General features: G+C 42.9%; 91 protein-coding genes, 3 long non-coding RNA genes, 2 other non-coding genes and 1 pseudogene across 133 annotated transcripts; 51 read left to right on the plus strand and 46 right to left on the minus strand.

Moving 5' to 3' along the window:
• The first annotated feature begins 18885 nt into the window (after positions 1–18885).
• LOC129587410 (uncharacterized) lies at positions 18886–19503 on the plus strand. The gene has a single exon (XM_055481148.1). It carries the CDS (start codon positions 18886–18888, stop codon positions 19501–19503), a length of 618 nt encoding a protein of 205 aa, XP_055337123.1.
• Positions 19504–26347: 6844 nt separating this feature from the next.
• On the plus strand, positions 26348–28254 carry LOC129587411 (uncharacterized protein K02A2.6-like). The gene is made up of 5 exons (XM_055481149.1): positions 26348–26442; positions 26554–26718; positions 27190–27292; positions 27391–27610; positions 27752–28254. The coding sequence occupies exons 1-5, from the start codon at positions 26348–26350 to the stop codon at positions 28252–28254; spliced, it is 1086 nt and encodes a 361-aa protein (XP_055337124.1).
• A 45761-nt stretch (positions 28255–74015) lies between these two features.
• LOC129587464 (uncharacterized) lies at positions 74016–75808 on the plus strand. Its single transcript, XM_055481222.1, has 2 exons — positions 74016–74151; positions 74240–75808. Exon 2 carries the CDS (start codon positions 74546–74548, stop codon positions 75599–75601), a length of 1056 nt encoding a protein of 351 aa, XP_055337197.1. The 5' UTR covers positions 74016–74151; positions 74240–74545; the 3' UTR covers positions 75602–75808.
• A 1040-nt stretch (positions 75809–76848) lies between these two features.
• On the plus strand, positions 76849–78879 carry LOC129587465 (uncharacterized; annotated as a pseudogene).
• A 1988-nt stretch (positions 78880–80867) lies between these two features.
• On the plus strand, positions 80868–90001 carry LOC129587423 (uncharacterized). Of its 5 annotated transcripts, XR_008690358.1 has the most exons (12): positions 82262–82546; positions 82688–82842; positions 83137–83289; positions 83904–84014; positions 86132–86185; positions 87919–88010; positions 88079–88132; positions 88194–88276; positions 88493–88747; positions 89468–89521; positions 89584–89710; positions 89865–90001. XR_008690358.1 is itself a non-coding variant. In XM_055481164.1 (10 exons), exons 2-10 carry the CDS (start codon positions 82487–82489, stop codon positions 88868–88870), a joined length of 1140 nt encoding a protein of 379 aa, XP_055337139.1. In that variant the 5' UTR covers positions 80868–81113; positions 82397–82486; the 3' UTR covers positions 88871–89245. The 5 variants fall into 5 exon arrangements, 4 of the variants coding, with proteins under 4 accessions (XP_055337139.1, XP_055337138.1, XP_055337137.1 ...); XM_055481164.1 differs by lacking the exons at positions 89468–89521; positions 89584–89710; positions 89865–90001 and adding an exon at positions 80868–81113 and having other exon boundaries at positions 82397–82546; positions 88493–89245; XM_055481163.1 differs by lacking the exon at positions 89865–90001 and having other exon boundaries at positions 89468–89601.
• Positions 82142–84825, minus strand: LOC129587425 (uncharacterized). Of its 3 annotated transcripts, none has more exons than XR_008690361.1 (5): positions 84233–84825; positions 83808–84171; positions 83168–83347; positions 82641–83086; positions 82142–82575 (listed from the first exon to the last, which is right to left on the minus strand). It is a non-coding gene; the product is annotated as an uncharacterized LOC129587425 (long non-coding RNA). The 3 variants fall into 3 exon arrangements; XR_008690362.1 differs by having other exon boundaries at positions 82641–82758; positions 82819–83086; positions 83808–84825; XR_008690360.1 differs by having other exon boundaries at positions 83808–84825.
• Positions 88129–91643, minus strand: LOC129587426 (uncharacterized). 2 transcript variants are annotated; one of them, XR_008690364.1, is made up of 5 exons: positions 91504–91643; positions 91374–91432; positions 88645–88725; positions 88455–88579; positions 88129–88240 (listed from the first exon to the last, which is right to left on the minus strand). It is a non-coding gene; the product is annotated as an uncharacterized LOC129587426 (long non-coding RNA). The 2 variants fall into 2 exon arrangements; XR_008690363.1 differs by having other exon boundaries at positions 88455–88725.
• On the plus strand, positions 91118–94055 carry LOC129587424 (ras-related protein Rab-18-like). Of its 2 annotated transcripts, none has more exons than XM_055481165.1 (6): positions 91118–92192; positions 92417–92534; positions 92621–92693; positions 92853–92929; positions 93247–93417; positions 93721–94055. In XM_055481165.1, exons 1-6 carry the CDS (start codon positions 92125–92127, stop codon positions 93835–93837), a joined length of 624 nt encoding a protein of 207 aa, XP_055337140.1. In that variant the 5' UTR covers positions 91118–92124; the 3' UTR covers positions 93838–94055. The 2 variants fall into 2 exon arrangements, 1 of the variants encoding a protein (XP_055337140.1); XR_008690359.1 differs by having other exon boundaries at positions 91909–92192; positions 92853–92938; positions 93257–93417.
• A 553-nt stretch (positions 94056–94608) lies between these two features.
• On the plus strand, positions 94609–97787 carry LOC129587546 (annexin A7-like). The gene is made up of 8 exons (XM_055481340.1): positions 94609–95203; positions 95304–95398; positions 95943–96056; positions 96276–96366; positions 96459–96538; positions 96772–97039; positions 97104–97285; positions 97451–97787. Exons 1-8 carry the CDS (start codon positions 95110–95112, stop codon positions 97502–97504), a joined length of 978 nt encoding a protein of 325 aa, XP_055337315.1. The 5' UTR covers positions 94609–95109; the 3' UTR covers positions 97505–97787.
• A 317-nt stretch (positions 97788–98104) lies between these two features.
• Trnaw-cca (transfer RNA tryptophan (anticodon CCA)) lies at positions 98105–98176 on the plus strand. The gene has a single exon. It is a non-coding gene; the product is annotated as a tRNA-Trp (tRNA).
• Positions 98177–98499: 323 nt separating this feature from the next.
• On the plus strand, positions 98500–101884 carry LOC129587540 (BSD domain-containing protein 1-like). The gene is given in 8 exon segments (XM_055481335.1): positions 98500–98813; positions 98869–98998; positions 99080–99196; positions 99989–100229; positions 100232–100347; positions 100741–100837; positions 101034–101222; positions 101427–101884. Coding segments are annotated over 8 exon segments (1038 nt in total). The 5' UTR covers positions 98500–98760; the 3' UTR covers positions 101522–101884.
• A 117-nt stretch (positions 101885–102001) lies between these two features.
• Positions 102002–103168, minus strand: LOC129587412 (trace amine-associated receptor 1-like). The gene has a single exon (XM_055481151.1). It carries the CDS (start codon positions 103166–103168, stop codon positions 102002–102004), a length of 1167 nt encoding a protein of 388 aa, XP_055337126.1.
• Positions 103169–111436: 8268 nt separating this feature from the next.
• LOC129587490 (uncharacterized) lies at positions 111437–113621 on the minus strand. The gene is made up of 2 exons (XM_055481274.1): positions 112683–113621; positions 111437–112424 (listed from the first exon to the last, which is right to left on the minus strand). Exons 1-2 carry the CDS (start codon positions 113478–113480, stop codon positions 111765–111767), a joined length of 1458 nt encoding a protein of 485 aa, XP_055337249.1. The 5' UTR covers positions 113481–113621; the 3' UTR covers positions 111437–111764.
• Positions 113622–114880: 1259 nt separating this feature from the next.
• On the minus strand, positions 114881–121738 carry LOC129587448 (exportin-2-like). Its single transcript, XM_055481192.1, has 24 exons — positions 121450–121738; positions 121242–121384; positions 121069–121176; positions 120404–120549; positions 120225–120315; positions 119914–120144; positions 119673–119840; positions 119198–119327; positions 119058–119123; positions 118729–118838; positions 118575–118667; positions 118419–118503; positions 118302–118360; positions 117922–118231; positions 117741–117841; positions 117394–117544; positions 117110–117315; positions 116929–117026; positions 116783–116868; positions 116642–116712; positions 116244–116401; positions 115729–115808; positions 115339–115508; positions 114881–115182 (listed from the first exon to the last, which is right to left on the minus strand). Exons 1-24 carry the CDS (start codon positions 121523–121525, stop codon positions 115096–115098), a joined length of 3024 nt encoding a protein of 1007 aa, XP_055337167.1. The 5' UTR covers positions 121526–121738; the 3' UTR covers positions 114881–115095.
• LOC129587612 (small nucleolar RNA SNORA14) lies at positions 115931–116019 on the minus strand. Its single transcript, XR_008690382.1, has one exon. It is a non-coding gene; the product is annotated as a small nucleolar RNA SNORA14 (small nucleolar RNA).
• A 641-nt stretch (positions 121739–122379) lies between the features above and the next one.
• On the plus strand, positions 122380–128762 carry LOC129587451 (intraflagellar transport protein 122 homolog). The gene is made up of 9 exons (XM_055481198.1): positions 122380–123014; positions 123228–123511; positions 123640–123896; positions 124151–124408; positions 124490–124735; positions 124807–125610; positions 125771–126264; positions 126723–127389; positions 128110–128762. The coding sequence occupies exons 1-9, from the start codon at positions 122974–122976 to the stop codon at positions 128722–128724; spliced, it is 3666 nt and encodes a 1221-aa protein (XP_055337173.1). The 5' UTR covers positions 122380–122973; the 3' UTR covers positions 128725–128762.
• Positions 128763–129044: 282 nt separating this feature from the next.
• On the plus strand, positions 129045–131389 carry LOC129587489 (ubiquitin-like modifier-activating enzyme 5). The gene is made up of 2 exons (XM_055481271.1): positions 129045–130064; positions 130582–131389. The coding sequence occupies exons 1-2, from the start codon at positions 129488–129490 to the stop codon at positions 131121–131123; spliced, it is 1119 nt and encodes a 372-aa protein (XP_055337246.1). The 5' UTR covers positions 129045–129487; the 3' UTR covers positions 131124–131389.
• A 138-nt stretch (positions 131390–131527) lies between these two features.
• Positions 131528–137036, minus strand: LOC129587488 (uncharacterized). Of its 2 annotated transcripts, none has more exons than XM_055481270.1 (15): positions 136676–137036; positions 136247–136604; positions 136021–136067; positions 135552–135791; positions 135259–135372; positions 135089–135190; positions 134625–134712; positions 134274–134434; positions 134043–134155; positions 133833–133949; positions 132804–133752; positions 132561–132734; positions 132244–132316; positions 132101–132183; positions 131528–131980 (listed from the first exon to the last, which is right to left on the minus strand). In XM_055481270.1, exons 2-15 carry the CDS (start codon positions 136356–136358, stop codon positions 131618–131620), a joined length of 2736 nt encoding a protein of 911 aa, XP_055337245.1. In that variant the 5' UTR covers positions 136359–136604; positions 136676–137036; the 3' UTR covers positions 131528–131617. The 2 variants fall into 2 exon arrangements, with proteins under 2 accessions (XP_055337245.1, XP_055337244.1); XM_055481269.1 differs by having other exon boundaries at positions 136003–136067; positions 136676–137034.
• Positions 137037–137400: 364 nt separating this feature from the next.
• LOC129587536 (kelch-like protein 20) lies at positions 137401–140600 on the minus strand. Its single transcript, XM_055481329.1, is given in 8 exon segments — positions 137401–137746; positions 137833–138036; positions 138202–138276; positions 138341–138946; positions 139008–139277; positions 139280–139424; positions 139580–139859; positions 139970–140600. Coding segments are annotated over 8 exon segments (1911 nt in total). The 5' UTR covers positions 140269–140600; the 3' UTR covers positions 137401–137714.
• A 148-nt stretch (positions 140601–140748) lies between these two features.
• LOC129587447 (nuclear receptor-binding protein-like) lies at positions 140749–145148 on the plus strand. Its single transcript, XM_055481191.1, has 12 exons — positions 140749–141704; positions 141771–141893; positions 142063–142170; positions 142382–142584; positions 142668–142762; positions 142827–142916; positions 142994–143052; positions 143120–143480; positions 143543–143733; positions 143922–144113; positions 144187–144309; positions 144384–145148. Exons 1-12 carry the CDS (start codon positions 141021–141023, stop codon positions 144780–144782), a joined length of 2628 nt encoding a protein of 875 aa, XP_055337166.1. The 5' UTR covers positions 140749–141020; the 3' UTR covers positions 144783–145148.
• A 1267-nt stretch (positions 145149–146415) lies between these two features.
• Positions 146416–146982, plus strand: LOC129587413 (uncharacterized). The gene has a single exon (XM_055481152.1). The coding sequence runs from the start codon at positions 146416–146418 to the stop codon at positions 146980–146982; it is 567 nt and encodes a 188-aa protein (XP_055337127.1).
• A 1361-nt stretch (positions 146983–148343) lies between these two features.
• On the plus strand, positions 148344–155588 carry LOC129587450 (ferric-chelate reductase 1-like). The gene is made up of 13 exons (XM_055481197.1): positions 148344–149071; positions 149341–149439; positions 150289–150442; positions 152433–152830; positions 153003–153098; positions 153167–153341; positions 153625–153738; positions 153904–154019; positions 154109–154264; positions 154623–154722; positions 154821–154976; positions 155114–155196; positions 155279–155588. Exons 1-13 carry the CDS (start codon positions 148778–148780, stop codon positions 155372–155374), a joined length of 2037 nt encoding a protein of 678 aa, XP_055337172.1. The 5' UTR covers positions 148344–148777; the 3' UTR covers positions 155375–155588.
• Positions 155589–157393: 1805 nt separating this feature from the next.
• Positions 157394–161507, minus strand: LOC129587460 (probable asparagine--tRNA ligase, mitochondrial). 2 transcript variants are annotated; one of them, XM_055481216.1, is made up of 12 exons: positions 161163–161507; positions 160838–160949; positions 160414–160526; positions 160208–160328; positions 159880–160020; positions 159136–159216; positions 158896–158987; positions 158562–158694; positions 158380–158481; positions 158193–158297; positions 157999–158133; positions 157394–157737 (listed from the first exon to the last, which is right to left on the minus strand). In XM_055481216.1, the coding sequence occupies exons 1-12, from the start codon at positions 161231–161233 to the stop codon at positions 157468–157470; spliced, it is 1476 nt and encodes a 491-aa protein (XP_055337191.1). In that variant the 5' UTR covers positions 161234–161507; the 3' UTR covers positions 157394–157467. The 2 variants fall into 2 exon arrangements, with proteins under 2 accessions (XP_055337191.1, XP_055337192.1); XM_055481217.1 differs by having other exon boundaries at positions 157592–157737; positions 158007–158133.
• Positions 161508–161650: 143 nt separating this feature from the next.
• On the plus strand, positions 161651–163615 carry LOC129587461 (uncharacterized). The gene is made up of 3 exons (XM_055481218.1): positions 161651–161961; positions 162070–162141; positions 163012–163615. Exons 1-3 carry the CDS (start codon positions 161775–161777, stop codon positions 163251–163253), a joined length of 501 nt encoding a protein of 166 aa, XP_055337193.1. The 5' UTR covers positions 161651–161774; the 3' UTR covers positions 163254–163615.
• A 684-nt stretch (positions 163616–164299) lies between these two features.
• LOC129587463 (transcription factor Sox-7-like) lies at positions 164300–170755 on the minus strand. Its single transcript, XM_055481221.1, has 3 exons — positions 170016–170755; positions 168548–168635; positions 164300–165582 (listed from the first exon to the last, which is right to left on the minus strand). Exons 1-3 carry the CDS (start codon positions 170394–170396, stop codon positions 164846–164848), a joined length of 1206 nt encoding a protein of 401 aa, XP_055337196.1. The 5' UTR covers positions 170397–170755; the 3' UTR covers positions 164300–164845.
• A 1777-nt stretch (positions 170756–172532) lies between these two features.
• LOC129587452 (sperm-associated antigen 6-like) lies at positions 172533–177185 on the minus strand. 3 transcript variants are annotated; one of them, XM_055481199.1, is made up of 11 exons: positions 176876–177185; positions 176680–176775; positions 176249–176415; positions 175780–175881; positions 175428–175715; positions 175110–175283; positions 174411–174563; positions 173891–174088; positions 173660–173776; positions 173280–173425; positions 172533–173087 (listed from the first exon to the last, which is right to left on the minus strand). In XM_055481199.1, exons 1-11 carry the CDS (start codon positions 176913–176915, stop codon positions 172925–172927), a joined length of 1644 nt encoding a protein of 547 aa, XP_055337174.1. In that variant the 5' UTR covers positions 176916–177185; the 3' UTR covers positions 172533–172924. The 3 variants fall into 3 exon arrangements, with proteins under 3 accessions (XP_055337174.1, XP_055337175.1, XP_055337176.1); XM_055481200.1 differs by lacking the exon at positions 175110–175283; XM_055481201.1 differs by lacking the exons at positions 176680–176775; positions 176876–177185 and having other exon boundaries at positions 176260–176394.
• A 104-nt stretch (positions 177186–177289) lies between these two features.
• Positions 177290–178811, plus strand: LOC129587453 (CDGSH iron-sulfur domain-containing protein 3, mitochondrial-like). Of its 2 annotated transcripts, XM_055481202.1 has the most exons (4): positions 177290–177423; positions 177884–177988; positions 178122–178328; positions 178441–178811. In XM_055481202.1, the coding sequence occupies exons 2-4, from the start codon at positions 177932–177934 to the stop codon at positions 178615–178617; spliced, it is 441 nt and encodes a 146-aa protein (XP_055337177.1). In that variant the 5' UTR covers positions 177290–177423; positions 177884–177931; the 3' UTR covers positions 178618–178811. The 2 variants fall into 2 exon arrangements, with proteins under 2 accessions (XP_055337177.1, XP_055337178.1); XM_055481203.1 differs by lacking the exon at positions 177290–177423 and having other exon boundaries at positions 177579–177988.
• A 220-nt stretch (positions 178812–179031) lies between these two features.
• LOC129587542 (phosphatidylinositol 5-phosphate 4-kinase type-2 alpha-like) lies at positions 179032–187345 on the minus strand. The gene is made up of 10 exons (XM_055481337.1): positions 186914–187345; positions 184564–184745; positions 184111–184208; positions 183374–183470; positions 183157–183300; positions 182314–182460; positions 181005–181157; positions 180639–180882; positions 179798–179862; positions 179032–179566 (listed from the first exon to the last, which is right to left on the minus strand). Exons 2-10 carry the CDS (start codon positions 184675–184677, stop codon positions 179447–179449), a joined length of 1182 nt encoding a protein of 393 aa, XP_055337312.1. The 5' UTR covers positions 184678–184745; positions 186914–187345; the 3' UTR covers positions 179032–179446.
• A 2520-nt stretch (positions 187346–189865) lies between these two features.
• LOC129587479 (uncharacterized) lies at positions 189866–192664 on the plus strand. The gene is made up of 2 exons (XM_055481249.1): positions 189866–190595; positions 191133–192664. The coding sequence occupies exons 1-2, from the start codon at positions 190292–190294 to the stop codon at positions 192326–192328; spliced, it is 1500 nt and encodes a 499-aa protein (XP_055337224.1). The 5' UTR covers positions 189866–190291; the 3' UTR covers positions 192329–192664.
• A 4317-nt stretch (positions 192665–196981) lies between these two features.
• LOC129587604 (syndetin-like) lies at positions 196982–205367 on the minus strand. 5 transcript variants are annotated; one of them, XM_055481418.1, is made up of 21 exons: positions 204935–205344; positions 204619–204822; positions 204258–204329; positions 204050–204174; positions 203739–203975; positions 203432–203573; positions 203037–203328; positions 202788–202980; positions 202610–202708; positions 202436–202526; positions 202216–202371; positions 202035–202138; positions 201889–201971; positions 201538–201629; positions 201316–201456; positions 200978–201172; positions 200758–200916; positions 200237–200457; positions 198497–198587; positions 197879–198003; positions 196982–197120 (listed from the first exon to the last, which is right to left on the minus strand). In XM_055481418.1, exons 1-20 carry the CDS (start codon positions 204977–204979, stop codon positions 197884–197886), a joined length of 2862 nt encoding a protein of 953 aa, XP_055337393.1. In that variant the 5' UTR covers positions 204980–205344; the 3' UTR covers positions 196982–197120; positions 197879–197883. The 5 variants fall into 5 exon arrangements, with proteins under 5 accessions (XP_055337393.1, XP_055337391.1, XP_055337392.1 ...); XM_055481416.1 differs by lacking the exon at positions 196982–197120 and adding an exon at positions 197168–197308; XM_055481417.1 differs by lacking the exon at positions 196982–197120 and having other exon boundaries at positions 197578–198003; positions 204935–205052; positions 205293–205367.
• Positions 198644–200463, plus strand: LOC129587606 (serine/threonine-protein phosphatase alpha-3 isoform-like). The gene is made up of 2 exons (XM_055481420.1): positions 198644–199561; positions 199994–200463. The coding sequence occupies exons 1-2, from the start codon at positions 198707–198709 to the stop codon at positions 200177–200179; spliced, it is 1041 nt and encodes a 346-aa protein (XP_055337395.1). The 5' UTR covers positions 198644–198706; the 3' UTR covers positions 200180–200463.
• A 1199-nt stretch (positions 205368–206566) lies between the features above and the next one.
• LOC129587605 (actin-related protein 8-like) lies at positions 206567–209472 on the minus strand. Its single transcript, XM_055481419.1, has 4 exons — positions 208746–209472; positions 207499–208250; positions 207059–207406; positions 206567–206836 (listed from the first exon to the last, which is right to left on the minus strand). The coding sequence occupies exons 1-4, from the start codon at positions 209266–209268 to the stop codon at positions 206780–206782; spliced, it is 1680 nt and encodes a 559-aa protein (XP_055337394.1). The 5' UTR covers positions 209269–209472; the 3' UTR covers positions 206567–206779.
• A 139-nt stretch (positions 209473–209611) lies between these two features.
• Positions 209612–210553, plus strand: LOC129587471 (mitochondrial import receptor subunit TOM22 homolog). Its single transcript, XM_055481233.1, has one exon. It carries the CDS (start codon positions 209786–209788, stop codon positions 210170–210172), a length of 387 nt encoding a protein of 128 aa, XP_055337208.1. The 5' UTR covers positions 209612–209785; the 3' UTR covers positions 210173–210553.
• A 31-nt stretch (positions 210554–210584) lies between these two features.
• Positions 210585–212255, minus strand: LOC129587472 (ubiquitin-conjugating enzyme E2-22 kDa-like). Its single transcript, XM_055481234.1, has 3 exons — positions 211447–212255; positions 211031–211351; positions 210585–210894 (listed from the first exon to the last, which is right to left on the minus strand). The coding sequence occupies exons 1-3, from the start codon at positions 211807–211809 to the stop codon at positions 210847–210849; spliced, it is 732 nt and encodes a 243-aa protein (XP_055337209.1). The 5' UTR covers positions 211810–212255; the 3' UTR covers positions 210585–210846.
• A 1234-nt stretch (positions 212256–213489) lies between these two features.
• LOC129587439 (DNA-directed RNA polymerase I subunit RPA2-like) lies at positions 213490–219025 on the plus strand. Its single transcript, XM_055481181.1, has 17 exons — positions 213490–213867; positions 213950–214027; positions 214122–214250; positions 214316–214435; positions 214498–214563; positions 214631–214705; positions 214845–214943; positions 215008–215180; positions 215262–215471; positions 215570–215687; positions 215971–216888; positions 216981–217157; positions 217257–217486; positions 217587–217728; positions 217961–218246; positions 218365–218654; positions 218715–219025. Exons 1-17 carry the CDS (start codon positions 213766–213768, stop codon positions 218931–218933), a joined length of 3432 nt encoding a protein of 1143 aa, XP_055337156.1. The 5' UTR covers positions 213490–213765; the 3' UTR covers positions 218934–219025.
• Positions 219026–219348: 323 nt separating this feature from the next.
• On the plus strand, positions 219349–222003 carry LOC129587530 (UV-stimulated scaffold protein A-like). Its single transcript, XM_055481324.1, has 3 exons — positions 219349–219868; positions 219951–220739; positions 220998–222003. The coding sequence occupies exons 1-3, from the start codon at positions 219596–219598 to the stop codon at positions 221751–221753; spliced, it is 1818 nt and encodes a 605-aa protein (XP_055337299.1). The 5' UTR covers positions 219349–219595; the 3' UTR covers positions 221754–222003.
• Positions 222004–222436: 433 nt separating this feature from the next.
• LOC129587474 (ryanodine receptor-like) lies at positions 222437–250557 on the plus strand. Of its 3 annotated transcripts, none has more exons than XM_055481238.1 (63): positions 222437–222732; positions 223375–223506; positions 224518–224613; positions 224684–224755; positions 224922–225110; positions 225239–225441; positions 225503–225577; positions 225665–225848; positions 225910–226038; positions 226157–226326; positions 226386–226537; positions 226642–226836; positions 226916–227133; positions 227197–227449; positions 227904–228023; positions 228089–228290; positions 228596–229015; positions 229323–229634; positions 229699–229993; positions 230261–230562; positions 230639–230860; positions 231115–231561; positions 232437–233397; positions 233509–233741; positions 233821–233942; positions 233999–234245; positions 234315–234467; positions 234535–234650; positions 234726–234880; positions 234985–235083; positions 235140–235278; positions 235390–235425; positions 235676–235949; positions 236022–236175; positions 236240–236366; positions 237028–237654; positions 237738–237907; positions 237997–238217; positions 238275–238365; positions 238424–238490; positions 238562–238805; positions 239008–239797; positions 240171–240289; positions 240358–240468; positions 240541–241209; positions 241391–241508; positions 241583–242422; positions 242762–243403; positions 243990–244224; positions 244314–244459; positions 244531–244693; positions 244766–244785; positions 244849–245001; positions 245065–245217; positions 246236–246933; positions 247578–248205; positions 248269–248505; positions 248599–248744; positions 248802–249027; positions 249094–249381; positions 249501–249657; positions 249728–249893; positions 250148–250557. In XM_055481238.1, exons 1-63 carry the CDS (start codon positions 222673–222675, stop codon positions 250296–250298), a joined length of 15540 nt encoding a protein of 5179 aa, XP_055337213.1. In that variant the 5' UTR covers positions 222437–222672; the 3' UTR covers positions 250299–250557. The 3 variants fall into 3 exon arrangements, with proteins under 3 accessions (XP_055337213.1, XP_055337212.1, XP_055337214.1); XM_055481237.1 differs by having other exon boundaries at positions 232503–233397; XM_055481239.1 differs by lacking the exon at positions 235390–235425.
• Positions 250558–251551: 994 nt separating this feature from the next.
• LOC129587438 (probable methyltransferase-like protein 15 homolog) lies at positions 251552–254206 on the plus strand. Its single transcript, XM_055481180.1, has 4 exons — positions 251552–252007; positions 252440–252883; positions 253298–253607; positions 253827–254206. The coding sequence occupies exons 1-4, from the start codon at positions 251674–251676 to the stop codon at positions 254032–254034; spliced, it is 1296 nt and encodes a 431-aa protein (XP_055337155.1). The 5' UTR covers positions 251552–251673; the 3' UTR covers positions 254035–254206.
• Positions 254064–259164, minus strand: LOC129587437 (plexin domain-containing protein 2-like). Its single transcript, XM_055481179.1, has 12 exons — positions 258832–259164; positions 258540–258760; positions 258015–258140; positions 256902–256971; positions 256604–256780; positions 256449–256513; positions 255985–256075; positions 255783–255878; positions 255569–255678; positions 255093–255453; positions 254887–255017; positions 254064–254493 (listed from the first exon to the last, which is right to left on the minus strand). Exons 1-12 carry the CDS (start codon positions 258923–258925, stop codon positions 254428–254430), a joined length of 1608 nt encoding a protein of 535 aa, XP_055337154.1. The 5' UTR covers positions 258926–259164; the 3' UTR covers positions 254064–254427.
• Positions 259165–260394: 1230 nt separating this feature from the next.
• LOC129587483 (uncharacterized) lies at positions 260395–265627 on the minus strand. Its single transcript, XM_055481253.1, has 8 exons — positions 265227–265627; positions 264905–265056; positions 264407–264564; positions 263676–263958; positions 263441–263604; positions 261899–262469; positions 261726–261838; positions 260395–261553 (listed from the first exon to the last, which is right to left on the minus strand). The coding sequence occupies exons 2-8, from the start codon at positions 265053–265055 to the stop codon at positions 261200–261202; spliced, it is 1794 nt and encodes a 597-aa protein (XP_055337228.1). The 5' UTR covers position 265056; positions 265227–265627; the 3' UTR covers positions 260395–261199.
• Positions 265628–265993: 366 nt separating this feature from the next.
• Positions 265994–268424, minus strand: LOC129587520 (cysteine-rich venom protein kaouthin-2-like). The gene is made up of 6 exons (XM_055481314.1): positions 268292–268424; positions 267588–267971; positions 267328–267473; positions 266938–267038; positions 266783–266871; positions 265994–266445 (listed from the first exon to the last, which is right to left on the minus strand). Exons 1-6 carry the CDS (start codon positions 268341–268343, stop codon positions 266282–266284), a joined length of 936 nt encoding a protein of 311 aa, XP_055337289.1. The 5' UTR covers positions 268344–268424; the 3' UTR covers positions 265994–266281.
• A 1595-nt stretch (positions 268425–270019) lies between these two features.
• Positions 270020–271654, plus strand: LOC129587414 (uncharacterized). The gene is made up of 2 exons (XM_055481153.1): positions 270020–271349; positions 271647–271654. The coding sequence occupies exons 1-2, from the start codon at positions 270020–270022 to the stop codon at positions 271652–271654; spliced, it is 1338 nt and encodes a 445-aa protein (XP_055337128.1).
• A 56-nt stretch (positions 271655–271710) lies between these two features.
• LOC129587599 (uncharacterized) lies at positions 271711–275456 on the minus strand. The gene is made up of 6 exons (XM_055481408.1): positions 274764–275456; positions 273432–273790; positions 273108–273291; positions 272907–272972; positions 272649–272810; positions 271711–272539 (listed from the first exon to the last, which is right to left on the minus strand). Exons 1-6 carry the CDS (start codon positions 275295–275297, stop codon positions 272063–272065), a joined length of 1782 nt encoding a protein of 593 aa, XP_055337383.1. The 5' UTR covers positions 275298–275456; the 3' UTR covers positions 271711–272062.
• A 199-nt stretch (positions 275457–275655) lies between these two features.
• LOC129587602 (uncharacterized) lies at positions 275656–280144 on the plus strand. The gene is made up of 7 exons (XM_055481411.1): positions 275656–276596; positions 277615–277774; positions 278249–278386; positions 278455–278583; positions 278987–279037; positions 279122–279302; positions 279764–280144. The coding sequence occupies exons 1-7, from the start codon at positions 276289–276291 to the stop codon at positions 279931–279933; spliced, it is 1137 nt and encodes a 378-aa protein (XP_055337386.1). The 5' UTR covers positions 275656–276288; the 3' UTR covers positions 279934–280144.
• LOC129587603 (cysteine-rich venom protein latisemin-like) lies at positions 280134–282234 on the plus strand. Its single transcript, XM_055481412.1, has 6 exons — positions 280134–280475; positions 280537–280752; positions 281086–281231; positions 281319–281416; positions 281643–281731; positions 281874–282234. Exons 1-6 carry the CDS (start codon positions 280268–280270, stop codon positions 282026–282028), a joined length of 912 nt encoding a protein of 303 aa, XP_055337387.1. The 5' UTR covers positions 280134–280267; the 3' UTR covers positions 282029–282234.
• LOC129587600 (transmembrane 9 superfamily member 4-like) lies at positions 282103–288273 on the minus strand. Of its 2 annotated transcripts, XM_055481410.1 has the most exons (10): positions 287663–288273; positions 287373–287472; positions 286712–286898; positions 286141–286442; positions 284017–284243; positions 283705–283837; positions 283377–283618; positions 283211–283306; positions 282676–282939; positions 282103–282492 (listed from the first exon to the last, which is right to left on the minus strand). In XM_055481410.1, the coding sequence occupies exons 1-10, from the start codon at positions 287807–287809 to the stop codon at positions 282253–282255; spliced, it is 1938 nt and encodes a 645-aa protein (XP_055337385.1). In that variant the 5' UTR covers positions 287810–288273; the 3' UTR covers positions 282103–282252. The 2 variants fall into 2 exon arrangements, with proteins under 2 accessions (XP_055337385.1, XP_055337384.1); XM_055481409.1 differs by lacking the exons at positions 286141–286442; positions 286712–286898; positions 287373–287472; positions 287663–288273 and adding exons at positions 284480–284781; positions 285052–285238; positions 285710–285822.
• A 2135-nt stretch (positions 288274–290408) lies between these two features.
• Positions 290409–292183, plus strand: LOC129587504 (peptidoglycan-recognition protein SC2-like). Its single transcript, XM_055481296.1, has 4 exons — positions 290409–290752; positions 290865–291042; positions 291345–291463; positions 291877–292183. The coding sequence occupies exons 1-4, from the start codon at positions 290647–290649 to the stop codon at positions 292053–292055; spliced, it is 582 nt and encodes a 193-aa protein (XP_055337271.1). The 5' UTR covers positions 290409–290646; the 3' UTR covers positions 292056–292183.
• A 212-nt stretch (positions 292184–292395) lies between these two features.
• LOC129587494 (leukotriene A-4 hydrolase-like) lies at positions 292396–296440 on the minus strand. Its single transcript, XM_055481280.1, has 14 exons — positions 295647–296440; positions 295094–295248; positions 294917–295028; positions 294772–294840; positions 294519–294638; positions 294350–294454; positions 294142–294282; positions 293954–294048; positions 293779–293890; positions 293526–293670; positions 293134–293462; positions 292992–293074; positions 292705–292809; positions 292396–292625 (listed from the first exon to the last, which is right to left on the minus strand). Exons 1-14 carry the CDS (start codon positions 296163–296165, stop codon positions 292499–292501), a joined length of 2217 nt encoding a protein of 738 aa, XP_055337255.1. The 5' UTR covers positions 296166–296440; the 3' UTR covers positions 292396–292498.
• Positions 296331–299875, plus strand: LOC129587498 (cytochrome P450 2J4-like). Its single transcript, XM_055481289.1, has 9 exons — positions 296331–297076; positions 297149–297220; positions 297391–297507; positions 297815–298129; positions 298222–298260; positions 298430–298690; positions 298876–299022; positions 299229–299360; positions 299461–299875. The coding sequence occupies exons 1-9, from the start codon at positions 296731–296733 to the stop codon at positions 299505–299507; spliced, it is 1476 nt and encodes a 491-aa protein (XP_055337264.1). The 5' UTR covers positions 296331–296730; the 3' UTR covers positions 299508–299875.
• A 158-nt stretch (positions 299876–300033) lies between these two features.
• On the minus strand, positions 300034–305043 carry LOC129587493 (serine/threonine-protein kinase Sgk1-like). Of its 3 annotated transcripts, none has more exons than XM_055481279.1 (13): positions 304651–305043; positions 303809–304288; positions 302987–303262; positions 302732–302880; positions 302187–302337; positions 301961–302067; positions 301828–301885; positions 301596–301706; positions 301405–301509; positions 301126–301275; positions 300887–301069; positions 300574–300819; positions 300034–300506 (listed from the first exon to the last, which is right to left on the minus strand). In XM_055481279.1, the coding sequence occupies exons 2-13, from the start codon at positions 304259–304261 to the stop codon at positions 300231–300233; spliced, it is 2265 nt and encodes a 754-aa protein (XP_055337254.1). In that variant the 5' UTR covers positions 304262–304288; positions 304651–305043; the 3' UTR covers positions 300034–300230. The 3 variants fall into 3 exon arrangements, with proteins under 3 accessions (XP_055337254.1, XP_055337252.1, XP_055337253.1); XM_055481277.1 differs by having other exon boundaries at positions 304594–305042; XM_055481278.1 differs by having other exon boundaries at positions 304647–305041.
• A 1350-nt stretch (positions 305044–306393) lies between these two features.
• LOC129587514 (histone H2B-like) lies at positions 306394–307317 on the minus strand. The gene is made up of 2 exons (XM_055481307.1): positions 307097–307317; positions 306394–306927 (listed from the first exon to the last, which is right to left on the minus strand). The coding sequence occupies exons 1-2, from the start codon at positions 307186–307188 to the stop codon at positions 306645–306647; spliced, it is 375 nt and encodes a 124-aa protein (XP_055337282.1). The 5' UTR covers positions 307189–307317; the 3' UTR covers positions 306394–306644.
• A 253-nt stretch (positions 307318–307570) lies between these two features.
• Positions 307571–308605, plus strand: LOC129587509 (histone H2A-like). Its single transcript, XM_055481301.1, has 2 exons — positions 307571–307961; positions 308199–308605. The coding sequence occupies exons 1-2, from the start codon at positions 307686–307688 to the stop codon at positions 308382–308384; spliced, it is 462 nt and encodes a 153-aa protein (XP_055337276.1). The 5' UTR covers positions 307571–307685; the 3' UTR covers positions 308385–308605.
• Positions 308606–309549: 944 nt separating this feature from the next.
• On the minus strand, positions 309550–310640 carry LOC129587516 (histone H4). Its single transcript, XM_055481309.1, has 2 exons — positions 310484–310640; positions 309550–310040 (listed from the first exon to the last, which is right to left on the minus strand). Exons 1-2 carry the CDS (start codon positions 310521–310523, stop codon positions 309769–309771), a joined length of 312 nt encoding a protein of 103 aa, XP_055337284.1. The 5' UTR covers positions 310524–310640; the 3' UTR covers positions 309550–309768.
• Positions 310641–311367: 727 nt separating this feature from the next.
• On the plus strand, positions 311368–312421 carry LOC129587512 (histone H3). The gene is made up of 2 exons (XM_055481305.1): positions 311368–311783; positions 312018–312421. The coding sequence occupies exons 1-2, from the start codon at positions 311502–311504 to the stop codon at positions 312144–312146; spliced, it is 411 nt and encodes a 136-aa protein (XP_055337280.1). The 5' UTR covers positions 311368–311501; the 3' UTR covers positions 312147–312421.
• A 259-nt stretch (positions 312422–312680) lies between these two features.
• LOC129587501 (cytochrome P450 2J5-like) lies at positions 312681–315733 on the plus strand. Its single transcript, XM_055481292.1, has 9 exons — positions 312681–313121; positions 313183–313254; positions 313534–313650; positions 313793–314110; positions 314174–314212; positions 314295–314555; positions 314668–314814; positions 314963–315094; positions 315339–315733. Exons 1-9 carry the CDS (start codon positions 312782–312784, stop codon positions 315383–315385), a joined length of 1473 nt encoding a protein of 490 aa, XP_055337267.1. The 5' UTR covers positions 312681–312781; the 3' UTR covers positions 315386–315733.
• Positions 315734–315961: 228 nt separating this feature from the next.
• LOC129587502 (WD repeat domain phosphoinositide-interacting protein 2-like) lies at positions 315962–317674 on the plus strand. Its single transcript, XM_055481293.1, has 2 exons — positions 315962–316506; positions 316711–317674. Exons 1-2 carry the CDS (start codon positions 316126–316128, stop codon positions 317563–317565), a joined length of 1236 nt encoding a protein of 411 aa, XP_055337268.1. The 5' UTR covers positions 315962–316125; the 3' UTR covers positions 317566–317674.
• Positions 317664–320945, minus strand: LOC129587499 (lanosterol 14-alpha demethylase-like). 2 transcript variants are annotated; one of them, XM_055481291.1, is made up of 9 exons: positions 320817–320945; positions 320458–320616; positions 320284–320382; positions 320012–320188; positions 319119–319540; positions 318904–319033; positions 318409–318570; positions 318199–318308; positions 317664–318131 (listed from the first exon to the last, which is right to left on the minus strand). In XM_055481291.1, the coding sequence occupies exons 2-9, from the start codon at positions 320590–320592 to the stop codon at positions 317891–317893; spliced, it is 1476 nt and encodes a 491-aa protein (XP_055337266.1). In that variant the 5' UTR covers positions 320593–320616; positions 320817–320945; the 3' UTR covers positions 317664–317890. The 2 variants fall into 2 exon arrangements, with proteins under 2 accessions (XP_055337266.1, XP_055337265.1); XM_055481290.1 differs by lacking the exon at positions 320817–320945 and having other exon boundaries at positions 320458–320800.
• A 2014-nt stretch (positions 320946–322959) lies between these two features.
• LOC129587495 (lanosterol synthase-like) lies at positions 322960–327351 on the plus strand. Its single transcript, XM_055481281.1, has 12 exons — positions 322960–323278; positions 323622–323863; positions 324119–324243; positions 324389–324727; positions 324830–324948; positions 325037–325219; positions 325374–325496; positions 325680–325835; positions 325911–326113; positions 326330–326488; positions 326653–326823; positions 327031–327351. Exons 1-12 carry the CDS (start codon positions 323084–323086, stop codon positions 327227–327229), a joined length of 2214 nt encoding a protein of 737 aa, XP_055337256.1. The 5' UTR covers positions 322960–323083; the 3' UTR covers positions 327230–327351.
• A 501-nt stretch (positions 327352–327852) lies between these two features.
• On the plus strand, positions 327853–332518 carry LOC129587496 (lanosterol synthase-like). Of its 2 annotated transcripts, none has more exons than XM_055481283.1 (12): positions 327853–328305; positions 328655–328902; positions 328995–329119; positions 329299–329640; positions 329814–329932; positions 330023–330205; positions 330292–330414; positions 330777–330923; positions 331074–331276; positions 331599–331748; positions 331822–331989; positions 332133–332518. In XM_055481283.1, exons 1-12 carry the CDS (start codon positions 328111–328113, stop codon positions 332338–332340), a joined length of 2211 nt encoding a protein of 736 aa, XP_055337258.1. In that variant the 5' UTR covers positions 327853–328110; the 3' UTR covers positions 332341–332518. The 2 variants fall into 2 exon arrangements, with proteins under 2 accessions (XP_055337258.1, XP_055337259.1); XM_055481284.1 differs by having other exon boundaries at positions 328185–328309.
• A 3371-nt stretch (positions 332519–335889) lies between these two features.
• On the plus strand, positions 335890–336960 carry LOC129587503 (acanthoscurrin-2-like). The gene has a single exon (XM_055481295.1). The coding sequence runs from the start codon at positions 335994–335996 to the stop codon at positions 336582–336584; it is 591 nt and encodes a 196-aa protein (XP_055337270.1). The 5' UTR covers positions 335890–335993; the 3' UTR covers positions 336585–336960.
• A 953-nt stretch (positions 336961–337913) lies between these two features.
• On the minus strand, positions 337914–350540 carry LOC129587497 (uncharacterized). 4 transcript variants are annotated; one of them, XM_055481286.1, is made up of 3 exons: positions 350200–350540; positions 349739–349988; positions 337914–341000 (listed from the first exon to the last, which is right to left on the minus strand). In XM_055481286.1, exon 3 carries the CDS (start codon positions 340982–340984, stop codon positions 339116–339118), a length of 1869 nt encoding a protein of 622 aa, XP_055337261.1. In that variant the 5' UTR covers positions 340985–341000; positions 349739–349988; positions 350200–350540; the 3' UTR covers positions 337914–339115. The 4 variants fall into 4 exon arrangements, with proteins under 4 accessions (XP_055337261.1, XP_055337263.1, XP_055337262.1 ...); XM_055481288.1 differs by having other exon boundaries at positions 337914–340393; positions 340487–341000; positions 349739–350540; XM_055481287.1 differs by having other exon boundaries at positions 337914–339204; positions 339295–341000; positions 349739–350540.
• A 1548-nt stretch (positions 350541–352088) lies between these two features.
• LOC129587505 (uncharacterized) lies at positions 352089–353983 on the plus strand. The gene is made up of 5 exons (XM_055481297.1): positions 352089–352247; positions 352504–352667; positions 352790–352919; positions 353325–353485; positions 353566–353983. Exons 1-5 carry the CDS (start codon positions 352224–352226, stop codon positions 353639–353641), a joined length of 555 nt encoding a protein of 184 aa, XP_055337272.1. The 5' UTR covers positions 352089–352223; the 3' UTR covers positions 353642–353983.
• A 541-nt stretch (positions 353984–354524) lies between these two features.
• LOC129587507 (uncharacterized) lies at positions 354525–356825 on the plus strand. The gene is made up of 6 exons (XM_055481299.1): positions 354525–354681; positions 355348–355484; positions 355783–355915; positions 355999–356016; positions 356218–356378; positions 356556–356825. Exons 1-6 carry the CDS (start codon positions 354643–354645, stop codon positions 356614–356616), a joined length of 549 nt encoding a protein of 182 aa, XP_055337274.1. The 5' UTR covers positions 354525–354642; the 3' UTR covers positions 356617–356825.
• On the minus strand, positions 356752–357786 carry LOC129587511 (histone H3). Its single transcript, XM_055481304.1, has 2 exons — positions 357364–357786; positions 356752–357158 (listed from the first exon to the last, which is right to left on the minus strand). Exons 1-2 carry the CDS (start codon positions 357643–357645, stop codon positions 357030–357032), a joined length of 411 nt encoding a protein of 136 aa, XP_055337279.1. The 5' UTR covers positions 357646–357786; the 3' UTR covers positions 356752–357029.
• Positions 357787–358462: 676 nt separating this feature from the next.
• LOC129587515 (histone H4) lies at positions 358463–359496 on the plus strand. Its single transcript, XM_055481308.1, has 2 exons — positions 358463–358612; positions 358994–359496. Exons 1-2 carry the CDS (start codon positions 358573–358575, stop codon positions 359263–359265), a joined length of 312 nt encoding a protein of 103 aa, XP_055337283.1. The 5' UTR covers positions 358463–358572; the 3' UTR covers positions 359266–359496.
• Positions 359497–360041: 545 nt separating this feature from the next.
• LOC129587513 (histone H2B) lies at positions 360042–361063 on the minus strand. Its single transcript, XM_055481306.1, has 2 exons — positions 360894–361063; positions 360042–360565 (listed from the first exon to the last, which is right to left on the minus strand). Exons 1-2 carry the CDS (start codon positions 360983–360985, stop codon positions 360283–360285), a joined length of 375 nt encoding a protein of 124 aa, XP_055337281.1. The 5' UTR covers positions 360986–361063; the 3' UTR covers positions 360042–360282.
• Positions 361064–361339: 276 nt separating this feature from the next.
• LOC129587510 (histone H2A-like) lies at positions 361340–362324 on the plus strand. The gene is made up of 2 exons (XM_055481303.1): positions 361340–361710; positions 361925–362324. The coding sequence occupies exons 1-2, from the start codon at positions 361435–361437 to the stop codon at positions 362108–362110; spliced, it is 462 nt and encodes a 153-aa protein (XP_055337278.1). The 5' UTR covers positions 361340–361434; the 3' UTR covers positions 362111–362324.
• Positions 362325–362364: 40 nt separating this feature from the next.
• On the minus strand, positions 362365–373799 carry LOC129587491 (mediator of RNA polymerase II transcription subunit 12-like protein). The gene is made up of 13 exons (XM_055481275.1): positions 371621–373799; positions 371049–371315; positions 370433–370958; positions 368326–370342; positions 368108–368261; positions 367420–367843; positions 366617–366990; positions 365994–366274; positions 365554–365843; positions 365062–365384; positions 364118–364873; positions 363175–363604; positions 362365–362955 (listed from the first exon to the last, which is right to left on the minus strand). The coding sequence occupies exons 1-13, from the start codon at positions 372167–372169 to the stop codon at positions 362690–362692; spliced, it is 6657 nt and encodes a 2218-aa protein (XP_055337250.1). The 5' UTR covers positions 372170–373799; the 3' UTR covers positions 362365–362689.
• Positions 373800–374081: 282 nt separating this feature from the next.
• On the plus strand, positions 374082–377097 carry LOC129587492 (uncharacterized). Its single transcript, XM_055481276.1, has 2 exons — positions 374082–374274; positions 374396–377097. The coding sequence occupies exon 2, from the start codon at positions 374408–374410 to the stop codon at positions 376856–376858; it is 2451 nt and encodes an 816-aa protein (XP_055337251.1). The 5' UTR covers positions 374082–374274; positions 374396–374407; the 3' UTR covers positions 376859–377097.
• Positions 377098–377639: 542 nt separating this feature from the next.
• LOC129587506 (uncharacterized) lies at positions 377640–379257 on the plus strand. The gene is made up of 6 exons (XM_055481298.1): positions 377640–377798; positions 377937–378027; positions 378273–378312; positions 378535–378670; positions 378749–378912; positions 379053–379257. The coding sequence occupies exons 1-6, from the start codon at positions 377757–377759 to the stop codon at positions 379129–379131; spliced, it is 552 nt and encodes a 183-aa protein (XP_055337273.1). The 5' UTR covers positions 377640–377756; the 3' UTR covers positions 379132–379257.
• Positions 379258–380060: 803 nt separating this feature from the next.
• Positions 380061–381653, plus strand: LOC129587508 (uncharacterized). The gene is made up of 6 exons (XM_055481300.1): positions 380061–380218; positions 380297–380424; positions 380614–380749; positions 380832–380852; positions 381139–381281; positions 381441–381653. Exons 1-6 carry the CDS (start codon positions 380180–380182, stop codon positions 381499–381501), a joined length of 528 nt encoding a protein of 175 aa, XP_055337275.1. The 5' UTR covers positions 380061–380179; the 3' UTR covers positions 381502–381653.
• Positions 381654–382456: 803 nt separating this feature from the next.
• On the plus strand, positions 382457–384610 carry LOC129587569 (uncharacterized). The gene is made up of 5 exons (XM_055481371.1): positions 382457–382812; positions 382906–383042; positions 383423–383555; positions 383678–383850; positions 384248–384610. Exons 1-5 carry the CDS (start codon positions 382768–382770, stop codon positions 384339–384341), a joined length of 582 nt encoding a protein of 193 aa, XP_055337346.1. The 5' UTR covers positions 382457–382767; the 3' UTR covers positions 384342–384610.
• Positions 384611–385628: 1018 nt separating this feature from the next.
• On the minus strand, positions 385629–388810 carry LOC129587478 (uncharacterized). 5 transcript variants are annotated; one of them, XM_055481246.1, is made up of 6 exons: positions 388567–388810; positions 387948–388023; positions 387039–387116; positions 386374–386554; positions 386210–386267; positions 385629–385982 (listed from the first exon to the last, which is right to left on the minus strand). In XM_055481246.1, the coding sequence occupies exons 3-6, from the start codon at positions 387085–387087 to the stop codon at positions 385959–385961; spliced, it is 312 nt and encodes a 103-aa protein (XP_055337221.1). In that variant the 5' UTR covers positions 387088–387116; positions 387948–388023; positions 388567–388810; the 3' UTR covers positions 385629–385958. The 5 variants fall into 5 exon arrangements, with proteins under 5 accessions (XP_055337221.1, XP_055337220.1, XP_055337223.1 ...); XM_055481245.1 differs by lacking the exon at positions 388567–388810 and having other exon boundaries at positions 387948–388110; XM_055481248.1 differs by lacking the exons at positions 387948–388023; positions 388567–388810 and adding an exon at positions 387335–387597.
• Positions 388811–390895: 2085 nt separating this feature from the next.
• Positions 390896–394261, plus strand: LOC129587434 (receptor-type tyrosine-protein phosphatase kappa-like). Of its 2 annotated transcripts, none has more exons than XM_055481173.1 (2): positions 390896–391707; positions 392153–394261. In XM_055481173.1, exons 1-2 carry the CDS (start codon positions 391525–391527, stop codon positions 394040–394042), a joined length of 2073 nt encoding a protein of 690 aa, XP_055337148.1. In that variant the 5' UTR covers positions 390896–391524; the 3' UTR covers positions 394043–394261. The 2 variants fall into 2 exon arrangements, with proteins under 2 accessions (XP_055337148.1, XP_055337149.1); XM_055481174.1 differs by having other exon boundaries at positions 391566–391707; positions 392137–394261.
• Positions 394153–398045, minus strand: LOC129587433 (lysine-specific histone demethylase 1A-like). The gene is made up of 5 exons (XM_055481172.1): positions 397886–398045; positions 397682–397775; positions 397133–397186; positions 396210–397076; positions 394153–395929 (listed from the first exon to the last, which is right to left on the minus strand). Exons 3-5 carry the CDS (start codon positions 397176–397178, stop codon positions 394446–394448), a joined length of 2397 nt encoding a protein of 798 aa, XP_055337147.1. The 5' UTR covers positions 397179–397186; positions 397682–397775; positions 397886–398045; the 3' UTR covers positions 394153–394445.
• Positions 398046–399460: 1415 nt separating this feature from the next.
• Positions 399461–401998, minus strand: LOC129587610 (uncharacterized). Its single transcript, XM_055481428.1, has 9 exons — positions 401788–401998; positions 401551–401632; positions 401389–401486; positions 401172–401261; positions 401040–401091; positions 400522–400980; positions 400297–400394; positions 399977–400096; positions 399461–399866 (listed from the first exon to the last, which is right to left on the minus strand). Exons 1-9 carry the CDS (start codon positions 401843–401845, stop codon positions 399604–399606), a joined length of 1320 nt encoding a protein of 439 aa, XP_055337403.1. The 5' UTR covers positions 401846–401998; the 3' UTR covers positions 399461–399603.
• Positions 401999–402260: 262 nt separating this feature from the next.
• On the minus strand, positions 402261–405034 carry LOC129587611 (osteopetrosis-associated transmembrane protein 1-like). The gene is made up of 6 exons (XM_055481429.1): positions 403944–405034; positions 403740–403857; positions 403391–403515; positions 403160–403309; positions 402927–403092; positions 402261–402660 (listed from the first exon to the last, which is right to left on the minus strand). The coding sequence occupies exons 1-6, from the start codon at positions 404406–404408 to the stop codon at positions 402572–402574; spliced, it is 1113 nt and encodes a 370-aa protein (XP_055337404.1). The 5' UTR covers positions 404409–405034; the 3' UTR covers positions 402261–402571.
• A 131-nt stretch (positions 405035–405165) lies between these two features.
• LOC129587609 (ribitol-5-phosphate transferase FKTN-like) lies at positions 405166–408112 on the minus strand. Its single transcript, XM_055481426.1, has 7 exons — positions 407495–408112; positions 407209–407406; positions 406567–406892; positions 406225–406499; positions 405901–406034; positions 405713–405837; positions 405166–405630 (listed from the first exon to the last, which is right to left on the minus strand). Exons 1-7 carry the CDS (start codon positions 407654–407656, stop codon positions 405366–405368), a joined length of 1485 nt encoding a protein of 494 aa, XP_055337401.1. The 5' UTR covers positions 407657–408112; the 3' UTR covers positions 405166–405365.
• A 410-nt stretch (positions 408113–408522) lies between these two features.
• LOC129587607 (uncharacterized) lies at positions 408523–415942 on the plus strand. 5 transcript variants are annotated; one of them, XM_055481422.1, is made up of 8 exons: positions 408523–408771; positions 409331–409358; positions 409528–410368; positions 411447–411839; positions 411981–412223; positions 414241–414402; positions 414485–414934; positions 415305–415942. In XM_055481422.1, the coding sequence occupies exons 3-8, from the start codon at positions 410105–410107 to the stop codon at positions 415641–415643; spliced, it is 1851 nt and encodes a 616-aa protein (XP_055337397.1). In that variant the 5' UTR covers positions 408523–408771; positions 409331–409358; positions 409528–410104; the 3' UTR covers positions 415644–415942. The 5 variants fall into 5 exon arrangements, with proteins under 5 accessions (XP_055337397.1, XP_055337400.1, XP_055337398.1 ...); XM_055481425.1 differs by lacking the exon at positions 408523–408771 and having other exon boundaries at positions 409034–409358; positions 414485–414925; positions 415308–415942; XM_055481423.1 differs by lacking the exon at positions 408523–408771 and having other exon boundaries at positions 409035–409358; positions 415308–415942.
• A 498-nt stretch (positions 415943–416440) lies between these two features.
• On the plus strand, positions 416441–420197 carry LOC129587519 (cytosolic 5'-nucleotidase 3-like). The gene is made up of 9 exons (XM_055481312.1): positions 416441–417096; positions 417459–417633; positions 418234–418280; positions 418355–418530; positions 418737–418825; positions 418947–419020; positions 419229–419429; positions 419561–419617; positions 419704–420197. Exons 1-9 carry the CDS (start codon positions 416617–416619, stop codon positions 419821–419823), a joined length of 1419 nt encoding a protein of 472 aa, XP_055337287.1. The 5' UTR covers positions 416441–416616; the 3' UTR covers positions 419824–420197.
• A 5552-nt stretch (positions 420198–425749) lies between these two features.
• Positions 425750–428345, plus strand: LOC129587531 (D-3-phosphoglycerate dehydrogenase-like). The gene is made up of 3 exons (XM_055481325.1): positions 425750–426217; positions 426783–427144; positions 427719–428345. Exons 1-3 carry the CDS (start codon positions 425926–425928, stop codon positions 428022–428024), a joined length of 960 nt encoding a protein of 319 aa, XP_055337300.1. The 5' UTR covers positions 425750–425925; the 3' UTR covers positions 428025–428345.
• Positions 428346–428561: 216 nt separating this feature from the next.
• Positions 428562–433625, plus strand: LOC129587529 (uncharacterized). The gene is made up of 3 exons (XR_008690376.1): positions 428562–429307; positions 432612–432805; positions 432923–433625. It is a non-coding gene; the product is annotated as an uncharacterized LOC129587529 (long non-coding RNA).
• On the minus strand, positions 428622–431524 carry LOC129587528 (vascular endothelial growth factor receptor 1-like). Its single transcript, XM_055481323.1, has 6 exons — positions 431217–431524; positions 430961–431136; positions 430571–430783; positions 430159–430493; positions 429094–429317; positions 428622–428987 (listed from the first exon to the last, which is right to left on the minus strand). Exons 2-6 carry the CDS (start codon positions 431079–431081, stop codon positions 428726–428728), a joined length of 1155 nt encoding a protein of 384 aa, XP_055337298.1. The 5' UTR covers positions 431082–431136; positions 431217–431524; the 3' UTR covers positions 428622–428725.
• Positions 433626–435709: 2084 nt separating the features above from the next.
• LOC129587593 (uncharacterized) lies at positions 435710–439452 on the minus strand. Its single transcript, XM_055481400.1, has 7 exons — positions 439343–439452; positions 438238–438990; positions 437322–437932; positions 436691–436903; positions 436211–436246; positions 436024–436137; positions 435710–435957 (listed from the first exon to the last, which is right to left on the minus strand). The coding sequence occupies exons 1-6, from the start codon at positions 439396–439398 to the stop codon at positions 436070–436072; spliced, it is 1737 nt and encodes a 578-aa protein (XP_055337375.1). The 5' UTR covers positions 439399–439452; the 3' UTR covers positions 435710–435957; positions 436024–436069.
• A 3574-nt stretch (positions 439453–443026) lies between these two features.
• LOC129587594 (glucan endo-1,3-beta-glucosidase A1-like) lies at positions 443027–447542 on the minus strand. 2 transcript variants are annotated; one of them, XM_055481403.1, is made up of 3 exons: positions 447428–447542; positions 444745–445568; positions 443027–443535 (listed from the first exon to the last, which is right to left on the minus strand). In XM_055481403.1, the coding sequence occupies exons 2-3, from the start codon at positions 445491–445493 to the stop codon at positions 443079–443081; spliced, it is 1206 nt and encodes a 401-aa protein (XP_055337378.1). In that variant the 5' UTR covers positions 445494–445568; positions 447428–447542; the 3' UTR covers positions 443027–443078. The 2 variants fall into 2 exon arrangements, with proteins under 2 accessions (XP_055337378.1, XP_055337377.1); XM_055481402.1 differs by lacking the exon at positions 447428–447542 and adding an exon at positions 445708–445818.
• Positions 447543–449433: 1891 nt separating this feature from the next.
• Positions 449434–451227, minus strand: LOC129587575 (tyrosine-protein kinase receptor Tie-1-like). Its single transcript, XM_055481376.1, has 4 exons — positions 451004–451227; positions 450534–450922; positions 450104–450327; positions 449434–450038 (listed from the first exon to the last, which is right to left on the minus strand). Exons 1-4 carry the CDS (start codon positions 451068–451070, stop codon positions 449966–449968), a joined length of 753 nt encoding a protein of 250 aa, XP_055337351.1. The 5' UTR covers positions 451071–451227; the 3' UTR covers positions 449434–449965.
• Positions 451228–451246: 19 nt separating this feature from the next.
• Positions 451247–453445, minus strand: LOC129587416 (uncharacterized). Its single transcript, XM_055481154.1, has 3 exons — positions 453246–453445; positions 452233–452982; positions 451247–451871 (listed from the first exon to the last, which is right to left on the minus strand). The coding sequence occupies exons 1-3, from the start codon at positions 453443–453445 to the stop codon at positions 451274–451276; spliced, it is 1548 nt and encodes a 515-aa protein (XP_055337129.1). The 3' UTR covers positions 451247–451273.
• Positions 453446–454551: 1106 nt separating this feature from the next.
• Positions 454552–470076, minus strand: LOC129587455 (laminin subunit alpha-1-like). The gene is made up of 27 exons (XM_055481210.1): positions 469621–470076; positions 466896–467019; positions 466560–466719; positions 466181–466483; positions 465995–466111; positions 465186–465721; positions 464249–464999; positions 463869–464091; positions 463524–463728; positions 460995–463456; positions 460769–460914; positions 460582–460689; positions 460406–460517; positions 460181–460334; positions 459726–460041; positions 459506–459604; positions 459283–459443; positions 458828–459189; positions 458583–458756; positions 458183–458502; positions 457937–458097; positions 457710–457866; positions 457522–457640; positions 456004–457456; positions 455572–455917; positions 455086–455219; positions 454552–455004 (listed from the first exon to the last, which is right to left on the minus strand). Exons 1-27 carry the CDS (start codon positions 469784–469786, stop codon positions 454624–454626), a joined length of 9750 nt encoding a protein of 3249 aa, XP_055337185.1. The 5' UTR covers positions 469787–470076; the 3' UTR covers positions 454552–454623.
• An 836-nt stretch (positions 470077–470912) lies between these two features.
• LOC129587456 (cytosolic-abundant heat soluble protein 89226-like) lies at positions 470913–472884 on the minus strand. Its single transcript, XM_055481211.1, has one exon. The coding sequence runs from the start codon at positions 472775–472777 to the stop codon at positions 471176–471178; it is 1602 nt and encodes a 533-aa protein (XP_055337186.1). The 5' UTR covers positions 472778–472884; the 3' UTR covers positions 470913–471175.
• Positions 472885–474215: 1331 nt separating this feature from the next.
• LOC129587458 (cytosolic-abundant heat soluble protein 89226-like) lies at positions 474216–475602 on the minus strand. Its single transcript, XM_055481213.1, has 2 exons — positions 475254–475602; positions 474216–475102 (listed from the first exon to the last, which is right to left on the minus strand). Exons 1-2 carry the CDS (start codon positions 475465–475467, stop codon positions 474543–474545), a joined length of 774 nt encoding a protein of 257 aa, XP_055337188.1. The 5' UTR covers positions 475468–475602; the 3' UTR covers positions 474216–474542.
• Positions 475603–475948: 346 nt separating this feature from the next.
• On the minus strand, positions 475949–478903 carry LOC129587457 (polyadenylate-binding protein 4-like). The gene is made up of 6 exons (XM_055481212.1): positions 478189–478903; positions 477765–477949; positions 477513–477631; positions 476976–477228; positions 476686–476895; positions 475949–476601 (listed from the first exon to the last, which is right to left on the minus strand). Exons 1-6 carry the CDS (start codon positions 478445–478447, stop codon positions 476284–476286), a joined length of 1344 nt encoding a protein of 447 aa, XP_055337187.1. The 5' UTR covers positions 478448–478903; the 3' UTR covers positions 475949–476283.
• A 427-nt stretch (positions 478904–479330) lies between these two features.
• LOC129587459 (glucan endo-1,3-beta-glucosidase A1-like) lies at positions 479331–480799 on the plus strand. The gene is made up of 2 exons (XM_055481215.1): positions 479331–479852; positions 480192–480799. The coding sequence occupies exons 1-2, from the start codon at positions 479465–479467 to the stop codon at positions 480563–480565; spliced, it is 762 nt and encodes a 253-aa protein (XP_055337190.1). The 5' UTR covers positions 479331–479464; the 3' UTR covers positions 480566–480799.
• Positions 480800–514110: 33311 nt separating this feature from the next.
• LOC129587417 (uncharacterized) lies at positions 514111–515642 on the minus strand. Its single transcript, XM_055481155.1, has 2 exons — positions 515218–515642; positions 514111–515137 (listed from the first exon to the last, which is right to left on the minus strand). Exons 1-2 carry the CDS (start codon positions 515640–515642, stop codon positions 514111–514113), a joined length of 1452 nt encoding a protein of 483 aa, XP_055337130.1.
• A 3020-nt stretch (positions 515643–518662) lies between these two features.
• LOC129587418 (uncharacterized) lies at positions 518663–520056 on the minus strand. Its single transcript, XM_055481156.1, has 5 exons — positions 519905–520056; positions 519580–519746; positions 519379–519463; positions 519139–519305; positions 518663–519067 (listed from the first exon to the last, which is right to left on the minus strand). The coding sequence occupies exons 1-5, from the start codon at positions 519954–519956 to the stop codon at positions 518663–518665; spliced, it is 876 nt and encodes a 291-aa protein (XP_055337131.1). The 5' UTR covers positions 519957–520056.
• Positions 520057–521033: 977 nt separating this feature from the next.
• Positions 521034–521966, plus strand: LOC129587419 (uncharacterized). Its single transcript, XM_055481157.1, has 3 exons — positions 521034–521262; positions 521323–521435; positions 521556–521966. The coding sequence occupies exons 1-3, from the start codon at positions 521043–521045 to the stop codon at positions 521964–521966; spliced, it is 744 nt and encodes a 247-aa protein (XP_055337132.1). The 5' UTR covers positions 521034–521042.
• Positions 521967–523263: 1297 nt separating this feature from the next.
• Positions 523264–525335, minus strand: LOC129587584 (proteoglycan 4-like). Its single transcript, XM_055481392.1, has 4 exons — positions 524982–525335; positions 524803–524880; positions 524642–524739; positions 523264–524582 (listed from the first exon to the last, which is right to left on the minus strand). The coding sequence occupies exons 1-4, from the start codon at positions 525034–525036 to the stop codon at positions 523470–523472; spliced, it is 1344 nt and encodes a 447-aa protein (XP_055337367.1). The 5' UTR covers positions 525037–525335; the 3' UTR covers positions 523264–523469.
• Positions 525336–537918: 12583 nt separating this feature from the next.
• LOC129587421 (alpha-1A adrenergic receptor-like) lies at positions 537919–540592 on the plus strand. Its single transcript, XM_055481158.1, has 6 exons — positions 537919–537984; positions 538080–538197; positions 538364–538484; positions 539590–539927; positions 540250–540396; positions 540462–540592. Exons 1-6 carry the CDS (start codon positions 537919–537921, stop codon positions 540590–540592), a joined length of 921 nt encoding a protein of 306 aa, XP_055337133.1.
• Positions 540593–548948: the final 8356 nt, after the last annotated feature.

Consider the following 548948-nt stretch of genomic DNA (forward strand, 5'->3'; position numbering starts at 1 on the left):
AATCAGTTAAATTTAAGAAGCCTAGAAAACAAACTAAAATCCAAGAAAACCCAAGAAAGCGTAAGATAAAATAAGAGATCATTAGAAATGCTATAAGAAAAATCACTAGACAGTTGCCTAAGTACGAAGAGGATTATACTCGTAGTTGAGTGGGCAGCGCATAACTGCTGCGAGTTAAGGGGGTGGCTATGGTGGCTTTAATTCTAAAATGCCGTTTTGCAAAACGAAGCCGCTATACAGATCGAAGACCGCTCTGTTAGATGGCAGAAAGACCGAAGTAACAGGATTGCGGGGTTATCAAATATGAATTTTTCAAGTTAACTAAGTAAACGGAGTAACGGTGGAAGCAGTGAATGGCTCGGCTCACCATTACGTACGCATATACGAGTCTGCGCATATTCAATGAAAGCAATGGGGAGAAAAGATGTGTGATCTACATCTTTTGTTTTGCTGACAGCCATAAATCGAGCACTGGTCAGTGGAAAGAAAGCAAACACCGAAAGACAATAGATTTTGGACACACATAAGTGTGGTAGGAAGCGGACAATCGCCTGTCTGGATAGTCTCCTTGGTTTGATACGTGTGGTGGGCTGTAACAGTCAGCATGTCCATGACTGATGTAAACTTGCATGAACTTTCAAAGGCACCCGTTTAAAAAGCGGTCGATAAGCTTTGAAACGTAACTGGTCATTTACGGAGCACATTTTTTATTACAAAAATCACACAGTCGGTGGGTGAACATCTCAAAAGTTTAACTGCGAGAGCGATTTTGAAAAAAATAAGTTTTACCGAAGTTATTGCTGAAAGAAGCAACTAGAAAAGTGTTTATCGCTATTTACAACTTTAAAATTTTGTTTTTTCAAAAAAGCTCTCGCAAAGTGCTGGGCTTTTTTATTGTACTCTTTGTGACCAGACTTCCCCAAATCTCCCCTGAGTGTGTTCGGACTAGTTAGTTTTTTGGGGTGGTAGCTTTGAGACCGATTTTAAAGTGACTCGCTCGGTTTATGTTTGGGTTTGTTAGTACTGAATTTTTCTTGGATTTAACTATGTAAACAGGTAGATCGAGAAACTGTTTAAGTCTTCGGATTACTATGAATGTTGCACTTTCTAAACGAAATAAGTCAACATAGCCATACCCTTAAACTGAACACCCTTTCCGTAAGCTGTTGACGTAACTGCCAACCTTGGATGGTTGCACAAACCAATAGCTGCGGTTGGTAAGTAGGCAATGCAACCCCCCACGTCTGACTGTTGCTCATTTGTGTTGCTCATTTTTAGAAATGCAACCATCCACGGTCGACTGTTACGTCAACAGCTTACGGAAATGGTGTTCAGTTTAACTCGCAGAAGCTATGCGCTACCGACTCAACTATAAGGGGCCAGTAATAATTATAGAAGTATTCCACGTGGTTTTTATCCAGTTCCCGTTTATTCCGATTATTTCCCTTTCGCATTGAGGCCTAACGATTCCCTATTTCCCTATTTCCGTAGAAAATGTCACGTTAGTGTTTTTGATGAACAGCTACCGCCAAAATCTCCGGGCACACTCCAAATGCCGCAAACGACTTACAGCTTTTGTCGAACTTCATACTTGACGAGCAGGGTCAAAGGGTTAAAGGGTTTTTCATGAATCCTTTTAATTACGGCCAGACGTTGACTTTCGGTTTTAGAAGAATATTCCTTAAAATCCACGCGCAAAAGTGCGTATTCAGGGATAATATTAGAATGTCATAATGTCATAAAGACCCCGCCCGAACACAGCCACTTCCTGTTCTTCAGTTTGTTGGTTTACCAGCCGTCTCATGTCGTTTGTGAATTTTCGAAAACGCTTTAAGTTTAAGCTAATACTCAAATTCAAGCCGAAAATGTAGTAGGGGTATGCCTGGCCCCTGTGTATTCATGAAGATGAACTTGTATGCATGACGTTTTTTAAACTTCAGTTCAAGTTGAAAGGCCCTTAAACTTCAGTACTTTTTGACACGTTGTAGTTTTTCAACGGTTCGTCCAAGAACTTGTAGGTATGCAAATTATAATTAGTTCAACTATTCGTCTACAATTATTTTGCTTGAGTTCAAGTTTAGTTCTTGGCGGTTTACTGGATAAAAACCATTTCGGACGGGACCAAATTCTAGATTTTGTTGCCGCCAAATGCAAGCCAACCGCCTGGTGGAGCAGACTTGTGTCGCAAAATCACAATGCTTCGCTCCGAAATGCAGAGTATTTGCTACCGCTATGATACAGCACTAGTTTTTTGTATTTGACTTTTATCTTCCAAACGATAAAGAAAAACTTATCGCTTTCTCCATTTTGGATTTATTTGTTCCTTATCATGGCACCACAACGGCGGTTTAAGGCCAAACATGATCTTTTATTGCTCGATGAGGTGAACACGATCAGTCCTTATTTCGCAAAGAACGAAGAACAAGCCTGGAAGACCATCGCGGAGAATTTGAACAGAATTACGTCCGACCACGACCACACTCGACCAAAACCACGACCGTGGTGACCACGTTTTAGTTACACCCGAAGCGGGGTGCATATGAAGCTTCATATGCACTACGGCTGAAGTCACGGACGAAGAGTTGGTCGCTTACTTTCTTGTAGTTATGTTACGCCGCTCACTCTCTTGTGGCAAGGTTTTGCCGCTTGCTCTAACGTGGTTGCGTTATGCCCCCCAGTGGGGGGCCCCCACTCTGTTGTGGTTACGTAACGCCGCTTACTTTTTTCTGTGGTTTCAATACGCAACTCACTCTCTTGTGGTTTCCGGCTAAAAAGGGCTAAAAACGACTATTCCCCGGCTAAAAACGCCGTTTCTCCGGCTAAGTTCCGGATTTCGTCGTCTGGAACCGAAGCAACCCCGGCTACCGGACTTCGGACCGCAGTCACCGGACATTTCCCGGGGAGTAAACCCATACTAACTAAAGTTAGATGTTCGGAACAGACTCGGAAATCAAAATCCGCGTCGCCTCAGAAGGAGAAGCTGACACCGGGACTTCCACCAACACCACCGATGTTCGAACCCTCAGAACCCCGGCCTAGTAAGACACCGTCACCGACCGATGAAGTGTTCAACGCAACCGTGTTGCCCAATCAGGCGACCGGGCGTTCGGATAGCTCGCGGGGTTTCTTCCGAACCCCGGTACCGAAGCAGTACCGCGGCACCCATATAGGAGCCTCGGATTACACCCCTCAACGGTACTTAACGAAGACTCCTCCGGAGAAGATCCAAGCCCCTGACGTTCTCCGGCAACGGATCTACGAGTTGCATAATCAACTTGTAGCCGCATCCAATATCGTTGAATCGACGGAGAACGTCTTGTCACAGACGGTTGCCACCAACCAGCGGGAGCCAACCAAGAAGCTCACGGCCGACTTGGATAGCGCGAACATCGCTATCAGCGATCTTACTCAACAGATTGAACGGCTAGAGGCCCAGATACAAGCAACTGAAGCGCCCTGCCGATACGATCAGAACGAAGTCGTCCGACTCCAGGACATGCTGGAGCAGTCTCGAGCCGAAGTGGTCGCCCTGCGCCAAGACTTGGAACAGCGGCTAACGACCCTCGGTGATTCGGAGGCTGGCTCGGCTCGGCAACAAGGCATGCTGAGCCGGGTAGATGAATACCGGGACGAAAATGACCGGCTGAACAGGGCATTATTGGCTTGGACGGAGAAATGGAGGAGCTCCAATCAGAGCTCGAAGTCCTCCGGCAGGCCTATGAGAACGTCCGATTGAACCGGAACGATCCGGAGGTTATAGCCATAGATCTTCGGCTATGCCAGGCCCAACTTACCGACCAAATCTACGCCCTGAACGACCATCTCCGGAGCAAAACCGCTCGGTTCGAGCATAACCAGCGGGAGAGTTTCATGGTTATTAAGGCCCAGCGAGCCCGAATCGCCCAACTGGAAACCGAGCGGGCGGAGATGACCGAATACCAGACCAAACTCTACGAATATGACTGTGAAGCTGCAACCATTATCCGCGGATACCTCCGAGAGAAGGAGGAGCGGGAAATCGAGGTGGCCTGCGTTAACGCGGAAAGTCTTATCTCGAGGAGTCACTGAATGAACAACCCCCATCGTACCACCACCTAGGAGCAGGAGACGTGTCATCAGATCGATGACTACCTGCATCGAGACAATCCCCTGCTTGCCCAATAGGTCAAACGGGGATGTCTGCCGACCAAATTTATCAGGTCGGCATGGTCCGTGGCGAGCCGTCCACCGGAAATCCGCCGAGAGGGCCACCAGTCCCGTCGGCCCGGAATTAGAACGGAATACTTCGACGGCTACGTCAAACGTACCGACCCAATCCACGGCAACGACAACTACGGCCTACGGAGGAACGTCCGCCAGTATGACGTTCTCAACCAGCACTAGGCCTGTGGCATCAACCTGGATAATCGACAACAAAGTCAAGTCCGAGGCTTAAACTCTCGAGCCCCGGTTACCGGGTCGGTTAACTTTGGCACTGAACCGGGAGTCAGGCCACCGCTGAACTTTCCAACAGGAGGTTCAAAGCCTTGCTCGGCAGTCTCCGGCGAAGACCGACGGCGATCGAACTCGTAGAACGCGTACCCGTCCCAAATCCCACAACAACCCATGCCATGAGGACATAGAGACTGGGCCGACCCGGTAAACCCTGGCTACTCGGCTAACCAGGCTCATCAGCCTCGGCAGAACAACCAAGGCCCAACAGGTCCGGCGCCGCAGGCAGAATCAGTACTTGGTAGTGCCACCGGGGATGTGGCTAGACCAGAACGGAGTCCTCCAAAAAATCCCCGGCTATGGAGCGCAGAATCCTCCGCCGAACCAAGGGTATGGAGCGCCGAATCCTCCGCCCGGACCGGGGCAGCCACAACAACCAGCGCCCCCGGGCAACCCGAACCCTCAACCTCAACCAAACCCACCTCAGCCAGCCCTAGCCGCACAACAACAGTACGTGCCATACATGCCGGCCTTGTATCCCCCGGTAGCCCAACAGGTAAGTAGTATGTGCACTGGTCCGGCAGCATCTCTGATTGGTCGAAACCGAGGCTGAGCCCGAGACAGGACCGCCAGTCTGGCTGCTTGCTCTTAAGCCGAGACTGACCCCGAGACAGGACCGCTAGTCTGGCTGCTTGCTCTTAAGCCGAGACTGAGACCGAGGCAGGACCGCTAGTCTGGCTGCTTGCTCTTAAGCCGAGACTGAGACCGAGGCAGGACCGCTGATCTGGCAGCCCACCGTGAAGATTACTTGGTCGGCGGTTACCTAGCCCGTGCACCATTGAATCAGACCAATTAGACCAATTATCACAGTAATCGCATTGTTTGTTATCCAAATAACCACAGGCAAACTTCATCCAGCAATTTTCCAATGGTACCGAAAAGTTCGCGTAAGCGTCAAATATACAAAACTAGTTTTTGAATAACGGCTTATCAAGACGACAAATGCATAGGCCATGTTGGTCAATACCCACAACCACACCAACATGAACACAGAGTTTCTTGCTGGTGAGTTGCAAGGATTGGGCTTCCTTAGCCTCTTTTTGTAGTAACAGCAGTTAACAACGAAGACGTTTACTAATAAATAAAGCATGTGGTTTAAACAGTAACAAACATCAAAGCAGCCGCGAATGTTCCAATAATAAAGTTGAACGTGAATAAAACAATTTGTTTATTGCTTAGTACCGAAAGGTAGCGTTGTGAAATCGGGAAGCAGCATACGCTTGTCATAAACCATTCTTAACTTCTTAAACAAACAAACAGTATTAATTTCTTGTGTTTTGGCGTTCCGCTTGATGAATTCAGGATAATTGATTTGAACATGGGATTCTGTCCCGTCCAACAGACGCTTCAGTTTGTCGAAGTCCAAGGTCTGTCCAGTACGGGCGAAGGACTTGGTGACTTCATTAAAATCCAAAATATCCTCTGTGTACCCGTTTTGGGTAAGGCCTTTCGCCTAAGAACAATAAATATTATAGATACTGTACATACATATTTACTGCACGTCTACGTAACTTTAATTCGATCCGACCAGTGTCAGTCTCGTAGCTGTAAACCTTTGGGCCGCACGACACAAACTTCACAATGTGGCTCTCACCCGCCTGTAACTGGTTATCCCAGTCGCCCAGGATGCTGCCCGTCTCCGGCACCCAGTCTCCGGGGCGGGTGAGAAAGACGACTGAATCAGTATCATAGTACATGAGGCGATCACCCAGCTTTTCCATCATATCCAGTAAGATTAGGCGAGCATTGGCAGTGGTGAACGCGGCCAGGGCAACGTTTGTAGCGTTACTACCCTCGTTGTAGTCTTCTTCCTTAGAATATGTCACCATGAGACAGTCCTCGTTGATGGCAAAGACATCATGAATTTCAACGGCCTTGGAACGGATCATGTCCAAATAATCCTTGGTTTTGTAGACGAACTTGGTCATAGTCATATCATCTCGCTGTCCCTGCTTGCCCCACAGGTAGTTAAGACAGTTTTTGGCCACGTTACGTCGGCCGGCATCGTAGATCATAGCGGCTGGGTCGAGATCGATTCCTTCACGTTCCTTGACCTGACGAAGGTATTCATCCTTCTGCAGCTGTGTCTTACACCAGCTTGGCCATCCGCTAGCCTCCATCTTTATTTTCAGGAACTTGTTAATGTACCCAGCATAAACGCCAGCCTCCACGGTTTCCCAGTGCCATACCTCATACACTTCTTGCACGGTGTATCTTCTGGTGATGGCGTGGTGGAGCTCCGGGGCTGTCCACACCCCCTCGAGGCAGCGGTCGGCATCGCTGTGCTTGCAGAATTCGTTGTTCTTAATGTCCGCACACGTTCGGCAAAGCGTGAATACCAACTTTTTGTTTATCGTGGCTGGAAGAACAGGGTCCAAGCACTGTGCTGGTGGTAACACTTTGCAGGATATCAGTCCGCAATAGTCTTTGACATCCGCAAAGTCCGACAGGATGATTTTTGGCTGTCCAATGGGAAAAGTCTTTGTCTTGTTGACAAAAGGATACAGGCTGACGACGTCGAAATGCATAATCATTTCTCCTGGTCTTACTGCGTAGTACAAGCGACTGGCATTGGTACGCCCGCCTTTGAAGGCGTCCCGCGGGTTTATTGGTTCCCGCAGTCTTTGTCCAGAGAGAAAGGCAACGGTATCCGTTTCTTGGCGCTCTTTTATCCATTCACACTCCCACTTTGTAACTACTTCATACTTCTCATCCTCTAGGTAACGTACACGATCCAGGTATTCCTCGTACACTTCGCTCATCTTTTTACGAGAGAAAGGAGACCGATCATCTTGTTCAGTGCATTCGGGGTGCCCGTGGAATACACAGCCGTTGTACTCGTAAACTGTACGAGTACTAGCATCAAAACCATCCACAAAGTACGGTCCGATGTGGACTTCCTTGCCGTTTCGTCCGTGCTGAATGCCCCCACCAAGTTCTCGATTCAGCAACTCCAACCACTGCGTGGCTTGAACGCTGGTGCGTCGGTTGCGGTGGCGGCCATGAGCTGACAACACAGCTAACTTTTCAGGTTCCAGATGGAACGTGCGGTAATACTTATTGCAGGCGGATGACATAGTGATACTGTCCAGCGGGTTCAGATTAGTGAGAGCGATGAAATCCTCTACAAACTTGAGGGCACAGCGTCGGAGAACGGTGACGTCATTCGAGCAGTACGACATGATTTCTGCACGAAAGTCGAACTGTTCCCCCGCAGCGGCTTTAGTTTCGGCATGCCACTTTAGGAAATCTTCTTTATCGTTCTTCTTTAGACCGTCAAAAACGTACATTTCCGGTTCAGGCCACGGCAGCACTTTATTCCAGTTCTCAGGTCGATTAAAGTGATGCGGAAAATCACCCTTCTTTACTCCCAAACCAACTGCTTTAGGCAAACTGCTGAGTTTCATAGGCACAAAATTCAGTGTGTCACGGGAACACATATTTAACGAACGGTAGCGCAGCTCCAGAAGCTGGGTTCCCCTCTTGATGACTTCCACACCGCGCAGTTTATTGTCCAAAAGGTGCTTTAGGAAAAAGTGCCCGTCATATCCCCGGAAGTTATGCGCAATGATGGTATGATGGTTGTGCTGCTCTGAGAACAGCCATTCTCCAAACTTCTGTCCGACATCCTTGGTCATTGGTTGACCATCCGCCGGAAATCGGAACTCCGTACCGTCTTCGTACTGGGCCACAACACAACTTGGAGTATGTCCATTGACCGGATCATTTTACGTCTCATAATCGAAGAAAATGTATCGCTTCGGCGGCTCTGGTTTATCTGGTAAGGTCGGTAAAGGCTTTGGAAGGACTTTTATGAAACACTTATGCGTGGCTTGAGGAACCCACTCACGGCAAACTGTGCAAAACATCTCCCCACACTGTTGGTTACCATTTGGACGACGTGTCAAGTTCACAAAGCGGCGGCAGTCTTTACAGTAAAGCATCTGGGAACAATAGGTTTTTCCGTTACGGCGAACAGCTTTGTGGATGTTGAAGCATTCCTGGTTGTTGAACGTACGGCGGCAGTCGCCACAGCGAACAACCACCCCTTCCACACATTCACTAACTGACCGATAACAAAAGCGACAGTTTCCACCGCATCGATGCTGCTCCTTGTGACTGTACGGCTTGTCACACTCTGAGCAGAAGTATGACGAGTTGAAAATACCGGTCACCGTAGTCACGAGGTCAAAGTGATTCTTCTCCAACAAGACAAAGATTTCCTTCATATCCTTTGTTTTCTTTTCCGGCACACGGGCGATAATGGTATTGCCGTGATCCGCCGAAATAACTTTAACCTGGAATTCGGGAAAGCATTCTTCCTGGATGGCACTCAGGTCGTTAAGGTTGTAGCACCGTCCCAACGGTAAATCAGACAGCTGGATAATTTCTCGGGCATGGCCTGTCAGCTTGTTAATTCCTTTCTCACTGTAGAGGTGCTTCCACTGGCTTTTGTACGTTCCTTGAACATCATGCGTCAAGCGGTACTTGCCCAAGTACAGCGCTGCTGGTAGACAATAGTTATTGTGCACACGGACAGTAACAATGGACGTGCTGAAACGTTTGGCGTCCCGCGCCACGTGACGATGTAAAAACCTCCAGTTACCACCACTCGGCATAATAGTGCGAAAAATCCGGATTGAAAAGGTATCGTCCAGCACCATCCGCCCGGAGTTGGCCTTGGCACATACAGCAACAAGGTCGTCGACACTGAAGTCCGACAATTTTCGCATAGACAAGTAAATTGGGAATTCCAGCGACGCACAGCTAATGGAAATGGTAACACGGTCAGATGGTTGAAACTGAGCGACGCAGAGATTCAATATGGATTCCAGCAGTAAAGGCAGAAGCAAGACAGTTTCTTCCTGGGAATAAATACGCGGCAGGGCGGCGATTTCCACACGGTACTCGAACTCGGTGCTGTTGAATTTCTTGAACCGACGCTCCTTGCTTTTAGTCAGGCTGAAGAGGGTTGAGAAATCCGGAATATCACTGATTTCTTCAAGCATCTGCAGATATATTACAATAAGAATCCTTTGAAGATTACGAAAATAATAGAAAAATCAAATTTGTAGTGTAACTGCATCTTGAGAAATTTTCTTGTGATCAGTTTACAAAACCGACTTGTTGGTTTTGCGAAAAACTAACTATAACAAATTCAATTTTCGGTTTTTTTGAGGAAATTTATTCCTATTTTATTGTTTCGTTAGCTTACTAGTGGGTTTTGCGAAGCTGCATCTGGAATGTCAATGTCCATGGCACCGTCCGCCGGTTCCCCCGCGCCTTCCTGATCAACGCCTCTTACCACCTAGATCGTTGGAATTCGGTAAGTTCACAGTATCTAATAACAAATAATGCCGTCGCAAAACGCAAATACGAAACATAGTGAGTGTTGTTACAGCGTGTATGAGAGAAGATATAGCGCTAGTTTAGCGTCAACTCGGTTTCGGTCCGGTTTTTGACCGGTTTGTAATCGGTTCGGTTTTCAGTCAGTTTGAACCGGACTGGAGCCGATTTTCCCCTTTCTTTGGTTTATTTTTCCCCACCCTCTTTTTTTGTATGAACATGAATGAACATGAAAGATACACACCGTTCCAAACTAACAGAAGAATGCCCAGCACATATGGAAAATGACACCTCGACAAATTGGGCACAGCAGCAGCTTGCTTGAACATTTTGCACAGCAAACTAAATGACCGCATGGTCTGAACATGATTTCCGAATCATTTTCATAGCAGACTTTACAGCTTAATTTCTCTTTGGGGTCTTCAGAAATTGTGGTTGGCGGAGCTTTTCGCGATAGTCCACAACATGTTGTTTCGGCTTCGGCTTATCCGTGTTAATAAGATAGCTGGTTACGTAACTCAGTGGTCCGAGCGAAGCGAGGACCACGCGCGCCCTCTCGGTGTGTGCGCGGGAAGTCGACGCCCAATTTCAAGTCAGTGTATAAGATAGCTGATGTATCAGTATGCTCGTATTAGTTTAAGCACGCCCACATGGGTTCTTTCTGATATTAGCGCGTTTCAGTCACTCATTGTTTTCAGAACGGTTTTTACTGGTTGATTCCAAACTGAAGTACGCCCACATGGGTTCTGTCTGATATTAGCGCGTTTCAGTCTTTCATTGTTTTCAAAACGGTTTTTACTGGTTGATTCCAAACTGAAGTACGTTGTACAAGTAACTAAAACAATAGTAAATCCGGTTTTGTAGATTTTGAGAGTTGAAACCTACACTTTTTGGAGTATAAAACCTCAGCGGCCAAGCAAATTTTTTCATTCCAAATTTTTTTTTAATTTTATCCACCTACCTTGGAATACCTGCCAGGATCGCCTCGATATTTTCAGTTAGTTCAGTTTATCTTATCTTCCATGGCTCCCTTCAAGTATCTTGCGGATTATCAGGAGTGGGCCCGCCAGCAATTGGGTAAGTCTTATCAATTCTTAATTCTCAAAATTTTTTCTAAATTTGTTTAATTCTTAATAATTTTTTATACTTGTTATAAGCAAAATTATTCCGTAGCTATAGTGCGGGGGTTGAAAGCCCAGTGGGAAGATTTTTCGGAGCAACAGCGTCAGGAGTGTGCCCAGTATAATATCGGTACGTTTTCATTATTACTTGTTAAAAAATTTACACTTTTAACAATGCAAGTTAATTTATTAGATCTGTGTGCGAGGATCAAAAAGTTCATGAATGGCTGTACGTGGAGCAAACCAGGAGAAGTCGTTGGCGCTCTGCTACATGAGGTCAATGTCATGGAGGTAAATTTTATTTTTTAATTTTCATAAAAATTATTGTTACAGCTAGATTATTTGTTTAGTAGTTTGTGAGCTTCTTGGACAATCGGATTGTTCCTAATCCGCGTCGTACCAACTTACATCTTGATACGTACCCCATCATGATGACGGGCATTGTGGAGCGTGAAAGAAAGAAGAAGGAGAAGCTTAAGGCCAAAGCTTCATCGTCAAAGCCATCCACTTCCAAAGCCAAGCCGAAGAAGAAAAAGAACCCAGCCAAGCGCGTAATCCTTACACCAACACCATCACCGCCTTCGAGCCGCTCTCCAACACCGGACTTTGGCGGGTTTGATTTCACCCGGCAGCGGGAGCCCACCCCCCAGCCACTGCCTTCTCAACAAGCTCAACCATTGTCGGCGGCTGTCAACACTGAGCCACCTCAGCCCACTCCACCAGTTGCAGTATCTGTCACCGCTGACCAGCGGGCAACTACGCGTATGGTGCCTTTGATGCTTCCAGTTAGTCAAACCGCCACCATTGCCACGGATATTGTTACCTTCAAGGCAACGTTCGCTGACGGTACGACCATTGAAGATACTTTGCCTGTCCCTCCGACTATTCCTACCCCACCGTCTCCAACCAAAGGCCGTCCTGATCAACATTTCAAGGCACCATTGCCATTGAACAACTGGATCCTCGTTCCGCAGAAGTTCACGTTCCCTAACACTCAAACCGTTATCACCGTGAAAGATGATCCGCTTGGCAGTGCCGGAAATCCTATTATCATCGAAGAAGACAAGGCAGAACCGCCCATCATTACTCTGGACAATTCTTTCAGTTCGGACGAAGGTATGAAGACGCTGTGTTTCGAATCGGACAATGATGGAAAAGCGACCGTTTTGGATGGAGGCCAGGATACGGATATGGAGGACAATGATGAAGACGGGGATAATGAAATGGATGACGGATTCTTGAGAGACATCGCGGAAGATGAATTCGAACCACCATTCTCATCCATTCAGTATTCATTGGACAACAATGCGATGGAGGATACAGCTGGTATGACCGAAGTGGAGGGTTGGTTGAATGCATTTGGCTATTACATAGATTGATGAATTGTTCTCTTTTCGTTATGCTGTTTGACTTAGCTAAATGATACTGTTAATGGTGGCTTGATATGACTTGTGGTTGAAGGGTGTAATGAAAATAAAACCTGTTTTTATGTCTAACAAATACTCTGCGATGGAAACTCAGAATAAAATACTGCTGTTGTTATATTAAAGAGCGCGACGGGGAAAAAAATATGCAAGTATTGACTTTGTCACAAAAAATAAAAAAAGGGCGCTTTATATTGGAGCGCGTCAGCGCTCCAATATAAAGCGCCCTCGAGGCGCGCGCGCGCCAAGTCGAAGCCGCGGCCGAGCGTAGCGAGGCCAGGCAGAGACGGGCCCACTCCTGATAATCCGCAAGATGCTTGAAGGGAGCCATGGAAGATAAGATAAACTGAACTAACTGAAAATATCGAGGCGATCCTGGCAGGTATTCCAAGGTAGGTGGATAAAATTAAAAAAAAATTTGGAATGAAAAAATTTGCTTGGCCGCTGAGGTTTTATACTCCAAAAAGTGTAGGTTTCAACTCAAAATCTACAAAACCGGATTTACTATTGTTTAGTTACTTGTACAACGTACTTCAGTTTGGAATCAACCAGTAAAAACCGTTTTGAAAACAATGAAAGACTGAAACGCGCTAATATCAGACAGAACCCATGTGGGCGTACTTCAGTTTGGAATCAACCAGTAAAAACCGTTCTGAAAACAAAGAGTGACTGAAACGCGCTAATATCAGACAGAACCCATGCGGGCGTACTTCAGTTTGGAATCAACCAGTAAAAACCGTTTTGAAAACAATGAGTGACTGAAACGCGCTAATATCAGACAGAACCCATGTGGGCGTGCTTAAACTAATACGAGCATACTGATACATCAGCTATCTTATACACTGACTTGAAATTGGGCGTCGACTTCCCGCGCACACACCGAGAGGGCGCGCGTGGTCCTCGCTTCGCTCGGACCACTGAGTTACGTAACCAGCTATCTTATTAACACGGATACTATTGAAAGCTCTGTTGATAAAAGGGTTTTGTTTTGTTGACTCAAAAGACGACTAGTGTATGATTCGACATACAATAAACTCCCGACTTCAAACACGTTGAACCCGGATTAAGAGCATTTTATATTAAAAGAACGAGGCCACTGATCTAATAGAACAATACGGTAGTTCCGCTTGCATGGAAAGCTAACCGGAGCTATTCATTGCTTTCGATTACTCAATGAATAGGTACAATGTAATAGTATCTTAACCTATACAGCCGGACCTATTACTGTTACAACTTTACCGATATAGACAGACTAAAAACTTGATTTAATAATTAAGCTAGACAGAGCTTCTTTGTGCTCTGAAACAAACTGATCAGCATAGTTTATTACATGGCACCACCCACACACTCTGTTTAACGCAGTTTAATACAAATCGCTACCCACTACAACATAACACAGTTGGCTAGTACAACATTAGTACAACAATAGTACAACGTACCACAACATTAGTTCCAGGCTAAACCTGTACCACAAAGACACAAGACAGTGAATAATAGTTAAAGTCCAAAAAAAAAAAGCAAAAACAAATTTTTAGAAATTGAGTATTTTAAAAATTACGCAGACTTCTGGCTAGTTATGGCGGCGACGGCTAGGGTCAGAATTGTCTGGCGAGTCGGTAGAGCGCTTGCGCGTAGCCGAGTGTCCGTATATTTCCTCCGGATAATGGTCTCTGGGCGAGTTAGCGATGCGGCTAATTTGGTCGCGGATAAAAGGCTGGGAAAGAAGGCTATTGATTCTGTCAACGGTGGCTTGGTCCTCTGGTGAAAAGTCCGATACTGGCGTTAATGGGCGCGAAGCCGTGGAACGGAATGGTGTTGGCGGGCGACGGCGGCGTTGGTGCGCATTCAGAAAGCGTGGTCGGCATTGATTGCGAGTCGGAGTAGTAAAGGCGTTAGAAGTGGAAGGCATTCCGGGTGACGGCGGAGTTGAAGAGCGGCGTCTACCTCGTGGCGCATCCAAAAGGCGTGAGCGGTATGGGCTGCGTGCAGGTGAGGGTGAAGTCAAACGAATTAAGTTGAAAGACTGCGATTGAGGCGGTGATGGCATTCGCTCTCGTGCAACGCGAGAAACATTCCAACGAGAGGTATGTGCTGGCTGCGTAAGGTAACGGCTCAAAGTTGACATGTCAGGAGAAGCGGGACTGTAATCCACAGCCACCAGCGGTGTGATCGTCGGTTCGGGTGTGCGTGAACGTTGTGGTAGGGAAAATGCTAGCTCTCGCTCGGTGTCGTCAGGTAACGGAGAGTAGACGTTGTCGTAGGCGGGAGTATAGACTTCGCCGTCGTTAATTGGAGTGTAGTAAAGGGCGTTGGCTGGAGCAGGATAGTCGTTTGCTGGAGTGTAAACGCCTGGAAACTGTGGACTTGGAGGTGTGTAATGCCCAGGCTGGTGGTCGGGTAAGGGATTCTCACCAATGAACGGAACGGTACCCGTCACGCCAAACTGGTAGACTGAGTTGTAGGCAGGGCAAGGACCATACGGTCCAACAAAAGAAATAAGACGGGCGTCATGAAAAAACTGCAAGTCACCCTATAAATGGTAGAAAACTATAATAAATAAAGAATACGGCTTACAATTTTACTAACAAAAATATATCGCTTTAAAACGAAGCAAGAAATAAATCTATTGTTGAATTTACCAGAATCATATCTGCCAAATGGATAGCGTGCACCTAATCATCGGGAAGATTATTCATGGCGCTTCCTTTTGGACGTCGAGCCAGCATATCACAACGTATACGAGTAGCAATTTCTGTTTAATACAATTTTGTTGCAATATTAGACAAAAAAAATTATTTGGAAAATTCTCTTACCGAATGCTCTGTTGGAAATGGCAGCCAGCTCTGGAGTCGTTGGAGTGCGAGTGAAAACATGAAAGAACTGGTCGATCTCCAGACAAGCGTTAGCAAACGGACCCGCAGGATCGACCAGATTGTATGGTCGATACACGCCAACGGAGGAAGTGGATGATGCGTAGGACAATGAGGATGAAGAAGATGATGATGTGGATGCTACTGAATCTGCTCGGGAAGACATTATGAAAAGGTCATTAGCTAACTCAAGCTTACTAAAGGAACAGTCTACAGTGCTGGTATAAGGTAACGGTATAAGATCCAAGAAGCGTCCAAAAACTGCTGTTCGAGCAACTGATGAATGTTTACTGTGGCTGCAGTTGGTTTATATCAGCGAAAATTTAGTTTCCAGATTTTTCACCGTACAGGTCTCTTTGTTTCCTTACCTGCGGTCTGGTTAAGGTTGTTTTCCCTTCGTAAGACTAAGCCTAACTGTTTCCGTACATACATGTAGGATCAAAGTTTTAACCAACAAGGCCAAAAACGTACGGTTGAGTTTCTCAGTACAAGTGTTAAGAGAAAAGGCAAGTTTCTGTGGAATTTTGATATGTGTTAAAGTTAAGGAAAGTGGAGAGGAGCCCTATGAAAAGACACTGGAGGGCAAGCAATGAACAGTAATCCGTCTCACGACCCCGATAAGAGCCATTATGTTCTTGTTTTTTTTGGGTCAAGCGGCATTCTGATATACCCTGCATCCGTATTTCAGATCCTGAATAAGTCGCGTCAGCGGCCTGGTTTCTATTGTTTGAGAATTTTGACATAATGGCTGCCGTTCTCCTGTCGATTTGCCCTGTTGCCTAGCTAATAACCCGGATTCGTCGCGACACTGACTAAAATTGCATTGTTTTACTAACGACACAATCTTGTTTATCTGGGTTACATGTTCTTTTGATTTGGTCTGGTACCTGGATATCTACGAGCCGGATTCCGACGCGACTGTGACTTGCTTTCTATTGTTTCAAAAAACGGTTTTTCCGGAGTCTCACAACGGTTCTCTCTAGACCCTTTCCACGGAATGGGTCAGAAGGAATTTTCCTTCTTAGCTCCACGTATGATACAGCCCAACCCACATCGTAAGAGAACCAGTGTCCACCAGACCAAGAACTCGCTGTTTCGGTGCAAATCAGTCTGGTCAAGAGTAGTGGGTGTTTACAAATCACCTGCAGCCAATGGCCGTGCACCAGAAAAAATTTCGAGTTCCAACTCAGATGATATAAGTCGATGTCTCTAACACAAAATCAAATCATTTGGACAGTTTTCGTTTACTCACCACTGCAACTGGATCTTCAGTGTCTTCAATGGCTATTCCCGATTTTCCTGACGAGTTTCCACTGCTTGAAGAGTATACTGGTAAGTGCACACAGTATCTGCTGCTAACTGCTATTTTAAGAAACTGTCAAATTTTGTTTTCTAACATTAGTAAAAGGTGACCTTTCCCAATTCGACTGAAGCTCTTAATAACATAGTTGTTACTCTGTTGCCTAAAGAAAATCTCGGCTTCTTTTTAGAAATCGCAAATGAATTGTTTTCGGACTGGTTGGCTCTCAGCCACTGCCGCAGGATCCGGCGTTATTCTGGCTACTTCAACCTAGCCTTTGCGTTGTGGACTGATCTCGCTTACTACATCCGCCATTTTGATGCCCTAATCCGGTTTCTCCACGTTGCTGAATTTCATGCATCCACTGTATTTCAGCTGTAAATTTTTTCTTCGCCTAAAGTTTCACTTCGTAGTTCTTCTTTCATTTTGGCTCATGATTTATCGCTAATTTCAAAATTTCCTATGTAGAAGCAGTTGCATGATTTCTACTATTGGCTCAATGTTCCCACGCCGGATCTACCTGACGAATTTCCACTACTTGCACAATACACTGGTAAGCCACTAAATTTGTTGATTCGGTTTAAATGTTTTTGTGTTTTTCAATTCCAATATTTGAAACGTACTTATCCTTTTAGAACAAGTAAACGTCTTGATTGCGGAATGGGCTTTACGTACGGAGTTTGAGCAGATCCACACCTACTACACGTACTACTCGCAGGCCAAAAATATGTGGTTTGATCTTCAGCGTTACACTCGCAATGCTGGCGTGCTCCTCCTGTTTCTCCGTCTAATTGATTTTATGGTAAGAACCCTCGCCGTTTCTGCTAATTTATTTTTCAGTGTATAATTCAATTTCTATTCAATATTCGGTTTTTATAGAAACAGCTGCACGATTTCTACTACGAACGTGTTGCTGGCGCTCCTGATAACTCGCTTGACTCGGGTTTCTTTGAGGGCGATCCGTCGGACGAAGCTGAAAGCGACGTGGGGGACGAAAACGAAAAAGAAGGTGGACACGTTCTCGCGGACGACACTTTGGAGAGTGAGCCGGCGACTGACGCTGAAGATGGGGAAATCAACGCGGTTCCGGAGACCGAAGAGGAGGGGGAATTGGAGGACACTATCCTGGTTGGAGACCTTGACTTGGACGAGTATCTCAACGGCACTGAGCGCGTGGACTCTGTCGAAGGCGGCAACAAACGCAAGCATTCGGAGGACGACGACGACGACAACGGTCCTACTGATGAACCGCCGGCAAAGAAGCAAGAGACTGAGGTGAACATGCAAAAATAAACTGTCGTAGTGTTTTTCTTCGATGGCTTTGTTTTTATATACCATTGAATAATAGCAGTACACTTTGACCGCTTCTGATAACTCTCATTTAATACCGCATGCCTTGGGGTGGTGGTGGTTGCAGTAATAGTGGAATTACAGTGTTATGGTAATCGTTGTGGTTGTTTCTGATGATGGAGATTGTTGTTTGAATAATACAACGTGGAGCGTTTTTGCTAGTTATTCTCACATTAAAACATGTCGAAAAAAAGGCCGAGCGGTTACTTACCGGCGCTGCTAGCGCCGGTAAGTATCCACTCGCGCCCACTGAAACGCCCAAAGGTGTGGCTAAAACACTGTTGACCAATTGCATCGCATTACAGAAAACATCAGACCAATAAGCGCATGCTACAGTAATTGAGCTCGTCTATAAAAGTTGGGCGGCACAAGATTTTTCTTCATTTCAATCTTTCACGTCTGGCGAAAATGACTTATCAGCTGTCTGCTTCTGATCATGCGGCTATTGCGGCCATACTCAGTGAGCCGTGGATGGATGTTGATGAAGAGCAGCAGCAGCAGGTTAATGATGCGTACCAGTTAACAGTCGAGGATCAAGCAGCCTTTGATCACATGCTAGCTAATCCCAGTGAGTTCAATGAACATGATGAACAGACTCTGACAACGGCTTTGCTGCACCTGGGTCAGGTTGATCAGCGAAGCCCGGGATTTTTGGCTGCCGCTCTTGCTCTTGCGCAACTAGACGACTGGCAGTATGAAGATCCCCAGCGCCGCAAGCTGGTGGAAATGTGGCTCGAGATGAGTCGCTACCCGATTTCTCAGGTCTCTTCCAACTGGTCAAAGAATCCATTGTATCCGTTCGCGTGAAGAATAACCTATGCTTACCCGCCGCGCTGTTTCTGGGAAAATTTCGCCTGACGCATGATTTCGAAGTACTTATTCATGGATTTCTTGGAAACGGTTGCTGTCATGCTTGACGTGCTGATGTTTGAGGAACCAGGATCCACCAGCCGACATGATAGAACGCCAGATCCGTATGGTGAATGAATAAGTATAAATGGAGCAATAAGTATAAATGGAGCAACTATATACGCGCAAACCGCACCGAGAATTTGGAGGACGAAGCTGTAAAGATAATGGAAGAGTGCCTCTTGCCGCCTGGTCGTTACTGCGACCTTGATGACCTGGAAGTTCTGCAGAAGGAAGCCTTCCCACAGTTCCAAATCAAAGTCATTTCGGCCAATCAAGGTGATATGATAATTGCGCGGGTGCCAGAACGCAAGACGACCGACATGCAAGAGATTTTCTTGTTGTTGGATAATGAGCATTTTGACCTTGTCACCACGGCTACTGGGTTCTACTGCTCACCCTACTTCTGCAATGATTGCGATCGAACGTATCATCATAAAGAACGTCATCATTGCGAGGGGAAGTGTAGGTCCTGCTACCGCAACAACAGCGACTGTCTGGTGGAGAATCCTATTAACTGCACTGAATGCAGCCGTGGGTTCCACAACCAACAGTGCTACGAGATCCATAAGAAGAAGAGGAAAAATGGAAAGAATTATTGTGAGCAAATGTTCATTTGCCAGACATGCGGTGTTTTCGTGAATCTTTCCAGTCGTGGCAAAAACGTAAGACACCAGTGTGGCGAAAGTTAAAGCAACATGTATAAACCCAATAAAAGGAATTATCTGAGTTAATGAATGTTAATTCTGTCGAGCGGCATGATTTTGTCTCGCCTTTGACATTAATGTGCTGTCGCAGTTGAGATTTATTGCTGGCCATCTGGGTGGTCAGATGGTATTCCTTGAGATTGCTCTGGTTTCATGCTGCCTTTAGCAGCTTTACATCAGTGTTCATTTGCAAAGATTTTTGATGTAGTTCACGTCGAACGTGATTTTACATATGCTCCTGCATTATTTTATGGCGTAATCTCGTCCGCGGCATATCTTGTCGAAATTATTACGTCGTGTCTCTCATGATTTGTATATAGCCGCTTGTGTTTCGTACGATGAATTTTTGGAGGTCCCTATTTACGTTTTCTTTATCGAGGATTAGTAATGATTTCTGTTTGCATAATATATTGGCTTTTTATTTGTGACTATCACCATAAGGGCGGTTGCCCTGTTCTTTCAGCCCGGCATATTGCCGGGTTCACAAAATGCCTAACTTCATTTGCTTGCATTCTGGCTACCATTCTACAACGTGGACGGCCATCTCGCACGTCAACATTTGTTATTCCCATTGGGTCATTTCTGTATAATACGAGTTTGTGTGCTGTCCTGATCTATTACATAGATTTTATATTTGTACATAGATATTAGGATTATATATTAAATTATTTTTATATTGTATACATGTTGTAGGCTTACATACTTGTGATATGTATTACAACATAAATTTTATTATTGGTTATTATGATTATAAATATTATTATTATATATATCATCATTAATATTGTTATTATATATATTGTTATTATATATAATATTATCAATATCATTGTCATATTATAATTATATTGCTTGTATCATTATGTCACAACCTTCAAGGGATTGATCTTAATATGTATAGATCTATCATATTATTACTATATACCGTGTATGGTTTTACACATTTCTACTCCTTTTTGTATATTGTGTTAAAAGGTTATGTCAAACAAATCATTGATAGATTTTATGATATGTTATGTTTTATTATTAATATATTTTATATTATTGTATATTTATTATTTATAGACTTCATTATCAGGTTTATTATTTATATTGTGTACCTACTGTGCGTGTAGTGTATCATTATATATTACAGTATTATTGGTATATGTATTATAATATATTATTGTATTGTGTTATTATATCGTATTATTATGTTGTATTATTAAACTGTACTACCTTATGATGTAATATTATATTTTATAACTGCATTGTATTCTATCGTATTGTATGCATACTATATCTTATACATATATGATATTTGTTTACAAAATTTTACCTTATTTTTATATATTATTTATGTATTATTATGTATTATTATTAATATTATTATTTTATCATTATTTGTTGTTATTGGTAATATTAAAGTTATTATTATTTTAGCCTTATTATTATTATTTAAAACACTATTGTTATTACTATGTACCATTGTTCTTGCTGTGGTCATGATCGTTATTGTTATAATTGCTGTATTATCTTCCCGTTTTACTATTGTTCGTTGTTATAATTTTTATTCGTCCTGTTATTGTTAGCCCCATTGTTATCCGAATTATTTTTATCTTCGTTACCCTGTTATTTATTTCTCTATTTGTCATCCCTGATATTTGTTATCCGTGTGATAATTTCTGTGATTCTTATTCTTTCTCCCTGTTATTTCTATTCCTATTGTTTGTTGCATCCCCGTTCTTAATGTTTATATATCCTTATTTCTGTTATCCTTACATCCCTGCTCTTGTTGTTACTTTAGAGCGTCCTATTTAAGTTCTCTTCATTGAAGTTTCAGCAAATGGTGTCTACAATTCGAAATCGGAGTAAATTTGTGACTACCACCGTATGGGCGATTGTCCTGTTCTTTCTTTCAGTCTGGCATATTGCTGGATTCATTTGTTCACACTCTAGCTACTCTTGCAGTCTTATACGTGTTATTCATTGTCATTTATTGTTACTGCTGTTATTTATTGTATCCTCGTTTCCACTGATGCTATAAGCGTATTTTAATATCCTGTTTTCGTTTTCCTGTTATTTATTATATCTCTGTTCATATTCAATATTATTCTTTTTCTTTACTTTACGCCTCTGTTGAATTAATTTCACTGGTGCCATTAATGGTGTGATCCGTAATATATATGCCTTGTATTTATCGTTAAATACTTATTGCCAATATTTTCTGGTTGCCTTTGGTCAATAATTCCATATTTTACCGTGAAATGCGTTAACCAGCATCACATTTCCGTGTCTACGCAGAAAACGTTTCGGCGGCATATTCGGCGGCACTGCCGTTTTTATCTGTTTATTTTTATTTCATTGTGTCTCATTGTGTTTCAATGATTGTATCGTTTGGTTCCGCTTGATGCCTGATAATCGCTTAATGCTTATATCCGTTGGTCACATGTGTTTACAATTGTTAGTGGAAACCAGCATCACGATTCCTTCGTTGTCATTTCGGTTCCCTTTGATGGCTTCTTATTTGGATGTACAATATGCATTGCCTTCTGCTTGCATCTCAGTTCCCTTCATTCCTCAGTGATGACCATACTGTTCGGTTACGTAACTTGTTGCCTGATGACAGTCATAAAGTTCTCTTAATCGCTTATATAGTGATTCATAATTCTAAATTTGACCAGTTCTCTCGTCATTAAACAGTTTTGTTCTTTAATCTTGCTGATCGCTCTGGACATTTGTTGGATCAAGTCAAGTGGACATCAAGTGCGTTTTCGTCTTGTTCGCGAGATATTATTTGCGTCCCATAATCCTGCTTAAACAGTCCATCACCATGTATTAGGCCTATTGGCTATTCACGTCGAACGCGATTACAATATATATTATATAATAGTATATATTATAATTGTACTTTTCACTTGCGAATGCCAGCGTGTTAGCGGCTGCTCTGTTCTTTCGGTCCGGCAACTTGCCGGATGCGTAGAATTCTGATTTCAGTTGTTTACGTTCTGACTACCTTTGCATCTTTGCTCAGCTAAATTTATGTTTGTATTGTTTCCGAGGGATTTTCACATCAAACATGACTTTTAATCGTTTTTACGTTATAATCCCAGAGACTTAACCGTATCCGATTCGTTTTGGTGTTCTCAAATTTCTTTTTGATCCTACTGTATCTAACGCCTCGGATTAACTGATTCGCAATGGGACGAGATGGAAAGCAGTGGATATGCCGATCACCAAACCGAAGGCGAAACGCGGATGCCTATCTCGCACGCCAACGTTATTACCATTTGTTCTTCCAATTTTACCTTCAGACATATTATCCAGCATCACATTTCTGTGTCCATGCCGAAAATATATTCCGGGGCACTGAGCCGCTTTCTGCAGTTCCTACATTTCCCACGTTGTGTTGCGTAGCTCATTAATGAAGCTGAAGTGTTTAATTTATCGTCCGTTAATACGGTGGATCCAACATACGCCGCAATCGCGGCTTTGAACCTAAACTCCCCACAACGTGGGTCCACACCGCCTAACGGTGATGGTGGTGGCTATGGTAAGGCCCCGAACCAGGGTAACTTTGGCTATAGCCAGGGGAATAGCGGCGGAACACAAAGAGGCGGCTACTCTAGAGGCCAAAACGCCAGCTTCAGCGGAAGGCGAGGCGGCAACAATAACGGCCCCAGACGCAACGCCTTGAGCCAAGGAGGCAGCGGAGGCCAAACTGGCCAACGCCAAGCACAAAACTCCGAAAAAGCTCGTAAGCCAGAGGACATGTACATCGACCGCATCGAGCGCATGCTCGAAAGGTGGGCCAGGGACAAAGCCATGACCTGTAACTTTTGTCTCTGGGGAAACCACAAGACCAACGAATGCGGCTACGCCAACAGGAATCTCCAGGACAATCCTAACCGCAACTGGGTCCTGGATTGGCGCGAGCGGTACATGAAGGGATACCCGACAGGGGCACAAAATCCCAGCCGCTTTGGCCTGGTGCCACCCAAACAAGCCCGACCACAACGTGGTAGCGGGGGGAACGGCAACCGAAGGCAGTCCACCGGCTCAGGAAGTGGGTCCGGTGGCGGAAACCGTCAAGGCGGCACAGAACGATATGGCGGACCAGGCGGATTCCAAACACCCGCGACCGAATGGACCGCCTTACCGCCGCTGACCGACCAGCAGTTGCAGCCAACCAGCAATATTGGCGGCGGCTCTAACCGGGCCAGCCCAACTGCGAGAAACGCCTAAGGTCACGGAGTAACGGCAACTCACCTGACCTATTACCGGAACCTAAACCGCCGGATATAACTAACCCTTCTGTTAAACTAACTCCAGCTGCTAGAAGGGCAGCGGATCCGGAACCGGCCGCCCAACCAGCCGCCGGCGGATTCAGGTTTAGCCCCAACCGGCGACTAAGCCACATGACGCTAAAAGTGTGGTAATGCCAGGACGCGTAGAAGACGCGCCTGGACTGTATGGCCCTAGAAGTGAGGCCAAATCGACAGCCGTCCAACCGGCGGCCAAGTCGGTTTTCGGAGCCTGGGTTAACTCCAAGACCAACCAATCACGTGGGAAAGCGAGACGTCGCACCGCGAACATGACGTATCCAAGATCAGCGTCAGAATCATCCTCCGACAGCGCACCGAAAGGATGGTCCGTAAGAAGTACGGACAGCGAGGTGGCACCACTAGAAGAGTGGACAGCCGAACCTCTTGAGGCGTCATGTCCCGGGCCCTGCTGGCCCCAGACCGGTGGACGATCCCTCGGATCCGCACCAACAGTGCGGACCATTAACAGCTCCCGGACTTTCTCGAACCACAAGCAGATGTTCTCAACCTTAAGGGAAACAGGGACATTGCCACGGGAAGAGTCCGCCCAACAGAAACTCATAACACCTATGGACGCTTCTAATGACCCCGGACAAGTGTCGCTAATCCCCAGTATACCGGTGATGCGGGAAGTGACAGTTGGCCTGGATGAGAACCGGAAACCGAAGACTGCCAGAGCATGGACACACTCAGCCCAAATTGGACCAGTCCATACGCTCGCCATGCTGGACACGGGAGCAGAAACTTCCCTTATCACCCAGCAATTCTGCACGGCCAATGGCATCAAAACTGAGCCATTAGGACGGAACATCAAATTCCTTGGTGTTGGCGGCCAAACCCCCTTTGTGGTCTCCCATTGCTGCACCGTACCGGTGACATTGCAGGGATATAAAAGCCACCACACGTTCTTCGTCCAACCGACGACAACGGACGTGCAAGTTTTACTTGGATGTGACTACCTGCACTCCAAGTTTACCTTCATATTGAAGCCAAACGAAGAAATTATTTGGGACGCGGTAAAGTCAATCCCGATACCAGAGGCACCGGGATCCGACAAGGAAGTGAGGATAAATCGGCTTCGCGAACTGACTGTTCAAGCTTCCACCTGTTCGGAATGCCTGGACACCATTGATAGCCTTGTCTGGGAACTGCGCGTCCATAATGCCATTGAGCGCTACATGAACCAATTTCGCTCTGGCATACTCAAATCAAATCACGGGATAGTAAACACTATCCCGAAACCAGAGGCACCGGGCCAACGGCCGGTGCCTGACAGGGAACTTAAGGAGAAACAGGTCCAGGGATATAAAACATGGTTCATCGGAGTGAGAAATTTCCTCCAGTACCGCGCTGACCGACTCCTTGCCCTAGAAGAGGGCTGGCTCGAAGAAAATGGCGTGCCGCTAACGTGGGCGCAGATTGGAGCAGAATATGGACCATTTGCCCAAGAAAAGGACAAACTCCATGAAGAGGGATCGCTATGGGAGGACGAACGTCTAGCCCTATGGTGGGGATATAAAGAGTACCACATGGAAATGCCGAAAGCACTCCAACGAATGTGCTCGGACCTCTTCGATGACATTGTAAAACTTCACAAGAATTTGGCCCAACACCCTGGCGTAGCCGTCAGTATATGGCCAAAATACGACTTGTCCGCGACTAACGTCAGGACCATACCGGCAACATTACCAGAAGCAGCACCGCACATAGCGACAAAAGTGCGCTTCAGCGATGGCCCACACCCAGAACAGGGAGGCCATAGGAGGAACACCAGCCAAACGCAGGACCCTTCAACGGAGGAAGTCCAACTGACTTGTCCTCTGTGTGAAGACGGCGTTGAAGCAGTAATACGGGCCATAGAGACCCGTGCTGCTCAGCGGTGGACAGGAGGCCGACCAGCCTCGCCACTAACCAACAGGGACCATCCAACCACTTCGGCTGAACCGGACGAACCTGAGAAGCAGGAAATCGAAACTGGAAGGCCAGGAAACCAGGAAGCGGATCCCACGACCGAACCGGCACCAACGGTGACCGGTGGCGCGCCAACCTCTAACGAGGACAAAGGCGAGCCAAAGCCAGAGCAGGACGACAAACCCGAGCCTACCGACTCGGACGTCCAAAGCTCAAGTGATTCACCGGACACTGATTCCGACAATCAATCATCGGAGGAGTCCAGTGACGACGAGGACGACCCGCCTATCCGCCAACTTTGGAGTTTCCCAGTGGTCCTCGCCTCGAAGAAAAACGGCGACGGAACCATGGGCACCCGGTTCTGCATAAACTACATTAGGCTGAACTAGGTGACCAAAAAGAACAATTATCCATTGCCCAATCCAGACGAACTTCTGGACCAGTGTGCAGGCAACGCCTATTACGGCAAGGTAAATTGTCAGTCCGGATTCTGGCAGATCCCAATGGACCCAGCGTCCATGAACTACACTACCTTCGTTACACCAGAAGGGATGTACTGGTTCAAACGAATGCCGTTTGGCGTCTGCAACGGGCCAGCCACATTTCAGATGACAATGGACAAGATTATGGCGCCAGCACGCAAGAAAGGCGGCGTCTTCGCATACATTGACGAAGTGATATTTTTCGGCAAAACCTTCGAAGAATTCAGGCAAGCGTTCAGAAATACGCTCATCTTTTTGCGAGATGCCGGATTCACGATAAAACCGTCGAGGTGCGAATTCGGAATGGAAAAACTCCAATTCTTATATCACATCCTTAGCAAGGACGGCGTCCATACTGATCCTGAAAAGATAGCGGCCATCGCCGAGAAACAGCCGCCCATGACCGAGCGTCAACTTCGCTCGTTCCTTGGACTCGCCAACCATTATCGTCAGTTCATTCTGGGCTACGCCCAGAAAACTTCAAAGATGTACGAACTCCTGCGGTAGGAAAGTTTGGTCAAGAACGACTGGACTGACGCCCACACCGCCGAGTTCAACGATATTAAGAAGGCCCTAACGGAAGGCCCAATTCTGGCCAAATTCGATGGGACCAAGTAGACCACCATCGAATGCGATGCAAGTGGCGCAGGCATCGGAGCCATACTCAGCCCAGACTAAAGGCCAATCGCTTACGCGAGTCGTGTCCTACTTGGAGCTGAGAAGAACTACCGCGTGACTGAATGGGAATGTTTAGCCGTAGTGTGGGCCGTCCAAAAGTTTAAGCACTACATCGACCATGGACCATTCACCGTAAGGACGGACCACAGAGCCCTGACTAACCTGCTCAGATGCGAGTCTAACCGGCCCGGCATCAACCCTCGGCTTACTCGATGGGCCCTCGCCTTACAGGGAAGGGATGTCACCATTGAGTACAAGCCCGGCACTTTCTGCGACAACGCCGACGCGCTGTCCAGATGGCCACTCGAACGGGACGACGACAAGGGCCCACATGAAGAGTTGGACCAAGTCACCAACTTCGAGAATTACAAATACGAAATCCCAGCCCGCGTCATAAAGGTGCGGAGGCTGCAAGTAACTGATGAGGATCCCACAGACGACTGGGAAACGTCTTTCCTTCCTGATTGTAACGCAATCAGCGATTAGAATGAATTCAGCACGGCGGACATACGGGTCATCATGTACCGGCGCCCAAACCGGACGAACCGGACCCCGTGGTCCCGCCGTGTCCAGAAAAAGTTACGGACCGCACCGTGCAAGAACTGCGACGGATGCAACACCGCGATCCAACTTTGGCCAAGAAAATTCACGAGTTGGAACATCAGACCGAAATGGATAAACGGTCCAAACTTCCTGAACATTACCAGATAAATAAAGGTATGCTCTACCGACTGACCGAAATTAATGCGAAGCTAGAAAGGAGGCTCATCATCCCACTCTTCATGCGGAAAAATATTATCCAGTCCCTCCACGACGGAAAAACAGGGAATCACTTTGGATACCGCAAGACCATTAAAGCCGCCAAGCTCAGGTACTACTGGGACCGTATGAACAGCGACATACACGACTACATCAACCGATGTCAGACGTGCATCTTCAGCAAAGTACCGCGGCGAGCTACCTACGGAAAGCTGCAGCCGACCGACGCTGTTGCGCCTTGGTACCGCGTCTTCGCCGACTTCAAAGGACCATTACCGGTGACCGAAACGAAGAAATACCGGTATGTCGCCGTAGTGGTTGACCAAATGACGAAGTTTACCATAGCCCGGCCGACCAAAACAAATTCGGCCAAGGAGTTTGAAAAGCTCTCCGTCGAGGAAGTTGTCCTCAAATATGGAATGCCACATACAGTGCACTCCGAGCGGGGCACGCATTTTACGGCAAAATCCTCGCCAAAGTGGCGAAAATTTTTGGCATCGAGCAAACGTTCGGATCTGCCTATCACCCCGAGGGCCAAGGCCAAGTCAAACGCCAGATGCAAACGATCTGTGATGGAATTTGAAACGTTGGCGGCGCGATGAACATCGTTGGCACCGGGCCTTACCATACCTGATCTCCGGCATGAATCGTGCCGTTCACCCGACCACTGGATTCAAACCGCACCACATGTTATACGGACGGGAGATGACCATACCGCAAGACGTCCTCGCTGGGACCAACGTCCTAGAAACATTCACGACTAACGAACGTTATGTCCAGAGGATGCAGCAGCGCCTGAACCGGCCGCATGAAATTGCGAAAACGCGCATCGAAGAAGGCTTCCTACGGGATGCGGCCATCTATAACAAAAAGAAGGACCAGACCGAGTTCAAGAAGCGGGACTTGGTCACCCTGAAGAACACTGTGGATGACCCGACCAACCCAAACAAGTATGAGGGCATCTACATAATCCTCGGAATTCCTAAGCCAAACACTTACTGGATCCGAGAGCGGGACACCGGTGAAGAACTCACCGTATGTGTCGATCGCTTGAAGCCGTACCTAAACCCGGACGGCCCAAGTCGCCGAATCACCCGTTCAACAAAGAAGAGCGGCGACGCTTAACCTGAACCCACGGAGTCGGGAAGGTGCAACGACCCGAAAAAGACCGAGTCGGGACGGTGCAAATACAAAGACCAAACAGAGTTGGGACAAAGTGCAGGACTCCCACAAACCACAGAGCCATGAAGGCGCAAAGATGCGGCTTCTCCGGCAGCTTCTCCCCAGACCAAACTGGAGAAGCTGCTAAAGAAGCAAAAGCCCGGAAAGGGCCCTTCCAAGAAACTCGTGGAGGAGCAGCAAAAGACTCTGAAGATACCTGGCCTTAATGGGCCTGAACCAGAACCAGAAAACCCGGCCCCAAAGCGCGGCCGTGGCCGGCCTCGGAAGACCAAACCGGACTTCAAGACGCCAGCCTTGACTAAACTCCAAAACGAGCCATTAGCCGTCATTGATCCTGAGTCAGTACCTGCGGAACCTGAAAAAGCATTGGCCGCACCTGACAAGCTTAAACCCGACCCAAATCTACCAAGTCAGAACCTGCAAGAGAAGCCGAAAAGACCAAAGTCGCCTAAAACGCCGAAGGCAACCCTTACGGCTCAGCAGGTCCTCAACCGAGGATATCTGCGCGGCCTGATTAAACAAGCCCTCCAACGCGTGCTGCCTAAACCCCGACCGGGGCAAGCAACACGCGGAGCCCGAACCGGACTCTTGGTCCCAACACATTCCTCAGACCGTCGACCGGCGGAAGAACTGTGAGACCGTTATAGGCGCATTATGCAGGTCTCAACTGAAAGGCTTGCAGCAGGGCCAGCATTCAGTCGGCCAACCACTCCGTCTCAATCGGAAACGGAGACCGACAGTGACATTGAATGGCTGGACCTGCCCGATCCTATTCCCGTACCGGGATTAACGGCACCGCCGGATCATATGGTCGCGCCAGAATGACAAATCCATCCAAGACGAACCACACTGGCGCCACCACCAGAAATCGCGGAACGCCTGGAACAGATCATGCGAGCCACAACGGCTCAACCTATTACTACAAGAACAGGTGCCATGTCCACTATCATATCGCTTGCAGAATCCAGCGAATCGGGCCGCCGAACTCTCTACGACCAATGGCGAGTGGAGGAAGAAGCCCGGCGCCGAAGAAGGTTATGCGAAGTGGATACAGGTACATTCCAAATGACGACCCCAGTGGCGATACGGGTCAGAACCCTGATCAGAGACGCCAAGGACATCGATCGTCGCATGGCCAACTAGATAAGGGACCTCAGCCCATTTGACCCGGAAGCGGTCCGGCCGACCCAACAGCAGCAAAGTCTATCCCATCGGATAGCCCTGCTTAGGGAACTTACACCGAACAACACGATGCCGACCGGCGATTCGTTAGTTGTCGTGGAGCATACTATAAGATGGCTCCGCACATTTGTTGAAGATTACTGGAAAGTCCAACGACCAGGCCCGGCAACAACGGAGCTCCCAGGTGACTTTGATCCAGTTAACGAATGGCGACCAGACACAGCGGCAGCGCCAACGGCGCCGACCACTGAACAAGCATCAGTCGCCTCAACATCGGCGGACCCAACTTTGGTCCAAGCCCCAACAGTGGCCCCAGCACCAACCGTGCCTGGGCCAACATCAAGCCAGCCTGCGGACACTGCCGTACCCGCTACCGCGGACGACAGTATGGAAATCCCACCGCAGGAGGATGAAATGGACTTGAGTTTGCTCGACAAAACTTTCGAGCTCTCGCCGGAGAAGCCGACACCAGTCCAACTGACTGGTGCACCGATAAGTCCAATGGCAGTCGATGAGCCAACGGCTTCATCTGACACCACGCCCACGCCAAACCGAATTGAAGGCGATACATCAGGCGGCACTTTAGTCGTCCGGCCAACGGCCAGGAAATCGACTGGAGGAAGGACCGCCACACCGGAGCGAACGGCCACACCAGCCACAATTGGCGGCCCACAGTCGCCCAGGTTTAAAACGAAGAAACGGACCCCTCCAGAAGCAGAGGAAACGCCTTCGCAACGGTCACTCCGCACCTAACCCAGAGGCCGAACGGAACCGCCAAAAGAGACAAGCGGCCAAGGACAAAAAGAAACAAGAGGCCAAGATCGCCCAGCTGGAAAAGCGGCTGTCAGGCGACGAAGAAGTCCAGGTTTTATCGGACAGCCCGGACAAACCAGGGCCCTCACAACCCTTGGCTGAACCAAGACCACTACCACCCCTGCCATCTCCCTATCGGGAGGAGGACTTTGAACCGGTCCCAGAGGGAGACCCGCCCTCTGAGGAAGTCATGCTCCCATAACCTTGGGATGACGAAGCTGAATTTCCTGACCCAGGACCAGAAGCCACATTTTGAAATCCTAGCGGGTTACGTCGATCAATGGGTAGCGACCGCTAGAATTATGAGAAGGGAATCGGGCCGAGACATTTACCAGTGTCTCACCAGCTTTCTACGCGCCCGCATGGCATTCGGACAATAATTTAGAGGACTCCCGCTCACGGACCGCGTACTGACGGCACCCTATATGCGGCGGGTGGTCACTCTTATTCACGACTCAGGCCTACTGGTCCGCACACATCGCGATTGGACTGACATGGCAGAAATCCACGTGGCCCATCGGCCATCTGGACTCTCGCGTAGCGGGGATAACTACTTTCAACAAATCTGCCGGACCATTGGGTACTTACATGACCCAAGAGGCTCCACCTTGATGGACATCTCCAGGACAATCAACGCCCTTTACTACAAGGGAACGATGGATCCGTGGAAATTGAATGACCAACTAGTGAACGAATTACTAGCACAGGTTAGAGACGGCGTCCTGGAAACCACCAATGCCTTTCGCGCTGAACCATTACGCTTCGCTGTCCCGGGATTCATCCCACAGAAGACGCAACGGTCTCTGTATGTGTCGCACGACGTTGGCACTAGATGGGATCCGAGCAGAAAGAAAGCGGTAGGAGCGAAGGCAAAAGACCTTAAAGGCGGGGCCAAAGAGGCATATAACATGACTCAACTGGCCAAACTGCCAGGCCCAAAGAATCTGCCGCAGGAAAAGCCTCCGAGACCATCAGTTACTCGAAGGGAGAACGCCGTGCGAAAGGAACAGCAGGAGGCGAACATGCGTGCGACAGGCCAACGGCCCTCGCCGCGGGACACTGTGTCGCTGCCTAACGCAGCTGGCCAGTCCCGACCGCCTTCACCGGCCCCATCAGTTATTTCAACGAAGAGCCGAAAGACTACGGCCAAGAAAGGGCGCGGCAAGAAGTCGCCAACCCCGCCACCTGATGACTCAGATTCTGAGGACTCCAGACCAGAGGACTCAGAATCAGAAGAAGATGAAGAGGAGGACCAATAGGACCAAGAAATGGCATCCCAGAAGTCTGACTCCGAGGACTGACGATGATGACCAAAGCCCTGGCAAACTGACCATAAATGTCCCACCGGACTATAGCATGGAAATTCCTCCAGTGGCTATGTTTCGCCACCACCACCAAAGGTGGCCAGAAAATTGCCGGGCGGAGATCCATCCAAGAAGATGAAAATCTCCAGTATGGACAAAGGATGGGTATATGTAAAGGCAGCCATACAGGCGTTGTCCCAAACGGGTACAACTTACGCCACAAGGGATCTAGCCTACCAGCTCACTGAGAAATGGGAAGGCCCGGGGCTGTCTAAATCCAAAGTGAGGCAGTATGTCCAGATGGCATTCAATGAGGGCGCCATCCTGCGGACTCACACGCCCAACGGCGATATCTTTTACACGTTCCCACCGGAAAGACGTGACGCGGCCCCTCAAGGATATTGGGAATGGAGCAACGCCATTCTCACTGTGCTGACGACCACACAGCACCCTCTTGGCCTCACCCGTGGAGAAATTGCCAACCAACTGCTGGGCCATTACCAACTGTACTACATTGCGCATCACCCGCAGCTGATTGATGGAACGGAATACGCCTCGGGCAACGGCCGGAACATAGGCTTATTCCCCATCTTTGAAGACGTTAGACACGTCGTCAAGAAGATGCTGCGTGAACGTTGGCTCGAACAAACCGTTGATGAGCCAGAGACCCAGCAGCGCTACCGAAGGTTGAATGACCCACCAGACCATTACGGCCCTCGTCCTGCCGACACCCCCACTTTGGCTTCCACCAAGAAGAAGCAGAAGCGGAAGTCCTACCACCAGTGACCCGGCATAGAACTTGCATAGGGCATAGGGGGGAACGGGTTGTAAAATTCATAGGGACGTAAATTTATAGGGCGTAATTATCATAGGGACCAGTCCTAGAAGTAGACCTCCCCAGTTTTCTGTATGTTTAATTTCCGTTACAACAGAGAATGGGATTCACCCCGCAGCAGAAGTATGAATCGGGATGCGCGGACTGCAAACGGAACAGTTTGGACTTGTCCGGCCGGAGGGAAAACTCTCGACGAGAGTACCTACCCTGCGCGTACCACTTGCGACCCGGTTTTCGCGACGAAAGCGAACGAGCCTATTGCTTCTAACTAGAAGTGGTGAGAGGCAACTTCGACGCGTACTGCCACATGACCAGCCGAGATGGACGCCATTTGATCCCCCTACTGAGGGATCATGAACAGATAGAGATCCACGATCTCTATATGCAACGCAGCGGCGACAGACTCCCCGGCTGGAGCAGCATGGAAACACAACCGCCAACTCTTACCCAATCGGCATTAGAGAAGAAGGCAGAGCGCGATTATGAACGGAACAGCCGGCCTCGTAGCACGGGTGCCGACCGTTTATCAGGGCGGCCGTCCCGAAAATACATGACCAGTCACATCAGCAACAGCCATCGCCAGGCCCTCAGCCCGACGGGCGTGGGGCGTCAACTTCGGCGACATATGACCAGTTTATGGCTGCCATCGACAACCAGATGGTGGACCTAGTGGCCAAACAGCTGATGGAAGAAGGACTGCTGGATGCCCTAAAGGGTCAGTATGACTCGACGCGTACTCAACAGCACGCGCCAGCGCCATTGGCACCGCTACCGCGGCAGCCAGACGACTTGCGCCACTACATCGAGACTCGCAACCAGGACCAGACCAGCCAACAGAACCGTGGCCGTCCTCAGGAGCTCCAGCCACAAACGCGGACCACGCCCGGAAAGCGGAATGAGGATGAAAGCCTGGTTGTTTCCCGCACTAACAAGAGGCCTGAGCGAACCGTTAGCTGGCCTAGAGTTGACTCTGAAGGTGCACGAGAAGTACGGGCGTACGATCATGTTTTCTCATCCAGGGCGCTCTGTTCAACAACCATACGTGGGATTCACTGATGTGGCCCGAATCTTGGACGACAGCTTTAAAGCGCAAGCTCTTATTGTTTAATCGTACTTCTCATATTTCTTAACACAATAAAATTGTTTGTTTGTTGTTGTTGCTATTATTCTTGTTTGTTTCCTACTATCTCCTTTGTTATGCAAAAAAAAGGCTGAAAACGCCATTTTTTGCGACAGTTTCAGCAGTGAAGTATATAAAGTCTTCTTGCTGACACTGTCGCAAGTAATGCGTTCAGTCATGGAGATCTACAACGTTATTCTGGCGGTGCAGCTCAACAAGGAAGTTGATCTTCAGCAGGTTTTAGAGGTTTTTGGGAAACATGCTACGAAGGTGAAAAATTTTAGCGCAGTTAATATCAGACTTATAGACCAGTCACATACATTCTGCCAGATTTTCCAGAATGGCAAGGCAATCGTAATAGGTGGTAAGTCCATAGAAGAATCGAAAAGGCTATTAAAAGAGTATCTGAGAATGTTGACTCTAAATTGTATCGACGTGACTATTAAGGAGCGCTTTGTGGCAAATATAGTCTGTACGTACGCTTACAGTGAAATAATAAACTTAAATAAGCTGTATAGCCAAATTTTAAAACAAAAGCCAACAAGTGTTGCATTCTTCTATGAACCTGAGCTTTTTCCAGCGATCAAACTACGGTTCCCGTTATTGAAAACTACCGTTAACGTTTTCCATACTGGAAAGTGTGTAGTTCTCGGAGCGAGATCACTGTTGCAGATTCAACGCACAATTGAACAAATTAAAAACCTCCTTGAAAAGTATACCACTAAGTCTATAAAAGGGGAGAAATCTGAACATTTCAGAAGCACCATTTGAGAGTTTTTGTGATCCAATATATTGTAAAGTGCCGATAGTTAGCAACAAAAAGCCAGGAAAAATTTAAAAGGGAAAAGCTGAGTTTTGATTTTCGCTTTAAAACTCCATGCACCATTTATATTTCTGGGCCAACTATGTCAGGAAAATCGACTTTTACAGTGAAACTCTTGCAAATTCTTACGGAGAGCTTCAATCAACCACCTGTTAGGATAGTATATGCTTATGCTACGTGGCAAAATGCCTTCCAGGATTTTGAAAAAAATATTGAACTTATTAAAGGTCTTAGACCCATCTTAGAAGATGAGAAATATTTTGACAAAGACGTCCCGAGCCTGCTAGTTTTAGATGATCTAATGGAAGAAATTGCTGGGAACCCTCAGTGTTTTACGATTTTTATTCGCGACGTTCATCATAAAAATGTTTCTGTAATTTTCATATCTCAAAATTTATACAAGCAAGGAAGAAGCATGCGTGATATTGCTTTGAATTCGCAGTATTTGGTAATTTTTAAATCAGTTCGCGACGTTCAGTAAGTTAAAACACTTGCACGTCAGTTAGGTATGCCACACATGCAGGAGGTCTATCGAAAGGCTATAAAGGAACCTTTTGGATATTTACTGATAAAACTTAGACCCGAAGCTCCAGACGATGTTCCCCTTCAGTCGCACGTGCTTGAGTATAGACGAATATACGTAGAACAATGAACCCAGAAGATATTTTTCGACTTATTGAAGCGTTAAAGCTACTGACACCACGTCAGAGAAGAAGCTTTGTTCAGCTGGCAACTAAACAACAAATAAGCGCATTCGCAGAAGCCTGCTTGAACCTAGTTAAGCAACCCACTGGTCTTAGCAAAGTTGATTTAGCTCGGGCTCGAAAACATTCTTCAAAAATCAAGCGTCTAGCTGACCGCAGTACAGACCGTTCAAAGAAACGTAAAATATTACAACAAAAAGGCGGATTTCTCAACGTTTTGCTACCAGTGTTATGTACATTAGCCTCAACTTTTCTAACAAAATGAAAACGAACGTTTTAGTTGCCGAAACTGAGTTTCTAAAACTGAAGCATACTCGGGAAAGTGTGCCTGCGCCGACTGCTTGGAAAAAGGCTCAAGAGATCGATCATGAAATTACACAGCATCTCATGGCGAAGGCCGCTTTTGATTACCAGCGCTTAAACAATGCGGGTAACGCTCCAACCGCGACTCCGTTGTTGGAAACGGTGCCATTTGAGACTACCGCTCCCAATATATCACCCATAATGATTTATAAAAGTATACAAGCTCATTCTACAGGTTTTCTTAAAGATCAATATAGTCAGGCAAGTCCAAACGTTACCCATCAAGCTGTGCAGGCTGTTCCGACATTTCAGGAACAACGTAATCAAGCAACAGCCCCACCGTTAGTTGAATACAAGTGTGTCAAAGTACCATCACAACCAATTGTACAATATGTACAAGTGCCTAGTGAGCCGCAAATACAAGTTTTTCCAAGCAAACTGGTGGTCAAACACGTTTATCGAAAGCCAAAAAAACCACCTTTGGTTAAAAAAGTCCATGTTAGACGCATTCCAAAATCCGATAGCCCTTAAGAAGCTGCAATAGAATACGCTCCTACTCTACCTAGTATTCCGATAGTAGAATTTACTGCCGATGGTGTGTTAGAATATCAAGTACCTGACAATGGATCTGTTCCGGCTTTGGAAAATAACCAACTAGCCATTGAAGGAATGAAAGAGCTGGCTGTTAGACTTAGAAACTTAGAAACCAAAGCTTACTTAGAAACCAATGACGCATATACACAACACAAACATTTTCGCTCCAAGTTCAAACGCCGAAAAATTATTTCCGTTAATGTTGGCGACCAACATCAAATTGATTTTTTGGATTTTCAAAATTTGCTAGTTACAACGATGGCTTTAAATACATTCTTATGTGCATCGAATTCTTTTCTCGTTATGCATGGGCTGAGCCGGTTAAATCAAAACGGCCTACTGATATTCGCGAAGCGCTTTTGAAAATTTACAAGAGTGATTATCCTCCATTACGTGTTCAAAGCGATAATGGTAAGGAATTTGTTGGTAAAGACAGGGGTAAGCTTTTTGAAGAGTTTAACGTTACTTTTTTTACAACAAAAAACGATGACGTGAAGTGTGCGATGGTTGAACGTTTAAATCGTACAATTGAGGAGCGGTTATACGTGTTCATGACCGAAAACAAGACATACCGATTCATAGATGTCCTTCCTAAGGTTTTATCCGCATACAATTCTACAAAACATTCGGCTACAGGTGTAGCCCCGAAAACAGTAGGTGCTGAGGAAGCTGAGCAAATTCTTCAGAAGATTTGATGAGCAGAAAGATATGAAAAATTTAAAACCAGCATTTGCTGTTGGTGATCATGTACGTTTGGCCAAAAAGAAACAAACTTTTGAAAAGGGTATAAGACTCGTTTCACAGAAGAAATCTTTAAAATAACCCACACTACACGGAGTGGGAGCCATTACCTTTACACTGTCGAAGATTTAGCCGGCAAGCCCGTGGATGGTAAGTTTTATCCGGAAGAGTTATCTAAAGTTGCAATGAAAGAAAAGTCATATCACAGGATCTCCAGGATATTAAGGGAAAGAAAACATAAAGGAAAAGTCCAATACTTAGTACGTTGGTATGGATACGGTCCAGCTTATGACTCTTGGGAAAACAAAGAAGATTTAGAATGAGTTTTTACATGACTTTGACGTCTTCGGCGTCAGAGGGGTTATACCCTGATAACTCTCCAGGCAAGTTTACAACGCTTCTCGCTAGACCTATAGACTTGGACGGTGCGGGGGAAGTAGGTCTGTCAGAAATTATGCTACCTCCTATGCGTATAAAGTTTAGTACGGGATTATCTATTATGATCTCGAAGCATGGTATGCCACGAACAATTTCTAGATTTATCGATAAACATGTGTTTGAGGATGAAAATCATTTACTTCATACGGTTAACAAACTGTTGAGGATAGACGAGGAGGATAGGGACTCGAAAACCTTCGGCCAAATAATGGTAATTGGTCAAGCAGCTCAGTTACACATCACACCCGGCGTCGCTTTGAATTTTAGGCTCCGAATACGTGCGCGCGCTAGGCATACTGCAGCAATACTCATATAACAGTGCACATAGTCTGACTCATACTTTATATCCGGGACAGCATAATCGTCTCGTGCATGTCTACTGTGATGTGATTACACATGGGTTGGTGGGTGATTCAATGGTGCCCTTACTACGCACCATATTAACTCAAGCTCACTCGTTTAGAGAGACAGTAATCCGTTTTGAGAATCCACATTATATGCCGTTAGCCTACCATACATTTGAAACTATAGAAATAGCACTGCGGGATGATTTAGGGAAAGAAGTACTCTTTCATCTAGGTACATCATTAATTAAACTTCACTTTCGACCAAAGAAGCATTAAAATGGTTCTACAGGAATTAAAATTTGACGAGCACCGCTACACCCAGATCTTTACCAAGCAGCATGGGTACGGTATGCCATATGATCGTGGCGCGCCCATGAAAGGTGGTAGTTTCTGGGGTCGCGTGATTGGCTTTGCAAAGGGTTTATTCAGCAAAGCTGCACCGCATATAAACAATTTAATTGCAACTGCACAACCTCACATGAAAACGATGGCCAGCAAGGCTGTGGAATCAGTGATCGATAAAGCTGTTGAGCGTGTTAGCGAGAAATTACGCAACACAGCTCAACAACAGGGGTCGGCTATTAAGGGTCGTCGTCGAAAGAGAATGATCAAAACAACGAAACGTCAACGCGCGATAGACGCTATAAAAGACAAACTGTAACGATGGCTCTTATTGAAGCTGGCTCAGAACCCTTCATGCTGTTGAAAAGTCATTTGTTTTATCTTCCAGCTAAGCTTGCGGAAAGGTGGAACACACATGACTATGACTTGGGTCCTTCTCAAGCCGTGACCGACGATTCAAACGATATTGTATTCACGATTTCACCGTGTCAAACCGAGCTTATCAGTTTAGCTGATATTAGATTTTCATGTGATTTATACGTTACTAACTCTTCTGGTGCTCACCCTAAAGAAAAAAACTGTCTTGCCCCGATTAACAATATTTTGCATAGTTTGTTCCAGTCAGTAACGGTTTCATTAGGAGGGCGCAATATAACCGATAACAGCCCTTTGTATTATATTCGAGCGTACATTGAATCCCTCTTGGGTTTCACTGTTCAGGCTCAGAACAGTCAGTTGACCCTCTGCGGATTTGCGTTAGACACTGACCTTGAAAAAGGCCCGTTATACACAAATGAAATAACTGGAGCAACAACGTTTCATAGTAAGGGACTGAAACGCGTAGAACATGGCTGCAGACTTGTCGTCCGTTGCAGTTGTCTGGTAAACTGCACTGCGACTTGTTCCAACAAGACCGACCGCTAATTCCTGGTGTCGAGTTGAGCATTAAACTGATACGAAACAGAGCAAATCTTTGTTTTCTTGCTGATAGTGATCTAGCTGCTCCAAAACATTTTGCCATTCGAAACCCAAGCTAAAAGTTCGAAAGTATAAGCCTGCGCCAGACTTTTTAGCAGCTATGACCAAGCAACTAGTCACAACTAATGCAAAATACCATATTGAACGGGTCGCTTTAAGACAGACCACAATGCAAACAGGTCAGCAGCAACTATCCTGAACGAATATTGTCATTGGACAGCTACCCAAGGTTATGTTCTTTGCGATGTCACCCAATCGCTCGTTTGTGGGCGAATTTAAATCGACACCGTTCAATTTTCATCTTTTCCACATATCTAACTTAAGTGCAGAAATTGATGGACAGCTTTTTCCTACGCGGGGTATAACCTAGATTTCCAAAACGGTGCGTGGATTGAGGGGTACGAAGGGTGGTTAGATACTCTAGAGCGGCTGCATGAAGGCCACGGTGAACTACCATTTGACAGACCCGTATTTAACAAGGGCGGCTTTAATATTTTTGGGTTTGACTTCACTCGCGGCCACACGGGCAGAGGAGGGTTGTCGTTAATAAGGCAAGGTAATTTAAATATCAATGTTAAATTTGCAAAACCACTACCCGAAGGTATACTTTGCGTAGCTATGATGGTCTTCGATAAAATTATCGAAATTAACAACAATCGCCAAGTACTTTTCGACTTTGCGCCATGAACAGCCTACAAATAGAATCAGCGCTAAAACAAGATCCTAACGTTCGCGACATTTTTGTCGGAGTATTCGCAAGCGATACACTACCAGTAAAAGAATTTCCAGGTGCATACATATCAAACACCCAACCGTCAGGTGCGGCGGGTGAACACTGGGTAGCATTCTTCTGTATAAAACCAGGAACGATGGAGGTTTTTGATTCGTACGGGAAAAATCCCGGTGATTATTCAGATAACATTAAAAAATGGATAGACGATGACTTTGTCATAATGTCGAACAAGTGAGCGACAAAACAATGATAGCACCGTATGCGGTCAATATTGTATGTTCTTCGTCTTACTACGCTGCTATGGGTTCTCATACAAAGATGTTATGTCAGCTCTCACTAAGCATAAAGGGGTTAACGACAAATTTGTATGCAAATTCATCAACAAGTTCTTCCGACTAAGGACTGTAGTCCGTGACGCAACATTTATACACGACCTTATAAGAAATGGTTAAACCAACAGCAAAAAAAACAGCATCGGTATTTTTTGCAGTACTGGTTACCATCCTGCTGGTAGTTTTCGATACTCTAGAAATTGTTTCCTATTTTGTCAAGTCCAACAATCGTACGCAGTTGGAAGAATCGAGAAAAATTACGAAAGAGGTGTTGGATCTATCGGTCAGTGACGAAACAATGCAAACAGAGTAGGTTTTCCCCTTTCTTTTATTTATTTTTCCCCACCCTATTTTTTTATCGCGTGCCAAAAGGCAGCGTTGTAAAATCATCCAACATGATGCGTTTATCGTAAACAAGTTTCAATTTTTTAGCCAGCTGAACAGTATTAACTTCTTGGGGTTTTCCATTCCGTTTGCTGCATTCTGGGTATACAACCTGGACATGTCCATCCACGCCATCCAGTAGTCGCTTCAGCTGGTTGAAATCCAAGGCTTTTCCAGTCCGCGTCAGCTCCTTCGTGACCGAGTCCCAGTCCAGAATATCTTCCGTGAATCCGTTCTGCATCATATCTTTTACACTTAATACGCCCCGTATCGGTTTCGTAGCTGTACACTTCTGGACCGCAGCACACGAATTTGACGATATAATTCTCGCCAGCTTTTATCTGGTTATCCCAATCACCAAGAATACTGACGGTATCAGGAAGCCAGTCACCAGGACGATGGATGAATATCACGGAATCCGTGTCGTAGTGCAAGAGGCGTTCGCCCAATTTTTCCATAAGGGACAGCAGAATGAGTCGCGCATGACTGGTGGTGAAAGCGGCAATGACATCATTCGTGCCATTGATACCTTCATTGAAGTCGTCCACTTTCGAGTGTGTTACCATCAGACACGTTGGGTTTACGCCATAGACATCATGTATTTCAATAACTTTTGAACGACACAGATCAGAATAGCGTTTGGTGTCGTAAACAAACTCCGTTGAGTTCATATCGCAACTTTGACCGGTTTTACCCCAAAGACTGTTCACCACAACCTTGGTAGTGCTCTTCTTTCCAGCATCAAAAACCATAGCATCAGGATCCAAGGAGATGCCTTCGCGCTCTTTAACCATCCGAATAAAATTGGCTTTCTTTTCTTCGGTATCGCACCACGCAGGCCAACCACAGGCTTCCATTTTTTCTTTCAAAAACTTGTCCATGTATGCCGCAAAAAGTTTGGTGTCAGACTGCGTCCAGTGCCACAATTTCATACATTTCCACAACACGATACCTCATATTGATCGCATGATGTAGGTCTGGTGTAGCCCAAACCCCTTCGAAACAGCGCTCATCGTCTGTATGCTTGCAGCGACTTGCCGCTTTTTCCATCGCGCATTTTTTGCACAGAACAAACATAAGTTTGCCGTTTATCGTGGCCGGCAAGACTGGATACAGGCATTGATCAGGAGCCGCTACTTTACAGAAGACAAGGCCAAAACATTCTTTGGCATCCTTGAAATTGGATACGATTACTTCAGGATGGCCAACCGGATACGCCTTGGTCTTATTCACGAATGGGTATAGACTGACAATGTCATAGTGTTTAATTTCTTCATTGTCCTTTGCTTGGTAATACAATCGACTCGCATTCGTTCTGCCTCCTGTGAAAGCGTCACGAAGATTCATTGGCTCCCGAATGTTCATATTCAATAGAAATGCGGCAATATCGGGATCTTGTCGTTCCTTAAGCCATTCACAGCTCCATTTCACCTCCACAATGTACCCCTGACTTTCGAGGAAGCGTTCGCGTTCCTGGAACTCCTCGTAGACTTCACGCATTTTCTTTTTGGAGTATGGTACAACATCGTTCTCTTCGGTGCAGAAAGGATGTCCATGGAAGACGCAGCCGTTGTACTCGTAAACGGTTTGTGTGTCCTCGTCGAAACCGTCCACGAAGTATCGCCCAATTTTAACTACTTTTCCGTTGCGACCATGTTGTATACGGCCATTTGCACTCATGTTCTCCCACTCCAGCCATTGCGTGGCTTGAATACTAGTCCGTCGGTTTCTGTGCGGTCCGTGACTGGATAAAGCTGCAACTTTGTTCTCCTGAAGGTGAAACATTCGCCAGTACCGGTAACAGGCCGAAGGCATGGTCATACTTTCCATAGGATTCAGCGAAGTCAGAGCTTGGTAATCGCTGATAAACTTTAGCGCACAAACGCGCAAAACCGTCACATCGTTCGAGCAGTATGTCATCATCGGCTCGCGAAAATTGAACACCCCATTGGCAGCCGTTTTAGCTTCAGCATCTTACTTCAGGAAGTCTTCTTTTTGCTTTTTTCGCATTCCATCAATCGTGTACTGATCCGGTTCTGGCCAGGGCAAATCAGTTTTGTCCCTATTTTCCGGCTTGTTAAATCGGTGTGGGAAGTCGCCTTTCTGAACTTCGATTTTCAAGCCAACCGCTTTTGGTAACTGGTTCAACTTCAAAGCCAGAAAGTTGAGTGTATCAGGCGACCGGATCCCCAGCTTACGATACCGTAATTCCAACAGCTGCGTACCACGTTTTATGACCTCCACTCCTTTTAAACCATTGTCCAACATGTACTTCAGGACAAAATGTCCATCATAACCCCGAAAATTGTGCGCTATGATAGTAAATCCCCGATGCTTTTCTTGAAACAACCAGCGCCCAAATGCTTCGTCAACTTCCGTATTCATTGGTTGACCATCTTCCGGATAACGTACTTTCGAACCATCAGCATACTGCGCAACGATGCACGTGGGCACGTGCCCATTTACTGGATCGTTGTAGGTTTCGTAATCGAAGAAAATGTATTTCATTTCATCATGCTGCCATTCTGGCGATGGCTTGAGTGGTTTTATGTAGCACAAATGCGTGGCTTTGAGGAAAAAGCCGTTGCACGTGTTGCAGTAAATTCCGCCTCACTGGTGTCTTACGTTTTTGCCACGACTGGAAAGATTCACGAAAACACCGCATGTCTGGCAAATGAACATTTGCTCACAATAATTCTTTCCATTTTTCCTCTTCTTCTTATGGATCTCGTAGCACTGTTGGTTGTGGAACCCACGGCTGCATTCAGTGCAGTTAATAGGATTCTCCACCAGACAGTCGCTGTTGTTGCGGTAGCAGGACCTACACTTCCCCTCGCAATGATGACGTTCTTTATGATGATACGTTCGATCGCAATCATTGCAGAAGTAGGGTGAGCAGTAGAACCCAGTAGCCGTGGTGACAAGGTCAAAATGCTCATTATCCAACAACAAGAAAATCTCTTGCATGTCGGTCGTCTTGCGTTCTGGCACCCGCGCAATTATCATATCACCTTGATTGGCCGAAATGACTTTGATTTGGAACTGTGGGAAGGCTTCCTTCTGCAGAACTTCCAGGTCATCAAGGTCGCAGTAACGACCAGGCGGCAAGAGGCACTCTTCCATTATCTTTACAGCTTCGTCCTCCAAATTCTCGGTGCGGTTTGCGCGTATATAGTTGCTCCATTTATACTTATTGCTCCATTTATACTTATTCATTCACCATACGGATCTGGCGTTCTATCATGTCGGCTGGTGGATCCTGGTTCCTCAAACATCAGCACGTCAAGCATGACAGCAACCGTTTCAAGAAATCCATGAATAAGTACTTCGAAATCATGCGTCAGGCGAAATTTTCCCAGAAACAGCGCGGCGGGTAAGCATAGGTTATTCTTCACGCGAACGGATACAATGGATTCTTTGACCAGTTGGAAGAGACCTGAGAAATCGGGTAGCGACTCATCTCGAGCCACATTTCCACCAGCTTGCGGCGCTGGGGATCTTCATACTGCCAGTCGTCTAGTTGCGCAAGAGCAAGAGCGGCAGCCAAAAATCCCGGGCTTCGCTGATCAACCTGACCCAGGTGCAGCAAAGCCGTTGTCAGAGTCTGTTCATCATGTTCATTGAACTCACTGGGATTAGCTAGCATGTGATCAAAGGCTGCTTGATCCTCGACTGTTAACTGGTACGCATTATTAACCTGCTGCTCTTCATCAACATCCATCCACCGCTCACTAAGTATGGCCGCAATGGCCGCATGATCAGAAGCAGACAGCTGATAAGTCATTTTCGCCAGACGTGAAAGATTGAAATGAAGAAAATTCTTGTGCCGCGCAACTTTTATAGACGAGCTCAATTACTGTAGCATGTGCTTATTGGTCTGATGTTTTCTGTAATGCGATGCAATTGGTCAACAGTGTTTTAGCCACACCTTTGGGCGTTTCAGTGGGCGCGAGTGGATACTTACCGGCGCTAGCAGCGCCGGTAAGTAACCGCTCGGCCTTTTTTTCGACATGTTTTAACGTGAGAATCAAACCACATATTTTTGGCCTGCGAGTAGTACGTGTAGTAGGTGTGGATCTGCTCAAACTCCGTACGTAAAGCCCATTCCGCAATCAAGACGTTTACTTGTTCTAAAAGGATAAGTACGTTTCAAATATTGGAATTGAAAAACACAAAAACATTTAAACCGAATCAACAAATTTAGTGGCTTACCAGTGTATTGTGCAAGTAGTGGAAATTCGTCAGGTAGATCCGGCGTGGGAACATTGAGCCAATAGTAGAAATCATGCAACTGCTTCTACATAGGAAATTTTGAAATTAGCGATAAATCATGAGCCAAAATGAAAGAAGAACTACGAAGTGAAACTTTAGGCGAAGAAAAAAATTTACAGCTGAAATACAGTGGATGCATGAAATTCAGCAACGTGGAGAAACCGGATGAGGGCATCAAAATGGCGGATGTAGTAAGCGAGATCAGTCCACAACGCAAAGGCTGGGTTAAAGTAGCCAGAATAGCGCCGGATCCTGCGGCAAGGACTGAGAGCCAACCAATCCAAAAATAATTCATTTGCGATTTCTAAAAAAAGCCGAGGTTTTCTTTAGGCAACAAAGTAACAACTATGTTATTAAGAGCCTCAATCGAATTAGGAAAGGTCACCTTTTACTAATGTTAGAAAACTAAATTTGACAGTTTCTTAAAATAAATAAGCTAGCAGCAGATACTGTGTGCACCTACCAGCGGGCTCTTCAAGCAGTGGAAACTCGTCAGGAAAATCGGGAATGGCCATTGAAGATACTGAAGATCCAGTTGCAGTGGTGAGTAAACGAAAACTGTCCAAATGATTTGATTTTGTGTTAGAGACATCGACTTATATCATCTGAGTTGGAACTCGAAATTTTTCCTGGTACACGGCCATTGGCTGCAGATGATTTGTAAACACCCACTACCCTTAACGAGACTGATTTGCACCGAAAGAGCGAGTTCTTGGTCTGGTGGACACTGGTTCTCTTACGATGTGGGTTGGGCTGTATCATACGTGGAGCTAAGAAGGAAAATTCCTTCTGACCCATTCCGTAGAAAGGGTCTAGAGAGAACCATTGTGAGACTCCGGAAAACCGTTTTTTGATACAATAGCAAGCAGGTCACAGTCGCGTCGGAATTCGGCTCGTAGATATCCAGGTACCAGACCAAATCGAAAGAACATGTAACCCAGATAAACATGATTGTGTCGCTAGTAAAACAATGCAATCATAGTCAGTGTCGCGACGAATCCGGGATATTAGCTAGGCAACAGGGCAAATCGACAGGAGAACGGCAGCCATTATGTCAAAATTCTCAAACAATAGAAACCAGGCCGCTGACGCGACTTATTCAGGATCTGAAATACGGATGCAGGGTATATCAGAATGCCGCTTGACCCAAAAAAAACAAGAACATAATGGCTCTTATCGGGGTCGTGAGACGGATTACTGTTCATTGCTTGCACTCCAGTGTCTTTTCATAGGACTCCTCTCAACTTTCCTTCACTTTAACACATATCAAAATTCCACAGAAACTTGCCTTTTCTCTTAACACTTGTACTGAGAAACTCAACCGTACGTTTTTTGCCTTGTTGGTTAAAACTTTATTCCTACATGTATGTACGGAAACAGTTAGGCTTAGTCCTACGAAGAGAAAACAATCTTAACCAGACCGCAGGTAAGGAAACAAAGAGACCTGTACGGTAAAAATCTGGAAACCAAATTTTTGCTGATATAAACCAACTGCAGCCACAGTAAAAATCCATCAGTTGCTCGAACAGCAGTTTTTGGACGCTTCTTGGATCTTATACCGTTACTTTATACCAGCACTGTAGACTGTTCCGTTAGTAAGCTTGAGTTAGTGAGTGACCTTTTCATAATGTCTTCCCGAACAGATTCAGTAGCATCCACATCATTTTCTTCATCCTCATTGTCCTACGCATCATCCACTTCCTCCGATGGCGTGTATCGACCATACAATCTGGTTAATCTTGCGGGTCCGTTTGCTACGCTTGTCTGGAGATCGACCAGTTTTTTCATGTTTTTACTCACACTCCAACGACTCCAGAGCTGGCTGCCATTTCCAACAGAGCATTCGGTAAGAGAATTTTTCAAATTTTTTTTTTGTCTAATATTGCAACAAAATTGTATTAAACAGAAATTGCTACTCGTATACGCCGTGATATGCTGGCTCGACGTCCAAACGTTAGCGCCATGAATGATCTTCCCGATGATTGGGTGCACGCTATCCATTTGGCAGATATGATTCTGGTAAATTCAACAATAGAATTATTTTATTTTTTGCTTCGTTTTAAAGCGATATATTTTTGTTAGTGAAATTGTAAGCCGTAATCTTTATTTATTATTTCTACCATTTACAGGATGACTTGCAGTTTTTTCATGATCTTTTGTTGGACCGTATGGTCCTTGCCCCGCTTAGAACTCAGTCTACCAGTTTGGCGTGACGGGTACCGTTCCGTTCATTGGTGGGAATCCCTTACCCGACTCCCAACCTGGGCATCACGCACCGCCAATTCCGCAGTTTCTGGGCGTTTACACTCCAGCAAACGACTATCCTGCTCCAGCCAACGTCCACATCTACACTCCAATTAACGACGGCGAAGTCTATACTCCCGCCTACGACAACGTCTACTCTCCGTTGCCTGACGACACCGAGCGAGAGCTAGCGTTTTCCCTACCACAACGTTCACACACACCCGAACCGACGATCACAACGCTGGTGGCTGTGGATTACAGTCCCGCTTCTCCTGACATGTCAACTTTGAGCCGTTACCTTACGCAGCCAGCACATATTTCAAGTTGGAATTTTTCTCGCGTTGCACGAGAGCGAATGCCATCACCACCTCAAATGCAGTCTTTCAACTTAATTCGTTTGACTTCACCCTCACCTGCACGCAGCCCATACCGCTCACGCCTTTTGGATGCGCCACGAGGTAGACGCCGCTCTTCAACTCCGCCGTCACCCGGAATGCCTTCCACTTCTAACGCCTTTACTACTCCGACTCGCAATCAATGCCGACCACGCTTTCTGAATGCGCCCCAACGCCGCCGCCGCAGGCCAACACCATTCCGTTCCACGGCTACGCGCCCATTAACGCCGGTGTCGGACTTTTCACCAGAGGGCCAAACCACCGTTGACAGAATCAATAGCCTTCTTTCCCAGCTTTTATCCTCGACCAAATTGACCGCATCGCTAACTCGCCCAAGGACCATTATCCGGAGAAAATATACGGACATTCAGCTACGCGCAAGCGCTCTACCGACTCGCCAGACAATTCTCAATCTAGCCGTCGCCGCCATAAATAACCAGCAGTCTGCGTAATTTTTAAATTACTCGATTTTTAAACATTTGTTTTGTTTTTTTGGACTTTAACTATTGTTCACCGTCTTGTGTCTTTGTGGTACAGGGTGAGCCTGGAACTAATGTTGTGGTATGTTGTACTATTGTTGTACTAATGTTGTACTAGCCAACTGTGTTATGTTGTAGTGGGTAGCGATTTGTATTAAACTGCGTTAAACAGAGTGTGTGGGTGGTGCCATGTAATAAACTATGCTGACCAGTTTCTTTGTAAGTACAAAGAAGCTCTGTCTAGCTTAATCATTAAATCAAGTTTTTAGTCTGTCTATATCGGTAAAGTTGTAACAGTATTAGGTCCGGCTGTAAAGGTTAAGATACTATTACATTGTACCTATTCATTGAGTAATCGAATGTCATGAATAGCTCCAGTTAGATTTCCATGCAAACGGAACTACCGTATTGTTCTATTAGATCAGTGGCTTCGTTCTTTTATATAAAATGTTTTTAATCCGGGTCCAACGTGTTTGTAGTCAGGAGTTTATTGTTTGTCGAATCATACACTAGTCGTCTTTTGAGTCAACAAAACAAAACCTTTTTATCAACAGAGCTTTCAATAGTATCCGTGTTAATAAGATAGCTAGTTACGTAACTCAGTGGTCCGAGCGAAGCGAGGACCACGCGCGCCCTCTCGGTGTGTGCGCGTGAACTCGACGCCCAATTTCAAGTCAGTGTATAAGATAGCTGATGCATCAGTATGCTCGTATTAGTTTGAGCACGCCCACATGGGTTCTGTCTGATATTAGCACGTTTCAGTTATTATTTGTAATACAAGTAATGGTGGTATTGTTCAGTGAAACGTTACAGTTGGTTGCTAGTCTAAACCTCAATTTTTAGTCTGGTCAACAGAGTTCAGTTAACGGGTGGCGTTGTACAAGTAACTAAAACAATAGTTAATACGTTTTTGTAGATTTTGAGAGTTGAAACCTACAATTTTTAGAGTATAAAACATCAGCGGCCAAGCAAATTTTTTCATTCCAAAGTTTTTTTAAATTTTATCCACCTACCTTGGAATACCTGCCAGGATCGCCTCGATATTTTCAGTTAGTTTAGTTTATCTTATCTTCCATGGCTCCATTCCAATATCTTGCGGATTATCAGGAGTGGTGCCGCCAGCAATTGGGTAAGTCTTATCAATTTTTGGTGTCAAAATTTTTTTTAAATTTGTTTAATTCTAAATGATTTTTTATACTTGTTATAAGCAAAATTATTCCAAAGCTATAGTGCGGGGGTTGAAAGCCCAGTGGAAAGGTTTCACGGAGAAAGAGCGTCGGGAGTGTGCCCAGTATAATATCGGTATGTTTTCGTTATTATTTGTTGAAAAATTTAGACTAACAATACAGGTTAATTTATTAGATCTGAGTGCGAGTATCAGAAAGTTCATGAGTGCCTGCACTTGGAGCAAACAGGGAGAAGTCATTGGCACTCTGCTATATGAGGCCAATTTCGTTGAGGTAATTTTTAGTTTTTATTTTTTATAAAAATTTTCGTTACAATCAGATTATTTGTTTAGTGGTTCGTGAGCTTCTTGGACAATTCCATTGTTCCTAATCCGAGTCGTACCAACTTACATCTTGATACGTGCGACATTATCATGGCTGGGAGCGTGAAGTGTGATCGAAAGAAGAAGAAGCTTAAGGCCAAAGCTTCATCGTCAAAGCCATCCACTTCCAAAGCCAAGCCGAAGAAGAAACAGAACCCAGCCAAGCGCGTAATCCGACAGCCGGCTGAATCACCAACACCATCTCCGCCTTCGAGCCGCTCTCCAACACCGGACTTTGGCGGGTTTGATTTCACCCGGCAGCGGGAGCCCACCCCCCAGCCACTGCCTTCTCAACAAACTCCACCATTGTCGGCGGCTGTCATCACCGAGCCACCCCAGCCCACTCCACCAGTTGCAGTATCTGTCACCGCTGACCAGCCGGCAACTACGCATATGGTTCCTTTGATGCTTCCAGTTAGTCAAACCGCCACCATTGCCACGGATATTATTACCTTCAAGGCAACGTTCGCTGACGGTACGACTATTGAAGATACTTTGCCTGTCCCTCCGACTATTCCTACCCCACCGTCTCCAACCAAAGGCCATCCTGAGCAACACTTCAAGGCGCCATTGCCATTGAACAACTGGATTCTCGTTCCGCAGAAGTTCACGTTCCCTAACACTCTAACCGTTATCGCCGTGAAAGATGATCCGCTTGGCAGTGCCGGAAATCCTATTATCATCGAAGAAGACAAGGCAGAGCCGCCCATCATTACTCTATACGATTCTTTCAGTTCGGACAAAGGTATGAAAAAAACGAAGGGAAAAAAATATACAAGTATTGATTTTGTCACAAAAAACAAAAAAAAGGCGCTTTATAATGGAGCGCGTCAGCGCTCCATTAAAAAGCGCCCTCGAGGCGCATGCGCCAAGTCGAAGCCGCGGCCGAGCGAAGCGAGGCCAGGCGGAAACTTCGCGCGCACACACCGAGAGGGCGCGCGTGGTCCTCGCTTCGCTCGGACCACTGAGTTACGTAACTAGCTATCTTATTAACACGGTTACTACTGAAAGCTCTGTTGATAAAAGGGTTTTGTTTTGTTGACTCAAAAGACGACTAGTGTATGATTCGACAAACAATAAACTCAATAGACTGGCAACCAACGGTAACGTTTCACTGAACAATACCACCATTACTTGTATTACCAATAGCAACTGAAACGTGCTAATATCAGACAGAAACCTACGTGGGCGTACTTCAGTTTGGAATCAACCAGTAAAAACCGTTTTGCAAACAATGAGTGACTGAAACGCGCTAATATCAGACAGAAGCCGACGTGGGCGTACTTCAGTTTGGAATCAACCAGTAAAAACCGTTTTGCAAACAATGAGTGACTGAAACGCGCTAATATCAGACAGAAACCTACGTGGGCGTACTTCAGTTTGGAATCAACCAGTAAAAACCGTTCTGAAAACAATGAGTGACTGAAACGCGCTAATATCAGACAGAACCCATGTGGGCGTGCTTAAACTAATACGAGCATACTAATGCATCAGCTATCTTATATACTGACTTGAAATTGGGCGTCGAGTTCACGCGCACACACCGAGAGGGCGCGCGTGGTCCTCGCTTCGCTCGGACCACTGAGTTACGTAACTAGCTATCTTATTAACACGGATACTATTGAAAGCTCTGTTGATAAAAAGGTTTTGTTTTGTTGACTCAAAAGACGACTAGTGTATGATTCGACAAACAATAAACTCCCGACTACAAACACGTTGAACCCGGATTAAAAACATTTTATATAAAAGAACGAAGCCACTGGTCTAATAGAACAATACGGTAGTTCCGTTTGCATGGAAATCTAACCGGAGCTATTCAAGACATTCGATTACTCAATGAATAGGTACAATGTAATAGTATCTTAACAGACAGACTAAAAACTTGATTTAATGATTAAGCTAGACAGAGCTTCTTTGTGCTTACAAACAAACTGGTCAGCATAGTTTATTACATGGCACCACCCACACACTCTGTTTAACGCAGTTTAATACAAATCGCTACCCACTACAACATAACACAGTTGGCTAGTACAACATTAGTACAACAATAGTACAACATACCACAACATTAGTTCCAGGCTCAACCTGTACCACAAAGACACAAGACAGTGAATAATAGTTAATGTCCACAACTCCAAATAATGACGTACGTGAAAACCTCCAATCTGAGTAGTACGACAACATTGCGGTATAACTAGGGTTGGGCGAAGTACTGATGATCCAATAGGTGGCAAGCACACAGTGCAGAGGTTTCGTCTCGACTTGACACGGACTTAAATTACTATATAAACCTCGGTCTTTCATGGCTACTGTTCAGTTTATTTTCAAAATGGATATAACACAGATGAGCAATCGCTTCAAGAGTTTTCAAAACTGGCCCGACCAGTCGCTTTTTACCCCTGGAGAACTGGCAAGCCAAGGGTTCTTTCATCAAGGGCAGCATGACGAAATTCACTGCGCATACTGCGACTATGTTATGGGTGACTGGGTGAACTCACAGTATAAACCATACTACCGACACCGCTTAGCCCGTCCAGACTGTGTAAGGGGTATGAAAGAATCCGGATCGGGAAAACATATTCAGCACTCACCGACAATGGGAGACTACAGAACACGCTTTGCTACTTATGCTGAATTGTCTGCCAACAAACACCAACATTACAGAAATATGGCTGCCGGCTTTTATTATGAAGGCCAAGATGATTGTGTACGCTGTTTTCACTGTGTTGGTGCACTTCATGCTTGGGACAAAGATGATGTTCCGTGGGAAGAGCACGCTTGGACTTACCCAAAATGTCCGTATCTTGTTCAAACAAGGGGCTCAGCGTTCATCAACGATGTTCGAAAAAAACGCCAACACAACATGTTCTGGACTATCGCGAAAAGCTCCGCCAACCACAACTTCTGAAGACCGCAAAGAAAAATTACGCTGTAAAGTCTGCTATGAAAATGATTCGGAAATCATGTTCAGACCATGCGGTCATTTAGTTTGCTGTGCAAAATGTTCAAGCAAGCTGCTGCTGTGCCCAATTCGCCGGGGTGCCATTTTCCATAAGTGCTGGGCTTTCTTCTGTTAGTTTGGAACGGTGTGTATGTTTCATGTTCATTCATGTTCATACGAAAAAGAGGGTGGGGAAAAAATAAACCAAAGAAAGGGGCAATCGGCTCCAGTCCGGTTCAAACCGACTGAAAACCGAACCGATTACAAACCGAACCGCGGACCGGTCAAAAACCGGACCGAAACCGAGTTGACGCTAAACTAGCGCTATATCTTCTCGGGCAGAAGTACGTAATTACGTCGGCATTTTCCTTTATGCGGGTTGCTGTCTGGGTGTGCTGTGTCGCAGTCCAAACCAACCGACCGAACCAAACCGGCGGCATTCCGTGGGGGTTCCGTGGAAAAGCGAGATGTCCAGATTGTTAGGTGAATGAGTGACAAGAGCTACCACTACTTGTACCGGGTGGCCCAACAAAATGGCGATCTCAGATTTTTTTCGCTATTCTTCAGCTACTTGTCGTACCACAAAATTTTAGATTTGTTCGATTAATAATTTGTTAGCTACTCAAATCAAAAAAAGTGTTTTGAAAAGTTGTGACATACTCGCTAAAAACTGTGTCAATTAAAATTGTGCGGAAATTCACAGTGGCCCAGCTGCAAACTTCTGTGTTATTTATTATCCGTACGGACTACTTCAGTTATTCAACTGTTTTATGTAGAGACGGACGCGTTTTATCGGCTTAAAAAAATGGTTTCCATTGTTCACGCAATGGGGGAGCAATGCACTCGAACCACTTTTGAAGGAATGCCGTTTTTTGTTTAACTTCTGAGCAATTTTAATAAAAATTTTCTTCCTGTACGACAGGCTGCAGCAAACTATGTTAATTTAGCTGCTACAGTTATACAGTCTAGACTAGGATTAAACGGGCGTACACTCCCACCAACAGCATTCCAAACGCATGCGGCGCAGTGTGCTGTACGGCTCAGTTGTTCAAAATATCCGGTTCGTACAAGTGCACTGCCGCATGTACAAGCCCGTCCAGCAATTCTTTGACCGCTGTAAGCGGGAATTTAAAGAAACGTAGGCTTGAGCCATTTAATGTGCTTCGACACGTGACGCCACATGAGTATGCGTATTCAACGTGAATAAGCAACAAATCTGCATGTGTTGCAGTTACTGTATCTGTGAAATACATTTTAATGTTTGATATGTTTAGCATTTATAATTTATTTATTGCCATCATAATTGATATTAATTTTATGCTTTTGTAACAGTATTATCTTTGCCGTGCAATACAATATCGCGGTGATAATATCCATATCACTTTCAAATTACTGATTGCACGTTGGCGATTGCATTGCATCGAGCTCGACAGACTCATAGCTTATCTTCCCTTGCTAAAATGTTTAATAAAAGCAAATCCTGGATCGGTTTGATTCCAAACGTAACATCGCCGCTGCATGGAGCGCGCTGCAATCTGCATCCAGACGGATTGTGCCGGTCAAGTATTCATGCGCGCCTGCAGGATGCAGGATGGTCCAAGGTAGGGGCAGTTCGGGATGATTTGACAGGAGACCACAAACGCAAGCGCCTGGAATACGTAGCTGCGCAGTTGTACTTATTCGAAGAATGGAAGCGTCGCCAGCGGGAGGATGCCCAACAGCCATTACTATTTTATCAGATGTTGCACAGCGACGAAATGTACGTTACGCTTCAGGGGCGGAAAGTTACGATGTGGAAAGCGCCAGAAGAAGATCGTTTTGGGACTGATTTGCAGGTTCCACGGGTGCGAGAAAGAAAGGGGCTGATGATTTGGGCTGCATCGGAGCGGAAGGCGGTCTGTGCATCCGGATTTTAGACGGCACTCAAAGTGCGGAAAAATATGAGGACCTGCTTACCGAGACGCTGTTACCGGCAATGAACGGCCCAGGACCATAGACTCTCCGCGGTTACACATTCGTTCAAGACAATGCAAGAATCCATACGGCGGCTAGTGTACGAATTTTTTTCGAGAGAGAGGGAATCATTGTGGCCGACTGGCCCGCGCGGTCTCCGGATTTAAACGTGATAGAAAATTTATGGACTGTGATGAAGCAATATATCACCCGTTTCCAGCCACAGAACCTGGCGCAGTTGCGTCATCTGATAAAAGAAGCCTGGGTGATGTCTGCCACAACAGAATTCTGCCAGAATCTTTACCAATCAATACCAGTGCGACATGAGAAGGCCTTCCACGCCGGCGGCGCTCGGATTGAGTACTGATATTTCGTCTTATGAATGGTAGTTCATAAACTGATCTGTTTTTTTTGTAATTACTGATAAGTTAACTGTGATAATTCGAACTGCGATCTGTTTGGTTTTGTTGATTAACCTGATAATTTTAACTGTTACGAAGGCTTTATCGGTGATTAATCAAAGAATACTTAATTTCCATGGCGCGACAACAATATCAAGGTCTATTTACGATTAAAAGAAACAACGTTTTCACCACTAATTGTGATCTAATATATTATTATTGGTTAAATATTGATAAATATATCTGCCACTACACTACGATTCGCATTTGCATTACTGCGCGATTTATATGCGCTGCCGCAGGCGTACAGAATGCTGGGCACAGTCGTTAAAAGGCTAAAGCTAGTCCAGACAGCGCACGCTTGCTGCATTTGTTCCTATGGATCAAGACTTCGTTGCTCGAAAGCCATATAATTCGCTAGAACATCGGCAGAATGCCGACCTGAAAGAGTGAATGCATTTCGAACAATGGGTTGTGTTCGAGATTTATACCGTTGTGGTATAGTCCGTCGTTGTGGTACACTCCGTCGTATACTACTTATACCGTTGCATACTGCATAACAAGTTAGCAACATTCAATAATGTAGCATCGCTGCATTTATTTTTAGTAAATGATGATTAAACTGATTGAAATACTAAAATTTTTATAAGTATACTCGTAGGCTACTAGTCGTAGCCATCGTGTGTTGACATTTAACGTTTGCTAGTAATGGTTTTTTACAGTCGTTTATACATAATAACGGAATTTATTGTCTTTCGCTACGGAGCACTGCCCCCTTTAAGCTAAGACAGAGAAGATGGAAAACACACAAATTTTCATGCAAAGAAAAAGGATGTTATATGCAAGATCGAACGGATTTTACAGACATCACTTGCAGCCTGTACAGTAAGTATCAACTGGAATTTAACAAAACAATAACAGCACAAACATGTCAAGCAGCAAAAAGCTTCTTAACCCACGCAAGTTTCATCCAATCCACGTCGTCGAGTGCCTTCTGATGCACCGAGGAACTTGTAGGCTTCTGGAGGTAACGGAAGCTCATTCCACAACGTAGCAAGTTGCTCCACGTGCGATCCATGGACAGCACTCACGGTAGTGCCACATACCGATGTTGGAGCGGGCATTATTGGGTGAGGATGGAGAGTGATATAAACGCAGTGACGAGTACTACCTGCAACAGAATGGAGCGCAGCAGCCGAACCGACACACTTTACAAAACAAAAGTTACCAAGCGGGACTTTACAAAACCATCCCTTCAACAGTTTTGAAAACTGGCCGGACCAGTCGATTGCCCTTAGAAAACTGGCAAGCCAGGGGTTTTATTATCAAGGGGTGCATGACGAAATTCACTGTGCATACTGTGACTATCTTACGGGTGACTGGGTTAACTCACGGTATAAACCATACTACCTACACCGCTTAGCCCGTCCAGACTGTGTAAGGGGCGAAGATGAGAGAATACTACTTCAGTTTTCACCGGCAATGAAAGACTACAAGGCACGCTTCGCTACATACGCTGAATGGCCAGCAAACAAACATCAGCATCCAAGGGATATGGCTGCAGCCGGCTTTTATTATGAGGGCAAGGATGATCGTGTACGCTGTTTTCACTGTGGAGGTACACTACATGCTTGGGAGAAAGACAATGCCCCGTGGGAGGAGCACGCTTGGACTTACTCTAAGTGTCCGTATCTTATACAGACAAAAGGCTTAGCATTCATCAGTGACATTCGGAAAAAACGCAAAGAAGCCGAAACAACGTGTTGTGGGCTATCGAGAAAAGTCCCGCCGCCTACGACGTCAGAAGACTCCAAAGAAAAGTTGAGCTGTAAAGTCTGCTACGAAAATGATTCCGAAATTATGTTTAGACCATGCGGCCATTTAGTTTGCTGCGCAAAATGTTCAAGCAAGCTGCTACTGTGTCCGAATTGTCGATGTGTTATTTTCAATAAATGTTGGGCTTTCTTCTGTTAGATTGTGTGGTATATCATGTTCATTCATGCTCATTCATGTTCATACAAAAAAAAGAATCTCCCTTTAAGGTAGTCATAAATTAGATGCACAATCTGCCTTGGTAGATTTAAATCTGCAGATATTGTTTTCACAATGTTGGGGCTTGTTTTAAATCTTCATATATTGTTTTCACAATGTTGGGGCTTGTTATAAACCACTCGATTATCATGTGAAAGATTTGGTTGTTTATTAAATTTAGTTCTTTCTCTGCCATTCCAGTACCGCGTTATCGAAAAATGCACTGAAGTTCTGCGCTCGAGAAGTCTTCAGTCTTTCAGGATACGCCCATTTCTACCGACTTCCATAGACTTTTGTTTACCCAGTGTTCTAGCCTATTCGGCTTTCAGCCGAGTGTCTCAGATATGCCCCTTACCTATGCCCCGACAGCTTTTCAGCATTTTAAAATGAGTGTGCGAAGCATGTGCAAGCAAACGTTACGTGCCGAAGTTGTCGCTAGCGCATGCCACCCATGGGTGCTGCGCCAGATTCAAAAATCTTGCTGTTCGCTTCACTGGCTTCATTGTAATATCGCTAATAGTTATGCCCCTCTAGAAAGGTCATTTTTGACGAACCCGCCTTAGTAATGTACAGGCGGTCCGGAAATTTGGACCCGGTCCGGATTTTTTAAGCGACCCCCGGGTGGATCATTTTTGAGAAACCGTGACGTTAATTATAACCCGGTCATTATTGACGAACCCACCGTAGTAATGTACGGGGGGTCCGGAAATTTTGACCCGGTCCGGATTTTTTTAGCGACCCCCGCGTGGAGCGTTTTTGAGAAACCGTGACGTAAATTTCAACCGGGTCTTTTTTGACGAACCCGCCGTAGTAATGTACGGGCGGTCCGGAAATTTGGACCCGGTCCGCATTTTTCTAGCCACCCCCGCGTGGATCATTTTTGAGAATCCGTGACGTAAATTATAACCCGGTCATTATTGACGAACCCGCCGTAGTAATGTACGGGCGGTCCGGAAATTTTGACCTGGTCCGGATTTTTTTTGCTACCTTCGGGTTGGTGTCTTTTCAGGGAGCCGACGTTTGGGGAAATACCTACGGAATTTTCAGGAGTCCGCCGTTCAATTGCAGGCGTAGCCCGTTTTGTGAAATGTGAACCCAGTCCAGTGATTCTGCCAAATGTAGGCGGTGGGGTTTCTATGTCTATGCGTCCCGTAACAGCTTACTTTTCTGGCAACCATTACTAATTACTATCAATAAAATTACCGTTTTCGCAATAAGTTACTTTAGCCGGGGATTACTGTTACCATAAATATTTACTTTTTATGCAACGGCTGATTATTACTAATTTCTGTAATAATTAATCCGCAGCAAAACCGGTTACCGCTACGCAACCAGTATTGTAACAAATTACTATGGCGGAATACTGTTACTGCTACCGTTAACGTAACGGATTACCGTGCATGTTATTGTCACCGTTGAGGGTGACCGTAACCGTTACTGCTTCCTTTAAGCATTACCAGTTGCCGTATTGAGTTGCTCTTACTTTAATAACTGACCGTTTCTATAAAAGAGCTGAATGCGAAGCTGGATCTAGAATTATAATTTGATTTTTTCGAAGCTGGATCAACAATTTGATTTTTTCTTGAAAAAGTGGATGTAAAAATCATAAAAAAAGCTAGCGAAAGCTAGATCTAGAAATTACTAACACCCTTTTTCATCAAAACTTAATACAAAAGAGTTATAATTTAATTGAACGGGTACGCTTAGAAGCGCACATTCGAGAATTTGAAAAATTTTAAACAAAATGCAAAGGATTCTTAGCTTTTGAGCAATTGTTAGGAATACGTTGTATATCGTGGGAATACGTGTTGGGAATACGTTTTATTGGGAATACGCCATAGCGAAACATTTATTTAAGAAAATCAATGAAGTCGGGAGCCACTACTATCTTTACTAACGTTAACACTGTCACCTGCATCGTTACTGTTGTTTTTCAAATAATGATGGTTCATCTTTACGCATTACCGCTACCAGCGTTACCACTCAAACCAGGCGTCACCAATAATAAGTGTTACGCTACCCTAACTGGAAAAAGGTACCGTAACTGTGTCAGTTTTTGGTAATGTATCATGTTTCTTTACGGTTGAAATCAAAGGCGGGGCCGAAGGCGACGCCAAAATGTGGCGCTAGCGAGCGCAGCAAAACGAGCGGAGCCCCAAGTAAAACAAAAACGTTCTATTGTTCTATTATTCAGAAAGATTCTTCTCGCAGTTCCACTTAGACTTTCCATTACCGTAATGATACGGTTCTTTCATTCTGAAGGGATTATTCTTAGAGTTCCGCTTGGGCTTTACCGTGATGATACGTTACCGTGATGATATGGTAGCGGAAACCGAAGGCGGAGCCGAAGGCGACGCCGAGCTGCGGCGCGAGCAAGCGCAGCGCAGCGAGCGGAGCAGCAAGTAAAGCAAGAAGATTCTATTGTCCTCTTATTCTGAAAAGATCCTTCTTGCAGTTCCGCTTGAACTTCTCGTTTCTGTGATGATACGGTAGCGAGCTGCCGTTTCTACGGAAACCAAAGGGGGAAGCGAAGGCGACGCATAGCTTCGGCTTAAGCACACTCTTCGATGCGAGCGGAGCAGCAAGTAAAACAAGAGCAGTTCATTTTCCTTTTTATCAAAAAGATAGTTTTCACGGACGAAATTCCCGTTACCGCTCTGAAATTCGGTAGCGAACCATTGCTTCGAGGAAAACTGAAGGGAGCGGCGGCACAAATTAAGCATCATGTAGAACGAAACATTAACTTTTTTTAATTTGAAGTTTTGTTTCAATAAACATAACAAAATATAAATAAAATTTGCATGAAATTTTGGATATCAATTTTGCAAATGAAAAACGAATTATTTAATTGCTTCATCGAAGTTTCTCGCCTTGTGCTACAACTCCCTTTTTCAAACCTTAAACCAAGCTCATTTATAAAGGTTTGAATAAATTGAATACAAAAGAACAAAACAAACTTCAGCGATTAACGTTTTGGTTTCTCTTCGTAAAAAGAGAAAGGAGATCTACCTCAAAGGTCTTCACTGTTTCATACACCGGTGTTCTCAGAAATTCAAACACGTGGCCTTGCCCTCAACAGCATTGCCTAAAATGGGTAAATTTCAACATAGTAAGTAGCGTGGTAAAACTTCCTATTTTTGGAACGACTTTTAACCAAATTTGCAAATTTTTAAGATTTTCGAGGAACTTTTGTAGACATATTTTGAAGAAAATCACGCGGTTCATGAACTTTATTGTAGACCAAAGATTCTGGTAAGCTTAGTCAAATCAACACCCAAACACTAAAACACTTTCGCACCAAGTCGAGTTGATTTAGTACGTCAAAACCAAAAATGACCGTGGATAATCAGCCATAGTTATATACCGGAAACGGTCACTAGATCTTCAAAACCATGGTAAAAATGAGTTACTCGACCGTTTTTTTCTTCAGAAGAAAATCAACCGAATTAAACTAAAAACCATAGAAAAGCATGACACCCTTTACCCAAGAAAGTCATCCAGTTAGGACCCTTACTGCGTTATTGTTATATACGTTGCCATTGCCACCAGACATCGAATAAGGTGTTGAACCGATAAATCATTTGCGCAGTCAATTAAGCCTAATAGCCTAAGTTAAGCTAAAAATCTAAATTGAGCCTTCACGAAAAACATTGATCTCTGAATTAAAAGTCTGCGCCGGCGCTTCTCAGATCCTGTGTGGTTACATCGCGTATGCGCTTTGCGTAAATCAGTATGCCATTTCAACCGCAGCGAATACAATCTTTTCGTAAATTTGAAAATACTGGGATTTAAATGGCTAGAACTTCTATGCATGTAACAACTAACTGGAAAAAATCAAAACAAAGATTTTTTTGGGTTGCTTGCTACGGCGGAGAATCGTTTATTCAGTTCAGAAATCCGAAGCCGAGAAGTTTGCGGTATATTGACAGCGTTATCGAATATTTCCGATAAAATGGGCTTTTCTTCCAATAAAAAGAAACGACTCGGAAACTTTCCAGGTAAGCATTGCCATCGAGTTATGGTCCACCATTTAGCGAAAATTTAGAGATCTGCAGCGGAACATATTTTTTGCTTTGCCATGAACCAGCACCAAACTTAATATTTCTTAATTTATCGTTTACCACCAAAAATAGGCCTGATGGACCGTCACGAAATGTTCAAATTTTTTTCAGAGAATCACAGATTTGCAGTTTGCCAACGACTACAGTTCAGAGTGTATGGCGAATTAATGTCGCCAGAAGTGTAGTGACGTGGACTGTATTCTCTACAGCCGCCTGACTGATGAGTCGAGCTGCCAAACCATTCTGCATATTTCGCTCTTAATCGCGATCGCGTTGGGAAATCTTTTTAGTATGTTATGTTGGGCTTTTTTCTGTGCAAGCGGTAGGTTCGGATATTCATCCTGTGGAAACAATTGTACTTGACGGATAATTTCTTGAACATGGTCCAACTCTTCTCATCCAATATGAACGTAAAAGACGAATGTAGCCACTGAATTGGCTTTGTAGGCGATTTTTAAAAAAGCCCTAACAAATTGAGGGCAACGACCAGTATCTGGAAATGGACGGCTATGTGCGATTGGATATTTATATTAGTAGTGCTCGCGTCGAAGTTGCTTGCGTGGTCATGTCTGATCGTGCAGCATACCATTTGTGTTACCCGAGGGATCGTTATTGCCATTTATATCAGTATTATTATCCATATCACGAAATGAGATGACCAAAGGTGGTGGCTCGCTCGTATCGCGTTGCGTCGGGTGCGAGAGTACGGAGAGACCTAGACAGACTGGTGGATAGCGGTAAACTCATGCCAGTGAATCCCGCCGACTTTCGACTAAGGCTCCCGATCACTTCGGCCGTTTTTATTTAGGCCCGTAAATTTCGGCCAACGTTTTTTGGCCGTCAATCACTTCGGCCGTCGTACACTCCGGCCGTCATTCAGTTGGCCGCCGATCACTTCGGCCCCGGTACATTTCGGCCGACGCTGATTTTATTTTGATTTACAAGAAAACGTTACTTTCGATATAAATTGATCGGTAACTTAAAACCGTTGAATCAAAGAAATCATAGCAAATGGCCGCGTTTATATCATTTTGCACGCACATTTTGTTTGAGCAGTTCTGGAAGTGTCGCTGTCACCATCATGTCTTTCCATCGATGACACGCAAGTCACGTAACCTATTGGGAGAGTACTGAAATCCTAACCGTAGGATCCGTAGGAAAACGAAAAAAATGAAAAGAAATTTTCATATTGCAAATCACCTAAGGATAACCTAAGAATATCTAGGAAAACAGAAGAAAATCAAAGAAAACCTAATAAGACCAAAGAAACCACGGCCAAAATGAACGCTGGTCGAGGCGAACCTGTGCGGCCGAAATGTACCGCGGTCAAAGTGATCGGACGCGGTCGACTCAGCATTCAGTTATTATAAGTAACCGTTTTAGCTGCTTATCGGCCGCAAAATCGGCTTTACAATGGCGGACGTAACCGCAAGCAATATTCTGGCCAATACACAAATCTGAAATGCCTTAGGCTTGGTTAGCTCAAGCGTCAAAGCCCCTCCCCTCGCGTTGTACCAAAAAAATTTAAATTTTCAATTTTTGGAATTTAGTTTTACGTGGAAAAATAAAATTTGCGCGTTATCAAAAGACATCGTTTATCTTTTTACACGCAGTTTTCAGCCAACAAGAAACCATTTCATCTTACGAAATTCTGAATTCAGTTTCTTGGAACCCATGCACCAGTACGAAGCTCAAAGAACATTATACTTTTTTTAAAGGAATCAAAAACAATATATTGTAACGGCATAGTTCCGTAAAACGACATAAAAATAATTATATCATATCGGCATGGTAGCGGTGGCAAAAACTGATATCTGAGCAGCTCTGCTGATAAGCCTTCCACAGCATATACAACAGCTACAAAAGCGAGTAGACTCTCAACTACTGTTGCAGTTTTACCCAACCGAGTCTTTTACAACAAGAAAAATTTACACGCTTGCTCGCTTGCACTAAGGGCGGTTACGACCTTTATACTAGTTTAAATTTATCCGTAATCGCGCTATCGATATGAGTATGAATCCAAACGTGAGCTTTACACTGGTATAGAAACAGTCGTTGTAGTTGCTGCCCGGTGGTGGCATGTCTGCTTTTAACTACGCGTTCGTCCCTCGTATGGGAACATCGCGATCATTGGCCAGAATCGCTTAGCCTCACAACCAATAGAAATTGTAAAACACCGGATTCCACTGGGCTGCATTACAACGTTATAATAATATGGAAGCTTAGATAATGGAACTCCATTTCATTATGTTGAATTAACATACTTAAGAAGAAGTTATACCATGTCGGGTAACAAAAATTTTAATTTTCCTAACTTTGTGTTGGAATTAGTATGGTCTGACCTAACTTCACACCACACCAATGCCCAAACAAATTTCCATTTAAAAAGTTATTCAGTTTTTTGTGAAGATTGCTGTTATCGTTTTGGCGGACTGGCGATCTTTCTGCTCTGCTGCCACCTGTGGTCAAATCGTTTAGTTGAATGACCGCAGTTAGCTATGAAACGGCACAGCCATCTAAACGCGCTTTCCTTTATTCTAGAGAAGATTGCATGGTTTCAGGAGTAACAGCGCACTGGCAAGTGAAATAGGGAGCAGACCGAAATCTTGTGTATGCAGTAAGGACAAGATGAGATAACAAAAGCCGTGAGACAAAAGGAAAGATATAACACTGTTCCGTGAGCGCTCGCCACCAAAGCCTGTAGAATATACAAAGCCTGGAAGCAGGCATATAACACGGTCACGTCCTCAAGCCAACTCCGCTGATTTGAAGGGAGCTCAGACCAGCCTCCTTTGATGGTTGGTGAAAATTAATTCGTTAGTAATTCCTCGTGCAAGATAAAGGGATGTGCTTGCAGTACCAGGTGTACAAAACAATGTGCCAAAACGGATGTAGCTTTTGAAAAAAATTATAACTAAACCAGGAAAGTAATACAGGATGTTTTGGCAAACGCCCTATTCATCCCATTCATCGCGCGATATTGTCTTTCTGAATTCAGGTCATGTGCGATCACAATTTGATGAATGGATATTCGCTACGAAAATTCTTTAAAATTCATGGTTTGAAAAAGCATACTTGATCAGTGCATAGACAACTGGATAACGTTAACTTTCAGGTGGCCACCGTGCAACATACCTGTGCATTTTGGACGGCTGAATTATTACGATTTTTTAAACGACTTTTTCAGCCGTTTCTCCGTAGACTCGTATGCTAACTCAGCGGAATTCCGCTTTGCTGATAAGATCAGCTTCAAGGCTTTGTATATTCCACTGGCTTTGTCGCAACTCACCAGTGGTTATTCTGTGCATACATGAGCAAACTAACTGTGGCGGCACTGCAGGCGCAAAAATGAAAGATTCGGCGAAATTGCAGAACAAAGAAAGTTCTCCGCTGCATTCTGAGCAATCTGGCGACTTCAATTCGTAAAATCAATAACTAATTCACAAATCGTGATAAAATTCTCAGATTTGATCAGAATGTAGAAAAATCAATTGCTAACAACTTTAGGGAGGCTTTTTTTTATAACTGTATTCTAACTCTCAACACAAAAATAAAAGTGACTTCCGGTGAACAAAAATGCAAATTTTAGAAACATTTTAAACTTTGAACAGAAAAACTCTTCTCAGAGTTTTTCTTATTTTAGTAAACCCCACTTCTACGTTGTAGTTCATTTTTTTGGATTCACTGAAATTTGTTATTACATTTCGAAAATTTGGATTGAAAAACATCGTTTTTTTCAGTTTATTTCATACAAACCTTTTTTCTCTCATGAAGGTGTGTAGTATAATCATTTTGGTTGTTATAAATTGTATGGGTTCGGATGTTAACGTTTCGCTCAACGAGCACAAGCGATTTTGCCACTCAGACCACGAACACGGTATAACTTCTCGTTAATGCGCCCAGGGCATGCTTTAAACTTATAAAAATTCGCAAACACAAACTATGTAAGTTCAGTTTGCTGTTAGGTGCAAAATCAAAAAAAAAAATAAATTTAGAAAACTATCTCGTTCGAAAAGCTTAAACCAGCAATCTTTATTTATGAGAGACCAGATCGAATAAATTAAAGGACACCAGGGTCGAAATAAAGTTTTGCTGATTTGCTGTCTCGTTAAAGAAATGAGGCACTTTTAGTGACGCCTAAATATTTTATCTCGTTCCCATGACACATCGAAGTTATTTGAAAATTTTACCAGAATTTGTTTTATTCTATCGACTTAAATATTTGTAAATTATTAAATATATAAGCAAAATTACTAAATTAACAAGCAGATGTTTACAGTTATAAATTACGGCTACTGCGATAGAAAAAAGCATCTAAAATTAACTGCACTTACTGTATGTATATTACGATATTGGTACTTAATTTGGTAGCACGTACCGTAATTAGTAGCGCCTGGATGTATTTCTATGTATATGTATTACAAGTTACAAAATAAGTAGCACCTAATCAGAAGCACCTAGAAGTAATTGTACTGTGCATGCAGTACAAGATTAGCAGCGCCTAATTAGTAGCACCTAGACGTAACTGTACCGTGTATGCCTTACAATTTTAGTAGCACCTAATTAGTGGCACCTAGAAGTAGCTTTACTCTGTATGCAATACAATTTTAGTTGCACCGAATTAGTGGCACCTATTAGTAGGTGTACTGTGATGCAGCACCATTATACAAGCCCGTTTTCAAACCTGTAGACCGCTGTAAGCGCGACGCAGTGAATAGCGCACAGTAAGGCTAGATTTTATCTACTCTACACTGGATGCATTGAATGCACTGGCTCAAGCTCACGTTTCTCAAATATCCCGCTTATAGCGGTCTACAGGTTTGAAAACGGGCTTGTAGTAGCGCCTAATTAATAGCACCTAGACGTGACAGTACGTACTGTAAAAGTCTTACAAATTTAGTAGCGCCTAGCTAGTGGCACCTAATAGTTTCGTATTGTGTATGCAACAGTTTTAGTAGCACTAGCATCTAATCAGTATCGCCAAGAACTATACTGCGTATGCAGTATACAGTACAATTTTAGCAGCACCTATCCAATACCACCTGGACTTAATTGTGTCGTATACTTAATGCACAAAATATCAGTAGTACATAATTATGAAGTAGTACTGAAAAAACAAATGTACTGTAGATTTTCTTTAACAACATTAAAACATAAGTATCAACTAAAAAGTCACATACTATTCAATTCATTATTCGCTACGTTTGTTTAAAAGTTTATTCACTCCTAATTTAAAGATTAACTTTTGAAGTAATTAAAAGATTAAAAAAATAGCTCGCAACGTGTAGATCTACTATAAGTGGATATGATCGCGTGCGAATAAGTGCAAAATTGTGAAATTCAGTACTGTGATATTGTAGAATATATTTTTAGAAATTTTTATAAAGGTCAACAATAGCAGCAAATTTGCAATTTATGAATAGTGTTATATTTGCTGTTAATTAATGTTTGAGAACAAAATTTATAATACTATGCAACAACACAAACCAATGTACTGTATTCGCTCGCACATCTTGAACCACAGAGTGTGTGTACGGGAAAAACGCGCATTCAGTATACACACTCTAACCGGGCCAAACGCGCGATTCACGATTTGATAAATTTCTGATGTCTTTGCAACATCTGGTCTGGAGAACTTCTTGAATGTTAAAAAAATTAGAGCTCTAACAATTTTTAATCATGTTTACTGTATGCTCGAAAGCAGCCATTAACATACAGCTTTGCCGTAAGCACGAGTTACAAACTGATTTGTTGTGGTTTTTGGGGTGCACCTTGAGGGGGAAGGGTACGTTCAGCGTCAACATTCCTGATGACGATGAAGCACAGAACAATTCGAGCTTTCAGCTGCAGAACCTTTTTTTCCAGAGTGAACTGCCATTTAAATGAAAAGTCTTGATTTATTGGACAAATTCACAAGAAGAACTGTTCATCTTGAAACCAAATGAGCAATATTTCGTAGTCGTGCATTTTGCCCGGTTAGAGTGTGTGTATTGAATGCGTGTTTTTCCCGTACACAAACTCTGTGGTTCAAGATGTGCGAGCGGATACAGTACTTAAATTTATGCTGACAAGTGCGGGAATTCACAGATAACGGCGGCATCGCGTCCATATTTTAAATCTCACTAAATTTTAAATCTTTTAAACTTTAAATCTCCCTATATTTTAGATTTTTTTATCACCCATATTTCAAAAATCTTTTGAAAATACGGAACACTGTAAGTATTTGCAAAACAAGTTCGATGAATTTGGTGAGACACGCCCAAAATGTTTACATTCTACAATTTTAAAAATTTGAAGACAACTCGAAATATTTCTTCAGTTACTTCTAGGTGCTACTGATTAGGTGATACTGATTAGGTGCTACAGAAACGTAAGGCACACACAGTACAGTTACGTCTAGGTGCTACTAATTAAGCGCTGCTAATCTAGTGCTGTTTTCGCAGTCCAGCTACTTCTAGTTGCTACTGATTAGGTGCTACTAATTATGTAACTTGTAATACATATACAATAAAAATAAGTCGCTACTAATTACGTGCTACCAATATCGTAATACGCGTACAGTAAGTGCAGCTACTTCTAGGTGCTACTAATTTTTTATCGCAATAGATGTATTTTATAAGTGTTAATACTTGTCTAATATTTAACTAATTTAGCTAACATATCTAAGCAATTTACACATATTCAAGTCGACTGAACTAAGAAAATTCTAGTTAAATTTGCAAGAAGCAAGGTCACATATTTACTTAAAGAGGATAGGTAGCGTTTTCTATGGTCATCACTTAATACTGCTAAAACCGTAATTAGACGCTACTAAATGTCTCAATTTTTTAAACGAGACAGCAGACCTAGCACAAATTCGTTTTGATTCTGGTATCAATTAATTTATTCAGTTGGTCTCTTCTGTTGTTGTGTTTAGGGTTCTTCAACGAGATGATTTTCTAAAATTATTTTTTAGTTTTGCAGCCTGTCGGCAAATCGAAGCCACATAATTTGTGTTTGCAAATTTTCACAAGTTTTTAGTTTCCTTGGTCGCATTACATTAATGCAGGCATGGAGTTCCATATCATTTGACACTGCATTGCAGCCCAGTGGGATCCGGTGTTTCGCAATTTCTATTGGTTGTTAGGCTAAGCGATTCTGTCCAATTATCGCAATGTTCCCATACGAGGGACGAACGCGTGCGTTACCTTTTAACTAGCAAGGCACGCACAATCAGGCGGCAGTTGCGCGTATTCATCACACCTGCCCAATTTAACGTCCCCAGATATACAATTTTTGAATAGAGAAAACATTTTTGAATGTAAATGTAATTTTTTGGAAAGAGATCGTTTCACGCAGTGCGAGAAAACAAATTAAATCTTAAGGGACCCAGAGTCAGCTATGCGCCTTCGCTGAGTACTTTGTACACTGCTACCTCGATGGCGGTCGTCCAACTACACGATAAGGGATGGTTAAGGTATGGTTATGGTGTTTTCTGCTCAAAGCCTCTATTGGTGTACACTGTCCACTGTGTCTAGTGTCATGGAAAACGGCTCCTTTCCAGTTTCCAGTAATGCACAATTTCGAGTGAATTTTCAAAATCGGCAATCGATAAATATTTTCTAATTTTTGCGGCTTCATATAAACCAGCGTACGCTATAATGGTTTCAATCTGAATTACATAAATCAACCCATAAGTATGTACTGTAATAAAATTATGGCGGTAACCAAAGTATGATTATGAATTTATCCTACAAGAATCAATGCAGCTGTTTTAACACTTCGTTGACTAGCAGTTTTGAGCAACGCGGCTGACTTTCTTGGTGGGTCACCAGAAGCATTCCATTGGCCCGTAAGATCTTCTAACCAGTCGTACTTTTTGTTTTAATGAGATTTCGCCAATAACACTGATCACTGAGACAAAAGAAATTCATTAGCACGTGCGCCAGATTTACTGGCGAAGAAAGAACGCTTTTGATGGGATGTTCTGCTTATCTGCTAATTAGGTTCAGGCAGAACCCTAATGAGGTGTGATATGGTCTGCCTCTTTCGAGCGATTTCAGAGGGTTGCAGCAGTTTCTATAACATGGACGTCTACGGGAAATGTGCGATGTCCAAGCAAATTTTGGCCTGTGTACGCTTTGTATTGCGCTGTAAAGCAAAAATACAGAGAAAAAAGTTGTGCAGCTTTAAATTCTCTATCAAACTAATACCACAAAAAATTTCAGGTATGACAGATGCACAAAAAATGGCCAGGTCAGTGACTCACACATGTCCAATCTGCATACTGTCTTCGACTCTGAAAAGCACAACGTGGCTGTTGTGGCCCACGATCTGTAGTTAAACGCTTATATATGCACCACCATACAGCAGCACTCATTTCCGGGCGGATATTTTCAGACACACAGGCACTGCAATGATGAAGCACGTATTGTGCTTGTAAACTGTTTGCTAGCGATAAGTTCTGAATACGGTGCCCGTTTGTCTTTGTGGCACGGCAGACAACAGAATTTTGTTGATGCTCTGTCGCAAATTAAATAAACAACAATAACATCATGAAAATTACTAACTGCAACCTGTTCATAAGTGTGTTTTGGCATATAACATGTACAGTAGATAATTAATGCATATATAACCATTATAGTTCTTTATAGCGCATGGCTTACATTCAGGATATTAAAATTTAATATGGTTCGAGGTAATGTTGTATACAGTGTACTCTATAAAGTATATTTTAACTAACATCACTACTCTAGTATTTTCACTGGTAGATACAAAAGTAAAATCCGCAGTTTTGAATGCATACAGCGTCAAAGATGAATCCGAAGATTGCGCATGTTTGGACAAATAATTTTAACCGTACAAGCGATTTGACGCCTAGAAAATGTACTCTCCAAAAACGCGAAATAATTTCAATATTTGATAACACGATTTGATAACACGATAACACGATATTGCAGCGTTAACACTCGAATTTAAACTTGCGGTAATTTATTTGATAACTTACTTGTTTCCGCATAAATCACAGTCTAGCATAAATCACATTATTGACAATAAAATTATGCACAAAACAGGTAAATTAGGATCAAGCAAAACTTATTATCTGTTCAAATTTGACCCTGTAAAGAACGATAAGAATTCAGATTTCTGTTGTTCTTTTTGTAGTATGCTATCACAGTTTAGATACACGATGCAAATCAAAACGATAATAACATGAAGTTCCGAAAATTTAAGTTTTTTTATGGGCAACACTACATATCAAACTGCAAGCCATGGTTTTAGCTAGCCTGTGGCTAGCAGACTTGGGCCGCCAACGACATCTCCGCTTTCCGCCCGCCCCGCTCTGGCTAAAATTTTCCGCCCCGCTCCGCCCCGCCGTAACAAAAAAATTTCCCACTTCCGCCCGCCATATTTTAATTTCCCGCCACCCGCCCGCCAAAATTGTGAAAAAAATTTTCAGTGCTTTTCATTTTTTAATTTTTTTCCGTGTGTTCTTTTTCAGAAATGTCTGTTCAAAGACCACCATTGGTTAGTTGCTAACTTGCAAGAGCCAGCAAGCAATTCGCCGCAAAAACCGTTAGAAATTCTATAAAAATAGTGAAAATATTTCAGTAAATGATGTTAACTTTTATTTTATGCTTGATCTCCGCCCGCCTTTGAAATAATCCCGCTTCCGCCCGCTCACACTTTTTTCCTCCCCGCCCCGTCCCTCCAAACTCAACTTCCACCTGCCCCGCCCTCCAAAAAGGGAGGGGCGCGGAACGGCTGGAGACTTTTCCCGCTCCTGCAAAAGGCGGCCCAAGTCTGGTGGCTATGCACTTGAATTTGCGGCTACCCTCTGAAACGCCGTGGCGCTGCTGTCGCTTTTCACGTGACCACACTAGCCACGCCTTTCGCCTGGACTTAATTGATCGCAGGCTCGCATCCATTGTCTTTGCTTAGTCCAAGCTGACCCGGATTCAACCGTAGTGCATATGAAGCCGCGTATTACGCGTGTAAAGTCTCCTTCATATGCACTACGATTCAACCTTGAATCAGAGTGCCTTTTATTGCCCTAGCGGTATGCGCGCGCCTGATTGTTAGCTGCTCCGGTTGTTTTCCATGTACAAGCTTGTCCGGTAATTTCTGCCGGTTCAAAACAGCGAAATACTCAAATTTGCGTGTTACGCCAAACGTAGTGTAGTGGCAATCGCTATAGCGCAAACTTCGCGCTAAATATGCGCAATCTGTACCTTTACGACAGAAATTACCGGACAAGTTTGTATGCCTTTCAGTCGAACAGCGGCATCATTGGGCAGTCTTCCCAAACTTCCCAATGCGCCTCATTTTTTTGTAAGCGATCGGAGCCTCAAATGTCGCTCAAAATCGACCAGTTGGTTACTAATAGTATCCAGTACATGGCCTGATTTTTTCGATATCATACATTCACGCAGTTGAACGGTGTGACCATTTGAACGTGCATATCCCAAAAAGATGGTGACTTCCACCATCTCTATCCTGGACTTCCGGCTGCATTGACTGTGCCGAAAACAGCAGCAAACGAAACTAGACATTTTTTCACTCACACAGCCCAAAAATTGCTGTAAAAATATTTTTTTGAAGTTAGTTACTGAATTAATAAGGCCAGCTCTGGTGTGAGTAACCACGCTAGTCAACGAATTTCATTATCAATAAATGATATGCTGACATGCTGACAAATTGTCAGCATATGCACACGTACTAATTGATAACTGGTGCATATATAGCCATATATAGTGTGACCTACCTACGGTATACATGTGAAATGTGGATATTTTAAAATTTAATCTGACAATTTGTGAGTGAAACATTTCTACACTAAATGGTCCGATTCCATGCAGTTGTTTTATGACTGCAGCAGCTGTAGCCGGTACAGTTTGCAACTTTACAACCTGTTCTGCATAGTTGTTAGAATTATGTTGAAAGCACATCTGTTTTCATAAATAATTTTTTTCCAGACTGTTGCGTATTGCACTTCCCATCGTCCTCCTATAGAAAAAGAAGAGAACAAAGAAAAGAGAACAAGAAAGAACAAGAAACTAAAGTGCAGTCTGAAACGCAATGAAAAGAGAACAAGAAACTAAAATGCAGTCTGGCTTATCGTTTTTTTTGTGGAACGAACTCAACATGTTCCAGAATTCACGCGGTACATAGTACCAGTACACTGTACTATAGTACCAGTACACTGTACTATAGTACTATACTATGTACACTGTACATAGTACCAGTACACTGTACTACACTGTACACACTGTACACTGTACACTGTACCAGTACACTATAGTACTATACTATGTACACTGTACATAGTACCAGTACACTGTCCTATGTACACTGTACATAGTACCAGTACTATGTACACTGGTACTATGTACACTGTACATAGTACCAGTACACTGTACTATAGTACTATAGTACTATAGTACACTGTACATAGTACCAGTACACTGTACACAGTGCACGTTTATGAATTTGCTGTGCATCGTATTGCATCATGATGTGGAATTTGGCATGTTGGGTATCTACATAGTCCTACATATCTTTGGATGCAGTTACGTGGAATTCTCTGGTATCTAGAATTCGGTAATAGTATCAGACAATTATGACTTTGCTAATTTAACACTTCGTTGACTAGCAGTTTTGAGCAACGAGGCTGACTTTCTTGGTGGAAGTCACCAGAAGCATCCCATTGGTCAGTAAGATCTTCTGACCAGTCGTTCTTTTTGTTTTAATGAGATTTGGCCAATAACACTGACCACTGAGACAAAAGAAATATATTTGCACGTGCGCCAGATTTACTGACGAGAAAGAATGCTTTTGATGGGCTGCTCTGCTTATCTGCTAATTGATCGCAGGCTCGCATCCATTGTCTTTGCTTAGTCTAAGCTGACCCGGATTCAACCTTTAATCAAAGTGCCCTAGCGGTATGCGCGCGCCTGTTTGTTAGCTGCTCTGGTCGTTTTCCATGTATGAGACGGGAACCTGAGAAGGTTCACGTCGTAGAATCGGAATTGACGTAATTCCGTCTACCAAACAGATCTGGCAATGCTAATCGTCTAACGCTATGGAAAAGCGAAAAAAAGACGTGACTGCGAGAACTTTTTATCCAAGACTGAATTTCGATAGAAATTCCCCAAGGGCAACTCTGCACTGCTGGCTACAGCAAGCGCACGTAGCTGCCACACCGTGCGGTGGCGCTGAGAACACTACGGTTTCGCCACGCGTAGGCGGGCGCGCAACAACAAAACGCGACAGACTGCCAAGCGAGGGTGTACGCTGAGTACGCCTGCGCGCATACATGTATACCTTTCAGTCGAACAGCGGCATCATTGGGCAGTCTTCCCAAACGTCCCAATGCGCCTCATTTTTTTGTAAGCGATCGGAGCCTCATATGATGCTCAAAATCGGCCAGTAAGTTACTAATAGTATCCAGTACATGGCCTGATTTTTTCGATATCATACATTCACGCATTTGAACGGTGTGACCATTTGAACGTACATGTCCCGAAGGGATGGTGACTTCCACCATCTCTATCCTGGACTTCCGGCTGCACTGGTTGTGTCAAAAACAGCACCAGCGAAAACTAGACGCTTTTTCACTCACACAGCCCAAAAACTGCTGTAAAAATATTTTTTTGAAATTAGTTACTGAATTAATAAGGCCAACTCTGGTGAGAGTACTTAACCACGCTAGTCAACGAAGTGTTAATCATTCCGAGAAACACGGAAAGATAACCGTCATGCGGCATGCCACAATCTGCACCCAATTAATTAAAGGTAAGCGCTAAACCCGGGTCCGTTACGTACGATGCATTTGCAGATCTATGTAGAGCGCATACTATTGCAGCTGGATTAGGCATCTTATCATTACACAGGCGCTTTATTTGATCGCAGTTTGTAACAATTTCTCTGATTGATTGGTTAGCGCGTTTAAGGGAAATGGCCCGGTACATAGCGTCCAAAATGGTCCAAGACGGTACATTTCTTCTTCCACGCTTTGCCGGTTTGGTTCCTCCTGACGGTAAGAAATTTATTTCGCTAGATTTCTTTACAAAGTTAGCCAACCAGTTTGACGAACTAGTTTCCATTGTTTTTTTGTTTCTTACTAGTGTTACCAATTCACAATGGCCCAAAAGGAGCAAAAACATTTTCTCCTAGTCTCTGTCCCGGGCTACGGGCACACTATCCCCATGGTATAAGGATTGGCGAGTAAGCTGGCATCTCGCCAACACAAAGTCACCTTCGTCATCTGCAAATCCGCCGTGGAACATATTCGCAAGAAGCAAGAGATTACTACGGAAGATGAGAAAACCATCCATGTTGTCGGACTGGAGGACGGCATCCCGGAGAATGAATCAGAGGATATCGTCAGCTACACATCTTTCTAAGGATTCAAAGACAATGGTGTGCCGGCAATGCAAAAGCTGATTAAAGGTCTCCCTGTCGCTAGACAGCCGCCAGCAGATGGTGAAGAACGCTACGGTATAAAAGTGCCGGTTAATGCGTTGGTGGCGAATATTTTCATTGCAGCCAGTTTAGTCGGATGTGTTGAACGAAAACTGCCCTACTATTTTCTGAACTGCTCGGCTATCGGACCGTTCCGCAGTATGCTGTATGTCACCGAGCGCACACCGGTAACCGAGAAGAACGACTTGGAAAGTTTTGAGACTGTCCGCCCTGAGTCGGAAGGTCCGCAACCGGCCATCGGTCAAATGATGAAGGGGATGCGTTTAGCCATTAATCAATTCTTGTCTACCGGCAACGGAATCCTTATCAATTCTTTCCGGGAAATTGAGCAGCGTTTCATCGATGAGATCAAACAGGATTCGCGTATGAGAAACATGGAGTATTACTGCGTTGGACCGTTTATGCCGGAAGAGAAGGATGATAAAAATCCCAGCCATGCCGAACTGGGACAAAAGGTCACGCGTTGGCTGGACCGTCAACCTGACAATTCAGTGGTGTATGTGTCGTTTGGCTCTGTGGTCGTTCCCAACGAGAGCCGTATCGTGGAGATAGCTAAGGCTCTGCAGGCATTGAAGAAGCCGTTTATTTTCTCCATCCGCCAACATCAGCAATCCATTCTGCCAGGTGACGTACACGTCGGCATCGATACCCACTTGGACAACCCGGAAGCACCAGGACTATTTCTGCACTGGGCACCACAAAAGCTAATTTTGGCCCATCGAGCCACGGCGGTTTTTGTTAGCCATTGCGGATGGAACAGCACTATCGAGAGTCTGTTCAACGGCAAGCCAATTGTTGGTTGGCCGATTTTTGGGGATCAGATAGAGAATTCATTGTGGATTGAAGAGATGTTTTTGGGGGAGTCATTGCTTCGCCGCGAGCACGCTGATAATGATGAGGAGAAAAAGAACATCACGAGCGATAAAATTGTCGCAGCTGTTCGGCGCGTTGGATATGAGAGTGATGCGGCACGGAAGTCAGCGCTGCAATGGATCGAAGGATAAGATTCGAAAGGCCGTTGCACCGGGTGGAAGCTCTAACAGTGAATTGCAAGACTTTACTGATGCCGTAGTGTAATGCCGTTTGCCAACTCCAATTAAATTACTATACTTTCTACGGATATTTTTTTGCGTTGCTTCCCTGTTACATAATTATTCTCGATGTTATCGAGCTGTCAGTACTCACTACATAACTGGAGATAAACGCACGCTGCGCGAGCTTCGATTATTTTAAAAAAAACTTCTCTATTTCATATTAGAGTATCATTAATATTAACTATTAACAGACAAAAAATTGCATATTATCATTGTCGTATACGCGTGCCTGAAATTTAACGTTGATGTAATTCGCACACTTTTATAAACTTTACGGTACCGCTAATAAAATGTCGCTGCTATAAACAATTCGGAAGCAACGCAGAAACAGAACAGAACACCTTAAGCAGAGTACGTACTATATCCGAAGAAGTCGACATGGAGAGCTTTGATGTCGTTCCACCGGAATCGGAAGGCCCGCAACCGGCGATCAGCCATATCATGAAAGGTCTCTGTTTGTCCATCAACCAGTTTATCGCTACTGCTAACGGAATGCGGGTCAAAGTTGAGTTTATTATATATATTTCACCAGTATTGCAAAATTTTACAATTTTCGCAATGGATAACTATTTTAACTGCAGCTTCTGGCTTCATGTCAGCAATCAACAGTTTATTCTTACACTTTTTCCGATCTGTCTGCATTATAAATAATAATGCATTTTAATTCGTATAAAAATAATCCGTAATAAAATTTAGGCGGCTGCCAGATAACTACAAAGTATTATTGTATTATTATTGTATTATTGTATTATTTTTGTATTATTGTATTATTGTATGTATAGTATGTATAGTATTACTGTATTATTGTATATAAAAATAACTGTAGTATACTCCTAAATATCATTCTTCTATTATGTCCATTATCCGTACGCTACAATGCAAGATAATAATACTGGTTTTTATGATACGCCATATTTTATTGTTAATCTCAGCGAAATATGTCTCCTTGCTAATTCTGACGACTCATGGTCAGTCTGATAAGTACCATGCTGTTTTGTGACTCTACAGGTACTTCTATCGGTACAGTAGTGGTTTAAAACCTGTTCTGTAGAATAGCTGACAGCATTTTTTTTCAAACTGCTGGGTATTGCAAATTTCCATAGTTCTCCTATATAAAGCAAACAAGCAGCCTGGTTTATCCGCTTTTGTGAAACGAATTCAAAACTTGCTCCAGTATTCGCGCGGTACAAAGTATAAGTACACCCTAGGGTAGTCACAGCTCGTGCATTTGCAGTGGATCGTATTACCTTATGACATTGTGTAAGTTTTGCATGTTGGATATCCACATACTATATATATAGTATAATTTATTTTACATATCCATCTTCGGACATAGTTACGAATTGGGTACCATGTCTTATCATTACACAGGCACCTTTATCGTGCGGGTTGACTGGTGATCACTTTGAAGTTTTCTTTCGATCGTACAGAATATTTATTTTATCCACGCTTTGCCGGTATAATTCCTGCTGGCGGTCAGAAATTTATTACGCTAAAGAATTCTCAACGAAGCCAGAACAACAACTTGGTTTTAGTACAAATTTGTAGTACTACCAATTAACCATGGCCCAAAAGGAGCAAAAACATTTTCTCCTAGTCTCTGTCCCGGGCTACGGGCACACCATCCCCATGGTAGGATTGGCGAGTAAGCTGGCATCTCGTCAACACAAAGTCACCTTCGTCATCTGCAAAGCCGCCGTGGAACATATTCGCAAGAAGCAAGAGATTACACCGGAAGATGAGAAATCTATCCACGTTGTCGGACTGGAGGACGGCATCGCGGAAAATGAATCAGAGGATATCGTCTGCTACATGTCTTTTGTAGGGTTCAAAGACCACGGCATCCCGGCAATGCAGAAACTGATTAAAGGTCTCCCTGTCGCTGGACAGCCGCCCGCAGACGGTGAAGAACGCTACGGTATAAAAGTGCCGGTTAATGCGTTGGTGGCGGATATTTTTATTGCTGCCGGTGTAGTCGGGTGTGTGGATCGTAAACTGCCCTACTATTTTCTAAACTGTTCATCCATTGGACCGTTCCGCACTATTCTGTATATTACCGAGCGCACACCGGTAATCGAGAAGAACGACATGGAAAGTTTCGATTTTATCCGTCCCGAGTCGCAAGGCCCACAACCGGCCATCGGTCAAATTACAGTATGAAGGAGATGTGCTTAGGCATTAACCCGTTCTTGTCAACCGGTAACGGGATCCTTACCAATTCGTTCCGGGAAATTGAACAGCATTTTATCGACGAGATAAAACAGGATTCGCGTATGAGCAACATGGAGTATTACTGCGTTGGACCGTTTATGCCGGAAGAGAAGGACGATAAAAATCCTAGCCATGCCGAACTGGGACAAAAGGTCACGCGTTGGCTGGACCGTCAAGCAGACAATTCTGTGGTGTACGTGTCGTTTGGCTCTGTGGTCGTACCCAACGAGAGTCGTATTGTGGAGATTGCTAAGGCTCTGCAGGAGCTGAAAAAGCCATTCATCTTCTCGATCCGCCAGCATCAGCAATCCATTCTGCCCGGTGAAGTACGCGTCGGCATCGATACGCACTTTGACAATCCGGAAGCACCAGGGCTGTTTCTGCACTGGGCGCCGCAAAAGCTGATTTTGGCCCATCGAGCGATAGCGGTTTTCGTCAGCCACTGCGGATGGAACGGCGTTATTGAGAGTATGTTCAACGGCAAGCCGATTGTCGGTTGGCCGATTTTTGGGGATCAACTGGAGAATTCGTTGTGGATTGAAGAGATAGGTTTGGGAGAGTCTTTGCTTCGCCGCGAGCACGCTGATAATGATGAAGAAAAAAAGAACATCACCTGCGATAAAATTGCCGGAGCTGTTCGGCGCGTTGGATATGAGAGTGATGCGGCACGGAAGTCAGCGCTGCAACGGAAGGATAAGATTCGAAAGGCCGTTGCACCGGGTGGAAGCTCTAACAGTGAACTGCAAGACTTCATTGATGCCGTAGTGTAATAAGTTCATGTTAACTCCAACCATATAATTTCATGCAGCAATAATATTGTTGCGATGTGGCTTAGGTACATTCTCTAGTGGCTAGTTATATCGACAAGTGCATTTACAATGTTAATTCCTCCTAATTTCTATTTTTTGATTTTTTGCGTAGCTTCGCTGTTACTTTGTTCTCGATGTTATGGAGCTGTTAGTTCGTAATTAATACAAACGTGCAAACATGACAAACAATTATCCGTGATGCGGCCATCCATTTTATTGGCATGTAGTGTCCATCGGGATCCCTAAAAACGAAAACGCCAAAAAATGCGACTGATACTGTGCGTGCTACAATAGCGGTGTACAAAACGAAAGTGGGTAAACTGACCTTTTGATCAAACAGACAACAGTGTCCAGAAAAAAGGAAGTGGTAAAAACATCTTGAGTACCGACATGACTTTTTTCATCGCTAACAAAAGCAGCCTGAAACGCGAATAAAGATGCCTCGAAACGTGGGTGCACAAAACATTAACAATAAGCAAAATCGGTAAATTTTATGTTCGTATATATATTTATCGGATGCGCTCCGCGTGGCTATTTTTGCGGAATTTATTAGCAAGGGCATGCTGCAAATCAAACATAAAATATAATGTATGTACACAACAATGATTAGAAGTAGTGCGTGCAGGAGCTGGGAGCATTTTATTGTAAAAATAAGTACAGACTTAATCGTTGATGATCAAAAACAAAAACAGGTTAACAATTCACAAAAGAAACATCACATAATGGTGTTAACAAACAGCAGAATAATGTTTCCGAATGCATTCAGCACATCATGCACGTAATAATGCATCGGAAATTCGGAATGCACCGTGTGCATTGCACACTGGCAAGATAAGCGCGCTCCATATATAAAAACAGTACTCGTATTCAATGGCCGCCATAATTTTTTTCGGCCAGCCCTATGTTTGGACGAAAACACAATCTGCTCCCCTACTAGGCGTTGTGCAAGTTGGTCTAGCCGTTGAATTTCAGTTTTTGTCCACAAAGCACTCTGGAAATGGCATAAAATTAAGCTTAATTTCAAGCGCTTAAAATCATTTTTGATTTTCTGGTTGAATGAATTATTTTTCAAACATTGTCACGACTCGCTCCATCGATGCCTTCCCTTCCGAAGGTGCTTCCTGCGGCATCGCAACGGCAAAGTCTATTGAATTCTTGTTCAGAAAATGGGAAAAAAACCGGCGACCTCGCGAAGGAGGGCGTCCTGCAGTTTAGGCACGCCGACAGTTATACCGCTGGCGGTCCGCTGCCCTTACCCAGAAGTGCAGTCCAAAGGGTATAAGGATACCGCTAGATGCCTAAGGCAACAGATTTGTTTATATTTTGTTACCCTTGGAGTGCGGCAAAACTGAAAATTTAGAACGAATTTTGCTTGAGAGAAAGGCAACCACGGTAGTTAAACTGCAGCGCGTTTTGAGAAGATCGCCTCTAGTTCTGAAATTCCTGTGATTCGTGACACTCAAATCTTCGACACCCAAATGCAAAAGGTGGTGGATAGATTGAATGATCCATGAAAGTTAAATATAAGCTCAATTTTCCGACCAGTGGTTTATGGGAATTTTTTAGTGATGTGCTACTACAGCTTTCTGCTACCTTACTTACTATTTACTAATCTAAAACTCAGTTGCTGATCCAAAAATCATTTTGATGGTAGACATAAAGATATACTCCAGACATAAATATATACCCAAACGTATTGTTAGTAAAGCGTAATTGATTTTCGAATTTCGAAGCAGCCACTGTTTTGGCTTTCGTTATGCGAAACTGAAAACTGCAAATTTTGATACATCTTCGAAACACAACTATAAATTTCTGTAAGTAAGAGTTTCAGTAAGATGTTTCTGTAAGTAAGAGACTTAGAGAACTTGATAAATTTGCATATAAAATTTTATATATGGCTGAACATGGCGCTTATGTTACGGGACAGATTTAACACTTTTGATACAGGTGCTGCCGCATGGCGCGTAACGTCATACTCCAGCTGGGTGACGACAGCAAGTACATGGACTGTCATCGGGTCTTATAAGTTGCTTGTCTTCCTCTATGTATACTTTGGGAATGCTTGTGTGTGAGCGAGCTGTGTCCCTGCATTAACAGTTAATCATCGTTGATTGGGTAATATTAGAGCGCATAGTATATTATTCGCTGTACCCGCCACGCCATGCACTCAGAAACCGGGGGTTTTTCGGTTCTTGATTTTCGATTTCTCGATTTTTAGTATTTTAATAAATTGCAAGTAATAATTAAACGAAGTTGGCTTTCGCGTTGTGAAAGTACTGGTATTCCATTTGTTTAATTTTTTACGACAAAGTACTAGGTCAAATTATTGTTAAATCAACGGATTAACCATCGTTCGGCTCAACTGAAGACCATCGTCGCAAAGCCAGCTCCAAAATTCCCAGGTTTGACATAAGTCAGATGAATTCTTAAAAAAACATAATGATTGATTATTTGTTAAAAATAATTTTCAGCGGTGCACCGCAGCACCAGTTCGAATTTCGGGTTTCGAGCGTTCGTTGTTTTAGTGTAACACAACGCCGTAGTGAAAAGATATTTGAGTCAGCTATGGTTTATTATTTGCGTTTTGCAGTTCAGGACAATATCAAGTACTGTAACGTTCGTTTGGACGGGAATGCAAAAGCCTACTATGTAAACTCTTCGGTCCGACAAATTTTCCGCCGTTTTTGCTTTCTGCTAATTTTTTTGGCCTAGCCGTTCTGACCACTATATAAGCAGAACGCATTTAAACCGCGTAGTAATATTTGTATGTAAATAATAATAAACGCATACGGCATCGTAGAGCGATGGCATGCAGAGCGATGGAATTACTGTGCGCGCAGACGCACTTGTATAACGTCATAAGAAAAGATGATATATATAATTAATCCGAATATCCGAAGTGTTTTTTTTAATCCGGCATATCCGAAGTGTTTTTGTTGTAACCTAGAATATTATTTGCTGGTTAAGGGTGTTGTAGCAGCTGCTGTTGTAACTTCACTAATAATTCTATCGATTGTTAATTGTTATTGATAAGGGTAAGTTGTTTCGTATACTTGTCAAACCATCTATTTATTTTTAATATAACAATATGCAAAATGTTACTAAACGTATGTAAGTGTACGGTATAATTAATAATAATTAATAATAATCTGAGTGGTGCGTAAGCTGCTTTATTACCAGTGTAATGTGTTGATCGCATATCCGCGTCAACAATTACTGGATTCTGCGTAATACCGTAGTGCTTATGAAGGAGACTATATAGAGGATCTTAACGTGTGTCGTTTTGATTCCGGAAAATTTTTTGTAGTAATCAAATTTATCCACTGACCAGCATTTCGATCCAGTTTTTTTTAAAAGCATCATCCGTGTCGGAAGCGAACTGTCTATTAGTGTTTAAAACTACCATCATGTCCCGTGTGTTTTCTTTCGATTGTACGCGCGTTAACTGTCGGAGGAACTGATTGCCGTTTACAGATTAATTTAATGGTAGCTTGTTTAATTTAATTTAATGGTAGAACTTCCGGCACGGGATGCATGCATGTAACGGGGCCCGAAGAGCGCAGTCGCTAGGCAAAATGAGTTTTTTTTATCAAGTGTACTCAGCCGGGGCGTTTGTGAGGCGCAGCCGTTTGGTGGAATGGATGGCATCGTTAAACTTACACCTCTCTTATGTATATCATTGCAGCTGGCCAATTTGGGCATCGGTCGCGATAAGACCCAGGCCCTGTTCGATTCAGCCAACTACACATTCGAGCAGAAGGACGGCGATTCCCTGATGAACAACGTGGAGACCAGCTTAAAGGATTATCTCCGCCGGAAAGAGGTGGCAGCCAAGGTGCGCATATATGTGCCGGCGTATTAATACTAGAGGAAATGAGAAAATGTGCCCTTTTCGATCTGACGACACATTGGCATATATATACACATACACACTCATCTGATCGCTGAGATGAAATGGCGTTTTTCATTTCCGTAGCGGATTGCCAGCCACGCCATTAAGCTGCACGATGACTATCTGCGCTCCAAGTTCGAGAACACCACCATCCGCTACAAACGCTTACGGGATATGCCGTTGAATTTATATCGTGACTCCGACATACCGCATACCGTATTACCCAAAAAGATCAGTCCGTAAGTAGTCGTCGGGAAACGGTTGTTATGTGTCGATAATAACGGTCATCATGGGTACGATCGATGCCGTGTACACCGGGGCGATTACGACCGCGCCGGCAGACAAAATGTTATGTAGGAAACGGGAGAAATTGCCGGTTGTTACCACCATATCGGTTCCGATGTAAATGTTTTGTATTGGTCATGACGATATATAGACAAGGGAGAGCCGTTGCTCCCTCTCTCTTCTGTTCGATTGTCCGCGCTGAGAATCTCTCGATTAGCTTAATTAACTAATTCACTTGTTGTTTGTAGTTATTTCAAACAGGAAGTCAATCACGATTACCGCACTGTTAAGATCCCCGACCAAGTCCCTCGAGATAGCGAGGAAATCATCGATGCCGTCTATTACAGTGTTGAGCTGGATGGGGTGTTCCGGCAGAATCGCAAATCAGATCAGTTTATACGGTAACAAAATCACACTCGCTGTGGAAATTCCAATCCTTTTTAGTAATCAAAGAAATATCTGCAGAATAAACCGGGCAAAGCTGGAATGAAATGAGTTAGTTTGGGAAAATATACTTAGTACACTTTATTATAACTTTTTCTTAGCCAGTGCAATAGTTACGGGTTAAATGCAACTTGCAAGAGAAATGTAGTGCAGTGTAGCTGTAAAAATTTATCAAGGGAAGTTATAAGCTCGGCACTTGTGCAGTAGTGCGCATACGTGCATGTTTTAGGGTTATTGTTGCCTGTTGGTATTGATCTTGATATTTTTTTCGCGAATGGATGCGCATTCTTGTCAGTCGTACTCGGTACAGTGCTTTATTTTTATTATGCTAAGTGTCTGCAGTCTTGAGGTTTGTTTTGCAGCAGCTATGCAATGACTGCAATCTAATAAGTTTTCGGTTGCATAGATGTTGTCGGCCGAAAATTTGCAATAATTTTGTATTATTTACACCATTGATAGATATAATTATACTTACTTGTACGGTTGTACCCAATACACTGAGTTTACTGGCAGTACAACATTTTGTATTGTTTGATTCCTGGGAATGACCCTGTTATGTGCAATCTTGCAGATGGCAGTATTTCGGTACGAACGTGGGCTTGATCCGATTATATCCCGGTCGCGAATGGGATATGAATTTTGCAGGATTTTATAACGATTATGATCCAAGAATTCGTCCATGGTAAGTTGGGCAATGGTCGCCTCCCGGTAATATGCGCCATAATAATTTAAGAAGTACGCCAAGCAGAGCGTGAGTGTTTAGTCAATAAACTGGCGTCGACAATTCCATTTGCTTAATATACTACGCCGATATATCTGCATCGGCCTGGTTCGAGCGCCTGAAAAGGAGGCAAATTAGAAGCAGCCGGTAATATTATCAGCACTTTACACGACACCGACTGTCGGCATCCATAGTTATCCCGCTGCAAACTTCCCAACGCTACGCGTCGCGTATTTTCATCAAACTCCGCTCCGGTCTAATGGTATCGTTTTTCCTTGGTGCGCAGCAGCAGCCCATTTTTTTTCGCTGACACAAGTGATTAAGTTGAAAGCTGGAAAAAATGTCTGTTGGGAATTTGAGGTGAACAGTGCGTGTGCTGATGAGAGCACTCCCGGGTGGATTGGGGGCATTACAGCGACGTTACAGGAGAGGGGAAATGGAGGAAATGTTGACCTTTGGGGTATAGACGTGCGGATAAATTTACCCGAGGTAGAAAATGTTTGTAGGCCGCTGGCGGTTATATGTGAACGGCAATATGATCCAATAAAACCGATTACGCTCCATGTTATAATCGGCCTGCCGCTCGGGATGCCTGCTGAATATATAATGTGACAGAGCCGGTTAAAGTCAATTTGTATCTGTTTATACACTGTCAAAGCCATTTGGATGGCGTATAAACGGACTCACAACATGCAGGCTTTTCATTCAGGAGCATTTCTTTATTACGCAAACGAGGCGTAAAGATTTGAACTGAAATATATGTTGATCTTAACTCTACGGAAATCTTGAAGTGTATAGGGTTCCCATGCAACCAAAAGAAAGTTTTTGTTAGTTACTGATGATCATTTAATTGCCATTGGCGCTTCTTCGGTGATTTTTTGATTGTTTTAAAATTGGTGTTTGGAATCGGCTTAAGTTAAAACTGGATGAACATATACTAAAAATGAGTGGATATCTTCTTAAAATTGTGCTTTTAGGAAAGGATGGAGTGATCTACAATACTGAATATTTTACTCGTTGTTTTCTCTTGAAATAAACGTTTTCGCGTGGTTGCTTAATAACAATGCCGGTTTGGTGATATCTCGCAGCTTTTGTTTACTTTGTTTACGTACTTCTGGAAAACTGCAGTCTTTATGGATTATTGACGTTTAACCCGGACGGCATGGAATAAAATGCAAATTATGTTGTGTTGATCAAACAAGGCAACGTTTTTGATAGACAGGAATAAAATGGGATAGGTGCCCTTTTGCATGAGCAGTTCGGTTAGTGGCATATCGTGAGAGCTTATCAACTGGAGTTGCCTAACGTTTTTGAGGCGACGCTTTTTTATTGCTTCACTGGTCTGCAGCGAAATTAATGACGCATTTCCTTCATTCCAAGCACACAATTTTTGATGACAGCCTACAATTCTATTCCCGATAATGACCCATACAAATCATCATAATATATTGATTTGGGATAATTGCTTGGAATTTGAAGTGTTGGCGGATGCTGTATGCAGTCCAAATCTATTATTCAGCTTAATTCGTGATTGCTTATACTAATATTAAATTAATGAACCACTGGAATTAAAAATAAGGATTTATTTTAATATCAACAGTTTCGGCACTTTTATTGAGACACCCAATTATTAAGATTCGGATGATACGGTTATGGTGCCACTCTACTACGTCCAGATCTGGCTTTTTCTAAAATGAATGACGACTATATAGTTTACACCATTAATCCAATAATTTTGTGCATTTAATTGTGTGCTTTTGCATTATTTAAGAAGTGGTTATGTAACTTAGAATTTAGGAGACATTTTCCTAATTTTGTGTAATAACCAAAATCGGCGTCCCAGTGCGTGATGATTTAGTTTAAAATTTTTGCATGCACATAGTTATGTTTTCATAAGTCGGTTTTATAGATATTAAGTGCACTTTGGTTAAGATTTGGAGAAAAATACCTGGATGTAAATTTGACACTATTATTATTAAAGTGGAGGTTGAACTGGAATTTAGCTGACCCGTGTATTGTGCACCAATAACTGTCCATAAACTTTGTCATGAAGATACGTTATGCTGGTTTCTCAACAGGTATACTGCTGCCACAAGCGGACCGAAAGACGTTTTGATAGTTCTGGACTGCAGGTAAAAAGCACGGCTGTCAGTTTCCCCATTTCACCGGTTTTCTAATCAGGTAGAAAGTGTATTATTTCACTGACATAAAAATCAATACCGCTGGCCAAGTTTACCACATCCGGCGTTGAGACGATGTGTTAGAGAATGCCGCTGGACGTTGGCGATTTTCCTTTTAAAGCATTGCAGCGCGGCTTGATGCTGCCGGCAGTGGCTCCAGTGGGGTGACCTTTTTATTTCCATTTTACAGTGCCTCAATGATCGGACAAAAATTCGATATTGCCAAATCAGTGGCGGTGACTGTGATTAACATTTAGGAAACCGTTATAGGCACCCATTTTGAATTGATATTGCATATAGTATTACATATTATGTAAACGTAATAAAATATTATTCATATATTCTAGTATTCGCGTCACTCGAAAATGTCGACGACCTGAAGCATCATCGACATTTTCGTGTGATAGGAGAAGGAGAAGCTCTGGAGCCTTCCCCGGAGTAAGTACAAAAAGTTTTTTTACGAATGTGTGCACCATTGAGAATACGAAAAAGGGATGCCCCGCTGTCGCCGCATGTCCAGCTCCAGCTGTACATGCTGTACTGTAGCGAACAGAGGCCGGTCACGGCAGTATTTCCAGTTGTCCAGCTTCAGTTGGCGGGGTCAAATCAGTGCGGCCCTATGGTGTGTTCCTAGTACTTCCTGTATTGTTGAACTGATTTCTGGAGCCTTGCCCGCGAGGCGCGAACACAGTACTCCCAAAGCCGCGGCTCGATAGGCTTGTTTGACAGAAGTCTTAAAAGCTGATAAAATCTAACGGTACCCTAAACGGCCAGGAAGAGGGCAATGAATGACCTGACTAACACGAAAGCTGACCTTATGGTCACAGCAGAAGACGCGGTACTAATTCGCTCTACGTTGGCTGATTTGACAAATCGTTTTATTATCGGCTGGAAGCCTGATGTATTATTATTTTTATTATCGGAATGAAAATGTGTTATTATTTATTATCTGAGAACAGTGAATGAGTCAATGATGGAATCTGTTGTATATAGTATTAATTAAAAAAGGGTGCCTATAATAAACACGGTGCGAAAAGGGGTGCCTATAATTTACGGGGGTTTTAGGAGGTGCCTATAAGGGTACCCTAACATTTAACACATTAACCAAGCAAGGTATGTGTGTGATGGAAAAGTGCTGCACAGTGTTTGTTATTCGAGTACTTACCATTTACCGGCAAACAAACCGGCCGTTTTCTGCAGGTGCTGTTAAGAATGTTTGCGCAAGGGAAAGCTATTGGGATTCAGTGGGAACGTGAGTAATCGTTTAATTCGTCTCGAAATGACCAAACCGAAATTCGAACACACTCAACAGTTGTTTGGCTTTCGTTTCGTGTACACGAAATTTGTCCTGTAAGCTCAATGTTAATAATGCAACCAACCATGAGCTATAAACGCATTTTGGTGGACTTGGTGATATCGGGATGCTATCGGTTTTGCGTGCACATATAGTAGAGTAATGGCAAATGCAGTTGAGCTGTAGATCAGTAGATGTCATAAATCTATGTTAAATGGTACGGAAGTACATGGTAAAAATTACAACGAATTTTTTCATTTTTTTTACTGGAAGTTGCCCGCACTGTTAAAAAAACGGTGCGTCATACCACCAGCAAATTACAAATATTTTACGTATCTACGGTGATTAGCCAACTAATAAATTCCCTTAATAATAATAATATTGTTTTCAGAATTGGTTTTCGAACGGCTTTGGAACTTCTCAAGTCGCCTGGACGGGCGCATTGCCAAAGTATTATTTTTGTTTTTGTAACCGATGGAAAAGGTGCGATCTGGTACACCAGACGTGAGCGTAATATTGGCAATATTATAAAAGCCTTTCATATTTTTTAGACATTGATAACGAAGAAGTACGATGCCCGCCGGGATACTATACACGTTCAGGCTGTACGAAATTTATTTAGAACGTATAAAGCTACCGAAATATTTACATTGGGATAACGTGCAGATGTTCCGGGCCCGGTGTGCCGTTATAATTGGACCAAAGTGTGGGATCTTGCCAAAGAACAAAACCAGCTGATCACACCAAGGGTATGTGCGACAATAAAATACTGATGCCTACGTACACTGTGAGAACATGAGTTATTTGTACACAAGGATGAAGCAATAAAATATCGTAAACAGTTTGAAAGAAATAATATATACACGAAGACAGTGAACAATCTGAACCTGAATTTTTCCGCCTTTTTAATACTGCATATGGAATTACCCTGTTAAAACTGGAACACAGTTTACAATGTTTTGCAGGCACGGATTTTCAGTTTTTTGACTGTTGATGAGGGCGAAGTCTTTCCCGGAAATCTGTCGTGCTCCAATAATGGTGTGATGATGCGCCTGACCGATGGGGAAGATCTGATCAACAACATGAAACCGTACTTCACGGATCTGGCTGAGCGTACCATGGACTGGCCGGGATTGTGGACCGCTCCGTATGTGGACGCTTTGGGGATTGGGGGTGGCCATAACGTATGCGGTGTCGGCTGTCAGCAAAATAACGGGAAAGTAAGAAAAGATCGTAGTGCGATGTGTCAAACTTATAAGCACCACTGCCGATTAGAAGAGAGCACAAATCAACAACCATTTTACGCAATAAAGAAATGCAAAAAATTTACATTTTTTTCGTGATCAATTTGTAATCAATTAATTAACAATTTTGTAATCAGTTTCTGATCAGTTAATTTAACAATTTTATAAATGTTTCAGATTTACTTGGCTTTTCAGTAAACTTCTTATGAAGCAAGTATCAGTGGACACGTATGTATTGTACGATAAAGGCTGCTGCTGTCGATTTCTGAGTTTGTGTAAGATATATACGATTTATACGAGTATGGCATACAAAGATAATACGATTTTATAATAATCTGCGTTATTTCGTATAGAACTATCGGTGTTGCCGGTGTGGATGCTACATTAGAAGAAATCGAACATTTTCTCATACGTTACTAGTGGGGCTCCGTCTACACGCTCATTACTAACGGGAAGGAGAAACAATTCTACATCCCAAACTGAAGCAAAGCAGTATATTAAGTTTACAAAAATTTCACTTTTTATAATACTACTAATTAATTTCACTTTTTATAACACAAAAAGAGAGAGAGATAGACGGGCACAGTGTCAAATTGTTATCGTTTTTTTAACCGATGGAAAAGGTAGGATACTCTAGACGTGGAAGAAAGCTTGGATATGCTGCAAAAACTGTACTCTGTATATCTATATTTGCAGACATGGATAACGAAGAAGCACGATGCGCTCCGGGATATTATACACGTTTAGGCTGTAAGAAATTTATTTAGAAATTTGGAATGTTGCTGGAATATTCAACCCGGGAACATGTGCAGCTGTTCCTGGCCGGTGTGCCGGTATAATTGGACCAAAGTGTGGGATCTTGCCAAAGAACAATACCAGTTGATCACACCAAGGGTACACGGAGCAGAATACGGACTACATGAGATGATTGATCTTTAGGTCAGGTTTTTTGTTGTAAATATTAGGGGTTATTTTTTTGTAATTATGGTTATTTTTTGACATAAGTTACTAGTATTTTTGAACATTTTGTTTAATTTCTCGCTGAATAAAACTCGTGGGGAGAATTTGTTGCTGGCGATGTTTTGCACTGCAGGATGTAATGCCGGAAGGATACTGGGATGCCACCTGTTGCAGGCACTGACTTTTCAGCAACAGTGGCGGCGCTACCGTCCATGCACGGGGCCACTGCCTTCCATTAACCAATACTTCTGGTCCCCCATCAAACCGGAAAGTTTCATCAAAGCGATACGAAAATCTGTCTTTTTTTTAATTTAAGCTTAAATTATTCGAAGGTATCAATCTGTCGTTTTTTTAATTTAGGTGTAAAAATATTTAGTCGTTCAAAATGATCAGGGATCATATCGTTGAGCCGCGTCAGTCATATGTACTGTTACGGATGGAGGTTGGTAAGTTAGCGGCGTTCGACAGCTTGCTGAAAAAGCTGCTTTAAAAACTCATGGCTGCGAATCTCGCTGATTTGTCTATTTTGAAATTAAACCTTGAATAAAGGTAATTATCATATATTGCTGTACATTGAATTTAATAAACATTCAATACTAAACTTACATTAATTACTTCCTTTCTGCACTGGTCGATGGACATTTTCAAACCAACGTAAATGAAAAAAACCTACATTTATTTCCTGATGTTGTAGAAGCGCGACTTCTTCCACCGCAGACAGAATGGCGAAATTGGACCCCAGCCCAGTGGTTCGAACAAAAACTGGGCATGCCGGCGCCAGTGCCACGATTACTGGCACGATTTTATCGGAGGGAATTTGGAGCTCTCCTGAACCGGCAGCACGGCCTAACGTACAACATGTACTTCATGACGCTTTCGCCATCTGATTTGCCAGATGGAGACTTCCATCAACATCTCCAGGATATTCGGGATGACACAAAACTGATACTGCGCCATTCCCAAAACATGTACGTTATTCTGCGCAAAAACTGCAGCTTTTTACAGTGTAAAACAGTAAGCAAAAACATTTAAAAATAAGCTTGACTAGAAAAGTTAAAAAATATCACTGTTTGCAAATTCTAAAAAATCGCCTATTTTTTTGGAACTGCAACAAAATTTCTTCATTATGCAAATTAAATTACGGCATAAAGCGTTTTTCCTTACTATTATTTTATATTTTACTCTCTCAGCTACCTCTTCATGAAAGGCTAGTCAAGGCTATCTCAAGCATTAAACGAGCTAACCAAACGGGAATTACTGTCTGCTTCCTCTTTTCATGCCTAACAATCTACCCGCAAAATTATTGCTGCAGTGGAATGTTGCTTAATTTCTTGTTGCTCATTATTTTTTTGTAGGGAATGGGTTGATGCAGGATTGGTGATCTGGGATGCCGACATCGTTTGGAAATTGTAACTAAACAATGCTGACTTTCCGTGAGCTGATGTCATTGAAAAAAATAAAGTAAAAAAGATGCCGCTCTTCTACCTGCTTTTAGTGTTTCCTCGCGCAATTCTTTCTCAAGCACTTAGTCTTTACTCTTTAGGGTAGGCCAGTAAGCCTTTTATACGTCACATACTAGTACAGAGTAACTATAAGAATGAATACTGGCTGTACTGCATTAAGCACATTATTTATTACTTACTTCGTTTTTTGTAATCCCATTCTAGCTTGCAAAACGTTACGGTGACGATCGTCATAATCCTGCCTCAACGTGACAGATCGCGCAAATGAATATGTGCAAATGTAAAACAGTGCGGTAAAGAAATGCTTACGCGAGTACCACATCCAACTTTCTGAGAGCCGTTTGATTAAAGATCCATCCAACTTTCTGAGAGCCGTTTGATTAAAGATGATCAACAGAATAATTTCATAAATTACTTAAAAAGACAAAGACAGAACTCAAAACAGCAACAAAATTTTCTGCAAAAGAAGAACTATTTGCTCAACTTGGCTTGACGCAGACCAGCCGCCACAGCGAAGTATTTACCTGACTACTGTGTTAGGAGCGTGGCTCTGTTCGTTAGGTTGCCGGCTGTACGGAGAATATCTTACGATATTCTGCTGTACGCCGATAGCCTAGTGGTGCCTCTCTCGGCCTTAGAGTATAGAGGTTGTGGGTTCGATTCCCTCAATCGGCAGATTTTTTTGCGAGTTCTGTAGTCAGCAGCGGCCAGTCTGGCAACTGGTTCGCGCACGTAGGAGACAGGAGTTTGCACTTTGCAGTCGCGTAGAAAAACACAAGTCTAAAGTTCCGAGTCTATCGAAGCCGCGATGCACTTGCTTGCATAACCATCGTCGACAAGCTAGGAACCGACCTTATCAATCAGCTGATTTCTATCGGTGTATTTTAGAGACAATAATTACTGTATATTTTCCATACTTGTCGGAGAATTATGGATACAACACCCATTACGACGTTGAAGCTTCTCATAATCGGGGAATCTGGAGTTGGGAAATCCAGGTACTTAAGTACTCATAAGTCATAACTCATTACTGCAATCAGAAAGATCGAAGAATTAAATTAAATTTAACAGTTTATATTTTGTGCTTAAGTTATTTACTTCATTATCCTCATACCAATAATGAATAACCGAAGATTTAGTTTGCCCGTGGTGTGTTATTGTTTTGGAATGTACATGCATGATGTGATATTCTTTGTGTACGGTACTAATCTACGTATTCTAGTTTATTGCTTCGATTTGCGGATGATACCTTCGATCCTGAATTGGCTGCTACGATTGGTGTGGATTTCAAAGTCAAAAATCTCAATTTTAACGGCAACGTAGTCAAATTGGCTATCTGGGTAAGACGTTGTCGGTAATTAGCGGGAACTTGTCTGAAACTCTTACTGATCTGGCACGACTAACGAGTAGTGTTTTCTGTTTGCAGGATACAGCTGGGCAGGAAAGATTTCGGACCTTAACGCCGAGCTATTATCGAGGTGCCCAAGGGGTTATTCTGGGTGTGTATTCCATCAGATTTTTTTATTGTGCAAACTTGCACAGAAATCATTACGATTGATGCCACGTATTACGAAACTGTAGGGTTCTGTTGAATTACATTGCTCAATCCATAATGCCTGTTTCGTTCGTAATTATTGGATGATTTTTTTTCATTTTAGTGTATGATGTCACATCCAAAAGCTCCTTTCAGAAACTGGAAATGTGGTTAGGCGAGGTGGACTCGTATGCGAATAAGCCTGGGATGGTACGGCATAGAAAAATTGTATTTATTTTTCTTTTTATTTTTTTAATATATCGATGCATAGGTCTATTTGCAAGTGGAATGCAAAATGAAAGAGCAATTTTCTCTAACATACACTGTAAGCTGTACTGCTGCAGAGGTTGTTTCTGTTTTCGGGATCTAAAGGTTTCAGACTTTCAGTAACGAAAATAACGGAACATTGTTCGCTTTGATTTACCGTATTTGTGTTACACAAATTAAATAATTATCGCATGGTGTGTTTCGAGTATTGTGCGTTTATATTTGTTGAAATTTACTTAACTTTATAACTCATGGATTTAGGTGAAATGTTGGTTGCCAACAAGATTGACCAAAGGACGGAGCGAGTTATCACACGAGAAGACGGGCTGAAATTTGCACGCAAACATTCGATGCTCTTCATAGAATGCAGTGCTCGTACGGCAGATGGAGTGGTCGCCGCCTTCGAAGAGCTGGTCGAGAAAGTAAGCAAGCCGAACTGTAATGAGTATTTTCTGATTGATAATTTAGCTTGAAATAGAATTATATACCGTTTGTACTTTTCTTGTGCATACTTCTTGCTGGGCGAATACACTCAGATCTTTTATCGATGCTGATGTCTATCAGTGCTGCGGTTGTCTGCAAATGCAGTGTTTGAATTTGTGCTTCTGTTGCTCTCCATTTGTGTTGCCTGCCTTCATTTGTTTGCGTTTGTATAGCTTCAGTGAGTTGCAACACCATAATTTATTTACCGTACCTGTTGATTTGATGAAGTAAGTTTATTTCAGATTCTCCAGACTCCGGGATTATGGGAACAGAATATTGCTAAGGGAATAAATCTCAGTGAGAAAGCCGAAACGGATGCATCTGCTGGCAATTGCGGTGGATATTGCGAATTAGTATGAAACTGTTTTCGCTCATCTCATTGGAACCTTAATCCTGTGGATCTTCGCCTTTGGGAGAAAACCCCTTGTATGCTGTGGCGCATTGTGTGCAATGCCTAAAAACACCTACCACGTTTAGTGATTTTGTTTTTTTTAAATACTTCCGGATTTATTGTTTGCTAGACTTCCCGTCGTTACTGGTTGTACAGTATGGATTTGTTTTGTGAATTAATAAAATGTTCAAGGATCTTGTTTGCGCGTTTCAGTATGGTTTTTGACACTCTTTACGTTCAAGATTCCAGCCCCTTTTCGACGCTTGTCACGTAGGCCGTGCTATAATTAATTTTATATCTATGTGTGATGTACGTAAGATGTATTCATTTGTTCATGCTGCTTATTGCGTTTGTTTTGTGTACTTCTACAGTACTTTGTTAACCCTAAAACAATTGTTAGTTACACAGTTATAGATATCGACTCGAGCGCTGGAGATGTGGCATTACACTTAAATGTAATTTATTTTTTGAGTATTTTTTTAGCAATAGTAGTACATTAAATTTTAAAAGAGATTTAAAGAAATTACAGCTTTAATTTATTGCCTTAACTTACAAGTTAGTTGACACGGTGCCGTGCAGTGGCGTGCACACTGCACTACAAAAAAACTTATATAAACCGCACGTGTTACTGTCACTCAGCTTCGGCACTGCACGCCACGGCTCGGCTCTGTGATCCACTGATGCAGCGCGCCAGTCTGTGATCCACTGATGCAGCGCGCCAGCGCCTCGCAATGTTGTTGCAAAAAGCTGCACTGCATTACGTTGGCGGGTAGATGTTGTGTAATCAGCGACATTAATGAGCCAAACGCTTTTCACACATGTTTCTCTAGCGTTTGTACAAATGGGCCGTGAGGCTAGCAGCATCTGATTTCATCGTCGATGTTTATGCAAGGTTAACCAACAAACCAAAGCCAATGTGCAATTCAATGGCGTAATAGATACTCAGTTGTGCTCCATGACGGCCATTTTTATATGCTGCAGTCTGCAGACACCGTAGAGCCTGCTGACTGTCCCGAATCACGTATCACCGATCGCATTGCCGTCCATTGTCTGATGGCTAATCCAGTCTCAAGTCTGCTTTACAATTAGTTCTGTCCAGTTGTTTTTTTGCTTCGACAATCTGCCATCTGGAAAGCCGTGACAACCCACATTCGTCGAGTTGCAGTGTTGTGCTGAAGAGCGCAGCTGCTAGTTGGGACGAATTGTGGTTGCTCCTGTTTTGTTCCCCCTGGCTGCCATCATGCCTGACGTTCCCATGATCAAGGATTTCGATCTTTTTGATCCGAAGACGGATGCTGATCTGATACAAATGGCGCTGCAGAGCCGTATGCATGGTAAGGTTTGCATGGCGTGATGATGCGGTAACCAGTGTAGTTATGTAAAGTTGCATAACGGCGTGCTGCAATGTGTGTGTGTGTTTGGGCAACTGTCAAGGTTCCTGGGAGATCCTCGTTATTGACATTCTTACCCATCGTTCCAACCGACAACGCCAGCAGATAGTCCTAGCGTATGCCGAAACCTATGGCCAGGTAAATGACTCTGAATAACCCCTGGGTCGAGATATGCTGCAACCGCAAGATTGAGATTATTATGGATACAAATTTTTCGATAGCGAATAAGTTTCACTATGCAGCGTAGTCCACAGGATGACAGCCGTAGCACCTTGAAGCTACTAAAATATTGGTTGGAAACATCATCACATCATTTGTACCACGTTTTTTGTGAACGTCTTCGTTTTTGACAGTTCTAATCGGGCAACATTTTTTTCTTTGAATTGATATTAACATTTTTAGCTTAACTGGCCATTTAACGTTTTTCCGTTAATGATAAATACGATTCCAACATTTAAATTTTTTATGTACATTCGAGAGCGTTAAAAAGTAGGTGAACAATACTCATGCTTGTAACTGCAGTGTGCTAAAGTGTTTACCGGGTAGTTTTTTTTGTAGTGTATATTTTGATTGATACAAGTTTTGATTTGATATAAAAACCGTCTTGTGGCATATTTTGTATTTGTGCTGTTGGTTTGCTTCGATTTAGTTTCTGACTATGTGATTTTCGTTGGGGTATTAGGATCTGGTGGAAGTGTTAAAGAATGAATTAGGCAGCCAGATGGAAGATGTCGTAACAGCAATGTTTCTCACACCGGATGTTTATGACGCTGTAGCATTGCATGAAGCACTAGAGGTGGGTTCTCATCGTAAACATGACTTGTTTGACTACGTATTACCATTACTGCATGTTTTTGGAAGTACTAGTCTTTATTCTTAGGCGAAAATACTTACTGTCTTAACATAAATCATTTACATGTGACTAATTGAAAGATCGTGTTTACGACCATTTCTTCCCGGCGCCGCGATCTTACTGTAGATCACGCTAATTGTGAGAGTCTTGATTACTTTTTTAGGAAATGTGCTCGACGAAGAAGCCCTGATTGAAATCATTTTTACCCGGACCAATCCCGAGCTGTTAGCACTGCGGGATGCTTATGCTACCCGTATGTTGCATCTGTTAACCGGTGTACACATAAATTTTACTGCCAGGATAGTTAGTGTTCATGTTGAGGTATCGGCAAATTTATTATTTCAGTCTATGATCGGGATTTGGTGGAAGATTTTACCTGTAAAAGCAGTGGTGATTTTCAACGATTGCTGCTGGCCATCGCACTAGTAAGCAATAGCAATTATTGTAAGCAGTTTACAATATACATAACATCTAGGTATATAAATATAGTATGTCTTTTTGTGGCTTTCAGATATTGCTTACATTAGTTTACTCTGTACATGTGAAAATTGAAGTGGGCAGTTCAGATTTATCTTCAGTAAACGCTCAAATTATTCTGGGTTATGTCACGATATACTTACATTTTTACATCTGGTTATACTTGATTGTTATTTTGCAGGGAATTCGGGATGAGGTGGACGAGGCAGCTGATCCCATTCAGATTCTGGATCAAGCAAAATTGGAAGCCCAGCTGCTGTACGAGCCAATCGCAGAGAAGTTACCTACCAGTCAATTTGCCAGTACCTTTATCATTATTCTCGCCAATCCTTCCTTTCCGCAACTACGTATTACGCTAAGTGAATTTGAGAAGCTAGTAAAGATGGACACGGAGCGTATCATTAATCGATCTCTTAATGGAAATCTCGCCTTGGCATTATTAGCGCTTGGTATGAAAAGCACTGCGTATCATGATGTTTCCCTTGATAACTTACGCAGTTTACTTTTTATTAGTTCGTATAACCAAAAACAAAGAAGGATTCTTCGCTGAACAATTATATCGCGCCCTGCAAGGCTTCGGTCGTGATGACAAGCGTTTAATTCGTCTGGTCGTGTCGCGCAGTGAGAAAGATTTAGCCAGTATAAAAACGGAATTCGAAAAACAGTATAAAATTGGATTGGACACGGTTATCACCGTAAGTCACTTGTTTTCAACTAACAGTTGCATTGTCGTTTAATTAAATTTGGCGTTTGAGCTCGTGAAAATTGTAGACGTTTCCTTGTTCATTATTATGCAATGTGTGTCTTTTTTAGTGTTTAATAGCAAACCATACGTTACCTTTTTGGGTATTTTTTTGCAGGGTGATAATTCATACGGTTACCGATCGGTGTTGGCATCAATCGTTCGCGGATAAATTGGGATCCCTTTTTTGTCGCTTCTCTGTCACTGTTTTTCGATTTAAGATTTTCTCCTGAGGAAGCAAAAGCACTGAACGTTGGGTGATTGCTTGTTTCCGGTGTTAAGTACCGTAGAATTTTATGTTCTGGCGGCACTGCCTGTTGTCAGATCGCTTTGTTAACTCGAAGTAGTATTTTTAATTTTTTTAGAATTCAGTGTTTTCACTTTTCATCCTTTGCTTATTTTTCAACTTTGATGGGTTTGTTCGCGTTCGATTGCAATAAAAACTACAATGGTCGCACTGATCAGTGATAACTGATAACTGACAAGTGAGCAGATCGCTCATTTAATGCAGACTAAAAATCGTATACGGCACTTATAAAATCTAAATAAAAAGATTTAAAAGTTAATGATTGCTGTCACTTGACTCCTTCATATAAATCTCTGTAGAAGTATTAATGTGCAAAGTGCAAACCGGTAGCAATAACCGAAATTCACGATACCCGCAATATGTGATATCTTGATAAAAACGTTGGTATGGTTTGTCTATCAGCAACAATCGATACACTATCATAGTGCAGTTGAAGTGATTAAAATTTCGTACTACTTCAGCGAAGGAGCGCTGGCGCAACGGTAGCGCGTTCGACTCCAGATCGAAAGGTTAAGGGTTCAAATCCCTTGCGTTCCCCTTTTTTGCCATTTTTTTCTCTCGCCTAGAGTTTCTGAGTATTCCAACAATTATGAACTTTGCCATTTACTAGCTTTGTCGTTACGTGCTCTTTTGAAAATTTTTTTATAAAGCCGTTACGGTAGTATTAAAAGCTACAAAATAGTTGCAAGTCGCAAGCTTTGACATCACACTTCCGGTGCACTGAAGCGATATAACCCTTAAACGTGGCGCAGGTTGTCGGTTCCTCGTAAGCAGACTTCCGGGTGACTCATTTAACAACACGTGATGAATCCAAAACCAGTCGTTCAACTTGCATGCGTTTTCGACGAGCAAGTTGCGAGTGCCAGTAAAAATTCATTTGTTGTTAAATTTTTGTTGTCACTGTTTTGTCTTCAGTGCTTCATTCCATAATCTTTCCAACAGGCCTGTACAAACAAACGTACCCCATTGTGATTACCCTAATTTTAATGTTATCTCAGGAGTAAATTGCACTCTCAGACATATAGCATTGCTCTTTGGCAGTCTTTGCTGTAACGAGCGAATCTGTGTTCCAGTGGTTTACTTTGTTTTACAGCTTTGCGAAGCTGTCATTTTGATCTATCATGGAGGAGCATCCGTCTTCCAAAGGGAAAAAACAGCCTGACAATCCCAACCCGTGAGTTGTGGTAACCACAACGGGCAGAATTGTTTTTTGACTGCAACTGTTCCAGGGAATTAATGGACACCGAAGCAGCAGCCCCATCGCCACAGGCTACGGATACAGCCTCTGCGAGCAGCAGCAGCAACAACTGGTCGTGGGGCTCATTCCTGCAGAAAGCCACCACGGATATCATTGGCAAGGTATAGCTGTGGTTGCGTAACCCAGCGTGTTTTGTTGCAGTATAATATAGTGGAAAACATGTTCTTTGGTGTGGTTGACAGTCGACAGCCATGGTGGAATTTATGAAACGTGACCTGACGGAGTTCTCTGAGGTAATGCAGAAGGATACGGCCATTATCATGAACGATGCCACGCAGAGTCTGAAAGGAAAGATGACGGTAAGTTATCTGATTTTGGATTAGACCAGTGCATAAGTATACATACTCTGCATAACTATAATTGTTGCATTTTTTGGATTTTAAAAATAATGTGATGCAGTTAAAATTAAACGAATTATTATGACGCAGTTAAAATTGAATGAATGTGAAATCAGTAGAAAGGTTCATAAGTATAAACTGTTATAATTAAATTTGAATTTATAAGAGGTAGTGGCTTTGCATTTCAGTTCACGACAAATCCGCGGTTGTTAGTTTCGATCGTAGCAAAAGAAACTGTAGATTTACCGTTCTTGCTAGCAATAAAAAAATTTTGCACTACATGTATAAGTATTCATTCAGACGCGTCGTGACAAGGTTTGAATTTAAATAGAGCACGATGCTAACCCTAAAACAGTACCGTGCCCCTACAATACATCTGTTAATCGAACCCTACCCTAGGTGTTTTTTCAGGAAAAAAAGCGTTCTGGAAAAATTTGCATGAAAATTTCGATTTTAACGGCATATTCTGAGAATTTTTATAAAATCCAGCGAGTTTCGAAATCTTGAAGATCTATCAAATTTGGCAAAGCTTTTTTAGCAATCACTGAAGCTTTTGTTTCAGTTTTGTGCTTAGGTAAAAATTATACCGCGAAAGATATCGTGATGCACTTTACTGCGATGTGCTTGGCTCTGATGTTTCTACAAGCCTTTGAAATTTACTATCATAAAAGAACTGCGAGTTTTGAATACTTTGAGATCTGTGATTTAATTCATATTTTCGCGTATTCTGATTTTATTGGCGGCTTTTTGTAGATGGAAGAAGCTAGTAAGGCTGCCGGCCTGGTCAAGTCCGGCATCACTTCGTTCTTCGGTTCGATTAACTCCTCTCTGGCCATGTTCGAAGAGAAACCAGCTTCGGATTCTGCACATGAGCAACAGACTCGCTTCCAGACACGTTTGTCAACTATCCAACATGATCCTAATACGTACCAGAAGGAGCCATCGGGCCGGCCCGAGGATTTCGAAGCGTGGTTGCTCATGTTCGATATTAACAAAAGCGGGCGGATATGGAAAATATCCTGGATACTGCGGATTGTGTGCAGAATGCATACAATCAGTTTGTCCCGCTTGTTGTTACCCATAATGAATTTTGGCAAAGGTATTTTTATCGGGTAAGTCAGTTTGGAAAAATCTTTCATGGCGTAAAAAAATAGAAAGTTGCTTTGCTCTTTTGTTACTAGTATTTAGAATGTCTCGTAGTGTTGTGGCATGCTTGCATTCGTCAGCTCATCTAGATACTCATTCATGCCTGTTAACTACTTACTGTATATCTTAACTTGAAGAGTCTTCGTTAAATATGTTCGGCTGATTTGAGGAGTTTTGGAAGGATATTATGTTTTTTAAAAGTCGCCCACCCATATTTTTCACTCATGATCCGAGCGCTTCACGATTGATTTCAGCAAATTTCCCCATGAACGCTAAACTGATGTTGTCTTTACTTTTGTAAAATATGATGAGCAGTGGAATTTCGGTAAGTACATGTTCAAAATAAAACGGTTTTTCAGGTTTATCAGTTAGAAAAGGATGAGAAACGGATACAGTCTCTTATGGCCCGATCTGGTGATGAGCGCACACCGGACGACATGGATTGGGGAGATGAAGGTACAGTATCTTAGATAGAACTAGAAAGAAGTAAATATGGATTAGCTTATTTCACAAGTGTGCAATTACTGGTGGTAGCGTGTCGGTTTTTGTATGTCTTGGGATAAACGCCTCCGACGCCTGAATAGACTGGTGGTAGCGTCAAATCATTTTTATTATTGCATCCATGAATTGTAAATTTGTTTGTGTATTGTAGATCCAGGAGCGGCCTCTCCATCGACCTACCTCGACCCGTCGGAAGTGTGCAGTGTGGTATCTAACGAGAGTTTCCAAATGGTTTCCCATGATCCCGTCGTGGAGCACGATGTGGGCGATGCCATTCTTGTCGATTCCGCCTCTCATCCCGATTCCCCGGTCAAGTCGACCTCTGGCCATAAAAAGCAAGGTTTGTCGTGGTACGTGTGACATTATTTTGAATGTCGGTGCGTCCTGGGTTTGGCGGCTGATGCGGGTTTGGCTTCTCACTTTTTTGTTGCAGTTTGCGATGATTGTTGTTACCTTTATTTCGGTTGACCACAAGTTTTTACTTCTGCATTGCGTAGTCGTTAAGAAGAACTCGTTGACCGATAAGGCTGGTCCTTTTTCACAGAATCTTCCGGCAGTTCAAGTGATTGGGACCACATTGTCGAAAGCGCAGTGGAAAGGCGGCATTCAGGTGACAGCAACACTCCGACGCCTGAATAGATTCACTTACCATAGCCCATGGTTACCGCGGATAATCTCACGTCGCTTCCGGTGGACACAACTGGCCAGTTGAAGGATTTTAAAATTTTATACGACTCTTTTGACGCATTATTCGCCCTAATTGACGTAGTTTGGTACTGCTTTCATCCGACATACTGGACATTATTCAGGACTTTTGGTTGGTTACTTAGTGGGTATACATTTTTTAATGTACGTGCTGGGATTTGCTGTGAATACTTTTATACGTCTTCGGCTCTTGTCTTGTGCTAGTATCGAGGGTACTTTGACAAAAAATGTTTGGTGCGCTTTTTTGTGTTGCCGAATCAAAAGGATCATGCCGTTCACAAACGTTAAAACAATATTTTTAATCGATGCTTATCCGTTCTCCGAATACTGCAATGCGGTTCCACCGGTAGTCACTAGGCACTTGCAAATCTGTTGAAATGTTGACAGGCGCTTTTTCCCTGATACCGCAGAAATTCAGAATTTGAGATAAATTTGCAGAAAGATGGCGCAGAGCGCCCCGCGATAATTTTTATTGAGAAGGAAAAGCAATAACGGATTGACCAGCGAATGCGACCACAACACAAACGGGATCGCAAAACGCAGACTCCCATAGGAAATGTTGGCGTTAGATGTGATGACATGCCGGCCTGATGCAACAATGCTCTGCAGCTCGCGCATACTTTCTTCGGCCCAGATCAGTAGTGCGAAATGATTAGCAATACTCGGCATGACACAGATAAATAGAGCTAATAAGATTACCAAAAACAGCCGGATCGAACGGAATTCCGCACTTTGAAGCAGTCTGTGAATATAAGGGGCTTTGGCTAGGTTATCCGTGACCGGCGTGACGTCGGAACAAGGAGCGCTGCCCGTTGAGCTCTGAGATTCCAGATGGCGACGTATTCGTCCAGCCAATCGGATCCGCTGATGCGCAACATAGATAATGTGTCCATAGATCCCGAACACCACAAACAACGGAATGATACTTTGTCCGGTGACATCGATTAAATTGATGGCATCCGTGTAACATAACAGACAGTTGCAGGCGTATTCGTTGTGTAGCTGGCGACAAATGTCGGTGTCGGTGTGACCGTCGCCGCTGTCGTGCTTGTCGTACGGGTACCCGCCCAGAACAGACGGTAAAAAAGTTGTCACATACGTGAACAGCGCTGGATACAGCCAGACGATGACAATGCCTAGTATTGGGAACCAGATCCGTTCGCGCCATTTTTTGTGCACATGGGGACGAAAAAGGCGTACGTGTCGTTCAATGGCAACCGCCGCCGCATGGGCCAGACTCACCGCACTGAAATATTCCGTGGAGGATAGGTACAGCTTGCACGCTAGATGCCCAAAGGACCAACAGTCATCCTGTACGTACAACACTATGCGGAGCGGCATCATAACGCCGCCCAGCACAAAATCCGACACGGCATCCGACACCAGAAACAAGTTGGGTATCGTGCGTAAGTTCTTGGTACCAAGTACGGCGATACAAAAGGCCACATTGGTCATGACGGCAGCGATGGGAAACGTCAGGAGCGCATACATGGAGACTAAATGTGCATCTTGCGAACATGGACCATCGCTGTGATTGTGAGTGTGGCTGGTTGGGTTGGTGCTGGATTCATTTGGCGACATGATCACGTTTGGTCTCGTGACCAAAACAAAATTCGGTCTGCAAGTTTTAAGAACCGAACTTCATTAATTTTACTACGTTATTATAATTAAAAAACTTTCAAAATCGAAAGTCAGTTGCCACTGCCAACGTCCTGATCATGAAATGCGTGCGTAATAACTCTGTACTATGTAAATAAAACGATGGTCTTAAAGTAACCGACGATTGATTAAGTAACCGGCGCGAATGCAATAAGGTCGTACTGGTTTTGTTGGTTTATTGCGGTGATACCTTATCAGTACGTCTGACAGAAAGCGCCAGCCGCATACTATTCTGTAGTGGTCTTAGGCGAGGTGGATTTAATTAATTATTATGATCGCGAACCTAATTTGAATCAGGCTAGTTAGTACCCGACTACCCGTTCTGATCGCTACTCGTAATAAGTGGTATTACTAGACCGTCTGGGCGCATTTCATAGGATGGATCAACTGTACGAGAAAGAATAAATACATTTTTACTTGAATCAGTTGAATGTAGCAAGTCAATTCAAGTAAAACATGTAGCTAATGGTAAGTCTGTGGCATTGCGTGCCTAAGGTAAATTACTTTGTTCAGTTTGTTAGATGACTAACTAAGTATTAAGCCATAGCATCTATCGCCACGCTGTCGCATCACTTAATAAAAAAATAATTTTTTTATGTATTTTTACTGCTACAGCGCGACAATTTACCTTTACGATCATTTGTACATACAATAACTTATACCGGTGTTCTGCATGGACAGTTATCGCACAAGTCTTTGTGGTACTACAAGGCACTCGTATATACGTCCTAGCATGAAGGTCAAGGCAACAAGCAATATCGGTTTTTCTAGGTAAAGTTCTAAACTTGTTTGCGCAAAACTTGCAGCATTAGCAGAAAACTTCCTTATAATTTTGCGGCGAACTATGCCCCAACAATTATTTATTGTATTTATTCAGAAAGTTTTCTCGACCGATCCGCTCTGAACAGCAAGTTTATGTTTCAGTGTTTCACTGGATTTGCAACTGCACTGGGTAAAAGCGCTAATACGTTTTGCGTAAACTGCAAAACCACATCAAAGGGTCAAACACCATCTGAAGCGAGTACAACAGCGAAATAACAATACGCATATGATCACTAACGGCATCGACTTTAAGCGGTGCTCCGGAGAGGTGATAGACAGCCGGTAGCCAGCACACCAATACGCTAATGGACGTTAGGGTGAGGATCACAAAAGGCTTGACCTTTTTTGGACCACTTGCAACAGGCCGCTGCGTGCTAACGTTTTGCGAATGGGTGTGGCCGCGGGAGGCATCCAATTCGAACTCGCCGGTAACGAATACATGTGGGCGTGCCGCCGCTGTTTGTCGTTGTCGTCATTTTGCCTAACGTCTGATGATTATGAAAATGTATATTACTTTGTATTACAACGGCTACAAGCGGAAGTTGCCTGTCCAAGGTGTTTTCTACACGGCCCCAACCCGATACATACTGGCATCCTTTCCGTTGGTCATATTTGTAATGATACAGCATATCCATTAAAAACGGCGGCAGATTAAGCATACGGACATACGCGACAGCCGAAACGCATAATAATAACGCCGTTTTTATGCTGTGTCGGGTTCTGTACGAAACCGGAAACTGCACAGCCCACAATCAGTTACAAGAAATCAGTAGATGAAACATAACCGGCACGATGCTAATGACTCTTTCGATATAATTGTAAAATACACGCAAGGAGTGGCCACCGGGAAATACATGGGACACAGAGTAGACCGTTCCTATTGGTCTCGCTATGACAAGATAGATAGAGTTCACAATAAATAGTGCTAGAAGATATATTGTGAATGCGGAAATGTATGCAGGTTTTATGCAGTGGAAAAGAAGTGCGGATAAATTAAGGGCAAACGACAACAGCGCCACTGACGTCCGCAGCTGCATGACAAGCGTCTATTCTGATACGGGGTGACCTTGACCAGCGGTGGCATTGTCTTTACCAATCGAAAAGTTAGAAGTTGCATAAAATATGGTAGAGAAGTTTTCCTGTACCGTTAAATTCATCATCTGGAAAGAAAATGTAATAGGTTTAGTATACTCTGGCAAATTCAAGCTAAGTTCATATAGCGCCGGTGAATCGGCGCGACAGTAATATTGAATTTACTTCGTTTGATAATTGCGCATTCCGAAACGTCAGGAAGAGAAGGTTATAAAGAACACTCCCGCGGCCAACAATAATTTACGGGATTCGTGACGTAGTTCGTTCAATAATGTTTGCGATAGACTTACCAGAAATTGTCCTTCGTGAAAACGAACAACCAGGTCTCATACGATGCTCAAATACAAAGAATATAATGTCTTAAAATTTGAAGAAAATTGTAGCAACACTAACAAGGGAGCCCGAAAACCTAACCCAAAACCTTCTATACGAATAATAATTAGCGTTACTTCGTGCGTGCGTCGGTTAACGTTGGCTACTTTTGTGATAGCGACACAAACATATTAAACTGCAATACAACTATCGCGAGCTCAGAATTATTAACACTTACGAGTACAATAGTAAAAGTGGTAATCAATCGGGTTACGGGTTACATATATTTTTGCCCATGCAGTGGCAAGCAAAGGACAAACAAAAATCCAAATAAACAAGTACCGTTAATTAAATAACCGTAAGACTATTTTCAGAAACATTATATATGTAGATACTTATCTTTTACATGCACATGTAATCTATCATTCTAGATTCCGAATCAATTTAATGAGTACAAGTCGCAATGAGCTTTGCAAGGGTATTATTATTGCCGATTTAGTGAGGAACAATTTCTAAAACATAGACTGAATTGATTGGTAACGTGGTAGTGTGGCTCTCTTATTGTAATTGTAATATAAAAGCTCGATCTGTTTTGTGGTCCTACACACTTACCAGTTGTTGAAGGCATTCCCTTACTCATTTATCACGAAACTGTGCGGAAATCCAGTTGACCCTTTTAGCCGTTGCCGGCTTATTGCACTGTGCATGTTACGGCATTTGGTTATGACCGACAGCATGATGTCTCCGTTTGCAACAATTTAAGTATATGTAAATCGTAATTACGGTAACAAGCAAGTGACCATATGGTCCATAATTCCATATTCTAATAGTTTGTTATAAATTCTCATACGGGTTCTGAGCTTGTAATTGCTACACGAGTTTCCGTCTGCTTGTTAAAACCAGTGTCATTCGTATCGTCGTCTGAGCTACAGAATCAGCGGTTGCTAAAATTTAAAGCAGATTACACAGTCACTGCACAACATCATGATGCACATCGTTTAATCGGCAGATGGGAATCGAATCAATAAATTAACTTAAATTAACTGTACAACATCAGCAAACGGTTAATTAATTTTAATAAGCAGTATTTTGTGACCTCTGTTAACTTCGTTTGCATATTATGTAAGAAGAACAGTCAAATGAAGTTCCGTTCCAATGAAGCACGCCTACTACCTTTTATTTTTACATTAAGGTCATACGGGTTTAATTAATTATGCATACATGTATTGCTTCTTGATGATGTCTGATACACCAAGCGTTACAAACCAAGGCTATTGCATTGTTTCTATTCGACATGCTGCACGGAGGGGCAACGTTACAACGATCCCACCTAATACAAAAGACGCTTAACTATCGAATCCCAGCGGGGCTTTCGTCAAGCGGAAATATTATCCAAATGGAGAGCCGATAAAGTTTTATTTATTTTACTGCACTTTACAGCAGTGTAGCTGCCGCTACATCAGGTCGTATCGGGTATCACCGGCATACAGTACCAGGAATGTGCCGTATTACCATGGGATTCTCTCATCCCGAATACCGTATGGCTCGAACCGAAAAAAACCTTAATTACAGGTTACGCACGCAATACAAATTTGGAGGTGAAGCATCGCGACTGCAGCTTCGTCGATTTACGTCGTGCATTGTACAGGGTTAAATATTCAAAAGCTCGTTTTTGTTATCGATTATTGAGAGACTTTTATCCGAATATGCAGACAAGTGAGACGAAAAACTTGCAGAAAACCTTGCAACCGTTGCTACTGGCATGGAAAATTTTTGGACTAATCCCGTTAACCGATCATCCCGCAAAGTTACCGGCGGCAAAACAGAAGGCCTTAGAAGCAGCTCGAATTGCCCTTCTGCTGCTTTTTCTCACATCCGTTTCCGTGCTCCTTAATGACGATATCGCCACTATGATCAGTCATGTATCCGCTACGAAGGGTTTGTCCAGTGTTGCCGTTGTCCAAGTCATCTATCATCTCCGCTGGTTAGTCGAACGAATCGCAGTATGTTCGCTTATTTATTTAACTTATCGTAACGGCCCGCGGCTAATACAGATCATTAAGAATTTCACCACACAGATCGATAGCAATAAGCGGGAGGAATTAGCAAAAGCGCAATTGACCTTTCGGCTGCAGCGTTACTGTTACGTAAGCATGGTGCTTTTCATTTTGTTTCCCGAATTTTGGATTCGCGTTCGAGCTTGTATTCGAGATAACGAGGATATTGCTCGACAGGCCAATCTTACGATCGACACATTTTCAACGCCGCAATGGGTGATGCCGGTAAGGACTGGGTCACCGTTTGTGTACCACTTTATCATCGGATTTCCTTCTTACACATCCGGAAAATTTTTGCAAGATGTGTTGATGGCTGTTATTGCCACTGTGGTGTACGCGCTCACTTCGGCTGTGCAGTGTTTCGTTGAACGTGGTCAACTGTTGATTGCCGAAATGGAAAAGAAACCCATGGCACAATTGGATCGCGCAGAGAAGATTCGGCAGTTTCGCGAGCAATGCACCTGGATGTGCGGCATATACAGCGAATACAACAAATACTGTTCCAATTTTGTTTTGGCATGCCTTGTATGCGACCTTTTGGTGTATTTGGCTGATATTACATGGTTAATGGATCCATCGCTCTTAAGTTCGGATGATTTTATTCGTACTTGCATGTATGAAGTTCACGGGTTTACTTGGGACATTATACTGATTGGTGTCCACTTACGATCGACAAAAACGGTATTTTTTAATACATCTATAATGATATATTGCACATAATCTTCCAGAAATCCTGATAACATTCCTCGTCTACTTACCATTAGTTGACACTTAAATGTGCCAATGGTACTGCATTTACGATAATTTACGTAGTGCTACTAATGTACTGTAGGTTTATCGTACCGCTGCTACTTTCTCCAGTGTTTAAAAGTAGATTTAATATTGCGAATTTACGTTTTTGTTTCAGGCTGACAACTTATACCGATGCATGAAGGAATTACTCTTGGCCTACTGCAACGCTTTAGACAGTCATTGTGTAAGTAAGTGCAGGAAATGACCTTACTGATGGCCTGGTCAACAGAAGGCATGCAGATAAGCACATCGAATCAGATACACTACTCAAAAAATATTTTTTAGCAGAAAGTTGAACGCTATTGTTGACTTAATCCGGTCTAAGAGCATATATAATTGGTGTGAGACATTCATTTGCAGAGTCGAAGCAACACGCTACTAAAGCCGGCGACGAATTCTCAACGGTCAGCAATACGCAAACAGTCGAATATTAGTGACAGCAGTTTCCTCGTGTCGGCTAACACCAATTTTTGTGTGCAAAACTGGTTGGATACGGGTTCATTGGAGGCCCCAGCTGCTTACGTCGGAAAGCTTGGGGAGATGAGAGTGGCCCACTTGATTTCGGTATGTGCCGTTGTACAGAGCATGCAGTCTCCGGAAATTGTAGACAACTCTAGATTTCAGGCATATTGACCTGCATGACAGGAGGTCATAGTTACCGCGAGCCTTTAACTTAAGGTAAATCCAATGAGCCCTAAACGGTAGGATTGGGGCCATTTGCATGGGAGGAACGCATTTGCAGGGGAGTACGAATGTGGGAGAAACATGAGGAATTTTGTTCCAAACTGGCCCCACGCAAAAAAAGCCAATACGCCACTGGTAGATCTGCCGCATGTACAGCAAAAGTACTTTGTTTTTTTAGTAAAGAGATGCGGTAGCAAGTAATAGAATATATAGGGTTATTTAATGGCTAATGAGTATCTGAGTATCTTAAGATCGCTTGAATTGTAATATTGTTACAGATTCTGCTAAGTTGCACCGGATTTGTTGTTTTCCTGTACGAACTAGAAAGGAATTAACCGTTGGCTGACCCACTTCACAACGTTCCAGATTGGAGATGATAAGGCATGCAACATTAACGATAGATTTCTGAATATGTAATGACGTCAAAATGCACCCGTTTCCGATATCCAGAAAGACCAGAATAAAAGAAGTTGGAAAATTCATCACCTGCGGATATGAACTCTTCAAGAGTTCATATCCGCAGAGTAACAGTTGCAAGAGTAACTGTTACTCTTGTACGATCGGAGGCATTAACGATGTGCCGGCACGTGATTACCTACGGCTTCGGTGCACGATTCTTTTGATTCGTGTGCAGAACGAGGCGAAATCTGTACATAAGAAATAACAGCTAATAAAAGAGTTCACCTTTCCATTCTTCTAATAATCAGAACATGAGAATTGTCTTTTGTAGGGGGGTTTTATCGGGTTGGTTGCGAAAGGGAGACGCGAATACAACTAGTGTATTCGTATACGTACCATCCCACGCGAATTCTTATCGCTTTGTCCCGGACTCATAATAGCACTACAACAACCCTGAAAGATGGTATTTCTTGAAGAGTGCACGTGACACAACTGAGATTCAATCTTACAAAGGCACCTTCCTAGGTATTAGATATCCGCATAAGCGAAACAGAGCATTGTCGAGGTCTTGCACACAGTTCGCTTTATTACGCAAATTACGATTTCCGATATTTGTTGTAATCGCCAGTTTCCTTTTCTGTTGGCATTTGTGCAGCTCGACCTTCTTAGTGGAGACGATATAATTTTATCAAAGCTAAATTGCACTTGCCAATATTGCGTGCTGCTAATTATTAAGCAGTAGCAAAAATCAACTGACGAGCTGGCGTGCATAAATTTAGCGACATCTCTCGGATTTTGATTTCCACCGGATTTTCCAGTTTTGTTCTTGCCGTGAAAAAAGAATAATATTACGCTATCATGCTAGCTGCTTTCCTCGCTGCAAACAACTTTAGCCGGAATATAAAAGATGACCTTTCGGTCCCGCTAACCCGATTTATCAATGCATCCTTTTGGAATTTTACTGTTCAGAACGAAACGCTCTTATCGGCGAATGCTGGTAACGACTCCTTTAGAAATTATATTCACTGGAATTTTATTACCATTGCATCCATTGCAATCTCTGCCATCGCTGCAGTGCTGAACGCTTGCGTTGTAGCTGTAATAGTTTACCGAAAGTCATTGCAGACGCCTTTCAGCATCTACGTTATTAATCTCCTGAGCGCCAATTTCATACGGACATCCATAATCAACACTGTCGATGTCATAAATCAAGTGCACGCTGATTGGCCCTTTGGACACACAGGCTGCACTGTTCACCTGTACGCCACGAATATCATCAGTGCGGTCATGGTCAGCCTGCATCTGACCATCTCATTTAATCGAATGTGGGCTATTTTATGGCCCTTTTCTTATAAACGTTACCACTCCAAAAAACTGGCCAGTGTTTTATGCGCTGCGCTATGGTTACTCGCGCACTGTCTGCTTCTTCCACAAATAATCAACGACCACTTGTACTACCGACCGCAGAGCCAGCTGGGCAAATGCGCTTTGAATTCGCAATTCCAACACAAATTAACCTTGGCGACCCATATTTTCGTTTTCATTATTCCGTGGATTTTTGTCATTTTATCGTATCCCGTGGTGTTTATTCTGCATGCGAAACGTCAAACCGATCGAAGTCGCGTTGATATGGAACCGGTGCGGTTAGAATTGCGAAGTATCGGGAATGCTACGGCAGTTACGTCAGGTCACGCGGATGCCGCAGCAAGCAAGCACAGCAAATCGGATGCAACGACGCGCCCTCCCGGCAAAAAAGCATCCGCGGCGTTTTTGCTCTTGACCTTTCTAACGATGAGCGTGGCGATCTGCTGGACACCGATCATTGCGTATGTGACAATTGCGTATATTATTGACTTTTATTTCGATATATTGTATTTACAAATCGCTCTAACCTTATTTGCTCTGGAACCGCTTGTGGACCCGATCTACTTTTCTTTTGCATTACATGATTTAAGAGAAGTGATTCGTCATTTGTTCTGCAGATTACGGTAGCCATCAAACTATTGCTGAGAGATTGACCTTTCGGGTACTGATGTGCTAATCGATTTTACTTGGCAGAAACAGCCAACTGCCTAGGTCTGAAAACCGGTTGGTATTAGCTCGCACTGGCTTCGATAAACTGGCAGAATTTAAGTAAACTCTAAGTACGAGTACGTGAACACGCAGTAGCAACTGCATTGTACTTTGTAGTTAAAAATCATGTCAGTTTAAGTGGATAATCGGCACCACGACCGCGCAGAAGATGCAGCTGTTTTCGCGCAACACTCGTACGCAAAGTAATCTGACAGTTAACACGCAATTAAATCTAACGCCGTGTAACTACAAAAAAAACAAATGTCGGAGGTTGTTTTTATCAAGCACTATATGTGGTCTGATTTCCGGAGAACTTCGAGCGCCATCAGCATCTCAAACTCCTCTTCTGAACTTCCGCCCATCGTCACAGCGGCCCGTGTCTTCTCCTTCCACACTTCCGCTGCCCGTTTAAACCCCGTATCCAATACGCGCTCACGACCTTTAAACGCAAAGCCCCCCACATTGGCCAGTTTCTCTGCTATCTCTTCCGCTGGAACAATCTTCACGTGTTCGTCCGCATTAATCAGCACCACCCCCATACCGGCTTCCTCCAGCAACTGCCCGTTATACAGTTGATCCCCGAAGATGGGCCATGACAGTACTGGCGTCCCGGTGTACATAGCCTCAACAGTGCTGTTCCATCCGCAATGGCTCAGAAATACACCCGTGGCCGGATGGAGAAGGATGTTGCGTTGCGGTGCCCATGGAAGGACCAGACCCAATGCGGAACCGGCAAACTGATCGGCCATTCCGCGACGGATTTCCTCGGGCAGGAGATCGTGCTGTTCCTGGCGCAGGGAGAAGATAAAGGGTTGGTTCAGCAGGAGAAGTGCCTTGCCGATTTCCGTGATGCGCTCTTTGGCGGGTATGCGAACAGATCCGAAGGCGATGTATATGACCGAGTTGGGAGGTTTCGTATCCAACCATTGCTGCACCTGTTGCTGAATCTGCAACAAGAAGTTAGACTGATCTTGCTGAGATGATTTTAGCAATTTTAAACATGCTACTATTAGAAAATAAATTTTTTACAGCAAAACTTTAACGATTCTGTGAGCATATTTTCAAGCAATTAACGCTCTGGTATAACAAATAATTAAACATTATAACACATACAGCATGGGTACACTAACCACTTTTTTTGGCTACTGTAGTTCAGTGCGTAGGTCTATAAATTTATCTTTTATCCTTGAACTGTTTTAAAGTACCTTAAAGTTTTGTGAGTTCAGTTTGTCTTCCTCGGGTAGCAGTGGTCCAGTGCACTTCACATCATGACCTTTCGCCCGTTCATCCTTCAAATATTCCGCAATCGCCTCTTCCTCGATCTCCCGGAACGAATTAATCACTATACCCACGGCCGGTTTCAGCCCGCTGCAAATCGACAGACTATGCTTCTTATGCCGGTCTAGAAACGGTGCATTCTTCTGCTCGGGATCCATCGCACGTTTACCCATAACATGGCGCAGAGGCGATACTTCACCCTCGGCCACGACCGGTGTATGCTCTGTTACATTTAACCGCGACAGCTGCGCTCCCAGGCGCGCTGTACAGAATAAATAACACGGAATCCCCCGCTGCTGACATATCACCGCGGAGCAGGCCAAAAACAGTTCACAGAAGACGACATCGACCGGTCGCGTAATGCTGTAGGGTGATTGGCTGCTGGGTTTGTTGGGGGTGGGCACCGTACGGAGGAACGCCTCGATGGACGGAATAATGCCGTCCCACAACATCCCCCACACACTGGGATTGGTGTCTTCCCCGGCGCCATCCGGGATACCGTCTTCCAGCCCAATCAGTGCTATGGTCTTCTCATCTTCGGCGGTGAATAATTCCCGGGTGCGCAGATCGTTGAGCTTGCACTTGGAAATCACGAACGTCACATGATGGTGTTCGGCTGCTTTGCGCGCAAAGGATAACAGAGGGATCAAATGGCCGTATCCGGGGAATGCTATAACCACGATGTGTTTTTTAGATTCCATATTTTGCACTGCCAAAGTGTTCATTCTTTCAGATGCAGTGGTAGGTTTTCGTCATGCGGTGCGATCCTGTAAAACCGAGAAGACGCGCACGCCGCATGTTGTACAAAATAAAGTGCGAAGTATGCAAGCTTTCTGCCGACTGGTTTATCATCCGTTTGCTTGGAAAGTTACGCGGAATGCGGTGTGATTAACCAGTTCAAAAGTCGGCAGCATGCCGGTAAATCTATTCAGTTGCACCGTTCAGCCTCGTCGTATATGCTGCATCATTCTGGTTAACCGTTAAACTTTAGTCCGGTAACCTGACTTGCGCCAATCAGCTGCTAACCGACATGGATAAACGACGCAATCATGGCAATTGTATTGCCTATCGAAAGATAATGCAGTAAATGTGTCCGTAAAAAAAACGATGTGTGTGAACTGTCGGTATGCCTTCGTATTATTCAGATGTTAAATCCATATTAAATACAAAGGACGCTCCAAAAGTAAGTTTCCCTATTTTGTATCTCCCAGCACAAATGCCTTTAGCTCTCATTATCCATACAGATATAAATGCCATTTACTAAGGAACTTAGGAAAAATATAACTTAGTTTAAGTACAATCAAATGGAAAAGTATTACCAAAAAAACTTACGACCACTTTTTGCACTTGTGCCACGGATTTTACCAGGACCGTTTTTGCAATTTTTCTCAAATATCCTCTAAACTTTTTATAACGCACTAAGCGTCCACAAGTTAAGTATTCTTCTCTCTTTTAATCTCAGTTAATAAACAAAAGAAATTACATATACTGTTTTTCTGGGAAAACAGAAACTATCGATGACTAGGAGCAAAACCCATAAAGCCGCCCTACTTCCAGACGATGAAAAACTCTAAATTTCATGAAAAAAAATTATTGTCCTCGCTGTAAGTTTAAGTTCATTAGTATTTTAGATGCGCATAACTGCGCATAAAATGTTCTTTTTATTGATGAAAAGAATCTTGAATTCATAGGAGCGAGAAGGCTGAATAAGACAAAATTTGGTGTCTCGAGTATAAAAATTTTTACTCAAACTCCTGAAGTCTCCAAGATGATTTGCGATCAGGGAAATATTAAGCATACTATTTGCTATTAACACTTTTAATTCACCGTCGAAAACTTGAATGGGGCGGAAGGGATAAAAAAATGAATCCGGTTTTAAAAGGTCCGTGGACAAACTGAAAAAGCGGTACGAGCCATTTTATTTCTCCTTTCTCGTGTTTTTCATCAAACCATTTCATTCTTATTTTCCTGGTTAGTTTACATAATTGCTTATCTACCAAAAAATATATCTGTTGTATATTACTTCAGATGGCGGGGAGACAAAATAGCGAAACTTACTTTTGGAGCGTCCTTTGTACAACAAAATCTGCGCGAGCGTAAATTCAATCTAAACGGAACCATTTTAAACAACATTTATTTTCATCAGTTGGCATTTTACAGATTACCCGTTTCCATCCGAAGAGACTCATATTATAAATTCTTACCAAAAACGTACTATCAAAGTATCATTATGAAAACGGAAAACGCACTCACAAACTGAAAACGCATTCAGCTCAAAAAATATGCATTCAATTCATATTATCAGCCAGAGAACTTTAAATTTATCAGAAACAAATCATATCAATTAATAGTCACGCCGGCCATCTGACAGTAAGCGCCGACGAAAGTTTGCACATCCGGAATGCTGTCCTGAAGTTTTGCGCGCACCTAACAAATTCACCACGTATGACGTAAACAACAAACTGTATCCTATTAAACTCTGAATTCAGCATATAACGGCTATTACAAGATGATAAATATGTCGATTAACAAAAAGGAATTATACAGTACATAGTTCATTAACTTAAATCAGTAATTACTCACCATTCCCGGTCGGGTAGCCGACAAGGCCGCCAACTTCGTGGCCAGAAACACTTTAACATCAGAGACATCGCTAACGTGATCCTTTTCCGCCTTCTTGGCAAACACCAGTTGATTCTGCGAAGTGGCCTGTGTCGGCAGGGGACCACTGGTCGGATCGTCATTCGTCAGATCTGCAGAAAGGAAAAACACATGTTTCAGGGGTGAAATACTCCCTACTCAACAGAACCAGTAAGGATTTTGGATAATCCTAAAATGCATTTAATCTCGCGCTGGATTTATGATTTAACCGAATATATCGGCCGAACCTCAAACAACCGCGCTCATAAGTGAGACTAATAAGTCAGTACTGTACAATTAAAAATTTAACACGAGTGTAGACGGTCCACTTACCAAATGAATGCAGATCTTCTATAGTCTCTTTTTCCGGTGGCAATTCAATCAGCTTCACGCAAGTTTCCAGAATGTTCTTCCTAGAAAGTTGGTTCATCATCACCAAACTAAGTTTTCGAAAACAACGACACAACGAAAAAAGTCTAAAAGTGTTTGTGAGACGATTACGAGGAAACAAATCACTCTAATTTTTTTAACTAATTCGTGTTTCAGGTGTGAAATAATCCCTGCTAAAAAAACCAGTAAGGATTTTGGATTATCCTGAAATGCAGGTAATCTAGCGCCAGATTTATGATCTAACCGAATGTATCGGCAGGATCTCAAACAACCGCGCTCGTGTTGACTGTAAAATCTGATATTGTATTTAGATGCAGGCAGACTCGGGTTGAAACAAAAACGTCTAGCGCGATAAAGTATTAAGTGCAAATCCAGGAAGATCTAAGGAGCTTCACTCTCGTCGAAATTAAGACAGACTTCCATACAAACCAAAAATACATTGTTCTGAAATAACCTACCAAATGCCATCGTAAGGGCCGCCTAACACTTTCGCAGTATCGGTCAGCAACGCAACACATCCGACAACGCACAGCTTCCGCGTCAGCCTCCGTTGGACCTTCAGTACTTCCGGCAGCATGATGCGATCCAACAGCATGGCAAAAATGTTTTTCTGCACCTGGAATCAAAACCATTGTCAAAAACATTACTAACTCATGTTGATCCTCACTGACAACATAAAACAATGTAGAAAGAATTCGGCAAAATTTGATATTGTTTTCTTATTCTGAAAACGAAGTGCTAATGGTAAAACAGCAATTTTTGTTTTTCTTAACCAGAAATTTTTGTTTTTCGCATTCGAACTAACAATTGTAAGAGTAATTGAACCACATTACACAAATAACTCCACATTACTCACCTCATCAGCACTCTGAATGAATGTTGCTGCTCCCAACCGTACAACCATCAGATACAGTGTGGGTACAAGATCTACAAATAAAATAAGAACAACATGAACCAAGTTCAGCCTAACATCAAAATAACAAAATGCAAAACCCACTTTTGACGAACTTATCCGTTTTACTCCTCATCAAGCGCTCAAAGAATTGGTTAAAAATCCCTGTCAGATAACCCTTCAAACTGTCTCTGAAAACATAATTTGAACATTATAAACAAAAAAACAGGCAAAACGAAATGGCGTCCTACAGCGGCGTTTTGTCTATAATTGGTCGCAACAGGTTGAATCCTTCGTGGTCGTATTTCTTGCTAGAAACCAGGATCTTGAACAAGCCCAACGCATTTTCCTGAATCACAAAAATCACATCAGCGCACGAATCACGTGTTTTAATTTTCTGTAATCTGATTTTGAAGTTCGAGAAAGCCTTACCAATCGTCCAACAACCTGACTGGCATTAGCCTCGAAGTACGCGCCTAACAGTCTGACGACCGATGGCACTTGCGTTTCATTGTCGCGAAGCAGTTGCGGATTCAACAGCGGATCCAATAGCATCATGTATTCACTGGGAATCAGACTACTGCCGGCTCGATTCTCCAGTAACTGGGCAAAAAGTTGAAAGACGTACGGGAAGAATGCTATAAACGAATATCTTGACAACTAATTATATACGAAAGAAACGATTCAAATGATCTACTACTGTTTTTTGACTTTACCGTCAACTGAGTTCTGCAGAACAACAGTGGCAGCGGGTATTAATTCCTTTTCGAACACCTCCACAGCACGCGCATCTGCTCGACAAGCAATCCCGATGCACAGTGCCAAAGATTCGAACAGATAATGATCGTAGCGCGCATTTCCCGGATTCTGAAATATGAGAATCATATTTCATTCAAGCAAGCATTCAAAAATAAGTCAACTGAAGACCAACAAATTCAAAATACGCGACCTGCAGTAGGAAAAAATGCTGGACATCACAAACCAGTGATAAAATGAAATGTTTCATAAAAAACGTACAGAAATCCTACCACTTCCTACACGCATTTGATAAATATATGCTCACTTTGATGGCATATGCAATCCGTTTCATCAGCTGGGGCACAATATATTGGAAATGTGGCAATATTTCGCTCAGTTGGAAGAACGATAATGCTCGCATAATACCTAAGAAAAAAACAAATGACCGACTCCAATTCGTTGCTTTGGTGAAGGTTAATGGACTCTTAAATGTTCATTATTCATACACTTCATGGTGTATTCGTTCTCATCCAGTCGTCCATCGGGATTCTCGTTATCAGGTGGACTAATCAGACGGAACGCCAGGAGATGTGAGAAGAGTGTGTTCGGTGCCGCGGGATTAAATGGAGTATTATCCAGAGATCCCAAATACGGCCGTAGCTGATCCGGTGTAATTCGAAACAAACCCGTGGTTGTGTCCTTCATGGAGAAGATTCTCTCTAGGCAGTGCGCGGCATAGGTATGCACCACCATATACGGCGAATCCAGTTGAAGAACAACGGCGGGAAAGCAGGAGATCAAAGATTCCACCGGAAGCTGCCAGCAAAACACAAAATGCGTTATATGACAATCGCAGGCAAAAACAAATCGCCATTTTGGTACTCACTTGTGCTCTGAAGGTAACCAAAAATTTAAGGCAATCGGCCTGAAGGACAGGTTGGTCTCCTAATAAATCCGATAAATCAAAGGAATGTCGAACAAAATTCAAAACATTCAAAATTACCGGGTCCGCTCTGAATGTGCGGTGCAACATGGCGCTGGCAAAACGACACCACGTCAACGAGCGGATTAATCGCCGTGGCTCCGAACTACATCCCAGACATAAAACACTAACTTGTTACGAATACCATTAAAAGTGCAATGACCGCTTCCGTCGTACCCGTGCCACTTGACCCTTTGCGGCCAACGCCGCCGTGAGGAAAATGGCGCTGTCTTTCAGCTTCCAATAAAGTCTGGAATCTTTCTGATATTCCTACGTAAAACAGAAAAATGTCAAACTGCGTTTAATCTACTGATATGGTACAATGGCTAACAATTATTAAATTCTCGATGTACGTCAGCAAACATTTCGTTACGCGTTCCTCATGGAATTTGTTGGCAGCACGCACGAGATCCGCAGCGGCTCTTCGACGTGTATGGATATCTGCAACACCAACCCTTGCATCGCGTCAATAATTACCATGATTTCACTACTCACTGTCAGCAGTATTAACATTCTGCAGAAACAGATTGCTGCATGCGCTGGGCATACAGTTCAGTGTACGAGTACAAACAGTTTTATCTACTTCAAGAAAACTTTAAAAATTTGAAAATTCTTCGAGATACACAGAGAAGACGCCTCGTCTCGTGGTCATTCACTTACCGGAACCTTCAATATCCCGACGGATAAATTCTTCTGGATTGGAATCGAAGTCATCCGCATCCGACTCTGTACGGTAATTATTGCAAGTTATCCATCAACGTAGACAGCAAATCAACATCAACCACATATTGCCTACTCACGTCGAAATTGGATATTCGGGATTACTATCTTCTCGCAAACGGCTTCCAGGAACCCTTCTCCACTAAACACATCACGGCACTTGTTTTGCGCCAGTACTCGGCTCAGAAATTCCATGGAACTGAATGCTAACTGAAATAAAATACAAACACGGTCAGCTCAATGAAGAGTTTCAAATATGATAATATCATCTGAGTCGAAGGCGAAGAAAAATAAAATACTAACTGCCAAGACAAAATTTGCAAACCACCAGATAGATGCTTAAACAATCTTATATTTCTGAACATATATTATATTCTAATATTTCTTACACTGCTTATATATTTACACTGCTTATTTCTTACATAGTCTTATATTTCGGAACAGCTTAATACACAAAATTTCTTGTGAGCAAATTATTGTACTGGTAGTGAAAAAGTGATTTTTTAACATACTACGAAAACAATCACTTTTTTCCCGGTGTCCCAGAAAACGTACCAGATCGTCCTGCATTAACTGTGTAGTCTTCATCAGCAGCGTAATAACGGCCCGCACAAACTGCGCCGCATAAGGATCAAAATCATCATCATACTTAAATGCCAGGAGGGTGAGAATATCACAGATTTCTGATTTGATATTGTTCAGAACGCCCGGTTCGTCATCATTCTATCGCAAAAAAGACAGAAAATTCATTTTTGCATAAAACCCTACGTATTAAAGGCAGACATGTCAGACTTACATCACTGCGCAGATCGTTATTTTCATAATCCAAGAGTTCGCTAAATTTTTGAAGCCAACCGCGCAGTTCCTGGACAAACACCTCCGGCAATTCTTGGAAGATCAAGCTGTGAAAAATTTTACAACATAACAGGATAATATGGAAGGCATTCTTCAGTGTGGCAGTGGCAGCCGTCTGATCGCCACCCTCACGGGATAATCGTTCCAAATTTGGGATCTGGGCTAAAATTGTCTAAAAATATGAAGCGATTACTAACGCTTAAAATGCCCTAAATAATTAAAATAAAAAAAATACAAATAATTTGGACATACCAAGAACAATTTTGTGAACTTGGGAGCGAACTCATCCAAAACATGAAGAATCTCCTTCCATAAGGCTTTAGATTCGTAAGCGACACGATAACTGCCATTAAAAAACGTTATGATGTCATGATTGTCATCAACACTATAACAGAGAATTTACAGAGTTCCTCAACGAATTTTATACGTACTGTTTAAAAAGGCCGTGAGCTGTGCGTAACGACGCCAGGATGGGATCGATTTCCCCTGCGTCGAAGCTGGCTGTGAGATCAGGCAGCAAGCGCTGCCAATTCGCCGGGAAATCAATCCACGCAATACTGTTGATGGTCTCGCTGATCTGTAAACCGAATTTAGGTTAAAACTGAATTCAAAAATCAGAAACACCGCACAGAAAATTTCGTCACTTTTTATTTGTGAAAAACGTTCATCACGAAAAATGCTTATTTTGTCAAAAAAAGTCATTACGCCGAAAAATAAGCGGTAAAACAGAAGTAGGTATTAATGTCGAATAGAAATTCCGCATCAAAAATATACAAAAACGCATTCTAAAGCAATTAAAACATAGTAAATTATGTCTGCGCTTCACAGGCCCACCAGAAAGGGGGGCGCACCGGCGGGCGCCCCCCTTTTTCAGATTTTTGACCGCCGGGGGGGCGCATTTAAAGTACTGAAAGGGGCGGGGCGAGGCGAGGCTGGCCGACGAGTCACGTGTTACTTTTCGCCATAGTTTGAGTCCGGCAGCCCGCCCCCCGGCGCACTTGCGCCCCCCCCCCTCCTTTCCAAAAACCTTGTGGCGGGCCTGGCGCTTCAAAATATCGATCGCTACCGCTTGCTGTGACCGAAATGAAAAACTTACGTTCTTCTGAATACTGTGTGGGACTCTGTACATGAGAGGGACCAATTCCTGCTTCAGGTACGCGCAGGTTGCAGGGGGAACCAGCAAGTCCTCCGCTTTATCGGGTTCCTGCAAATACGGCAATTTTCACTTTTCTCTCCTATTTTTCGATAAAATGCTGTCAAAATCCTTACGGGCCAATATTTTCGAACGTAGTTTTTCAGTGTTACAGTGGCGGCCATCCTAATGGGTAATTCGCAGGATCCATCATCGATGATCGACACCAGGAGCTGTCCAAAATCTGCATTCTGCTCGAACTGTTTCAGAGACTTCTCGCCTACGGCAGAGAAATGGTTTTGTAGCACAGATTCTTGTCTCTTCGGTGGGGAATTACTAGCTCACCTTCCTGGCGTCGGGTTTTGTCGGGGACCAACGTAAACTCCAAACACTGCCGCAAAAAATCCCGATTATTCGCCATTTTCTGAGTATGTGACACTTTTCAGACACGGAAACACCAAGCCGCAGCGTTCAAGGAGGGTTACGACTGTTAAGATATGAAACTCTCAGAATCGGGTATGTAGGGAAATCGGAAATGATCTCACAGTCTCACATTATTCATAATTTCAAATAAGTAAATCATCATCCCAAAAAATGGTCATTTATTTACTATACAGCAGACTTTGCCCATTTTCGCTTTTTCCACTTTCATCTCACCTCCATCTCCACCGTCTAATTCCCACCCCAGCCCACTCCCGGCTACACAAATTTTCAGCCCATCTCACCTTTGCGATCTCATCTCCACCCCCATTTTTTAGAGGCTGAACAAAGCTAATTTTGCAGGGTTTCCGCATACGACAGAGCTACCAGCGAAAAAAAATTTGGTTTTGTAGGAAAATATGCTCACTTATTGATAAAATCCGCGCGGAGCGCGGAAAATTTTCTGTTTTTGGAGCTCGTATGGTGAATTTTTACGTGCTCCAAGCCTGAAAAACCGGTTAAAATATCAACTTTTCCTGTTTTTATTTGTTTCTTGGTCCCATCCCATCTTTCAACAATCCCAGCCCATCTCACCTCATCTGCGGCTCTTTCCCATCTCATCCTCATTTTCACCTAAAAGATGAGATGGGATGGGAAAAATGGGGAAAATTTCACCTCACCCAAAAGATGGGCAAAGTCTGCTATACAGTATACAGTACTCCTGCGCGGTGCTCAGTAGTAGTAGAGTAGTGCATGTTGTGCAGAGTGGAAGCAGTCGGCCTGGCGTGTGCTGTGAGTGCAGTGCACTCGTGATACCGGCTGCTGCAGAAACATCAGAAGTTTGTTCAATGAATGAATTTCTCGAATAAATATGACTCAGATAAAAAGTCATTAATTTTTGTTATCTCCGTACGCTTTTAGTTCCTTTGCATATATAATGTGTTAGTTTGAACTTTTCTTATTATTGTTAAATATTGTAAGATGGAAATATCAAATATGAATACAAGGTTTTATCGCGCATGAGTACGGTGCTGTAAGGCGGTACAAGCGTGCAACAACAAGGATGATTTTTACCATCGATGATTTTCACCGCGTTATATCGCATTTCTGGCACTGTGGCACGGCGCGTTCACATATCGATCCAGATTCCAGAGTGATCCAGGACACCTGGATGCGATCTGTTATTTAATACCTGGTGGCATCATTATAAAGCAGCATTAGGGATATTATTTTACAGCATCGTTCCACTTCCGCACTAGCTACGAAATCTGTTTTCATGATTTGGCCGAACCGTGTCCAAATATATACTGTGCGTTCTTGTCCAATTATTTATAAAGGTGACGGTTGATTTTTCACGATAGCTAGCATTTCCGAGTCCGTGCGCATCTGCCATCGGAGAAGAAACCTTTAATTTATGCCCTCATCGTATAAAGAATCCTCGGCAGCACGATGATCATCACGCCTGTAGCAGCTTCCCAAGAATTAACAAAGTAAGAGATTATCGATGCGGAAAAGTATAAGGTGCGCCTTATTACGCCGCTTACGGATATATGTGTTCAGGCTATCCGTTACAAGATAAGCTCAGCAAAATTTGTCAGTTTCTCGGTGCACTGCCGTTTTTCATGTCGTCTTAAATGTTAACGCTTTTTAATTGGTTTGTTCATGTGTATTGCTGTTGTCAGAATGAAGTTGTTGTTTAAAAGGGACGCGAGGAACAAACAAGAGCAAGTGGCGATCATGCGGCTACGCCGTTTGTGGGAGGAGCGCTTTCATCCGACAGAAAAAGGCTGGGGCGTCTTCGACATCGCGCTGAACATGGACAAAAACATTCTACTCATTGCGGCATTTGAGAAGGGTTTCTACCGATTCCGGCTGGATCAGACCACCGGCGCCATAACGGAGAAGGTGCAGATTAAAGAGAAATCTGGCCACCGCGGCTTCGTCATCAAAGTGTCCTGGCAGAATTCCGGAAAACGATTTGCCACATGTCAGTGACGGAAAATCACCTTTGAGAAATTTAATAATCGCTGCATAAGTATTTTAATTATTTAACTTTTTTAAAATGTTTTTTCTTGCAGTGTATGGTCATTTGTAACGCCTTGATGTGCTTTATAGGTGGCACTGATCAGCTTCTCATCATTTGGAAGGATGATTATACCGTGGAAAAACAGATCCGTATAGCCGAAGTGCCGCAGTGCATCGCGTGGAATCCCAAACCGCAACATGCACATTTACTGTGCGCCGCCGCATCGGAATTGATTAGTGTGAATTTACCGAGGGATCCGCTGTTCTATCGCATGCAGAGCACCATCTGGAGTATTGCATGGAATAACGCGGGAGAGATTTATGCTCTGGGATTAGATAACGGCGCTGTAAGTGTATCGCACTGTTTTTTATCCGATTCATGTAACGTGTACTTGATATTTGTTTTTGCAAAAAAACAGGATCATATTTGGACAAAATTATCTGTAATTATGCAGCATAAATTTGATTTACCATCCAGACTCTAATGCTGAACGGTAGCGTTAAACAGCATTGGCTGTAACGAGCTGCCTAATTTTGACTTCTTAAATTTATTTAAGGATTTTATTTATACTTTGCGGCTATGCATCATCTTTTTCGGCAGGTGAGTTTGCGGGATCGTCGAGATGCTGAAATCTGCATCATCCACCGATCGGCTCATCCCGTTTGGTATCTGTGCTGGGCACCCACTGATTCACCGCGGAGTGGATTGTTGACTGTGGCCGACTGGAATCGTACGATATCCTTTTACGAAGCGACCGGCAAACAACGCGGACAGGACTACAACATTGGATTTCTGCCGTTGTACTTAACGTATTCCGCTGATGGGCAGATCATGTACGTCTGCGGAGGAGATAAAAAAGTATGAATTTTTGAATTGCAAATACAGCGCTACAAAGATAGCGAGTTCTTCTGTCTAACTGCGCGATGATTATCTGCAAAGGTACATGCGCTTAGCACCGAATGTGCCTACATCGGCAAGGTGGCGGATTTACGCAGCTGGCCTCTGAAGTGCATTCAACGCCGACAGGAAGCCAGTAAAGCGGATTTTCTGGTGGTCTGTGGAGACGGGATGCTTAACCTGGTGGAGACCGTGTATCAGAAATGCTCTCACATCCATTACGCGACATACGCATCGCGAGAAGCTTTAGTCAATGTTCTCATCCGTGGATTGGAGAGAAATCGCGAAGTATGTGGTACAGTCTCTATTAATTTCGTGCGGAAAGGAAATTAGTGTCTGTAATGTTAACTGTGCTGCAGGTCACGATTCCGGTGCAAGATTCTATTAGGAAAATTGCGGTGTATCGTAATATGCTGGCCGTAGCGGTCTCCGATGCGGTGCTGGTATTCCGGCAAAATCCCCACGAAATGATGCTAAAATATGAAAGTCTTGCTCGCATCGAGCAAACTATCGACTGCAACCAAATGCTGCTGGCCGCCCAGCACCTGGTTCTGGTTAATGCGACATCCTTTCAAACCCTGACCTTTACCGGCCACATCGAACAGACGTGGATGACCGGGGAGGAAATTCGCTATATTAAAGTGATCGGTGGCAGACCGGGTGGCGAAATGGTCTTGCTAACTCTGCAGAACGGCAACATTGCCAAGAGTATGCTAAATGTGCCCTTCCTGCACGTCATCGTCAAAGTGCCCACGGTGCCGGTGTGCGCTGATCTTAATCAGAATTTGTCCAAGCTGGCTGTGGTGGGGGAGAACTCCGTGTTGTATGTGTACGATATGGAGAGTAAGCGGTTATTGTACCAAGAACCGAGTGCGGATAGTTGTGCGTGGAATTTGAATCATCCAGATATGATTGCGTACTCGATGCACTCGTTGTTGAAGATCAAACTGGGTGAACATAAAGCCCATACGCGAAGGATGGAGGCGCCCTTGAATGGGATGGTGGTGGGATATGCCGGCAGTAAAGTGTTTTATGAAACCGATGGGAAGATTGTAGTTGTGGATGTTCCACACGCTATGTTGATTCATCAAAGTATGGAGGCGAAGAATTTTAAGGATGCGTACGATATTGCATGTTTTGGCGTTTCGGAAAGCGACTGGAAGGTATGTTTTAATTGCTACTTTCGCTTAAGCGTATCACAATACAGTTTTGATAAGAAGAACCTGAAAACAGCTCTTCCGATAATCGCACAACTTACTCGTATTATATACTGAACGTCTGAGTGGATGATATGGTGTGTTTATTTTTTTTTAAATTTTGTAGATGCTAGGAGCTCGGGCACTGGAAAATCTCGAGTTCGCCGTGGCAAAAAACTGCGTGAGAAGGGAAAGGAACTATCCTCTGCTAATGCTGATCGACGAAATTGAGCAACGCAGTAAAGTGGGAGACGGGAATGCCGATTTGTACCGGGGAGAGATATTCGCTTTCCAAGGCCGGTTTGACGACGCAGCACGATGTTTTAGTGCTGGTGGACGATCGGAATTGGCGGTGAAACTGTTCACTGATCTGCGCCAATTTGCCCAAGCCGAGCAGTGGGCGACGACGGAAGAGCAGCGTAAAGCGCTCCTGGAAATGCGTGCTGATTGGGCAGTCAAAGCCGACAATAAACGTGACGCGGTGGAACTGTTTCTACAGTTGGGTGATGTGGGCAGGGCACTGGAAACCATGAAGGATCTAGGGTGGGGAAAGAGGATTTGGGATACAGCCAGAACGCTGGATTCGATTAGTCAAAGGGATCTTATCGCAACGGCCGCCAAGTGAGTTATACAATTAAATGCTAGAGTACGGACCAAAGTTACCAGTATTCTCACTGCCGGTTAGTGCCAGATATCTGATGTAAATTGGCATCTTTAGCCGCTTTAATTATGCTCAGCTTTGCGTAATTAAAATATTTGCAGAATTTCGACTCGCGTTATAGAATAGCTTATGAAAGTGGAAAATATCTTGAAAAGTTGTTCCACTTTACGGGTTTCGCTACAATCTTTAAACATCGTAGTTTTATTTTATGCACTTTTTAATTATGGATTTTTGACTTGCCTTGCCTTACTGCAAAATACATCTGTAATTAAGTCAGTGATAATTTTAAAAAATTTCACATAGCTAGTTATTTACCGCCTATGCCTACGACAGTGTCAGCATCCTTTCGTTTACGATAAAATTAATATCTTGATGCAAATATCAGTCGCAGTTAATGATCCACACTCTGTCGCTGCAGTTACCTTCGGGATATGAACGATGTAATGTCAGCGGTAGAACTGTACGAGCGCATCAAGGAAATTTCAGTAATTGTTGAGATCATGCTGAAACAAGGCGACTGGACCTATTTGCTGTCACTGGCCGATCGGCAGCCCTTTTACCGGGAGATGATCCTCATGCCATACGGCCAGCACCTCATTGAACATGACCGTTTTACCGAAGCGCAGTCGGTGTTTGCGCGAGCCGGGCACCCGGAAGTGGCCACCGCCATCCTGTCTGAACTAGTTACTATTGCCATCGACATCCGTCGCTACAGTGATGCCGCGTTCTACAACTGGCTTTGCGGGCGAAATGCGGAAACAGCTGCGGAGAATGACGACAAGAAATCCAAGGAAGCTGAAAAATTCTGTGATCTGGCAGATATTTATTATGCATACGCCATTGTGGATGCTGCTGTGGAAGATCCTTTTAGTACACACCCAGTGGAGACAATTTTTAATTGTAGCCGGATATTGGCAGCGCGGTTATGGAATGCTGAAGTGATGCCAAAAGGAATACTGCTGGCTAATGTTCTATACGTACTGTCAGTGTGGGCGACCAAAATGGATGCCAATAAAACCGCGCGAATTTCACTGGAGCGGTTAAGGGACTTACGGCTTCCCAAAACTCTTTATGGAAAATTTACGGTAGGAAACCCATAAAAAGAGTTTTGAACTAATTCATAACAGCAGCTTGTTTTGAACTTATGTGTTAAAACACGTAACGGCCATCTTACCGTGAGGAATGCGTACCGTAAAGGTCAAACTTTCAAAGGGTTAATGTACGGAATTGCCTTTTTTTGCTATGTTTTGACTTTATGGCACTTTAGCAAAGCAAATAACCTGTAAACAAAAATCCTGTACATCGATTAGGACAGATCAGTAAATATCGCATGTGTATACAGGTACCTGCAGTCAGTTTTACGGTGCTCATTATTATTAAGTGCAACAACGAAAACGAACATCCAGGACGTAAACCTCGTTTAAAGAACGTTATATGAATTATACGTTATAAGTTTTGTTCACAAAACTTTAAAAAAGATTAGGTCATGCGTGCCTTTTTCCCTAATTTGTAGTAGGGGTTTTTTGCCGCATAACAGCATACGGAACTCAATAAAGGTTGAGATATATAGAAATTAAACGCAGAAATGAGTGAATCTGGGACTAAGTAAGAAATCTGCATGTAAGAGAATTATTTTATGCCAAACGTGCCTGTTATTTGAAAGGATGTTAGTATTGTTAAATTTATTAAGTGCAGTAATAAAACGTGTTTATTGTAATGCTCACATATATAACCGAGAAATCGGAAGATCAAAATGAAGAATTCGGATCTATTTTTGCGATACTAAATCTCCATGCATTTTACAGGAGACATTTGTGCACAACCGTGTCCAACCATTTCAAGATCCGGAAAATCTTTCGGATTACTGCCATTCCTGTTCCTCTTTCAGCCCGCTCCTGAACACCCGTAACGGCTACCATTGCCAGAGTTGCGGCAACGCGCTAACATATTGCCAAGTGTCATTTGAATATCTGCCTTTAGTGGAATTCGTTCTGGCCCCGGGTATATCCCAGACCGAAGCTATCACGTTGATTGCCGCTGATCCATCTTCCGTCCAAGTATCCAGCCCGTCCCTCCGCAGGCAGCAGGACAATATGACCAATTTCCAAGTGGAGCGTAAAACAAGCGATGGTCAAGAGGAATTTTTTGCGGAATGGAAACGAACCGGTCCGATTGTGGCCAGCCGAAAAGTGTTACAGCAGCTGAAGGAAGAAGATGTGGTTGTGTTAAAGTATTCTTCTCCGCGAATGTGGCGCTTTTTCCGGAATATGTTGTCCGATGTGGCGCGCGTAGTGACTTGTGAATCCTGTTGGAAATTGTTTAGTTATGATGACTATTTCAGTGCGGTACTAGATTTGGGGTGTTGCCCATTTTGTAGAGATGTAAAGCATGTGAATAATGCAGAAAAAGGTTATAACTGATTCATTTCCGGAGTTGTTTTTTCGGTTTACCTACGGGTAGTAAGAGAGAAAAAAGAGCCGCATTGTTTTAACATGAAACACCACATTAATTATGCAGTTCCAAAGTCGTTATTGATTTCGACTGTGTCAGAAAGAGGCGGAATTACAGTCATGAAGTACTGCAGAGCTATGAAAACATAACTGACCGCGCACCAAACCTGTAACAAAACTTGTAATTTAATAGTTACACATGTTGGCTGAATTAACAGCGAGTTACGTTTTCGAATTTGTAAAGATGGGTTTTTAATGAAGTGCATAAACGCCGTTTTTAATGAAGTGCATAAACGCCGAAAAAGAACGCGTCGAGACAAAACTCTCAAGCTTGATGATTTCCTGTTGCACTGCACGCATTCGCAGTATGCACTAGAAGTACGCGTTCCTTCACGGGTAGATGGACACGTCACGGTTGTTTGAAAAAATTCATGCTTTTCAGCTTTTGCTAAAGTTCGGCATTCCCTAGATTTTCTGATACATTTTACATTACTCTGAATTCTTTTATTCAAACATTTTGAGTAGAACCTCTTTTGGTCGTTTTGTTACTTTCTAAACAATATCATTCTGCGCAGTTTGTTGCTGTTTACCTGGGTTGCTGATCTGCCATCTGCTTCAAAGTTCTCAGCTGACACTGCACAGTGTACTTATAACTTACAATTAATTCGTTAACTTTGTGAAGCCACCTGGAGCAGCCTGGAGCTTGCTGGCAGTTTTCAACTCCTCCGTCAAGATGTCTAGCACGAAGCAGCCTCGCGAGAAGATCAGCAAAATGTCCGGGGAAGTCGTCGACAGCAACCCGTATTCGCGACTGATGGCGCTGAAACGCATGGGCATCGTGGAGGACTACGAAGCCATCCGTCAAAAGACCGTGGCCATCGTCGGCGTCGGAGGGGTGGGCAGTGTGGCCGCCGAGATGCTGACACGCTGCGGGGTGGGGAAGTTGATCCTCTTCGACTACGACAAGGTGGAGCTGGCCAATATGAACCGTCTGTTCTTCCAGCCGGATCAGGCCGGCCAGAGTAAAGTGGAGGCCGCCGCGACGACACTCTCCTTCATTAATCCCGATGTCACCATCGAGGTGCACAATATGAACATCACTTTGATGGACAAATTTGATCTGTTTATGGAGCGGATTCGACGGGGCCATCCGGGGGTACAGGGCCCGGTGGATCTGGTGCTGAGTTGTGTGGATAATTTCGAAGCGCGGATGGCGATTAACAAGGCCTGCAACGAGCTCAATCAAGTGTGGATGGAGTCGGGTGTCAGTGAGAACGCTGTTAGCGGACACATCCAGACCATCATTCCAGGTATTTATGTTATTGCTTGCTGGGTTCTTGTGTGAAAATTTGAAGATTGAATTGGTAAAAGAAATAATTTTTGTCTTGTTTCTTGAAAAACCATAATTTTGTTAAAAAATCCGGTGGTTAAAAATGCGTCGTGTTTGTTTTTTTTTTGCTAGGTATAGTTGAGCTTTAAATTTTCGTTTAGAAGTTCTTTGCCAGAATATCTTTTGCGTTCTTATTTTTCGCCGTACTGCGACGATAAATTTCTTTTGCGCTACCGAAATTCGAATTAGTGAAAAAATATCAAAACTTACAGTGTTAATAAATTATTGCACCTGGTAGAAAATGAGACTTATTGTAGAATTCTATATTTTTTTCTGCGAAAAGGCGACTTAATTTGCTAAAAACCCTGATAGTGTGGATAAGTGGTTATCCCAAAATAGAAGAACAATTTGAATTTAAATTAATTACATCGAATCGACTTGTAAATTAGATACTCTACTTTGTAATTAAATTGTGTTAATTATCGCTTTTTTTGCAGGAGAAACTGCTTGTTTCGCCTGTGCACCGCCATTAGTCGTGGCTTCTCAAATCGATGAACGCACACTGAAACGTGAAGGCGTCTGTGCCGCCAGTCTGCCCACCACCATGGGCATTGTTGCCGGATTATTGGTTCAGAACAGTCTGAAGTATCTATTGAAATTCGGCAAGGTATCCATGTATGTCGGCTATTCGGCGCTGGAGGATTTCTTCCCCACTTGGGAACTCAAGCCCAATCCGCAGTGTGATGATCGGCAGTGCGTCCATCGTCAGGCTGATTTCCACAAGAATCCCGTCAGCCGGAAGATGGATTTCATGCTGAAAGCGGAGGAGACAGCCGCACCCGTGCATGAAGAGGACTTTGGTATTGTCGTAGTGGATGAGACAGCCGCGAAGGATTTGCAGGATGATACTAAAGTCACGGAAGGATTACGGAGTGAATACACCAAGGACGATCAAGGAACGAGTGCGGGGCAAGGCGATGCTGTAGCGGATACGAATGAAAGTATCGAGGATCTTATGAAACGGCTCGGATCTTTATGAAGCGTTCATTCCGTGTAGTTTTTCCAGAATTTTTATGATTACTTACCGATACCGGTGTTTGTACGTTTTTTTTTCTAATTTTGTATGCGTTATCAGGTTGTTAACTTAGGGCAAAGTTTTGCGCAAAACGTTTTTAATGACAAGTTTTGAAAGGGGAGAGACAAATTGTGCCGCTGAATTGAACGAATCATGCATCATCGCAATGTAGCACACTTGCAAATGTGTGCTGTAATCTTCTATACGAGTATAATCCTTATAAGAGTGCACGTAACAGCGCAATACATTAACGTATGATAAACTTGTATTTATTATCTTCCGTTTTGTGAAAACAATATTTTCCCTTTCAACAGCAGCATTTTAACAAGCAAAATTGTTCAGGATGCGATAGAAAAACTTTCTACAGCAAATCGTTGCCAGTTTTATATGATTTTTGAGAAAACAAACTCATCAATTGGTGATTGTTATAATTGTTTTCCTGCGTTGCGAACGGTACATCAGAATTTCGACTGAAGAATCTGCGCCACGGCGTCGATGTCTTCCGTATCAGTGCGTTCCACTGCGGCTTTGCTAATTTCCGGAGGTTGATCATTTTGTGCATTTCCGTCCGCGGGCACACATGCCACGGGTACCGAAGGTTCCGGCGGTGGAACAGATTCAATGGGGATTAGTGTCCGGCACAGCGTCAGTACGCCAAAAGGAGTTTGTACAGTTTTATCTTCCAAGCCCAGCACTCCAACCGGGACTAGACGACTACAATGCACTTGATGCTGTGCAAGATGCGATTGCTGACATTCTTCGCTGCAGTATAAGGTCACGCCGCAACATAGATACTGTGCACGTCTCTGACATAAACAACACTGCAAAACATTAGATGTTTCAGGGCAATCAAAAACTCATACACTTACGCATAATGCAAAAGCCCGGATAATCCTCGTGGGTGAGCCCCTTTCTACACTAATTCAAGAAAATCCACATACCCAAAATTCTCGTTTAGTCGCGGTGATACACTCATTCTTATCCTGAAGACCTTCTTTCCGACCCGACTCGAAAACAGCAGCATCTGCGCAAAATAAAACGATCTTCAGCGGAAAATATTCGGATTAGGACAAAACATCCTTACGAAGAAATGCCTCATTGGTGGCCCGATACGTGGAGAACAAACTTTGGAATCGATTGAAAACATTCTCGAGCAACTGCAACATCCCAAAAATCGTACCATTTACTATTTAGTACATAGTTTCTCTAATTTACGGTCAATCGTGTGCTAAATAATTTGTTATCGTACAATAAAATTATACAATCACTTGTTGAACATTAGTTCCACTTTAGTAACAAATATTCAATATACGTTGTACAATTGCATACTTTATACACAGTGCCAGAATGTACAATACGCTGGTCGTTGTAAAATTTTAGCGTTTACATAGTCTTACGCACCCGTTGATTGTCGATAATCTGCTGAAGATAGATTTGTTCAAAATTCTCTCGAGTCTCCATGAACCGTCGGAAACAATCAATGTATGTGCTTTGAAAATTGGTCAGATTCTGTTCGGCTTCGATGCGGCGTAACTCTTTTAAGCGATTGAAATCGTCAAAAAACGACTGCATTTGCTGCAACAATATGACCTTTATCGTTAAATCTGCACTGCAAGGCATCTTACACAAACAATTGCGGCGTACTTGTTCGATATCACCACTGCTATCGCTAATACTGTCATTTTCCATCCCAAGAACCATGGGTCGCGAAAACGGCATCCCGGTCGTATAGACCGAGGGAAAGGGCATCGGCTCCATATGCGGAAACGAGGGAAAACCGGTACCGGGCATATCCATCCGTGGGATGACCCGCATCGGCATACTCACCGGCTGGGCATTGTTATTCATCGCCGGATAATTCGCCGTCAAGGAATACAGCAGATTCGTACAGTCCACCTCCACCGCTTCATCATCCCCGCTAAAGTGCACCAACAGACTGGGTCGTCGTTGGTTGCGCGTGTCATTGGCCGGTATTGTCGGCTGATCCATGGGGATTAATTGCACATTCGTATTTGGCGCCGGCTCGGAAAATATACTGACTGGGGCCAGCGGATTAGAATACAACTGCGGCATCTCCATTTCCATCAGCAATGAGGTACGCCGGCTGGAAAGGTCATGACGAGCGTTAGTCGCATTTATTGTCAAGGTGTTCCGCTCATCAATCGATTCATCCGTCTCCGAATCAAACAACAGGAGTGGCTCTTCCGGCACCGTGTAATCCGGGTACGAAACGCTAGGAGCCGGGAGTTTTCTGCGTTTGCTGGGATTTTCGTACATGTCGTAGTCTGTTTCGTTGGCGGATTCCGCCGATGGATCGCCGGTGGCGGCTTCGTTACTTCTGGCGCGGGAGAGTTTGGAGTTTCCCCGTTTACCAGATTTTGCCGGTTTTTCCGATGAACTGTAGCTGGATGTTTCGTCGTCATTGCTGTCGGCTGCGGATGGCCGGTTTCGCATCGGTTTGGCGCGGATCTTCTTCACCCCGTCGGCGCCGTAGGTTGTACTGCTTAAACGTGTGCGTCCATTGAAGGGTGTGTTCTGTGGGAAGAACTCCACACAGATATCGGACAACTTTAACAATTTGGAAATCAAATTCCTGGTAAAATAAAAAAAATGATTTTGCCATATAATCGAGAACTCTGCTACAAAATACGTTTGTTGTTACAGATGACTTACCGGCACTGCTGCAGCGCCTTAACGTACATCTCGTGCTGCTCTCTTTTTGGTTCGTTTGGTCCCTCCAACTCGAAATCTTCGTTTAACATCAGCACCGCGTCCTTTTTGACACGACCACTAATTATAAATCGTAAATTTATTTGTGTCCTTTATCGGTGCCAGATGCGTGTTCGTGTCATAAATATATCTTGGCAAAAAAATTAAACTCACAATTCCAGTGTGCCGAAAAATCGCACGAAAACACATTGTCCATCAAATTTATATATGATGGCCGGCCACACGCGATGAGGAAGAATGACGGAAACAATCATGTGGCGATGAATCTGCAATCATGAAAAGAAACATGCGGCAGCTGTAACAAAATAATCAAAAAGTACTTTGATTTATAAATTAGAGTGCTTTTTATGACAAAATGCGATGGACAATTTATGTTTTTCTTACACATGGGTCACTCATAGCTCGAATGACTGCTTCCTCCAAAGATTCCGCTCCTGATGTCGGCAGGCAGCGTTCGAAGCACAGCTCACACCAATCCATGCTGTTGCATAGTTGCTTGCAAGTTTCCATGATGAAGACGGCAATACGCGTATAACCACTGTCCACTACAAAAACAACCGCATTATTATCGTCCTTCACTGTTTCCATATTGCAAACGCAGTAACGTTATAGCAATTAATAATAATTAAGCGGTAAGCACCACTAACGGTACAAGCAACGTTTGTAGCAAATCGGAGCTAATCGGGGCACAATATAATGCCGCATAAATGCTTTTACACACCATACAGCACGCACCTCCATGAACGACAAGACTACGATGCAGCAATCCGCGGAGATCCCCCAGGAACTGAGCATACGTGGAATAGCGCCCCTCAACAATTTGCTGTGTAATAAAATACTTAAATTTCTGGGAAATTAAGAAAGACATCTCAGTTAAACTGACACAAGTAATCAGCAACAGACAACTCGTCGGGTTAGTTCAGGATTGTATCTGTACGAGTAGTGAAATTAAGGCGCAGCGGTTACGCAGAACATGCCGTGCTCGAAGTTATTTATTTATACTTGTAATGCTCACTACGCAAACGAGACAGATCAATCCCATTGTTACCAATAAAGAAAAGATTAAAACGTGCCAAAATTATAAAGGTAGTACATATAAATGTTCCGCTAAAACCATCAACTTTCTACGACCTTGTCAAATTTTTCGGAATTAGGTACGCGTACATATATATAAGTCAAAAAGGGTGTCATTTGCTAACCTGTCGGAGGCTCTGTAAAACTGCCGGGGAAACAACCTGCTCCTGTCCTTCTTCCGGTCTGTAGGCTGCTGAGGGATTTTTGGCGAAAGGACCTTCCTGATCCTACAGGTAATTAATTTTAATCACTGTCTTCGTCTCGGCTAACCTTCTTCCAAATGCAGCGACATTACCCTAGCTAGTTTTTCTTCCACAAACCGAAGCATATACAAGTAAAACTGTTGGAGCTTTTTCTCGCCGACACGCTGCATCACATTCAGCGGATTACGCTTCTCCAGTCTAATTGCCTGTAAAATGCATATATCTGTTAAGTCGAAGCAATGTTTTACAACATCGAAGAAAATACGACTTAAGTGCTGACAGCGAGAATAATATTTCTGAATGTTACTAATTATTTTCGTATCATTTTCTATTAACCTGTGTACAATTTCATAAAACGTTAGCATATCATTTTACAGAGATTTACCTGGCACTCAACGCAGACCGGTTCTGGGACACGTTCCTGTGTCTTTCCAACGGTGATCCAACATTGCGAGTGGAAAGTTCGAGAACATTCTGTGCAGTTGTAAACCGTTACATTGCCAGAATTTTCCACACCGCTACCGTGATTTCCGGTGTCCTCATGGTTAGTGTCGTGGTCCACTGCCACTGGATTGATGCTAACAGAGGCTGGTGTATGACAAATCCAACAAAAGCGATCTAATGCCTGCATACAAGCTTTATTAGATAAAATGTTTCCATAATAAAAATGCGAGCAACTATGTATCTAAACCGACTACGAGTACACTCGGTAGAGCTTTAAATTATGTAATCTAAAGTAATTACTCGTCAGTGTTCACTCTTGACATTCGAGTTAACTTTTCGTTCATCCGCATACATACCACCAAATGTGGTATTAAATTATATCACCAACATACCTGTTTAGGTTTGCTGACCTTATTCAGTAAATCATTGCTATCCGGATCGGCATAACCATCAGAGCCTACAATGGTAACACAGAAATATCGATGTGCATAAACTGGTTATTTCTATTCTACTGTATACATGCAGATTGCTACTCACTCAAATGAACAGTAAATAATTCTATGTTTTAGATACTTTCGAAGTATGGTCCTGCAGTATGGACCTGCAGTATAGATGTTATAAAAAAGGTTTGTCTACCTGTTGCAGTAAAATCCGGAGGTGATGCGGATCCGGTACTCCGTATGGCATCGTTTAGAAGGTCATCCGGGGACTGTGCCTGGCTCGTTTGGGCTATCTCCATTGGCCCCATGAGTAATGATTAAACGTGATCCACTAACTGCACGCGTTGTATATTAATCACAACCTGGATGAATTCCGATGGCGCCACTTCGCAATAAAATGTAAACAAGGAATGATTCCGGTAAATCAAAGGGAATTCCAAGATGCATAATCAATCGCTAATAATCCACGAGCTTGACACAGCTGCTCAGTTATTTCACAAAATCACGATACATATATAAAATCCTGGCTAATATCGCCGAATTTTATTTAACCCCTAAACAAGTGGAGAAACTTTTCACAGCGCTGCCTAATGTTACGCTTACGGAGTTCCAGAACAGCACTCACCGGTCAGCTCTGCAAAACTATGGACTCCTTCTGACGGACCGTAGCAAAATGGCGGAGTGTGACAGACAATAATGAACTGCAGGATGTAACGCTGCGTGTTGGGGAAAAATCGATTAAGGAAACTGGTGATTTGTAACATCATGCCAAGTATGACTGTCTTCCATGTAGTAAGTGCAGCGGATACGCATTTTTCACTGCTATATCTTCCGGCTAATTGAGGCTGGAATGACGAATTACATATTCCAAGTAAATCACAGTTAATTGTCAGGCTTGACTTTCACCGCTAAATAAAAGATCGCTCCAGGTACTTCCTCTAATAATTATTGTATAGAAGCAGCAGAAAAAGAATGACATAGAATGCACAACAAGCCTTCATCGCACCAGATTATACAAGTCAACAACGTTTTTTTTTCATTTTTGTGCATTATTATCTGCTTGCACTTAGACATTTCGTAATCCCAACACAACGCTGTCGGCTGTTTGTGTAGCCTGATGTATCCACTATACTCAGTGTCGGATTTAGTGCATTTACCAAATCGTTGAATAATTTTTGTTCTATGCACTTTCACTGTAAAACCGCATGTTTCAATTAATTTTCACAGTCGACTTCAGCCGAGTTCAGCGCTTAGTAATGCGAGTACATATATAATATGATAGTCACAACCTTAAAAAACAACGCTTTTACTAAACTTTCATCATATGCACAACGCTGTAGCCATTACCTGTCTGCCGTGCTTTTATGTGTCATTTTATGCTTATGCACGATAGTTCGCTTAGTAGTCCTAGGTCTAAAACTTTCTTTAAATATACCGTGTACAAAACGTCTACATGACAAAACAAAACTGCGCTAGGTAGAGTATATCCTTCACCGGAAAAACATTTCACCGGCTGAGTGCACATTTTTGAGAAAGCACAAGACAACAATACTCTGATGCAAATAACGCGAGATTTTTCAAAACAGTTAAGATTCACATCCATTCATCAACCACGGATTAGAAGTACCTCTACAAAAATTACCCTTTCACCTGAAACCAGTGGTTCATTTGTATCGCGGTGGTTGATTGGCAAGATCTAAAAAGGGAAAATGTGAAATCCTTTGAGAAATTTTAATTTGTCCACTGTCGTCCAGATGATTCGGTTATAAAATGCAACCATACCTTTCGGAATTCGCAATACTGCACAGCTTAATCCGCAACGAAAACGAGATACGTATACGTTATCCAGTAAAATCCATCTATCCGTAACGTCATCATACTGTTCCACACTACTCTGACAGTTTCCGGTGGTGTCTCCACCCATAGCGTATATCTTTCCATCAACATACGCCCCTCGCGCTAATCGGCGTGTTCTGATCAAATCACCTGTGACAAAAACATCGGCACTGAAGATTTGTTTAAATACACAAAAAAGTTCAAACTTTTGTTCAAACACAAAGTGAAGACTATGCAGTTTCGTTTCGCTGACCAGTTTCGAATTACTATCAGAGCATTAGCCGTTATCAAGTACCAACTACGTATAAAGCATACATTTTTCCGTCCACTGATTCATTTTCACATCGTATGCTTCCACAGATGACAGATGTTTCACACCACCATATCCACCTACATCCAGCCCAAAGGTTTAAAATAACTGCGGATTTATTGCGCAGTCCTGTTCAAAACTCACCAAAAACAACAATCACTCCGCTTGGTAAGGCACACGCAGAACAATCCACCCGACTCGTCGCCATACTTGGTAAAGCGCTCCATCCATTCGCTTTCGGATCGTAACAGAATCCCGAACGAACAGCAGCACCCTGCATGCATCCACCGAAAACATACAGGCGTCCTTCACAAGCAGCGATCCCAAAATGTGACAGTGGCACCGGCAGATCGGCCACGGAACGCCATTCTCCTATCAATGGATCATAGCATTCCACTGTCGATACTTGTCGCCACGCGCTGTTACAACCACCCACAACATAAACACAGTTGTTCAGCGCCGCCACACCGGCATCACCGCGCGCTGTCTGCATTTCCGGCATATCTTTCCATTCATCCACACACGGATTGTAGCGCACGACGCGTCGCAGCGCATGCAAACCACGCGACTCGCTGTATCCACCACAAACAAACAGGCTATGATCTTCCGTTGTGGCCATACCGACACCAGTAGCTCGGTAAGGTACCAATTTCAGTGGCGACCAATAATGGGTGACGGGGTCGAAACACTCCACACAATCCAACATACTCTTGTCTTCTCCCCCGACACAGACAATAACCGGGACAGTACCTGTGCAAGCGAGCTGTTAAAAATAAAACAAAATTGCCGGTGCACTGCAAAGCCTATTTACCGTATGATATACGTGGTTGCACGGACACTGCATCTTGTCCCGATCCGTCAAGCATCTCTTCACCAGCGGCATTCAAGCATGGTGGGATCTGATCCGCCTCCTTCTTTTTAATAGCCGCGCTATCATTACCAGATATTTCCCGCATTTTATCGTCAACAGAACCATTCTGAAGGCAGGTCGACGAGTTGTCCTTTCTTTCGGCAGCTGAATATTCTGGCGGTTGGTCTATCGGTCCCATCAACTGTAAGTATTCCCCTAGAGAGCTAGGACTCAAAAGGACTGCCGCACATGTTGTATTATTTCGGGGAATTGGGGTTGTCGAGAGCCGCGATCATAATGCAACCAACGAAGTACAGCATAGAACACTTCATCTTCCGCTTGTACATTCAGGTTATCGGATCTAACTAAATCAACCAACTGCAAAAACAAAGATCAAAAATTATCATCTGTTTTTAACTGCATTGCCTGAAGGCGATGCTACAGATACAAATCCTACAGTCTAAATTAAGCAGTACTTCAGCAACGTTTTCGCAAAGATTCATACATTATTGCAACCTTCTTCTTCCTCTTACGTGTTCATTATCCATCTGCAGAAAATCGGAGCCATGAGAAACGGTTGAAAAATGCCGAAGCGCTAAGCTTTTGGCTTTTTCCGCTAGGTGTGGCCGGTAAATTTTACAATCGCGCAGGCTGTTTATCATGAGGCAATTTGCTACACCGATATGCTGTTCAGCGAATTCCCAGCAGATTTCAGCGATTGTGGGGATATCCAAATTCAGAGCGCCATGTAGAAGCGGTGCAAGATTACCATCATCCAAATGCAGTTCCGCGGAATACATACAGTCGATCAATCTGAAAGTGCGTAATGTGAATTACAATTTCCACAAAGAATAATAATATTTGAGCAGACGGATGTCACAAATAATAAATTTTCAATTTCTTAGATCAAAGGCTGAGCTCACGTGTTCAGAATGTCGGTAGGAACGTTTTCCACCCGCACTTCATCCTGCGAAGACACTGAATCAAAGAGTGTCCGAAAATATCGACTGTAAGCGCTGAGAAGTAGACGATGACAGGAGATTCTTCTGACAGATTCCTCAGATCCTTTTATGATCACATCGCATAATGATCCGTGTGCTCGCAGGTTCTGCAGTTCGCGAAAAATACTACACGTTGAGATATGCGCTAACGCTGCGTTCCTGCCGGATAAGATTCCCAGCGTCCCATCCTCCACTGGCGGCGCGGAAGCTTTTTCTGTCATCAATTTCGAACTAACTTTCGGTTTTGGTCCATTAGAGGATTCATTCTCCAACAGTCAACAGTACTTATAAGTTATAGAAGGGACCAAGAAAGTAAACAAATCAGAGACTTCAAAAACCCATAATTACACGAATGCGGAAAAACTACAACGGTAAAAGTAAAACTACTGTATGCAGTCATCACTGTGTCATTCTTTGCTCATGAACCGTAAAACTGAGAGTCTAAGAGTCCTGAACTTCAAAGCCAACAATAATAACAGAATGAAACATTCTAAACATAAAAATAAATTTAATATTCGCAAAATTTATGGTGAAGTCACCGAAGTGACCGAGTCCGAATCTGTCCGATAAATGATCATAAATCATAAAAAACACTTTCAGCGCTTTGCTACCTGCAGACTGAAGTACATTCGAGCCACCCTGAAGCAGCGGTCACCATGAAACTGAACCGATCACAAGCCTATGTCACGGAACTGACGGAAGTCACAAGAAACATTTGAAAGCGAAAGTTTTTAACTTTGATGTTTTGGTTTTCAAGCAAGTTTCAAGACAAATAATAAATTTTCAAATATTTATAGTCCTAAGTTCATGTGCTAGCCTTTTTTGTCGCTAGACGTCCTCTGGTCCTGCCTTTTTAATCCCCTCCGCATCTTCACCTATCTTCTGTGTCAACCAAAGATATCTTCCTTATCCTACTAAGGGAAGCGATTGGTGGTGATCCTGGTGTTGTTTGTAGTCTTAAGAGCGCAATGAAATGAGCAACTTATTGGATCGTGGACAGTCTGGTGCAGGGGAGGGTGATCTAGCCTTGGGTCCCGCTCTGCGAAATCCATCTGCCATAATCCCACCAACAGAAGGGACCAGACCCAAGGACGATCTACCCACCACAGGATCTTTTCAAACAGGCAGCATGAGCACTGCCCCTGTGCCCAGCAGTCACGATCCCCCATTCACCCCGGAATCCGCTGCTGTCAATATTTCTCCGGAAAATGACGGCAAACTCACCAAGCCCCAGGAAGAAGACAGCGCGGGGGTTCAGCCTCCCGCTTCCAGTGCAGCCAGTGCGATTCCCGCTGCCACTCCGCGTCCCGCGCAGCCACAGCTCGTAGCGGGGAAATTCGAAGTCACCCGTGTTACGGCGGCTGTGACCAACAACGCAGCCACAACTACCGTGGCCAAAGCGGGTGAAACAGCGAAGAAGGCGCATCCTGTGGCAGCGGAAGGAATCAGTGTGGCGATTGCAGCGTCTGCAAATCCAGGGATGGTCAACGTGTACACGACGGTGGCGACGGCTACTGTGCAGATTACGAAAGAATCGCAGGCGGCGGAAAATGATAGTAAGGGGGGTGAGGAGGATTCTGAGGATGAGGGGAAGGACGGGAAGGAGAAGGTGGTGGAGACCAGTCCCTGTGGGCGCTATCATAAGCGTCGTGAACGGGTATGATGCGATTTCGACAAGAAAAACAGAGCTGCAGAATAAAATGGCAGTTTGTTTTGGATGCAGGTTCTGCAACGTGAGGTTCCTGGTATCGATGCAGCCTTTCTGGCCATGGATACGGATGAGGGAAAAGAAGTTGTGTGGAATGAAGTGCAGTTCTCGGAGAAAAAGAATTTCAAGGATAAGGAGGTTCGTGATGAACTGCTAAAAATTATATATTATCTACGAGTAATTTATAGATGCTGTTCTACCTGAACGTATTAAATTGTGCATATAAATTTTGCTTTGCTCCATGTTTTTGGATTTCTCAACGCAAATACCGATGGCAGCTTCATCATGGGTAAACATTTTGTTTTAGGAACAAATTCATCAGATCTTCGATAATCTGATCAACCTGCACCATCCTAGCATTCTCCGATTCCATCGTTGGTGGACGGATATCGATGTGAATTCTGATAAACCAAGAGTAAGTAACGTATTCGTAGCTAGCCAGCGGATATGGCTGAAATACTGCGATCACATGGATATTTAAAACTAAAGCGGTACGTAAACGCTGATTAAAATTAAAATGGATTGAGGTAAAAAGTACGTACTTATTTATTCACTTGGAATATGTACAAAGACGAGAATCGCGCGCTGTTGAGTACGAGTATATTATAGGCGCAAAAATGGTTTAGGTTATCTTCATTACGGAGCACATCTCCAGTGGCTCGCTGAACCACTTTATCAAGACCAGCAAGCATAGTACAGCCACTGCTTTCTCCTCGGTGTCCGCTACGACATTATCAGGAAGTGCTTCTACAGCGACATCCCACAATTCCTCGCATATGCCGGAAAAGTCGTGGAAGCGCTGGTGTCGCCAGATCCTAACTGCGCTTAAGTAACGATATAACGGATTGGCGTTCTGTTAAGTGTTAACGGTTGTTACGATGTCTGACTTTGGGTGACTGCTATCATTATTAGCTACCTCCACACGGCAAAGCCTCCCATTGTTCACGGCAATTTGAATCTCGATACGGTGTTCCTTCAGCATAACGGACTGATTAAGATTGGATGCGGTAAGAATTTCTGGGATTGTCGTATACTTCTGCCATTTCTGAATCCATACTTTCTTTGATGCAGTGGCTCCGGATGCGATACACCAGCACGTTCGCACCTGTCGCGAGCACATCAATATCCGTAACCTTCATTTTGTTGCTCCGGAATATGCGTGTACGAATTTGCTTCCTTTTGCTTACGGGTTATTTAAAATCGAGTGGGGTTATTTAAAATCGTCAACTAATTTGCAGTCGAAACACTGTTGACTCCTGCTGCGGATATTTATTCATTCGGAGTATTGGCTTTGGAGGTAATTGGGAAGAGACCGCAGAGCGATTAGAATATGAAACATTTTTAACCATATATTAATTGTTAAGATGTGGATTTATGGAATTCATCCGCTACTCGTTCGAGAAAAGGAGAAAGAGCGCGAGAAAGAGAAGGAATTGGCTCTCGCGCAACAAGCATCTGCAAATCCCGGGGAAACAACTGCAGTCTCTCCTCCCGTTCAGCCCAGCACGGGGCCACCGGTTGCTTCCTTGTACCCCATCACCCCCGAAATGCTCAGTTTTACTCTGGAGACGTTGGAAGATGGCCCGGTTAAAAATATGATTCGCGATTGTCTCCAGTCCATACCGGAAATGCGAACATCGGCGCGGAATCTGCTCTTCCATCCGGCTTTCTTTGAAGTGCCTCCACTGAAGCAAATTGCGGCGTTTTCCTTTGTGGATTACTTTTGTATGCGCTCGTGAAATATATGCCTTTTTTATCAAGATGTTTTATTTTTGGTTTGCATTTAGCCGATCATTTGGATAACTGGAACGATCTGGCGGTTAGTTTGGGGAAGGATACAACGGGCGACTCAGTGATCGCGGAAATACCACGAAGTAAACAGGTCTTTCGGGTGAATCAACTGCAAAATGGGGATTTAGACAAATACCTTGAGGATATTCGGCAGGGAGTTTACCCACTAACCGCAACTGGGATACGCGTAAGTAGTATCATAATTTCTGTTCCTTTGTTTTGTTTCAAAACATTGTTTTATAAGTACGGATACGCGTTTTAGTCATTATTGTTATTGTTACCTTAACCATGCGAATGCTCTGCTGGGCTGTCCATTTCACTATTGCTACAGTGTTTTGTTATACAAAAATTATACCGGCGTTATTATTACAACAGCGCTGGTGGTTCGGTATGGAATCACCCACAACATCTCTCCTTACCACGCCAGCCCAGTCGACGCACGATGAGGGTGAATCCTACGGAGTCGGAGATGAATTTGACGATGACTTGGCTAATGAAGTGGAGACACGCCTGATAATGTCGTGCATGTGCACGGTGCGAGCCAAATACGATTCACCACTGGCATCGGTATGGTTAGCGTGGGATGTTGCACCATCCGTTTCGTTTTGCAGTACATACAGTGATGAAGTTTCTGCTGTAGCTCGAACTCATACTGCGTATGGAAGATAAGATGAATCGGCATCTGGTCTGCGATTTTGATGAAGAGATCGAATCAGCGGATATCTTGGCGGAAGAGCTAATGGAATATGGACTGATTAATGAAGTAAGAAGACTAAGATCATTGGAATCCAATCTTTTTCATCCGTTCTGAAAATTAATGGAAAATGTGTTTTGCAGCAAGATCTGAACAAGATGAGCGGTCTAATCGAAAGTACTCTGCGGACTAATCGCAGTCGCAAGAACGAGCATATCATGGGCGGATACATCAACGGCGACAAAACCGTTCCGGTGATGAACGGGGATGAACTGGGGGAATTTGGCAGTATCAGCGGATATTCCCGTCCCGTTGGTTCACAGCTGACCAGTGGAGAGAACGCGTGGGACGTGGTAGTGCGATCCCCGGTGACGACATTCAACGCCCTGCCCTCCGCAACAGCGCCCCAGACGGCGGTGACCAATGTGACGGTGTCGGTGAACGCTAATGGACCGAGTCCGTCGGCATTGACAGTGAACGTTGGTGTTGCCGCGCTGGTCGATCACGGAGGGGCGTTGTTGCCGAACGGACACAGTGTGTAGTTGCTGGTCCATTGCGTTACTGTGCTGACTGGCTGTCCCCGATGTTGTGGTTGATCTGAGCTGTTTCCCTTTTGGCTTTCGTTTATGTTAGTTCCTGCGCTCCCTTTTTATCTGTGAAACGGCAGCTTGTGGGTCCATGGATTGGCCGGGTTTGTTGTGAGAATATAAGTCGGGTTGGGCGTTATTTTTGGCTTTAGTGGTTGACTAAATGCGCTGAAGTGGTCGCTTGAGTGAACTGACTGTACTGCCTAGTTGCGGCCGATGACCTTGAACAGTTTAGTAAAGTGAACCAATTCAGTTGTGAAATTTCAGTTGAAGCTCTGCAAAAGTTGTTACATGGACTATAGTGAGACTGTGAGATACAGCGTTGGAAATTATTGGACTAAATTAAAAAGGAAAGGTGGATTTTATTAATTTTTATGTCGATTTGCCTGGTTCCACTTTTACGTCTCTGATCAATTACAATGACTAGGCTCATAACCACTCATTATACTCGTGTGTCACGAACAAGGAAATCTGTAAATGGGAAGAGTTCGATTGTTATTACTTGTAGGAGGTATTGCGCTAGCAATTTTGCTCTTTGCATTTTATACCAGATTGCACGTTATGCTTTTCCCATATCCTTACTACCGGCATCGGCGCTTGCTGCACAGCGCGGGATTGCTCTCACCACCAGCACAAGGTGATCCGCGTTTTTCGGATGTCCTACGGAAAAATTTCGATTATGTATTTGAAAATCCAGAGGTATTTCACTGATTTAATGGATTGCAGAGTAATAATTCCCCTGCTTTGTGTTGTCAGTTGGCAATAATGTGTCGAACTTTTCCACCAAAAAAATTATGAGGTCTTTTGAAATTTGATTCATCTTCATACTTCACGCAAATTAAGCTATTTTACTCGTAGCACCGATATCGCTGCTGACTTGTCAGCGACTGCATATGTACCTGATACCTATAAGCGATAAAAAGACGCTTGTGTGCTCAAAGTTTTTCATTGCATACTTGCAAACGAGTTCATTAACTTGTAAGTAATTCAGGTATTTTCTGACCTTATAATTTTTACTAAGAACCTGCGTTACACTAGTAGTGGATATTGATTTTTTCGCTCACCATTTGATGCACTCTTATGTTATATTTTTCTTCAGCTGGATAGTTTTAGGAAACTATATGCCTCGTCTTCCAGTTCGTGCGACAGCACGAACAGCCCTCCAAAAATCAGCACAGTGTTATTGGGCAGCAAATCTTTCGGTGGTTTCGGATCAGCTTTTAACAACGCTGTAAACATTTTTCTTTTCGCGATCACACCCGGAATCCAGCGCACCTTTCATATCGTTAACTACAACTGGTCTTACACCGATCTGGGAAAATTGTTCATCGATTTCACAGTCAACACAACATGCGCTATTTACACGCAGTTCGCGACAGGGCAAAACGAACTCTTAGAAAAGAACAAATTTTCGCTAGCGCTGACAACGAACCGCGCCTTCCCCATTCGGCTGATCGGCCCTGATGACCTTTACATCATATACCACGGACCTCACCATTATCAGCAACTGGACCAGGTCAAACGTGGCATTCGGCATTTGGTCACTATTCGCGGATTTGATGAAGTCTTTCGTCAGAAATCTCTTATAATGCGCGCATTATGGAATCCTGTACCGGCATTCAAAACCCTGATATTTGGTTTATACGAAGCGGTTCAACGGTTCGGATGTTATTATGCCGTGCACTTACGGCGCGGGGATAAGTTATCCACTCACGAAATGCGGCATATTTCAGCGGGAATGTATTATCAATCGGTTATGAATACTTGCCGGCAACAAAGCGCCATGTGTTGCACAAACCTGTTTGTTGTGTACGATGACCGGAAGCTGTACAATGAATTTCACCAAATGTCCGCTAAAAAATTTCGCGTTTTCGACTTGGGTAAGCTACTAGCAATGGAAAAAAAGTCCCGTTATGATTATACGATAGAACTGAATGGTATGAATGTGTATGATGTGTTAAAGGACAATCAATCACAGTGGTTCATACATACGCGAGAAGTTATCGTGTCCATTACCTTGTTGTCACTTGCTGATCATGTTTTTTGTACATTCTCCTCAAATTTTTGCCGTGTTGTTGCTTTGCTCAGAGGAAACCGTTGTGGTTTTGATACTTTACATTCTCTTGACACGTCCTGGCATAAAAGTTTGGAATAGCTTTATACTGCAGCTGACATTGCGATTAAAGGTTGAATTAAATGTTCTTTCCTTTTTTCTTCCGTACGTTCAGAGGTTTTTAGAAAAAACCTGGGAGTAGTAACAAATTAGCTATGCATATAATGAATGGCCACCAGATATAATTTTACAGATTTCTACTCATGATCATAACTTATAGGATTCAGCGTCAATAAAAAAACAGTCAACAGCTTGAAATCTACGTAGAATATAATCGATACAATACTATTATATTCTCTGCGTGTAACCGGTTTATGTAAATAAAGTATTTGCGTGCGTAATGCGTATTAAACATTTCGCACAAACAAAAACGTTCAATATATATGTCTACATTTATAACTGTAAGAAGGATCCGGAAGCACAACTTGTCAACAACTCCAGGTTGCCGGTGCCACTTTATTCCACCAGTTTTCAATTTATACGGGTAAAAACCGTTACTGCAATATTATGCGTACGTATAATTATATAGATTTTCATTCTTCGTGCTATTACATGATTTAACGGATGGGTGTGTCTCCATAAATCAGATTTCGAGAGATATAGAACTACTATAGCAGATTGCGCAGATTTAGCATCGTTTTACTAGTTTGTTTATTGAATTTTTATGTATATTTACATACGTATCCATGTTGAGGAAAGGTCCGCCGTGGTGCACTGTTGTAAACGGACTATGCAAAATATATGTTAATTGATGTTGGGAATTCGCGCCAGTTGGCCGGTTGGCTAGTTGTGCAATCAGCCTCAACATGGAGCATCGGTAGACGTAAATACCGGATAATTGGCACAACAGACTCACAATCTGGCTGTAAAAAAGGGCGGTGTAGCATTGACTTTTATCGTTTAACACTGTCTACACTCGGACAATGGATTTTCCGCTTTCGCTACGGATTATTGGAAGTTTACCTTTGACTACAAAAAAGACGCTGACAAATTTACTTCGTGTACGAACAGCTGTTGCTAACTCAGCAAAATAGGTAGTATCTGTGACGAATTTTGCTGTCAAACATACATTTATAATGCAAAATTGCACTATTAAATCAATAATAGTGCTCCACAAAGCAATAAAATCAAGAAATAAGAAAATATCGGCACATTCCGCGACTAGCCAATGTCCAATGGAGAGTAACAGTGCGCTTCCCGTTAGTCTCGGTACGCGATAACTGATTGGGTGCGCCAATGCCCAATGGCTTTTGCATTTGCGCATCGCCGGACGCCGCATTCCGCTATCGCAGTGCCATACCGATTGCGGAAGAACAAATAATAGAGCCCGCCCACGTGCGTATTAAGCCGCAGCGAGCCTTGTGGCTACAAGCACATGAGCAAACGTAAAAACTTGTTTTTTTCTTTCAATGATGGTTTGTCTGCTGGACAGATAGCTACGTTTCTTTATAAATTATTGAATACCATCATGCAGCTGCTGTGTACATAGCTTAAGCAATTCGCATCGTAATCATCTTTCTCGCCGTCCATTATTTGTAACGTTATTTAGTTTATGCTTTCAAACGTTCATCGCAGATCCGTCTTCGCATATTTTCAAGGACAGTCATGCGCGAAAAACGCCGTTTCCTGGTGAACACGTAGTCAAAAGTGAAAGTATAGCTCCAGGTTTTTCCCGCGATTATCTCCGTTAATTTGCTCGAAGAATTTCTGTACCAGAATGGGCAAATGAGGAATATCGCTTTGAACCTTTGGTGCGGATAACGTGCTAGAATTCTCACTCCATTCGCTGCGGCTGCTCATTCATAGAAAGATCGAAGCGTCGCGAGGGATCTCAAAAATGAAGCATATTGCATTATACTTGTACATTATTTTGTCCTATTGCTCTGTGATAATATTTGGCCAAGGACCGGTGACGAATTTCCAAGTGCAGGATTGTGGCGTTTCGTGGGATTGCGTTGGATTCCCTAATGCAGACTGTGTCGGGAGAGGGCTCTGTACAAACTTACTAAAGTATTCATATGCAGCATCCGATCCGAACCATGTTAAAGTGGAACTGCATGGCATTCCGCCCATGGCTGGAGCGAATGATTTCTGGATTGCGGTGGGATTTAATCACGAGCCGAATTCAATGGTAATTTTATTGATTTTCATAGTAGATAAAATAAATCCTTTTATTTATTTATCTCCGTTTTTTAAAAAATAATTTGTCATTTATTTATTACTGAACAGAAAATCGCGATCATTGATTAGTGCGATCATTTGGTTTTTTCCTAATTTGATTTAAGGCTGCTTTATTGTTGCGCAGAAAATTAATTATTTAATTAGTGTGGTCATTAGAGATTTTTTCTGGATTTTTTTCTTATTTTAATGCTAGTGTTGTATTTTGTGGTGCATGTTTAGGCTGGAACACTGGTTAGTGAATGTGTTTATAACGCCGGACAAGTCGACGTTTTTGCCTCGTATAATGGAGAGGGATACGTTAATCAGCGGCTGCAACAGGTGGGTTTGTCGGCTCCGCTTGATCGCTCAATCTCGAACAATCGGGTTGTTTTCTGAGGAAATGAAACCGATTTCCATTTTGACAACGATATACAAGTATCAGCAATATTTTCGGTTAAAAGTGCTTTAAACAATAACATGCAACTCTTGTGTAGTCAAAATGTTCCAACACATACTATGACTATGCGGATGTAAATAACTTCCGGCCGTGGCTGTCCAGGATGATTAATTTTGCATTTAATTATCCTGCAATGTAAATGCAGACAACTTTTGAAATATATTTAATAGACTTGAAGGTGAAGTTTGAAATTACTGAACTCGCGTGATTGGTTACTGGAAGTAAGTTACTAATACATTGTTAAAATATCCCGCTATGCTGAAAATGCGGAAGCCCTGTGCTCCGAAAGGTTGGCATAGAATTTCAGCATTTTACTGGCAGTATTATTAGAAAATAAATAATAAGCGTAACTTTTGCAAGCTAAAAATTGGTTTATGGATTTCTAAACACTGCTTTGATGGAATGTGTCGGTTTTTTATTTTTATCGGCTGTTTGATGTTATAATTAGTATTTTCGGATTGTGAAAGAACTGTTGCATGCTCATTTGCAAGTTTTGCAAGCAAGGCGCATTTTTGATGGCTTTGAAATTACTTCGGCTAGCCGTGATTTTCTTTTGTATCCATGGAATATAATTGCGGTACGTGTACGGTACTGTTAGTAGTAATTGCCTCCAGTAGTACTTATTGTTAGTAAATTTTAGGGTAGGTGTTGTGAAATCTGAAAAACTTTAGTATTGCTAATGTAATTGGTGATTGACGAACAATGTTAGAAATATTTTTTTTGCCTTCCAGCCAAAAGACGGGATAACTGGCATTTCCGGTTCCCTCAAGAACCAGATCCTCACATGTTCTTTCACACTAAATCGCTTACGACGCGCGAATGACATGGATTTTGATTTGGCAACACCGTTATACGTCGTGATGGGCCAAGGGCCGGCGGAAGCATGTAAGTCATTGATCGTTATGTTTTTCGCTCACGCGCTGCTGTGCAAGCAAGCCGCTCTCGTCAGCGCTGCTATCATAACCACCGCAAAAGAAATTAAAAGTGCCATTAACTTATGCCATTATACAATGTTTGTACGATGAGGCAATCTGTTGACAGAATCATACATGCATTTGTTTATGTATGCATTTCGCAGTCAGGTAGTCTTTAACGAGCCGGAAATCCTTCTGGTATTGTGTAAAGTTAGCACGGTTGAGGGCAAGTTGCGGCATCGCTGTTATAGTTCTAAGCAATAATTTGATTGTTAACTTTTACAGCAACAGCTTTTAGTTTGAGCGGCTCATCAGTGATTAGCTTTCACCTTTTGCCACTGCATATATAGACTAATATAGTGTCCAACAATTAAGCAAAAGCTTTGTTTATCTCTTGCTGACCCGTGTAAATGGAGTGTTGAATCTATGAACAAATAAATCAGGGAACGTTCTTGATTTGCACTTTGCAACCTTATATCGCTTCTACAGTGAAAGGCGCAAAAATTTTCAACATCACAGTTTTTATTAGTACTACGGACAGGTGAAGGAAGGCGAGTAATAACCTCTTTTTTAGCTTAACAGAAGTTAAACCATTAGGTGGCTATACCCTGTAGTGTTTTGCATTTTCAGTTGTATTCGTGCTATATGTATAATGCTGATATGTTTCGCTTTGCAAATTCTTTATCTAATTTTGCAGTTTGTGTCAGTCTGGTTCTTATGATTATTTATGCCGGTGTAACGTGTAAGTGCTGTATAAATAAATTATGTTAAGAGCGTGCTATTCAGATTTAGAATAGTTCATTAGATCATGCGAAAGAAACCGTACTTCACAGGTTTTGAATAACTACTACAAAGTCCAGAAGCGACCAGACTTGTAGCAAAAACGGAAAGCAACGTTGTCCTGCTTAGTGCTGTTTGTTTTGTCTTGCACTTAAATGGTGTCTTTTGGACCGTAGCCAGTTCTCATTGCTTAATCAGCAGTTACAAGCTTTGATGATTTGAATGTAAAAAATCCTGTTTCTATTTGTTCGATATTTTGAGAACGGCGATAGTACCAGTGTGTGCCTCTTTAGAATTTACACATGCCACTTTGACATAATGTGAGTAAATCTGGATTGCTTATAATGAAGCAGCTTGTCATTTATGTAGTACTCGTATGCGAGTAATGGTATGGCTTCCGGGGAAGTAAGGATTACGGAACATGCGTGGGGCCGTGAGCCAACGTGGCGCGGTGCAGGTTTTAGGAGCCAGTTTATATTCTGACCGAGAAATCTTTAAAATGACCGCTTTAAAATCTTGAAACCATCTGAAGGTACTCATTTTAATACGACGCGTAATACACGGTAAAATTGCCAAAACTGTTTGAAATGTCAATCTACAGTCAGCCATTAAAGAGCAATAACGCTTGTATATGCGAAGCATTCTTATTAGTCCAAATCCATATTATACAGTACTGACGCGAAAGTATGTATCCGATGTCAAATTATTCTTTCTACGATACGATTAGAGCACTGCAACGGTGCAGCACGAAATGAAAACTGCTACATTTTGACAATAGTGCAGTAACGTTGATCGCTGTACAATATATCGCTACATACTCTGTACATGTACAGTTAATAATATATGCCAAATCCCAGTGCCTTAAGTCTTGATATCGTTATATGCCCTAAGTCTCACGTACTCTAATAGTTTACACATTTGCATTACAATTTTGCCGGTTAACAAATTTTTTTGACGTAACCTTTAGTGTGAAATCAACTGAAGTTGCAAAAAAGAATTGGTGACGCACTGCTCAAAAGAAGTTTAAATTCTGAAGTGAGACACTGGTAATTGTTTACCAACATTTGGTTTTTACGATACAAAAATTAATAAGAGCTTACTGGCTTGTAAACGGGCCGTACATAGACGCTGTGCGAACTTTACATGTGGGATTTCAAATACCTACCCTTTGAATTTCTTAGGGGAACTCAAGCCTCATCATGTCTCTCCTTACGTTACTCCTGACAAGTTAACCATCGCCTCCAATCAGCCACGAAAGCCGTTTCCCAATCTCCAGCCGCTTCTGACAGTTTCTCCCGTGCCGGCTGCCACACCGGCGAGCAACCATGACGTTATGGACGCCTCAGCGCCAGTGGCCCGGCAGATTACACCAGGAAATTCCGTGGAAGGCTGTTTCGAGACAAAAGGCTGCCTGACCTATCCACCGAATTGTTTCAGCTCGAAGACGTGCGTTGCCATTCTGTCGTACACTGCCGACCCTGATAACAAGGGTCAGGTTCGCATGGAATTATGGCGGCAGGTGACTCAACCCGGAGATCATTATGTCGCTGTTGGATTGGCCGCGGTTTCACCGGAAATGGTTGGTTTTTTAACACTTCTCTGACTTTGTCTTCTTGAAAATTTTGCAAGCCAGGTTTTTACCAAAATATTTTGTCGATGCCTTTGTTTGTTAGAATTACCGTTACTGATAGATATACATCATATACATCCAGTTTCGGTATGCATTGTAGTTGTGCACTGTGACCTTTCAGGCTAATTCCGGTGTTTTGGCTTGTGTGTCTTATGGAGATAATGTGGACGTGATTGCCTCATACAATCCTGGACGGTATAATGTGGAAGTCAACAACGTTAGTTTGGTTGTTCAGATTTTGGCCCTTGAACGCTGTTGTCTAACACGATGGCTTAAATTGTTTAGCAACGAGAGAATATTACCGTGACGAAAAAAGGCATGGATGGCAAATCGCTGTACTGCCAGTTCACGATGCCGTCACGTCGCTCGTTCGCCGGATCTTTTGCCAGTTCGCCGGTAGTAATTGACGTCAGCAATCAGTCATTTCTCATGCTGGCTCATGGTCCGGCTTATCCAACAGGTGGGCGCAAATGATTCCCGTACTATATAAATTAGGAAGGGTTTTAGCACTGAAATGCCGGCAGGGACGCTGGATAATTAATTTCGATCTCTTTTTGGTTTTGTGCTTCTTATTGGCGGTAAACCAACACTGTTAACGTGACGGCGCTTCTTATTGTTAGTACATATTTATTTTTGCTCATTTAAACGTTTGTTTTTTACTGTGATTTGCGATATACTTATTCCGGCACTTGTTCTCGGAACGTTTTTGTACTGATAACGGTTAAGATGGTTTCTCATTACAGGAAAGATACGAAAGCACAGCATTATGCCGATAAGCACGGCGAATGCGGTCAGAATGGACAGCGTAGCAGCCGTCAGGAGCTCGGATCTGCCTTTAAATTTGTACAAATCGCATGGTATTTGGTTTTTTTGTAATCCTTTGTGATTTTACTATTTTTACTGATTGCGAGTTCGCGAGTGGGATAATAATGATCTAATTCGCAAAGAATTCGCAGTTAGGATGGCTGAGAATTTTATGAAATCGAATTGTAGCATTTTATTGATTTGTGTGCTTTTTGTAGCTGGTCTGATGGTGGGTGCGTGGATGTTCCTAGCCAGCGTTGGCATTTTGACGGCACGTTACTATAAAACGATGTGGACTGATTATTCGCCTTTCGGAATAAAAATCTGGTTCCATGTAAGAACGTTTGATGTCTCGAACTTCGAGATCTTGAAATCCGTAAAATTATTCTTTCTAATTGCTAATAAAGTTTTCGTTTACTGTAGATCCATCGGCCGTTTATGTTTTTGGCTGTTCTGGCATCCATCGCCGCCTTTGTTATCATTTACATCCGTACCGGCGGATTATGGACTGCCACGCCGCCATCAGAAAACGCTCACCCGATTATCGGGTTCATTGCTTTTGTACTTGGCCTAATGCAGGTATGACGCTTATTAGTTATAATTCACTTCTTATGTCTAACAACAGTTTCGTTAACAACAAAGTTTAATTATAGGGAAGTTATTGAATATTTTAATACCTTGTATTTGTTTTGAATTCGGTGCGGTTTGCCGGGTTCGGGGACTATACTGACCAGTGGCTACGTATGCGCCACATGCTTGTATTACCAGATTGTTTACATACCTAAATTTGTGGTATATACTGGCTGCTACTTTTTAACTACAGTAGCACAGTAGCAGTCAGTGAAGTTAGATAATTATTTTCTTGGAGCCTTTCTCATTCCGTCAGACTCATTTCTCTGTATAATATAAAATTCAGTAAGTGTTGCGTTTGCTGCAGCCGATCGTGGCACTCTTCCGACCAAATCCCGGCGCAAAAAATCGGCCTTTATTCAACTGGTTTCACTGGGGAGTGGGATTCGCCTGTCATATCCTAGCCAGTATGCTCGGTGTTATTTCTAACAATATGTTCATTTCAAAACGAGTAAATGTAAATAGGGAAATGCATCAGCAACAAAGCCTAACATTTCTTTTGCAGTTGCGGCTATTTATCTTGGACTGATGATGCCCCAAATGTCCATTTATACCGATTATGGTTATACTCCCATTTGGATTATGGTTGCGTTTTCCGCCTTCCATGCCTTGTGGTTGATTTTGTTGCAAATAATCGAATGGATAATTCCATCGTTAAAAAGTTGGTGTTAAAAGTTGTGCTCTAAAACGTGAAAACAGTTACAATTTCATTGTGCAAGGATAACTACGTAGTCACGGAATATATATGTATGTCCAGACGAACTATGTAGGTATGACCTTTGAATGGTTTGACTGCAGAGAGACAACAGACGATGCAGATGAAGACGATTAATGGCAACGGCCAGGTTTACCAGGAAACAACCATCTCACGATCAAAACCGGTAAAGCCTTATTCTTTCATTGTTGTGGTGGGCTGGTAGCTATGGTCATTGTGGTAGCTATACTATGTTCCGTAATTTTTAGGGAAGTGTTCTGAAAACCCTGATGTGGATCTTCCATTTTGTGGTTGTCGCCGGTTTCACCATCGCTATTCTGGTGTTAATTGGGATCTCGCACTAAACAGTCTGGAAGGCTGTTGTATGCTGCTAAATTTGGTTTTTGATTAAAGTTTTACCGGTGCCATAAGGAACCGAATGTGTTTCTGTTAAGTTTTCTGGAGTTTATTTCCGTGCTTTGTCTTCTAACCCCGATTTGAATATCGGTACTGCAGAATGTTGAACAGTGTTTTACGTTTAGGAGTATTAAAATGCCATGATTGTTGAAAGCTTCCGGATTCACAGTCGTATGCCTACGTAAGGCAAATATTTTCTTTAGTCGACTTATTGAACGAACTACTCGTAACACGAGATGTTGCGCACAAAACAAAATACAGGCAGTGGACTACCTCTTTAAATTGGCTAAATTCTGCATCTGCAAAACGACGGAATTTAGCAGTTTTAATACCGACAATCGCAAGTCGTACTGATTTGAAGGCTGAACGACATGTGAAGTTGCGTCAGCCTCTATTACTCTACATGTCCAAACTACAGAAGTACCATAAATAACAAACAAAAAAATCGAAACATCCATTTCGCACGAAAAGCGCCAATGAAATGCGAAAACAAGAGCTACAGCAGACATCGCAAATCCACGTAAACCAACGGAGAAGTACTCGACAGGGCTCATAGCAAACAAATGCGTGCAAACCGCGGGGGATATCAGATTCCACGTCGCCGAGAATTGCCCCGATTATCCACGAGCATTTCGTGAACGAAGCCGGCTGTAATATATCCAACTACGGCTCCACATCCAATGCCAATGCTGCTGGCGTTGATTATTCCGAAAGGTCCTGGGATCATATGGCGTGCGGCAATCTTCGCGGCAGCCGCACCTGCTACTCCCCCACAAAGTCCACCAAAGGCTATTCCATCTCCCTGGGCTACAATCTTAGGTCTGTTGGAGAACCTCGCATCATAAATACCGACGCCGATTCCACACAGGCATCCGACAGCAGCAGCAGCCATACCTCCGATTCGAACCACAGATGGGTTCGCCAACATGTTCATGTCTGTTTTTAATCAAGCTGAACAACTGAAAGAAATACTACAGTGATACGCACAGCTGGAATGATCTCGATAGTCAAATACAGAAAGCATAAAACAGTCAATTTTAAAACTGCGAAAAAGTAGAAATCCGATGTTATAGCCAACAGTGCGTCAACCAAATCACCAATGCTCAGCATCTACAGAAGCGAATTGTGGCAAACCGAGCATAAAGCAACCTGCATCAAGAAACCCCAAAAAATAACACGAAATGGATTGCTGTATAATGTTGTTGGTTGTATCATCCATAAAATGGACAGGATTTCGCTGTTTTTAAACTGAGACTACTGATTAAAAAGCCTGCACGAAAAGGCTATGTTGCGCCAGCCGATTCAAGTGATACCATAACGAACCGAAAATCGGAATATCAAGCTAAAGCACCGAACAAATGATGTAAGATTCAACAGGGTTCAGGTTCACGACAAACCAGCTAAAACCAGTCAACGGCATTTCAACGCTTGCGTTATCCCGTTCCAGGTCGTCCAGAATTCGTCGATTTAATGCTGCGCTGGTCGACGAGCATTTCGTACACGAAACCGGCCACAACATACCCGAAAACAGCTCCACATGATGTGGAGCCTTACATAAAGCACAACAGGAACGGTACGTACTTGCACTTATAGAAAAAGCGCGTTTTATTGTAGTCCGAATCCCATGCTAGTGCTATTGGAATTCCATCGTTAAAAAGTGATTGGAACAGGCCGAACAGCCATTTCGACACTAATAAGGGAAATGAATTTTCCGACCACGCTGTGCACAAGATCTGTCCGTCAAACATCGAACTTTTTCTTTACATATTATTTCGCTTTGCGTGATTTCCTGGCAAAACGCTGTTGCTTTGCCGTTTTTACTCCAGTTACGATTGCATCCTTTGCGTTTCTGCCATCAAATAGTGTCAGACTGATTGATCGTTAATGTATGTAAAAGTGTTCGATTATTTGTAATACAAATTCAAGTATTAAATTTATTGATAATAAATGAAACTATACATGCCGCGCCGCGCAGTTTTATTATCACAATTCGCAGATACAAAACATGGCCAGTTTACAACGACAGCAATGCCACAGTATCTCACATTGCACAGTGATCAATCCATCTGGGAAACGGGATGGCATCTTTGATGCTGGCAATGCCCAGAATATACTGCACAAATCTCTCGAAACCCATACCGAAACCGCCCGTCGGCGGGCCACCAAATTTTCGCAAATCCAAATACCATTCCAGTTTACCAAACTGATTAGCCGCTTTACATTTATCCACCAAGACATCGTAGCGATGCTCACGCAGACTACCTCCACACAATTCTCCCACATCCGGCACAATCAAATCAGCCGCCAGCGCCTACAAAATAAAAGCGTCCCTATAAAGAAATGAAAATTACCAATATCCGCTGAGCATGAAGCAAGCGGCTGCAATAAAAACCTATACGATGCGCTGTTGCTCCCCTTGTACAAGTAGCAGCGTTAGTACAGCATTCCGTATGTCAGTCCATCAATTTTTAATGGCAAAAGCCGCAAACGACGGTAAAGGTGTAGAATAAAACTACTGTCTACACAAAACTTATTCGGCGCTGCGAGCTGATGACCGACCAGCTGAACTTACATATTTACCGTCCTCCTCGCACTGTCTTGCATAAAACGGTTTAACGCAGGCTGGGAAATGAGTGACAAATACCGGCACATCACCAAAATACTTCACAAGGAATAACTCATGGTCCTTATGCAAATTCTGACCATCCTGAAAAATCAAAATCTTGCAATATTCAGTTATTTTTAAACTGATTCACTCAGACCCACCTGAGGCATAGTATTAAACGAAGCAGCACGTTCCAAGAGAATTTTTAAGGCTTCCACGTATGGTACGTGTATAAACGGTTTACTCAGCATCTTATCCAGTTTCGCCTGGGTTTGCAGATAACTTTTGATAATAAGATTAGCATGTATGGCAACGCATCCTATTCATTTTTTAGTTTCGCATGTGTACCCTGTGCGCCGAAGGAGCAATGTTCTGCATGTGAAATTCCACATCATCGGCACAGCGATCGAGGACCTGGGCGCTGACTTTCTTAACCATGTCCTCCATCAGCTGTAACATGATCACGACAAAACTTACATTAATTGTAAGCAAACGAACCCACATTAATTTTAATTTTACGAATTACGAACATCTAGTAAAGGCTGGAGCTTATCCACAAATGCCACCTCCGCTTCAACCATCCAAAACTCCGACAAATGCCGGCGACTTTGCTGGCGTTCTGCTCGGAAGGCCGGGTTAAAGTTATAAACACGGTGAAGTCCACTGAAAACACAAGCATATTAATTTCCTTTTAACACAAACATAATTCATACAACTGCTTTTCTTATTGTGCGCTGGTAGGATACAATGTACAGACAGAAACTTCTCAATTAACAAAATAGTTAGACAGCACAATCACAAGCACACCAACAGCAAAAAATAGAAATGCCTTCTCATTATTTTTTAATCGCTTTTGAACGGTACCTCACAGCTGCTTCTAAATGAAGCTGCCCAGAAACAGTTAAAACTGTGGGATCCTTGAAGAATTCAATGTTCTGCTTGGCTTCTTGTTCACTCTATCAAACATCAGTTCAAAACTGTTCAATGCTTTAACTTTAAAAGGTCGAATTCCATTCAGCAATGCAATTGGAAATCTTAAAAGCCCCAAAACGAACGAAAATCGTGCAGCAAGTGGAGCATGCTTAAGGTACTATACAAACTCACCGTAACAGTAAACGTTTCACCACCACCTTCGCAATCGTTGGATGTCAAGATCGGTGTATGAATCATAACAAAATCGTTTTCCTACAAATATAAACGGTAAATCGTAATAACTCACTGGTCAGTCTAAACTGATCAGCGTCGCAGCACGAAGTAGAGTGCAGCAGATGCAGACCATGATGGATACACCGAGTTGCAGGTAACGATACACCGACTTACAACTGCAGATCAATAAACGAAGTGCCTGTTATATCTTTAGCCACAGTCCAGAAGACATAAAAAAATGATGGTATTTATTTAATATGACAGATATTTTACATGTGCATAAGAAGAATTCAAAACTATTAATTTCAAACTTTGAAATTCAAAGTTACATCTAGTAAAGGTAGTAACACCAACATCTAACGTTTGGTAGCATTAGACAATACCAAAGTACCACCAAGAAAGTTCTTGGTCAAACCAACTATGCGGTATGTTCAATGCTGCAACTTAGTAGAAATACTGCATGTAAGTGTCGGAGAGCTGTTTAAAGTTTAAACCAAAGTACGGTAAAGCGTTCCACCCAATGCGCGGACTCATTCAAAAAAGCGTGTGGCTCAACCCGTCACGCACTTCCTCCCTCAAAAACTCCCTCAAAACACACATTCTTTGGTTAATTTTCGATCCTCCATAAATTTCTTTCCTTAATTATTTGGAGACCACAAGAACATCTGACCGGAAGATGACTCATGTATCATAACATCCCACCTGAAAATATTGATGGATTGCCAAAGTAGCTGCGCTCCGGAACCGAAGCAATGATGCAAAACGTTGCACTCGTGGTCGGAAATGGAGATACTGGCGATAATAATCGACGTGATGTCGTTCTTTGGCTTTGAAGGGGAATTCCTACATATGCATTCTTTTAATTCTCGGAACAGTTAATATGATAATAATCAGAAACACCTGAACAACGATCTTATAAATCTGAATTAAAGGAACAAAGAACTACAGGTTTAATCAAACGCAAAGCGGAAATTAGTAACTAATAAAATTAGTTTCACAGATTGTTGTTCCTTTCCTCCGTAATGCGTACCAAGGGATCACTTTTTCTAATAATGTCCACGCGATGCGCCACGATTTCCACTGTCTGCTTCCGTCCCGGAGAGGGCACCAGAACGCCTTCCACACTGACAGCCGACCCGAACGTCAACGGTCTGTACTATTGCAACACCATAAATGTGCCACTCCGTCGATTTTTTCGCCCTACAGAACAAGATTCGAACCGGCAGCACAACTCACAGATTTCGTAGCGCCTCTTCCATGAGTGCCACTTGGATGACGTTAATGGATGATCCATCATCCAAACCGAGAAAAGTGATGTTCTTGAACTGGCGCAACGATTTAATCCAGCCCTACAAAAACAACACAAAAAGTCTCCGAGTTGAGAAAATGCCACAAAAACAAACGCTAACAGGCTGTAAAAAATATCGAAATAGTTGCTGTCGAATATCAGTTGTAAGATCGTGGTTTCTGCGCAATCAAGCTAGCCAACAAGCGTATGTTTAGACTTTATAAGGTTTACAGGTTAGACTTTACAAGTTATAATTTTTCTGTTATTGTGTCAGATACATCCATCATCAATGCACGCAATCAGAAAACTTGTCTGCTGCATCTGCCACGGGCAAAAATCTACTCAGATTAGGTATATTTACAGAAAGTTTACCGTAGTTGTAACAGTGCGCTTTTCGCCTTCTTCCATGGGACGTTCTTTAAGCAGATTGCGAACAACACTCTTTGAAGACTCCGAAGCAATAGCGCGTTGTCCTTGGGAGATCCTGCATACATAAAGACAAAATAACAAAATCATAAATCATCATAACATAAAGGCAAAGTGCAAGCAACCGGCTATGAATCCATAACCGTAAAACATGATCGCTACATCCTTTACTGGCTTTACACTGCAAATATAGATATAGTGTACACTACTACACCTGCACAATCAAGGCTTTTCTAAAAATCATTTGATACTCATCTACGCTTATCCTTACTGCCGTAAGATCGATGTCTTAAGCATTCCACAGCAGCAGCGGGTACCAAGGGTGGAAGCGGAGGAAAGCATTATGCCTGGCTTCTTGGCTCAGTCGCACGTCTGCGTTTGTGGTGTTCCGTATACGACAACTGCGCGATCAGAAGAGCTGCTCGAACCTTCAAGTACTGTACAGCCTATGGGTAGGTTCCAGTGCAGATGTCCGATGCTGCGCCCAAAGGGGGGAAAACGAAACGGTAAATTATTTTGTGTGAGACGGATGCAAAACTGTTCAAAACAAACGATCAAACAGTAACACTACAAATGTGCAAAACAAATTCGTAAAAATTAGTGCGGAAGAAATGACCAGATACATACTCGTACATCACAACATCACAAAATTTTGGAGATCACTTGACTAGGCAATGCGCTCCCTATGGCGGTAGCCGTGGTAACCAAGCTGCAGGCATACAGCTGACAGACCAGCGACGCGCAAAGTGACAGCACACTCATCAATCATCATAGAACAGTGTGTAGTGCTTATTTTTTTTGATTTTATGATTTTTATAAAAAACTTATCTGCATTTGCATTTTTGAGTTTTTTTGTTCACGTCAATCAAGTGTACAAACGGTAATGGAGATACTATCTTTCCCGACGCGCTTTCCACGCAGCCGGCCATTGTTTCCATCCAAAGATTTCCTGGATTACGGCGGACCGAGTGATCTTGTTGATCGGCTGAAAGAGCGAGAAGAACGACTGGAAGCTAAACGGAAAGCACTCTGTCATGGAGGCCGAGGCGAAGACGAGTCACACGATCTGGGTATCTTCATAGTTCATACCTGAACTAGAACGTTAAACGGCTGTCGCAATCATGTTTTACGCGTTGCGTTCGTGTTTACAAAAAATGGTGAAGTCGTAATGTTTTTAGGAGATACGAGCAGAGCGGACTTCGCTTCCGTGGAGGACGAAGAGGAGGAAGACGACATGGATGTTGCTAGCAGTAAGCATGATACATACCAGGTTATTTCGGTACTAAACTAAAACCAGTACGCTAGAGCCTAGAACCGTAGAAGTACGTTACGTATGTACTGCTAAAATTGTATCTGTAGTAATACTGTTACAATTGCACTTATTGTTAGCATTAGTTATCATACGCATATCGAAACTGAAAAAGCAATGCTGCAAATCAAACAGAAGTACACAACAATGGATTTTGGAATATTCATTCCAGGATGGGTGGGTGACTCTCCTCTCAAAAAAATCGAAACAAAAATGTATAAAATTCTCGAAGTTACTGTAAATCTGTAGCTAAAAAATTTTCCAGGAGCCAGTTGCGATATGTCCGTTCACCGAGTTTTGCTACCGTAGTTGAAAAATAATAATCTCGTTAATAATCTGTTAATCGTTCTGTACAATTTTTTTTGACATCAGTGCGTTTAACGTATTGATGGAATGGTATGCAAATGCATCTGAACGTTTGGCACTGCATAACTGGGAGCTTTTTGCGGTGTGTTGGAATGGTCATTACTTATTATTTTCCACTTTTCCCCGATTTAATACTGTTGACCTGACTTATAATTCCGTGTGCATTGTAGAAATAGTTAAGTACTGCACTGAAGTGAGGCACTTCTTTACAAAAATTACGAAAATTAGGAGGATTATTCAGTACTCGTACCGATCGTATCGTGTTTAGTTGGTGAAGGTATTTTTTTCGTCAGATCACGAAAAAGCTGCAGAATGAGTTGAGCAATGTCCGCTTCTGGACGAATAACGTGTGAATGTAAAGTTTGACTCATTGCTGTTTAAACATCTTGTCTTTTTGTTGAGCAGTTACGGTATAATTCTAAGAATTTACGGAAAATTTTTGCAGCATCGTCTAATTCCATAATTGAGCCCAGTGACGGACAGGAGGATGAAGTGGAAGACGAAATTCCTCTGGATGATTCCGAAACGGAGGAGATCATTCAGATAATCCAAGAGCCGCAGGAAGTGGCGGTGGAAGTTGATTTGGAGGAGGAGCATGTTATTGAGAGTGTGGACGATAGCGCATTGCAGGACAATAATATGTCCATCGATGATTCCGACAACAATCTTGTCAGTAACGACGTGTAAATTTGTGCAAAGATAAAGAATAGCGCGCGATGGATTACCTCTACCATTTCGGTGGGGTGCTGCCCATTCCTGAAATTGTTTTTGCTTCTTTGGATCTGAGACCACAGAATCCAGATAGTTACCACCGGGATCTGGGACTTCCGTCATAAAATGAGCAAGATCCTGTGAAATCTTTTGCATAATTCCAGCTGATGGATGTTTGGTAAAGCTCTTGTTTTGAAATTTTCTTGCTGGTAAACTGTAGCGGAGGTGCGCTTGTACGAGTACACTATTTTCAGTTATTTACAGTTTTGCGGCAGGTCTTAGAGGACGCTCTCTGTACAGTCGACGGCGAAATTTGGGGAAGCAAAAATAAATGAACTCTTAAACACGAAGGAGACTATTGTTTACGTTATGAATTCAGTAGCTAATTGATAGTCTGGCAACTGGTATATAATACTCTATATACGATAGAAGGAGAATTATAGAAAGGTAAAAAAGTTGTGGGTCAATGATGGAATTACGCATTTAATGTATTAATATTCTGCATATTAACAAGTAAAATAACCGTATTATTAAAAATCGCGGGTGATACGAGGATTCAACGGTGTTAAATGTGTATCAGCAGCAAAAGTGGTGTACGAAGTCAAAAGAGTAGGAAAAGCCAAAGGACTGTTATGGTGTATTCTTGCGAAAATCAGGAGACGATTTTTACTTCGGAGTACAGTATATAAAACTTTTATTCTGATTGGATGATTCTAAATTGTTAAAGTGTGAGCCATCAGGATGCAAATAGCTGATTTTGTATGGGGCTCATGCGTCAGGATTATCCCGGTACTGAGCGCTGCGTGGTATATTGTTGTCGTGGTGTGCATTGGAATGCTGTAACTTCTCGTGCTGGAAAGATTTGCCATTTCTGAAAGCGTCTCCGGTGTATGAATTAATCGTTATGCAATCGAACTCATGATGATATGAATGTTCATATATTATTACGATTTACTTAATTATTTGTGGCATAAAAAGTTGTTGAACATAATTCCCATGCGATATATGTATTGAAACGCGCGTGATTTTTATTATGAAATCGTGTTTGTACAGATACAGCAGACAAAAGCATAGCATCAACCACTGCGAATCACACTCCCAATAAATTAGCATTCGTGCGCACAAATGAACAAACGCACTAGTGACCTTCTAGTAAAAATGAGATCGCGATATATGGAAAACAGGATATGAGGAGGATATGCAAAAAGTAAAAAATATATATAGAAAAGTAAAAGGTTACGGGCATTCGCCGGGTACACACATACGAATACAAGCACCTTTCGTTTAAAGATTACTAACTAACCGAGCATTTTTTGGTTTTACCGATGCTACAACCCAAAAAAAACAAACCACAGAAAAAGTTAAATAACAAAAAAATAAATATGTACATGGAACTGGGAAACGCCTTGTTAACCGGATTATTTGGCGAAAAGGAAAATGCCGAGAAAATATGACCTGTTTGGACAGGTTGTGAAATCCGATGCTCTTACGCGCGCACGCATATTCGCACTTCCGACTGACGAAAACGACGATCGGTGCATAACACATTCTCTCCAGAAACCACCTCATTAGTAGATCAATTTGATGCCGGTAAAGGATTCATCGTTAACCGCGGTCTGCGCAGCGGAAATCGTATCGCAAATGCTTTCTTGATCAACATACGCCTCATAATCATGGTGATATGCGCCACCCATGGGCGGCAGTCCACAACTCTCATCCGTCTTGAGATACTGCTCCAGCTCATCTTTTTCCACGTCATTCAAATTCTCATCCTTAAACATCACCGTCGGGATAATATTGCAGTCCATCATGGGAGGCCCCGCGGGCTGAGCCCCGCCCATGGGGCCATGATACGGCGCCCAACCACTGCGCAGCGTCGGGTAGTTCCAGTACAATGGACTATCCTGCCGGTAATAATCATCCGCGGGCTGATGCTGATGCGGGTTAACGGCATAGTTACTGGTGATGACAGATTCGCGCAGTGGTGGAATGTAGGTAGGAGTGGACCGCGGAGGCGAGCCTTCGGCCAGCTGTTCATAGTAGGCGCGGGAGAGAAACGGTGTCATGGGAGAAGCCGGCAGATAGCGACTGTTGGCCGCCGTGTACCGGCTATTGATGGGAAAGCCGTTCTCGTCGCGCTGCACCATGGTCGAAGGATAGTTGGGTTCGGCGCGCTTGCGGCCCTTCTTGCGGCGTGGACGGTATTTGTAGTCGGGATAGTTCTGCATGTGCTGGACGCGCAGACGCTCAGCTTCCTCCACAAATGGTTGACGTTCACTGGGGGTCAACGCCTTCCACTGTCGGCCTGTTTAAAAAGGTTAACGTTAGCGCCGATGTTAGCATTTTTTTTCAAGATTTCTTGCAGGTAGCAGCGGTATTACCAATCCGTATTAATTCAAATCACGTATGATAATTAATAAGTTAATACTTGTAGACTGTAGGTTTATTTAATTTGGCATGCACAAATATCTGTATACATTTCCCATCTACTAGTAAATTTACAACAATTGTTTACTACAGTCTTTAAAAATTTTTTAATGAAATACAATTTTTCAGTATTGAACCTGTTGACCTTCGGCATATAATATGTAGTTATGACCTTACTTTAAGGAAGGCCAAAAAAGAGAAAAATTGTTGCCGCATTATCAGATAAATGCTGCATTACTTCAACATTAATAACAATTTGGATTTGTATGCGCACATTAAATATACGAAGTATATTTCACAACTCATTGTAATGATCTTGATAAATCAGAATAACTAACTAAGTACGGTGATAATCTTGTGAGGGTACAAACTTGACCACTAAACGGTACTAAAGTTATTTCTAGCTTTTATTCAGGGAGTGACATGTTCTCATGAAAAGGTATCACATTCTAATGAAGGTAGAAAAAATTGTTTGCGTGCGCGGAAAAAAGGGTCAAGTCCTGGATGGGCTAATGATGTACGAGCGGATAAACTACGACATATCCGGGCGGTAGCTACGGTACGCACTACGCACCTACAGGCACCACGAATAGCACTCGTGGTGCCCGCACCATGGAAGAAGAAAAAAATGAGGGTCAATGGTCTTGATAAAGCCACATTTTGGCTTGCTTCCAACCAAAACGAACTAGCTGTAAGCTTTTTTATGTTTCCAAAATCTCGCCTAACCCATCTTTCAACGAATTATCTGGAAACCATGCACGCAGATATTTCCGATACCTATATAATTATTGCGTCAAGAGTTTACAGAAAAATTAATAAATTTACGAAATATTTCAAAGCTTAACTAAATCTTTTTTACTTAAAAGATCGGATATCCAAATCATACGAATGCGTACTGCGGGCAACGTTTATATTTACCAAAACATAATAGGTTTTTACTACTACTGTAATTATAATGAAGTCGTATGCATGGTATAAGCCGTTTAATTTGACGATAAGATTGGCAATATAAGTAGCCCTTACAAGGCGCGGCTGTACACGACGATAATATAAAATATCGCTATACAAAAGGCAATGTAAATCAGAGCAGAAAGTCGCATGTTTAGCAAACTGCTATGAATATTAAAATTTTATTATCCTCCGAGATTGTTACATGAGCGCGTCTACGCATGGACCGCGGTGATATCGGAAAGGACGCTCGAGCTAGTGCTGCACCCATCCACAACACACGAAACCCAGCAATATGCACATGACATGTTACCTCGCATTGGATACATTTATGCATTTGCATAGTAATATTCAAAGTGGCCTCATGTTTTTTGCATACATTTTGCGCTATGCTTTCGCGGTACGCCCCGCGCGCGGCGCTGTATACAGCATCATCACATGATTAATCCAATGGAAAAAAGTGCCGCGCGCGTGCATAACAAATTATTCAAATCCGCTAGCGCAGATGAACTAGAAAGCGGTGTTTCGAAAGCCATTAGAAATTTGTTACAAATTTTTTTGACAAGGTAGCATTAACAAAGGTCATGTGATGCACCATTACACCCGAGGTTACCAAAATAGGGCAAACGGTTTTTGCTGGAAGAAATTTGATGAAAAATGTGGAAAAAGATAAAGTTTTACCCGGTGCCTGGTGTCTTATACTGGATGTAATTACTGTCCAATTGCGGTCGGATCTGATTTCATTTGCATGCCTTGCGAGCTATATACCCTCAAAACGACCGCTATGGCAAAGGTCACTAATCTCATTACTGGTCAACGCAATCAAATAGGGTGTTCACAGCCACTTGTTGCCAGTTAGCCAATCGATGCATTCGTCATTTGTGATATTTTTGAGCCAGCGACATTATCTTTTCATGATGGACATCGGTTTTTGAAGTTGCCAGTTGAACTTTATCGATCTTATGTTTAAAAAAGCTTTGACTTTTGTATGCAAAAGTCAAAATCGATTTCACACAGACTTGAATAACATACAATATTGTGTTATTAGTATGAATAATTGTGTAACCCAATGTTGTAGCAAGTACAATGAAGAAAACGAGAAAACTAAAGCAAGATGCTGAAGTAACATTACCTTATTTGAAAAAAGGCGCAACTTTTTGCAGGACTATCCTAAACTATTTTACTAGTCTTCTGCATAAAAGCATTTGTTTCAAAAAAACACATTTTTATGAATAAGAGAACACCACTCGTAAAAGAAATAATTAATAAAATATTTAATTATCAGATGGAAAACATATATCAAAGTTAATGATGATGTAAGCAGTATTTGCTGAGGCAACGTGCTAGTATTTATGTTCCAAAAATGTGCGTAAACACAACCCTCGATATTTAATTTGCATGAATAAAAATTATTGTACAAATTTATAATTATAATCTGTTAGCCAGGTGTAACAATCTTATCAACTGTCTGTAATTTTCAAGGTTTGGAATATTCCTTACAAGTGCACAGTGCGATTAGCTAGTAAGTGCTTAATGCTATCGTCCAAACTGGATAATACTCTTATCAAATTTACAACTCTTGGAGAAATTTGCACGCATCTTTTCGACGATTTTTCGCTCTGAACAAATTAGACAAACTGGCATAGCAAACCTATGTACAGCTGCCAATTGGCAAAACTGCAATAACGCGATAGCAAATTTGAATTATCGGGACAATATTAAAACTTTATATTCTTGCAGTGTATAAGACAATTCGAGGTTTGATTCAGAAAATATTTTGGTAGCATAGGAAAATATACTAAGTGCTTATCATTTTATTTACCTATACAAACTTTTGTCGATTTGGATGGAGGATAGCGCGTATGTTTTACGTGTTGTTTCTCCGTTTTTCTTACCTAGAAGCCGACTCAGTTCAGCATTGTGGAGATCGGGATTTTGATCAGCCATCCGACGCCGTTCACCTTTTGCCCATACCATAAACGCCTAAAAAATCAATACTTGTATCCAACATAAATTATGTTACTATTTTGATAATCTCGTTAATTTTACTGTACGTTCGGTATTATTGGATAATACAGAAACTTAATTACTTTGATTGTGTACGCATTATATGTATTAGTGTGTGCGAAGATTTTGCACATCGCTACACACCCACACGTGTAATTAAAATTATATTTACACAGCAAGAAGAATTTGAGTACCGTATCTGAATAGTTAAAAATAAGCTAGTTAAATTCTTTTTGATTTTTTAAAATGAAATTATATGTGATTTTTTGTAGTCAACCTTTGCGGCATACAGCAAATTAGCAGCTACAACGATGCATCTAAGCGATACGTGATAACTGGGAATGATAACCAAATTGCTACATGTTGCTACACATTGCCCTGTAAACTCTTACAGCATATCTGGCAAATTCACCCTTAACGATTGCGCTTAATAAGTGTGCCGATTCATATCAAATTACCAAGCTTCCTCATTATACCGAATGATTAAATATGCTGGATACAGTATACACTATACAGGCACTGGATCAAGGGTTCAAAGAATACGTTTTTAAGTAAATTTCCATTGCATACGGTATACATATACGCAGGCCCATGCAGTGCGTTAAAACCGTTGCACTTTGACCAGCTCCAATAAAATTTCTCTTGTGGTAGGTAAGTAATTAACTAAAGCATTGCCAGTTAGTTATTTATTCATAAATTAACGCAGTATATCGTGTCTACCCCCGAAATTTTCAAGTAATACTTAGATAGATTTCCATAACACGAATAAGATATAGCTCAAGCTGACGCACACTTTTCTACTAATACCTGATTGTGAGTGATGTAATTCATAATAAATGAAATAGGTTCGCCAAATCTTTAGCCTATTTTGCAGATGCAAATGAATGGCAAAGTTTGCAAACAATTTTTTCCAACGTTCTTGCAAAATTATGAGAATGCATAATATTATGTGACAATGTAACGCAATATCCATTATTAGTACATTGATAACTTGACAGTTATCTTTTTCAATATATCCCGTCTCCTTATAATACTATTATGATACCAATGGTTCGGAAGAAAACAAGATTGTTCTTTTATAAAATTAATACCTTGGTTCAGCAGTTCTATGTTCGTTGCTGGACAGGTTTCCTAGCCTTTTTAAGCATTTTTTTTAATCATTTTTACCTACGAAGTTGCAAGATACTCCAGAGATAAAGTTTAAAATACAATGTTTGGCTTATTCGTATTGTGGTATTTAAAGCAATGCAAAATTATATATAAACTGATTCTTAGTTGTTGATCGAATGTTTAGTTAACTTTAAAGTATTACCCAAATACATGTATCTATTGCATGTATAGGTATATTTTACATACGTTCATCGGTCGGCGAATTCGTTGGGCTTTGAGGAGTTTAGCGGAGGGATTACCGTGGTGACCCGGTACGGCGTTCTGCCAGGGCACTGTGGTGTTCGTATTAGGCTGAGGGCGCGTGAGACTCTGGATTAATACGCTGGGATGGTGCGGCGAGACGGTGGGCACCGTGGCGGCTGGCATATCGACACCGGTCACCCCGCTGCCTATGTGCATGTTGTCCTCCGGATATGTAAAACAATTTCCGTGAGTGTAATCACGAGCGGCTGGACTGTCGGCTATCGTGCTGGCGGCACTGCTGTAGCCGCTGCAACTGTAAGATTCCGGAGAGTAGGTGGCCTCGTAGGAACTGGACCCGGAGTTCATGATCACATATTCAACCATTATTCCTTAAATCATTTACAGACAAAGAACAGCAACGTCAACGTGAGAAAAAATAGTACAATAAGATACAGAGTAATTTTTTCCAACACTTGAAAATTGTGTGGAATGCTGATCGGTGAAGTCAAGGGATTTTTAAGGTAAAGATCGCAAAAACATTGTCGTCAGTCGTAGGGAGGAGTTTGAGCTGGCAAGGCCAATTGCAGGTGCCCGACGTCATGGACAAAGGTTACCGTGTATATCAGCGCTGCAGCTGCAGACAGCAGTACAGAATTCTATATGAATGCTAATGTAATGCATGTATCGCACGCGCGGTGTATTGCATGTACGTTTATGTAATATTCATTTACCTTGGCACATTTAAAAAATTGGCTGCAGCCACTAAGGTATAAGCTTCTTTATCGAGTATTGTCGCATGCACTGATAAATTAATGATTAATTTTCTGCAAAGATTACCGCTAACATTGGCAAATGCCAGTGCTACCTTACATGCGACACAGATGTGATGTACGCGCATGGTAAAACTTCTTACAGTGATAACGTATCATATCTTTAATTTACTTATATGTTGACTCTAAGCAAACTCTTAGATCAACTCACCGACTTCTTTAAGACTGCGTTGCTAAATTTTAAAGTTTGTACCGGTGACGCGCATGAGTTATGCTCAGCAATGATCAGCAAAAACTTATCATCAGTGGTAACATTTACGCACGTGAACGAATTAATATAGCACATTGTACAAAAGCAACAATCATCATCTTGTGCCAAATTAATATAAAATACTGTCTTAAACTTAAAACAAGCGGTTGTTGGAAAAATGTCGATTTTGCGTAGCACCAAAACGCATTTGGTATATTATGCATGTAATTTCATTTACATTTTACTGTTTTAGGTAGATAATTTGTTACGTTTTAGGCAGACAATCTTTACTCTGGGGGCATTAATTTTGCACCGAAACATGCTGTTTATTTACAAAATTAAATTATAAACTACACGTCAAATGTGTAATCAATATTTTTTGTAGCATTTTAAGGAACCGCACCGTATATCTGTAATTAATACAAGCAACAGAGATATCACGCAGGACGTACCGGACCGACAATTCAAAGGTTCAGTATCAGGTTCGTAGCATATACTTATTTACTATGCAGTTAGAAATTATTCCGCTGGACTATGACTGCTTCCGTTAGTTAAAGATACTGCTTCTACCTCGTGCGAAAAGTTTTTTGATAATATGCCAAGAAAAGTTTTGTACTTGCTACATTTGTTAGTCAAGTGCGGCAGAAACTACTAATTAAACAGCCTGTAAAGCCGAACGTCTGCTTGCGATCGTCTATACTGTGTACTGTATAATTCCAGGCTGCTACATTAAATGTGCTCACTTATACAGCCGTAGTCCTTAACCTTGTGCTTGTCTACTGTAAAGTAACCTTTATCGCGATAACAACTGTCTGCGATTTATCTTTAGCTGTAATCTGTCTTTAACCGGTTAAATAATGTTTTTTGTGTAAAGAAATAAGTAGCATAAGTTTTGACGGAGGTTTAGTTTCCTGGAAATAAAATCTCTCTAACAATTCCGCGTTAATTTTCGTGAACCTGTTCGCTGCAATAACATCTTCGTTCTACGCGGTAACACGAGCATAAAGCATGGTATCTCTGTTAAAACGTGACGATACTTTTCATGAATCTTGATGAATTTTACGCAACTTTTTTTACATTGGCATAATAAATGCAATTTTATTACTCAAGCGCTACGCAGTTTCTGCTCCATTGGTTGGAAGATTTTTTCGGCATTTACTCGTACAATCTCGCTCAACGCATTATCCACAGAAGTACTGCTCACAACATTTATCAAATTCAAATGAATAAGTGTATCGTTTCGGTTTTGCATACGTACAGAGTAGTTGTATGTAAGAAAGGCAGATTTCGGTGAACTTTTGCGGCAAACGCTACACAGTGGCAAAGGCCGAGACCCGATTAACTCAGATGGATGCAGATTTTTGCCTTAATCAGCATAGGAAAAAAACAGCACGAAGGCCGATAAGCCCACGGCCAGTGCAATGCTTTCCCGATTCCACATAGATAAATGCGATGAGTACCACGAACTTAGTTTTTTCTGGTGGAGAACGATTTCGCTTTATATCTCGTATAGTGACCGCGACAGAGCGTCTTCGGTATTTCGTAAACAGTAGTGGGACACAGCAAATTGTTAGTTCAACATAATTTAAGCTAAAAAACGCTACCGCCTCCGTGAATTAATCATAAATCACTTCGTGCACACAGGTACTTAAGAATGCAGCATATTTTTGCATTACCGAAGTTTTTTCACCAGTATACGTATAAACACAACAAACTCCGAATCCATATTTTGTATTATATTTTATCCTGACCGATGTGTTCAGTTCCACACAGCTATGCAACGTGTTTTAGATCACGACTCACGAGCACCGATACAGCTGCATGCGGAACTGGGAGATTCGGCACCGTAATGAAACGTATTTTAAAACGTCAGCGTCACAGGTCACACATATTTATGACTTTCCCGAGATCATTTCGATTTTTGATTTGTCCGCTGATATTTCTCTGCCCGCAGCTAAATTAGGATCCTGCAGGTATTTTTCATATTCATTCTTGCTGGGCGCAAATCTGTCCACCTTTTCCAGCAATTGTTCCGCATATCCCGGCGAAAAATACCTACGAGTATATCATAAATTCAGTTTTTTGTATTTACAGTGTCACACAGAATATGTGTAATATCATCATAAAATCAATTCTGGCCAGTCGTCCAAAGTCTCTATGTGCTAAGCAATTTCTTTGTGGCATAATAATAATTCATATAAGGACAGTACAAATATACAAATACTTTTCCATCCGACATTAACTCACTTGACAATGTCCGGTGGGTAGCACGCATTAACCGCCTCAATCGCTTCGTACAAAGCCGAGCCCTTGGTGACATCCAGTTGCTGTATGTACTTCAGGCCTCCACTGACGACAAATGCCCTCCTCGCTTTAGCGTCATGCGGTAAAATCTATAAACTCGTACCAATTGTATGTTGTATATTCACTTGAATTATATTCAACGATAATGTTTGTATTGACAACAGAACACTACGCTTTTCTACCTAAATAGTGCATTGCTTGGTAAATTTATATACACACTATTACACAGTGATGTATCAGCTTAATTATGTGGTGATTTATTTTCTCTCTTCATTGACATAATTCTAATCGTTCTTTCCTTTCCTCATAACCACCAATCTGACCTTTGAGTATTGCGTTATAACGGCATCTTTGAGCACGGCCGGGCCATGCTGTAGCAGCATGTCCAAGCTGGGCAGGTAGATACATTTGTCGATGAGATTCCGCAGTGTCTTGCGTGACTATAAATATTATGTGCACCATGTATTACCAAGGGCAAATTTATATAGTGAATAAGAAAACTGATAAGCGCTCTTATCAGCCTCGACGCTGCATGTGGATAAACAGCTACTGACTTTATTACGTAAGTCTTCGGAAGCGGCAAGGTCATCGCTGGCGAATGCCATTATCTGCGGCAGCATATCGCCGGTGCAGATAGTGTTGGCGTGCTCCGAGCTGTGACCTGCCAGTTGTCCGATAGTCCAGACAGCGGCGGCCTTAACGTAGTCTTCTTCGTCGGGCTCCTTGATAGTGGCTTGTAAACATGGCAGCGCCTGGGGAAAGAGCAATAAAAGTGTGTATTTAAGTCTTACTGATTAGCGATACTGCCTTGCTGTATTATCATAATCATTGAGTTTAAATATCGTACGATTTGCTGTCGCAAAATTTCAATGCCTTAAAAAATTTCGCCATACTATGTAGTATGTACATAGTAACATAGGTACAACGCCATATTTTTTACCGCCGGTAATAACATATTCAGTACAAGTACAAGCCTATACTTTTTTAAGTCCTGGAATTAATTAAACAAAAAACTGTAGGCTGCTAAATTTACGATACACCTAACGCTGTAGTCGTAGTGCGTTTTCAACGAACCTTGGCCACGATGATAGCAGCGGCAATCGTCTCCGAGTGTGCAGCCAGGTAACCGAGAGTCATAAGACCCGGCACACGGGATGGACCACGATGTGTGTTTAGGTATTCCACGGTGGCGCCGATTCCGCCGCTGTTTACTACCATCTGAGCTATCTGCAGAGATATGATGCTTTAAAGTCAATTAATAAAGTGGTAATTAACACGGTATCTGGATTTCCTGTATGCGCAGAATATACGCAGACAAGCAGCAGTTATACGCAGAAATGTTTTTACGTGTTGCAATAATTGTGAAAACTTGTAAGGAAGCAACATGTCACACAAATATCGTGTGTATACGATTTACAACTGTCTGGGATTTTCAAGTTCAGGGCACATGATCTGAGCTCAAAGTTTTTGTTTTCAAACAAATCAATCCATAAGCAGGATATGAAACAAAACTCTAAGGAACAATTCCGTAAAATGAAGGGTAAAATCGCTAGTAAACGTCGTCCACATTTAAAAAATTCAGGAATTGTTAAACCTGTTAACGATTATAAATGTTTTTATACGTTAGTACAATTTCTCGGCATTCCAAATCGAAAAACGGCAACGATTTTGCAAATTTTTAATAACCGCAATTTACATTTTTGTATTTTTGATTCGATACTGTATTATAACCAGAAAATAGTTCATACAAACTATAAAAATGCATCTTATGACCTCTTCACTATATTTGCAGAATTCTCGCAATAGTCCAGCGCAATTTTTTGCCACTGTCTCATCCCGATCATGCATGGACACAAGCATTGTCGGCAGAACATCCGCATCCAGCACAACTTCCGCCAATAATAAAGTGTGTTTACTGATGTGGCTTAAAGTGGCAAAAACGCATCGCTGCAATAAAATGTTTACTAAATATGTCTTATACGGTACAGCAGAATCGCGCGCTATTGTTTCAAGCAATTATAAAAATGCATAATTTTTCCATATTGTACGAAAACGTTTTACTAACATGTAGCGTATTGTACAATCACATACTCTGAGTCGAACATCATCTGCGCCGATCATTTTTGCCAGATACGGTACCGCTCCCGTGTCGACAATCGTCTGTGCTAAATCCGCCGAATGCTTGCAAATGTCGCCGAGAGTGACCACAGCTGCCCGCTTCAGCGATGTTTCTGGTTCACGCAGACAGAAGACGAGAAACGGGCCCGCCCCCGCGTCCACAACACTCTGCGCCAGATCGCTGGTGTGCTTGGCAATGCAGCCCAGCGCCTCGGTGGCCTGTTCACGTAGCGCCGCTTCCGGTGCATCCAAACATGTGACCTACAATCTGATTTTGATTGACTTTTTTGACGAACAGCGATAAACAGGAAATGCAATTTAATACCAATCCGGCTGCCCCGCCACCCTCGACAACGGCTTGTGCCAGTTCTGCGCTGTGCTTTGCGATAGATTTCATGATGAAGCAGGCGGCTCTTTTGTAGATCACCTTAAATTTAAACGGCAAAAGGTGAAATTTTCGTAAATAAAACTGATACACGGTTTTGTATCCTGCGGATAGTTAACTAAAATACTAATTATAAGGTCTACTCCATATAATTTAAAAAAGCAAGGGTTCACTTCGCAAACCCTCAGAATTTTTTAAAGAAAATAAAGATTAAGATCGTTTAAGTAGGACATGCAGGCTAAGATGAGCGTCAAAAGGGCGCAATTCGAAGAAATACGAGTAGTATGCCTACAAGTAGTACGAAGTACTGTTAATGCTACGCGCTTGATTATTTAATCCATTAATTAAGTAATAAATCAAATAGTATTTTATCTAAAAAATAAACCAAGCAAATTCTGATGTAACATACACCATTTTTACCAAGTCCATAAATAACTTGGGGTAATATGTCGCCCGTAATGATACCGGTCGCTAAATCTGGACTGTTATCAGCTAAGCGACCAAGAGCCATCGCAGCCATGTACTGAATATTCGGTCGCATGTCCAACAGCAAAGGTCTCAGCAGGGCCATAACACCTACAAATTCAGCGAACATACGAATTCTGTGAATATGTTCGTAATGCACCAGATTGATCGAAATCAATCGAATCGTTTACCCTATGTTTCTAGCAGCTTTTTTACATTATGTTTCTAGCAGAGGCCGCTAACGATTACAAATTTTACCACTATTTTATGGAATTTTCTGCACAAGGATTTTCTAGCAAAAGTTTACAGTATTAAAGTTAAAGTTTAGTTACTTATAAAATATAAATGTTATGTATACCCCGTTTCTCACGTTACCTTCTTGTTGTAAATACTCAATATTTTTTGTCCGCGATGCTAATTCCGATATTGTTTGCACAAATGTGGTTTGTGCACGGTGGTAATCCTCAAAAACTGTAAGTTATAACGAGAATCAATAAGTTAAGGATCCGAACACGGCGCAGCCATATGCAATACACGAGCCATGTATCCACAAAAATTTCGCAATTTTCACCTTGAGCAATCTGACGCTGATTAAGCACTCTTCCATTCATGGTAATAAATAAAGCTTCGCTTAATCAGGAAGAAGGTGCAAATTAATTTAGCGCTGAGCTAAAGCAAAGCAGGGTTCCATAAACACGGGACAGTTTTTTCCGGACTTGCTCGTACAAATCCATCACTTAACTTTTAGGAATTCCGATTTTTTAGCCCCGACAAATTGATATATGATAGTACGCCCTAAACAAGTAATTCACGCCATTGAAATCGCTTGTAACAAAATAAATATCATTTATTTTGAATGCATCCTGGTACAGGTACAGCAAGAAAAGGTCAAACAAGGCTTAACTTAAACGTATCAACTATCTTCATTGTAAAGTTGCTTCTGCCTAGCAACACACAGACTGGTCGGTTTATATGCCCAGTCGGCCCAAATCAGGTTTCTTGTTTAAGTAATAAGAAAGTAAAAACTTTTGCATATGCTTGTAGTATTTCGTACTTAATGTTACCGACTCATGGAAACAAAACAATAAACTCAAAAAACGCGGGATGGAATCAGGGCAGGTAAGGTATCACTTTTGTCAGCATCAGACTATCATGGTCAAGGCATGCAGTGCCGTTAAGACCAAAAGTAACGCTTGCACGTGCGCATGCTGCAGCTGTGCAGCTCGACACAACTGCAACACATTTTTCGAAAAATTTTGTGTTTTACCTGCATTTAAACCTGCACTGCTTGTTTTTTGAGTTTTGTGACTTGTGTCTTATTCTTTATTATTAATTTTTTGAATCCTTTATTGTTTGCGTTGTCTTGTGTTAAATTTTCTAAGCGCTTGTGTGCCCGAATTCTTCAATAATCAAGAAGCAGTACAAAGAAACCGTGTTGAATTTTGTTGTTTGTCGTGTTTGGTTTCTGTTTGAATTTATTGACTGTTGGATTTTGGAGTAGCTTCTTGAAAATATTCGTTTTTCGAGTTCTGCTGCTCTGCTGGTTTCTTGATCACACTAATTATTGCATCGATATTAGTCCTTATCTGGAAAATATCTGCGGACCGTGGATTGATAGTGTACCGTCATGAACGCCAGTATTTCGTCGCTGTTTCGAGGTCTGCAGCTGTGCAGACCACATCTGGTAAGTAAAAAATATTGAGTAATTTAGTCACCAGCTTTTTTGCTTGCGTTTTCCACCGTTGCCTTGTCCCGGTTGCAGTACGCTGCAAATAATCGCGAAAATTTTTTATTAGTAACAAAAAAATGTTCTCCAGGTCCCTAGTCGGACGTCCGTGCGCTATTACGAATATCTGGAATTTGAGAAAGTCACTAGCAACAATATTCCTAAGGAAGCCGTCATGCAGTCCAAAGGGGCCTATCAGACGGAGAAAGGACGCATTTATGATAAGAAACCCTTTAAATGCTGCCTGGAACCCGGAAAAAAGTATTCATGGTGCTCCTGCGGCTACAGTCACAAACAGGTAGGTCGGCGGACCCGCGGGGATGTCTCATGGGTTCTTCACTACGTTCCTCGGTTTTCATGCCGTTTCTGAGCCACTTAATTATATCTGCACGTGATTTCTGCTGTTGTAGCCCTTTTGTGATGGTGCGCACAAAAAACCCTACATTAACTCCAGTTTACGTCCCGTGAAATTCGTCGCCACGGAAGCCAAAGAAGTATGGTTTTGCAATTGCAAACAGACCAACACGAAACCCTTTTGCGATAAGTCCTGTGATTTACCACTGGTGCAGGAAGCCAGGACGAACTGAATTATTTTTATCGGTGTGGCTCAGGTTGGATATTATGTGTAAAGGCTACAATTTTTTTGATCCGTTTTATTGTTGCATTTATTGGAATTTTTGAATACGTACTTGAATAAAAATGCATTTGTTTCGGTGGTGCTTGCGAGAAAACACAATATATCTCGATTCTCATGGTGAAAAATCACAATAAAATGTAAATCGGAAGCGAATTTTGAATTTGTTCAAACTCATGCATTTAATCGTTTAAACAACAACAAATGAGCACGAAATTTCGGTGTTCTGTTTATGTACTGCAGAAATAATTGAAATTGTAATTATTTCATAGTAATTTTCATCAGATTAATTGATTTCTCTAAACGATTATGTTATAAGTATTTTTTTCTCAGATTCGCGTGCATGAAGACAAGTCAGGGCTTTCAGAACCGTAATAAATTTATTGTGTCATAAGCACTCCAGTTTGCATTCTCAGGATCTGGGTAAAAAAGCACCCATGGTGCGGCTAAAACGATCATTAAAAGCTAATTCATAAGTAAAAATCATAACTTGCATGGATGTACGAACAGCCACAATAACCGTGTCGGCGCTCGTAGCACAAGAAACAAAAAACCAGAGATGCTCCCACTTCGAGTATACAACTCACAACGGAATTAACAGGCATACCGCACTGGAAGTAAAATTCGTCACAAGAGAGAGAGCATAATCTGTATACAACCACATTCTATCAACACAAAAAAACCAATTACAGAGAAAAACCACTTTTTATGTCAATGTGAAAACAATAACTCAGACGTCAACCAACCAACGTCACTTTGTGTCCCTTTTGCACAGTGTTCCTTTATACAATAATATTCTCCATGAAATCCAAAAATCGCTTCGCATACTGATCCGGAGGAATTGTGGAAATCTGAGCATGGGATCCGTGCTTCACTGTCTTGGCGGCTTGTGCAGTGCGTTTCTATATAGACAAAACAAAAAAAGCATTTCTATACAGATAAAATAATATTAAAATTAATATCAATGCAACAGAAATCAATCACAACTATAAAAGCTAATAGGAACTATGCAAACAAAAATCCAAAGCGAAATGTTATCGTTCCACTCAGTGAAAAATTTACTGCACGAACACGAGAAGCTAAGGAACCGCAACTTTTTACCCAAATCACTACACTGCTACCAATACCCATACCTTCATTCCGTAGTGCGTCAATATGTCGATTATGGCCACGAAATATATTGATTTCTTTGGTGCATCTGCAAAGAGATAAATTTAGCGGCAGTCGCACAATAGACCACACCAACCACTACAACAGCCTCAAAGAATAGGCGTAATTGTGCTAAGCCGGAAAAAGAACGCAAGGTCGATATTGCGTATAATCCGGGATCAGTTGCCATCAGCTGATGACAAAGCATCAAATTACGCTGTTCGTGACTAAAGAAAAACCTAAACAATTTCTCCATCCTAAGGAGGGAATACATAATGCCTTTGGCTCTGCAAACCGCATGACGACAATCTGCCTCGTGGAGCACGAAATCAAAAATTACTTCAAAAAGCACATTTGCAGTACCTAGCCTAAAGGCGGAAAATGTTCACCACTTGAATATGTCGCAGCATATTTCAAGCGACCATTAGAAACAATTAAAAATTATGTCAAAAGCATAACGAGATTGCGTCCAACCGGAATGACAACAATCCAGAGAATATCGTACAAATGAGATTAAAGTACCAAAAATAAAGAACCACATGACATTAAACGACAAACTGCATGACATTTTCACATCATATTTACTGGAATTGACGGTAGTGCTTTCAGAAATAACTTTCTTTCTGTTCCGGTTCGCTTATTTCACAATCCTAAACTTTACTACCTTTCAAAAACGATAACTAAACTTTAAAATACCGAACTCCATCAAATCATACAAGAACTGCTTGCAGATCTTTACACTAAGCAAGAATCATTCCACTTTTTCCGCTACCGAAACCAGTATGTCTCTTATGTTGACCGATCATGTTTAAACGGGAAACGTACTGTCAGACGAAGGTATGGAGATGATTTCCACCGGATGTGCAAACAGTGAAGGCGCATTGGGATCCTTATTCTCGGAATTAACAATCCCCGGGCTCTCCGGCGGACTATTATCACTGTTAACGGAGTCAGTCTCGCCGCCGGTCTCCTCGGATTCATCATCCACCCCGGAGGCATTACCACCTTGATCGGCATCATGAACACCCAAGAGAAGTCGGTAGTCCATCAGATTGTTCTTTGATAGGAACTAGAGTTGTCAAACGACACAGAAAACAATTATCAATAGCATGTCGGGTGAACTAGTTAACAAATTGACAGATTTACGACACACAGCATATAGCAGACACCACAGATTGATTATTAACCCACTTCCACGTCACGCCGTATGATCTCCAATAATTCCGCCTTGTTCTCATTGCCAATGTACATTTTGTGACCTTCCGAGACGAAATCGTTGTCCTTGAAGGTGGGAAGTTCTTTGGATTTCTCCTTTTCACTGGCTTCACGCTGGACGGTTGAACCCTAACATCCAAAACATCAACACTAATTAAATATTTTACACAACTACTGATCTTTCAAAAATAAAGTTCTGTGTGATTATCATATGCGCGGAAATATCCCGTTTTTCAGATTGGGCGATGACGGATAGGAAATGGCATTCCATAAAAAACCCCCATCGCTCCTAGTCATTACCCACTGAAGCCAGTTTTTCTACTCGCCGCAAATTACATCTCATCGCTAAGAGAATCGATATTTCGAGACTACTTGATCCGTCGACGTTGTTTCGTAGCAGTAAGTCATCGACGGCTTCACTTTTATTAACGTCGTGTATATAGCGGTTATCGATCACACATGCAGCTCCTGCACTTCCCACATTTCACATAACATCCAGCCCCCGGAGAGAGGAAGAAAAACACTTTCAATACCACAACCAGCACTATACCGATTGCAGATCCTGCTCTACCCATCAAAACCGATCACTGTAACCACTTGGCAATTTGATCGCCTTAACAATTTCCGTTATACGTTGACAGATTAGATCCTCCCTTATTATGCTCTGCTGGTTAAAAACCCCTCGCAACAGACGATTTTAATTACTGCCTTTCAAGATTAAGCGTAAAAAGAGGAAAGGAAACGAAAGATACAGGAAAATAACACCAATCGAATAAAAACCGAAAACGAACGCAACATTTCATTTTACACTGCAAAATGAAAACTTATTATCTCTTTGTAAAGACATACAGATGGTTCTAGTTTTATGCAGACATTTTGCACCAGTTTCCACTACCATCCTAGTTGATAAAAAAACTGTTACAACAACACATAAGTCAAAATTTCAAAAAAGTATAATACAGAACAGCAGTAATATTTCTTTAACAGAACTAGCAATCGACCGATTTACAGCGGAACAAACAAAAGGCTACCACATCCAGCAAACAGCCTTGCATCACCCCACCCACCCATTAATGACCAACCTAGCCGTGTAAGTAACAATCCCCGAAAATATCCTCCCAGAGTCAGCACGTATCCAATTATCTCTTCCAACCGGCTGTGCATTTTGACAGAAAAATCACACGACTGCCCATTTCCCGTTGTGCACACTTTATAGACCCGTTAATGGTCGCTATATACCCGTCATTTCTCCCCCCAACCAACCCAATAAGCAGCCGCTACTAACCTTCAGATCATATTTCCGATGTACACGCAACGGATGACTGAAAACATTGCGCATCACCACCACATAGCTCTCCTGTTTCTCCACGGTCAATCGATAGGCGCCAAAGTACTGCGGAAGCAGGGTTTTGCTGTGATATTCCACCACATACTGCCGGAAGCACCATGCAAAAAGGGCACAATGTAGATTATATTCCATGCGGAGACATATCAGCTTACCGAAAATCGACAACATATCAATGCGGGGTTGCGATGTAATAAGGGATAATAAAATGTACTGTATGTTATCAATCGTCTATTACGCAATCATAAACAGAGACATCCAAATGTCATCAAGGGGGAAATTTTTAAACAAAATGGTCAACAGGAGGCTTTACAAATGTGCGTGTGCAACTGGAAAATTTCCAAGCCAAGTTTTAGCATAACAAAAATAAAATCGTTAAAAATATTGGAACATTTCGCATGAGGAAAATGCCCTGTATTTAATGCTCCTCTATATGTGTCGTATTACACGCAACATGCACCAAAAGGCAGCACGTATACTCGTACTAAAAATAAATAGTTCATAAAAATGCCTGCGTTATTTTATCGGAACAGTTTGGATATTAGCATTTCGCGTTATTATTATGAGAACAGCTGAGATATTCTTCGGTTTAAAGAACCATTTCTAAACACCTGAGATATTCTGAGCACCAGAACAGCTGAGATATTCTTCATTTAAAAAACCATTTCTAAAAGTTGATTTAACATCCATATTTTTTCTTCACCAGTTACAAAGTGGTTAAAGTAAACCAGGTTAGCAGTAAAAAATATTCAAAAGAGCAAAATTTTGATATAATTTTCGTACCTCATGGTAATGTTTGAGAATATGATGCATCTCTTCCACTTCCTCCCGCGTTAGGGTTTTAATAATGAAACGCTTATCGCCCGTGAGATAGTACGTTGATCCACTATCCTCCTTCATAACCGGCTCAGATCCGGTAAGGGATAGCTGCATACACAAAACGGCAACGGTTACTCGCACAGGAAATCCCATTGACATCCAGGGACGCAGCATACTTTACCATGTATTGGCTGTCCGTGACGCGGAAACGCTCCCGCAAATTACGAAATACCAACGGACAGTATTCCTTAACTTTGAAGTGACTAGGCATGTTATCCCTAAAATCAGATGAGTAAACAATGAAAAACCAAACGCAAAACGCATAACGCAGCACGCATACCACACTACGCAATCACGAATGTATGCATTTTACCACAACATCAAAATTAGCAGAACAAAAGGAACGATTTTCTTCGCAAATTCTCGAATTTAGGCAAGTTTAAAATTAAAATACATTAAAACTTGACCAAAATTCCGGTTATAGTTATACAACCCTAACACTGTTGTAAATACCGACAATAAGTCAGATATCAAAATCTCTCTTAACGGAATGCATTTCTTTCTATTCACGTTGACAATTCAAGATTATCCGCAAAGCGGAAATTTCCAATTATCTGGCCAACATGTACCAGCAGCGCAGGAGGGAATTAAAAGATTTTCTAATTCTAATTTCCATAACGTTAACGGCCACAGCACCATGTGAAACATGGCATAAATGAGAAGGAATGACTTTTGTCAGCCGCAATCTCCCCGGGGACAGTTGACGGACAAGGCAACTTGGTTAAGAAGTAAGTACTTGCCGACTGTACTCTCTACATCCGCATAATCCCCTCTTCGTTGGGGTTCCGACGACAAAATTTATGACTATGCGTGATGGGATTTCGGGCTTCAGACGGGAAACATTACATCCCAACTTACTTGTTAAAGTACTGTCGATCAATCTTGATTTTGTTGTAGGCTTTGAAATCATCCGGCATCAGCATCGGCGGAATATTCACATGGGTCAATTCATTAATCTGCCGCCATTCGACAAACATATACGAAACTGTGTAATAACAACGTCTCGCAGCACCAAATTATGCAAACAGGAACGTAAAAATTTTGCTCGTTAAATTTTAAAGCGAAAAAACATGTTTGCAACTCGTAACAGGCAATCGTAAAAAATGAGAAAATACTGCCTACTCAAAATTCCAGCAAAATAAACAAATGCGTGCAAACATGTGTAGAACATGCGCATAAAATTTCGTCATTAAAATGCAGTTTTAATACGAATAATTTTACTATGCAGCGTGCATCCATACTTATTTAAAGCCAGAAAAACACCGCTTTATAACAGGATATGCTCTTGGATTGAAAAGTTGTCAGACATACCGTGCTATTAATGCCCCACATAAACACGCTGATCAGCGGCTCTTTTGCCCTGAAAAGCTTGACTTTCTGGGATACCGCTTTGATGCGTTTGGATTTGGTTTTGTTTTTCGGCATGATGATGGATTATCCGAGTTTCAGACTGACGATATTCCCACTAATGTTTCGATGTCCGAGAAAGTTAACTGCAATCCAAACAGAAATGCTCAGCTGTAATCAAAATGACATGCATGGGCGATAAGCGTCCATGCTAAAATTTCAACTATGATGATTATGACAGTTAAAATAATCGTTCACGGAGCTCCAGAGATCATCGTTACAGGGGTAAAGTCTTCACTCGGACTTCAGACTAGACGGAAACACGTCGCACAAATCTGACGTAGCGAAGAAAGAAAAGAGCTGTCTGCTCATTTAACTGTACACAGTATGCAATGGTCTGCCGATGAAAATATGTACAAGTGACTGGAAAGTAAACAAAATAATTAACACCCGTTATAGTCATCACTCAACAAAATACAATGTAGAATACGAGTACACATCCATTTGCGTTACTCTAAAAATCAGAGAATAACTACTGCATAAAATACAAGCGCGAAAACTGCAAAAATTCCGAAAATTTTACAATACTTACTACATATAAAAATTTTATCGCAGAAGAAACGACACTTAAGATTAGAAATAATCAATCATCGTCCACAAAAGGGAACCATCGAAAGTTTTTCGGAACCGTTTTGGAATTTTACTTGTTTACCGCAATCATATTAAAAACAGCACTCATACCGCCCGTAAAAATTACTCCGCAGTTGACGAAGTAAATTGAAAACAAGCGCAAATTTCGAGTAGCATTTCCGGTGGTTATATCAATCTAGCAAATAATCAAATATTACAAGGAATTTCATGCTACTCAATAAGAGCCATGAACTTGAATGGAAAACGCTGACATGATCACGATGAGGTGACACAAATACATCACTGAATATGCCTCATAAAAATAAGTACATTTATTACATCGAGAGCAGATGCTGCTCGTAACGAGTACGCTTCCATTAATCAAATAAATTTGCCTCGATCACAAACCGGTCGCACGTCGATTCACTTCACAATATCCAGCACATATTACACAAGTTGTATCGAAATGTCACCCTCGAATTTATCGGACGGTGATAGCATAAATAGAACAGCTCAACCAGACACACAATATATCAGCGCAAAAACCGGTTAAAAGTAATATTTATTAACAGGTTTTGTAACAATTGTTAAGATGTTCGCCCTGGACGACGAGCATTTCATCGAATGCGCCTCATGTTGTTAGCACATCGTTATCAAATTTCAAAATTCTGACAGATGGATGATACTGTTAAAGAAAACTGCGAACACAAAAGTCCGCAATAACCAAAACCGCGATCAAAAATATTTATATGCCGACGTTGCACAATTATGGGTCTATTTTATCATTTGTTCCACTTCCAGAAATTGTACATTTAAACACAGATTTTATTCTATAAGATCATAGAGCATTTCTTATGCAATTGCTCAGTCAACCACCATGGTGCAATGCTGTGCACTTCAGAGCACTGAAATTCTACATATTGGTTGAAATACAGATATGTACCGTTCATACCGTACTACTTACTGTAAATGTAATAATTATGCTAACTCAAAAAGCAAATACCCAGCACTACTTCGACAGGCACTGAAATTCCATTTTCCTTACTCGCAACAAACGTGTTTAATTAATGCCAGAACAAATTACCATATTAATTACTGAAAGGAAGTCTTTTAAAAAAGAATGGGCAAGTCCGCAAGTGCAGACAGATGGGAGATCCGGTAAATCACATCCGCTCAAGACCGCATGATTAGCCCAGTAACGAATACAACTGGTAAGCAAAAACCCACCCAAACATTTGATAACAATCACGAATGATCTCGATTTCAGCTCCCCAAATTCGGAAAAAAAACAGCGATTAACAACACTCCTTAAATTCACAAAAAATGCAATGACTTATTCGAGAACAGAAAATTCTATTTCCTTTCAATTAATTTTATGATGCAGAATTTGTACAGTACATGCGTATTTCAGAATTCAAAGAATTAAGTCCATTATCAGGATCCTCTGCGTAAATGAGTAACACTAACGAAGACCAAAAAACCAAATTCTGTAGACCACAGAATTTAATATACATACGTTAAGCTTTCCTTTTGAAAATAAAACATATTCATATAAGTCAAAGTATAAATAATTTTGATCTACTATTCAGCCAATGCGCGATTGAACAGAATGGACCATTGTGACATTGCTGATTGCACCTAATCATTTATCAAATTTTTAAAACAACAAAAATTAATTACGTACCTGTTCCCGCAGTCCGCTGTAGACAATCCCAGTAGACAAGCAAGTAAACAACGTTAATTACTGCCCAAACATTTCACAGAAATTGGCTATGCCGATGAGTCAATCTTCAAGTTAATCGTAGAAGATACTCTGTAATTCGAGAAACGAAAAGCAGAGCTGCAGAAGCACTGAGAAGCTTCAGCAAGATAATTTTTCCATGTCACCCAGCTTCCAGCACTGGCTCGGTCGACGGAACTACTCAGCGCTGCTGGAAAGTATGTGCAATTTGCCAAGGGAAAACACGCTTCAATACAGCGAAAGAATCCACTGGGAGGAAAGTATACAACGGATCGATAAAAATTGATAGGGAAGCCAGTTTGTCATCTCGTGAAAACTTCGTCTTGCAGGCTGCCACTTGCTGTAGAGCTGCTACAGTCCGAATAATAATATTCTACGTACTACAATCCGAATAATATTCTACGTACGTATTTTGTAAGTACGTGTACGAGTACGAGGCGTGCCAGGTGCTTATGGCGGGCACCCGCCTTGGCGGGTGCAATGAGGCGGGTTTCAGTATCAGTGGCGGGCACCGCGGAATTGCACACTGCACTGAAGCATCAAGTGCGCTGCACTTGCCCAATAGGTAGTGCACTTCTAATTTGCCACGGGCCTTTTCAATTTGAAAAGCTTTTGTGTATTTGCCTTTTTGTTTTCCGTGACTGAACTCGTTATTCTAAAACTGTAAGTCAAAAAAACGAACGTTTTGTAGTCTTTTTGTTTGTTTTAACTGTCCTGCATGTAGGCAGCAGGTTCAATCACCTGACCACCTGAAAACAGAGATGAATGTAAACCTATATGACGTGGATCGCTTTGACACCTTCAGAATTTCGAATGTTTTTTTGTAAAATTGAATACAAAAACCAACGTATCCTGACACCATTCCATATTTTTTCAAGCAGCCGTTATATATGGTTATCTACTTTAAAGCACCAAACAAACCAAAATGATCTTTATATACAAATTAACAGCAAAAATTAAGAATAGTAAGTTACGTAGATAAGAAAAAGTGACCAATTTTAACATAACAATAAGCTTTGCAAATTGGTTTCAAAACGTACAGAACGATATTGTCAGTGTTAGCTATTTAGCAGGCATAATGTATTATTTAGCAGACATATTCAAATGCTTAATAAACCGTTCACCGTATTCTCACAGAGTCCCGTGCATTCCCTGATGCCGGAAAATTGAGCAAATATCATTCTGATAATTATGAATTTTTATCGCTGTTGAAAAAATTTAACATTCGATAAGTCTTCTAGCTGTATCGTGAAAATTTCCAAACATTCGCAACCAGTCAGAGACCAGCAAACAGAAAACGCAATTCGGTCTACTAACTGCTTGCATATATGTAAACCGTTTTTCTTTAGTCATCATACAACCAAGTTTGACACCATAATGGTTTTCAAAAACCAATTTAAAAAGGTTTCAACCTGTATCACATAAAAAGGTTGAGCAAAACGCGATTTACTCAATTCTTTTATTTTTACTGCTGCAGTTTTCCAAATCTTTTTCATTATTTAAGGCTACAGCCTAAGTGTTTTTTACCTTCATTTACTTTATCACAGGACATTCTTTTACCTGTTTCGATCTCTTAATTCGAGCGAAATTGGAAAGGCCTATTTAGTATGCATTTTTTGTTATAATAAACTGCGGTTACCAGATTTAGGCTGTGGCCTAAATTGGTAGCCTGAATCAAAAACGTTTCTCGAAACAATCTTTTGAATTTGGGTTGCAGCCTATTTCGTTGCAGTATACTACAGGCTTTCCGTCTAATGTCAAGAAATGCTGTTACTTTTTAGCTACCGCAAGTAAACATTGCAATTATTGTGAGACCATTTCAAAGTGAAGCAAAATTGGTCTTCCTTTTCAAAAATGCCTTTTTTTGGTTTTACTTCGGTCAAAACTTGTTGCAAAACAGCTGCTTTAATCGCTTCGTTTTTTAGATATCAATAAAATTATCTTGTTGTTCTTAAGCGATGCAAGCTCATAAACACGTGCTTGTAAAATGATATCATTTATTATTTTTTCCTTTTGCGTCTCGTCGCAACTTATAAAAGAAAGCCATATAGTTGGCTCTGTAATGCGCTAACGTTAAACAATCAAAAAACTAAACTGAATACATATATGCATAATTCGGTTTGCTGTAAAGTATTAATAATTTTTTTAGTGCATAAGTGCTACAAAATGGCATCGCTGTTAACTGTGGACAGTCACAATTAAAATTCAAGTTAACCGAGCGCTGCTCCAAACCATAGGCGTAAGTATTGGCGCGTGTCAGGTGAAGTTGCCTTCTCTTTTTTGAATGCGGAATGTTCGTTTATTTATTAATATCGAACCACTTGTCCTAATTTTATGACTGTCATCGGCTCCACGCAAGCTTCTTGAAAACAAAAGATATATTTAAATATTTTGCGTCTGTGCCCTTTACCTTTGTATTTTTTTATAAAATGACTAATTCTTTTTGGTGATTTAAAAAACACCTGCCAAGGTAAGTGAGTCCTGGAAGCCAGTAGAATAAGCCCGCAGTCAAAATAACGGGTCACTGGGACATTTATCCTGCATTACGCATTTTTTAATTATGACTAAGCAGCTTAGCAAATCAATTTAGAAAGATTTGGGTAAGTATTTTTTGTAAACAATGTTGTAAGGATTGGTTTTAAAGGTATCGGTAATCATAAAGCGTGGAGTAGCGTTAGCAAGTATAGTGTATGACTCGCACTGGCAGCTTGGATGCGCAGTGCACTGTGCAAATGCATTTCTGCATTGCCCGCTGCCGACGCACGCCTTATGGTTTACACCCGCCTTATCGCACCCGCCTTGGCGGGTGCCCACCATAAGCACCAGGCCTCGGGTACGAACGAAGCACTACGGAGTCATTTCCCCCTTGGACCATACGTATTGGATTTGTGTGTTTTTCATATCTTATTAATTTTAACTATGTAATCAACGAAAATTTCTATCTGATAGGGCTTACCCTCCAAAAATCGCTTTAATTATAAATGAATAATAATATTGCTTAACACTTTATTAAACTTAACTAAATAAGCAGTTAACTCTGGAGAAAGTTAGAAACACACGTCTTCTCGTTTGAGTTCTCTACGTACCGTCCGATTGAAGAAATCGCCGCCTCTGAGCGATACATCAGAGCTGTCAAGTTGTCAACTTTCATTTTTACGTTTGTTACTACTGTCGTTGTAAGTTTACTTTTGAAGATTTTCTTTTGATTGTCGGTTTTCGCTTCTGGGTTATTTATTTTCCACATTCCTTGGCTTTGAAATAATAAGTCGAATCTGATTGTATTTTACGGACAACAGTAACCTTTTCTGGATTATCTTTACCATGGCTTTGGATCGGAAATCATGGAATGAGTTTGCTGCTGCCTACAAGACTTTCATTCGGAATTGCGATCTTGCGGAGCGGAATCGCTTTCCCGTTTTTGAGCTGGAGATCTCCTGGGAGAAAGTGGATGTTAAAATGCCCTGGCGCGAAAAGAAACCTGCTCATCTGTCCTTCGTGCCGTCACTTTCCTCGGGACCGCCGGATCATCGTGAACTAACTGGGGATCCTGATAGTGGGCAGATGATCCGATATTTCAAAGCTCCCTGGCTGGATGTTCAATGGTATCTGGATCTGGAACTTTTGCGTAAGTTTTGCTGACGCCCTGTTCTGGGCACGGCCATGTTACTCACCGATGGTGTTGTTCGAAAATTTCTCGTATTTTGGTCGCCCGATGCATCAGTCAGCTGTTGCCTGATGACGTCAGTTCGATCGCAAGTCATTTATAGGGATTGTACTTTTGACAATCACACAATTTTGTGAAAACAAAGAATTAAATCATTAACGTGACAGCCTGACAATTATTACGTTGAACGTCTATTTTTGCTGCTTCGTATTTGGTTGTGTTTTTGTATAGCCTGTTCATTATTATTATGGTGATTATAAATAGTACTGTCATTGTAGGTTGGGTGACTTTTATCTCGTAGCTTAATAAAAAAAATTCTGAATTAGCCAAACAGTTTTTCAGTAGCGAGGTAAAAGATCTTCATTTGAAGAAGTTGGCTACTCCAGTCGGATAATAGGAATAATAAATCCGCGTAGCACAATTGCCGAAAGAAAATTTCGAAATATTTAGCACATTTATGTACACAGATTATGTCAACAACGCTATCAATGTTTACAGCCGTTATTGACGATGGTACGATGTCGTATCAGTTCCGTATCCCATTCAGCCAAGCGCAAAGCACGGCCGCCGTATCCACGGCGCCATCGGCAGACGAAGCCGGCCCTTCCCAACCGGCCGGTGGGAAAATGGAGCGCTTGAAAGATTTCAAAGAAGGCATTGCTCGGCGTCTGCGCGGTGAACGCTCTTCAGAGAACCGGCGCAGCTTGTTGAATACTCTACAACGGGATACGAAGGATCCCGACTGTGTTCTTCTCGCCGCCTGTCGCTGGGAAGGACGAGCCATGGACGCTTTCACCATCCTCGGCGCAAAGGTCAGCGTGGGATCGTTGGATGTCGTCGGGCGAGAACCGTTCCAGATGCACGAAACCGGGCCGGCGTCTTTTGTGCTGGATTCCGCGCATGCCGCACACTGGCAGCATCCACACGAACATGGCAGTCGTCACGGGAGCCTTTATGGGTTGAAAAAACGCAATGACTGGCTGAACAGCTATCAGGTTTTCTCGAGGAACATGAACGCTGCCGCTGACGACATTACGACCACTGTTACGTTGACGCTGACCATTCAGATGAATGAGCTCAGTATTCCGAAAATGGGCTTTCCATTTGATCGACTGGGGATGGCTGATAACGAGTTATTCGAAGCGACGCTGGAGAGTCTGCGGAAACCTTTGGAAGGCTCGGTGCATGTTCGAGGATGGCATGACGATGATTACTATGTTCCACAGGAGATTTTGTCGTCTTCCAGTGAATATTTTCGAACGTTTCTCACCGACAACTGGATGCATGATACCCCGGGGAAGGAAACAATAATTTTTCCGCAGGTTCCTCCGTTCACTGAGAATCCGCACATTGTGCCAGAAATTCTGTTTTTCCTCGTGCAGAAATCGGTTGTTCCAAACCTAACGGAAGACTATGCGGATTTAATGGTGGCGGCGGATGTTCTCGATATGCCGGAGTTAATGGAAGTGGCGTCGATTAGTATGTTGTCAATGATTAATCTGGAAAATGTGACAGAGACGATACGTTTTTCGTGGGATCGCAGGGCTGATTTGCTGTTCCGGGCCGCGCTGTTATATTTGAAATCTAATTATGATCGAGTCTGGTTAAATGATCGGGATGATCTGGCTGATCTGGGGCAGACATTGTCTCACCCAAATTTTTTGGAAGCTTTCACAATGGTGCGCTACAAATAGATTTATTGTTCGGAAACGTAAGTACGTGTTTCTAGTTTCTGCCCTATCTGCTGTTATCGTTGGTGAATGTGCCTGTTTTCCTCTTGATCCTATAATTTTTCTCTGGCTGTAAACTTTGTGTCAGCACTGTATATTGATTCTGTTTTTTATTCGGCATAGCGATGGATCTGACTTGTTTTAGAGAATTGGTACATAATGATCAGTGTGCAGCAGCAAGCTAAATAAATGATTATTTTGCAGCGGTTTGGTGATGCTAATCCATGTACTTTCTTTTTGTGCATAAATCTTTACATCGTACGATTTCTAAGTAATAATTCGTGTGACTAATAATAAATGTTTCAGTCTCATGGGCAATAGTACACCTTTTGGCTTTTGCTAGCTTATTTAAAAAGTGTTTATAAAAAACCCGTATACATAAACTAATCCCGTTCAATGCATCTCTGTACATCTAGAAATGAAATACGTAAAACGCGCTAGTGTTGTCAGGTTTTCAGTGAATATGACTACCTAGATACTAGAGCGTGGTGATGGTTGGCAGCAATCCTTTAGCAGTGTATTCGCAGTATTTATAACTTAACCAAATTCATTCTGGTTTGACTCCTTCAAGTTCAAATGCACTACCGTGCATTTCCCGGCTTCGTCGATGTCGGCCTTAATATTCGAACTCGGTTGTTCCATATTGAAAGCTTCGGTGAATTTCGGATGCGATAGCAGCTTCCCCAAATCTTCCAGATCGTTCTTGTTATTCACCCAGATCTGATCATAATTCGATTTCAAAAACAATAGTGCCGCGCGAAATAACACATCCATTCGATGTTCCCACGCCAACCGTATCACATCCGTCACATTGTCCACATCGATCAAGGCAATCAGAGCAAACGCTGCTAGTTCCATAAGTTCCGGCATAATTAAGATATCCGCGGCAGTAATCAGTTCCATTAAATCTTCCACGGAATTCGCCGGCATCTGGCGTTTCGCGGTCTGCACCATGAAAAACAGCAACCGTGTTATAATCTGCGGCGACGTGGTGAAGGGCGGCATTTGTGGGAATATGATGGTAGAATTATCGTACGGCAGCCAGTTGTCGATCAGGAAACGGAAATACTCACTATTGGCTGTCAGGATTTCTTCCTGCACATAATAATCGTCATTATAACATCCCCTAATGTGCATACAACGAGCAACCGGTTTCTTCTTCGAAGATTCCACGGAAATGTGGACGATTTCTTTATTGTATAGAATCCACCGTTCGAACGGGAACCCAAACTTTGTGATAGCGTGTTCGTTTAACTGGATGGTCAGTGTTACTTTCACATCGGTGGCCCACTCCCGGTAAGTGCCCTGCGCACGCGGAAACACAGAGTTACTATCCAGCCATTCACTGCGCGTTTTCACACCGGGAAAGTTGGTCAAATGATGCGTGTCGTCCATCATCATGGGATCATTTGTGTGTGTCCCGTACGTGGAATTCAGCACGAATCCGTGACCTTTGTTATAAACTGCCTGGTGCATGACCAGCGGCTCGCATACGCGCATCTCATACCATCCAACGGTCACACGCGCTCCGATGACGGTGAGGCGTCGGCTGCCCGGCCGCTCCAACGGCACGCCGCCACCAGGACACAGTCGGGATTGTCGGGTTGGCACTGCAGGCGCGGCTGTATGCCCGGGGCGGAAGCCAACGTGCCAGACAGATAACCAGCAATGGTGTTCCTTAGGTCACGGACACGGTGTGATATTCCACGCCACCATGGGGTAGAGGTGGATGCCATTGTGACAGATTTGTCAGCTGCGAGTTGCGATCGTGGCTGATCTGCCGGATCGTGAGGTGCGCTGAAGGTCGGTACAACTTGGGATCGTTCGAAGGGAATCCGGAATTGGGGCGTTGATTTGGTATCGTTATGGTCCTCAACAACAGCTATTAATTCACAAGATTTTTGTAAATACGGCCGATACAACAGCGCATGTTTTTTTAATGGATGCAGTAAAGCACAGGCAACTGTTGTATGTATAATATCTGTATATCTAATTTTGCAAAAAGGTCAAGATTTATCGGCCGGAGTATACAGCCACTACAATGCATTAGCTGACGCGTACATACGCACCACATATGTACGCGTCAGCTGCTGCGTCACCAAATATTATAATATGTTTTGTATAGTCCACTTACGCAGAAGTTCCAGATCCAGAAACCACTCAACATCCAGCCACGGAGCTCGGGGCGGCTTTTCGTTGGTGGTCTCTTTGGTGTGGCTAGCAGATGCCACGTCATCGTCAAGGAAGCCCATTTTCAGTTTCGGTGAACAAAACAACTGTGCGGGTTTCTTCTGGGTCCACGGCGCTCGGACGCGAACAGCCGCTTCAGCTAATTCAATTTCGTACACAGGAAATCGGCTACGTCCTGCGATACCGCAGCTGCGAAGGAAAGTTTTGTAGTTTTCGACACACTGTTTCCACAGCTCTCCATTAGTGCTAAGTGCCATAATAAAGGTGATGCTCGTGCACGCTTAAGTCTTGAAAATTAGATTAGTGCAAAACGTAATAATTAATGTCGGATGAGAGGCAAACGCCGGATGAGAGACACTGTTGAAATTCCCGAGAAACGTGGCACACTGGATCGATAAAACTGCAGGAATTTGACCATAGGGCCCAGTGGCCCATAACATGCTGGGTTACACTGTCAACAGATAAAAACATGTCGCGATATGCGGCACGTCCGCATCAGCTCACAATTTTTCAGACTGGACATCGATTTATCCCAGTCTCACCAGTTTATGCCATATCTGGAATGTACGAGTATTTACGTGTGTTACTGTGCAGTACTCGATGAAGTGAGGTGCTCCAGCTTTTGTTGAAATCATTCTATCGAAGGAAGACTTGACTGTAATAAAAGTGAAACAAGTTTGAATATTCTAGACATTTATTACGTACGTACTTACGTCCCCTGACCTTACTGTTAACTTTAAATAATTGTACAATTAACAACATGATTGTAGTAAAATTAACAATATTCAGTACCAACAGTGCGGCTGGGGATTTAGCAAACAGGAAATATACAATTATATTTTATACACTAGTGAAATAAGGAAAAAGCGCCAACGAAAGTATAAACACAGTTGCCCACTGCGAATATTGTATATTACGAGTTGTATGACCAAGAATATTCCATGCCACGAGGTGCATGTATTCTTAAGTACTAGGTGCATTTGCGGAAAAAGGGACAAAGTTAACGTTAGTGCTTAACGGGAGCGCGAAAAATGAAAGCGCACCGGCTTTAGTACCTTTATAATCAATGTTCGAAAATAAGTAAAGCAGTATTACCAAGTTACCAAGCGTCCAATATGCCGATCGCCAGTGGCGCGTTCGGAAGCTTTTACTGCTGAATCTTTAGAGTTCCCAGAGCAGATGTAACATTGTACTATTGCAGTTCCTCATCTCATTCAAACACGTGTCATGAGTTATAATTATTACTTCTCAGAAAATATCAGAATACAAAATCAGAACATAAAAATGCCCATATATGAGTTGACGGAAATCAAAGGTCTGGTCTTCTGGTTCCATAATATTGGTCGTCTAATTCTCACAAATTCAACATTGACAAGACCATTGCTAAAACCGAAACGGCATCTATTTCATCTTTTCACTACAAAAAAACTTTTGGTAAGATATCTTGTTTTGCATGAGCTGGTTTATTCCAAAATTAAATCCCGCAGTCGGGGACAGTTGCACGTGGCGGAGCAACCACTGCGAAACCGAACATAGCGCTCTTCCCGACAAATATTCAGCGCCAAATTCAGCTCATCGCAGTTGGAATAAGCGTCATAGAGGTGGCATGGGTTTGCTAGAGTAAGACGAGAAACTTCCTGGTATGAAATTATTCTAAAATTAACCCGGACGAAGTGCGAAACTAAACTTACAGCATAGTTGACCTTTGCATTGACCGGGACACAATTCACACGTTTCGCCGGCTTTATAAGGGAATGCTTCGTGACCAAGCATGTTGCCACTGCGAACATTAAAATTATGCTTGTAACTGAAAGAATATATATGAGCACACAAAATTTTTTATTTACGCTGGACAATATTGACAAACGTAGATGTGGGTGGAGTTGCAGTTTTGGTATCCACAACCAACCTGATACGAGTCGGCCCACACTAACTGTAAAACATTGCTCGAATAGGTATGGGAATTTGCGAAATGATGCAGTATAAAGGCTTAATTATAAAGGCTCCATACTTGAGAATAATGTAATGATTCATTATTCCAATCGCCATAAGTGAAATTATCCAATTCATCGTACCACTCTTTGATCACAAACGGCCATGGCATCGCTCGTGAATCATTTACACTAGCAATGTTGAAACCGCACACCATTCCTACAAAAACAAACCAAGGTAAAACAAATTATTTAGGTTCTGATGATTAAAGTACGTTACTCCGTATACGTACTACTGTAGAATATCAATTGAAACGTGACTTATGACACAAAAACTGCGGGACGCTGCTGACGCTGTAATAACAGTTGTGCATTGACGGCGATTTATTAATAAAAGCATATTTAAACTGAGTATTTTAGTTAGAAATATGTAGTTTAGGGAACTATGCTAATGTACTTCGCTGACCTGAAGCTTTGGTAATCGTTGTGATCGTATGCGGCTCACAGGTTGCCGCCCATTGCCGTGCCGATAGAGCAGCATCCAAGCTCCACTGCATTCGGAGCATATTGGCCGCCGCCGGTCGTACAGACCGTCGAAGTTCGTTATGCGCTCGAACAATCAGTCGAACGGTGTTCTGCAAAGTGGTATCAAGGTCCCGGTAATTGTTGGACACATTGAAATTGTCCGTAAATTCTTGCATGTACGCCACAGTGGTGTTGTGATAAAGCTTTGGCAGACCAATGGTTAATAATGCCGGGCGCGATATATTATTGTTAGCTGAAGCATTCCAAATAGCTGATGAAAAGTCAAGGGTTTGGTTGCCTGCACGAATAGCCAGAATTATCCGGAGATACGTAAAGAACACCACAATATTGTGACAAAAAACGCTGTACATTTTGATATCCCAGCTCTAGCAGCGAAACACAACAGCCGAAGTCGTAAACACTCAGTCGCTTTTAACGATCTCATGCAACATGTGTTAATATCTAAATGGCGCTTCTTTGGCGTTTACTTATTATGCAGGAAGACGAAGATGCAGCGTATGCTCAGTTATTGTAATGTGATGACATGTTAAAGTTTCTTGTTACTGCACACGCCGTACACAAATTTATTCAATCCATCGCAACGTACTATCAAATTTCCAACACCTTACTCAACTTTGTAACAGCTCAAACATAAAAATAAAACTGCCGAACATGTAATCACCATACAGCACATGCAACATACCCTATCCGCTTACCAACGAACGCCAACCGCAGCCGGGTCAGTTGTCACGCGTATCACATACAAATAATGCAGATCGACAGTGGACAAAGAGGTACCGAATGTTGGTCAAGTAGGAAAACATTAAAAATTAATTTAAATAAATTAACTGTACAAAATCCGACTGACCGGGGCTATTTCTTTCCTTTGAGACCCTCGGGATCCTCCACAAACTGTAGTAGACGTTGGCGGGTTTTCTTGCTGAGACTAGGTGAGTGGTTGATCAGTCCAACCACGTGCTTTAAAGTGTATTCCTGTAAGCAGTAAACGATCACCAAATATTCCAATTCAAAAAAAGATTACTTCATCATCACGTGCAGCCTTGGAAAGATTCAGACTGGAATTTAATAAGTATTACGCTAGTAACGGACTTTTTGCTTTCTGACCATCGACAGCGAAACAAATGCGAAAAATATTTAAGCAGACAAGAATCCGTAAACAAAAAGAGATAAGATATTAATGAATTCTATATGCATTTCACTTAATTTATGAATTCTCGATACATCCCTTCTACAGTAGTGTAATGGCGCATAAGGCACAAACGCTTGCATGAATCGTCCTAACCTAACGCATAGTTCATTACAGCATAATTACCGAATTTTGATTTAAAAGCAAAAGCAATAACTTTCGGTAACGATTTATTCTAAAATTAATATCAAATGGGCAGAAAAAGCAATCAAATGGGAAAGCAATAATAGCAGTACTTACGAGTTACGGCTATTAACACAATTACAGTAATTTTGTTACCCGGTGGTCTTTAACCCATTTGTCCAGCGCATCTTCCGGTAGGTAGAATGCCTTTATGTAGTTATCCACATAATCCCTATCCGGCAAAGGCCTGTGCAACAGAAGGCGTCTCATCACCATGGTTTCAAAAACGACGTTCGCAAACACCAGCAGAGCTGGCAATCTCCGGTAAGCACAATTCGCATTTTAAGCTTGTTAGTCCATTTAGAAATGGAAACCATACCGCCCCAATATCACAATATCCCCCACACTCAACCACCCCTGGTAAAACAAAATCCCGGACCTTCGAATCAGCCCACTGTTCAACCTGACATCCCAACTATCAACCTCAACAACATTATCGCTAACATCGTTTCGGCTCTGAAACCTTCTGCCCCATCCGACGAGGTCATCGTGACAGAATTCGAACTTTCCGTGCTCTGCGAGCTGGCCGGAAAAGTCTTCCTTCGCCAACCGTCGCTTTTGGAGCTTAATCCTGCCGATTCTGGATTAACTGTTGTCGGGGATCTACACGGACATCTCAATGATCTGGTGGCTGTTTTTCGTAAGGAAGGCGGTCCCGATGTTCATAATTATTTGTTTTTGGGCAACTATGTCGGTACTGGACGGCATCAGGTGGAACTGATTTGTTTGCTCTTAGCGTACAAATTAAAATATCCCGAAAATTTTTTCCTACTGCGAGGCTGTCATGAAAATCGGGACGTAAATAACGCAGACGGATTTTGGCATCGCTGTCGGGAGCTGTATGGAACGGATGCGGCCTGGGCCAAATTTAATCTATGTTTCGATACCATGCCCTTAGCAGCTGTACTGGGTGATCGGATTTTCTGTGTACACTCGGGGATCAGCCCGCATCTGGAGGCGATGGTGCAGTTACGAAACATCCAGCGCCCAATGTCTGTTCCTCCTAATGGACTTGTGTTTGACCTGCTCACCGCTATGCCCACGGTTGCCACACCGGGCTGGAATACAAATCAGCAGAGTACTGCTATGGCGTTCGGCAACGGTGTCTGGAAGAAGTTCTTCAGATCAAATGACATCGAGTTTATGATTCGCAGTCATGGTGTAAGTAAAAGCTTACATTCCGTAAAAAGGACTAAAATACTCCAAAAATCAAGCATACGTATTTAGCATTCACAGCAATGCAAAATGTCTCTGAAACCCTCTCCTCAATTTATATGTGCACGATAAAAAGTAAGCTCAAAACTTACAGCTGAAAACGCGGCGAAGGTGAATTAAATTATTGTTAGCAAGCCGTAAATGTTGTAACTTGCACTTTTGAAGTTCTCGCTGGCCAAGTAATAAACAGCGGTTACAACGTGTCAGGCTATCGGTACCGGGCTACTACGAGTACTACCAACAACTACAGCAAAAAGCAGTGTGCATAAAATTTCGGTTTCTAAGACGATCCAGAGTCTATAGTCTGCGCTTTAAAATTATTAAAGTGGTGTCCAAGAAAACTTGACTATGATACAAAGAGAAATTTTATATTTTTAGACGCTTGGCACGGGATTCGCGCTGACGGAAGACAAACGAATTCTAAGTATATTCAGTGCGACAGACTACGAAGCCCGTGACAATAACGGATCTTTTGTTCATATCAGCCCCACGCTTACAGTCCAACCCTACACATTTAACTCGCACGCCATTTTCAAGCAGGAAAGAATTGAAACGAAAGAATAAAGCGTATCCAAGAAATGCGTACTGGGTACAATAGCTTTCGGCGGCTCAAATGCTTACCTGAGGGATGTAAGTTTTTCCGCCTTCATTAGAAACTGTTGATAATCCAACTGCATCAGGGCTCTGCCTTCATTTGTGCATTTCTTGGCATTAGCGTAGCCTTCCACAAAGGTGCGATTCGCTAATAATATGGCTAGCGACCATAAAGTCTCCATGGTTTCTTTTGGAATTGCTGTTGATCGGCCAATGCCGCGAATAACGTTATTAAACGTATCCAATTCCTATAAAAAAATAAACACGTCTGGTTGATTGTTAAAAGACTTATTGAGCACGAGGACGAACAGCTAGCGTTCGTATAACTTAATAGTATACGAACGCTATAAAAAAGGCGAGATTATTACTCTGAACTACAACTCAACCATAAAGAGCGGATAATGTAGCAAACGTAGTGTTAAAATTAAGCTTCAGTAATCACTGCACGCGGTTCTGAAGTAAGTAATCAATCAAAATTCAAAACAAACACTGATATAGCATAAAATCGTAGCACGTTACACTGCTCGTACTGTAAGAATATTACTTACACTCAACAGGTGGTCAACGTATTCACTATGCTGTGATGCAAGATCTTTAATATCCCATGCCACATCTGCCATCATCGTCAAAGCTTTATCGTAATTTATTGTCCGAAAGGCGACAAACCAATACACCGGCGCGCGTAGATCATTCACTAATGCCACTGACTAGAATAAAACCCCATCTACGCCACTTTTAAAGATTCCTGTAATGCAATTAGATTTCTACCTGTGCATAAAACTGCTGTAAAAACACACGGCGCTGTGGAGGCAGCGCTTTTTCGAGATGCGGCTGAATCAGTTCCATCTGCGAACTCAAAAAGGCTAACGATTCCATTGCCGCTATCCTCTCCGGAAGTGCGAACAGGGCTTTAGTATCGTGTACATCAATTGTCGGTGATAAGTGCGGAGTCGGTATTCTAAGCTATAAAAAACAATAATGCATTTGCACATCTATGAACTACCCGAACATTAGAAACATACAAAATACATAAAACCAGGCAATATTAAACCAGGCAATATTAAACATACAAAATGCATAAAACCAGGCAATATTATTATTAGTACCTTTCCATCAGGTCCCACTTCCACATGATCGTTGGCCGTGATCAGATTTTCTCTTATGCGTCGCATAGCCGTTTGAAGCCTTTTAGTTATCACCAATGGCTCAAAATATTCATGGATGTCCGTTGAAAATATAGTGAATACCTACCAAAATGTAAATTACAGCTTTCGTAAATCGTGCAATCAGTGCTTTACAATCCAATCAAGTGGCATCTGACGTTTTACCGTGTACATGTAGTAATCGAACAGGTGAGACAAAGCATTGACAACTTCCGGTGCGATAGAATCCAGCATAGTTACAAAAAATATATACCTTCCTGCAAAAATTAAGGTCTTTTAATGAGAAAAAATTTTTGCTATCGGTGTAACGTAGAAGAATTCGAAAACACTAGGGGTAATGCAGGAAAAACCCGCAACTGAGTACAAGAGTGCGCATTAAAAATAATCAACACACCCAACAGTTACATACATAAAACTAATTTTTTACCTCAACAAGGTAAGTACTCGACTACTCAATGCATTATGCGTGCTATGCAGAACGCCATTATAGAGAAGGCACGAAAAGCAATGTCTCACCGAATAATCTCAAAACCGTGAGTGTTGAATTAGTAACCACAGGTCCACCCAGGGAAATGCTCCTGTACGCCGAACTCCGACGACTGAAACACATGCAACTTGTGTTAAAATCTGTCAAGTAATCCGTACCGTCAACACTTGATCACATTTTCGGCGACGGTCTGCGTCTTTCACCGGTTTCATCAATGGCATCTTGCTTCAGTTCATCAATAACGTCTTCATCGCTGTCAGACAGCGATTTCTCGCTAACCTAACAAAAAATAACGTTCAGTTTAAATAGGCAGAAAACTGAAAAACATTACCCCATAACAGTTAACAAAGCATTACCCCAGAATCGATCAAGACATCCTCCGAGTGTTCTTCGCTCTGCATCAGGTTATCGAAGGGTGTAATACCATCGCGACAATCGAAAAACGACTTGGGCTCATCCACCGCACGATCGTTTGATGAGCCGATATTTTTTGGACGTAGAAATTCAAACTCCTGTGGAAAATACTCACAATTCTGCATCGCTTACCACTCTGGTAATCAGTCAGCACACTCTTACCCATAAATCATAACAAGTGAAATGGCTTTTCATAGGACATACTTCCCAACATTCGTTGTCGATAAAAAAGTGAAGCTCTTCCAATTTTGTTCTAAAAAGACGATATATCAGGTAATTACATCGACAGGAAATGAATGCACCGGCGAAAAGAAAAACATTGCAAATCATACATACTTGTGGTAAACAGAAAAGAATCGCGAAGCCTGCTGTTTCACAGCGTCCATTAGAGAATCGGAATTCACACCACCGAATTCTTTTCCAACAGCACAAAACCTAAAACACAGCTCTATAAGCACACACCCGCCTTTGGTGGGCAGAACAACATAAAGTCAATCAATCCCATCATTTTCACCTTTTTAAAACGGCTAACAGGTGACCAAACGTATCATATTTCAGCTGTGTCGCTGCATCATTATGTGTCAGCAAAGCACGAACTTTCTGCTCCATATCCGACCACAATCTCGGTGGTCCACTTTCCAGTTTGTGAAGAACATAAACTTCTACTAAATCCCTATCAGCACTGGGTTCGGTAGGCGTTGTGGAGCCTATAAATGTTGTCAACGTTTTAATTTCTAACAAGAGAAGACAGAAATCTTCTCACCAGCAACAGCATCTCCTTTAGATAGTTTTCGCTGATGGGATAGATCAAGATGCCATCGAACCACAGTGCGGTATATTTTCATAATTTCCCATAATCCTTTGCACAATTCGTATAATGCCAAGACGAAAAATTCAGCGGGTACAGCCTGGCATAACTCTTGGTACGGCTTCTTGATAAAATTATCGCTGCGGCCGGTTTTCTGGTTGGCTAACTCAACGAACCCCAGAAGAATGCCGAATGACCGATTGTGAATGGTTGTAATGAAATGCATATGTAGTTGATCAACGGCGGTCTGAAAAATTCCAAAAATCAAATAGCAGTGCAAAAGTTTTGAAATAGGCATAAGCAGCTGTCAAAAAAACCGAAAATGGACTTTCGAGCAAGCAGTTTTTTACCTGGTTCTTATCCAAAAGTTGGTAAGCATTATAAACCCGTGCATATTGTTTGGCATCGAAATTCAAGCAGATCTGTCCCAAAGAGGTGTCCAGCCGCTGTTCAATTACCATCAAAGTGTCCTGCAGTTTCTCATGTAGCTGGCTACAGAAAAGCAAATTTGACGTGAAACTAAAATACCAACATCTTATCAAAGAAAAATAGTGCAAAAAGCGCAACAGTATGTATTACCGCAGTGCACACAAGATAAAAAAAAATTAAAAAAGAATTTGCCTGATACAACCTGGCGGTGATTAAAAAAGAATTTACCTGATACAACCGTACTGGCGATGTTGTTTGGCAGCGTGTCGGCATGTCAATGTTAGCTGGATAGCTTCAGTAAAATTACCCTCTTCAATGAGATCAGAAATATTAGCCATGGTTTTCCTCAGGGTTTTGATCACAGTTAAGGCTCGCAGCACAACAATATGATGTTGACCGCGCTTATGTAGCTGCAGTAATTTCAATTCTTTGGCGGCAAAACTGTCATGGGACTGCCGAGTTGCCCTGGTGAACACATTCAAACATTTTAAAGCAAACGCAACTGGGTAAATATGTCGACAGAAGAAGACCGAACTTACTCTCGCGCTGCTTTACTAATAAGCACAGCGTTTCCCAGATCATTTTCAATTTCGGTAACCCGTTTAAGCTCCTCCGTATAGGCAGCCTGATTTTTCAGAATTATTTCGGACAATGTTTTTGTAACCTGAAAAATAAATCGTTTTAGTATACTATAACAAGAACATTAGTATGTCGGGCATGAAAATTACGATAAAATCGAACACATACCACTTCCAACTGACTTTTCAAACCTTTCCGTAGTTGATCAATTTTGCCTAGCTCGTATTCTCCATTCAATTTCTGCAAAGGAAAAAAAACGTAACCAATAAAACGAAATCCACAAAAACCTTGAATATAATTCGTAAAGAAAGACTCCCGCATTCTCATCAGGTACCGAGATAAAAAAATATTATAAGATTTTATAATAAAAGCCTCAGAGGCTAATGCATCTACACGTGTGGTTTTAATAACAACCTCCACCAACAAATTTTAAAAAGTGAAAATCAAAATTATGAGAAACATAACACATCATAATTTTCCGCAGATGCATTAGATCAAGTTGCCTGCTGAAACACATACCGTAATTTACCTGTAATTCATAATCGCTAGCATCGAAGCTGTTACTGGAGTAATAAATTTCTTCGATAGACTTGAGGATTTCATTTTCCGCGTGTGGATCTGCTGGACTGAAGGCGCGCGTACGACCAATCGGCTGAATCGTCACCGTGGGTTCAAAAGTGAAACTGTTGAGATTTTCTTCATTACTTGGAGACAAATCAATTGTTTTCGGATCCTTCAACCGCAAAAAACAGCAGTGAAAATAAACAGGCCATCTACACAGCAGAGGAACAGCAGCAGCAACCACCTGCTGGCAAATCCAAAAATGCCAGCTGTATAATTCATACCTGTCTAGTGCGAACCAGCGAACGCAATTTGTTTTTCAAATCCATTTCCGAAGTGGCTGATAACACAGCTTTTGGCAGTACATAAAGGTATATTATATTCCGCGCTAAACCATCTTTCCTAATGACAACGGAGTTTACAAAACACTGCAGACTTCAGTCGGGATCCCTGAAAGTTAACTCCGTCGAGGAGAATAAAATAATTTAATATGTTGCGATCATACAAAATACTGCCTACGATTAGCCATTTTTTCCAAAAAATACATCACAGCTTTTTTGAAATACAGAGTAACTTGATTTGAGTTTATCGCCAAAGACCAAATTTTGTTAACATTTTCCTCACAAGAAATAAACAACTTACAGCGGTAAATAAACAATAAATATAAAACGGTAAATCTGAAAAGATGTGAAAGTTAAAAGTACTGTACTTACGAAAAATTTTTGCTCTGTGCAGTAGTGTTTATTTTTCAGCTACGAAATGGTTATGGGCCATACTGTAGATGATTAATATATGGTTCCTCGCTTAAACATGATGCTTGTGGGCTGGTTGTTAAATATTTTTACTGATGTACGAGTGCCCGATGGGCTGGGTCCTTCACTCGCTTTGATGATAAGTTTTAATCACTCGACCGAGATTTTTAGAATTTCTTTGAAAACGTTTTAATTTGAGTTACGGGTTACCAACAATTTTGTTGATTTGTCATTGTGTAATATTTTTTTAAACAAAATTATCGCGCAGTGATTCTCGCGAGGTCAGTTTTAAGGGAATCTAAGTTGTTGATCGCCTAGTCGGGAAGATTGAAATTTCCTTCTAGTTTCCTCAAAACCATCGTTTCTAGAGCGTTTCCTCGTTGTTGGCTTGCTTGTCAAGGTCAGTACTCTTCTGTTCTTTGTTGTATACGTTTCTTTTGGAGTCGTAATCGGCAGTTCGAAAATCTCTAAAGGTTTCACGTTGAGAAAGTTGGTTATTTTTTACGGTTACGAGACATTGTCTCATATTTCTAGCTTACGCTGAGGAATCCTTCACCAAATCACACCTCCGCGTTCCTGTTTCTGTTTGGAGTCTTTTGCTTTTGTACTGTACCATCGCATTAAGATGACTCGAGGAAATCAGCGTGATTTGGCCCGCAACAAAGGTCAGCAGAAGCAGCAGGAGGCTAGCAAGAAAATGCCTGCGGGAGAGCGCGAAGCTAATAAGGGACTGTCACTGGAAGAACGTAAACGGCGCGACGCGGAGGCGCTGAAGAAGAAACAGGAGGCCAAGGCTGCTGGTGCTGACGGAGCTGCTACCTCGAAAAAATAATTGTTTTCCTACAAATCTCTGGTCGTCCAAATTACTCGAAAGGATGGAAATAGCAAGGATTATTTGATATGGTTCGTGGTTGTAGACTGACGTTTTGATGCTGATTTTTACCATGTACGACGACGACGTATTGCCAGCATTTTTACTTAACACGTAATTTAAATTTTTATTATTTTTTAAGCGAACCTTTTTATAGCTGTTCATTTATGGCAGCACGCTTTCGAGTTTCGATTACGCTTAATAAAACTATGTGGTGAACCGATTGTTAAACTAAGTACGATGAAAACTCAAAACCATGAAATTGGTATTGGTACTTAATTTATTTTGTTTATTCCGTTAACACAACACAGTCAACACTCATTAACAGTGGTAACATAACCTGGTCATTTTGCATATGACAGGTTTAAGATGTAACAAAACCTACTGAAACATAAAAATCAATACAAAGGATAAACAGAGACTCGAAATCCAGAGATCACCGAAAGAGAAAGTAATGTAGCGCGCTGTCTTGTAATTTCTGGATTTTGATTTGTTACTGTAGTATGTCACCAGGCAAAGCACGATTTCTCGCGTAAAATCTTCACACCGAATCGGGACCATTCCTGCAAACACGTAGCATCAAGTCAGCAGAGTGTTTATATCCGGCATTTATCGAAGCAAATGACGACAGCTTTTACAGAATCAGCAAATTTACAAATGCGATATCGCCACTTGAACAAATGCAATTTGTTCAAGTGGCGATATCGAGCATTATGAAATTTTTGTGGTCAAAATGTTAAGACTCATTTTCTTTTGTAAAGACCGTTGTACTGTACAGTACTTACTTCTTTCGTGATCCACAAAAACTGAGCAGTTTCCAAAGCAGCCATTATAGAAGCACCTTTTGGAGCATGAATATCGGGTGGCACCTCTCTGGAATTTGTCGTTAACACGATTTCTTGTGTTGGCGGAACCACTTCCTCCAATTTCTGCCGCAGTAAATTCAGCACGCCAGGAAAGAAGCCCAATCCACCTCCGACAACGAGGATGTTTCTCAGCATTTTCTTCTGCTGGTCATCGGAAGCGCACCGCGTAATACTCCAGTAAATGGCTTTATGAAGCTCAATAAACTGCCCGGATGCCGGTTCACTTGCTGAATTCCCATTCCCCGTTTGAGCAGCTTCAGTGTCATTCTGTAAACAGTACGAGATCATGTGAATGCATTTACTAACTATAGATATTGTCAATCTATTTCAGTTATCGCCACGGACATCGGTTGACTTACCTGCATGGAAACATTTTGGTCGTCTTCCGGTTTCTGAACTTTCTTCGGAGATTTTTTAGGCATTTTACCAGTTCCTCCGTATATGTCTTCACAAGAACCTTCGTAGCCCTGATGGTATCTCACCAAATTATTCAGCCGTTCAGGAGCTATCAATCCGGGGAAAAACAATGCCATGCATGGCACTCGTGCAAATTCATGCGGCATTCGCATATGCACCGTCTCTTCTCTATCCGGCGAGGGCAATTTAATCACCTGATCGACAATTCCTTGTAGAGCAAAATCAGAGTGACACAGTGCTTCTTTAATTGCGTCCATCCTGATCCAGTTGGCATACGTATTCAATCGCAGGGTGAAAGCACGGAATTTCTGCTGAAAATACCAGTTGGCTAAGCGGGTAATGTCTTCTCCACCATAGTGTAGCAAAATCCTGGTGTCCGGAATAGAAATACCATCATCAACGCAGGAAATTAGCGTACACTCGGCACCTACATCGACCACGCATGCCGACGATAAGCACGCTCCAAATGCAGACGCGACACTTTCAAGCACAACAAAGCAGGCAAAAAAGTCGAGCGAGTTCATAATAATTTCCACCATATCGTGCACGTCATTGCGGTCGTAAATATCAGGAACAATCAGCACAGCGCGGTGCTCTGTGCGCGCAGATTGAGGAATTTTGAGTTCTTCCGTTAAAATACGATCCCATATGTCTTCCAAGTCTGCCGCGACAGCTGAACGAGAGCCATTCGGGCCTAGTGCAAAACCACAAGTCAGATCAATTCGTGCACGTGTAGCCAGTACAAGTACAGTAGGTACAGAAACTACAGAGTACACACACCTACTCTATGGAGCGACTAACTTATTTAACAATCAATACATTTAGCCAGACAAAAACACAAAAAAAATTAACAAGGATCTGGATTATAACCAGCAAAATTTAATCGTTAGACATCAACATACCTACAAAACCTCGGAACAAAAAGTGTAAAAAACACATGAATTTAAGTAACAAACACATAACACATAAAAAGTATAACAAACACATAAAAATTAATTACAACAATTTATCAGCCTCGAATATATTTTATACTGTACACCAAAAATGCTGTATTAAAGCAGTAAAGTGAGTAAACCGAAGAAAGTGTAAAATCGTTACATTTGTGAACTTCTCCTCACAGCCAAAAATTATCAAGTTCTGTCAACCCATCAGCTCGTTTAAAACTTGTAAAAAATGTATCATATCATACCTTCATGTGTATTGAAACGTTTCAGTCGTAAGGGCCAATTCAAAATGTAGTTTGGATTCAACGCAATAATATCCAGAGCTTCATTACCAACAGCAAATTCCTTCGTTGCAGGGACATTCTCTTCGCTCTCTTTCGCCTCAAATGAGCAATATGTTCTCCCGGGCGCCTTTTCTTCGTTGGTGTTTTCTTTAAGCCAGGTTTCAGCAGCTGCCAGTGCTGACTTAAATTCCTTCGTGGCTCCAAATTCATCCAAATCGAAAAAGGGTTCGGGTAGCGGCGGCGTCGTTGGTACGGTTTTGGCTGGCTCCTCGGAAGATGGTTCGTCCGATGACACGGAGGTCTTTCGCTTACGGAGTCTCCGTGCAATGCAGTGAGGGAGAACTACGGCTTCTCTGTCATTTGGTCGACTCATGCGAATGTACCGCGAACCCGGATTGATAATAACAGTACGCTGCAGCTGCTCTTCGATATCATCCGCAGTCAGCGGCTGTAGTTTCGTGACATATTTCTTCGCACGAGGCATTTCGGCCTTCCAAAGAAACCTCCGACCAGCGAAGTGAGCGAACAGTTCCTAAATTTCAGAGTTTAAGGTTTTCCGAGAAGGCACTGCAATCTCGAAAAGCATTCACCATAAAAAATAAAATGCAAAGAAAACTACTGAAGTAAAAAATACTGGAAAATTTAAAACATAAAATTAAACTGTTAAACTGCTTAAACAGCAAAACTGCAAAACCGCAAAAGTCAAACCAGCAAAAGCTAAAAGACGCGAGAAACGGCAAAGTCTATGTGACCTGCTTAAGGGGCGGCTGCACCTTAGACAGAGCTCCGATATTGCAGTCGCCACAATGCGCTTTGGTCTTTTGGCTGGTGCAATATTTCTGTAACGCAAGGATTAGTTGAGAACTGAAAAATCTCTCATAAATTTGAAGTTAGCTGTCAGCTTGAGTTCCTCATAATTATTGACTCAGAACCTGTGCGAACAACGTTGATTTTGTAATTTCTTACCGAATCACATCTTTGACGTATTAAAACCGCTCGCAATGGCTGATCATGGAGGCGGCGGTGATCAGTTGATTCTTGAATACGAAGAAGAATTTGAGGAGGAAACCCTGGTGGAGCGTCTGCAGGGCTTAACGGAGATGTTCCCGGAGCCGGTTCGTGAAACTACTTCCAAGGTTTGGGATGCATCCAAGTATACAGCATCCACTTTGTATCACTATGCTCGAGAGATCATGTGGGTGATCGCCTCATCCGCTGTTATTTTGGCTCTTCCCGTGGCGTTAGAAGTAGAGTCGCTGCAGATTCAAGAGGCACAAATCCAGCAGCAGCGCCAGATTCTTTTGGGACCAAAAGCGGGAGGTCCGCCAGCGAAAATGGCAGGCGGTGGAGGCATGCCGATGATGCCACCACCCCCACCGCCCAAGTAGATGAGGATTGCTGTCACCGGTTGTGCGATGGGCTTGTGTCTTGTTGATCATGTAAACATTGCTGGAGTACCAAAGGTGGTTTGTTACCTGTCTAGCTTCACGCCGTTCACGGCGAACTAATGTTGTTTGGCTGTATCTTTATTGTCAAAGAGTTGATTTGTGTGAATGATTCGACGGGTTGGGTTTGATGAACTAAACTACTAAAGTTGAAAAACCTTCTTGCGTCCATATAAGACTAACTTTAAAACAATACGTACTTACTGTAAAACAAACATTATGTAGTTAATTGATACAGAATTTTTGTGCTTAAAGTTCTGAAACGATAAAACGTTTCTTACTGAAGTGCTTTGTGAATGGCACTGAATGCGTTGGAACCTGTTGTTTCAGAAAAATGATCGCAGCCAGAGCCCGGTTGATATCTGGATTTCATTTTAATTCCTTTCAAACGCGACAAAGGATCTTTTTACACATAAAACTAATAAACTATCGAGACCAGTTTTCCTTAAAATTCTTATAAACAACAATAGTAGGAGCAGCAAGATTACGTCTGTCTACCGACAAAAGGTCGAAAAAAAAACAAAAGTGCCGACACTGTTGGGCGAAAGACAAATAACTGGGAAATAAAAAATACGCGAACAAGACGTCATATTATTGACAAAAATGAAACGACAAGGTTAGGATTTTCGTTTCACTGTACAGAGGCACTTCATAATACTGGAGAGCTGCAAACAAATAAAACTCAAAATTATAAACGTAAAAATTATTATCTGTACAGAATACTGTTGGAGTATTCATAATGTATCACGTAATACGAGGTAAAAGAGACGGAGTACGTTACTTATGTACGATTTACGTAACTGTATCACCCAGGTTATCTTTAAATGCGATCGCTTGCTGGATGGCTAATTCTTGATCCAGATCCTCCAACTGAGGGCTACCACATAAATTTTCGAAGGCACGTTCGATGTCCCATTCCGCAAACGCCAACGCATCCCGTGCCGACGTCTCATCGCAGCATCCCGTCTCGATCAGCTGAGCGACTTTGCTGTCCATTTCCGTGTATGCTGTGCTGGTAGCATTAGCGTACACATGCAGCCAGTACCGGGCCGTCAGATCAAACTGGTCCCGGTTACTGACAAACTGGTATGCTAAGATGGCATTGGCAGAATCCCCGAGAAGCTAAAACGTTAACGAAATGTGTGTCCTTATAACGCAACAATGCAATTAGGTCATTATAAAATGCGTGCGCTTTAATGCACTAAATGTGTACGTACCGGAGAACTGAGCAAACCGCGAGCACTTCCCAAAAGTGTCTTTATCGTCATACATTCGCACCATGTGCTGTAGAAGCCGGGATACAACCGTCCCGTGACTGGACAAATGTTTGGATGCCAGATTTTTGTTAGGAAGCGCAGATTCGGCGGACGCTGCGGATAATTTTCCGGAAGCTTGACATCCAGCAGGAAATCAGCGTCTTTGTAGACACTTCCGGCCGGTCCAGCGATGGTCACCGTTAGAGTTTCTACACGATTTTCTATCATATCCCAAAATACGACGCGGACGTTCTCGTCTGGTTCCTTGGTCATATTGGTCAGTTCCACTAGCAAACGGCTAATCGCGGTATCCGACAGTGCCATCTCCAACAGCCAAATTAAGAAAGCCAACAAGACAGCACTACCATTACGTACTCAGTAATCTACCTCGATTATACCATACAATAATTTTCAATTTCAACACAAACCAAAACGATAACGAAAACTCAAAACTGAAAGGCGGCCGAAACGTTTTTTCGCTTTCAATAATCTTAAAAAATTGAAACAGGACGACGTCATGATCACGTTCAACCAACAGACGGCTAAAAGGCTGCATGCAGTGCACGTTGTAGTCGCATGACATCATTAGAGACGAAGCATGCGGCCGACCTCACGCTGGCTATCTGGAGGTTTTGTACTCGTATACAGTAACTCTCGTATAACTCCCACGCGGTTTCATAGAAATCGCAAAGAAGTGCAGTAGCTCAATCTTCATTCGACCAATGCACAATGACGTAGTACGCGCCCGTCAATAATAACAAGTACTGTATTAAACACTACCCTTCACCTTGTCCAGTTGGTTCAAACTTTCAAAAATCCCATATTCGAAGAAGGCCTCACCTTCTTTTACCGAGAACAGCTTTTTTATCTTTTCCGGATCAGCCAGTACGCAGTACACTAGTGACGTTGCGCAAACGCGCTTCTGGTGGCAGTTGCTGGTCGCTCGTCGCTTTTATCCAGTCTGTGCTCTGTCTATCAGAGATAGAGCGCAGACTGGATAAAAGCGACGAGCGACAAGCAACTGCCACCAGAAGCACGCTGCGCAACGTCACTACTGACAGGCTACGATGGGATCTTTCGCCGCGGAATTCGTGAGAATCTGGCAATATGAACAAATCAGCCGACCAGTTTCTGAGTTGCAACGAAGTCAATGGAGTAATAAATTTAACAGACACATTATCATACACAGACACACTGCATTCCAATGCTTTCAGCAAACATTTTGCTCACCGGTGAACGTAGCAAGTTTCGAAGAGATGACAACATTGTTTCCACCGTCATGCTTTCACACCACGGATCGAAGAATTTTCGACAGATCTCCCCTGTTTTCGAGCAAATGTTGGGATGCCAGACTTTTGTGATGAATCGCATCTTTGGTGGCTGTTCAGGATAATCATAAGGGATCCTGATGTTTATCAGGAAAGTGCCACCTGCGTAGTCAGTACCCACTGGTCCCTTTATACACCTAGCAGTATGTCCAGGCGATTCTCTACCGTCTCCAAGCTAAACACACCATTGCGCTTATCCACATTCCCAGGGACGCTATTCCGACTTAATTCAAAATACAAGCGATTTTTTGCAGTGTCGGACAGTGCTCCTTCTGACATTTTGTCTTGTATACATACAACTGTTAGTTTGTTAGGATAAAGCAAATTTACTGTAAATAAATTTACACACAGAACTCAGATACACACAAGTCACAAGTGACACAAACAACTTTTAATCTTCGGAACGTGAAGACGGTAGAGTAAGCTGTAAGAGCTCCAAAGTTGTTAAGTAATAAAAAATCAATATAATAACCACTGGATGTTCCATGTAATGTCCAATCTGGACAGTGGACACTGGACACCTGCATGATGAATGCATCCAATGCATGAATTCAGTGACGTCTTGTTGACAATCGCCTGCCCAAGGCGGATGCGGTATGCAACGGATACCGTCTGGAACGAGCTTCCGGTTGAAGATAATGCCCCTTACTATGTTGAAGCTTTGGATGCTCTAAAAAGCAGTTTTGACTTTTGAGTCTTTCGCTCGACTCATCCTGTCATCCAGTGCCAAAAAAAGTTTTTCAACGAAGTTTTTGAATTTATAAGCGCAGTAATATGTTTCCTTTCACTTATTAATTTAACAGCAGATGCTGCAGGAAATGAGTTAAGCAAATCTCAGTGTGTTACCTGATTCCATACCGATCGCCGAAGTGCTTGTGCAGCTTGTCGTTCTGATTCAACAGATTGATTACGGTTTGGCTTGGCGTGTACTAATCACCACAAAAACTGCAAAATGCCTGAAAAACCAGAAATCTCTGGAGTTGTGTCGGATTTAACCACCTCACTGCGCAATCTGACAGCAAGCGGACCTGTGATCGCGCCAGCAGCGTACGAGGTACTATGAGATTTGCAAATTGCATGTCGAAATCTGGGGAAATTGTCGAGTTGTCGACCTAATAAGGTATTCCGATTGACAGCCGGTCCAGGCTCTAACCCGTCCTCACATCGACTCCTTTAACTTTGCTATTGGCGATGGATTGCGCTACGCTATCGAGGTACTCATTCTTGAACATACTGCCGACGTGAAACGCGATGTAAATTTCCTGCCATTTGGTGGCTTTCGGCTTGCGATAACCGTGCGCTTTGTAGGATATTCCCTGGCAGCGCGTAAAGCTAAAAGATGGAAGGATTGTGGGGCTGAAAATCAGGGAAGCCAGCGTAAATAAACCGGATAATACCAACGCCAGAACTGTCAATTCGCAACTGAGACCAACCGAGGTGAAGAATTAGAATTTAAGCATAACGAACATTGCAATTGAAGGTAGGGCTTCTTTGATTTTTAGTGTCGGCAAAGAAAAATTACATACGCTGGTGCCTTGAAGTTGAAGCTACGGTGGTCGTTAAATGGAGAAGAAATGGGTGATTTTGAGCGACCAGGTGGCGAGATTCCAATTATGGTTAAGGTTTGTCCGCATACTTCGGTGCCATGCAAATGATCGCGAAACAGCTGTTTTGTTTTCTGTAGTCAAGTAAATGCCATCTTCACGGTTTGACGCCGAAACAGCTGATCAAATGTGGAGAAGAGGAAAACGTGAGAAAATATTGTTATTGAGATATTTCGCATATTGATTGAAGTTTTGTTATGCTGTAATTTGCAGGAGTTTGGAGGATATTTCATTATTAATGGGAATGAAAAGTTGTTACGACTGCTGATAGCACAGAGGGCGAATTATGTAAGACTAGCCATTTTTGGTTTTGTTAGGAATATTGTAATCAGTTAAAATTCTGTGTATACTTAGATTTATGATATTTTTTTCGTTTCGTTAATCGTAAACTTTTGAGCTCGTTTCATGCGCGGCTTTGATTCGTTAGGCGATGGCTATCAAGCGTAGCAGTTGGGCAAAAAAAGAAAAGGATTTCACGGAGTTCGGTGTTACTGTTCGCTGCGTGAAACGAGATGGGACTGCCAACGTGAGTGGCTTGAAGCGACGTGATGTGAAATTACTATTTTCAGTTATTTCGATTTTTTATGTAGACGAACGTGCTCCATTACCTCAGCACCGGAACTTGCACTCTGTCATTTGTCCTGGATCGAGAGCCGTTTTATGTGCCAGTGATGCTTGTAATTCGAGCTCTCACGAATTGGTCCGACAAGGAAATCTTTGAAGAAATTGCCAAAGGCCAGGAAGACAATGTTTTTCTGAAAGGGTAAAATTAACACAATCTTCTTGTTTGTTGTCGCGCTCACGTAAAGCATCCGTTTTGATTTAAGTAACTCTATGTTTGCAGATGTGTAATGTCCATGATGAGGCAGCTGTTAGCAGAAAAGAAAGACAAGCTATACAGTCAAAAGGGAGCGCAGAAATTCTTAGGGCAGGAATTCCGAAGTAAATTCCGGGATGCCGACTTCTATACTGACGAGGAAATTTGCGAAATATTGTTGAAGCGATGCGTAGCCATTCATCTGGAAACGAACGAAGAACGCGTGCGATTTTTATGGTACGTTTCCTTTTTCTTCATAATTGTGCAGGTTTCACGTGCAAGGGTTTTGTAAGATTGTGGTTGCAAGTGGAAGTTACTTGCTTTTTTCCGAATAGCTTCATGGTGAGAAAGTTATACGTATTTGTTCGTGGAGGATGTGCAGTGGAGAATCCTGATAGTCCTATGAATCAGGATATTCTGACTTCTGGAAACACGTATCTTGTTGTTCTTAAAGTAAGAATGCAGGTTTGCTTTTTATTAACCCTAGGCTAGGGATTCGATTTGTTTGCATTAAACCCTGTTATGAGCGGTCAATGGAACGTTTGCAGTGTGCTGAATTTGTTCGTTAAAGTGCTGCTCGTTTCTTTAACTGTAATAATATATCGCTTGGTGCTTGCTGTACATTACAAAATATCGTATCGTTTTTCTCTGTTAAAATTACTGGCACATGCAGTAGTAAATGATTTCTTGTTCTGTACGATTTATTCTTGTTAACCTTTATCATTTGTCGCTTCAGGAAAGATTGGAAATTCTCGTCAGAAACGCGCTGTTTGCCATTCAAAAAGCAATGGATAGGCCGGGGACAAAAACCAAAGCCTTGACCACGCAGTACGTGTCCGAAGAGTTCAGCAGAGGAGGACTAGTTACTCGTCCCATGCAGTATTTCTTGGCTACCGGAAATCTCAACCCTAAAACATTGGTTAATCTCCAACAGACTTCCGGTTTTGCGGTGGTCGCTGATAAAATCAACTACATGCGTTATATAGCACATTTTCGATCCGTACATCGCGGTGCATTCTTCCAAGAAATGCGGACCACAGCCTGCCGGAAACTCCTACCGGAAGCATGGGGATTTATGTGTCCTGTTCATACTCCTGATGGAGCACCGTGTGGATTGTTGAACCACCTAGCTGCTGCATGTCGGGTAGCGAGGGGATGTCCAGTTCCCCCAAAATTTCTGGACTTACTGCGAAGTCTCGGAATGATTGATCCGGATGCCGTTCCAATGGGATTGTTCATGGAGTATCATGTTGTAATGGTGGATGGAAAAATGGTGGGATGGTTACCGGATCACAGTGCTGCTGAAGTCGTCGATTATTTGCGAGTATTAAAGACGTCGGGGAGTATACCAGAGGACACAGAACTAGCGTTTGTGCCGAAGAGCGATTATGCTGGACAGTTTCCGGGATTGTATGTCTTCCTGTCCAGTATGGGACGGTTCAGCAGACCGGTGATCAACCTCCGTACCAATACTGTCGAATGGATTGGATCTTTCGAGCAGGTGTATCTCAACATCTGCATAAAGAAGGAAGAGGCTTATCCAGATCTGACGACCCATATGGAACTGACAGAGCAAGTGTTTTTGTCGGAGGTAGCTGCCATGATCCCGTTTTCGGATCACAACCAAAGTCCCAGGAACTTGTACCAGTGTCAGGTCAGAAATTTGTCACTGCATCAAACTGAGAAAACTATATCAAAACTCACAAGTGCTGAGATCGGTGTGTTAAATAAATTAATTTTTGATAGATGGGAAAACAGTCTATGGCTACACCGGTATTAAACTGGCCGGCACGCGCCGACAACAAATTATACCGTATTCAGACACCGCAGTCGCCTTTAGTTAGGCCAAAGGCCCATGAATATTTCAAAATGGATGATCATCCGATGGGAACGAATGCCATCGTTGCGGTCATATCCTTCACGGTAAGGAGAAGTATTTTTAGAGTTTTGGTCCATCGAAGTAACCATCAGGCAAAGATTATTTTCCCTATTGTTGCCGCTGTCATATGTTGCTTATTTCAGGGATACGATATGGAGGATGCCATGATTATTAACAAAGGCTCTTTTGAACGTGGCTTTGGTTATGGAAGCATCTATAAATCTGAATTCATTGATTTGAGAGAGAAGTCCAAAAGTTCAAAAGCCACGTATGTTTTCGGAGTTGTCAGTTCGGATGCCAAGCTTCGAAATCTTGGGCCCGACGGACTGCCGTACGTGGGCACACGCATTGAACCAGGCGACGTGTTGTGCTGGTAAGATGGTTGTCCAACTTGATATTAAACTGCTTCGGTTTGCTGTGTGACAAATATGGACCTTGGACGCAGTTTTTTCAAATGCATCTTGTTGATGTAGTTATTATGATAAAATATCCCAGAGACAAAAAATTGAGACATGGGATGAACTGGAGATGGGTATTGTGGATAGTGTCCGTTGTCTGGGTTCGGAAAGCGGAAGCGAGGTGTACAATCATGTGTGCATCACTATGCGTATACCTGTAAGTTTACTAAAAATAAGTTTTCTGTTATCCTCCGAAGTGGCGCGTACAAAACAATTATATGTTTATAATTTTTGTTTTTATGCTCGAATTGTGTAGAATTGTTTCAGTTTTAGTTTTCTTGATTTTATTTACTTATTTTAATTTTTTGTTATTTTCATTAGCCAGTTCATATAACTCTGCTATGCAGTCAACTGCATAATGGATATTGTGAACTTCGTTACTTTTGCAGAGACCGCCGACAGTGGGCGATAAATTTGCCAGCAGACACGGACAAAAAGGTGTGTGTAGCAAATTGTACCCTGTGGAAGATATGCCGTTCACTGAATCCGGCATGATTCCTGATATTATCTTCAACCCTCACGGCTACCCTTCCCGTATGACGATTGGGATGATGATTGAAACAATGGCCGGGAAAGTGGCAGCTCTGGATGGAGTGAGTTTCGATGCTACACCCTTCGTCTACGGCGAGGATAACACAGCGATTGAACGTTTTGGGCAAATGCTACAAACGGCAGGTAATGAATTTTGGACTAAGTCGATTTAAGTACTTATTGGTTTGTCACTTGCGACAGTGCACGCTTTCTTGCATTCATCGATTAGTGTAATCTTGAACGATTTCTCATTTGCTGATAGGGTTCAACTTTTATGGAAATGAGAGAATGTACAGTGGAGTGGACGGACGAGAACTGGAAGTGGCTATCTTTTTCGGTGTGGTGTATTATCAGCGTTTACGGCACATGGTGTCGGATAAGTATCAGGTGCGAACCACCGGCGCTGTGGATGAACTGACTGGTCAGCCAATTAAGGGTCGAAAGCGGGGCGGTGGAACGCGCTTCGGTGAGATGGAACGGGATGCTCTCATTGCACACGGCGCTTCATATCTGTTGCATGATCGTCTGTTCAACAATTCAGACGGAACAACTGTAAGGTTATTTCCCATCAGCAGCTAGTAGTCCTGGGTTAATCGTTAGTTTGTTTTGCAGAGTCAAGTTTGCAAAATGTGTGGGAGTATATTGTCACCGATTGTGATACCGCGGGAAGATCCAGCCGACGCATCACTGCCCATACAGTGGATGTGTAAAGTGTGCCCGAACGGTGGAAAGGTGGTGACCGTGAGAATACCGCAAGTGTTTCGGTATTTGGTGGCAGAGTTAGCGTCGTGTAATATGAAAATTATGCTAAAAATTGAGAAGTCAGCATGAAAACTTGCTCTAGTAAAGTTTTATTTGTTCTGTCGTTTGGTTTTCGTTGTCTGTGATAATGCCATGCTAAAATAAAAGTGCCGAGCTGGTGATTTGCCATTTTCCCAGGAAACAGTTGCCTTACGTTCCTTACTTATGGACTTCATAATCTTCATTCAGAATGTATTAACAACAATGATCACTGTCGACAGTCTACACGAAAGACTGTCTCAGCGAGTGCAGTTTTTCCCAGTTCACGTTAGAAGGGACAGACTATTCATAATTCCACTAATTTAATCGGCAGGAAATGCGCAAACGGAAATACAATGTCTGGCCATACTTCGCCATCGAGACTTTCGCCCACTGGCGTTCGCTGCTACCGCAGTCACCGCACTGCTGGCGGAGCTCATGCACAGCTGCGCGGTTCTGTTTCCGGTTTTCAGTTGATTGACTTGACTTTTGATGGTGATCAATATCATCTTGTCTACGTACTTAATCGAGTTTTCTATTGGCGAAGGAAACATCTGAGAAAATCGTTTTTCGCAGCTCCATATGATGCATATTTTTTTAGTTTTACTCGTATTTATCATTAGTTGCCATAATCTATATGGTCGTTCAAGTCCTTAATTGAAAACAAACCCTTTTTTGTAATTGTTTTGGTCACTTCGCTAAGTTTTCTGATTATGGAGGAGCGCGTTCAACATCGTCTTTTGCAGCTCATTGAAGAGGAAGTTAACTCCGGACACAATCGTACTTCCGATAAATCGCTAAAAGAACTGAAATCCATCTGTCGACAATCAGACGAATACGTGAAGGAAGCCTTTCGCCTGTTATGGGAGCATTTGTCCCAAGAACATGCAGAAATGCGCTGGAGCGCTTTCTTGTTGATCAGGGAGTTGTTTGATCGTTCCCATTGTTTCCGCGAACTTCTCATCGAGAACTTGAATGACTACATGGTAAGCATTGCAAAGTGTACCTGTGAAAATAGCTTTTACAGTGTATATTGATCCACTTCGAACATTTTGCATTTTTTTGTAGGTTCTTGTTGCCGAGACTGATCGACGTAAACCGCTGCCAAAACCAAAAATCGTTGCTGATCGTCTGAAACAAGCATCCGTAGCGCTGTTTAAATCATGGACAGACAAATTTGGCTCAACCTATAAGAAACTCGATTTGGCGTACCGCTTTCTGGATGATACGAAGAAAATTGTTCATCCAGCCAGCTCAGCATCGTCGTTTTCCGATCTTTTCACACCGCGCACGGAATCACGAAATTCAACGATTCAGCAAAAGAAAATCGATGCAATTAAATCGCAAATATTGGAAAGTGAGGAGGAATTGGATAATCTAATGAACGAAACGGAAAATCTTTTCCGTATCGTTGTGCCTGATATTCTTCAGGATGCGTCGCCCAGTGTCGAGCAGACGAATTTGCGGGCGCATGGATTGCCGTCGACCGCGTCGTTCAGTATTCAGGTGGATTTAATCCCGCGCACCCTTCGCATGGAGCGGACTAGCGAGACTGAAGCGCTTATTGAGAAGATGGAGGAAAATGCGGTGCTGCTTAATGGGAAATGTCTCCCCTTGACGGTGCATTGGTTGAGTGTTTTGTCGAAGTCTGGCGCACAGCAGGAGGATGTGAAAATGTGTATCGATCTGAAACAGCGGATTGAAATCTTGCTGAGAAAAGCCGCTACGCTTGGGATTAATTTTTTGAATCGGAGTAAACGAAAAAAGGGTGATAGTGATAGTGAAGAGGAAGATTTTGTCGACGTTCCGGAAGGGAGTTTTCAGGAAACCGAAATGGTCAATCTGGATGACGAATTGGTAATCATGTGTTGTTGCACTGTTTCGTGTTTAAAGAATTTTAGATATGTTCTTATGTGATCACTGGTTTTTGTGAACTATTGTTTTTGCACTTGATCTAGTTTTTAGTAAAGATTTTTTACTGCGCCATAGTAAATTGTTTTATCGTTTATCAATTAACATGCAAGTATTTCTGTTATATTGTGAGTTTGTGTTGTTTATGTTATGTAATATGTACTGATGTTTGCATTTTCACCTTCGACTTTTATCCGTTTGTAGAAACCCTCCACCTCTGGTGTGAACCCTGTATATCAAACAAGTTCGTCGGCAACTCTAGAGACGGTGCCTAAGATGAAGTCCGTATCGACGCGCGACGCACATTTGTCCGTGGCTCCTGTTGTTCCGTTCGGCCCAGATTTGGAAAGGTGGGGTGAGCCTTCCGACAAACTGCCGGAGTTACCCGCCAACCCTAAAGTGGACGCTGTCCATCGTTTCTGGGCCGCCCCCGATACGGAAAAGGACTCGCCCAATTTACAGGTGGCAGAGTCTTTGTTGAGTCGCACGATGCCGTTTGCTGGTAAATTTGAACCGGTTAAATGGTTCTGTCGCGCTCCTTTGCCGAACGGACAACTGTGTCCACGTCAGGACCGTGTAAAGTGCCCGTTCCATGGAAAAATTATCGCCCGCGACGGGACAGGCACGCCCTCAGATGAAGAAGAGCGCCGGAAGGAGAGACTGGCGAAGGAGAGAGCCGAGGCGGAAAAAGTTCCTGACTGGCAGGAACCGGAATTCCTAAAAGATCTCGAAGCAGCAACGGGAAAGAATTTGAAAGTAGAGAAGCGGAAACCGCGAAAGCAGGACAATTTGACTGATCTGGCGGCGGAGGACAACACTCCGAAAAATCGTTTGGCCAAGAAGATTTTTGATAGAGCAGCGGTCAAACGGGTAGCTGCAACGATGGATGCGGTGCAGAGAAAAAATGCCGCTGAGAAATTTCAGCATAATTGGAATTATGCCAGTATCTCTCATACATAAAACTGTGATTGTGCTGGTGAGTGGTGTGATTTTGCTGCGATTTTGTCTCATCTTAGGAGACGGTTTGTAATACCGGTGTAACATTTTTTTCAATGGAGACTTCCTTAATAATTTTAGTGAATTTTTTAGCACTTTCTGGGCTCTGTATCTTTACCACGGGTAATTGTAATGTACTGTTATTAACTGAAATCAGCTGCGACAACTTAATTACAGTTACAGAATGTTTCAAGTGCATGAATTAAATTGCATTTCGCAGCCCATAGTAGTTGGGATGTACTTGTACTTCTTTGACCCGGTCTTTGGAGATGAGTAACTTGATTTGAAGGTATAGCTGTCCGTAAGGTCACATGCCGCCATCAGATTTTGTTTCGTTTTGATTCTCGATTGTTGCGCTCATTGCAAAATCACCGCATATTCCTGTATCATCTACTAAGGGACATTTTTGTATTTAAACAAATGCGTCATCTGTCTCGTTTGCAAGTTTTGATTTCACTCTTGAGTGTTTCGTATGTGGAACGCACTGAGTCGCTCATCTCGTTCCTGCAGAGAGCCGGCGCTGGCCAGTTGGCGCGTCTTCGGACGGCGCTTGGATGCCAAAAATAGCTCCTCCTAGCTAACTAACCACAAATTGTGGGTGGATGTGAAAGTAATGACTGCGAAAAAAAACTGCGGATGGCATCCTGTACAGTTCGGTGTTTGATCATTTGGAGTGTGCGCACGGGGTGAAGCGGCAATTTGGCGATGCCATCGCCGTTTTTTGACTCTCACCCGCAAAAGGATTACATGCCGGTCCGGCGCCCAGTTACGGACTTCAGGATGTGTTTTGGACTGGATCTTGATTTTATCTCATGGGAACTTCTCTAATTCACCGGTGGAAGTAAATGGAGATCATTCGCTGTTTTATCTGATAGAATAAATCATGGGTGATAATCCAGAGGCCGTTTCATCCGAACAGGATGATGTTTCATTCTTACGCACTGTAAGTTATGTACCATATAGATGGACCAGCTTAGCTACTGGCCGTCGGTCCTGAAAACGTTTTGCCTTAAAGAGTACATTACTAGCTTAGGCTTCACTATGCAAATGATTTAATATTGTCAAATGCAACGATTACAGGATCAGCGGTTTTCGTTTTCATACATTTGATTTTATCGAACACATTTTCCTCATGAAATATTTTGTAATAAATTAGCAATTCGCGATATTGGTAACAGAAGTGGTTTAATCGGCATATATATACATTGCAAAAATTTGTATGCTTTATAATTTGTGAGAAAAGTTTTACAGAACACTGAGAATAACTGCGGTATTGACATTTGAATAGTAGATAAAGTTCGGGAGGTGGTGGGGATTAATTATTCCGGCATCCGTAATATTTTAGCCAGAGATAAAACAAGATTTAAGACTAATGTAATGAAGTCTCTTACGGTTAGTAAGTAACTCATTGCCAGTACTATTATTGAGTAGCTATATAGTATCATAAATTATTATTAGTAGTAAATTATTGCGCTTATGGTTTTCGAATTGTTAAAATAAATTAAAGGATTTTTAGTTATACAAGTGCATATTGTTACATCTTTTAGTAAAATATGCTTGCAATCTGGAAAGTTTGCTTTGTTAGGACGACATCATTTGCCTGAGCTGTACCGTCCAAACGGGCCGCGATGCTGGAACCGGAAGCGGTGAACGTGTATGTTTGGCCGCCGAAGGCTTCGGAAACCGGTACTGTTTTCTGGAAACCGTTTCCGATAAGGTACACTGTCCTGCGAAATCTTTTGTTATGCCTTAACAGCATTCATTGTCAGTCAGCGATAAAAAGATTCTGGGCGATAATGATTGACTTTTTGTACTGATTTACGCTTTCTTTTTTTATATGTACAGGGTACGAGATTTGTAACTAGGTATTCATGAGTGAATGCTATAATATAGCATTCACTCATCATATAATATACTATGTATATTATACATAGTACGCTTAGGTGCGTTAACTGCAACTGAATCATGTGGAATTTTTAGTGGCCGTTATGAGATCAAAGCGTTGCGGAAGCGCTTTTGGGAATGCGCTTTAATGGGGTTGCGCTAGAGAGGGAGACATATTCTCGCTTATGTCTGCGATCTAGTAGTAATCATCGGCAAATCCCAAAATAGTTGCTTGTTTTAGTCCGTGTTTAGCACTTGTTGTCATTACAAATAGTGATCATGATGCTGAGTGTACGTAGTGCAACAAAAAAACTATATACCGCTTTCCCGTCTCGTTAACTTACTACTACCAATACTATATAAATTAGCTATACTGTATTAACCATTATTAATATACGATTATTCACTATGTTACTCGTACTTGCACAAAGTCTGTACATAAATCTGGCTTTTAGTTCGAAAATAAAGAAAATTTTCGAAAAATTGTCGCTATTTTATCGTAACGTAGCTATTAAATATGCCACATTTATACAGGGTACCCTCTACTTCTATAGCGACAACGTAGCCACCATACTGCGCACATTTTCGACAGTATATTTTTACTTGTTAATATGTACTCTGTATTTCATTCAAGTTGTCTCAAAATAGCTGACCAGTAAGTTAATAAACGTAGTTAAATGATGCAATCAAGATTCATAATACAGGGTACTGAGGGTACCAGTCAAGGTTTTTATTTATGCTTTTATTACTGGTACATTAGTTTTTCATAGTAGTTAATAGAGTTCCGTAGTTGTTCCATACGGTGGACGTGAGGTGAAAAACTTTTAATGTTTTTTTTGTGTAGGATCGTCCCCCCGATTTGGCATCATGCATGCTCGTTATCGAGCAAGCACTTTCCGTGCGTGCCCTACAGGAAATGGTCAACGCCACTTCTGAATCGGTATATCGACTTGGCGGACTACGTTTTTCCGTGCTGGCAAAGTTCAAAATTTTTTCTATCCACACGATAGGGAACGCAATCTGGACACCGGACATTGTTATACGGTCATGCGGTGCTGCTCCGTCATTTCAACAGTGACATGGTAATCAAATTATGACATGAATTTTTCGTTGAATTTTTTTACGCCAAAAATTACTGTAAGCTGGCATTACTAAGTACTGCGAGAAATAGGACTACCATGTTTACGTCCTGTTAAAATGAGAATTTGGTTATGACGATGTGTCTCGTAAGCATTTATTTTTCTTTAGTATCTCACATGTCTCAGCACCAGCTCATCCAGTGACAAATTAGCCTTTGACGTGGGATTACGCGAGACCGCACAAGGCGAAGCCTGCTGGTGGACCATCCATCCCGCTTCGAAGCAGCGCTCGGAAGGCGAAAAGGTCCGGGTGGGCGATGACCTTATCTTGGTCAGCGTGGCAACCGAACGTTATCTGGTTAGTACATTCTTTGTGTTGTTGATGTGCAAACTGAGCTTCATCGTTTTGAAATTTCGGAACATTTTAATTTCCATTACGAATGCTGAATTATACCAAGAAAATTAATGTCGGTTAAATAATTTCAGCACACTCTGAAAACGGATGAATGCTCCGTAATTGCATCGTTCCACCAGACATTATGGACCGTGCTACCCATCGCTTCCGGCAATGTTAAGAATAAATTTATCAGTTTCGTCTTTGGTCAGGAAGTGGTGCGTTTTTTCCACGGACATGACGAATGTATGACCATACCGGAGAATTGGTCCGATCATCCACAGCACAATTTAAAGTAATATTGCATATAAATTGAAATTATCGTGTGCGACTCAATATTCTGCCTGTTTTTTCAGTGTGATCGTCTATGAAGGCGGTGAAGCCCTGAACCGGGCTCGATCGCTGTGGAGGATCGAGCTAATCCGAAACCGGTAAGCTGTTTTTTTTGCTGTTTTCTATGCATCTCGTATTATAACGAGATGCATAGCGCAGCAATAAAGGATTGATTTATTTTTTAGTTGGAATGGTGGTTTTATCAACTGGAAGCAAGCCTTTCGCATTCAGCACATTACCACCGGACGGTTTATGAGCGTAACCGAGAATCCCACACCGGAATCCGGGAAAAGTCGATGGCGGGTGTCATTGGTGCCGCGCAACCAGTCCAAACTTGAAGACACTGCATTCTTCCTGAAGGCCAACAAAGTCCGTCCATACTGCGTACAAACCGGTAGTTTATGTGGTTTACGATGACACCTTTTTCCAGGACGATAAAGAGCATGGATTAGATGAGAAAGAGAAAGAAGAAGAAGGCATGGGTGCCAGTACGATTAAATACGGCGACACCATGTTCGTCATACAGCACTGCATTACTGGACTCTGGCTTTCATATGACGTAAGCGACAATTACATTTACTTATTTACACGTGTGCATTTTACGTTTTGGTTTAAAATGTTGTAATACTTCAGTGCTAATTTAATACAAAATGAGCATAATATGTACGTTTCAATAGACTGTGGAAGAAACTCGACGGGGTGTGGGAAAAGTGGAAGTCAAATATCTGTCCATGTCCGAAGAAGGTCACATGGATGATACGTTGTCGTTTACGCGGTCCCAACATGAGGAGTCGCGATCGGCGCGGGTTATCCGCAAATGTGTTTATTTATTCAACAAATTTAACCGGTAGAGCTTATTATTAAATTTCAAATGTTAGTAGCGCAGACAGTTGACCTTTCATTTAGGGCCTTGGATGCACTGCAAAATCAGCCAACAGATTCACGAGGACGTACCGATTCCGTGGGACATGCACCGACACCACGGTTTAACCTACGTGAAACCATTGATCTTCTCAAGGATCTGATTGGATATTTTGCCCAACCGGAAGACGGAACGGGTAAAATGTTGTTATTTTAAAAACGAGACAAACTCCTGAAAAATTTATCCGGCAAAGGGCTTCTTGTTGCGCTCACTCATTTTATTTTAGATTTTTATTTGCAGAACATGAAGCAAAACAAGTTCATCTTCGCGCTTTGCGCAATCGACAGGATCTCTTCCAGCAAGAAGGCGTACTGAGCCTGGTTTTGGATACCATTGATAAAATCAGCGCTCTGACCAACCATGGTATTTTGACCACGTACCAGGGTGACGAAGGAGGTTGGGATGAGATCTCCACGAACCTGTACTTACTGATTGGTAAATACCTTAATATTAAATAATATAACGCCTGCTTTAAATATTGTATTAATTAATTATACAATGTTTTTTGTTACAGCGGCAATGATCAAGGGCAATCACGGCAACTGCGCACAATTTGCTCAGTCGGCGCGCTTGAATTGGCTGTTCAGCCAATTGTCGCAGCAAGGCTCGGAAGGTGTGCTAGGAGTGTTGCACTGCGTACTGGTCGACAGTCCGGAAGCGCTTAACATGATCAGAGAAGATCATATTCGAGCGATTATTTCGCTTTTGGATCGAAGCGGACGCGATCATAAGGTGAGTGATTTTTTCCGATATACAAAATTCGTACGGGACTTGTTTAGCGGAAACGCGACGTAGGTGTTGGATGTCTTGGGATCGTTGTGCGTGGGAAACGGTTTAGCTGTGCGTTCCAGCCAAAATCACATCTGTCAGCATCTGCTGCCAGGAAAGGACCTGTTGCTGCAGACGAAATTGGTGGATCATGTGGCATCCATGCATCCTAACATCTATGTCGGCTATGTGGAAGGCTCGGCAATTTTCAAGAAATGGTATTTTGAGGCTATTGTGGATCATCTTGAACCGGTGTCCAATCATATGCCTCATGTGCGCAGTAAGTTATCGTAAGGTAAAAAATTACTGGAATTGTTACGTACTACTCTCACCTTATGTACATGTAGTGTAACAAAATCAAGTGCAACTTACAATTAGTGCAGTACACGTTCTCACTACCTAGTAACATACCCTAACCGGTAAGTAGTCACCACGGGCCTTAACTGAGCCGCCACACTACGACACTTCATATATTGATAGTGGATAACTGAAGATGTTATAGTACTGTAATACTGTATAAAGATAATAAATGCTAAAGTGTTAAAGAGATGCTCGAGTCCGGGACTCGAGCCCTTCTTTAACACTTTAGCATTTATTGTTCGAATACTGGAATCGTACCGATTGTGAAGATATCACTTGAAAATCTTCACAATCAAAGCAAAGTATTGAACTGATACTGATAATCATCAAGTACTCGACAATTGACATGATTTGTGTATGATTTTGTTGAATAGTCGGATGGGCCAATACGGACGGGTATGTTCCCTATCCTGGAGGCGGTGAACGGTGGGGCACAAACGGTGTCGGCGATGACATGTTCTCATTTGGGTTCGATGGAATCAACATTTGGATCGGTAAGCGTATTATTGGATAGGTTTGTATTTTAATGTGCTTGCCTAAAGATTTTACGTTTTCGTAGGGGGTTATTCTCGAGCGGTTCGCATGTACGATCCGTCGATTACATCCGGCTTTCACAAAGGAGACATCGTTGGCTGCAACCTGGATCTGACGATTCCGGAAATTTCCTTCAGTCTCAATGGGATTCGCTTACGAGCTACAATCAGAAATTTCAATACAACCGGCATGTTCTTTCCGGTTGTCAGCATGTCGGCTAGATCCAGGTGAGTACAGTATCCTTTACATACGTACTGATACAAATACCCAATTTTCTACACCTAAAATATTTTTGGGGCTTAATTTATGTAATACGCAGTGTAATTCTGTTAACTAAAAATGGTAATGTGCGGTGTAATTCTTTTTACTAAAAATGCAAACATAACTATAGTTAATTTTATGCTCAAAATTATTGTTTGAACTTAACAAGTTTTAACAAGGACTACACTTGAATCGAAGGTTTGAATTTGCCAGTGCACTACGTTTTTTTGCCAAGTGTTAACCGTTTGATTACAACATTCTTCTTCTTTAGCGTCCGGTTCATGTTGGGAGGAGATCACGGTCGCTTGAAACACGGTCCACCATCCGGTTACTCGGCGGTTATTGAATCACTCTTACCGAAAGAAACTTTGCGCATCGAACCGCGCTTTTTCTTTGGCGACATTAACCGGTCGCTGTTGGCCGGACCGAGTCTGGTCCAGGAGAATGTGGGATTCGTCCCAGCTCCCATTGACACCAGCAGCGTTATTTTGCCCAATTACATTATGCAAGTGCGTGATCGTTTGGCGGAAAATATTCACGAACTATGGGGAATGAGTAAAATTGAAGCGGGATGGACGTACGGAGAAGTGCGAAACGACCCGCTCAAGCATCATCCAAATCTGACCGCCTTCAAGAATTTACCTATTAGCGAACGGAACTATGATATTACATTGTCCGTGGAATTATTAAAGTAAGTTATCATTTCTCAGTCCTGCAATGTATACTTGAATAACCGTTGAGTTCATACCATTGCAAAATCACAAGTAAAATGCCATGATGGATGATTTTCTACTTCGGGTCAAACCGTAATATATGTGACTGATCGTGAATAGAATATACCCACAATATGTATAAAGGATACCCACAATATGTACAATATCGTAGAACAACGGTTTTATCGAGTCCCATTGAGATACATTCGCAAACGGGTATCCGGAAACATTTGCATATAGCGAAACGAATCAATTTTTTATTAAATCTGTTTCGTTCTTTTGCAGGTGCTTATTAGCACTGGGATATCATGTCAGCATGATCCCGACCGATGCTCGCATCCGCCAAATGAAGCTCTCCTCCACGTACACTCAACCCAACGGATACAAACCCGCCCCGCTGGATCTCTGCAGTATCCAATTATCATCCAAAATGGAGGAACTTGTAGAAATCCTATCGGAAAACATCCATAACCTTTGGGCTAAAACGCGCATCGATCAAGGCTGGACATACGGATTGACCAAGCAGCCGGTGACCAAACGCAGTCCGCATTTGGTGCATTATGTCGATGTGGACGATACGATAAAGAAAATCAATCGGTTGCCAAATTCATTATAAACATGATTGGGACTTTGAGTTGTAGTGTTTTTGTTTAAAATGTAGTGACACCGCGTGTGAAGCCGTTCGGACACTCCTGGCATTCGGCTACACCATTGAGCCACCAGCCGGGGATTCCGCTCATAAGCCGGGCGGTGCAGCCATGCGTGTGCCGGAAAAGAAGCAGATTACGCGGAGTTATCGGGCGGAGAAGACGTACGCGGTGACGGAAGGGAAATGGTACTATGAATTCGAAGTGATGACCCATGGATACGCCAAGATCGGTTGGGCGCTGGTCGGATGTTCGGCCGGAATCGAAATGGGAGCCGATGAAAATTCATACGTCTTCGACGGATTATCGGTAAAAATATGTATTTTTCAGCAAAAAAATACAAGGGGACCTTGTTTTCAGCTAGCCATTGTTTACTATTATACAGTGTATACTCACACAGTACGTTCCCTAATTCCGAATTTTTATTTGCCAGTTCACTGCAATATTTCTCCATTCTGCAACGCTATGTACAGATACGTTAGCATAAAATAAGTTTACATATCGACACATATGGCTTATCATCGTTTCTTTGGTCGCTTAACAGATGTGTCTTTGATATCATCGCTTCGTGAATAGGGCCGGAAATGGCATCAAGGACCGGAACCTTTCGGTCGCCCGTGGCAAGTGGGCGATGTCTTAGGCTGCCTTCTGGACCTCCACGATAAAACCATCAGCTTCACATTGAACGGTGAACTGTTGGTGGATCCATCGGGCAACGAAGCCGCGTTCGAAAACGTCACAGCAGAATTAGGCGGATTCGTCCCGGCTTGTACACTGGGAGCCGGTGAACGGGGGCGATTTAATTTTGGACAGGATATCCATTCGCTTAAGTTTTTCACTGCCTGTGGTCTGCAAGAAGGATATGAGCCATTCTGCGTGTAAATAAAATCCTTTATTTTGGAGTCATATGTACTGACTGCGCCAGTACGGTAACCTGTTTCTGCATTTGTGTAGTAACATGACGAAACCGGTACCGTTTTGGTATGATCGGGAACAAGCGATGTTTGTGCCGGTGACCGATGAGAACAGCATGCTGGAGGTCAGCCGCATTCCCCCCACGGCTGGTGCTCCACCGGCGATTAAATTATCACGCCGCTCACAAGGAGTGTCCGACAGATTGCAAATGGAATTTCTGCGGCTTTCATTGCCGATTACGTGCCGTGAGCAATACATAAAGTATGTTTAAATCAGACGCAGTAATACAATTACTAACAATTTTGTAGTAGGCTGGCAGTGTCCAAGAATGAAATAAACCATCCTTCTGTAACCGATGTTGGTTCTTGCTGGCATGTTTCTGCAACGGTTAACACTATATTGTGTTTCGATAACTCTGAATAATTTTTGAAACAGATAGGCGTTACGGTACGCTATCGCTTTTTGCAAAAACCGTTTAATGAATTGTTCAATAATTATTACCTCATTGCTGCTAGCGACGAAGAGAAGCAACGCATGGTCCATGACCTGGAAATTGCTAAACGAGCCACCCGGCGTAATCCTTCCGTCTCCCAACTGCAACGTCTTCCTGGTGCTATGGGCGGGAAGATTGAAGAGCACATGATTAGCGGCGGTTTCTCCGAGAACGATATTCAAGGTCTGACATCGCAAGGACGCTTCATCACGGAAGAATCGGTCGATATGATGGAGACGGGGGATATGGAACCCCCCGAACCGGTACGCAACGTCCCGTTGCCCCGCGGATCGATGGGTCCGGAAAAATTTCAACGACAGCGCGGTATCATGAAGAAAACGCAATCGCTGGATGTTAATGAGGATATGCAGATTAGTGTGCCGATTAATGCCAATCCCTATGCGACTGTACAGACCTCCAGCAAACGGATGCACCGGAGTAGCAGTGAAAATCGACTTCAGCCGGAAACGTAAGCGAATGTTGGGAAATCTTTGTCGCATGCACGCAACGGTGGCTAATCGCACGCAGTTGAATGCTGTTTACGAGCAATACGAAGCTTGCTGCACTAACACACATCTTTAGTTGGATTTTATTTTTTGTCTTGAAAATTTTAATTTTTTGACTGGAAGGGTTCAGACATAAAAACACCGTTTAATGTATTTTTAAGGGACACCGATTCATTTCTTAGTGAGACCAGATACGAAAAAATCGTTCCAAGGCAACATTCATTGGATAGAAGCAGGACGCATCAAAGGTGACACCTAGTTTTGCAGCACCGGTTTATGTTAAAATTTAATTTTGGCAAGCCGTATTCGAATTCGAAACGGCTCAAAGATATTAGGTTCAGATATGGTAGTCAGTTTGCATTCGATTGACTGAATAATAAAAACTCATTCCAGTAACAAGTGTTTTTATCGTTAGCAGTCTAATAGCAAAAACTGAATTAAGCGAGAGACGAAAATCCGTTTGTCTGCAAAATTTAAATTTGCGAAGGTAATTAGGCACATTTGGCTACAGCGAAATACAATCCCGGTGAAAAGTATTTGCAAAACAAATTCCAGCGGAAAAACATTGCGAATCAGTTAAAGAAAACTGTTTATAAGGATGCCAGGGCACGATTATGGAACGTGTTCATTTTTATTTTTCAAGGAAGTTAATGATTTCGTAAGAGTTAGAAAAACTGCCGGCAACTTCGCGACAACAATAAACGATCACAGAGGTCAAGCAGTAATTGCGTTTAACGCTGTCCAGTTGTTGCTTACTACCGGCTATCTTTCTCTTACCTGAAAACGATTGCCAAATACAGAGTGCTAGAGTGATTTTTGGTACCGGTGTGTTTTTTAGTGCCAGCCGTAGCCATGAACCCAGCCTGAGTAAAACTACAACATGTTGTGTGTTTATTCATGACAGCACGCCGGCAGCACCCGATGGTAAAGCCAAGAAGCGTTCACAGAGTCCGTTCTCTTATCTCACCAAGAAAATCAAAGAATCCGCCAGCAAACGGTCGGCATCGAAAGAACGCCCGGAAAATACGTACATCGTTGAGCGGAAACCCATGAACCAGACGATGACCCAGGTGACCAGTGATGGTATGTTGCGCACCCCGGATATTACTTTAGCCGCCGGAACCGCCGGTGGCCCCGCCCTGACCCTCCGTATGCCCACTCCCCTACCGTCTTTCACCAACGCTCAGGATCTGATGACCCCGACCCCGGATATCGAGATGATGACCCCGCGAGTGGCCTTCGGTGTGGACGATCAGAATCGTCCACTGTCCGGTTTGAGCGGGATGTCGGACGTCACTACCGCCAGTTCCACCGTTTTCGACCTGGTCACCGAGTTCCACTATGCGGTCCGCATTTTCCCCGGTCAGGATCCCAAGTGTGTGTACATTGGCTGGGTGACATCGGATTTCCATCATGCCCAGAGTCCGTTCGCGTTGGATTATGTGCGGCGGGCGGAGGCCAAGATTCTGGATGTGGGCGGCCAGCTGAAGAGCCACTGTTTCTTCCAGAATTCCTATCTGGTGTGTGCCGGGGATCTGCAGGAACAGGCGGCTAATCAGGGTGGACAGGATAAAGGACGCGCCTCGCCGGGATTGCTGATCGGCACCACGATCGATGTGGCGACGGGCATGTTGACCTTTAATTTCAATGGGCGGGAAATTGAAGAACGCTACCAGATTGAACCAGCCACCAAACTGTACCCGGCAGTGTTTGTGGAGCCGACTAGTAAAGAGGTTTTGCAGTTTGAATTTACTGGGAATAAATCGGCATTGCCGCTGTCCAGTGCGTTATTCCTTCGTGTAAGTGAGCAGTATTGGTATTAAACTGCTTCATAACGGTGAATTGGTCACATTTTCACATGCTGAAACTACTGTACACATTTTTAGTCGTAATTTGTTGTGCGATTACAGGATCGGTCATTAACTCCGCAATGTCCACCGCGTTTGCGCGTGCTGACTCTTCGTCCCAACCAGTGGTCACGTGTGCCGAGCCAGTTTCTCCGGGTGCACGAACTGAAAATGTCGGATGTTCGAGGTTGGAGTATGCTGTGCGATGACCCCGTGTCCATTCTTGCGTTGTATATTCCTGAAGAAGCACGGTGTATTGATATTCTGGAACTAATTGAAAACGAGGATCTGCTATTGTATGTATACCTAATCTTTTACAGCTTTTGTATAGGACGTGACCTTTTGCTTCTCTCATAATTGTATTGTGTTTATTAGGTTCCACGCTCATACGCTGATGCTATATTGCGCCATCTGCTCTCATGGAAATTATCGAGTAGCCCACGCGTTGGTTAAACATGTCGACCAGAAACAGCTACTGTTTGCCATCCAGAATCCATGTAAGTGATTGTGTTACATAAAGCGATGTGTGACCTAATGGTTTCATTTTGTGCAGATATGTCCGGTGCATTACGCAGAGCATTCTATGATCTGTTGATTGCTCTGCATTTGGATACATATGCAAAAGCAATGTACAACACCCGTGACGAATATGTCATCCCGGTGGCGAAACGCGAAAGTGGAAAGCGCCGGCCAGCACGTAGCACACCCGATCTGATGCGACAACAATCGGTCAGGGATATGTCGACGAAGAATTCCATCCGACCGGCGCTCAATATGAAAGACAAGATTTCCAGCGAAGGGTAGCAAACCGAATACTTTAAACCGCTTCTAATTATCGACCGTGATTAATCGGCGGTTTTTTTTATCAGGGAGGATCAAATTCCCATCAAACAAATGACATGCCCGTCGTTTCCTCTGACCGTTCTTAAGGAATACGTGATGGACGCACTGGTTGATGGGGTTCGAAAGGGCACAGCACACTGCCGGGATCCCATTGGTGGCAACTATGAAAACCTTTTCGTGTTAGTTATTTTTCGATTTCAGTCGGTGTTTCGTTTGCGATTTAGCAAGTCTGCCTTTTTTCTTCAGGCCGCTGCTGAAAATCGTCGACCAGTTGCTTCTTGTTGGATTCATCGAGCAAAACGATATGGATCGACTGCTGATGTTGGTTGATCCGCCAGCTTTTGGAGGCGTATTAGATCACCGTTAGTCGAGGAAATTCTGGGTTGAATGTAATCTTCTAATTTCGGTGTCTTTCTAATTTGTTATCGGGTCTTTAGAGCAAATGGATCGCGGACTGCTGCACATCCGTTTGGATGAAGGCGTTAAATTGCAGTTGTGTTACGTACTGCAGGATCTGTGCGACGAACGAGTTCGCAAACGCATTGAAGAAATTGTCTACTTTTCGGAAGAATTTGTAGGAAAAGCCCAAACTGTAAGCGAACGTACAAAACGCCAGCAAACAATCTTACAACGAGATTTCTAATTATTATTATTGTTTCCCTTACTTCATAATCAGAATTCTTATTTTCGTAACAGGATCAATTAAACCGTTATATCGATATTAAAGCATCTGACCTTCCATCGTCCGTCGCGGCGAAGAAGACGAAAGAGTTCCGCTGTCCACCGAAAGAACAAGTACAATATAATTCTTGTTTGTATTGAACAAGCTTGCACGATTTGATATTATCCAGATGAAGATGCTCCTGTCGTTTAAACATCCCGAGGAAGAAGAATCCGCATCGTGTCCGTCACCTGAGGATCTCCGCGAGCATTTGGCGTATTATCACTCTTCCTTGGTTGACCGGCTTGGTCCAAAACCACAGGAACGAGGTACACTTTGCTTGAGGCGATGACTTGGCTTGCTTATGTATTGTTTTACTAAATAACGGTTTTTGTTGATTTTGTTGTTGGTGTTGTTTATTTGGTTTCTTCTATCTACAGTCACTCGTTATACTCGTGATCTGGGCTACTCGAACGGTAATTCCTTATTTCAACTTATTAACTTTATTTTAATATGATGCTTGCTTACTGTGCATTTGAAGCGTATTTATTTCCTAATGCGCACGCAAAATGTATTTTCCGTTACAAATCAATACTTTCTGCTTTGTCCGCTTGTTTGAATTTTTCCCCCGCTTATTTTCGTTTTGGCTTGTTTTAAGTTGCCAGTGTACAGCCGGTTTATGGTGGGTACGGCCGGTTTTTAACGAAGCAGTATGTTAATCTACAGAGGTTTTGACTGAGGTCATCAAGAAGAGTGTTATCAGCTGGGCAGCGGAATCCCATATTGATTCTCAAGAACTCATTAAAGAGATGTTCTCCCTTTTGCACCGCCAGTACGACGGTGTGGGTGAAGTTCTGAAAGCCTTGGAAAAAGCGTATGTGATCAGCAATTCCAGTCATGCGGATGTCACGGCTCTGCTGGCGTCCCTCGGACGTGTGCGTACACTGCTATCCGTGCAAATGGAGAAGGATGAAGAGGCAGTTCTGCGCGTATCTTTATGGTACAAAACTGCTTAGAATGCGCTTTTCACCCTAAACTTTGTGAGCGGTAGTCTGTGACAGTTTGCCTTTAGGGAGCTGATGAATAATCGCGTCTTTTTCCAACATCCCGATCTGATTGGCATGTTGTGCATCCACGAGAACGTTATGACGGTGATGATGAACACTATTGGAAAATCGCAGAACGTGGAATCAGATCGACAAGCAGGACAGAGTGATGGACAGAAAGTAATTGCTTAAACTTTATTTAATTGGTGTTTTGGAAAAGTATGACTTGCGTTTCTGTTTTCAGGACTCTGCTGACATGGTCGTCGCTTGCTGTAAATTTCTGTGCTACTTTTGCCGTACTAGCCGGCATAACCAGAAAGCCATGTTTGAGCACTTGGGCTACCTTCTGGACAACAGCAGCATGCTACTTTGTACGCATTAATTAATTTTAGAGTACTACTTATAATGAGCACAGTTTATCTCAACAAAGCGCAGAAAATTGCAGCACATGCTCCATTGCAGCAGCGCAGAAAATTGCAGCTAAAACCCCTCCCTTACCCCCCTTTCTTTTATTTATTGATGGCCCGGTGAGGACCTCCTACATTTTTTGGCATTTACATTTCTCAGTTTCACTCCTACATAGGATCGTCCTAAGCAGGAAGCAGCCAATTTGGCTACCAGAGCAGTCCACTGACTGCTGACCGATTCTCCTGGAAAGGAGTATGCCGATTTCGGCTCTACCAGAACTCTTCGTGGAGTTTTGACCGAACGTTTCCATCACAGCCACTTCGGCTTCGCACTCAGCCACCTTGGCTTCACTCGTATTCGCTGCGCCTATCGTAGGCCCGGTTGCCGGTTTGGCGGTTGGCTCTGCTTGCGTGCACGCTAACAGGCACCGTACAAAACTTGCGAATGAAGGGTACCATACAGTAGAAAACCTTCACGGAAGCCGCTTCCGGCACGTTTTCAAGCAACATTTTCGGCATAATGTGAATGCTTAGAACAGTGTCCACTTCTGAAATAAAAAACTTTAAATATTTCTAGAATTATCAAATATTGTTTGCTAATTCTTTACGGTATCGTTTCGCGCAGATCGACCGTCACTACGTGGTTCGGCTCCGCTGGACGTAGCATATTGTTCCCTAATGGACAACAGCGAACTGGCCTTATCACTGCGCGAACACCATCTTGAGAAGATCGCCGTATATTTATCCCGATGCGGCTTGCAGAGCAGTTCGGGACTGGTGGCTAAAGGTTACGCGGATATCGGATGGGATCCCGTGGAAGGTGAGCGATATTTGGATTTTCTGCGCTTCTGCGTATGGGTCAACGGTGAAAGTATGGAAGAGAACGCCAATCTTGTGGTGCGTTTACTGATTCGCCGGCCGGAATGTCTGGGTCCGGCGCTGCGCGGTGGTGGTCAAGGATTACTCAACGCGATGAAAGATGCTATTACGCTGTCGGAATCAACAGCCGTAACGATTGATCCGACATTGAAGGAAGATGAGGATTATATTGATATGGGCGAAGCGGTGCTGAATTTCTACTCGGTGTTGGTGGATCTGTTAGGACGGTGTTCACCGGACACCACCCAGCTGGCCCATGCACGCAGTGATTCCGTACGTGCACGGGCGATTCTTCAGAGTCTGATCCCGTTGCCGGATTTGGAAGGTGTACTGTCGATGCAGTTCTTTATACCGAATTTCTCTGCTATCGAAGGTATGTATTAAAGTGCGAGTAACTGAGTCCTTTAATAATATATTTACAGTTTATGGTTGTTGACTTACTGTGTGATTCGATAGCGGGAAGTAACGAGTTGCCGGAAATGCCACCCACTATTTTGCCTAATCATAAGCAAGCCGTACTGGTGTTTTTGGAACGTGTGTACGGTGTGGAAGATCCGGAGATCTTTTTCCGGTTGCTGGAAGAGAGCTTTTTACCGGATATGCGGTGTGGAACAATGATGGATGGGGTAAAACTTAATTATTCTTTGAAAAGCTAAGACTTTTTAAATTAACTATTAATGGTAGAAACTAAAATATTGTTGTATTAATATTTTAGAGTTTGGCATCAGAAAGCGATGTCAGTCTGGCGTTGAATCGATATCTGTGCAATTCGGTTTTGCCACTACTGACGCGACAGTCTAGCTTTTTTGCAACTGCCACACAGTACAGCAGCCTGCTGGACGCTACGTTGCACACGGCTTATTCCATGTCAAAAGTGCGAAACTTGACCAAGAATCAGCGAGAAGTGATATCGACATTTTTACTGGCCTTGATCCGGTAAATTTGAGTGTTGGCCCCAGAGGGGAACTATGAATGACCTTTTGTGTTTGATAGGGAAATTGATCCTGCAATGATGGAACGTCTGCTTCGGAAATTGATTGTCGACGTTTCCGCTTTATCTGAACATACAACGGTGGCATTAAAGGTTGCAAGCAATATTTACAATAAGCGTGGAGCATCTTGTACGGTATTCCCTGTTGCAGCTTTTGACATCCCATTACGAGCGCTGCGCCAAGTATTACGGTAGTCCAAGTGGATTTGGCAGCTACGGTAAAATAAATTGCTCTCGTTGCAACGTTTTATTCGCTGGCTGTAATTATCAAAATTTAATTTTCTGTTAGGCACGGCGTCCGAAGCGGAAAAACGCTTGACGATGATGCTGTTCAGCCGGATCTTCGATTCGTTGGCCGGGCGCAGTTATGATCCAGAATTGTTCAACTATGCACTGCCGTGTTTATCGGCCATCGGCAGTGCTCTGCCACCGGATTACGCGCTGGTCAAGACAGCCAACGATGAGCAGGAGATGACACCCCGCCGTACAGATGGTAGAATCGGATATCAGCCGAGTCCCGTGGAAACATCCACGTAAGCCTAAATTCGAGCAGGATTTCTAATTATCCTTCTATTCTGTAAATCGATGTCCATCAAATTGTCTTCTCGTATAAACCATTGATGATTTGATCCGTCGGCTTCGTTATTTCGCAAAATTACAGTGGCTTAATTTTTTTTTGGTTCGTGACTAATAGTTTTTATTGAATGTCAATGAAAGTAAATCTTTTTGGTATAGATTGTTTCTGAGTCCAGACCTACAGAACATGGCGGTAAAATTTGCCGAACATTACCACGATGCCTGGGCGCTGAAACAGTACGAAGCCGGTTGGGGCTACCACCCGACGCGCAGTGACGCAGACAAAGTCCATCCCTTTATGCAGCCTTACAACTACCTCCCAGCCGAAGCTAAAGAAGACTATCGTCTACCCGCTGAACAAGCCGTTAAAGCCATTCTAGCGTGGGGTTGGACGTTGGAACGCGGGGAAGAAGATTCCCGTGGCACCCGCAGTCAACTGATGAAACGCCGTCCCTCCCGTGGCCTCCAGGAACTACCCTACGGATATATGCCACGCCCCGTGGAACTAAACAATCTGACGTTAAACCGGGAGATGTTGGCGTTGGCTGAACGCTTAGCCGAGAATGCGCATGACATCTGGTCCCAAGGTGTCCAGTCGGAGCTGAATGCCGCCCCGGAACGCGGGGTGGTACCGCATTTTGTCCCCTTTGACCTGCTGACGGATCGGGAAAAGAAGGTGGATCGGGAACGCTCCCAGGAGCTTCTGAAGTTTCTGATTTACTCGGGGTATCGGTTTAAGAAGGAGCGTCCGTCGAGGAATACGGGAGAGCGTGGGTCGATCAGTCCGCCATCGGAGATTGAATCGCGGTTTGCGTATAGTTTATTGGAGAAATTGCTACATTACTGTGATGTGACTCTGGCTAAGATGCGGAACACGATGCCGAGTTCGACGTTGACGAGGAGGCAAAGTTATAAAGAAGCGCCGGGTGATGTTAAATTTTTTAGCAAGGTAAAGCTGTTAGTTGTTTTATTCGTCACATAAGTAAACTTTGTAATTATCTTCTAAACGATTTCTTGTCATTGATGATTTATGAACTTAGTCTCGGCACCAAATTATTGCGGTGTTATGGAATTGTTTTTGACATGCACCTCTACTGTACTTGCTAACTTTACTAACAATTATTGCTATGCTAACGCTTGTGGTTGATACTTGTAAGTTGTACGGCGTGATGCAACGGTAGTGAGGTGACTCAGTTCTAGCTGTTATATTTTCTGCTGGCCAGCAATTCATGCATATGGATGTTAAAAGTTGATTATAGCAATCTAAAATGCGGGCTACATTTTTTGTAGTATTTTTTAATTTGCGTTGTTTTTCTGAACAGGTGGTATTGCCGTTAGTGGAGCAGTACTTCCGTTCGCAAAAGAATTACTTTCTGCAATCTCCTGCCGCCGTAGACGTCGGTCGCATTGCTTCCCCCAAAGAAAAAGAAATGGTGGCAAGGTATCCAGATTACCACTAACTATCTGTTCTTCATCGCTGAATTAAGTTTATTTTATTTCTCTCCGCAGTTTATTCTGCCGATTAGCCATGCTTCTACGAACAAAAGTGCAATCCTTTGGACACGATACCCAGATTGCCGTTCAGTGTTTGCAGGTTTTGGTACAGACCATTGACGCTAAGTAAGCATTAAAGCATGCATTTAATTTAGCCGCAAAATTGTCAGTACTTAATTTTGTAACCGCTTTTCTTAGTTCTCTGATAAAGAACAGTCTGGATTTCGTTCGAACAAGTTTCCTGACATTCTTCAATCAAGCGGCCGCCGATCTGACCAACACCGTGACCTACTTGAAGACCCACTATTTCCCAGCCCCGCGCGGTACCACACCGAAACAATCCGTCAGTTTGGGTTACGTTGAAGGCGTACTGCTGCGGGTGCTGACATCCTTATTTGACCACATCGGCGCCAATAATTTCGGCAAAGATATCTTGATCAATGACATCCAGATTGCTTGCTATTCCATCCTGGATTCTTTGTACACATTGGGAACGAATTTGACGTTACCGGCCAGTGTCAAGCTCTTCGAAGAAATCAGTCTAGGAAATCGACCGCTGATTGGTGCATGTTTAGCAGCATTTGCCAGTACCTTCCCGGTGGCGTTTCTGGAGCCAGAGTTCAACGCCAATAATCCGTTTTGTATATTGGGAAGAGCGCAGGAACAGTCTCTACAAGCTCAGGATATTATGAATCGCTTATCAGCCAGTCTGCCGACCATGGAGAATCTGGTCAAGGAAGTGGAAACCTTTACACAAGCTGGCGATTATGCCGTATCGCCGCATATCATTGATGTGATATTGCCGATGCTGTGCAGTTACTTATCCACTTGGTACTACCGCGGTCCGGATAATGCGCATCCTGACGAGTAAGTTCTGTATCGCTTATTGGGCAGACTGTAGGATTGGATTTTCCTTTTTGTTTGATTTTAATTATTTAAATTTGCCAATTATATGTATATCGTACTGTGTTGTCCATTGCTTTTGAAAAATCAGCACTTGGCAAGTTGCGATCGAAGTTTGTTGATTTATGTAAGATTCTTTACTTAGTACCACTGTTACGAAAGTAACAACCGACCACTTGAATCAAACTCTTACGCAAGTTTTGACCCTCATTCGCAACAACATCGGCGATCCGAAAGCTACGTGGATGGTGCGAATAGCAGCAGTAAGTATAATAAAATTATTAGCGGTTCAGCGGCTGCATGTTATGATATTCTTAAATGTTCGGTTTGTGCGTAGGTGGTTGGACAGATCGTGCTCAATTCCAGTGCGAGTTTACTAAACGATCGTATCCTTCCCATTGCCATAAAACTCAGAGAAAACACGAAATCCGCCCACGCTAACGAGGAAGTCTTACGGCATGGGCAGCGTTTGGGTGATGATCTTTCATCCGTCGAAGCATCCGTCGGCGAAGAATATGCCGTGCTTATCCGTGACCTTTACGCATTCTACCCCATAGTCATCCGCTATGCCGAAATCCACAAAGCGCAGTGGATTCGCGACAACCACGGGCAAGCCGAACAGCTGTACGCTGAAGTGTCGGAGGTCTTTAACCACTGGATGAAATCCCAGCATTTCAAACGGGAAGAATTAAACTTTCTGTCCGGCAACGATGTGGACGTCAATGCCCTGATCTCCGCAGGACCACGCGGAATTTGTCGCATTATGACCCAGTCGGGTGCCTCATCGGGCAGCAGTAAGAAGAAGCGCAAACGCGATAAAAAGGATGTCAAGAAAGATCAAGCGGCGCAGCAGAGTTTGATTGTTGTGTGCTTGAAACGTTTATTGCCAGTTGGACTGAATTTATTTACGGGGCGCGAACAGGAGTTAGTGCAGAAGGCCAAGGAAAGGATGCTGCGACACGAGCCAACCGAAGTTCTTGAAGAGTTTGTCAAAGCGGAACTTATGCTACCGGACCAACCGGATCCGGCTGACAGAAAGGCGTGGCAGCGGAAACTGTACATTAAGATCGGTAAGAAACAAGTGGCGAAACTGGATGATCTGGTAGAAGAGGAATCTTCGACGGTGGTTGTGGAAAGGATTCTGGCCATGTCCAAAGTTTTACAAGGATTACATCTAGTAAGTCGCAAAAAACATTCGTATCTGAATTTGTTTAAACAAAATAACATTTTTCCTTGATACTTTATGGAGCCCAGTACATTCACAATAAGTCTGTTATACTATGGAGTATGGACAAGACGCATTTTGATCAATGTAGAAAGTTAATGCGCTTTGATATTCACAATTTTCTTTAATGTGCCTAAGCGCGCCTAATTTTCTTGTGTGCCTAATTTTCTTTAATGTGCCGTTTAGAGCGCTTTTTGCTGCAAGGCCGAAGATTACGGATATTTTTAAGAATCTATCAACTGATATCTGTAAATTCACATGCAAAGACTCTGTTCATTTCGCTTGCGTTAGGTGGATCATCCGCCAGCGATTACCGGCGATACATGGCGCAAACTGGTCTCCACACAACGCAAACGCGCCATCATTGCCTGTTTCCGCATGGTCGCGCTGTACAGTCTGCCGCGACATCGCGCCATCAACTTATTCTTACCGGCATACCGTGATCTGTGGCTATCCGATGAAAATCAAGGCCAGGAGGTGATGATTGCCAATCTAACCGAACCATTGGGCGGTGACCCCTCGAAAACAGTCCATCTGGCCACAATGCATCCGGATGCGGAGGAGCCGGTACATACCGACCAACTGGAGCAGATTGTCACGGCATTCTCGCGCGCAGCAACCACGGAGAACCGCAATGATAATTTTGTATCGTTGTATCTGCACTATGCGGATATTATGAGTATGAGCTGTGGTGGGGCTGACGAAGAAGAGGACGAAGAGGGAGGCGATGAGGAGGCTGGGCCGTCCATGCAGGAACAGGAGTTGGAGCGGCAGAAGCTGCTGTGGGAACAGGGACGGTTGGCCGATCGCGGTGTAGCGGAGATGGTGCTGATGTACATCAGTGCATCCAATGGTGAACCCAATGACACTGTGTGGTCGACACTAACGTTGGGAATTTCTATTTTGCGAGGTGGTAACACTACAGTACAGAAGGTGAGAATAGCGATACGCGCCAATCTAAAGCTTAACGCGACGAAGTTGCTAGCGATTTTTCCCAATAATTCCCAAAAATTGCCATGTCGTTCTTTCTAGTACATGGCGCAATAATTGCAATGCACATACCGTTTATCGTTAACAAGAAAAAATTAAAGTTATACTGTTCGTACAGGTGAACAAGTTCACGTAAGGTGAACAACAAAATAAAGTACTTGAGAATATTGTGAGTGATACCATATGCCTTCACTCGCCGCCGACATCAGCGGTTAACACTGAAGGAATCGCAATCAGGCGCGATCAGAATCTGCCACTGCTCCATCCAGCTTTATCGAGCTTGTTGACAAAAATTGCAACAAAAGACGGATATTTTCCGCCTTAAGTAGCGAAGTTATAGTGATGCAATAAGTCTTCTACTTGAGTTTTTAATCGGTTTGTCACTCTGCCGAATTTGGTTTTTTTCCCTAAAAAATATATATTATGCGTCGTTCACAAACGTTAGAGACAGGAATTCGATTATGTCGCCAAATGCTGTTGCAAAACTGCTGATACAAGTTGTTGACCGTTTATGGAATTCATCTTGCAGAGAATGGCGGAGTATTTAAAAGAAAAACGCGATGTTGGTTTCTTCAACTCCATGGCAGGACTGATGAATGCAGCCGGTGTACTGAATCTGGACGCTTTCGAACGAATTATGAAAGCAGAAGGTCTCGGCGTATCGAGCGCCGAATCAAACCCTACCGAAGCCAACAATGCCGAGGCTGAGAACACCTGTAAAATCTTCCGATTTTTACAACTACTGTGCGAAGGTCACAATTTAGGTCGGTGAATCGTATAAACATTAAGCATATCTTAAAGGCAAATAATCCTATGTTCGCATTACGTGTAAACAATAAAATTCGTTGTATAGAATTCCAGAATTACCTCCGCACGCAGCAAGGTAACACGGCTACCGTTAATTTGGTCATTTGCACTGTGGACTATTTGCTACGACTACAAGAATCCGTCATGGATTTCTATTGGCATTACTCTAGCAAGGAATTTGTTGATGCCGCGGTAACTATTGCAGATCTGCACAGTTAATAGCGAATTCTGTTTTTGCGATTTTATGATGTAATTTCGTCCAGGGAATTGTGGAGTTTAACCGCGCCATGAAGATTGCCGGGCAGGTGTTCAACTCTTTAACGGAATTTATCCAAGGTCCGTGTCCCGGTAACCAACTGACACTGGCGCATTCGAGATTGTGGGATGCTGTTGGCGGGTTTTTCTTCTTGTTCGCTCACATGACTGGTAAATTGTTTTGCAAATTTCACGCGGTGTTTTCTTTATGAACAGTATTGTTAACTTTGTTTTGTTTTGCAGATAAACTGGCCAAGGCCAAGGTAGTTTGAATTTACGCACACTGTAGGAAAAAATGTCAAGATCAGTTAGTGTTTTGTCTGTAGGAGACATCGCAGCTCGATATGCTGTCGGGATTTCTTGATTTGCAAAATGAGATGGTTACCATGTTGATTTCGATGTTGGAAGGTAATACACTGAATGGACCGATTGGCAGACAGATGGTGGACTCACTGGCCGAATCATCTCAAAATCTTGACGTAAGAAGCGCGTAATTTTCGCAGTTTTGTTGCTTGTTACCACCAAAATTTTGCTCGCAATAGATGATTATCAAGTTCTTTGATATCTTCTTGAAACTGGAAGAATTAGTCAACTCCGCCAGCTTCCAGGAGTTCGATCCGGGTCATACGGGATGGATTACGACACAGGATCTGAAAAAGGCCATGGAATCGCAGAAGATCTATGATGCCGAACAAGTACGTTGCTGCAAGTAGTACAGCGTAGTACTCTTGCGATTGTAGGAACTTTGGCGTTCTCCTTACGGTATAACACAACTGAATATCGGACATACTTTATCGGTATGCAGTCATTTCGACATACAGACTGTTCGACATTTGAAATGGAAATACAGTCTGACTACGCCAAGTTCGGGCAGTTAAAAAATTCTTGGTCTCTAGCAAATTTCTGTGTCATGTTTCTATACCGGAAGCTAAAGTCCAAAGCGAGCCATAGTTATTTTACTTTAATTTTTTCGCGAAAAGCGCACAAAATACAAAATAATCTTGTTTAATCAACAGAATTAAAAAAGGTTCGAGCGGCTGGTTCGACCTTTTCTTACTTTCGTTTAAACACTGAAATCATGCCAAAATATATTAGTGCTCTAGCCAACCGCGTTTTTGTTAGGTATGATCTAACTTACAAGTCTACACACTCTTGTTTCAACCTCACCACGAGCTCGGATCGCGCAAGGTTCTGATGCTGACCGTCAGGGGATAACTTTTTGGTCACTGGATAGTTTTTAAAAAATTTCACACAAAAATATTTGTCGTCTAATTTCTTAGAGGGCCCGTTATAAACGTCATGAAAATGACCGATATTATCTCTCGTTAAGCACCCCTTGGTTCCTAACTGACATATTTGAAAGGTTCATTCTAAATACAGTTTAGTATAACTGAATCAGCAATAAAAAGAGGCATTTTTCGAAGTGCTAAATGGTAGACAAAACGTCGTACAGAAATATTATCTAATTTGTTTACGCAACTGTCCGAACTTGGCGTAGCCACCCTGTATATTACGGTGTAAAAATTAAGTTGTCAAACGAAATGTAAATTTGTGACACCATAGTGACATTTCAGTAGTAAACGTAAACAACATTAATGGGCATGCCGCAACGCTGCACAAAATAGCTTTCACTTCACCTAACAGCATTCGTTTAGTCATTTAGCGATTTTTAGATGTTCGCATCGATTTAGTAAAACAAAATTACTTTCGAAGGTCGCCTATTTGCTGGCGTGCGTCTCGAGCCAAGACGGTAAAGTGGATTATATCGAGTTCACGGAACGATTCAGTGGACAAGCACAAGATATCGGTTTCAATTCCGCCTTACTGCTGACCAATTTGTCCGAGCACATTACCAACGACGCGCGTTTACAGCGCATTCTGGACGTAGCCGACAGTATGTTGAAGTCGTTTGAGAATAAACTCGGTCGCATTGAGATCATCGGCGGCGCACGCCGCATCGAACGTGTCTACTTCGAAATCAGCGAACAGAACCTGCAGCAGTGGGAGAAACCGCAAATTAAAGAGTCAAAACGCGCTTTTCTCCACAACGTCGTCAATGAATCTGGCGACAAAGGGAAACTGGAGATTTTTGTGGATTTCTGCGAGGATGCTATCTTTGAGATGCAGCACGCCGCGAGCATTTCCGTCAAAGAGCCGCCGCCCATGAAACAGGCGCTGCCACCCAGTCTGGATTTAATTGAAGTTGAGTCGACGTGGGAGTCGACCAAGAAGCTGCTCGGGAAGGTGATCGGCGGTGTGAAGAGTATCGTGCACACTCTGACACCAGGGAATGTCCGGCGGAAGGTGGCGAGATGGAAAAGGATGACCTATCCGCAACTGGCTTGGGCCAGCTTTAAGGGATTTCTGTGGATGGTCTATTACATTATTTATTTCCAGATATTCGTTATGAAGTATGATCAACAGTACAAAATTTTGTGTTTGAATGGTTTACGTCAAATTAATTGAAAACACTCAAAATACCATCAGAGCTGCTATTAACAGAATACTACTCAGTACTCATCTATCTGTATAGGTACCTAATATCTATACTCGTATGTAAATACATATGCGATCAAGATTTACATTGCCGTAAAACAACATTAGGCGCGATTCAAGTATTACGTAACGCAATTTTTCGTGATTTTGGACCACCCCCACCCCTTGTAACACCGCATAACAAAATTTTCGACCCCCTAACTGCATACGTAACAGAGAGCCCGACCACCCCCATATTCAATTTCAATTAAAATATATTAATTTTTTTCGTTTTTTTATGGGGTGTCGGCCCGCACGTAACAAAAATTTTTGGACCCCTTACCCCATGTAACACGGCGTAACAAAAACCCATGACCACCCCCCACCCCTTAGCGTTAAGTAATACTTGAATCGCCCCTTATTGCAGATTGTGCACTATTCTTCTTACAGACTTTTTTTGGATCAGTGCAAATAATTTTTTGTTGAAATATGAGAATTTTTTTTAGTTTAGTGTTGAATGGTATTTAACCAGCACTGTAGTTTGTGTAACTGCATAATTAACTTCTGCCGGGTTTTGCAGAACGACCGGCCGATTTTTACTGTACATGATGACCGGTTATTCCTTCGACTCCGCAAAAGACACCGCCACCGAATCGTCTACGACTGCCCCTGCGAAAGCCCCCGATTTAAACCCCCGCAATATCTACGGCATGTCGAAGGCTTTCAAAATGGAGGACGCCGGAGCCGGACCGGTCTCCGCCTTCGGGATTAGTCTGAACGCCAATGCGGCCCCGGTGGACGACGTAGAACATGTGCCGCATTACGATGTCATCCACGAGACCATCCACTCCAACGGATCCATCCCGGATTTCGAAGAGCAGAAAATCGTGCCGGGACGGAAGCCGGATGCCCTGTTGGCGATCCGGGAGGGCACGGGTGAACTGGAAACCGCCGAGGTGGAACTGGCCAGCCTGTCGCCGCGGCTGCATCATGCGGTGGCGGGCGAAGATGAAAATACCGGCGCAGCGACGGCGCTGATCCAGGAAAGGAAGGAAGCCGCGGAGGAAGAAGCCACGGGCGAATCCAAATCCAGTTTTGGCACCTCGTTTAATTCCATGCTGAACTTCTTTGCACGGAATTTCTACAACTTCCAGACCGCGGGCTTGGGCGTGGCCTTTTTGATCAACGCCATCCTGTTGTGTTATCGGGTAAGTATCTATTATTTTTCTAACTTAAATTTCCTAGCGCCACTACATTGGATTTTTTGTCAGGTGACCGACGCCAGTGGCGGCTTGTCGTTCGATCGAAGTGATGAGGATGACTCCGAAAGAGTGGCAACGATTGCCACGGATTTGGAGAATGCCGGTGATAATGCAGGACGGGATGAGATTATTATGATTGATCAGACGAACCCGTATCAATATTACCTCGGAATTACTATCCGGCTGATGGCAATGGTGCATACTCTCGTGGCGCTGGTTAAATTGGCTGCTTATTATCATCTGAAGGTTAGAATTGTACGAAATTCTTCAGTATTCTTACGTTTTCTCAGGTTTCATAGACTTGCATTAGAGATACTTTTAGTTTTGCTTTGCGTGTAGGTTCCGCTGGCTATTTTCAAGCGAGAAAAGGAAGTTGCACGAAAGTTAGAGTTCGAAGGAATGTGGATTGCCAAACAACCAGAAGGATATTATCCAGATATGGATAACATCCGCTCCAGATGGGACGCGTTGGTGATAAGCTCCGAGTAAGCAAACTAATTGCAATTTTTGTTTGAAGACGGCTAACTGCAGAAAATTCACAGGGCTTTCCCGGAGAATTATTGGGATAAATTCGTCAAAAAGAAAGTCCTAGCCAAGTATAAAGAAACGCACGACATCGGAATGATCATGAGGACGCTGGGATTAAAAGTCACGGCTAATGAATTCGGCAATGACAGTAAAGATGCGGAAAGTAGCCAAAAGGCCGGACTACGGTCAATTGATTGGAAATATAGAATTTGGAAACTGGGTGTCATCTGCACGGATAAGGTACCGAAACGGCTACAAACAAAATTAATGGTACAGTATCAAAATAAATTTATTTTTTGTTTGCAGGCGTTTTTATATAACATTGCTTATTTGGTGTTCTCCATTTTGGGCAATTTTAACTACTTTTTCTTTGCCGCTCATTTGGTGGATGTGGCCAACATTTCTAAACCCTTGAGCACGATCCTGCAGTCCGTTACCCACAACGGACGGCAACTGCTTTTGACTGTCATGCTGATGAGCATTGTGGTATACTTGTACACTGTTCTTGCGTTTAACTTTTTCCGGAAATTCTACGTGCAAGAGGGAGAGGAAGAAGGGGAACCACCGGATGCAAAATGCCATAACATGCTCACCGTAAGAAAAACTACGATACGAAATTTAAAAAATTATAAATACATTACATTAAATTACGATACGAAATCTTTTCGTATCTTTCTTGAGAATCTTTTACAAATGATGGCGTTTTTGGTTAGTGCTTTATCTTCCATATATACAACGGTGTAAGAAACGGCGGAGGTGTTGGTGATGCAATCCAAGAACCGGATGGCGACCCTCTGGAGCTGCAGCGTATTGTCTTTGATATGACATTTTTCTTCTTCATTGTGGTCATCCTCTTGGCTATCGTGCAGGGTATGATCACATATTGTTGATGAGTGATATGGCGAATGTGAGTATACAAGGGTTGACAATGTTGTTCTAGGCTTGATTATTGATGCATTCGGTGATCTACGCGATCAGCTGCAGCAGGTCAGCGACGATATGGAGTCCAACTGTTTCATCTGTGAAATGGGCAAAGATTACTTCGATAAAGTGCCACATGGATTCGAACAACACACCCAACAGGAACACAATTTGGCTAATTATCTGTACGCACAAGCAGTAAAAAAACGATTGCAAATAAATTATTGTCGCCTGGCTAAAAAATGGATGTTCGCTCATTTTGTAATTAATGGTTCTCAGGACAGCATGAGCATAATTTATTTAAATTTTGTTTGGTGGTTATTAGGATTTTTCCATTTTATATGAAGTCTATACATATTTTCTTATGTGTACACTTTGTATATGTAGTATTCTGCATAAAATATAGATGTTATCTGCAGACTCGAATGTTCTCTGGCAGGTTTTTCTTAATGCACTTGATCAACAAAGACCAAACGGAATATACCGGTCAGGAGACGTACGTGTGGCAGCTGTATCAGCAGCGCTGCTGGGATTTCTTCCCCGTCGGCGACTGCTTCCGGAAGCAGTACGAGCAGGAGCTGGGAGCATAATAATGCGTGGGAAAGGATTAAGCGTCGCTTTATTGTCAAACCATGGAACCGTTTGAGTGTATAGTCCTAGTGATCTTTTTCCTCCTCCCTGTAATAAAACTGCAAAATCGGTTGAATTTTTTATTGGTGTGTCATATGTGCGCTCGGTGTGCAGTGTGTCAGGTTATGTAAATCCCAGGTGTTGTCTAACAGAGTGATATTGTAAGTTGTAAGTTTGTAACTTGTAACCATTTACAGAAGGAATAAAAAGTGCACTGTTTCGGTGGGCTGGATGTACGTGGTTACCAAATTAATCGCAATTAATTTTTAAATAATCGATGCAGCCATGCAGGCGAGCGTTTATGCAAAATCGCAATTATTGTATTATTTCTTCAACAAATAAAACTTACAACGAAAGCATACTTTTATTATTTATGTATAGAACTAATAGAAGTATCGAGGAAATGAGAAGGGAAAATGAAATGAGGAAATGAAAGTTCCAATCTGAAGCCTAAGTTCGCCTATTCCTTAATTTCCGTGCGGTTACCTTATCGCCTGCTTACCAGAGTCAAAGCAAAACAGCAGCCTGTGTACATACGAGTAACTTGGAAGTTGGCACTTTATAATAGTCTCACTCAATAATCTTCAACTTCCTGCACGGGCTGGCAACCCCGAGGAGAGGGGGAGTGTTTCAAGCAGCGAATAAGAATACGTCTCCCAGTTCAAGTTAACAACGAAGATTGAGGGTGATTTCCAGTGTTTTGCGCGTCCGGAGTTGTCCCTTTTACGGGGTAGTTAACGGAGAATCAAAAAAACTTTATTGTACTGACAAAATATTATTATATATATTCTAAAACTTTACTACTTACATAGTATGCTTATGTGCGCGATAGTATGAAAGAATCAAAAATTTACTTTTGGAAAGTTAAAATTTCTTGAATAGTTATGATGTGCTTCTGTTTACGGAAATGCATGAAAATAAATTTTTGCCTGTCTATGGCATCAAAGTTGAAAATTGACTTCAAACTTTAGGTTAGTTTGGTCGGGCCTGTCGGGGTACGTCCACGGCGAAGCTTTACCAGCTATTTAGCTGGTCTACGCCGTAGACCGTAGTTGCAATTCCGAAGAGCACAGCGACCAATAACGGCGCAAGGCGGGGCCAATCAGCTCCACGGAGTTGCATCTCCCTGCAGGGAGTTGAAGATTGAGTGTAACTAATATACGAGTACAGTATATATATACCCTAATACAGCCTTACAGAAGGTACTGTACAAGTTGCAGTTTTAACTTTTGAATTTACAAATTAGTTCTTTACTCATTTGTTTTGACTTTTCAATTTTTTGCTGTTTTCCGGATGTATGGGACTAACGGAGTGTCTCAGATTTTGTGCTAGATCATGATTGCTAATAGGATCATCTCTCAAACTGCATCGCTCATTTCCCGATGTTGCGCCATACCGTCACTCATCACACACTTGGACGGAGTGTGCACCGCGTACGCGTGGGTTCGGAGAGTCCACGCACGTGCCCGAAGGAATCTCCTGGTTGTGGAGCCTATCATTCAGAACGAACAGTCTGGAGGGAGTGACGAGAAAGACAGTGCTGCTGACTGCACCCATATCAGCTGGGATAATGCAGCCGAACCGGAGAAAGGTCGGAGCACGCGGCCACATGAACCTGTGATGTGCAAAGAAGTCCTGGAAGTCTTCTGGAGACTGGATAATCTTTCAGGTATAAAAAAGCAACTACGATTGTTTCAGTCTGAATTTATTCAACAGTCAGAATTTATTCAATTTATTTATTTCAGTCTGTTAACAGCTTGTATTTTATATAGATATTTTTCGTTTGAAAGGATTTTTTTAAGAAAAAATGAATTTGTTCCAGGGGAATTTTGAATCTGCAGTGTCAGTGTAAAGCATTTGTTTTCCCTGCGTACAGATCCCGATTTAACGATGATATTTTTTCTATATACTTAATCTGTATAAATAGGAATTTTGTATAAATATTTTAATTTTTAAAAATTTTTTTGTTATTGTTAAATCGCGAAATATGAGCCAACTGCTGCTGGGTGCCAGGCCAGCAAACCGAATAATATTAACTGTAGAATGAATTTTTTCCAAGATAATTATGCAGATTTTCAATTCCTTTTTTCCTTCATACCAGATCCCGATCTAACCATTTTGGACATGACATTCGGTGCCGGCGGGCATTCCCGTGCCCTGCTGGAGAATTTCCCCGGGTGTCGAATCCTGGCCCTGGATCGTGATCCGTCCTGTCGGGGGTACATGGACGATCTGGCCGCCGACTATCCCGAGCAAGTGATCCCCTTAATGGGGCGCTTTAGTGATCTGCCGGATCTGCTGAAGGGGATCGGTCTGAAGAAGCCCCTTGATGGTATCCTGTTGGACGCCGGTTGCTCCTCCATGCAGATGGACCAGGGGGCGCGGGGCTTCGCGTTCAGCCGCCCCGAGGGGCCGCTGGATATGCGCATGGATGCGGGACGGGATCCTGCGCAGCCCACCGCCGCGGATGTTGTTAATCGGATGAATGAGGAGGATCTGGTGACGATCTTCAAAAAATTCGGAGAAGAACCACAAGCGGCGAAAAGTGAGTGGGAGATTTATGAGCTTGCGTTGAATTTGTTTTAACTCATTGTTATCGGATCCATTTTTCAGTCTGGACTGAGTATTTTTGTTGGCTTTAATAAAATAATGTTTATACTTTTTTTGGAAATAACCGGAGATTTTTATGTGGTCCTCCACATTCCCACGACTACGACTGCAGAAATGTTATGGAAAATGTTCCAGCGTGTAACGATTACTGAAATGAATTATTTTAGCTCTGAATAGGTATGTAATGAAAACTTCTCTCGCTAAAATACCTGTTTTTGCTGAGCCAGAAATGAAGAGCTGCCTTTTTTCTGCTTAATATGGAAATTGTGTAAAAAATATTTTAAAACACTTGAAATTGTTAGGTTTTGTAGAACGTTTGCTGCATGACAGGTTTTTTTTTAAATTGTAGTTGCTCGACACATTGTGGAAAAACGCTTCATGATGCGGACAATTCGGACGACGGGTCAATTGGCGGATGTGATTGCGGGAGCGGTTTACTCTGAACGCCACGATAGGATGGGTCGCGTTCAGCATCCAGCTACCAAGATATTTCAGGCCTTGAGGATTTTCGTTAACGATGAGCTCAACGAGTTGGACTTTGCCATGGCGCTGGGGCATCAGCTGCTGCGTCCGAAAGGAATTTTTGCGGCCATCACTTTCCACTCACTGGAGTGTCAGATCGTTAAGATGCATTTCCATAGTGCGGATTGGAAAGACAAGTAAGGCAAAAACAGGACAAGGCCAGACTTACAAAAAATTAGCAGGAAACGAAACACTTACTGTACATGAAAAATTATCCAGAACGATAAAGTTTGGAAGTTTAACTTTGCCGTTTTCATGCAATCGTCATTAAGCGTTGTAGTTCTTTTCAGTTGTTTTTTACTGTTTATGTTTTGGTCAGTTTTTACAATACGAAGAATTGTTTTTCCCAATTTCAGACTGCGTCCGAATGCTTTAAACCCGCAGATTGCTCGTGCGTATCGCACGCATGCGCGTTGGCTACCCAAAGAAGAGTTGTTGGATACGATGGAATTCAAATGGCTCCAATTAACTAAAAAAGCCGTACAAGCGTCCAGGGAGGAAATCGAATTCAATCCCCGAGCGCGGTCGGCCAAATTAAGAGCCGCCATGAAAATTGATGTATAAAGCTTCGGTTGTCAGAACTGTGCTCCCGGTTGTAAAAATTTACTGTTTTCTGTACGTAAGAAACTGCTTCCCAAAGATATACAGTATGAAACGGGTAAAAACGAACTCGAGAAAAAAGAGAGCATGACCCAACGTTAACGTTATGACGGAATAAAGCAAACAGATACAACAGGCAGGTTTGAAAGACATGGTTCAATAGAACGCTAAAATAGACCACGGATCATCATAAAACAACGTAAAACCGATAAAACCAACAAAAGAAAAAATTTGGGTACAACGTTTTGGCACCAAAAGAACGAGCAAAACTATCAACTTATCAAGTAGGTAAAGTTATATGCCGTAGTCTTCTCTCTGGTTTTTCGCGGGATTGAGCAGTTGAATCCAATCAGAGCTTCAGAAGGGAGTGCTAGCAATCTGAATTTCATCATCCCGATTTCGCCGCCATTGATTCGGACGATACTACATAGGAAATGAAATGCACTAAATACATGCTAGCAACTACTGTCTATGCAAACTGTTTTCGATACCATATCGATGCTTCTAAACTAATTATAATTACCGCAGCGGAATTAACTGAACTTCCGGTCATTGAGTAAGTACTCGTAAGTCAAAACATTTACAGTGCATTACAGGCATGTATGGATACAAGGATTGACTAAACTTTAGTTATCACATCGTGTGAATTCGCTGAGGTTTATTACGACGGAATGTAACTTCAACCGAAAATTCTTTAACAAAGACGAAGAAAAAAGCAGCCAAATAATCTCGGTTGTTATTGTTGACACATATGTTGCATAATTTGAGTGTGCGTATGCAGCCTATCCTTAGTACTATCGGATCAGAAGCACTCACTTTAATTAGCCATTGCCCGGAAGGCGTTTGTGGCCGTAAATACGCGTACACCACCCATCCCAACGCGGCCGTCACAGCCACCACGACCAGCACAACCGCAATGGCCACGGCATAGTTAGTCGACGGCGGCGCTGCAAATAAGAAAGAAGCCTATTAATCTTATCAGTGGCATCCATCACACCGTCCGCCGGGATTCCCCCACTTACGCGCCGTTTCCTGAGAGGCAGTCAGGGGACTGGGCATACCGGGCGCGGTGCTGCCCGAGACATTGCTGCCCAGCATCGTATACTTGGACTTGGCCGATAATCCCCCAGCGGCCGGACCGGGATTGGCCGTGGACGGAGCGGGACGATTACGCGATGATGTGGCGTAATCCGACATATCACTGCTGGCTTTTTTGAGCGGTCCCTCGGCGCTGCCGGTTTTATTGCCGCCCGGCTTGGTAATCGGTTTGGTCAGTTTAACGGTCATCTTGGGGGTGGTGGCGGCCGCCGCGAGAGGGGCTGCTAAAGATGCGTTGCAGGTGGTATTGGAGGCCGACACGTGACAACCACCGGCATACCATTCCTGTAAAAAAACCCGGTAAATTCAATTTGAAAATTCAAATAAACTTTTCCAAACTCTCAGAAATCAAACATAAAATTAGAAAAAGCATTAATTAATTGAAGAAGGTTTTAAATACCTGATGAAAGCGATCGACGCCGTCGGAACACCGTTCCAACGCTTCACACCACATGCACCCAAGAGCGGTATGCCGTAAACAGCTTTCGCACGATGTCTGTGCAATACAGGCTGTAAAAAGCACAAAGGCACTACTGAACAACCGACCGCAACCTCAATCCATACAGATGTATTGAAATTGATGAATAATCGATGACAACTATTACGGCATTTACTTGGGAGAGCCTCAAGGATCAATGCGGTATTATTGGCAATGTCCCAAGTGTTGAGGGAAATACGATGGTACTCGTAGATGGTGCGGTATCGGATAACTGTCGAAAAAAATCACATCAGCTGGCCATGTTGCGGGTTAAAGACACAACAAGCGTGTTGGCTTCACAAAGAGTGTGAGCCCGGCGAGAAGAGCAAGGCACATACTGAAACGTTGCCGATCAATCATATATGCATCGGATATGCCAACTTTGACGGGATGGGTTTCGTTGGGCACACTAACGATGGAAATCGGGACCTGCGATGTTGCGAACAGTGTTATTTACGCCTTAACATATTTTTGCACATTGAAATTCAAGTACATTATGCCTTATAATTCATCGAAATGTATTCGTAATTACGCACCCCCGTAAAAAGCAACTTCAAATTACGAGTTAAGAGCTGCGCTATATGCGCGCTATGTGAGACTTTGTGAGTTGCGCTATATGCGTCCCAATTTAACGGGAAAAATATCGGAAAGAATTAGAACGATGGGAATTAATACACAAATGCAAAATATTTTGCTATATGACAGCGATTTCCAGATGACATCAGGATACTGACTTTTCGCAGTATCACACCCCCACGATGCATCACACCCCCACGCCTACATGCTGATGCCGGTAAATTACCTGTTGGTAATAGAATATTATTGTACCATCGTCCTTTAAGGTCGCTTGAAACGTAAACGGTCCCACTGAAAACATCACACACTTCATTAGGCATTACGTGTTCAGAGCGTTGGCAGAAATTGCGCATTTATCTCGTAATAAAAACAGCATCTGACCTTCTTTCTTCTCGTGCAACACCACATTCTCCCATTCGACCGTCAAGGATGTCCCATTGTCCAGATACCTGACGCGTGAATCATTGCGGACCAGCAGATCAAAGTCGGCCATTAGCGGCGCGATGTACTGTGTCGCCGCTATCCAGCTGTGATCGGGATTCCCCGTATAGAGGAAACCTGTTTTCGCATGCAAGACAGTCACCACAAAATCATACTACCGTAGCAAATCATTTCCGATGTCGTTTCAACAGACAACAGGATGAAATCGTTATAAAAGGTCGAGGAAAACGTGACTTACCTCCGGTAGCTAATGTCAGGTTGTTTAATCGATATCCATAGAACGGAAAGGTGAAATTCAGCGTAATTCCCTGAAAATCACATGTGCAAGGCTTTGCAATAACAACAGTTATGTATTTCATGTAAACAGCTAATGAAGTCAAACAAATTAGCGTCATACTTAAACCAATTTCAATAGCGCGTAAAAAGCAAGTACTCTTCAAAATCGATTTATGGATCAGGTTCCATACTCTAATTATTTATCTGTAGTGTTTAGTATCCAATTTTAACAAATATAACAAACTAAATACGATCCTCACTTTAAATTTACAGCATTACTTGTACAACTTTCTCGATCCATTAAGGGCTCAACTATAAAATTACAGTATCTACTGACATACTTAACGAATTAAACAAACATCTTATTCAAACATGAAGCCAGGTAAAAATTTCCGAACATAAACATGATACCTTAAACCTGTGTGCAAGTGTGCAACGTTCAAAAAAACCACAAAACAAACATACTATGCGGTAACAAAGTGCCGACAACCTATAGCATGAGAAGTAAGTAAAAGACAGTAAGGCAGTAAGATAGTCATGGCTTACAGCCATGATTGACGTTAATTTATTTGTAGACAAACTTAATATGCAAATAAACAAGCCCGACAGCATACGACAACCTTTTCACAGCCATATGAACACATGTCAGGCAAACACCACCGGTTTTGAACATGCAAATTAAGTTGTCACTTATTTTACAGAGCTGTCTTCGAACATTACCATCACCACATGCACATAAAACTTATTTCCTATCAACCAGAAAATAAGGAAAAATTGTGCTAAATTATAAAGAGATTATAGTTAAAAAAATATGCATGCGTATGCGTAGTGCGCAGTCAAAAATATGAAATCTGCTTTTAACTTCACAGAGCACTGAATAATGATTTATGATAAATACGCTTCAAGCTGAAGAAAAACACTAAAGCTTCTCTAATAACACTCGAAATATAAAAAAAAACGCAGGATGCCAGTCAATAGGTGACTTAAACAAATAAACGTGGTCAACCTGGGACAACAAAATTCATGAAAATATTTTCATAGCAACGTGGAACTGGGCAGTGAAGTATTGACATACCGCCGCTTTGAGATGTGCTTTCGATAAACCGTCATGATTTACGGTCCCATTGTAACGGTCCAAATCAACATAATACGATTCGGCACTGTGATTGTAGAAGGAAACGTTGTAATAAATGTGATGTTCCTGTATAAATAAAAACAATCAATAATACGATTACGATGATGCAGGAATTGAAGGACATACAGATACAGTACAACCATACAACACTCACGCAACGTTATTACCAGACAGATACACAAGATATTTATTTAGCACTTCCACCGACGAAATCAAATTGCACATAACGAGTGATTAAACGACCAACGACCAGCTTGTGGCAGACAGGAATTTACCCGAATTATTTAATCTAGAAAAAATCGAATGTCATTTTATTACAGGGAAAATTTTTACGCTGAACGTTTCGATTAGAAATTCAAGCAAAATAAAATGAGTGTGTAAAAGCTCATTTGCTCCAATTTATACCAACTCAAAATGTAGAGTAGTTATTCTGTTAATTATATAGAAGTACAGTACAGTATTTACCTCATATCCTGATAAATTAACCGGCGCTCCTAATAAGGAAGTATTCTTATCCAGCGGCACGACATCTTCGGGTAGATGCACGGGAGGAGCGTCATCGTTAAAGCGACTATTCTGCTTCTTCAACGTGCTGGAAACCTGCCGGACGAAACGGGTTTCCACCTGGTCAACAAGCCCATCCGACTCAATGGGGACGAAGCTTTCTTCAGTTTCCAAACTTTTCTCTGTAAACCCATAATTATCGGTATTCCGTTATATCATCACCTTGTTAATGGGAACAGGAGAATATACGCACGAGATTCCCAAAGATATCCCCAAGAATAATCACAAAAAGATATAATGATTAGAGCCGCGAGCGTCCAGTAGAAAAACAAAGATAATCGCGACATTTACGGTCAGATTAAAATAATTTAGATGCCAGATAAAAACCGACAGCCGATTATTTCGCTATAAACACCCGCGATGAATTTATCAATAATCACATTATCGTATGATGCAAGCTGAGCTGCGAAGAAATACGATCCGAAAAAGAAAACATTCCAATGCGAAAACACATATGAAGGCATTTAGGCAGAGAGAGCAGCCGATCCGATCAGACTCATAGGGATACTGCAAAGCGAAAGTGTACGTAGAAGTAGTGAAAATGAAAGCTGTGCTGCACAGTGTACGGTATGTGTAATGCACTGGTTGGTAATGGTGGGCGGTAGAGCGATGGAGCTGACCGGACATCCACCGTAGTGCAGTAGCAGTAAGTCTTGAACGAACACCTTAGTCCTTAAGCTAATTAGAACAATAGAATATAACTATTGTTGCTATTTTTAGCATAATTAATACAATTATTTGAATTTATCTTTGACTGCTTGCTGTTGTACAGACTGAAAGACTGTCAAATACAACTACAATATGAAGCCGGAGGATGGGCGATCCGGGGATGCGCTCATATATATCGCCTTGAAAGCATCAATGTCGGCTTACCAGGACGTGTTACACATCCGACCAACGTAGTGTTGTGTCGCCGCCTTGAAGACAGGATAATAATTCTGCAGTGTGCTAATTTCTCTGCCTCTATGAAAAGGCGTCGTTCATGAGGATGAAAAGCGATCCGACTGGAGGCAGGACAAGACAGCAGCGGCATATAACCCAAGAAATTATTTTATTTCTCTGTAACTACATGCTGCCCCGTTCCATGCCAATAATTTTATATGTCTTTAATAATTTCTGTACCATACGGCATACATCGAATAGTGGTGACCACTGGTCAGAGTACACGCGCGAATTCAAATTTACAGAAAATGGGCAGCCTGGGTAATTTCTCGTGCTTTTTCACAACTGGATAGAGGCACAAAAAAACACTGAAATACAGTCAACACTGAAATTGAGTTTAGCTTTGACTTTTCAGTTCGTAACGAAATCTCCTTCTTCTTTTGGGTATGTGGGATATGTATTGTAAAGTGCGCATGCATTGTCAGTGTTAAGAATTTTGCACAACGTTTCGGCAGGACGTTTTATGTCGCACTTATTAGTTACTGCCGTACGAAAAGTGAAAACAGTTACTTGATAAAAGAATAAATTTATTCAATATTAGTTGTTGTCTCGTGGTTTTGCAAAATGGAACTGTGGAAGTCCTGGTATGCTGCAACGTTAACGTAGGACTTAATTTAAGCAACCAAGTAATATTACAACGAGAAGCACCAAAGCGTTGCGTCTGAAAATCAGTTCCACCGAGTCACTAACTGCGTTACACATTTTATTACAGTACTTTATTCAATTCCATCATAATTATCAACAAGGAACAATCTAGTGTTGTGCTACTAAATAAAATTAAATAACGGCCATTTACTTAGTAAAAGTCCGCCTAATATTAAAAGTCTAGTAAATAGTAAGGTTTTGGAAACAAAGTTAGTAAAAGTAAGCAAATGTGTTGCCGGAATAGTAGAAAGTAAGTAAATATTAAGGTTCAGTGCTGAATAAATGAAGATCTTTTACTAAATTATTTACTAATTCGTTTTATCAGCGTTACGGAAAATTGGCGTGTCAGCCGCCGCCACTCGCAGGTAAAGTGGGTGTGCGCAGTAGTCGGCTGCCAGCCTGCCGCCCTCAAAAGCAGCAGTATTTACTTTTCAGTATGCACCTGTATAGCTCGATTAATGCATAAGAAATTTATCTGCAATTTTCAGCCGTCTTTTGCGCTTTGAAACTAAAGCAATTCGAAACTTTCAATGCTAAATTACATTTATTTAGTAAATTTACTTTAATTTAGTAAGTAAATGTCCTTGGGAAAATTGAAATAAAAAGTAAAAGTAAGTAAAAGTCCCGAAAAATTTTGAATAGTAAGTAAAAATAAGTAAACTTTCAAAAGCCGATAGTAAAAATAAGTATACTGGCAAGGACTTTTACTACCCAACACTAGAACAATCCGATGTACTTTGGCAAATTGCAAGCCCATCGTCAAAAAAAAGGACAATCATCAATCAGTCAGGAAAAGAAAATACTGAACTATCGCGTCGTTAATTATACTATTAACAAAAGAAGATCTGAAGAAACAATTTGGCACATATGTGCAGTCATCGGTCCATCTATGGAACGCTGGCCGTAAAAAAATCACGAGAAACTGTCAGGAAAACCGAGCCGACCACATCGTTTTCATATCCTGTACGGTCAACTCAAGTTTCCGGATCTTCACTAGTCATCGATTCTCCCACCGCCGCAGCTTCCTCTCCTGACGCTCGGTCCATACTACCATTAACCTCATTTTCGTTAGTATCTATCGAATCGCGCAATGGATTGCCGTTCGAACTCCAGCCGCTCCATCCGTGCTTCTGTTCCATGTGGCGGCGTAAGTCCGGAATCTGTCCTCCGTTAAAGCCGTTTTCCGAGCACAAGCTGCAGTGCAAGCGCAGCTGATACTTGGGATACTGCTTCAAGTGCTCCTTTCGGAAGTGCTGATGCATGGTATACATACTCATAGAAAGATAGTTCGGCACGGAGCAGTTCGGCACGGGACAACGAGCTTTTTTCTGCACAAACAGTAACAAATACACCACTAACTTCGCCAAAATTTAAAAATATTTGCAGAATAACCAAATAATTATCTTCACTAAAAGGAAATCCAAATTCTGATAAGAAATTTGAAGAATTTAGCATGAATCAATAAAAATCGTTGAAATCGTATTAACGGCAATAACTTACAGCGTCCCATTTTACGTCAAAAACGATTGGTTCCTTTCTTTCTTCGACCTGCGCTGAGCCATCCGAATCCTGACCAGTGTTTCCGTTCACTCCAATATCACCCAATTTTCCGCCTGCAAATAATAACAGATATAAGGAAATGCACTACCGAAATGCATCAATCCGTTTCTCACTGTCTGGCTCCATGGCATCACGCACAACATCCGAAGTATCCACCTGAAGTACAGGTTGACTGTACATCGGTTCATCCAGAGATTCCTGTGCAGTGACAACACTCTTGCGAACGTTCGTCTCAGAATGCTGTCGTGAGCGTTTGGCTCTACTAGCTGCAGAACCCTTAGGTGGGAGGTACGACACACTCCGCTTGCGGCCTTTGGTCTTGGCTGGTTTCGGCGCATCTTCGGTACTGTTGGAGTTCGAATGCAGTGAGGCCGCGCGCTCGTCACTGTTGTCACTGGAGGAGGGCTCCATGGGTGCCGGTGGGCGAAGCGGGGTGCGCTTTGTTGTCCCATACTTCTTATTACCAGAACGACTATAAGTACGGGCCTTTCGAGTCTTAATGGTCTCCAATCCGCCGCTGTTCTGCAGCCGCCGAGGAGGGGCTGCATTACGCGCATTACGGCGACGTAAGTCATTTTGCGACGATGTTTCCGCTTGTCCAGATTCATTTCCCTGTGAGTCACCAAAGGGAGGTACGAGTGGTGATGCCGATGTTGCATCCAATTCAATCACACCGCTGGACGTCTGCATCGAAAAAAACTGAACAGTACTCACGATGCGAAATGTGGTTTACCGACGACCAATACTAATAATTTTTATTAGGTTATGCGCACATTTCGATTTACCCGGATGCGAGTATAGCTATACGAGGCGTGTGTCCCTTACTTAGATAGAGCACATTTACCTTACCATACTTAGATAACTGTGCCCGTGTTGTGCACTCAATGTGCACATCTGTCAACCACCCAGAGATGGCAACGCTAGGGCAAATTTGAAAAATGTGTTGATTCAGCCGTTGATAATTTCAGGTGCTCACATCTCGTGAATGAGGGAACAAAACTGTTCAAGCAATATCTCAAAAGATGCAGAAAAAATTCACAAGATTTTTGATACCAAGTAATATGGGATTTAGAGCAACTGAAACAAGTTGTAGCCTTTTGAGTTTCTCGTAGACACACTATAGGACCTCTTCGTGGACCCCTTCAACGTAATACTCACTATGCTAAGTCTATGGGAAACAGAAATGGCTCTAATTTATTTCATCCGCTCTAAATCCTGACTTACTTGGTATCAAAAAACTTATGAATTTTTTCCACATCTTTTGAGATATTGCATGAACAGTTTTGTTCCCACATTCACGAGATGTGAGCAATTGAAGTTATCAACGGCTGATTCAACAGATTTTTCAAATTCTCCCTGACGTTGCCATCTCTGGGTGGTTGACAGCGCTGAACAACACGGGCACAGTTATCTTAGGCCTTGTCCCGAATTCGAAGCGAATCTCGTTGCGATACAGCAACTCCACCTCGCGAGGTGGCTTCGCGTACCGTATCTGTAGGCGTGGCCACTGCAAACAGCCACCTCGTGTGGTTGAGCAACCGTACCATAACGAGATTCGCTTTGAATTCGGGACGAGGCCTTAGTATGGTAAGGTAAATGTGCTCTATCTAAGCAAGGGACACACGCCTCGTATAATCAAAAATGTTGGTTTGTACCTCGTCGATCAGCACAGCGCTATCCTCGGCCATTTCCTTGCACATGGCAACCGTAATGCGGATATTACGAATCTGATCCAGCTGGAACTTCACCGACGGATAAACTTCCGCACGCGGCGCCACTTGCTTCACACTCGGTCGGTTTTCCGTACCAAGAAAGCGCACTACGGAAAAATATGCCAACACAGTAGGGGCCAACTGATCACCAAATGGATAGAAGCGTTTTCCGGCTTACCATTATGCAAGGACACCGTGCGCGTGCTTTCATCCAGGTGCTTCAGTGTGCCTTCGTAGCGAATCTGGGCGCGGGAAATAAAACTGGCCTGCGGTTTATCATCGCGTCGCGTATGTTCCGCCAGGACTTCCAGGGCAATGGGAATATCCAGCAGGGCGCCTTCGGTACTCAGGGTGGGGCCAGCGGCACGTGGACGGTCGGGTGGGCTGGGGAGAATCACGGCTTCCTTGTTGTTGGGCAGTCGGACGGTGTGCCACAGAATCGGCACCACAGCCTCTCCGCTCTATACAGAGAACGTCCATTTGGTATTTTCGGTTACAGTACTTTCCAACTTTACATATATAACACAATTTGGGCAAGCTGCAGTACTGTAGTTGTTTTAAATTCTTGTTAAGATACCTGGTGGTTCAACGGTTAGTTGTGCACTGCGAATGTGCAATTTAAATTCGATAACTTCACTGCCGTGAAATTAGGCAAAAAATTTAATTTTAAAAATTACTCAAAAGGATAATTTCCACAGAAGTAACGACAGAAGCCACAGCCGTCCCAGACACAATTCGTCTATTTACTTTCTAAACACGGCTTTACAAACCGACTTATAAGTCGGAAGTGCTGCATGCTGCTACTGTAGTCATTGCAAATCGAAATAATGGTAGAAGGAAAAAAGCTTTACAAAAGTTGTAAAAATGCTTTACAGAAAAACATAGGGCACATTGCTAAAGGTACTGTACCTCGAGAACCGCTGAGTCCATGATCACTTCCGGATTCGTCTGGATGTGAGCGAAAATCTCTTTGGCTTCGGATAACTGCAGCCGGATACAGCTATACACTTCCAATCGAGCCGGTGCAGATTTATGGGTGCGGCGAGATTCGGTCCCACAAAAGCGCACTGTAAAACACAAAGAGCAGTCATCTCAGACTACACATCGCAGACACAGTACCTGCTACCTAGCAAAGTTAATAAGCAAAATGGCACACGAAACATACCCAATCATTTCGACAATTTTCACTTTTCTTTTGAACATTATATGTTTCATGTTTGGATTCAATTTTAAAACTTCTAATTAGTTCGCACAATACAAATAAAAATTTCTTTGGCAACACCGACATGCCAACAACATGCAAGTTTTGCAGCCTTTCGTCTGAGTTTGTGACTATGACGGAGTTACCGTAGACGATGCGATGTTTGACACCAGTCAGTTTTTCCGAACTTCACCAGGAACACTCACCCTTTTCCAACGAAATCTCCTTGGAATCTGGGAAGACATCCTTTAACCAGCCTTCAAACCGGTTATCACTGCCTGTCACCACGCTGATTCGATGCTTTTTGTAGGACTCTAGTTCCATCTGTTGTGAAACGTCTGTCAACGACTGGGCCATCCTGCTCAACAATCAAGTACTTCATTAGTGTCTGTACTGCAGCATTCAGCAAACCCTGACTAACAGTTAAATCAGCCAGTACTATCGTTTGTTTGGGCTGGCTGTCAAAACCGCCACAGCCAGCAAACGTGAAGCGTCCTTCTATAATGTTTACAGGTTTACTGCGCTTACGTCCAAACCAAGGCTGCAACCTGGGACCCCAACAGAACGCGAAACCAACAATGTTCTGAACAGCGAATTCTGGTTAGTAATTTACAGACTTATTGATTCAAGCCATCTAAACGTGGCCAGGATCCGTAATCACAGTATGGAAGACGGAAGCCCCAAACTGCAATGGAACGATGGAAGAAATTGCATACAACTCAAAAACTCGCAGACACTGCTCGCTTTCAAGCGGGCCAGTGTGTTTGAAGCGCTGACTTTTGAGCATTATACAAGTACGACCACAACTTCCGGTGGATATCGGTATCAGTTACAGTTTAGGTTCCACGAAACGCAGTATGCCTGCATAAACGACATACTTGCACAGATGAGACAACATGCAAATAAACAGCCTACTCATATACATATAACATATCGCTTGTTCGTAAAAAATGACCGCCTTCCGACTTGTGAAATCAAAGAAATTTTTTGCAGTTGTAATGCATGGTAGTAGAGACTTTAATATTCACACGTAGCGAACATGCCGCACTTGACGGGTTAGTTCTTTGTCACCGAGTGGTCACTTATGTGGACTGCCAGCTGACATCTCATCCAAAAAACGAGTAATATAAAAACATCACGGCAGTTGTTTACGCCATAATGCAACACATCTTTTTGTCGGTTTTTTCATGTTGTTGGGAGTAATAATTTCACATTGCTACTGTGAACAGATGTATTAATCCGGTATCGTTAACTATTTAAGATAATAATGTTGATATACATAGAATGATTGCCAGCAGAAAAGGGAAACCCATTTTATATCGACTTTTGCAAGCCGGTTCTTATTCTTCCCAAGCTGCTTCAAAGCCAATTTTTCATTACGGAAAGCTGGGCGGAGTCTGCGGAGGACCAGGAAAAATTGCAGAAATAGTACTAGTCAAAAGCGAAATGCATTCGTCGTGCAGCTAAAGAAAATTAGAAGAACTACAGAATCTAACCAGATAGCAAGCAAGCATTAGAAAAAAGACTGAGTGAAAGAATTGTAGCACTAATTGGTAGGATAGTAGCGGTAGATCTAATAATGTCTAATACAGAGATTTGCCCTTGCAGTTGCAGGTGGCTTCGCATTGAGCCTTCATGCTGTCCATCATGGAATCGGCTTTGTCGCATCCGTTGGCGAAGAGAGCAGGATAGTTACCGGATGGGTTCTCACAGTTGGACAGCTTGTTTTCGTATTCGCAAGCGTTCGCTGTAATTGGTTAACATCATATATACCGGTACATGTTCAGTTAATAACGTGTTGCCATATATGTTACAAAAAAATTATATTAACCAAGGCTAATCAGAAACATTTAATTTATATATCTGGATTTCCACTACGAGTAATATATTTCACTGCCTGCCTCTAGTCCTGGCTCCTGATCACAACAAATTAAAATATTATACAGTTAATAATATATAATAATCGAAATAAAGTGTTAAAAATATACAGTTTATTTTTTTGGACAACAGCAAAACAAAATGCAAAGTACGTAACATATACTGATCATGCCCTTTCAAGTTATTGAACATGTACTGCTGCTTACTGCACAGTCCGTTTTCGCAAGCACCCTTGCAGCTGTCACATGGGTTTCCGGCATCGTATGGCTTCAAGTGGTTGGGATAGACGTTACCACTGTGATCAGTACATTCATTACAATTAATGTAAAACTGCGATTTGGATTATTTAACGATCACGTACCCTGGAGCATAATCGCAGACGAAGAAATGGAACTGTTGAGGAGTGCCGGCTTTGCACAGCTTGTAACCGCATCCAACAAAGCGGGAAGTTTTCCAGACCATCTGTAGAGCGTATGGATTAGTAAGCACTGTATTTGTGTGCGAATTTATCCGTTAGATCTAGACTTGTGCGTGCGTGCGTGCGACTTGTGAATTTATCCGTTAGACTTGTGCCTCTGACTGACGTATTGTAGTTATGCATAAATGCAATCCAAACGTTATTAATTATTAATATTATCGTTGATGCTGCCGAGTACGTATAAATGTACTGTAGGTAGCAAGTAAAACGTGCAGGTTATACATCTGCGTCGAATACTCTGAAACGAGTTTGCGGCCAGTCTTTATAACTTACGGCGGTGTAATGGCCGACGACTTTTCCGGTATCAACACCCCATTTGAAGTCCTTCTTTTCGTTGTACCACATGTCCATAGCTTGCTTCCAGGTCATGTCTCCACTGCCCATGGCGATGCTTTGACCGCAATTGGTGTCTTTCTTCACTGTTGTTAAATACAATAAAGCTTTATATTTGCAGTCCCATGAAAAAATTAATTGTGTAGAATAAAACGAGTCTAGCATATACTGAAAGTGATTATATAATAGTAAATTCTTACATAGAATGTTCAAGAAAGTTTTCTTTTCCTGATCCGTTGTGGGATGACGGAAGTCGCATTTGTCAGCCCATGCTTGAGCAATTTGCGATGCTTTGGCATGCCATTGCATGCGCATTTCGTTCTTGCCCTTGACCTCACGACGCTTCTCATTATGATAGTCGACAATAGTTTTTTGGACGGAACCACTGGCGGTGGCCAGGTCAGCGGCGCCTTTAACGGTACGTTTTCCAGCGTTCTTGCCGTTGAAGATCAGGCCTTCATGGAGGGTGCTCCCGGGATCTGGCAGATCGGGAACCGGCTCATGCTGATGGATCACGCGTTCGTTGGGGTTGATTTCTGCCTCCTCACCACCGGGAATTTGGGGGTTTTGTAGGTAGGTGGCACCTGAAAATATAATAAAGTCATCCAATCATACAAGTAAAAACATTGATATTATACAACAATTCATTGATTAAATTATTTAAAAAGCTTTATTGTTTTATATTTACGTATTAATTAACACCAACGAATCGTGGAGACTACCTTACAATCAGCTCACAACGGAAAAAATAGTGAAAGTTTTTGAAAATACAAGTAAAACACTTCTAAAGACTAATAATTAAATAATAATAAAATTGAAACACTTTAAAGACAGTAACAAAGACATTCGAAAAAGGTAGAGAAAATATAGCCATATGTTCCATAAAGCGAAGAGTGGTTCTCACCATATGCAACACCGATGAGAGCCGCAAGGGCCAACGCAACAGCGACCTTCATGCTTCTTTCCGGCTTGTACAGGAGAAAACTGTAGATAGAACTGACTGACACCCTGCCGCATTCCCTTCATATCGAATCGGCTTATATATCAGCTATCGATATTTTTTGCCCGTTTTGTGGTTATAATAGCAGATTTTCAAGAGTGTCAAGGACAGAAAAATCGCTGTCCATTGATGAGTAACCAGAAGAGTGTGTGCCGAATAATCACGATTTTGCCGCCGTTGTAATTGCAGATTTGCTGATAATGCTAGGGTGTGTACTTCAAAATCTGCATGCTGGTAGGCCGCGTTGTCTTCCCATATTTTATGAAGTGGACAGGTTAGACGACGCAAAACGTGCCGATAAAAATTTCTTCCAAAAAACACTTGTATTCTCGAAAACAGCTTCAGTTGATGGCTTCGGCGTGCCAAATTTACCAAGAGTTCGCAGTATAAAAGGCAATCGCGTTCAAGTTTATAAAAATTATAATCCAAGCGATTAAGTAATATCAAAGTAATATCAAAGACCATAACGGGTTAAGTAATATCAAAGACCATAATATTACTAAACTGAGTTTAGTAATATTATGGTCTGTATATTATAGTAATATTATAGTTTAGTAATATTATAGTTTAGTAATATTAAACTGCGTTTAGTAATATTATGCAAAGACACATGAACAAACGATTAAAGTATAGATATTAGACGCAGTAAATCTGTATAAATATCTGTATGTCGATATATCTTGGTAATATCTATACTAATTGTGGTTAAGTGTGTGCTTTCGATCATCCTGTGCCGGCACTGTACCGGGAACAATATCGAGAAACTCCGATAATGCATTCAGATATTATTGTTCTTGTTACCATTAGTAATCCTATATTTTAGTATTTCAATATTAATAACCGTACATAACAGAAACAATACTTTGTAATTAATGCAATTTGTAATTGGATAAAAACGTAACAAAAGCTTTTGCAATGTGTAATGAAAATGTGTTTCTGCTGTCTTAATACTTTTCACAAGTCAGTAAGTACATAATCTGTGCGATAAATCTGTACTACATAATTATGATCTAGTACGTAATCTGTGCGATAACATCTTGCATTCAGTTTTTGCAATAACTTAAGTACTTGAAGCGCTTAAAGTATCTTTGTTGATTTGTTACTGTTCCTAACTTTCTATGCAAATCAAAATTAATATAACAGACTGGATTGGCCACTGGTCAACCACTCACAGGCATCGGCAAATTCCATTCACTGAAACTTAACACCGGAGGCGTAAGCCATAAATTTTCATTGTATGCCGTCATGCGAAGACCATGAAAAGTCCCCACTTTCTTGCTAACTGATTGCGAATTTGCGGGGAAGTTGATTTGCTAGTTTTGTGGCTTGTTACTTGTGAGTACCAATAATATACCACGACGCGGTTACTGATTCTTGCAGATCACTGCAGTTTTTCTATATAGAAGCTCGCTGTTTGTTTATGTGGAGTTATAATCATCCAAGTAAGACACGTCTAAGGACTTTTTAATGCGACCGGAGCGACTCAGTGTACGACGTTCGTGAATTATTTATCGAGTCTACCATCGGTTAGCTCGATCGCGCAGACCTCGCACGCAACCGATTTGTACGATGCCGTTGTGCCGCGGACGTTGATACTTTATTGCTGGTCAATGGTCAGCATCCACCGGGGAGATGATGGACCCCTACGCCATCGTCGCCCTGACTTTCTTCATCATCAGCATCATCCTGGTCATCTTCCCCATCACCATCCCCATCCCGCGCACCCGTCTGCGTGTCATCCTCAACACTGCCACGGCGCCCCTGGTCTGCGTCATCATCCTGGCGCTGGCCCAGTGCATTCCCTTCTCCGTCTTTCGCGACGGGATTATGGGGGCCGAGGGAATTAAACCATACAACATCATGATCCTCTTCTTCTCCCTGGCCTACATGGCCATCTCCCTGGATCTCACCGGACTGCTGCAGGCGGCCGCGTTTTGGATCGCTAACAACGGCGGTCGCCAGGGCATCCGGCTGTACACATCATTTTACCTCTTCTCCACACTGCTCAGTATTATTCTGGGCAATGATCCGGTTATTCTCTCGGGAACGGCGTTTCTGGTGTACTACACCAAGATCGCTGAATTGGATCCGTCGGCATGGTTATTCGCCGAATTTGCCAGTTGTAATATCGGGAGTATGGTGCTGTTTGTGGGGAATCCCACCAATTTGGTATTGTGTGAGGGATTTCAGCTGCAGTATTTAACCTACACGGCGTATACAGCACTGCCGTTTCTCGGCTGTATTGTCGCCGCATATATCGCGCTGCTGGTGCAGTTTTGGAAAAGAATCCCCAAACAAATCGTCGCACCGGAACTGGACGCTCGGTCCGTACTTTTGGATCCGATCAGTGCGGCTGTCGGATCCGGGATCCTGTTGTCCTGTTTAATTGTGATTATCGGAGTCAGCTTCGGGGGCGTGGATGTGTGGGAAATTGCGCTGCCGTTTGCCATTGGTAAATTTCTTTTCGATGTTGTGTGGGAGGGATTCATCAAGAAACGACCGCGCAACACGTCGGAGAAATTTGAGATGCGGGAACGAGCATCGTTGCAGAATTTCCCGGTGGAGGGCGAGGGCGTGGTCATCCGGACATTCTCCCAAAAATGGTTCATGACGCGTTTTAGTGGAGTTATTCGTAGCAAGAATTTTCTTAAGAAGCGTTTTCCTACCGCGTATACTTCGCTAAAACGTTTGCCGATCGGTTTACTACCGTTTGCGTTATCCCAGTTTGTCCTAGTCGAAGCGTTGGTGTACCACAAGTGGATCGACATTTTTGCCGGTTGGATGGCGCATTTGACCACTTCCTTACCGGCAACAGTTTTTTCTGTGGGATTGCTGTCGGTCTTGTTGTGTAATTTAGCCGGGACGAATATTCTGGCCACGATACTGTTAACTAAGATTCTCCGAAAGATTCCACTGGATGACATAAACTTACGCGCGAGTTCCATTGCGTTGGCCGTGGGAAGTAACATTGGAGCAGTGTCTTTTACATTTTGTGCTTCGCTGGCTGGGCTTTTATGGCGGAATATACTGCGGCAAAAAGGCATTCGTGTACGGGCGGTGGAATTTTTTAAATTTAACCTCTTTCCAATTATTTTGACCAGTGCTGCTGGCTTCGGCATCGTGTATGCGGAGATGATTGTGTGTAGGCATATTAAATGTGAAACGATCAACCCGAATCAAACCGCTGTATAATAACGCATGTGGAAACACAATTTAAGTAAAGTGCGACGCCACGGTTTAAATTTGTCGTTTTGTGCAGTCTTATGATCATACTAACAAAATATGATACCGACTAGTGCGTAACAATCCACAGACGTAAGTACTTTGTGTTTGTACTTTTAATTTCCGTTTTACCAATTCGAAGCGTAACAAAACCAAATCCAGTAAAATATACATTTCGTAAGTTTAAAAACGTAAACATAAAGACTGTAAAAAGGGTTAAAATTTAAATCGCGCATTAAAATTCTTCCAGTAAGAAACTAAATTTCTGCTAATAAGACTCTGATCAAGTTATTAACCAAACCAACTTGAAGAATCCTTACGTACAACAGATAACTTCGATAACCTTAATACAAACATAAAAAGTGAAATCGTATTCAACCTTGAGTGCAAATAACAAAGCAATCACAACGCAATGAACGCATAGTACAAAAGTGTGCACCCCAGTTTCCCCATTCAACGACGTCGGCGTCGTCCAGATTTCTTGCCCTTCGGCACCAATTCTTCCACAATTTTCTCCACCTCCGGCAGGCTCTCCGTCCATGGTTTGTTATTGGGAAAAGGTGTCCGCTCCTCTTCGGCCACCCGAGCCCCGTCATACTTACTCAACACATCCTCCATAATCGCTTTCGGATCGAATTTGTCTTCCTTGGCCTCCAGGAAGGCCTTCATCAGTTGCGCTGAAAAGCCGCTGACCAGCGCTGTGCCCACCTGCATCTTTTCAACCGGGAATGACTTGTGCGTATCGCGTAGATTCCAGAAAATGATCTTCGGGACGGCGAAGCCATGTTGTTTGTACAGCTTTTCAATAGCTTCATACACCGTGGTCCATGTACCACTGCCACGGGCCTGATCAAACTGCATGTCACTGAAAATGAACAACTTCTCCACCATCTGGGCGCCGGGATTCTTAACCGCTTCCTTCACTAAAATCTAACAACAGAACACAGTCAACATACCGTTTGCAATCACAGAATCGCAATACATACATAATTTAAATACTTAACAATTTCAATAATTTCCAGGAGATCAAATTTTTTACCTCGAACACTGCGAACAGATCGGTATTGCCGCCCCATTCCATCCGCATAACATCCCGCACCCTCTCACCGAGTGTATCTCCTTTGACCGCATGGAATGTTGGCTTCTCGTGGAAAGTGATCAGTTTATTCTTGAACGGTTCCTCCGTCAGCTCCGTCACAACCTACATAATTATTTCGTATAACATTAACAAAAAGTTTACAAAAACAAAAAATAAAACTTTCAGAAACTTTCGAAAGCTAAAGATTATTCGGCTTACCAATCCCAATGCAATGGCGACTTGCATAGGAGTTCCGCTCATACTGCCACTAACATCCACAACCGCCTGCACAAAATAAGAAATATTTGAATACACTCGTATTTCACGGTCGAACACGCCTACATGATGAGCTTGCACAGAAACTAGGAAGCAACTTCTTAGTAGCAAACAATGCACAAAACTTAATGATGCTAACTGTACCTGGCAGTGACGGAAATTTCCGGCCTCGGCTAACTTCGCGATCAAATCCTTCCACTGCCCTTCCAGAGTCAAATCTTTCTCACCATGACTGTCCATAAAGGGCTTCACCAACTCATGCGGCTGTGTGCCGGTTGACTTAATGGTTTCTTTCCCCGACTGCAACCCCTCCAGATATTCCGCATATCTGAAATGCACATAATAATGTCAAACACAATTCGGGAATATCTTAATAAAGTCTCAAGACACTTTCGATCAAACTCTATCTGATCAACTGATGGTGAATGCAACCGCTTCACGTAGCCGATTCGCTAAACTGTGACTCACCGGGCTGCCAGCTGCTTACGTTCATCAGACTCTTTTTTCTGGGCATTACAGTCGCGCTGGAATGATTTTCGGTAGATACGATGGGCCTTGGCCGGAAGTGATGAAAACACAATCTGATCCCACTGGTTATTGCACATCATCTTTTCAAGGACACGCAGATGACCTCGCAATTTGGTCAACTGCAGCCGGTAATCCTTCTTAGTCACCCCCAGTGTTTTACTAATGTGACGCGAAAAATGCAGCGGTTTCTTGTTGAAGCGAGTGTTGTCCGATGGAGCCCACTTCGCACACAGACTAATACCGGCTTTGGCGTTCTTCTTCAGATCTTCGTCATCCTTGCGCAGCTGACAGGCCATCACCTAAAGAATTTCGTCGACGCTGTTATACAAATCATTAAACAATTTCGAGTATAAAGTACATATACTAGTAACATCTGGATTTCAGATTCTGAATAAAACAGGACTGTATTGATTATTGAACTATCCATTATGTTCTACTACACGCTATTTTTAATTTCGGATCTTCCAAAATTTCAGTTTCTGTTTTCAATTCATATTGATCCTTTTATGGATACGGATACCATTTTATGGATACTTTTATGGATTAATCACAGACGCAGTTCACAATAGTAACAAAACATATCAGATTGACTTGTCAAAACAAAGACCCAAGAATAGTAAAGAATACTAAATACGCTTATAATACGAAATGTTTTGCTGATACTCTGGTACTGCGGTACGCAATAATATTACCTACTAAAAATATTACCCTAGTGTTATGACAGTTATGTATAGCGGCATATACAATAATTTATACCGCTGTACATTGCAGTGATAAAACTAAATGTGCCAACTGGTTTTATTAGTACCAAGAACTTACTATAGGTAGAGGACTGGGAAGCGACTCTGCAACGGTCGACTACGTCATCACTGTCGCATACAGAATGCACTGCTGTGCTATTGTTTTCCATAGGCCCACAGATTTTATTGTCCCTTTTTAAAGATATTCTCAGTTTCTTTCTCCTCTAAAGCTTTCTGATATTTTAACAGATCATATTGAATTTAGAAACCCAAACATGAGGGGCTAGAAATAGAAGAGAAAAGAAATATGCTGAGAAAACTGACAAAAACCGTAAAAAACGCGCATCTGTCACCATGGCAGCCGCCCTCCCGTGTATGCGAGAGTGATGACGTCAAACGGTAGGTTACCAGTCCTCCTCACACTATAGTACTTGTTAGTACCGATAAAATAATTTTAAAGCATTATTAAATTTGTAACACCATAGTTTTCTTTGCTGAATTGTATTACAATTATTTCATCTTTCAACTTTACCTTTAATTCGATTTCGCTGTTCTGCAGCGCAGGAATCCGGCTGAAATAGCGCACTTCCGCCAAGCGCACCGCAAATTCGGCGATAATCAGCAGATCCTTGTAACAACCCAGATCCAGGAAGTATTTCAAGTTAGCCAGATAGGTCAGTGGTTTCCAGCAGGACAACACATACAGCAGAACCAGCGGCAGCTTCTTCTCGCCCTTTCCTCCACGGACATCTCGGAGATTCATCAGCAAGCGCAGAGCTTTATCGGGATCTTCATTCCACGCTTCCACAAAATCGTCAATAATCGTGGAAACCGATGTGCTGCGCACCACACTGGCGAAGAAATCCAGACATTTGTCGCCAGTGGTGTGGAACGCCCCTGCCATATTCTCAGTGAAGACACGATTCCCTGTCGCCTCCAGGGAGAGAGAATTCAGGAGATCCAGGAGTTCGGGATACGCTGTCAGTAAGCTGTAATCTTTTGGTTCTTTCTTCGCGGCTACGGTCGTATCGACATCCATCGCGGTAGGCTGTTTATCCCCATCCATGATCGGAAGTTGACAAGATACACACTGCCAGTAAAAATAACGGTAGTAAAATCTAAAAAGGTCAGCCAAACCCGAACTCAAAAAATAAGAAACGTAAAATAGCTGCCTGCTGCGCGATTTTATATCCAGCCAGGCGGCGTTCACTGCAAGAAGTGGTCATGAAAACAGAAGCCTGGATTGCAGAATGCAACAGCTGCAGCCGGCGTGATACAGCTGATATCATAACAATGATGTCATTGATTTGTACGCCGGCTCAGAAGAGCGCGCCGAGGGTCTTGCAAGTTGCAAGTTACCGGAGCAGCAAGAAACGTACTGTGTTAAATTTTTTTCTTTATCCAACTGCACTGAAATTTATACAATCTGAGTTTTTTATAGAATCAAATTTTAAAAAACTTCTATAGTTATGACAAATAATAAACAATGATATCCCACAATCAAAATAAAATTGACCAAAGATAATCGATTGCAGATTCCGATTGGGACCGCCTTCCTCAAATGGATTGGGACCGCCTTCCTCAAATGGCTGTGTTGCGTTATTTTGCAGCTTGCTCTGCTCTCTGTTTCTCCGCGCATCACGTTTACCGTACATTTGACAGCAATTTGACGTTTATTTGACTCCTTACCAGATTTCACAAATGCTTCGTTATAGTACTGTTGTTTCTGGTTTGTTACGTATGTAGCTGTATAAAGGTTTTGTTTTGGCAGTTCATTCTTACAGGAGCGGTGACTGATGAACCAGCTACTATGCAAACATGGATAGATCAGCGAAATGGCTGGAGCATGCCTTCCTCACTGAACCGCACTATGTTGAATTGTTATTTGCTGGTCATTTGGATTAATGATGTTGAATGATTATGAAGTTGCAGCTGTTGCTCATGCAGCACCGAAGTGAGATTAACTGTGCTGAACCAGGGATTAATCCACACTTGTCTTAAATTCCATGGGTTGAACTGTGGAATACAGACGTCTTGCGTGAAACGCGTTCCTCAGCATGAAGTTGTCCGTGAAGACACGATTTGACGTCGGGCGGAATGGCGTGAAAGCATTGAAAGTAATCCTCATTCTTCTGGGATGCCTTATTATCTATTTCGAATGGATTTCGTACCATCTTCTTCCCTTGTCGTGGCCGTCCACGTCGATGCTGGAAACCCTGTATCCCGCGCTGCGAGTGCACACCGACCGCGCGTCCAAAGAGCAGAAAGTGCTGAGGATTCTGCTGGTGGCGGATCCGCAGATTCAAGGCTTCCGCGATGAACCTCCGGGCGTTCTGGGTGTCATCACGCGCTGGGACGCCGACAGGTGCGAAGAAATAGTTTTTATTCAATTTTCTTCGTATGTCAGATTGCTGTTTACAGCTCACCAGATTTTACAGAATTATTCAGCGCATTTAATTAAGCATAAGGCAATGAAGCGGCGTTTGTCGGTGTACTCGTGTTCAGTTTTGTAATTTGCCTGTTTAATAATAGTGTTTATTGCCCGTACAAGGTAAAACTTATCACAATTAAGCTTTATGAATTCGAGGTTTTATAAAAGCTTGTTACAGTAGAACAGTGCAGAAATTTATGGCCCTCTGTTATAAATGGTTGCTCGATATCTTTACGTAAAAACTGCAGTGTACGCAAGTTTTATTACAGTGGAAAATTTGGATAAGCCTTCGATTGTGAATTTGTGTTAATAAAATAACCGTTTGTTTTAAAAAATTTAAATAAGGATTTTGGTTTGTTTGAATAAAATTTGAATAGGTTTCGGTTTGTTTTTCGTTTAATTGCTTCGAGTACGAATGCTGGCAGTCAGCTAACAATAAGTAACATATGCAATGATTGTAGATTGCATAATTTTTACTCGTGTTAAAAATAGATATATTCTGTTATAGATAATATATGATTGTATTATACCGGTGCATATGCCAGTGTACTGGCAGATAAGAATAGCTTAAGTACTAGTATTAAAATATTGTAGGCTGAAATTTTTGTTTTAAGTTTTACTTTGCGCCTTGCAGTGAAAAATTTGAATATTTTTCAACTACTGCTTATTACGTTCATGTATCACTATTTGCTGATAAAAAACATTGTTTTACGTCTTTCGTGTTCGGGTCGAGCGTTAATTTGTGATGTTTGGGGGGTTGATGTTAATGATGATGGAAGTCGGAAAGTGTCTGAATTATACATTGCAGTTATAGATAGATGATTAAGGGTTTGTCGTTGTTAGTTGCGGGTATTCTATTTTTACAAATGTTAATGACAGTGATGCGCCGCGTTCGTTTTTTTTAGCTTTATGGATCGGTGCCCTTACCAGATCGATCTTTGTCATGCTGTAGGTACCTATCAAAAACATATTCCTTGATTTACCAACACATCGATCCTCATTTGGTGATATTCTTGGGCGACCTCCTGGATGAAGGCTCCACTGCATCTGAGCGTGACTATGAAGTGTATGCTGATCGATTCCGAAGACTATTCCCTCTACATGGATCAAAAGTAAGACAAGGAAAATCGATAAGTAGCTTAAATTGGATTATTAGGCACTTCAAATCAAATTTGAAGTATTTGGCCTTGTAGAGAGAATCCTGTAAATACATTCTTAAAAGGCTGTAAATTGTTTACTTTAACATTGCAAAAGAACAAGAGCGACGCTGGACTACGGAAGTTTGAGATGCAGTGCAAAACTTTTTGACACTGGCAATTGCTGATAAAATGTAGTTTTGAAATTTTGTTTTTGCTGTGACTGGTACTTTTGTTCGAACTGGTACTTTAGTTTTGAACTTTTGATGCTTACAATTAGTTTGCACTTGTGCCGTGATACTTAGTAAAGGTAACTTTCTGTATTACTTTCTTCTGAGATTGGAAAACTCTCATTTCTGCAACGTTTTTGTTTCTGAGTAACTCTCCTTTTAAGAACTTAGTGGCGGCGAAAAACAACTTTAACATTATTGGTGATTGGTAATTTAATAGGTATTATACGTTGCCGGTGATAACGATATTGGCGGTGAAGGTGCCGAGGTTGTGACGAGCACCAACATCGATCGATTCCGTAAAAATTTTCCCACTGCTGTTGATGGATTTTGGAATACATCTCTTCATTTATTCGAGGTTTGTTTATTTACAGACTGTACGAGTAGTATTGCACGGCGATATGTTTTTCATGGTTGCTTTTGCAGGTGAATACATTGACTAATGCCGTTTCTAACTCAATTGATGTGACAAGCACCCCTGATCATAAATTACCTCGGATGCTCTTTTCTCATATGCCGCTGCTTCGTGGCTACCCTGATCCTTTTGTTGAGAAAGTAAGTAATGTCATTTGTCACTTGATCCGATTAGTTGGTACTCTAGCGTATTTACGCATATTTTTTGGGAAATGATCTGTTGAAAAAGTTGCAGTGCGAAGGCATCTGTGAAGTTGTGTAAAATTGTTTTATTGGTCTGCAACGTCATGCTCCATATGATTATAATATTTTATTTATTTTTCGGTTAGATAAGAGGGAATGGTTTTTTTAGGGAATTTATTGCAAATTTTTCTGTATGTGATGCCCGACTATGTCTCTGGTTATCGCGTTTTATTGATTTCTTCCATCCTGTAATTGCATCCCATGAAGTATCAGGATCTTTTTTGTTACTGCGGCATTTAACCAGCTGCAAGTATTTGCTTAAAATTAAGCAGCGGTTTTTGTACATTGGAATTGTTAACAGGTCCTAAACGATTTCCAGCCGGCTTTAATCATCTCCGCTCACACACACAAGGTAAGGCCCATTGTTTGTGTAGTGTAATGGTTCAAGGATTTTCACGGGCCAATTTGTCAATATTTTTTCTTTCCATCAAACAAGGCCTCCATGTCACAGCGCTCATTAAGCAGCACGGCCTACGCGCAGGTCACAGCGGGACATCGATCCGATTTCGCTGTCTTCCAGCTGAATCCCAATCCAGTTAATGTACAGGAAATTGTTGTGCCGACATGCAGCTATCGTATGGGTGTTGCGGAGATCGGCTACGGTGTGGCTATCATCGGTAGGTCATGTTTTCCGGAATAATACGAGCTTCGTCGATATAGCCCGGTACATCCATTTCCCCATGTAATAAATTTCGCAGCTCAAGTTACTTGTAAACTCTTACTGTATTTCGAGTTTCACCTCTTATTCGGATCTAAATGTCAGCATTTGCACTGCACGAAAATGTTTCTGGCATATCAGAATTAAGTGTAAAAATGTACATCCGTTCAGTGTAGTTGAATAATTTTTCCTTATTCCTTTTATTTCATTTACAAAGCAAATTTAAAAGAAACGTTTCTAAAAGAAACTCTTTAGAAACTCTAAAAAAGAAGAAAAAGAAACTCAAAAAAGAAACTCTTTAATTTCAGTTGACGGGTTAATTTAAATCCTCACCGAAAGACATTCACAAAAATCTAACTGAACAGGATAAATTTCAAACAAAAGGGGATCAGTTCAAAATAGAATTCTGTTTTGTTGCAGATTTAACGGCGTACCGCTTATTCTATTCTGTTTTCTGGACGCCATCCCGATACGGTCAGCTGGCCTGCGAGCTGTGGGCGCTGTGCGCTGTTGCCGGATTTGTGCTCATTTTTGTCGTGAAACAAAATTATAAACTGGTTTACTGGAAAGCGACAAAGATGTTTAGATGAGAAATATATTACGGTTTCGGCTTTTCCCGGTTTAACGTTGCTGATTTCAAAGATCTCGCATTTATAGTTTTGTATAGGAAGCGTTTTTTTATCATAGTGTTTTTAATGTGTAAGCATTTTCTTGTATCTGTGACTTGTGTCGCTAATTGGCCAGTTTAGCCTGTAAACCGGTTGCCTTGATTTAATGGTGTAATTAAAACTTTTCGATTAATCATCTAAAGATTCGATTGCATGTCGGTATCGAGTGCTGATGCGCTTTCACAGAATATGCCTAGAATTATTATAAAATGGTGGTTAAACGTACCCTCGAGCTGTACGATAAACAAGTTTGCGTATGGACTGCGCTAAATCGGTGGGATATTTAAACGCCGATAATGACTGCAGTGGATGTGCCAGTCGAAACTTTCGCCCGAATAATTCGGTTCCGTGTTCAGTGACAGTTTGCACCTCTGCGATACGAATTCTCGAGATCTTTTCCATCATGGATGCTCACTGGATATGCATTGTTAGCCTACTATATGTGATGAATGCCATTGCGCAAGGTGAGAAAACTAGTACGAGTAAGAAGAAAATAAAATTTTTTGAAACTCATTTGTCTATTAGACACTCCTCCAAAAAATCAAGCAACAAGCGAGCCGGCCACCCAAGAATATATTACGAATAAACTCAACACTTACCGGCGCGAAGTCGGCGGGAGCAATATGCAGTTATTAACGTGGGATCCGGAAGTGCAGGCCATCGCGCAGAAATTTGCTGACAAATGCAGTCCTACTTTTCCTACCAACGACGCACTAAGACGAGCCTATCTCAGCACACCTAGTACGTTTATTTATCTTAAGTCCAGTAATTTTTGTTGTAATAAGGTTGTTTTATTTGATTATTTTATGAACATTTGCAAAACCGTTGCATTTTAGGCGGCCGGTAATGTCTGTAGTAGAAGCACGTCGACCGCTATAAAACGTTAATGTACGAGTACTATGTACTGTAATTATTAGCCGATCTCATTATTATTCGTTGTAGTAAATTAGGTTGCTTCTCAGTAGTATTGCTGCATCAGCAGAGAAGTATCCCGAGAAATAGCACGTGCTTCTCGCGTGAATATGCCAGAGATCACTCTTTATGTATGCTCAATGCTAATGTTCTTGTTCTCAGAATACAAATGCGGTGCAAATGTTGGACGCGGAACTGAATTGATTGACTGGGGCGACATTTTGCAAATGTGGTACAACACCAGCGTTAATTTTGAGTACGGATCGACGACAGAGAAAGAAGGCGTCTCCAGTGGATTTTATACAGCGGTACGTAAGTTCGTTAAAAAAATACGTGTACAGATATACCGACGGAAAACTGACGTGAGTGTTATACGTTTGCCAGTCATTCTTTAGATGATATGGGCAAAATCCTTCGGGGTGGGTTGCGGATTTAACAAATGCGAAATCAATGGGAAAAAGAATGGATTATTCGTCTGCAATTTTTGCCCAGCGTAAGTCGGCTTCATTGCTATCGTATAGGGAAATTAGCGAATTATTTTTGCAAATACTGTAGTAACTGTACTTCTACTGTTAGACTTGATCACCTAATTGTAAGGACAGAAAAGATGCATTTCTGTCCGGTACTTGATTACGCTACCGGTTTCACATTTTGACCAGTGTTTATTAGCAACTATACAAATTTATTTTTTTTTTTAAAGATTCATTTGTTTTGTACAGTGGCAATCTCGTCACATCCAAATCTGAACCGTATGAAAAAGGCGAGCCATGCGGCAAATGTCCGAACGCTTGTGATGAAGGACTGTGCAGTAAGTGTCCATTCTTTGGGCCGTGTGTGCTGACCTCACGCTGCATTGCAAAAATATTTTAAAATTTCTCAACGCCGTTCTTCGTTTTCGTGCCCACCAATAGCGGTGCTGATGATCATTACTTAATTCTGATTTTTTGTAGCAAATCCGTGTCCTTACACGAATCAGTATGGCAACTGTGATAAACTGTTTCCCAAGAAATGTGCGGTTACCGTGAAAGAAGTCCCGCAACTCAAAGACGTTGTTAGCAAATGCCCAGCCACATGTAAATGCCGCGATAATGGATTACTGTATTAGCAGTATAGTTTATCCAGATTACAAATGTTAACTTGTGAGCATTTCTTAGTGTGATATCTTCTGACGAAGCAGTGATGGGATTTTTGTTTAAGTTTAATGCACAAATTTCGTGAGTTAAAAATATCTGGCGTTCGGGAAAACATGCACCAGCGATTTAAAAAAGCAAAGCAGAATTTTCAGCGTTGATAATAAATCTGGCCGGTCAGAAAAAAGCACTTCGTCCCTTAATCAATCTTAACAGCTGCATAAATCTTTCGTATGAAAAAGTAGGCGGCATAGAAGCCGATTGTGCCGGTGAGAATCCATACTGTCATCACCATCAACGCTGTGTAGCCAAAATACAGCAGCGTCGGAATGAAACCACTGATCTCCAGTTTGGTGACAAAGTAGAATATCGAATAGAACAAAACATACAACGCCACACCGCCGCTGACCAGGAGACTTCGCCACCACCAATGGTAATTCTGGAAACAACAAGAAGTTGTGATTGATAACAATAGCACATATGTATTAAAAAAACGAAAACTTTCCGATTAAACCGAAGCATTTTCTTAAAAATATAAAATACCATACAAACACTAGAGTAAGCATTAACAACTGTAAACCTAAATACCACATAAAAATCTGCCAATAGAATCTTATCATACCTCGCCGCATAACTGGAAGTACACCATAACGACGCTGATGATGGAAACCGAAATTATCAAAATGAGGAACACCAGGAACAGGAATCCGAAGAGATAATAGAACTGCTTCAGCCAGATCGCGTTCATCAGGAAGAATAACTCCACAAACAACGCACCAAATGGTAAAATTCCAGCCATCAGAGTAGAGACAAAAGGGTGTAGATACCACACTTGGTCAGGCATCTGACGGGGAATTTGGTTGGTTCGCACCGGATTTTCATATGGCTACAATAAAACACATGAATGAGGTTAATTCCAACACCATCAAAACTAACCGACACAGTATTGACTGCCGTTGAATTGTAATCCGCTAAAACGTGATAGTTAAGTTCAAACATCAATTCAAACATAAATCTAAAAATTATTTCACGAAATGAAGTATTAAAACAAATTGGTTGCCATTCAAACCTTATTGCAAATACTATTAACAGAGCACAATGTAGAAAAAAAAATCGTGTTACGTAAACTTTGCACCATCCTACGACTCAAAAATCACCTGCTTCCTGTATCCGAAATAGTATCCCAAAAACACCAACGGCAACGACACCAAGAACCATAAACTCAACAGCTGAAGCATGGTCGTAAAGGGAACCTAGAAAACAGTCCATGCAGTGAGTCAACGACATTTTACTGCCTCTGTAAAATTACAACCATTCTCTTACCGCTCCACTGCTGTGTTTGCCCCAAATAAAGAAATTAAGGAAAAAGCACGTCCCAAAGACAATCCCAGGATACAGTGTAGCCGTAATGAACGCAGCGCGTTTCCATTCGATTCCTTTCAGCGTCTTATACAACCGTCCACCGTAGTAACCACCAACTAGCCCCGAGAAAACGTACAGCAGGATGGCCGCTTGCATTAGAGCGCCACGTGACGCCGGAGACAACATGCCCAACATGGCCAAAACTAAGGTGGGAAAAATCATTAGTCCAAATGATCTTTACAAGTTTCCAGATCGAACTGGTTTTTCTGTAATGAATAATATTACGCACAGATTGTGACAAATGTCATGCACAGGAGCTGGACACCGGTGGCAATGAAAGTAACAAAGTACTTGGAATACGGAGGTGAACGGAAAACATCACCGTGCACCAATTTCCATCCGGTTTCCTCCATTGCTTCGTCCTGGTGGTAAACGCCAAATGACTTAAATAATTACATCTAATCCTCTAAGGTAATAAAGAGAAAACAAAAATACAAAAATTTCGCTATGCTGCGCAAAAACGCTGAGGCAGTAAATTCTGAATATCAGAGATAAATTTTAGTATTCGAAGACAATTCCTTTTGTATCATCCGTCGCTTACAGATTCAGTGTCATCGCGATTGTAATTGGCAATATCCCGCCGCAGCGTCCGGACGATAATCATGGAAAGGATGCCCGCCAGGAACAACACAACCACTAATGAATTGACGATGCTGAACCAATGGATCTGCACGTCGCGATGCTTCAAATACATGTCCCATCGGGAAGCCCATTTCACATCACTCGTTTGCCACTCCACGGCATAGGAGAAAATCACTTTGGTCTCGCCTGAAAATTCAATTTAACAAATTATCCATCATAAGTATCAAATATCAGTGAAGGCAAATGCTTTCGCAAACTCTTTTAAAGTTTTGGAGGAAAATCATATACGTATGACACTGCAACCAATTTTTTAGCTTTTCACAGAAAGAGTTTAAGCGTCCACCGACAGCATCCACTGACCTATCTCCTAATATAACAGAAACAAAATATATGATTTGTTTCGTTTTGTCACGACTTCTCACCATTTTCGTTAATGAGTAGCCGATCCTTATTTTCTGGTAGACTGCTGCATTTGCCAGCTTTAGTGTCCACGAATGAATAGTCGCCTAACGCATAACTATGCGCTTCCACTTCACAACTGACAACGCGACGTTCGGCATGATTATCGTCCACTTCGTGGTATTTCAACAGGAGCCGTAGGTGATTGTTCAGGTACACTTTTCCGTCTTTACCAACTTCACCCAACCGGTACCCGGCTTCGTACTGCGGTTCAGCATTGTCCACCATAAGGAATTTCGTAGCGCACGGGAGATTGTCCACCAATCTACAAATGTCGAACAATAAAAACGCTTTTTCTATGTCAACAATTACTTATTTTAAAAAAAATAATGCTACAATAAGAACTGCTTTCCGAACCAAAATGAGTACTTAATCATAAAACGTCTCACTTCAAGGCTTTACTGATGTGAATAAAAGCATTATTACTGAACAATTCCATCACTTTAAGGTTATCAAATCGGAAGTTTTCAAAGCAAACCGCTCCAACAAAGCGAGCGAAAGTTTTAGGAAAACCCACTCTGCCTTTCCAACTTACAAGTGCACAAAATAATCCTCACGAATCCGTTCCGCCATGTTTTTTCCGTCCTCAGCCGTTAATGTAAGGCTAATCGGTTTATCCTTGTCACTTTTCTCGTCCTGGCAAAGCACTCTGCACGGTTCAGCGTGGCCCATTTTAACATCATACATTGTGTTGACCACACGATCTCCGCGCAGTGTTTCACCTGAAAACATTAGCAGTTTCACTCTTATTGACATGTATCTGTGTGATCGAAATCCTTTTGGCGTTTTGCGATAAAATTAAAAACCACATTATAAAAACATTCAATGGCTTTTGCCATAAATTTGCAGCACTATTATCTGCAACATTTAAAAAAACCGTCTGCTGCATTACTATTTGCAAAACGATCGAGGCGACTTTCAGAAAACAAGAAACTCTAAATCCAGTTCATTATTATAGTATATATAAACTCGAACCTTGATAGCAATTAGCAAGCATTTCGATGACTGACGGATTCAATTTATCTGTCAGTTTGGTTTACTGTATCCATTCAAATGCGAATGTTTGGGCGAAAAATTCATTAATCGAAAACACAAATAATAATTCTATCATTAAAATTTTAAATTTTTAGTTCACTTATGAATCTACATTTTTATGAGTAATAAAAGAGGTATTTTCTTCAAGCTTCACTTACCAAAATTTTCAGTGCTGTAGACAATCTCGGCTGGTCTGCAAATTGGTAGGTAATAATATTCGTAAGGCAGTTGTGTGATTTCGCTGGTCATCTTCACAGCCTAAAATCGTACAAACTTCTCAAATCTGTTCCCATTACAATTGTTAAAACGTAGAGAAAGGTCCACGTGCCGAGGTATAAAGCAAAGTTAGCCAACCAATAAGCCAACCAATAAACAGTCGTTGTCTCTTATTTCAAACTACAGACATCGCCAGCAGTATCCGAGCAATTTCGCGAATTTCCGACCTTACGAACTTCTACTGACACTGCAACCAATTTTTTAGCTTTTCACAGAAAGAGTTTAAGCGTCCACCGACAGCATCCACTGACCTATCTCCTAATATAACAGAAACAAAATATATGATTTGTTTCGTTTTGTCACGACTTCTCACCATTTTCGTTAATGAGTAGCCGATCCTTATTTTCTGGTAGACTGCTGCATTTGCCAGCTTTAGTGTCCACGAATGAATAGTCGCCTAACGCATAACTATGCGCTTCCACTTCACAACTGACAACGCGACGTTCGGCATGATTATCGTCCACTTCGTGGTATTTCAACAGGAGCCGTAGGTGATTGTTCAGGTACACTTTTCCGTCTTTACCAACTTCACCCAACCGGTACCCGGCTTCGTACTGCGGTTCAGCATTGTCCACCATAAGGAATTTCGTAGCGCACGGGAGATTGTCCACCAATCTACAAATGTCGAACAATAAAAACGCTTTTTCTATGTCAACAATTACTTATTTTAAAAAAATAATGCTACAATAAGAACTGCTTTCCGAACCAAAATGAGTACTTAATCATAAAACGTCTCACTTCAAGGCTTTACTGATGTGAATAAAAGCATTATTACTGAACAATTCCATCACTTTAAGGTTATCAAATCGGAAGTTTTCAAAGCAAACCGCTCCAACAAAGCGAGCGAAAGTTTTAGGAAAACCCACTCTGCCTTTCCAACTTACAAGTGCACAAAATAATCCTCACGAATCCGTTCCGCCATGTTTTTTCCGTCCTCAGCCGTTAATGTAAGGCTAATCGGTTTATCCTTGTCACTTTTCTCGTCCTGGCAAAGCACTCTGCACGGTTCAGCGTGGCCCATTTTAACATCATACATTGTGTTGACCACACGATCTCCGCGCAGTGTTTCACCTGAAAACATTAGCAGTTTCACTCTTATTGACATGTATCTGTGTGATCGAAATCCTTTTGGCGTTTTGCGATAAAATTAAAAACCACATTATAAAAACATTCAATGGCTTTTGCCATAAATTTGCAGCACTATTATCTGCAACATTTAAAAAAACCGTCTGCTGCATTACTATTTGCAAAACGATCGAGGCGACTTTCAGAAAACAAGAAACTCTAAATCCAGTTCATTATTATAGTATATATAAACTCGAACCTTGATAGCAATTAGCAAGCATTTCGATGACTGACGGATTCAATTTATCTGTCAGTTTGGTTTACTGTATCCATTCAAATGCGAATGTTTGGGCGAAAAATTCATTAATCGAAAACACAAATAATAATTCTATCATTAAAATTTTAAATTTTTTAGTTCACTTATGAATCTACATTTTTATGAGTAATAAAAAAGAGGTATTTTCTTCAAGCTTCACTTACCAAAATTTTCAGTGCTGTAGACAATCTCGGCTGGTCTGCAAATTGGTAGGTAATAATATTCGTAAGGCAGTTGTGTGATTTCGCTGGTCATCTTCACAGCCTAAAATCGTACAAACTTCTCAAATCTGTTCCCATTACAATTGTTAAAACGTAGAGAAAGGTCCACGTGCCGAGGTATAAAGCAAAGTTAGCCAACCAATAAGCCAACCAATAAACAGTCGTTGTCTCTTATTTCAAACTACAGACATCGCCAGCAGTATCCGAGCAATTTCGCGAATTTCCGACCTTACCCGAACTTCTACTTTATCTCCATCACGGTACTCCACAGGCGCCACACCGGGCATCACAAACCCCTGAGCCAGATTCGAGGACAGCAGAAGCATTAAGAGAATCCGGCCAATATCGTCCACGCCAAGCAACATCCGCCGATGTGCCATGGCTTTCACAACACTGACAGCAACAACGACCCAGATTTGTGTGTCAGAGTCCTTTGTATCGCGCCAGAATACCAACAGCAAATGCCACCTGCTGATACTCAAATATGCGTCGGATCTTGAAGATTTCAAACGGGGGAATATGGGAGAACACGGGATACTACGTGCAGTTGCAGGACTAGCAGGTGTACTGGCGATGCGCCACGCGGACAACAATAATAATCCGATTACGAATCCATCGATGATTCAGATTAGCACATCTGGGAGAGACAATATGCAGGACACGCTCAAGCGGGATGTTCCTTCTGGAATTCAGTCGTGTACAAAGGACCGAAGCGGTGAGAGTTGTTTAAATCTCCATTAAGATCTAAGATTGCCTGAATATTGACTGAATGATAATAAAGTGAAGAAATTATAATAATTTTCTTGTACGTGGAGCAGTGTGCGATGTCATCAAAGTTGCAGCGCATCATTTGAACTTGAAAACTGACAAGTACAGTATTGGATCAATACGTCAGTGTGCAACAACAGGGAAACAATGGCCGCGCCAAATTATTAGCTTTTGTGTGCGCAGTTTTTCTGTCTTGCGCGAAAATGTTTGTGGTGATTCTGCTGCTGGTAGATTACTGAAGTGGGAGAAAAGAAACGCCAGGACACCGGCGAAAAGCGAGCCACGGAATATCTTCGCCAACGGATCATGATCAGCATCGAAATCCAACGAGGAAATGCGGCATCCATCATGGGGACAGCTAGCGCCGATGGGATTAAATTTTCACTGTGTTTATAACTTACAAGTAGGCCGCCTGTTTCAGTCGATGGTTAATAAGTGCCCTAAATTGCTGTGAAATTTTTGGTGAAGAGATAATTATTCGCGCGGACTTATGGTTAACTTATGAAAGTGATAAAGAGTATGCTCGCTTAGTTTTAGTTGAAAATTAGCGTCCGTAGCGATGTAAAGCCGGTATCCTTATGAAGCTGATAATAAAAATATAAGATAGGGATATCGTTTTTCTAAATTGTAAATTATGGAAATAGGTAGCACTGCATGAGATTCTTAATACCGCAGTCGTAATCTAAACACACAAGTCATTCGTAGTACTCATACGAAGTGCCGGCAGGTACACTGTACATGCTATCATACTGATCAGATCTACCTTAATCATTTTTATTTATTTCAAACCATTACTATACATGTGTTTAAACGAAATTAGGAGAACCAAAGATCATTAAACATTTCACATTTCTCCACAGTGCCCATGACAGAGCCCATCTACCTTAATTAAACTGTTATATATGAAGCTCGTATTGACCCTACCGTTTGAAGTAAAATTCAAAATCTTCCTCTAGCTCATCCAACTTTTATATCTTACACATTTATCATGTGATTAAAACTTTTATAACGGAACTTCTCCGCACTTTTGTTAGGGTAGTAGGATAAGTATATAAATACAATACAGAGCTAGAATTACCTAAAATACTAATTATGCTATTATTATAGGCCGAGACCGCCGAGTTTGGACTTGTACTCGAGATCAGGTCTTTGTACTTATCCAGACACAGCTGCCGTACATGCTCATGCTACGAAACTTCTCTTAAATCAAAATTAATAGGAGTACTTCAAGTAGTGGTTTCTCGCTCTACAGTGGTAAGCAACAAATTTTATTGCACTAACAATAATTACGATTGCAGTGCTTACTCTGCAAGATAAATATTTATGCGCAATAAAAGTATGCTCGTACTCTTACAACGTATCTACCTCTGAACGGATTTTTCCTGGCATCGCCATCAGACTTCACCGGAAGTTACTTTCAAAGCGTGCGGTTTATTGACAGCTCTTGTGATACCGTAGAATTGTTTACTTCGAATATTTACGCTCGATGTGAATTGTGTGTGCGGATATCCTTGTTCAAAGCAAAACTAATCCCATTACTATCACCTATACTTGTACTGAGCTTTTTTGGGTGCTGTTGGACGACTACGATCTGAAATTCCCTGTAATTGCATATCTATCATCCGGTATTAATTCGAACTACCCTAGCTAGTCCTCATAGCCAAAATGTAAGTTCGTACGAGTGCTTTAAGATTAGTGGAACATGACATGCTGTTTTGCAGGCACCAGAGGAAACTTCGTCCTTTTGTTTTGCTGCTCAGTGGAACACTAGGAAATCTGAGTTTTTAATTACATATTCTGCCTTTCCTGTTCTTGAAATTTTGGGTACTGTTACATCCATCACTTCAAACTTACATCCTAAATGCTGTATAGATATGGATAATATGAAAATTACAAAATGGAGACACTAACAATAACACCGCGCGCAATAAATTTTCCAGTACTTGCGTCTATGGCCAATGCCTGAATTTATCTCACTAATTGTATTGTGTTCCAAGAAAGTGTTGCTTGTAGTTGCGGTTACTACCTTACTATGCAATGCATACAGTTTGGCACAAAACCTTTCTGTGCTGCAAAAAGATACCGGTATATCGTAATCATCCGCGGTAACTGGAGATTATTTGACGCATTGTTGGATTACAATTTCGTGAAACTTCCGCCAAGGTCAGATGTATCTTTGCTTCTACATCGAATAATTATTACTGATAATCCACAATAAAATCCTTATCAAACTCTGAATCAAAGCTATTGTGTGCAGCAAAACGCGGCATACGTTTGCGTTTGTATATGCGTATGACTAGCACTATAAATACAGCTACGAAATGATTTTGTAGTTGCTCACTGCTAAAATTTTCGGCATAATTCAGTCAGCTATATTTTACCACATTCACTCCGCAAGATTTTTAGATTCGCTGTTGCACGGAAATACGTCTATTAATTGTGGCTGGAAATGCATTTCGCTGTGATTGGAATATGTTGGGCTGTTATGCTGTTTGATGCCGGATTAGCAGTGCCTCTGGCTCGCACTAACAAAGCTGTCGCAATCGTCTCGCGGGGTGGGTTTCTCATTAGAATTTAGAATACGATGTAAAGTTTAAATACTGTACGATGGTTTATATTATTAGTGTAAAATACCGATCAAATTATTGCTGTACTTTATGTATGCAGCGGAATGGGGAGCGCGTGCAGCAAAAAACCCAGTAACTCTATCAAAACCGGTGACCTATGCCTTTATTCACCATACCGCCGGCGCAGCGTCCAGTGATCTTGCATCTGGAAAACGTGTGGTGAAAAACATTCAGAATTACCATATGGATTCCAATAAGTGGGACGATATTGGCTACAGGTGGAAAGAAAAACCTAATCGCACAAGACTTTTTGCCTCAGACTCTCAGTTCAGATACTTAATTTTGCATAGAGTAAATTTTGCATAGCACCGACATACAAGAGATTTCTTACCTGCATTATTTATCATTATCGTATCGTATAATATACAGCAAAAATTTTCTCCTTTTCATTCTGGCTACAACGTAAATTACTTAAATGAGCGCCTCACCAGATTATTCTGTTAAACATCATTGAGTATGTACTAAAAACATTTATTATTGTTCCCAATCTATGCTTGCTTTCTAAGTTGATCTTTTGCAGTTTTTTAATTGGCGGTGATGGAACAATCTTCGAAGGTCGCGGGTGGAACCGCGTTGGTGCACACACCCAGGGTTACAATTCTAACGGATACGGTATCGCCTTTCTGGGGACATTCACGTGTAAGATAAACAAACCAAAAATAAGGATGGTGTATTATCCACGACAAGCATTTGTATTAAAACAGTTAAAAGTTTTATCAAAGAGATAGAAAACGAGCGTACTGCTTAACTTTAAACTGTCGATAAGTGTTGGCTTGTGAGTAGTGAATATAATAATTATGTACTTCTACCACTACTAAACCGATCTATCTATTTTACCTACAGATATAATATCTACCTCGTTTGCACACCCTTTAACTGCTGTCGAGGTTTATCTCGATCGGTTATCTGTGGATTATTTATGCGCACCATTAACGCCAAGTCGTTAACAGAATGATTGGGACAAAAAAAATCTGAAATTTAGTTGAATTAGTTCTTATAATGTTATTCTATTGTACAATTAAATGTGGCATTTATTGTGCGTATGTTCGCAGCTCAATTACCAACTGCAAGGGCCATCAGTTCCGCCAAAGCCTTGATTGCTGACGCCGTATCAAGAGGCTTCTTGAAGCAAAACTACATCCTTAAAGGTCATCGCCAAATGGGCAACACCGAATGCCCGGGAAGCAAGCTGTATCAAGAAATTCAAAAGTGGGCAAACTGGAAGGCATAGTTGTATGATACCAAAATTAAAGAATGCTTTTTACCACATACCCTTACAAATTTGCGATCTTTAAAAGTCTATTTGCAAATCGCCTTTAAAGATACCTACTATCACAAATTAAAGTTTGTCATCTGTTGTGCAGCATGCTGAACAGTGTACACACAGAAAAATTCTTTGACTTCATAATTATGCCTAATGGAATAAAAAATTCATTTACTTACAACGTACATTAAACGTACATACATTAAAGCGAAAAAAGCAGACATTAGCTGCCAATCAGAAACTGCCGCATCAGGCAGGCTCATCTTCTCACAATTGTTATCGCACTCCATAAATCTGCAATCTGCAATTCTATTTCAAAGACACATGACTTTATTAACTTTAACTATGTAGATAAACAAAACCGCACCAAAAACGACCTCATGATGACCATAATATTTATCACAATATTATTAGGCTTTTTCAACCAAATTCAAATCTTTCGCTAACTGGTTAGCGGTTATAAATGCCATCGTATGCTGGTATTTCTTGTATGTTGCCACTGCAATATCTTTAGATTTATCCCAGGCATATAAATCCCTGAAATAATTTTCAGTATTATTCACCATCAGACGCTGCTAACACGGTTACTATTAAGGTAAGTGCAACAAAAGCCCACCTGAAAATGGGGCGGCAAAACTTCATCCGCTGATATTCCACCGCAAAGGCCAACGCCTGGGGAATCATATCCTCCCACTGTCCACGTATGCATAACCTCAGCCAGCTGTACTCATATCAAAAACATTGAATGAGTGCAAAAGAAAATCCAACTAAACACTCATAATTACCGGAATGCAATTTATTAAGAACGCGAAATGCGCTGTGCCGGCTGTGTGCATTCAACAAAGAAAAGCAATCTACGAGTACCTAAACAGCTATCAAGTGTGAAGTACATGTATTACATACCGGAATTTAATTTCCGCATTCTGCGTAGCGGAGAAATCATAGATTTTGTCCAATGCTCGAAGAGTCTCTACCGACAACGGCGGCTGCAAAATCCAACAAGTAAACATTTGCACAAATTTCACATCTCAGTTTCGCTATTCACCTCCAAAAGCAGCTGTGCAAGGAACTCCATTTTCTGAGCCGGAGAAAATTCCGCAACATCTTTATTCGAAAACTTCGAATAATCACTGCCACAACTGGTCCATCTTTCCCGCAATGCAGTACATTCTTTCCCTAACGATTCATCGTAATGCAAGTCGACCGGAGGGAATCCTGGCTTGTGAAACCATGCTTCCCAGTCAACACTGTTCAGCACATCCGGCGCCAGTGTTTTGCCAAAATAATCCACAAAAAACTTCTGGAAATCGAAGCTCGTTGCCGTCTTGTATTGGTACTTCTCGATCCATGCTTTCAGACATGGATTGAACTTTTCTGCAAATTAAAAAATATGTTTATGACAGGAAACCAGTTGTAAATCAGCGAGATAAACCATACCTGCGCCACCAACAAGCGTTTCGAGATAATACAGTAAACTATGGCCTTTTTCGTAGGGCACCGTTCCAAAAGCGTCATCCGGATCGGCATTTTTCAGGTTTGGTATCAGCTTAGTAAAATCATGTTCTACGCCTCTTGTCATAATCTGAAACACCAGAATTATTTGTATCCAATTTCCCGCCTCCACTTTCTGACCGCCCAGTTCAGTTCACGTGACGTCAGTTTACAAAATCGGCAAGACCAAATTTCGTACCTCCTGCTGTAAACCTTTCAAGCCTTCAATAGCTGCAAACTGGCGATGCTCTTCGCCCAACATTTTGCCCTTAATTTTTCTCTCAAGGAATGTAGTGAAGCCTTCATTCAACCTACAATCAAAATAAATGATACTGTACATTGCTGCGTTTCAGTGCAAGTCAGCCACAACATACCAGAAATGCTCCCAGTTCAAGTTGGTGACCAAATTTCCTGTCCAACTATGGGCAATTTCATGAGCCACCACGTTGGCTAGGGAACGATCACCGGCCTAACAAAATACCGTAATTGCAAGAAAGCCCATGAAAGCAATCGTCCAGATTCTAACAAGTGAGGTGTTTTCAAAAAGTATACAAGTGCATACCAATAGCGTTGGTGTCAAGAATGTAAGACAAGGATTTTCCATGCCGCCAAAAGGGAAAGACGGTGGTAAAACAAGAATATCATAAACACCCCAAACATACGGTCCAGCCAAAGATTCCGCTGTGGCCAGCATTTCTTCAGTCTGCAAATTAACACACATTCATCTGCTCTAACATAATGCATGCGTCAAATATTATGTATGGCCTTACTTCCGCAAATTCGAAAGCTGCCCGGTCAACCAGCGACGGCTCCGACCAGACATGACTTCGGGGACCGATTTTGCGGCTATCCAGTTTGCCCACAGCAATCGCCACCTACAAAGAACAGGAACCAAAGTGGATTAAAGAACCTTTACTGTGGTAAAAAAACTTTCCTTACCAAGTAAGAAGGGATAGGAACCTTCTGTTTGAAACGATATGTGGTCTGGCCGGCAACACTGGGCTCCTTACCACCGCCTACAGCGCTCATAAGGACAGTCAGCCCTTCTGGCACAGTGACCTGATAAAAGAAAAAGGTACGGAGTTGGGCTTGCGTTGTGCGGTTGAAGGGCAAACAACCTAATACTTAGTCGAAACCAAGATCAATCAATATGCAGTGGAAGCAATTCTTCCTAATTTAGATTATTTTTTACCTCTGCGGTATACGTTGCTTTGACAGACGGCGTATCCTGGCATGGGAAGATGCTGCGCGCATGAATGGCCTGCAAAGATTTAAAACCGAAAAAGCTAGATCAAAAACATCCAGATTTAAAAAAGTAAAAATAAAACGTTTCATACTTCGCTGTGGCTGTATAAGTATGGATCAGTGCGTCCAGCTGTCTGCTCTGGCTTTAACCATACGAGACCGGTTGAATTTGGGCTCGTGCTGTAGTAAACGCAAACTATCGCACTGAAAAGCAAAAACACTCGTAATTGCAACCTCCAATAATTAAAGGGATAAAAGAACAAAAGCACCTATCCATGGCAGGAGCTTTCTTAATAGGCATCACGATTTCCAGCCGCGCTCCCATAAAGTCGGCCTTTTTTCCCATGATAAATGGTAAATCTTGCTCGTGGTTACCATCTAGAAGAGTAACTCTATCCACGGTAATATCTCGGGAATCCAACACCTGAAACAAGCAGGAAGAATAAAAATTCGTGCATGGCTTGGAAACTGCAGTATATTAATCAATAATTATCAACAATCACGAAACTGAGCCAAGGTCTGCAATAACGCTGCAGTTCAAGCCCACAAATCTTTATAAGTAACATATTTAAAATTTATCAATTTCGACTACGTCTCGAAGTTAAGTTAACTGATAAAATAATAATGCAAGTAGTTTAAACTTTAAACTGAAAATTTTGCTGAGAAAAACCATTGCTGTGTTACGCCAATACGCACTGCGCTGCCAGTAGTCGTAACTGAAAACTGTCGTACTACTGTAAAATAAAATTTTCGTATCATGTCGGATGTCGAGCATTATTCAGTAGCCGAGTAAATTTCAAAAACAGGGCAAAAATTCCCTACCAGATTGGCATCTTCCGATGTCTGCTTGACCACAGTCAATTCAACGAATCCCTTCAGCACACTGTTAGTAAAATCCACTTCCAGCTTGAAGTGGATATGCTTCGTCGACCACCAATCTGGTCGCGACAGCGTACTGCAGTCATCCGCAAAGCCCGCATCATTCCCGGTCAGCTCCTGGTTCGCCATGTCGTCTTCACCTTCACTGTCGTTCGTCCACGGTGCAACACTACCGCCTTCGTCGTCGGAATGCAGATCCGTAAGATACTTCGCTGCAGGATTACCTTCAGCGTGCCCACTGGCAGTCATATGTGCAGGCTGTGCAACTTGGCAGTCCGGTGGAGGCGCCTGATTAGATATTCCGTTACGGTTAGGCTGATAACATTGCGATCCAGCTGGTACCTGCCGCGCTGATGAGATAAATACACATGCAAGAAAATAGATAATGCTAATTAACAGCACGGAAAGTAATCTGGAAATGACTAATCCATCGGTTTTATATACTGCGTCTCCTTGCTGCATCTGGACAGTACAGTAGAACGCAAATTATGGGAAGAAAAAGAATGCTCAACAAAATTTCACCCCGCTTCAAGCTGAACGTGAGCCAATACAATTGTGGATCAGTGGTATGACGTCTACAGTCAACATGACGTCAAAGAGTTTCGCATGCTCGCAAGTTGTTGATAAATGTTGTACATTTTGTACTATTTCTTTTGAAAGTTACATTAGATATTTATGTATAGCATAATAGGATCAGTAGCGGTGAATTAGTGAAGTCTTTGAGAGTCAATGTATTCGACGATGACGGAGTGAAACATAAATGTTTATCAGTGGTTGTGATAAATGTCCGCACTCTGCAGTACGACTGCGTCCGCCCATTAACCTTGAAATTAAAAAACGCTGCGTCACACCAAAAACTTTAAAATCAGCTGTTCGGTTACGTACTAGTACGTCGTACGGCTCTGCTTTTTCTTGAGTGACCGGTTTTCATAACTTTGCAATAGTTTCTTTAAAGTGCGTACATTTTTGAAAAGCGTCTTTTGGGACTTGTCTATCGGATTTCGGATTTTCTTACGGCAGTGGCACGATGCTGCTGTATTTGGGAATCATCGCTGCTGGTCTTCTCGCCTACCTGTTGCGCAAGTGGTTCTACTGCATCTGGGCGCGCTATGTTGTTAAATCGATCCCCGGTGGTCCCTTTCCCTTGCCCATTGTGGGAAATATTCTCGAGATCGACGGCAAAGCACCGTTCGAGTCCATGGAAAAATGGGCCCATCAGTACGGGAAACTTTTCACGATGATGATGGGCAGCGAGGTGGTTTTGGCCATTGCGGATTTGGATCTGCTGAAGAAGGCTTTCAAGGATGATCGCTTTTCCGGCAGGCCGGAGAATTTCTTTTTTGATATCTGGAGAAGCATGGGGTATCCCTTAGGTGAAACTTCCAGAGTATCCTGATTTCTGAAATATCATTTTCCATCAAAAATCTATCAGTCGGCTGTTGTAGGCTTCGCGGGGTTGGATGGCGATGTCTGGAAGGAACATCGTCGATTTTCCATCCATGCTCTAAAAGATTTTGGTTGGTGTTACTGTCAGATGTCTCTATCGTTGCTTATCCACCTTTCTTTTTCCGGTTGCAAAATCATTATGTTTCCGTGTCTTTAAATTTTCTATTGATCTTTTACACTTTTTTCTATTCTTGCCGATTTGCTATTTGGGTGTTTGCTTTTGAGCAAAAGTATTTTTCAGGATTTGGAAAATCTGCAGCGGAAGAGCAGATCCAAAAGGAGGCTGGCGAACTATTGAAAACACTCTTGGACAGCGGTGGGCAGCCGATGGATAATCATATACCCTTTTCAACAGCGAGTAAGCATAGACCATATTTTTCAGCTGTCAATAATCACTGTAAGAGTACACTGAGTAGTTGCGTACTATGATTCCAAAAAAAAGTTTATGATTGTATAATAACAGTTTGCAGGTTTTGTTTTTTACCTTTGCAATTTTGCACTGTGCAATTTTGCACGTGCAGATAATTTCAGTTTAACTGCACAGTTTAAATGGAAATTAACATTTTTATGGTCAATTATGGATGAATCATTTAGCCGTACCGTTTATATTGTGAATTGTAATGTATCATATAATTCTGACCACACGTACAAGTGTCGTTTCCTAGCCTCCAATGTGACAGCTATTATGATGTTCGGCACTTCCTTCAGTTCTCAAGACAGCCGCTTCAACTACTTCATCGAAGCGGAATCGCAAAACTTTAAAGACTTCGCCAATATGTCGGTACTGGACATGATCCCCTGGGCTGTTCACATTCCGCCCTTTCGCAGCTGGGTTAAGAATTTACGGAAACGCATCGAAAAACAGCTGGAACTGTTGCATGAACTAATATCCGAGCACAAGCAATATTTTGACCCACAGAATCCTCGTGATTACATTGATGCATTCTTCAACGAAAAGGACAAATCTGCAACATTTACCGGTAATTACAATCGACACAATGCATTTAGTAGATATTTATTGATTTGCGAATGAATTTTGCTGGGAATGAGGTGTGATTAATTTATTTTGCAGATGGTCAACTTTTAAGCAACGTACAAGATTTATTTTCTGGTAAGGCCAACATTTCCTTATGATTGTGTGAAGTGCTCATTGTATCGTTCGTTATCTTGTAGTATCGTGCTTCATCTGGCTTCTCTCATATTTTTTCTTGTCCGTTTGTGAATTTTCTGCAAATTTGAATAACACTCCAAGTTCCCAACCTAACTTGAATGCTTTTCAGCGTCGTTTGAAACTACTGCTACATTTCTGCGTTGGGCCATGCTGCTGATGATCCATCATCCAGAGGCGCAAAGAAAGGTCCAGGAGGAAATCGATCGGGTTATTGGACGCTCCGGCTTGATTAAATCAAATGACCGCTCCCGGTTGCCGTATACAGAAGCCACTATATTAGAGATATTTCGGTTTGCCAATTACATCCCATTTCTTCTGCCTCATAAAACGTTGGAGGATGTGCAGTTTGAAGGCTATACAATCAGAAAAGGTTAGCTATGGACGTTACACTTCTAGTTTGATGGGTAATCGGCTACTCTGGAGATGTACGTAAACTTTAAATGTTTCAGGTTGTGTTGTTTTGTTGTTCATTGTTTTCGGTACTTAATTTTTTGCTGGTGTAGTCTGCACATAATCTGTTGGGTACTTATGCGCTCAATGGTTATTCTGTCATAGACACTACCATAATGGGACTCGGCTGGGTCATTAATCGCGATCCCGCCTTGTGGAAAAATCCGGAGGCGTTCATTCCAGAGCGGTTTCTGGATGACAAGGGAAATGTCAACCAGTCTACGGCATCGAACGTGATGATCTTTTCTACCGGTAGGAGGAGTTGTGTCCTGTCGGCTGTCCGCACAATAACAGAGATCACCTAACTGATTCTGAAGATTTGGTGCTGTTTTGATGTCTGAACTCGCATTCATGTGTAGCTGGGCGTTGGAGACATATTATTATGTATAGAAGCACAAAGAAATGAATGTTAGCAACAAGGTTTTAATACAATGGACAATGTATTTGTGTTGTTTCAGGGAAACGCGTGTGTCCAGGCGAACCGCTAGCTCGCATTGAAACACTGTTATTCTTCGGATCCATCTTGCAGAAATTCAACATTACCGGAGAAGGCAGTGCTAAACCGTCTTTGAGTCGCGTTGATGGCTTAAGTAAGTGCTTCGGTTCTAGTTGATCAGCTACCGTTCCTAAGTTTTGCCAGTACATATAAAAAATCGGAATACATTTAGACTGTAATCGTTATCGTTTTAGCTTTGACTCCGGAACCATACCTGATGCGAGCCATTCCACGAAAATAATTATGGTCAGTTTACAGAAACAGCGAAACCATAGTTTTTACCGGTTTTTTTATTTATACCATTGCGCTTATCGAAAATTGACAAAGTGGAGTTGGTTTTGTCGTTTGTGATTGCGACGACCCGGTGCTGCTGATTTTTGGAATGTCAGAATGTTTTTCGTGAGCTCATCTTTCAGATATTTTTTTATTCCTAGACTTGATTGGAAGTTGAATAGTTTTTGTTATCGGCTTCTTTCAGCCTGTTCAAATACAACAGAGTGCAAACGCGGGCAACACCACTAAACTACCATCGGCACTTAAACTTTCTAAGTAATTCTTTATCCTATTTTGGTCTTTGTCCCGAGAGCGGGTACTTAAAAATGTTTGTTATCCACAAATATACCTAATTCTGACCTTAACGGAATGAAAGACACACTGACACGTGTACCGGAAGATGCTGATAGAGTGCCAATGTGGGGAGTGCATAAGTGCCAAATATGCGAATCGGTTAACGAATACTATCGTAAATATTATTACTTATATATTAATCACTCTAGTTCTATTTAATCGCGTAAAATGCCAACAATCTCCGGCGCTATTCACAACTTTTACCAATAACAGGGCGAAATAAAAAAAAACAATCTCCAAGTGTGCAGTTTATTATTGCCGGTTTCGAAGATCACCAGTGAAGAATGATAGCATGCAGCACCGGACCAAATTACACACGGTATGAAAATACACTGGTTTAATGAAATTCGGGTCGTGAAACATCAGTTGGTAGCCCAGCAGCGAGGCCAGGCGAAACGTAGGTAAATCCCAAAAACGCATTATCCTGCTCCATGCTGGGCATTCCCATGGCACCCACGCCCACTGCTAAACGATCCCCATGACCATCACGATGTTGTGCTCCCGGCATTCGACCGGCTCTCACACCGTGACTGGTAACACCACCCACCACCGAATTCGGAATCGGCTCCTGAGTGAATTCGGGATCAATATGTCGCAAATCGTAACTGCTGGTCTGCAGATATTCGACACAGTATTTTAATACATGAAATTTCCGCCAAGAAAACGTTAAGGTAACGTACCACATTTGGATTATATGGCGGACGAATTTTCTTTTGAAGCAGCAGCTGCCAATCGACCGGCCGAAAGAAAGCATGGGCAGTCACTTCTTCGACATCGGCATGGTATCCCAACCGGAAACGCGGATCTTTCTGCAGTAAATGTTCCAGCAAGTCCCGCACCGTTTCGGATACATTGCTGCGTAAGCGTAGCGGTTTATGCAGAATACTATCATACATTTCTGCCGTATCACGGCTGTAAAATGGAGGCTACAAAAACCGAAAAATGAAATAAAGTATCTTTATAAACTATTCAGTTCATGGTCGCAACACTTACCAATCCGTAGAGCATTTCGTACAATACAGCACCCAAGCACCACCAGTCTACAACGCTGGTATATGGTTGTTTGCGGAGAATTTCCGGAGCCAAATACTCTGGGGTGCCGCAAAATGTACTAGTTGTTCCCTGCATGGATATGCCTTCTTTGCACAATCCGAAATCTGTCAGACGGATGTGACCCTAATGAAATACTCATAAGTACATCTACAAACATCAGCAGGAAGAATGATACTAACCTCAGAATCCAACAACAAATTTTCTGGTTTCAGATCCCGGTAAATTATTCCTAGTGAATGCAGGTAGCCCAAAGCGGACGCGATTTCCGCGGAGTAGAAACGGGCTCGCGGCTCAGAAAAGTAGCGCTCACGTTGCAAATGGTGGAACAACTGTAAGTAGAAACCACCATTCAGAAATAACGAAATGAAAACAAAACAATCAGAATCAGTAAATAACGGTATTCTTCTTGCAATACTACACAAAAGCGAAACTGCAACTAGTTATTACCACTCCCTTACCTCTCCACCATTAACATAATCCAGAACGAAATACAGCTTATCCGGTGTTTGAAACGAAAAGTGGAGCCCGACTAAGAAAGGATGCTGCACATTTTTCAGCAAAATCTGCGAAGAAGACAAAGAGCCGTCAACCATCAGGAAATTCTCTGGCAGTCACGAAATTGATGTTACTCAGCAGCGAAGTTACTCACGTTGCGTTCACTCATGATATGCCGAACTTCGTTGTTTTTTCGAATCTGTTGTTTTTGTAGAACTTTTACGGCGTACAATTTGTCTTCAGCACGATGCCGTGCTAAAAGAACCTGAAGCGAAAAATCCATTACTACCAAGCGAAAAGATGTTAGCAACGTTATTAAACCCAAAGATTACTACAAACATTAAAGCAATTCAAGACAGAGTGTGAAAGCGTTGAAGTACTAGTACCTTTCCAAAACTTCCTTTACCAATAACCTTTAGGAAATCGAAATCTTTCGGTGTCATTCTGCGAACATAAGAAACCAAGCACGATAAGCTGCGTCTACCCGATAACGACCAGACGGGTCAGCATCTGCCTTACGTTTTTCGTTCCGAGGGACCTAAATTAATATCATCCGCTGATTTTCCGTTCGCTTCCGGTACCGCACTAATTTTGTCAACCATATTTTGCCCGTTGAGCGGCTTTGCCTGTAAATGAAACGAAGGTGATAAGTTAATCACAGTTCGTCAGCATCCATTTCAAGCAGTCCCACGAAAAGCACCAAAATGGTCAACAAATAATTGTGTCATACAGCTCAAGTCCATACCCTGCCATAAAAATTGAACATCCTGTTGGAAGGGTCAGGCGATGGCGTCACACTGCGATAATCAAGTTGGGATGTCGCTACAGCAGGTGTTTCCGGCCTGGTAGCCGGAAGTGGAAGATAGACCAACTGGAGAAATTCCAAACTGCGTTCACTGTTAAGGAAACAAGTTAAATGCAACTGGCCAAGCTCGTGCTTTCCCTATAAATATTTTCGTAAAAGTTTCGTGAAGAAAACAACGAATTACAATGACACTGGATAACAATGCAAAGCTAAAAAAAACATATAAGAAATTCAAGGTCAGCACTAAGTAATCAAGAGAAATCTTTGAGCGAATAATAAAACTGGAATCAGAATTTTCCATCAGCTTATCTCAAACTAGAAAGAAGTTCACAATGCACCTTAATCTAAACTGAGGTTTTATATGCATAAGGTAAAATTCAGTTGGTCGACAGTACAACAACACCAAAGTCCAATCACTTAGCAAATCAATGGAAAACATTCGAAATAATCGACAACTAAAGACAGTTTTATCTCTCGGAACTTACTGATGCAGCAGACGCTCGTCTCGCACCAAAGCCTGGACGAAATTGTCTAATCCCTGGCGACGATGTTCAATGAACACCGGATCGAAATTGTTGCGCAAAAGTCGCTTCCCTGGGAGCTTTAAGGCGGCATCCGGATACTGTTTTTTAAGCTACAATAAGATTAAGTCCAAGTCCATAAAAACCAAGCATAACTAAATTTTGTATGGTAAGACGGTATGAATATAAAGATTAAATTATTCCCCACATTTGACTTACCACATCGTATAACTGGCTGAACTCGGCGTATCGATGCGAAACTGTCCAGGACTGAACCAATTGGCCGCCTCCGGCATTCTTACTGGTCAAACCATTCGGATTTTGCCGATGTGGCGACGTAAATCCCGATCCACCCGACGGGTTAAGAAACGGGTTAGTACTGCGGCCATTATACGCTGTTTGCACTCCTCCAAACTGCCGGGAAGCAGACTGATACCCATTAGAGAATCCTATCGGATTTGGTGGAGGTTGCACCTTGACCGCAACCATATACGTCTGCAAAATAATTTGCCTAAAAGTATTCGAAAATCGGAAAGTACAAAGTATTCAAACTGAAATACCGCAATACTTAAAGGGATTAAGCTTATACACATTACATCATTTCACATGACCCAATGGCTGAATAATTTGAATTCCAAAAATGCTGTTTAGGTAAATGATTGCTATCCGTTAACAAACGAGCCAAGGCCAGCACACTGTGAGATAACAACAGCAATTAACAGAAAAATCAAATTTTGTCTTAGTTAACCAAGATGAATTTCGGAATTTTCAGTCAGCTCTCAGCAGCATTTACTACTGCACATTTGAAATAGAAGTATCTTTAATAATTACGTGCAGATATTATAGTCAATCTGCAATTAGGTAATATGTATATAAGTTCATGGTAATATCAGGCATAGCACATCATATTGTACATGTATATTCTCACTCAAACAGAAAAATTCTTGGGTTAAATGCTCAATAGCTCATTAGAAATCCTTATGCAAAATGTACTGCAATGTATGTAGCTATATTTATATTGACAATATATAAAAAACATACTGTATATTTTTTATTGTCCCAGCTTTCGAACTGGCTTTGCACAACGGACGCGGTAACTGTGTACGAAGCCGTCAAGGTTTTCGGTGGGAAATCTCCCTGGACAGTGGACCGCGGTGATCCCGCATCCTGTCCTCCATCCTGGGAATCGGTCGTCAGTGTGCTGACCGGTCCCGTGATAACCACCGTCGGCGCAATCATATCCACCTTCGTATGGGTGACACTATCATCCGTCATCGCTTTCTGACCGACTCCAAGCGCGGGCATGGGCGACTGATTTCGACGTTCATCGGCAGCACTGTTATCAGCTAGACGGACGAAACCAGCCTGACTCGGACTACCGTTCACCGGCGCCTTGTTGGCCGACGCAACAGGTGAATCGTCGCGTCTGGGTACGTAGTGGCCATTCGACGCCACTGGAAAATTCGCGTTCAATCGGTCATTATGCAAGGCCATCGTGTCCAAGTGAGCAGACTTTTATGCCTTCAACGGAAAAGAAGACGGATAAATTAACATAAATCTGTATTTTAGTTTAGACGTATCTTACTGCATAAACAAAGCGTTTTTTTCAGTGAGCAAATCACGTATGTCATGCGAATACCGTAATTAATATTAAATCGTTTTTAAACATCTAACAAATTTGGATTACACAAGCTGAAAAAACGCAGTAAACCTTTTAGAGAAAAACTAAATTCATCATTTAGCAGCAGCCAGTTAGCTGCTGTCCGTCAGCATTCACTTTTTATGACAAAAGCCGTAAAACATAAGTTTGAACCATAAAAACTTACTCTTTCCGGAGTTGCAATAGTCCCCTATATTATATATAGAATATACGTCTTACTGACGGCAGTTTCCAAAGCGAGACCAATGTCCAAATGCTATGCAAAACGCAGTTCTCTCCTTATCAGTTCTTCGGCAGCGGAAGGCACTCACAGTCACAACCGTAATTCTAAACTTTGTGGAAGAGAAATCGTTAACTTCAGCACAATGAAACTGACGTAAGGAAAACAACACGCGTCTGCCATCATTTGGCCACTGGGTCGCGACTGCTGATGACAACAAGGCAATCGCCGATAATCATGTTACATAAAATCAGCTGCCAGCTGCTGTAACGCGGCAGATATCGCGCCGTAGATAACCTGTGGTTAGTTACATATTTCGCGCAGATAGCCAATTGATAGAGGCATTCAATTTCATAATTAGCTTCAAGAAAAACTGATTATCAGGTAATTCACCTCAAAATCCAAAAGTACCAGTCGACAGATTAGCGAACTACGATAGTTTTCGGTATCAGTTCAACAGCGCGCCGAACCATTTGCCAAGTGCTGTTCTCTTCCGCTGTCCGAAGGTGCGCCGGTTGGGTGGATAAATCATCATAATAATAAACCTGACAAAGTGACCAGACTGACATTGAGTTCAGGAACAACCGGGTCACGTTACAGAAAAAATAATTCTTGTTACAGGTTGCAGAAATAATTCTATTTTTAGTCTATGAAGTGGTCATTACCAAACGAAATAATAATATTATTCTGCATTCCCGACTTTTACTTGTGTACTTACTTATTTTACGGCGCAAATCGTACTTATTGCTACAATATTTCTGCTTTAAATGATTGTAAGATGTCACAATTGACAATTATTTCATTCGTAGAAATATTAAAAATATATTAGAAATGCTGGACGTTGTCGTTGTCAGTGTGTCACGTTGATCGTTTGCAGTTTCCTGATTTTTGACGTAATCATAAATTACGCACAAATTACGTTGAGCACCAAAGAACTATGCAGCGGTAGTGGGCATGTTGGCCGGACAGCTCAATCTTCGGAAGTGCCAACCGGCGCCGATCTTTCCCGTTCACCCGTCCACGTTCCCCACGACCAAAAAAGTCCCGACAAATTTGAAAAAACTTTAAATAATGTTTGCTAGCAGAATTTTTGCACCAAAAGTTTTGAACTTTTTACTGCTTATTAATTGTAGTGCATTGTTCGGTAACTACTAACTACTTCGGTTGTTCCCAGGCCCTTCGCGAGACCCCTGTGCAATCCCTGTGCAATTTTTAAAAAAAAAACTTGTTTCCTAACCAAGAAACAAGTTGAACTGCAGATTTAAAAAATTCGCTGTATTTTTCGCGAATTTTTGTTTTGGTTTTAAGCTATTTTTTACCGAACTTCCGTGTCATCTCGCCCAAAGACGGGAACGAGACTTTCCCGACATTTGCGAAGGTTCCGTTCCTGACGATTCCCGCCCAACAGCGAGCTTTTCTGAGTCCTGATTATGTCGGGAGTCGGGACCACAATGTCATGCATAATGCAGTTGACCGTGAACGACAGCCACGGGAAACATACCCTACTGAGGCCTACTCGGGCAATATAAATTTTATAAAATAATAGTGCTGTATTTACCTGCTGGCTGCTTATACAGTGTGTACATAGTACATACCATACGGAAATCTTTCTCAACTACTCGTACGTTTGTTTGCAGCTGTGCAAAATATTGATAGTAGACTGTTGTTGAGAAATAATTACATTTATTGTTATTTTATGTTTAATGCTCTCCCTCGGAAACGATTTTACACCGTACAAAACCAATGCATTCGTCAGCCAGTATTTAATTCAATTTGATCGTAAGCTCACTCTTTGCTGCTGAGTGCCGATTTCTAATTTAACAAGACAGCAAAAACAAATGCAATTTTAAGTTCTGTACATTCCAAATTTCTCACTGACAGTGACAGGCGAACAATGATAACACGTTCACTATAAGCAAAACAAGTACTTCGTAACAATTCAAACCAGCAGTAAAGCTCAACGGAAGATTGAGAAATTCGAGATTCAGATCAGAGTTCTACTTGTTGGCACTGGTATACTTGGTAACGGCTTTGGTTCCTTCGGAGACGGCGTGTTTGGCCAGTTCTCCGGGCAGGAGCAGGCGGACGGCGGTCTGGATTTCGCGGGAAGTGATGGTGGAGCGCTTGTTGTAGTGCGACAGACGCGAGGCTTCCGAGGCGATCCGTTCGAAGATGTCGTTGACGAAGGAGTTCATGATGGCCATCGCTTTGGAGGAAACGCCAGTGTCCGGGTGCACTTGTTTCAGCACCTTGTAGATGTACACGGAGTACGATTCCTTCCTAACAAATAAACAAAAAATATGTAAACTAGTTGTTAAAAATGCAAAATTGTTAAGAATGCAGTGCGAGATTACAGTAGCAAGTTGTGCTAACATACGAAAGCATTAGTACTTAACTGCAAATTACTCAATAATAATAATTAATAAATGCAAATTCTGCAATCGCGTACCTCTTCTTGCGCTTCTTGGCATCAGGATTGCGGATTGCTTTTTGGGCCTTTCCAGATTTCTTCACAGCTTTTCCACTTGGCTTGGGAGGCATTGTGATGGCGATTTACTAACCAGATTCAATCAAACACACAATCAAAAGCGAGCGAAAACAATGAATTACTTATTAGAACTTTGCGTCGGTTTGACCAAAGTTAGAAAATGCTGTCTCCGAAATTCTCAACTGAAGATGTGGCGCACTAGCGGGAAGCCTTTATACCAAGGCCATTACAATCACCAAACTGATAGCCACGCCTTTTAATCCTTGCGCAAATAGCCTTGGTTAGAAGTTCTTTGGCGTGGGCCAATCACTGCGTTCCCCGATCTCGTGACGTCACAGAGATATTCCGAAGTTAACGTCGCGTTTATTGGTCGGTTTTATCGAAAAGGCGGACTCACATTTTGGCGAACGGCTATAAAAACTTTACCAACGCATCGTCGACTAGTTCATAAATTTCGTATTCGAACTTTACGTTGTTTCCAACTTTCCAAGTGCTAAGTGTTTGATACTTTTATCAGTTTTGTGAGTTATTTATCAGTGTTTAGTTCATCATGACTGGACGTGGTAAAGGAGGCAAAGTCAAGGGAAAGGCCAAGTCCCGATCCAGCCGCGCTGGACTGCAGTTCCCCGTGGGCCGTATCCATCGTATGTTGCGCAAGGGCAACTACGGCGAGCGCATCGGCGCTGGTGCTCCCGTTTACCTGGCCGCTGTCCTGGAGTATCTGGCTGCCGAAGTTCTGGAGTTGGCAGGCAATGCCGCGCGTGACAACAAGAAGACTCGCATCATTCCGCGTCATCTCCAGCTCGCCATCCGCAACGACGAAGAGGTAAAACCGTAAAAGCAACGCTTAGTTTTTGCTTTGCACTTTGCAGCTATGAAGATTGTTAAAGCTTCTTGATTTTAAAAATATTTTTCATTGTTTATAGCCGAAGCCATAGTAATTAACTCTAAATTAAGTATTAATATGTAACCGAATATTAAATATGAAAGTGAAAATGAATTTTCCAATTGTTTCATTCGTTTGGGCTTTGCTTTGTTTAAAGGTCTGTTTTTAACATTGCAGTTGAACAAGTTGCTGTCCGGAGTGACCATCGCCCAGGGAGGTGTCTTGCCCAACATCGCTCCGACGCTTTTGCCGAAGAAGACTGCTGGTGGTCCGCAGGAGACGCAGGCGGAAGCCAAGCCCAGACCAGCTGGAGGCAAGGCCAAGAAGCCAGTCGCTGCCGAAGGAGTCTCCCAGGAGGTTTGAATTTCATAACCGGAAGTTGTTAGTCGATCGATTGTTGTTTTCCGTTGAATGAATTATTGGCTTTGTTGATGTGCATTGTACATACTAAATACGAATCTTGAGTGTAGAACTTCATTGTTTTTTTTGTGCGCTTCGGCGTCACAGTGTTCATTGTCAGCACTAACAGTTTTCAGTTTACGGAGTTTGAATGTAAAACGCAATGAAATACCGCGGGAATGTGATATGCATTGGTTTATTGGTTCGCCGTAGGCCCGTAGTCCACCTGCAAGCCAAGAAAGCCGTAGAAAATGCAGTTTACGGCTTTATTTAACGCTAAACTTAGAAACTGAAATCGAATTAAATTTTAAAATTTAGGACAGTCATCTGAGTCATGAGTCATTCAGTCCACAATCAACGACATACCAAGACTAACCAGGTAACTTGTAGGTCAAAACAGTAAAACTAAACAGTACTACTAAAAGTAAACACTACCCCAAAGAACAGAAAACTGAGAAAAGATCGAAGAATTTTCATGAAAGCTTATTACAACTGAACGTTTTTACGTGCTTTACCGTTTAAATACTGCACAATGCACATTTCTCTGCTGTTGTTGATAGCTGATACTGCTGCAAATATTCCGGTGGTACGTTTGCCATACTCTGCACTCTGTACAGGCATTATATTCTTCGGTTTATCCCTGGCGGAAGCCGGCATACCTGAGCTGGACTGAATCAACGCCCGGCGGAATGGACATTTAGGCCTTTTAGGGACACCCGTGTGATTGTTCATTCAAGAAGCTCATAGCGACCTTATTGCTGCAGAAAAAACATTTTGTGTTTGTCAGCACATCAAAAGGATACTGGAAGATACGTAACGACTATGTATGTCAACTAGAAACAATTTTAAAATTGTAGGCTTCCGCTTATCTGTTATCACACCACATAACAGAAAGTTCAAAACCGATTCATCGATTTTCAGTGTTGAGACTGTTGACAGATAACCACTCTTCCGGAAAATCTGCTTAGTGGTAAATTGGTAATTATTAAATTTGTGGCTTTATGGCTTGCCGGATGTGAACACCTGACAACTAGTAATTGTGAGCTGTTGCTTTTTTGTTTGCTAACAAGTTGAGAAATAAGGAGTACCGTACACTTACAGGTGATAAAACACCATTTCAATTTTTTTCCCTTTTATTGATTCCACACATTTCACGGTTTAACTGATTTTGCTTCCATTCATCTTGCAAAAATTCAACGACAATAAACAATACACTAAATGATAACATTACGATCGACCGCAATCATAGGTGGGTAACTTGATCTGTACAAACTGCAAATACTACTGCACGTAAGACAATCAACAACTGCTGTGCAAATACAGTACAAATAAAGATCTAAGTATCTTATTAGAGACCAAATCCGTAGAGGGTTCTTCCCTGGCGTTTGAGCGCGTAGACAACGTCCATGGCGGTGACGGTCTTTCTCTTGGCGTGCTCGGTGTAGGTGACCGCATCGCGAATGACGTTCTCCAAGAACACTTTCAGGACGCCACGGGTCTCTTCGTAGATGAGACCGGAAATACGCTTGACACCACCGCGACGGGCCAAACGGCGGATGGCTGGCTTCGTGATGCCCTGGATGTTATCACGGAGCACCTTTCGGTGACGCTTGGCGCCTCCTGTAATAATCGCAAGGAACCTGTTACATTTAGCTCACTAACTTACTGTTTACGAAGGTGAAGGTGATTACAAAGGTGAAGGTACAAACTTAGCAGTATTGCATATGATGCAGCATATCGTTGTTTTTCTCATCAGATTACTTAAAAACAGAATACTTCACATAGGACGTCGCTAGTAATTGTTAGGTATAAACGAATGGCAATCCGCAATATTGAGTGAATATTCTTATTGTTACAAATTAGACTAAGGCTAAGTCTTGCGAAGTCACTTAAAACATAATTATTGCAGATTCGCTAAATAAGAGTCAATTAACTGAATTAAGACTTTAAGTTTAAGCTGTTTAACTGCTAATTAATACAAATTATTAATTACTGGTGATATAAAATGAAAGCATACGGCATACTTAAGTAATTACAGCACAATTTTAAACCAGTTCGCTCACCTTTCCCGAGTCCCTTGCCTCCTTTTCCGCGTCCAGTCATGATGCTTAAAAGTAAAAATTGAAAACTTTTACGCTTAAATAATAACGTAAGGAAGACTGAAAATAGCTTTCAGATATCCAAGCGATTCTAAAGAAAAAGATCGAAAACCTGCGGCGATCGTTGGGCTTTTATACGATGCTCAGTTGCTCACGAAAAAGGCGAGCATTTGAAGGGGTTGGTCAATGGAAGCAGTCAACCAATCCTAGCCTACGGTTTTTAGCGGCTTATCTCATTAGCTGGACAACCTAGGGGTGGACCGGGAGTAACAAGAAATCACAAAATGTTTTTTTATAAAGCGACAAAGCGTTGCTACGTATAATGCCTTTTATTTCTTCGTGAGAGAAATGAAAATGTGGAAAAAATTTTGAAGAAATTAAAATCCTCAAGATTCAAGAAGTAAAGCATACACTAGAAAACTCAAAAAATGAGAAGGAAATTGTCAAGGTAACGTTCGCGCCCCGGGAGAGCGAGAATTGATGACGTAGTCGTAATTGTCCCCGCCCACTCTTGCCGCCCAAATAACAAAACTACTCGTATTGTTTCTAGCTTCAAAGTTTTCACCTCAAAGATTTTCAATTTCCAAAGACTTCGTTTCCGTTTTTCTGTAACCAATAGAAGAATTGTGCTCAAAACGGTACGTATTTCAAAATACGCCAAATCGTTACATTACTGCCGAAGTTTTATAACAAAAAAACGTAAAAATTTTAACAAAACAAACAAAGATCGATTCATTAAAGATCACTTTCTCCGCCCACTGAAATATTAATCGGCCAATCATGGCATGGCTATCAAGCCTGCCTTCGGCAGCTTTTCGCGGCCTATAAAACTTGAACATCCTCGAGTTTTGTCATCAGTTGAAAGTTTGTTACGTTGACCGTAAGCTCCGAATTTGATTTCCACTTTTCTGTAGTTAAATTTACGTGTCAGCCGCATTTTTCGTTAATTGTTATTTGTTAATCAGTTGTCAAACGTATCGCAATGGCCCGAACAAAGCAGACCGCTCGTAAGTCGACGGGAGGCAAAGCTCCGCGCAAACAGTTAGCCACCAAAGCTGCTCGCAAATCCGCGCCAGCCACCGGAGGTGTGAAGAAGCCCCATCGCTATCGTCCTGGCACCGTGGCCCTCCGAGAAATCCGTCGGTACCAGAAGTCCACGGAGCTGCTGATCCGTAAACTGCCGTTCCAGCGCCTGGTCCGTGAAATCGCGCAGGACTTCAAAACCGATCTCCGATTCCAGTCTTCCGCTGTCATGGCTCTGCAGGTGCGTCTTGTGCGACAAGAATAATGTGGTACTGAAATAATTTGATGTACACATTGTACATACAGTAATAATTTGAACTTACGATTAGTGTGTGGTTCAAGCAGTACAATATTTCCGTTTCATTTATGAGTGATTTATCATACAAATTGATTAAAGTTAACTGTACTGGTGTTCAGTTTGTTTGTGGGATCACTGGGATGCGTTGCATAATCAATTGGGGTTTACTGTTTACAGGAAGCAGCGGAGGCTTATCTCGTGGGCCTGTTCGAAGACACCAACTTGTGCGCCATCCATGCCAAACGTGTGACCATCATGCCCAAGGACATCCAGTTGGCTCGCCGAATCCGAGGGGAGCGTGCCTAGACGGTTAAATGACGATCGGTTGAAATTCCGCAATGTGTTGGCTTTAATCTTAGAAGTTGCTTGTACAGTTGTACTTACCGGAGCGCACTTGTAACAGATTCTAAGCTTCTAATGTTTTTGCCATGTCGTTTCTTTTTTGTGTGAATAGTAGCGTGTCTGACTGCAATCTTTATTATCGCTTTATCTTCTACAATAATTACGACCACTGGAAATATTGTAAAACATGTCCCGTTGTTAATAAATGCATGGTTATCACTTATCAGACGGTCACTATGCAGTATGCACTGAAGATCAAACAAAACAGTACAGCTGAGATAAAGAACCAAGTTTTGCATCTTACAGGGCGAATTTTGTGAAATTATTCTTGTGAACAGAAAAAACTATGTAACCTTGTTAAAACTGTTTATTAAAAAAAATTGAACAAAACGTTAGGTGATGACTGCCGCCGAGTCAGATTAACATGGTGATGTCGCCGCTCGCCCGCACCAGGGGCAGACAAGAAGGTTAGCCTTGACTTAGCAAACTAGCAGCGATTAAAAGTCCAATTTTAAAAATAAGTTTAACAGATTCAACTTATGGCTTGGCACTTTAACAGTCGAGTGTTCTTATTGTGCGATCTTTTGAATTGCTAGGACATGGTGTTAGTGTTGATTGTTGCGCTGTGCGCCCTGTACCTCCTGCTTCGCACGTGGCTGTATGTCCTGTGGAGTCGTGGAGTGGGAGAACTTCCCAAAGGGCCCTGGCCAGTTCCCTTTCTCGGTGACGGCTTGAAGATCGACGGTGCAGCACCATTCCGCACGATGGAAAAATGGGTTAAAGAATATGGCAAAGTGTACACCTTGTTATTTGGCCACAAGCTTATTCTGGTCATAGCGGATATAAATGTATTGAAGAAAGCTTTTCGCGACGATAAGTTTGCTGGGAGACCACGTGATACCTGGGCGCTGGTTTGGGACGCTACCAAGCTGCCTTTAGGTGACTTACCTTAACGATGCTGTGCAAGTCTGGGATGGTTCTTATTACTGTTTGCGTTCAGGGCTTGCGGAGTCCGAGGGATCGGTATGGAAGGAGCATCGACGTTTCTCGTTGCATGCTTTACGTGATTTTGGTAAGACCGTAAGACCACCTGTTGCGTTCTGCTCTACTGCTCCGCGGTTGTAATTCTCGTACTAAAAATCATAAAATAATTTCTCTATGTTAATTTTATTATTTTTATGTTATTACCAGTTCTTATGCGCGTTATAGAATTGATTAATTCAACATTCTGACTGTTTGCAGGAATTAGAGAAAATTTGTAAGATTTAACTTAAAAACGAAAAGTGAAAGTGTTAGAATTTGTTTGGAACGTCTCTGAAGCATCCGCATGTATCACAATGGCATTTTACAGGTTTTGGCAAAGAAAGTGGCGAGTTGTACATACGACAGGAGACCACAAAAATGTTGAAAATTCTCGAATCAAGCAATGGGCAGCCTATGGATAACAGTCTACTTTTTGCAACCGCTGGTAATAACTGTTCGCAGATTTTCGCGCTTGAGTGCAGCGGTTGAATGCTTCTTATGCAGTATGCTCCTGTACGGATTATGGTAATATCGATCAGTATAGGCCTATAGGGATTTGTTTATCATTTGGCATTTGTATTCGACAGCATCCAATGTAGCAGCCTACATGATGTTCAGCGACACTTTCAACTCGGAAGATCCGCGCTTCATCCATTATCTGCAAGATGTGGCACGTAATTTCCGAGAAATGCCCAACGCGGGAATTTTGGAGATCTTTCCATCGTTGAAATTCGTGCCGCCGTTTTCCTTTACAATTTCCAAATTTCAAGCTCGTGTCAAGCAGCAAGTCACAGTATTACAAGATCTTGTTGAGGAACATAAAAAATCTTTCGATCCGGACCATCTTCGCGATTATATTGACGCTTTTCTCGCTCTACAACAGAAAAATTCACCGACATTCACGGGTTTGTGAGATCTCCGGTTAAACTGTACTTAAACTGTTGCGAAGATCATTTTTCGCTTTGCAGATGGTCAGTTGATTGCTGATTTGACAGATCTTTTTGCCGGTAAATGTTAGCTAAGCGAACAGCTATACTGGTTATGTTTAAAGAAGTGCTAAAATCGCCTTCACCGCATCTCTTACTGCAGCTTCTATCGAGACAACCGCTACATATCTACGTTGGGCGATTCTGTTTGTCATTGCGTATCCTGGAGTTCAACGGAAAATTCAAGCGGAAATTGATGATGCTGTCGGACGTTCCAAACAGATTGTGTACGCTGATCGCACTCGTCTCCCGTTTACGGAAGCCACTCTTCTCGAAGTATTTCGCTTTTCTAATTTCGGGCCGTTCCTGTTACCACACAGAGCGTTAGAAGATGCACAATTTGAAGGCTATGAAATTCCTAAAGGTGAAATTGCAAGCATACCGTAGAATTGTTGAGCCTACTATATTCTAAAGATAACGTCAACGTTCTGCAGAACATGTGACAGATCGTAATTAAATTACTTTTCTATATACAGGAACAACCGTGTTGGGACTTGTGTGGGCAATTAACCGTGACCCCGATTTATGGGGAAATCCGAGTGAATTCCAGCCTGAAAGATTTCTTGATGATTCTGGCCAAATCGATCAGCAAGCAACCGGAAATGTTCTTGCATTTTCTGTTGGTTAGTGCATTACGTTTAGCCAAATCGGCAGCTAAACTATTTTCCGAATTTTGAGTTATTTTGCATAAGGGCCATAAGGCGATTCTTGTAATATTGATTATGGGATCGTTGGTTTTGATTACACATGAGTTCTGCATTCGAATTTTAGGAAAAAGATCTTGTCCTGGTGAGCCCTTAGCCAAAATGGATTTGCTGATCTTTTTCGCCTCGCTTCTGCAACATTTCACAATCCGAAATGAAACGGACGAAGTGCCTTCGCTGGAACCAGTTAATGGTTTAGGTCAGTGCCGAACAGTTTATCGAAAATAATTGTGGAATCTGCCACCATTATCACATAAGGAAACTGGTGATTGTCACCGATGTTTGGTTACCTAGAGTAATCGCATTATACATATATTCTTCAGGTAAATGTAGAATATGTACACAGTACAGATAACTGGAAAGTTTTTTTTCGTGTTTACGGAATATCGATGCGCTTTGTAATATGTTAGTTAACCGAAAGTTGCTTTTAACTTTTTTTACAGTGTTGACGCCTCCACCATATCAGATGAGAGTATTCCTCCGGAAGTAAGGACAGGAAAACACCGTTTGTGAAACTTGGTACTTTAGCCATCCCAGGTCTTTTCGCTGATCTGTATTATAATGCAGCTAACGCAATGTTTTTGTGACCAAATGGACATTCGAGCAATGTAGTGACTGCTCTATGACCAAATCGTACAGACTTAACCGAATGTTTAATTATTTAATAGCGCTCTCAAAAGCAGTGTTTCACGTACGTTCCCTGTGTATGTTCGCACGAAAGTTTTCGTTGTACCTGAAATGTGATAATCTCTTGCCGGTGCTAAATTGTATTAAAGGTTGAGGGTTATGATAGTGATAAGAGCACATAATTTAGGGCTTACTTAGGTTAATGGTTTCTGGATATGACTTTTCAAATTGCCACAATTTTTTTCGAGCGATATCTGATAAGTATTGCATTAATTACACGATAATCATAGCCAAAATTTTTGTTTTTTTTATTACGGTGATACTTACTCGGTATACAAACACGAGCAAGTACGACTAGGGTAGTACAAGTTCACGTGGTTTCCATGGAAGTACTTACTACAGAGGCGCATAACAATCTATGTATTGTTATGCACTGGATGTCAGTGGAGAAAATTATGAACTACCAGTTTTTAACCTTGAAATACTAACTAAATAGATTAAAGGATAACTCAGTATAGCTCTGCAGGGTACATTAATGTAGCACCCGGAGCCCCAATAGAAAACCGCCAAAAATATAAACGCTGTACTAATTCCTACTCGAGTATGGATCGGGGCGTGGCAGGAGGAGCCGCTTCCGCAGTCGGAGATCTGGACCGCGCTCAACATCCGCAGATCATCAGTTGTCGTTTTAGCCCAACCGGGTCATCATTATTGGCCACCACCCCGACGGGATTCATTATCTACAATATTGACAAGGATGGAATCGCCACTTTGCACCATGAGTACGATGTGGGAACGCCGATCCGATTTGCCGAACGTCTCTACGCCACCAACCTCGTCGCGTATGCCACCGTGAAAAATCCCGATGTGTTTGTGGTATTCCATTGCAAAAAGCGGAAGATTATCTGCGACTTCCGCTACCCCAGCGATATCAATATTATCCGTTTCAACCGGCAGCGAGTTGTTATTGCCATAAAAGACGTGGTAATTTGATCTGTGTTGCTTTTCTGGTTATTGCGCATGGAATTTACTTATCAGTAATAGTATATCTTTATACTTAGTTCGTGATATATAGAAATAGTGAAATAGGTAATTTGTTTTGTATAGAAATCGCAATACTTCTAAAATTTTTTCGGTTTTGGATTTTTGCTCACTGAAGCAGTTTTATTCGCTGTTTTTTTTCGGCAGATTTACATCCACAATGTCCGCAACATGCAGATCGTCCACTTGATTAAAGATGCACCGGAGAATCCCCGCAACCTAATGGAATTAGCTGTCTCGGAAAACTGCGGCTACCTGGCATTTCCCGGCAAAATCGACAACGGCTCCCTACGCATCTTCGACGTCTTCCAGCTGCAGGACGTGACCTCCATCCAGGCCAGCACCACGCCGCTGACCAGCATCCGCTTCGATCCCACCGGCGCCCGCATCGCCACCGCCTCCATCAAAGGCACCTGCATCCGCGTGTACGACAGCCAGGCCGGGAATAAACTGTATGAATTCCGCCGCGGGATGCGGGAAGTGCGCATCGTCTCGTTGTCCTTCAGTTTAGACAGCCGTTTTCTCAGCGCCACCAGTGGATCGGAAACGGTGCATATTTTTAAACTGGCCGACCATGATGCGGCCGCATCCGAAGGCGGGGGATTTTTTGCCGCGGTGCGGGAGACGCTGGCGAGTGCCGCCGGGGGATTGTTGAGTTTAGAAGAACGGGCGGTGACCACCATACAGAATCCGCTGCACGGACACAATGCGCAGGGATTTCTGGGGTCACTGGCACCGGGATGCACGCATTTTCTGTTGATGACGCCGACTGGACTGATGCATGTGTATGTTCTGCTGGAAAACACGGAGAGTGGTGCGACTGTGCTGTTGAAGCCCATTAAGCAGCAGAATTTGCGGGAAGTCAGGAAAGTTAACGGGAAGCCTTCCATTCTTAGCCAGGATTCGTCGGTGATTATGACCGGCGAACATTCGGGATGCGAGAATGAAAAGGCGGAGAAATCGCTGAACGCTTCTGTACGTAGTGTTAGTGAAGCGAGGTGATGCGATTATTCTAGCATGGGTTAAAACAACGAAATTAAAAGGCTAGAAAATGTGTAAACTAAACGGGTTCTCAACCCCAATCAAAAGAGTATGAAATGCAGGAACTAAATTGTATCATTTCATTCATGTACTACGTCGAACGCGTATCAGACATTTCGCGGTACAAAGGGTAATTTCTTGTAAAACAATACAATTTGTAGCGAATGATAAGCAAAAGCAAGAAGTGCAACCAAAAGATAACAAATTTAAATAAAAAAAGGACATTTTGTGAGACATTCATAAACATTCATTCACATTCATAAAACATTCATAAATGCATTTTTCTTTACTGCTCCAGTCTTGGTTTATAAGAAATAATAGGATTCTTCGGAGTATGTATCATTGTCGAGTAGTTAATTGCGGGGAAATGCCCGTTCACGAGATCAAATTCGTACTTCCTTAACAATGTCGCCCAAATCGTCTTGATCTGAACGTAAGCAAACTGTTCTCCAATACAACGATGCCGGCCGGCGCCGAACGGAACATAAGAAAACTTCGTATCCCCCGTTAGGTCCGGATTCAAATACCTAATAAATGTCTTATAAGCAAAGCGAACCTCCCAATCATATAAAAATACAGTAAAATCTTTCACACCTATCTGGATCGAAGGCATCTGGATTTTCCCATGCATCTTTGATCCGCTGGTTAACCGGTGGTGATACACAGATCTGGTGTCCGGCAGGTATCGTATATTCTTTCACGAACTGTCAAAATAAAGCGATGACATTTCTATCAATAATAGTACAACAGCCATTCCAACAATCCAAACGCTGTACACATTCACTTCCGCTGATTTTGGAATACCTGGTCAGTTTTGACCATTCGCATCATAGTCATGATAGGTGGACGCAACCGCAGCGTTTCTTTCACGCATCGATCCAAAATGTCCATATCGCGGATGTGCTCGTATGTCAGCGGTGTATGCAGATCACCACAAACCCGTTTCTGCTCTTCCACGATAGCGTCCTGCCAAAACATGCTTATTCGTATAAAACCGAAATGTTCATTTCAGTTAGATTTCACTGTCAGTGTCATATGCGTTTTCACATGCATTTTCAAACGCATTTCAAGCTAAAATATAATATCAGCTGTGCATTTAAGATGGCCACTTGGCCGGTGCAGTGGAATTACGAATACAGTAATTAATATTGTACCTGTTGCATCTCCGCTGATAAAATTAATGAGTCACCTACCTGGGTTGCACAACACCTTTTCCAAAAGTCATAAGTCAGCGTAACTCCACTCAAATATTACGCACATTCCATTGTCAATCGTAAAAGTTTTAAGTGTTGTTCGCACCTGCAATCGTTTATCTCGTGATATGTAGAACCCAAGCCAAGCACCAGTGGTCGAGGACGTATGCTGCCCGGCCATCAGCAACCCGATGAGCATACCGGCAATTTCATCATCGCTGAGCTGCCTGCCATCTCTAACAAAACAGTGAAAATTGAAATCCCAATAAATACGTCAGATATACTTAATCTATTTTCGACGCATGCGTTATCGAGCTGTACTTGTAAGCAGAATCAATCAGCGTCTGCAGCATATCGTCTGGTTTCTCTGGGGCCATGCGGCGTTTGGCAATGGCCTGATAGAAAATCTGTTTCATTTTCTTATGCGCGATATCCCGCCGCCGGAAGCTGGGCAGGGGCAGCCAGGATGGTAGTAACCAGGCTTCGTGCGAAAAGCCTCCATCTAAATCAGCGTACAGCTGTGCGACTTCTTCATTCAGCACAGAACGGATCTCCTGGCCATGCAGACAGCGACTGGCAGTCAGCACGATCAATTCCGCCATGGCTTCGAAGAGATTGCGGACACCACGATCGCCCCAACGCGCAAAATAGTCCTCCGTTTCCTCAACGAGCAGCGGGACGTGAGTGCGGAATTGTGCGATGTTCAAGCCGGTTTTGAACATCTTTTTCTGTTCCAGAAACACCTAAAGCATAACCAAGTAGCAATTAGCAAACCTAACAAAAACTACCGCACATTTCGAAGAACAATTATTAATACACAACGAAACCATGTTTTAGACTTTTAGGTACACAGTAAAATTCCAAGACTTATTTATACAGTGCAGTTTTTATTTTCTGATGCGCATATTCGGCAAATTAATACAAATGAGAAAATATTTTATCAGTAATCAAGCCAATAACGCCATTTTAAAACACTAAAACGATCACACACGAACGGAACAAAATTATGATTGTACAGTAAAGCAATTTCCGAAATTTTGTAAAACAAAGCAAATTATGTACAACAAACAATTATGTACAACATACAACTTGTTTGTTGTACATAATTTGCGGTACATAGTTATTGCTTAGTCGTACATAACCTGTCGTACACAATTTCGGACAAACAGTTTGTCCGACACGTTTTAAAATTTTTTTTTGTTTTTTGAGCTTACACTATTGGGGCAATCATAGGCTACTCCCTGACCAAACACGGGTGTCACTAGCTTGCTGTACACTTCTTCGGCGTTGAGATCTTCGTTCTTGCTGTTAAAGAACACAGCACTGGCCTCCGATCCGATAACATAAGTAAACGTACTGCCCATCATCCGCAAACTGAACACGGGTCCGTACTAAAAAACGTAACAACGCAGATGCAGCAGCCGTACGCATCATTCAGCATCTAAACTTTCCATAGTATTGCATTTCGTTCCGAAAATACGATTACTTTGTAATAAGCATCTTCCAGGAATTTGATGGGATTCATGCCAAACTGCAATGCACTGCCAACGAAAGGAATGGAGGAGGGAATCATCGGCGGCGGGTTCTACATCCCCAAAGAATGCGGAGTTGTGATACATCTGCTCCCAGTTCTGTAGAATACATGGGAATTTTCAAATACCTTCACCGACGATCTCCATCGCATACGAAGGAAGTACGCGATTGTCAGAAAAGCAATGGAAAGATAGGTGAGTGTGTATTTGCGATTGCAGCATGAGAATGCATCGCCAAATCGCTCCCAGAACAAATCAATCATCTTGTAAGCTCCTGTTCCCCTGCTCTAAACAGCACAACAAATATAAAAAAATAGATTGACAAAGTAGGCAAAAGTTGAAAGCCGATATATGATGCAGTATGCGAATGTTTCGCAAAGAAACTCAGCGAATTCAAAGTCCAGACAAAGTCGCAAACAGCTGATCTGAATCCTATTCTATGCGTCCAATCAAACGAGCATCGATTATCATCGCAGTATTAGAGTACCAGTGGCTATGTTCTATGGCTATGTTCTGTTGAATCAAGTTGAGGGTATGCCAGAGTAGTACATATCCAGTATTTGTTTGATTTGTTTTAGTTTATCACGTAACAAAGTTAAGAACATTTTCAAAAATTAATTAATGCAGTTAAGTCTTTCCTCACGCGAAGTGCACGACCGTTTATTCAACTTGGTAATCGCCAGACTCGGCCAGAGTCACCGGAAGTGGCAGCAGACCGCTCGGCACTGGCGCCGCTTCTTGTGATTGCCCTACTAAACGTTTTAGTTTTATTAAATACGAGTAGTATTTAATAAATATTATATTTTTATCCAGGCTTAGGCAGGTCTTGGCATACAGTTCGAGCGGTACGACTATTATCATATTATTATACGAGGTACCTTCATCATTCAGGGCCAATCTCTCTTTTATTTTTCGAAAATTAAACCGACGGTTGTAACTTGTAAGTGTTCCAGCATATAATTATAGTTCTATTGCAAACGAAGCCTGATAATGATTCGCGATAAAAACAATGCATTAAGCACATTCTGTTAAGATTCTTATTAGTTTGCAATATTGCCAGTTTGGCAGTGTACAGACGATCGTAATTCTTTGTTTCGACTTTTTGTTCATTTTTTATTGTTTCTTCTTTTGTCAACGGAAGACTCAGATATGCCGGTGAATTGTCGTTCGTACAATACTCACGGCGATATTCTGTTGAATTCATAAGCACAAAAGAAAGATGCTCTCGATAACGAAAAAAGAGTCCATGGAACTTTGTACATGCTCAATGCAATAATATATAATGTCACTCAGCTAGATTAATATTTATTAATCCACAAAATTAATATTTTACCACCGAAAATACAGCAAATTTAAGAGACAAACTACTTCCTGACCGCACACTTCTACATATATGCGCGCTCCATGTACGTTGACATTGCACTTGAATGAGGGTCTTATCACTCTTATGCGATAAAATTTTCTAACCACAAGATATACCGAAATTACAGAAAACGCTGCATGCAATATGAACATCCAGCTACAAACACAAATAAAATTCTAAATATACAATACTCTTTAAGACACGGGTTTAATTGTAGCCGGCTTGCCCAGTTTTAGCCGTATTAACCGAGAGACTGCGGTACAAGGTTCGCACGGGGTTGAACAGCAGTAGTCGGTTTTGACCAGATGCCCTTTGAGGGTCAACATTAATCATGTCGTCTTTCGATCGAGCGTCAACGGCTTCGTCCCTGGATGTGGCCTTATCGGGGCTGCAGTAGTAGAGTTGAATTTAGTTTGTGGTACACCAAAATTGAGCTAGATAACGTCATGTCAATATCGATTACTAATTATATTATTTAATAAGCAGATGTAGAAAGTGTACATACGCGTAGACAACCAGTACATACGCGTAACTGAATTCCCATATTGTTCGCAGCACGTAATTGTAGAACAATATCATAACAATGCCGGAAAGGTACAAACACCAATCCATCAACGCATAGGCAATGTGAAAACCATAGCCAAATTTTTGTATTCGCTCCACCGATTCGGAGGATATCCAAGGCCGCGGAGAACGCGAATGGAGAAACCGCTTTGGGAATACAGAGGTCATCATTTTAAACAGAGAGCTATGAAATATTTCGGTAGAAAAATTAGATTATTTTAATTAGTATTAAGACTTTGGTAGAACTAGTATTAAGACTTTAGTAAAACTGTTGTACTGTAATTGCTAGTACTTCTGTTCAGCCAGTTGCAAATAACATGCTCAACCGCTCACCCTTAAACCACGAATAACCAATTAAAGACACTACAGTGTCCATTTATATATTATACGAGTATACAGATATAATATATTGTATATTCTTTTACATAGGTGTAAGAAGTCTTCATTTGTAGACCAGACGGTTTTCTGGCAGTACTATGTTATCAGCAGCGATTGGTTAATAGGCATATTCGTACAATACCGCCATCGTGTAGCACCGGCGTGAAGTCCATCAACTGGTGTTCCGCTATTCCTATATATACAATACGTAGGTCACCAACACACCTTTGGACGATGGCGTGAGTAGGGCTGGTCATGAATTCTGGTGCAAAGGTCAACCTGTACAATTAATTGCAGCTCTTGCGGTGACATGGAATAGCTACGATAACGTTTATTTGAAGGCTGCAAGAGATACGGTTTGTGTCACTTCGTAATCAGTTTCTGCAACCTTTTTGGAATTTTTCATTGAGAAGCTTCTACGGTTGTAAATTTTAGTATCTTTTGTGAAGATGAGTAATACGTTTACTTATCAAAATAGTTTGCCTCGTAATCGTGGTGGACCGTACAAAACAACACCTGCGACGGATCTCAGCCGCTGGCGTTTGACGAATGTCGGTGGACGGCAGACGTGGAGATATTACGAAGAGAACGAGGAATTACCACGAGAGCAGACGTTTTTGGAGAAGCATTCACTAGGGCTGATGGTACGGGACAAGCGCATGCTTAATCCAATTTCCTAAATAATATTACACGTCAATACCTACATACGTCTAAGTGACCGGTCTAACATCTATTTAGAAAGTTGGACCAAATGTAATTTATATAGCGAAAGTACACGGCACTGTAATCGGTACACGCTATTATTACGAGTAGTAAAGATAAAAAAATTAATCTTGGTCTTTACGACTAGAGCGCAGCCGGTGCTTTTTTGGAACAAACATATTGTGATGCAGTACTGTAATTAATTATATAGTTCCCGCCTTCGGCAGCTTGTTGTGTACTTTTAAGTAATAACCGTACCAATCTGGCTTTGTTATCGATTTTAAGGATGATGAAGAATTTGTGGACACTCCAGAAAACATTTACGATGCACTGCAAAAAGGGATGGAATTCTACGCTCAGTTGCAAGCGGAAGACGGACACTGGGCCGGTGATTACGGTGGACCGTTGTTTCTGCTACCGGGATTAGTTATTGTGTGCTACATAACCGGCACACCGTTCTCGGAAGCACAGAAAAAGGAGATTATCCGCTACCTGCGCTCTGTGCAGTGCCCAGGTGGAGGATGGGGGTACGTAATCTAACTGCAGCCTACAAAACAGGACACCAGCTGAAGGATTACAATCTTTAAAAACGGCGTAATAAAATAATTTATTCCACGACGGTTTCTTTATATTTTAAAAGTGCACCAGGTATTGTTGTGAGAGTCTTTCTGCTGGTTGAATGTAGCGGCGCGTCTATTGTTTAACTGATATATGATTTGATTGCACTGCGCGTACAGGTAAGTATTTAAAAAAATTTAACTAATCCCTTTACTTTTGTTCAGGCTGCATGTGGAAGGACCACCCACCGTATTCGGCTGCGCTCTGAACTACTGCACAATGCGCATTTTGGGAGTTGCTGCGGATGACCCGGATGTTACGCATGCCCGAAAACTTTTGCATACATTGGGTAATAATCACAGTGCAACGCAGTAAATCTGTTTTTCAAACACTTCTATTGGTAGCATTTGGATGTTACTGCACTGATGCTCTTAAAGCTGGTATTACTATGGTCAAATGACGGTTAATCTGTTCGTAATTTTTCTCAACATTAGGAGCACTGGCCATTCCATCGTGGGGAAAATTCTGGCTGTCGGTGTTGAATGTATACGACTACGACGGGATGCACAGCATATTCCCGGAGATGTGGCTGCTTCCGGAATGGGTACCCATTCACCCATCGAAGTTGTGGTGTCACTGCCGACAAGTGTACCTTCCGATGGGATACTGCTACGGACGCCGGTTGAAGGCAGCGGAAACGGATTTGGTGCGACAGCTGCGGCAAGAGCTGTACGTGGAGGATTATTCCACCATTCAGTGGAAAGCGCATCGGGATAATATATCGCCGGCTGACCTTTATACGCCACACAGTTGGCTTCTCAAGATTGGTTACGGTAGGTGTTGCATCGTAGACGGCAATTTTGTATAAACTTTTGTTTAGGTGCACAGCGTCCGGACTATTTGGTACACTCGTTGAATGTTTTCGGTTATTTTAGTTGTTCTGGATTTTTGTGAGAAGTGGCATATACCAACCTTTCGGAAGAAAGCTCTGGATAAATGTTATGATCACGTGTGCGCAGATGATGTATTCACAAAGTGTATCAGCATTGGACCGGTATGCCACTGTCCTGCACTATATGAATGCATTTCGCATAGACGTTAAAGTTTGCTGCATCTCGATAGTTAAATAATATATTTTACAGATTTCAAAGGTGATCAACATGTTAATCCGATGGTCAGTGGACGGTCCAAGCCATCCGGCATTTAAAATGCACCAGGATCGAGTGCAAGATTATTTGTGGCTGGGCCTGGATGGGATGAAAATGAGCGGGACGAACGGCTCACAATTGTGGGACACCGCGTTTGTTGTACAAGCTTTTTTGGAGGTACTTCATTTCTGTTTTTTCTTTATCGCCGGTAGATTTCGATATTACTCTCTTTACAAATTTTTCAATTATGTAAGAATTTGTCGTCTCAAATTTTTCAATTATGTAAGAATTTGTCGTCTGTCTTATTGCTGCAATTTTAAACCGATTACAGGCTCGAGCTGCGGAAAATCCGGCACTCGTACCGAATCTCGTTCGCGCCTACGAGTTCATCGACTTTTCTCAAATTCCCGAAAGCCCTGCAGATTGCGTTGCGTTCTACCGACATCCTAACAAAGTATGCAACCCTAAGATCGACAAACATAACAACATCCAGTTGTGAATTACTGTAATTAACACATCTGTGACTCAGTTATACGAGAAGCAGAAACCTTTTCATGACTAGAGTAATCGCTAACCATAGTGCTTTATATACGCAGTTATTTAATTATGCTATTGTAATAATAAAATGATTTTGAAGGGTGGTTGGCCATTTTCCACACTGGATTGTGGATGGATTGTAGCAGACTGCACAGCGGAAGGTTTGAAAGGTATCCTATATTTGGAGAAGGAGGCCAGTTTAAAAAAGTCCATCTCCACTTTCTCTTCTGAAAGGTTACGAAATGCCGTGGATGCGGTTAGTTGAAATGTCGTCTGCTCGTTGAATATTACTTATAAGACACAAATCTCGCTAACAATTGATCTGTTTTAGCTTATATCGTTTACAAATGAGGATGGCGGATTCGCGACATATGAAACCAAACGCGGTGGCCACTTACTGGAACTGCTAAATCCATCGGAAGTCTTCGGGGATATCATGATCGACTACACTTACACGGAATGTACATCGGCAGTTATGCAGGCACTCATCGCGTATCGCAAGAGAGATCCAGAGTATCGTGCAGAAGAAATCAGGCAATTAAAACACAGTAGTTCATATAATTATGTGATCGTAATTATAATTTTGTATTGCGTAAGGTCAATCTGATTTCGAAAGAACTAGTCGAATAAAACAATCGCCAAGTACGGCTGTTTTTTTACCGTATTATCATAAACTTTGTTACTGACTTCCCGACGACCAACACACCTGTAAGTCACTGAGTGATGTTCATGACCTTTGCGCTATTGCAGATTGATTCTCAGTAACGGTTTGGAATACATCCAGCGGAAACAACTACCGGACGGATCGTGGGAGGGCAGTTGGGGCGTGTGTTTCACCTATGGCGCATGGTTCGCCCTCGAGGCCTTTGCTAGCATGGATTACTTGTACAAAATTCAATCCAGTGATGGGTACGGATGCTTATACCGCTTTACATCAACGCGATTATCGCTTGGTTGTTAGAATTTTTACGGCTTTCCCGGGACAAATACCGGTCACTTATAATATCAGCGAAAACTGCGCAATGCGAAAACAGTTTGAGTTCAGCAAGAGTACAAGAGTACTGGTTTTGCAGAGGCCAAAACGAAGCCGTTCTAAAGGGCTGTATTTTCCTGAAACAGTACCAGAACGACGACGGGGGATGGGGCGAAGATTTCGAGTCCTGTGAACAGCGACGATACGTTCCTAGCGCAGCATCGCAGGTGGTCAACACTTGCTGGGCATTATTGGGACTAATGGCTGTACAGTAAGTCACTATGAAATTATATCAATCCCTAACTATACGCAGCACAGATACACATAATTATGTGCGTGAGAAATTTATCATTGAAATACCATGCGTGTATTTGTACGTTATATTATATATTACACGCAAAACTAAGGAACTTCTTATAAAAAAAACAGTTAATTAATTAAGTACGATAATGGTAAATACTAATTGCACTAATTACAGATATTCGGACAGATCAGTCGTGGAGAAGGGTATCAAGTTTATATTGAGTCGACAACGGAAGAATGGTGACTGGCCGCAGGAAAACATTAGCGGTGTATTCAACAAATCTTGTGCGATTAGTTACACTAGCTACCGCAACGTGTTTCCCATATGGACTTTAGGTCGCTTTGCGTACCATTACCATCCATCTGCGCAGTGACAATGAATTTAATTTCTTGTAAATTTTCCTGTTGTTTGGTTTTGTTTCGTTATCAAGATTCTCACCGGTCGCTTCATGTAGCTCAAGCATAATATCGCGAACCAATTAAATGATCATTTGCGCCAGAATGTCGTTAAGGGAAAACATATTCTGTGCTACAGTAGCACTTATTGGGTATATGAAAAATTTTCATTCCATCGCGTGACATAATATGCACAATTTTCTTGTATATCAAATATCTTGAACTGTAATTCATTTCATTTCAAATACATATTTGAATATTTGAATATTTATTTGAATGCATATTTGAATATTCATACTGACAAATCACATGCACACTTGCGCAAACGGTAGTGCTTGCTATTGTCCTTGCAATTTTAATTGCTGTTTTGCAGGTAAGAAAATACAAGTTTACCGTTAGGTCAAGTTTCAAAATTATATATCGGATTTTGTAGTACACCAGACGGGCTTATCACTTACTACGTGTTCTGCGGCGCATAACTATCGAGGAGATAGGAGTACAGAGTAGAAAGCTGTCCAACTGGTAGCAAAAGATCCGACTAAATTTACTTTCTATTCCCCGAAGCTAAATCAGAATGTTTGTCCCTTTCGTTGTCACTCATGCTTTGCTACTCATTTCTTAAAATTGTTAGCCCGTTGCAATGGCGAGTCTGGATCTTGTAAATAATATTGAACATCGTGACAGTATCTTAATTTTATTGCTATTTTGCACGCTGCCCGCTTATCATTAGACCATTCGGATTTTACGACAAATTTGTAAATTGTTGTGAATAGCGTGGCACCATTATTATTACCTAACCTTGTGAATATTTATAACAAATCGAAATCCCAAGTTTTCTGAATTTTATCATTTATGTATTATGGATGGGTTTTCTGGTCAAAACAATCTCCGTAATTGTGGCGGAAACAACAGCGCACCGGCTTCAACCGATCCCAGACGCTGGCGTTTGATCTGCGACTCCGGACGACATACATGGAGATATTATGAACAACTTGAGAAGCTGCCTAGGGAGCAAAATTTTTTGGAACAACATGCGCTGGGACTGACTATAACTGTAGGTATCGGAGTTATTCCTGATTTCTAGCCGGGCTGTAACATCCTGAAAATGCGGTATACATATATGACTGGCCGCCGTTAGCATATAAATGATTCAGTTACCCTCTAGCTTTCTTGAAATAAAATTCATCGGCAGTATAATCTGAAACTCTTTATTCCATTATTATCTTTGGACGTTGGTGCGTATGTAAATTGCCATTTAAACGATTATGACAGTTACCAGTTAGAAATACACTGAAGATAAAATAAGTAACGAAACATATAACAAAGATGTGTGCGAAATTGCTTATGTCGATTAAATATTATAGTGTGTAATTCAACGTATCTGTGATGATTGTCGTCTACAGAAAGATGCTGATGAGAAATGTAATGGCAGAGCGAATACTGCTGAAAATGCCCTTCAAAGAGGAATGACGTTTTACGCAAATCTACAAGCGGAAGATGGACATTGGCCGAGTGATTACAGCGGGCCTCTTTTTCTTATTCCGGTGCTGCTTATTGCTTGTTATGTAACAAATACCTCCATTTCCGATGCTCAAAGGAAAGAGATGGTTCGGTATTTGCGTTCCGCGCAACGTGTGGATGGTGGATGGGGGTAATCATATTCAAGCTAAGGCGTTCGAATGCGCGCCACTGCAGTTTTGGCGACAGGCAAGCATACGTTAGACTATCCCGTTTTCTTATCAGGCTTTACATCGAAGGACCGGGAACAGTATTCGGAACCACCTTTAATTACTGTGCTATGCGCATTTTGGGCATTGGTGGTAATGATCCTGATTTGGTTCGGGCCAGGAAATATTTGCACCGGTTAGGTAGGGTGGAAAATCGACTTTGTGTGTTTACGTTATAATATACGAGTAAATCTTAACGAAGCATGGATTGCAAGTACGGGAAAAAATTATTAATGACATATATGGATATACTGTGTTAAAATGTTTAGCATGCTAGACATTTAAATTTTTTAACAGACTGCGCAGTCTTTGATTTTTAGGAGGAGCATTGACCATTCCATCGTGGGGCAAGTTCTGGTTGTCGGTGTTGAATGTATACGACTACGACGGGATGCACAGCATATTCCCGGAGATGTGGCTGCTTCCGGAATGGGTACCCATTCACCCATCGAAGTTGTGGTGTCACTGCCGACAAGTGTACCTTCCGATGGGATACTGCTACGGACGCCGGTTGAAGGCAGCGGAAACGGATTTGGTGCGACAGCTGCGGCAAGAGCTGTACGTGGAGGATTATTCCACCATTCAGTGGAAAGCGCATCGGGATAATGTATCGCCAGCGGACCTTTACACACCCCACAGCTGGCTTCTAAAACTGGCATACGGTACAATGTACATACATTCACGCATACTATTACGACCACGAAGAATTGTTTTATTTCAAGAACAGTGAATTCTTTATCAGTTCATACAGGAAGGTATATGCAGTGTTGTATGGATGAATATGCACTATTGTATGTTTAGTTATCTATGATTATACGCGCTGTTGTACGTTTAGTTTTCTTGGACTATTACGAAAAGTGGCACATACCGTTTATCCGAGAAAAAGCTTTGGGAAGGTGCTACGACAACATTTGCGCCGATGACGAGTTCACTAACTTCATCAATATTGGCGCGGTACATCGTTCTAAGAAGGATGAAAATTTTATGAAACTTTCCTCGATAAATTCAAACACATATAAAATGCTTTTAACGAATATCTTATAGGTCACCAAAGGCCTGAATATGCTTGTGCGATGGTCAGTTGATGGCCCCCAGCACCCGGCTTTCCAAATGCACCAGGAACGCATTAGCGATTACCTGTGGCTTGGTTCGAATGGGATGAGAGTCAATGGAACCGATGGCTCACAGCTTTGGGATACCGTCTTCTCAGTTCAGGCATTCCTGGAAGTGGGTAGCTATAGCAGCAACTAAAACGCTGGTGCTGGAAAACTGCATATCACCCTGTATCATATGTACATTTTTTTATCTGCCAGGCTGGAGCCGCCAAAGACACAGCTTTTCTTCCTGTACTTCGTCGCGCCTACGAATTTATAAAATCTTCCCAAATACGCGAAGATCCTCCAAACTACACGGTATATTATCGTCAGTCTTGTAAAGTAAGTACTTCGTATACAGATCTGTACTTGCTCATCATAATGCAACAGTTGCCGCTGTCAGGCATAATGTGGCTATCGATAATATGTTGAATACCTACAGTTTAATAACTTTGTGAAAAATAATTTATAATTAAAAAAATCAAATGAACTTATGGCATTCTAAGCAGTAGAAAGGAATACGCTACTACTTCCAAAGGAACGAGAATTCGAGAAGATAACTCTTTAGGTAATTAAGATATTTTTTGTAGCCGTTTATTTTAAGCAATCATAACGAATCACGTTTTACTGCGCAGAAATTAATTAATAAAAAAGAATGCAGCATATACTAATACTTACGAAGTAGTTCAGTTAGTTTTCTGCAGTATGGCTGGACATTTACGACACGGGATGGCGGTTGGATGACCCCTGACTGCACAGCAGAAGCCGTAAAAAGCCTCCTGTGTCTAGAACACGGTCCGGAAAGCATTGAACCAATTCCCGTGGAAAGGTTACATGGTTCCGTCAATTTGGTGCGTTGGCATTGCACCGATGTGCCGCACCGTGCATAAAAAATACACTTAATTAAGCTCCACCACGAATATATCTGAAGTATTTCCGATTTTATCTCCCATAGATTTTGTCAGGAGGTACAGACTGTAGCAGTTGTATTTTTGTTTCAGCTTATATCGCTGCAAAACAAGAGTGGAGGATTCTCCAGTTATGAAAAGCAGCGCGGAGGTCACCTTTTGGAGTTGCTGAATCCGTCGGAAATCTTTGGCGATATTATGATTGATTATTCGTACATAGAATGTACGTCTGCAGTTTTACAAGCAGTCAACTTGTACCAGAAAACTTATCCTACTTACCGAGCAAGTGAAATTCGGTATGAACTATGCTTTATAATTATGAACTTTTATAAAAGTACTCTGTATGTATTGACCATTCGTCTAGTGTTACGAGCCGAGCATGCGTGTTTTGTAAGCGATCGTTTTTATTTCATGGAAAAAAATGAAACTTTTAACAGTCTAAACAACAATTTTGTATTCGCATGCGCTGCTCTGTGTTAGAGTAGTGCATACAGATCTGATTGTGGAAATTATACGTTGGACCAAACAGCTTTACTAAAGGTTCAATATCTATATATAAAAATGCGTCACGCGCTGGTCGTTCAAATTCTAACTGTTCTAAGTGCTTGGTTGTTTTAGTGAAATTATGCATCGCGGATTAAATTTCATAAGAAGAGAACAACGTGAAGACGGATCCTGGGAAGGTCGTTGGGGCGTGTGTTTTACATACGGCACGTGGTGGGCGCTGGAAGCTTTGGCTTGTATGGGATACCACTATAATACGGTCAAGTACGATGGCGAAAATTGTAGACAATATAAATTTTAGCTATTATTAATTACACTATGTCTCTGCATTTTCCAGTCAAAGTGAATCAGTGCGCAAAGCTTGTAGCTTCCTTAAAAATTACCAAAACGACGATGGCGGTTGGGGTGAAGACTTTGAATCCTGCAAACAGCGGAGATACATCCGTAGTCCAACATCGCATGTAATCAGTACATGTTGGGCATTATTGGGTTTAATGGCTGTCCAGTACGTTCGACTGATTTGTTTAATAATTAACTGGTGCTTTGTCACTAACACACTATCGGGTGTGCTTATATACACTAACGGTACCTTTATATACAGTACCCTGCCACAAGCGTTTTTCATCTCAACAATACCTTGGATTGCAGGTACCCGGAAGTGTCCATCGTGGAAAAAGGAATAAGGTTTATTGTCAGTCGCCAGTTAGAAAATGGCGACTGGCCACAGGAAGCAGTTAGCGGTGTGTTTAATAAGTCTTGTGCCATTAACTACGCCAATTACCGGAATATTTTTCCAATTTGGACACTCGGTCGTTTTATTGCGCGCTATGGTCAGAATTTTCTTTATTATACATAAAGTAATAGCAAAACTGTTGATTATTGGTTATTTTTTATTGTTAAATATTTTCGGATTGCGATATTTGTAGTGTTTTGCAATTTAATTGTAAAACGATTCCACACTGTACTACAAAGCGGCTCTAGTCCGAATCCTGGAGCCTTTAAAACACTTTAAAACTCTTAAATCTAACCCTCGACCCGAAACGCATTCGGTCCAAGACCATACGGAAACTTAGTGCATTGCAAAATCTGCACGCGACTTCGATACGCACAGACATTTTTTACTGATTATGGTACGAGTACAATACAGTCATACGCACTTTGTACGCATCATGCAGCTTTATGACATTTGAATTCAACAAATGATGCAAGTTCAGTGAAATGCTTAAAATCTAGTAAATCGGAATACGAACGTTAATACTGTATATCTGTAATGGCAGAAGTATTGCACGCTAATAAAAGAATTTTGCCAGAAGCGACAAACTAAACAACCTCTTTTCGTCGGTTTTCGATCGGTTTCTTCAAGTAGTTTGCAAAGTGCATTTCGGTCACAGATCATATGAGCAGCATACCGATTTACTCTCTGAAACGGATTTTCTCGAACTATACTACGGTGGCATTTTGTATGTTGTGTATATAAATATTTACACGCACATCCGGGAAGGTTCTCCTTTAGTTCTCCTATACATTTGATAGCAGCTGACGCCTTTCCAGAACATCAGCATATCAATTAGTGAACCGGCTAATTTATTCATCCGTTGGCATTACTGACCACAATTTATTCAGTTTAGTTATCGCTGTTCTGCTTGCCTGTGGATTAATTTATGGCCATGTCGAAAGCAAAAGTCGATGACGCTCCTCGTCGCTTCCTGGGCATCCCAATGCTGAAAGGTCACTCTCTCTTCCGCAGTCGCAGTCAGGAATCTTTCAATGAGACCATTGAGTTCAATGATATCCCTAAAAGAACGGATTCCAGTGGTAATGTGACGGCAGCCAACAGAGAAAAGCCGTTCGCCGAAGGAATGGAAACATTCTCCATGAGCTCCAGTTCCAAGGAAGATTTGTCAAAGATTGCCGAGAAACCACACAGTAAAGGCGTTACAAAGCCGAAACCATCACCGCGCCTAAACCGGCGCGAAATGATGCAGGCACCGTTTCGCATGATGACGTACGACGATGTGGTGCCAGTATACGATTATTCCCTAAACGCTCCGCCGCCTGCCGGTGGTCCACCTATCCCGGGAGTTGGTGGAGGAGGACCGAATTAATCTTGCACCATTAACATTAAGTACATTGTTCTCGTATTTCTCATTTTACCAAATAGCTTTACTAATGAGAGACATTTTTTTAAAATAATCGCTGTCCAAATTGCTGACGCCAATATTACTCAGTGTACGTACGTACCTGCACGGGCTCCGTGTGCGCGTGGTATTATTAATCTCCTGTTTTACAATGAAATACAGTACTATGTCAGTGTTATTTTTGTTCTTGGTTTCACAAATAAAGTTAACCATAACCACAGTTGCGATGCAAATACGCATTTATTAATTTATTATTACCAAGCACACTTTAAAATCAGTGTGCGTTATTCAGTTTGTAACCGTGCTTGTAAGTACTTAATTCTGGCATGTATTTTATAGAGATAGCGGAAGTTTTTTAGCACTGACACGAACAGCGTTTGGTCTGTATTATATAATTAATCTTAACTATCTATAGACTACAATTAATGACTTCTTGCAAAAAAAGTTAAATATTTCCTCCGGCCTTCACAGTCAATGCTAACGTTGTCTGTGCTTGGAACTCATTTTCCGGCATCGTTCCTGGCACATAGTGCTGGTTGCCGGTAATGGCTCATCGGAAGTATCATCTCCTCCACCCATTGACCAGCTTCTTTGCACGCGACATTTGCATCCAGTCGAAATTCCCGCAGTATCGTCAGGTGTATCGTCTCCGCCACCCATGGTCCATTTCGTAGCAGCTGTAGAACATAGCAGCGATGCAAGTGTTCCAAACACAATGATGGCTAATAAAGGCTTCATTTGGGTAGGAGGTACAAACAACAGCGGTGCAAAAGTACAAATAATTTTATTATTAGCAGCTACTTGTAGCTAATATTAATGGTGTTTTAATAATGCTGATGTGCATACTAATTGTATGGAGTGTACCGTATTCATTTATTACTGGTAAATGCGTTCCATTGGTGATATGAATGTGCACACCCGCGGTACTGCCAGAAATTTGGCACATTTTCGTAAAATTGTACACGTGTGCTTTTGTAAATTATCCAAAAAACTGAGCATTGATGCCTGTAGGGGATTCAAGGAATAATGGTTGGTTCAGGCGTTTTTTATTTCGATTACAGCTGCATCTACATTCACTCTTACTTGTTAGTTAGCCAAATTCACGAAAAACCTACTACGTGCAAAAGAACAGCAAAACGTCATATACTTACCATAATACCAATAACGGTGCGTGCAGGTATAGGGTATGATATTACAGACCATTCTTTAATGAACAATTCTATTAGATTCTTATTCTAAGAGCGTTCACAACTTTATAAATATACTTCAGATGAATAGTTTTTGCATTTGCGATGAATGATGCAGTTGACTAATAGTGCTGGCCTTTGTAATACGCACATTTCTGCAACGCCTCAAATGTCTGGAAAAAATCATCATCTTTAATGCTACGTTGGAAATCATCATTATCATCACTAATGGAATTGCGCTCAAAATTTTGTTGTTTAATTTGTATGAAAAATAGTGCAGACAACATGTTATACCATCCAGTTTACCGTACGACGTTTTACTATGGTTTATTCAATAATACTCGATTTTAAATTGTAAAACAAACTTGTAGCAGTTTTGATTGGGATAAGCGGATTTGAGCGCATAATTTTTACTTAATTCTGCTGCATCAGCAAAAAAATCATGACAAAATATTGGATCTGCATAACAGCCCAGGAACAAAATGATGTATATGCAAATCTATCCAAATGCGTTCGTTTCTATTAACATATCAAACTGTGACGAACGCTAAAGCCGACCGAAAATGAACTCTTAATGTTACGAGACAATTACGCCAATGATTGATTGTACCTTAAACCAACGAAAATGACTCACACCGTTAAACAAAAGTGCCCCCGCATTTGCTAGCTTCATAATAGAATCCATTCCTTATTACAGAAAACAACCGATACGTTACATAGCATATTACACACAAAATTTGAGCGGTTACGAACTTACACCTTTGTGGTCACTCTGACAAATATCTGTACATGAAGTACGGAATTTTCAGCGATTGTATCCAAAATGTTAACGTTGTCCATGCAAACACATGAGCATCCTAACCGGCACCGAGGTGCATTCTGACCATTTACACTGTGGCAAGAAAAAACGTTCCTCGGCGTTGTCCGTCAGATGACAGCTTGTATAATACAGTTACAGTGTGTTGATACACACGAACAAACATTTATCAGGGGTCTTGTTTAAAATAGTCATGGAACGTCCGAAGATTAGTGCCTTTTCTCAGACTATATCTCTATCACACATACATGCCCCGGCAAAGGTATATAAAATCCGCCACGGTGCTCTCCATCTTCCATATCATCTCTTCCGATCCGTCAGCTAAAGGTCATCAGTTTAATTCTGCTTAACACTGCTCGACCGGAAAATGGTACAGAGTACCGCGGTGCTTGTAGCGTTGCTGGGTATAACCGCTGTCTATGCCGGGTCATATGGTGGCGGTGGTGGAGGATTATACGGTGGCGGTGGCGGGTACAACAGCGGATATTATGGTGGCGGGGGACTGCAGTATGGTGGCGGCGGGTACGGTGGTGGAGGTTATGGCGGCGGAGGGGGCCTGTACGGAGGAGGTGGACTATATGGAGGTGGCGGATTATACGGAGGCGGGTTAAACAATGGTGGATATTATGGCGGCGGAGGGGGATTATACGGTGGAGGTGGGCTGTATGGCGGTGGAGGATACGGTGGTGGAGGCCTTTACGGCGGCGGCGGTTACGGTGGCGGTGGGTTGTACGGAGGTGGCGGGTACGGGGGATACGGTGGAGGTTTGATGGGCGGTTACGGAGGAGGATACGGTGGCGGAGGGTACGGAGGCGGAGGGTATGGAGGTGGCGGGTACGGAGGTGGAGGTTATGGAGGCGGTGGTCTCATTGGAGGGGGATACGGAGGAGGATACAACAGTGGTGGATACGGTGGATACCAGAGCGGTCTGTCCGGCAGTTTTTACGGCAAAAAATAACGCAAACTATAACTGCTTTTTTTTACAACGGGTTTACATGACGTTTAAGTTGATACTCGTAAATTATTTGACCCTTTTCAAATTGCAAAGAGTGGCAGAAGTAATCTTTTATAAAGGTCACTGAAGTTAACGTTAAAATCAACGACGACATGCTGTTTCACGTTTTCAGTAAGGCCCTTATTAGAAAAAAAACCATTGATTTGGAATTCCAGGGCATTTGGAAGTATTAAGGATGTGTTAAAAGTAAATGAGCTGGTATGGTGTCAGCCTTTTTGTTGACTGCCGGAGATATGTCCATAATAAATTAAAACATTAGCCCTGTGCGACCTCCGTATAAAATGTGAATTGCTTGCATGCATTATTTGCACCCGCATGACCGCATGATGCTCGTAATATTAACCAAGAAAAAAGGGACAGGAAAAACAGGCGTACTGAATGGAACACCGTGAAGATTAACGACAAGAACATCTGCAGTGACTCGTTTTGAATAAGTACGAGTACGTTAAAACTTGCAATTAGGCTAACACTTTATGCACTACGTATGGGAATCTTTAATTTTATTTCACTCGCTACCTTGTTCTACATTACCATGAATACTCGTACAAAACTGTAAAACAGCAATACCAAGGTAAAACAGCAATATGTACGAGTCATGTGTGACGTCTCGAGATTCCAGTTAATTATAAATCCCAGCCCTGTGCAATAATAGCACACAGTTTTCCACAGTACTCCAAGGCATCTCTCATCGCATCAGTTCAAACTTCGTTACAACTTTGGGTACATGGCGCTCCTCAAACTCTCCAGAGAAAACAGGCACGCGGGCACCGAGACTTACTTGCAACACTCGTAACGAAAACTGAACTGACCTTTATTATTGCTCAATAAATTACATGCTCTGAAAGTCTGAATTACAAACCATATAAATTTTACTCAAGTTATCAACATGCCTGCTTACCGCTTTTTAAACTTTCGAATGCAAACCAACGCTTACGCTGAATTCTCCATTAATGCACCCAGAAATACTTGCTGGTGCGTGACTGCCTGCAGACGGATGTCGGCACAACAAGTGGTTACAAACTCGGTTTAAGGTTATATTTGTGCCGCTGCCCGCAGAATATAGTTCTTGTTTCGATGTCAATCAAAGATGAGATGTGATAAACATTTTCGATGCGTTATCAAATGCAAATCAGAGTTTCTTACCCAGAAGAAAATATTTTAACACAGTCGTTGTGTAAGTCAACATCAAATGGTCTCGGCGAAATTTCCCCACAATTTAGCGTGCAATTTGGCATAGGTGATAGGTCTGATACACCACTGCAGAATACACGAGTACATATTTATTTTTAATGAGCCTTAAATTAGAGTGGTTTTTATTAGCATTCTGGATTTGAAAAACCTCCAGCTTTAATTAAAAAGCTTGACTGCATTTGTAAGATGCACTCAACTGGATTATTACTTTTGTTGGTCGGCACAATATTGCTGGTAAACGTTCTGTAATGATGTTGTATTAGGTGTAATCCGCTTCTATGCTATTATTTAATTTGCAGCTTCCATATTTTATACTCTAGCTTTGTTACAGTAATGCACATTTCTAGGCATAGGTCCGTTTTTTTTTGTACGTATGTTCTGTAGATCGACTGCCGCCGAACTCAGGCACAAGATACTCTAAGAGTCCTCCTCTCTGCGTGGGAGACTCTCTAGTGCCGATCTACCGGAAACGGGAGCGAGACAAGGATAAAAAGGGACTTTTTATCATAAAACCGAAAGCATAACATCTCTCTAAAAATCATCATCACCAACTGACAATCTATAGCTCACAATATACCTGCGCTAACGCTGCTCTACCATACGCCGCTACGTAAGCCTCACGCAATCGCCGAAAAGGTACGGCGCGATGCCGTTGGCGGAAGATAGCGAAAGGGCGGATCGTAATACCTGCGATCAGGTATACGATCTAAGCGTGAAAGCCACTGCACTGCGATCTGAGCCTGCTGGGACGAGGGCGTAAGTCCCTCTCATGCCACTGGTGGGGACTCGAGGTCCTCCGAGAGCCTGGCACCCCCGGTGCCGCAACCAGCGATATGCATGAGTGTGCAAGTGGGAGAATCCGCATCACGCCACAGTTTCACGATACTGCCGCAAAACCGAAGCGCGGAAATGGATTCCCGTGACTGCATGGTCTCTTCACTGCGTATAAGCCTGCAGCTGACCGAAGTCACTATAAGCGTTTACCTAAATTCGCAAAAATAAAGACAATAAGCGGGTTACGCGAAGCTTCATACGTTTACGAATGCTGCAATTAAGCGGACAATTTTATCGCAAAGTTAGCGCAAGTATATCATTCACCGTACAATAAAAAAGGAAAATTCTAAACAATTATTGATAAAGTTAAGATCCATCGAAATGGGAGATTAGATAAAAACATAACATGTTACTTTGGTCATTCCGGGTGAGCAAAACAGGAAATGAAGGTTAATCCATTCCAAGGATGATCCACATGAATTCGTCCATAATCCCATGAATTTTCGCCTTTAATCCGATTTATCCTTCTCGCTCGTCTCATCATCAGTGATATCAGCGTTAGAAGCGTTGGGAATTTTATCGCCTTCCGTTTTATCATCTACAGCAGGTGTTTCGCCTTCAGCTTTCTTATCAGTTTCGCCTCCATTCTCAATGTCGCGTATGTGAGAAACGTTAAAATTCAAATTACCAAGCTTGTCCACCAAGGTGGCCTCGTTAGCCGATTCATCCGTAGACACGTACATACGCTTAACCAGCGGTTCGCCTGGTGGCAAATGTGGTGATCCGGATGAGCCTTCCGGAGACGTCAGGGAGCGTTTGCCAAGAGTGATCTTGGAAGCCTTGGTTTCCATACGCTGTCGCAGGATTGAAGTCCAGTACTGATAAGCGTCCTGGGGCTTTTCGACCAAAGTCGCTAAGCCTTTTGTAGCCTTATTCGCCATCCCGCGTGCGCGTGCACTTTCCAACATTTCAAGCTGCAGTTGCTCATTGGTAAGCGGTCCAAGCGCGGTAATTACTGTCTTCAGCGGATGGTCAGCATTTTCTTTCATTTTCATTCGCTTATCCAACTGGGAATGGCTGTAAGCATGTCCACACATGGCGGCAAACATCAAGCGAAACAATTCATCGTACTGAGCCTTAATCGCTGGGTCATTAAAATTAGCCTTTCGGCGAGCCTTCAAATCGCGGTAGATGTCCATCAGATGCACGGTACATTTCGCGGCATACAACATCAGAGCTGGATTAGCTTTCGCGGAGATAAACTGGAAAAGGTGCGCCAAATGGGAAGTTTTGCCGAAATACTTAAACTGGCTCAGCCTTTCATAGTCGATGGTGTTAATTTTGTTGGTGAATGTATCCAAGCTGAGAGCTGATTCCATTCCATTGGCGCGAAAAGCGTTATACGTCAGCTGTGTGTCTTCAGGTTTAGGCTTATCCGTGTAATAATTCACATCTTGCATCGCTTTTTCCATATTCACTTCATCCATAAACGCGTATAAGCGGTTGACAAACATTTCACAAGTAATCGCTAGACTTCCATGCGTTTTAGCTGCATTGGATAAGCCGAGATGATTGAAGATTCTTTCAGCCTGATCCATAGCGTTCATACGCTGAGGGAATGGCTCCCATCTGGTAGCGGAAGACTGTCCAGTGCGCGTATTCTGCTGAGTAGTTCGCTGTTCTGAACGCCGATCTGCACGCTGATCTGTAGGCTGGCGATATTCGGTGAACTGACGCTGCTCGCCACGCTGACGCTGGTCGTCGCTTTGACTGTGGTTAGCCGTATTCTGGAAATTTAAGCGTTCATGGTTATAATCAGCCAGTTGTGTTTTTAAAAGAATGAGCGTTTGGTCATTCCGCGATCTATTTTCGATACGTACTGTTCCCAATGGGCGATCTGCATTTCGCGTCCAGTCGTCAGAGGAAGCTTTCTGGAACGACGGCTTAAGCGGGACAGATTTCCAATCGCTGATGTTCTCTTCGGTTTCGTCAGCGTATTTCATTTGTGCGCGGCGTAATTCATGAGGCGGGTGAGGAAGAAGCGCTTTATTCGCGGTAGGTGGAGCTGACTGAATGGACGGAATCGCGATCGCTTCAACCATCTGCCAGCCGGGTTCATTTTTCGCCTTGAAATGCAGAATAGCCTGAGCGATCCCGCGGTGGTATTGCTGATTATTCATCGCGTAATTCCACAAACCCATATGCTTCAAGCCAAGTAGCGCTTCTGAGTTTCCGCATACTGCCTCCGAGTACAAAGCGTAGACGCGATCTTCGAGTTCCGCTCGTCCTTTCATAAGGCAGCCGACACATACGCGGTTGTTTAAGTTGATCTTGCACGGAAAACAGCTGTCAGGATTGTATAAGCCGGAGAACGCCATGTTCTTACGCGATATTCTGCAGAACAAGATGAAAGCGGAATTATTAGCATGATAATTTTAAGCATAATTCAACTAACATTACGCGGTTTAAAAGCTGTATCACAGTTAATTTTAGCTACCATCTGAGACGGTTATGCTTGTTACTTTAAAGCTTTAACTGCTGCATAATTAGTGGTATTATTTAGCACTCAATTATAAGCTTGTAGCTACCATCTAAGATATCGTTTGTTAATTGTAATTAAGCGACTATTTGCGTAAATCACAGTGTAAAACGACGTTTGCGTATTCGCTTAGGATAGCGTGATTTATTAAGCGTCTCTTGCAAGTTTGGATCTTCGCCGTCGAAGAATTCATCAAGCTGTTTAGATAACAAGTCATTAGGCGGATGTTTGCGCGTTCTTCGCTTTTTAGCATTTTGTTCAGCATTAATTTCGCCAGAATTATCAACTTCAGATTTAGGCGGTAAATCTACAGTATTCTTTTGCAGATTATTAGCCTGTATCTGAGCGTGGTGTTGCTGAGTGTTATTAACGCTGTTATTAGCAGATGTACTTGTACTATTATTTTCAACAGATATAAGCGGAGTTATTTCACTTTCATTATCAAGCTGTTGATTTTTCGCAGGAAATTTAAATATTAATCGCGGTTTAAGCTGGTCATCGTCTGGATGATAATGTTTAAGCCTTTCTACGTTTACAATTTGTTCTTCTTCACGATCGCGTAAGCGCCTAATAACTGTATTAGGATACGAAAATTCCATTATTTCAAATGGGCCTTCGTATTTATCTTTAAGCGTTTCGCTGCCTGTTTTAGGAATAGGTAAGCGTAACATTACATAATCGCCTGTGCAAAAATCAGGTTCAACGCGGCGCTTATTAAAGCGTTCAGCTTTTTTAAGGAAGTCGTCGCTAGCAAGAGAACGAGCGATTTCATGCGCCTCTTTTAATCGCCATTGAAGACTATCTAAATAATCTTCGATATCAGCGTAATTTTCTGGCAGATTTGTTTTTGTGATCGTATCGCCTGGAAGCGTTTGTTCGCGGCCGAAGAGCATATAATACGGTGATTGTCTCGTGGTTTTATGCTTTGTACGATTATAAGCGGCAACAACATACGGCAAAAATTCATCCCATTTTTCAGCGGTATGTTTTTGAGCAAAAATTGATAAACAGTCACCTATCCACTGCATTTGCCTTTCTATTAAGCCTCTTCCTACAGGATGATAAGCGGCTCCAAAATGGTGATCGAATTTAGTAAGCTTAGATACAGTCTCTATTGTACTACACATAAAGTGTGTACCGCGGTCTGTATTTATTTCGTGCGGTGCACCGTATGAAAGTATAACTTCGTTAAGCAGAAAATCGGCGGCAACTCTAGCAGAGTCGTCAGGTACAGCCTTAGCAATTACAAATTTAGTAAGCTGATCAATTGCCACAATTATGTATTTATTTTTATTATTGCTAAGCTTTAACGGGCCTTTAAAGTCAAGTTGTAGCCTAAACCATGGCTCGCCTATTTCAATTTGTTGAAGTTTTCCTGGAAGCGGTTTACGCGGTACTTTACGAAGCTGGCATTTTAGACAACGACGACAATAGCGTTTAATTTCGCGGAACATATCTTCCCAAAAATAACGAACACAAATGTGGGAAAGCGTCTTTTCGCGGCCGAGGTGGCCGCCGGCTGGTGAATCGTGCATCGCTTTTAAAATATCATAACGCCAATGTTTAGGTACCACAAAGCGCCTTGTATGCCGGTCATTAATTTCGCCTGTACGATAAAGTACATTATTCCATAATTCATAATTAGCGGGACGTGAAAGCGGATATTGTGACTTATCAGCGTCTTCTATGGCTAGAATGATTTTCTCTAACGCTGGATCACTAAGCTGTTCATTACGCAGAAAAACATAATTTTGTTCTTCTGCATCGCGTACAGAGCTATTTGGCGCTTCTGGTATGCTGATTACGCGTACTGTAGGTGTACTGAAATGGATATCGAAGTCCTCTTCCGGTACAGCGGGATCAACAGGTGCGCGGCTTAATGCGTCTGCATTATGAGCGTACTTTCCTGGCCTGTAGACAATTGTCATATCGTAAGCGCCTAACTGTAGAGCCCATCGTACAAGCCTGGGATTCATCCCTTCGCGGTTTGACGTTGAGCGTAATAAATTAACTAAAGCCTGATGATCAGTTTTAACGGTGAACGGCATGTAGTCTACATAATAGCGAAATTTACGAACAGCGTAAACAACTGCTAAGCATTCAAGTTCTGTGGGCGCGTATTTACGTTCAGCTGTAGTTAATAAGCGGCTCGCGTAAGCGACAGGATGACCATCTTGGCTTAATATGGCGCCGATCCCTATTGTACTAGCGTCACATTCTATTAGCGTAGGTTTTTCTGGATCGAATTTCGCCAAGACTGGAGCGTTCATTAGCGCTGTTTTAATAGCCTCAAATTCCTTATCGCAAGCTTCATTCCAATCGGTAATATCATTAACATTTTTAAGAAGCGCATAAAGATTTTCGGTTATGGGCGCGTAATTTTGTACGAATTTGCGATAATAATTCGCTAAGCCTAAAAACGAGCGTAATTGCTTTTCTGTTTTAGGCTGCGGGAAATTTTTAATAGCTGTAATTTTTTCGGGATCGGTATGGATGCCAGATTCTGAAATAACATGTCCCAAAAAATGAAGGACCGGCTTAGCAATATGGCATTTAGCCGGTTTCAGCGTAAAGCCTGATGCGCGTAAAGCTTCAAATAAAAGCCGTAATTTAAACAACAACTCTTCCATATTTTTAGCTGCGACGATTAGATCGTCTAAATAAGCGAATATTCCCAATTTTCGTAGCTTTGAAAGCGTACGGTCCATTGCGGCTTGAAAAGTCGCGGGGCCGTTGCACACGCCGAACGGCATTCGAAGGAATTCGAAAAGGCCATCCGGTGTGACGAAAGCTGTTTTTTCGATGCTGGCCGGATCCATAGGGATCTGCCAAAAGCCTTTTTCGCAATCAAAACTGCAGTAAAGCTTATTTCCAGATGCCGTATCCAGAAGCTCATCTGGTTTAGGAAGCGGATAGTTATTTTTCTTTGTAATATTATTTAAGCGTATATAATTCACACAAAAGCGTGTACCGATTGAGCCGTCTGCATTTTTCTTTGAAGCCAAGACAACTGGAAAACTCCAGTTAGAGGTTGATGGCCTAATGATGCCAAGCTTTAGCATTTCCTCAACGTGATCTTGGATAAGCTGTCTACCGCGCCAACTTGTGCGGTGCGGCAGAGATTTTATCGCCGGTGCATCGCCTGTGTCTATTGTGTGCTTTATCGAGGCATCTACATTGCCAAATGGTCGCGATTTTGTTGGCAACAGGTCAGCAAATTCAAACAATAGATTATCGATACGCTTACGATCAGCTTCTGATAAATCAGCCGAAATTTTAAATTCGCGTATTGCTTCCCAAATTTCAGCTTCTTCTTCTGCCGTGTAATTAGCAGCGGTAGCGGTTAATGCGGTTTTATCTGGTTCAGCTTCCTCATACGTTTCAATAACGCCTAACCATGTACCTTTCTTGATTGTACGCTTATAAGCGGAATAATTAGATACGCAAATATCAAACTGATAATTTTGCGGTTCGACTAACCCTTGAAGCGGTAGTAGTCTACCTTCACTGTATAAAGCTGGATTAGGCGTGAATATGAATTGCGGTGTACGCAAATTAGCTTTTTTGTGTGTATAAGCCGACACCCATGATGTACCAGGTACAATCGTGTAAGTATCAGCTGCATATACTTTCACCATTTTGAGCCTGAATTTTTCTTTGTCTTTTTCGCTTATTTCTTCGCATTCTGGCTTCTTTGCAAATGGTTGCGCTTCAGCTGATAATTCTTCATTTTTAAGCGGATTATTAGCGAATAATTCGTTTTCATTAAGCTTGTCGCCTAGTGACTTAAATAATTCAGTTATATCGCCTTGATCTTCAAAATAATTTTCGCTGTTAGTTACAAGCGGGATATCGCCTTCTGGTGTTTCTACAATGAGATAATTAGCGCCTTCTGTTTGCGTAGCTTTTGTTTCTTGATCTGCAATACATACACGCACTTTAGCTGATTTTTGCAATTGCTTTTGAATTTTATCTGCATTTTCTGTAAAGCTTTTATTAACGCGGTCAAAATCTGCCCATACTTGTTCTTCTTTAGCTGAATTATTTTTCCAAAGCGGTAAATTATACGGCTTCTTTAATGGCTTATTTAGCGGTAAACAAGAGCGTTTAGGAACTGAGAGGGGATTATGCCGCAGCGGCGGCAGTTCATCCTCTTTTCTAAAATAGCGCACCGATACAGTAGGAAAATCAAGCGTATCATGAAATCGCACTACTTTCACAATATTCATAGGCGGTCTGCGAGCTGTGACTTGTAGCTTTTCTTTAGGTTTAATTTTCGCGTAAACTTCTCTCAAATATTTTCTTGCTTCGCTTATTGAATCTGCACACCTGCATATTGGCTTATTTATTCCGCGTGCAGATTTGCCGAAAAATTGCTTAATCGCTTTATTAATAGCCTGACGCCATTCTTCATAAATTTCTAATCGCCTCACCAAATCAAGTTCAGCATCAGCGCGTGCTTGGCTTGCCTTTTTAATAGCTTCAATATTATCAATTTTAACAGCATCATTATAAGCCTGATTGAGTTCAGCCATTAATTCTTGGAACCTTTTTAAAGTATTCATTAAGGTAGAAACATAATTTTTATATTCCATTATCGCTGCTGTCTCACGATGCATTTGTTTTCGCGACTTTTTAGCGGTAGGCGTACCAGTGGCATCGTCAGGTGCCACTGGTACGGGGAAAAGCTTAGAATTAGAAGCGGATGAATTAGTTTTGCCTTTACCAGTGGCTACCGTAGGTGCCACTGGTATGGGGAAAGGCGTCATTACAGCTTGTGTTTTTACATTTTTAGCTTTTGCCGTACGAGTATGGTCCCTGTAAATAACATTTTTGGCATGAGCCTCTGCAGAAGGCATTTTACGTGATACGCGCGTATTTGATACAGGTACACCTGTAAAATTTGTAGCGGAAAAAGCCTGTTGTGGCGGAACTGCAGCGGCCGACTGCACTTCGCCCAGACTAGTTACATTACAATTTACAAGCTTTTCCTGCAATACATGAAAATTAATTATTTTATTCGCCTTAACTTCATAATTAGCCTGGCTTAAAAAGTCCTGGCCTAATAAAACATGAATACCATCTCGTGCGGGCTTTACAAACATGGAATGATTAAGCGTACAATTATTAATTGTTATTGAAGCGTTGCAGTAGTGTGTAACACAAAATGCGCACACACCGCCGATACCGCGTATATGAAAAGGCTTTTAATGGGAAGCGTGCTTAAATTATTTTTCTTACAAAACTGTTCAGATATAAAGCTTGTTTCGGCGCCTGTATCGATTACAATTTTTACTAGAATATTATTTACATAAGCGTCGTGATTAAGCATTTTTGCCTTAAAAGGTTCATTATAATTTACGCGGAAATTTTGTGTATCTGTATGAGCTTGTGAGAGATTACATGAACAATTGCGTATTATGTAGCCATATATTCCCGCGCTTTGAATTATGCATTCCTTCTCAACCTTATCCGGCGGAGACGGTGGGAAGGGGGTTGCATAGCCGGAGTATGCGCCCCTTACGCGTTTAAAGACTCATCAGATGAGCTGTTTAACGCCGAAGTTTCGCCTTCACTGTATTCTGAAGCCGTATCAAACTGTGAATTAACGCTGGCACCGGACGGAGCACGCTGCCGGGCCGGCGAAGGACCGCCTAAGCTAGGACCACCAGAAGGGGTCGATGCGCCTGTAGTCCTACCTGTAGGACTATTGGCATTACTGCGATTAGCTTTCCATTCTGTGAATTCTTTTAAAGTACGCCTCTCACCAGTTGTGGGCCAGTGAAACTTGCACCACACTGGGTTTTGCTTTTGCGGAACGCCTTCATATCTGCACGCTTGACGTGAATGACCTTCGACATCACAGTTTGCACAATAAGCAATGCCTGGACGGCGTACATTTTGATTAGCGGTATTATTAGCTGCATTATTTTGCGCGTGATTATTATAATTTACCGGTACATTATTAGGTACTTGAGCGTGTGGGGGATTATTCGCGTTAGTATTTTGTTGAGTATTGCCTTTATTAAATTGCGGTTTGAATGGCTTATTACGCTTGAAATTATTAGCTTTATTTCCACTATTAACGGCTGCTTGTGCATATGAAAGCGGTTTAGCCTGTGATGCCTGTGCTTGATTGCCATAAGCGAAATTATCATCATCTTTATAAGTAGCTTCAAGGTATCGCGCATTTTTCAGAAATTCTGCCGGTGTAGCTGGCTTCATAATAATCATATTTTGGCGTAAAGTGTGATGCGAATCTAAGCCTTTCATCAGATACGTCAGAAAATGAGCGTCATCTGTTACGCCTGCACGAGCGCGTAAAGCGATCATCGCCTGATAATACTCGTCAAGCGTTTCTTTACCAACCTTAATTTTGCGGCTTGATAACTCATTGAGCGCATTGTAGCCTTTTTCTGGATCGGAATACCGATCCAGAAAAGCCGATCTCCACTGGGGGAAAGTTTGCGGTTTATTTGGGCCGACAATCGCGACCTTGAACCATGAAGCTGCATCGCCTTCTAAAGCGTTGAAAAAGCGGCTGACTTTTTCATCTTCATCCCAATGACCATATTTCGCGTTTAAATCGAACAATTCTAAAAATCCTTCAACTTCATTCTTATCGCCTTTGAATTTTGCCTTAAAATCTGGTGACTTCTTATTCGCTTTTAAAGCTTGCGTAAGATCTGATACTGTGATAGCCGGTGCAGGTGCATTGCCAGACAAACCCGGAAGTACACTGCACTGAGCCGATGGCATGCTGCCAGTATCACGTGCGGTCGGAAAAAAGCGTGAAGGTGGTGCAGATGAAATTGGAGCCTGGATAGCTGGGATAGTATTATCAGTTTGCGTACTGATAGCCTTTGTAACAGAGAAATAGTTTCGCTTAGATTTATAAGCCTGTAATTCTTGAAACATTTCTTCGTTCGCCTTTTCAGACAGTTCAAGTCTAGCTTCTAAATTTACACAAGCGCCTTCTAAACGGGTTGATTGTTCTTTGTAATAATCAGCGGTTTCATTAGCCTTACGTACAGTAGTCACATTTAAGCTTTGTTCTTCCAACAATTTGCGCTGACGTTCGAGTGCTTTATTTAATTCGCCTTCGCATGTAATTAATTTAGCCTTATGTTCCTGTGCCATATGCTCTGTAATTTGCAGCTTTTCATACAGCTCTTGCTTAACCTCCTTATATTGCTTAACCACATCATCGTGATCAGAAATTCGCCTTTTTAAATCGCGTATATAATTATGCGCCTTTTTCTCAAACTCTTCTTTTGTCGCGATTATGGTGAAAGCCTCATTACGCTGTTGCAATAAATCAGCAGCCTAACTTTGAGCCGTATCGCGGGCATCAACTGCTTCGGTTATAAACTGTCGCAGTTGTGCAATTTCATTTTTCGCTTCATGTACAGTATGAATAAGCTTTTTCTCCAGCGAAGAATTAACGCGGCGTAAATTGATGATTTCATTCTGAGCGTCATTTAATTCGCCTGGAGTATGAAAATTAGCTATATTAGGCTGGCTGTTATCAGCAGGCGGTGTCTGCTGATTAATAGCGTTATTACCGCTGAGCGTTTCATCAACATCAAAATTAAGCAATTCTTGATCAGCCAATAAGCCTTGATCTTTTTCAATAAAAGTAAGCGCATTTTCGGATAACGACATATCAGAGCCTGAATGAGAATGACGGCTATCGCTTGCAAGCGGGATACTGTCAAACTGAGATACACCGCTAAGCTGCGAATTTGGCCTGCTTTCCTCCTGTTCTGGAGCATTATCGACCTGTGAAGCGGTATTAATAAGCGATGGTGAACGCTGCATTTTGCTACTGCGCGCGAAAGCCTTTTCCGCCGGAAGACTAGCAACCGGCTGCGGTTCTTTCGCTGACGATTGCGGTATTTGCGGTAGCTGCGGGTTATGAGCACGAGTGCGCTGATTAAGCCGTGTGTTTACATTATGAGTCGGTGCAGCTGTTGATTTAGCGGCAACAGGTGCACCTTTAGTTTTCGCGGACTGTTTAGGTTTTTGAGCATTACTAGCTTGCAAATTTTCAGCTTGCTGTTCTGGCTTTTTTACAATACTGCGCGGCGAAAGAAAAGCTTTTATGGTTTCCATTGTATTATCATAAGCGTATTCAATTTCAAGAAAAGAAATTTCATAATATTTAGCGTTGAAAGACAGGGGTTTATTGTAAGAAAACAGTTTGAAGCGAAGATATTAATTCTGCGTTTTAAAACTCACAAAAGCCTAATCTGCGAAAGAAATCTAAGGAATTCTATTCAGCTTGCAATTACCCAGGTAGGTAACCGACCTGCGCCTATTGTCTGTAGCGTCTGCTATCTGTAAGATCACGGAAAAACAAGCCTGGACAGAGGTTGATGCGCCTAGGAGTGATGCAAAAATATGCGGAAAAAAGCCTAGTTTCCGTAAGTTATGATTTTCCAAACAAACTAAGCCTAATTTCACAAAGAAATCAGCCTAATTTCGATACAAAATTAACGTGAAAATATCAGTAAGCCTAATATCACATACAGCGTTAAGTTAAACTACTGTTAACATAAGCCTTAGAAAGCAGATAAGCTCGATTACTTACCCTTTCCGAACGCGAATGAGCCTGACGATCCTTAGGATCCGAAACTGCTACGCAGGGAACGCTTGGGAAGGTGCACAGTCGATGAGATCCAGACGCAGGTCCGAATCTCCACCGATGAGTTGCTGAGCACGCTGATACGCTGAGATCCCTGTAGTCCAATGCTGGCACTACGGGGTACTGGGTGTAGGGTTTGCGCCGAGTTTCCGCGTCCTCCTGATGGCAAACGGGAAAGCGGTGCAATCCGATAGATCTGAAAAGTAACTCAGAAAACAGGTAACCACGGATCTTAGACTGCTACCATCTAAGAGTCCTCCTCTCTGCGTGGGAGACTCTCTAGTGCCGATCTACCGGAAACGGGAGCGAGACAAGGATAAAAAGGGACTTTTTATCATAAAACCGAAAGCATAACATCTCTCTAAAAATCATCATCACCAACTGACAATCTATAGCTCACAATATACCTGCGCTAACGCTGCTCTACCATACGCCGCTACGTAAGCCTCACGCAATCGCCGAAAAGGTACGGCGCGATGCCGTTGGCGGAAGATAGCGAAAGGGCGGATCGTAATACCTGCGATCAGGTATACGATCTAAGCGTGAAAGCCACTGCACTGCGATCTGAGCCTGCTGGGACGAGGGCGTAAGTCCCTCTCAATACTCAAGAAGGGGTTCGTGTAGAATTTCACGTACGCCGACTCAACAATGACAAAGGTATCACACAGAAAGGGAAGAAATGCGATATCGGAAGTCCCTGCGACAGCCGTATTACGGCTGATGTGGATATGTAGGTGATGGCAAGGGATCTATTGTACATGTACACAGTTGTGGTCGCTAATCAAAGGCACATAACGGTAGGGGAAACGTTTTTTTCTGCGTATTAACGTTTGTTGTACTTAATTAGTATTCACGGTGCATGTAAAAAAGTCTATCCTGATAATGTAATATTTATCCAGATGGTGTAATCAGCAATGTCGTACTATCCGTTAATAATACACTTAATATCTATATAATATATTGCATTCGTAACTTGTACTGTATTTCATACCTGGTTAGCTTTCGTATACGAAAGCCATACTAGCTATCTATAGCCATACAAGTATACGTATACCTGTATGCCTGTAGATAGTTTCATGCATAAAGCAAGCCAAAACATATTAAAATTTATTTATCTATGTAGAAGCTCCCCCAAAAAAGGATGGCCCGGAAGCCGAGGCTTGGAAAAATGGGCGAAAATTTTTGACATTACGAACGAAGATAGCCCATCAGTGAACAAGTTTGCTTCGAGAGATTTATGCTCCGGAAGCTACAAAGTATACATTAATTAATACGAGTAAAATACTATCAAGATACAGTACCACGCCATTTTGTCGGATATCCAAAGATTTAATAGATTGTCAGATTCTTACAATACGTACAGTACAGAAGGAAAAGGAAGTATACTACGATAACATACGTACCTTTCTGTAAAACCTCCTTTTATTTTGTATTGACTTGTTTTGTGTTGAAGCAAGACAGTGGAATCCTACGAATGCACCTGATCGATGTGGACACGGGATCCAATGACTTTATCGACGATTTCCAGTGCGCCTGCACCGGCGTTCGAGTAGCCACCAACGAACACAAGGCTACATGGTCGGACGATAAAACATGCCCGGGAATATACAATCCTACCAATACTAGGTAGGAAGCGCTCTTTTTATACGGTAAAATGTAAAATATATTACAGATGAACCTGTTGATTGGTAGAGTGACCTATCGCTGCCGTGCCTATCATATTCCCACTTCGTCCTGCGGAAGGCCAAATTCCTCACCGGTTTAAATACGAGAACACAAAAAAGAAATTACGTGCTATTACACCATGGGAGAGCTTCCACTCCGTATTCTTGTTGTGTTAAGATTACTTTGGTATAAGAGTATTTTGTCGTTAATCGCATTTCTGCACATGTACTCTACCACATACTGCAACTTCTAATCGTAAAGTAATTACAGTGCCGGTGATCAAATCTTTTTGTGATCATCATAATCGGTATAATATTTTACCCTACTGTAATCGCCAATAGTGCGTGGTGGCATTATAATTACCGTGAACTGCACTCTTTCTGTCAACTGTCTATAATATTGTGCGCAGTGCTTACTAATTATGCAAATGCTATGGACGCGACCGCACGAATGCCGATCTGTAGTTTGTTAAATGCAGTAAAAATCATGTGCGTAAATGTACTTGTTGATCCTCTACAGATGCGTAATGGTTTTTGTTTACGTCCCATGAAAGACAACCGTGAAGTAATTCATGAACCACTTTCCGGATCATGACTCATAAATCACCGCATTCACCTGTCGCTGGTATATGAGTGGTATCGATCCAGTTTCAGTTTAGTATTCCAAATTTTATGTTCAGCTGATGCCACAGCAAAAAAGTGAGTAAGAAATACCACAACACACAGAGTCTCATAATCCACAAGGTGGCATATTTTTTTGGAACAAAATGGCTTTCCGTCTTTCTTATTGGGTATGTGTCCTGGTGTCCAAATTAAGTGATACCGTAGGCTGCTTTGAATGACTTGTAAGCAATGCTGTTTTGTAAATTTAACCTGAAAGTGATATAATTATGTATCTAATTATTAGTGTACCGATAAAGATAATCGGATAATTACTGCAATTCTTACTGCTGATATTTATGGAGTCTTATTCTCAATGACGTGTGTGATGTAGATAGTACGTACGTTATGTATTATTTTGTTATTAATTTTATTTCTTTCTCGAAGTTGTTCCTCATAAGTTCCGCTGCCGCCGCTGCAACAGGTCCTTATGTACGCGTGGAATTTGAATTAGGCAGCCTCTCCAATGCCAATGGACTTCTGCAAAGCGGGAGTAAATGCTCGATTTTGGGAAAATCCTGCAGTCAAAAATTGACTGGCTACATTGATACGTAAGTACTACACAACGCAGAGTCCAGCAGCCAAAATCGTTTAATAATTATGCAGTACAAATCTGTACAATGTACAAACTACAGATACTATAATATTAAATCCTGCTCTCTTCATAAAACAGCAATCCGTCGGCGCGTGGCTGGCCAGGAAGTAAGCCGGTAGATAGCTGGCCGCAGATCATATCGGATAAGGATAATAATATTGCCATAAAGAAAGTCATTTCCGGAGATTTCTGTTCCGGTGCTTACAAGGTGTGCTATTTAAAGACCTAAAAAATTATGGTTTTGTTATAATTAAAGAAGCATAAAGATCTGTATACACTATACAGGCAAAACTATCATTACTGTGCATAATGTAAATTCGTCATCGTATTAACAATTTGTAATCGCATAAAGTAACTGAAATGAGAACTACTATTAGCAACATTCTAGCGCATATATTTATTTCTAATAGCGGTTTTGATAATACAATGCGCAATCTATACATAATTATGAGAGTTCAGATAATCTGTGCCGTACTTAATAATGTCTGCACACTAACAACCGCTTGCTGCTGAGAATTACTTTCAATTCGGCAAACACAGTCAAACTTAGCTTAAATTTGTATTACAAATTACCCAGTGACAATGCTTTTTCAACGGATTTTTTTTATTACAGGAAGGAATTTTGCGCATTCATGTTGTCGATACGGGCATGAAAGATCGACTGATCGAGGACTTCGAATGCCGTAGCGGCATCACTGTGGCAAATTCCGAAAGCAGAGCAAGTTGGTCACCAGAACAGACGTGCGAGGCGAAATATAATGGCAAAAACAATCGGTATACAAGTATTTCCACTAGTGCATTTTTCATCTAGTCCTGTTGTCGGTTGGATTTTAAAATTGTCTTCTGCCTTGTAGACTGACGTTCCGGGTACGAGCGTATGCGGTACCTTTGGATTCTTGCGGACTGCCTCCCAGTCGACCGAAAGGATAGCAGCTGCAAAAATACATGCTCGGCACATTTGCCCAAACTAATTAAAATAAAATTATTTGTAGCACTTCATGTAATAAGTATCTTTGTTACGTTGACTGCCGGTATAGGCATTGTTTGTCATAATATGTGACCACTGACCAGAAACCTTCTGATACGGAAATAATTAAATCTGAAAACCTTTTGAAAAATTAATGATAATTACAGTTTGCGTAAAACTGCGCGCGCTCAACTGTCTCTGTTAAAGTCTGCTTACACTGATACAGATTTATAGATCAGTGCACCAGGAATGTCCAGGATGCAGTTGACAAATAAAAAAGTCGCTCACGGCATTGTATTCGTATGGGAACACCTTGTGCCGATGTTTAATTTTGCTAGTCACAATGCTTTCCCTTTTGCGGCTGCGCACAGGGGCACGAAACGATAAATATTGTTATTCCGTGTGTTTTCCGCTTGATCAGCGTCGAATCCCTGGCACAGCAACAAGGACACCGTGCAATTACTGCCAGAAACAGGATACATTGTGTCTTACTTGTTCGACCGGCAAAAAGTTCACACACATGTTACATGCCTGGGAAATCGATTATTAGCACCTGGATATACGTGTATAATTATCCAAGCATGGCATTTACTTTTAAACCGTAATTACCGCGGTCGGTTTTATATCGCTTGTATATTCGAATTCGCAATCTCCATCAGTGTCACAAAAACGTTGGCCGCCAAATAATTAATCGCTTCGTCGGTACTAAGTGCACTCATCTGTTTACTAAACAATCATCTGGAAGAGTGTATCTTAGTAATCCGGATTTCCCGAACCGGCCGACCGGTTTGGTTTTAGCCCGCTAGGCATAAAATTTCTGCTCACCTGGCGGTGAAGATGTTTATAGTTCACTTCAGAAAGTGATATTTAAAGGAAGTTACGGTGCGTAGTTGGAGCATCAGTCGGACTTTATTCTGCTCGCACTTCTCCACCTGTTGATCCACATTTTTATTTCGCCGGCACCATGAAACTCTTCCTTCTGTCGTGCGCTTTGGTCGCTGTGGTACGTGCTCCTGTCATGCTTTAGAATGCAATTATCTTCTGTTTTATAATGTGCGGAATTAATTTTTAATTAAAACTACAGTTACAACGATTTTAACCCACCGCTGCATAAATCTACGATGCATTTGACATATATAATAACAAATTGTATTATGTTATAAGTAAAATATTGTGTCAAAAGCTTGTTGTTAGTAACTGTACTTCTTACATTTTATCGTTAGTAACTTCAGTGATGATTGCAAATTGCAAACTTATAGGTTTGCAGTTTGCCGGTAACAAGAAGTTGGACTACAGAAGCACATGCTTTGCAATAATTCGGTAAAAGCCGTTGAATATTCTTATTACATAATGCATATTCCGCTCATTTTTTACCGAGTTTTGGCACGTCAGTTAAACTGACCTGTAAAAGAGGCAATATATGCGTTAATTTGAAAATATAAATTTACAACGAATATAAATGTAGAACGAGCTAGTGAAATTGGTAAGAACGGAAAATTAGCGAGGTGCAATTTCGTGCAGATAGCCCGGAACTTGGCAGTTTTTAAACTATTTTAAGCTGTACAGGCAACAATCGCAACATCAGTTGGAGATAGCGTAAATCTGCTTTAACTTTGATAAAATGCTAATTAATAAGAAAGCGTATACATAACGTGTGGATATACAACAGGCAGTGGCGGATAATATCCGCGTGGAATACCGCCTGGTGGACTACTCTAATCCAGGAAGCGTTTTGGCTGATGGCAAGACGAAATGCGAGCGAAGTGGACCGTGTGATCCCAAGCTGACCGGCGAAGTTGACGTCACGTGAGCATTAATTCTTATACGTGTAGACCTGCTTATGATGCAACTTTTTCCCTTAATAATAACAAATTCTCCAAATACTGATTTGCATGTAAAGCATAGCAAATCAAATAAACAAGAAGTTGCGTGGTAAGCAAATGTCCAGCAATTTCCCAAGATCTGAATACTGATGTGAAACGTTTCGGCTACTCTTACCAACCGCATGACATACAAATATGCATAATTCAAGAACACTTCAAAAATATTTTGTTGGTTCATTGGTCTTTGAATAATGCTTTACATACACGCTCTTTCTTTTCAGGTCATCCGCTTTGAATGCTTGGCCAGACGACAAGAAAGTGGCTAAATGGGTAACAATCTTCCAAAAGAAATCCACCGATAAGGATCGAGTAGGGAAAATTGTCTCCCGCGACATCTGCGACGGAAATTTCAGGGTACGCGAATTATTAAAAACAGGAGTTTCGATATGCTATTTCAGCCTATTTGCTTCCACTTCTACCTGTAATTTGTTTTGCAGAAATCGAATTTGCGAGTGGTAAGTGCAGAAAACTTATAAGTATTATTCGTATATCTTTAACACTTCGTAATTATGATTTGTGATGCTAGTATTGTAATGTGTTCTCACATATCTCAAGAGTACTTAATATTATCAATTATGCATAATCATGCATGTGAAGGTATATCTTTTTAATGCTCGATCTGGATCTCTCTTTAATTTGTTATTTGTAATTATTAGCAAGCAATGGATGTGAACACCTTCTCCAGCAACAAAGAAATCCAGCAGTTCGAATGCCTTATTTCCGGCGGCCAGCGCGATGTTGCGTCCAGTGAGCAGCGTGCTCAATGGTCAGAACCCAAACGTTGCGATCAGAAATACACCAAGCCTGGAAACGCCCAGTAAGACGTGCAGCATATTGTAATTTATTTTGTAAATATTAATGTTTTTCTATTTTCTTACAGTCTTACTTAACTAAGCATGTTTGCAGAAAATGCATAAGTACAGTATTGTGAAAAAAAATCGCTTTTACTATGGTGTAGCACTGTAGTGAGTCGTCACAATCTTTGCTTTTGCAGATTGACGTACCAGTGGCGAGTCTACAGTATTCCCAGCCGAGAATGTGGAAGACAGTTATAATACAGTACCATTTGTTGACAGAACGAAATCACTAGATTTCAGATTTTTGGTTTCTACTGCACATTTTGGTGATTAGTGGATTACAGTACAAATACGAGTTTTTTGAATTGTTGCCAGACATCTATCCGTCACAACTTCTGTCATCATTCTGATTTATTCTTGCTTTTTGCAACGCTGCACGACTCCGCAGTAAAAGCAATCATGAAAAATCTCATATTTGGGTTTACACCAAAGAAAAAATATCTACAAATGAAATGTATGGCAAGAACAATAGAAGCTGAAAAGATACGTTTTACTAACAACAACTGCCAACTGAAAAACGATAACAATCGCCAGAGTACTCATTCATCGCAAAAACTTCCAAGGTTAAAGCCATCACATTCCTGTTACAAACTAGCGAAAAGTAAAACCGATTAGGCACGTTCTCCTCGGATTCGGCGGGCCAGCTGAATGTCCTTTGGCATGATGGTCACTCGTTTGGCATGGATGGCGCACAAGTTGGTGTCTTCGAACAGACCCACGAGATAAGCCTCCGCTGCTTCCTGTAAACCCAAATTAATTGTAAAATGCATCCCACAAACTGAACACCAGTACAATTAACTTTAATCAGTTCAAAATTGTATGATAAATGAAACGGAAATATTACTAGTATACTGCTTAAACCACACACTAATCGTAAGTTTAAATAATTACCTCAAATACAGTATTTGAAATACTACTTTATTGTTGTCGTTGCACAAGACGCACCTGCAGAGCCATGACAGCCGAAGACTGGAATCGGAGATCGGTTTTAAAGTCCTGCGCGATTTCACGGACCAGGCGCTGGAACGGCAGTTTACGGATCAGCAGTTCCGTGGACTTCTGGTACCGACGGATTTCTCGGAGGGCCACGGTGCCAGGACGATAGCGATGGGGCTTCTTCACACCTCCGGTGGCTGGCGCGGATTTGCGAGCAGCTTTGGTGGCCAACTGCTTGCGCGGAGCTTTGCCTCCGGTCGACTTACGAGCGGTCTGCTTTGTTCGAGCCATTGCGATACGTTGAAAGCTGAAGTACGTAACAAACAATCAACGAAAAACGTCTATGCTAAATTTAACTACTGAGAAGCTGAAATCAAATTCGGAGCTCACGATAACAACAAATTAAATTTTTCGACTAACGGCATCAATCGGGACTCTCCGCTTTTATAGCCCGCGAAAACTTTCGAAGGCCGGCTTGTTAGCCATACCTTGCTTCTATTGGTCGACTAATATTTCGGTAGGCGGGGAAATCGCTTTTTCAGAAATTCCGAAAAACTTTGTTTCATAGAAATTTTGCCAAAAACGTTGGTCAGAAAACGTTGTCACTGGTTAGAACGGTACCAATTGGTGCCAAATTTAAAATACTTATACTTTTCAGCGCTATTATTGTTGGTGCTGTAAAAAATATTAAACAACTCTTTGAAAAGCTTCGAGTTGAAAACTGCCAAATTCGCGGTTCGAGCGGTAGAAGTGGGCGGGGACACCATCTACGTCACAAGCTTCCCTAACCGATGCGCGAAAGCTTAAAATTATTTTCCTTTCAGAATTTTTTTAGCTTTTTTTAACTTTTCGAGAATATGTTTTACTTCTTAAGGAATCTGACAGCATTCGGATTTCCTGCAGTTGGTAGTTTTCAAACAAACAGAATTAAGAGTCATCGTAAAATTCATAACAAAACTTCTCAATAAAAGTTATGATGATTTTCCGCTGGACACCTCCACTAATGGCATTTGCGCGTTAAAAACTGCTGGCTATGATTGGTTGGTAGTTCTCATTGACCAACCCCCTCAAATGCTCGCCTTTTTCGTGAGCATATAAAAGCCCAGCGATCGCTGCGGTTCGTGAGTCTTGATTTATTCGTCAGAGTCAGTTGGATCTGCAAGCTTTTTCAGAATTTCCTACGTTACTTCTTCTTAGCTGTTATCATTTCTGAGCATCATGACTGGACGCGGGAAAGGAGGCAAGGGACTCGGGAAAGGTAAGGGAACTGGTTTTTAAATTAGTATGGACTATGGTTTTAATTTTTAAATTAGTATGATTTTGAATTAGTATGGACCATGGAATTAGTATGGAATTAGTATGGACCTGGTATGGTAATTGGTATGGTGTTATACTTTTATTAGTATTAATTAATTAATGGTAGCCACTAGCCAGTGGCAAATTATTAGTAATTTGTTTTGGTTACTTAGCTGTCATTAGCAGCTAAAAGAAAGAGTTGCAAATCTGTAGCAAAGTCCGATGTGGCTTGTTCCATTTTTGATTTTGATAAATTATTAACCAATTACTGTAACCAATCTGTATCGTAAACTGTAAGTAAGCTAAATGTAACAGGTTGAAAGGTTCCTTGCGATTATTACAGGAGGCGCCAAGCGTCACCGAAAGGTGCTCCGCGATAACATCCAGGGTATCACAAAGCCAGCTATCCGCCGTTTGGCCCGTCGTGGTGGTGTCAAGCGTATTTCCGGTCTCATCTACGAAGAGACCCGTGGCGTCCTGAAAGTGTTCTTGGAGAACGTCATTCGCGATGCGGTCACCTACACCGAGCACGCCAAGAGAAAGACCGTCACCGCCATGGACGTTGTCTACGCGCTGAAACGCCAGGGAAGAACCCTCTACGGATTTGGTCTCTAATTAATTCTTTATTTGAATTAATTCTTTATTGTTGCGTTGCACAGTAGTTGTTAATTGTTGATCATTTTATGAGCTTATTTGCTGTTGTATACAGATTTGTACAGTTGTGAGTTGAACGATGAAATTATGTTGTCATTTAGTGTGGACGTCGTTTGTGTTCGTTGAAGGTAGCAAGATAACGGAAGCCAAATAGTGAAATATTAAAATGTGAAATCAATAAAAGAAAAAAGTTTAGTGGCGTACTTGAAATTGAATCCATAGCGTAATGTGCAGTACTCGTTGTACTAGTAACTGTGGAAAAAACCAAAATAACATCGTTTTAAGTTAAATTTTCAAAAGTGAATTGAAAGAACCGCTGCAGAACTGAAAATCAATCCAGCACTGAACTTCCTTATTTATTTTTCCCGTGCGCCACTGTTTGCGATTTTTAATGACAATAATGTTAACTTAGTTAACTAGCAAATATTTAGTCGACAAATTCAATTGACTAAACAGTAACACCACATCAGCTTTAGATTCTAGAACCAACGTACTGAACAATCAGCTAAAATTATTATTATCAATTTTCAGTAAACCATAATTTTATTTTACCTGTAATTACTGTAACTTACAGTAACTGTAAACTGATAATTTTAAGTGTTTGCTTTATTTTTTTTCCAGAAGGGGTGACACATTTCCTATTCACACTGGAGTTGCAATTCGATGTTCTCATAATACTTTTGTGACAACTCTTTAAAATCTTACGATTTGCATAACTTTAGTACGCAGATGAATAGTTCTGTAAACGGCATCGCTTTATTTAAGTACGATCAGAATCCAACTCGCACGGTTAATGCCAGTATGTACAAGTAGCGCAGCGTTATTTTCTGCACGCAAAAAAAGAAACGACATGGCTGGTACGTTAGAAGCTTATATCTGCTGCTCCACACCAGCAACAACAAACAATGACTATGTACAACTTCTAAGATAAAAGCCACCACATTTCAGAACAAGTAACAAAAGGAGATTCAGTCCCGTTTACTTATTGGCACTGGTATACTTGGTGACGGCTTTGGTTCCTTCGGAAACGGCGTGCTTGGCCAGTTCTCCGGGCAGGAGCAGGCGGACGGCGGTCTGGATTTCGCGGGAAGTGATGGTGGAGCGCTTGTTGTAGTGCGACAGACGCGAGGCTTCTGAGGCGATCCGTTCGAAGATGTCGTTGACGAAGGAGTTCATGATGGCCATCGCTTTGGAGGAGACGCCAGTGTCCGGGTGCACTTGCTTCAGCACCTTGTAGATGTACACGGAGTACGACTCCTTCCTAACAGATAAACAGACATATTAATATGTAACTATAAACAGACATATTAATATGTAACTATAAACAGACATATTAATATGTAACTATTTAGGCTAATTTAGCTAGTAATTGTAAGAACTTAAGAATGCAAATTTGTCAAGAATGCAGTGCGAGATTACGTATTGTACAGACGGTACAGTAGAATTTCAAATTTTTTTTTTCGAATTTCAAATCTTGAAAACTGCAGTATGTAAAAAATTAAGTTTAATACGAACAGTAAGATAAAGATCCTTTGATCAAATCAAATATTAATTACGTAAAATGGTAAAAGCCACAACTTAAAAGGCACCTCTTCTTCTTCTTTTTGGCATCGGGATTGCGGATGGCTTTCTGGGCCTTTCCGGATTTCTTCACAGCTTTTCCACTAGGCTTGGGAGGCATTGTGATACTAACAGAGTAGCACTAGGAAAAATTAACAAAACAACTTTACATGAAATCGGAAAATCAGAAACAACTTCAACTGTGGATTCCTAAAGTGCATCAAGCAAGCCTTTATAGCCTCCCCAATTTTCGAGCGGCTGCTTTAGCCCCGCCTCTATTACAAACCAATCAATTTTATTGGACAAAAAAGGACAATTTACAACCAATCAAAAAGGCAAAGCGAGGCGTGACGTCATGACACAACGTTAACGCCTTTTTCGTAAAATCGGTATTCTATTGGTCAGGTATTACACTGGGGGTGGAGCAATACCTTCGAACCGCCACACAATCAGCTATAAAAGCTTCGCGAAACTCTGCAATCTGCATCGTCGTTTGTTAATCGAACTTTTCTTACGTTCATAGACGTTGTGGTTTTCGTTTTTCCTAATTCTCGTACTTCGACATTCATCATGACTGGACGTGGTAAAGGAGGCAAAGTCAAGGGAAAGGCCAAGTCCCGATCCAGCCGCGCTGGACTGCAGTTCCCCGTTGGCCGTATCCATCGTATGTTGCGCAAGGGCAACTACGGCGAACGCATTGGCGCTGGTGCTCCCGTTTACCTGGCCGCTGTCCTGGAGTATCTGGCTGCCGAAGTTCTGGAGTTGGCGGGCAATGCCGCGCGTGACAACAAGAAGACTCGCATCATTCCGCGTCATCTCCAGCTCGCCATCCGCAACGACGAAGAGGTAAAACCGTAAAAGCAACCCTTAGTTTTTGCTTTGCAGCTATGAAGATTGTTTAAGCTTCTTGATTTTAAAAATATTTTTCATGGTTTATCGCCGTAGCAGTTAAGTAAATTAAATATTAATTAACCGTTATTATGAAAGTAAAAAACAAATTTTCCATTGTTTCATTCGTTTGGCTTTGTTTAAACTTTAAAGAACTATTTTAACATTGCAGTTGAACAAGTTGCTGTCCGGAGTGACCATCGCCCAGGGAGGTGTGTTGCCCAACATCGCTCCGACGCTTTTGCCGAAAAAGACTGCTGGTGGTCCGCAGGAAACGCAGGCGGAAGCCAAGCCCAGACCAGCTGGAGGCAAGGCCAAGAAGCCAGTCGCCGCCGAAGGAGTCTCCCAGGAGGTTTGAATTTCATCACCGGAAGTTGTTAGTCGATCGATGGTTGTTTTCCGTTGAATGAATTGTTGGCCTTGTTGATGTGCGTTGTTGTAAATACGAATCTTTGAGTGTAGTATTTGTTTTGCGCTTCGGCGTCACTTTGTGCAGTGTCAGTACGAGTAGTAACGGTTTTCAGTTAATGGGACCGTTTCAAGATGTGAAAACAATAAAATTCGGGAAATGTGTATTGATTTATTGGTTTCAAATACAATCCAAACAATTAGCACGGGGTCATATTTCATACTCAGTAATGCGAGATCAATAAATAAAAGTTAGAAGCCAGTATAAAATGCAGCCAACGCTAAAATTAAAAACTCAAAATCAAACGATCAAATTTGGTAAAAAAACTACCAGATAACGAAAGTATCTACAAAAAGCGACACGAAGTTACTTAATTCAGTAAACAATTCTGATTTAAAAGCCTATAACAATCAAATTCAACAAACAGCAGACTAACGAATCTATTGATATAGTGACATGCAAATTACCGAGAAAAGCGGATGTATTAACATAAACAAATATTGGCAAATATTAATGTTTAAACGTTCTTTACCGCATATTTCTCTGCTGCTGCTGATACTGCTGCAGGTATTCCGGTGGAACGTTTCCCATATTCTGCATGTGATTCATCCCCACGTTGCCCTGGCGGAAACCCGACATGCCCGATTGTGAGTGATGGGGATCCATAACGTTTTGATACTGGTTTGTGTTGCCCACATGTTGACTGGAGATGTTCTGCTGAGAATCCATATACATTGTCTGCATGGGCTGTTGTTCATGCGACTGCATATTCACATTCTCGTAACCTCCATAACCTGTGAACAGAAGGGCAATTAAGTACTTCCAATCAAATGGATTTTATTCTTCCATCTTTCTATAAATTTTCAAACATGTCTCATGGCTTGCAGTATTAGTCGTCATATTTTGTACTGTGCAATACAAAAGGAAAACTTGATGCGGCTTGCAAGAAAGGTGCCATACTACTCTAGGATTATTAGGATCCAATCATTATACAAGTTTCTTCTCCTTCCTACCCGCATTGTTTGGCATTCCCGGACGCTGCACCATTTGTCCGACATCGCCGGGATTCTGACCAGCCTGCATCTGATTCTGCTGCGCCTGCGCCTGAGCTTGGGCCTGAGCCATCTGGGCCATCCGTAACTGCTGTTGTTGTTGTTGCAGACGACTTTGAGCGACTTGCTGCTGCCGGAAAACTGCTTCCTCTGACATCATGTTACCTCCGCCTTGGACATTCAACGCCGGCGTCGGTGCGCCACCCGGACGATTAACAAAGCCCATCTGCCCATGCGATCCGGCCATCTGGCCACCAGGAGCATTCATCGTTCCGCCCATCCCGGCGGACATACTCCCGGCATTCATGGGCTGGCCTGAGTTAGCGCCCGGTGGCATGGCCATTCCGGGGCGCCCGTGTAGTTGTTGGTTCAAGAAGCTCATACCTTGTTGCTGCAGGAAAACAATGCACCGATTAGCCGTAAGTCCCGTAACCACCACTAACCAGAGCATCAAAAGTTGGAACCAGGATGGGCAAACTACATATATGCAGAACTAAATTATCAACAAGTTTAAGGAAGCGTGAAACGCGTAATACATCAACCGATAAAACTAAAACAAAATTGTGCAAAACTATTCATTGAAGTCAAAGGCGAAATAAAAATGTAAGGTACAAAGTCAGCGGTTGTTAGAGAAAACAAAGAAATTATGAAGGCACATGCACATACTATAATTTTAGCAGTGCATGCAACGGCTACAATAACTCGTACAGAACGAAAAACCCAAAAAATGCAATACCCGCAAAACACACGAAATACCACAAACGTAAATTACTTATCGTTAAAATAATTCTTTACTACAAGTACTTACATATAAGCAAAATACGTTCTAGCCTTAATAACGCTGTGCTTGGTAGTGATACTGGCCGCACATACGGAAATTTAAAACTTTCCGGAATCGACTTACAGGCTGTGGTTGAGACTGTTCCCTTCGCTGATGCAGCAACTGCTGGATGGCCACCTGTGTCGGTTGCCGCACCGTGCCCTGCCGTCTGGCGGCCGCTTCCTGTGCCGCAAAATTCGCTCCCATCTGTCCGCTCATTCCCTGCACCATTCCCGGACCAGCCGGATGACTGCCGGCCGGCTGTTGATGGGGATACGGGAAACGGCCATGCCCTGCCATCGCCATGCCCCCTTGACTGGGCCCCGGTCCATACCATTGCTGAGCCGGCTGGCCAGCGTTCGACGGCACACTCATACCGGGAGCCATCATCATTCCACTTTCATTGTACATCGGGCCGGCGTTGGACACACCCATATTCCCGTATCCCGCTCCTGAATGCACCCCCATCAGCGGCGCCGCTGCTGTCTTCTGGCGTTTCTTCGTAGTCGTACTGGACTTTTTGGCTTTGGATTGACGGGCGCGGGGACTACGGGGTGAAGAGGTGTCGATGGATGTTGTCTCGGAGTTGGCAGGCTCATCGACAACCATTTTCTCGGGTGCGGGCATATCTTCCTCCACCGGTACGTGCGGTGATTCCAGATAATATTCCAGGGGTCGTGGCGAGGGATGGGTATGCCAGATAGCCACGCGGTACTGTAATTCACTGCTAAGGAGTTTTCTCTCCGTACGAATGGCACGAAAGAATGACCACGACATGGGAAAAGGATTTCGAAAACCCTCCAAGACCTCCCACGGATTGAGCTTGACTTTATAGGACACCTTAAGAAAAACTCCGCATAAGCAGATCGAAACGTAAAACGGCAAACGAACACCGACACTGAAAAACAGTACAAAACTTCTGATGCAAACCCAGAATCCCAGATGCTGCTTTATAATTGTTACCACACTACCAAACAAAAAGGTACTAGTAATAAACGTGTATGTTTAATAATTAATTATCAGTTTACCCGCAATCCCGGTTTTTTATCCACATCAAATCCAGTAGTGATTTTGTTGCCTTTTGCATCAAACACACACCCAGCGGGCTCGACCGCAATCACATCCAGACTTTTCTTGGACAGCGGCAGCAACAATCGGATGTGTTCCACTCCCGCTATCAATTTCTCACCGATTTCTTTTTTCACTTTCTTCACCAAGGTAATGTAGGTTTTCCGTTCTTCGATCCGATCAGGACCCGGAATATCTGCTGCGAGGGCCGTATGGATTAATACCATAAACATATCCAATACAGTGTAGAACGTGTCTTGACTGTTGACGGGATCAACACAACCTGTTTCAAAAACCATTTTACTCTAACTAAAGCGGTATGCAGTAAATAAAGCATGATGTGACAGAAGCACAATAATTTTAACGTGTCCCGTCTTAAAACTCTAAAAGGGATAGAACGCTCTAGCAAAGGTCGATAGTAAACGTCAAAGTTACTGGCAAACGTTACGTACCGGAAATAATTAACTGTGCCAACAAAAATGCCCATTCGACGAGCAGAGCAGTATTCTTTTGGATGATATCAAAGAGACTGCCCAGCAAACTTAGCCGCAACATCAAGGAGTCCAGAATTAACGACCGCAGCTTGTTGTCATCATTGGGTAACAGACGGTCTTCCTTGGCGAATTGTGTCAGTTGATTATACAACGACTGGAGGAGCTGTTCACGCGGATTGCGATCGGCGGCCTTGTTCAAGCAGGTGGTTAAAAGGGAAAGAAACGGCGCATAGCCCAACAACAAGGTGCTATAAAAATTATTCCAATCAAATAACGCAAACGTCAATAAGACACGAAAACGATCAGTGCTATAATTTACTTACATTATACATGCAAGTGATAAAGCTTAAAAAGTGTTACAAGATCGCGTGCCCTAAATAAACGTTACGAGATCACACCTTTTAGTTAGCTTCTCTCGTTCCTTCTTCCCTGGCCAAGTGCAACTTTCCATGACCGATATCATCTGATTCAGGACTTTTGCAGGAATACCAGTGCCTTCAGGCAAAACGGAACTCAGCTTGGCAACGATTGGCGCCAAAAACCACACATGCTCCCCACTATCCAGCTCGTACTTAATGCTTTGGTTTTTGCTCTTTTTCGGCTGTCCATTCGCTTCTGTTTTCAGTTGGAAAACGTCAATCAATGCCTTTACAAAGATGTCCAACATCGCACTGCGATCCTAGCACAATAAAATTAAGCTCGCCTTGTACATATTGAGAAATAAAGTAACATATAAAATTAATGTTCGAACTGTCAGCAGTACTGTAACAGATACTTTTGTAAAGCCTAAACGCAACTGTATAGCTAATTAATTTCCCATTGCCAAAATCAAAGACATTCAAACCGCTAAATAGATACCTATACAAGAATATAGTGACTCTGCCCATTGGCCATGTTTCGCGTATCTCAACAGACAAACATTTAACTCAGACTGCAGATATGAGATCTGCAGTCTGACCAGAAAAACAGGTATCTGACTATTTAATAACAATTATCAATCCACGTTAATACCTTCACATACCCCAGCACCAGAATCAAACATCTTGGGATCGAACAATTTCAACATGAGTCGTAACTCCATCCAAGAAACCCGCAGATTCCACTGGTCCAAAGCGCGCAGCATACGCTGGAAAGCTTGTTTATCATCCGTAGGCCGCTCGTCGGGTGAGGGAGCGGAGTAACTGACCGGATAGCAGATCAATCGCACCAAGTGCCGAGTCTGACTTAGAGTCAAGATGGAATCCAGCAGCAGATCCGGGGAAAACAAATTCTCCAATTCGCGCATAACGCATTCCCTTGTCGTGTCTTCTTGGCAAATCTCACATAAAACCATCTCCACAAACTCATTCAAATTGCGGATATCAGCGCCAAAAGGCCTAGTAATATCAGCGCGAGCTGCAAACAATAAAAGCGTAACATGAGAACGGCATTCAGCGGGACAATGCCAAATGCATATTGCCAAATGTACATACTTAACATATTTCCACCAAAAGTCACAAATCATAACAAACAGGACAGAAAAAAAACTGCAGGACAAAGAGGTCGAAGTCGGTATAATCTCTAGTTAAGCAAATATTAGTTAAGCAAAAATTTTAAAGTTTCGTAAATTCCTCGAAGTTCAATTTTTCAGAGTACGGAAAGCGCATATTATAACACCGTATGAGGATGCTAAATATCCTAGGCAGTAATCAAACTTTTACGTTTGTTTATTTTGCGAGTAATACTATAAATTGTTTCATATAAAACATGATTCTACAAGATTTTCAAAAGGATGTAGAAGTGTGCTGTAGTACATGGAGAAAAGCAGCAACAAAACAACATTACCGTCACTGGGACGTTCTTTTCGTATGCGATTTCGTCGGCTATCCTTCGTCATATCTGAGTCACTCAGTACCAGCATGGCTTTCAGGACAGCCAAAAGCGGTGCCACGCTCAGATTTCGTCGAGCCGCCACCAACAGATACCTGTCACACGGATATTTCAGGTAAAAGAGCGGCAATGGTTGTCCTGGCTCTTCTGGTGGCCCGTATGAGCCCTGCAATAATCGCAACATGATATGCGCTGCCAGCCGACCGCTTCGTTCCAGATTCCGCTCCAAATTATGGGTCGGATCACCATCCTGACACTTGCTAGCGCTCATCAGGGTCATGATGGCCACACTGCCAATAAAGTCCTCCAGTCGCAGACAATGCCGGGCCACCAGCACGCCACAAAATATAGCGATGCGCTCGAAAGCTTCATCAGTGATCTATATTCGGACAGAAACAAACCTTTATAAAATTTACAAACTCCAAAACGTCGATCAGACTGCGAGCTTTCCCAATAAAGAGCCTAAGGTGGAAAATACCTTCTGCCATATCACAACAACAGTGTTGTCTCATTGATATTTATTTATTATATTTGCATAGTGAAAATTCCGAACTGAAGAAAGCTGAAAGGACTAGAAAACTAATGACAAATTCCTCAGATAGTCTCAGATATTGGTCGAAATTCCGCAAAAGGATCAACTTACTCGAATCTGCCGCAGCAAATCGTCATAATTCGGTGTGCGGTTGTAAGTAAAAATGAAGGCTTGAAATGCCGCCAGCCATTCTGCAGTCAGCAACCGCTCGCTTCCGTTACAGTTTGCCGTCATTTCCGCACACGTATTAGCCAACTCATTCACCCTAAAAATCAAGAAAAATGAAGCATTTATGGACAGCAGTGACAAAACTGACAGCCACAACATACGTGTCGGGATTCTCCTCCTGTGTCACCCGTAAAATGGTGCTGACAACGAAGAAATGCATATTGGCCAAGCCGGTAACACTGTCATTTAGCATCTTGGTAATTTCACCCTGGCTGGGTGAACGCAAACGCAGCAAACTATTGCCAATCCCGTTAACAAAGTCCCTTATTGCTCCTTCCCGCATCTCCCGTTCGCGTGGTGCCTCCTTGTCCAGATCCGGCTTGTTGGAGGATGGTCTAGTCCGTACAAGAATGGCACTGCGAATCTTCGACGATGGTGCATTGAAGTCTGTCTGGTATTTCGCTTGTAAGAAGGCACAACTCTGGTACAAGTCGTACATATACGCCAACACACACCGCTCCGCCGATGTACAATAACCCGGTAGAAGAACATTATTGACAATAGCTTTCAGCCCTTCAAATATCGCTCCCGTGTGGTCCTGGGACAGCAGCAAACAGCAGTGATATTTCCTTAATAACCCCACACAGAACAGCACAACCGGTGGAACCAAAATCGGATAAAGCAGTGTCGTTTTCTGCTGCTTTGTCGGATCCGGATTCCGCACAAAAACGGTCAGCTCTCCTAGTACTTTCGTCACACAGGTTAAAAGTTGCCGAATGTTGAAGGCCGCTTCCATCATCTGCATCACAAAGATTATGCTCTCCACGGCTGGCACATACTGCGACTGATCCTGACTGAAATTATGCAGTGTTTCCAGCAGCGGTCCCATGGCGGCGGTGCTGACGATATTTCGATCGAAATACGACAAACTTTTCAAAGCCTGCCGTAAGCCTGAGATTATTCCGGCAATATCCGCTTTCGGCGGTCGAGGGTCCATTTTCCCATCCATGGCATCATAACATCCTTTCCGATGGAAGAGCTTCTGAATATCTTTGCGGATTTTCTTCACTTGATGACGCGGTTGATCGCGCGCACGCCCAAATCCATACAACAAAGCTAATCGCTGATTCGTCTCATGGGTACCTTCCATATCCGTGGCCGACGGGATGGGAAAATGCAGGACATAATAATAATGCGGTGACAAAGTGGTTACCGCAGGTTCGGAGATTACGGATGACACACTGGCGGGCTGGGCGTACCCATCCAAACTAGATACATCGGCCGACATAGGAGGAACTGAACCGCTCTCTTCCATATGATGGTGCTGAAAACCATGCATAGTGGACGATGGATAAACCACGGGGACACTCGGCACGGAATATGGTCCGTAGTTCGGTTTTCGTTCGAATCCGACGGATAAAGGCGACTGCGGAACAGAAATGCGCTTCTGGTAGTCATCCATCATCTGGTGTTGTGGATTGCCGACGGACTGTTGCATGTAATAATCGCCAACGGACGCGGGTGTCGATACGGAAGTGCTACACGGTGACATCTGCGGCATGTATCCCGGTTCCTGCGACATGGGAGATTCCAGTGCCATGGCGGCGGGATTGACCGGCGGGATCGGACGGCGTCCGCTACCGGCTTGCGGGATGATACCGGTGGAGATGAGTGCACACACGTAAGTGTCATGAGAAAAAACACCACGGGCAATCAATTCGGCAAAAAGCAGCACGAGGCTATCAAAGGCGACGGAATCAACCGGCTGGCCCACATTATCAAATTTCGGGCCTTCTTCATCCAGAAAGCGCATAAGACAATTTTGGAATAAGAATGCCGGGACGGCGGCGGTCACCGCGACATCTTGTTTGTCGTCATTCCGTTGTAGCTGCTCGATGAGATGCGCCTGGAATTTTTCCAGGAGAAATGCCACCACCAGGCCACGATGGATGCCGGAACGCTGAGTGCCCACACTCCAACGACAGAGTAAGAAAATCAACGGTTCCACTTCTGATTTCCACTGTCCACCGGCGGTAACCGATACGCTCTGCAGTATCGAGCCGAAAACGTTGTTGTATAGGGCATCCATATTGTCTTTGCCATCGGATTTATGAAATGGATAGCGGTCTAAAGCTTCCAGCGCGGCCAGTGTTGACGAAATATGAGCCATATTCGAATCTGTAACGAATATAGAAATATGGTAATAACTATTCACAATCTACGTCAGCCACAAAAATCAAAAAATAAGTTAAACAAAAAACAACTCACCTGTGCTCACTTTACTGTTCGCCCACCGTGTGTCTATTAGTGTTGACCTGGTCCTAATTTCATCCTCGTACAGTCTCAAAGTCTCCCGCATATTAGGCACAAGATGTTCCAGACACTGCCCAATAGGTAGCTCAGAGGGAAAAACAGGCAACAGATCCAACGGTGATCCATCCAGAACATGCGCCGTCGGTTCCTCCCCCAGGAAATTCCAGATACAGGCATTCGGACACTTCATCACCACCATCTGAATTATGGAGATCGTAGCGCGCACCGGCACCAAATGATGTCCACATTCCAGTGCGTCGTCTAGCAGTTGTAATGGAGTCTTTTGGGGATAGGTGACGCGGACGGGCACGGCAATCGATGCCAGATATTTCGAACATGTCGCAACTAATTTCCGCGACAGAATTTCATTTTGCAAGATGTCGATCATGAAGTGCAAGACGCAAGGTAGTAATAGCTTTAGCAGGCCGCCATCGTTCAGCGTCCGGACCTTTTCCGTTGTGTCCACAAGCCAAGTGCAAACCTGTATTAGGAAATTCAGAAAATAAATACAAACACTATCAGTCTACAAAAGACGGCTGTATACACCACACATAGCCCACAAAAGACTCACGTCGTGACGATCCAACAGTCCTTGCTGATACAAATAATGTGCCAGCCCAGAACAATATTTCCACTGTTTAAAAAGGGTTTCATAATCTTGATGTTCTCCGAGTTGGGTGGAGCCAGGAAGACCAATGGGAAGAATGCTGGCACCATCGTTTTTATCACTGCCAGTGATGCGATAGTAATCCGACAACTTGGGAAGCAGATCTTTCAGCGTTTTCAACACGGCTTGTGTCCATTCCATTCCTGGATCCAAGATTTGTCGCTTCTTCACCTGCAGATGAAAATTTAACATTATCAGCTACGCAGTTTACATACAATCATGCAATTTTAAATTCAATTCACTCAATTCATTTAATTTTTTTCAACTTTTTATATCTTAATCTGAACAAATGAGAACCAACAAACGATACAGTTAAAGTCAATGAAAATTTTAGAATCAAATATGTAAGAAAGTTTCAAAAACGCATAAGATGGCATACAAACTGTGCTAAAAAATAGGACGGAAAAATATATGCATAATGCAACGTCTATACAGACGGGGAATTAAAAAAATTTGTTAATTACGACATACAGTACCTTAGAATCAGGCTGAGAAGCAGCGTACCCCGCCATCAGTTTGATGTACCAGGCTGCCTTAACGAAAGCCGTGTCGTACTCATAAAACGTACTAATAACATCCTCCTTCTTATTAAACACTGGGACTTTTTTGGCCGGGGTGAGTGGAGGTCGCGAGACATTCAGCTCCTTAAACCATGCATCCACCAAGCTCTTAGAGGTGGGCTTGGCGACGGGAAAGAAGGTACATATTTCCTTGCTATTGAACACGGACCGTTTCTTGGCGGAATCCTGGATGGTATTGAATTCCTCCTTCTTGGTCAGTAGCCCGTTGAAGTAGGCATTGACATTGCTGGCCGTCAGCGCGGATGTGCTGTAGTTAGCGCCCGGACGTGCACTGCCGTACTCGTCCGTGGAACTGGTGACGGGGTAGGAAAAGCCCTCTTTGAGGGTGCGCGCTGATAGCTCATCTTCTTTCTGCTTGAGTTCCTGGGGGTAGACGTCGGGCGCACCCAGACGGGGTTTTTTCAGCTGACGACGCTGAACATCGGGACTGGCGAAGGCGGACATTGGACTGTCAGGCTTTGCATGGGCACAAGACGGGTGTTGCTAACTGGCTGGCAATGGCTGCCACCACGAGCGAGGCTGCAGCTCCGATTACAGTATCACCCATAAGGTGAATTCTGACAATGCAGATTTATGCGTTGCTGGAGATTCCATGCAAACAGGAACAAAATGCAATGATCACGATCCAGGTTATGACAAAAGATGCAGGGCAGATCAGATTGATCAGATTAGCTCCACGCGTCCGTCAGCGCTACTCAAGAAGACGCTTATAACTTATTCCCAGTCTTCTCCAAACACTGGATATATGCAGCTAAGTCTAACATATAATAATGTATAATAAAAAAATGAAAGGTTCTAACAAGATAACAAACGCAATAACTAATAGAAATAATAATTAAAAGTTGTCCCAGGTCGGGAGTGCTACAAAAACATGGCGCACGAATATGTACTAGGCCCCTAGTGAGAGTGCCTACTAGGTCGTACAGCACGGTACAGGGGCTGATAGGCGCAGGGGCTGATAAAATATTTAAAAAATAAAATAACCAGCGCGATTCATCCATGGCGCAGCAGATGAATAACAAGTCCTCACCCCAGTATAAAGTATTAATTTCTTGCTCTTCCGAGAACAATGTTTTTTTTGTAAATAATTAGCGACGGCTATATTACTTAATTTTCTTTTTCATAGATACGAGCTATGCGCAAAAAATCGAAACTATAAGTATGTATCTGCATAACAGAGTAATATACGAGTATCTACCAGTATCTGCCGGTGTCCGAAGTCCTCACTGCCTGTGCTAAAAAAACTTAAACTTTTCTAGACAAAAATTGACTTTCGTTTTAGGGCATGAATTAATTTTTAATAGTGTACAGCCTTTGAGCATGGTAAGAGACCACAAGCATTTTCCGGTCGTTCTGAGAAACTCAGAAAACCAAACACTTATAATGAATGTTATGAATTGCTTAAGTAATTTGAAAAAGTGTAGTGTGCCAGCGCTTGCGATTATTGTTATTGAGAGGCTATTGCCAATTAAATAATCGATTTGAAAAGTAAGCAACTTATTATTCATTAAAATTTAAAACCATTTTGTTTTGAAAAGTTTTTAGTTACCATCAGCAGCGCAGTTTAATACTAATTCTTATCATATGGATATATCGATCGAAGTAGGCGCTTGTAAATACAATGAAAAAACTATACAAATACTTACCTCTAAACCCACACAGTACGTCGGGTAGGAGTTATCAAATTTTTAAATCCATAAATAATACACAGTAAATATGTTACTGTAAATATGGCAGCGCCACTGGAACACGTAATAATTTGGAATTCATTGAATCGAATCGGAAATAGTTTTAAAGCTAAAGACTTTTTGTAACAATATAATGCTTTTTGAAACATTTACATCAAATTTACAGTGTATTCGCTAATTGTAAGGTGTTCACGATTGTATCGTATTTTAACATTTTTCAGTTTTTTGTAGGTTAAAACTTAAAAGTAGCTTAACACTAGAGTAATTACTAACAAAGAATGAAAACTCTAAAATGCCACGTAGGATGAATAAAATGTTATCTATATATAATATATACATTGACCTTATAATCTACTAGAAAATTTACTACTACTAGAAATATTTTTGAAGGCGCAGCACAATAACCAAACAATGCCGGCATTTAAGCTAAAGCTGCGATTACGGCGAGTTATCTTTTATCGATTGTCCCTTCTTCGGATGCAAATACGGTAAGCATTCCTATGACTTCATCGGGAATTAATACGTGCGCCAATTACAATTTCATCATTGTGCAAGTTTCAGCAAGCAAATGACATCAGACAACCTTAGGATGGACGATGGAACGGAAACGGGTTTATTGTAGATATGAGTAATAACTCGGCAGCGGGCATGTTTATAAACCGCTGAGCTGTCTGCTTTCAGTCGTCAATCGATCCGAGTCGGCGGCGCCGCTTGGAATAATCGTTCTTTACTTTTCTGTCAGATCCTTTAAAGTTTAGCACCATCACGTTTTTGACCTTCTTCACAAATTTTTTCTTTTCTGTTTTAGCAAGTACAATTATTTGATAAGTGTCCTGGTACAGCTTTGCGCTTTTTTATCCCGTAAGTGTGGAAAAATGGCATGACGCAGTTTTTAGAATGTTGTATACTGCAGTCGTCTGTGCATATTATGAAAGTCAGAAAGTGTGTCTACATTGATAATTATTAGACTATTTCCTTGTAGAAACGGGACCTCATGTCATCCTACCGCCACTGCAGCCACAGCGCTGAGAATCGCGCCATGAAGAAGCAGGCCTTCGTGGAGAAACTCTACTTTGTCACCCCGAACGATCCCTTGGAGAATGATCGCGCACCGCGCCATGCCCATGACATCATCGAAGACAAACTCGATCAGCTGCAGCGTGACGACAAGCGCATCCAGTCCGTGGTGAATGATGGCGGGATGACGGGTGTGGGCTATGTCGCCTACACCCGCCCCGAACTGCCCCACCGTATCTTCTACTCCATGAACAAGAAAAAACGCTGGCAGCTGCCGGCGATGTTGGAAGACGCCATCGCGGATGAGGCGTTTGAGGATGTCGGGATCGACAGCCATACCAATGTCACCTGCATGTTGCGACGTGCTGGCACGCACATGTCACAGGATGCGGCGTGTGTGTTGCGGATCGCGTCGACCTCCTTCGACAATTGTAAGACCGTGACGCCCAAACGGATGCAGGGTGTGTCGTATGTGACGGATCTCGTGGAGAAAGAACTGCGCTTGTCGCGGTGCGATGATCGCGAAGCGGACGGGGATGGAAAGGAGGAAATGACGCCGTATCATCAAGCTAGGAATCGAGATCTTGGGATTCTGTATCATTTCTCCGTGAATAATCCCATCAGGAAACCCTGCCACTGGAATGAGAAGCGCTTTGAGAGGAAACCAACGAAACGACGGCAGCGCAATGATTTCCACGAGGAACTCCTCGAGGCGGTTGACCAGAGTGACAGCGAGGGTGCGATGGAAGAAATGGAAGAAATCGGTGACGCGCCGTCGCCGCCCACCATCCAGATCGATATGGGTGATCTTCTGGATAATATTTCCATGAAGCGCAATAAAAACCATCATCGACATCGGAAGGACACCGACAGTTCGACGGGATCCTCCAGTGGTTCAGTGAAAAGTGGCCGCATCGTGCATGTCGAGGAAGAGGCAGGCGATTCCGACGTTCACATCGAGGAAGAACGCATGCCAACCCCGACATTCGTGGCGGTGGATAGCCAGCGAACATTTTTCTTCCCGCGGATTGATTTGGCGGACGTGGACGCCGTCCTCCCGTTGACTGCTAACTTGACCGTTCCTGATCCTTTCACCCGGGTGGCATTCTGTGATATCGGCGTTGACGTGGCCGTGGTTGCTGTCTTTCACGCCACGATCTTCGGTGTACAGTGCAGCGTCAAAGCGCCGGAATCCTTCCTTGAGAGAATGCCGGAATTCGAAAGCCTGGACGAACTCTTGGGGCGTTTCGAACTGGAGGCCCACTTGGTAGGGCGAAGGGAAATGTGCTTGTATGACGGAGTTAAGGATCTGTTCAGTCCTCCCCACAATAGTCTCAGAATGTACGATCTGTTGGTGAGTAATTTGCTGGAATGTGAGACACCGATAAGTTTGAACGACGGGGAATGTTTCCTGTGTGGCAGCTCCGGAGTGGTGACCAACAGCTGTGGTCACTCAGTCTGTGATTTCTGCTGGGTGCATTTCATGGCAGCTAAAGTGTCCGATGGCATTACTCGCTTTCCATGCATCCAATCAGGATGCAGCGCGTTGATTTCGTCTGATCTTATCGGCTTGTTGGCGCCCTGGGGTGTTTTGGAGCCATGGCAAAGCCGCAATCTGGACAGCATTGTCTCCGCCGCCAACGGTTTCCACTGTCCGACTTCGCGATGCACCCATGCCGTCCTTTTAGGGAACGAAACTGTGGATAAAGTTAGTTTATCCCAGTCGCTTATCCTGTGCTACGGTTGCTCGAAAGGCCTGTGCCACTTGTGCAAAGAAACCTGGCACTGGCCGTGTCCGTGTAAAGAAGCCGAGACGTACCACAATGTGATGGCCGGTTTGAATGACGACCCGTTCAACCGGTACGGAAGGGTCAAACTGCGGTACTATGCCAACACAAAGAAATGCCCGGGGTGTAAGTTGATCATGGAAAAGGGGGAAGGATGTAACCACATGAGCTGTAATTGTGGAATGCAGTTTTGTTGGTTCTGCGCGCAACCGCTGGACAAACACTACGGGCCTAATGGGTACAGGGGCTGCGTGGGGGAACAGCAGATGGATAAGATCGACGTGGAAAGAGCGTCCGATCTTCGCTGGAAGGAGGGAGTGTACCATAGGGCTGTGGATCTGCGCAAAAAGCGTTTTGATCTGAAGAAGAATAAGAAGCTGGAGGAGGATGTTCTGAGTGCGTTGTTCATTGCGTATCATGTGCTGGAATACGCGTACGCCTATGAGAGCCAGATGCCGGGTGTGGGGTTGCGGTTGTCCAATAGGATCAGGGGGGAAATGGATAATTTTAAATTTGTGTTGGGTCTGTTGGAGGATAATGTCACCGATGGACATGTGGAGAAGGCCAAAGTATATGCCGAGAAAGTGAAGCATTCACTGGTGGGTTTGCGAGCGGCGTTTAAAACCAATGAGAAGTTGTAATTGATATTTTGGTTGTTTGTCAGAGCTGTTTTATTGAGATGATTTTATTATGTTAATTTATTTTTTGATTGTTTTTTATCATTGTTTGCTTTCACACTGCTTACAGTTACATTAATGTAAAACTGTAATTTTAAGTGCTCTTGTGGGTTCGGCTCATTATTGTCGAAATGAAGTATCGTTCATTAATGTCACACATACCGATCTGTACAATATTGCCGTAAAATAAAGATTGCGCTCCAGCCGCGTGTTATCGTTTGACCACGGTATAAAGGAATTTTCTCTTTTAAACCGTGGTTTGACTTTGGAACCTAATTGCACTCGTACCTCATCCGACCTAGAACAGAATTATCATTTAAAATATTTATACTAATTGTTAGTAGATATTGTTTTACATAAGTTAGAGTCGTAAGCGTTCATTTGTCCAGTGTCATATATAGACTCAGTGCTAAAATTACAGAAGCTTTCCTGAGTTACTAATCTTTTACGTTTCTTGCATATTTCATACAGTATAACAAGTTTAAAATCTAATAAGATTTATTGGCCGATTTTTATAGACCCTATGTTGTTTAAACCGAAGGCAAAGAGTAGGCAAACATGCCGCTGACATTTTGAAGACAAAGGTCATGTTTGTTAGCAGAGAATCCTTGGGCGCTTCTGTTTCTTAGTGTCGATTACGTGTAGATGGTCAGATTATCGTTGGGAACAATCAGTCTTGCTGTAACAGCAGCAGCGATACAATCTGGAAACTTATGGTATTGGAGTGTTACAAATATAATAGATCGCTGGTGTAGCTAACAATTTTCCAGTAGGCAGTTCAAGTTGCAAATTGGGTAGCATTGAGCTGAGACTTTTGCTTTGTGGAAACTTTTGTTTATTTGTTTGCGCATTCTGCGCTGCAATGCATACCGCTATCATTTTTGGCTTTGCCATTGTGGCTCTGGTAAAGCTTAATTCGATATAATTAGGAATTATTGTTGGACATGCGCACCGGAGGCCGTGCTAATTATATTAATGTTCCGGCATAATTCCTGCACCAACAATAAATAATTTTGCTCTTCCTAAAACTTTTTATTTACAGGTCGCCGGTAATGGTGTCCGAGTGGAATACAAACTTACACAACTTCACAATCCACAAGGCATCCTCAGCACCCGCAAAAAATGCGATGTTGGTAAATAAACGGATTAAAACAATTGGCAACTGTGTTTGTAAAAAAGGTAGTTAATCAATAATTTCAATTTAAACGGCAACGCAGGTGCAAACACCGCGTGAACATGTACAGCAATATTTTGTTATGCTTAATGTTATAAATTTACTGTACTAAACTGTTCTTTTAAGTATATGAATATTTTTTGCGCTTATTGAAATAGTAGGAACCCAGGTAGTTACGTATTCACTACTGTATTTCGGTTACAGGTTCCAAATGCGATCCGAAACTGACTGGCTATGTTGACACGTAAGTACTTAACACTGTGCAGGTCCCGTTTTAGCCGTCCAGAACGTCTGAGACGTCCGAACCTTTCGATAAGTAATCTTTGTATTGTATAGAGATGTTTTCTCTACTGTAGGTAGCTTTAAAATTCAACGTTGCATTGATACTGCCAACTTAACGGCATAAGAAATGAATAAAATTGTACTTCAAAATCTTTTCATTTGCGATTATTTTCTCCTTGCACAGTGATAGCCCTCTGGCAACGTGGCCTGGACCAAAAACCAAGAAGGACTGGACAAAGATCTTTGAGGCTTCGGATGAAGATAGTCCGAAAATCAATAAAATTGTGTCGCGCGACTGCTGCTCTCGTGATTGCTACCGTGTACGTAGATGACGTAGTTGCAATTAATAAGAGTGCATCTAATTCAGATAGATCTTTGCATTGTGATGGATGTTCTAGAAAGCCAACCTCCGAATCGACGCTGTTGATGCCGACGTTACTACTTCCGATCAAATGGAACAGTTCGAATGTCTGAGTGGGCGTGATGTGGCGGCCAGTGAGAGCCAAGCCCGCTGGTCAACGGAGAAACCCTGTGATGCTAAATTCAACCCGAAGGACGTCAAGTTCGTACACACGATACTACTTACAAAGATACTACTTATTGTTTTCTGTACCCAGTCCTTTTCCAATTTGTTTATCCAATACTTCCACTCGCTTTAATGATGGAGCACAAAATGCAAACTTTAACATTTATGCTTTGCAGACTGAATTACAGTTGGCGCGCGTTTACCATTCCCGATCGCGAATGCGGACGACCTGTTGGTTCTGCCAAGAAAGCTTAGATTTCCTGACATATGTTATTTCCGCTTTCGGTTTACTGATAAAACACTTGGGGCTGAAGCATTTGTTTTTGATCGAGAGGAGCTACTTTCGCTCACCGAAACAGAACAACATTGGGTGTGATCGTACTCCAGTCCTACTCATATGCAGCTGCGCGCTGAGCAGGAAGAAAATTATTTTACACTATATGGGGACTACTAACCGTTATGCATTCAGTTTTCAGAATCTAATAAGCCGTAGTAAGCGGCAGTTAAAAAGGCCGCCTTTTTATATTCTCGTAAATAAATAAAAAATCAACGGGCCAGAGAAGTAAGCTACGCACAGGTGCGTTATTAGTGAAAATGCTTCAAGCAAAAGTGAAAGTCAAATCGAGTTTTCATGGCATAACGTTTGTACTATATACCAGAAGGTGACCTTTGATTGTTTTAAAAGCGTTAAACTGTTGGGGCGCGCAGTCTTTTTTTGGTCTATTTTGCATCAGCATTTGGATCGGACCGTTACAGAAAACAATGAAAAAATGTTAGGGGAAGGTAAACATTTTTAGGAATGAGCCGTCCATGTAGCACAGTATTATCTGATATCTTACATTTCTCGTAGTTATTGGCAATTAGAAGTATCGCATGGTGAAAAGTGGAAACGTAGGGTAAACTCCAGCTTCACACGTCACAATGGGTGCAGTTCAGTAATTCGGAGAGCGCTTCCACATTTTGATGTGCCCCGATAGATACAGGGCGATAAAAGTCTGTAAGAAATTAAATCTTAATTAGATTTAAGTAGATTATCAAGTTGTTTCGAAGTCCAAGATATAGTATGCTGTTACAGTGTATATATATGCACATCTAATACGAGGTAGGTATCTGTACTAATTACATAACGACTCAAGGAATCGGTACATCTCGTCTGTGCTGGTAACATTGCACACAGAAGCACATTACGCTTATATATAAATCGGTAAGCCTTTTAATCAATTTAGTACCGCACTTCAACTTGGTTTCCGGCAGGAGCGTCTACAGCGTGCCTACAGTTTTCGACGGCTTCTAATTCTGTAAAATGGAAAAGCTTCTGTTCTTTCTCGGAGTGGTAGCCGTGGTAAGATTTCATTAAATCAAAGTATACAGAGTATTGTTGTACATATTTTGTCACTATTATTAATTTTAATAACCGTAGGTTGCTGCTGATAACACGCGTGTTGAATTCAAGTTGTACAATTATACAAGCAGCGGTACTTTACACAATGGCGATAAGTGCGATATCGGAACCCACTGTGATCCTCGCCTGAAAGGTTACGTTGATACGTAAGTTGAAATTACTTAAAAAGGTTCTGTTTTATATGCATCTGTTTACCTTACATTAGCTTATATTCTGGAAAATATAACTTGTTGCTGGCATCTATCAGCACAACGAATTTTCTGCATGGTTCGGTCACTACTTCAGTGTGAGATTACCAAAAACGAGAAAGGTAATTCATATTTGTGCCTAATTAGCGAGAAGCCCGACGCTCCGTGGCCGGGACCACTCCCCATGGAAAAGTGGGCTTTGATCTACGAGGGTCTCGATATTGCCAATACCGCCCGTCTGAATAAAATTGTATCCCGTGATTTCTGCGCTTCTCCCTACAAGGTACAACTGCGGTCGAATTCACTGTCTGCTAATTCAGCTCTATAAACGTCTGCTAATTTTTGCTGTTTTCTTTGCTTTGCAGAAGTCGAATTTGCGTGTTCAGGTGAGATTCTTCGCAGAATGTATATTTGCTTTTTAATTATACATTAAGTACAATATTTACTACTAGCAACAATAAGCATATCCTGCTTATTGATCTTGGTCTTACATAAATTATTTGTACCATATCTCATGGTATGGAATAATGCCCACTGTGCTAAAAACGATATATAATGTGCGAATTTATAATATCGCATTTAATATAGCTAGGAAATGTCTGCAGAAGTATATGTTTTTACAAAGAATGTGAATTGGGGACGAGTTTTAGTACATACCCACCTTGATAACAGGTGGACGAAATTGATCCAACCCGTGTTGACAAAATGGAGCAGTTTATGTGTTTGAGCGGAAGAGATGTTGCCCGTAGTGAAAGATCTGCTGAGTGGTCAGACCCGAAATCCTGTGATGCCCATTATTTCCCACGCAAAAATAAGTACGTGCAATACTGTACTTGTACACACATTATTTAATAAAATTTAATGTATATGCCTATATGGTAATTTTGTTACGGATGTCATAATTATAGTGAAGCTATAAGCAAGTACTAACGAACACACTCGCATACTTTTCTCGACGTGTGACCTTTCTCTAGGCTCCTCTACAGCTGGCGAGCATACCCGATTTCTTCATCTGCTTGTGGCAAGACCCTTTAAAATGTTGACCGCTCTCAAATCGCATCATTGTAAATGTGAAGTGCACTGCGTAGAATTGTGCCATATTAAAATTCTGATGACACGAATTTCTGAACACGCTTTGGTGGTTTTCATTTGCGGGTAATAAAATCAGGATGAATAACAAAATGAAATTGGTTTACGAAATGTTTTACGAAAAATCTCAGATTACATATTAAATATTCCAACACTTTAACTGTTCAACCAATTCGGTATAGACAGTTATATAATTATTATCTTTTATAAGTATTGAAATTTATAAGGTGACCGGTGACCCTGTTTAATGCAAGACACTGTGTAGGTATATTCTAGTCACTTGGTTTCCGGATACACCGCAAAAGTATGTACTTAATTACTTAGAAATAAGCGCAAACAGAACAACTGTTTTTTTCTGTTGAGACTTCAGTTTATGGCTGCGCGCGTGATGTATATACATTGTAGCGGCAAATCCTCGAAAAATAATAATGATGTATTTTAAGATAACTTAACAAAACATTTGTAAAATATATTCGTGTAGATATACAGCGCAGTGTAAAATTAATTGCACGTATTGTATAATAATAAAATTATTTCATTTCTATTCACATTGAATAATAATTTCGTTTGCTAATATTGAGCGTGATTTTCCGGTTTATTATAACTTAATAATAATGCAAACTGCAAATGGCAGAGCCTATTAACTACACACTGACTCTGGTGTCCGACATTCGCCGCACCTTTTCTCAAGTATCTCTATTGTCTCTGTCACATAATTCTCCGAGGATTTCCGGTTGACTTCCACCTTTGCTAGAACAAGTTTATTGCGCGGTGTAAATGCTCAATCCTCACACTGAAGTCAGCCAGACGATTTTTTAAACTGATTAGCCACCGCTTTATGGTGGCTGAGTAAGACACAAGTCAGCGTAAAGGCGTTTAATACTCGTACGTCCAGTTGTACACAATAAACATAATGCGATTTATTGGTAAGCATTGCGCATATGCAGCGTCTGGAACAGGGCGGCTGAGTCGACGAACCTGTCATGAGCGGCGGTTGAATAGGCATAAAAAAGCAATCACGAATCAATTCATTGTGGTCAGCATTGTTACTGCATGGTTTGTCTAATGCACATGTGCATCTCTATCGTCTTGTCAATGTTGATAATTATCTAATCCTTCGTTTTTGAATTTGCATAATTGCTCCCGCGCGATTTTTTTGGAATAATAGTTATTATTCCTGTTGAAATAATCTTAGAGTAAAATCCACCGAAGATGATGCTGTACTGCGCCGTGTTGGTTTTGATGTGCGCTGCTCTGGTAGGTTTTTGGAAAGAATAGACACTACTCAGCAGGAAGCTTTTGTGTTTCGCTTCCAAAACGGTAACATATTCTGAACTCATCCTTATCCAGAGCCAGGGAGTCATGGGTCCTCTCCGAGTGGAAGTGGAACTGCGCCGTCTGAACAACAGCCAGGGAATTCTTCACAATGGTAAAATGTGCGATCTGACCAGCTCGTGCGACCATCGAATCACTGGATATTTCGATACGTGAGTAGCAGTAAATTGCAATTAACTTTTATTTAGACCAGTTCGGCTGGTGTCAGTACTTCTATTCAAGGTTTCGGATTTGAAAAAAAATGTTTTGTTTTAAGTTTTGGTTCGAATTGATAACCAAAGTTTAACAAGCACAAGATGATAAAAATTATTCATTGAATTGTATGTAATGCACGAACTATATCGAGGCTGTCCATACAGAGATGTCAAGAGTCCGCACAATTTTGTTATATACTTATATGCGGATGCTACTAATTTTGACCAGTTCGACGTGACGTCTGACTGAACCGGAAGTGCTCGGTTTTTCCTTTGAAACCGTAAAACGTTATGACATAAAACGTTGTTTTGCATGTTGTTTTTTCTCGCCACTACAGCGATCGGCCCATGGATCCTTGGCCCGGAATGAAGGCTGTAGACCAGTGGACACTCGTCTTTGAAAAGGACAACGATAATGTGCCCATCGTTAACAAGATCGTTTCGCGCGACGTCTGTGAAATGGACATACAGGTACTTAATACCCGTCACAACGGTAAAGTGTGTTTGATTGACCCATCTTAATCCCGCGACGTCATGATTTACTCGCCGGGAGATAATCGGAAACTTATATTGATCAAGTTGGTTATTTATAGCGTGCTAATTTACGGCTCAATGTCGTCGATGTTGATTCGCTGACGAAGAATGACCTTGTCGAGCAGTTTGAGTGTATGGTACCCGTGGAAAATAATGTGGCCACGAATATTAATCGCGCTTTTTGGTCGACGGAACGGGCATGCAGTGCCAAATTTAATCCGGATAAAATAAGGTAAAACAATGACTTTACTGTTCTAAAACCTGCGTTCTAAAACCTGCGTGATACTACTTCGGTCCGAATGAAACTGTATTACACTGCATGAATTAATACGACAACCGTATGCAGTGAGTTTCTAACACAAATTTGGTTTTAACCAGTCCTTATTTATAAAACTTTGATTAATCGTAAGTAAATGCCACACACAGCCTATGTTTTCACATAAAATTTTGTTGATATCACACGTCTGCAAACGTTGGTTCTCTATTTGCAAATCCAAATATTCGTGTTATTTGTGTCTACAAATTGTATTTTCTACGTGTGAGCTAATGTGGAAGTAATGGATCCGACAGCGGTTTGTTTACTGGTTTCTTGAAGATCGGTTTGTACTAGTGATTTATTTTATTTGCAGGTTAAATTATCGGTATCGCGTGTTCGGTATTGCTCCTACCGATTGTGGCAAGCCTCCAGCCGGTGCATCGAGCAAGCCAGCTGCCAGATCATAATCAAATTTGTCGTCGATTTGGCTGTATTCCAGTTTTAATCAGTATGACTAGTTGTACGTTCCCACTGTTCGGGACGCGTTTTTCTCCTGCAGTCGCACCACGGGTTTTTCTGTAAATTTTTTACGTTTACAAGCACGTTTGACCTTGTATGACCAAAATTACTGGTTGCTTGTGTTGTGACAAGCACCTGGTGTTTCGTACTAAAGATGAACAGTTTCAGAACAGATTGCAATCCATTGTACGTCGAAATTAAAAGCAGTCGCTGTGAATACTTGTTCCTTTTTTAATAACTGCCGAGGTAAATTTTAATATGTGTACAGTACTGACTTTTGTAGCTTACTGCACATTGCTGTAGTACTGTAGTACTGTTAGGCGTACAAGCAGATGAATTTTATGATTAACAATCATTCACAATACATACCTACTCTAATGTTACTTACCTACTTTTATAGTCTCTCCAAATACAGTTAAATTGCTAATAAACGCGCGCTAAAATAATTTTATTGCAACGCTACCAGAAAGGCATTTATCGAGATGTCGACGTCAGCTATCGCTTTTCTACTACCGAAAAACAAATGTTCAAAAAGATATCAGTACGAAATACCATACCGGATATTCAAAATTTTCAAGAAAGCCATATTCAAATAGCCCGACTCAAGCCAGTATAATTAACCATATTCTTTAATTTTGCACAAAATATTATAACAGCTCCCAACCCAATATTCACTTGGAATAGGTTGTCAATCTACGGTACTTAAAGCACTCGTACGAACCTACATTTTGGGCTATGAGGACTACCTACTTAGGGTAGCTCGAATTAATACCGGATGATAGATATGCAGATAACCTTACTGCAGCTGAGTGATTTACAATACGTCGTAGTGCATATGTATACATCTGCCTACAAGGATCCAATCCAAAAACGATTTCTGCTTATTCTACGTAACTCCTTGTATATTGGAAAGCAAACCAAACATTTTCCGACGGAAGCAGGTTAACCCCTTGTGAATGACAACTTGCGGAACCGCAAACAACTTGGCTCCATTGTGTAAGCATGCGCGATAACGTCGAACAGCATATTTGTCAACATGCAAATCCTGCAACGTGATATAGCCGGAAATGCTTGCACTGGAGGAGGCAGTAGCAGGCTACTGAGGCTAGCAGCTGTATGATCCTGTATCAAGCGCCGCTTCTGTCACGTGACATCGAAACGTCGAAAAATTTAGAATGCGCAGCGGAATTTATGTATTTCGCGTATACACAGCAAAAAAACTTTACGGTTCGGACTTGTGTATAGTATTTTAATAACTACGTATACGTGTACAATGTACCGGTAAGATAGCAAATGGGCGGCATACAACACGTAGCGCAGAAAATGGCGAAATGTTAATGGGGGGAGGAAAACATCCGACATGAAATGAAATATAGATAGTCAAACCGAAGTATCGGACTACTCGGCAGTTTATGCAGGACAAAACAATCCGTTGCGGATTATACGAATTAAACAAAAAAGTGTAAGACATAACACCGTTCCAGTGCACAACAAAAAGCGTAATTAGTTTATTACAATTACAAAACGCAAGTCATTACATGATGTAGGATGTAATCGGTCCTACTTCACACGAGCATGGCAAGAAGAACCTGAAAAGTAAAGCAAATTATAGGTATGTGGCTGATAGCATTTACGGGAACTGAATGCAATACTCCAGCGTCATTGCACGTGGAAATTTTGGAAATAAATATTTCAGTATTTCGGCATATTTGTTATTTTACCGTAAAAATCTTTAAACACAGTTTTATCAATCTAACAGAAGAATTTTACTGACACACTTAACAGCAGAAAAACCGATCAGCGTTGTATCTCTTACCGCTCCGATTGCGCTACCGGCAACGACCTTTTGATTGGTACTGATCGCAGAACTGCCCCTAGAACGGAAAGGTTACTACAAAATCTTAAACTAAACAAAATAATGTAATATAACTTGGAAACAGTTACGCAAAAAAATTCTAACTAGCATTAGTATACATTTACCCGGTGAAACGATCCCATTTGTATTTGGCATAATCGCCGACCGTGCAGCAGTAGGGAATGGAGGCAACGTCAGTGCGACAGCAATAGTCTTTGCCACTGGCTTCGCCGGTAAAGGCTTCGCCAATTTTGTTGATACCGGGACACGTCCCGGCAATCCCGCAGTCCATTCCAGCTTCACATACTGTTGTAAAACAATGAAGACGCATGGAATTATCTTGACATGTACCACGTGGCTCACTTTTTATGGATTTGATTACTCAAGAAAAATTACTTTTCTACATTTCAACAGGAAATATAAATGCAGACAACTGTGAGAGCATTTCTTGTTAAAGCTTTTTAAAAACGCATTCCGCTGTAATCAGTACAATACTATATGGGGGAAGTTTTAGGCAGTGTTACCGGGTCATACAGTACGATCTGTGTCATGATAATTTGTAATGAACGGTGTGTGTATTACAGAAGTATATGGATGTATTTTTTGGTTATACGTGAAGGCACAAGTTTTTTTGGAGAAATGAATTCAAAGCAACACATTTCTAAGGAAATCGCGTTACTAGTTTTTAAGCGTATTTACACATACAAGTACACAAATTTTATAGCGAACGCGCGCGCCGTTGGTTGCAAAAGTGTAAAATATTACTAGTTCAGTAATAATGATAACTTACCATAGAAGCAGGCCGTCAAAACCGTCAAAGCGATAACAATTCGGTTCATGATGCTGATGTGATTCCTCGAAATAAACACTAAAAAATAGAAAAAAAATAGAATTGGCAGAACAAATTAATAGAAACACATGTATCTGACACTAGTACTGCCCACACAATATTGAAGTAATGGTTTTGAAAGTGTATAAAAGTACCGGAAAGGCGATCAGCAATAAATAAGCGCGTACAGTTACCAACAATAAACCTTGCTTAAAATTTTTGACAATAAAAGTTCACCGCCAACGATAGAAACTGACCAATAATGTATGTAGATAGCTTACGGCAATTTTCCGCCCGCAAAAACACGTTACCCGGTAAATACGTGGTTAGGCGCACATTAACGACAACAACCCAGGCTGTGCAAAAAAATCAGTACTTAATTTGCTGATACACCAAACGACAAATACACAGGAAGGTACAATGTTGTCAAACTGCTACAGCAGCAGTTTCATTAACATATTATGATCATGACATGCAGAGTTCGAAGAATGACCGCGGAAAAGCACTTATAGTCAAACATGTTTTGGAGTGCAGATTTTCCCATAAAGGAAATACGGTGCAGGCCGACAGCACAACGGTGTTTAATAATAATACGGTGTGTACAACAGTGACAGCCGCCGACGAACGCGCGAGGTCGTGCAGTGGTACACAGCCCAGGAAAGACTGTGTATTTGCCAACGGAATTAGGAGTTCAATAACAAAAGGAAAGGGTACACCATAAGCAGAAACGTTATTTTGCCGAGCTAGCGATTTGGAGCACTAAAAATATTTATGCGCTCGCGCCGGCTGCATGTTATTCTTTTGATCTGCTTCTGCAGTCTGCTGTAGACATTCGAAAAATCGGAATTTTTTGTAAGTACCTCAACTTACCTTATAAAATGCGACCAACGCTGAAATATCCGACTAAGTAGGATCAACACCGTGTGCGCCGATGAAACAGCAAATTCTGAAAAGGGAACAAACAACTAAATTACAGGCAAAAGGTTATACTTGTCCGTGCTGCTGTAGTTCTCAGCTAACACGAATGGTTTTCAAATGGTTTTTAAATTCGAAGCGGCTGTACAAGACATATACTGTGCACGCATTCGTATGTACAAGTACTATGTACTACACAATACAGTCATGCATGTTGATATCCAAATCTGCATGGAAAATTGCAAACATGCATCCGGTCGAATACAAGAATGAAGGACATCACATATTAATTCTAACAACTTTGTGCTGATCTGAGTGATCTCAGTAATCAGTATGCACTGTGTGAGCGAATACTAAAAGAAGGAAAAATGTCAGTGTGCATATATTTTAAATCATAGATGGTACACTGAATGCAGTATGCATCAAATTCGAAATTATCGTAAAAATAACCATAAACCGGGAGCACTCGCTTACCGTTATTGGAGTCACAATATCGTTACTCGCACTGTACTCTACAGTTCTACTGTACCAAGTGAACGTATTTTTCACCTGCAGATTTTTGGATTGCACTTACCCAGACTACCTCGCTTTAAAGAGCAAAACTGCTCAATTACACAATCAAAGTGGCAGTTAGTGAGAAAGTTGGACAACAAAAAGTTCCTTACAACATAAGATGCGTGATGTTGGCTGACCACGTAAAATGTGCTCTAATGGACCTTTTTTACTGACGATCACGAACACAACTGTGCTATGTGTCAATTGTGTCTGCCTACATACAGAATCTATACTATTCCCGCAGTGGCTGCTGTCTGCAACTTCTCCCAGTGCCTCGAGAATAATTTCCCCATCCTCTCAATTTTCCATTCAACTCAGCCCCTTCTGCTACAGCATAGAGAGCAGGCGGACGATTTGAGTGATGGGGCACATGCAGAAAGTTTCTAACAACGGAGAGGCGGCAACAGGAAGTTTCCGCATCGTATTGGCCTGTGTATAGTTATCGATCGCAACGCCATCTTTGCCCTCGGCCTGAGGAATGCATGGGCGCTCGCCGACCGGACGAGGCGCGCTGCAGTCTGCAGGGAGATGCACATCCGGTCCAACGTCTTCGTTGGCATGCAAATATATGCACGGTGCAGTGGCAGAATTTTGTGATACAATCTTACAAAAACATGTGCGATAACCTAAAAATGTGCTACAATTTATGTTGGGATTGCAATCATGATCAGGTTTTTGTGAGTTTAATTGTTCGCTAACGTTATAAAAATTCAAAGACCTAGAAACAAATTTCGTGTACTATACATATACTACAAATAATTCAGAAAAAGCTAACAAATAATTATTCTTATTGAAATCGGCTATGCCCTTCAGTAACATAACACAGACATTAGTTTGCCTGTAATAATGAAATTGTCATAAGTCAGAAATTACACGGGGTACAGCTATCTGTACATAATCATTATAATGTACTTTCACAGTTACTGAAGAAGTTTTGTGTCCCTCGTTATAGCGCCACAATTGTCCAAAAGGTTATTTGCATCTGTACAATACTTTTAACAGCAGTTTGCAAAATTCAACTTTATCACATTCCGGTCGTGTTTCGCACAACAAAGGAAGAAAGGTGTGCAGTTCCGCTGATGTCTCCTAAATTCTAAATGTGAAAACGCGTATTTTCCAATTCAGAAAGCATTGTACTACGTACAAGTATTTTTCATTACGCTGTAAAGAATTTGTGAACGCGGCTAGCTGTATAAAAACTTCGGCGCCGGTCTCTGGAACTGAATTTACGCAGTGCATTCTAGTGGTTAATTTTTTCCACTTCCAATGCCCGCACTCGCAATACTTACTTAATGCATGTGTATTGTGTATGTATGTTCTCCCCGATAATAAATTGCGTTATTACCTACCTGACAATAACGAGATCAACCCGTACCCAGTAAAGTCGTAGTGCTTGTGCATGCAGTACGGTAAAATTGTAGAGGCGCATAGAACAAAAGATAACCGGTGCCACATCCGACTGATCTTCGGCCGCGTCGCACAGACACTTTTACAAATAGTACGATTACTTATACTCCTATTGTATGCAAAGGTTGTAAAAATAATTGTTGGTCCATCCAGTGTACACTCTAGCGTAGTTTGATGTCCGCTTTTGGGAACTAAGGTTCAAAAACAAAAAAAGGCTGGAACCCACTGCAATTTTTACCGAATGTACACATACTGATACTGGTAATCATCGAGCTTTTTATTACCAATTTTTACAGGAAGACTGTGAAGCGCGCACTTAAAACTTAAAAGTAAAAACTATGTACTGACCACCGTACTGACACTGAGTATTGTGTAGCACTAATAAAAGTTATAATAGTTCTAGTTCGACCGTCTATGGAGTCTGCATGGTTTATAATTTTTTATATCTATAAGTACAATTTATTGTACAAAGTATATAAGCATGATCGAGCACTCTTCCAATATAACGGTTTGTAATTATAGAAACGTTACAAGGTGTTTCAAGCCTATGATTACATTATTCATCTTAAGAAGAAAAACAAACACAGAAATTTCTCCAGTAACTGCAGGTAAGCAAAATTAGGACTAAGTTAAATGTTAGTTTTTTTATAGAAAGAAAGACTATGGTACCGAAGTGACCTATACATTTCAAATCGACACACAAGGGACCGGCAAATTCGGTATTTATCGACTCAGCGACACCTCGGCTTCCGATCACATGTTCAATTCGTGCATGTTTATCATCTCGACGCCCATTTGACTCAGTTCGCTGATAAAGCTGATTCAAAATTGGACGTTGGTCATGACCACCACGCGTTTTTATGATCCAAACTGTTTACAACAAGCCAAAATCCTCTGAATCACCTCAAGTTTAAAGTCAAACAGCACATGTAAACTGTTGATCCCCGAAGCGGAATGTGCGACAGCTGCGGTAAGGACAATATTTTCGCGCGTTTAAGTGGAAGGTTGCTTTTCTTCGAACGGCCGCGATGACATTTTGGTGTGTACGTCAGAAAGGAGAAGAGAGACACGGTTAGAAAATCCTTTCTCTACTTCCTATGGAGTAGCGAGAGGATTTCTCCCCGCCAGCGTCGAGTTCTTCGTAATCAACAGCCAAAAAGCTACGCGCTCGTTGTTTCCGCGAGATCTTGCTGCAAGAATACTGCAGTACACACATGTACATGTACATACACACGCTGTCTGCAGTTGTAGCGCTCGGCGGCCTCTCTTTTTGCACTTGGCGCATCGGAAGTGTAGGCTATAGCTAAAAATAGTTGTCGCATATTTGTCCGCGATCCCTGTGTGTCAAATCCTTTAACGTTTCGTTGTAAGCACACATTTCTTTCACCACGATGCTAATTTTATCGGCAATCTCGTGAGACCCCTTAGTCAGAATGTGCCACGGGTAACGGATGGCGCATTTATTATCTTTGGAGATCCACTGCGCACACCCCACAGTGAAAGTGGAATTGCAATAAAATTTTTTCCAGGTTTCGTCGGCAATACCGCCTGTAGCAATTTATTGCCAACAATGCAGCTCGGCACGTCCAATGTGGGCACGGGTGCCAGTAGCGGCCCGACATTTGCGTTTAGTCGCAGTTTCAGTATGTTAAGTCATGGGGAAGGGAGATTCAGCGGATGGGGATTTAAGCGGGGAAACCGAGCGGGACGAGCGTCTCGAGGGAAGTTATCGACGGTTAACGGAACTGACCAGGTGAGATTAATAGCATTAGTAGAAACACGCTTCTACGAATTTATTTCTCAAGCTCCTCAAGCGTTGTATTTTTATATTGGGTTAACACAATTATTATAATTATTGCACTTGTACAGAAATCAAAGGATGCGTACAGACGTTAAATTACACAGCCAGCTAAGGATAAATATGTAGGCGTTCGTAAATATCCCTTTTGAAATATGCTTATAAAGATATTGTATGCTTTACGCATATAATATCATATGTAGAAGTTTCTGATCATCACCTTTGTGTTAAAAATGAAAATCTCCTTTACATAGCACAAAATACTTTTTAACTTGCGTGGTTTGAAAAACTGGGAATAACACTTTAAGCAACAATAAGTAGGTAACTTCAGTTACTAATATCCCGAAAAGCCATGGAGCAAAAGCTGCACGTTAACATGGCCAGCCGCTGTTTTTGATAGGATCGTTTGCTGGAGCAAATCCCAGTAGTGAAAAGCGGGCCGATGACCCTGGCCAGTCTCCTGCAGGCACACAGCCAGCTGGCTGTACCCCTGCACCCCATCGACGTCAAGGATCTCGGCCGGCAAGTCTCTCGCTACCGCAACAACAAAGCCCAACTCAAAGCCGAATTTGCCATTGTCAACCGCAATCCGCCTCTTCCCCAGACCCAGGCGAAACTGCGCTCCAACTCGGGGAAGAACAGTTTCCCCAAAGTACTGCCGTACGATGAAACACGGGTTCTCCTGCAGCCGGCCCCGAATGAATCCTATTCCGACTACATCAACGCCTCGTACATTGACAGCTTCGATATTCCCCGCGCCTACATTGCCACACAAGGTCCTTCTAAAAAAACCGCACCAGATTTCTGGCGTATGGTCTGGCAGGAGCGGGTGGGATGCATTGTGATGCTGACACGGGTATTTGACTTTATTAAAGTCGTGTGCATCGAATACTGGAAAGCGGAGAATGATGAACCGTTTGGTGATATTGCCGTGACCGTGGTCAACAAGGAGACATTGGCCAATTTCATCGTCCGTACCGTGCGGTTACGGCGCGGTCATGAGGAGCGGGATATTAAACATTTTCAGTTCCTGGAGTGGCCGATGCACCGTGTCCCCGACACCAGTCACATCCTCGAATTCCGTCGCCGGGTTCTGGATTACACCGCCCATCATAATAATTTTGACGGACCGATTGTCGTCCACTGCTGCGACGGGGGCAGTCGCACCGGTGTGTATTTAGCTCTTGATATGAATCTGGATATGTTGTTGTGCGAGAGTCAAATCGATGTGTTCGGCTGTATTCGCCTGTTGCGCCAGATGCGGCCGTATATGGTAGAAAATAAAGCGCAATACCGGTTTCTCTATGAGGCCTTGTTGGAAGCGTATCTAACCGGGGACACAGTCATTCCAGTGCTGGAATTAGCCAGCCGTATGAAGATGCTGTCCGGGAAGACATCGGTGGGCGGCCGCCGTATTAATCATTTCCATGAAGAGTTTAAATTAATTCAGCGTCTGACGCCGCATCTCAGTACGGGTGTCTGTGCCGGTGGTCATCGCACCGATAATCGCTACAAAAACCGCGATGTCATCATGGTCCCGCCGGATTATGCGCGACCATATTTGACCTCTTTCCAAGGTCAAGAGCAGTCGGATTATATCAATGCTGTGTATGTCGATGGTTTCCAGCGCAAGAACGATTTCATCGTTACCGAATGGCCACAGCGGAATACCGTTAACGATGTATGGTCACTGGTGTACGATCACGATTGTAACACGGTAGTCATGCTCATCGATCCACAAACCTCTACAAATTTCCCGTCCTTCTTTCACGAAAAGGGCAAACAGAAGCCCTACGGTGTGTTCACACCGGAACTGATTTCCTGGCAGCATTATCCCAATATTCGCACCATGATGTATAAGATTCGCAAGAAGACCGTATCCCTGCAGGAGATGATGATGGGCACGGTGAACGAGCTGAAGAGTACCCAGTTCTTTGTGCTGGAATGCTGGCCCGAAAGCAATAAAGTGCCCACCAGTACAGCGGCCGTTATTGAGCTGTTCAATATGGTCGACCGTTGGCGGTTGAAGACCGGGAACAAACCGGTGCTGATTGTGTCCCCGGATGGATTCAGCCGGGCGGGCGTGTTCTGTGCGGCCAAGATCGCCTGTGAACAGATCACAATGCACCAGGAGGTGGATGTTTTCCATGCGGTGAAGACGGTGAAAATTAATCGGCCACAGCTAGTCAACAGTCCGATGGAATACAAGTACTGTTATGACCTCGTTCGCACCTATGTCTACACCGTCGCCACTGCCAATAACGCCAAATCGGATAGTACAGATCATTAAACTACGAAGGATTAAAAAATATAATCTCTGAAGAATTTTGCCTCTTGTTGTTATTTATTTCAAAGTATATTCTTTTCTTCTGCGTGTGACACCAGTTCAAAACATTTTCACTTTCTGTCTTCCATTTTATTTCCATTAAATCAAGTACGTACAGAGTATACAAACCGGTCGTTCAGCTGAGAGAAAATATTTTGACGATTAAAAAACCGGCAGTCGTAATCGACGACGCAGAATAGGCAAAAGAGCATAATGCAAAAGGAAAACCACTCCCGTAGGATAAATATTCTCTACTGCCCGCAACTTTCAATTTCAATTTACAATAAACGATAATGCACAAGTATACACGTATATAAAACGATTTGGTGAGAAATTTAACAAACTATAAAAAACGATAGTTGCGCGTCTAATAAATGTTATCAGTGCCATTGTAGGCATCTGCGATCCTTGTTGCTTCCCTCATGCCGCTGAGAAATGCGCCGTGCATGGTGCCGGGAAAGCTGTACTCGGTATGCTCTCCGGCAAAGCAGACACGTGGCTTCCCCGCGACATCAATCGGTTCAGCCAAACAGCTGAAATCCGCGCCCACCGCTCCCACCGGCACACTACTGTATACGCCCCGCGCATACTCATCCGCGCCCCAGCGCGTCACTAGTGACTCCTTCGGTGAGACGACACAATTCTTCCCGAATATCTTCTGTAAAACCTGCGTGCATGACTGCACTATCACAGCATCATCCATACTCTCCATGGCCTGGGCGGCCTTCCCCGCTACCATGGCTACAATGACGGGCTGATCATAGAGCGCCCAGAACATAAAGAATTCCCCGCGTTTCTCGTTATTCCCATTGCAATAACCGAATAGCGTCCGTTTGGCTTTCCAAAACTTCCGCGCGTATGTCAGAATAACCTTGTTAAATATTCCCGGGCAAAGGTTCTTGATGGAGGTTAATTTATTCGCCGGTAACGGCGGGCTGAACGTCACGCCATCTTTCGTACCGCATCGCTTTAGGACACCCAAGGGAATGGTGCACACGACGGCATCACAAGGATAATCTTTGGGCGCCGCATTGTACAGTCCTTTGGCTGTCACAGTGGCCCCATTTTGATCGTAGGAAATCTTGGTTACCCGGTGATTAAACACAATATTCAATCCCGTACCCAGTTTTTCTGTCATTTGCGATAGCCCGGTAGACGCGAGGAAATGTCCGCCCTTCAACTCCTTCTCCTCTTCATTACTCCAGTGCTCCACGCATAATTCCTCAATCGTAGCGGCACTGGCGAAATCATAATTGGCCAAATGCCACAGCATCACTTTGCGATCGGCGTTCGACAGGTAGGAATAGCTTTCATCACAGAGCGACTGGGGCTCAGGTAGGGCTTCCAGGACCTGGATTTGCACCTCGACGTCCTGAATTTCGCTATTTAATCTCATTAGGCGACTGCGGCATTGCAGAACAGCGTCGCGCAGTATACCGCTCTGCTGTCCCTTGGCTTGCAGGACGGCTTTATTATAGTCGTTCAAATATGTTTTAGCAGTGTAATATAAACTGGTACGAGAGAGGTATAGTTCCTTCAGTTTCCGCACATTATTGAGTTTCTCTTCGATGAACTGATTATTCTTCACGGCCACCTCCAGTTCTTTCAGTTTAAGTATTTCGTCTACGCACTGCCCCAAGCCGTAGTGACGACCGTCCGTGGTGCGTTCGGCGAGATGATTTTGATAGTAACTGGGAGTGGATAATACCAGGTCTTCAAATTCGTTTTCTAAAGCTTCGTCGTTCTCTTGCGAGAGAGGAGATCCATTGCTATCAAATATTGGGCACCGCACATCGACACTTTCCAGCTTGGCACCCAGCTGGCCATGCAGAATAGTGAAAAGAGGATTTCCTGAAACGCGGAACAGTAAGATTACTATACACTGCAACACGTACAGTACTTACAACTTTCCCATATACCAAATAAGCAGTAAGCTGCATTCGCCACCTGTTTGCAAACCAGCTGGCAACAGTAAGTAACTTTATGTGAAAATCAAGCTCCAATTTGTGCATGTGTAGAGCTAACAGGCTCTATCGATCTGCATTCCGTATCGCGCAAGATGAACGTAAAAAACCGCAATACAGGATTAATCGACATTCGCAACTGTTGATATTCCAGCGAGCATCCTTACCTTCCAGGCCCGTTATAAGCATAGCGCCCTTTTCAGCCAGATTCGATCGATTTGTCGAGCTGAACCACGTATCCACCCGCCCTCCCGGCCGATTCCTGCCCTCCAGTATCGTTACACGAAAACCAAAATGCTTTAGCTGCCTAGCAGCGGCCAATCCCGCTAAACCGGCACCAATCACAACAATATGCTTCTGCTGTCGTCCGGGCGGTGTGGGCCGTTCCACCGAGAAATCCCCATAATTAATGACACAGGTCCGATTCAACAGGCGGATAATTCGAATCACATGTTCCTGATCGAACGCCAAATTCGGATCCTGTTCAGCCAGCGCCACCAGTACACTCCTCACCACCAGATGCCGTCTGGGATTGCGCAGCCACATCTGGAGAATTTTGTTTCGGAGGAGGAGATGCAGATCTTTCGAGGCATCGTTACCCTGGGCAATTTCGGGAAACTCTTTCACCTCGCGCTCCGACAGCTTGTTGGCTTCCAAACGACTGAGATACGCTGCACGCGCCGGTGTATCCGCCACCGGTAACGGTAGCTCTTCCCCGTTGCGGTTCTCATACTGCAGAATGGTCTGAATCGCGCGCTCGTAATGGTTATCCTCTTCGGAGAGGATTTTCGCCACGGGTTTCACTTCCCGCGTCGGAGGGGGTTGAATGCCCACGGTGCGCAGAACCTTCTTGGACGGCTCACCATCGTCCGTAGCGTCCTGGGAGGACGCTGCCGTCACCAGAGGGAAGGAGCGGTTGCGCGGAATACTGGAGGAGGAGGACACGGAGGAGGAGGCGGAGAGGGGCGGGGTGAAGGAGCGGGACTCCGAGGGGTCGGTGTGCGAGCGCGGAGAGGATGGCAGCGATGCGGAGCCTGTAGTTAATATTGCATCAGTGTAAAAACGGAAAAGAGGGTAAAGGCGTGCTCACCTGTAGCGCCGATTGTGTCGTCCGTCTGCAGTGTTCGCTTCGACATGATCTTGCCTAACAACAACAGCACCACGCTGTATAATGCAAATTGCAAAGCATGATGGTAGCGTCCAAAACGAACACGCTAAGCAAGCTAACCAGCCAAAACTGGCCAAATGACGAGCTTTTACGTTTTCTCTCATAAATGATTAAAATCATATAAAAGATTAAATGATTAAAATAAAACAAAACCATATAAAAATTCAAAAAAGCTTTAAAAGCCAGAAACTGGTTAATTAAGCTGTAAATTATAAAACTCTAACAAATTTTATGACAGTAAAAAACCAAACGGTATGGTTGCAATTCTGCGTGCCAAACTTCGCCATTTTCTCTTTCACTTGACAGAAAGTTTTACGGTGCAACTAAACGCAATAGCCTTGTTATTGGAAGTAATCCGAAGCTCCTTATCTAGAAATACATTAGCAGAAAGCAAGAAACTGGCACTAGCTGTAATGCAGAGAAGTACAGATACACAGTACCACTTCACGATGATTATACAAACATCCGTACCTATGGGTTCAAATTGAATCGTCAAGGATCCCAGGGAAATCCGCTATCCTTCTCAAGCACGTAGCATCTTAAAATAGGAGAGCGTCTTGAACCACTGCAAATCAGAAGCACAATCAATTCTGGTTACCACAAAATGCTCAGTTGGTCAGACGCACCATTTTGACTAGAAGTATACAATTTTGTAGTGCATTGACAAAAGCTCACCTGATATGGCCAAAAAGACCGAAGTAAACTGGGATAAGGGGCAAAGTGGCAAGCAGGGCTACAAACAAAATCAGTAAGTAAATAATAAAAGTTGACGCTGATAGTTAGAACAAGAAAAATTACAAAAAAAGAATTCAAAGAATTCTATGGCTAGAATGGATGCTGCTGGATCGACTTATGTAAGCCAAAAAATTTTTCAGCAATGGCGTCTTATTGCCCCTCAGGGGTCTACTGCAATTCTATGGCGCCCACCTACTCTTGTCAGGCTCGTGACGCCTCCGCAGCAGGCGACCGGAATGGTCAAACAAAAAATTTCGATTGGAGGTCATAAACTTCTCAAAACAGAAATAAAGAAGTTAAAATTATTGAGGTTCATTATAACTTCAATGAAATTATTAGTTTTCTTCTGCATCTGCTTTACACGAATCTGCAAATTAAACTGTCTGACGAGTCGACGACTGACGTACACGTTCTATTATTTTTCGATACTGAATTAACTGATTTATTGGCAATAGCCGCCCAAATAACAAAAAAATGCACGCGCTGACACCCTACGTAATCGTAAGAATTTAAACATTAAAAAAACAACCAAATTCCCGGTCCTCCCTCGGGTTAAAAGGTAACGTGCTCAAAACAGCCGTAGCATTTCCCTTAACAACAGCAAGGCTGAATCGCTGCTTAAGAAAAGCAGTAGAACGTGCTTCTCCAGTCAAATCCCGAATTTTACGACCCATAAAATGTAAAAATTCACTTAAAGCCGGACCAAAAACTCCAAGGGTATCCATTACTAGAGGGTAAAAAAGGTATCCGTATTCCAAAAACGAATACTTCCCACGCTTCGCATTTTCAGCCAGCTGGGCCACGCTGCCACATTTCTTGGAGCTTCCAGTGACATGAGAGTCAGCAACCGTACACCAGCTGGTTACATCCCAAACGATCGGTTTTCCTTGTCTTACTGGTATCAGTGTCATCCCATCCGGTCTTTGTGCGGTGGTTGATGACAAGCCGTTTGGTTCCATCTCACAAGGAAAACCAGCGCTTTCACAACAGTTTTTCGCGATGCTGTTCATTTCTTTATATACTGAATAGTACAAACAGTGCAACCACTGCAACTGCAATGGAATATTAATGGGGAACAGAATATTGCTATCCGCTATTGTGCAGATGCGGCTTTTGCTGCGAAAGATGCAGCTGGGGATATCGCATCTTCCCATTTCGAACCTCAGTTCCAGATACAGTGCGAACATATAAATGTACAGCCCACGATTTCTCTGAAACGTAACCGCGTTGTGCTTTTTGAAAAAATTTTCATAAACTGACCTTTCTCACCTGACGTCCGCACTGCAAGTCTGCGCACAATTTGCGAACAGCACTTACCACAATATTTCAGTTGACCCAGCGGACGTGTCGTAGACTTTCCATTACGTAAAGGAATTAGCAAGAAGCCTTCGAGTTCATCAAAAAAATAATGGGTACATATTACATACCGCACACAAAAAGTTGTATGCCGCTTCAGCAAGCCCACGCCTACGGTTCATCCCGCGTAAAATACTGTTTCATAAAAGACGTCAATACTCAGTTCTTTGTGCCCGGTTTAATATCCAATGAGAATGATTTCCCAATAAAAATTAATAAAAACTTGTAAGCGCATTCATAAACCATCTCGGGAGGTATCGACAAAAAAACAGCTGATCTTTTAATAATCTCGTTTTTCTAAGTTATTTTTCATCGGTTGGGTCTGGCTGATCCGTTGTTACGGCGGTATCCGTGACATCTGTATCCGGCTCGGAAGTGCTGGTGACGTCGTATTCCCGTCCGTAGTCCGTCATACGCAGTAGATAAAAATCCATCTCTACCGGTCGTTCACAAAAAGGATTCCCCATCATATCGCATTCCCAAAACTGGAACTGGGCATCCGCACCCGGTCCGTATCCACCGCATACGCTCGTGTTACCGGCGCCGGCGGCGCTTTGCTGGAGGACTACAAAACAGGCAATACAATAATAAAAAAGTTCAGTATAATGACTCCGTACACCAGACTGGAGGCGTCCATGAAATTAACTAATACATCAGCAGAAAATGCTTTGTTACCGGTAGTGTAATTCTGCTGCTTCGGCGATTCAGCACTGTCTGCAAGAATAATACGCATGTCGCCAAATGGTCGCATAACAGCGATCCATGGTCCTTGTGTCCAATTATTCAGGGTTCTCGCTAATGATAGAAAAAATCTGATTATTCACTATCATTTCAGTTTATTAGCCAATAGCCACCCGATTGTCAAAAAAAAAGCGCGGCGAGAGGTATATCGTACTATTAACTATTTGATAAACATATCTGTGTAAATGACGGTGGCGTGAAGTGTGTACATACTGTATTACGAGCAGGTACGCTCAACTCTATACGGCACTAACTTATGTTATCCACCACATTAAATTCCTCCAACGTAGTAGGTTGCACTAGCCGTCCTCCCACTCCTTGGCAGTATCTCCAGGTCGACATAAAAGATCCACTGCATAAAAAAATTATTAGGCAATTTCACAACGTACTGTTTGTAAACCAGCAGCGCTATGTATGTATTTGTTCTCAATGGTATTTCACAATTGTTATTATCTATTTCACAATATGCCTAAATTCACCTCTCAAAGCGTGGCGCAATAAAGTAGCACTTATTCTGCAGCGGACTCAAGAACCAGTTATCCGGGCACGATAATCCCACCAGCGCCTTGACATTCTCCGAGTTACCGTCATCATCATCCACTTCGTCGCTGGAGTCGGTGGTCACAATGTCGTCGGCACTGGAATCCGTTGCATCAGCGTCATCATCGTCGCTGGCTTCGGTTGTACTGCCAATGTTGACGATGAGAGGGTCGGCATCGTCATCATCGTCGTCGTCCGGCGTAGTCGAGGTCACCGTTCCCGGAACCGTCGTTGGCATGGGCGAAGTGGGAGCGCCCAGCGTCCGCAGTGCCATGGCATCGCTTAAGGTCATCAACGGTACCGGCAAAGTACTGGCCGACCTACTCATCTTCATGCACAGATATCCCATGTTTTTCGTCCCACAATCTGTGGATAAAGGTGTCGGGTCCAGGACTTGCCTGTCAAACAGAAACATTCATCATTCCAATTGAGAGATGTGCATCCTGTATATACACACTTCAAATCGATGTAGTCACATGTTGCTGGGCCGTTGTCCATCAGAAGCACCTCTGCAGCAATGATTAATAGTTCAAACAGTTACGTAATGTTAAGTACTGCCATTGTAAAACTTGTCGCGCTGTGATCATACCTTGTGATCGATCCAGGTTGGTCAAGCCACTCCCGATCCAGAATTTCGTTTGCCCGTTCTGAGGCGCCATTCTTTTTAGGAATACGAACACTGCAAATTGCCAGCATGGAACGTGTAATTAGGCGACGGAGGTGCAAAACACACGTGCGCATACAACGGATTTCACTTTACGTGCGAATTACATATGGGAACAGTTTACGTAGTGGGTCTTACTTACAGCTGTTTAGTTCCACTAAGGATGCGTCTGATAATTCTGCCAAATCCGACATCATGGCCCAACATCTCGCCTGGGCATCGTCCCATGATGACACAGTGCTGCCAACCAAAAAAAACTGCCCTTTTTAATTTTTCAACGCACGCGCGGGGATTCACTTTTCACCTTGTACCGAGAAAGTAGCATCTGTCATCATCGCCGGGAATCCAACCATCGTCGCAAGGACCGGGAGAGTTATTACTATTGCCTAGAGTGAATTTATGCAATAGGTTACATCGCACATAGATATAAAAGCGTGTCTTTTTTATCAGCGTATAAATACATTAACGTATAAATGAGCAGTTTAAAAGATCATTAAAAACTTTGGTACGGTTATAATAAGTACGACCAGCGAGTGCATACCGACAGGAACAGCCGTGGCCAAACCAACGCCAATAATAAAAACCAGGATGAACTCCATGGCAAAACAGTTAGCAACACCGTCACAATTCGACCATCCACTTAAAAACTGGTCAGGAAACCAAATAGCTAATAAATCTCAGAATAGCCGGCCTCAAGTTATTTTAGGACGATCCCAACATCAATAAACTTCTCTACCTTGAAAATACTGCAACCTCAACATTTTACTTCCCTTTTATGCACATTTTCTAAGAATACGCCGCTGTTTGATAATATTAATGTCGTAGTAAAGAAAGTGCTACCGCTGAACTGTGCGCTATTGCGTCCGGGAATAACGAGCCCGCAATAAAAACATCTGCATATACAGACAAATATGCTGGCTATTGTTGTAATTTTTTGTTGTTGCAGAAGAGAAAATAAAATGCTGACTTGGTAAGTCTAGTGCCTGGGACCAACCAAATAATTTTCAATGGGAAAAATCTCGCGTGAAGACACACCCGGGTTCAGAAGTATGGACTGAAATCTGACCAATCACACTTACAGAATGTAAGTATTTCGAAATCGTCGTCATTTATAGTTTACTCTGCATTATAATTCACGGAATTACAATGGCAAAGAGATCAACCAAGTAGGCTAAATCAGCGCAATAATAAACACAATTTGACCGATAAAAATGTCGTAATGGGCAAGACTGGATTTTAAGAAACGTATCACAGACTAACAGGGAATCACAATATTATAACGAAAAACCATAGTTTATCAACTGATGTACGCAAACAAACCATCCTTACAATGGCGCATATGACATGTCGGAACTTTGGCTGTTGCTGCGGAAGCGCTGTGATGAAGTGAATTCAGAATTTTCCAAACGATCCTCTGTGAAAAAAATAACTTAAGTGAGTCGATTATTAGTTTATTACCAATTTCAAGTTATAAAAGTAAGATAATTCTCTCCAAGTGATGGCGAAATATAATGGAAATTATATCAACGAAACCGGTCCAACTCTTTAATTCCAGATACTTTTAATCTATGTAGCACGCATAAATGCGACTAACTAAGCTCTTACAGTAAATAAGTCGATTATTATGATAACATTATTAATTATCTGCAACGAAGAATAACTATGATACATAATACTCACGTCTCCGGATAATGTATGCTTCAAACGACGAATTGAAGAACATGGCAATGTAGAAAACAATGGTGGACGCAAAGACAATAATCGTTACCGCCCAGACCAGAAACATGCCGGGATGCTCCTTTTCACACTGAAAATACTTTCCCCACATAATTCGTGTCTGATTCATCTGGAATCACAAACATGACGATGATCAGCACCGCAATATCCATTAAATCATTCTGACGGGCACATACCACATCGACAACATCCATGCAAACTCTGGCCAGATCCCGCGTGTAATTGGAATAGTAAAAGTCGGAAAGATCTTTATACAGCGGATAACATTCTTGACAGACCAGCGACGAATTAGTTATATTGGCCATTTTATCTCCCAGAACAAAATTCTGCAATTATAGGGAACATTTAAATTACAATTTCAAGCTTCCAACTGAGCAGGCGATGAAAACGCAGTAATTACGCTTTACCAAAATAATTCCATGTTTCGCGAAGCAATCCGTCAGATTGCGATGTTTACGCATGAAGATGATCAAATTTTCGGAAAACTGATATTGAACCGTGCCGTGCTTGATGAAGTAATAGTTGAAGCAATCTGAAAAGCGGAATAAATTTGTCACATTACGCCAAAAAAAAACACCATTCACAGTGCACAAAAAAGCTGAAAGCTATAATTATTATATAAGTAAAACCTAATTTTTAGTATAAATGTGTAGCAATTTACGCAGACTGTGAAATGCGAGGTGGAAAATCAAAAGGTAAACTCTGAACGCTTTCTACTTAACTTAAAAACATAATAAAGTAGCCCGATCTACTTACAGGAACATCGCGAATCGCCCCACAAGCTTTCAATGGACTGATTCGTGCGATGCACCACACCGATCATATCACTGCCGTAGACCATGTCTTCACAGCTTTTGCCATCTTGATCCATATCCTAATCACAAGACCACGGATGTTTGCAAGAAATTTAATAATTTTAATTCTTTAAAATCTAAAAATACCCCTCAAGTACTGATGTACCTGAGAGTACTGAATGTAGGACTGCTGCGCGATCAGATACGGTTCCACACACCGTTCGCACAGCAGAATCGGTCGGGAGAAATTCACAGCACAGCCGAGGAAGGCCGACGAATGATACCCGTACGCTGTCAGATTTTCATGACAGTCATGCAAAACCGCTGCCCGACTCCGCGGCGCATCAGGCGATAAGTACAGCGGAGTGGGAATGTAGGAAAAGGCCGTGTGGCGGTCGGTGAAATCTGGATCATCGACCAGTGTGGCCAGACAGTCGAGATCCAACTGCGTCTTGTCGTTCGAACAGGTGAGATACGGCGCGAAACGCGTCCAACTTTCCGATATATCCTTGGGTGTTGAGATTGTGGAATTTGTGGAGTTGAAACTTGAGCAGACACTTGTAGTAAATCGGAGTATCTGTATCACCGTGGTCCACAGATATAAGGAGGTTGGAAAGGATTCACGTGCCATTCTTTGAGCACGGGATGAGAATTGATAGCCGATAGGCAATAAAAGGACGAAGTTTGGTATGCTGTACCTCGGTCTTCAGTGATTATTAATCACCCATTTACGACTCCAGACTACGGTACTTGTACCAGTAACAAGAGTAAAAAAATTAGTAGAGTAGAGCAGACTCAAAGTAAAATGCAGATTAATGCTATTTTTTTCCAAAAGTCGAAGGAGACATAACTGAGATATGGTATTGTCGACTATAAAAAGTCAGCTGATTTCCCATGCTGTGCATATGCCATAAGCATGCAATTTCTGCAAAAGTACTTACTGTTCGCATCTGACGAACAATTATTATTGTCGAGTTTTAAAAATTTGTTTATGTAAAGGTTTCTATTTAAAATTACATACATATTAGCAATGATGGATTTCCATCTATAAAGTATTTGCAAAATATTTACAAACATAGGTTTCCCGGTCCTCAGGCTATTGTTTATTCCATCAAAATTTTTGAAAATTCTGAACAAGCATTAACAGCTTTAACCCTTCCGATGATAAGTCAAACTCAACAGCAACATTAGCCACGCTGTGTACACCATGTACAGATACCTCGTAATTTCAGAGAACAATAGGCAAAAGCCAAAAATTCGTTCTAACAGTTGTGCACGTATTCTTATTAATCAGTATTTTTCTACCAATTACAGAGTATGACATTGCGAAAGTAGACCTCCAATAAACACATCCCAAAATAGCTAAAATCGAATACAAAACCTCCCTGCAGTATAACAAAGCCTGGGTAAAACAGATAAAACATGGCAAGAAAAGAGAATCAACGCAATCAATACCAATCACAAATTGAGCAAACGATACGAGAATTCAGAATAACAGCCGCCAATAACAACAGATCCAACGGTAAACACATCACCAGATATTGTATCCTCTTGCAGGAAGAAGCATCACAGATTCCAAACAGTCCGATCAGATAGTCGCATTTACTGATCGAACATCACCGTTCCCACCATAGAATTTGGGATTCAGATAAATCGCTTCGGTTTTCTGGTTTTCTGTCCAGAACCCATTCAGCTGTGCATTAGGCGGACTAATGCGCCAATCCCATTTCTCTACCGGTCGAAACCAGGTATCGCCGTAATTTGCCCGAATGTAAGTTAAAGGTTGGCAGGGAATGCGTACAAGAATGCCAAGAAAACTGGTCCAACAAAGAGTAAATCGCGGAAATGTATATCTACGGTAAAACAAAAATGTACGTAAGTTCAATATGGAAAAGCACCATATTTCTCGAAGACCATGAAACAACGGAGACTTACTTAAACTTTTGCCCGGCCACGTACGCAGTGGCACCGTTCCATACTTGATTGAATTCTTCATAGAAGAAATAGATATCCACCTTCGTTTCATCAAAAGCAAACGAAATTTGCAAACTGTCGTTCTTCTAAAAAATTTCAGAAATACCGATTTGTCTTTCGATAAGCTACAGTTACTAATCTTGTCTTACCATTCCTAACCGGTAAGCTGTCTCAAAACCATGGTCTTCGAATAAATCTGCCAAGTTGGTTTTAAAGTCTTTGATAAAGATGCCGATATCAATGTCTTGACTGTAGGGAATAATATCGCACTGTCTAAACCAGCCTAAAGAAGCATAACACATAAAAATCCAATTAATGTGCTCTAACGAAAGGTAACAGTTGTAAATACAACATCCAGGAAACAGCCGGTACGGGGTAAAAAATGGAAATGCAAGGCTACGGACGGGATAAAAAATGGTAACTTATACGAAAGTTTTCGTTGGTATTAACGGCACAAAAGCAAATACCGGTACCTAATAATGTTCCGCTACTAATCCACCAAACGACCCCGGCTTCGTCAAGAATTTTCCTGATCCGGAATAAAATCTTTTTTGTTCGAGCCCGAAATAATCCATCATCCGTGGACGTCATATTGGGATAGGCCTTCAAGAATGCCTCTACCGACGATCTGTTGCACGGAATAAAATTCGACGTGAAATACGAATGCCGGAATTCTTCCAGGTTTGTTGGAATAAGCACTGGAATATCCATAATGTTCGAATTGATCGCCAAGGAAGTCAAAGCTATCCTGCAAAAGGCAAAACAAAACTCACCAAGAAGTACGAACACCGAGGTCGGTAATTGCTCGTTCTCACCTGTCGTACACTCTGTTCGATTTTCCAAAAGCCAGAGCGGAAAAATTCCACATCCCTTGACCATTCTGCCAATGTCTTCGGCATGACGCGAACTGTTTATTCGTGGAACGGGCTTGGCTGGTCATGGATAAACCGTCGGAAAGTGGTTGGAAAATGGCAATATGAATAAGCTGACCACCCTGATTTCCCACGTACAGATGAGACACTTTACTGTCAATCTCACCATTCCGGCAATGTGGAAGAGCAAAATCTCGACGTTCCCGACCACACACCAAGTTCTCCGTAACAATGCAACGTGCACTTCCGGCGTAATTTGTGAAGTTTTTCTAACAATAAAAAAATAAGAGAGATAACAGCTTAAAACGGACAAAGCAGGTCCTAAAAAAGTTCAGTGAGCTTCCGAACACTGACTATGTAAGAATACGAATAAATATTTACATTTCCTATGCATTAAACTTTAAAGGCTGAAAGCATGAACGATGCCTTTTTACAGCAACCGTGAATTCACAGCAACTGCGCATAATTTTATAAGAGAAATAATATATATAAAGCGTTTTCATAGAAGTATCGTAAATTCGGTCAAAAGTTAAACTGTACGTCTACAGACTTCCAAAAAATAAATTGTTTTAAAATTAAACTTACCAGTTCGGAATCGGAAATCGGATAGGAGCCCAACGATACAACATCATTCTGGGAAAGAATTCCCAAACAGAAATCCACACCAAACTTCTCGGCAGTCTTCGCTACACAATCCAAAAAAGATGGATCCACAATAAACAGCACCCCAGGCCAGTTGGTCATAAGCCAACGAATTTCACGGGAATCATACGGCGCATATAGCTGCAACAACCCGGAAAACATGTTACACAGACTAACTGCGACCTTGCTGATTCTTGCGCAGTATTTCTGGCTAAGTGAATCGACAAACCTTGCGAAGCACACCATTCGCTGCCGAGGAGTCTTGGGAATCTCCACTGCCTCGCAACAACACAAACCACATACACACCGTGAGAAGGGAGACCAGAATAATCAACCAGCGATAGGTTCTCCATATGGGTCGCAACACAGCGCGAGTCCGACGTTCTCGCATCCCGAATTCCGCTGATGTTGATTCATGCAAAGAGCTCCGTCGTTACGGAAAACGCATAATTGTTCAGACGGCGCATGATCACGCAAATGATCAATCGAGTGCGCATCTGCAGGGTGTTTTGCAGATAACAGTTCCCACCCTCGTTTGTAAACAGAACACTGTTAACAGCGGGTAAAGGGTAAAACAAAACTTGCGCAGCTATGAAAAAGTCTGCGAAACAACGAAAAGGCACAAGTGTACTCGTACGAATACAACATGATCAGACACCAAAAGAGAATCCCAGTCCACCAGTTGCAGCATATAATCAGTTTTCTAACAAGGAACCACACTTTTTAAAAGTTAATCGCTCTGATTTCATTCGTTTAGTAAACAGCAAAGTACTACCGTAATTTTTTACTAATTATACTGTAAATAGAATCTGCACGTCATAACTTTTTTCAGGCATTTGCAATAATCGCCCCTGTAAGCTGTAATGTTGTAATACGGGATCGGTGTGCAAGTTAAGCCGCCACAGCTGGCCACAGAACTTTTTTTTGTTCAAAGCCCGTTCATTATCTTGTGCTTTGTATTACTGTACAGTAAATATTGAGGAATGTTTAAAAGCTTCGAATGTTGTAAAAGCATCAGTCCTTGTTCGAATTCGTTAATTTTTTCTTTGCGAATATTTGGCATAGCGGCATGGAAGAAGGATACAGATGTCTGTGTTGTACTCGTAGTAGTAAGTCACTGCTGTACATATCCTAATACAAGTTAGAAAACTGCATCCAAGCCGGCTAAAGCAAATATAATGGCGTGCTGCAATGTGGGTTGCAAATGTCGATCGAGCAGGCTGTCCGCTGTCAGGTGATTTAAAATCCCAGTGGCTCATTCACAGACAGGATATCTTCCCTGGATTCCCTCACATCCTCATGTGGCTCACTATATTGCATGCCATCGTACTTCCGGTGCATTTGCGTGTGCTAAACTGCTGATCGTACGGAAGTTGATGGGCAGTTTTCGGAGTGCACTTGTCCACTTGCCGGAGATGGTGCAGGATGTCAGACGGAGCAGTTGGTATTTTTACCATGAGTCCGGATTGTGAACATCTTTTCCAACCGAACGTATTGTACTCTGCCGTACGTACAATATATATTCACTGTACGATTAGATCGTGACCGCAGTAAAAGAAAACTTTCCTTTCGAGATATACATAAATTTACCGAATTAAGTGCATCGATCATGCAACATTTCAATGTCATATGCAGTACGGTACGGTGGAGAGTAAGTACAAGCGAGTTTCGGGGCAGTAAAAAGCATATTGCAGAGTACTTTAAGTTAAACTGTTCCCGTTTCTGCACCGTGCTTGGTAGCGGGACAACCAATTGCAATAGACTATGTGATGCGGGATCGATAAATTTACTTATGCATCACATAGTCAGCATGTCAGCTTATTTTTTGCGCTGCCATCCTACTTTATAGTACTGTACTGGTACTTCCCTACGGAAACCAGCCAGCTGTTTACATTATTTTCTGAATTCTGTGGTACAACCACAACTTTCCCTTTCGTTAAACTTTTCTTCTCATCTTCTCTTTTTGCAAATATTTCAAACTTCTGATTCATCTCTGTGAAATCGTTATACACCTACCACTCTTGACTTTAATTTAGCTGTTATTAATTACGTACTGTATTTTCAGCGCTTGCTGGTTGCATGGATGGTTGTATGTAAGTAAACGGTTTATTTTTTCTACCACTTAACCGTCTTGCGTCGATATAATATTATTATTGCAGCAGTGCGTCATGGCTTTGCAGTGCACAATTGCCACATTGTGTGCAAACTATTAATATTGTATCGCTGCGTTTAGAATTATTAGTATTGAACTGTTTGTTATAGAGTACGCCTATGCTACCACTTTTCCCATTATTGCTGATCCAGAAAGAATGAAATACGTCGCCGATCTCTGAAAATTTCTCAATCTGACCCAAATTAGTGGGCGTTTATATCATCCTGGAGGCTTGACGTATACAGACACCGTTATTAATTTTAGAAGAATTGTGTATCTCATTCTTGATTCAGTGATCATTGTGGAACCATTGTGGGACCTTTCTGTTAATCCTGGAGTCACTGTGACAGACTGACAATCACACACGTCAAGTACCATCCGTTCTATTATTTTTATTCCCATACAGCATAAAACTGGCATTCTTTTTGCGAAGTATTACCATTTACGCAAGCGTGACCTTATGCAGTAAATGGTACTAATCACACACGCCAGACATAATGGCGTCGACGTCGGATGAGTAATTAAATCATAATCTGATTGAAATCAGGAAATTAATTCGTCTAAAGGAAGAAAAGGGATGGTCGATCGTTTAAGTGTGTCATTAATTACTCCACACATGCTCCGTCGGAGAACCGCAAATGTATGTCCACAATATTCCATCGAAATTGACTGACCATCGTTGGCGTCATGCATAACATGTGGATCGTTCGGGCGATTTATTGCGGACAATTGTTAATGCGTACGTATTTTGGATTGCCCACAGTCTGTCTACTGTCCATATTATTATCGTTGACTGGAGGGTCCCACGTGAGTGCTGTCCCGCTGCCCCTTCGCGCCGTTGAAGACACTGGTCTCGAGTTCATGGTGGCCAACAGCCAGCAGGAACTTCAGTTTGCTCCTTCCGAATCGGGCATATCGTCCCAGCCATCCGCTTCCGGTTACGACTTAGAGGTAAACTATACTATATAGTTTCTATAAATTTTTTTTAAAACCCTCAGAAGTTGATTGTTCAATTTTTCACCCAATTTTACTAAGAACGTATACAGTTTTACATTATTTATCTTCGATGTTTTGTTGGTTGACTTTGTGCTTTCTGTTACCGTCTAATTATAAAACTTGCGTTTTTGGTTTTTAAATTTTTCTACGTTGCCATTGTATTCGATAAGCCCTGATTGTGAGTGAGACTTATCAGGAAAAGACGTGACATGTGGTTTTAAAGCCAATTTGCGATTGTGAATGCAGCATATTTTTGGAATTTCTTTTGTAAGAAAGGCGGATGCCTGCGCGTGACCTTTTCTTTCGTTCATCGTTCATCACCTATTTTATTAATACGTAATTACTGCTTTCCCTTAGTATCGTAGACCTTAATTACAATCATACTGCACATGCGTAGACAGTCCGTGGAAGTACTGTACATAATTAAGTGCGGTAATCAGTCTGATCAGCGATACTAAAATGGATGATTAATCGGCGGAAATGGAGCGTTATGGTTAGAATAAATAGCATTTGAAGTGCTGTTCTTGAAACCCAGTACAGCACCGGATCGCAAGCTCTGCCGACCCGATGGCCGCACCCAGTCCGGTTACAGGAGGAAATTAAATCAAATCAGGAGATTTTATTATCGAAACTTAATGTAGTATAAACTTATGCCGTTCCTAAAGCCGGTTCCCAGTGCCCACCCTAATCCTGCACAACCTAATGTCAAGCTCGCTGTCCGCGCTACGCGTGGTGATTTTTAATCCAATTAATAACAGCTATAATTTTTGTCATAATATTGTTTACAAACCATTTCATAAACCAATAAACCTACATTGCTTGCACCTGCGAAGGTTTTATGAAGGTCTGGAATCGGCCACCTGTCAGTACCATTAATTTTGCTTTGCGCAGTTGTTTGGAACTGCACAGACAACGAGAAAATTGATACTGCAAGTATAGATTTTGTTGCGAAGTTTTATGTACAGTTTTTAACGCTTTGAACTTTACACAAGCATATCTGCTGAATTGTTAATTTCATTTTTTTGCACTGCAGCTGGCAGTACCCCCGGCAGTAGCAACAATAAGGAACGATGCTGAAATTGTTGGAGATAACAGCGGAAATATAGGTGACCAGGTGGATGAAGGAGTTTCACCGTACGCCCTGACCTTCGACCAGACTGTGCCCGCTCCAGGCTACAGATTACCCTGGATCCCAGCTGCTAGGCCGCGGTCCGAACCCACCACTTATGTAAGACCACTTGTGATCAGTACAGAGGATGACATTCCCAGAACAATCGAGGAAGCTGGAGATTTGGAGCCGGTGCTGGTCAAGCGGAACGTGCCGATATATGCCGAACCCATTAATCCAGAAGATGTTGCCGTGGCTATTGGTCGTATGGGAGACACAGATGAGTGGAGCCCATACGATCAGAATAGCGGCATTGTGGTTAGTAAAAATACAAAGATCGGTCTTAATGTCAAATACAAAGACAAAGATTAAGCGGTCTTAATGTTTCTCCAATGCGATTTACAAAGCCGGTTAGTTTAGAAATGCTATTGCATTGGTCCTAATCGCTTCATATTGCAGCGAAAGCTGAGATATCCTTTGCGTGATGCTGGGAGCGACTTAGACGTGTCCGGAGACGACTTACAGCAGTCGGCGGATGTCTGGGATTTCGATGCAGATATACCGACAGTTTCAGAGACCGACCGTAGCCGCGATCGGCAACAACAGGAAGAGAATGTTGAGGATTTATTAAGAGACCTCGCCATGCTGGATGGAAATCCACCGGATACGTTTGTTCGTACCCTGGAAGCCCCACAAGAAGAAGTAAGTTCATCCCGTTGTGGTGCACTGGTGCGTATATGATAAGGTAGCAAAACTAAACGTCTGAAGTATTACCATGCTTAGTTACTAGTTATTAAGATCTTATTTTATTTGTTAACATTACTTTTTCTGGCATAAAATCTTTCTTGAAAATTCGGGTTATCCCTTGCTTAGCTAATAGGCTCAAGTATAGAATCGTTTAAAATAACAAATTGAATAATTTATCGTTCCTTTGGCTGTCAGGTTATGGGTGCAGATGTCGCTCGTCGAACCTGGTTAAATCTGTGTTGGCCGGCTTTTAGCGTCTGGTCTGTGTTTAAGAGACGCGGGGGTGGTGCGCAGCCCATTGGGAAGAAAACTGGAATTAGAGCGGATGACACTTAGTTAATAACAACAGCATTATTATCCGGCAAACGACAAAATACGTGTCGTGCCGGCCGGCAGCTGCAGGAGTGTTATTGCGGCACTCCGTTGGAGTACGTCGTTATCCCGCGCTCGCACAATGCAGGTTTCCTTACGCCACGTCGGCGCAATGTTCTTCCGGTTAATGCGGACGTTGTTCGTTGGCCTTATTTTTTCCAAATCGCTTTTGTAAGACCTTGTTGGGACATTTAATTAGGGATTGAAGACCTGATTTCTCACTTCGGCGCAAACGCCATATATATAGACTTAAATTAAATAATTTGCTTTGTGCTGTTCTTCCGATGTGTGTGTGGTGTAATCCGGGTTCGTTCACAAACGGGGTTATTGTTGGATAATGGGGATTTGAACAATTCGTAACCAAACGTTGAATTTTGCAGTAGTTATTACGCTACCGTTACCTTAACATATTGATTGTCCCGTTTTATTAACGTGACAAATTAACAACGATAATGTCACAAAATAAACGGAATGGCGATGCAGCAAAACGGTTGGCTTAAACTTCGCACAATGGTCGCGAAGAAGTAGCTGTTACCGTAATTGTAAACCGCAGTGGTCTGTTAAGATGCTATTGCACTTCACAGATGCATTCGTTTCCTAAATGTTTTCGATCGAGATAGGAAACAAGTTAAGTGCGCTCCATGGTACAAACGATCAATAAATTTGTGGAACTGAAATTTGGTGAATATTTACCCGGTTGGAGCGTTTATCAGTCACAGCTTTCCATCGTTTAGCGTAAACAACCGGAAAACTGTGAAAAACGGCAACGCATCTTTGCGCGTAGATGCTCTGCCAGACTCCGCGGCACACGTGACCTATCGAATCACAAAAAGTTCCTTGTGTTCGGCACGTTTGTAGGCGTTAGCACCTTTATTTGCTTTCCGACTGACGGATCTAGTAGATGTACCGTGTATAACCGGGAGAGAGAGGACCAAGCGTCATCAAAAACACAGTGGTGGTATTATGCAAATACACGGCGTTCGACTGTGCAGTTTAGCTGGCGATCATGGCCAACAATATTGAACTGTAAATGTTAGGATCAGACTCATCTGCTGCAGTTCACCATGATCGTTTTAAACAGACGTCAATTGCACTGTGAAGTGGATTCATGTTGCTGTAAACTGACGATATATAATGTACCAGTGACATCTAGTTCGGCTCTTTGATTTGGTGCAAAAATGTTTTCCAACCGGTTAGCTGCTTGATAAGCTTCCGCATTTAGATATTCAGGGTTAAGCTTATCTGTGCTACGCCGTCTTAGAAACTTGCCGCAAGGTGAGGTGCTAGGTGCAATGTAAATTTTGTGTATACTGAGTAAGTCATGCAGCAATCATTCGAATGCGCAAACTCTCAGCGTCGGTTTATGCCCAGTTGAGGGTCTGGTTTGTCGTCTGTGTTACTCGCTCGCTGTACAATACGGAAATGATTTGAAACTTTGCCGGAAATTTACAATTCCGAGTTAAAGATGTATTTTACTGTTTTCTAGTGGCATGTTATACACACGCATACAATGCTCACTTGTCAACACCGTCAGTTTGTGTGCTGAAATCTCCACGCATTGCAGTTAAGTATTGTGTAATCGTTGTTATTTTCTTTAAAGGAAGACGTTGAGATCCAACCGGAATCAAACCGGGATTTTATACCAATGGGCGGATCCCGATTAAAACGCCTCTCAGTTCCAGCGTCGCAGGCCAACCGTCCGCCATTAGTGCGGCAGGACGCCGTGGACATACCGGATGATGAGTCCAGCGGCTCAACAACAGTACGTGCTAATTAAACACACCCCCTAATCGACAGCTGTTTTTTTAATCAGTATGCCAATCTGCTGCATATGTGTAATTCAGAACGCGGCTAATGACGACTCCGATGAAGATGACGAGGCCGATCGGGACCGGGCTGTCAGTGTTATCCTGGATGCCGAGGCATCGCAGCTGCGCCAGATGAAGAAATCCATTGAGAATGCGTTGCGGGCCAATCAACAACAGCAAGATATGGTACAGGCCCGCACTGTGCTGCGCGATGAGCCGGATGTTTTTGTTCGGTCGCAACGAGCGTTGCCCCTGAACTTGAAAGAAGGGGATGACGGACGCAAAGGTGATACGCTGGAGGACATGGATAAGGGTTTTGATGCCGTCGCTGAGACGATCAACCCGGGGGGCAGTTTGGTTGTACGACCTTTCGAAACTGAAGATTATGATCCGGAGAATGTAGCACAAAATGCAAGGTTATATAAACGGGCCTTGCTTGATGTACCCTTTGATCCACTGCCTCAGGACGAATTCCCGGTTAGTAAGGTCAGTGGGAATCCTTAATCTATGTTTGCTAAGTTTTATTGTGCAGAAGTAGCGATTTTTCATACGTGTACACGTACTCATGCACATATGGTGTTTATTAATAACTTGTGTTGAAATAAAACGCGCACGAGCACCTTAATTTATTCCGAAGGATGTAAACATATGTAAAATGCTTGTTCTCAGTGATAAAGAATTTTGCGCGTGTTATTTACATGTTCAGTATAATTTATGCTTATGTAAACTGACCGGCATACATCATCTTATAATTGTATTAAGCGGTTTAATAAATCAGTTTAATTCATTGTTCGTACGTATCTGTATATTAATTTTTTGATACAAACTGTTTATTTCACAAACTGTTTATCTTCAGCAGGATGAAGTTGAAGAGCGGCAGCTCGATGACGACGACGAAGATGATGACGAAGACGCCGCTGCTGCAGCATCCCGTCTGGAAATGCCCAGTCCCGAATCTGATGATCTACAGGAAGCCGTTGCCGGCCGTTTCCGCGTGTGCGATATGGTGCACAATAAGTTTTACCGTCAAATGTCCTTCACGGGTAAAACACTGGAAGTCGATGAATGTTACGTCAGTTGTGAGCGACGTGAAGGTGACCGGGTGTTCAGTCACATTTTCAAACTGGTGGACTGGCCATGCGGAGTTAAACTGGAAGGGAAGTGTGACAAGCAAGGAGTGTGCTCCGCATTTTAATTAATGCGGTCCGTCTTCTGTCACCAACGGGTCTTCATTTCCTTTTTACAAAATGGCGGTTTTCTGTGAAATTCTAGATCTTCAGATTTTCAAAATTATCATTTTGCTGTTTGTGTTACTGTTTTTAAAGTAACATTTTTAGATGGGTGCGTTATTGCTGCATTATCGCAAGCAACAGCGTTTTATTTTAGTTCTTAAAAATTTTATATAGAATAACTGGCACAAATATTTTTAGTTTTACATTTTTTTTCTGTGTTGTACTGTTCAGTTTAAAGCAGAGTAAACATAATAACACTGGGCGACGTCGCATTAAGCGTAATACAAACTCAGTAACCACATTGTTATTTTGCCGTTGACATTACTGCTAGAGTAGTACTTAATAGGCTCTATTAGAAGTTTTACATATGAACATTAACTGCCATCGGCAATAATTGTCGATTGTTAACAATTTCCGTTCAAAACAGCACCGTAACGTAACAGGAAAGGCACAAATTAAACGGAGTACTAAAATCAGTTTTTTCCTGTTTCCGCAATATATATAATTCAGGTGGGATGATCTATGCTTCTACTTATTTTAGGTCAATGACGCCATCAATAATTTGCCATAATTCAGATTAATAAAAGGAACCCTTTTCCCGTACCGCACAGTTTCGGAATTTTTAGCCGTTAATTACGACTTACTTTTACCGCAAAAATGTATACGCATTTTGAGCTTGATTTTTGAAAGGGGCATACGTAACACGGCAACCATAATTATACAACAACAATTTTAACAGTACGTACTGTGATTTGCGAGATCATCATAAACTTCTTTTTATAGCCAAGCTGAGCCTAAGCACGACAAAATATCGTAATACGTCTTCATTAGAAAGTTTATTCAATATTTTGCCAGAATTTGTCGTAAACCAACAGGTACAAACAGAGTCAAATTTTCCTGTAACATTCTCTGAATGGCTTTCTTTGATCTAACTTGATGGAAAGTCAAGATGGTCATTTAAAGCGACTACATTCATTTATAAAACTCCGAGCTCCCACCGAAAAGCAACTGTTTGGAATCGCCATGGGTGTTGGAGCAGTGGCTGGTGCGTGTGTGTATTTACGTTATAATTATCCGTCTTCCAATCCTACAGACTGTACACTGTCCGAAAAAGACACCCCCGATGACTTAATACTGGATCACAAGAGCACTGAAAATTCAGAACTATCTACGCGTCTATATTCTGCTGATGTCAGCGGTAAACAACATCACATATTCGCACCATCACCCATATTACCATCTTCCGTCGGGGATCATGATACTGCACGGGACTTATTAGATAGTCATTTGCCGGTTAATCATGCCGACATTTATGCGCATACGATATTCCCCAGTATGCACAATAATCTCGCCACGGCGTCGGCAGTATGTATCGGGGAAAATGACGCAGCACTCGCGGCGAGTATACCACTCAAGGTATGCTGTAATGACCAGATAGTTTTTGGAACGGTGCTTAATATTATTATATATGTTTCTAAGTACACAATTAACTGACGACAAAAGTATTGTTATGTGCGCGCATTTAAAAGCGCTGGTGCCGGTTGTTGTTATACGCCTTTTGGCATTTTTGCCGCGTTTCCTTTACTTGAGCGGTATTTGCAGAGCAGCTTGATTGAGCTTAAAGTTTTCTATATTTTTTTGTTCGTTTCACTGGTTTGTTTTTCGGTTTTTGTGTATATGGTGTATACGATTTTTTTACCATTGGATAAACGTTTTTCACTATTCTCAAAATGGCGCTTGCCAGCCTTGCGCGACACTTATATCAAAACTTTTTTCAGTTGGAGCAGGTATTGTTTTCCTCTCCAAATATTGCCATCCGTGATGGTCAACACGTGCGGAAAGTTATTCACAATTTGATAAACGATGGAGATCATAGGCTGCAGATTATCACAGATTTCGACTATACTCTGACACGGTACGCGAAAAATGGTGATCCCTGTGATACGACATACCGTAAGTACGTGAACTTAAAAAATTCAAAATACAATACCATAAGACAGCAAAAAAATAGTACTTCTACAATCGCATCATAAGGTCCGTAGTCTCCGTACGAACTTTATGGACAAACAGCATGCACTATAAACCACGATAGATTTTAAGCTGCAGTAACGTAATCAACTTTTGAAATATTTATACGTGTACGCAAGCTGTAACATCGTACTCGTATAATATTATAAACTATATATATAGTATACATTTCAAAACTGTTATATGACCTCAAACCTATAGATAACCTCGACCTCTATGATTTATAGAGCAATGCAAATCAACTACGTTTCGGATAGTCCAGATAATGCAGTTTATATTTTACGCTGCTAAAAGTTTTTCCATTAGATTATTTCCGATAATTGTGCTCATGTTTCCAATATATTTTGTTATGCTCAAAGACCAGTTTATACTTTAGGTATGTGTACAAGGAGATTTGTATGTTATTATGGATTTTTTAATGTTATACCTGTACTTAAGGCACTGTAGCATACGTGCAACATACTGTACTGCTTATTTTTTACGAAGTCACCTATATTTCTGCTAAAAATACTTTTTCGTTTGTAGAAGTGGTAGAGCAATCGGAAACAATGCCTAAGGAATACAGAGAAATGGTAAACAATAAAGCTGTGAGCTATAGAGGGTAAAACGCGGTAATTTTTACAATGATACCGGATGTTACATTTAGACAGCCAAGCTCAGGAACAAATACCTCCCTATGCAGCAAAATCCGGACTTATCCCCGAAGGAACGAGAGGACGGCATGCACAACTGGTTGACGAAATCCCACGAGTTGATGAAGCAGTACAAAGTGCGAGTGAAAGATATTCCCAAATGCGTACAAAATTCCAGCGCCACTCTACGGTAAATGGAATGTTCTTACCGCTAGGTGTGGCACACGTATTCTTCCGGTTGCAAATTATACGTACAACAGATACGCGTCCTTATATATATTATCTTATGGTAACTTTTCTAACACAGGATTATAGCTGAAAATTTTACTGTGGCATAAACACATATAGTTTACACTTACAGAACTGGACGCTAAGAGAAAAATTCTTACTTTTTAGTGCCAAAGTACCTATATTTTTATCCAAGGTTGGCCTACGAAAAGTTCCGGTAACAATATTTTCGGCAGGTCTGTCAGCGGTTGTAAAAGGTGCGTATAAAATGTAATAGTACATACCGAGCTACAAGTGACCGATAAACAGCATACGCGATTACGTACCACAGTTTTTACAAAGGCTTTTTCATCACGGCTCATTTCGGTTTTGTTACAGAAATACTAGAGCATCAAGTCTGCTTGTCAGACAATATAACCGTAGTTGCGAACGAATTTTCGCACAACGACGAGGTACACAAAGTTAATTTCATAACAATTTGCAATAATACACGCACGGGTCATACCTAACTATTATGTATATTTTTATTTACAATTAGTAGCGCTCGCTATACTGCCTATACATATATTACAGATTTTGATTGTACGATCACTATACACTCTGATAAAATTTATCCTAATTTAACAGTGGTTATGGCGAGTTTAATTTGTTGGTTTTTAGGGTTACGTAACTGATTTTCGTGAACCATTAGTTCATGGGCTGAACAAAGCACTGATCGTTTCTTCGAGAGCAGAATATTTTGCCCAGTATAAAAGCCGGCACAACATCATTTTAATCGGAGATAGTCTTGCGGACGCGCAAATGGCCGCTACGCTGCCGCAGACTCAAAATTTGCTCAAGATCGGCTTCCTTGTACAAGATGTAAGCATAGTGTAAAAACGCTTTTCTGGTATTTTTTTGCTTCACGGAATAGTTATTGCAGGACCATTTTTTCATTACGTATACAGCAGGTTATTTCGCATCGTTTTGTAATTGCGTATATTCAATTTCAGTTTGATTTGGCCATCGACCTGTACAAGGAGGTTTTTGATATTGTTATCGTTGACCAGGTAATAATACTTTGATTCCTATTTTTGCAGCTGGAAATAATAAATTAAATGTATTAAATTACTGCATGCTTTTAAATAAATTGTAGGAGAGCTTCGCTGTTGTGCATGATATTGTGGAGTTCATTCTTACTGCCCAAAATCAGCTGTCGTCAACATGGGAATTAGAACGATTGGAGCGAGCAAAAAGCTATTCCAAGCTGTGGTAACTCATCCCTCAGCTCCCAAATTTGGGAAAAACCGTTGTTCTTGTGATCAAAACAGAATGTATTAAAGCTGCTGCAGTCGTTTTTGCCCTAGAAATGTGCGTTGAAAGCTGTTTCAGCTTTCGTGAAATTAATTTATGCAACAGAGATTCAGATTTTTATTTCTTATCTTATCGTGTATGCATCACTCTCGCGGCGCTTTGTTTATTCGTTACGTCAGAAATTTATTTTAACGCGCGCTTTATAACCTTATTTTTTTCGAGATCGTTATTTTAAATTATGTTGTCACAATGCAGATTTAACGGCGACATCATGTTACCGTAGCGTTTCAGCCTTGCTCACAGTCGTTGAATTACATATTAAATGAAATAAAAATACTTGGCAAAATTTTTATTTATGCAGCTTAATTACCGGGGAAGGCCTACGACTGAGAACAATACGTGCAGTTAATCACCTCTACAGTAAAAATTCGCATTAAAGGGCTACCAATTTCGTGAACTACAGTTGTCTAAGTTAGCTTATATAAGTATCAGTAGGATTGTACGAGCGCTACAAACTGTACGTATATATATTGTATAATACCAAAATGATGTCACGCGCTATAGTTTACAATCACAAAAGGTGTTTGTAATCAGTGTAAATGACCTTTACGATTGCTGAACAAAGTGACCAGCATGACGAAGACAGTTATTTATGCGACATGCATACAGATACTATACAGCTATTAAATTTGTAGTTTTTTTAAAGCTTTTTGTGTTTCATGATCTAGACTAGAGTAGGCGGTTTACAGGATCTAGACTAGAGTAGGCGGTTTACAGGATACTCCGAAGTTTATTTACCAAAAGGAAGGCCGGCTTTAAGGTTTTAGGTGCCGCATTTGTCTTGTTCAGAAACTCCTTGTAGTCGCTGCTCTACGGGTAGTTCTCTATGACATCAGTAACATGAACAGTGTATATAATATACAATATTCCTAACTAGGAGTACAATACTTATACCTAAATTCGTAGATGCAACTTAGGTAGATCATTAACAATATACAGTAGTTGTGCAGTAATTTCAGAAATTTATAACGCTTTCTGCCAGTTTCCAGTACATTCCTCGTCCTTACACATGCCGGTTTGGAGATGAATTTTTGCCATTCCGATCCGCAGTCTTGGAAATTCTATCGCTACTACAAATTTTACAATATTACTGTACCAAAACTGTAGCGAAAGCCAATCGGCGATAAAATTCCCATAAATTTTACCGTCGCGGTGTTTCTAGATGTTTTTAGGCTGGAACAGGTCAGATAGCGCAAGTGGATCGTCAGTTTTTATTACACAACACTGTTACTGCGATACACTCTTGCAAATATTTTTATTGTACTATTGTATATACAAGCCCAACCTCGGCCTCCGGCCTCGGTCGGGAAAATGTAGAAATGAATTTGGATTATTGGTTTATTATTATAATTGTTAATAATGATTATAGAATTATTAATTAGCAAACTTTACGGTAATATGATGAACTACTACCTCTCAGTCTAATCGGTGAAAATCCTTGCCCCTTTGTTTGACCGGCGAAAATCCTTACTCTTGTGTCTGACCGGCGAAAACTCCTACCCCTCTGTCTAACCGTCGAAAATCTCTGTCCCTTTGTCTAACCGGCGGAAATTCATACCCCTCTCTCTATCCGGCGAAAATCCTTACCCATGTCTCTGACCGGCGAAAACTCCTACCCCTCTGTCTAACCGGCGAAAATCCCTGTCCCTTTGTCTAACCGGCGGAAATTCCTACCCCTCTGTCTATCCGGCAAAAATCCTTACCCTTGTGTCTGACCGGCAAAAACCCCTACCTCTCTGTTTTACCGGGGAAAACCTCTACCCATCTGTCTAACCGGCGAAAATCCCTGCCCCTGTTCTTGACCGGCGAAAATCCCTACCCTCTGTCTAACCGGCGAAAATCCCTGCCCCCGTGCTTACCGTCGAAAACCCCTCCCCCTTTTTCTAGCCGGCGAAAATCCTTAACTCTGTTCAACCGGCCAAAATTGCTGCTGTGTCCGCATGCTACAATTTCCCTTGCCGAATTGATTTTATTTTACAAAACCACTACTCGTAGAATGCCGAAATTCCCGTTTGAAACATGAGTTATTGCTGCTCGGTCCGCGTGCTAAACTTTCTCTTGCCGAATTGACTTTATTTTAAAAAGCCATCAGAATGCCGAAATTTCCGTCTGAAACAATGAGTAAGTGCGTCCACTTGCTAAAATGTTTTTAATTTGACATGTATTTTGCATTTGGTGATCACGCGTGCTAACTGAGCAAACGGTTTTCGAGGCAATTATTATAAATACTGATTTTCATTATTATCAGTATTATTATTCATTATTATTATAGTTTGTTTATTTCTAATAGTAGATATATTATTCCTTATTAATTCTAAGTATTATTTTTTTGTTTTCAATACTGAGTACAGAGCTTTGTTTTGTATTAAAGGAAAAACATTTCTGCTAAAAGAATTAGTTAATAAAATTATCGATAGAACTATTATCTAGTTTACGCCTTTACGGAATCATATAAGCAACAACGGTATAACGAAAGTCCAGCCTGATGCCGCGAGCGAATGTCCGCATAATGAAATTTATTACATGTGCTGAAATGACTTCATGGAGAAATGGAAGAGCACCGAAACACCACTCTTTGATTAATCAGTAGAGTGCCAGCGCTTGCAATGTTTTGTTATTTTATTTTGATGGCTATTGCATATAAAACCACATATCAAATAACCTAAGCATTTTTGTGCAAAACTCTGTTTCCGGCTTCGCTTCGGTCTAATAGTGCTAGCAAAAAGCAGTGCACTTCCCTAGTAGTTTATACGTAATCCGTTGCCGTACAGTTATTTGCGCTATACTGGTTCCCTTTCCTCTTTCCGCCAAAGAAATCATACTGCATTATCGCTCTGCCAATTACGAAATTTCAACAAACAGGAGTATTAAATTTTACTGATTACTGATGTACCGCAGTTTTTATGTCCCAGTTTGCCACGCTGTGTCAGCAGTTTCCGTTCGAAAATATACGCATTTCCGCCAATCCACATTATCCACTAATAAATACTTTCTGATGAGCCAATCAGCGAAATTCGTTTTGGCCATGTTTCGTAATTCGAAGGAAAAGAAGATCGGAAAACTAAAGTTGTAGGGACAAACTACAGGATTTTAGCCGTTTTTTCAGCTATCGAACGAAATTCTGCGCCGGACAGTGTTGGAGGAAAAGGGAGAAAAAGAAACGGCGGAGTTAGGATTGTATATATAATAATAATAATATATATAATATGGTTATTACTATATACCCGCTTTTCGCGTTGTACGTTGAAGTACCAAAACTTTCTACCAAAATCTAAGACGCAGCAATGATGTTTCCGATTATGCGTAAGTTACCCGTTGCCTTAAAGTTAATCGCGTTATACTGTTGCCCTTTCCTCTTTCCGCCAAAGAAATGATAATGTACGAGTACTATCGCTCTGCCATTACAAAATTTCGACAAACAGGAGTATTAAATTTTACTGATTACTGATGTACCGTAGCTTTTATGTCTCAGTTTGCCACGCTGTGTCAGCAGTTTCCGTTCGAAATATGCGCCTTTCCGCCAATCCACTAAGAATTACTTTATGATAAGCCAATCAGCAAAATTCGTTTTGATCGTGTTTCGTAATTCGAAGGAAAAGAAGGTCGAAAAACTAAAGTTGTAGGGACAAACTACAGGATTTTAGCCGTTTTTTAAGCTATCGAACGAAATTCTGCGCCGGACAGTGTTGGAGGAAAAGGGAGAAAAAGAAACGGCGGAGTTAGGATTGTATATATAATAATAATAAATATATATCTTTATATATATTCATACAATCTTACCGACCAAAACGTATTTATGCGCCGTTTTTATAGACTCGTCAACGCGTGGTCAGTTTTAATCCAGCTTGGTCTTAAAAAATTCCATATTTTCCATAGGTGTGCCAATAGATTTTTGTTTTTTTTAATTAACCAGTGGTCAGAAGATGGTTCCACCAGGTCTTAAGTATAGGAAACGTAAAGAGCACTCGAAGAAGTATTCACTACTGCAGTCTGCACAGCAATACAAAGTAAGTACTCGTACTTAACATGATGACTGTAACCACGGAGACTATAGCGGATACATATTAATACTTTCTTTTAGTATAGATAATAATTGTTACGAGGTATGTGAGCAATAAATTAGTACCCAAACGTCCATAAAAGGTACATCGCCCAGTATGTCGCTTATACAGTATCTATACGTCACAACGTAAAAACATCAGAAGTCAGAACGTCAAAAAACAGAACGTCAGGTAATCCGAACGTGAAAAATCAAAAACGTCAGAAATTTAGAACGTCAGAATATCAGAACGTTAGAACGTCAGAATGTCAGAACGTGAAAAATTAAAAACGTCAGAACGTCAGAAATCCAAAATGTCAGAACGTTAGAACGTCAGAATGTCAGAACGTTAGAACGTCAGAATATCAGAACGTTAGAACGTCAGAAGGTCTGAAAGTCAGAACGTGAAAAATTAAAAGCGTCAGAACGTCAGAAATTCAGAATGTCAGAATATCAGAACGTTACAACGTCCGAATATTAGAACGTTAGAACGTCAGAAGGTCAGAACGTGAAAAATTAAAAACGTCAGAACGTCAGAAATTCAGAATGTCAGAACGTTAGAACGTCAGAATGTCAGAACGTTAGAACGTCAGAATATCAGAACGTTAGAACGTCAGAAGGTCAGAAAGTCAGAACGTGAAAAATTAAAAACGTCAGAACGTCAGAAATTCAGAATGTCAGAATATCAGAACGTTACAACGTCCGAATATTAGAACGTTAGAACGTCAGAAGGTCAGAAAGTCAGAACGTGAAAAATTAAAACGTCAGAACGTCAGAAATTCAGAATGTCAGAATATCAGAACGTTAGAACGTCAGAATATCAGAACGTTAGAACGTCAGAAGGTCAGAAAGTCAGAACGTGAAAAATTCAAAACGTCAGAACGTCAGAATGTCAGAATATCAGAACGTTACAACGTCCGAATATTAGAACGTTAGAACGTCAGAAGGTCAGAAAGTCAGAACGTGAAAAATTAAAAACGTCAGAACGTCAGAAATTCAGAATGTCAGAATATCAGAACGTCAGAACTTTAGAAAGTCAGAACGTTAGAACGTCAGAACGATAGAACGTCAGATTCGGTCAGAATATCAAAATGTCAGAATGTGAAAAATTTAAAACGTCAGAAATTCAGAACGTCAGAATATCCGAACGTTAGAACGTCAGAATATCAGAACGTTAGACCGTCAGAAGGTCAGGAAGTCGGAACGTGAAAAATTAAAAACGTCAGAACGTCGGAAATTCAGAACGTCAGAACTTTAAAACGTTAGAAGGTCAGAACGTAAGAACGTCCGAACGTAAAAAATTAAACCTTAGAACGTTATTACGTCTTATGAAATACGACTACAAAAGCGTATATACGATTTCAATCTTAGTCTTAAATAAATCACATTTTCCATACCTTCCCAATTATCCAAAATTTTTACAATTTCCTGTGTGCTTATGTCTTATTTGAAAATATTCATAATTTCCAGTACTTAAGTGCCGAGCGCGAATGCGCGAGGCTACCTTGTACAATTTATAATTACTGTAACAAAATAGACTAACTACAGATAATTTCATAACTATTGTGGGTGGTAAAATAAAAATCGTTATAATAATTATTTGATTTGTAAAATTTGTATATTTTTGTACGTTAGTATCGTTTTGTCGTGCGCACACATGAATGTTGAACCGATAGCCCTGGGGCAACCCATCGCACAACGTACTGTACAATCGGCCGACAGTACAATACATACTACATACAGTATGTGCCGATACATCTACCGATCACTCAACCTTGAACCGGACACGTGGATTCGACTTCGCTCTCCAAATCATTATCATTGTGGCCGACACTCCATCCAGTCACTTGTTGCAGAAAATAGCAGCTCAAATAAAACTAACCACCTACACGTTCATCATACTTTTGGATTTTCATTGATACCCTTCTGGAATTTTGACCAAATTTGCAGGATTTCGTAACGAAAATGCGTCAACTCATACAGAAAGTCCTGATTACGGATCCCATTGATGCGCAATTCGTGCAGGCATTAAAAACTCTGGGTCTGGATGTGGTGCAGAAGACTTTGACGGAGGAACAGCTGCTGAAAGAAATTCCCGATTATGAGATGTTGATTGTGCGATCCGGGACACAGGTTACTCGTAAGGTGATCAATGCCGGACAACGTCTGAAGCTCATTGGCCGTGCTGGAACAGGAGTCGATAATATTGATGTGCCAGCGGCGACGGAGCAGGGAATTCTGGTTATGAACACTCCAGGTACGGATTTTTTCTCATTGTGAGACCGGAAGAATGGCCGTCGTTAAATGCTTTTGATTTTCATTTCATGATGGTTAAAATTTAGTATTAAGTAAATTTCAAAATGTTAGTACATTTACTGCTTTAATTAGTGCAGTTACTGTACAAGTAGATATTTTCTGTTGCAAATCTGCTAATACGAGTACTGTACATGTGCAATGCAAGAAAAATGTAAAGCATATTGCAATGCACTGCTTTTGCATAACATAATATGGCATTATAGCAGTATTAAACTGGCGGTGAGCGAATTTAGTTTACGTACAGTAGCTGTTTTTTTAAAAATAAGTGCTGTAAACTGTAAACGCATGAAAATATAAAAACATGCGTAGTAACTTCGAAAAAACCATTTTTTATGTAATTTACAAGTTTTGTCAATGTAATATACTATAGATATTGCGCTCGTATTGCAGTATTGCGTCCTTACTGTAATTCTCAAGAAACAATACTCGTACTGTTCTAAGATTGCGAGATTGTTTTATTATTATTTTTGGTTACCGACTTACGGTATAATTTTTATTGTGGATAGGTTCAAATACCATTTCCGCATGTGAGCATACATGTGCACTGATTTTGGCCCTGTCTCGCCATATTCCTCCGGCCTATGCTTCGCTGAAGGAAGGTCGTTGGGACCGGAAGCTGTATATGGGACACGAAGTCATGGGCAAAACACTGGCCATTTTCGGACTGGGACGAATCGGACGCGAATTGGCAATACGGATGCGCGCTTTCGGTATGCGCTGTGTTGGTTTTGATCCATATATTCCGGCGGAAGCCGTGGCGGAATTTGGGATTGAATTTATGGAGCCGGAAAGAATTTGGCCTATAGCGGATTTTATCTCCATACACGTCCCATTGCTGGCCGAAACAGAGAATCTGATCAACTTAGAGGTACAGAATACAAACCTGTGTGGTTGCATTGATGCAAAGTATTTGCTGCGTCAGCCTGCGTACGCGAATACTTTTTTTCGAAAGGTTTCTTCTAACTTGTAATAACATGTAAACCAATTAAGTCGTATTAATGCGTATATATATATGTATAATAATAAGAATAATAATTCATTCATTCTGTACATGTAATTATGCCAATTAATGGGAAAATATTTGTTCTCCTGCTGTTTCGCCTAGCTATAGGTACTCTAATGTTTAAGCGCGCCAATACCACGAGTAAGCCAAGTGTACAGCTATCTTATGCGCTTGCACAATTGTTTTTGTTGCGGCAGTATCCAGAACTCGGATGAAAACAAAACTGCATCAGTTGTTCCGATATGCATTGTGCTTTGGGATGCTAATCTAATGGGCTCCGAAGTTTTGGCTTACGTGCATTGCATAAGAAGTGTACTACTGTACAAGTTGACCTTTGTAATTTAGTGGGTGTTATCAAGTTTGGGACATCCTACATTATCACAGAAGAGAAAAAAGTACAGCTGTGTGACATTTATTGATTGTTTTGCTTGTTTCTTAGGTGTTGCATCGGTGCAAGAAGGGCGTAAAAATCATCAACGTTGCCCGGGGTGGAATCGTCAGTGAAGCTGATTTGTTGACTGGTCTCAACGATGGCCAGGTCGGTGGTGCCGCACTGGATGTGTTCAGCAGTGAGCCGCCCAGCCCGTCAGTACTGACTCTCATTAAGCATCCGCGCGTCCTGGCTACTCCGCATCTTGGTGCCAGTACCGTGGAAGCGCAGGAGCGCGTCGCCGAAGATTTAGCTCAACAAATTACTATCTTGTTGGAAACAGGACGAGCTCCAGGATTGGTTAACCGTGTTTGATTGACATACGAAAAACGGAATCAGTTTTCATCGCTTGATTTGTTCGCTGAAATTATGCCAACGAAAATGACCTTTTTTGCTTGTTTTTTTATTTGTTTGCGTTGGACGTTTTGTTCCGTTTATATGCGCTTTGTTTTTATCCATAACCATTTCTCTTTTCAAAACCGCCGAGTTAATTGTGAGCAAGGTGTGCTCAATTTTATGGTGTTGTTGTCGTGATTTGTCTCAGAATGCCTGTATTTTCGTTTCGTAATTTTTTTTATTTGCTCGTACTCTGTATTACAGCTCATCATGAGTCATGTGGATGAACACTTTGCACTTCTTCCCAAGTACCACTTTGTTAACTTCGTGTTAGGTACGTGTGCGCGGCCGTACGCCAGGCAAATTTTCCACTGGCCGTGATATAATCGCCAGGGACAGATGAGATCGAGGTATCAACTTCCCAGATCTTTACTGCTATAAATGAGCATGCAAACCGAGTTAGAAGTCTGTGTGGTCAAATTCCTCATAGATCAGTGACAGCTGGATGTTTTCGGGTAACCTTATCCATGATTTCATTTTTCAAAATTAGTACCACTACAAAAATTTGTACCACTACCAAAATTTGTACTACTACCAATATTCACATTGAAATTTTTGCCGATGGTTTCTCTGGTTTATCACGCGTGCTGTTCGACGCCGGTCCTTGATAAAGGAAGAGTTTAATTCTCACTTGGAACCATACGCACCAGGAAACTGTGGTAGTCAGATGTATCTATGTAATCAATATCATCCGTGTTCGACAGATGCATATGATCCAGGAGATTCTGCTGCGATAAATTAAATTGCTGATAAGGCAAATCCAGACTGTAGTAGATTTCGGCTGAATCGTTCCCGATTAGCGTAGTCAGCTCTTTTTCAAGTTGAGCAAATTCAGGTCGTTCTTCCGGTGCTGTTATCCAACAGCTAAGCATTAAGCTGTAGCTGCAAGTTTGCAACAGAATGCAAAGTAGTAACTATAGAGCAGGAGTTCAATGCTTTTCTAGCTATACTAGTAGTGCAAGTCTTTAAAATTTTAAACGCTGCTTACATCGACACTGGACATGTTGCTGGTCGTTCCATACGGGTGCCGTTGCGTAACGATGATAGGAAGTCCAGCAGATTCGAGATGTCAAGACTACTATTTGCGTACGGCGTTTCTCCCAAACTGAAGAGTTCCCACATCAGCACGCCAAATGACCACACATCCGACTTTTGATTGAACAACCGCTGAATTATTGATTCCGGCGACATCCAGCGCACAGGTAATGCTACCTATAAAGCATGAGCATTAATTGCAGTTTTAAATTTATATAGTCTATATCACAAAATTGTAGAAGTACTGTACTGTACTCTGTATCAAACAATATTAGTAATTAGTACATTATTACTGTATTGAGTGTATTCTGCAGCTGTATACGGTACGTATCTGTACGTTAGAGTGACACCCACTCAAGGAAAATATTAAGAAAAAGTGGCTCATTAGTATAGCAACATCACAGTAATCAAATACCGTCTGTATTTTACAGCTTAAAAAAGTGATCCGGTACATGGTTGATGGTACCAAGAACGTGTACAGTCACCGGTAGCTTCGCTTTCGGGAACCCTTATTAAGGAGTCCTTAACACTCACTCTTATGCCTTGTTTTATGGCATTATGCATTTATACCCAAAGTAACACACAATTACGATTTTGTATTTGTACACATCGGTGTGAAATCGTTGGAGCTTACGATGTTATCGGCGCGCGTGCAAAAAGGTGTTAGGGACTGCCCTAACAGTTCCCGCACAGATACACGAATTTAGTAAGTACCATGCCTTACGGGTCCCGGCACTCGCTTCCCTTTCAAAGCTAACAAACAGAGTTATTACACAAATACGGAATTCGGGTTAATGCAGTTGACTTTTACATAAACTACAATGATATTTTAATATATTTCTGAAATTCTGATTATAAGCACCGTTAAAAAATTCCTATACGAGAATTTAAAACCGATACAAAATTTAAAAGAATTAAAAAATTTTGAACCACCATGCTATTGAGTACGTCGTACGTCTGTATGAACCAAAACGTATTCTGGCAGTTGTTTGGCTAATCCAAAATCGGCAATTTTTACCACACGGTCTTGGCAAACAAGGACATTGCGAGCGGCCAAATCCCGATGGATAATTGAGCGGCTGTTGAGGTACCTCATGCCGCGGCTGATCTGGAAGGCAAACTTTAGCAGGTCCCTTGTCGTCATTACGTTCCGGTCAAACGACGTGTCATGCGATTTCAGGTACTGCTGAACGCGATTAGCTTCGCCCTGCATTTGCATAAACTCCTCGTCATTGAACGTATCCATCTCGCCGTATAAACTGGTCTGATTGTAGAAATAAAGGCCACGGTGGGATTGCAAGTAGTTAAGCAGCGAACCGTATTCACAGTACTCCAGGATCAAAAGAATTTCTCCTGTACAGTAAAACGGGAATATGAGGGAACAAATTATATACAAACAGTAATCTCAACGACAAGCTGAACTTTACTACCTTTAAAAACTATTCCCATAAGATTAATTATATTAAGATGTCGACCGGCTTTCGTCATAATTTTCATCTCTTGCACTAGCAGATTTTGCTGTTGCAAATCATCAAAATCTTTTACGCCCTTTATGGCTACCGGGACGGGTGACGATTGCCCTTGAAAATCTTTTACCGTTCCCTTTCGAACTAGTCCGTATTCTCCTTCTCCCAGAATTTCACCTTTGATGGTAAATCAGCTTATTAACAATGTATGCAAGTACTGACATATTTGTTTAGCTTCATTTCATCTAAATGTCAATTTAATATAAACTGCATGTGATAAGCCATTCAGGGTCAAAACCGATGAAAGAGGCACAAACGGTATTCTAGTAGCGTACTGGCAACCTACTGGCGTACCGATTTCTAAACTTGCCAGAGGAATCTCCAGAGTGCTCATATAATTCTGCAGAGTCAAGTCGAATTTTTGGTACATGGAATTTAAGCGCAGATCTGTTGTATTCAAGTTTAATCTACTCATTTCATGCTCATTGAAAGTGTTCAAGGCAGATCGCAGAAGACGCTGTTTTCTTCGCCTGAAGAACAGATAACCGAGTACACTGCTTAGAATAGCGAGGACGATCGCTGCGATTGTCGAAAATATGATAGTGCTCACTGGTGGTTGACTTTCGGAATCTGCGTCACCGGGAACCGTAATAAGCGTCAGCTGTCGTTGTCACCGGCATACTTCCAGTGCTTTTTTGTCCAACTGCAGCTTTTAATAAGTGAGGGTCAATGTAACCCTGCTTGACCACTACGTTATGTATTACCAGCTCTGCTGGAGAACTTGTATCAAATTCCGAGAAAGCAGTATAGTCGACCCCAACAGAAACGTCCATTCGAATCTGCAATTCACTTGTAGGAATGTAGTTCTCATCGACTGTCCAGAAAATCGGTTCTTCGTCCACAATCCAGACCATTGCTGTTTTGCTCCATATTAACTTGTACGAGTGAAAAGCTAGCGACAAGTCATTTGCTCTATCAAACAAATGAAAAAATTGAATTTCACTAACTGACGTTGTCACAGAAAGGTCATGCAAAACATCAGTTCTTCCTATAACGTTAATTATCCAATGCGGTCATCGATCTTAAATGCTATGCTAGCGCAAACAATTAGAAAATATTGATTACCTCTGTATTTGCCCACTGTTCAGCGGTTGAACCCCGGGACGCTCAGAGCGCACGGAAATACTGATCTCGGTGGGTGTTTGTCCTCGTGATAACATAACATACACGAAAGGAGCAATACCTCCAGTACATGCTAATCCCGGCAAACAATAGACCTCTGACAGTGACAGGCTAGTCGAGGCACCATTTCCTTTTGGAATTTTTGCGCTCCATTCAATTTCACCATACCTAAAACTGAAGTGGCCCAGGGTCTGAACTGAAGTGGTAGTAAACAGGAACAACTCGGAGGCGTTGACTTTTCTCCGTTGAGCGATGAGGCGTAAAGTACGGTTATGTAAGACGACGTTGCCTGGTAAATCATAAGCATTTTCATTCCATTTTTCAATTATACTGCTAAAGGACAACCATTTATTTTCGTCCAAAGTTTCTCCGTTGAAATCATCCCGAAAAACTTCATGAACTGCATGAGGAGCCGGATCTATTGGGGCACCTCCACTCCGACATCCACATCGTCTTGTAAAACTGATACGTAATCAACAAGGAAATCGGTCGGGTTGTCGATCGCATTATCCACGACACACTTGTTACACGTAAATCTTCCGGTGTCATCGCTCGCCGCACTCATGACAAGGTACATGTGGCTGGAAGGAATCTTTTTCGCATCGGTTTCCCAGTGGATTTCATTCCCGTCGACATACCAGATTAATACTGTTTTATTCCAGAGCAGTTTGTAGAAATGGTAATCCACTGACATATCGTCTCTCCTAGAAACATTTATAGCATGTTGACTATACGATCTACGATTGTCCTAAATATCATTACATTCGCAATTCGCAAATACTCGTAGTGAAAAGGCGTTTGTTGGGAATATGTCTGATTTTAGACTTGTCGATACTCCGATTGACGTTTCGGCTGACGGCCGGCTGGAGTCCTTTAATAGCCGGCTAAATCAACGCGGCTGGAAGTCTCAGCCGGCTAGAGCGGCTCACGAAATTTCCCGGGGAAATTCGTGAAACAGTGGGACGGCTTAGCCGGAGGCCGGCTAGTGAAAGTGTTCCTAATAGTGTGATTTGCGAAGTAACGTCTGCTGATTATCCATGTACTGCACAGTTGTACTTAAAATGCAGTAATCAACTGTTCAGTGATCATAAATGACGAAAAACTTGCACGACCTTGTTATCTTTGTTTTTTCAGCTTGATTGCCGTCCGGCCAGAAAACGATTTGCGTCCATACATTCTGCGGGTCCTCGCTCCGCACAACAGCGACACCCACCGCGGGCGCCCAACGATCCACGCACGGATTATCGCGCAGGCATGCAGAATGTTGCAGCCACAGTGCCGACCGCATCTGGCGTCCTTTGGAAACTTTTGCTCGCCATTCGATTTCGCCAAAACGAAAATGAAACGCGTTTTTTGTATTCACATCCAGCTGATTCCATTCCGATACAGGAGGTGATCGAGTTGCAACAATACTGAGCGAGCCATTTTTCAGTGTGACAGTCCACGGTGAAACAGAATGCTGTGTCTCATCTATGATATGATAAGGTATGATTTTATAAGGTAAGGTATGATTTTATTGTCCATTTCGATGTGTCTAGAATGGTACTGTTAAAGGAGTCGTGAAAAGTCATTTGTCTAGCCCGCATAGTTTTAATGTGATTAATTAATGTGATCGAAATGATTAATGTGATCGAAATGATTAATTAATGTGATTAATTAATGTGATTAATTAATGTGCATTCGAAATTAATGTGATCGAATAGACTGGCAAAATCCAAAGCAGAAATACCACGTGCTGGAAGAATGTATTCATGCTTAGTATAATTCGTATTAAATTATTAATCAACCCTTAATTCATGATTTCTGTTACGGTGGATGAACAATAAAACTGAGAAGCATCACCACAAGTATAATACCAAAACCAATAGTAAACGGTATCCACGCTTCTCCTGATACGTTTGTTAACTTTGTTTGCATAGGTACTTCGGTTTCCAGTACTATTATGCGCAAGAGAGCCAACATACCGGAATGCATGGTTATGAACCTGCATTACCAGACGGCTTTGGCGGGTGCACAGCGTATCGTAGCTGATAACAGTTCAATTAGTTCAATTTGTATGAGGACTGCGGAGTGTACAGTATATTGAGGACTATGATATTCCTGCATCTGCCCGATCATGTTACGCTGCCAGGTCAGGCCGCCGGCTACAACAGTACAAGCCATATCGGAAATGGGATGAAACGATGTCACAATAATACCTAAAAGATGCGTGGTCACCACTACACTGTTTGATGTCAGCGCACACCGCCGGTGGGCGGTGGTCGGCTTATCATTTCATCGAATACACTTTTCATACGGGATCCCTTTTCTCTTGGGACCTGGGTGTTACAAACCCATACAATCGTGTATGCGCGTATTTCACAGAGATATTTACTATGATGATTGGCGCTTCCTATCCAACAACATTTAGCGGTGGTAATGCAAACAAAAACACCGCTCTTTTAATATTTATAGACGGGCCGGGTGACTGGCGACGTCTGGCGTCTGTAGTAAACTTTACCGGCCAACAGACAGTTTTTTTTTTCACTACACAGGGTACGCTTCACGCTACATTGCAGTCGCACCTTACGGTTAGCAATGAAATATTGAAATTGACTCGGATTTTAATTAATTCTTCATGCTCTTCGAGTAGTGACCGGTGAGCAATTTATGAAAAGTTGAAAATGCATAATTATACGTAGATAGGGAGCAAATGGTGCAAAGATCAGAAAAACGGGAAGAAAAATTGTACTCACTAAAACCATATCGAAAACAAATACAGTATAACTATACAGTACGAGGCTACGAGCTGATGGCGTCACGTTAGCTCCGTAGGAAAGAAGAAGAATGGTGACTCGGGATGTCACATGCGTTTGTACATTGGCATTATCGCATATCGCGACAACATCCGGCAAGCTGGAGCAAAGGCCGAACAGGATAAGGCAACTAAGCACCAGAACATCACCCATGCTACCTGTTCAGCGCTTTGGGCTTCGAAACGCTTAAACCAAACGCATCATAAGCTACCGGCCTGCTTACGGAAGTGGGTAGGAGGGTATGGCAAGAAACCGGCGAGCCACAAGCAACGGAATATTTACGCCAGCGTATCAGCATAGAGATCCTGCGCGGGAACATAACCTCCGTTCAGGGAATAGTTTCACCGGGAGGAAATTTAGAACACTTATTATTGTATCGCGTACGCAGCAAACAACAACAGTTTTTTCTCTCGTTCGGCATTTATTTCTGAGCATATGAAATACCAACAAAAGTCAAACAAAAAACAGGACGGTTGTACCGAGGGTGCATCCGAAAACCTCCTCTCAATTAAATCTGGTAAGGGAGGGACGGTGGGAAGATCAAAAAGCTAACACGATTCGCTGCGGTATCAAATGTCCAAGACTAGTTGAACCTTGGCAGCGAAAACTAAAACTAAAAGAGCTGTTGAGGATAAAGCTTCCCGGGACAGCTATTTATACGGTCTCCTTCGGGGCGGTGTTACATCCCGCTTCCCCATGAAGTGACCAATGGCTAACACGCTGCCAATAATCGCACAGGTTACGCAGTAACCTTAGGCCGTTCTCTGTTCTTAGACCTCCCGAGGCTGCTTTCTGCTGATTGAGTGCTCTGCGTTGTGATGTTAATTGTTTTTCTAGAAACTGTAGTAGACAAATAAAAGATAATGTCATAATAAACTGGAAAATACAGTACGAATGCAACTTCAGGATAAACAGTTAAGAGTTGTTCTAAAGCCACGCACAAACGAAATTAAGAAATGTACGAGTAATACTGCTATGATGAAGCCTTCATTGTTAGTATGTAGCCCAGTATAATGGACCAAACGCCTTAACTGCTTGTTGTAGCAACGCCTCAACCAAGTTCAATGCAATGTTGATGCCCTTTCCATTTATTGTGTGTAATTTTGTTCAGAAAGCGCTTATTTTTTATTTGGATCCACTCCGACCAATAGAGTTCGGTAGTCGGTGTCATCCGCTAAACCGTTGTCATCAATTTTAGCTAGTTGATCAAGACGATTTTGCTGGGATTGATTAAACAACTGATAAGGCTTGTCCAGACGGCTATAGATTTTCGCTGAACTATCCTCGACCAACGCGATCAAACTTTTTTCGAGATCAGGAAATCCTGGCCTTCCGTCCGGTGACCCGGTCCAGCAGCCAAGCATTATGCGATAACTACAATGAACCCATTAGGTCTAAGATGCCCGTATCAGCAACAAATTTTACAGCGTTTAATTTTACATGGACTCTGGGCACTCTGAAGGGCGCTCCATCCGAAAGCCGTTATTCAATGACGACAGAAATTCCAACAATGAAGCGATGTCGAAACTGCGAGAGTAAGGTGTTTCTCCCAAACTGAAGATTTCCCACATCAACACACCAAATGACCACACGTATCTGACTTCTGGTTGAATACTCATTTAATTACCGATTCCGGTGGCATCCAGCGCACGGGTAGAGCTACCTAAAATTATGATTAGTTGCCATTTTATCTCACAGGATTATTTGACATGTGCAATGCACGTACAAATATACACGTACCCGGTATTAAATCAAACAAAAAAAGCTATATTAATAAACGAGCAGCATTGTAAACCTTAACCATTTTGAATATGTCCAGTTTATTTACATGTGCGTCAGTCACAAAATACTCCACCAGCTGCTTGGCCATTCCAAAATCGGCAATTTTAACCACACGGTCTTGGCAAACCAGAACGTTGCGAGCCGCTAAATCTTATATATATATATTAATATATATATATATATATATATATATATATATATATATATATATATATATATATATATATATATAGATTAAAGGTATACTGTGCAAATGAGCTCAGCTACATCTAAAGGATGAAACTAAAAAAGCAAAGACACATAAACCATTATCAAAGAAGTGTACCTTGAAGCACGATTCCCACTAGATTGATAATGTTTAGATGCCGTCCAGCTTTTGCCATTATTTTCATTTCTTGGATTAGCTGATTCTGCTGTTGCTGATTCATTCGTTTCTTCACACTTTTGATGGCCACTGGAGTCGGCAGCAAATGACCTTGGAGACCTTTTGCATTCCCCTTCCGGACTATCCCGTATTCGCCATGCCCCAAAATTTCCCCTTGAGAAGGTCAAAATGAAGCGAATAATTTAAAAAACAATTGTTTTTTTCAAAGTCCGTAAACTACTATACATTTGTACGTCCTAATTGCGGTTCGCAGTTTAAGACTAAATGGTCGAACACGCTTTGCTAACTTCTCTCATGGCCACATTACGGTTTATAACACGTTTAAGCGAAGTGACCTGGTACTTAATTATCATGGTACCAAGTTCGTGTACATGCACGACAACTTTCACTTTCGCGCTTTTCATGAACCACCTTTTTGAACTATTTTATGATTATGTGCAGCCAAACGATTTGCATACATTGGCCTGTTGGGCGTGAAAACTGCCATTTGAGAGATGCAGATTATTGATATCACCTGTGGATATTGGACACTATATAACTGTAAGGCAAGCTCTGAAATGTGCACACATACCGATTTCCAAACTGGATAGTGCGATTTCCAGAGTGCCAATATAATTACGTAGCGCTGCTGTGGTTTTGGCGTTCAAATTATTAAGCCGAAGGTCAGTATCACTGCAGTTAGGATTTTGCAGACTTACAACAACATCAGAGCGGCGCTGTTTTCGCCGCCTAAAAAACAGATAAGCGAACACGCTAACGAGAATGACAAAGACTATAGCCGAAACCGTTGACACTATTATGACGACTGGGTCTTGGTGCGGCGGATTGTCACTGAAAGTATTTGCAGTTGCCGTTGTGGACAATGGAGATGTTTGTTCCAGTAAAGTTGTTGCATCGATATCATGTGGTTGAAGCGTGCTTGCACTGCTTACAGGTATACACATCCAAGGATCAACATTTCCCTGCCTGACTATAACGTAATCGACTAGAAACTCTGCCGGAAAAATCGTACTTTCGTCAACGCTTACTACGGATGTTCCCATGTTAATCTGCATTTGGTTATCAGGAATCATATTTGTATCGGTAGTCCAAAATATAACCTCGTCGTCGACAATCCATACTATTGCTGTTTCGGTCCATATTAGTTTGTAGATATGGTAATCCAGTGACATGTCTACGTCTCTAAAAATGGTGCATTTATGATTGCACTTAAGGGAAAATTTTAACGGATGCTGCACGGATGTTCATATTGATTTTTATACAAGATCTAGAAGAAAGCGATATCGCCTTTACCTAAAAAATGCGAGTTGCAACAGATCGCACTGTCGAAGATATCGCAATCGTCAAATATTACCGGAACTAAAAATTAATGTTAAAATTTTATTACTTCTGGTTGTTAAATCGTTTTGTCTTGAAACTTTAAAATGCAAAATACGGTACATGGTACACCGTTATAACACAAGCCACATGGTCAACATGTACAGTACCTCCAGTGCCATTTTCCAAGACTTCTGCCATTTCTCGAGTACACAGTTGTGTAGATTGCTTTGGGAAAATCTCCTGAAGCATGCAAAGCATGGATGGAGGGCGCAAAGTTGCTGTGACAATCACCGCTCGGCAGAGTGCAGTGAAAGTTAGTTAGATAGAGCCCACAGTTAATACCCTTCCCTTTAAGGCGTTTGGCCTTCCATTCAATTTCGTCGAACTTAAAATTGAAAAATCCCAACGAGTTTACTGATCCAGAAGTGTAACCAACCGATCCTGAGTTCGGGAGGCTCACTTCCTTATTCGCGATCAGTCGCAAGCTGCCATTGCTTACAAAGACGTTACCCGGCAATGGATATGTTTGAGTTTCGCCTCCGATAAGGATGCCACTGGTCGCAGTGGTCGGACGCCATTTGGAAGCATCCAGTGCCTCGTCATCGAAATCATCTCGAAAAATTATAGCCGCGGCTCGAGCAAGGCGATGGTTCGCCGCCACTTTAGCGGTCGGAGCAAACTCTTCTTGTGACACTGTTAAACAATCAATCAGGAAATTTTTTGGTGGAGAATCTGAAGATGTATCGCTGCTCTCTCGTGAGCCGACATCCGTCATGCTCATACCAATATACATGTAGTCAAAAGGTATTTTCTTCGTGTCGTTTATCGAGAACACAGGATTTCCGTCAATATACCATACTAGCGCTGCTTTATTCCAGACAAGTGCGTAGGAATGATACTCAAGCGACATATCCGCATCTCTAAAAAAGATTGCATACTTTTATGCATTTCAGCTTTGGGCGAATCTATAGATACAAGTACTACGATTAAATGATCTAGCTAGCTGCGTCACACACACAGTAGTTGCACTTGTACATAAAGTTAAATGTACTACGTATTGCGAATTTATTACATAGACGTCAAAACACAAGTAATAGTTTTCATGCTTCTAATCACTTAATTTTCATCTGACCGTGAAATAGCGACTTAAATACTAAAATTTGTATACAAAGGTACGCATTTTTGTTGAATATTGCAACAGCTTTGAGTAGCAGGACACTTGGAAGATCACCATTAATAGCCAAATAGTTAGAACAGAAGTTGCATACATACCGCTTCGTTATTTTACTAGTATCGTTTCCACTATATAGCCGATGCAGTACCGACATCTTGAAGGTGTCCGGGCTTTCTCCGCTCACATCGATGACACTCACAGCGGATGACCCGCGTCCACGCATAGAGCGTCTAACGGAGACCGACACGTTGAATTTGCCAGCCACAGCACCGAGCGAATCCAGTTTCCGTTGGAAACTCGTGCTCGCCATTCTACTTTGCCGTATCGAAAGTGAAACTTATCTTTGGTGCTCATTAGCACGAAGGAACTGTTTGTTTTGTAAATATCAGTTTCGGGTCGATTGGTGCTTTTGCTTAAACTGAGAAAACCGTTTGCAACCGTGACTGTCCATTGCGAACCAGATTGGTTAAAATCGGGTTCTGGATTCCACTTTGACATGTTAAGCGTGTCAAATGTATCGTGAAACACATCTTGCAGCGCCCATGTGGGACCGACAAAGCTTGAAAATGCAGTCAAATGGATAACTAGGATGGCGACTGATTGTGACTTGTGAGCATAGCACAAAACGGACTAATTGTAAGCCTCCGTCCGAAGATGAGTCCTCCATACCACTGCCAGGCACACTGGCCGAATATATTTGGGCGGGCGAAATTAAGACTCGTACAGTGCAGGGAACAAATCGATTGTCGAATCTTCCCAGTCGAAGACACTGCAATGCCAACCCGATCAAGTTTAGCTGTACAGTAATTTATAAGCAACACGTAAATAATAAACTAGTGGTGGTTGTTAACCACATTCTTGCACCGAGCGCGAGCGCTGTTTTCCGGTAAATGTTCACATTCATGTTGGAGTGCAGCATATGTGTTATTCGAACTCATAACCCACAATTCATTCTAAAAATCTAACTGAAAGCATCTTTATTGAAACTAACAATCACATTTTGTGGCACCCTGCCTCAGAGCAAGCATGCTCTTGATCAGGTCGAACAATAAAAAAATACGGCTTAGGTTTATCGACAACATTCAGCGCTGCGTATTCTTCCCAATGGGCTTCGAATTTTACCATATCACACAACCCAGTCACATTTTGACAGCACGTTTCAATTCAAAATTAATTTTTTTATCGGCTACCACCTTCTTTTTCTCAAGTTCACTGATCTTTGCCTTAATTGCGTTGAGATACTGAAGCTTTCGTTGCAATTTAAATTCAATTGTGGTTGAAGTGGACAGGTCCGCACGGCTTGAAGTAAGGCTCCGGCCAACGGACGTTCTAGCATACGGGAGGAGATCCTCAAACTTGTCAAGATAGCGGGGTCCTTTTTCACGCAAGCGTTTTTCTTCTTTCTCTTGAAGTGTCAACAAAAACTCGAAGCTCTCGGTATCTTTGTACAAATTCACAAGACAGCGGATCCATTCTTTAGACCATTCTTTCGTCTGTTGTACGTCGTCGACGGCAGTTGTTGGTGATTCCGTCAAAAAAAGAAAGAGCAGAGAGGAACTTCCCGGGGTTAACTTGATACTGGCGACGCAATATAACAAAAAAACTGTTTACCATCCATCAGTTGTGCATATTGCAAAACTGCTGTAAAAGTACGGCACTAACGACAGTCCGGTATACACGAACCACGGTAAATTTCCAGAACTCACATACAACGGAGCTTCACGAAAGGCCAATACAACAGGTCTCGAGTTTGAAGTTAGTCAATGTCTAAACTTAGAAAGGCATTTTAGTCGGGGGGTTCTTCTCACCTGTCAGAAAAGTAACACCTTATCCCAACCGGCCGACATAGTCAGAAGATCCGGACGAGTGACAAACGGCGACCCCAGTTCTGATGGCAGTCGAGGTTGCAAGGTGTAGCTGGCGTACTCCACCGTATAATACTACGATCGCGAGATCTGCAGACTATCTGGGGATTGCCAGGATGCATGTACATTTCGTAAGTCATTCGAAAAAGATTTCGTTGGGAATAAAAGTAAATGGTTTTTATTGAAATTCTCACCAACAAGATTTCGCAATACAAATTATAAAATCAAAAACCATGAAAATTTAAATTCAGAATTAATAACGAGTCTAACGACACCAAGAATTATTGCGCGCTTCCAGCACCATTAAAAAGCGATGTAAATCACATCCTTGTAACAGCACGTTTGCTCTGCAATACCACTCCAATGGACGTGAGAACTTGTGGAATTGGAAAAGCGTGACCCACGCTCTTCGTGGGCGACAGACAAAATTTTTCCCCTTGACGAAGGCTTAATTGCAGCACCTCGCGCTTCGCGCTCCGTGCAAATAAAGCATTAGCAATAGCAGTGCGTCTACTGCAAGCAAGAAAAATCCCAGATGAACCTGATACAGCATCGGTTACGCAATTTTAGAAAACTGTCCTCGTGTCATCATAGCCCACTCGACCCATTGCTGCACCCTTTTTTAATCAGAAAGAAGCTGAGCAGAAATTCGACACCCTAAAAACTGTAAGACTCGAACCCAGCGTGGGTAACAAATTTCAAGATGAATGTCACTAAATTCATTACTGTAATGTTTGTATTCGGCGTAATCTGTCGCGGATTCACCAAACTGTTAATACTGCTTACGGTGCGCACTTTTTCGTACCAATGGCGCCATATTTTGACAATCCATACAGTATATACAATAAGATACTTACTGCTGGACTATAGGCGTCTTCTTACTAAATTACCGACGCAGGGTGAATTGTTGGCGGCTGTTATTTTGACCAGTGTACAATGTAAGTACGTACCCGTCAATTATTCGTACTTATTATTACCCGCAAATTTATTTACACACAGCGGGAGACGCCGGGAGTATTGTACAGCACCAAAAGGGAAACGAGGAAAACGCGCGCGGTTCATTGCGCGTTCGGTAACAAATTTGCGCTGAATTTGTCTTATACGACTAATACGAGTACGAAGTACTCGTATTAGTCGTATAAGACAATTGTATACTACACAAATTGTCTTTTCTAATAATTTGTATAAGACAATCGTATATTCGTATAAGACAGTCGTATACTACACAAATTGTCTTTTCTAATAATTTGTGTAGTACGAAGTTATACATACTTCTAGTCTGGGTCGTGCGCACTACACACATTTACTACCGCACATCTGCATCGAGCAACTACTTGCAATGAATGCAATCCAGCGTTTTAGGATAATTTCCTTTTCGAGTAACTGATGATGACATTATTATTAATTTCTTAATAAAACATTTGCAAGATTCACATACCGTATAGGCGTACGGAAGAACGCTTGGCTGGTTTCCGCAACAAGATATTAATTCCAGTTTCTAATCTATCAATAAAAAAATTGACATCCTACGATTACAGTGTGGTGAGTGCATGCAAAGAATATCGGGACTACTACTTCCGTTCACAGTAGCTACTAAATCTGCTGAAGAATACTAAAGCAGCACAGTTATCACAGTCCTTATTGTTAGCTGACCTCTTCTTGCCAGAAGATAAGAAAATTTGCTTTTGCAGGTCAAATATTGATTGATTACGGATCTTTTAAGCTTTTCTTTTATTTTATAAAGCTTGCCCCTGTAGCATCAGTATGATCTTCCTAGCGTCAGCAGCACTCGTATGGAACTACATGGTTATATGTTTATTGCCGTTCTGAGTTAGCCGCTCACACCATATAAAGTGTTTATAACCTTGTTAAATTTCAGCATTGGCAAGGATCATGATGATTTTGCAGCGGGTGCAACACACCGCATTTGTTTTTACATATGAGCCTCCACACAGTGGCTGCTCTGAATTCAAGAAAACTTGCTTGTACTGACAAGGATGACAAAGACACACACCGAGAATGTTGGCAACGCTATCGTTACGACAGCTGCTGGTGATAGGTTACGGCTTGCGGTGTTACCGCTTGTGGTACTTGTGGTCACATGTGCTGTCCCCAGCGAGGTCGATTTCGGCACTGATGGAAGCGTGCTTACAGCGCTTGTAGGTCTCCATGCCGTAGCATGAATGTCTCTTTTTCTTTGCTTTACTATGACGTAATCGACAGCCATTTCGGCCGGAAAGCTACTGTTTGGGGCGCCGGTAAACGTGTTTCCAAAAGACACATCCATTGCGATCTGCATTGCGGTGTCTGGAATCACATTTTGGTTGGTTGTCCAGAAGATGGCCTCGCCGTCCATCATCCATACCAATGCTGTTTCATCCCACAACAAACTGTAAATATGGTAGTCCAGCGAAAAACTTGCGTCACTACAAAACGTCAAAGGTCAACTTCAGTATACTAATACGTAACACTCAAGTTCATCGATTGGAGGTTGGAACTATGGCATTATTACTTTGTATCTGCAGTTATCTGCGGATTACGTTGATATGCCTTGGAATTATAAAAAAGTAGTAACACGGGAAATGCACAGAACTGTGCATGGGCAGACCAGACAGCTCTTGCACTTGTTCGGGTTAAATTGATGAGATGCTACTGTACGTAGGTTGTATGGAAAAACAGCTGGTCTGCCTTTGCGACTGCGCTCTTCAAGGCATGAATCCCATATACAAGCCCGTTTTCAAACCTGTAGACCGCTGTAACCGGGATATTTGAAAAACGTGGGCTTGAGCCATTCAAGGTGCTTCAGCACGTCACGGCGTATTGGTCATTAACGCCACTGCGGTGTGAGGGGTGTGTGAGAGAGACAAGTATGAGATAGACTGAGTGCTCTGCGCCAATGCATCCAGTGTACAGTAGATAAAATCTAGCCTTTAACTGTGCGCTTATTCACTTCGTCGCGCTTACAGCGGTCTACAGGTTCGAAAACGGGCTTGTATGAATCCCATATGGTTTCCGTTGGCTTTCAGAAAACTTTCGTGCATTGCTGTTGGACTATTTTTCTTCGATAATGGAAACTAAATTACGCGTATTAACTGATGGCGATCGAATTACAGTATGCGGTGGCCCCTGCCACCGCAGAACTGTAAATTCTAAAATGCGTGATGTGTTACCCGTCCATAGGTAATACGTACATGCATAAAGGTCACAAAACATTGGGGGTGTCGAAAAAGTAGAAAATTTCGTATTACCTATCTTAAGATTTTCACGGCGCCTAATACGTTTTTATGCATACTACGGATTATTTTTGCATTTTGTTCAACCTTTGGTGCGCGATACGGTATTTTTTAAATGTACGTAGATCTGGAAAATGTGCCCTCATGACAGAACGACTGTTGATATAACAAACGTTGAACAGTAATAAATTAGAGTGAGCTTCCGTAAGGGGCACCAGTGAAACCCTGCAAACTTGTTATACAGCGCCTTGATGTCATCCGACTATGTAAAGAATGACTTCGCAACTGGTGCTTTTTCGAATCGACGGACACAACTGAAGCAATGCATTGGAAATGAATTATAGGAAGACCCTTCGTTGCGCTTCGGTCAGGTACTCTATATACATCACACCTTTGCATTACCTCCAGTGCCATTTGTGCAGTTCTTGGGCACCTTTTGGGTACAGGGAAGTGTAAAAGCCGTTAGGTAGTTCTCCTTGTCCTTGTGCAACAGCTATGGCGGGCGAATAAACATCTTCACATCCCGTGCTGCCGCTGCCCGGCCGTGTGCAGTTGGCGAAATTTGTTAGCCACAACTGATATGAAATACCGTTGCCTTTTGGAGTTTTAGCTCTCCATTCAACTTCACCATACTTAAAGGTGAAACCTCCGGCCGAATACACGGATCCGCTAGTGTACTGTACTGGTCCATCCTGCGTTTCCTGCACCTTACCAATCAGTCGCAGACTGCCTTTGCTAACAATGACATTGTTGTCCGGTAAATGGTGTAACTGCAGACCGCTGCTGGTAAGGATTCTACTCTTCGCTTGCCATTTAGATTTATCTAAGGCATCGCCAGTAAAATCATCCCGGAAAACGACATCCATTTCTCGAGCAAAGCGAGGGCAATTCGGCAGTGCCGCTATCCCATCACGGTCGTTTTGTTTGTGAATTATATAGTTTTGATTCTGCTCTCGCAATCGTGTATTATCATGTTTTAAAATCCGTTTATAAGGATTAAAAGCGTCAACTGTGGACTTGTCAGGGTAAACATCGGGCAGAGTCTTTGCCGAACTAATTTTTCCAGAAGATGCCACCGAGTTGATGAACAGAAGGACGAGAAAAAATAACCCAAAACGAGCAATAATTCCATCCGAGAATACAGGGAACATGTTGGTTATTGGACGTGCAAATTGGACGGTATGAAAATGTGTTCAAATGCATTCAGCAATCGTTGTGCATATGAGCTAAAAATCAAATTGACTAAGCTACAGTCTTATGCATAACACATATTCTTTTTAAATTTGGACCGTTTAATTATATACGAAAATTATACAAGTATGCCTTTCAAATCCATAGTTTACAAAAGTGAATTCGGCTACGTACGGCATATATGAACGCTTGTAAAACTGCTAACGGATCGGATCAGAAAACAGTAACTCGAGACATAACAATCTGAATAATTATTACCCCATACGTGGAACTGAGACAATGATCTTAACGCAAATTGGAAAAACGATTTATTACGATAGTGGTCACGTTCTGGATGCATTTGCAATCTGTTGCCGATTTTGAGGGGGCTGACAACATATATATCTATATTCAGTATCAAATACTACTAGTACTGTAATCGTACATAACCTTTACAACATATCAGTACGTAACCTTCTCCTGTGCCGATAAAACCGGCACTTAGCCATTAATAATGCAGCCAAAATCTAGAATCTTAAGTCTACAATGCAATATTAATCTATTTATTCAACTTTTTTAGTCGACGCACGACCGACCTGAGACAACATGAGTCTTAATGACTACTGCCCAAAATAGCATTTCTGTGCGCTGCTTACCTTGACAAATAAAAAATAATTATGCTTACAAGTTAAGTGATTACAGCTAGACCCGCATCCATCCCAGAAAACTCCATTGAAGTTGTCTTGCATAAAATAAAATTTACCGTATGCTGTATTACACCCTGTCCACGCCAAGTTGGCGGCATGGCATTTTATTTTTCTGCCCAATCGTCTTGCGCGTTAATATCCCTTGTTTTAAAAGTTAACAGTGCAGTTTTTTCTTCCGCATTTTCTGAGTGTAAATGTACTCGGCTTTTTGTTGCGGTGCCGCGACCAGCACCTTCCGAAGCGAAGGCATCGATTGCACGATGCATGGCAGCGTTTAAAACGAATATAATTCACCCAGAAATTCAGGAACAACTTTAGGCGCTTGAAATTAGGGATACTTTGAGGACAATTGACAGGCTGTTTCGTGAGAAAAAAGTGAAATTCATTAGCTGGACCAAACCCGCAAAACGCCACGGGAAGCAAAATCGTTTTTACTCCAAAACAAAGCTCTGCCCGAAAAAAATTAAAGTGGCCATTGGGATTTCTCAGTCCCCAAGGTCGCGCTCTTAATTTGCGAAACGGTGATGCAAAAGTTGACGCCCATTTCCTCCTGGATTGTATTTTGCAAAGCATGGTCAAAAAGGACTTACCACGGCTGCACGGTGACCTCGCGAAGGAGACCGCTCTACATTTTGACCACGCCCACCGCTAAACCGCTGCTCTGACCCAGGAGGGACTTTAAGTCAAGTCTGTCCACTGCACTCTGAAGGACCACAGGGTAGGTAACTTGCCCAAATTGAAGCCGGTGGACTAAAGCAAACTTGGGAATTTAAAATGAATTTTGAGTAATGGAACGGCAGCCACGGTAGCTAAACTGCATCGCATTGTCAACGGAGGCTGCTCTAGTTTTGATATTCTTGTGATTCGTCACACGCTCCAATCTTAGATACCCTGTGTTTAAAAGATGTGGGATACATTGGGTGATATCGTAGAAGTTGAAAAAAGTTTAAGTTTTCGACCATGGGTTAACAGGAATTTTTTAAAGGGAAGCCGCCAACTTGGCATGGACAGGGTGTAGATAGCTTTGAGAAATACTTACAATTCACAATATTTCGATTGAAGAAGATAGTGCTGTTTAAGGTCCCCGCATAAAAGAGCGCAGCTGAAAGCTGACGTAATTCCTTATTACTTAAGGAATTACGTCAGTTTAAACAAACTGCGATGATAAAAGCCAGCTTATGCCACTGGAATTTAATTTTTTAACTCACAATTCACAGTTGCTGGTGCGCAGAACACCTGGAAGCTGGAATAGTTTCTGAAATCGCTCGAATGGATTTATTGATTATTTTCTAAGTTAAAAAATAAACAAATATTAATTTTTCGTAATACATATGTCAGAGCGGTGCAGTTATTGTGTAATTGCGTATTATGGCATATTTTACTTTAATAATAGCGTTTGCTTTTTGATCTTTCATTGCTAGAAGATAACAAGCAGCTGTTATTGACTTGCATGAATACAGTACGGTATACGTAGCATTTACAATAGTATGTTTAAAGGTTAGCATTTATGGTGCTTCGAATAATAACCAAGGTTTATTTGCTTACATATCTAAACTTAACATTTGAAATTCGCTATCAAACAAACCGCTATCTAAAAGACGACAATAATTTTACAATCATGTTTTGTATTTAAAGTAAACCAACTAACCAGAATCAACAGGCTCTGTTTAATGTGTACATATAAAGCCTATGTGTACATATAAAGCCTAATTGTTTCAGTGAACAATCGCAGCGATTGTAATTACCTACTCGGCCCCTGGCCGGCAGCACTCGTGTTACAGCGTTCCAGTCTAATTACGGCCGATTGTCGACCTATAACGGTTCGAAGATGGAACAAAGGTGTGTAATTTCTTAATTGTGGGATTGAAGGGATTCGGTGAATTGCATTCAGAATTCACACAGCCAACAACAGCCCGCTATGAGCGGTCTGCACTCTGCACGCTAAAAAAATCAAAAACAGCTTCGGTCATTCTCGGTTGTACGTAGCTGACGTAGCTGCTCCTGAAAGCGCAGGACGCGGCCCTACGGACCATCACCGGAGTCAACTGTCGGGCAACACCGCAGCTGTACGAACAATTGGGTTTACACGAGCAACAGACCGATGGCGCCAAAAGGAAGCTGTATGGCTTTACAAATTCGTAACCGGGTTGCATCGTGCCGTCATATACTACAGATATATGTGCATTAACCTTGCACCTGCTGAAATTTAAAGAAGCGAGTATAAGTTGCAAGTTTCGCCGCATTTCCGTTAATGTCAAAGCGAACGATAACGACAGTTGTTAATTCTGGAAAACGTGTGACTGACAGCTGTTAATTCTGGAAAATCTGCATTAATGCCACAGAAACGATAATGATACTAGTATACGAGTAATAATATCTGCGCGGGACGAGTTGGGAGTTATCTGTTGTGCACTGACTCATTGACAACTTGACATATAGGAACTGATGGCGATGAAAATATCGTTTTCTGGTGCTAATTAAATCACTGACTACTTTGACTGTAAACAGCGAGTGAACAAAACTTGTTAAACACAACAACAAAGAAGCAGTAGAGCAGGCCGCAGAAATAAATGAAAGGTCACTGTTTTTCATTCCGCCAAACAATAAAATTTGCGCGTGTTTCCATCGAAATAACTCGTGCATCCAGTTGCTTTTTTTAAAATCATGAATCTTTAAAGTTATTCATAAAGTGATTCAGAATAAATCCGGCCCATTTGTGGTTCAGTGCAAGTTATCAGGCGGCATGTTTCTGTACTCGTAGCCCGTAGTTAAGCATATTTCTTCCGCCACTGAACAGAGTCTCACGTTAGCGTTCTGGAGTGCTGAAACGGCAGCGCTGTGGGAACATCAGCGACGCCGCATCAATTGGGCTCCTGCTTCGGGAAGGTCATAATCATCGATCGACTTATGTCCGGTGCCAGTTTCCTACTCAAGCCCATAACATCCATTTTTTTTATCTTTGATGATAAATTTCTATACCGCTGAAAGTTTTCTCCGTATGGAATAAGAGCAAAGAGCCAATTAAAGTTACTTCCTTTGTTTTCTAGGGTAGTGGGTATTAGCGTACAAGAACAAGCCAACAAGATTTTCGATCTCAACGCACTATACCTATCACAATCCTTTCTTGTATCTGTAACTGTTAGAATTTATATTACGAGATTATTCTGGTCACGGGAACAGAAACCGGAAGCGTCGCACACACTGGTGTCAGTTCTGTTATGTTCTGTTCATCAGCGTTATACAAGCTGGTTGCTTATATACCACACGGTACATTCATGATATTAGTAATTAAGTTACTGCACCTAAACATCTGATAAACAAGGGGATTGGTGACCTGGGTGCACCGTACACTCATAGATCAGTTAGTAGAACAATGGTCATAGTTCACAAATACATGACACATCATGAGTGTATATTATATTGGTAATATAATGTCTAACAGTAACTTGTAGTAAGTAAAATAACTTGTAAGTTGAAGTGCCGCACATAATTAGTACGCCACTGCAGTTGGTCCAGCACGATCTTGATCGTCATTTATTGTGGGCGCCAGCGTCGATTTTTGGCTTGGATCCACATATGGATCAGGAGACTTCGGTAATCAGATAAATCAACATATTGATTATCATCCATTTTTGATAATTCATTAAGAAGACTTTGTTGTGATAAGTTAAACTGCTGATAAGGTAAGTCCAATCTGAAATACTTCTGCGCTGAACCGTTTCCGATCAGCATAGCTAAATTTTTTTCTAGCTGAGCAAACTCCGGTCGTTCTTCAGGTGCTTTAAACGGTTTAACCAGCAACTAAGCATCATCTCATAACTGCAAAAAAATCAACAAAATTTTGCAAAATAATTCTCGAAGCTGTATTCGCCGGTGCTTGTTACATTGCCGTTGAGCATGCGGGTGGGCGGTCCATCCGGAAACCGTTGGTCAGGGAGGACAGGAATTCCAGCATGTATGTGATGTCCATACTGCAGTTTGAGTACGGCGTCTCTCCCAAAGTGAAGAGTTCCCACATTAACACGCCAAATGACCACACATCAGACTTCTGGTTGAACACTCGTTTAATTATTGATTCTGGTGACATCCAGCGCACAGGAAGCGCTATCTGAAGCACACAGTCACTTTAGATAAAAATTTTAAAATTTTATAAAGAGTGCGGATACATATTGTACATGTATATACTATATACGCAAAGAAACTATAAAGTGAAGGTTGAGCGACAAACTGAATTGAACGTGATACCATTTTATGTGCTATTGTCGTACTTGCACAAAACATTGCTAGTATCTTTTCTTGTTCTTTCTTTCTTACGTGAGCATCGACCAAAACGTATTCTGGCAATTGCTTGGCCATCCCGAAATCCGCAATTTTAACCACACGCTCGTGACAGACCAAAATATTGCGTGCGGCCAAGTCTCTGTGAATAATGGAGCGGTTGTTGAGATGGCTCATGCCACAACTGATTTGGAAGGCGAAATTCAGTAAATCCTTGGTGGACAAGATTTTTTTGTCAAATTGTTCATCTAGTGTCACTGTCTTTTCATCGACTTCGTGCTGCATTCGCAAGGATTCCACTTCGTTAAACTCCTTAATTTTCCCGTCGTGATCGGTTTGGTTATAAAAATACATGCCGCGATGAGATTTTAATAGTTTTAACAATGCACCGTATTCTGAATATTCCAAGAGCAGAAGAATTTCATCTGAAAAAAAAAAACAAGGGAAGTTTAGAAATAAGAAAGGCAGGCTGGATTAAAGCAGTATATGACTATATCCGCGTTAACCTTTGAATACTGCTCCCACCAAGTTGATAATATTCAGATGTCGACCGGCTTTTGTCATGATTTTCATTTCTTAAATCAGTTGATTTTGCTGGAGCAAATTTGTCTGATCTTTTACACTCTTTATGGCAACCGGAGTCGGTAGCGGCTGACCTCGAAGACCTTTCGCCATTCCCTTGAGGACTTTTCCGTACTCACCTTGCCCCAAAATTTCTCCTGTACATAGCATAACATTTAACTAAGAGGAACCGCAACACGTTCCTGGGTCGAAAACTAACCAATTTCTAAGCTGGAATGGGGAATTTCAAGGGCGCTAACGTAATTCACCAGAGCACAATCTAGTTTCTGATAGATGGAGTTGGAATTGAAACGTGAATGTGCGATGCCTGAGATCGGACTTAGTGTGCTCATTTCAGAACTCGAAACAAGTCCCTGAAGTCGCTGTTTTCGTCGTCGAAAATATAAATAAGCGATCGCACTGACTATTACGGCGACGACAAGCGCCGAAACCGTTGACGCTATTATGGTCACTAGCTGACGCTTTTCAAGATCTTCTTGTGTGGCTGTCGCAAATGGCGTAGTTGCTGTCGCAGTCGTGCGTGTTTGACGCGGTATCCAAACGGAAGGGTCAATGTCGCCCTGCCTGACTATGACGTAATCAATAACCATCTCCACTGGTAAAACAGTACTTTGATCTGGGAAACCTGTCGCTTCACCCACGGTTATCTCCATCGTAATCTGCATTTCGGTTGTGGGAATCATCCTTGTATCGGTTATCCACCAAATCGCCTCATCGTCAACAAGCCACATCAATGCTGTTTCACTCCATACCAGCTTATAGATGTGAAAATCCAACGATAAGTCCACATTTCTGCACATCAGAGATAGTTTTATAATAATGTTTTTTTTGTAAAATGGCAGAACATTATTATATAGCGCAAAAGTTCCGATATTTTGTAAAATTACCAAGAATTGCCCATAAAACTTATCAGTAATTTTTAAAATATATTTGTTTATATTTTTTTCTAACTCATATAATTATCTTCTATCCTCCATAGTCTTCGATCCTCCACAGCCACCGAAGGTAATGCCATATACAGAATTATAGCCTGCTATAATTCTGTATGGTTTTTGTTTGCAATAACCACCCGTTTTAGATTAATAGCCATCGAAAAAAGATGCTCTACAGGAACATGAAGGGATGTTCTATAGTTGTATACGAATACGAGTACCTCGGATGCCACTGGTGCAATGGGTCGACATCGCCATATGCAGAGTATACGGAAGTAAGAAGTGCTTTCGAAGGCTCATGAGTCTCATCTTGTGCAATCAGAGCAGCCACGGACGGCGCATAATATTCTACACAGTTAATAATTGGTAAGCAGTAAACATTGGTCAGCCATAAGCTGGACGTAACTCCTTTTCCTCTAGCAGTTCTGACTCTCCATTCAATTTCTCCATATTTAAAACTAAAAAGGCCTCTCGTAATAAGAGCTCCCGTACTGTACCCAGAGAGATCCCGCTTTGCGATTAATCGCAAAGTTCCATTGCCTATCGCGACATTGTCTTGTATATTGTATGTTTTCTCCACCCTGCTGTCGGCGTAGATGCTGCGCGAAGATACCCACTGGGACGTGTTCAAAGTTCCGCTGCTAAAATCGTCGCGCAAAACTTCTTTGACTGTGTAATGTTGTTCTTCATCTCTATCTGGCACGTCTTCCGTAATGTCGGTATCGTCTTGTTTCACTGTTACGTAGTCGACAAGAAAATCAGTGGGCTGGACGGAAGGGTCATCCACAGTACAGAAACAGTCGTGGCCAGTGTAACCCGTCACGCCGCTCATAACAAGGTACATGTAGCTTGAAGGAACTTTCTCCGCGCCAGACACCGAGTAAGCGATCTCTTCATCAACATACCAAATTAGTGCTGTTTTATTCCACAGCAGTTTATACGTATTGTAGCTCGATGACAAATCCTTGTTCCTACAACAAGTCCAGATTTAGGAATCGCTGCAGTAAGTAACCATTACATTCATCAAATCCATTTCCAAACGAACTGCGTAATCCCACACCGTTGTTTGCACAGTTGTACTACTCGTACGTTCTGCACGATTAAAACAAACGGTTAAACTCTGCCTTATAATTTCTTTTATTATAGATATTACATAATTATGCCGAAAACATTCTCTTACACTAAAAGGCTTGTGTAATCAGTCTGTACACCATTCAGCCAATAGGACACCGACATCCAAGCATTGTCCGGGTCGTCACCGCGGACATCGGTGACACTCACCGCGGGCGGCCAGCGATCCACACAAAACTCATCTGACCGGCATGTCGTCTGGCCTAACCACAATGTCGACCGCATCTGGTGTCCTTTAGTGACTTTGGCACGCCACTCCACCTCACCGTACCGGAAGTGGAATGTGTTTTTGGTACTGATCATCAGTGCAGACCTATCAGTATCCGATACGCGATCTATTCGATTCGTAGCGGTACAGAGCGAGCCGTTTTCCACAGTAACATTCCATTGCGAAGCAGCGCGTGGAAATTCGACCAGGAGATAGGATTCTACTTTCCATTTGGACATGTCCAGAGTGACGTTGTTGAAGTCGTCACGAAAGGTTTCTTGCAGAGCCCATGTTCGTTTTATCAAAGGCGAAAAATGGTTTAAGGAAATAAACACAACCAAAAGCGGAAACAGCGTACAATGAGGCATCTTAATATCGTTGTAGTTTAATTAGAAACGTCCATTGTGATGTGACGAATAATGCGGCGGGGTAAACAGGCGCTGCATCTGAAATTATGGTGAACTAACAATATCATATTAAACACCAAAACAAGCAATGGATAAATCAATGAAAAGCTTCCGCGATACCGCTGTTTGCGTTTCTCCATCTTGCAGTGGACTACTCTATATAATATATACCTGGATCTGCTACGTATACCGTTTCTTTGTGGAACTGATAACGCCATTGCGCAACGTTAACATATCTTCGTTAATAAGCTTGCGGCCATGCTGTAACAATATGAATGCAGAACGTGCTTAACTGTATTGTGATAACCCTGACACATGCCCACAGTGTCACTGCTCTGCAAGAGCTTACGGTATGTAACAATACGACATCCCAGTTCCCAGAAGAAATAACACTCGATGTGTCGTAATCTATAATTTTAGGGACGCAGCACCTCCCGTGGGCCGTGATATTTGATAATCGGTATCACTTACACTAATATTTTATCACGGCTGACACAGCCATCGTGTGGCGTTTCGCTAGCCGGTAATTATATTAATCAAATAACTGCTGACACGAAATGTGTACAATACATATCTGTACGTATGTGAGCGCGGGCAATTTTAGGTGCATGTTGTAAGCCCGGGGAAAACTGCATCGGTCTCACACCCACCAGGTCGGGACTCTTTCTATTCCTGAAAAATATGTGCAAAAATCGAGTGCAAAGGCAGCGCAATGAAAATCCTTCTTGAAAAAATACAAATTGCCTTTATGCCAAACATACTCTTACCAAGGTTTCAAATTTTGTTTGAAAAAAACAGGTATCAATTAAGACAGAGTTTAGTTGGCAGTGAAAGTCACATCACGTGTAAATAGAAGCAGAAGAATTTCACGAAAAAGGGCACGAATCGAGCAAGACATGGTTGAGAGTCACCATCTGATGAAAACCATACGCTACATTGTTTAGTGACAAGCGCCGAATGCATCCGACAAAATTAGCTACTTTCGGAATGATATGCGCCGGAACGGAAGCCGGCCGGCCACCGATATATAGCGGTACATTATCCGGGAGTAAGAGCGGTGTCTGGGCCCGCGAATACGCATATTCATGCTGCGAGTCATCCACGTCGATGGTGATAATGTTTTGCAAATAAAGCGCCTGCAGACGATGCCACTGTCCATCGCATAAACCAGCTCCACGATCTCCGGTTATAGGGAACGCTTTCATTGCATGAAAGGAATCGGCAGGAGAGGACATATTTAAGATAACCTATGCGATGGAAAAGCGTACATTTATTGTCTACCCGGGCATAGATAACTGCAAATTTATTTTCGAAATTATTCACATTACCTGTGAGTCAATAAATTTCAACTGCACATAGAGCCGTTGGATTGGATCATAGAATAGCAGTAATTCTCCGCTCATCGCATTGGTGCGGAATTCCATTTCGATTAACAGTCGATTATTGGCTCGGAAATTATCCGCTGTGGGAAAAATTAACAATGCACTTGCAAAATCTTCCAATAAAAATAGTACTACTACATAATAACAATTTTCATGTCCAGGATTACGGAAAGATTGCAAACTGTCTTATAAACTGCGGTCCTGCGGATATCGACGCTATCTTTCCGGCCGGACACATTTTATTATACACGTGTTGGTCATTTATGCCACGATAAAAAATAACTTTTTTTAATCAGTACGAATGCAAGTATGTACATATATTTTTTAGTGAGTGTGTGATAACTGAATTTTTAATGCAATTGAGAAAGAGTACGTAGTACGAACAAACATGGACGCTGGAAGAACTCTCGCCATTTTTTCTACTTTACTCACAGAGTGTGGCATATCCATTGCCTTCGAAATACGCGGCGGCTTGCACATTAAGATAGCATTCTCCCAGTCCTCGCAATGCTTTCTCCTGGAACAGATTCACACTCCGTCCATTCCATGTCAGATTACCCAGACAGCCCTGAAATCCTCCACGATCCATAGTGGTACTGGTGATCACTTTCTCATCCAGACCTCCGATGTAGAACGGTACACTGACGACAAAACGCTTGGACAGCTTCACAAACTCTGATCGGCCATCGTCTACGCTAAGAATAATGCGCCTGGATTTGCGTTCTACATGGAAAGTGTGCCACTGCCCATCGGACAAATCGCCTTGACTAATCGCTTCCTGCAGCCAAAAATTCCCACCATCGTATACAAAGGTAACCAATCAGAATGAGGATATTACTGCAACCAGTATAACACTGCTTTTACCTGAAAATACTCATCATTAACCGCTAAAACCATACGGCCACCGCGAAGAGCTAATAACAGAGTTTCCTTTCCCGTTGGGTTGTCGGCATAGAGGATAACCCCATTTGGATGAAAATTGCGGAACGAACCGGTAAAATTAAACAACTTTACATCCTTTCGTTGTAAAAACATCTGCACGTGGCTGTTTTTTGTGGCTCCGAAACTGACTGCATTCCATTCCACCGGTGTTTTAATCAATTTTGGCGACGGAGCACAGTTCCTAGGATGACGAGATAACGCCATGGCAGACGGAAGCGGTTCAGTCAGCAAGGGTTCAGCAGTCGACGGCACTGCTGCCTCAAATTCGCACCGTCCAATCGCGGCACGGTCAAATGCTTGCAGTTGCTCGAACCCAATCAATTCTCCGCTGATAATCAACCCGGTGATGCAGCCGACAAAGGAACGCGCCGACGCCGCGATACTCGACAGATCCACATCCGACGGAACTCCTCCGACGTATATAATATCGGAGATAATATCGGTGCCCTGAATCTGCACCTTTTCCTCCTGGACCACTTGATCGTCCACGCTGATTTCAATCTTTTTCTTACGTTTACGTATGGACACGGTGTGCAGCACCCGGTCATCGTAGAAGCTTTTGTCGATGATCACCTTCAGCTTTGCCGCCGAACCGCTACTGAAGGTCAATACAATCCGTCCGCCTTGAATGGACGCGGTCCAGTAATTATGGTCACGTTTATAATTTTTGCTGACTGACGCAATGAGTAATCCATCAGCTTGACCAGTGGCAAAGGAGAAACTGATGCTCGCATTAGCCGGTAACGTTTTTCCAGGTAGTTTTAAGTAACCGGCACTGTTGCTGAAACTGACATCCCGAATCGCCCGATTACGACACCCCTGTTCCAAATCGACATGGTACACTCGACGCGACAGCAGATCAACCGTCGACACATCAATTTGAATGTCCTTCATGCAGCCGATAAATGGTTTATGGGAAATATTGTAGCGCGTTTGGAATACAAACCCTGGCGGTACACCGCCGAAATATACAGGACGGTTGGCCAATTCCAGTCCATCGGGTTTGACCTGGGGCAGACTGGCTTTGATGTGGTCGTCATCAACCCGCAGATCAGCCAGGAACTCGTGGCGCTCGGCACGAACGTTGACGAAATTACCGGTATTAAAGCGACGGTTGGTGCTCACAAGAAGATGGTTATTTCCGCCTAGATAGAACTGGAATACGACTTTTCCGTCGCGCAGTTCCAAACTGATAAAATCTCCCATCGGTTCTTTGTCATTGGCACAAAGGAACAGCAGTGCGTTCTCGTCAAAAGTGCGGAATGTCAAGAAAATACTGTAACGTTTGTTGTTGTAGCGGCGAATCTGCGGAACGCTGGCGTAGCCCCCTCCGTTAAAGGTGTACGCGCCGACTTCCCCACCGCCTTCCGATGCGCTAAATTTAATAGTCATGTTATTCATAACAACCCTTATTTTTCCATAGGATTCCGTTATGAATACCTGGTCACACAACCTGTACAGCCTTGTGTGTGCTTGAAATTCCATAAACCAATTTGTTGACCATCAATCGCAATACCACCCAGGCAACCATAGAACTCCCGAGATAAAATTTCTGGAACCTTTAAGAAAAGACACAAAATATTGCCAGTTGAAGTACTGACATGGATTAAATAATTTAGGATGCTTACGTCAACGCTGTTAGGCAAACCACCAACAAACATTTCCGAAGATCGATTCAAGTCCATTCGAGTAAAGCCAGCAGCAGAGCTCCCATTAATCAGCAATGGCGACGATTGTTGGGTTTCGGACATTGGCACCACACTCAGCTGTGCTGTATTTTTAACTCTAAATTCATCAAATCATCAGTCAAATGGCACAAAGTATCCAATAACCTAAGAAAAACTGCGCCACGTACCGTATGATTTCAATCTTGTACCACACATCTTTTTGCAACAATGAACTTTCTGTAGCACTGCGCTGGTCAGGTGGATGCTGAATGACTTTTGTGTCGTTCCCCACATTCCATACGAAACGCACTCGCCGTTCAAAAACCTCAACCGCCATGAAATCTGGTTCCTAAAATAGAATAAATGTTTACTGCAGACAAGCAGCTGATCACGCGGGCACCGGTGACCTCTGTGTGACTTATACTCGTACTAACCAGAGCTAAACTCTTAGGATTGCCAATGTACATCAGTAACGCATTTCTTTCCGGTACAGATGTGGAATACGTTAATGTGATCGTATTAGCTGAGCTGGGAATAATGGGTGGCTCGTATGAACGTCGACACATCCCGTTGGCATCGTGGCTCAAAGAGATCTGCAGACTGGAAGCTGCCTGTTTTGTCGACAGAATAAGATTACGTAGTCGTTGAATTTTGCCGGCCATGTCACGGTGAAGACTGTCCAGAGTTTTGGTCATCCCCTCCAGCAGCGTCGTGTTACGACTGAGATAGTCCACATTAGAACCGACCTCTTTCACTGAAAAGCAGTAATTTAGAAACAACATCCATACAAAAGAAACCACGAGTGTTTCTACAATGAAACGGTTAAAATCTCACCGATTTTTGCTGTGCGATTCAGCGACACAGGATCTATGCCTTTTTGGTCAAACCGCGGTCGTAGATGCACATTTACATCGGTTCCAACAGCATCGGCGCGCTCCAGTAGCTTATTGGCTGCTTCCGATAGATCGGAAATGTTGTCGGCTAATTGCGCGATCTCATCACCCAGCACTGAAAAGATCAATACACCTCTACATAGTCACGATCACAGCACTAGCATGGATTACATGAGAATATTTTACTTGGAAGGTTAAACAGACGATCGCCGATCTTATCCATTTCCAGTGCTGTTCGTAAATTACTGGCGTTGACTCCATCCAGTCGACCGAGTTCCTCGTCCAACTGTTCAGCTAAAGATGACACACTATCTTCTAGCAGTTCCCTGGCCGTTTCCTCCAGCTCCTGGCTCTGATTTATCATCTGGTGCGCAGTGACCCCCAGTTCCCGTTCGTCATCGGGAAAGACAACAGCCTGTACTTGGTCGGCGTTTAACTGGGCTTCCGCAGTGTCATTCTGTGCTTGGCGGATATTGTTAATGATTGTGGCGTACACGCTGGCCGCACGAATGGGATTTTTCGTTGCTTCTTTTGATTCCTCGAATAAGCTGGAAAATAGTAGCGCAAAATTTCAGCATGACAAAACAAAAACGAAAAATTTAGATCGGCTAGAAAAAAAACAGTAATTAAAATTGGTTTACCTGGCTAACATGTCGGCCTTGTCGACCAACATTTCTGAGTGCTGTAATGCCGGGCCCACTAGCGATTCTTTGTACTCGGGATTCAGAAGAGCCAATATACCGGAATTGTTGTTCATTTTTTCCAATGCCAGCCGGAAATCTTTTATCCTTGTGCGAGCATCCTAAGGCAGCACATATTGATGTAGCTTTATTCCAAAAGCAAAGGTCAAAAAACAGATAATACATTACGAATGACGACAGACAAAATGGACAGCTGATTTGCCCCGAAGAATGTTTCAGGAAAGGAATAATTGAGGGTAGTCTCGTCCCACAGGAGTAGTGACTGAACAGCGCAAGCATGGGTAGAGAAAGTGCTCGTATTAGCCAGAAAGAGATGTGAAATACAAACGCGACCAAATGTGCACACGGAATAAGAAAAGACACTTATCAAATTCAATGAATACCTCAAACGTGCGCGTGGCATTGCGATAATTATTTGAAGCTTCCTGTTTTTTCCGAATGCTTTGCTCCAGCACACCGGCAAGAGAGCTGTTGACCGCCTTGAAAGACTGACTATTTTTGTTAATATTGGCGATTTTGCGTGCATTTGTAGCGGACATTCTCCGGGCAACGCGGATGGCGGTTTCGGTGTCTTCAGTCAGAAACTTGTCCAGTTGTTCTAGCTTGCGTCGGATCTCCTGAAAACTGCGACGAGCCGCATGAACGAGCTCACCGCCGCTTTCCAATGCTTCGATTTCTGACAAAGTCGCTTGAAGGACGCTGCAACATTCAAATACATAACACTGAACGGTCATCGCTTGCAGCTTTGATATGTTGCACGACGCAGTGTGTGTAAGCCCGTGCAATGAATTCCACGTGGTCAATACACGAGTTCAAGTACCAGCTTGGTGAACTATACCTCCAGTTTCCTACTGCAGAGACGTTGTTGAACTTGTACGTATCGTTTGCCAAATTTGCGAGAATGTTTTCCGCCTCCATTACGATCACCTCCACATTCAAGCTACCCTGGGAGTCTTCGCTTCGAACGTAATCCAACAAAGTACTAGCTAACTCTGAAAAGAAGCAAATGCGATAAATTATGCCACTCTTGCAATATCACCCATTGTTCTCTTAATGCACTTACGGCGGATTTTTTGCTCTATGAGCGGAACATCCATACACACGGTTTCAATATTTTTATTAGCCTGGCGACCAGCGCTCTTCGCCTGGATGGCCTCGCTTGCCGACTTGTTGGCCTTTTAATTATAACAAAACTCAGATGAATTCTTTTTCCAAAACTGAACATTATAAAACCTATACCATAAGCATAACGCGACGAATATCCCGTTCTAGGTCGAACTGCAGTTCCAGTTGAGGAAATGAGGATGTCAGACTGCCATCGGGACTCAAGCTGCTCTTCACAAAAATCTGTGATAATAACAAATTTCATTAGACCGTACAACCAACATAATGCTTTTAAGATAAATCATTGTTAGTAGAAGTTTACATCAAGCTGGTCATGGCGATCCTGAAGCCGGGCCAAACGAATTAGTGGCGCGCGGCTAAAGTCAGTGGAATTCGCTATCTCTAAATTGTAATCCATGTTCCCAAATTCCTCCATCATGGTTTTAATGCAGGAATCATGCATACAATCTGCACAATACGATAAAAATGTTGGACAATTCACTTTCGTGTATAATGGAAGAATAGTTCAATTAAACAAACATTCTTACTGATGCATCCAGCGGAAGTTATAACGTGACCTGCTTGACACTTTCCACAATCTCGTCCCTGCAGTCCACCGCGACATTGACACTGTCCGGATACAGGATGACAGTGTCCATTCAGTGCTCCAAACAGATTACAATGACATGGCGTACATGGAACGCCCTCTTTTGGATTCCCATAAAATCCGCGCTCGCAAGTGTCACATTTGTCGCCCGCGAAACCCACTTGACACCGGTCACACAGATAGTCGTCGGCATCACCATTTCGGAATAACGTACACGACTCGCTGTAATTATGTTCCAACGAGGGACATGCACAGCGCTTGCAGGGTTCGGAACCGGAACGCTTGGGATCGCCATAATAACCCTTCGCACAACGCTCGCAATGGTCACCCGCGGTATGACGTTGGCATTTGATGCATCGTCCGTTCTCGATATTACACTGGTCGGAATGATTCCAGCACATACATTTGGCAGCTTCTCCTAACAGCTTCAAGTGGTCCGGATGATCCAAGAAGTCCAAGGCGTATTTACGGAAATATCCCAACGCCGGCGACTGACAGGATGTCCCATTGTATCCTAATGGACACTGGCACATTTCCACCCCGAGAGCCATTCGGCCGTTATCGTTCGGTCCGTTTCTCGGACTGGCTACTTCCATTTCCACGTCCCGGATTTCCATATGGACCGGAAACGGCATTGTATTGCCACGGATAATCAGATGTTGAATATTCTGCAGTGCCACCATTAACAACTCGCGCGTAACGGGTAAATGCGGCGACTGCCGGTTGGTCCATTTGGTTTCGTGAAAATGGATCTCATATGAACCGCGATCATTTTCCCGGTGTGACTTATAATCCAGAATTATTCGATTGTTTCCTTGCAGCAGAGCTAACGGAAAACCGGATAAAGTGCCGCGTGTTTTTCGGGTTTCTTCGGAATATTCCACGGAAAGCTTAAACCTCAGTTTGCCATTATAAGCCAAAATTTTATCCCCCAAAAACTGGTGTGGAAGATTCCAGTAGCATGGCGTCTGCGGATACTGCCTGGGCAAAAGCAGTGTGGAAGCGGCTTCGAAGCCAACAACGTCCATTGCCAAAGTACGATTCATCGGAGCGTTCTTAATATGATCGGAGAAGGAGATGTCTAGTTTGTTGCCGTAATGCGTAATGGATTTCCACACCAATGTGGCCTGATGACACCGATTGGTTCTCCCGGAACAGAAACATGTTGTACATCCGTCCGGTGTGTCCATGCTCAGTGAGAAGCTTCCGGTTTTGCACTGATCACACTGCCGACCAATTACATTCTTCCGGCATGAACACTGACCATTCTCTTCCTTGCAGCCACATTTTCCGTCACGGCAGCTCTCCATATCCGTTCCGCTTAATATACACCCGCACTCTTGACATTTCGGGAATCCATACCATCCCAGTTCACATTTGTCGCACTGTTTGCCCTCGTATCGACCCAGACACTGACAATCACCGGTGACCACATCGCATTCCTTTGATTTCGCTCCGACCGAACTGCAGTTGCATGGTTTGCATCCCAAGAACGGGTGGTAGTCGTAACTATACGGACCACATCGTTCACACCGCTCACCCACCGTGTGCGGGGGACACACGCATTCGCCGGTGACCCGATCGCAGACTTGGCCCGGCGCACGGCACACCGGGCATTTCGTGCATCCATTCGCTGAAAGCCCATAATAACCCACTTGGCATTCGGAGCACCGTCGACCGGTAACCCCCGCTTTGCACCCACATTGCCCGGAAATGGGATCGCACGATGGATCGACGGATCCCATGCTGTGACATGAGCAGCCAACACAGCCCTTCCCCGACGTGATATCCCAGAAACCATCCACGCAACGATTGCATGTACGGCCCACAACGTTGGGCTGACAGTGACATTGTCCATGTATTTGCTCGCAAGTCTGGTTGACCGACGCGGTTTGCTCGCATCCACACGGACGACATCCCGAAGCGGAGAAACCATAGTAGCCTTCCTGACAGCGCCGACAGTGAACGCCAAAGACACCCGGCAGACACTGACATTGCCCGGAGATGGGATCACATTCGGAGGAAATGGAGCCTGTCATGTCACAGTCGCACGGCAAGCATCCTTCGGTAATCCGTCCAAACCCCCGGCCGCAGCGATCACATTTCCGGCCTTCGTACCCAGGTTTACATTGGCACTGTCCGGAGTATTTGTCGCATTCGGTCTGCTCCGAGCCGATAGGACTGCAGTCGCAAGCCCGGCAGTCGTGGCGTAGAGCACTCCCGTAGTAACCGGTCTCACACCGTTCACAGTTGAATCCTTCGGTATGGCCGACGCATTTTAGACATTTTCCGGATAATCGTTCGCAGTTACCCAAGGCCGCTGAATCGATATTACCATTGCAGTCACAAGGCTGGCAAAAGTTACCCGGTACAAGAGGATTACCGAAATACCCATCCGCACACCTACCAATGCCAATACAACACACTATCAGACTGCTAACACGATTCTAATTTACGATCTTTTGCTTACATTTCGCATTTAGCGCCGACATAACCAAAAGGACAGTTCGTGCAGACGTAATCATCAGGCAGTGTCAGGGACTTTCCAGTCATGCAAGTGGGACTAAAGTTGTTTGTGGATAATAATGAAGGACAAGCGCATGGTTTACAAGCTTCGGGGTCACCGCTTTGAGCGTCTCCATAATAACCAGAGGCACAAGTTTCGCAGAAGAAACCTAATAAAATTGAAAATTTTAGAAAGTTTACGGACTTTGATTGCATTATTCTTAAAAAACAAATATAAACGCGATCCGGATCCAATAATGCGTTTATATAAAACTGTTTTTACATAGGGTAATGTTACAGAAACGCATACCGGTAGTGTTATGTTGGCAATCTCGACATTCTCCAGAGGATGGATCGCAGTGAGAAGCATGAGCATAGCACTGACATGGCACACAGATGCCATTATACAACGTACTATTAACCCTGCGATGCCCAGCAGTGCACGTCTCACAGGACAGACCGGAGTATCCCGCCGGGCAGGAACATTCTTCCACCGAGGTTAATCGGAGCCCTTCTCGTGCATTCCGGTCAGCCTACAGAAACATTTTTATAACATCGCAAAAAGCAAAAACAGTAGGTATAAAATTAATACAAATGTGCAGCACAGTTAGGTGCTTATTTCCGTATTCAGTGCCTTTACTCGTTCGCAAAAAATGATCCTTGTGTACGACTAGATGCCAAAGCACAAACCTGAGATATTGCAACCATAAGCAAACGCGATTCTAGTTGCCTGGTATGGTAAGTCCCGCGAATCATCAACTTCTCCACATTGGCCAACACTGTCATGAAAATCTCCTTCGACACACTTTCCGACAGTATCCCATTCAAACTGACGTGGTTCCACCCTTGTTCCTGCAGTAGGACCGATAGATGATGTGGTGTCGATTCACGGAAAAAGCGCTCGCCTTTGCCAATGCGCATTCCGTTGCCTTCCATGATAACATCCACATCGGCGGTATAGCTGCCAGTCAGATCTCCTCGACCTTTGATAAACGTGATGGAATAGTCCAGTTTGCCGCCATAACTGACTAAACGATTACCGCGGTATTCCTTCGGAGCTAACCAGTAAAACACATCCAATTCATAAGAATCGTCGGCCACAATAACCGGTGTTCCATTTAAGTACGTTGGGTAAAGGATCCGAGAGCCGGTTATATCGGTAAGAATCCATCCGTCTAGCGTAACCGTTTTGGTCACGTTCCCGTTTACACTCTGACACACATCCGTCACACCGAAACAAAAGCATGGGGAACATCCCTGCGGATTGGCGGCATCCAGGTTGAAGAAACCTTCCTTACAGCGCTCACACCGACTGCCTTCGACATTGTCCTTGCAGATGCATTCGTCGCCACATGCTTCCCCGTTCTTGCTTCCGGCGTAACTGCATGGACATGGTTCGCATCTTGGATAATTTCGGTAGCCGGGAGCGCAGTGGTCACAACTGTAAACGATTCAAGGAAAATTAATAGAATGACCTTTGCGCCATCAGGACACTTTTTACCAAGTTTATTCATTAAGTGGTTTGGAATTTCCATTAACAATGTTAAATTATTTTTTCAGCAGGTTTAAAATTGAGTTAGTTATGTTAACACGTAAATAAAGCAAAATTCATTACAATCCATTTTACCGTGGTCCTCCGAAGCCTTCCAGACAGACACAATCTCCCGGCTGCAGATCGCCAAACATGGCCTCTTCGTTGGCGATGCACTGTCCGGTCGTCCCGATTCCCGCCGTCTCGCATTCACACGGCAAACACCCGATCGGATTAAACTTATCCACCCCCAGCGGCCGGAAGAATCCGTCCTTACATCGTTCACAATTCAGTCCGGTGGTATTATGCTGACAATCCAAACAAACCCCACCACCTTCATATTTGCCGGTGATACTCAGGCTCTGACGGGACTGCGCCACACCGTAATCATACACACATTCATCGGCATGCCCGTGACACTGGCAGCCTTCGCACACCGCGGCGTCATCCACCGTGCCGGGTTTCCAGGGTTTTTGGTTGAAGAGCGGACAGCAGCGCTCGCAACTCTCTCCGCATGTGTTGTGAGCGCACCGACAACGAGCCACGCCTTCGGAATCGGTGGGACAATCACGAGCGTGCCCCGAACAGATGCACTGGCCGCCGATGGAGATATCTTTGATGGAATAGAAATACTGTAGCCAAAAAAACACATAATGATTTCTTTTACTGGGCCACGTTCTTTTAACTCTTGCGCTAAAAACATGGCAAATAGACAAAATACACGCAAATCAATGTAATGTATATGTAATCAATTGTACAATGCAAAATTGTAGTTATAGTATTTGATAATTCGAGTTCATGATTTAAGTACTGATCTCGCCTTTACCTAAGAAAAATAAATAGATAAGATAAATAAGAAAATTTTTAAAAATAAAAATTTTTTCTAGTGACTCAAAACCACATACACGTCGAGTTTCCGAAGAATCCAGCACGCGCTTCGAATTAATCTGCCGCATAAGATCGGCCGTCAGAGTGTGCAGACGCACCAGCCGCAGTCGCACGTAACGAGCTACCGTAAACTCCTGTAAAAATATTGCCGCTCAATTTCTGACTGCTCAAACGCTGCAGAGTCGAAACACTGTTGTTTTCACCGTTAGTGCTTTGGACGCTCCATCTCCTGCCGTTCGATCATTAATCAACGACGTGTGAATTTCTCCATCTTCCAGCGGATGAATTTTACTGAAGTCCGTCGAACAAATGACCTGGTCATCACTGTCGAAGCGCTTCCTTCCCGACGTCCCGGGAACGCCGAACAGTTCCTGGCATTCTTCATCATTACGCGCAAAGTACTGCCACGGATGGTACGTTATGTTGTCTAAAGAGCGCGCCAATTCCCATGCAGCCGGACGCGGGGAGTTGGCCACTTTGACAATGATGTAGGCCACTTGATAGCGCTGAAGCAGATGAGATTTCTCAGTTAGCTTACAGACTGTACAGTCTTTTGAATACGTCCGGATGTGCAAAATCTACCTGGCGAAGATCAATGGTGATGGTGATATATTCGTACACATTTCCGTTGGCCACACTGGGGCTTTGCCACCAACGCGGTGAACCGTCGATGGCATTCTCGATAGTATGGCGCTGTGCGGGATCACTGCTGTTAGCGTCGCAGATTCCGCATTGAGGTGGTCTGCAGTGCAACAAAGTACTGGTTGGCGCGCTTTTACACAACTACAATTCTCCAAACAAAGCTTAAGCGGGAAAGAAAATAAAATATAGCTTTAAATATGAAAATAAGGATTAGTTCAATTTTATGGCGATAGTTTATGCACGAGGTAGTTCATATGACTGTTATTATAGTCATACTTCATAAGCACGTGTTCCACCAGTTTACAGTACACTTCCGGTCGTTCCAGTCCACAAGTCGCATTGGTGGTCGCGCGTGCATTTGCAGCCAGGTTAAGGATTACCGGGAATAATGGACCTCGTGCTACGAAATCGGAAGATCCATATTTACAAACATCACCGTATTCGTTTGTGAGGAGTGAACTAAATTTCGCTGGATTGACTAGCTCGCAGCCTAACACTACTTACTTACTTATTTACGTGTAACATATAAATGTTAACTATTTAGCAATGTGCGCTTACACCAGTTATTACGTGGGCGGGTAATGAATGCTATTTCCCACAAGATTAATCTATGTATCTACTTATTGTTATCAAACGTTGCTATATGTAAATTTTATTATCACAAAAAAGCATAAAACCACAAGAAATCTTGGCGGCATGCTGCTATCGACCAACTAAGTATCGGGCTTTTGGAAAAAATCATTAAATTTTGTAAACATGGGCTGCCAATTGCATGTTCTGTAAGACACAAAACAATGGATTTGCAGATCGTACGTATGACGTACGACTACGAATGCAAAAACTGAATGCTTTTTAATTTTTTCCGACGAATTCCAGATTTTCTCATAGCAGCTGCATAATGCAAATCGGAACATTGAGATGTGATTGTTATTGCTTCAAAACCAGCTCGCGAAACTGACCACACGTGCAAGAATATTAATCGTAACAATTGATATTTACGATCTTAAGAGTTATCAATAATAAAATAAATATGACTGTAGTAGTTCATAACTTCATACGCATCAAATTTTAATGCATATGCTGTATGTACTCTGTACAGCAGTAATAATTTTCGATTTGAACTATCCGGCTGGTCAACTGCATCAACTGAATCAAGCACTTTGTAGCGGCGATAGCCGTAGTGGACGTCGATAGTTTAATGATGTTTAAGTTCCAATTGCACGCCGCAGATCATGAGAATTCTCGTCAGATTGTTAAGACAAATATTTCCAGAGCAAACAAGACATATTGAAATACCGTGGAGCGGCACTTCTATTTGACGCATGCAATATTCAAGCAAGTACTCGACTTTGGTTTCTATAACATTCAGATACAACACTCGTGGCGGTCAAATGGCTACAAAAATGTAACAAAAATTGCCCTGATTGAAGAAAGGCTGCTGAATTTCTTATCATTAAAGCAGACAAAAATTTAAGCACATTAATTAGGTTTTCACGGAAAACAAATGCCAGTTTTGCCACTGTTTGTTCTCTTTCAAGTAATTTTTTATATTCGCGTATATGTACTCGTATAATCTTCGTATAAATACAATATACATACTTATAGCTTTATTTTCTCTTTACCAAAATTCACAGTGCGTAGCTTCGGTTAATACTAGTACTACGCTATTCTTGCGACTGATTTATATTTTTTTATTTTTGCCGGTGAAACAAAATTCATATTGTAAGTGATTAAAGTTGCAAGTTGCGGCCAAAGCAAAAGCATAACAAAAAGTCTGCGCTCCTGAAAATGTCAATCTCGGCCAGTATTGGAATCAGACAGCTTTGAAACAGGATAAGGAAATGGACTCCCGAAGCGTAATGACAAGAATGCTGTTCATGTTATTACGCTGACAAGCCCTGACGATATACGAGTATGTTGAGCACAGCTGTATTCTCCAGAAGCATGACAATCGCCATGACCGAAATCACTCGATCGACGATTTGCCGGATAATCCTATTAAGATGCACTACTTATCTCTAAACCGTCCCAGTCTCCCTTACTGCTCCCGCCGTCCCGGTTCGGCCGTTAAAGTGCTCGACATACAAACAAGAATTCAATCTTCTCTCATGTATCAGCTATGTTTTATGAGCGGATGTATACATGACATCTCAATATACAGTTAACGATACAGATTGTTTGTAGCGGCACATTTGTTCATTCCTACGTAAAAATTTTTTCATGGTGAAATCATATTATTTGCAAAAAATACTGAAAAGCAAATTTCGTCACAGTTTTGTTGTAGGTTTACAGACGCTCGTTAGCAAATTTCAACAGCTTAATTGGCTAACAGCGGCAAAGCACTACTTGAGCGAGGCAAAATGAACCGGTAATTTAATGACCAATGTGTAATGGATTCCAGCGACCAGAAACAGCTGCAGGTCACAAACAATGCTTGCATGATCCATTCAAAGGAAAATGCGTATCAGAACAATTGTATCCAGCCATAAAGCAATATATTTGTAGTCCGATAGCTGTCAAGATAAGCACAACTGCACGGGGATCGCTTTTCCATTCAATCGACTGGAAAGAATGCTCACACAGAGCCTATGGACAGTGTTTCTTATCATTAAATGACCGTCCACGGGACAGGTAATTGATGGGTTACCGGGATTAAAGAGCGTGAGAATTGCTACTTGCTGCATCAGACATTAATGACGAATTGCAAACCTTTTCAAAGGGAAGGCATATAAACTAGGGGTAACTGGTGATTTCGTTTTATTGTATGCGCATAATATAATTACCTTAAAGCTGTGGAAGTACAAACCGCAAATTATGACCCTTGGAGTTGTAAGCTCGCTGAATTTGTGTTTAACGATATTAAAGGCCTCAATATCAAATCGAAATAGCAAAATAATTTAACTAGTGGATGTAATGTGTGTCACTGCGTTTAAATATAATATATTCCATGTTTTCCATGCATGCGTATGATTAAGGAGAAGCGGGAAAAAATATGTTGTACCTTCCTCCTCGTTATTCGAAAAAGGAAATCGCATGTACTCCAACCGAGGCTGCAGGGCAGCATCGATTTGTCCATGACTTTTGGATAAGAATAACACAGGGATTAGCAGAAAGGCTATAGTCCTGATAATGCAGCAAGGAAAAGTAATCCGCCCTAATATCTTCATGCCGCATAATCGATCAAGTCAACACGGTGATGCTTAATTAAAATTCAGGATGGATTTACTGCGCAAATTGTCTCCGTTTATGTTTGCATCCATAACTGCTTCGTGAGCCAGCTAGCAAATAACATTTCAATCACTGTAGATGCAAAGATGCCGAATCAAACCGGCGTCGTTAAATCCAGAACAATGATACTTCTTCGATTATAACAATGCAAAACATGTACACATACAAATACAGACTGTATATGCACCAAAATACGATAGATATAATATTGTGCAATCGCAGCTGTCAGTAGGAGATCATAATCGCGATCAGGAAGTTTATTTAGGAAGAAGAGTATCCTCTTGTCAGGATCAGTACGCATGTACTGCCGCCGCCGAAATGAACGTACGCTTTGTGAACTACTTACATAGCTAATGCCGTGGTAAATGTAGCGGAATGTTGCGGTCGATTGTTCAATGTGAATGGTCAATTTGCCGAATAGCACATAAAGGCAAACCAAGGAACTTCGGAATTCCTTCATGGTCTGACCACACCCACCGCAACGCTTTCTTACTGTATTATATGCTCCCTATGATTTCTACTCTCTGCCCATGGTATATGTACTAAACAATCGTGAGCAAAAGATATTCCGCTTTCCATATAATTGGAATAATTATGCCTGCCATTCCCGCTCATTGTCTGATTATGAGTGTCATTATTAATACGTAGATATACATGCAGCACTCGTATCTGTACATATAGCCGCAGCAGAGAAGACATATCTTTTTTGTAAATTTCTGGTTGAATCTTTACTGATTACGACCGGCGCATGCAAGGATATGCAGCAGTTTATAAAATTATTAGTGCGGTAAAATAAATAGCAGCTTTCTTTTTTCTCGTGTTATGAATTCTTGTTTCTTCATTGGCTTTCCACATTCTGCAAGCTTGGAAACATGAACCATAGCGCGCCCCGTTAATTTGACCATTCTGGTTGTGTATTTTGATTCGGTACGGGAACTTCTTTTATAACATATCCTAATGCATCTCTTCAATTGAGCAAACATTATGGCAAGGGATGTCAGATTTCTGAAGTACGTTTTTGTAATACTGTAATTCCTGGAAAGAGACGATAGCTGCGCCAACATATTTAATTGAAGTATTTTATTTCGCCGTTCAATGCTATTTGCTGCGCGCAAAACGCAGTACAAGAATTTGGCCAAGAATTATAAAAATAATGTACTATTTAATGTAGCATTATAAATTGCTTTGTGGCGTTCATATAATGAACATCAGCATGACCACACCAGGAGACTATATAAAGCAAACAGCAGTTCTGCAAAAGTATAAATGTGAGATATATGAAATTAGAGCATCTGGTACATCGGACTATGCAAACAAGCTGTACAAATTTAGATACGTGTCGCCGGATACACGGACTGCGGAGTAAGACCAGCCTCGCGTATTTCCCGTCCCGCTGCCGTCTGCACTTCGCCCTTGCTGATGGTGGTGCCGATGGCCGAGTCCACCTTGACATCGATGTGTGTCTCCATCTTGGCCTGTTCCAGCGCCTGTCGTGCCGCTTCCCGCTCCTTCTCCAGCGCACGCATAGCGTATTCGGCTTCCAGCTGAATTTCGTGCTGCTGACGATCCACCGCGGACTCCACCATATCCTTACGGAATTCGATATCCCGGATATGTTGGCGTTCCAGCGTCCGGCGGATCAGCTCCGCATCGGCTTCCACCTGACTGCGGTACATGGCCGCTTTCTGGGCCGTGTCCATCTCGTGCTCCCGGGCCAGATCTTCAATGCGGGCACGATAGCGCTCATACTCTTCCGGCGACTGACCCTGCAGTTGAGTGTTGGCCAAAAGGTCAATGTTGGTGGAGGCATGGATTTCGGCACTGGTGCCGCCGCTGCCCTGGGCCAGCAGATCGTGGGTCACACTGGGAATGGGCGGGGCTACCATGGGTCCGGGAATGATGATCTCTTTGTCGTTGGTATAGGTCACGCCCGAGCGGACATGCTCCATCTGGGCGGTCTCCATACGCTGCACCGGCACGGTGATCACGTCGATGCGCTCCTGGAAACGCGCCGGCGCCGCCGAGCGAAGAATTTCCGTCTTCTCGATGACCTCACGACGTTCACCAGGAATGATGATGTCGGCTTCCTGGCGGTACATCGGCGCGCGGTTCATCTCCACGGCCGGTGGAATGTTCGGAACGGAGTGGATTTCCGAGCGGCGCTCCGAAATGTAGCGCTCCTCGCGGTTCAGCTGCGGTAAGTTCTGGAGGTTCTCGATGCCTTGCTGGACGAAATTCACTTCCCGTCCCAAGGCCGGTGCTTCCTGGCGGGCAATATTGATGCGATCAGCGGTGCCGGTCGTGCGTTCGGAAGCACGGGAGATGGAGGACATGGATGACACGGAGGAAGCCACCGACGCGGTGTCATCCGATGTTTGTGAGACGGAGCGCTGCGAGTAGCGCTCACTGGCCGGCGTAGAGTTGATCGGTGGGATTCCATCGCGATCGCGCAAAGTGTCCTCCCGTACCACGGTCTTCTCCTGGATCAGCGATGGCTCACGGGAGGCACGCTGTGTCTGGCTCACCGTGGTGTTGTCGGCAAAGTAGTTCTGGATACCTTCACGTTGATTGGCCACGGAGTCCAGTTCGTGGATTTCCGGGACGTATCCCACCGGAGCACCCGGGACCAGTGCCGGCGGGCGCTTGTCCTTGAAGTTCATTCCGGGATCCTCACCACCGCGGTCGACACGGACATCGCGCAGTTCCGCGTTGCCGTTACCATCCACATGGATCTCCTCCACGCGTTCGTACTTGAATTCCTGGGCGTGCTTGTCGGTGGTGGGAAGGTCATGGCTGCCGTAGCTGACATGGTCACGTGAGACGTCGCGGCTGCCTAAGCTATCCCGGTCGCGTTCCACGGCAATGTCCCGCTCGTCGACAACGATGTCGTCCTTATGCTTCTTATCCTTCTTAGATCCGAAAAGAGGCATTTTCGTCAAAAGAGTTTAATTCAAAGTAAAAGAAAACGTATTCACGAAGAACAGTTAATAAGATTCAAAAATTGTTTTGTTGCGATTTGATGGCGTTTTAGTGTCGCATGCTTGCTTATATACATTTGCCATCAACTACCTGCCGGAGTGGTACGCATGGTAATTTGTTACCCATGGGAAAAAGAAAAATCCTAGAGTGCCGATAGGTATAACAACTTACGGCGAAAACAACTGTTAGACAGCGCGGCGTACAAAGTGCATAATGGAAAAATCTGTACAAGGTACAAAGTGTCAAGCATTAGTCCGCTTCGTGAGCAAGCATTTCATAATCCCGCCTACGTGTTTTGGTTTGCCGTACCGCCAATTTGCTGGTGGCCGCACTTGCCTTTATGATGAATCGGTATACAGTATTTGAGCTGGTGAGTGGCATTTCGTTTGTCTGCATGGTTTTTTTTGCTGACGGATGATATCATGGAATTAAATGTGTATAGAAAATCTTCGTGAGTAATGAGTACTGCGAAAAACAAGTGGCTCAAGTGCACAATGGAATTAACCACATCGTTCCCTATGGTGCGGCCCTTGATGAATTACAGGAACACCTGTCTGACGTTTGACACCTCTTATGAGCAGTAATAACTCTGCAGAACACAAAGAATGATACAACGAATTTAACTGTGGCCAAAAATGGACCAAACATGTAGCTTGTGTAAGAAAGCGTATAGTATGCACTAAACACATCGGAAGAACAATCGTTTGGACTCTTCGAATTTGCAAAAGTCAAGTAATGTTGACCTTAATAAGAGTAATTACGAGTAGATAATTAAAGTAAAATTACCAACTAGGTGTAATCAGTAAATTCTCTTTTAAAAAACAATCGGTTTGTCCCTTGCGTACTTTTGACTTCAGGTCCAGTTTTGCCTTTTGTAAAGGCTAGTTCTACAATGCGTATAATTTTTTATTGACTGCCTGAAATGCAGCTAGCATCATAATGGGTACGATATACTTGTATCGCATATCCACAGGAAATTATTGTTGCAAACCATTTTTCTTCCTAACCGCTTGCAACAGAAAGTGACGTTCTTAATTCTTATAATGGCTATATATTCCCATACGTAAGTAACATTTGCATTATGTGATAATAATTTCACCTGATTTCAAATATTTCGTGCTTGACACATCGCAAACAAAGCAGCTGGTACATATGTTTCCAAATAATACTTACAGCAACTGCATTCAAAGTTATGGAGTGCCATTTAATTTTATTATGTGATTTTTTACTGCAGCTGTTTGCTGAAGTTTCGTTCCACAGTATGGCTGTACCATAAATCCATGACATTACCAGAACAGTCCATAATTCAATGATCCACAAAGCTAGGCTCCAACTATGGCGTTATTATGTATCTTGTCACAACGTACAGAGTACTTTAATTCAACAGTCAAAAAAATCTTTTATGGCACGAAAACTTTTATTTTGAATCGGAAAATAACACCGCTGGAATACTGGATCAGGTGAAAATTTACATTATTACACCTTGTACTTCTGATCGCAAGAAAATTTACAAGCAGAGACAGAGGGCAGAGTCAGACCATCAAAACAACAATTTTACTGCGTGTAATAAGTTGCTTTTTAATAAGCCACAGATTGCGAGGGCTAACGCAGCGTTTTTGTTCGTCAACTCGTGGCATGTTTATATATGTACACAATTGAGATTTTTTCATAATAACTTATAACTTGGTCCCCAGCTCCCCATCCATTTAATTGTTCCTAAACCCTGCTTTCATCAGGCGCGGCCTCTTCAAACTTTTTCTTGGTGGTGGCATGACCCATGTCATCCTGCACATGTTCTTCCGTCTTGGTCACTTTGCGTCCATCGTCTTTGACCTTCTGTTCGGTTTTTGCGGAGTACTCTGGATCGCTCTTACCGGTCGGCATATCATGTATACTGGTTTTTTCGATCTTATTGGCAACTTCTTGGTCGGAAGCACGGCTTATATTGGAACCCGATCGAATGGACGCTGTATCCGGTGCTTTGCTGGTGACGCGCTCATGCACCTCTTTTGTCCCGGTGGCACCGGGTAGAGCTTGTTGGGAGGTGCGACTTATATTAGAGCCGGATTGCATGGAAATCGAGTCGGGACTCTTCGTGATATTCTCGACTTCCATCTTTTTCAACGTATGACCGTTGTTGGGCAGATGACCGACAATCACGGCATCGTGAGATTCGCGACTGTGAATGCTGTCCTCTTCGGAAATAAACGGGCCTGGGATATTTTTGGGGACTTCCGGTGCGGTTCCGCTTTCGGTTACCGATGACGGTACTACACCTGTTAAAGAAATTAATTTAAATTCAATCCATACTTACGCTTTCTCTACGCCGTACAAATATAATATATGTAGTTGATGACTAACAATAAGCAAAAATCACGGCACAAGTGCGGTACATGTATTTAGTGGTTAAAACTTAACTTCGCTTACCAATAGGAACTCCTGGAGGTACATCTGGTCGTTTATCCTTAAAATTCATTCCTGGATCTTCTCCGCCGATATCCTCTCGGATATCTACCACTTTTGCATGTCCGGACGAATCGACTTTGGCTTTCTCGACGCGTTCATATTTGAATTCTTTCCCTTCCGGAAGTCCGGCTGGATTGAGATTCACCGCATAACTCGGGGCAGTTGCATTCGCCATTCTTTTTGCGTATATGCTGTTACTGATTTGAAATGCTAATCTAAAGAATTAATTGAAGCAATAATTAAGTACTTTCGTGAAAGAAGAATTTTCAAACAGACGTTTCGTACTGAATATTTTCGCATTGAACCGAGGAATCAAACACGTTATAGTGGCCCAAAAACGCTTTATTATCAACACCTAGCGGATGGCCGTGGGCTGCATTAAGTCACGGTAGTTGCCGTATTTTTATGTATTTCGGCAACTTCACATTTTTGTGATAGAACGTGGTTTTCTGGGGTAATTTCACGGCTTAGCTAGCATGTTGTACGGATTGTATGGGCAGTGTCAAATAATTGTATAATCCCAACTTTTGTGTTATAAAAGCCAGCGCGTTATTGTTTCGTTAAAAGTTAAAACTCGTTAACTGAATTCTCCGTTTAATTTTAGCAAGCACAACACATGTATTACTGACATTTATTATCATAATCAAAGGATTACTCAAAATATATTTGAAATTTTCAAAATATTATTCAAGTCCGTGGTACATTAATACGTTGTAAAGGTACAAATTCCACTTGTTAAAACATGGACGTCAATGCAATCCGTGCTTGACATTAAAGCATCATCGTGTGCGAATATAGACATACAGAGTAAATAATGAGTAAACAGCAATTGTAATAGTAATACAAAACGTAACATTTTAGCTTCGATACGCAAGTAGCCAACACGAGTCAACATAGTAGAAACCGACAAAGGGGTAGCTTCATAGATAAAGGTTTCGTCTTCCTGTACAGATATGTACGGCTCTAGCGCTAATTTTGAATGGCACGGCCCTTAAGCGTCCTTTGTAGACTTGTCGTAATCAGCTGATCTTGACATTCCACCATACATCCACGGCAAGAAACCACGTAATGGCGGTGTACTGTGAGAATGTTGTTGTCGGCGTTCTTTCCAGTAACGCGGGTTCGTATGGATGAACATATTTTTAGAATGGCTAGGTTGGCGGAGCTCCTTGTCCAATGCCGGTGCAATCGACAAAGCTTTATTGCCGAATACTTTCCCCTGCATTTCCTGTTCGGCTTTTCTCGCTGCATCGACGCTGGCAAAACTTACAAAACCAAATCCCCTGGAACGACCGGTGTCTTTGGCAACCTACATACAATAAATGTCAAAACAGAGTCGTAAGTTTTTTCTTAACATTTTTTCGGTAAGTTTTAACAGATTTTAGCTACCGACCTGAGCGCTTGTGACAGTGCCAAATTCCTCGAACATTTTCCGCAAACCCTCATCATCGACACTATCTTCCAGATTTTTTACATACAACGTATGGCGGGATTCGTCAAGTTTCTTCATCATTCGAATGTGCTGGCGCTCCGAACGTGACTGCGCTCTGGCGACAGTTATAACTTTTCCACTCACTTCCGTTCCGTTCATCTCATTTACAGCCTAAACAACATTATTTTAACTTCGTAAAAAACTGTCTAAAAAGATTACTATATTAAGAAGTTCAATATGCCCAGTATTACCTGTTCGGCACTTTCTGGCATTTGAAATTCGACGAATCCATAGCCACGGGAGTGCCCGTTTTCATCCTTTATGACAGTATGGCTACTCACATTGCCGAACTGCTTAAATAAATTCCATAACCTTCCGTTGTCCACATCTTCGCCGAAATCTTTAATAAATACATTGGTGAATGTCGCCCGTGCATGCTTCGGAGGCAGCTCAATTAATCGCTGATCAGAAGTATCAGTTGGAATTTTAAACAATTCCATGTTGCTAAAACAAAAAACCCGCATAAGCAGCAGAAAAAAATAAAGACAAATATTATTATATCCGCAAACTAGATGCAAATACCCAGTGATAGATACCGGGTACCGACAATGAGGCACTTAGCTTAAGATCACAATCGTCGCACCAGTGCAGGCACAGTGACGTCTTAAGTACCAAATTATTACTTGTAATTTTTGGTCCACTATAAATTCACTTTGTACGCGCAGTTACGCAAGCGCGATGAAAACTGAGCGGAGTTTACTCATCAATATGTCCCGGAGTGCATTTACATTTCTTTGTCATTGAGGAGCTCGCCACTAGCTTTCTCGAGGGCACTTTGAGCGGCAGCTTCCGTTTGGAAGAGTACGAAAGCGAAGCCAGTGCTTTTCGCACGTTCATCCCGCAAAACCTAAAGCAGACCAAATTTGACGGCATACGTAGGTGCAGTTTTCAATTATAGTTTTTTCGCATACCGCCGCACACCATACTGTTGATAACAAATTCTGCTATCACAGACTGCCATGCATATGGGAAACTGTTACCTTGCAGCATACGAAAGCATCAAGACCGGAAAAGATGCCGCGCAGATACTTTTCGTCAACCGTGTCTTGGAGATTTTTAATGACAATGATTCCATACTGTGGTTTCCGGCTGATCCAGGTATGACAGTGAACCCAACGGATCGACATGTTTCGATCCGTCGCCAGGTTATCCTTTGCACGCTTGGCTAAAACAACCCAGGTTTTGTGTAGTTATCGCGTAGACGCTTACTCTTGAACAGAAAAGTTAGAACATTGGACCAAAAGTCAAAAACATGTGCTGAAGATGACCGAAAAGGTTGCGTTATTTTCGACCTACGTAGAGAGACAGCCAAAAAAAGCGTAGCTTAAAACTATACATAACTACATGCCAAAAGAAGAAGGGGTCACCCGATTTCGGTGGAAAGAATACACTTTCTTTGCTTACCATCGGCGAAATTTTCGAAGTCTACTAACGCATAACGCAGCGAACGACCTTCCACTTGAAAATCGTTGCAGATTCGTGCGGAAATCACAGGGCCAAAAGTAGAAAATTTTTCAAGCAGCATTTCGTCGGTGACGCTTGGATCGAAATAATTAACCTCGAGGGAAGCCAACGGATTCATGGAGGCTTTCGTGTGATCTGTCTGCGAAATGCTTTCCAATTTCGTCTCCATCGGAACATCTGACTGCGAACTGGATTCCATTTCGTTTTCAGATTGCAAAAACAAAATACTGCTCCTTCAAAATAGTATTTTTTCTACACTTCTAAAATAACAATATCAGCAAAATCACGACCAGGCTTAAAGCGCCCAACTTCAGCTCCAAAATTAAGATGGAAAACCGTCAAGTGTTAACGAAGAAGCAGGTTAAAAATTAAATGATGCGAAACATGGATAATTGTATAGTTTATTAACGCTTTGCGTAATTTACATCACATCAATTAATTTTTTATAATTTTTATAGAAAATTGTCAAGTCATCATAGAGAATTCGAATCAGTACCGCAGGTGACAGGTACAGTGCACAGTGCAGTACTGCATACAGTGACCGCCATCTTTTATTAATCTGTACCAAAATGAGTTCGAATTCCATCCATCTGAGTACAGGGTACTACATGTGGAACAGCGCGAACGGAAAGTGCATAATCTATGCTTCTACGCCTACGGTACTTGCATACATTTCGTTTACCACCAACTTTTAGCTATCCAAAAATTTCTTTGAGATTTAATTTTCATCGATTGTTATGAAAATGACAAAACTACATTATGGTAAGCAGCACTGTACGATAAAGAAGGATTATCTGAATCCGCTTCCGGTCACTGGCAAATTCCGGTTTTATGCATCCACTACAATGTGTATCAACACATTCAAAGGTCAACGTTTTTCAAATAAGACGCTGTGAACCTTCTTTCTTGATCCGTTGAATACAGACTTCAAAAGTTATCTTATCACAGGCCGGCTCTCATGGATATCGTTTACAATGCTTTAAATAATGCTCTCCAAGAAACAATTCGTTTTCCTATTTTTCATGGCAAAATACGTAGAAATTATCACCCGCTTGCCTCTAGTCGTTGTATTAAAGTTTTTGTCTTCCTTTATCGCCACGAAGGTGATTCGGTGTGAAACACTAGATATTAATTGACTGCTCTGCAGTGGTCGAAGTGCAGTTTATAATTTTTGTCATGTAAATTGTTTTGACCTTGGTAGCACTATCCTTTGAACATGAAAGCGATCGCGATAATCGCCCTGTGCATGGCACTCGGCCATTTCCATGGTGCAGAGTGTCTACAATATGTTCAAGTCTTTCGGGATGATTTCACTCCCAACCATGCCATTGACGGTTCAAAATGGAACGTGATCACTAAACCCAGCACGGTCAACGAGGAGCTGCAACATTACGTGTATGATGATGTTTGGCAGGAGCACGGATTTATCTTCCTACGCGGTCAACGGCGCAGCTGGGGCGGACGTCAATACACATCCGGTCGGGTGGATACGCAGAACAAATTTCAGTTTCTGTATGGGGAAGTAGAATGGCGTGCCAAACTGCCACTGGGGAAAGGCATGTGGCCGGCTCTCTGGCTGTTGCACTTCCAGTGTCCTCCAGCCTGTAAGAATAACTGAATAAGTAACTAAATCCTCTAAGACTTCTCTTCCAAATGCAGGCTACAGCATAATAATTATATAGCTTATATTAGGCAGCTATATTGTGCTTGCGGACAGTTATAATTTATTGCTGCTTTCTATACAATTGTGCGAAACTGTCCATTGATATTTTATTCTGCATTATCACCTGCTAACTCAGAAAGGTCAGCTATGTAAAGAGTTAAGACAGATCCACTAGCTGCACATTATACTACACAGGACACAGCACACATAAATTTATTAGGTACACAGCATAATACATTCAAATTCGCAAATTTATTTGCATTTTGAATTTCGCAAATAGCACCCTGTCCTGGGACTTGGCCCCCGGAAATCGATGTTATGGAATTCCGTGGTGACATTCCCAACAAGGTGACAACAACGGTTCATTTTGGGCGATACCCCAACAACGGTCATGATGGTCGTGATTTCTGGGGTCCGGATTTTACTGCGGACTTCCACAACTACAAGGTCATCTGGGATCCCAATCAGATTGTATGGTTTGTGGATGGTCAAGAAGTCTTCAAAGTAACCGATGCGAACAAAATCCCACATGAGCCCATGTATCTGATTATGAATTTAGCCGTGGGCGGATGGTTTGGTGGTAATCCAGACGGTTCGACACCATTTCCGGCACATTTCATTATTGACTGGGTAACCGTGCATCGATGGCAGTAAAGCGGGGCTGGGTTCGAAGTGTACTCTTCGGATCGCTTTACGCTACATCAATTGAAAATAAATAGTTTGTCAATAAAATATGCTTTTTGGATTCCTGTTCATGTGCATTAATAAAAATCGTCTTTTCAAACACCAGAGCGTCGGAAACGTGTAGCTATAGTGTATAAATAGCTTACTGCAGGTACTGTAAGCAATGCAAATAAGCTACATGTATTGATAAAAGCAATCGTATTGTACGAAGTGTCACCTTCGCTAAGTTACAGGCCTAGGATAATTATTAATTATTCAAAGCTGTCTAGCGTACTGGAATCAACATTACGAAAATTATGACGAAATAAAATGATTGTATGGAATTGTACCCTTTGCTAGTATTTTGCGGTCGTAGCCAGTATGTAGAAATCAGCTAAAAAACATGCTTGCTAGTGGCTTAATTTTCTTTTTTTCTCGCTTTAGACAATTTCTTGTTTCTGTATTGTATGGTTTTATGGCATGTTGCATTTATGTCTGCCTTTATTTAAGCATGACGGTAATATTCGTAATTATCTGAGCCAAGAGATGTACAATTATATTTTATGCATTTCCGTTAAGCCTGAAGTTAAGCATCAGGGATAAAAATTAATGGTGATTATCAAAATAGTTCGTAACTTTAAGCGCACTTAAACGAGCTGCTTGTCAGGCCTGCAAAACATGTACGCGGCAGCCGAAGTACTTACTGTATTGTACGCATTTCTTTTCAAGTGCCGGTAAACAGCTAAAGGCTGGCAACAAACCAAAATATTGCAAGTGCATGAAAAGACAGAAAATCCATCCGGTAATCCGAAGACATGATGACTGTGGTGTGTGAGTAGCACTTGTTTATGTTTTTTACACGTCCCGTACATAGGTCTATATCAGAATGTGATCTACAGCGCAGCTAACCTTCAGAACGATGTGCTAAGCAAAGCACTGAATACCGTTAAGACCGTACAGCCGAAATTCTAAAAAGGTTGCAGATGCCGGTATGACATTATCGGGACAATTATGTAAGGCCAGCGCAGGTTTCTGACTGTCTGTGCAATAGCTCGAGGGTTGCAACCAGACAGAACGGGCGGAAGCTCACTCGGGACGATAAAATGTTTACCTCTTCAAACCGATAAAATGCAACGCATCTTAAAATAGACTGGCGTCGTTTTTTCAGAAATTAAATTATTAGTTTTGCTGTGTGACCTACAATTCTAGACGTTCGGCAGTCGTTTAACATGGCAAGCTTTCTTTCAAAAATGAATGTAGAGCAAGTGCGAAATTCCATCGCTCAACACTGGAGCCAAGCGAAACCAGGGGAAGTGGCACTGGGAATAGCAGCAGGAACCGTTTTTACATACTCCTTATACAAATATATTAAATCACGTGGGCTACCACCTGGTCCATCTGGTAAGCAGTTCCATCTGGTTAATATGCTTTACCCACATTGTCGCACCTTTAACTGCGTAATTGCGTTTCAATGCAATTTTTATATGATTATTCTGTGCCATCGTAAAAACGCTAACACTTCTTTGGTACTCGTATAGCCTTAAAAAAAGGGTAAAGATATATTTGCGCAAACAGTATATGTTTTTATTGTCAACCCATCTGCTTTAATTGATATCGAAGCAGATGGGTCGACAATAAAAACATATACTGTACATAAGCATATTGAATAACTTCGCCGCCATTGTACCCGTAATACTGATTCAGAATGATTATGACCAGTTACAATAATGTAATTTATGTAATTATTTGATAATTATGATATTACGGGGAAAAAAAGTAAATATACTTAAGAAAGTAAATGTTAAGACAAATTAAACCTACTACAAATACAAGCCTGGATTTGTAAAAAACGTTGTTTTGATCTCCTGATTATAGTTTATTCCGACCTAAATATAGTTTATTCCGACTTGGTAACTCTACTGGGGTGCACAATAGAGGCCAATTAAATTTTTAAGTTGCACCTAATTATTTTCCTCACCGTGCTACAAATACATTTAATTTGCGAGCCAGTCCTACAGAGTATGACAGATCGATAGTAAATTCCGGCATAGTTCAACAAACTGCAGTAAAAGTATGTGCAGTAGGCCATTATTTTATTATTTCTGCGGTATCACGCACAATATTGCATCTCACAATTTGTAATTTGTAGAAAAGTATTTGTCTAAACAAACGTTATTTTTTTCATCAGTGGTCCCAGTATTTGGTAACTACTTTCAACTCGGAGATGACCCACCGAAAACCTTCATGGAATGGAGCCATAAATACGGGAAAATTGTATCAGCCCGCCTGGGATCCCGGTTGCTGGTTGTGCTGCACGACTACGATCTGGCGAAAGATGTATTCTCACAGGACAACACCACGGGACGTGACCAAGAATGGATATTGCAAATGATTTTCCAAGGAAAAGGTAGTCGATGATCAACGGTAGCGTATTTTATACAAGTATGTACTCTACAATCATATTCGGGTGAAAGCATTAATTAGAAGATTCGTATGTACTTGTTAGAGGCACGACAGCCTGCGTGATAGATACGCCACTTTGCGTATGCGTATCACTGCACACATGCTGATTCGCCCTCTCTTGTACGTACGTGAGTGGCTGCACTGCACTCTCCGCCTATGCGGATACACCGCGGGCGCACTCACTGAGCATACTTGCTCTCTCGCTCCTCTCTCTCGCTGTATGACTCAGCGTATATTCGCTCGCGTTGGATACGAGTCCAGTCTGCGCACTCACATTCCGTGTGTCTGGACAGCGTGACGCCGTTGCCGCCAGCACATTTCTTTCTCTACAATTCATTACGCTCTAGAACTAGCTCGCAGCAACTTGACTTGCTGATTTCTGCCAGACACTGGCCTTTGTTGTGTTTTTCCCCGCATTCACGCGGCATTTTGCTCCACTTTATTTGTACAATAAAGTCACCTGTGAGCTCTCTGTGCTTGCCTGTCACATGGTAAGCAGATCGTCTGGTTTTTCGGTTTATCGGATCCTTTGAGGAGACGGTAAAGGCATAATTTGCGGAGAACTCGAAGAACCCGTGGTTGAAATCAGATTGACTGCGAACGCAGCCTCTGTTTCGACCTGGTCTTTGCTGTCTTGCGACTGTGGTAGCAACAGGTTGATCGCAAAAGCGATCCCTGCCACCTTCGCTAGCCCTATCTTTCGTCTCTCCCACACAAGGAGAGCACTTCGGCTGACTGCCCCAGACGGACGAACGTGAACTTCCCCAATCCCAACTGACGGATCAGGCTCGGACAGTAGCCTGCAGCGCCCAGAAGGAGCCTCTCAACAATCGGGGACCTTCGCCTTGAACGGCGACCCGCAACTCTAACGGAAATCGACCTCCCAACGGCGGATCACCGACCTCCACGGACACCGTAACGAACCGGTAAAGTCCTGGTTACAGGTCGACACAGGTCGAAACTAGCTATAATTCTTAATTCTTAACGGCTGAAATTTATTTCTGAGAACTAGAAATAATTTTTCGATGGAAAAAACTTAATTTTCGTCGGAGAAACCGACCTAAAAAGTTACTTTACCGACCTAACGGACCACTCTGTGTAACTGACCAGAGGTCGGTCATTCACTTTGCTTTTCATTTTGACGGATTTTCCACCGTCAGAAAAATTTCTGAGAATCTAGAAATTATTTCTAACGGCTTAAAAATTAAAATTTCGACCAGAAAACATCTCTGATCGACCTAAAAATATTCTTGTTTTTCCGCGAAAATAAGCGCGAAAATTCTTGAATTTCCTTGTGACGTCAGAACGCTCGATTTTCAGTACTTTGAGGCTAGCCAATCAGCGTGCAGGGGAAACTTCCCATAAGCTTAACATAGGCGTGAATCATCGTTTTTTAAATTTTGCACGCGGCTCGCATTCTGTGACGTAGGCAGTGAAGTGCAAGACCACTTAGCCCTGTGACGTCATACTGGTCAGCACAGTAGTATAGGACGTACTCTACTGTAGTACCTTATCATACTGTACTGTACCATAGTACTGTATTGTAACGTTGTGTACTGAGTCACACACAGACACATCAACACAACAACAACAACATCAAGTCGGACCATCCTGACCCAAGGAAGTTCCTGAACCGAAAGACGTCCCTGATTCAATTGAACATCCCCACATAAGGGATAGTTCAATTTACTGTACAACAGTACAAGTCTCTCGTTGGTTCCACTTGAACCGACCTGACCCGACAACAATGTCGAACCCGAAGGAAAACGAATACGCCCGAAAGTTCAACACGGACTATTCGCGGCGCCTGACCTCCAACGCGCCGTATGCACTACGGCACTCCGGTCAGGATAAAAGTCAGCCGTCATCAACGGACTCAACGAAGTCAGCCGAGGCAAGGGAGAAGCGCAACGAGCGGATCCTCCTCGCCGATTCCAACCCAACGTCCGATGACAGCTTCGAGGACGCCCACGACAAGACGTTCCTCGAGCCCCGAGCTGGCTTAGCAGCCCCGTCCCACCCGACCGGGGGGGAAATGGAGCATCTGCAGGCTGAGACCACATTGTCTCATGCCGAGGCGGAACACCCACATGGTGTACCGACCTCTACGGACTCAACAGAAGGACTTCAACTGAGCTCACAGAAAGCTCAGGAGTCGGTAACGACTACAAAAGTCACCGACGCCGGACACACATCACCCAACCAGACGGATAACGTGAAGAGGTCGACATCGCCCAACTCGGGTAGAGCGACTTCACCGACCTCGAAGGTCGGAGAGAAGCAACCGATAACGGAAATCGGTCAAGTCCAACCGACCACAGAAGTCGGTAGGGCTTCACCAACCTCTAAGGACGGTCAACGGAAACCGACCCCAGAGGTCGGTTATTCTCAACTGGAGGTCGGACCTCATCCGACAACACAAGTCGGAATTGAGGTTAGAAGACTACAGCAATCACCAACCAAGGAAGTTGGCCACGTCCAACCGACAACAGAAGTCGGGAGGATTTCGCCAACCAAGAAGGATGGAAGTCCACCGACCAAGGAGGTTGGTCAACAGAAGCCACCTACTGAGGTCGGACCTCACCCGACAACACAAGTCGGAACTGAGGTCGGACTACTTCCACCGACCAAGGAGGTTGGTCAACAGAAGCCACCTGCTGAGGTCGGACCTCACCCGACAACACAAGTCGGAACTGAGGTCGGACTACTTCCACCGACCAAGGTCGGTCAACAAAGGCAGACCATGGAGGTCGGACCTCGTCCGACAACACAAGTCGGAACCGAGGTCGAACAACTCCCACCAACTTCAAGGATCGGACAACAGCAGGTCGGTAAAGTCCAACCGACCTCCCTGGAACGGAAGCCAGCGGATAACAGGTCGGATATGGACATCCAGTGGCCTAAACTACCGGCCAAAACGGGAGAAACTGAGGCCCCGCCACGAAGCGGACCTCACCCGGCTGGATCACCAACCAACATACCGATGCCTAACGAAAAGGCTACTTCACCGTTAAGTCGACCTTCGCCAACGGAAAGCAGGTCGACCCAAGCAACAGAAACTCAACCGAAGGTGAAGTCCGACAAGTCGCCAACAAGTCGACCGGTCGACCTACTGAAGAAACGGTCGCCACTTATGTTCGAACTTGGCGACTCGGGTAGTGGAACACCACCACCCATGGACGACGTATTTGACACGACACAAGTGTCACGTCCCAGCAGCCGGGATGGATTCTTCCGAACGCCAGTGGCACCCCACTTGGGTAACCACAGGTACCAAGCTAGTACGCTTGAGTACACGGCACGGAAGTGGATCGCATCCACACCTCCAGAAAAGATCGAAGACGTCGATCGACTCCGGAAACGATGCCAGGATTTGATAACTCAAATCGTCCTGGCCGACCAAATCGTTAACTCCACAGAGAATCACATGTCTCGATCGGAGGACACCCATAAGCTCGAACGGAAGCGATGGGAGAAGGAACTAGCTGAGGCCAACAATGGCATTGCTGCGCAACAGCGCCGCATTGAACACTTGGAGAGTCATCTCAAGAGGTCCGACAACCCATGTCGGTACGACTTCGAAGAGATCGAACGACTCCGAAGTACACTGGCAACGTCCGTGGAATCGGTCTTCGAACTGAAGAGACGCCTTGCCACCGTGGAAAAAGACCTGGCTGACACACAAACAGCCTTGGTCGAATCGGAACTGGCAGCAGGGACGTTCCACCAACAGCTGAAGCAGGCCAATGAAGAGGCCGAAGTGTACCGGAACGAGGTCGACAGATACATTGTCGAACTCAAGCAGGCCGACGACGAGGTCGACCGGCAGAAATATCGAATCGAACAACTCGAAAGGGAGATGGAAACTCTCCTGGTCAGGGCAGGACGACAGCTAATGGCTCACTACGGCCAGCAACCTGCCTCACCCGACCGAAGTAGAGCCACCAACGACCTGGAACAAGCAAACGCCCAATTGGCCGACCAGGTCTACGGACTCAATGACGTGCTGAAGGAGGAACAACGACTCCGAGCACAGCTGGAACACAGCCTGGCAGAAGCCCAAAAGGTGCACGAAGCGCAACAGAACCGCATCGCACACTTGGAAGTCCGCGAAAACGACCTGTACAACTACGGTCTGGACGCGGATAAATATATCGATGACTTAAATCGATATATCGACGAAATGACCACGTATACCGACGACTTGGATACGGAGGTACGCTGTCTCCAGGAGGAAACGAAACACTTGGAACAATCCAGGACGGAGCCTCCATCCTACAGGACTTCGATGGCAACGGACTTCCACTTTGAACCGTCGCAAACAGTTCGAGATATCCTGTGGGACATCAAACCCAAAGAGGAGAAGAAGGAACAGAACTTCTTCGTGGGCGTGGTGACAACTAACCCGCTCATCGGAACTCCTCCGCAGCAACAGCCTCTGCCCCACCGTCCAGAACCTGAACGGAATACATCGACTGCAGCACCACATGTGCCAACGTCAAACGTGCCGACAACGACGACGGCCACGTTAGGTACTTACACGAGTACCACGTATGCGACGCACACATCGACGCATGCGCCAGCGCCCACCACGTCCCACCCGAATGGACCAGCGCCTAACCAATGGGGCGCAGGACGGCGACTGGGAGAGCGAACAGGCTCACACCCCAACATGGATGACTTCGGACGCTTAACGATAAGCGACTCCGATTATCAGCGGACACGAGCTAGGTCATACAATAATGACCTTCCTCAAGGAGGACGAAGCGGACAACCGAATCCGGAACGCCCTCCCGCCGACTACCCACAAGACTCGCAGAACGTGCCTCGGTTCCGACCAACAGAAGGTCGGGCACCACCGAGAAGGCCGTTCAGAGGTCAGCATGGAAGGGTGAACGACCTTCCACCGGGATTCTACCAACAGCCACAACGGCCACCACGAGCACCAGCTCCTCAGCCGGAACCGTACCCGGCTGGATACCCAGACCAACAAGGTCGGGCATACCCAGACCAACAAGGTCGAGGATATCCACAACAACAGAATTATGGATATCCGGAGCAACAGAACCAGTATTACCCAGACCAACAAGGTCGGGGATACCATGCGGAACAAGGTTGGGAAGCAAACCCTCCCCCACCACCCTATGCCGCGGACGCCCAACAAGCGGCTAACCGGGCATTCCAGGAAACGATGATCCGTGTGTGTGCCCGCGGACGTAAGCAGAAATTGCCGGAATACGACGGCGACCATAACAAACTCGAGGGATGGTTGAAACAAATCCGTCGATTCTACGCGGAAGCACAAGAATGGCATGAATCGGATCACACGTTCATGACAGACCTAATCTCACGACTCGAAGGCCAGGCCGCACAATGGCATAGGGACACCGCCGGCAGTGAACCAGCCGGAGGATGGCCAGTCAACCTTTGGTTGGCTAAGTTCGAAGAACGGTTCGGCGACAAAAACAAGGAAATTAACGCCGTAACCGCCATGGCCAAACGAAAGTACCGCTTTGGACAAGAGACGCCAGAACAGTACTATGACGCCATGATGAACATCAAGTCCCGATGTGACACCATCACGGACCAGATGGCACTTTTCCATCTGAAGGATAACATCCACGAACCCAAGCTACGAGAAGCCTTGGAGATTCGTATGCCGGCAACCCCGGTAGAACTGCGTGACTACATACGCCAGTTCGTAAACGGAAAGGAGATGTACGACGTGGCGAAGGGATCACGGGATACCGACTATGCCCGGGTCCGAGCAACAACGCCGACACCAGCTCCTTTACCGCAGGCACCAGTACAAACAGTGTACCAGCCGTACATGATGCCGGGATATCAAAGTCCCTCGGCAACATACGTGCAACCGACCACACCGATAACGCCACCAGCGCAAATGATGCCGGTCCAGCAACCGACCTGGGCAGGAGTGGCAGCTGTCAACTTGGCAGCACCCCAACCAGCAGCCGGAGCCCCAGTAAACAACTACGGAGGCCAAAGTCCTGGCTCTGGAAGTAACCAGAACAACGGAAGTTCTGGATACAACCAAAACCCAAACCAGGGATACTCCGCATACGGTCAGAGTCCAACACAAGGATTCGGCGGCGGAGGCTACGGTCGCGGAAAAGGACGTGGCGGCGGAAATCGCGGCCGCGGTAACTTTAACCGCGGCGGAGGCGGAAACCAACAGGGTAACCGACCTTCCCAAGCACAACAAGGTGCTCGGCAGTTTACGACTTACGCGGATAAGATGGAACAACTGTTCCTTCAGTGGACGCTGGCGGACAGCTTTACTTGCCACTTCTGCAAGTTCGGGAACCACCCCCAGGCACGCTGCGCGTTCATCGGCACTCGGGTGCAGGACAACCCGAATCGCCGCTGGTATGAGGATTGGCATACGCGATACCTGACGGGAGGACCGTTGGGTTCGGCCAACCCGAACTCGGCACAGATCGTGCCACCCCCGCGCCAACGCCAACAAGGAGGAGGCTCGGGCGGTGCTGGTAACGGAAACCAGCAGGCCGGCTCAGGAAACGGGTCGGGCGGAAACCGCGGGAATAGCGGTGGAGGTCAACAGGGATCTCCGGAACAGCGGCAAATGCTACCGCCACATCAGCCCTTTGGCTCGCCGTCACCCAACAATGGGCCGGCTCGGGGGAAACTCCTCGGGAAACGCCTAAGGTCGATGAGCCCCGGTGACTCATTCGACCTGCGACATCCCACCGAACCACCGGACAAGGATAACCCTACTAACCAACTTCACTTTAACCGGAGAGAATCGCCCATACCCACAACAGAAGGGGAAGTCATCCAACGGATGGATGCCTTGGTCAGACAACTAGGTCTGGACCATAACAGCACGGAAGAAGAATTCGTCAACGCATTGATGGCTTCAACAGATGAAGCCACAACGGCCAGAACAATGGCAGAACGACTCGGAATTTTTGTTAACAATGGCAAATTCGAGATCCGGACCGGAACGCAACGAATGCCCGACTCACCCGACCCAGCGCATCAACTCGGCGTTGGAACGTCGGAGGCCGGAACGCAGGGATTGCCCGGACCGGCCGACCCAATACCTCAACTTGGCATTGGTACGTCGGAGGTCGGAACGCAAGAAATGCCCGACCTACGTAGCACAAACAACGTGACTACACCGCCCGCCGCAGAAAGTGACGCAGGACGGACCGGCCACGGAAGCTGGACCGGACTGCCGGTGAGAAGAAACCCAACCGAGCAGCCCAGACAAGGGCCAAGACGCGGAGGACCGGGACGCCGATTCACGCAAAGGGGCAACAGAAACTTCCCCAATGTATCATCCGGACGCGCAACGGATAGATACGCTGCAACAATGGCAGCTATCGACCTCACCGAAGAATCGGAAGGAGAAGTCGAAATATGGGAAACAGTCCCTCTGGAAGCACAGGCACCCGCTCACTGGCTGCAGCAGGAGTCGGACCTCTCCCAGCAACAACCTCAACCGGCTAGAACAGTAGCCGGATCTCGGACGTTCGTCAACCTTGACTACATATGGTCGCAAGTGAGGCCAACAGAAACCTCGATAGAAGAACGGATACGAGAACAAACACGACGGTTCGAAACTCCCACCGACGTGCTGGAGGACGGAGTAGCTAACCGACCTCAGACACATGAAGTGGTCGTAACCGAAGTGGAACCAATCCAAGGTACGCTGACGCCAACAGAAGGCGGATCAGTCTCCTTAATTCCCATCACGCCGACTGTACGGGAAGTGACCTTCGAAAAAGGGACTCACAAGAAACCGAAGACGGTCAGAGCCTGGACACACGTAATCCAGATCGGACCGACGCCCACCATGGCGATGCTCGACACAGGAGCAGAGACTTCGCTGATCGAACAACGATTCTGCGAACAAAACGACCTGCCAATGCAACCTCTTGGCCATTACACTCGGATACTTGGCGTAGGCGGACAAGTTGCCTTCACCGTAACTCACTGTTGCACCGTACCGGTAACGCTGCAGGGATTTACGAGCCATCATACTTTCCACGTTCAACCGAACAACGCGGATATCCCAGTGTTACTTGGATGTGATTACCTTCATTCCAAGTTCACCTTCGTGCTAACGCCCATTCCTAACCCGGAACGACCTGGAGGAATGACGGTAGTGCAGTCTATCCCGATACCAGAGGCATCGGGCACGGTAATAACTGAAGCGAGGATAAGTCGGCTTGATCACCCGTCAAACCCCCCGCCCAACATTTGCCGTGACTGCCGGGATACCAACCGGACTCTGATCGAGGAGATGCAACTGCACAACGCCATTGAAGCGTACGAAGAAAGGATACGAACTGGAAAACTACGTCCGAAGAAACGCATACTGAAGACGGCAGTAAAGTCTATCCCGATACCAGAGGCATCCGCAACGGAAGCGGATGCCATCTTAGAAGTCCAACAAAAGTACCGGACTTGGTTTACGGGAATACAACACTTTCTCGACCGACGGACGTTGGAGATGATGGCCACTCTCCAACAGAACGGAGCGGTGACCACGGACCAGATACAGGAAGCACAACGGACATGCGAACCTGTATTGGCCCTCGCCGAAGACATCGACGATGAAGCTTGGGAATGGGAAGACGAACGAGTCCCAATCCATCGGCAGTACATGGAATACGGACTTCCAGTACCACGCCCTCTGGAGATACCCTGCCAAGAACTAGGCGGAGCACTCTTCAGTTACATGCGACAAGTACAGTTGAACGGAGAATCGACTACAACTGCGTTTTGGAAACGGTACGGCGAGGACACCTCAATAACAAGGACGATCCCCGACCCGTTACCGCCAATCACGGAACACTTTCCGAAGGAAGTCAAATTCGTCAATGACCTGAAGAAGCCAACTGAGCACACGCAAATTGGCGAAATTGACCGACCTGATCGCTGCATAATTTGCAACGATAATATTGATGGAGTCATCCGGACGCTGAAGACCCATCATGACCTGACTTGGGTTGACGGCAGACCGTCGTCACCAGCCCCTCCGCAACCAGAACGGAAGGTAAACTCAAGCCGGAAGACCAAGTCGGTAGTTAACCAATGGCTGAGCAACATAAGCTCACAGCCATCCGACCTGGAGAAACAGGACGAAGAGAGTCGACCGACCCAACCGAAGGAAACGGCCGACCAGGGTGCACCGACCACGGAAGTCGGAGAAGGTAGTGCGCCACCGACCACAGAAGTCGGACACGGCAACACTCCTGACGCTAACCCCGAAGACGAGCAAGAATCCGAGGAATATAACTCGGACGTCTCGGACGTACAAAGTTCGAGCGAATCACCGGACACAGACTCCGATAACCAACCTTCGGAAGAATCCGAGGAAGAGGATGATGATGAGGAATTCGACCCGTCAGTACGAAACTGCAGGTCGGATAAACCGCGGAAGGATGACTCGGATGACTCATCCGAGGAGGACGAAGAACCGACCTATGACGTCCGGCTGACAAAAGCCTTGCGGTCCATCATCCACACTGAATTCATAGTCGACCCTCCCCCGGAACAAACCGGACAGGAAAAGCCAGTCGATGTCGAACAACAAGCGGAACTCGAACAACTTCAAATTTTACGGGAATTTGGAGGAGGCCAACCGGAGGAACACGACCTCCGACCTCCAACCATAGTAACCCAGCAGCTGTCAACCGAACAACCGACCTCGGTTAACTTAACTGACCAACAGAAGTCGGAGCAACCGCGCCCACAGAAGGTCCGGATTGCAAAAGTTAACTCGATTACGGAGTTGAACTTGGGCAACAAGCACCCACAAGTCCATCATCTAGCACTGGACCCGTTCATCGACTCGAAGCCGCTAGACCGACAGGTGGTCTTTAACAGCGAGCGAGTCTCTCTTCCACCTTACTCAACGTGTTCTATCAAGGTACGGACAGCCAAACCAATGGACCCGATGAGACCCATCTACTTCTACACTTTACGGCGGAAGCACCGACCTATCCGACCGATAGAAGCTAAGATCGAGATCCGACCTCAGATCGACACGGCCTGGATAAACATCCAGAACATGACTCACCTACCGCGAATATTGAAGAAGGGCATAAAACTTGGCCATATGCAATACAGCGACATGTTCGAACCGGATATCGACAACCAGTACGTCGAATGGGAACTCCCACTTGGAATTGCCAAGACTTGGCCACCCAAGCCGGAACCAAAGCCATCGCCGAAATTTGAAATCTTCGAGGCGACGGGGGTTAGAGCTCAACGGAAAGTGAAACTCCTACCTCGGGCGATAACCCAAGTGCATGTCGTAATGGATGTTGCAGTAGCCACCGGACAGAAACTCATGTACCTTGGTGGATCCGACCCCCAACGAGACGGAGTCGAAATGATGGATGGCGTAACTAAACATGATGGGAGACGATTTACCATCATGGTAGCCAACCACACTCACCGTGAGGTCACCTTACGAAAAGGTGCACCCATGGGTCGAGTCGAACCGTTCCAAATGATGACGGACGACCAGAGAATCGAAGAAGCGAGAATACGCTCGGCTCAAGTAGAGGAAGAAGACGCGGAATCCCAGGAGGAGCGACGAAGAATCATCGACTCCATGAACTTCGGTAAGAACTTAACCGATGAGCAACTTGCCCAACTTAAGGCAGTCGCCTGGGAATACCGGACCGTCTTCCCAACCTCAAAGAAACCATATGGAGATGTCAAAGGTGTAACACACACCATCGACGTCCAAGGTGCACAGCCGATTAAGATGAACCCCACCAGAACAAGCTGGAAAGGAAGGGAGTTCATCCAGAAACACGTACAGGAGATGCTCGACCAAGGAGTCATCGAACCCTCATCGGCTGCATGGAGCTTCCCCGTCGTCTTAGCCGCGAAACGGAACGGAGACGGCACGGTTGGAACTCGTTTCTGCATCAACTACATAAAGTTGAATGCAGTAACAAAGAAGAATAACTACCCGTTACCGAACCCGGACGAGCTACTGGACCAGTGCGCCGGAATGGAGTACTACGGTAAAGTAGACTGTCAGTCCGGCTTTTGGCAAATTCCCATGGACGAAAACTCCAAGGACTACACAACCTTCGTAACACCGGAGGGAATGTGGAGATTCAACCGTATGCCATTTGGAGTCTGCAACGGACCAGCGACCTTCCAGATGCATATGGATAAGATAACGGCATCAGCCCGGAAGAAAGGCGTGTTTGCATACATTGACGACATCATCTTCTTCGGCAAAACTTTCGAAGATTTTGTCGAGGCTTTCCGAGCGACCCTCGAATGCCTCAGAGATGCCGGATTCACCATTAAGCCCTCCAAATGCGAGGTCGGAACGGATAAAATGCTGTTCCTCGGACACGTCCTTAGCAAAGACGGAGTCCAAACCGACGATGAAAAAGTAGCAGCCATAGCTCAACATGATTACCCGAGGACAGAACGCCAACTGAGGTCGTTCCTGGGATTGGCTAACTACTACCGTAAGTTCATCCGAGGATACGCCCAGAAGACATCAAAGATGTACGAGCTCCTACGGAAGGACCAAAACATCAAAAAGGATTGGACGGAGGCCCACACGGCTGAGTTCAACGAAATCAAGAAGGCGTTAACAGAAGCGCCGGTACTGGCGAAGTTCGACCCGACAAAAGAGACCGTCATTGAATGTGACGCAAGCGGAGCCGGACTTGGCGCGGTGTTATCCCAGGACGGACATCCGATCGCCTACGCCAGCAGAGTCCTACACGGACCTGAACTCAACTATGGAGTCACAGAATGGGAATGTTTGGCCGTGGTATGGGCAGTGCAAAAATTTAAGCACTACATCGACCATGGACCTTTCACCGTACAAACGGATCACCGAGCATTGCAGAATCTGCTCAGATGCGAGTCAAACCGACCTGGCATCAACCCTCGACTAACACGATGGGCACTGGCTTTGCAAGGGCGGGACATAACCATCAAGTATAAGCCAGGAGTCTTCTGCGACAATGCGGACGCCTTGTCGAGGTGGCCACTCGAGCGGAGTGATGACAAAGATCCACACGAAGAGTTGGATCAGGTGCCTAACTTTGAAGATTTTAAGGACGAAATTAAAGTCTGCACCATACGGACCCTACGACGTCTGAAGGACAACGCTTACAGGAAAAAGAAGAGGGATGAGAAGGAACCACCGGAAATTCCACTCCACCACCTCTTCCCGGATGTAACGTCATCTCGGACTGGGATGACCTAAGTACCACAGAAGTACGGGTCGTCAACGTACCAGCTCCGAAGACGTCGGACCTCAACATATTGGAACCGACCATCCGGACCGCAAATACGGCGGAAGAGACGGACGAGTTGAGCCCACATGGCGATATACTCGTACCGCCCGTGTCAACGAACGCGGAATTGCGGAAAGCACAGCTGCGAGACCCGCACCTGAGGAAAATTATCGATGAACTGGAGAACCTGGATAAACTCGACTACAAGTCGAAGTACACCGAGCACTACCAGATGGCTCAAGGACTCCTGTATCGATTGAAGGTAATAAACGACAAGCTGGAACGATGCTTCGTCGTACCTCTCTTCATGCGAACTAACATCATACGTTCGCTACATGACGGGAAAACCGGAAACCACTTCGGACGCGATAAAACCGTAGAAGCATTGAAGTTGCGCTACTACTGGGAACGGATGTCAACCGACGTGTTCGAATACATTCGGAAATGCCGACAGTGCATTTTGGCCAACAAGGTCCGACGTCCCCCACCGGGTAAACTCCAAAAGATGGAAGTTGGTGAAGCTTGGTATCGTATCTACGCGGACTTCAAGGGACCTTTACCTCGAACGCAGACGAAAGGATACCAATACATCGCAGTGGTAACCGACCAGCTGACGAAGTTCACCATCGCCCGGGCAACCAAAACAAACACCGCGAAGGAATTTGAAAAGTTCTTTGTGGAAGATGTCCTGCTGAAGTACGGAATGCCGACCTTCATCCACTCGGACCGAGGGACGCACTTCACGGCGAAAACATTTGCCAAGGTTGCGAGGATCTTTGGCATCCAACACACGCTTGGAACGGCCTATCACCCGGAAGGTCAAGGACAAGTCGAACGGCAAATGCAGACGATATGGGACGGAATACGAAAGTTCTGCAACATAAAGGACGGACACCGTTGGCACAGAGCCTTACCATACGTCGTCTGCGGGATGAACAGAGCAGTCCATGCCTCGACCAAATTTTCACCTTACCATATGCTGTATGGTCGGGAAATGACCATGCCACAGGACTTAGTGGCCGGAACAAATGCACCGGAACAGTATACGGATAAGGAACATTACATCAGGCGGATAAAGGAACGACTTCAGATGGCTCACGAAATTGCGCGCATCAACATTGATGAAGCCTTTGAACGGAGCGCCGAAGTTTATAATAAGAAGAAGTCATCACCGACCTTCAAACCACGGGATAAGGTAACGGTGGAATTCCCAACTAAGGACCCCGCCAGGATGGAACGATACGACGGAGAGTGGACGGTCATCAGCTACGTTGGCCCGAACAATCTACTACTCCGAAGTGAGGACGGACGGGAAGACACCGTAGCCGTCGACCGAGTGAAACATTTTCCAGCCGACGCACGTCGACCCGTAACTCGGTCATCTGGACAAAAGAAGCCGGATAGCGACCTGGGAACCGACCCCACAGAAGGGAAGGCAACCAGTAAGTCGACTAAAAAGCCCGAAGTAACCATCGAACAATCGCAGAAATTGGACTTAACCGACCAACCCGAAGTAACGGTTAAGAAAAGAGGTCGAGGTCGACCTCGGAAGAAACCGCCGATGGACTTCGAGACACCAGCCCTGCAGGAATTGCAGAAGCAAAATGTGATACCGGATGAACCAGCCGAACCGACCTCGGAGAAGCCTAAGGAGTCGGACAACAAGTCCGAAGAACCGGTTCAGCCATCCAATCAACCCACGGAAGAATCCAAGAGGTCGGTGACTAAACCGGCAAGAAAGAAGAAGTCGGATAAGACGACTGACCAGGCGGCACCGACCATAGAAGTCGAAGTGGCCGACCCGGCAGTCGCACCGACGAAGCCAAAAAGGACTCACAAGAAAAGGACGGTTAAATCAACCGACCCGGCGGCACCGACCACGGAAGTCGAAGTGACCGACCAGGAGGTCGGACCGCCCAAGCCGAGACGGAAGACCGGAACGGTTAAGAAACCGAAGCTAACAGCACAACAAGTGCTGGAGGAAACTGAAGTCGCTGAAGACGAAGCTCACAAGGAGATCCTCGATAGAATTTCGGAAGGACGAGCGGACTCGGAGAAACCAGTCAAAACAGCAAAATCAAAGACACCTAAACAAGCAGTCACAACAGAACAGACTCAGTCATAGGGCCATAGGCGTAACTTAGAATAAGTTATAGTCATAGGTAGCTTAACAGTAGCTAGGTATAGGCCGACCTCTGGTGTCGAAATGGAACCTCTTCAGTTGACCGGAACATCTTCAGTTGAATTTACGGGAGTTGGTAGAATTCTAACGCGCCGTATTCCTCTCCTTAACAGCAGACAACAATGTCGGGCCGACAACGTAACGACCCACCTTCTAGCGGATCCAACAGTGGACGCAGTGGTAGCGGATCAAACCGATCGCACCCTTACCCGTCTCACCATCGCTCGACTTCGCGATCGGATAATTCGCGGTCGGCAACGAACACACCGCTGCCGCAGGTACATAACCCGCATGCTAACGATACAGCTAATGTCTTAGCAGGTTTAACGGTCGGGCCAGAACGAAGCCCTCAATATCGACCTGTACCACCGCAGCATCTGCCACCGAACACTGGATTTACTACTGGCGGACTCCTCGTCAACTATGGCGCGAACGGTAACCAACCCGTTACGGTAACTGCGGGAGACCCACGTGGTCAAACGCAACCTTACCGATGGCCGGTACCAACAACAATGGTTGGTCCGACCTATCCAGTGCCTACGTTAGTGCCTGGAATGGTGAACGTACCACCGCCGATTTTCACAACGCCTACTTTGGCGTCGAGCCAGCCGACATGGGCTGGACCTGTAACTCGATACGTGCCAGTGTCGGGAGGAATGGGAACGATAACTCCGACGTCACCAACGCGATTCGGAACGTTCAGCGCGATAGGGCCAAACAATACCCTATCACCTCCCCGACTTGGAACATTCAGCATTGCGGGAATGGTTCCACCTTTACCGCTTACGGGACCAGTCTCACCGACTCACATCGGACTCCCGGGACAACCGATTCCATGGGGGAATCCACAGGTGGCACAGTACTTGATTCAGTCGCTTAACCAGCACTTGAGTCAGTACGGAGGACAGGCCCCACATGGGACTGTACTGGCAACGACCACACAAGTCGTACCGCCGCGACCTCCCCCGCCACCACCGACCGAACTTCCCATACCGACCTCTACGCAAAGTAGGTCGATACCAACGGGAGAGTTACGGAAACTCGACCAAATCGCTCGTGACCAGGCGCGTGACTTGACGCACCAGTTGTCGACAATTACACCGACAACTCCTGGTTACCCGGACAGAAGGGTGGAAATCCTGGATCGAATCTCTGGACTCCAGACCTTCATTAACGACAACACGAATATATTCGCGATTCGGAACCAACGAGCGGCCCAACCGACGTCCGCCTCCACAGCTCAACCGTCATCGACAACGACCACGCAAGTCGTTACGTCGATGCCTCCACCACAGGAACCGACCTCGTCTACCACACAGCCTGGTAGTCGGACATCCTTCGCGGAGGCCATGGAACGCAGAAAGCGGAGGGATGCTGAGCTGAAACGATCGAAGTTGGACGAACTCCGACAACAACGAGAAGACGCGTGGAACGAAACGGTTGAACTCAGACAGACGCTACATAAGCTGTCTACTGAACAACCTGACAACCATGCCGCATGGAAAGAGGTCATGGACCAACTAATTGGTTGGGACCATTATATGAGGGACATGGATGAACAAATCGAGAAAGAGGGAACACCGCCCCGGAACTCGCCATTGTCCCCCGACTCAGCAGATACAACCGGTTCAGCCGAGTCCGACCTCGCCAGCTACGGTGCCCAATATGCCGAACGTGCAACCTCAACCAGCACCGAACCCACCGGCCCAACAGGAGGCGGTAGTAGATCCGATTATACAGGAACTACAGTATCTCCAGCGGGTATCAGACATAATGATGACCCGAATGGAGGCGGTCGGACAAGATCGGAGACTCGAACTGCACGAGTCAACCCGACTGGGAAGGGACTCCCAAGATATTAAGAAAACCAATGCCCAGATCCAACACGTGATCAAGAACGGCATCCCCAAGGAACAACTGCCCTTAGCGACCTTCCACCAGAAGATAGCTCACCTTCGGCAGTTAATGGACCAGTACCCCCAGTATTCCCAAAACTTAGAAGCGTCAGAAGGGCGATCCGAACAACTACGGATACCCGACCCCGTGGCCATCGCTTCCACGCTGCACGAGGCCAGACGACTTCGCCAGGTATGGACCATGGATGAACACATCATGGATTTAGGCGAGGTAATCGGCAACGCACAACGACTTGCCGACCTGGATAGAGCCATCTACTCGGCAGAACGCCTTAGCAGCCGAGGTCGACCAACAACGGACGACGAAGCTCAACGGCTCATTAACATCCTGGAGCGATTAAAAACTCTGATCCAGAACGAACCTTTAATGGCGGAACAACAAGTTCCCAAAACCGCGATAGGAAGTATCAAGCAATGGCACTCCAAACGGAGGAGTCCAAGCAGACAGAAGCAGCTTGGAGAGCCATTCTCGAAGGCAAAGACACGCTTCGGACAATCTACGAACGCGTCTTGTTGGGCACCGAACCAAGAGCCTTAACCAAAATTGCCGACCTCCGAGCTTACATAAAGCTCGCAGAGGGCCTGGTTAAGAAAGACCCGTCAACCGCAACAGTACAGGAGAAACACCAGCTTCGGATGGCGGTCGAGTGGATTGAGAAACAAAATCTCTTTGAAAAGAACCCGCCACCGCAGATACCCCTACCGAACCGGAACTATGTGGTATCCCCGGACTTCTCCACACAGTCAGCAAGTCCAGTGACGTCGCCGAGGACGGCCCTGCACAACAAAGTACAGGAAGACCGCCAAACCCGGATATCCACCCACATTTCGGATGGATGGGACCGGCTCGACGACCTCCAACGGGCATATGTACACCTGACACCTACGGACCCAGATGCCATTAGAACGGCGCGTCAGAAGATTGACACCCTGGCTGCTTACTTAAAGCAAGCCCAGGACCTCTTCGATAAGGTCGATCCGAACGACACTGAAAGCCGACAACTCAGGTCGGTAGTTGAAAGGATCGTAGAAATCCTTGATTCAGAATCGTCGTGCACTCGGATTGCCACACCATTACCTCCTCAACGGCCAGCACCGACCACAACAGCAGTAATGACGTTGGTACGAACAACGCCGATACCGGACGTCCTGAAGCACGTGGAGACAATTGCCCACGCAGGTCGGGACTTGGCTGAAATTTACAATTACCAGCTGAATCGACCGATGTCACCAACGAAGGTGACCGACCTCGAACGAACGGATCGACACCTGCGGATCGAGCTGGATTTCGCTGAAACACTTAGCGAATGGGGCGTCCCAACATGTGGCCAACCCAGAGAACGGTTGGAGGAAGCCCTTCGGTCGATAATTGACCATGTTAAACGGTATAAGCCGGTGCCAACACAAGCACCAGCCAGGGAGGCAACGCCACCTGCAGCGGAACCCTCTCCAGCCATATCACCGACACCTGCTGATGGACATGAATTCGCTGAAGACACCAGAGACCAACAAGAGGTCGACCTGGACGAAGTCGAAAATCAGTACCGAGAAGCTGTAGATACGCTGGAGAATCTAGCCAAACAGCTTCGCGACCTCAACTCAGCAGATAAGTCGGAAGAACGCCTGAAGGTAGCGCTGGAACAACAGCATACCATCTGCTCCAGACGAGTTGATGATTTGTGGAAAACGTTGGAGGCGAATCCACGCTTTAAAACACAAGGCGAACTTGACCGGGAGGAAATGAAGAGGTTGAAGACGGACTTCGCCCGGGCAGAACAAATAGCTGCCAACCTCCAGGCCCAGATCAACAAGATGGAAGGCCACGACCCAACAATGGCTAACGTGAAGAGAGCACTGCAGGATCAACTTAGATTCTCGCAGATACGCGTCACTAACCTCCAAAACAAAATCGACGGTCACCGTAGAATGATGACTCGGATAGCAGCAAAGCAGCAGCCGACCTCAACAGGAGGACCGGCTCAGCCGAAGCCACCAGTACAGGACTTGGCTACGTTAAGAAGCGCCCTAAGTTACGCGGAGAAATCGTTGTCAACATGACAGTGCGACTCGCCGGCATGGATGACAAAGATCCAGCCCAAGCAGCCGACAAGAAGGCCGCTGAAGACCGACTGACGTCCTCGCAACAACGAGTCCGCGAACTAACGGCGGAAATCGCCGCGCTTCAAAGTCAGCAGTCAGCACCGACCTCGACTAGCTCGACTCAGCCGACCTCTACAGCAGGACCGGCTCCACCGACCTCAACAGTAGGAACGGTTCAGCCTAAGCCAGCGGACATTAGCGACCGACCTATGTCCCCGGTTACTGAAGCTAGAATAATGTCAGCAATACCGGACCCAGGAACGATGCCAACAAGCGCACCACCTCACTTGGTTAACCTGGTGAATCAGACGATGGAACTCATCACAGAAATGAGAGCCCGTCGAATCTTTTGTGATTCCAACAGCCGGTTAGCACAAGACTTGGACCGTGATATTTTGGCCTGGGGAACTAACGTAAAGTTCCTCCGCCAACTCCACCATCCAGACGCGCCGAAGACTCCCGGCATAAGAGGCCATATAATAAGGACCTCTTCCTGGTTGGAGACGCGAGTCCGAGATTACATTGAAGAACGGGACCGTGACCAACAACGAAAGGAAACCTCTGAAGCATCGCTGCGAACTGCAGCAACGGATCGTCGAGCTCGGATCACACAAATCCAGTCGACACGTAACCCGACGGACCTTTCGCGTTCCACAATCCATACCGGATGACGAAATCCAGTTGACTCTGCAGACCGCGGACAGATTGATTGGTGAACTTTACCAATTACGGGACTCAACCGACCCGCAGACTCCGCAGTACTGCCAGATTGACATCAACCTAGGCCACTTGAGAACAATACCAAGGAGGTCCGATTCATTCTCCGACCTGAGACGCAACGGACCGTCAAGAATCAGGATCGGTTACGGATTCTTAAAGTCAAAATTGACAGCTTCGCGGAAGACTTCTACAAACGCAAACAACAGGAAGCAGAACGCAAGCTGAAAACTCCGCGAAGAAGATTAAGGCGACACTTAAGCCACCGGTCCAACCTGTCAAACCATTGGAGGTTCAACAAGATGAACCAATGGATGAAGTACCGCCACTCGGGAACGAACTCGAGGTCGGTGCATTCGAACAGGTGGATATGGATACTTCCGAAACACCAACAACACCGCAGGACGGCCAACCAAAGCCAGCTGCCCGACTCACTCGACCAACAACTCTGCTGGGACTCTCACATAAAGAGCCCATAGCAGACGACAAAGGTCCGAGGAGACGTCTATTCTCACCTCCACCAGTCCGAACAAAGGAACAACTGTTGAAATTTTGAAAAGACTCCAGCGGATGAAACACAACCGGGTCAGTCACAGAAACCGACCTCGGTAACAAAGTCAGTGTTTACGTCTGAGTCCATAAGAAGTTAGTCCGACAGGCCAAGAACTATGACCTGGAACGGATTCTCAACGAAGCCCACCTAACAGAGGGATTGAGGCTAGAAAGCTATCCACTGATGAGCAACAAGCACTCGGTCAGCGGATATACGCGCTAATCCAGGACAGGACAAGGCTCTACGCCGACTGATGTTTGTGAGGTGCGGAAGACAGGCACTACGACAGCTTCCGTTGACGCGGCCATTATTAAGCCAGCCCAACTACTCCGGCACCTCGCATCAACCCTGCAGCCTACACGTTGAGATGCCCTCAACCCGGTCAACAGGTTACCGAGAAGATTCTGCATCATGTCCGACAGTAGCGACGAATCTGACCACAACTACAGAAAGGGTGCTCAGATCGAAGATGACCCGACCTATGACGACGACTTAACCTGGCAAGAGACTCTGCTGATGGATGCACAAACAAGCTCCAGGTCGTCATATGGATCTCGACCGGCAGAATCAACGCCGAGAAGGAGTAGGTCTCCGGTGAAACAGATCTCACCGAACCGGGCAGCGTCTCAACCGGCAACGATGCCGAGTCAACCTCCGAAGGAACAGCCACGTAGGTTTACGCCCGGAATACTCCAACTAAACCGAAACAGACCCCGGAGGAGATGGATACGACGTCTCCAAAGGAGGTCGGACCTGAATCACAGAATGAATCGACTTCGGAACCAGCCAAGTTGGTCATTGACGAATCTCGGACAGATGAGCCGGCAACAGCCCGGTAAGAGAAGCAAAAGAAGCAGCAACCGGTTGACGATTTCTCGCGAGAATACCACGATGACCCAGCCTTGAAACACGTTCAGACCTGACCAGGTCGGAACAGATGCGAGTGTGGACACTGCGTTCCCAGAGGACAAAGAACTCTGGAACTCACGCCGTGCTAACCTCGTTGGAAACACCGACGCGGTCCGTAAGGAACATGAACGCCTTACACAAAGGATGGCTGAGGTCATGAAAAGAATGGGAGAACGATTCCGTGCGGAGAAGGTCCGACTTGCGGCACAACAACAGGCCGCCACGACCCGACCGAAACTCTTCGCACCGGACCCGAAGTCGACCTCCACGACAACACGTCAATTGGTGGTCAAGATGAAGAACCTCAACCAGTAAGGGAACCTTCCGTGCAGATCCAGGACGAATTACTGGATTCAAAGGTGATCAACTCGGCTAACTCGGCTAAGTTGTCACGGAGGGAAAAGAAGAAGGCTAAGAAAGAAGCCAGAAAGGAAGCTGAAAAGGAGGTGACCAAACAACCTCCGAAGGAACCGACTAAACCGAAGTCGGACCTTTCGATTAAGACGCCGAAACCTAACCCGGCCAAACGGCATAAGTCCTGAAGACCTTGATACCTCAGACGCTGGCCCACAGAAGCCGGACAAAAAAGGGAACGCCAAGGAGGAATTTGACTACGACGCAGCCAAACAGCGGATGCGAGAACTGATCGCCAGAGCAGGTACAGCGGTGACCAAAACAGAGGCCGAAAGACCACACGAAAGGTTCAGCCGACGCCTAAGCCACCACCAAGCAACCGAAACCTGCTACGTCCAAGAAAGATTCGGACGACGAATCGGAGAAACCGTCGGAACCCACGACGAGATCTCCGACCATGGAGAAGCCGATCCATACGAAGGATTCAAAGGCGATCGTAATGAAGAATGGAGTCACGAAGAAGACACTGACGCTTCTGAATGGCCAGCCCCGATGACGTACGTCAGCGGCTACCCGACGCTCAACCTGGCGACCGACCAGTCGGATTTCATACGGTCCGACTTCACGTCGAAATAGTCAGCAGCGTCAGGAATGCCCGAAATGAAGGCAGAGATGTGAGAAGATATAGCGCTAGTTTACGGTCAACTCGGTTTCGGTCCGGTTCGGCTCGGTTTCGGTCCGGTTTTCAGTCGAACCGGTTTGGAGCCGGTTTGAACCGGTTGTTCCCCTTTCTTTGGTTTATTTTTCCCCACCCTCTTTTATTTATTCATGACATTTTATTTTATGGTATTTACAAATGAAAATATAAATTATCAGGACCATTGCTGGCAGGACAGTTGCTAGTCTTACATAAATGATCCCAACGGGGGTCAGAGAGAGGCTCAAAATCTTTAAGTTCACAGTTGCAGTAATAACACTGAACACAATCATGTGCGCCAAAATGAAAAATCCATCTCCAGCTAGTTCCATGGGTGAGGGTTTCAGATGTGGCCATCCTTTGAACGATTCCAAACGTGATCCTAAGGTACCGTAGTTGCAGAAATCATCTATTTCGCGATCGGTTAGAGTGTTGCTGGCGTGTTCGGCGAGTTTATCAGCGAGCGTAATACTGTTTTTGTATCCATCACACAGTTGGAACCATGTCTGCGGTATACTTTTGAGACCGTGCCAAGCTCCGGCAATAGCACCCGCCAAGGTTGCAATTCCGTCAGTGCATCCACCGACCCGTAGTGTGAGGGCCATGGTCGCTTCAAAAGCATTTTCAGGCGCCAGGCTGGTTCCTTTTAGTACGCAGTAAATAGCCATAGGTACAGCTTCTAGTCCCGCGGAATGATTACCAAGGGCTTTCACCACAACACTCGTTTCTTGAGACAGCAGCGTTTTCAAATGTACTAGTTTCGGAAGATACAGCTGAAGGTTAATGCCGGAGCCACACAGCGTGATTAGCATGTCCAGAAACTGTTCGGGAGTGAAGTAGGAGTAATGTAATGCTACGGCAATAGCGTAGGCTTGAAGTTCACACGCTCCGTAAGCTTCCATCGTAGGATGCGTGAGTTCGGCAACGCTACGTACGTTGCGGATCATTAGCTCTGTTTGATGTCTAAAGTATAGTGGGTACGCTGAAATCCACGCCGCTGGGCCGTATCCTTTGAGGAACGTTTTCGGTACAATGTTTTTCGGTAATGTGTCTAAGGTATTGTAATTGTTCCACTTCCAGTGATGTATTATATCCTTAAGCTTCCCGAAAGCTGAACGTATGACGGGATGTGCGCTGTAATAAGCTTCAACGCACGCTCGAGCGGCAGACACTGCATCATAACCCCATTATCCAGCAATGCATTACCCAGCGCGTTTGTTAAGACAGTCTTCTCACGATAAGAGCGGTAGTCTCGTGTATCAACGAACAACTGCGCAACCTTGTGAACAATACCATGATACGCCTTCAAGGGAACGCATAAGCATTCCCCCAGCAAACCCCCAACTAAGCAACCACGAAATTGGTCCTTCTCCATTTTCCTTGCGAATGATAGATTTTTCAGTGCAACTCGAGTTTAAATATTCTAAAGAAAAAGTTGCTTTATTTACAACCAATCACCGCTCTCATTTCTAAAACATTTTGAGTTTCCGAGCTACGTCACGTGCGGTTTGGCCAATCGGTAGGAGCCTACAGTATATAAGGGCGTATCTATTTTTGATTTTTCAGCCAATCATCGATGTAATAAAGTGTTTTTTTGTTTTGAATGACGTAAGCGTGAAAAGGCGGAGTCTGATCGGAATTTACGACCAATGGGGTAAGCGGTTGGTTTTCTCAGACACAACTGGAGAGTATAAAAGCGACGCGACTGGTCTTTTCCAAATCATTCTGAAAAAAAGTTGAGAGCAAGTTTTTTACCATATCTCAAGAGAAATGGATTTCGCACGTATTTTAGATGTTGTTGGTGATCATGATGGCTACACTGTGTACAAAGTCAATAGTGTGGTTAGCCTGTTCTGGAATGCTAAAGAAGTACGGGCATTTCTTGTGTTCGAAGCAAATGCGGATGCTGAGGGCTTGCGCAAAGCATGGAATAAAGGAATCCGATTCGGATACAATGAAATCACTGAATTGCTAAAGATCCTGAAGAGTGGACATTTGAAAGATTCGCTGGATAACGCAGCATCTGAAGGCAAACAGGAGAAAATGAAATTCGATGGCCCCGCTTGCCTGGAATTGACTTTGAAGGTGCACGAAAAGTACGGGCGCACGATCAGGTTTTCTCAGCCCGGACGCTCTGTTCAGCTACCATACATGGGGTTCATCGATGTGGCTCGAATCTTGGACGATAGCTTTAAAGCGCAATCTCTTATTGTTTAACTGCCCTTCTCATGTTTTGTAACACTATAAAATTGTTGCTGTTGTTATTCTTGTTGGTTTTCTATTAGCCCCTTTTGTTATGAAAAAAAAAAGGCTGAAAAACGCCATTATTTGCGACAGTCTCAGCAGTGAAGTATATAAAGCCTTCTTGCTGACACTGTTGCAAGTAATGCGTTCAGTCATGGAAATCCACAACATTATTCTGGCGGTGCAATTCAACGAGAAAGTTGATCTTCAGCATGTTTTAGACGTTTTGGGAAACATGCTACAAAGGTAAAAAATTTCAACGCAGTTAACATCAGACTTGCAGACCAGTCACATACATTCTGTCAAATCTTCCAGAATGGTAAGGTGATCGTAATAGGTGGTAAGTCCATAGAAGAATCAGATGGGCTATTAAAACAGTATTTAAGAATGTTGAGGGTAAACTGCATTGACGTGACTATTAAGGAGCGCTTTGTGGCAAATATAGTCTGCACGTATGCTTACAGTGAAATAATAAATTTAAATAAGCTGTACAGCCAGATTTTGAAAGAAAAACCAACGGGTGTCGCATTTTTCTACGAACCTGAGCTTTTTCCAGCGATCAAATTGCGGTTTCCGTTACTGAAAACTACCGTAAACGTTTTCCATACTGGAAAGTGTGTAGTTCTCGGAGGAGATCACTGTTGCAGATTCAACGCACAATTGAACAGATTGAAACCCTCCTAGAAAAGTATACCAATACGGTGTGGAAAAGTTAAAAACTTGATCGTTTCAGAAGCAACATTTGAAAGTTTTTGTATTCGAGTTTATTGTGAAGTGGCCGATAGTTAGCAACAAAAATCAGGAGAAATTAAAAATGGAAAAACTGAGTTTTGATTTCCGCTTTAAAACTCCCTGCGCGATATATATTTCTGGTCCAACTATGTCAGGAAAATCGACTTTTACAATGAATCTCTTGCGAAATCTGACGGAGAGTTTCACTCCACCCCTGTTAGGATAGTATATGCTTATGGGACTTGGCAAGATGCCTTCCAAGATTTCGAAAAAATATTGAACTTGTCCAAGGTCTTAGTCCCATCGTAGAAGATGAGAATTTTTTGACAAAGACGTCCCAAGCCTGCTAGTTTTAGATGATTTAATGGAAGAAATTGCTGGAACGCCAAAGTGTTCCACGATTTTTACTCGCGACGTTCATCATAAAAATGTTTCTGTAATTTTTATATCTCAAAATTTGTACAAACAAGGAAGGAGCATGCGTGATATTGCTCTGAATTCTCAGTACTTGGTAATTTTTAAATCAGTTCGCGATGTTCAGCAAGTTAAAACACTTGCACGTCAGTTAGGTATGCCACATATGCTGGAGGCCTACCGAAAGGCTATAAAGGAACCTTTTGGTTATTTACTGATAAACCTTAGACCCGAAGCTCCAGACAATGTTCGCCTTCAGTCGCACGTGTTTGAGTATAGACGAATATATGTAGAAAAATGAAACCAGAAGATATTTTTCGACTTATTGAAGCGTTAAAGCTTCTGACACCACGTCAGAGAAGAAGCTTTTTCCAGCTGGCAACTAAACAACAAATAAGCGCAATCGAAGAAGCCTGCTTAAACCTAGTTAAGCAACCCACCGGTCTTAGCAAAGTTGATTTAGCTCGGGCTCGAAAACATTCTTCAACAATCAAGCGTCTAGCTGACCGCAGTACAGACCGTTCAAAAAAACGTAAAATATTACAACAAAAAGGCGGATTTCTCAACGTTTTGCTTCCAGTTTTAGGAACGTTGGTCTCCACTTTTCTAGCAAAATGAAGACGTACGTTTTAGTTCCCGAAACCGAGTTTTTAAAACAAAAGCATGCTCGGGAAGGTGTTCCCGCGCCGACTGCTTGGAAAAAGGCTCAAGACATTGGTCATGAAATTACACAGCAGCTCATGGCGAAGGCTGCTTTTGATTACCAGCGTTCAAACAATACGGGTAACGCTCCAGTCGCGACTCCATTGTTGGAAACAGTGCAGGTTGAGTCTGCTGCTGCTACCAATACGTCACCCATAATGATTGATAAAAGTATACAAGCTCATTCTACAGGTGTTCTTAAAGATCAATATAGTCAAGCGGGTCCAAACGTAACCCATCAAGTTGTGCAGGCTGTGCCGACATTTCAAGAACAGGGTACTCAAGCAACAGCCTCACCGTTAGTTGAATATAAGTATGTCGAGGTACCATCACAACCAATTGTACAATATGTACAAGTGCCTGGTGAGCCGCAAATACAAGTTGTTCCAAGCAAACCGGTAGTCAAACATGTTTATCGGAAGCCGAAAAAACCCGCTTTGGTCAAAAAGTCCATGTTAGACGCATTCCGAAATCCGATAACACTTTAAATGCCGCTATAGAATACGCTCCTACTCCGCCTAGTGTTCCGATAGTAGAATTTCCTGCTGATGGTGTGTTAGAATATCAAGTACCTGTCAATGGATCTTTTCCGGCTTTGGAAAATACTCAACCAGCTATTGAAGGGTCAAAAGCGCTGTCCGTTAAACCGAAAACTTTAAACCGGCTCCGGCAAAAAGACAAAGATCAGCAACTTGCTATTGAAGGGTCGAAAACGGTGGCAATTAGGCCAAAAACCTCTAAAAAGCTCCAAAAGGCCACACCAAAACCTAAGAAAAGGGCTGCAATTGCTAGTGGTTCTGAAAGATTAGCAATAGAAGCCAGTGAGGAAGAGCAAGCAGCTATTACCGACGCAACGCCGCTTAAGGCTTTAACTTACATACAATCAAATAAGGCTGAAAGTTCAGGTCAGCACAAAATACAGTTGAGAAAACGTAATAAACCGTCAGGACCTCCCGCTAAAAGACACAAAGGTGGTATACAAAGAGGCGGCTGGCTCTCGTACACATGATGAAGCCCACATTAGATGATTTGTATTTGAATCCTGTTTCTCAAGGGAGTTTAGGTGGCATAGACCGCTTGTACAAAGAAGCCAGAAAACATGGATATACACGAAAGCAAGTTAAAGCTTACTTAGAAACCAAAGACGCATATACACAACACAAACCTTTTCGGTCAAAGTTCAAACGCCGAAAAATTATTTCCGTTAATGTGGGAGACCAACATCAAATTGATCTTGTGGATTTTCAAAAATTTGCTAGTTATAACGATGGCTTTAAGTATATTCTTATGTGTATCGACTGCTTTTCTCGTTATGCATGGGCTGAGCCGGTTAAATCAAAACGGCCTGCTAATATTCGTGAAGCGCTTTTGAAAATATACAAGAGCGATTATCCTCCATTACGCGTTCAAAGCGATAATGGTAAGGAATTTGTTAGTAAAGACATGCGTAAGTTTTTTGAAGAATGTAACGTTACATTTTTTACAACAAAAAACGATGATGTAAAGTGTGCGATGGTTGAACGTCTAAATCGTACAATTGAAGACCGGTTGTATGTGTTCATGACCGAAAACAACACATACCGATTCATTGATATCCTTCCTAAGGTTTTATCCGCTTACAATTCTACAAAACACTCGGCTACAGGAGTAGCCCCTAAAGACGTCGGTCCTGAAGAAGCTGAGCAAATTCTCCAGAAGATGGTTGATGAACAAAAGGTATGAAAAATCCAGAACCAACATTTTCTGTTGGCGATCATGTACGTTTGGCAAAAAAAGAAACAGACATTTGAAAAAGGGTACGAGACTCGTTTCACAGAAGAAATTTTAAAATAACCCACACTACACGAAGCAGGAGCCATTACCTTTACACGGTCGAAGATTTAGCAGGCGAACCTGTAGACGGTAAGTTTTATCCGGAAGAGTTATCTAAAGTCAAAATGGCAGAAAAGCCATATCACAGGATCTCTAGGATATTAAGGGAAAGGAAACATAAAGGAAAAGTACAATACTTAGTACGTTGGTATGGATACGGCCCTGCTTATGACTCTTGGGAAAACAAAGAAGATTTGAAATGAGTTTTTACATGACATTGCCGTCTTCGGCGTCAGAGGGGTTATACTCTGATAACTGCCCTGGTAAATTTACAACGCTTCTCGCTAGACCCATAGATTTAGACGGTGCGTGGGAAGTAGGTCTTTCGGAAATTATTCTACCGCCTATGCGGATAAAGTTTAATACCGGATTATCCATTGCTGTCTCGCGTGACGGTATGCCGTCTAGAATTCATAGATTCGTCGATCTACATGCTTTTGAGGATGAAAATCATTTAATTCGTACGGTTAACAAACTGCTGAGGAAAACGTAGATGATAGGGACTCGAAAACCTACGGCCAGATAATAGTGAGTGGTCAAGCAGCTCAGTTAAACATCACGCCGGGCCTCTCTTTAACTTTTACGGGCTCCGAATACGCGCGCGCACTAGGCATACTACACCAGTACACATATAACAGCAGAGATGCTCTGACTCATATGTTATATCCGGGACAGCATAGTCGTCTCGTGCATGTATATTGTGACGTGATTACACATGGGTTGGTAGGTGACTCAATGGTGCCTTTACTACGCACCTTATCGACTCAAGCGAATTCATTTCGAGAGACAGTAATTCGTTTTGAAAATCCGCATTATATGCCGTTAGCCTACCATACGTTTCAAACTATAGAAATAGCGATGCGCGATGATTTAGGAAAGAAGTACTCTTTCATCCAGGTACATCAGTAATTAAACTACACTTTCGACCAAAGAAGCATTAAAAATGGTTCTACAGGAGTTAAAATTTGACGAGCACCGCTACACCCAGATCTTTACCAAACAGCATGGGTACGGTATGCCATATTATCGTGGCGCACCCATGAAAGGTGGTAGTTTCTGGGGTCGCGTGATTGGTTTTGCAAGGGTTTGTTCAGCAAAGCTGCACCACATATAAACAATTTAATTGCCACTGCACAACCTCACATGAAAACAATGGCCAGCAAAGCTGTGGAATCCGTAATCGATAAAGCTGTTGAGCGTGTTAGCGAGAAATTACGCAACACGGCTCAACAACAGGGGTCGGGTATTAAGGGTCGTCGTCGAAAGAGAATAATCAAAACCACGAAACGTCAACGCGCAATAGACGCTATAAAAGACAAACTGTAACGATGGCTCTTATTGAAGCTGGCTCAGAACCCTCCATGCTGTTGGAAAGTCACTTGTTTTATCTTCCAGCTACGCTAACGGAAAGGTGGAATACACATGACTATGACTTGGGACCGTCTCAAGCCGTAACTGACGATTCAAACGATATTGTATTTACAATTTCACCGTGTCAAACCGAGCTTATCAGTTTAGCTGACATTAGATTTTCATGTGATTTACACGTTACTAATTCTGCTGGTACTGTTCCAACAGAAAAAGACTGTCTTGCACCAATTAACAATATTTTGCATAGTTTATTTCAGTCAGTTACGGTTTCATTGGGAGGTCGCAACATAACCGATAACAGTCCTTTGTATCACATTCGAGCGTACATTGAATCCCTTCTGGGTTTCACTGTTCAGGCTCAGAACAGTCAGTTGAGCCTGTGTGGATTTGCGTTGGACACTGACCTTGACAAAGACCCGTTATACATGAATGAGATAAATGGGGCAACAACATTTCATAGTAAGGGTGCCGAAACGCGAAGAACATGGTTGCAGACTTTCCGTCCGTTGCAGTTGTCTGGTAAACTACACTGCGACTTGTTCCAGCAAGACCGACCACTAATTCCTGGTGTAGAGTTGAGCATTAAACTGATACGAAACAGGGCTAGTCTTTGTTTTCTTACTGATAATGATCTAGCAGCTCCAAAGGCTTTTGCTATTCGAAACCCCAAGCTGAAAGTTCGAAAGTATGAACCTTCTCCAGACTTTCTAGCAGCCATGACAAAGCAACTGGTCACAACTAATGCAAAATATCACATTGAACGGGTTGCTTTAAGACAGACCACAATGCAATCAGGCCAGCAGCAGCTATCCTGGGCAAATATTGTTATTGGACAGTTACCCAAGGTAATGTTCTTTGCAATGTCACCCAATCGGTCATTCGTTGGCGATTTTAAGTCAACTCCGTTCAATTTTCATCATTTCAACATATCTAACTTAAGTGCTGAAATTGATGGACAGCTTTTTTCCTACGCGGGGTACAATTTAGATTTCCAGAACGGTGCGTCAATTGAAGGGTATGAAGGGTTGTTAGATACTCTAGAGCGGCTGCATGAAGGTCATGGCGAACTACCATTTGACAGGTCCGTATTTAACAAGGGTGGTTTCAATATTTTTGGGTTTGACTTCACTCGCGGCCATACGGGCAGAGGAGCGTTGTCGCTGATAAGGCAAGGTAATTTAAACATCAATGTTAAATTTGCAAAACCGCTACCTGAAGGTATAGTTTGCGTAGCTATGATGGTCTTCGATAACATTATCGAAATTAACAACAATCGCCAAGTACTTTTCGACTTTGCGCCATGAACAGCCTACAAATAGATTCAGCGCTAAAGCAAGATCCTAACGTTCGCGACATTTTTGTCGGAGTATTTGCCAGTGATACACTGCCAGCAAAAGAATTTCCAGGTGCATACATATCTAACACTCAACCGTCAGGTGCGGCGGGTGAACACTGGGTAGCATTTTATTGTACGAAACCCGGTACGTTAGAAGTTTTGATTCGTACGGAAAAATCCCGGCGACTATTCAGATGACATTGAAAAATGGATAGACAACGACTTTGTTATAATGTCGAATACTGAGCGACAGAACGCTGATAGTACTGTATGTGGTCAATATTGTATGTTTTTCGTTTTATTACGTTGCTACGGGTTTTCGTATAAAGACGTCATGTCTGCTCTCACTAAGCATAAAGGTGTGAATGATAAATTTGTATGTAAATTCATCAACAAGTTTTTTCGACTAAGGACTGTAGTCCGTGACGCAACATTTATACGCGACCTTATAAGAAATGGTTAAGCCGTTAGCTAAAAAAGCAGCATCAGTATTCTTTGCAGTACTGGTCACCATGCTGCTGGTAGTTTTAATACTTTAGAGATTGTTTCCTATTTTATCAAGTCCGCCAATCGTACGCAGTTGGAAGAATCAAGAAAAATTACGAAAGAGGTGCTGGATGTAATGGTGAGCGACGAAGCGACGCAAACAGATTAGGTTTCCCCTTTCTTTTATTGATTTTTCCCCACCCTCTTTTTTTATCGCGTGCCAAAAGGCAGCGTTGTAAAATCATCTAACATGATGCGCTTGTCGTAAACAAGCTTCAATTTTTTAGCCAACTGAACAGTATTAATTTCTTGGGTTTTTCCATTTCGTTTGATGTATTCTGGATATACAACCTGCACATGCCCATCCACACCATCCAGTAACCGCTTCAGCTGGTTAAAATCCAAGGCTTTTCCAGTCCGCGTCAGCTCCTTCGTGACCGAGTCCCAATCCAGAATATCTTCCGTAAATCCGTTCTGCATCATCCCTTTCACTTTCAACTCAATGCGCCCCGTATTGGTTTCGTAGCTGTACACTTTTGGACCACACGAAACAAATTTGACGATATGATTCTCGCCAGCTTCTAGCTGGTTATCCCAGTCCCCAAGAATACTGCCGGTATCAGGAAGCCAGTCGCCAGGTCGGTGAATGAATATGACGGAATCCGTGTCGTAGTACAGGAGGCGCTCGCCCAACTTTTCCATGAGGGATAACAGTATAAGTCGCGCATGGCTGGTGGTGAAGGCGGCAATGACAACATTCGTACCGTTGCTACCTTCATTGTAGTCATCCACTTTCGAGTGTGTTACCATTAGACACGTTGGGCTTACGCCATACACATCATGTATTTCAATAGCTTTTGAACGACACAGATCAGAATACCGTTTGGGGTCGTAGACAAACTCCGTTGAGTTCATATCGCAACTTTGACCGGTTTTACCCCAAAGACTGTTCACCACAATCTTGGTAGTGCTTTTCTTTCCAGCATCGAAAACCATAGCATCAGGATCCAAGGAAATGCCTTCGCGTTCTCTAACCGTCTGAATAAACTTGGTTTTCTTTTCATCGGAATCGCACCACGCAGGCCAACCACTGGCTTCCATTTTCACTTTTAAAAACTTGTCCATGTATGCCGCAAAGAGTTTGGTGTCAGACTGCGTCCAGTGCCACACTTCATACATTTCCACAACACGATACCCCACATCGATGGCATGATGTAGCTCGGGTGTCGCCCAAACCCTTCGAAACAGCGATCATCGTCTGTATGCGCACAACGGCTTGACGCTTTTTCCATTGCGCATTTTTTGCATAGAACAAACATAAGCTTGCCGTTTATTGTGGCCGGTAAGACTGGATACAGGCATTGATTCGGAGCCGCTACTTTGCAGTAGACCAGTCCAAAATAATCTTTGGCATCCTTGAAATTGGATACGATTACTTCAGGATGGCCGACCGGGTATGCCTTAGTCTTGTTCACGAATGGGTACAAGCTAACAACGTCATAGTGCCTAATTTCTTCGTCATCCTTCACTTGGTAGTACAAACGACTAGCATTCGTCCTGCCTCCTTTGAAGGCGTCACGAGGATTCATTGGCTCACGAATGTTCATATTCAGCAGAAATGCGGCAATATCGGGATCTTGTCGTTCTTTGAGCCACTCACAACTCCATTTCACCTCTACAGTGTAGCCCTGACTTTCAAGGAAGCGTTCGCGTTCCTGGAACTCTTCGTAAACTTCGCGCATTTTCTTTTGGAGTATGGTACAACATCGTTTTCTTCAGTACAGAAAGGATGTCCATGGAAGACGCAGCCGTTATACTCGTAAACGGTTTGTGTCTCCTTGTCAAAACCGTCTACAAAGTATCGCCCAATTTTAACTTCTTTGCCGTTCCGACCATGTCGTATACGACCGTTTGCGCTCATGTTTTCCCATTCCAGCCATTGTGTGGCTTGAATGCTAGTCCGTCGGTTTCTGTGCGGTCCGTGACTGGATAACGCGGCAACTTTGTTCTCGGGAAGGTGAAACATTCTCCAGTACCGGTAGCAGGCCGAAGGCATGGTCATGCTTTCCATTGGATTCAGCGACGTCAGAGCTTGGTAATCGCTGATAAACTTCAGCGCACACACACGCAAAACCGTAACATCGTTCGAGCAGTATGTCATCATCTGCTCGCGAAAATTGAACACCCCATTGGCGGCCGCTTTAGCTTCAGCGTGCCACTTTAGAAATTCTTCTTTTTGCTTTTTTCGCATTCCATCAATCATGTACTGTTCCGGCTCGGGCCAGGGCAAATCGGTTTTATCCCAATTTTCAGGCTTATTAAATCGATGTGGGAAGTCGCCTTTCTGCACTTCGATTTCCAAGCCAACTATGGTAACTGGCTCAACTTCAAAGCCAGAAAGTTGAGTGTATCACGTGAACGGATCCCCAGTTTGCGGTACCGTAATTCCAACAACTGCGTCCCACGCTTGATGACCTCCACTCCTTTCAAACCATTGTCCAACATGTACTTTAGGACAAAATGTCCATCGTAGCCACGAAAATTGTGTGCTATGATAGTAAATCCCCGATGCTTTTCTTGAAACAGCCAGCGCCCAAATGCCTCATCAACTTCCGTATTCATCGGCTGACCATCTTCCGGAAAACGTACTTCCGAACCATCAGCATATTGCGCAACGATGCATGTGGGCACATGACCATTCACTGGATCGTTGTAGGTTTCGTAATCGAAGAAAATGTATTTCATTTCTTCTTGCTGCCATGGTGGCGGTGCCTTGAGCGGTTTTATGTAGCACAAATGCGTAGCTTGAAGAAAAAACCATTGCACGTGTTGCAATAAATTTCTCCGCACTGGTGTTTTACGTTTTGCCACGACTGGAAAGATTTACAAAAACACCGCATGCCTGGCAGATGAACATTTGCTCGCAATAATTCTTTCCATTTTTCCTTTTCTTCTTATGGATATCGAAACACTGTTGGTTGTGGAACCGACGGCTGCATTCAGTGCAGGAGATTGGGTTGTCCACCAGACAATCGCTCTTGTTGCGGTAGCACGACCTACATTTCCCCTCGCAACGATGACGTTCTTTATGATGATACGGTCGATCGCAATCATTGCAGAAGTAGGAGAGCAGTAAAAGCCTGTCGCGGTTGTGACCAGGTCAAAATGCTCATTGTCCAGCAACAAAAAAATCTCCTGCATATCATGGGTTTTACGCTCGGGTACCCGTGCAATAATCATATCGCCTTGATTGGCCGATATAACTTTAATTTGAAACTCGGGAAATTCATTTTCCTGTAGCACGCCTAAGACATCAAGGTCGCAGTAATGGCCGGGTTGCAGATCGCAGTTATTCATTATCTTGGCGGCCTCCGCTTCCAAGTTGTGAGTGCGGTTAGCGCGAATATAATTGTACCATTTATTTTTATGCTGCGGAACTTCAAGGTCATGCGTCAGGCGAAATTTCCCCAGGAACAATGCGGCGGGTAAGCACAAGTTATTCCCTACACGAACGCTTACAATGGATTTCTTGAAACGATTTCTGTCATGCTTAACGTGCTGATGCCTGAGGAACCAGGATCCACCAGCCGGCATGATAGAACGCCAAATCCGTATGGTGAAAGAATCGTCAATCACCAACTTCTGGCCGGAGTTCAGAAGCTCAATACGATGCATAAAAGCGGGTATGCTAAAGTCAGAGAGCTTTCGCATGGTTAAATAAAACGCTCTTTCAAGCCCATCCGATTTAAGAGCCACAACAACGCGGTCCGTCGGGGCAAATTCTTTAAAACACAAATCCATTATGACGCGCAAGATTTCCGGCATGATGAGCATGGTTTCTTCTTTTGCAAATATTCGCGGTAGCGAGGCTATCTGGACACGGTATTTCTGTTCAGTGCTGTTGAATGTTTTGAAAACGCGTTCCGACTCTTTGACCAACTGGAATAGACCTGAGAAATCGGGCAGCGATTCATCACGGACCGCTTTTCCACCAGCTTGCGGCACTTGAGGATCTTCATACTGCCAGTCGTCCAGTTGCGCAAGAGCAAGAGCGGCAGCTAAAGATCCGGGGCTCAACTGATCAGCCTGATCCAGATGCAGCAAAGCCGTTGCTAGAGTCTGTTCATTGAACTCATTGGGATTAGCAAGCATGTGATCAAAAGCTGCTTGATCTTCAACGGTTAACTGGTACGCATCGTTAGCTTGCTGCTGCTGCTCATCATCAACATCCATCCACGGCTCACTGAGTATGGCCGCAATAGCCGCATGATCAGATGCAGACAACTCATAAGTCATTTTTTTCGCCAGATGTGAGGGATTAAAATGAAGAAAAATCTCGTGCCGCGCGGGTTTTATACACGAGCTGAATTACTGCAGCGTGTGCTTATTGGTCTGATGTTTTCTGTAATGCGATGCAATTGGTTAACAGTGTTTAAGCCACACCTTTGGGCGTTCCAGTGGGCGCGAGTGGATACTTACCGGCGCTAGCAGCGCCGGTAAGTAACCGCTCGGCCTTTTTTTCGACATGTTTGAACGTGAAAAACTAACGAAAAAGAACCACGTTGTATTATTTCCAACAACAACCATCTCCATCGAAAACAGTCTACACCATTACCACAACACTGTAATTCCACTAATACTGTAACCATTATCCCACGGTATGCGGTATCAAATGAGAGGTATGAAAACTGTACTGCCGTTATCCCATGGTATGTATTGTATGTAAAAACAAAACCATAAAAAAGAAAAGCACTACGACATTTTAGTTTTGGGTGTTCACCTCAGTCTCTTGCTTCTTGGTAGGCGGTTCGTCGTTGTCGTCGTCGTCTTCCGAATGCTTCCGTTTGTTGCCACCTACGACAGTCTCCGCAGGCTCAGTGCTGTTCAGGTATTCTTCCAAGTCAATGTCTCCGACCAGGAGAGTGTCGTCCAGTTCCTCTTCGGCTTCGGTCTCCGGAACCGCGTCGTCGATTTCTCCTTCTTCAGCTTCAGTCGCCGGCTCACTCTCCAACGTGTCATCCGCAAGAACGTGTTCACCTTCTTCTTCGTTTTCGTCACCCACGTCGCTTTCAGCTTCATCCGACGGATCGCCCTCGAAGAAACCCGAGTCAAGCGAGTTGTCCGGGGCGCCAGCAATGCGTTCGTAGTAAAAGTCGTGCAGCCGCTTCTACAAACGCCATGCATTGAATATAAGTTAAACTATGCACAGAAAAATACATCAACGGTGAGGGTTCTTACCATAAAATCAGTTAGACGGAGAAACAAGAGGAGGACGCCAGCATTGCGGGTGTAACGCTGAAGATCGAACCACATATTCTTGGCCCGCTGGTAGTAAGTGTAGTAGGTGTGGATCTGGTCAAACTCAGTACGTGAAGCCCAGTCCGAAATCAAATCGTTGGCTTGCTCTAAAAGGTTAAGCATGTTATAAGTATTGGATTAGACGAACACGGAAATCTTCACGAAAATTCAGTGGCTCACCAATGTACTGTGCAAGTAGTGGAAATTCGTCAGGCAAATCCGGAGTGGGAACAATGAGCCGATAGTAGAAATCGTGAAGTTGTTTCTACATGGAAAATTTTAAAATTAGCGATAAATCGTAAACCAAAGTCAAAGGAGAATTGAGAAGTGCAAATTTAGGTGAAGAATAAGATTTACAGCTGAAATACAGTGGATGCTTACCAGAAATTCAGCGATATGGAGAAACAAGACGAGAGCATCATAATGGCGGATGTAGTGAGCAAGGTCAATCCACAACGCATAGGCTAGGTTGAAGTAGCCAGAATAACGCCGGATTCTGCGGCAGTGGTTGAGAGCCAACCAATCCGAAAACAATTCATTTGCGATCTCTATAAGAAGCCGAGGTTTTCTTTTGGCATTCGAGTAATAACCATGTTATAAAGAGCCTCAATCTAACTATGAAAGGTCACCATTGCTAATATTAGAAAATTAAATTTGACAGCTTTTGTAAATAAATAAGTTAGCAGTGCATACTGTTTGAACTTACCGGTGTACTCTTCAAGCAGTGGAAACTCGTCAGGAAAATCAGGAATAGCCATGGGAGATGCTGAAGATCCAGTTCCAGTGGTGTGTAAAAGAAAACTGTCCGAATGATTTGATTTTGTGCTAGAGAAATCGACTTATATCCTCTGGCTTGGAACTCAACATTTTTCCTGGTGCGGAGCCATTGGCTGTAGGTGATTTGTAAACTCCCACTACCCTTGACCAGACTGATGTGGTCCGAAGCAGAGAGTTTTTGGTCTGGTGGACACTGGTTCTCTAACGATGTGGGTTGGGCTGTATGATACGTGGAGCTACCAAGGAAAATTCCTTATGACCCATTCGGTAAAAGGGCCGAGGAGAACTATTGTAAGAATCCGGAAAAACCGTTTTTAAACAATGGAAGTCGCGACGGAATCCGGCTCCCAAATATCAAGGTACCAGACCAAATCAAAAGAACGTGTAACCCAGATAAACAGGATTATGTCGGTAGCAACACAATGCAATCTTAGTCAGTGTCGCGACAAATCCGGGATATTAGCTAGGCATCAGGGCAAATGGATAGGAGAACGACAGCCATTATACCAAAATTCTCAAACAATAGAAATCAGGTCGCTGACGCGACTTATTCAGGATCTAAGATACGGATGCAGGGTAAATCAAATCGTCGCTTGACCCAGAAAAACAAGAACATAATGGCTCTTATCCGGGTCGCGAGACGGATTACTGTTTATTGCTTGCGCTCTAACCTCTTGTCATAGGTCTCCTCTCAACTTTCCTTTACTTCAACGCATACCAAAATTCCACAAAACTTGTCTTTTCTCTTAACATTTGTACTAAGAAACTCAGCCGTATGCTTCGTGCCTTGATGGTTAAAAGTTTTCCCTTACACGTATGTACGGAAACAGTAAGGTTTAGTCTTACGAAGGAGAAAGAGCCTTAACCAGACCGACTGTAAGGAAACAAAAGGCAAGTACGGTGAAAAATCTGGAAACCAAATTTTTGCTAATATAAACCAACTGCAGCCACAGTTAAACCATCAGTTGCTTGAGCAGTAGTTTTGGACGCTTCTTGGATCTTTTACTGTTACCTTATAACAGCACTGTAGATTTAGTAAGCTTGAGTTAACGAGTGACCTTTACATAATGTCTTCCCGAGCAGATTCAGTAGCATCTACCGGATCTTCTTCATCCTCATTGTCCTACGCATCATCCACTTCCTCCGATGGCGTGTATCGCCCATACAACTTGGTGGATCCTGGTTGCCCGTTTGCTAACGCTTGCCTGGAGATCGACCAGTTTTTTCATGTGTTCACTCGCACGCCAACGACTGCAGAGCTGGCTGCCATCTCCAATAGAGCATTCGGTAAGATAATTTTCCAATTGATTTTTTTGTCTATTATTGCAACAAAATTAAATTAAACAGAAATTGCTACCCGTATACGCCGTGATATGCTGGCCCGACGTCCAAACGTAAGCGCCATGGATAATCTTCCGGATGCCTGGGTGCATGCTATCCATCTGGCTAATATGATTTTGGTAAGTTCCACGATAGTTTTGGTTTAGTTTATTGCCCCGTCTTCAAAGAAGTGATATATTTTGTTAGCAAAAATATATTAGACGCATTCTTTCTATAGTATAGTTTTCTACCATTTATAGGGAGACATTCAGTTTTTCCATGACGCCCGTCTTATTTCTTTGGTTGGTCCGTATGGCCCTTGCGCCGCCTACAATTCAGTCTACCAGTTTGGCGTGACCGGCACCGTGCCGTACATTGGTGAGAATACCTTACCCACCTTGCAGCTTTACGCACCGCCAAATCCACCACCACCACAACCACCTACTGGCTTCTACACTCCAGCCAACGACTATCCTCCAGACAACACCCGCCACATCTACACTCCAATCAACGACGGCTTCGTCTATACTGCCGCTTACGAGAACGTCTACTCTCCGTTGCCTGACGACCACGAGCAAGAGCTAGCATTTTCCTGCCACAACGTTCTCGCACACCGGAACCGACCCAGATGGTGGAGTACAGTCCCGCTTCTCCTGACATGTCAACTTTGAGCCATTACCTTACGGAGCCAGCACATACCTCTCGTTGGAATGTTGCCCGCGTTGCCCGGGATCGAATGCCTTCACCGACTCGCACACAGCCTTTCAATTTGATTCGCTTGACGTCACCATCTTCTGCCAGCAGTCCATACCGCTCACGTCTTTTGGATGCGCCACGAGGTGGACGCCGCCGCTCTTCAACTCCACCGTCACCCACAATGCCTTCCACGTCTGATGCTTTTACTACACCGACACGCAATCCATGCCGACCACGCTTTGTGAATGCACCGCAACGCCGCCGCCGCCCGCCAACACCGTTCCATTCAACGCCTCCTCGCGCATCAACGCCAGTACAAGACTATTCACCAGACGACCAGACCGCCGTTGAAAGAATCAATAGCCTTCTTTCCCAGCCTTTCATCCTTGACCAGATCAACCGCATCGCTAACTCACCCCGGGACCATTATCCGGAGGAAATTTACAGCCAGCCGACTACGCGAAAGCGCTCCACCGATTCGCCAAATGAATCAGACCCTCGCCGTCGCCGCTATAATTAACTTGCAATTTGCCTAATTTTTAATATTTCTTGTTTTTTAAAAATTGTTTTGCTTGTTAGGAATCCAGGACTTGAACTATTGGTCACTGTCTTGTGTCTTTGTGGTAGAGGTTTAGCCTGGAACTAATGTTGTGGTATGTTGTACTACTGTTGTACTAATGTTGTACTAGCCAACTGTGTTATGTTGTAGTGGGTGGCGATTTGTATTAAACTACGTTAAACAGAGTGTGTGGTGCCATGTATTAAACTATGCTGACTAGCTTGTTTATAAGCACGAAGAAGCTCTGTCTAGCTTAGTCATTAAATCAAGTTTTTAGTCTATCTGTATTGGTATAATTGTAACAATGATAGGTCCGGCTGTAGAGGTTAACATACTATTACATTTTGTACCCATTCATTAAGTAAAAGAATGTCACAATTAGCTCCGGTTAGCTTTCCACGAATACGGAACTATCGTATTGTTTTATGAGATGAGTGGCATCGTTCTTTGAATATTAAATGCTTTCAATCCGGGTTCAACGTGTTTGTAGTCTGGAGTTTATTGTATATCAAATTATACACTAGCGGTCTATGGGTCAATAAAACAAAAGCCTTTTATGAACATGAGCGGCGGTCTATGGGTCAATAAAACACTAGCGGTCTATGGGTCAATAATACTAGCGGTCTATGGGTAGCGGTCTATGCGGTCTATGTTGTTGCACTTCATTCTAAAGCGCTTTTTTGTGTTGCTGCGACAAGTCATTAAACCCGCATATCTCTTTTTTTTTTTTTAAACAAACAGTTTAATAGACCGACAACTGATTTCATTCAGAGTTCACATCAAGAAGTTATTGTTAGACATATTGTTATTGTTAACATATTCTTAACAACATTGTACCCATCAACCGCAAGTTGCATAAAAGCATCATTAGCAAAATGGTTTAGCTTAGTTAACAGCATAAAGAAGAGAAAACAATTCATCAGTCTAAGTAATAACCAAATGCGTTCAACCAGCCCTCCACTGCCGTCATACCAGCTGTGTCCTCCATTGCATTGTTGTCCAATGAATACTGAGTAGACGTAAATGGCGGCTCGAAATCATCTTCGTCCATGTCTCCTAAGAATCCGTCGTCCATTTCATTACCGCCGTCTTCATCATTGTCCTCCATGTCGGTATCCTGGCCTCCGTCCAAAACGACCGCTCCACCCCCATTATCCGACTCAAAGCAAAGCGTTCTCATACCTTCGTCGTCCGAACTGTCAGAGTCATCCAAAGTAATGACGGGCGGCTCTTCTTTGTCTTCAATGATGATAGGATTTTCGGCACTGCCAAGTGGATCGTCTTTCACGGTAATCACGGTTTGAGTATTCGGGAAAGTAAACTTCTGCGGGATGAGAATTCCGTTATTCATAGGCAAAGGCACCTTGAAGTGTGAAGACGGTGGAGTAGGAATAGTGGGAGGGACAGGTAGTGTGTCTTCAATGGTCGTACCGTCAGCGAACGTTGCCTGGAATGTAATAATACCCTTGGAAACAATGGCGGTCTGGCTAACAGGAAACTCCATATGCATAGTAGCCGGATGGTCAGCAGTGACAGACACTGCCAATGGTGGAGTAGGCTGAGGTTGCTCAGTGATGACAGCCGCTGGCAATGGTGGAGTAGGCTGAGGTTGCTCAGTGATGACAGACACTGCCAATGGTGGAGTAGGCTGAGGTGGCTCAGTGATGACAGCCGCCGGCAAAGGTGGAGTAGGCTGAGCTGGCTCAGAGAAGACATGTGGCGATGGTTGGGGGGTGGGCTCCCGCTGCCGGGTGAAATCGTAACCGCCAAAGTCCGGGGTTGGAGAACGGCTTGACGGTGGAGAGGGTGTTGGTGATTGGATTACACGCTTAGCTGGGTTCTGCTTCTTCTTCTTCGGCTTGGCCTTGGAAGTGGATGGCTTCACTGATGATGAAGACTTGGCCTTCAGCTTCTCTTTCTTCTTTCGGTCACGCTCCACACTGCCTGCCATTATGATGGGGACCGTATCCAGTTGTAAGTTGGTACGACGCGGATCGGGAACAATGTCACAACTCAAGAAGGCAACCGACCACTAAACACATTATACAGATGTAACATTATTTTTGTGAAATTAAATAAAAATCAATATACCTCCAACCGGTTGACCGCATGTTGCAAACGGTCTACCTCCTTTCCCGGCTTACTCCATCTACAGCTTTCGACAAACTTCTTGACACTTGCACACAGATCTAATAAATTAAATTTTCATTGTTAAAGTTCAAACCTTTTAACAAATAATAACGAAAACGTACCGATATTATACTGGGCACACTCCCGTTGCTCTTGCTCCGAAAAACCATCCCACTGGGTTTTCAACCCCTTGATTATAGCTACAAATATTTTTCTCTTAGAACAATACTATTAGATAATTTCGATAATAAAAAAATTAAAAAATTATAAAGATTTTTAAAAAAAAATGGATAAGACTTACCACATTGCTGGCGGCACCACTCCTGATAATCCGCAAGATACTTGAAGGGAGCCATGGAGCAAAAGATAAACTGAACTAACTGAAAATATGAGGGGATCCAGGCAGGTATTCCAAGGTAAGTGGATAGGATTAAAAAAACTTTGGAATGAAAAAAATTTGCTTGGCCGCTGAGGTTTTATACTCAAAAAAAGTGTAGGTTTCAAACCTCAAAATTTAAAACAACGTATTAACTATTGTTTTAATTACTTGTACTACGCCACCCGTTAACTGAACTCTGTTGACCAGACTAAAAATTGACGTTTAGACTAGTAACCAACCGTAACGTTTCACTGAACAATACCACCATTACTTGTATTACCGAAAGTAACTGGAACGTGCTAATATCAGAGAGAAACCTACGTGGGCGTACTGCAGTTTCCAATCAACCAGTAAAAATCGTTCCTAAAACAATGAGTGACTGAAACGCGCTAATATCAGAGAGAAACCTTTGGGGTCGTACTTCAGTTTGGAATCAACCAGTAAAAACCGTTCCAAAAACAATGAGTGACTGAAACGCGCTAATATCAGAGAGAACTCATGTGGGCGGGCTTAAACTAATACATCCATACTGATACAACAACCATCTAAAATACACAGACTTGAAATTGGGCATCGGCTTCACGCGCACACACCGAGAGGGCGCGCGTGGTCTCGCTTCGCTCGGACCACTGTGTTACGTCACTAGCTATCTTATTAACCCGGATACTAATGAAATCTATGTTCATAAAAGGCTTTTGTTTTATTGACCCATAGACCGCTAGTGTATAATTTGATATACAATAAACTCCAGACTACAAACACGTTGAACCCGGATTGAAAGCATTTAATATTCAAAGAACGATGCCACTCATCTCATAAAACAATACGATAGTTCCGTATTCGTGGAAAGCTAACCGGAGCTAATTGTGACATTCTTTTACTTAATGAATGGGTACAAAATGTAATAGTATGTTAACCTCTACAGCCGGACCTATCATTGTTACAATTATACCAATACAGATAGACTAAAAACTTGATTTAATGACTAAGCTAGACAGAGCTTCTTCGTGCTTATAAACAAGCTAGTCAGCATAGTTTAATACATGGCACCACACACTCTGTTTAACGTAGTTTAATACAAATCGCCACCCACTACAACATAACACAGTTGGCTAGTACAACATTAGTACAACAGTAGTACAACATACCACAACATTAGTTCCAGGCTAAACCTCTACCACAAAGACACAAGACAGTGACCAATAGTTCAAGTCTAATACTCCAAGTAATGCTGTACTTGGAGACAACGAATCCGACCCATACGATAATCTTACAGTATAACTAGGGGTTGGGCTAAACGGTGATGAACCAATAGCTGGCGAGCGCACTGTACTAGGGGTTTTGCCTTGAGTTGTCACGCCTGATAGATACTATATAAACCCTAGCATTTCAGTTCGGTTGTTCAGTTGGTAGCCAAAATGGATATGACACAGATGAGCAATCGCTTCGAGAGTTTTGAAAACTGGGCGGATCAGTCCCTTGCCCCTGAAGAACTGGCAAGCCAAGGGTTCTTTTATCAAGGGCAGCATGACGAAATCCAATGCGCATACTGTGGCCTTATTATGGGTGACTGGGTGAACTCACGGTATAAACCATACTACCGACACCGTTTAGCACGTCCAGACTGTGTTAGGGCTAAGGAGGGTTCCGAATCAAGAAAACACATTCCGCACTCACCGGCAATGAAAGACTACAAGACACGCTTTGCTACTTATGCTGAATGGCCTGTTAACAAACACCAGCATCCCAGGGATATGGCTGCAGCCGGCTTTTATTATGAAGGCCGGGATGACTGTGTACGCTGCTTTCACTGTGGTGGTGCACTTTATGCTTGGGACAAAGATGATGTTCCGTGGGAAGAGCACGCTTGGACTTACCCGAAATGTCCGTATCTTGTACAAACAAAGGGCTCAGCATTCATCATCGATGTTCGTAAAAAACGCCAAGAAGCCGAAACAACATGTTGTGGACTAACGCGAAAAGCTGCAGCACCTACAACTTCCGAAGACCCCAAAGAGAAATTACGCTGTAAAGTATGCTATGAAAGTGATTCGGAAATCATGTTCAGACCATGCGGTCATTTAGTTTGCTGTGCGAAATGTTCAAGCAGGCTGCTGATGTGTCCGATTTGTCGGGGTGTCATTTTTCATAAGTGCTGGGCTTTCTTCTGTTAGTTTTACTGTCTGTATCATGCATGTTCATTCATGTTCATAGAAAAAGAGGGTGGGGAAAAATAAACCAAAGAAAGGGGAACAACCGGTTCAAACCGGCTCCAAACCGGTTCGACTGAAAACCGGACCGAAACCGAGCCGAACCGGACCGAAACCGAGTTGACCGTAAACTAGCGCTATATCTTCTAAAATTCCAAAAAGTTAAATCCATTCCGGTGTACCAAAAGTCTCATTATGGACCGATCTCTTTCTAATTCTGCCCGTAAATGCACCTGGGCATAAAGATCGTTTTTAAACCGACCTACTGCTCGAAAATGTTTTTCGAATTTAAAAATGAATTTCAAAAATTTAAAAATTCATTTCAAAATTTGAAAAAAATGCTTAAAGTCCGGATCGGTGTTAAAACGTTATTCATGACCGTGTGCATTTATATACAAGATTTAAAGGAGATCGGTCCATAATGAGACTTTTGGTACACTGAAATACATTTAAACATTTTGGAATTTCTAAGATCCATAACTCCCGAACCGGATGTCGCGCGCACAAACGGTTTTCTCGCCCGTGTATACAAATCATCTGGCTACAAAATGTCATTAAATAAAACAAAAATGTGTTTGGGAGTGCGCGAAAGTGAAAGATTTCGTTCAAGTACACGAATTTGTTACCTTGTTACTGGCCCACTTCCAATAACACTGAAAACTATGAAACAAGACGTTTCGGCTGCTAACGGTTAGAGGTATTGCATAGATCACGTTAGCATCACACAGTCGATTCTACGAACCATACAGGCATCGCAGTGCGCTTCCATTACAAGAGTAATTATTTTGGACAAAACGGAAAGAATTCCCAAAGTAAGTTACAAACACGTTTGTTCTTTTTTGCAACGACACAATATTTAAAGAGTGAAACACATTAGATGGAACCATACACATGTATTACAATATGTTTTCTTCGCTAGGGATTCATAAGACTTACCTAAATTTAACGCTTTGACTTCCGCCGGGTCATCCAATTCGTCGAGGTTTTTCTACGTTTCGAATCGGCTTACAGAATTCAAATCTGCAGACAGATTCAAATCTAAAATCAAAAGCTCAAGCTGTGCGCAGGTGTAGAGTGTAGGTAAGCTTGAAAACTCATGCCCTGATCTTCGCACGAAACATCAGCTTTCAGGAACGAATGGTTGTTTGTGCAGTACGCTAACACAATAATTCCCAAATACATATCGTAAATGATAGACAAAAAAAGCAAGATATTTGTAACAACAAAATCTTTCGAATGCTGGGCTAACACAAAAACGAAGTTGACGTCAATAGTTGTAACACACTTCACTGCGAATTCAGACAGCGTCTTCTAAGCGATTCCACCTGCTTGTGTTAAGGTATATTCATAATGCGTGTAGCGCATACAAATACAGAAACTTGCAACAGACAAAACTTCGAAATATATATTTACAAACGTGTATGCGGGATACATGTCAAAAGTCTGCTCTGTTAAATGTCTGCGCATACTCCGCGAAGTCCGTCGTAATCATTCATGCTTTCACACATATCAATATACTAGCGGCGGTGCCGCGATGACGTAGAATCGGTCAGCCGGCTCGGAAATCGAGATTAGAATATTTACAACAAAAATTTTTAGCATTTCTTTTCAGGGCCAATGTTAATTAACGCGCTTAAAAACAAAAGCCATTTTATCTTGCCGGCGTCCCTATTGAAGTACGATCGATGTCCATCCCGCACTCCAGATGTTACAAATTGTAGCATGTTGGTTTTTTTTTGATAATTCGGAAAAGGACACTATTAACAAAATTTTCAGCAATAATTTTTGGACTACTAGAGTACAAATAATGCATTTCTTAACTGGGGAGTGGAGAGTAATAATAACACAGGATTACAGTAATCAAAACTAACCAGGGCACATTTTCCGGGTCCAAATTTACAAAATTCTGATCTTTGGCATAAACATAGTATACCATCGTAATATACCTAAAAAAATAATTTCAGCTGCTGACGCTCAAAGGGCGTGGCCAAACAAAATTATTAAGAAAGTCGATAATATTTGTTGAATGGGCGCCGATCCGCGCTCTGATAGGTAGACAGCACCAGCAATCTACGGAAACTTTGACTTCTGACGCCTGTTGCTCATATCACAACGTCTCGCAGAAAAACTCGAAATCGGCCAATCAGTTCGCGGATCCAACATTCAGTAGTTAACTCAATCAACTGTACAAGGAATACCTACGTCCATTGCGCCTAAATCGCCAGCAACGGAATCGAACAGAGCATGCTCGCTTGCGCAGTATACGTTGAAACGAAGTATCAACTAATTTGACAATGGCTAGCGGTCCGAATGGCGCCCAGTTCGGTTTGCAAAACGCCCTGCGCGACGCTCTTTGAAACACCATTTTCAGTCCGCAGGTATAAGTCGTTTGTTGCCTTGCCTACTTCCTACCAAAAGACGCAGAAGAGGGTAAAAGGGGATCAGACTTAACAAAATGCGTAAGGTGGTCGTCATTGGTCAGAGAAATTAGGGCAAATAAAGCATACTGTAAGTCTATAGAGATGGCAACGGCCGGCTAAACGGCTGACCTTACGGCTGACGGCCGGCTGAAGTCCTTAGCCGGCTAAGTCAACGCGGCTGAAAGTCTCAGCCGGCTTGAGCAGCCGGCTTGACGTCGGCTTCGCTTGCAAAAACCGTCAGCCGGCTGGCCAATAGCCGGCTAAGCCGTTGCCATCTCTACTGTAAGAGGAGAATCTACTGTACACACAGCAGCCGCCCATCCGCCGCCTACCTGGTTGACTCAAGCTCAAGCACAAATATCTTGATCTTCGCCAAAAGCGGCGATGGCACAGTGGCTGTGCTACGTCGATCACACTCGGTAGCCAGCGGTTCGATTCCGCTCCTCCGCCATTTTTCGGAACTTCCTCAACAGACAGGAATTCATCTGACCGCCCTCCCTCGCTGAAATCACCACGGACAGCCGACTTATGGCTGACAGACAGCCGACTTATGGCTGACTCTGTGATAATACAAGAACAAAGCAGCTGTAACAAATACTGCTCCAATAATAGACCAGTGTTTGCTTTGTTCCACTTCCTGCGTGCTTTGTTTCCCTGATTTCCCCATATACAGTATGGACGATTTCTTACCACTGCAAAAATTCGGCCCATTATTTTCTAATACGCATGCCCGCTTACTCCACCGCTATTCGTTCGTGTTGTGTCTGCATTCCCCCGGTATTCTGAATAACGAAATAAAATATGAAAACATAAGAAAAACTGAAATACCGGAGGAATACAAAAGAATACAGCCAGAGACGCAAGGCCGAGAATGTCGGTGCAATACGGGAATACAGGGCCTGCTGCTGCTGAGAGACACATCTCAGAAAACAAAATCATGGATCAGTTACGTATTGACGAATAAAGTAGTTAATTCGCAGATATAGCTAAAGCTTCGCCGTTTACACGGTGAAAGGTCAAAAGTGGCGTCAGGGTAGTGGAAGTATCCATTTTCTTAAAGAACGGCGTATTAGCGTGTCAGGGCGGGCTTATGATTCAGCCCTTCTCTCATTGGTTGGTTTTGGGTTTTTTCCTGTCTGGGCATTTCATGCGTTTTGATGGCTCTGTAAGGCAGCTGCGCTGCCTACAAAGACCAGTTGGTTTTTGGCTGGCGCGCAAGGCGCGGTGTGTGTTAGATTTCGGCATTAAAGCCTTCATCCGGGTTTGCTTTTGTTCCGCTGTCGATGGAGGATGCGCGCTTAGCCAGCGCCATCTGATAAGCGTTTCTTCTTAAAGATCTCAGCCTTCTTACTGTGGCAGCTCGCAGAAGTCAAACCACTCAAAATGTGCTTTGAATTGCTGGTGAGCCATGGAATATCTATCCGTGCGCTGACATATTCGTTCCAGATCACTGTCTAAGCAGGGCGCAATCCGAGGGAAACCGAGATACGGCGGAAAAAGGCGCCTATGGGGGAATCGAACCCCGGCTACGTCGTTAGATCCGCGTAGGCAGTACCACTGCACCACTGCACCACGGCGCAATACGTTGAAATCCTTTGAAAGACTTTATTGCTGTGCGTGAGCCGCTTCTCCGCTCACAACTGTATCAAAGAAGTGATCCTAATTACCTAATTATGGTCAATTCATCGTCAGCAGCAGCAGTGCCGGAATCGACCGTGACTATTTTTTGCGGTTGAAAAGCGTTGCGTTGCAAAGCATACTTGTTCGCTAGACGTTCTTAGAAGCCCCATACGGATGCAGTCATGCTGATTGTTGGGCTGACAAGAACAGCCGTCGGTACCGGCAGCATGACTCGTCCTACCAGCTTGCCAAAATTGGATTTAATACCTGGCAGAAACCTGCGGTTGCGGAACTAAATTACATCCTTAATCGGCAGCGACCACCACAAAACCCTTAAAGCACAATTTATGCTATAATATTAAGTTTACGCTTTAGCATTCAGGATACGGAACTATTGTGCTAGGTAATACAAGATTTTGTTTTGGACAATACCGCCAGATACGCGCCGTTGTTTGCCTTTAGCGTAACCAGAATTTTGAGCCTTAATCAGCCAGATACGCTCAATTACCCGCTTTAAATGTGCACAAACACAAAACGTTGATTTTGGTACCATTTTTTTATGTTAGCATTATAACTGCAGAATAGTTGTCTCTACGCAGCTTCTATAAAATGGGCCGTTTTCGTTATATTGCAGTGATCATTCCCTTGCTCGGTTTTGCGGCTTGTTGTGTCGACGAAGACCCTTATAAAGGGCTCCTGATTCAAGTCTTTAACACTACAACCGATCGGCGACCGCTCTTCTACGCACCGCAGGATCTTCTCTTGACATATTGGAATTCTGTTTGGGTGAGCGTGAAGAGAGATTCGAGCTGCCTGAACGTCTCAGCAGAAATTTATAGACAGGATCATGAGTATGTGAGTGATGATCCTAATCCTTTGCGAATCAGCGTTTCCAACGAAATTTCTTCCGAAGTGGGTGCTTCGTCCAGGATCTATCCCTTGAAGCTTAAATGGATTTTGGTTGGATATTCCACCGACGACTCCAATGGAACGATTACAACCACTGGTTGGCAGCCCATGGCCAGCAATCCACCGCCGATCACCCTGGGTATTTGCTGCCCACCGGACGTGCGGTGTAACGAAACATTGACCGACCTCCAAAACAACCCCAAAACGTTGGCGTCGCGTCTGTTTCTGGCCTTTGCACAAACCGCCCCGAGTGTTCGCTCTGCTCCGATGTGCATCGACACAAGACATCTTCCGTCCAACGCAATCGTCAACGCATCTGTGGAATGTCTCTCAACGGGACAAAACTACGTCTATATGCAACCCAGTGATTACGCAAATTTCACTAAAACACTCGTTGCATCAGCGGTTGAACAGATGATGGGCAAAAACGAGTTCGTCGACGAGGAGGAAATATATGGATTGGTCAGTGGAATATCGACAGTTTTCCCGTTTAACGCCACCACAACCGAAAACTTCACGGCGGATATGTGGGCGGAAACTATTTGGACGACTGAGCGGCCCGATTTAAAACTGCGCCGATTAGATGACGTTCTCAGCAGCCAGCGTGCTTGGGTGCGTGCGATAGTAGCGCGTCGAGAATGGGATCCCATTCCGGCACCAACGCCGATGTGGCATGCCTATCAAGAGGCGAAGTATGATAGCCGAATGGGCTTCATCGACGGAAAACTTGAACTGAAAACGTTGCCGATGTATCGTGTGAATCTGGAAATTATGCGTCAAAATACGTCGGTATGCAATGGTAACGTTTCATTTACGAGCACCAGTGCCGAATATACTGGTACGCGACGGGGGATTAGCGATGGAATCGTGTTTGATGACGGAACCGTAAAATGGGTTAATTGGCGCCACTCAGTTGTTGCAGAGGTTTACGACTTCGGCTTGCATTTTTGTCAAACAAACCGTACTCTGACAATCAAATGTCCGGTCGGCTCGTAGTCCTCCATGTCATCCTCTATCCAACCATCAATCCCATCGGGGACGTTGTTCCCCCCGGGCGGGTGGTAATCCTTCAGGGCATCCTTCAGCCAGCCATCAATCCATTCCGCCACTGCCGGTCGATTCGGCGGCTTGTGCAGAAGCAGGCCGTTCTCAAAAAGGTCCCACAGCTGCCGCTCCGTCTCCTCTCGCGACTGCCTGTTAAAGACGTACAGCCCTACAGCTGCTCGCAGATGATCATCCTGCATGCTACAGTCCTTAAAGATCACTCTGTCGGCGAGGGGCGAACACCTTTCGAGCAGATCCTTTATGCTGCGTATAAGATAGGTACAAGGGAAACCAGGATCGTCCAAACCAAGCCCAAAGCTGTTGCCGTGAATCACCAGCGCCTGGAGGCGGCCGGTGCCTGCTGAGGCTGATGATATGGTTGGTCTGATATGAATCTAGCATGCAAAGAACTACCACCCTGGTTGAGCGGCTGAGACATTTGAGCAATCCAGCCACCGACCAATACACATCGCGCGGATGGAACGACATTTCGGGGTACGCCGCATTCCCGGATAGGTGCACATCGGGAAAGTGTCCGTCCGTGGTGAGCAACGTGTACCATAAGGCACATACCCGCCGACAGCGAAAGCGCTGGATGGAGTTCAACGAGCGCAAGACCTCCAGCTGGAGCACCGGCGGAATCGGCACGCCGATACCGTTTTCCGGTGTCTCAGTGGCCATGTCATACAGCATCGCCGAGTCAGTTGGAGATGGGCTTGGGCTGGCGTTTTGCTGCTGCGCCCAGGCGTACACCTCTGCATGCAACCAACCATATAACTCATCCAAACAAGTGCAGCGTAAATAATTACGCAGATTCTTCATTGTAGTGAAGGTTTCTTAGGTTTCTTAGGTTCGCCACCAGGCCACATAACAACGCCACATGTTGTGACTAACCAGGCCACATTTTCCCCCTCCAAATTCATAAAATTCAACATGAGAATTTTTTTAATTTGGAGGGGGAAAATGTGCCCTGAAAGGATTGTTTGGTTTATCTCCATTGTTTTCGCAAATTACGCTCATTCAAATCAAAAATTACGCGCAAATAAAAATTTGATTTTTAATTTATTTTGATTTTTAAATGCAATTCATTTAATTCGTTTGGAAAACGGCCCAAAAGTACGAGTAACAGAATTTTTAACTCTACCGAGCAAAACTCTAATCTCTTTCTTAACTCAACGCTCGAAGCTCAAATCGCTTTTCTTGGACACAAGAAGCCATAAAAAAATCGAACCAAAACAAATTAAAAAGTCCAAAGAACACCTGCTTAAAAAAACTTTGTGGATAAATCAATGCACAGCATGCAGCAGAAACGCAATACTAAATGGAAATAAATGGCTAGCAGTGGGTAGAAATGACTTACGAGCTGGCGAAACTTCAGTGGATGGGCATCCTGGCGCTGCAAATATCGCAGCGTCACTGTCTGCTTGTGCGGAGCGAGCGAGATACACGAAACTTCAAATCGCCGCTCCACCTCCCGCTTGATGATCTCGGCCCGCGCTCAATGATGATCTCTCCTAACAAATGCGATCCATCGACGCGATACGCATCAGGCAGCCAATCAACCCGGACGACGAAGTCTTTTTCCAGCACACGACATCCCTCCCAATCCCTGTCCGAGGGCGGTGGGCGCACCTGGCCGCGGGGAACCAGCTCCTGGATGGTGTCGGGCAGCGACACTTGTACGCGTACAAAATCCTCATTATGGTAGTCTCTCAGGTCGACCATCTGTGCAGGGTACCAGATCCACGAACCATCGAGCGGACGGTGCAGTAATACTTGCACGGCGGCCGCTGGCACGAGCATTTCCTTGCTTCTGCTAGTGGTGAAGAGGAAGATACTTCTGTGCTTGACCAAATGCGCGCGCTGTCCAGCACATCGAAAATCAATGATGAGACCGCCTTTGGCTACGTCGATGACTTCACCGTGCTGCAGGAGTCCATCGACAAGGACGTCCACGGAGTTCCACGCGCTTACGGAGTGCTCATCGTCTCCGTATAGGTGCATGCTGCGTCACGCAGGCAGAGCGGTGGGGATCGCACTAGTCAGATTCCAAATCCCGGCGAAGTGAGTTACGATCTCAATTTACCGGACAACTTTGATTAAACAACTTTGGTGCAAATACAAAACCAAAAACTGAAAATACTGAAGATAACCAAATACTCGTACAAAAATGCCGACGAACCAAAACAGAAATGCGTGGCGTGCATTTCGACGCCAGAATCGAGCCTGCGCAGAGAGCACAAGTGCAGCGCATGTCGCACGTTCGCACATGCACGGTAGACGACCGCACATTTGGCGATCGGCCATTATTTATTACCAGGCGTTACTTTTTCAGCTGACTACAGAATATTCTTTTGCGAAGCATTTGCTTTCACCTTCATCTGTTTTTGAACGAACAATACCGTTTTTCAACGCTACCATCTATGCAGTTACGGTCTGCTGTGCGAGCTTGACGTTTTGTTTATATCTCTAATCGAATTTGACGCCGAAGTTGACGAAGTTATTATATTATGCAGTACTTGTTTTTAATCACTCAGATGAGCCGTAAGAGACGCCTGCCATCCTTCCAAGACGACCAAGTCCCAATCGTTCCAATAAGGAAAACCGAATTATCCAAAAGTCCGAGCGCAACAAAGTGTTAAGAAACTACCTCGTTTTGATAATATTATCGCAATCCAAGCTAGAGGTCGCAAACCGTATACGGTACGGTCAAACCGTAAGGAAGCGTATAAGAAACGACTACGGTAAATGATCTACCGTAGGTAACCGTAAGCCAACGTGGTTTCAAAACGTGGTTTCAACATTGGCAAACCTTACACGTTGCTGCCGTATACGGTATAAGGTACGACAAATCCGGTTATTGTTACCGTAATAGTCGCTCGTTGATAATAACAGCGATGTCGGAATGGATCGCTTCCTGTAGGCTATAATGATTGTCAAACCTACCGGTACCACTTAAACGTTGTTGCACGTTATCTGTCAATACCAGGACACATTCTGCGGTGTAGCAGTATTTCTCTTCGTTAGCGCAAGCCAGTAATACTTATCAGGTTTACAATGAGAACAGAGTTCATAAGTACAACAAAATATTTCCTTTAACTGCTCGGCGTCCTCCATGGTTACTTGAACGAGAACTGCGGTGCCTCTTTGGATTTCAATCAACAAGCGCTGACGAAGGAATTCGAGTGAGCGAAGTTCACCAGTAAGCTGCGTTAACCGTTTGCCGATTTGCTTCGCTAAAACAGATACCGACTTCCCCGCAGGGACCGAGCATTTCAAACGCGAGAGCAGCAAAAATGAATCTTTCCAGAATCTCGTACAACCTGGCTGTCTGACTTCCGCCTGCACAGTTGCGGGCAGTATGTATATCTTTGGGACGCCAAGACAATTCACGAAGAGGAACAACGTGTCAGGGCGGGCTTATGATTCAGCCTTTCTGTCGTTGGTTGGTTTTGGTTTTTTCCTGTCTGGGCATTTTCATGCGTTTTGATGGCCCTGTAAGGCAGCTGCGCTGCTTAGAGAGACCAGTTGGTTTTTGGCTTGCGCGCAAAGCGCGGTGTGTGTGAGATTTCGGCATTAAAGCCTTCATCCGGGTCTGCTTTTGTTCCGCTGTCGATGGACGATGCGCGCTTTGCCAGCGCCATCTGATAAACGCTTGGTGCCGTGGGAGAGAATCCACTCGCGTGCATACCATTTTTAACACGGTGGCTTTTCCCACGGTTGCTGGGCCGATAGCGTTTTCCAGAACGGGAGCGCCTTGCAGAGAAAATGATGTGCTGGTTAAGATGCGCAGTTTGGGATACTTTTCCAAAAAAAAAATTAGTCACGACTTCGTTATGAGCTTCTTTAGGTCCACAGCAAACGCAGAGTTCACATTTTGCTTCAACTGCGATCAGACAGATAGCCCAACACGTTCGATGATCATATCAGAAGACAACTTAAACATTATAGATCGTGGTTTTATAGATTATGTTTCATGGATGATTAACCTTAAAATTTGGGGAAGAAAATATTAAAGTGCCCGGTAATTCTCTGTACCTTTTAAGTCATAGTTTTTCCGGCTCGGTGGTGGTGAGACCACACCCGTTATATATCTAACGGTAATTTATCTACCCAGTAGTCTGAGTTATCGATTTTTAATTTGCGTGGGCGATACGAAGCACTACCACGTACAATCGAAGAATCACTGGCATCAACCAATCTATCGGCGTTTCTATGCCGCTGTCGCCCCGCCTTATCCGCCGCTCTTCCTTATCCAGTCCTGTCTGTCCTCCCCAATAATAATCTGCAGTTGTGCACATTATTTAAAACACCCGCTCTTTTGCGCGGCATAATCCGAGTGTTGTGGCTTCTCGTGTCTATGATTTCTACATCACCTAGCCCATTCTCTTTAAAAACGAAGAAATCCTCTTTGAATTTTGCCCTACAACTATATATAAGACTTTTTACCTCTCGTACAAATCCTGTTGGCGCCCGTTATAGTTCTTAGCATAGAAGTGACAATACAGTAGTAATAAATAAATTATTTCTGCCTCGATTTCGATTTCCTGTGGTAAAACGAAAATGCCGAATAAAAGTGTTTACACGGCTACAAATTTAACGTTATGGGAATCTCATCTGATTGAATTCCAACAACAATGGTTCCACCAATCCGCTATGAACTACTTTTACGTCACGGTGATGAACGTTTTTGCGGTGCTGGGCACTCTTGCCAACATGATAGTAAGGATTTCAGCTGGAAATATCGTAAAGCTGTTTTAATCAGAAGCTGCTTGTTTAGACGCATACTTCTATACCACGACTGCTATAATTTCTAGGTGATCGTCTCGCTACTCTTGCTTCCTGAACTGCACAAAATCGAATACGCTTTTGTTGGAAATTTAGCGGCTGCGGATATGCTGGTGACCGGAGTTGTTATTCCAGTGAACATACTAGGTAAAAGTAATAATCTGTATGCTTTTAAAATTTTTTCAATATTTATTCGAGAAAATTCAGGTATCTGTGACTTGTGAGCCAATTTGCCGCTGTAAAGTGTGGTGTAAAACCGTTAGAAATGAATCCAGTTGCAAGTGCATTTGTGTATAAAACTATTTAACTACAGCAACTCTTCGTGGTCCGACAATGTTCCGTGACCATCCGTGGTTCTGCGAACTGGGCGGCACCATCTGCGCGTCATCCTGTGCCGGGTCAATCTGGTGCATCATGGCCATCAGCGTCGAGAGGTAGGGCACTGCAACGGCAGTCTGGTAATCGACACTCGACCCAAATAGATTGTCTCAGCTATGCAAGATTCCCAAAACATCCACCGAACCCAACAACCGGAAGGCGTAATTGTATCCGGTAACTGCATGCTCTGCAGAGCTCCAAGCTGCATCATCGAGCATGCAGTGACATATACCACTAAATTACTAATTACCCTCATCCAGTATGGTTCACGTTCGCTTTATTTCCGGCCTAATGACAGGGAGAGCGCGTTGTTTCTGGTAATGATCATACTGGTTTATCTGCATGCGATACACAATTCGCAAGAAAAAAAAGGCGAGGTGTTAGTTCTGTGAATGGACGCAGACTATCCTAAAACGCTTCCAACTAGAACTGTGATATGCTCGTTTCCAGCTAACCGATCAAACCAGATAATATGAATACTTCGACTTCGCTCGCAGATTGGTCAGAAGGAACTTACGGCACAGCACTTCGATCACTTTTGTGTTATGATTTCCTATAATTATCCCTGAGATTTCCTAAAGTTAATTTTTATCACTTTTATGTGTTAAAAAAGTCTTCTATTCAACGTCTCGAACAGCCAAATCCACGATAAGCAGATAAATTTACCGAGAACAACAGGTGCGGACGCTGCACGTGCTTAAACCGCAAGAACATACAACAGTAGCACGTCATTTCGCCAACATTTGTCGGTCAGCGAACTGAATTCGCTGACCGAACAATCTGCTGGGCGACCAATAGCCGACCGACAATTCGCTTGTATACTAAACTGTTGACCGACGTTTTGTCGAATCATACTGTACTTCTGGAACAACAACTTGCGTTTCGGTTTTGTACGTTGGTTTTCGAGTTTTCTTAACACTTTGTTGTTTTTTCATAGGATTCTCTGATTTCTTAGGCTTCTTAATTTTCATGGGTTTCTCAACCCAGCAAAATGTCGTCAGCAAGTTGTCGGTGTTCACAAAAAGTCGTTTGCCCTTCCAACAAACGGTCGGGTCATTGTTTCGTCTGTCAGCTGTTTGACCAGTTTGCGAGCGAAGTCAAAGTACTGCATTTGGCTGCTGCAGCGTTGCACTCAGGCATTTTTTCGGTTTCTTATCTCAGGTATATCTGCATCTGCCACTATGCCGTGTACCGGAACATGTTCACCCCGCCCCGCGTCGCACTAATGATAATCTGCTTGTGGATTATTGCCCACAGCATCCATCTGCCAAATGTCCTCGGTTGGGGCCACACTAGTTACTCCGGTGACCTCTACCTGTGTACCGCCGAACTCGGTCTGTGGTCGTACTCGGTCTTCTACGGGATGAGCGCCATTCTCGTTCCCATCGGCATCAGCTTCTACGCGTACTTAAAGATCTATCTGCGAGTCCGTCGTAGTCGTGCTGGACGCCGCCATCTTACGGGCAACAAAAACCAAATGCCGACCAGCGCCGCCATTGGTAATTTCTAAGTTTTTTGAAAGCATTCACGTAAATACCCCGCCACCTGAGCACCGGTTTTCGACGTCCCGTAGATTTATCCTATTAACCTAAAAAGGTCTTGAATTTTTCTCAAAACTTATTTTGATTCTGTTTTTTAAATGAATGCCTTTTGTTTTATGCAGCTGTGAACATTTAGGATATTTAGTGGTATGCTTCTACAGATATTCAAGTTTGGTTGGACGTATTGATGACTTAGTCTTTAACATGTACAAATTTTTGTGCAATTTCTTCTTACTTTTGTTCTGATTACAAACGACTGACGTTAATGGTGACATTATAGGCGCGGATTCCGATCCAGTTAGCTATAACCCAAAGGCACAGGTCATCCACCCCAAGACGAGGGTCAGCGGTGTTCAAGGAGAAATGAAGCTGCTGCAGGCGCTTTTTAAAATGTTTACTATATTCCTGGCATCATGGCTGCTGATCGGTATTTTTTTTGTGGCGCCTGGGTTCATTTTCCCAAATGGTATTCCTACGTGGGGCTGATTTTAGCGCATGGCAGTAGCGCTACGAATTCCGTCGTGTACTTCTGGATGACCGATCTGATGCGAACCACCAAAAACGGTTATATCCGTCTATGGAGTCGGTTTCGACGCACACGCATTCAATCGCAGCCGTTCTGAGTTGAGAAGAAGAACATACGCTTCCATCCTGGGTAGATTTTCACTCATTTGATTATCCATTTCAATGTCACGTAGAGAAATTTCGATGTAACACAAAGAAAATTGTGTGTATATATACATGCATATTTTATACGGATGTTAGCGTTCTAACAATATTGCGAATTTGCGCTTTCTCTATGCTGTTGGTACTGTACTTAGTAGGATGTTGCCGCAAGTAAGGACTGCTTTACGTTTCCAGTACATACGTGATAAAGCAGTGCATTAAATTTCACGGACCTGTAGTTGAGAGTGAAAAACATTTCGCAGGTTTGTATGGAATATTAGGAGTACCTAAAACGACCTTTAATGGTATAATATTTTGGTTTGCTCAGCCATCGCACTCAGTTATCATTTCGTGAAACTATTTGGTGCGCATCCCGGTGTCATGGCTCACAAAGTTAAAATGCAGCTTTTAAAATTTCTTTCAGTTTACTAAGCTGTTAGGTGCCCGGGCGAGGTCTATCCGGGTAACGAAAAACACAAGACGGCGTTATTTCGAGCCGCTAAGTACTTCTGTCAGCAACTGCGCAGTACGCATTAAAACACAACATCCACTTTTCTTAGTCTTATATTTAAGTAAACAGCCAAAATAAAAACCAAACAGCCGTTCCGCTCGTAAACAGACAGAAAGGCGTTAAAGGTTAGCCAGCACCGCTGGTTGGAAGTGAGCCACGAGATGTTTGTCAACGCAGACCGTTCACGGTGCTCCGTTGGGATCATCGTTTCCAAACCGTTCGTTTAACACTAATGTTGTCAATGTGGTTAGCTTGGAGACATCAAAATTGGATGGGTTCGCCATGTTGCACACGTGATGCGGGTAATGGATGGGTTGACGCGGATCCGAGCACCGGTAGTAGCACAAAGTCTACCAGAAGAAATTATCACACAGTCAACAGACAGTTCACGGCAATTGACAAATCAGGGGTTTAACTGGAGAAGCGTGTTCTACTGCTTTGTTTAAACCGCGCAAGAGTCGGTTTGACTGTAGCTGTCGTGAAACCGAAGCGACCCGATACCAAATTCGAAAAATCAATTAGGCAAGAGCCACGAAAATAAATTATATTGCACGCCGGATGTTGCGCGCGCAAACGGAGTTTACGCCTACTTTGAAGAACACAGAGTATAGGAAGACAAATCATTTGGCTAAACAAGGTCAAAAAGCAACTCGAAAACGTGTCTGGAAGTGTTCGAAAGCGAAGTTCCTGTGAATGTACCCGAATTTAGTGTTATGTATAGGCTCACCATAGCGGACCACTTGAACCACCGTATGGGTAGGCGGCTATTGCCTGGAAATTTCTAACTGTCCATGCGAACCGCAATGCGTACTAACCGCAAAAGAAGAGCAAAGACAACGTACCTTCATAATCCGGTTTTCGCTCTCGTTCTCGTCCACCATGGCATCCTGCGTCTTGCAGCCATCGATCCACTGCGCCACTGCCGAACGATTCAGCGGCTTTCGGAGAACGAGACCGCTTTCGAAGAGATCCCACATCTTCAGTTCAATTTCGTTATCCGACTGCCCGCTGAAGGAATGCAGCGCTACAATCGCCTCCAAACCGTCATGTTCCAGGCTAACCTTATTCAGAATGACTCGGTCGGCCAGCGGCAAACATCCAACGATCAGATCCGCCACGGTGCCCAAAAAATGGGAGAAAGGAATGCCGGCGCCCACGTGGAAAGCACAACCGTGAAATACCACTGCCCGTAGGCGGCCGCTGCTGAGCAAGCACTTGAGGAGGCCGGACATGTGGATGGCTTGAGCCAAGTTGAGACTGCGCAGCTGTGTAAGAACCACGATCCTGGTAGTGTAGCGCAAACACTTGAGCACACCAGCCACCAGCCAATACGTGTAGTCGTCCGAATAATGGGGCAGCGCGCCATACTCTTCATGAACCCCGGACACCCACACATCGGGAAAATGTCCGTCGGTGGTTAGCAGAGTGTTCCACAACGGACACACTCGTCGGCAGCGAAAGCGCCTGATTGAGTCCAGCGAGCGGAAGATCTCCAGCAGCAGCACCGGCGGTAGCGGCATGCCATCGTCACTTTCGGATGGATCGGTTGGGCTCATGATCGTCGGCTGCGCTGTTCGGGATGGACGATGCCATGTTGCCTTCTCTTGCGCCCATGCGTGAACGTTTTCCTACAATCAGCAGCAGCCATGTGATAATGTAAGAGGTCAATAAGTACGTACGTGGAGCATCAGGGTACTAAGGAGTCGAAACACCGTTGCGTGGCATTAAAAGACCAAAGCGAAGCGGGAAATCAAACTGCAGCGTCGGTTTACTGGGTTTCGAAGACGCACATATGAATCTTTATGATATTAATAGAATCCTACCGTTCAAAACGTATATCCGCGCGGTTTTTATGGACTAATCAACGCGTGGTCATTAAAAGAAGTCGGTTTTAGTCAAGCATAGTCTTAAACATTCCTTGTCACAATTTTGATTTTGCTTAGTAAAATTGGTCAATTTTAAATTATAATTAGCTGAATCAAAATAAAAGCAAATTAATTATGATCAGTTTAATACACACTAGACTACAGCCGTATAGGAAATGCAGAGTATCGAAATGAAGCCCACTAGCCTAGTACTTAATGGCATAGGTCAATTGCTTTGTGTAAGCATTACGCGACGCGCAAGCGGCAGTCGGGTAAAAAAACATGACGTCACGGCGCGTAAGCAGGTAAACGATTTGATTGGTAAACCAGAATTCTGGGATGGGTTTTCAGCTTACCCGTCCGCGTAACCGTTGCGCTTCGACGTCGAAGCGCAACCGTTACCCAAACTACGAGTAACTCGTAACTCTCCTGCACAGATCAACAAAATTTTTGTTTTTTTGAACCAAAAGTGCATCCAGCGACCCAGATTCACACTTCTAAACTCAGAACCAACTTTTTTGACGTTTTACCGCATTAAAGCATCAAAAACAGATTTTTCAGTTTCACTTCAGTTTTTCCGTTGTTCAATTTCTTTCTTGGCACGGAAGCGTACTCGCCTTACGATTGGACGATATTTTTTTCGCTGAGTCATGGACAGATTTTTAACTGTTTCTCCGTTACCCGACGCGCATTGGTTACCCAAATGCAATTGACCTATACCAATAATGACTAACCACGGAGAAAGCAGTACTGTAATTACTTTAAATACAGAATTACGTCTTTGTACTTTGTGTCTTTATTTGTAGACACTAATAAACCTCAGTGTCGAGTCTTTTCATTTTTTATTCAGTTTATTTTTATGAAGATTCTTACCAGTTGGCTAGATGTCAGCGGACGGGATTCTTGAAGCTGTAGGTAGCGGAGCGTCATCTTTCGCGGACAGAGCGAGATACACGCGGTGTGGAAGCGTTTCGCTACGTCTCTTTTGAAGATCTCCTTTATTGAATGCCACGCATTGGCGCGATACGCATCAGGCAGCTAAGCACAGCAGACGACAAAGTCTTTCTCCATCACGCGACACACCTCCCAATCCCCATCCGCGAGCGGGGGACGAACCTGGCCGCGGGGAACCAGCTCCTGGATGGTGTCGGGCAGCGTCACTTGAACGCATTCAAAATCCTGGTTGCGGTAGTCCCCTCGGTCGACAGTCTGTCCAGGATACCAGATCCACGCACCATCGGGCGGACGGCGCAATAACGCTTGCGCAGGGCCCCAGGCGGGAGCGAGTCGTACCTGCTGCTCGTGGAGAACTGGAAGATGCGTCCGTATTTGACCAACTCTGCGCGCTGTCGGTTCCCGTGGATGATTTTGTATGGGTTGCCGTGGTTATTGGCTGGGTGGTGTAAGTGGGCAGGTGGGTCGATGAAGTGGTTCCACTTATAGACATTCTGGCAACCTAACGTATTTAGCAGGGGAACGGGAAGGTATTTACTCACGTTTCGTTCCAGACTGTGGACAACATTGGGAACAAAGGGCAGATAAAACCGCAAAATCGGCCTGATGATAATCCACAGTGTGTTACAACACACAGGAATAACTACTATCAACAGGTTATACCGCAAAATTATTAGACTAAAATTACCACTGCTGCGTATTGTATACACAGCAAAAAACAGACGTACCGCGTATCAGGAATTAATGGCAACTATGAATCCCAAACTCCGTACGTTTCCAGAACTGGTTTCGGCACCAGTTTTTTACCCGTGTCTATGCAGCTATGTCAATGACCTTTTACGATAAACTTCAACAACGAATGTTAAGTCGTTTTAACATCGTAAACCGTGTTCTGCACCGATCGTAAAGTCAGAATGATTCCATCATTTTCGCCAGAAGCGCACTAACACTGAATGAGACCGTCTAGCCGCATGCTAATACATACAGTTCATAACATTCCAAGGACATCCCTCTCCGTTATCACACTTTCCAACATACCACCAAAGACTGTCAATACACTTCCCAGGTACACTGTATGTGTAGTTTAGAGATGCAGACGCCGCGTGGAAATGCTGCCGGTATTCTTGGCACAGTCGCAGTGGAGAGCCAGTGTGAACGGTTTGTGGTTTTGTTAAGTTAACATCTCGCTTTGCTGCATTTTTAAAGTTTATTACTAGAGAGCAGTTTGGATTACAGAACAATAAACGCAAACTACATCTGTTTCCGTTCGCATGAGCATAAACATTAATAGCACACGTATGGAAGCTTTGTTATATCCAAACTATAGAATGCAGATCTGTTTGCAACAGAACTTGGAACAACTGAGTCCCGCTGTTATCGTGTCTGGCCCGAAAAAGAATTTCTGATTGGCAGCCGGAAAAAGATGAACGTGTAAAAATCTTTTATTTTCAGCGTTCTCTTTTTCAAAATACGTTGCAAACGTGCAATACGTACTTAATTGTCAGAAGCAACAGTGCTATTTATAGCCATCCTTTACCTTATACAGTATAAGTCAGTAAAATCGGAACATACTATAAATGTAAAACTCGAACCATGACCTTTTGGTAATAATAATTTACAAGTGTACCGAACATTAATGATGATTACAATATTCTGAATAACACTATTACGGCTAAGAAATGTTCAATATATGGTTGGTATCTGATGTCATACAGCGAACGTTTAGTGTTAAAAATTCAACGATGGTTAGTCTGTCTGTAAAGGTTTGCTCTGCGCTAATTGCAAGTATATTAGTTCGAATTATCTGTACTGCGTCTCATTGGTAATTTAAATAAAGAAATCATTTTTCGTTATAACCATTTCTTTACAACCCGCCTTCATGGCCTTCGAGGCACTATCCGCTGCTTGCTAGGCTTCCTTCCGCTGGACAATGCTAGAGCTCATTTTTCACCATAAAGCGCTGCAATGTGTGCAACGTAAGTTTGGTCAGCCTGGCAACATCCAAAGAGCACAGTTCATCGTCGGTCCAACTGGATTGCCGGTAGTGGATGCCTTCACGTCTGTCGCCATTTTGGAACATGTCCAAAATCTGTTTAATCGAAAGCATAATATTGAAAAGCATCGGTCGGTGTATTCTGTTGCTGTCTATACCGTGATACCACAGCCCAATATACTGTACTACTACGTAGTAGCCCATGTACTTAACGAGCAGGTTAAAAAATGATGACCTGCAATGTTAATGAGTAATGGCAGTGGACAAAGCCCGGCTGCGGCTGAAAGAGCTTTTAAGCGAGCTGTGCTCTGCCGCCCATGGGCAGCCGTCTCACGCTGCGCCTGCTTGTACACGTGCACAAACGGCTGTTGCAAAAGCGGGGCATTTTGTTTGCTAACTTATCAAGATTGCCGACGCTCATCAAATCAGGCCTACAATGGCAGATATAGAGAGTCGGGGGGCTATGTTACTGGGCTGTGGTGATACTATGAAATCGGCACAAAAATGTCTGGATATACCGCACGCATCCCTACAGCGAAAGCCACAAATTCATGGTTCACGGCGTCACGCCACAATCGCTACTCCCAGCTACTACGTACGTCACACCACGGCACATTGTTTACGCGTTATTATACTGTACTACTGTAGTGGTCAATCTGCGTTGAGAAAAAGCGTAAATTGTGTTTTTACTTATTAGTATTGCTCTTAGCAGTCAGCAGCTATCAGGTTCAATTGAACTGAATGAATTTCGAGTGATGTTGTTTTTGTAACGTTTAAATTCGAATCCTTTTAAGTAGTACTATGCATAAGCACTTTTTGTAATGCTGACGGCCTTTGCCCAGTAAAGAGTTGAGATTTCGAATTATGTTAATCGGCCCATAGCCTGGTGGTGGTACGTTTGACTATGTCTGTATATCCGCGGTGCGATTACTAGGTTGGATAACTTTTATCTCATAAAATCAAACCAAAAAGGTACAAAATTTCTAAAACGTACCCAAAAAATTTCCCATTAGCCTAGTAAGGTATCTTCATCAGCTTATGCTTTATAAGTTGGCCAACGTAGGAAAAATATTAACAATAATTACAACAAGCCCCTCCGCACAGAGACGCGTTTGTTACTTACCATTCGGACTCTGTAACCTTCCCTAGAGTTCTCCTGGCCTGCATTCTCCTGTATCCATGCAGTTAGGCTAGCCGCATCGATGGGCAGTGTTGGCAATGCTGCTTCTAGCACGCAGTACAGATCCGTTCGCAAATCAGACGATTCCAAATTATGCAGGGCGAACGAAATTAGCTTATCCCAAGGATCCCAGAGGCCCCACCAATGCCAACAACGCGACGAAAACATGCAGTTCTTCCAAAGTACAACGACGACCGTCGATGCCGCATCGGAGCAAGCGTCAGCCACACTGCGTATATCCCCGTGGAAGTGATCGAACATCATCCAGACACACCGGTCAAATATAACCGTCAATTTCCGTCGCGGCGTCGGCTGCACTCCTTTCCTGATAGCCTGAATAAACTGCAGACAGTCCGCCACGTCTTTGTTGTTATCTATTGGTATCTGCACAGGGTGCCTGATAACGATTCGGTGCGTCGTGTGGGTAATGCATTTCCACAAACTTCCTGCCACGGTGACCGCCCAGCGTTCTCGCTGGAAGCCGGATGTTCTGGATTGTGGCCGAAAGGATACCCGAATTTCTTTGGAATATTGCTCCCGAGTAAGCACCCAATGCCACAACATGCATACGCGACGGCACAGCATCAACTTAACGCTGTCCAGCGACTGGAACACCTCATCGAGTAGTTCCACCGGCAACGCTGATAGACAGGCGGTTCGATCGCACTCTTGTTCAGTTTTCACAGAATCGTGTTCGTCCTTCGGCCGAATCCAATCAGACCCGGAAAACCTCCACCCTTCGTGGATGAGCTTCTCCATATCCGACCGGGCGGTTTCTAAAAGGCATTCCTGTAACACACAGAAGTGTTTTTGGAAACGTCGTATAAACATTAAAATGTCAAAATTTACGAGGAAGTGGCATCACGGAACGATGGTCGGTAATCACCTTGTTCGGTACTCATTGGTCGGTTCGAACTCACCATATAAGCGCTGCTTATCTCCCTAGCGTCCTCCCTGTGCACACACACGACCGCTCTTCCGATGTGACAGACTGGGTACACACTGTATGTGTCTGAATGCTTTTTCCACATATACCACAACGCAGCCGACATCGGTCCGTCTTCTGTATATGACTGCGTTAGCGTGTACGATGCAGCCATAAAATAAGTGGGGGATACCGCGCGCTCTTCCAAGACCCTCTTGGATGGCGCAATGCGGACCGCTTCGACTGGAGCGCAGCCTTCAAAGATAAAAGTCTCACACTGCACTCGGATAACCACGCACCCTCTGCCAAACATTCCTGGAGAGAGGAATTCGGCTGGGAACCAGGTCCACGGTTGATCCGCCGATGGTCGCGCTAACACCTGGATCTGCTCGTTATTATCCCCGCGTGATGCCCTTTCCAGTACTGCCAGTCTGTCATCGTCTTGTGCATCTGTAGGTGTGGACAGGGAGTAATGAAAGACATTCCGGAGTGAACGACGGTCCATAAACTGTGAACAATGCCCGGGATAGTCGAAATCCAGAACGTAGCCATTATCCGTCACATTGACGACGCGTGCGTGCTGCAGCTGTCCATCGATAGTGAGCACGTCCACCGAGTTCCAGCTGTCAGCTTTTGAGGACTTCCAGAATAAACGCATTGCAGTAAATGCATAGGCTTGGAAAAATGTCGTTGATGCTGTCAAGTCATATAAAAAACTAAAAATACTTCATCGCAATAATGTTTTACGTTCGATCAAGTGTGGAAAAGGCGACGAAGTAACTTCATATTGTCCTTTTGCTTCTGGTGACCGTGATTTTGCATCCGCAATCCGTATTTTTGTTTGGTGTTCTGTGAATTGGGATTTTTCCAAGCGCAAATGACGAC

The sequence above is a fragment of the Paramacrobiotus metropolitanus genome, unplaced genomic scaffold (genome assembly GCF_019649055.1).
Source record: "Paramacrobiotus metropolitanus isolate TYO unplaced genomic scaffold, Prichtersi_v1.0 Parri_scaffold0000025, whole genome shotgun sequence".
In the NCBI taxonomy this organism is placed as follows: domain Eukaryota; kingdom Metazoa; phylum Tardigrada; class Eutardigrada; order Parachela; family Macrobiotidae; genus Paramacrobiotus; species Paramacrobiotus metropolitanus.

Bases quoted from the DNA above. Each gene is read 5' to 3' on its own strand.
- LOC129587498 (XM_055481289.1), top strand. From the start codon at position 296,731: ATGCTGCTGTATTTGGGAATCATCGCTGCTGGTCTTCTCGCCTACCTG. The intron at 297,077-297,148 runs GTGAAACTTCCA...CGGCTGTTGTAG, and splicing joins AAGCATGGGGTATCCCTTAG to GCTTCGCGGGGTTGGATGGC. The intron at 298,261-298,429 runs GTAAGGCCAACA...AATGCTTTTCAG, and splicing joins CGTACAAGATTTATTTTCTG to CGTCGTTTGAAACTACTGCT.
- LOC129587458 (XM_055481213.1), bottom strand. From the start codon at position 475,467: ATGGCGAATGCAACTGCCCCGAGTTATGCGGTGAATCTCAATCCAGCC. The intron at 475,103-475,253 runs GTAAGCGAAGTT...TTTCTTTAACAG, and splicing joins ACCTCCAGGAGTTCCTATTG to GTGTAGTACCGTCATCGGTA.
- LOC129587474 (XM_055481238.1), top strand. From the start codon at position 222,673: ATGGGTGATAATCCAGAGGCCGTTTCATCCGAACAGGATGATGTTTCA. The intron at 245,218-246,235 runs GTACGTTGCTGC...TTACTTTCGAAG, and splicing joins AGATCTATGATGCCGAACAA to GTCGCCTATTTGCTGGCGTG. The intron at 248,206-248,268 runs GTAAGTATCTAT...ATTTTTTGTCAG, and splicing joins CCATCCTGTTGTGTTATCGG to GTGACCGACGCCAGTGGCGG.
- LOC129587424 (XM_055481165.1), top strand. From the start codon at position 92,125: ATGGATACAACACCCATTACGACGTTGAAGCTTCTCATAATCGGGGAA. The intron at 92,193-92,416 runs GTACTTAAGTAC...TACGTATTCTAG, and splicing joins TCTGGAGTTGGGAAATCCAG to TTTATTGCTTCGATTTGCGG. The intron at 92,930-93,246 runs CCTGGGATGGTA...ACTTTATAACTC, and splicing joins TGGACTCGTATGCGAATAAG to ATGGATTTAGGTGAAATGTT.
- LOC129587452 (XM_055481199.1), bottom strand. From the start codon at position 176,915: ATGAATGGAAGAGTGCTTAATCAGCGTCAGATTGCTCAAG. The intron at 176,416-176,679 runs GTAACGTGAGAA...CTGAATTTGTAG, and splicing joins TGAGTATTTACAACAAGAAG to GTGTTATGGCCCTGCTGAGA. The intron at 175,284-175,427 runs GTATGTGATTGT...ATTTTATTGCAG, and splicing joins CAGATGATGTTCGACTCAGA to CGATGCGTTTTTGCCACTTT.
- LOC129587530 (XM_055481324.1), top strand. From the start codon at position 219,596: ATGGAGGAGCGCGTTCAACATCGTCTTTTGCAGCTCATTGAAGAGGAA. The intron at 219,869-219,950 runs GTAAGCATTGCA...ATTTTTTTGTAG, and splicing joins AGAACTTGAATGACTACATG to GTTCTTGTTGCCGAGACTGA. The intron at 220,740-220,997 runs GTAATCATGTGT...ATCCGTTTGTAG, and splicing joins TCAATCTGGATGACGAATTG to AAACCCTCCACCTCTGGTGT.
- LOC129587504 (XM_055481296.1), top strand. From the start codon at position 290,647: ATGCATTTCGCTGTGATTGGAATATGTTGGGCTGTTATGCTGTTTGAT. The intron at 290,753-290,864 runs GTGGGTTTCTCA...TTATGTATGCAG, and splicing joins TGTCGCAATCGTCTCGCGGG to CGGAATGGGGAGCGCGTGCA. The intron at 291,043-291,344 runs GTGGAAAGAAAA...GATCTTTTGCAG, and splicing joins TGGGACGATATTGGCTACAG to TTTTTTAATTGGCGGTGATG.
- LOC129587494 (XM_055481280.1), bottom strand. From the start codon at position 296,165: ATGCAGCAAGGAGACGCAGTATATAAAACCGATGGATTAGTCATTTCC. The intron at 294,639-294,771 runs GTAAAAAATAAT...TTCTTTTATCAG, and splicing joins AAGCAACGTATACCGCAGAG to GTCACTGTGCCAGAAGGGCT. The intron at 292,626-292,704 runs GTGGGCTTTTGT...AAATTATTTCAG, and splicing joins TTTTGCCGCCCCATTTTCAG to GGATTTATATGCCTGGGATA.
- LOC129587499 (XM_055481291.1), bottom strand. From the start codon at position 320,592: ATGATTGATTTGTTCTGGGAGCGATTTGGCGATGCATTCTCATGCTGC. The intron at 320,189-320,283 runs GTAATCGTATTT...TACGTTTTTTAG, and splicing joins TGGAAGATGCTTATTACAAA to TACGGACCCGTGTTCAGTTT. The intron at 319,034-319,118 runs GTACAGCTCGAT...CTGTTTTGTTAG, and splicing joins CTGATTGATTCTGCTTACAA to AGATGGCAGGCAGCTCAGCG.
- LOC129587514 (XM_055481307.1), bottom strand. From the start codon at position 307,188: ATGCCTCCCAAGCCAAGTGGAAAAGCTGTGAAGAAATCTGGAAAGGCC. The intron at 306,928-307,096 runs GTACGCGATTGC...TTTATTTGTTAG, and splicing joins GCCAAGAAGCGCAAGAAGAG to GAAGGAATCGTACTCCGTGT.
- LOC129587501 (XM_055481292.1), top strand. From the start codon at position 312,782: ATGGTGTTAGTGTTGATTGTTGCGCTGTGCGCCCTGTACCTCCTGCTT. The intron at 314,815-314,962 runs GTTAGTGCATTA...TTCGAATTTTAG, and splicing joins TGTTCTTGCATTTTCTGTTG to GAAAAAGATCTTGTCCTGGT. The intron at 315,095-315,338 runs GTCAGTGCCGAA...CTTTTTTTACAG, and splicing joins GGAACCAGTTAATGGTTTAG to TGTTGACGCCTCCACCATAT.
- LOC129587546 (XM_055481340.1), top strand. From the start codon at position 95,110: ATGCCTGACGTTCCCATGATCAAGGATTTCGATCTTTTTGATCCGAAG. The intron at 96,057-96,275 runs GTGGGTTCTCAT...ATTACTTTTTTA, and splicing joins CATTGCATGAAGCACTAGAG to GGAAATGTGCTCGACGAAGA. The intron at 97,286-97,450 runs GTAAGTCACTTG...ATTTTTTTGCAG, and splicing joins GATTGGACACGGTTATCACC to GGTGATAATTCATACGGTTA.
- LOC129587412 (XM_055481151.1), bottom strand. From the start codon at position 103,168: ATGTCGCCAAATGAATCCAGCACCAACCCAACCAGCCACACTCACAAT.
- LOC129587516 (XM_055481309.1), bottom strand. From the start codon at position 310,523: ATGACTGGACGCGGAAAAGGAGGCAAGGGACTCGGGAAAG. The intron at 310,041-310,483 runs GTGAGCGAACTG...CGATTATTACAG, and splicing joins AGGCAAGGGACTCGGGAAAG to GAGGCGCCAAGCGTCACCGA.
- LOC129587512 (XM_055481305.1), top strand. From the start codon at position 311,502: ATGGCCCGAACAAAGCAGACCGCTCGTAAGTCGACGGGAGGCAAAGCT. The intron at 311,784-312,017 runs GTGCGTCTTGTG...TACTGTTTACAG, and splicing joins CCGCTGTCATGGCTCTGCAG to GAAGCAGCGGAGGCTTATCT.
- LOC129587610 (XM_055481428.1), bottom strand. From the start codon at position 401,845: ATGGAGTTCATCCTGGTTTTTATTATTGGCGTTGGTTTGGCCACGGCT. The intron at 400,097-400,296 runs GTTAGTGCCGTA...TTCTATCATTAG, and splicing joins TAATGTGGTGGATAACATAA to CGAGAACCCTGAATAATTGG. The intron at 399,867-399,976 runs GTAACAAAGCAT...CCTGTTTTGTAG, and splicing joins GCAGCAGAATTACACTACCG to TCCTCCAGCAAAGCGCCGCC.
- LOC129587496 (XM_055481283.1), top strand. From the start codon at position 328,111: ATGGATGGGTTTTCTGGTCAAAACAATCTCCGTAATTGTGGCGGAAAC. The intron at 329,933-330,022 runs GTACATCGTTCT...AATATCTTATAG, and splicing joins ACTTCATCAATATTGGCGCG to GTCACCAAAGGCCTGAATAT. The intron at 331,990-332,132 runs GTACGTTCGACT...CTTGGATTGCAG, and splicing joins TTGGGTTTAATGGCTGTCCA to GTACCCGGAAGTGTCCATCG.
- LOC129587509 (XM_055481301.1), top strand. From the start codon at position 307,686: ATGACTGGACGTGGTAAAGGAGGCAAAGTCAAGGGAAAGGCCAAGTCC. The intron at 307,962-308,198 runs GTAAAACCGTAA...TTAACATTGCAG, and splicing joins CCATCCGCAACGACGAAGAG to TTGAACAAGTTGCTGTCCGG.
- LOC129587456 (XM_055481211.1), bottom strand. From the start codon at position 472,777: ATGCCTCTTTTCGGATCTAAGAAGGATAAGAAGCATAAGGACGACATC.
- LOC129587502 (XM_055481293.1), top strand. From the start codon at position 316,126: ATGGATCGGGGCGTGGCAGGAGGAGCCGCTTCCGCAGTCGGAGATCTG. The intron at 316,507-316,710 runs GTAATTTGATCT...TTTTTTCGGCAG, and splicing joins TTATTGCCATAAAAGACGTG to ATTTACATCCACAATGTCCG.
- LOC129587606 (XM_055481420.1), top strand. From the start codon at position 198,707: ATGGAAACCATACCGCCCCAATATCACAATATCCCCCACACTCAACCA. The intron at 199,562-199,993 runs GTAAGTAAAAGC...TTATATTTTTAG, and splicing joins TTATGATTCGCAGTCATGGT to ACGCTTGGCACGGGATTCGC.
- LOC129587515 (XM_055481308.1), top strand. From the start codon at position 358,573: ATGACTGGACGCGGGAAAGGAGGCAAGGGACTCGGGAAAG. The intron at 358,613-358,993 runs GTAAGGGAACTG...CGATTATTACAG, and splicing joins AGGCAAGGGACTCGGGAAAG to GAGGCGCCAAGCGTCACCGA.
- LOC129587489 (XM_055481271.1), top strand. From the start codon at position 129,488: ATGTCTAGCACGAAGCAGCCTCGCGAGAAGATCAGCAAAATGTCCGGG. The intron at 130,065-130,581 runs GTATTTATGTTA...CTTTTTTTGCAG, and splicing joins CATCCAGACCATCATTCCAG to GAGAAACTGCTTGTTTCGCC.
- LOC129587492 (XM_055481276.1), top strand. From the start codon at position 374,408: ATGTCATCCTACCGCCACTGCAGCCACAGCGCTGAGAATCGCGCCATG.
- LOC129587414 (XM_055481153.1), top strand. From the start codon at position 270,020: ATGATGGACCCCTACGCCATCGTCGCCCTGACTTTCTTCATCATCAGC.
- LOC129587506 (XM_055481298.1), top strand. From the start codon at position 377,757: ATGCATACCGCTATCATTTTTGGCTTTGCCATTGTGGCTCTG. The intron at 378,028-378,272 runs GTAAATAAACGG...TTTCGGTTACAG, and splicing joins CCGCAAAAAATGCGATGTTG to GTTCCAAATGCGATCCGAAA. The intron at 378,313-378,534 runs GTAAGTACTTAA...CTCCTTGCACAG, and splicing joins CTGACTGGCTATGTTGACAC to TGATAGCCCTCTGGCAACGT.
- LOC129587513 (XM_055481306.1), bottom strand. From the start codon at position 360,985: ATGCCTCCCAAGCCTAGTGGAAAAGCTGTGAAGAAATCCGGAAAGGCC. The intron at 360,566-360,893 runs GTGCCTTTTAAG...TTTATCTGTTAG, and splicing joins GCCAAAAAGAAGAAGAAGAG to GAAGGAGTCGTACTCCGTGT.
- LOC129587457 (XM_055481212.1), bottom strand. From the start codon at position 478,447: ATGGAATCCAGTTCGCAGTCAGATGTTCCGATGGAGACGAAATTGGAA. The intron at 477,632-477,764 runs GTAACAGTTTCC...GGTCTGCTTTAG, and splicing joins ATGCTTTCGTATGCTGCAAG to GTTTTGCGGGATGAACGTGC. The intron at 476,896-476,975 runs GTAATACTGGGC...AATGTTGTTTAG, and splicing joins TGCCAGAAAGTGCCGAACAG to GCTGTAAATGAGATGAACGG.
- LOC129587439 (XM_055481181.1), top strand. From the start codon at position 213,766: ATGCCTGAAAAACCAGAAATCTCTGGAGTTGTGTCGGATTTAACCACC. The intron at 217,729-217,960 runs GTAAGTTTACTA...TTACTTTTGCAG, and splicing joins GCATCACTATGCGTATACCT to AGACCGCCGACAGTGGGCGA. The intron at 218,247-218,364 runs GTAATGAATTTT...ATTTGCTGATAG, and splicing joins GCAAATGCTACAAACGGCAG to GGTTCAACTTTTATGGAAAT.
- LOC129587417 (XM_055481155.1), bottom strand. From the start codon at position 515,642: ATGCGCGAAGTTTACGAAGAGTTCCAGGAACGCGAACGCTTCCTTGAA. The intron at 515,138-515,217 runs GTTTGTTCTATG...GCTGTTTCGAAG, and splicing joins ACAATAAACGGCAAGCTTAT to GGTTTGGGCGACACCCGAGC.
- LOC129587461 (XM_055481218.1), top strand. From the start codon at position 161,775: ATGGAGATACTATCTTTCCCGACGCGCTTTCCACGCAGCCGGCCATTG. The intron at 161,962-162,069 runs GTATCTTCATAG...TAATGTTTTTAG, and splicing joins AGACGAGTCACACGATCTGG to GAGATACGAGCAGAGCGGAC. The intron at 162,142-163,011 runs GTAAGCATGATA...AAATTTTTGCAG, and splicing joins CGACATGGATGTTGCTAGCA to CATCGTCTAATTCCATAATT.
- LOC129587607 (XM_055481422.1), top strand. From the start codon at position 410,105: ATGCATAACATGTGGATCGTTCGGGCGATTTATTGCGGACAATTGTTA. The intron at 412,224-414,240 runs GTAAGTTCATCC...TTTTCTTTAAAG, and splicing joins TGGAAGCCCCACAAGAAGAA to GAAGACGTTGAGATCCAACC. The intron at 414,935-415,304 runs GTCAGTGGGAAT...GTTTATCTTCAG, and splicing joins ACGAATTCCCGGTTAGTAAG to CAGGATGAAGTTGAAGAGCG.
- LOC129587464 (XM_055481222.1), top strand. From the start codon at position 74,546: ATGCAAAAGCTGATTAAAGGTCTCCCTGTCGCTAGACAGCCGCCAGCA.
- LOC129587416 (XM_055481154.1), bottom strand. From the start codon at position 453,445: ATGATCAGTACCAAAAACACATTCCACTTCCGGTACGGTGAGGTGGAG. The intron at 452,983-453,245 runs GTCGGTGTCCTA...GACTTGTTGTAG, and splicing joins GACCCGGACAATGCTTGGAT to GAACAAGGATTTGTCATCGA. The intron at 451,872-452,232 runs GTACTCGTATTC...TCTGATGTGCAG, and splicing joins TTGCACCAGTGGCATCCGAG to AAATGTGGACTTATCGTTGG.
- LOC129587507 (XM_055481299.1), top strand. From the start codon at position 354,643: ATGAAACTCTTCCTTCTGTCGTGCGCTTTGGTCGCTGTG. The intron at 355,485-355,782 runs GTGAGCATTAAT...CTTTCTTTTCAG, and splicing joins ACCGGCGAAGTTGACGTCAC to GTCATCCGCTTTGAATGCTT. The intron at 356,379-356,555 runs GTAAGACGTGCA...TTGCTTTTGCAG, and splicing joins ACCAAGCCTGGAAACGCCCA to ATTGACGTACCAGTGGCGAG.
- LOC129587419 (XM_055481157.1), top strand. From the start codon at position 521,043: ATGTCTTCCCGAGCAGATTCAGTAGCATCTACCGGATCTTCTTCATCC. The intron at 521,263-521,322 runs GTAAGATAATTT...TAAATTAAACAG, and splicing joins CATCTCCAATAGAGCATTCG to AAATTGCTACCCGTATACGC. The intron at 521,436-521,555 runs GTAAGTTCCACG...TACCATTTATAG, and splicing joins ATCTGGCTAATATGATTTTG to GGAGACATTCAGTTTTTCCA.
- LOC129587451 (XM_055481198.1), top strand. From the start codon at position 122,974: ATGATCATCACGCCTGTAGCAGCTTCCCAAGAATTAACAAA. The intron at 123,897-124,150 runs GTAAGTGTATCG...CTTTTTCGGCAG, and splicing joins TGGGATTAGATAACGGCGCT to GTGAGTTTGCGGGATCGTCG. The intron at 126,265-126,722 runs GTGAGTTATACA...CTGTCGCTGCAG, and splicing joins CTTATCGCAACGGCCGCCAA to TTACCTTCGGGATATGAACG.
- LOC129587410 (XM_055481148.1), top strand. From the start codon at position 18,886: ATGAATAAGTATAAATGGAGCAATAAGTATAAATGGAGCAACTATATA.
- LOC129587488 (XM_055481269.1), bottom strand. From the start codon at position 136,358: ATGGGGCCAATGGAGATAGCCCAAACGAGCCAGGCACAGTCCCCGGAT. The intron at 135,191-135,258 runs GTAATGTCGCTG...AATTACCTGTAG, and splicing joins TGGAAGAAAAACTAGCTAGG to GATCAGGAAGGTCCTTTCGC. The intron at 131,981-132,100 runs GTATGTGGATTT...AATGTTTTGCAG, and splicing joins CGACTAAACGAGAATTTTGG to TGTTGTTTATGTCAGAGACG.
- LOC129587413 (XM_055481152.1), top strand. From the start codon at position 146,416: ATGCGCGCATTATGGAATCCTGTACCGGCATTCAAAACCCTGATATTT.
- LOC129587447 (XM_055481191.1), top strand. From the start codon at position 141,021: ATGAGCAACTTATTGGATCGTGGACAGTCTGGTGCAGGGGAGGGTGAT. The intron at 141,894-142,062 runs GTTCGTGATGAA...ATTTTGTTTTAG, and splicing joins AGAATTTCAAGGATAAGGAG to GAACAAATTCATCAGATCTT. The intron at 143,053-143,119 runs GTAATTGGGAAG...TTAATTGTTAAG, and splicing joins TCGGAGTATTGGCTTTGGAG to ATGTGGATTTATGGAATTCA.
- LOC129587434 (XM_055481173.1), top strand. From the start codon at position 391,525: ATGCAGCTCGGCACGTCCAATGTGGGCACGGGTGCCAGTAGCGGCCCG. The intron at 391,708-392,152 runs GTGAGATTAATA...TGTTTTTGATAG, and splicing joins CGGTTAACGGAACTGACCAG to GATCGTTTGCTGGAGCAAAT.
- LOC129587490 (XM_055481274.1), bottom strand. From the start codon at position 113,480: ATGAACACTTTGGCAGTGCAAAATATGGAATCTAAAAAACACATCGTG. The intron at 112,425-112,682 runs GTACTTTAAAAC...TTCTTGTTGCAG, and splicing joins TGAACTCACAAAACTTTAAG to ATTCAGCAACAGGTGCAGCA.
- LOC129587459 (XM_055481215.1), top strand. From the start codon at position 479,465: ATGAAAGCGATCGCGATAATCGCCCTGTGCATGGCACTCGGCCATTTC. The intron at 479,853-480,191 runs GTAAGAATAACT...TTTCGCAAATAG, and splicing joins CTTCCAGTGTCCTCCAGCCT to CACCCTGTCCTGGGACTTGG.
- LOC129587433 (XM_055481172.1), bottom strand. From the start codon at position 397,178: ATGTCGAAGCGAACACTGCAGACGGACGACACAATCGGCGCTACAG. The intron at 397,077-397,132 runs GTGAGCACGCCT...TATTAACTACAG, and splicing joins CGACACAATCGGCGCTACAG to GCTCCGCATCGCTGCCATCC. The intron at 395,930-396,209 runs GTAAGGATGCTC...TCCGCGTTTCAG, and splicing joins GCTTATAACGGGCCTGGAAG to GAAATCCTCTTTTCACTATT.
- LOC129587493 (XM_055481279.1), bottom strand. From the start codon at position 304,261: ATGGCCTTGCATAATGACCGATTGAACGCGAATTTTCCAGTGGCGTCG. The intron at 303,263-303,808 runs GTATGTTTTTTA...ATTATTTTGCAG, and splicing joins GGGACAATAAAAAATATACA to ACGTATATGGTTGCGGTCAA. The intron at 301,070-301,125 runs GTTAGTATCATT...GTATTTCATTAG, and splicing joins ATTTGTTGTTGGATTCTGAG to GGTCACATCCGTCTGACAGA.
- LOC129587479 (XM_055481249.1), top strand. From the start codon at position 190,292: ATGGCTTTGGATCGGAAATCATGGAATGAGTTTGCTGCTGCCTACAAG. The intron at 190,596-191,132 runs GTAAGTTTTGCT...CAATGTTTACAG, and splicing joins TCTGGATCTGGAACTTTTGC to CCGTTATTGACGATGGTACG.
- LOC129587510 (XM_055481303.1), top strand. From the start codon at position 361,435: ATGACTGGACGTGGTAAAGGAGGCAAAGTCAAGGGAAAGGCCAAGTCC. The intron at 361,711-361,924 runs GTAAAACCGTAA...TTAACATTGCAG, and splicing joins CCATCCGCAACGACGAAGAG to TTGAACAAGTTGCTGTCCGG.
- LOC129587483 (XM_055481253.1), bottom strand. From the start codon at position 265,055: ATGGCCCAGTCGTTGACAGACGTTTCACAACAGATGGAACTAGAGTCC. The intron at 263,959-264,406 runs GTACAGTACCTT...TTCTCTGTATAG, and splicing joins TGGACTCAGCGGTTCTCGAG to AGCGGAGAGGCTGTGGTGCC. The intron at 261,554-261,725 runs GTAAGTTATTGC...CTGTTTGTGCAG, and splicing joins TTGACGTAAAATGGGACGCT to AAAAAAGCTCGTTGTCCCGT.
- LOC129587437 (XM_055481179.1), bottom strand. From the start codon at position 258,925: ATGTCGCGATTATCTTTGTTTTTCTACTGGACGCTCGCGGCTCTAATC. The intron at 256,972-258,014 runs GTATGTCAATAC...TGTGATTTTCAG, and splicing joins AAGCACATCTCAAAGCGGCG to GGAATTACGCTGAATTTCAC. The intron at 256,076-256,448 runs GTAATTTACCGG...GCAACATCGCAG, and splicing joins TAATATTCTATTACCAACAG to GTCCCGATTTCCATCGTTAG.
- LOC129587478 (XM_055481246.1), bottom strand. From the start codon at position 387,087: ATGAACCGAATTGTTATCGCTTTGACGGTTTTGACGGCCTGCTTCTAT. The intron at 386,555-387,038 runs GTAAGTTATCAT...GTTTTACAACAG, and splicing joins TTTGACGGCCTGCTTCTATG to TATGTGAAGCTGGAATGGAC. The intron at 385,983-386,209 runs GTAAGAGATACA...TTTACTTTTCAG, and splicing joins CCGGTAGCGCAATCGGAGCG to GTTCTTCTTGCCATGCTCGT.
- LOC129587503 (XM_055481295.1), top strand. From the start codon at position 335,994: ATGGTACAGAGTACCGCGGTGCTTGTAGCGTTGCTGGGTATAACCGCT.
- LOC129587575 (XM_055481376.1), bottom strand. From the start codon at position 451,070: ATGAAAATCATGACAAAAGCCGGTCGACATCTGAATATTATCAACTTG. The intron at 450,923-451,003 runs GTTAACGCGGAT...TTTTTTTTTCAG, and splicing joins GGTGGGAGCAGTATTCAAAG to ATGAAATTCTTCTGCTCTTG. The intron at 450,328-450,533 runs GTAAGAAAGAAA...TGTGTGCTTCAG, and splicing joins ACGTTTTGGTCGATGCTCAC to ATAGCGCTTCCTGTGCGCTG.
- LOC129587599 (XM_055481408.1), bottom strand. From the start codon at position 275,297: ATGGATGGGGATAAACAGCCTACCGCGATGGATGTCGATACGACCGTA. The intron at 272,811-272,906 runs GTAAGCCGAATA...ATAATTATGTAG, and splicing joins TCGCCATTGCATTGGGATTG to GTTGTGACGGAGCTGACGGA. The intron at 272,540-272,648 runs GTAAAAAATTTG...TTCTGTTGTTAG, and splicing joins ATCTGTTCGCAGTGTTCGAG to ATTTTAGTGAAGGAAGCGGT.
- LOC129587418 (XM_055481156.1), bottom strand. From the start codon at position 519,956: ATGGCTATTCCTGATTTTCCTGACGAGTTTCCACTGCTTGAAGAGTAC. The intron at 519,306-519,378 runs GTGAGCCACTGA...TTAACCTTTTAG, and splicing joins ACTACTTGCACAGTACATTG to AGCAAGCCAACGATTTGATT. The intron at 519,068-519,138 runs GTAAGAACCCTC...TGGCGTTTGTAG, and splicing joins TCCGTCTAACTGATTTTATG to AAGCGGCTGCACGACTTTTA.
- LOC129587584 (XM_055481392.1), bottom strand. From the start codon at position 525,036: ATGGCTCCCTTCAAGTATCTTGCGGATTATCAGGAGTGGTGCCGCCAG. The intron at 524,740-524,802 runs GTACGTTTTCGT...TTAATTTATTAG, and splicing joins GTGTGCCCAGTATAATATCG to ATCTGTGTGCAAGTGTCAAG. The intron at 524,583-524,641 runs GTATATTGATTT...TAATGTGTTTAG, and splicing joins ATGCGGTCAACCGGTTGGAG to TGGTCGGTTGCCTTCTTGAG.
- LOC129587455 (XM_055481210.1), bottom strand. From the start codon at position 469,786: ATGAAGATATTAGGGCGGATTACTTTTCCTTGCTGCATTATCAGGACT. The intron at 459,190-459,282 runs GTAAACCAATTT...ACTATTTTCCAG, and splicing joins AAGGCCGACATGTTAGCCAG to CTTATTCGAGGAATCAAAAG. The intron at 455,918-456,003 runs GTAAAAGCAGTG...TTTTGGCTGCAG, and splicing joins TTAATGATGAGTATTTTCAG to GAAGCGATTAGTCAAGGCGA.
- LOC129587423 (XM_055481160.1), top strand. From the start codon at position 82,349: ATGGATGGCATCGTTAAACTTACACCTCTCTTATGTATATCATTGCAG. The intron at 82,843-83,136 runs GTAAGTAGTCGT...TGTTGTTTGTAG, and splicing joins TTACCCAAAAAGATCAGTCC to TTATTTCAAACAGGAAGTCA. The intron at 84,015-86,131 runs GTAAGTTGGGCA...GTTTCTCAACAG, and splicing joins GATCCAAGAATTCGTCCATG to GTATACTGCTGCCACAAGCG.
- LOC129587520 (XM_055481314.1), bottom strand. From the start codon at position 268,343: ATGAAGGTCGCTGTTGCGTTGGCCCTTGCGGCTCTCATCGGTGTTGCA. The intron at 267,972-268,291 runs GTGAGAACCACT...TTATATTTTCAG, and splicing joins TCTCATCGGTGTTGCATATG to GTGCCACCTACCTACAAAAC. The intron at 267,474-267,587 runs GTAAGAATTTAC...ATTTAACAACAG, and splicing joins AACTTTCTTGAACATTCTAT to TGAAGAAAGACACCAATTGC.
- LOC129587594 (XM_055481403.1), bottom strand. From the start codon at position 445,493: ATGTTCCCTGTATTCTCGGATGGAATTATTGCTCGTTTTGGGTTATTT. The intron at 443,536-444,744 runs GTAATGCAAAGG...GACGTTTTGTAG, and splicing joins CTGCACAAATGGCACTGGAG to TGACGCAAGTTTTTCGCTGG.
- LOC129587460 (XM_055481216.1), bottom strand. From the start codon at position 161,233: ATGCTTTCCTCCGCTTCCACCCTTGGTACCCGCTGCTGCTGTGGAATG. The intron at 160,021-160,207 runs GTACGCATTACG...ATGCATATGTAG, and splicing joins TTAGAAAAAGTGATCCCTTG to GAATTCCCCTTCAAAGCCAA. The intron at 158,298-158,379 runs GTACACATGCGA...CTGCAAACCCAG, and splicing joins TTGCTCCTTCGGCGCACAGG to GCGAAACTGGATAAGATGCT.
- LOC129587511 (XM_055481304.1), bottom strand. From the start codon at position 357,645: ATGGCTCGAACAAAGCAGACCGCTCGTAAGTCGACCGGAGGCAAAGCT. The intron at 357,159-357,363 runs GTGCGTCTTGTG...TTGGGTTTACAG, and splicing joins CGGCTGTCATGGCTCTGCAG to GAAGCAGCGGAGGCTTATCT.
- LOC129587472 (XM_055481234.1), bottom strand. From the start codon at position 211,809: ATGGCACTGTCGGATACCGCGATTAGCCGTTTGCTAGTGGAACTGACC. The intron at 211,352-211,446 runs GTACGTACACAT...TTAACGTTTTAG, and splicing joins GCGGTTTGCTCAGTTCTCCG to CTTCTCGGGGATTCTGCCAA. The intron at 210,895-211,030 runs GTTACGTAAATC...ATTTGTTTGCAG, and splicing joins AAGATAACCTGGGTGATACA to CTCTCCAGTATTATGAAGTG.
- LOC129587593 (XM_055481400.1), bottom strand. From the start codon at position 439,398: ATGTCGGTACTGCATCGGCTATATAGTGGAAACGATACTAGTAAAATA. The intron at 438,991-439,342 runs GTATGTATGCAA...AATCTTTTTTAG, and splicing joins ACTAGTAAAATAACGAAGCG to AGATGCGGATATGTCGCTTG. The intron at 437,933-438,237 runs GTACTGTACATG...CACCATTTTTAG, and splicing joins CTTGGAAAATGGCACTGGAG to AGACGTAGACATGTCACTGG.
- LOC129587450 (XM_055481197.1), top strand. From the start codon at position 148,778: ATGAAGCATATTGCATTATACTTGTACATTATTTTGTCCTATTGCTCT. The intron at 153,739-153,903 runs GTATTTGGTTTT...TGCTTTTTGTAG, and splicing joins AAATTTGTACAAATCGCATG to CTGGTCTGATGGTGGGTGCG. The intron at 154,723-154,820 runs GTATGCTCGGTG...TTTCTTTTGCAG, and splicing joins CGCCTGTCATATCCTAGCCA to TTGCGGCTATTTATCTTGGA.
- LOC129587463 (XM_055481221.1), bottom strand. From the start codon at position 170,396: ATGGTTGAATATGTGATCATGAACTCCGGGTCCAGTTCCTACGAGGCC. The intron at 168,636-170,015 runs GTATGTAAAATA...TTGATTTTTTAG, and splicing joins GAATTCGCCGACCGATGAAC to GCGTTTATGGTATGGGCAAA. The intron at 165,583-168,547 runs GTAAGAAAAACG...CTTTTTAAACAG, and splicing joins TGAACTGAGTCGGCTTCTAG to GCCGACAGTGGAAGGCGTTG.
- LOC129587569 (XM_055481371.1), top strand. From the start codon at position 382,768: ATGATGCTGTACTGCGCCGTGTTGGTTTTGATGTGCGCTGCTCTG. The intron at 383,043-383,422 runs GTGAGTAGCAGT...TCGCCACTACAG, and splicing joins ATCACTGGATATTTCGATAC to CGATCGGCCCATGGATCCTT. The intron at 383,851-384,247 runs GTAAAACAATGA...TTTTATTTGCAG, and splicing joins TTTAATCCGGATAAAATAAG to GTTAAATTATCGGTATCGCG.
- LOC129587438 (XM_055481180.1), top strand. From the start codon at position 251,674: ATGATTGCTAATAGGATCATCTCTCAAACTGCATCGCTCATTTCCCGA. The intron at 252,884-253,297 runs GTGAGTGGGAGA...TTTAAATTGTAG, and splicing joins AGAACCACAAGCGGCGAAAA to TTGCTCGACACATTGTGGAA. The intron at 253,608-253,826 runs GTAAGGCAAAAA...TCCCAATTTCAG, and splicing joins AGTGCGGATTGGAAAGACAA to ACTGCGTCCGAATGCTTTAA.
- LOC129587505 (XM_055481297.1), top strand. From the start codon at position 352,224: ATGGCTTTCCGTCTTTCTTATTGG. The intron at 352,248-352,503 runs GTATGTGTCCTG...TCTTTCTCGAAG, and splicing joins CTTTCCGTCTTTCTTATTGG to TTGTTCCTCATAAGTTCCGC. The intron at 352,668-352,789 runs GTAAGTACTACA...TTCATAAAACAG, and splicing joins TTGACTGGCTACATTGATAC to CAATCCGTCGGCGCGTGGCT.
- LOC129587603 (XM_055481412.1), top strand. From the start codon at position 280,268: ATGGACTGCGCTAAATCGGTGGGATATTTAAACGCCGATAATGACTGC. The intron at 281,417-281,642 runs GTAAGTCGGCTT...TGTTTTGTACAG, and splicing joins GTCTGCAATTTTTGCCCAGC to TGGCAATCTCGTCACATCCA. The intron at 281,732-281,873 runs GTAAGTGTCCAT...GATTTTTTGTAG, and splicing joins TTGTGATGAAGGACTGTGCA to CAAATCCGTGTCCTTACACG.
- LOC129587491 (XM_055481275.1), bottom strand. From the start codon at position 372,169: ATGTCCGCCTTCGCCAGTCCCGATGTTCAGCGTCGTCAGCTGAAAAAA. The intron at 371,316-371,620 runs GTACTGTATGTC...TTTCATCTGCAG, and splicing joins CTTCTCAGCCTGATTCTAAG to GTGAAGAAGCGACAAATCTT. The intron at 368,262-368,325 runs GTATGTTGTGGC...CTTGATTTTTAG, and splicing joins CAGGAGGAGAATCCCGACAC to GGTGAATGAGTTGGCTAATA.
- LOC129587497 (XM_055481286.1), bottom strand. From the start codon at position 340,984: ATGGCGTTCTCCGGCTTATACAATCCTGACAGCTGTTTTCCGTGCAAG.
- LOC129587448 (XM_055481192.1), bottom strand. From the start codon at position 121,525: ATGGCGAATAATCGGGATTTTTTGCGGCAGTGTTTGGAGTTTACGTTG. The intron at 118,668-118,728 runs GTTAGCCATTGT...TGTTTTACGTAG, and splicing joins ACATCGAGAATTTAATAATT to GAATATCAGAAAGATTCCAG. The intron at 117,027-117,109 runs GTAAGGCTTTCT...TTTGTGATTCAG, and splicing joins GTCAGGTTGTTGGACGATTG to GAAAATGCGTTGGGCTTGTT.
- LOC129587519 (XM_055481312.1), top strand. From the start codon at position 416,617: ATGGAAAGTCAAGATGGTCATTTAAAGCGACTACATTCATTTATAAAA. The intron at 418,826-418,946 runs GTGCGTATAAAA...GTTTTGTTACAG, and splicing joins TCTGTCAGCGGTTGTAAAAG to AAATACTAGAGCATCAAGTC. The intron at 419,021-419,228 runs GTACACAAAGTT...GTTGGTTTTTAG, and splicing joins AATTTTCGCACAACGACGAG to GGTTACGTAACTGATTTTCG.
- LOC129587600 (XM_055481410.1), bottom strand. From the start codon at position 287,809: ATGGCACATCGGCGGATGTTGCTTGGCGTGGACGATATTGGCCGGATT. The intron at 284,244-286,140 runs GTGAGAAGTCGT...TTGAATTTTCAG, and splicing joins GCTACTCATTAACGAAAATG to GCGAGACCAAAGTGATTTTC. The intron at 283,307-283,376 runs GTAAGAGAATGG...ACTGTTTTCTAG, and splicing joins GCAAACACAGCAGTGGAGCG to GTTCCCTTTACGACCATGCT.
- LOC129587453 (XM_055481202.1), top strand. From the start codon at position 177,932: ATGAACGCCAGTATTTCGTCGCTGTTTCGAGGTCTGCAGCTGTGCAGA. The intron at 177,989-178,121 runs GTAAGTAAAAAA...AATGTTCTCCAG, and splicing joins AGCTGTGCAGACCACATCTG to GTCCCTAGTCGGACGTCCGT. The intron at 178,329-178,440 runs GTAGGTCGGCGG...CTGCTGTTGTAG, and splicing joins GCGGCTACAGTCACAAACAG to CCCTTTTGTGATGGTGCGCA.
- LOC129587411 (XM_055481149.1), top strand. From the start codon at position 26,348: ATGGACAAGATTATGGCGCCAGCACGCAAGAAAGGCGGCGTCTTCGCA. The intron at 26,443-26,553 runs GCAAGCGTTCAG...TCACATCCTTAG, and splicing joins AAAACCTTCGAAGAATTCAG to CAAGGACGGCGTCCATACTG. The intron at 27,611-27,751 runs GTATGCTCTACC...AGACCATTAAAG, and splicing joins ACATTACCAGATAAATAAAG to CCGCCAAGCTCAGGTACTAC.
- LOC129587421 (XM_055481158.1), top strand. From the start codon at position 537,919: ATGAACTACTTTTACGTCACGGTGATGAACGTTTTTGCGGTGCTGGGC. The intron at 538,198-538,363 runs GTAAAAGTAATA...ATTTAACTACAG, and splicing joins TATTCCAGTGAACATACTAG to CAACTCTTCGTGGTCCGACA. The intron at 539,928-540,249 runs GTAATTTCTAAG...GTGACATTATAG, and splicing joins GCCGACCAGCGCCGCCATTG to GCGCGGATTCCGATCCAGTT.
- LOC129587611 (XM_055481429.1), bottom strand. From the start codon at position 404,408: ATGGCACGTGAATCCTTTCCAACCTCCTTATATCTGTGGACCACGGTG. The intron at 403,858-403,943 runs GTACATCAGTAC...TCTTGTGATTAG, and splicing joins CCTACATTCAGTACTCTCAG to GATATGGATCAAGATGGCAA. The intron at 403,516-403,739 runs GTAAGTAGATCG...TCCGCTTTTCAG, and splicing joins GGGCGATTCGCGATGTTCCT to ATTGCTTCAACTATTACTTC.
- LOC129587508 (XM_055481300.1), top strand. From the start codon at position 380,180: ATGGAAAAGCTTCTGTTCTTTCTCGGAGTGGTAGCCGTG. The intron at 380,750-380,831 runs GTACAACTGCGG...TTTGCTTTGCAG, and splicing joins TCTGCGCTTCTCCCTACAAG to AAGTCGAATTTGCGTGTTCA. The intron at 381,282-381,440 runs GTACGTGCAATA...ACCTTTCTCTAG, and splicing joins TATTTCCCACGCAAAAATAA to GCTCCTCTACAGCTGGCGAG.
- LOC129587542 (XM_055481337.1), bottom strand. From the start codon at position 184,677: ATGCCGAAAAACAAAACCAAATCCAAACGCATCAAAGCGGTATCCCAG. The intron at 182,461-183,156 runs GTACGAAAATTA...TGCTTCCGGCAG, and splicing joins TTCTCAAACATTACCATGAG to TATGTGGTGGAATATCACAG. The intron at 181,158-182,313 runs GTTAGTAGCGGC...TTTGGATGTTAG, and splicing joins ATCGGAAATATGATCTGAAG to GGTTCAACCGTCCAGCGTGA.
- LOC129587605 (XM_055481419.1), bottom strand. From the start codon at position 209,268: ATGCCTCGTGCGAAGAAATATGTCACGAAACTACAGCCGCTGACTGCG. The intron at 208,251-208,745 runs GTATGATATGAT...GTTTTGCACTAG, and splicing joins ACGTTTCAATACACATGAAG to GCCCGAATGGCTCTCGTTCA. The intron at 207,407-207,498 runs GTAAGTCAACCG...TACTGTTTACAG, and splicing joins ACCAAAATGTTTCCATGCAG to AATGACACTGAAGCTGCTCA.
- LOC129587528 (XM_055481323.1), bottom strand. From the start codon at position 431,081: ATGAGTAGATTAAACTTGAATACAACAGATCTGCGCTTAAATTCCATG. The intron at 429,318-430,158 runs GTAAAAATTGCC...CATGCTTTATAG, and splicing joins TTGTTTGCCAAGACCGTGTG to GTAGCATTACCTGTGCGCTG. The intron at 428,988-429,093 runs GTAAGCAGCGTT...GCAAACTTGCAG, and splicing joins GCAACATGTCCAGTGTCGAT to CTACAGCTTAATGCTTAGCT.
- LOC129587495 (XM_055481281.1), top strand. From the start codon at position 323,084: ATGAGTAATACGTTTACTTATCAAAATAGTTTGCCTCGTAATCGTGGT. The intron at 324,949-325,036 runs GTATGCCACTGT...TATATTTTACAG, and splicing joins AGTGTATCAGCATTGGACCG to ATTTCAAAGGTGATCAACAT. The intron at 325,497-325,679 runs GTATGCAACCCT...ATGATTTTGAAG, and splicing joins TCTACCGACATCCTAACAAA to GGTGGTTGGCCATTTTCCAC.
- LOC129587604 (XM_055481418.1), bottom strand. From the start codon at position 204,979: ATGGATTTGAAAAACAAATTGCGTTCGCTGGTTCGCACTAGACAG. The intron at 201,457-201,537 runs GTAAAACGTCAG...ACATTTTGGTAG, and splicing joins TCGATTACTACATGTACACG to GTATTCACTATATTTTCAAC. The intron at 198,588-200,236 runs GTAAGCATTTGA...TCTGTTGCACAG, and splicing joins GAAAAACTTACATCCCTCAG to GCCTTTGCCGGATAGGGATT.
- LOC129587602 (XM_055481411.1), top strand. From the start codon at position 276,289: ATGAAGTTGTCCGTGAAGACACGATTTGACGTCGGGCGGAATGGCGTG. The intron at 278,387-278,454 runs GTTTGTTTATTT...TTGCTTTTGCAG, and splicing joins CATCTCTTCATTTATTCGAG to GTGAATACATTGACTAATGC. The intron at 279,038-279,121 runs GTAAGGCCCATT...CCATCAAACAAG, and splicing joins TCTCCGCTCACACACACAAG to GCCTCCATGTCACAGCGCTC.
- LOC129587471 (XM_055481233.1), top strand. From the start codon at position 209,786: ATGGCTGATCATGGAGGCGGCGGTGATCAGTTGATTCTTGAATACGAA.
- LOC129587609 (XM_055481426.1), bottom strand. From the start codon at position 407,656: ATGCGAGAACGTCGGACTCGCGCTGTGTTGCGACCCATATGGAGAACC. The intron at 406,500-406,566 runs GTGAGAACGAGC...TGCCTTTTGCAG, and splicing joins TCGAACAGAGTGTACGACAG to GATAGCTTTGACTTCCTTGG. The intron at 405,838-405,900 runs GTAAGACAAGAT...GAAATTTTTTAG, and splicing joins CAGCTTACCGGTTAGGAATG to AAGAACGACAGTTTGCAAAT.
- LOC129587531 (XM_055481325.1), top strand. From the start codon at position 425,926: ATGCGTCAACTCATACAGAAAGTCCTGATTACGGATCCCATTGATGCG. The intron at 426,218-426,782 runs GTACGGATTTTT...TATTGTGGATAG, and splicing joins TCTGGTTATGAACACTCCAG to GTTCAAATACCATTTCCGCA. The intron at 427,145-427,718 runs GTACAGAATACA...CTTGTTTCTTAG, and splicing joins AGAATCTGATCAACTTAGAG to GTGTTGCATCGGTGCAAGAA.